This window comes from Miniopterus natalensis, chromosome 4, assembly GCF_054644295.1.
Source record: "Miniopterus natalensis isolate mMinNat1 chromosome 4, mMinNat1.hap1, whole genome shotgun sequence".
Classification (NCBI taxonomy): domain Eukaryota; kingdom Metazoa; phylum Chordata; class Mammalia; order Chiroptera; family Miniopteridae; genus Miniopterus; species Miniopterus natalensis.
In genome coordinates, this window is record NC_142084.1 from 76321526 (window position 1) to 76837322 (window position 515797).

The 515797-nt window shown below is 42.9% G+C and overlaps 4 protein-coding genes across 5 annotated transcripts; 2 read left to right on the plus strand and 2 right to left on the minus strand.

Moving 5' to 3' along the window:
• The first annotated feature begins 80215 nt into the window (after positions 1 to 80215).
• DOCK5 (dedicator of cytokinesis 5) lies at positions 80216 to 242248 on the plus strand. The gene is made up of 52 exons (XM_087816863.1): positions 80216 to 80335; positions 120290 to 120373; positions 138728 to 138768; positions 143730 to 143785; positions 145526 to 145622; positions 155786 to 155934; positions 158440 to 158575; positions 160604 to 160761; positions 161898 to 161979; positions 164058 to 164187; positions 167373 to 167445; positions 170741 to 170883; positions 173058 to 173183; positions 178414 to 178538; positions 179814 to 179912; positions 181156 to 181228; positions 183697 to 183800; positions 184717 to 184900; positions 189145 to 189242; positions 189481 to 189570; positions 190971 to 191071; positions 192747 to 192881; positions 194912 to 195023; positions 195729 to 195799; positions 196459 to 196565; positions 197213 to 197349; positions 200816 to 200911; positions 203513 to 203611; positions 206648 to 206742; positions 208418 to 208496; positions 209892 to 209992; positions 210421 to 210479; positions 210787 to 210941; positions 211739 to 211824; positions 212670 to 212829; positions 213599 to 213639; positions 214277 to 214367; positions 216692 to 216811; positions 219805 to 219894; positions 222551 to 222655; positions 226373 to 226514; positions 228547 to 228628; positions 229580 to 229664; positions 230111 to 230197; positions 232044 to 232220; positions 234360 to 234443; positions 235119 to 235256; positions 236715 to 236881; positions 238634 to 238802; positions 239436 to 239574; positions 240526 to 240629; positions 241210 to 242248. The coding sequence occupies exons 1-52, from the start codon at positions 80293 to 80295 to the stop codon at positions 241312 to 241314; spliced, it is 5610 nt and encodes a 1869-aa protein (XP_087672989.1). The 5' UTR covers positions 80216 to 80292; the 3' UTR covers positions 241315 to 242248.
• A 5630-nt stretch (positions 242249 to 247878) lies between these two features.
• Positions 247879 to 250970, minus strand: GNRH1 (gonadotropin releasing hormone 1). Its single transcript, XM_087816187.1, has 3 exons — positions 250818 to 250970; positions 249461 to 249556; positions 247879 to 247941 (listed from the first exon to the last, which is right to left on the minus strand). The coding sequence occupies exons 1-3, from the start codon at positions 250968 to 250970 to the stop codon at positions 247879 to 247881; spliced, it is 312 nt and encodes a 103-aa protein (XP_087672313.1).
• A 4501-nt stretch (positions 250971 to 255471) lies between these two features.
• Positions 255472 to 277539, minus strand: KCTD9 (potassium channel tetramerization domain containing 9). Its single transcript, XM_016214193.2, has 12 exons — positions 277453 to 277539; positions 270011 to 270132; positions 267838 to 267881; positions 267010 to 267106; positions 266349 to 266407; positions 266018 to 266146; positions 263452 to 263519; positions 263267 to 263362; positions 262403 to 262552; positions 259589 to 259694; positions 258710 to 258843; positions 255472 to 257388 (listed from the first exon to the last, which is right to left on the minus strand). The coding sequence occupies exons 1-12, from the start codon at positions 277498 to 277500 to the stop codon at positions 257272 to 257274; spliced, it is 1170 nt and encodes a 389-aa protein (XP_016069679.1). The 5' UTR covers positions 277501 to 277539; the 3' UTR covers positions 255472 to 257271.
• Positions 277540 to 278218: 679 nt separating this feature from the next.
• CDCA2 (cell division cycle associated 2) lies at positions 278219 to 322996 on the plus strand. 2 transcript variants are annotated; one of them, XM_016214187.2, is made up of 15 exons: positions 278219 to 278236; positions 279424 to 279484; positions 279580 to 279753; positions 281087 to 281241; positions 288900 to 289050; positions 290250 to 290446; positions 292610 to 292694; positions 298238 to 298446; positions 300408 to 300492; positions 300923 to 301167; positions 305647 to 305725; positions 306779 to 306867; positions 307798 to 307935; positions 318795 to 318966; positions 321447 to 322996. In XM_016214187.2, the coding sequence occupies exons 2-15, from the start codon at positions 279424 to 279426 to the stop codon at positions 322568 to 322570; spliced, it is 2964 nt and encodes a 987-aa protein (XP_016069673.2). In that variant the 5' UTR covers positions 278219 to 278236; the 3' UTR covers positions 322571 to 322996. The 2 variants fall into 2 exon arrangements, with proteins under 2 accessions (XP_016069673.2, XP_016069678.2); XM_016214192.2 differs by having other exon boundaries at positions 307801 to 307935.
• Positions 322997 to 515797: the final 192801 nt, after the last annotated feature.

The following is a 515797-nucleotide window of genomic DNA, read 5'->3' on the forward strand; positions in this document are numbered from 1 at the left end:
GAAGTGTGGGAAAACACACTAAATTTTCAATAGGAAATTAAAGTATGGGGAAAATGTCAATGTTTGGTATGATCGAAACATAAATTGCGAAGGAGGCAATAATGAGAGGGAAGAATGGAGAAATAAACAGGAATCAGAGCTGGAAGGCCCCTTATATGTCTTGCTAAGAAATTTGGATTTTATCCTGAAATAACTGAGATCGAGGGACACATTTTAAGCAGGGGAATGACATGGTCATGCTTGTATTTTTAGAAGAATGGCTCTGACACGAAGGGGAGGAATGAATGAGGGGGAGGGGGGTAAAAGTAAAGACAAGGAGAAATCATAGAGATCACTGAGGCAAGAAATGATGAGACCCTAAAGTGAAATTGGGAATATTGAGGTAGGAAAGTATTCTACATATATTAAGGAGGTAGGCTAGCCAGGCCTTTATTACTTTTTTGATGGTGTCTTAGTCTGCTGGAGCTGCCATAACAAAACACAGTAGACTGGGGGGCTTAAACAACAAATTTATTTTCTTACAGTTCTGGAGGCTGGAAATCCAAGATCGGGGCGTGAGCATGGTCAGGTTCTGGTTTGTAGTCAGCAGCCTTCTTGCTATGTCCTCACATGGACTTTCTCTCTCTTCTTTTTTTTTAAAGTGTGGCCTAATTTACTTTTTTATTTTATTTTATTTTTTTAAAATATTTTTAAAATTGATTTTAGAGAGAGAGGAAGGGAGAGGGATAGAGAGACAGAAACATCAATGAGAGAGAACCATTCATTGATTGGCTGCCTCCTGCACACCCCCTACTAGGGATTGAGCCCGAAACTGGGGCATGTGCCCTGACCGGGAATCGAACTGGTGACTTCTTTGTTCATGGGGCAATCACTGAGCAACAGTGGCTGGGCACTCTTTCTTTTCTCTGATAAGGCAAACCCTATCAGAGTAGGGCCAAACCCGTATGACTTCATTTAACCTTAGTTACTTCCTAAAAGCTCTATGTCCAAATATAGTCACATTGGGGTTTGGGGCTTGGGACTTTAAATATGAATTTGGGGGGACACAATTCAATTCCTAGAAGATGACAAGGAGTCAAGGATGGCTTCTAGTTTTCTGGCCTGGGTACCTACGTGGACAGGTGCTATTCACCGCTACAGGGAACACAAGAAGAGAAACAGTGGCTGGTTTTGATGGGAACGGCAACAAGTTCAGCCTGGAACACAATGAACGCGAACCATCTGTGGGACATCCAAGTGGAGACGTCAAAGGCAGCTGCGTGAATGCGTCTGGCTCTGAGACGGAGGTGGGCTGGAGACCCAAACCTGAGCAGTCAGGGCGAATCCATGGGAACAAAGAAGGAAACCGAGGAAAACGATCGGAAGAAACAAAGCAGTGCGAACACCAGCCCTTAGGGTTTCTAGGTGACTGACGCAGGCAAAGCACAGAAAGAAAACCAAGTGAGTGCGGTGGCTTCAAAGTCAAGTTTGGGAGATTTCAAGAAGAATTGTGCGTTCAAGAGGGCCGAATGCCCCAGAGAAGGCAAGCGAAAGACACGTCCATTAGGTTTAGAAATGACTGAGTCATTGGGGGCCTTAGCAAGTTCTGTTTCCTTTGAGTAATGGGCAGAATCTGGGTAAAGACACACTGAGAGCAGAGAAAGGGGAGTGACTGAGACATCTGTCCATGCCGGTTAACATCTGTCCAAATACCAGCCCATTTGGAAAACGGCTCTATGACCAGTGATTAGCCTGCCTTTTAGTTCTTACACTGATCCTTCATTTCTCTAACTTCCCACAAAGACCTTAGGAAAGACTTCATCAAATACTTGGCCGAGCTCCAGCTGCTCGCAACAGCTCTGCTCCAAACTGTTCCTTTTTTCCACTCTCCTCCAAAAAGAAATGTTCACCTAGCATTACGGTTTTAATTAAGCACATGGCCCCCCAGTAAGGACGGATGATTGCATAAGTAATTCCACGTGTCAGCTCACACAGGGCCCATGTCAAGACTACCAGCCTAACGTTTTAAGAACCCGCAGGACTGACCCTTTCAAAAAGCAGAACAAATTTTGTTCATCTCTAATATTCTGTACCTCCACTGATTCCAAGACTAATGAAGAACACTGGAAGTGCACATATATTCTTGCAAGATAGCAGTTTATTTGCAAGTCCTCTTAGTACTCTAAGAAATAATACTTTTTTTGGCAAAAAACAAAACAAAAAAACTTGGGACTTTAATTTAATTAGAAGCAAATTTGGTAAACATGTTGGGGTTTTTTTCCGATTCTTTTTTCTTTTTCTGCTTCAGTGTGGATAATTTCTATTTGTGACTTTACTTCAAGTTCACTGATTTGTTCTGCCATAGCATACAATATGCTCCTCAACCCATCCAACGATTTTTTTTTTTTTTAATTTCAGATTTTATATTTTTCAGTTCTACAGTGCCCATTTGGCTCTTTTCTAAAGTTTCTCTTCTGAAATGCACCTCTTTACCCATTATATGTATTCTTTCCTATAAGTTCTTTCACATATTTTTAATTGTTATTTTAACGTTTAAAGTCATTGCTAATTCTAATGACTGGATTTGCTTCTGATGACTGCTCTTGTCTTGGTGAAAGGTTACATTTTCTTTATGTGTGTCTCAAAATTTTTTTTTACTCCTGTGGTGTGTTAAAAAGAATGGACACTGTAGTATTATACTTTTCTATTATATTTTTGTTTTGTTTTCCAGGGAGTGAGAATATTTTTCTCTCTCTGCTGGTAAGGTTGGGGGAAAAGGGATGCTGATAGCTCCCATCCCTCCTAGACCAAGATTGGCCTGGAGCTGGACCATAGTTTTAACTAGATTGAGTCAGCCTCTGATCAGCCCGACCTCCAGCGCTACACCCACAGTCCAGGGGCTGATCTTTTGGGATATTATCAGTACAGTATTTGAGCTGGGAGTGGGTTGGGCTTCCATTTCAGATAGTTTGGGTTGATCTTTGGAATTCAGCTCCAACAGAGCTCCAGAATAGTGTTTGAAAAAGAAACTGGTCAAAATGGAGTTACTTGTGCTAAATCAATTCACCAAATCAAAACTTAATAACTAACCTAATTGCAGTTTCAACCTCTCCCAGGAGTGGAATTTTAAACCAATCAGTCTGGAATTTCTTGATCAGTCCTAGTGAGGCAATCTGCACGGTAAAACCCCTGCCATTCCCTACCCCCAAAAGATGATCTGGCCTAGAGGTAACTATTTTCTTTTGCTAATAACTCCCTTGCCTCAACCTTCTGCTTATAAAAAACTTGCATTTTGTACAACCTGGGATTGCCCTTCTCGTTGCAGGATGCGATGCTAAGTCATGAATCACTTAATCCAATTAGATCTTCAAATTTACTTGGCTGAATTTTGTTCTTTAACAATACAAACAAATTTCTGAAAATGCGGTCTCTCTGCTTTTCATCTTTTCACCACTGTTGCTTTTCCTGTAAAATTTAGGGTGAACATATGAGGGGGAGGAGAGGGGGATATTTATGGACCAGGTGGCTTGATTTGTTTGGTGCTCTTTCAAAGTCCAACTCATCCAAGAAGCCCTCGCTGTCACCGAGGCTTGGGTGCTTCCTTCCCATCCATGCAAAGATTCCCCATCCATGGCTGGCTCGTTCTTGCCTCCACTAAACTGGGGTGTCTACACCAAGGCTGGAAGCACCTTCAACCCCTCTCATTGAGAAAGGAGTGGATTTTCTCTGCACATTAGTTCACCGAGGTGTCCTGGCATGCATTGCCCTTCACTGGTTCCATAAAAAACTATGGTTTTTCTTTCATCTGCTTTTCTTTTTCTCTTTCTTGTACTTGTAACCGAAAAGGAATGTCATTTCTTTAATATGACATTTTCCTTAATTGGAGCTAATAGCACCATGACATGCTATGTGTCCACTCCCTTAATCAGGAAGCCCTTAGGACATCAGGTTCTGGTCAGAGTCAAACTGTCTTTACCATAAAGTCTTGGGTCTGTTGATCAAGGGAACAGAGTGTCTGTCAAACTAAAGGTAATATCTTGACCTCAGGTGTGTTTCAGGCCTAGGTCCATGAAAGCAGAACAGCCCTACCAACCACCCCCACGAAACCAGACAGAATAAGGCTGAGGCTGAGTTAGGACCTGACACAATAATTAACTGCTCCCTACACTCGCCCCAACCAATCAGCAGAGCCCACAACCCCAAATCCCTCAGTCCCCAAGACTAATGATTTTTCACCCATATAATCGATCCCCTAGAGGCCATCAAGGAGCCAGGTTTTAGAGCAGTAGCTCGCCTGTGTCTCTGGGCTTGGCACCATTTCCTTAAATAAACTTTGACTTTCTTTGCAGCGAGCTCCTGTTGACCTTTTTTCTGGGCTTCGATGCACCTCGGCAAACACACCCCTTCAGTTCAGTAACATACTTACCTTAAGAGTGGAGGTCTCTCACATCCTTCATCGGAACTGGAAGCGAACCTGCCTTTGATCTTTAATCAGATAAAATTATTTGCAAGTCATGTAAGAAACTGGAGGCACTCCACGAGTATTAGATTCAGATACAAAAAGTCTTTTTCCCTCACCCCACCAGCCATCAGTATTAATGAATCTTTTCGCGTGTTTTTTAAGATTTCTTTCATTGATTGTTCGAGAGAGGAAGGGGAATGAGAGGAAAACATCCGTGTGAGAGTGAAACATTGATCGGCTGCCTCCTGCATGCCCCCAACTGGGGATCAGACCGAAACCTGGGCATGTGGCCTGACCAGGAATTTAACCAGCAACCCTTTGGTGCACGAGACGACGCCCAGCCAAGTGAGCCACACGAGCCAGGGCTTGTGCTTTATGATCTCTAGCCTTAGGCACTGCTCGTTAGCTGACTGTCTGCATTTGGGACCTGGGTCTAGGAAGTTGGAGGCTGGTGGAGCAAGAGCTGAATGCAGCCAGCGCATCTGTGCTGCCAGGAATGCGCGGTATGGACCGGAGCAGAATGCTGTGGGTGACGCAGTCACACGGGACGGCACAGGGGGTGGGTTTAAATTAGGTGCAGAAGATGTATTACCTTAACTGGGCTTTTGAAGTGCTTTCCCAGTAACTTAGTACGGAGGGGCTGGCAAGGAACAGCACAATCAGAGTATAACTGAACACACATATTCTTAGTAATTTCCTTTGTCCGCATGGATACATTGAATAGATTATTTATATTTCACTCTATATTGTAGGTTATCTTTCTGGTCTATATACTATTAGGTTTTAAAAACTTGATATTAATTTTTTAAAAGACACTAGAACCCATTAGGCAGACAGAAATATCCTGACACCTGGTTGAAGTGAGTAGCTCTAAATAGGAATTAGTCTCAGTTGGTGCAACCCTATGATAATAGCTACAGCATATTTTTCCATTTAAGCAATTTAACCACATGCCGGGTACTGTACCGACTGTTTAGCATCTTGAGTACCCACGTGACCTCGCCAGATTGGTAAGTTTCATCGTCATTTTACATTTGAGGAAACTGGCTCAGAGAAGTTCAATAATTCATACGCTTGATAAATATTTATGGAACACTCACTATTTGCAGGTTACATTTGATGAGTAAGACAAGTTTATAATCTAATGGGATTTTTAACATGCCTTTCTTCCCCTTTTGAGTTTTGTACTCTATGAAAAATTAAACACAGCAAACAGAGAAAGATCAAAATGCCAGCAATATTATCAATTAATCCTATTGGGTTTTCTGTCACCTGGTCACTGGCCCTGCTGGACAAGTGCAGGCCTTTCTTCCTTAGGGACGTGCCTCTTACCCCAGGCACAGAGCAGTTGCAGGACCCTGTTCCTGCCAGCAAACCAGCAAGAGAGAAAAGAAGGTCACTAAGGACTAAGCCACACACACTCAATTCTTCCTTCCCTCCTCTCCAAGCTGACGAGTCACTAACTCAGAAGGGAAAGAGAGAGGAGCATGAAGATTGCTCCACAGAAGTACCTCCGGGGGAAAACAGGGAAGGATATTGCCTCCGAACATAATCTAGTGTGAAAGACAGACATGAAACAAACAAAAAATGATATGTGCGCTTAATTCTGAGTTTGATTTCCTCTGGGAAGCAGAGGAACAGGGTACTATAGGGGTGTATAATAGGAAAACTTCTCAAGACTTCCCAAGGAAGCAATGTGAAGGTACAGGAAGCACCTAGGCAAAAAGGGGGCGAGTGCTCCAGGCAGAAGGGAAATGCATGTGCTAAGGCCCTGAGGCAGGAAGCAATGTGTGGTGTTTAGCGAACCAAAAAACCAGTGAGCTAGAGGGAAGTTGTCAGAAGAGACTTGCTATGATCTGAATGTCTGTGTCCTTCCAAAATTCACATGTTCAAATCCTAACCGCCAACGGTGATGGTGCTAGTAGGTTGGGCCTTTGGGGGGTGCTTACACCATGAAGGTGGAGCTCTTATCAGTGGAATTTGTGCTTTTATAAAAAGGGCTCCATTGAGCTCCCAAGTCCCCTTCCATCATGTGGGGACACAGCAAGAAGGTGCCAGCTCCGAGGTCCTCATTCAACTATACTGACATCTTGATCCTGAACTCACAGCCTCCAGAACTGTGAGCACTAAATTTCTGTTCTTTATTAGCCACCCAGGTGTTTTGTTAGAGCAGCCCAAACAGACTAAGGTGAGGCCGCAGAGGTAGACAGAAGCCCTACTATCCTGCAGAGCTTTATGGAGTGTCAAGGATTCTGAATTTTAAATTAAGGGACATGGAAAGTCATTAAAATGTTATAAGCAGAGAATCGACATCATTAAAGTGCCCAAAATTATGCACCCTCTGCCTACGTAGTGATTATTGACTGTTACCAGATTAGAATTTTAAAAGAGCTTCAAATTTTCTTTGTAATCAGGTACTAATTCTTTCCTCTCGAACCTTCTAACTCAGGCTCTGTAAACTCACAAGTGAGCTGAGAGCTTGGAGGATAATTTAGTTTCCTGATTAAGTGCTGTCCGAAGTGGCTTCTGTGTGTTCTGGAGCTTCCACAGATTCATTTTCATTTAACAGGCTAGCCTTCAACTAGCTATTTTATTTATTCATGCCTTCCTTTTTAAACTTTAATTTAGCCAAGCATTCTGGAAGCCAGATGTGCTTGTGCTTCTCAGTCTGTGATTTAGCTGGTCTGCCTTTGCTGATAACATGCTCCGGTCCATCAACACCAGGGGAAATCTGGGTCTGAGATTCGCTGCTACTGCGTCCCTGACTTCACAGGAAAACAGTTCCTTCCAGCAAATACGCCCTCCTTTGGGAAATTGCCTTTGTGCATGTTTGATGCCTCTTTTTTTCAACATGATATAATTCTAAAATGTGGGTAGTAACTAGTATCCGAAGGATCCTTTTTAACCTGGATGAATCAATCAGTTAACCATCTAGGATTTGTGGGACATCTATTAAAAATAACACATCTGGATGCTGTGGGAAATGTAGGGGAAAAGGTATACATTGTAAGGTTTGCTTTAATCCTGCTCACATTCTAGCTGCGGGAGAAAACACACATACATAAAATGATAACTGATAACACAAGACAATAGAAGATACTTGCCAAATAAGTGACAATAACCCCAAGCGCTGGAGGAGTGCAGGGGACTGAGAAAGCCTAGAAAGGGAATCTTTGTCGGGGAAATGGGCCGAGAGGGTGGGTAGGAGTCAAGGGGCAGTGAAGGTGGCTCGCAGTCTAGGCAGAAACAAATTCTTAATCAGGGGAAACGGTGGCCTAGGAGGGCTCAGGGAAACTGAGGTTTGAGTGAGGCTGAGGTTGTCTGGAGAAGAAATAGGATTTAAATGGCAAGGGGTCTGGAGGTCAGATTATGAAGGACGCTCCCTGTCAGAACATGATTAGATTAATTCTCAAATCACGCTTTAATTGTGATGCTCTTAGAAGTGGAAGCGGCCTTAGAGATGATGTCGAATCTCACTTTTTAAAATGAGAAAATGAAAACCCAAGATGGATGTTTTACATCAGTTCTTATCGCTCCATATTTTATATTTCCATTCCTTCCAAAAAGCTTTGAGTTATTTCTAGTTTTCTAACTCATTACTTTGGGTATGGTTCAACCAAGCAGAAAAATAATTTCAGAATAAGCTCAGAACTTCATAAAATGTTGAACACGAATGTGGCAAATGCCGAAGTTATTTGGTTGGCCCGAAGTTTTTAGTATGCTTTATCAATCTTTCATCCCTAGGTAAGCTGCAAAAAAAGAGATCTTCTGTTGAAGCATACGCTGATGACTCTGACTCATGAAGGGCTGCAGGGCTAATGGGAGCCCCCAGATTTTTCCTGTGTCGGTCTAGGCAGATCCACCCCCACAGTCATTTCGTCCCTTCCCCTGGGAGCACCAGCCGTCCTACAGGGTTCTGTTTCTTTCCCGCCTACCCTTTGAAGACTTAGTCATCCATTCTTCCTAAGTGTATAACTTAATACATTTTGAAAAGTGTATCATTATTTTGATCACGATTAAGAACATGTACATCATGCTAGTAAGTTTCCTCCTGCCCCTCCCCAGGGTGGTCCCAAGGTCGTTTTGATTCTAATCACTATCAATTTATTGACTATTTTTAAATCCATATAAAGAGATTCATATATTGAAATGGAATCCGATGCCCTGGCTGGTGTGGTTAAGTGGTTAGAGCGTTGGCCTGTGCACCAGAGGGTCTCGGATTCAACTCCAGGGCAAGGGCATGTACCTCTGATGCAGGTTCGATCCCCAACCCTACTCAGGGAAGCACGAGGACTGAGTTTCATGGCTCTCAGGTGTCAGTGATGTATTTGTTTAGCCCTATAGGATGGCACCCTGACATCAATCATGACTCATAATTGGTATGGACCTAATCACATTATAGAGACCCTCACTACTTCAGCTATACTCCTGGGAATTTTCTGTTTTCAATAAGATTATAAAGGGCTTGACATCTCTCCTTTCAAGTTACAGATCCATGGAGCCATTGCTCCTGCTTGCATTAGAGAAGTTCTATCTTACACATGGGACTGTGGATTATATCCCAGTTGTCAGCACTTCCTGGAAATGGGGGACCCCAGGGCCATTATTCTACATCATTGGCTCAGATGCTATTGCTATGAAATACATTACTTATTAATATCTCCATCACTGGGTTTTAAATATTTGGAAAGCATGTAGCATACATCCAATAGAGTCTTAAAAGCATGCCTCATAGCTCATAGTCCTGGGCTGAGTGTGGGCTGAGAGGAATGTTTATTCTCACGTAGTTGGCTTCCAGAGTTCTGCTTTCTTTATGAGGTAATCTTGACATTTCTGTTTCTATTGTAAAAAAAAAAAAAAATTTACTGAAGAGAATATTGGAAGGGGGAGTGAAGAGGAGATCATAGAGGTTTTTCACAATGCAATTTTGAAGAAAAGAAAAGAGATTGAGCAGAACGCTGGGACGGTATTCCAATGGAGAATACAGACAGGTCTGACACCTGCACGAAAGGGTCTAATGTAATCAGGGAAGAACATTCTGGTATGTTTAGGTGGGTATGATGCAGCGTTCTCGTGAGTTAACAGAGCTAGCCCGGTGTATGAGGCTTTGAGAACTGCTGATTTCCTTCTCTGTGTGCAAGCATGGAGGACCTCCTCTTAGAAGCTACATGCGAGAAAGGAAGACGTTGCACGCTATTGCATCCTGAGACCAAGTTTCTTCAGATCTGGGGGTGAGAGTAGAGGTGAGGCAAGAGCTAACAATTTCCACCTCATCAGAGCAGCCTTCGACTGTGGATCATGAGATGGGCTGTTGTGGGACTGCTGTTTGGGTTCTTGCCATCTGACTGAACTTCTAGCAGAAGGTCTTGACTGCATCCCAGAAAGCATTTGCTATTTTCCGCTCTTTTCAATTCAGCTTTTCTGGGAACCTCTCTCAGTTTCTTTCCAAGTCTTATACCAACTCTTATTAGCCTGTGACCTTTCCCCCTGTTGGCTTCAACCTCCCAATGCTACCTCACCCCAAGAATCAGCTTTTTTATATAACACCCCACCTTGGATCAGCACCAATAGTAGTCGTCCACTGATGTCTGAGCTTTGGTCCAGCCCCAGAAAAAATCATTTAGAGTCATAAGAGGTCCCATTCTGGGGTGGAAGTTGAAATGGAAAGCCTAGAGACAGAGATGATGGCCGGAAAAGCCGTTGAGCATAATCAAGAGCGAGGCTGATATGTTAGGGTAAAGAAATCCTGGAAGTCTACAGTTCGCATCATTAAGCGCATGGACTTCTGATGGTCTATGTCAGAGATCAGCAAACTTTCTGTCTGCATAAAATTGTAGATATTTCAGTGTGTGGGCCATATGGTCTCTATCACAGCTATTCAGCTCTGCCAAGGTAAAATGAAAGCAGCCATGGACAACGTAAACAGATGGCTGTGGCCATGTCCCAGTAAAGCTTTTTTTATAAATACGTATCACATGCTCTGCCATTTATTAGTTATATGACCTTGACCAAGATAATCTCTCTATACCTTAATTTCCTCATCTGTAAAGAAGGATACTAATACCTACTGCTCATATTTGTTTAAGGGACTAACGTAGATATGAAACACTTTGTGCAATGCTTTGGCACACAAGCAAAGTATAAATGGTAGCTGTCACTATCATGATTATAATCATTTAACCATTCTTGTGATCACCATCAGATCCAGAAGAGGCCAGTTGTACCAATTTCTCTAATTGCTTGAGCATTTCTTTTGCCTTTTACTTCAGGTACCTTATGTCTCGTCCTTTCTGGCTAGCCCCAGTCTCTAACCAGATAATGCCTTGGTCAAAATTAGCCAGAAATGTGTTGTCCTTGGACAGTTCTAGAAAGCCTGGCTATGCCATGGGACACCACCTGGTGGCTATAAAGACATTGTTATTAGCATTGAAAATGGGTGCTTCTGCTTATCAGTGACACACTTGCTGACTTTCTACTTCCCAGGAACTGGAACCTTCAGCCTATGTTAGTTGCCCACTCTCAGAGTTGGCCTTTCACAATCCTCTGAATTCCTAGACCTATAATGCCATCTAATCTTCCCTCAGCCTTTAGACATTGGGTCCTTGCCTGGGTGTATACTTAGATTTTCTACTCCTGTAGTGTCCTAGACCAGGGCAGGCACTTACTACCAGTCTGGATCCATCAGCCGGAAGGTGGTGTCCATTCTGCTCTAAGTGAGCTCTCACACCCACCTAGTTGCAACTTTGTTCTCAACCTCACTGCTGTTCGTCCCACTTTCACCTGGGTTTTGGCCTGTTTCTCTACCTACTCTCTAATTTCTCACTTATGTTGAAGGTCTGCTACCTTGAACCCAAGGAACCTGTCTGCTGCCCTCACCAGCCACAGAAGTTTGAATTATGCGCCCCTATGCTAGTCTTGGCTGGAAGAGATCAATCTCCTGACCCCACCCAGTGGGAGGACAGATGGGGATGGGAGTAGTTATTCCAGGTTACATCCCTTTATCATCTCCTCTTCACAAGGACACAAGATGAAGTGGAGATGGCCCACCAAGCTTTCTTAGCTGGTGAAGATGCTAGAAATGGAATCCAAGCCTTTTCCTTTCATTAAAGCCATCAGTTTAAACTTATGGTTATAGAAGGGAACTGCTACAAGCATGGAGAACCTAGCTCTTCTATACCAAAGGGGTTTCCAAGTCATGGAATGTTTCTGTCCCAGAGGCATCGTTCAGGAAATTGTCCAGCTGGCATCTCTTAGATCCTCATGGAAAGTGGGGGTAGTCTTCTGTTCCAGGATCAGGCCCCCAGTTCTATATGCTTGAAAATTTGATGTTTAGCACACCAGAGGCCCTGGAACTCCAGGGTTCTGTATAATCAAAATCACAAGAAACGTGTATATAAAAACTAGATTGTTCGTGCATTCATTTGCACTAAAACATGTAATTCTTTTTTTTTTTTTAATATATCTTTATTGATTTCAGAAAGAGGAAAGGAGAGGGAGAGAGAGAGATAGAAACATCAATGATGAGGGAGTCATTGATCGAGCCCACAACCCGGGCATGTGCCCTGACCGGGAATCGAACCCCGATCGCCTGGATCCTAGGTCAACGCTCAACCGCTGAGCCACGCCTGGCTGGGCTAAAACATGTAATTCTTAAATTCCAAACAAGTGATAGGAGTATCTTTTCTCTGTTAACAAATCTGCATGATGAGCCAAAAGTATAATCAGAAGAAGGAGGGTGGTGTCAATGGGATGATTCCCAGGTAATGATGCTGAGATGGCCTGAGGGAAGGAATAGCTCCCTGTACAGACTGGATATTCTTGTTATCCTCTGGCTTCCACGGCTAGAGACCTACCACCCATGTTTGCTTCTCAGATTCAGCCTTCTTTATGCTCTCATTAATGTCACCCCAACACCCCCCCCCCCAACTTGCCTTTGACATATCCATTTAGTCAATGATTAACCATTGGTGGTGGTACTATTGTTGTTGTTAGTGTGTGTGTGTGTGTGTGTGTGTGTGTGTGCGTGCGTGTGTAACGGGGGTGGGTGCTATCATTACTGTTAATTGGATACCAGACATAGGGCCTTGGAGGTAAAGAACCGGGGTTTGGGTAAGAAAACTAACTTGGAGATAAAAGCATTTCAATTAGGACCTTCTGCAGGTAGGTATTTAATACGTTACTTTTTGATGGGATATACTGCAGATATAAATTTGAAGCACAACTTATGCACTTTGAGATCAATGGAGTAGCAATGTCAACTAAAGTCATGAGAATGGCACGAGCCAAAGGAAGAGCAACGATTCGGTCCAGGAAACCGAGGTGCCGTGAGAATAGTAGTAGGAGAATCAGAAGAGTCAAGTGTAATGAGAACCAGGGGAGAGAGTTTCACAGAGACTAGGCGGGGCTAGAGGTGTGGGAGGGATGTGGGAAAGGAGAGTGAAACAATAGTCAAACTCAGCAGAGTCCAGGATAATAGGAGCTAAGCATCGATCGTGTGATTTATAGCAGCCCTGGTGTCCTCAAAAAAGAGCTGCTTTAATAAAATAACAAAACCATTGGTAACCCAGAGGCCAAGGGCTAAAGATTAAGAGTGAGACAGGGAGGGACAGATGCTTGTCCTTTCACAGAAGCCTCGATAATCAAGTAGGGTGGGAATGGGGGTGCAGAGGCCGCCTTCCTTGGGGCCTTGTGGGGCGTGGGACACACACCCGGCTATTGCCCCGCAAGGAGACATTTCCGTCCGGGGCTGGTAGGTGTGGTAACGATCTAAGTTGGTGGGACCAAGAGTCTGAACACGCAGCATTAGCAGGAGGAAAAGTGAAGCCAATAACCCGAATGATAAACACTGAACAAGTAAAGTGCTGCTTAGCTGTTTACAAAGTAATTTAAGGACTTCGAGAAATAAGTACTGTAATTGTCTCTGTGAAACAAGTTCGATAGAACAAGCAGGCAGAACAATTAGCAGATCATAACACAAGCGCTTGTGTCTCTAGTGCAATTTGTTTTACGTGTCGCCAATTTATTGTTTTAGCTGTCGCCACTACCTTGATGAAAACACTCGGGGGCGCCCCTGAGTGGCGTGGAAGCTGACACCCGAGATCAATCCCTGCCGTTTCACTGAAATGATGAAATCAAGGTTAACACGCCGGCTTCGCTCCCGCGCCCTTGCTGATGAGTTGGCTGTGGCTGCTAAGCACGCAGGGCTCAGAAAGCTCCTGAGGATTGTCAGGGAAGCGTGTCGCCGGGTGAACAGCTTTTGACCTTGGAAGTATAGGGGGATGTGACGATTCCCATCTTCTATTTTCCTGCTGAATAATTCTCTTTCACAATAGAGGATTCGTGAAAACCCTACACTTTACAATGGGCTCTTTGTTTTTCCTGCATATTAAGTTGAGTTGAGGCAAAAACCCGGTGTTGGACACGCAAAGCGGCCCACGGTCGAGAGCAGGGGAGTGAGAGCCTGGGGGGAAAGCTGGGGGTGCACAGGGAGAACGGAGGGCAGGGCAGAGGGACCCAGGAGGGAGAGAGAGAGGGGCCAGCGGATCTACACAAAGTGCAGAATTAGAAAGGGAGCAGGACGGTGGATCTCCGCCCTCTTCCCACGCTTTTCTCCCACAAGCCTTCTTGTATTTTCCTCTTCTGCTCTCCATCTGGACTTTGCAGCCTGGGGTCCTCAAGACATGTGCCAGGCCGTCCCCCAGTGACCTGCAGAACTCCCTAAGTCTCGGATGACATCAAAGTCACAGGAGAACTGCATGAGAAAGAAATCCTCTAGCCCTGGCCGGTTGGTTGGAGCGTCCTTCTGTGCACCAAAAGGTTGTGGGTTCGATTCCTGGTCAGGGCGCATAGCTAGGTTTTTGGATTCGATCCCCAGTCGGGGTGCGTATGGGAGGCAACCGATCAATGTTTCTCTCTCTCTCCCTTCCTCTCTCTTTCAAATCTTTTTTTAAAAAATGAGAATAAAAAAAACGAGGAAAAAAAAAAGAAATCCTCCAGTCAGTGACTAAAATCTGCTTCAATATTAAATGTCTAAAACTTGTGCTTTTCACAGAAGACAGATACACCACCAATCGAACCATATGTGTGGTCCTTTAGGCTGATCTGGGCTTTTTATTCAAAACCAGCCGAGGATCATCATTTCAATTCCAGTCTTAGCCCTTGAAAATGTCTCCAAACATCCAACTAGAGGCATCGTAAAGTATTTATTTAACCTTCCAGCTAGGACTTTGCAGCAAATTGACTAGTTTTTTTCTGTACTAAAAGGTACTAAATGCTCCCACCAGTCATCAGTGGCCTTTTTAATTTAATTCAGTGTCACCAGAGCAATTCAGGCCAGGAACACAGCACTTTCCAAACCACTGCTTGCCTTGGTGTCTCCGTGTAAATTATTCATACGCTCCTGACCCGGAGCTGGCGAGGAGGGGAACAGAATGGGTCAGCAGTTTTCCCGGCGAAGCTGTGCAGAGAAGAAAAAGCACCAGTGGAGAAGCGAGAGGCAGAAAGGTCCGTATTCTTTACTGAAGTACTTCATTTGAAACCACAGATTGGCCGACCAACTTCTGGAATTTCCCTTTAGAATGGCCAGACCACAGCCCAGGAATAGGTGCCCTTCTGTTGCTGCAGGAGACAAAACAATGCCCTGAGTGGCGTCAGACCCAGGTGAGCCCTGTGCAGGCTCCTTCCCAAAAGGAGCCTCCTGCTTTTCCTGAGAAGCGTTGCCTCCTGTGCAAAATTGACTGTCTCTAGGATCCATGCACGGGGCCCAAACGAGAGTAAGAGAACAGCACAATGGGACTAAACATGCCCAGCACGTCTCAGGAAAAATGAAGGATGTGTGATGGACGCCTGGGGCCTGGTTTATTTGCATATGAGAGCCTCGTGCTGGAGCTATAATACAAAAGTTCTCGGAGCTTCTGAGCTGGATTCATTTAGGGTTCTCTTAGGGATGATCAGGGTGCCATGAGGAATATCCCCGGCTAAAGACAGAGCAAGGCAAAAGGTCTACCTTATGCTAATAGGAGTCCAGGGACACGTGTCCCTTCCAGGGAAACAAGAACGAGTGATAATGGCCTTCAGAGAGAGGCTCTTCTCATGCTCCTTAGAGCATCTTCTTCAAGGGGTCCGGTCCTTATTCCCATTAGAGGTGATTATGAACACAAAGCCGCCTCCCGGCTGGAGCAGGGGCTCTGAGGAGGAAGGCAAGAGCCTCCAGAGCAGCGGTGGGAGTGGCAAGTGAGAACACACAGTTTCGTGAGATGACATTTATTCGTGAGTTCTTTCAGTGACTCATTCAACAAACCTGCTTCACAGGCCTCCTCTCGTGTAGGAGGATGCATTCTCCCAGGAGGATGCAAAGAAGCTTAAGGAGATGTGGCCCCTGTCCTCTGTGAGCCCACAGCCCAGTGAGACAGACGCTGTAGAGTGGTTCTCAAACACTGGGAGGTGTGTGAGCCACACACACGGTGCCAGCGCAGCCACCAGGCAGACCCGCCGAGGGGCCAGGGAGGACTCCCCAGTGGGAAGGGTGCTTGAGATCATGTCATTGTAAGTTTTCTTTTGAGTTCTCAAAATTATACTTTCATTATCAAAATCTTCGGTACAGAATAGCACCATGAAAAGTTAAAAAAATCACTTGCACCTAGAGACAACACCTTATTTGGTGTAAATCCCTTTACTCCAGTATGTGCCTGCACACGTATTACTCTACATGCTGGTTTCAGTATTAAAGTCAGAGGCACCAAGTGACATGTGCTGAGCTGGGGGTGGGACACTAGAGGCAATCTGATATGTAACTGTGGATCAGTCATTTAAGCAATCTGGCCTCAATTCCCTCCTCTCTGCAATTCAAATATGTGCTCCCCGGTCCCCCTTGTCCCTGTCCACTCTCCGAGTTTTAGATCCCTATAGTCAAGTGTAGTCCATTTAAAAGTGGCATTGTCCAGGCAGGTAAAAGGGAACTTATAACTCAGTATCCGTACATGACATATTAAAATACAGGCATTATGTATATAAAGATGAAGGGGACTATGTTTTATTTAACTGTTTCTCTTAGACTTAATCCTCTGTAAATAGCAACCTGAGCAAAGTGCCATTTAGACAGAAATGAACTACTATTGTGTTCGGATGAGATAACTTCTAGGGCAGGGCTCCTCTGAATTGTGTGCTGAACAAAGTTCACTGTTCGGAGCAATCTCCCTGCTTCTGCCTGACAACCTCTGACAGCCTCCGACAACCTCCAGCCTGCTGCAGCGCTCGGCTGCATGTCATTAGATTAGGTATCAGATCTCCTGCAGGCTGGGTCCTGCACGCAGCAGTGGCCACTTTGAAATTTCAAGTTGTTAAGAGGAATTGACTTCGGCTTGAAGAAGGTGATGGATCGCTGGAGCTATTAGCTAATCGCATAAACACAGGCCGCCATCTGTGCCCAGTTTCTTGGTCTTAGCAGACAAGAAGTAGTGAAAACAAGGGTGCGCGTCCATGGACACATTTCTGTTTGCCCTTTGCTTCAAACCTTGTGGGTATGAGGATAGATAAAAGGATACAGGTTCATGGCACATGGGAGCGAGCCTAGGCCTCCATTTGGCCTTTTGCTTGGGTTCCTACCAGCTTAATCTTGATGATCAATCAACTCCTTTCTATTTTCGGTACTTAGGAAGCAGAATTGATAAAAGAGCCTTTGATGTAATAAGCCTGGGCCTACACAGCATGAAGTGAAGTTAATCTAGGTGATTTGATGAGCAGCAATGAATTGCTTAAGAAACATAGTGCACAGTCTTCCGAATTTCTTGGGAAACTGAACGTTCGGATATGGCTGCCTCTGGTTTATTCATCGCCTCCAGTGACGCTGCAGAAAAGCCCTTTACAGCGCTCACCACTAACAAATGCAGATGGTTTTCCTCTGCGCTCAGCTGCATCTGGAAATCCTTGGCAATTAATCCCGCCAAACAATGCTGTGTTTTTTTTTCCTTAGGTCTAATGGGATTTACTGTCTTTTACATACATCGTTTTTTACGGAGGATGGCCCTCTTTTAAAACAGGCAGCTGTAGGCTAATTTATTATACTGGTATTAACTTGATCATCTCACTAACAATTTTTATAAAGCTACCCAGATGCTTCTTAGAGCCTTTTGAATATGTATGAGTTGAAGATTAATTATGTTTATGTAGGCCAACTGGTCACCTCCCCACATTTTGTTAACAGCTACGTGGGCCTAACAGGAGATTGGATATTCGATTATTTCTTTGTAGAGGAGAAAGGAAAAGAGACAGAGTCTGATGGATTTGTAGGGCTCTCTATAGAAGACATACTATGGCCTGAAAGCACTTAGAGGCCATGAAGTAAGGGAACCTTCTGGAAAAACCCATCAAGTTGTTTTTTTACCCATGTAGTCCCAAACCTTTTTATTCTGAACATGGTAAATTGAAGACCCTAATGGGACGAACCACTGCCTGTCTCCCACTGGCCAGTTCAGTTTTAAACACAGGTCGCCATCTGTGCCCAGTGCCTCTGATCCAGAGATGAGTTTCTTTACTGTGGAGCTAATATTTTTCTCTTATATTTCCGGCCATCTTAAGTAAAGGTAATTAAAAATCTGAAGGGATAGGGTGCCATTCTCAGGTCATCAATATCTTCAGGCAGAATTAGACTAATGGCCTTGAACAAATCGATTAACTCCATCATTCTGAAGTACAGCATTCACCAACTTGTAGAGGTCTTCTCCTGGGAATTCAGTCTGCAGGCAGAATCAGCTGCCCTTTCCAGGTGAATCACTTGGCTTCATCAGTGGCTCTGAAGACATTCCTTGAGGAGGACATCTGGGGACATCCATGATGCCTAATGCGGTGAACTGGAACTCACAGCATCTTGCTGCTTGTAGGTAGTGCCTTGAGTGTCCACTTCTGGATGGTGGATGAAAGTTAGCAGAACACCCAACCCCATGAAAAGTGTGTTCATGATAGAATGTCCACAGGAGGCAGTGGCAGAAATTCCCAGCATTTTTCAGATAATGAGCCACTCTGCATTGCCTAGAAGCCTTGAGTATAAAGGGTTTAGGAGGACTGCCCTAGCAATATAGTCCTTTATTGGAGTAGAAAATCTTCATAAGCTAAAGAGAGGGAGCTAGGGTAGGACATGGGACAGTGGAAGAGCTAGGGGCTAGCAGCTTGGAGTCCCAGCTGACTGGGCTTTAGATCAACCAGTGAATCAAAGACTAGTAGCAGAAGCAAGGGCTAGAACCCATATTTTCTAAAACTAGGCTTTATTTATTTATTTATTTTTTTAATTTAAATTTAATTTAATTTTTTAAAATTTTATTATTGTTTAAAATATTACAGATGTCCCTTTTTCTCCCCAATTACCTGTAGGCTTTATTTTTTAGAGCAGTTGTGGGTTCATAGCAAAATCGACAAGTATAGAGGTTTCCCATATACCACCTGCCCCCACACAGGCATAGCCTCCCTCACCAGAGCTGTATATTTGTTACAAGTGATGAACCTACATAGACACGTCATTATCACCCAAAGTCCATACTTTACATTAGGGTCCGCTCTTGGTGTTGTGCATTCTATGGGTTTGGACAAATGTCTAACGACATGTACCCCATTGTAGTATCATGCAGAATATTTTCACTGCCCTAAGAATTCCCTGTGCCCTTCCTATCTGTCCTTTCCTCCCCACATCCCTCGCAACCACTGGTCTTTTTGCTGTTTCCATAATTTTGTCTTTTCCAGAATGTAATGTAGTTGGAATTATATAGTATGTAGCCTTTTTCAATTGGCTTCTTTCACTTAACAATATGCATTGTCTCCTCTATGTCTTTTCATGACTCTATGGGCCATTTCGATTTAGCACTGAAATTGTCTGTTCGCACCAGACTCCAAGTTTTGGAGATTATGAGTAAAGCTGCTGTACATTTGTGTGCAAGTTTTTGTGTGGAGATTGTTTTTCAGCTCCTTTGAGAACTCAAATTTCGTGACTCCCAGTTGAGTTCTCTGTTCATAATGACTTGGATTTCCTCTTATATCACTTCCCTATGGAAGCCCATGACTTACAATTTCACTCCCTTTGGGTCTATGACATCTTAAATTCAATAGGCCTCAAGGGTCAGAAGAGAACTTCTGGTCACCGATTCTAGATCCTTTATTTTACAGAAATGAAAACCAGACCAGAGAGATTAAAGTGTTTGCCCAGGAGACATAGCTGGAAACTGGGCCTCTGACTCCTGGGCTGATGTCATCCCCCACACAGAGCTGCCTGCACCCTCTGCAAAAGGGGTTACAGTTGTCTGTCTTAGGAGTTTTTAAATAAAGTTACCTGTGTGGGGTGCTGCAAATGTGTTCCTGTATGAAGCTAAGGGGAAGGGCCAAGTGTGGAGGATCTCACCCAACAAAGGCAATTTTTGTTACCTCTTTCTTGAATGCTATGATAGTATCTCATTTTATTCTTATGGAGGCAGATAAGACAAAGACTTCACTCTTATTTTATGAATGAAGAATCCAAGTCATAGAAAGCGACACAGCAGAACCAGGGCCAGAGTCTTCTGCCCCCTGGTGCAATGAATGGGGCAACACCTGCTCCTTCCTAAAGGGTGAAAGGAAGGAACTTCTTCCCTGAACCTGATAAGCTAAAGTGTTCTCTCTGTGCATTTGCTAGAAGGGGACCTCTTCCATGGAGGAATCACAGCTCTGCAGATCCCCTCCCTTCCCCTAGCTGCCAGCTAACTGGATAAACATGCTCTATATGTTGGTGTCCAAGTACCTAACTCATGGTACTGAAATCATTTGTTTATAGGTCTTCTCTTAATTAGACTCTAAGACCCATAAGGACAAAGCCACAAAGTAATCTATCAGTAAATATGTGCTGAATGACATATATGTAAGATCTAGAAACTAATGTTTTTGAAAAGTGCTAACTGCTAGAGAATTGGGATAAAAATGGGATTATTTTATAACTGTGTTTCTTCCAGTTATTTTGTGTGTGTGTGTGTGTGTGTGTGTGTGTGTGTGTGTGTGTGTGTGTGTGTGTGTGTCTATTGCTTGGGTCATTACAGCTGTCTCATCGAATGTCTAAGACTTCAATAAATGGTTTGGCTATATGTAGTCCTGAGGCTCTCTATCATAAAAAGCAGTTTTATAGATCATATGATGAAATGGTAGGAAGTCACTAAAAGCACCAGTAGTTTCCCTGAAGAAAAGATTTAGTGTGACTACTTAGTAAAAAATAAGATTCTTATGCTGAGTGTCTCAGTGCTGTCAGACAGAGGAAATAAAAAGCAGTGGGGACTGTGATGTTACTGAAATGCTACTCCTAGTCACCTCCGATAGCAGAACCTTAATTAGGGTGGATGGGAAGTGACTGAACCGGAGAGGGTAATAAAGAGGGAGGAGGGATAAGAGAGGAAAAAGGGAAAGGCCATTCCTTAAGTGAGTCAGCTGTTCGCCTGAACATTCTCATTGATGCTGTTGCATATTACCCTGTATCTCCAATATTTCTGATTATCAGTTCAGCTGAGTGCAATACAAATGCACTGTTATGTAGTGTGTGTGTGTGTGTGTGTGTGTTTGTAGCCCACATGAGTTCGGAGGTATCTGGAGAATCATAATAGCAAATCAACGAGCTTTGTGTATTGGAAGTTCAGTCCTCTGAAGTGACTCATTTCTTCCAGAAGAATCTTCTTTTTGTGATTGACAGGTAGTGAATTCCTGTGAGCTAATGCACACATTCCCCCATGGTCTAAGGAGATAAAGAGGTTCTCTCTGAGGGAGGACGTTAACAATGGCTCTTTCATGAGTAAATGCAGAGAGAAGACAGAAATAGGATTTGGACTTGTGAAAGGTGGTAAAGGGAGAAACAATCAACGAGCATTGAATTTGTTAGAAAACTTTCAGTCCCCCCTCTATTGTTAGCTATGTGACCTTGGGCACTAAGTGGTCTTTAATATCCATTCTAAGTACATTAGCTTAGAGCAACAATGCATTTCTTCTCATAAATTTCTATCTGAAATTCTCTAATAGGATTTTTTTCTGTTATACTCAGCGATAGCATTTGGTCCTTGATCCAACAAATATTTCCTGAACACCTGTTATATGCCAGGCCTTGTAATATCACCATATTGTAACCTCCCCAAAGGCAGGTTCATCTTCATATTTTCTGCTGTCTAATCCAGTGTCACTGAGGGCTTAGTAACAATTTGTTGGGGTGAGGTGAATGGGCTAAGCTTAGATATGCAGTGACACTTTGCTGCATTTAGACACAGCACAATTCTTAGAGACAAACAGGCCAGAGTTCAAATCCCAACTCTGTCACTTACCAGCTTGGAGACCTTGGGCAAGTTACTCGACTCCAAGGTGCCTTCGTTTTCTCCATTGCAAAGTGGGATTGATCATTCCTATCCCATAGGGAAGTTGTTAGGATTACACTGTGAGATGGTCCTCACAGTATCTAAAACAGTAGGCTCTTAGTAAATGGTGATTTTTTTTTTTTCTAAATTCATCAAGGTTTCTGGGGTCCTACCTTATAATTACAGCGTTTATCTTGCAACTTTCCTCCGAACTACTGATGCTCTGGTGCTCTGAAGGGTTAGCCCAATCCTTAGAGGCTAATTCAACGGGAAATATGCCTCAGACATTTCACTGCTAAGGTAGCATAAAACGTACCCCGGTGCGAGGGAATTGCACTAACCTGGGAGTCAGGGAACTGCATTGAATCCTAGATCTGCCACTGCTAGCAAGCTATTATTAGTAAGTTACTTAAAATTCTCTGAAACTTGGCTTTACCGTCTGTAAATACGGTAATCCACAGCATTTATTACTCACTTTTCATTCAACAAACATTGACTGAGAGTCTTTTTGAGCGGCAGGCATGGGAATGCAGACGAGACTGAGATGGTTACTGTCTCTTCGAGCCCATCGCCTAGGGACACCGTAAGGCCCAGGTCACCAGGTGTTACACGGCAAACACCTGGCGCGGCTCTGTGTCTCATACATGCCCGCTGAGCGCGACCTGCGGGACGGAGGCTCCTTCAGGCCGGCCTGCCGCCCAGGCTCGCCTGCCGCCTCAGTTCCAGGAGGTGAGCCTGCCGTGCCTCCTCCCACACTCAGAACAGGCAGAGCGGGGTAGAGACGCCCTCAGCTTTCTGTCTTCTCTAGTCAGCCTCTCGGCTTCAAGTCATGCAAGTGATCACGTAATTCACATGAGAGGGCAATCCCATGGAAACCCAGGAAACTTAGCTTAGTTTGTGGTGAGGTCGGGAACCGCAGTGAACCTGAGCTGCTGGAGAAACAGGGGCTGCAGGGCTGGGCCTTTGAATCTTGCTTCGCAGGCTGGGCCAGCGGGACTGGTACCCTTCAGGCAGAGAGGCAGGAGCACACGCCAGGGAAGGGCCTGGGTCCGAGCCACTGCAGGTGAGGTGTCTGGAGATGGCAGACACTAGAACGCTAATCTGTTTAGTGGGGCTTGGGGGGGAATGGGTACAGTGCTGGGGACGATGCTGATTTCTTAAAACACAGTCACCGTATCAGCTGATCATATTAGTTGCTATTGTGTAGGCACCCTTGGTAATTTCCAGCCTCTTTAATGAAAATCAAATCCTGATCCTTCAAGATTGCAAATGCGAAGGAACTCTATATGGAGTGCAGGTGGGGCCTAGGCCTCAGAGCCCCTATCCCGGCCACCTGAGATTTACTTGCCCGCGGGGGCTTTCTCGATAATTGCCCATCTTGGAAGATTGACGCAAACCTCGTGCGTTCCATAGAAACCTAACATACTGATGACAGATTCAATAAATATTTATCTGGTCAATCAATTAAATTTGGGAGATAGAGGATCTTTATGGGAGTCCAAAAATGTCGAGCAATTCTGGTTTTTATTGACCTTAGGGAACCCTGTAAATCAGTAGTAAATTAGTACCTCAGCTCTCAGCTCCAACTGACCGTCTTCATCACCCTCATTTGTCACAGAATCCTCTATCTCTGAGGAGACAGGACAATGCTTCAGTTGCTCTGTCAGCATCAGTCTTTCTCCTCTGAGTGCTTTGAGCCTGAAATAAGAATCGGTGGGAGCAAGTTTCAATCCAGAAGACATGGGGTTTGAAGGTTATTTATATTTCATATTATAGAAGTTAAACCCTATTAAAGGCTTGAAGTGGTAAATAAGTATTTATGTTTACACTTTTTCTGGGGGGGGGAACTAGTCAATATACAGTCATAATATTCATAAGCTTTGTATCTCATTTCCCCCCACAGCTTCTCATAACACCTAATTTTCTCCCTTGGAAATTTTTTATTAGAAGCTTTTTATTTTTTTATTTTTTAGCACAGCATACCAGTGCACTTCAGATTTCTAGAAAATGTTTAAACTCCCACTCTTATGATACTATTGTTTAAACTGTCCTTTATTTTTCTTTTACCATCCAATTCCATGGAGTTCCCCCAGTGGTGTCTCTAATTCTTTCTGAAAGGTTCACTTCCAGGTCGTCTTTTCATGGGTGCTCCAAAGCAAAAGGTCTTTTCCCATCAGCTTCCGAGCTGTTGGCATTTGAGTACCTTTTGGACCCACCCTCTTCCCTTGGTTCCACAGCGGAAACCTTTCTCTCTCTCAGCTCAACATAGACATTGAGTTCCCAATCCTTAAAATAATTATATACTTTTTTTTTTTAGTCCCTCCCTCACCTGCAACAGAATCTTCTAAGAGAAAAGTCAACTTTCGTGTAACATAGAAAACACTAGGCCAGAAATACTGGACCCAACATCCAATCCCCCGCCTGCCATTTGTAAGCTGTAAGAACCGTCACAAGTTATGTAACCTCTTTGGGGCCAGATTTTTTTCACATGTAACAGAGGGGAAAGATTCTTCCTTGCAGTTATTGAATTTAGAAAGATACCTCTGCCAAAGCACCTAAATGTGGTTCAGGGGACACAGTGGTCAGAAAGTGGACTAAGGTTGAGCGCACGCAGTCAGATTTCAGGACCCACACGTCTCATGTCAGGAAGACCCTGGGCCAACGCTGCTCCCAGCTCTGCGTGCCCCTGGCCTAGGGCAGGGAAGGAAGAGGGCTGGTCTGCACTGACTTCTTTATGAGCGCCTGGCCCCGTGCTGAAACTTCTAACCACGTTGCTTTAGTTAATTCTCACAATAATACTGCCAGAGGGGTGTCTTTACCCTCTTGGTGCATGTGAGGTAAATTAGGTGGCTCATAAACTCCCACAGGGCAGGGGTTCAGGAGGCCGGTGCGCTGCATCGACTCAGAGCTTGTCTTTACTGGAGCGCAGGGGTATGTGGGAGGCAAGACGCTAGGTTAAGAGAAGGTTGAACTCAGCTCCCTTCATCTCTCCCTTTAATAAAATCCCTCCTCTAGCCTTTCTATCGGATCACACATATTGAAGGCTCGCTGGGTGCCAGGCACCGTGCAAAGCACTTCCCTGGATCATCCCATTTGGCTCACGAAACAGTGCTATGAACATGCGCATTGTTACCCCATTTTACAGGAGAGGCAACTGAGGCACACGGGCGGTGTGCTTGCCAGTAAATGAAGGCAGAGTCACACACTCATTCCAGATCATTGCATTTCAAAACAACATCAACCTCTAGCTGGTTTTGCTCAGTGGTTAGAGCGTCAGCCTGCACACTGAAGGGTCCCTGGCCTTGATTCCCGGCTAAGGGCGTGTACCTGGGTTGCAGGTTGATCCATCCCGGGCCCCGGTGGGGACACATGCGGAAGGCAACCAATTGATGTGTCTCTCTCACATCGATCTTTCTCTCTCCCTCTCTCCCCCTTTCTCCCTCTCTCCTTTCCACTCTCTCTTAAAAAAATCAATGGAAAAAATATCCTCAGTGAGAATTAACAAACAAAAAAGCCAGGGTCTTATCAACCTCTGTGGCATTATTATACTGGGACCTGTATTAGTGTACAGGATCTACAGCCCTTTTCAAAGGTTCTCAGAGAGGTTAAAATGAGCTTGAATACTGGTGGAAATATGGGAAGCATTTCCCCCTGTAAATAAAACTGGCTCTTTATTAGCTTGTTCAGGGAAATGTAACCTAAAAACACCGTACCTTTTGGCCCTACACAGATTGTGGCCCTGGAGGCCGAGCCCCTCCTGGACCCCCACTGAAAACCTGCTCCGGGCTGATGCCAGACTCTTCCAGGCGCAGCTGGAAACGGAGCTTGGCCCGAGGAAATTAAACGCTGGGCCCTCAACAGGGCGTGTCTGCTGCAGTCTCCACTGCAGTAAGCTCTGGATGCAACAGCCCCGGACGGGCCAGTGCTGCCCCAGTGCCTAGGCTGAGCCCAGTGCCCACAGGTGACACCCCTACAGCCAGCAGCCAGCAGGGCCACCCCTGCGCCGCTTAACTCTGGTTATGCCATGAGCTCCTGGTACCTATAAATCAATCCATGGACAAACTCTGCTTTCCTTAAACAAGACTTCAGACACTAAGCAATTAATCAGAGGGCAAGTTCCAGTGAAGAACAAGGTTATGACATGGAAAGGGCCTTCTAGAGTCAGGGTCTTGTTCAAAACGTCCCAGCGATGTTGGCTGTCGTTCCTCACACAGTTGTGTGCACAGGGAGGATTTGCCTGTACCCTCTCCCCCTCCTTTATTTTTTTGACCCAGGGATATGTTTTTACTGATTCTAGAAAGAGGGTAAGGGGTGGGGGAGAGAGAGAGAGAGATCAGTTGCCTCCAGGATGTACCCCTATGGGGATCGAATCCACAGCCTTTTTGGTGCACAGGATATGCTCCAACCAACTAAGCCACATCAGCCAGGGCCCTGTACCCTCTCTTGATCAGTGTCTTCTATGTTCTTTACATACAGTTCCCCCCTTTTCAAGAGCCTGCTGTCACATAAAGATAAACAGACCACAACACCAATGACGTGCTTTCCTTCCATCTTGAAACTCCCCCCACCTCCCAGGTCTAACAAAGGTGACAAACACAGTGGAGCGATTTAAAATAGCAGGTCTCTAGGACAGCCCCATGTAAGCTGCTAAATATTACTCTACTGCATATCACACTCTAAAAGAACATCCGAAAGAGGAACCAGAGATGCCAACATGTCCCTGTTCCATTGGCTCTCACGTTAGCTCGTCAAGCACTCGTCACAGGAGAGCTGAATGTTCCTGTCGGTGCCTGGAGGCCCTAACATAGAGTTCCTCCCCACTTATTCCTTTATGACGGAGGCAAAACATGGGGCAGAAAGGGAAAAGGTGAGGCTCTCACACGCTTTTGCTTTATTGGGGCGTTTGCTTTCAGAGGATTCATTCTGCAGGTGGCTAGAGCACCCTTAGAAAAAGGGGCAGAAGATCGTGGGGCCTCGGTATGTTTGCCGGTAAGCACAGTATTTGCACAAACGTTGCCAATGCCTCCTTTTCAACTTAGATTTACTATTTGGAGGCTTCTGCCACCTTATGGTCAAATCGCACCAAGCACAAAGCCTGGGTTCGCTCTCCTTTTAAAGCCTGCCGGACTTGGCTCTTGAAGCAAAGCTGTTCAAGGGGCTGCTGTGATATTCCTCCGGCGAGCTCCCATGCCGAGGAGCTATGAGAGAATATGGTGTGTCTTGTTTGGCTTGAAGAATAAAATTTACAAAAAGAGCATGGATTGTTCGAAGATGTGTTTCCCAAGTCTTTTGAGGAAAGACTACTGGTTTCTTCAGTACTTTGTAAAAATAAAATAAAAAGGAAAGTGAAGACAGCAGGATAGTACAGTGATGTTCCTGTAGACAAGCTGCGTGGTGTAGACGGTCTCAAGTCTCAGACGTAAGGACTTGCCAGAAAATCGAGCGAAATCTTTGAAGCTGTAGGAATTTGAATTGCTCAGGGATTCACTCGAATTCCCTGTTTCCCCACCCCCTGGGTCCTCTGCGATGCAGGCCAGTCTAATCCCACTCGTAGGCTACATAACCAGAACTAGACCCCGGGCACCAAGCGCTACCAGGTTGCTTTCTGCTGTTCAGTCCTTGAGGCCCTAATCTGCATACTGTTTGAACACATTTGCAGTGCTGACTTCAAGACACCCTATTTGTGAATCAAAAGAACAAAAGTTTTTGCAGACTGCTGCGATTCTCAAACCAAGCATTCACAGCCAGAAAAGTCAAAAAGAGGATTTTTAAATCGCCAAAGAGAGTGAAGAGGAGCCCTTGGCCCCTCGCATTTGGAGCACTTATAGGGCTCTGAAGTGACAGAGTGAGGGAGGAAGCTGACCCGTGCCCCTTCCCTCTTACCCTTGGCCTTCTGTTCTCTCTTCACCTGCTCACTGTTGGCCACCGTGGCAGGAAGCAGCTGTCTAAAAATACACCCACCCTATTCCCTGAAACCAGAAATCTCAGGAGTCTTCATTCATCTCCATCATTGGCTTGTATCTGCATTTCCTCCAGGATACAAACAAAATGTACCCACCATGAGGCTAAGCAAATATATCACAGCATCTGTGATCATTACAGAAATATTTGTTTCTCACAGAGATTTTCTTCTCTTAGAATTTCTGTCCGAAAGATGAAAGCCCTGCCCTGCTAAAGCTTGTTCATGTCACCAAGCAGTGACTCTTGTGTTCTGCTGGCCGTTCCCAGGTGGGGGGTCAGGGCATTAGCTCAGATACACACATCTCCACAAAAATCCTCAGCTTCCTGAACTTGAGCTTAGGGGTGTCCTAAACATCTGTGTTAAAAGATTTTTTTTCTCTGCATCAGTTTCTGCCTCAGAAAAACAGCTGCGATTGAAAGAGAAAATTGCACCATGAGTCAGCTAAAAAGAATGTGGGGAACCCAGGGCCTCTGCAGTTCATTTGGATCCATCTAACTCACGATCCGAGAGTGACATCTAGAGTTGACAAGGTAAAGACCAGCTCTATTCCCTGGTGATGGCACCAACATGTGTTCATGCTCATAATGACTTCAGTTGTGTTGCTTTACGCGTGTACACATAAGTTACAGTCCACAACATCAGTGTACAACAAATGTCCCACTCCCCCCCGGCCAATCCCAAATAATTTGATGTGATCCACCATCCCATTAGGTTGTCAGGAAAATTCTGTGTCGGGCATCATATGGGTTCCCCTGTACAACTCTCAAACCCGTTGCTTGAGGAGGGCTCAAGAGCCTTAAACAGTACACGACATTTAGGAAAGTGCCCTCTACCTTCAGCCCAAACAGTCACCTCTGATTTGTTCATAGTCCAGGATACAGACAGACGAGGGTTTGAATCCCACCTCTGTCAGCTGGGTGTTAATCTTCCTTAATCTCAGTTTCTTTTTCTATAACATCATTGCATCTACCTCTTATGAGGACTGAATGAGGGAAGGGAAGGGGAGGGAAGGGGAGGGGAGGGGAGGGGAGGGGAGGGGAGGGGAGGGGAGGGGAGGGGAGGGGAGGGGAGGGGAGGGAAGGGAAGGGAAGGGAAGGGAAGGGAAGGGAAGGGAAGGGAAGGGAAGGGAAGGGAAGGGAAGGGAAGGGAAGGGAAGGGAAGGGAAGGGAAGGGAAGGGAAGGGAAGGGAAGGGAAGGGAAGGACGTGCCTGACACAGAGTAGGTGCTCAAGGAGTCTTTTCTTTCCACATTTCCCCTCATAAAACATCTGCCTCCTATCATACTGTGCTTATTTTTTCCTGCCTGGTTCCCAGCACTCTGCTGGGGGTACTGCCAAAGACCCTCCACTTGATCAAACTCTACAGCAGCTCCTCTGAGCCCTTTTTCCACTGGGCCCTGTCCTTGAGCATGTTCTCAAAATCCCAATTATTGCAGGAATCCTGCTGAAAGTTAGTTTGGCCGGAATCCCCCACCCTCAATATCTGGTCACCCTCACCCTCCACCATCCCCGCAGGTTCTATTACCTGACCACCCTGGCCTGCCTTCAGCAAGAATCCTATTAGCTCAGTTTAGCAAAGAATGACCCTGCCCTCTTAGTAATGTCCTACCCACTGACTGACCCCTCTCCCCAGATCCTTGTCTAGAAATTCCCACTTCACCTTGGCATAGTTGGAGTGGAGCCCAGTCTCTCTCCCCTATTGCAAAACCCCGTTGCGGTGGTCCCCGCACCTACCATGGCAGTCCTAAATAAAGGCTGCCTTCCTGTTTTAATCCCAGGATAATTTTTATTTAACAACACCCCAGAGAAAAAAGTCACAAACTCTTGAAGTACTGTAACATTTACACACAGAAAGGACAGTTATTAAAGCTCAATTTTATCTTCAAAATATCCTGGCCCACCGTGTCTGCTTCTGTGCCGTTGGAACACAGACTCGACACATCCAGGGTGAGCCTGTGAGTGATGAAGTTCGAAGGAAAATTGCCTTAAACTGCCGGATGCTTGGGGACCTGAGACGACCGGGAAGTATAAATGACTGTGGAGCAAGAATCTGTGCCTGCTCCTGCCTCCAGATGACGCAGTCAGTATAGAAGTGAGCGTTCCTCATCCAGAAAATGTGGGTCTGGCCCTGGGCAGGCATTTCAGCAAATCACCAAGGCAGCACCAGCAGGCACCAGCAGAGTATTTAGGAAGGGGGTTTATTTATCTCCATCAAAGCTGGGTGCCTGGTTTTCTTTTCCGACAGTCTGAACATGTTCTCTGACACTGCAAGTCATTTTGCAAACCCAGAAAACAGTGAACATGACCAATGAGATGTATCAAAACCGAAGCAGTGGAAGGGAGGGGGTGGAGGAAACCCCTCCCGTTTCACTTGGCAGTCTTCTCTCTCGCCTAGCTCCCCCTGACTCATTCCCCTAGAAGAAATTAAGTCTTTGACAGAGAACTACAGAAATTTTGGCCAGGGAAATTGTTAGAAATATGTCATGCATTGGACTAAAACTGGATGCCTATAGCCATGAAATCAGTACCAATTAATTATATACTGTATTATATTGTTTGCTAATTGTTACCTGAGGTCTTTTCATTAGTCTTAAAGGATTGTGTTTTCTGTATCTTATAACATCCATAATACCTACAGCAACACTAGCTGCACAATAGGTGTTTGGTACTTGTTGATTGGTGAGTCCCACTGGCGACATGATGCATGGGAAGGGGAGCCCTGGGGAGCGCCGCTGTGCGAAACAGCCCCCTGAAGGCAGCGCAGGACACCAGTTTGTGGTCTGTTTGATAGCAGGGCCTTTGCCTTGTTTTTGCCACAGCATCTAGCAAGCTGGGTATATAGTAGCTTTTCAGTAAATGTCTGGTTAGTTGAACTTAAGTCATGAGTGACATGGAGATAGGAATGACAACTCAGGTTTGTCACACCTCCTAAGTGTTCTTTAGTTCCTCTGAAAATTGGGCTGAGAAACTAAAGAATTCATCTGCTGCAAAAACAGTATGTCAAATCCACCTTGAACTCTAAAGAGACAAGCTATGAAAGAAAAATGATGTAAATGAATTCTTCCAGTAGTATTACCATGCCCAGCCAGTGTGACTCAGTCGGTTGAGCCTCTTGGTTGAGCACCTTCCCATGCACCAAACGTCGCCTATCCGATTCCCGGCCAGGTCACATTCCCTGGTTGCAGGCTAGATCCCCAATAGGGGGCGTGCAGGAGGCAGCCAATGGATGTTTCTCTCTCATCCATGTTTGCATCTCTCTCCCTCTCCCTTCCTCTCTCTCTTTAAAAAAGAAAAAAATCAATAAAAACATATTTTTTTAAAAAGTAGGCTTATCAAAGCCTCAGGAGGAAGATAAGTCTCAACTAATATGCATACTGTTTACAAGAAAAACATCCCTCCAGCTCCTTCACCAGCAAACTAGAGCTGTTCCAAGTATGCACAGCACCCAGGGTCGTCGTACTCTCTACATGTTCCTTATTGCCCCAATCCATATACTAATATGGATATAAACTCAGTTGCTATAACAAAGACTCCACAACTTAAAAAATGGCTTGAACTAGATTAAAGTTTATTTCTCTTTCATGTAAAACACCAGGAAGGTACTCCAGGGCAGATATAGTGGCTCCACAGTCACGAGAGATTTCTCCCTTCAGTTCCTCCAGAATGCAGTCAGCATTCTCACCTAGTACAAAGGAGGCTCAAAAGGCTGACTTTTTCTTCTGCTCTGGGCACAGTTAAAATTTAGGGGTTCTATTATCAGAGGGGGGAGGTGGGAATGCATACTGGGGAACAATCATTAGTTTTTGCCATATTAGGCCTATTGTTTAATAATCTAGCTTTTCTTGGGTGACATAAAAAAGTGGTTCTTAAACTTGTCTAGGAGGTAAAGTACCTGGGACTCACGGATCAAACATGAGATGCTCAATATCAGTGTATCAAAAATTGTCTTCCAAGAAACATTCGTCCCACAGGACAGATTGAAGAAAAATATGGGGATAGAGTCAGATAATTTTAGAAATGCTATAACTCCATTTTTTCCCCTGGAGCTATGTGGATATATTCTCATTTTATAGACTGAGAAAACAACTTCACTTTATTTAATCTGGCCTTCCCGAAATGTATTTGACTGAAGTCTTCTTCGTGTAAGCCAAAAATCCCACAGAATTAGTATGCTGCAAAATACACATTGGAAGACAGATTTAATTTCATCTTCTAAACTGGGAGGGACTTTACCAGCAAGAAATATGACTGTTAATTATAATGATTTTAAAAGGACAACTATAAACTCTAGTGTCCCAAAACAGAAACACTCCCTCAAAGGAAGAATGATTGTGTTTCTGAGTCTCTTGCTCTGTATTATATATACTGTGTGTGCATGTTGCGTTTTCACCCATTGTATCCCACACGGGTAGTGGGTACAAAAGGTTTTAGTAAAAGTACAAGAGAAAAACTTACAAAAACTCTACTGATTGGTTCAGTTGTTCCAGGAATTAAGACATTTCCCCACTAACGTGTGAATGAAACAGCTGAGCCCATGCCATAGAATAGTCTGTGGGAGACTAGCTTGAAAATCAACAGGCTTTTAAGACAACTTCTGTATTCAAACACATGTAACCTGTCTGGGGAGCAATGGCTAACCCACAAAATGCAGCAACTTTGAGGGGGTTTTCCCCCGATGTGCTGGTACTTCACATATGTACCTACTTGCAATTGACTCTTGCCTCTCAATAAATAGCCGCCCATTTTGCTGACTCATTCGATAGGGACAGAAATTTCAGAGGCTGACTCAAGTGACCCCCACTAAGAACTCCAAGTGTTTGTATGCTTCATTCACTGAGGCATGGTTCCCCCCACCTCTCTCTCTCTCCCCCCTTTCTCCCTCTCCTGGGAGAAATGCCCATTTCAGGGTCACTTTAATCACCCAAAATAGAGGGTGACGCCTTGGACACTCACAGAAGGCGGAGGAGTTGGGGGAGGGAGAGTCCCGGCGCCTATATTTTCATGAGACTAAACAGAGCTAGCTAGAGCGAGCCCTGTCACCCTCACCAAACCCCTTCCTAGGTACACTCCACTACCCACACACCATTACATGTCCTGATAAACTTGGGACAGGTCTTCTGCTCCACTGACCCTTTTTCCAGAGTGGGGAACAGACCCCCCAAGTGCACAGACCAAAGACAAGGGGAATCCCCAGCATAAATGGGAGGACTTCGGTAAGGTGAGTGGCTACTTGAGCAGGAATGTAGGTTTAGGCCGCCAAAACAGAGCCATCCGCTATAGCCTGTCACATCTTGTTCTTCTACTTTAGATTTTCCCAGAAGAGAGGAACTTTTTTTCCTCTCAAATTCATATTCACTGCCCAGAAGCTCTTGACCTTCCTGAAATCTTTGGTAAACAGCTATAGTCAGTGAACAGTAATGGCAGGACACAAAGAAGATGCATCCCATAATTGGATGACAAGGTCAGGAAGGGTCCTCTCACAGGAATAATTGGCATTCATACAGAGGAAAGGAATTAGCGATTTGTATAAATATTTCCAGTGTGTCAGCCTCATTAAGTGATATTTTGCAAATGTGCTGGGGAAAGGAATGTGTCTCCCACAGATCTTCAAAATACCAATGGTGCCTGCCCCGGGCCTTGCCAAGAAGGCAAAGATAAGATACATTGTGGGTGGTGCCTGGAAGAAGGCAGGAGGAGAGCTTATGGGGTGCTGGCAGTGTTCTGGTTTTTGATCTGGGTGTTAGTTATCAGATGTATCCAATTTGTGAACAACCGTTGAGTTGTACACTTAGAATGGGGGTCCTTTCCCACATCTCAAGACAAAGTTTTAGAAAGAAGAGCTAGAGAGAGACACTTTTGTAAATAAAGCAACAATTCAGTGTCTAAATATCTTGAAGCAGTCCTTCAATGATAGACGTTGCTGATCATTGATGGGGAATGTGGACATGTGTTCATTTGGTAGTAGGGAAGCTTTGGGTTCATCCAAGGCTTTGTGGGGAAAACAGACCAACAAATGAGTGATCTGGCTATGAAGCGGGCTTCGCTCAGAGAAGTAAGGATGGTTTTCTCAGGTTCCTCACACGCCAGGTACACTCCTGGCTTCTTCTGATCAGGTGCCACCCTCCCCTGCTGGCTTCAGGTCCTGACTGTTTCCCGGGCACTTTGATACCACTGCCCGAGGGCTGAGTTGTAAGGCCTTCATGATCTGGCAGCACAGATCCACAGTCCTTCACTCAAAATCCTCGGGCCAGATATGCTTCAGAGCTCAGACATTTTCAAATTTTAGAAAGGGAAGACAGGGTCCATCTCAACTTTTCTGAAACCAGGAGATGTTTCCTGCCCTATTGTTTGGGGAAGGGTTTGGACTCAGTTAGGAGGGCGTTTGAATTAAGAATTACAGCCCTTTCCTGCTCAGGAATGAAGAGTTGGGGAGAATGTGGAGCTCAATTGCTCTGTCTTCACGTGTGCAGAATTGCATTTTTGCAGGTTATTATCGGACTGGCTGGGAGGAGGCTCTGAGATGGGGAGGGTCTGTTTCCCTCTCTTTAGGCCACAGAAACAAAACGAGCCTGAAGAGGTGGGCATGGTCAAGGCCATCCCATTGGCGATCCCTGGGGCATAGTGCCTGGCCAAGGGCTAAGGACAGAGCTGGTCAGGGGAAGCCCCTGGGAGAGGCATGGCCTGAAAACTGTCAGGAATGATGTCATTTTAGATTGTTTGGGGGTTTGGGTTTGGTTTAGATTTGGTCTGTACAGCTTAGTAATTCCCTGAGCTATCTCTTCTCATTTTCGGAGGAGAACACTGAATCTGCCAAGAGAATACAGCTAGAAACCTAAGTGCTGGAGCCTGAGCCTGAGCCCGAGCCCGAGCCCGAGCCCGAGCCCGAGCCCGAGCCCGAGCCCGAGCCCGAGCCCGAGCCCGAGCCTGAGCCCGAGCCTGAGGTGAGAGAGGGTCCGATGGCTGCAGTCCAGCCCCTCCTATCTACTGACTGGAACAGGCAGCCAACAGTTTGCAGGGGATATTAAAGGGAAAGATAAATTCCTGTTAAAAAGAAAATAAAAAATCAGTGGATAATGACTTGGCACTTATAGCAACGGGGCAGCATGTAAACCAGAAGAGAAGTGAGAATCACAGAACAAGAGGTCTAACTCCTGCCTGGGAGACAGCGCAGGGAGACAGTGTGATGGCACCGGGAGGCTCCAACTGCAGGACCCCGAAGATGGGTTTCAAATCGGCCTCCACCGCCTAGCGGCTCTGGTGTGGACGAGCCCTTGAAAACTCGCTTAGCCTGTTTCCCCACCTAATAAATACACTTACCCGTTTCATGGGGCTCCTGCAAAGGCCAAGATTGCTTATGTAAGGTTTTTATGAAATACCCAGTTGAATTATTATTTTTTAATATATACCATGTATTAATATTATATACTAATATAATGCATAATATCATATTAATAAATCATCATTGCTATCATTTACACACTAATTAAGATTTATGAGAGAGCAATAGGAACGCAAGCATCCAGCCAGGCGACCCTCTGGTCATCAGGAGGAAATGAAGGCAGAGTAACAAGGGGTGGCAATAGGGGAGGCCCAGAACAGGGCTTGCTTTTTTCAGTCTTCTGTATCTACCGTGATGTATGGGCCTGGATTAAATGTTTAGGGCAAAACAGGTGAGTGCAAAGGAAAAGCTGGCAAATTCATTTCAAATTCACTCGCTGCCTCTCCTTCATCCTAAAATCATGACATTTCTCTGCAAGAATCAGATTTCACCCAGTCACAATGAGTTTGCATAGAGAGAAGAAACCAGGTGAGCTAGTCGTAGTGAATGAACTTCCAAACTGGCTTTACAGTTGAGTGACACTGCTCGGATGGGACAGACCAGGGGCCTCTGGGCAAAATCACTTCCACTGTGCACTACACAGCAGGCATTTGTCACGAGACCTCAATGCGAATGGCCCCCCAGCCCTGATGAGGCTATGTCCCTGTTAACAAGAGCACATCCCGCTGCTCTGAGAACTAGAAACAGCATATGCTTCACGACAGCATCATTTTGGGGTAAAGGAGGCACCATTCTGACTTTTGTTTGTCCTGCTCAGTCCTGGAAATCATCCCCCCAAACTCAGGCCTCCTCTGGTAAATCTTTACTCTTATGAATATTTGCTTTAAAATTTCTTTGGGTGGCAAAGAAAAGGTCACACTTTCCCTAATTTGTAGCTGTTGCTGTCTCTGTGCTTAGAAGGATGACATTTTTACATTCACTAAAGTGTCATTTAATGAGAATGGCAAGATGGGCTCCAGAAAATAAATTATTAATGAGAAATTTTTCTTCTCCAAGGAAATTAAATGAATAGCAAGTAGTCCTGTTATTAGATTTTAATGACTTTAATTTCTTAACACCAACTGGAAAGAAAATAACCAGTGTTATATTGTGTAATTTCTGCTAATAGTAATAATAAAGATTTCATCTATAATCTTATTATTCAGTGAGTACATTACTAAGCAATTTACCAGAGTGTGGGCTGAGGATCATGAAGTCCCATTTGCTGCAAATGATACAATGCGTTGCCATGGTGAAGAACTGGTCAAAACAGGATGATGTTCTGACTCATTTGATTATCTGATATAAAGGAAGTAACTTCATTTTTATAGTCCAGGAACTTTTGGGGAGGAAAAACACAAAGAATATCTGTAAACTAAAAATTCTAAAGCTCCGTTCCTCAAACTTGGCTGCAGACTGATGTCATCTGGAAAGTTTTAAAATATCCTGAAACCTGAGGCCCATCCCCAGAGATCCTGATTTAATGGGTGTGCAGTGCAGGCTGGAATTTGGGACCTTAAAGATCTCCAGGTGATTCCAATGTGCAGCCAAGTTGGAAAAACTCATTCTAGATGGTGTCACATCCTCCCATCCAAACAGTACAGTAAAAATGAAGCTTATTTATCACATATTTGTGATTCAATATATTTTTTTAAGTTTATCTTTATTGTTGAAAATATTACAGATGTCCCCTTTTTACGCCCATTGATCCCCTCCACGCCACATGCATCCCACCCCTAGGCCCTCCCCAGACCAGTGTCTTTGTCCATGGGTTATGCTTATAAACACATAAGTTCTTAGGTTAATCTCTCCCCACCCACTGCCCCCCTCCCCACCTTCCCTCTGAGATCCCTCAGTCTGTTCCATGCCTCTATGTCTCCGGATCCATTTTGTTCATCAGTTTATTTTGTTTATTATATTCCACATATAAGTGTGATCATGTGGTACTTGTCTTTCTCTGACTGGCTTATTTCACTCAGCATAATACTCTCCAGTTCCTTCCATGCTGTCCCAAAGGATAAGAGATCCTTTTTTACAGCTGCGTAGTATTCCACTGTGTAAATGTGCCACAGCTTTTTTATCTACTCATCTACTGATGGGCACTTGGGTTGTTTCCAGATATTAGCTATTGTAAACTGTGCTGCTATGAACATCGGGGTGCATAAGTTCTGTGTGATTGGTGTTTCAGGATTCTTAGGATATGTTCCTAGAAGTAGGATCATTGGGTCAAACAGCAGGTAAATTTTTAATCTTTTGAGGAACCTCCACACTGTTTTCCATAGTGGTCGCCCCAGTCTGCATCCCCACCAGCAGCGTACCAGGGTCCCCCTTTCTCCACACCCTCGCCAGCACAGGTCGTTTGTTGATTTGTTGATGGTGCCATTCTGACAGGCATGGAGTGATACCTCATTGTGGCTTTAATTTGCATCTCTCTGATGATCAGCGACGTTGAACATTTTTTCATATGTCTCTTAGCCATCTGTACGTGTTCTTTGGAGAGGTATCTATTTAGGTCCTTTGCCCATTTTTTAATTGGATTGTTTTTCTTCCTTTTGTTAAGTTGTATGAGTTCCGTATATATTTGGATATTAACCCTTTATCCGATGTGTCATTGGCAAATATGTTCTCCCATATGTTCTCTCCCTTTTCGTTTTGTTGATGGTTTCCTTTGCTGTGCAGGAGCTTTTCATTTTGATGCAGTCCCATTTGTTTATTTTCTCCTTAGTTTCTCTTGCCCTAGGAGATGTACTAGCAAACAATTCTATGAGAGATGTTTGAGATTTTGCTGTCTATGTTTTCCTCTAGGAATTTTATGGTTTCATGTCTTACATTTAAGTCTTTTATCCATTCTGAATTTACTTTTGTGTATGGTGTAAGTTGGTGATCTAGTTTCATTTTTTTGCATGTACCTGTCCAATTTTCCCAACACCATTTATTGAAGAGACTGTCTTTACTCCATTGTATGTTCTTGCCACTTTGTCAAGTATTAATTGACCATAATGGCATAGGTCAATTTCTGGGTTCTCTATTCTGTTCCATATTAATGAGGGCTTTGTTTTAGAGTAATTATATTAGTGTGTCTAAAGACAAGATAAAAATAGAGAAGTAGAATAGAAACAGAACAGTTAATAGAATACATCACTTGTTAACATTAAACTATTAACTTGTTTTATATTATATATACCTACTACTATGATATATGCATGTAATAATAGAAATATAGAAAGACATATAATTCCAGAGTTGATAAATATTTACATTCAAATAAACTTTATGAGAACTTTATGAGAATGTCTGGTACTTATGCACTTTGGAGAAAACCAATTGCCCTCAGCTACAAAATCAGGCTGTGGCCAAGGAGTACATGTGGTCTTGAGACCAGTGGAGGCAATTAATGTGTCTTTCAATCAAGTCTGAGTTATTTAGCGTCTTTGCATTTCATGGGTGCAAACTATGATATAGATGTTAGCAAATGACCCCAGAAATACAGAGATTTGGTCACAAAGAACATAAAATTTAAATCAGTTATCATCAATGAGAAAACAACACACTGGTGTCAAATTTTATACATTCATTCATAAAGCATTTTTTGAATACCTAGTACTTGCAAAGCAATGAGACTTATGAAAGTGGAGGAGTGAGAATTTGAATTGTATGTGTAAAGTTTTATGACTTAAGAAGGCTCTGAGGCAAATATGGGTAACTTATAACATTTGTTCAATATGACTGGTTAACATATATCTGCTATATTATTCTTTATACTTTTCATATACAGTTGACCCTTGAATAACACAAATTTGAACTGCGTGGGTCCACTTAAACGTGAATTGTTTTCAATATATATATACTGTCTGCCCTCTGTATCCTTGGGTTTCATATCAGCAGATTTAACCAATCACAGATCAAACATAGTATTTTTGATCTGAGGTTGGAAATCCGCAGATGAGGAGGACTGTCTGTGTGCATTGTTCTATGCTATTTTATATGAGGGACTTGACCAACCACAGATTTTGCTATCCTGGAACCAATCCCCCATGGATACCAAGTTAAGTTTTGGGAGATGTGAATTTTTGATTGTGTAGACGTCATCACCCCTACTCCACTCAGGTTCCATATTCTTATGGCCCTGCCATTTCCTCCAGCCTCTTGGTCCCTCACTGGATCCCCAGCATCCAGCTGGCATTCTGGGGAACAGAGTGGAGGATGGCACAATGGGGTTTTCCTGAGCCAGACTTTGGACTGGCACACAATGTCTGCCTGTATTCCATTGTCTAGAACCCAGTTACGTGATCAACCCTTAGTATAGACTGGAAAATGTGATCTGGCTCTTTGTCCAGGAAGAACAGGAAAAGGGATTGGTGAGTATCTGCACACAAAGGCGAGAAAACAGAAAATAACATTCCATGTAAGGAAAAGAGAACAAATACAGAAGGGTGGAACTGAGGTAGGCTGGAGGTGTTCAGCTGACATGTACAGAAAGGATATGCAAGCTGATAAAACAATGAAATACTTCTGAACTAGTTGTAGAGGGCCCCAGTCCCAGCCCCTGGTATCCACACGGCCATCCCTGCTGAAGACTGGCTACCTGGACCTCCCTGACACAGCAGTGCTCCTGCAGGACCCTCCTCCAGCACTGTGGTCCCATCTGTTTTGACTGATTGGTGCCCAGGCTTTCCTAGCTGTTACACATTTTGAGCAACATCTCTAAACATAAGATTCTGAGAGGGACTTGGAGGGGTGGGCTGGAGTCAGTTCATGGGTGTCCTCAAATATCATGTTTTCAAGTTTGGATTTTATTCATTAAGAGGGAGGAGAGTATTCACAGATTTTTTTGAGTAGCCAACTAATATGATCAGAACTCTGTTTAGAAAGATGACTCTGGCAACAGCTAATTTAGGGAGATATGAAGAGAGAGCAACGAGAGGCAGGGATTAAATGGTCTTTGTAAATGAATGACACCCCGTTATTAAAACAGCAGGGAGGCCGTGTCTAATTAGTTATTACCATTATCAAGCTTTGGGAAATAGGGCCAGCAAACTAGATCAAACCAGACCTTATTACTTTGTTCTAATTATCAATGTTTATAGCTGCAATGGCTATTGCTATGTGTGAGTGGCAAAATTATTCTGATATATGTCCGAGGGCTCTCGGGCCAGGACTTGGGGGTCGTGGTTGGGTCACCAGCTCCTATGCATTGCCTCAGTTATCTCTGGAAGGGCAAGAGCCAGCTCTGTCCTGCCTATTATTTGATGGCAGCATCTGGAATTTCCCCATCCCCATATTTTCCCTACATACCCACACCCAAAAGCTAAGCAAACGTATATATGCACACTCACACAAAGCTACTTGCTCCATTTTTTCCCAGCCTCCCTACCCCAGAGAACGGACATGTTTTTCACTCTTTCTAGCTTTCAGGCTGCTTGCCTTTGACTTAATCAAGGCCAGATCCTGCTTACTGGGCACTCCTGAGGCCATACTCCACCCCGCTCGCCCCAGACCTTCCCATCCTTCCCAGGCCCTGGAAATGAACTGTGCCTTCCACCTTCACCTGGGCTTCATCTCGAAGGTCAGCCCCTCCTGGGGCTGCGCGCTACCCGCAGGGCCCTGCTGGCATCGTGCTAGTGTCCCCCGCCTAGGTCAGCACTGACCCTTCACTCTGCGTGTCCGTGTGATCCGTGCTCCATGCTGAGGTTTGCTTCGTCTTGTGCCCTTTTCATCTGAAGCTGACAGGAACTACCTGTGGGCGAAACACCTAGGTTCTCACCAAGGACTCTGGTTGGAGAGAAAGATGCGCTGGCAGAGCCCTGGACTGACAGTATGGACTCTAGGGACCTGTCCCGGCTCTCTCCACCTCACAGTCTGAGTTCCTCTGCCTCGGTTTCCTTCTCTGTCAGTGTTTCCTCCGACTCTGGCCTGTGGGACATAGTTCTACAGGGAAATCATAGGTGACAGGGGGGTGCAAAAGTGTATGAGGAACATGGGGGTGCTTTGTAGACATATAGACTTAGGAGACAAGTTAAACAACAGTAGGCTTCTCTACTGCAGGAATTATCAGAGCCTTTAATATGAAAAGAAGCTCTGTAATAATCTGAAGAAAGATAGGATACATAACATTAATCCAAATTATTTGGCCATGAAGTACTTTTTGTCTTAGGCATTTTGACAGACCAATGTTCCAAAGAACCCAGATTTTGCCTAAATTGATCTCTGGTCCCCCTTCATCTCTTAAGAACCCCTCAGGCAACGTGACCTCTGGAAAACCTGTTGCTAGTCTTCTTCTGATTTTCTATACCATGTCATCTCTAGCACCTGTCGCTCGTCCCAGCACTCATCTTGAACTTGGGTATGAGTCATCTCTGCAGGGTGCACGGGCTGAAATATCACTGCACCTGCAGCTTGGAGCCCACCACTTCCCAGAGTCAGAGCAACACTCCATTCATCCATCTTAGACGCAGCGCTTTGCTCTCTGAGCCGTCTCCTTGTAGCCCTCCAGCTGTCACATCGCCCCCCTCCCCGCACCCCCACAAATTTCCTTGCCACCACTCTGATCTCCCTGTAGCCTCCCCATGGCCACAGAGTGACCTGATGAAATACAGTTCTTATCACAGCACTCTCCAGCTTCAATCCCTTCCACAGCTCGCTCTTATCTACAGGATGAAGGCCAGACCTGTCCTAGGACGAGACATACATTTTGGGGCCCCTCCCTCCCCCTGTACTCTCATCCTGCAGCAACACTAAACTATATCACACACACACACACACACACACACACACACACACACACACACACACACACACACTTAGGGCCGTTTCTTGCCTGCAAGGATCGCCCCTTTGCCTGGAAGGGTGCCTCTCCTTTCCTCCTGGATAAACCTTCCTTTTCATCCTTGAATTTAGCTCATGCCCTCCCTCAGGAGGCCTCCTCCATCACCCTCTTCAGCCCAGTGGGGTTCTATTACCACATTATATTGCAATTACCTGTTTGCATTTCTGTCTTCCCTCTTCCCCCCAGACTGTCTCGCCCTATGTTTGTATCCAAAGCATTAGCACTGTAGCCAGCACACAGGAAGCCCTGCTTTAAAAGCTTGTTGAACAATCTCATGAATGTTTTCACTCTGTCAGTTAATTGAAAGAATTGGTGGTTGAGAGCCTCTAACGTCTAACCGACTTCCCTGTTCCTAGGCAACCCCTGATCTCTTCAGTGCTGACTGTCTCTCCAGTCTCATCTGCTACCCCAAGCTGAGCCGCAATCATGTTGGCCTCTTGGCTGCTCCTCTAACATTTCAATCTTCCCCACCGCAGGACCTTTGCATGTACTGCTCAGACTGCTCCTGCCCCAGGTCCCTGCGGAAGTCACTGAGCAGACATTGCAGTGTTATTTGTTTATTGTCCTGTTATCTGCCTCTCACCTCCTCCATTGGAACGCAAGCTCTCGAGGGCAAACACTTGGTTTTATTAACTATTGTATCCCAGTGCCTAGAAGGGCATCCAGCACTTAACAGATGCTTGTAGAAGAAGAGGACTTCCTCTTCTATCACACAGTCTGGCCCAGGCTGCCAACTGTTCCCCCGTTACCCTGTCTCTTATTATTTTACTTAGAGGGTCCACGATTTTTAGCCAGACACCTGAATATCTGGATTAGAAACCACATACAGCTTCCATTTCAGTTGCGTGTGACCACTGGGCTAAATTCTGGCCTGTGAGGTGTAAGAGGAAGAAACGCACGTGAGGCCTAGGATGTGCGCCTCAGGGGAGCTGCCGTGGTCCCTCTTCCCTCTGTTCTCCAACCTGCTAGTGGGAACACAGACGTGACGACCAGGGCTCCGTCTCCAGTAGTGAGCACACAAGGTTCTTAGACCTATAAACATATGATGTGTGTTACCGTCGTAATATCCTTGCCTGCCCATTTAAACCGGTGGCCCATGAAAGCTGGGATGTTTATTTGATTGAGGCTCCAAGATAGTTTTAAAATCTAGGCTTTACTGCCGGCAGGGCCAGGAGGTTTCCGAAGCCTAATTCCCAGTGACTGCTAGAGACCCTGCGTTCTCAGTTGCCTTCACCCCTAATGCTCCTGACATCAAGTAGCACAGGAAAATTCTCTCTCCCTTCTTGTTCGTGAACGTGTCCTGAAGCCATAGCTGCGCTCATTTCCAGAGAATCTGTGCTTGGGTGAAATAATAGCATCATTGTCAGAGTCCAGGTAGAACTAGAAACCACATTGGGCTTTTCCAACGGAGGGGATTTAATACAGGAAATCGGTTACACAGGCGTTGGAGGGTTGAGGCATTTGTAACTGCAGGAAGCAGGTGCCACCTCCAGAGCTGAGGGAAGACGAATGACAAGGTGCGATACCAAAACTTAGCAGCTCGGAGGGTGGCTGGCTAGGCGCTGGTTAGACTGGCGGGCGCTTCGGTTTCCGAGGGGCCACGCGCAGCTGCTGCAAAGGCCTCCAAGGCTGAGCGCGATGCAGCGGGCCCCAGGAGTACTGAACGGAGCTGGGGCTGGGGCTGGCGTTGCTGCTGGGGACATGCTGATGGCAGCTGGAAGCAGGAAGGAAATCTCCCTCCTCCTGCTTCCCATCCCCGCTGGAGCCCCACGTGGTGACATGGCCTCAGGCAACAGGATGCCGGAACCTAACAGGGTCCAGGGCGTCTAGTTTGCACAGTCCCAGCCCTAACATCAGGGGGGGCACCGTGGGGTGGGCTCGGGGCCAGGAGTCCATAAGTGGACATGCAGCACAAGCGCTCCTGTCACATGAGTACCCAGTGGACTCGTCACACCCACCGATGATTGAGGCTCAACTCCAGGTGACGGATGTGAACAGTCATTGAAACTATTGGAGGGGAGACCCGCAAAGGTTGACATCCAGCACACCTTTTAATGCTCATAATGAGGCCTCCTAGCCTGTGTTTTCAGTTTAATATTATGATTTTCTTACCCTAAAGTAGAAGCTGATTTATATACAAACCTATTCTTGGACTCACTTTTCTTATGCCCTTATTAGTGATGATCACATAAAATTATTTCAGACTATAAAACTAAATAGGCAACTTTTGCAACACTGAATATATTCAGGTAAAATGTGTAATTTCAGTTACTATGTTAGACTATCAGACATAATGTGATTTCTGTTCCAACCCTTTGCTTTATAAACGTGCAATCTTGTGATTTCAAAGACCATTCTGGTGCAAAGATCGAGCATGTGAAAACCCGTAATAAATCCAGGTTGATTCTTTTAAAAGAGTTTATCACTGTGACTAAAAAATGAAAAGCAGATGGTAAATATTTGCCTGAATTGGAAAAAGAGTCTGAGTCCAAGAGCCCAAGGCCCAGTTCTTTTTGCTTTGAATCACCAAACAGTGCCTCTCAAAAGTGTTCTTATTTCAATGCCTCAATTACACAGGAAGAAAGTGACTTCAACCTTAAAAGTTTCTTTGGATTTGATGAGAAATGAAATTCCTCTGGGCCTGGATCCACCCGCCCGCTCTCTGTACTTCTAGAGCACTGTAATGGATCTACATGCATTGATTCTAGGATTTACCGTTAGTTCCTGGGCACTGAGAGGTCATGGTATAGAGGAAAGTTCATAAATTTTGCTCATCATAAAGGCTTTATATAAATCAGGGCATCTTTTTTTTTTTTTTTTTTACTAGTATCAGCAGCCATCCTGACGGGTATGCATTTTAAAAGCCTTCTTTAAAATACATACATATATATATATACACACACACACACACACACATATGTTTTTTATTGATTTTAGAGAGAGAGGAAGGGAGAGGGAGAGAAAGACACATTGATAGGCTGCCTCGTGCCCGCCCCCTACTGGGGATCCAGCCAGAAACCTGGGCATGTGCCCTGACCGGTAGTCGAGCCCGTGACCTTTCTTTCGGTGCACTGCGCAATATGCAACCAACTGAGCCACACCATAATAGCCTTCTTGCCGCTATTACTAACTCAGGGAAATGAGTATATAAAATGAAGAAAACCCTAAAATGGTCAGAGATAGCTCAGAAGGAGTGAAAATAAAATAACAAGACAAACACACGTTGTCCTTCAAAACAGTCCCTGTGGGAGAGCATGCACATACGTGAGCAATGCTGCCATTTGCAAGTGTTTGGGTGACCATTCTGAATCTTTTTTGAGCCACTTTGAGACCCTTAAAAAAAAATCATTTTTTAATCATTTTCTTCTCAATCCTTGTTTTTTTGTGACCAAAGAGCATTTACGTAGCTCAGTGTGTTACCAGGTTTGGTTCCAGTAACTTTGGGATATTCCCCATTTTTAACAGCTATCTTAGAAGACACACATTGTACAGTTGATCCTTGAACAACACGGGTTTGAACTGTGCAGGTCCACTTATACATGCTTTTTTTTTTCAGTTGGCCCTCTGTATCTCTGGTTTTCCCCTCAGCAGATTCAACCAAGTGTGGGTAGAAAATAATATTTTTGATCCGCCGTCTAGAATCCAGGATTTGAGGGCTGACAGTACGCATTGTTCTACATCATTTTATATAACAGGCTTGAGCATCTGTGGATTTGGGTATCCTTGGGGTATCCTGAAACAGAGGGATGACTGTAGTTAAGTTTTGGGGGAGTCAGAAGTTATACATGATTTTCAACTGTGTGGGAAGGTAGTGCCTGTAACCCCCAAGTTGTTCGAGGGTCAGTGGTATATCTATTGTGAATGCTTGTAAAAATGGGCTTCTTGACTAAAACAATTCCAGAACAGAAGTTCCAAGGTATTTTGCATCTTGCCTATGATCCACGTGTTAGTTCCTTGTACTCCTGCTCTGAAAACAAAGGCAATCTGAAGGTTCAGATCCTGGGATTTTGTTAAGGAACTGGTCACAGTGTTTTACAGATCACATACTTCAGCAGTGCCTTTAAAAGCGGAATAACTTCAACAGTCTTCCTTGGCATTTTGCTTTCATTACATAATTTCAATTTTCATTTAAATGAGATGTTTCTCCAGGATGAGTTTCCCGATGATAGTATGACATCCAGTTACACTCCAGAAGGTTCATAATGAAGGCTTGCAAACTTAGAAAGCCTTTTGTTATTGCTAAACAAACACTGGAAGGTAACCAGAGATGGCAGTGGAATAATCTCTCAACAAGTCAAGCAACTACCAGGAAACCAACAGGCCAACAGAGGGAAATGCTTCCTAAAAGTAAATCTTGGATGCTGATGGCATCTATTCTATCCCTTTGTATTAGTCTGCTCAGTCTGTCATGACAAAATGCCACTGGCTGCATGGCCTAAACAACAGGAATTCATTTTCTTACAGCTCTGGAGGCTGGAAGGTCCAAGATCAAGGCTCCAGCAGAGTTCGGTTTCTGGTGAGGGCTCTCTTCCTGGCCTGCAGAGGACCACGCTGGCTTCCCGTGGTCTTTCCTCTAAGTGCACGTGGAGACAGTGAGCCCGGGTATCTCTTCCTCTTCTTACGAGGGCACCAGTCCTCTCTGATTAGGGCCCCACCCCTATGACCTCATTTAACTTTTATCAACTCCTCACAGACCCTGTCTCCAAATAGGCACATTGGGGGTTGGGGCTTCAACATATGAATTTATATTTCAAACACAAGTCCATTTCGGAAAGTATTTACGAAGTTAGTATTGTGAGCTACCTGGATCCTCCAGGTCCCCTGTCAGAACTGAAGACCTAGTTTCAACCTCCCTGCCATTCCACCTCCCCCATTGCCCATGGAAACACCCTTCCTGTGACTGAGGTATCTGCCATTGTGGTTCCTGCTGGTTGGTAAGAGGCCAGCTCATGATCGGAGGCCCACATTTGGGCAATTGTTTTCCCTGGGCTCTGGCAGCTATTGCTTGGACATGGGAGTAAGCTTTAGCCAATTAAATGATTTCCCCAGAATTACGCTCTGGAGTAAGTGAGGCAAGGAATCTGGACCCCCAAGGGAGACTCCCTGGTGGTGGTGTCAGCAATGGCCTGGCTGCAGTGGTGCTTGCTGTAGGGGCCCCAGCTGGCTTCCCCAGGACATGCTCTGGGGCTCAAAACCCTGCTCTCCTTTGCTATTACATCATTTCCATTTTCTCCAGCCTCCCTGTCCTTTCTGTGCCCTCTCTAATACCCTTGTAATGAATTTCATTTCTGCTTAAACTAACCAGAGGGGAGATCTGTTTGCATCTAAGAAGACCCAACAGCACACACCTCTGGTTCTGATCACTGGAATGGAAGTGGGATTCTGTGCCAGAAGAATTATCAAACAAACAGCAAACATCAAATAAAGAAGTTGGACACAAACTTGATTGGGAACCAATTAAAATATAAATGCAAAACAATCCCCAAGCGATTTTTTCTTTTGTCCTTGAGGCTTTGTGAAGGTCAGACAGACTTTTCAACAATTTTCAACAGTCAACTTGAACAGCTCCCTGAATCCGAATCTCCTGGGCTAAGAAAGACGTATGTTTTGATTTGCTCGGCTAGTTCTTGGAGCCAGTCTCTGCCATGTCTCACAGAGGCCAAGTACCTTAAAAACAAGCACAGGTTGCTTCTAGAGTGCAAAACTCAGCCAAGTTCTGAGAAGTAATTTCTTCACAACCTGGTGTGTTCCATCAAGTAGATGCCCAGGGGTCCCCTTCATACCATGTGTGTCAGGAACAAACAGGCTTCAGTGGATGCCAGAAAACAAAGACATTTTGGGAACAATTTTAGGGGAACATTCCGAACTTTCTAGCACCACAGGGCCTAATTTGCTACTATATCAAATTTCAGCAATGCTAACTTTAGAGTTTTCCAACACCTGCTGGTACAGCCTTCCAACTTTCTCTAACTGAGTGGATAAGCAGGGAAAAGATAATGTACTGACAGCTGGGTCTTCAGGAAACAGGGAAAAAGATGTATTGTTCTCTTTCTCAGAGATGAGCCCACGAGAAACTGCATGAAATCTCTACATTTTCACACAAACTAATTAAAACCACTTGAATCTTACCTCATTAGACTGATTTCATCTGAGCTAAACATATGCAGAGACTCCTACAGTCAACACGATTAAAATAACACAGGATATGAGGCTAGTGTCATTGCCAACTTAGTAGTTGGGCCCCTCTTTAGCAAATATGAGTGTTTCCTGCCTCACTTGACCCCTGATTTAAATGAAGGGCTTATACCAAAAGGTAAATAGAAAGAATTGCATTGCAGGTAGTGAGTTGACCACAGTGGATAAACAGGTGCTGACTACTTTGATCATAAAAACAAATTATTCAGCCCAGCCAGCATGGCTCAGCAGCTGAGCATCAACCATGAACCAGGAGATCCAGGTTCGATTCCCCGTCAGGGCACATGCCTGGGTTTTGGGCTCGATGCCCCGTTGGGGGTGTGCAGGAGGCAGCCGATCAGTGACACTCTCATCATTGATGTTTCTATCTCTCTCTCCCTCTCCCTTCCTCTCTGAAATCAATTTTAAAAAACCCAGCATATTAAAATAAATACATAAATAAATAAAGTCAGCGATGTGTTCCCAAGGCCTCAGGCTTTCACCACTTCCTTTTAATCATGATTTTCCATTTCATTCATTTTGTATACTAGCAATTTAAAATCACCAAGCTCCCCCTGAGGATTTCTGAATGCTCCTGACAGTGTAGCTGGCATTTAGCCCCTGGTGCGTGGGATTGGGATTTGACCTCTGTCCCGCGCTCTGCCTCCCATGGACGCTCGGCCTTCTCCATCCCTTTTGTCCCCTTGCCTGCGAGAAGGTTTCCCGCTCGTGCTCACTGAATAACCCGACGAAAATCACCACTGTCATCTTCTCCTGGCTTTGACCTTGTTCTGTTTCCTGTCTCCAAGGATAGGCCTTTGTCACAGTAGGAAGCACAAGGGGGGATTCTGGCCAGGACAAGCCTGCGCCTCAGAATCAAGGTCACCACTCACCCACCCACCCACATGCGTGGGGTGGGGGTGGGGTGAGGTGGGGTGGGGCCCGCTGCTGGGGGGCAGCATGGCTGAGAACACGGAGAGGGGGGCTTGCATGAGACAACAGTGAGGCAGGGGGACAAGGGCAGGACTGGGTCTGTCTGGAGGAGGGACAGAGAACCGACGGCCTTTCACCCCGACTCGCTTTGCCTCACGGCTCTGGTTCCGCGGCTCCCCCCGTGTCCGAATGCCTACCAGGTCTTCACGATGTCCAGGTCCTCGTGGACATTGTGGCAGTTTCACTGCCAACTCCCCGATCCCAGCCCATTTCTCCCCTCTAATTTCTGGCATCTGGCTCTGGCACCTTGCTTCCCTCGTTGCTCAGAACATTTCTCATTCTCGAATTCTGGCCTCTGAAGCTGTCTGATGGCCCCGTCACTGCAAATGGTTCGGACACTCTTCTGAGCAGCGACCACGCAGTCCTTCGCGATAAAGCCTTCTACCGCGTCTTAGGCCCGTGGCTCTGTGAAGTCGCATTATAAGGCCCTGCAGGTAGTTAGATGCCCTTGGATGGGGCTGTGATGTATGTGATTCATGCCAAACCTCGCATCTCAGTGGATTGTGTTAAGCTAACTTCACTATATCATTTGAGGGATCTTTTCGCTGACGTGCAGTAATAGGCTCCCCAACCAATCATCTTCCTGGAGCATATCTGAATTTTCAATAACTGGGTTAAAATATTACTTTAAAATGCATGTCTCTTGAGGCTCTTTCACAATAACAGCCATAAATCTCACAAGAAGTTTGCAGGAAGAGCAAGTGGCCCCTCAGCGGCTCTGCAATACAGCCCCGGTGTTCCTGCCACGGCTCCTTATTTGCCGTGTCTGTAGGCATAGTCTTAGCTGCCCTGTGGCTAAATTTCTTCAACTGCGAGGTACTTAAAAATTCCTAAGGGCACACTTATAACCCTGTTAGAAGAGATCATTCAAAAATATTTGAAAAGCACTTTTGCAAAATGAAATGCTGAGTATTAAACTGGGAAGCATGACACCACTCAGAAGGCAAATAGACAAAGGAGCAGTAATTACATTAGGACGAGTCGTGTGCTTTCCATCCAAGATCAAGTACAGTATCTGATACGCAATGCAGCAGCCTTCCATCCTGAAGAGTCCTGGAGTTGAGCAAGGAATTAGATTCCTGGGAAATTAAAAACCATGGAATGAAAGAAGCAGCCTCTGCTCAGAACTACATAACCCATCTCCGGGGAACGTTACGTAGCAGTCGCCCTCATCGGCCCTGACTGCAGCAGGACCGTCCCCTGTGAACTTGGACGCATGAGCCTGTCTCCCTGTGTGCTAAGCTTCCTGTGTGCTGTCTCTGATGCTGCTGGACCACAGCCACGTTGGGACTGAGGAAATCGGCTTTGTGTAGTCTACTGCCTTCAGTGTGCCTGGCAGCCCACAGAACACTCCCACATCCATTCTTTCCTCTGACTCTCAGGGCAGCTCAGCAGCTAAACAGAAGAGATTGAAGTCACAGGGACTCCAAGCCGAGGCACAGGGCCCCCACTTTCCTAGCATGTCACAGAGTCAGCAATGGTGGGTCTGGGTCCCTAATTTTAAGTTCACTGCCCTTTCCCCCAGGCCTCCCTTGTTTCAAGTTAAGCATCTTCTCTCCTCCAAGGGGTCCAGAGAAGAGACTTTCCTTCCCTATTTTTCAAGAAGACATGAGCTGTTTTTCTTCTCGGCATCTCTTCCCTTTGGGGAACTACCCCTTCTCTGTTTTTGATGGTCCTGATGTCAGTGTCACTAAGAGGGGGGTCTCAGAGTCTCCACAGCTGAGCCAGAGCCTCCCAACACATGGTGTATCTTGAATCGGTGACTTGCCTGTGGAAACTGAGAGATGACAGACTTTCCACTATTCACTGGAAAGGGAGAGTCAGCTTGTTTCTGATTTTGAGATCTCCAAAAAGTCCTGGTGCTGTCCTTCTTGAGGCTAGGAATTCATATTTCGCTTAAATCACTAGACTACACCGACCTCACTGATTCACCTCCATTAATGCCATTTGTCAATTGCACTGGGGAAGGAAAATCCTTGAATTTTAAGTCCTAGAATGGCAAACAAAACAACTTTAGTTTCTGGGAAACATGTCAGAAATCATTTTTCTTGCAGGCAGGAATTGGCCTGGCATCAATAATCAAAGTTTATGTCTGTCCTATAGCATCAGCAGAAAAGTCCTCACCAATCTCTCAGGAAATGGTAACACTTTTCGGACCAGCACTTGTGGAAGTGCAAATACTCATTAAACATCTCTTCGTCTTGACTGGACAGATCTAAACAGGTTTCCAAGCCTAGACTGACCAGTACCCCACAGGATCTTAAATTACTACCTTGCCAAGCATTTTCAAAAACACATCATGTTCTCCAAATTTTATTTGGCCCAAAGGGTTGGCATACATTCAGTTTCTCTTCCATTGCTCTTGGAAATCTTCCCCCTTCCTGCCAGTGCCAGTCTTAAGCAAAAAATGAGAACCCAAGAAAATGAACATTTGTTTTCTCCAAACTCAGTCCCTCGCTAAGGCCATCACCTGTTCCTACCACCACTCCCCCATATCAGAGCTTGCTTCCAGCAGAGAAGGCAATATCATTTATTCTACAGCACATTTAAGGTTACCTATCCGGGATATTAACAGGCTCACTTTCAGCTGCCAGCTGGCAAGTAAAGAAAACATTGTGAGGGGTGGTGCTGGCCCCAAAGAAGTCATACTTCTTTATTTACAGACCAAGGCTGCTGTCACCTTCAAAACTAGCCTGAGAACACAGCATCTGAGTGAAGCCATCATGATCTCTTTACATGCAAGGATCCTTATCACTCCCCCCAAAACATAGAAAAATCCAGAAGCATGTTAGATTAGGTCTTCTCTAGGTCAACTCTTGTTTCTTTTGTGCAAAAGGACAAAGTTGTTCTCACTGTAAAAGCAGAGAGACTCAAATAACAAATAGAAAGGGAGGCAGAGATTGGGTTCTAGTCTTCGCTTCTGTCCATGTAAGCAAACCACTTATGCTGCTGAGCCCCATGCCCCTCACCCTTCAGAGGCATATCCACATGTGTTATTACCGGCCTAAAGAAGTAGGGTGGTCATCAAATGATTCCAGGAGCATTTTCCATTTTGGTTCATTACTCTAGGTTCTGATCACTGTAGGGGAAGAAAATTAATTGTCCTCTACCCTCCTAGGTTCTTGGCTGAGACACCCCTGTCATAAAAAGACAGATTAACAGGCCCTGGCCAACGTGCCAAGAGGTTGCCAGTTCTATTACCAGTTAGGGGGCATGCCCAGGTTGGGAGGCTCCATCCCCAGGAGGCAACTGATAGATGTTTCTCTCTTTCCCTCCCCTTCCTCTCTCTCTAAAATCAATTTTAAAAAGTGTTGTGTTTAAAAAAAAAAAAAAAAAAAAAAAGATTAACAGAGAAAAACAAATTTAATTACATATGGATGTATAGGAGCCCCATAAAGATATGAAACTCAAAGAAGCGACCAGAGCAGGAAGCTCTGACACAATGAATTTGTGAAGAATTGACAAGACAAAGGGGTGTGGGCTAGAGGTTGTAAAATCATGAAGAAGTAACAAGATTTGTTTATACAGCCTCCCTCAATCCTAAATTTCTTCTCTAGTGATAGGGATGCCTTTTACCCTCCTGGTACAGGGAGGATACCTTTCACTTGGGAGATTTACTTCCTGCTTTCGGGGGGGGCGGGGATCATAGTATCCTTCTTGCACTGGCTATTTCTTAAGTACAAATTTTTAATTCAAAATAATCAATATTCCAAGTGGCATATTTTGGGTGACATATTCTGAAACCCTACATCACCAATTCCAATGCATGAGGGGTTTTTCTTCACACCAAGCAATTCTCAGACACTAGCTATGTGTTCTGCAATTCAATGCAATTCTGACACTAGCTACCTGGAGATAGCATCAGATTCCATAGCTTAAGGGTTCAGACCTACAAGGCTGTCCCCCTTCCCCATTTCAGAGGCAATTGCCAGTTTAGGTTGATAACTGTGCTTCTGTCTATGGGCTATAAATTAGAGGTTCCCACAAATCCCTTTTTGAGTTCAATTAATTCACTAGAGCAGCTCACAGGACTCAGAGGAACATTTTACTCACTAGATCATGGGTTTATTATAAAAGGACATAACTCAGGAACAACCAGATGGAAGATATTCATAGGCCTAGGTATGGGGAAAGGGCTCAGAGCTTCCACACCCTGTCCCAGTGAATCACCACGTCTGCTCACCAGAGACTTCATTACCTAGGCACGATTGATTAAATCATTGGCTATTGGAGATTAAACTCAATCTCCGGACCCTCTCCCCTCCCTAGAGGTTGTAGGTTGGGGGCACTGACAATCCCAACCCTCTAATTACATGATTGGTTCTCCTGGCAACCAGTCCCGTCTAGAGTTTCTTTCCAAAAATCACCTCATAACAAAAGACACATTGATTTCTTTCTACACTTAGGAAATTATAAGAGTTTCAGGAGCTCTGTGCCAGAAACTGGAAGAAGGCCACATATATATTTCTTATTATAAATCACTATATCGCAGGGACTGAGTCATCAAAATCACCATCTTGAGAAAAAATTTTAAAAGTACAAATTTTTACTTTGGTTCTCCTGCAATGGTCTTAGAGTCCCGGAATCACCAAACTGTGTCCCCATAACTGTATACTAGACTAAAGCTCAAGCATTTTTATAGGAATGCACATATATTCAGCATGAAGTGAGGTAAAATTCACTTGTTCGATATCCAGTGAAAGTTTACCAAGTAGGCAAAGACAGCAAACTATGGCCAATAATGAGAAGGAAAATTGTAACCCAGCCTACACTTGTAGCCTAGCAGGTTGCCTAGCATAGATTAACCTTTGTTTAGAGTCTGTAACTTTGCCTCGATTATCCTATAACCCCACTTGATTGCTCTAAAATTTCTAAGATCTGTGTAATGCTATCTTATAATTTGCTGAAAGTCTCAAGGAAAGACCAAGACGTAGTCCGATTTTGCCCACCCCTGTGCCACCCCTGACCTTGATGATTGCTGGAATTGCTTTTCGGGGACACGCCCAGAATATTTTGCAGAACCAGGGGGTGAACCAGCTGACACCACCTGAGACCAGCTGGAGCAGCCTGAAGGACCCTCCTGTGACCCCCTCATAAACTTTCCTCAATGTACCCCCATTATAATACTGACGTGTCCCCCCGGGGCCGAGATTCCCAGCCTTCTGAACACGCAGCGTGTGCATCGCCGAGCCCCCTGACTGTGCCGGCTCCGAATGTCCCCACCTACGCAGGCAGTGATGAAGGCTACCTGATGTTTGCGCATCATTTCCCCTAATAAAGATGGGTAGATGCTTCGGTCAGAGACATTCTGCTCCGGGAATAATCCCCGCTGTGCCCTTGCTTGCTGGCTTGCAATGAAGTTGCTTCTCATAAAATCATCTTGGAGTTGTCTTTTGGCTGGCAACTGCTGAGCATTCAGACCCAGTTCTGTCCGGTAACAAAATAAACCAACTAAAGCCAACACAGAATTGATACAGATTTTAGAATTAGTAGACAAGGCCATGAGATTATGACTGTATTCCATATGTTCCAAGAGTTAGAGGAAAGAATGGCCATATTAAGTAGAGATGCAGAGACAGAGAAAACAATCTGAATTAAGGAAGTCAAAAACTGGTCTTTTGTAAAGATCAATAAAAGTGATAAACCTCTAACCTAGTGATTCTCATCTGGGGGTAATTCTGCCCTTCAGGGGACATTTGGTGGGTCTGGAAACATTACTGGGTGTCACAACTCGGGGTGTTGCTGGTACATGACAGATAGGGGCCAGGAATGCTGCTAAACATCCTGCAGAGAAGTCTCCCCAACAAAAAAACTATCCAGCTCAAAATGTCAAGACTGCTGAGGTCGAGGCTGATCAGAGAAAAAAAGAGAGACCACGCAAATTCCCAAGATCAGATATGAGAGAGATGACATCAGTACAGATTTTACAAATATTAAAAGTATGGTAAGCCAATGTTACAGAAACTGTATGCAAATAAGTTTGAATTTTACTTACATTAGAAGGAGATGCAATCCCGCAACACGCGGTGGCTTTTCGGTCAACAGATGGAACACACATACAGTGGTCCCATGAGGTTACAATGCAGCTGAAAAATTCTACTGCCGACTAATGTAGCCATCCCCCCTTTTTTTTCATAGCTATCTTAACATAGTAACACAAAGCACTGCACAAGTACTTACTGTTGTATCACAATTGCAGACAGTATTGCGTATAGTAACATAATGTACAGGTTTGCAGCCTAGGAGCTCTAAAGGAAGAGAATTTGTAGCCCCCAAATATGTCTCTTTGGCGTGAAGATTATTTCAGGCTGGTTAATTTTAAGAAACAGCACACATGTGAAAAGCTCTGAAAACCAAGTAGAAGTTACCTTTTGTAAGAGACATTCACATTTGTAAGGGAAACCTTCATTTGTAAGGATGTCTCCCTCACTGTACCACAAAGGGGGGGGTGACCTTATCTCTAGAGACTCTTATCAGTGCAGAAGAGTTTCAGTGACTTGAATCTGCTTAACAACCTTAACAACCCTACCCTGGTTTACTCTGCTTTTCCTGGCAACCTCCAGTAACTGACTCTCTCCATCCCAAATGTTTTCTTTTGTCTCCAGTTGAAGACAGCAGTTAAGGTGGTCGCTTCAACCATTTTGGCAAGTTACTTAGTTTCCCTGAGTTTTTCCCATGTATATAGAAAGTATACATGTTAATAAACTTTTGTTTGTTTTCCTTCTGCTAATCTGTTTTTTATCATAGGGATGTCTCAGCCAAGGCCTCAGAAGGGTAGAGGGGAAATTGATTTCCCTTCCCCACAGAGCAATAGGCCATGCCCCATACTCTGGGTGTGCACAGGCTATAGAAACCATCTAGGTTTCTAAAGGTGCACTCTGATGTTCCCATAAGGATGAGATCACCTAAGGACACATTTCTCATACTGTATTCTGGTCTTTAAGCAGCACATCACTGTATTCATTACCAAAAAAACCCTATATTTATACTATCTTTTCATTTAGATGTGTAATACCTTTGCTAGTAGTCTTTATTTCTTTGTGCATATTTGAGCTACTGTCTAGTTTCTTTTCATTTCAGCCTAAAGGGCTTTTTTATTTATTTATTTTAAGGCACATCTGCAAGTGATTAATTCTTTAGTTTTTGTTTATCTGGCATTGTCTTAAATTCTTCTTCATTTTGAAGCATAATTTTGCTGGATGTAGAATTATCAGTTGATAATCATTCTTTTACTTTCAATATGCCACCTACTCCATGGATTTTTTTTTGGCTGTTAATATTGTTGTAGTTGTTGTTGTTTTTCCAGTGTTCTCATTGCTTTTATGGAGAAGCAGACTTTCAGAGGCCGTATTTTGCCATTTCCAAATTTTTTTCCACTTGATTGTTAATCTAATTGTCAAAATTAACAATAAAATTCTTATAAGAAATTTTACTATTTGAGTAGTCAAACATTTCTTTAATAAGACGTATACGCACACACACACACACACACACCATAAAGGAAAAGTTTAACAAATTCAGCTACATGAAAATTAAATTATTCTCTTCACCAAAGACACTGAGAGTAATGTAGAAAAGCAAGTTTTTCACTAAGGGTGAAAAAAGGTATTTGCAATGCATGTAAACAGCCTCTTGTCCAGATTACATATAGAAATCTTACAAATACATAGAAAAATGCAAACAATACAATAAAAAGGGGGGCAAAAAGCTTGAACATGAATGCCATTTTAAAAAGATATTCAACTGACTGATAAACATACGAAAGACACTAGATTTAATTTGTCATCAAGGAAATGAAAATCGATACTACAATAATTTCCTCCTACACAAAGAGCAGAATATCTAAAACTAAAAGGACTGACAATGCTAATAGTTGAGGAAGATATGGAACAATTACAACTCTCACACACCGTTGATGGGAATTAAATTGATCCGCCACTTTCGGAGGGTTTTGGGCAGTACCCAGTAAATCTGAGCACATGCCCACCTCACAGCTCAGCAGTTCTCGCTTCCGAGTACATAACCGCAGAAATGGACATATGCGAACAAAAGTCATCACCTGGGAAGGGCATACACTGTACGTGAGAAAATAACCTCAGAATGACCAATACCAACATTCACTCTAGTAAAATTACTGGATTTTATAGGGGGGAGAAATCCTTTGGACATCCAAGCAAAAGACCGAGTTGCTTAAAGGGGAAAAGCTATCTGATTCTCATCAGATGTTTCAACAGTGATACTTTATGCTAGAAGATGCAGTAACATCTGAAGACATTCAAGGGGGAAAAAATGTAAAGAATGAGAAGATGTGAAGAATTTTACTTCTAGCCAAGCTAATATAAAGGACAAAAAACTCATCAATATTCAAGAACTCGGGAAATAACTGTGCTAATGAGTAGATTCTTTTTAAAAATATATATATATATCTTTATTGATTTCAGAGAGAGGAAGGAGAGGGAGAGAGAGATAGAAACATCAATGATGAGAGTTATTGATAGGCTGCTCCCCCACGCCCCCTGCTGGAGATCCAGCCCGAAACCCTCCCCCCACACTCCCACCCCCCCACCTCCCCACCCCCACCCCAGGTTCCTAGGTCAATGCTCAACTGCTGAGCCACGCCCCACCGGGCATGGGTAGATTCTTGAGGAATCTGCTAGGGAATGAATTTCCAACCATCCAATGACCTGGGAGATTTGGATGTAAAGACTATGGTTGAACGTTAAATACATAGTTACACAGGGGACTAAGACCAGATGAGGGTTATAAGGAAGTAAATACAGTAGTCATGGCTATAGGTACTACAATTATTTTTTACTTAGGAGGAAATTGGGGAGAGCAAATACACAAAAATAGTTTTAATCTCATTGGCCTTAGTCCACTGCTGCTTTATCCTGGGACTTTTACGTGCGTGATGTAGGATAAAGCAAGTAAATGCTCATGCGATAGCCTAGTTCTGCTCTTCTCTATAAGCCTTGAGAATTATTCTGTGCGGAAGAAAAGATTTAGGACAGAAGAGGCTAAATAAAAATCTTACAGTCTTGAATTTGAATCGAAAGCATTAATTTGGGCTCACGAGGTTTTTCTTAATGTATTTTTCCTAATTCTGTCTACTGACAAGGCATAGGAACAGTGACCGAGCCGGTAGCAATGAGCGCCCCAGCCCTGAGGGCGGCCTTGGGTGACAGTTACATGTGTTTGCCTTATAATAATTCTTTACTGTAAGCCTAAGTTTTATGTGGTTTCTATATCTGTGTTATATATAACATATAAAGTAAAAATTAAAAAGAAGCCAGGGTAGCGATTAATTTTAGAGAGAGGAGTTCAAAGAAGGCATGAAGGTGGCCTTGTCCTTTTTGGCCTAAGTGGTGAGTGTATGGGTGTGTGTAAAAACGTGCCAGAATAAACATCCATGACTTGTTCACTCTTCTGTTTGTATGTTTTACTTCAGTAATAAAAGTTATTTTAAAAATAAAAGGAAGAAAGCATAAGCGAGTCTTCCTTAGCCACTGCCTAATTTACCCTTCATTTATTATTTTAGGAAATGTTGCCTTTTGGTCTCATCTGTGTGGTGGGAGAAATACATAGTTTCATACTCGATTTAGAAAGAGTCCAGATGCTGTTACATTATTTAGTTGGCGCTGTGGGGAAGTGTTGCTTAACGAGAGGCCTTCAGTGCCAGAAATTTCTTTGCAATCTATCATGTTAAACAGCGATGATTTGTGTTTTAAATTTTGCCGAATGCTTTCTGTGGTACTATCTGCATTCTCATTGCAAACCATGAGAGCTATCTGCAGGGAATCTGGGCCTTTCCTGTTTCTCGTTTCCTTCATTTGGGCAGATAACATCACAGTGTATAGAGAGAGGACCCAGTTATTTCCAAATCCATAGATTTATCGGGGCTGGGAAATGTCAAATCAGCACCTGAATAAATAAAACACGAGCCCATTAGTGCAAGCTTATGTGACCTGTCAGCATCATTAGGCTTTGCTGCGCACAGAAAGCCAGCTGGTGTGAGGCCCTTAATAATGATGGCATCTCTCGAGAGAGCCTAACAAATCCAGGCTTTGCTTTTTGAATAAGCATTCTGGTGTTTATTTTCCAGGCAAGGGTCTCACTTCGTTTTCAGTTTGCTGTAATTCAAACCCTCCCCTCCTCGGAGTCTTCCCGTCCTGCTGTGAATGGGTACACCCAGCTAGGTTCCACAGTGGAACTCAATCCCTCGGACCTAACACATGTAACGACTCAGAAGTCACAGCATCTTCACCAGACCTCACATCCCTGAGGCTGGTGTTCTCAAAGGTAACCTCTGCAGGGACCCCTTAATATTTACTACCTGAGCTTGTGTTGTAAAGCTAACTGTGGACGAAAAGGGGCCACATGCTGAACCTGACTAGCTCAGGGAAGGCCTGCATGCATGGTGACCTTGCAAACTCAGACACCTAAAATAACCACAAAGGATGGTCTGAAATTAAAACCTTTTAACTAAAAAAGCAGTTTATGGTGGGTAGTCATGTCCTAGGCTGGCATCTTCCCTGACAAAGGTCAATCTTTTACCTAAACTGAGCCTGTCTATTGCCTTTTTGCAACGATAACATGTCGTTGGACCGTCAAGGTAATTTTCCTTTTTCTGGACCCCTCAAAGCACAGGCACGGCTCTGCAGAGACCACGAATCCCCTCATTTGATTGAGTTAGTTGTTGACTGTTAACTGTCCTGCACCCACCTAAGTAAAAGAAGTGTGTCTATCATTTTACTTTTTATCCAATCCCAGAGATTTCCCCGCCCTGCTTTCTCCCACCTCCCTAATCTGTCACCAGAGAATTTCTTGTAACACACTTACAACTCTTCTTTTGATTGTAATGTATAAAACAAAGTGTAAAACTGCCATTCTTCGGAGCATTAGTTCAATTCGTTGAGGTTTTGGCTTCCAGGCAATTGTAGACAGTTTGGCTCAAATAAACTCACAAAATTCTTCACAGATTTGAATGATTTCTTACGTTAACATAACGAGTTTATTCTCTCAAACAAAGCGGTCCAGGTCAGGGCACATACCCAGGCCGCACGTTCGACCCCTGGTCGGGGTGGGTGCTGGAGTCAACCGATCAATGTTTCTCTCTTACATCAATGTCTCTCTCTCCTTCTCCCTTCCTCTCTCTCTAAAATCAATAAAAACATTTAAAAGAAATAAATAAATTAAAATTAAAAAATTTAAAAACCAATGTACATACAGCAAAATAGAGGCAGACTCATAGAGAACAGGCTGACAGCTGTCAGGGGAGGGGGACAGGGTAGAGAAACTGAGCAAAAAATGAAGAAAAAAAACACACCAAAAACTCATAGACATGGACGACAATGTGGTAGTTATCAGGGGGAGGGGAGATGAGGGAAGGTTGAGGAGGGTACAGAGGGGATAAATGGTGATAGAAGGAGACTTGCCTCGGGGTGGTGAGCACACAATACAGTGTACAGATGATGTGTTGTGGAATTGTGTACCTGAAACCTGTATAATTTTGTTAACCAGCATCACCCCAATAAATTCAATAAAAAGAAAATAATAATAAAAATATAAAAATAAAATAAAATAAAAATACTTTATTGCTAAAAAATGCTAACCATCACCTGAGCCCTCATGAGTAGTAATCTCTTTGCTGCCGGAGGATCTTGCTTCCATGCTGACGGCTGCTGTCTGATCAGGGTGGGGGCTGCTGAAGGTTGGGTGGCTGTGACAATGTCTTAAAATAAGACAACATTGAAGTAGATTGTATCAATTGGCAATTTCTTTGTAGCATGTGATGCTGCTTGATAGCATGTTACCCACCATACAACTTGTTTCAGCGTTGGGGTCAGTCCTCTCAAACTCTGCCACCACTTTATCGACTAAGTGTGTGCAATGTTCTAAATCCTTTGTTGTCGTTTCAACTCTTCACAGCATTGCCACCAGGAGTGGAGTCCATCTCCAAAAACCACTTTCTTTGTTCATCTGTAAGAAGTAGCCCCTCAACTGTTTATGTTTGATCATGAGATTTCAGCAATTCAGTCACATCCTCAGGCTCCATTTCTAATTCTCATTCTCTTGCGATTTCTACCACGTCCGCAGTTACTTCCCCCACTGAAGTCTCACCCCTCTCAAAGTCATCCAGGAGGTTTGGAACCAATTTCTTTTAAACTCCTATTAATGTTGATATTTTGACCCTTTCATGAATCACAAGTGTTCTTAATGGTATCTATAATGGTGAATCCTCTCCAGAAGGTTTCAATTTACTCTGCCTAGATCCATCAGAGGAATCACTATCTATGGCAGCTATAGCCTTATGAAATGCATTTCTTAAATAATAAAACCTGAAAGTCGAAATTATTCCTTGATCCATGAGCTAAAGAATGGATATTGCACTAGCCTGCATGAAAACAATATCAATCTTGTCGTATGTCTCCATCAGAGAGCTCTTGGATGACAAGGAGCGTTGTTAGTGAGCTGTAATATTGTGAAAGGAATCTTTTTTTCTGAGCAGTAGGTCTCAACAGTGGGCTTAAAATAGTCAGTAAATCATGTTCTAACAGATGTGCTGTCATCCAGGCTTTGTTGTTTCATCTACAGTATAGGGCAAAGGCAGAGTAGATTTTGCATAATTTAAGGGCCCTAGGATTTGGGGAATGGTAAATGAGCATTGGCTTCAACTTAAGGTCACCAGCTGCATTAGCCCCTAACAAGAGAGTCAGCCTGTCCTCTGAAACTTTGAAGCCAGGCACTGACTTCTCTCTAGCTATGAGAGTCCTAGATGGCATCTTCTTCCAATTTAATGCTGTTTCATCTACACTGGAAATCTGTTGTTTAGTATAGTCACCTTCATTAATTGTCCTAGATAGATCTAGGTAACTTGCTGCAGCTTCTATATCAGCACTTGCTGCTTCACCTTGCAGTTTTATGTTGTGGAAATAGCTTATTTCCCTAAACTTCACTCTTCTGAAAGAATATATGCACAAAATTTTTCATTGCAAGGTTGTTTGTAATAGGAAAGAACTGAAATTGACTCAAATATCCATCAATAGAGTACAGTGATTAAATTACAATAATCCAATAAAATATTGTGTGGCATTTTTTACAAAAGGAAAGTTTCTGTGTACTGCTTCAGAAAAATCTCTGATATATTAAGTTCACTAGGGCTACTATACCAAAGTACCACAAGCTACGTGTCTTAAAACGATAGAAACTTATTGTCTTACAGCTTTGGAGGCTAGAAGTCCAATATCAAGGTGTTGGCAGGGCCATGCCTCCTCTAAAGCCTCAGGGAGAGGCTTGCTTCCTCCAGCTCCTGTTGGTGGTCAGCAATCCTCGGCATTCCTTGGCTTGCAGCTGTATCATTTCAAATTGTTTGTCACCACAAGGCGTTATCTCTATATGTCTCTGTCCAAATTTCCCTCTTCTTATAAGGACACCAGTCATATTGGATTAGAGTGAACTCTCATAACCTCATCTTAACTGGATTACATCTTCAAGCACCTTATTTCCAAATGAGGTCCCATTCACAGGCCCTGGGGTTTAGGGCTGGCTTCAACATATCTTTTGGGAGGACACATTTCAACCTAGAATAGTGCAGAATAGTATAGTACGCTGCCTTTTGTGTAAGAAAAAGGGGTAAAATACATTGCTAATATTTGTAGAGAAACTCTAGAATAAATCACAAGAAAACAATATACAGTTTCATTCTGATAAGTGGGACTAGGGCAGGTATAGGCACAAATAGAAGCAAGATTATATGCTTTCTCACATTGTTATTTTTTAACTAGTGCACATTTGCCTATTCAAAAAATAAAACAGTAATTCAAAAAGTCACCGTGAGGTACTGACCTAGTGTGACTTCAGGGGCGCCAACTGCCATGGCCAGGCACACACACCGGTGGCCCGGAGCCAAAGTCGTGCCAACAGCACCCTTCACAAGTCCCCAGGTTCATCGTTCTGATGGGCCCAGCAGCCTCCACACCAGTTCATCAGCAGCAAGAGTCTGAATAGGTGGCAATTCAATATCAGAAGGACATGACAACTGGAGGTATCTTTATGTGGCTTTTCACACTGCAGAGACCTCACCTATTGGTAAGGCTCAGAGGACTTGTTTGTGAGCCCACATCAGATACTCCTGGGAAACTTCTAGAGATCATTGGAAGGGACTTTGAAAGGAAAACGACTTACAACAGAGAAATGCTGTTTATTACTGTGAATGTGATCCCTGGGGTTGAGTCCTATCACTTCCCAGCTGTGTCACCTTGGGCCGGTGGCTTAACCTCTCTGTTTCTCTTTCATCAGCTATAAAACAGGGATTCCTTCATATTTCCATTTCTGTACTCCTTCTATAGGCGAGTATGCTTCCCCCACTTCACGTCAGGCTCGACGGTAGGAGCTGTCTGAGGAACTGGAGAGGAAGCGACGGGCAACATGTCTGAGCAGAACTTTGAAGAACCGTTGTACAGTGCAGCCACCGCCCTTCTGTGCTGAGACCAAAGTAGAGGCTGCTCCCTGCCCTTGAAAGCCAGACTGGGGAAGAGCTGCAGGGCCAGAGCCGCCCACACCCAACAGAAATGTGAGTCAGAAATGAACCTTTGTTACTGAAAGCAGGAAAGCGAAAATGTGGGGGCTGCTTGTTATCACAGCCCTACCTCGCCCAAGCTGATTGACGTGTAGTACTAACGCAGAGGGTCGTCGTGAAAACCAAATGAGTTCATTTGTAAGCAATTAGAAGAGTGTCTGGCACAGAGTTAGCACCACAGGCCACCTCATTTCATTGTGCTTCGCAGACACTGCGTTTTTCACAAATCGAAGGTAAGACCCTCCACCAGTAAAAGGATTACAACTCACTAAAGGCTCAGGTGATGGTTAGCATTTTTTAGCAATAAAGTATTTTTCAACTAAGATATGCACATTAATTTTTTTAGACATGCTCTTGCACACTTAATAGAATACAATATGGTGTGAACAGAACTTTTATATGTACTGGGAAACCAAAACCTATTAGAGGGTAATGGAGGGGAGCCCCCACCTGCCCTGGTCAAGGCCATTTGTTTAGAAATCAGTGTGACCACTAGTCAGCAAGATTGGTAAGAGGTCACAGGATAGTGCCTAGGAGATATGGGGCATAGCCCTACTTCAGCCAGGCAGGTAGAAGGCCTCTCTTTCTTTATCAAAGCTCTGGGTGGTCTCCTCCCAACCCCCCACCTCCAAAGCCAGGACTTCTGCTAAGCACATCACTGACTTACATGGACACTGGATACTATGACCCGATGACCCAGGAAGCACCACAACTCTTGGTCTTACTGGTGGTCATTTAAAAGAGGCACTTCTGACCCCAACCCCTCACCTCATCACAACTGTGTGTAACTCAAGTGACCTGCGACCTTCCTCCCACTGAAGCACGGGGCAGGTGCCGAGCCCAGCTGGGAGCTCTGAGGCGTGGTCTGAGCAGGGGACAGGGACCTGAAAGAGTGCATTACAGCTGCTTTTTCCAAATTTCTCTACCGAGACCCTTAACAACACTTGAGGACCTGCATCTGTTCTAGGCCTCTATGTGTTGCTGTTTCTCCTGCACCTGCTGTCTCACCCCAAAAACCACCTCTTTTCCAGCCAGTGGAATTGCCCTGTTAAGAACTGGAGTGAGTAGACTTTGCACTGCTTTGTTCATGGAAGAAACACTCATTCTTAGGAGGAAAAAAAAAAACCACCCACCCACTTGGTAAATAAATACCAGGCCAAAGCCAGTGTTTAGTCAAAGGGACATGACCAGGAAAGAAAAGCCCTTGATCTAGGGACAAGACGTTCCCCTTTACAGAAGCGTTATTGGCCCTGACTACTTTGGCTCGGTGATTAGAGCATCACCCTGGGGACTGAAGGATCCCTGGATTTGATTCCGGCCAAGGACGCGTGCTTCGGTTACAGACTTCATCCGGCGCCCCAACCCGCGTGGGGGAGGCAACCAACCCATGTGTCTCTCTTACATAGATGTTTCTCTCTCTCTCTTCCACTCTCTCTGAAAAGCAACGGAAAAAATATCCTTAGGTGAGGGTTAAATAAATAAGTAAATGCCCTTTGAGGTGAAATCATGGACATGATCATCCTGTGTCAGACGGGATTTGGTTCCATCCTGAAGGACAGAAAATCCATAGCAACAGTGGCATAAACAAGAAAGCACTGTTTCCCTTGCACATAAACCATGCCTAGGAAACGTGGCCCACGCGTCCAATTCAACGACTCTAGACATCAGAGACCCGAGATGGTCACTTGGCTTCTGCTTCAAGCTTGAAGATGACCTGCAGTGACGACGAAGTGTTCTGGAGCTCAGTAGTCCACCCGCAGCCTCCTGCCAGCCCCTCCTTCAGTTATTTTGATGGGGCCGATTGCCTGTATTAACTGTTTTTTTCCCTTTAAAAATATGTAGACTGATACGATTTTGATTGTCCAGAACTCAGCACCTAACCACAAGCATTTTCCCACTAGGTCTGAGTGGTAAGAACTCACTTTTCAGCCCGGCTGGCATGGCTCAGTGGGTGAGTGTCGACCCATGAACTAGGAGGTCACAGTTTGATTCCCGGGCAGGGCACGTGCCCAGGTTGCAGATTTGATCCCCAGTCGGGGGCGTGCAAGAGGCAGCCCATCAATTCCGTTCATCACTGATGTTTCTCTCTCTCTCTCTCTCCCTCTCCTTTCCCCTCTCTCAAATCAATAAAAACATTTTTTTATTTAAATTCACTTATGAGAACCCAGAAGATCCAATAACCTTGATCTCTTCAGAGTCAGAAAGAGAAAGGAAGCAGCTAAAAGACAAACTGAAAGGCCAACTTGCTAAAAGTGCTGTTATAATGATATTCATAAAAAGTAATGTAGTCAATGTTTATATAACTTATTTTAATTTTACAGTTACTCTCATTAAATCCTCACCAAATATTTTTGGCCTGTATTACTGTGTTTGACAAACCAAAAAGATAAACTTTAAAGAATTTAAGCGATTTACCCAAGCTTAACAACAATGGATTAAAACCAGCATCCTCAGGGGCTGGAGCCTAGAATCTGCCTCCTCCTGCCCCCAGCATCCCTCGCTTCCTGGAGTTTCACGAGGCACCTGTCTCAGTGTTGGAAATAGACCGTAAGGACCCCATAAAATCTCAGGGTGACATACGAGGGCACGGAAGATCTGAGCTGCGTGACATGGTTGGATCACTGAAGAAAAATCTAGCCTTTGGTTGCAAGTTTGCCTTTTTCTAAACCAAAGAGGTTCTGCCGAAAGCCACAGTCTTGTTTTCTAAGTGAGGTGTGCAGGCCGCTGGGCATAGAGGCCAAGAATTCTCCAGATGCTCTGCTTCCTGAGACATTTCGCCTGCGGCTGGTGCTCTTTCTGCCTCAGTTTCCATCAGCATCTCCTAGGATGCTAGGCCTGTAGTCATTATGACAGTTTTGTTTTTAAAAAACAAGCAGCGGCCCACCCAAGTCAGCACGGCATTGCTCACGACAGCTAAGAGGTGGGATCGATGGGAGAATGGATAAAAAATGTGGACCGTCCATACAACGGCATATTCTACAGCCTTAAAAAAGAAGGCAGTGCAGTCACACGCTACACCATGGATGAAACTTGAGGACATCATGCTCAGTGAAATAAGCCAGTCACAAATAAGCCATTCGCTGCGGAATTCCACTCATCTGACGTAGTCAAAATCATAAAGATAGAAGATAGAAAGGGCTGGAGGGAGGAGGAATTCGTTTCAGTGTTGCAAGTGAAAGTTCTAGAAATATTTACAGCAATGTAAATATAGTTAACACCATTGAACTGTATACTTCAAAATGATTAAGAAGGTAAATGTTATGTTGTTTTTTTAACCACAATTTTTAAAAAAGGAAAACGATTAGCAGCCCCCCCCCCCCCCCCCCCCCGAAGCGAATTCTGCAGGCGAGAGGCGGGATGCTGGCCCCGAAGTCCGTTTCCCAGCTTTGAGATGCCAATCTAGGCTGTAACTAGGTAACTAAGCCGTAGCTTTTGTGTGCACATGCTTAATCCTTTCGGAACCCACTGTTGAGGTTTCCAACTCTTTACAGCTGGATTGAATTAAGCGCTGCGGTTGCCAAATCTGCGGAGGAGAAGAGAGGAAAGGAGAGGAGCCCGAGCAGATTGCTGGTGGCTCACAGCGCACCGCGGGCGCAGGCGCCGGATGAATCTTTATCCGATTGAATCGACTGGACCCTCATCGTCTCTCGGGTTGACTCTCGATTTCACAGATGTTCTCCTAAGAACCAACCACGCTGCCCTGGAGTCCCCAGCTGCTTGACTGTCATCGGCTTCGACCCCGTGTGACGCCAGCTGCCCGCGCTGCTCCTGGGTGCGTGCTGGGCCTGGATCTCCAACCTCAGCTTCTCCAGTAACTGGCTCCTGGGTGCATGTTCCGAATGTTGCTTCTCTCCTTCGCGTGGATTTGCTCCCCTGCCCAGGTCTCCATCCACTGGCCCCCCTCCCCTACTGGAACCCATCGACTTCGATACTGTTCTATTTTCTACAATCCTTCTCTGTTTTTGTTTTCAAACCTTGGACACAAAATTCCATTACATTTAGCAACAGGCCCTGGGATTCATCAAAATACAGTGCTAGGAGTTCTTAGCATCCGCATAGGATAACCAAGAAAGGTTTGATAAGCCATCTATACAAATTAAGGACTAATAAGCCTTTCTTGTCCCCTTGACAGAAATGCATGGTTTTGGAATCCTCAGCCTAAAGGGATGCCTTTCAGGGGAAACCTGACCCATTTTCCTATTTCTAAGCCGAGGTATGCTGAAAATGTTCAAGTACAAGTCTTTACTGCCAGGCGTGCAAAATAACATAAAGGCACATAAATGCCCCAAACTCGACAAGCATTATTAAAATCAGAAAGGCCACCCAAAATAACCGTGAGACCCTCCTCTTTGCTCTAATAATTTCTCCTAACAGTAAACTGAGGCTGAAGTGTTGGAAATAGTTATTCTGAATCATCCTCCAAAAGGTAGATCCCAACAAACATAGCATAAAAATGCAGAACAGCGGCCTGAGGCTGGCTTCCGGCCTGACAGCCCATGTTCTAAGCTGCCTCTCAAGCTCTGTCCTGTTCATCTATATGATGGGGATAAAAATGCTTCCTACCTGGTAGAGTTAGGACATGTACATGAGAGGACCTACGTGAAGCTCTCGACACAGTAATTCTCAGCCCATACAGTAAGTCCTCACTTAACATTGTTGATAAGATACTGGAAACTTTGGCTTTAAGCAAATGACATGTAACAAAATCAATTTTACCAGAGGCTAAATGATATAAACAAGCGTTAAATTCCTACATTATATTTCTGGTCATCAAAATAGCACCATAGCCCTGGCCAATGTGGCTCGGTTGGTTGGAGCACCATCCTGTGCACTGGAAGGTTGAGGGTTCGATTCCCGGTCAGGGCACATACCTGGGTTGCAGGTTGGATCCCCCATCCGGGTGCATATGGGAGGCAACCACTTGATGTTTTCTCTCATATCGACGTACCCCCCTCCCTCTGTAAGAACCAATTTTAAAAAGTTAAAAAACAAAGCAAAACAAAAACCCCCAGCAAACTTCTAAATAAAGACCCAAAACACTTCTAATAGTAATCAATGTGAAATAAATGTGAGTTATACACACATACAATACAGATTAATACCAACAAGTAAGATAATGAATTTTCAACCCATTGATTCCAGTTCAGGATCAAGAGCAGCCAGAGCCTGTTTCAGCAGCAGCTGTGCGATGTGGGACCCCACCCTGGATGGGACCCCCTTCCGTCACAGGATGCATCACTCACACCCACACTCGCTCAGACTGGGGCGATTCAGGCACCCCATTTCACCTCGCAGGCACATCATTGCGGTGCGGGAGGAAACCAAGTCCTAGGAGAGAGCCCACGCAGACATGGGGAGAACCCGCACGCTGCGCACAGACTGTGGCCCCAGCCCAGAATGATTCATTTTTTCTAATTAATATTATAATGAAACAATGTTATTTGAGTACCTGCTGTAGTAAGACCTGGGTATGTGGAAATAGTGAAAGCAACATAAAACACATGCTCCTGCCATGAGAGGCCAAGTTTTAAAAGACTCAGAATAGTAGTCATTGGATAGCTGCAACTTGTATTTATAACAGCAGGTGGCACTAGTACCATATTTATCAATCTTGACCCTGAAAAATTTTTTTTTTTAAGCATTCCTTTTCAGTTTTCTTTTCCAGAAATAGCAGCATTTCCCCCTTAATCTTTTAAGGTTTTGCTATTCTTATAGTCTTACGCTATTTGCAGTAGCATAGCATGCATAGTAAATTATTTCTATTAAAAATGCAGACACAAATTGCCATGGGCTGATTTTATTAAATTTTAAAATTTACAGTCGACTCTCAAACAACACAGGCCTACTTATACAGACTTTTTTCAGTAGATACTTGTGAGTGCTTTCAATCCACAGTTGGGAGTCTGTCGATCCAGAGAATCAACTGTATACATTGTTTTATATCATTTTACAGAGAGGACTTCAGCATCGGTGGATTTTGGTATCTCCAGAGGGTCCTGGAAGGAAGCAATCCCCTGCCCACACCCAGGGACAACTAAGTTTCTGGGGAGTTATAAGTTATACACTGATTTTCAACAGCGCGGGGATTGGCACCCCTAAGCCTGCATTGTCCAAGTATTTTGAAGTTTTGCCCTCTTTCTAATGTATTATCTAAATTTGATTGTATTTTTCTACTATAAGCATTGAAACAAGAATATTTTACATCTGTGTTCTTCTTTAATCCTAAAATAGGCTCAAACCCCTTTTTCTAGGATACCATAAAATAATGCATTTATTAGAAGGAATGTTTGAAGAAAAGACTTTGAGCTCAGCAAAAGGAAAACTACCAATGGGTTGTTCCTAAATTGCTTGATGGATATGTTCATGCTTAACTTTGCAGCAATTATAATTATGTTTCCCAATTCAATTTGTGTTGCTCTCACCAGTATGTGTATTTCCCATTGCCACTGCCATTGCAACTAATGGCAGGTCATTCTCCAGCCCAGCAAGGGAAGCTACAGTGTGACCTTGTTTGGGTGCCTGGGGCTTGAACTGTAACCTGGCTCAGGGCTCCCTTGCATCCCAGGGTTTGGAGATTCTCTAAGAGTTAACCCACTTCCAAAAGGAAAGATGCTGGCTGACCCAGAGCCAGCTTCAGGCAAACACGGGCTCTGTGCGAAATGTGTAGGTGTAACCACACCCCAAAGTCTCTCTTTCAACCATGATTCTGTGATCAGCACACGAAGGGTGGTGTTGACCGCGACCCACCACAGGGGCGGGGCTGTCAGCTCACCCCGGGCTGGGAGGTGAACTCTGGGAGTCCTCGGCCTTTTAGGGGAAGCAGCAGCAGCAGCAGCCTCAGGGAGGGACTCAGAGCGACATGCACACCCACTGCAAAGGCCCATCTCACCCAGGAGAGTACAGTCCGCTACTGAGAATTAGAACGATCAGTCGATCTATTAAAACTTTTCTGTAGCCAATGAAATAGTTTTAAAGCTCAATTCTCCTCTGTATTTAAAGATAGATGGGTTTAGAGGGGAAACTGAGCTTTGCAGACACTGAAATATCATGCATTACAGTATAGCAGTGAATTCGATGACAAGGTCCTGATATATTTTTTTGGCCTATGACATCCCCTTACGTGTACATCAGAATAAGGGGAAAGACTTTTGAGTCTTAAGTATATTGATAGCGTTCTGATCGATTTGAAAATCTTCATTGTTGATCCTGTTAGCTGGATAAATCATCAGCAGATAATGACAGTTTGGTCTCCTCCCATTCACGCCCTGCATTTCCTTGCATTGGAAAAAGCAGTCTCTGAGTACTGCTCTCACTCCGGTGTCAGAGGATTTCACTTTTTATTTCCGGGGAAGGGAATTCAGGACAATTCCTGCTGAAGTGTGATGCTAACAGCTGGTTTCCAAAATATCTTCATCAAATTGAGGACATACATCCTGATCTGCTCAGTTCACTGAGAGGCGGGATCAAGAACAAATATTAATTGTGTCAAATACCTTTTGTGCATATCTCCAGAAGACCATTTAGTTTTCCTCTGAGAACTTTCAATGAAATAAATTCTCTTGATAAATTTGCTATTATTCTAAAAGCCCTTGTACTTTTAGAATAAGACTCAGTCAGTCATTCTGTATTGTTCTTGTTTACATTTTTATTTATTTATTTTTAGTTTTTCCTTTTAAATTTTTATTTATTTTTCTTTTATTATTATTATTTTTAATCACCTAAGGCTATTTTTTCCATTGCTTTTCAGAGAATAGAAGGGGGGGGAGAGAGAGAGAGAGAGAAACATCGATGTGAGAGAGACACATCGATTGGTTGCCTCCCACACGCACCCCAACTAGGGCCAAGCATCGAGCCTGCAGCCAAGGTACAAGCCCTCAGCCAGAATCGAACCTGGGACCCTTCAGTCCGCCAGCCAACGCTCTAACCGCTGACCCACACCAGTTAGGGCTAATTTTATTTATGGATTTTCAGAGAGAGAGAGGAAGAAAAAGAGAGAGATCAATTGGTTGTTCCACTTATTTATGGTTGCTTCCTGCATGTGCCCTGACCAGAGGTGGAACCCGCAACCTTGGTGTATCAGGAGGATGCTCTGACCAAATGAGCTACCCGGCTACGGCTTATTTTTAGCTTTTCAATCGCAGTTGACATACACAGTATAGACCTGGCTCCTTTATATCCTTAGATACAGGGATTCTATTCGGCTAGTCTTCAGGCAGTTCTCAGTGATAGTTGTTCTGTAATTTAGTTGCAATTAATTGTAATTTTTGTTTTGTTTAGCCACAATTGCCCTCTCCAATTTAGTTGCAATGTTTTGTTATTTTGAGAGAGAGGAAGGGAGAGGGGGAGAGTGTGAGAGTGAAGCATCTATGGGCTGCCTCCCACAAGCCCCCCAAGGGATCAATCCCTCAACCCAGGCCTGTGCCCTGACCAGGACTCGAACCAGTGACGGTTTTGGGTATGGGGTGATGCCCGACCAACCGAGCCACACCAGCCACGGCTGGTTGTCATTTTAATGTGGTTGTGAGAGCGGGTGAACATAGCTTCTCACCTCCTCAGTGATCTTGCCAGTCATCTATTCGGTATTACTCTTGAAGAAATTCAATAATATTTTATTTTGCATCTCTATTCAAAACTGTATTTCTATAAATACAAATGTGTATTCATAATTTTCTTCTGTATTTTAGTGGGGATTTCTGCCAAGGCTATGTGGTTTCAGAAAATAAACTAGAAGGCATTCCATCTTCTTCCATGGAATCGTTTATATGACAGTCAATGGATCTGTTCTGTGAATATACAGAAGTATTTGCCTTTCTATCTAGGCCTGGCATGTTTTTTGAATGTAATATTTCCACCATATTTTCCATTTCTTCTATGCTGTTTGGTCGGCACAGGTTTTCTATTTTGGCTCAGTTATCTTCATTTACATTTTCCTAGTGAATGCCGTCTTTTGTTGTGGTTTTTACAACTTATTAAGTAAGGACTGCACAGCACAGTCTTACGTAAATTTGCCTCTCTACCTCTGTGGTCCTGTATCCTTTGGCGTTCCTAACTACGCGTATTTGTATTTTTCTCTTATTCTTAAGTAGATGCCCTGCAGATGTACTCATTTTATCGGTGTGCTTTTACCCCAAATGCCTTGCAAAATATTAAGTAATATATGCTGTTCGAATCCTCCTGTTGTTCACGTTCTAGGTAAACAGGATTTTCCTGTCTACAGATAATGCTCCATTCTGATGAATTCTAACATTTGTGCCCAGACAGTGAATTACAACAACAATTTTACAAACAGAAAGACTGAAGTGAAGTGAGGCCTTTTTAGCAAATCCCAGGGTTTCAAAATCGATGCCAAGGGCCAGCGCTCACTCGGTGCTTGAAGTGTGGGCCATGCCCCAAGTTGTCCTGGGCAGACTTAATGGTCAGATGATTTTTAAATGGAGCTTTCCTTCAGAAGGAACATAAGTGAGTTTATTTCTCCTTCTAGACTTGCTGCTCTGTGGTGTGAGTTGTTTTGTGAAACAAACCCCGAGGCATAGTTTTATGGCAGGGAAGGGCTTGTTTAAATAAGAACATTATGTCACAGGAGCATGACTCAAGAAACTCACTCTGTAGGATCCCCGGGGCACTGTCCTCCGAATGTAGCTGAGCCAGGTGATTTCTACAAAGTATTTAAAGATACCTTGTTAGCTTCATGAAGTGAGTTTAGGAATACTGCCCAAATGTGACCCCAAACAATCCTGGATGAATCCATACCTTGAGACTGAAGACCATTCAAAAAGAATTACTTTAATTTTGTACCCTTGGACTAACACCTCACCATGGATCCCATGCCTCAGGCCCTGGCAACCACCATTCTCCTCTTTGTTTCTATAAGTTATAGGCATTTTTACAATTCTATGTATGAGATCACACCGTATTTGTCTCTCTCTGTCTTATTTCACTTGTAAGCGAAATAAGGCACTGCATAATGCCCTCAAGGTCCACCCATGTTGTTGCAAATGGCAGAATCTCCTTCATTTTCATGGCTGAATAACATTACATTTAGAAGTCTTCTTGTTCAATGGGCACCGAAGCAAATGTTTGTGTGCTATTGTCTTACAATGGTTTACTTAAGGTTTTTATTTATAGTTTCTATCATTCAGAATAGAGTTCAGAGGGGCTATGCCAGGATATAATTCCCCCAAACAGGCACTCACTGTTCTCAGGAGTGCCCTGTCCTCTGATTTCTAGGCAACCTTTAGGACTTGGTGTCCTCTTCCGATGACTTTTCTTTCCGGAGCTGCTCCAAAACTGCTATGTAACAGGCTTCTGGTGGGAAGGCCCCATGTCAGTGCCTCCCTTAGTATCTCACTCCTTCTCCTGGGGACCCCCAGCCTTCCCATCCACCTCAAAAGGTGGCAGTCATGGTCTAGAGTAGGGGTTGGTGAACTATGGCTCTCAAGCCAAATCCTACCCACCACCTGTTTTTGTACAGCCTGCAAGAATGGTTTTACATATTTTAATGGGTGAAAAAAAAATTTTAAATAATAATATTTCTGCCCCGCCGGGCGTGGCTCAGTGGTTGAGCAGCGTCCTAGGATCCAGGAGGTCATGGTTCGATTCCGGGTCAGGGCACATGCCTGGGTTGCGGGCTCGATCCCCAGTTGGGAGTGTGCAGGAGGCAGCCGATCAATGACTCTCTCATCATTGATGTTTCCGTCTCTCTCTCTATCCCTCCCTCCCTCTGAAATCAATACAAATATAAAATAATAATAATAATAACAACATTTCTCCTGACTGGCATGGCTCAGTGGTTGAGCGTCAACCTCTGAACCAGAAGGTCATAGTTTGATTCCCCAACAGGGTACATGACCCTGATGTGCTCAATCCCCAGTAGGGGTTGTGCAGGAGGCAGCTGTTCAATGGCTATCTCACCATTGATGTTTCTATCTCTCCCTCTCCCTTCTTCTCTCTGAAATCAATATAAATAAATAAATAAATAAATAAATATAACATTTCATGACCTATGAAAGTTACATGAGCTCTGGCCAGGTTGCTCAGATGGCTGGGCGTCGTCCTGTGCACCAAATAGTTACTGGTTCAATCCCGGGTCAGGGCACATACTTAGGTTGCAGGTTCAATCCCCGGTCAAGGCATGTACAGGAGGCAACCGATTTATGTTTCTCTCTCTCTCTCTCTCTCTCTCCCTTCCTCTCTTTCTAAAATCAATAAACATATCATCAGGTGCGGATTAAAGAAAGATAATTACATGAAAGTCAAATTTCATGTCTACAAATAAAGTTTTATTGGGACACAGCCACACTCACTTGTTTACATAGTGTCTAAGGCTGCTTTCCTGCTACAATTGCAGAGTTCAGTGGTTGTAACAGAGACCGTATGGCTGCAAAGTCTAGACCCCTTAAGTTGAAAGTCCACTCACCTCTGGTTTAGGGCATGAATCCTGAAGCCAGTCTGCCTAGGGTTTGAGTTGATTTCTGCCACCAACTAATTATGTGGGCAGTATGGTAACATGTTCTGAGCCCCAATTTCCCCATTTATACGGTGGGGATGACAGTAGTTCTATTTACCTCATTAGGTTGTATGGGGATCAAACAAGTTGATTTAGATTAGTGCCAGACTCAGGCCCAAATTACAGGCCATAAATGTCCGTTATTATTGGTACACGACAGCTGGTGGCCATGGAAAATCTGTCTGGTATCAAATTAAAGTTCTGGATCAAATGTTAGTTTCTTAACTGACCTCAAAGTAATAGGAAGAAGAGTCTGCTGAATATGACAGTCATCTAAACAATATATAATAATGTCACTGTTATGAAAGTGCTGTAGAATGAAACTTCTCTCCGTCAAATTTAGGCATTTAACTTCCTGCCTTTCTATGTAGTTCAGGAATCTCAGCAACCAGGTTGCTTTATTTTGTTTTGAAGGTTGAAGAACATTTTCTAATTTTTCATGTTCCTGTTTGGTCATTTCCCATGTAAATATATAATTTTATATGGTCTTAATCATATTATGGCATATAGGGTTTAAAAATTTTCACTATGCTTACATCATAATTTTTTCACATTGCTGCCCAGTTCTCATCATTTCTTGGTTTAAAGGTTTATGATGATAATTTTTCAACATATATAGAAAATTTTCAAAATATGTACAGTTTTTAATATATATTTTTTACTTTAAAAAATATTTTAAAAAATAGTTTATTGGGTTTTAGAAAGAGAAAGGGAAAGAGAAAGAAACATCTATGGGCTGCCTCCTGCACACCCCCTACTGGGGATTCCTCCACTGGGGATCAAGCCCTGGGCATGCGCCCCGACGGAGAGTTGAACAGGTAGACCCTTGGGCACATGGGAAAGTGTTCAACCAACTGAGCCACACCAGCCAGGGCTACAAATACAGTTTTAAAAAAATCCAGTCATTTTCAGTCCTTCTCACCTGAACATCAATCCAGTTTTCATCCAACTAATGACTTCATATCGCTCATGTTATCAGCGTCTCCCAAAGGTGGTGTTGGAGCACATTTAGGTATTTGCAGCAAAGAGCATTCTAGAAACAAAACAAAAGCTTTTTGCTGTGTTCATGGAAAGGGTGAAAGTGCTTACGAAGCACGAATCTCACGGTGTTGGGGATGAGGGTGTGAATAGCTTTAGAGCCCTGACCATCTGCTCCCCACTCATCAGAGAAACTGCACATCCCAAGCCACATGGCAGAGCCAAGGACAGACCCAAAGATGCTCACCACCCAAGTCATTTCTGGGGCAGAGAGTAGACAGTGACATGAGTTCTTGACATACATAAAACAGTGTTTCTAAGGCTGTAGAGATCTTTGTCAGTCTACAGTCTACACAAATTACAATGTGTCACTGGCTCCTGACTTACATAGAACCACCCCGTCCCAAAGCATCGCCCTTAGGAGATTGCAATAACACTTTTTGTGTGTGTGTAGTTTTAGCAACTACACTCACTCATATGTAGGATCAAAGAATGAGCCTCCTTTATCTAGGAAAAAAAATAAAGACCCTCTTTAACAGAACCCATAGCCCCTCTCAGAGAAGCCATCTAGTCACCCAGACTTGGCAAACAAAAGTCCTGGTAATCAGTGGAGGAAGTGAAGCGCTTGGCAGCTGTGCCCCCTTCCATCCATTCTCTTAGAAACCATTGTGAGGGACAGTCACAATATTCATGTCAAATGAATATCTCTCCATTTCCTTCTCCCAGGCGCCTCCAAGCAGAGCTCACAAGTGCTGGTGGATGCATAAGTGTGTTTATATCTGGGTGGGTTTTGGAGTCTGAATATCTCTGGTTGTAAATACTCTTAATGTTTCTTCTGAAAATAAATCAGAGGAAAGGATGTTTCTGGGAATCAAGCTGTTATTCCACCTACCCATCTGATTGACTCTCTAATTTTAAGCCTCATTTTAATAAAAGACTTTGAATAGCTCTGCTTTTATGAGTTTAATGGACTTTCCTATTGGGATTTAACCGTCTGATATAACAAAGTGGGTGGACTTCAGTCTTCAGAGGAAAAAGAATAAACATACTGAAAGCTGTAATTTGAATTTTCCATTTTCCTCCAGCCCTCTTAACGCAATTATTGTCAAACTTGAAATAGCCAGTGCCCAAATACAAACCTCAAGTTTTGCAAAAAAAACAACCACCCTACAATGTGAGGGTGGGGTGAATTGCTGAAATCATTTTGGTAGAAATCCAGTTCCACTGGATGAGCATTAACACTCTGATGTGTATTAAATTTAAACTGTACCAGTGGTTAAAGAACAACGGACATCCAATCTTCTTGAACACAGATGAAGGAAGTTTGTGAAGCCCCTATCCCACAATGCAAATGCTTCAGCCCGCAGAGGTATGAAGAAGTGAGTCCTGAAGAAATACCGAAGGAAAACTTCAGTACAGAACAAATTAGATATAAAGGGTGAAGACAAGGTAGATATCACAGATGACCGAGAAAATGGCAACTCTATCAGTAGCTCAAGCCCAAAATTTTAGGGTCATCTTTGACCCATCTTGTGTCTGGACCCAAGGATAAGATCCAAGGTTTGTGGGCCCAGAAATATATACAGTGAGGTTCTTTTTTTAAAAAAGCATTATTTTGGGGACAAACTTTCCAAAAACAAATGCTGAGGAAAGTACCCCGAGGGGTCCAGAAGCCTCAGTAAATTCCCCTCTGCCCACACAGCCTTCCTGTAGGTTCTACCTTCAGTGTTTGTCAAGAATCCAAACTCTTCCACCTCCCCATCTTGAACCCAACTACCTTCACTGCTTGCCTGAACTACTGAAATAGCCTTCCACTCGTCTGCTCTTCCTGCACCTTCCCTTGTGTTTTTAATCTGTTCATGCCAAAGCAGGCAAATTAGAACATGTCCTTGGTTGGCTCAAAACCCTCCAAACTTCTCCTAGTAACAGAGACAGGTCCTTACCGTGCCTTTCACAGTAGTCCTGCTTCACCTGGTCCCACCCCACCTCTGGGACCAAGTTTCCTTCCACTCTGCCACTTACTCACCTCTCACCAAGGATTTCTTTAATGTTTTTGGAACCTGCAAAACATGCCTCCAAGCCTTTGTATTTGTGTCTCCCGAGCTCAGAGTACTTTCCCTGAGATCCTCTCTTCCTTCAGGTCTGTACCCTTCTATGTCACCTTACCAGAGAGGCCTTCCTAGACCAGGCACTACAGACCCTCGGAACCCCTCTTCCATCACTTCCTCTCCTTGCTGTGGAACTTTCTCCACAGGCCTAGCCTCTGTGGGCATGCCCTAGACTGCAGCTCAATGAAGATAAGGGATTTTACTTTATTCACTGCTGTGCCCTGATCTCAAAACAACGCTTCATATTTCATAGGCACTTCATAAATATTTGTGGAAAGAAGAAATTACCTAATGTGGGGAATTAGGTTAATTGTGATAACACAGAAAGAGAAACCATTTTGGGGGAGATGGTGGGATTCCTTTTGGATGTTGTCTAAAGTGACAGATTTTTACTAATGAAATCTTTGAGAATAAAAACCTATTTGTGGATGAATAAGTGAGCCTAGGAGTTACCCACCAGGATCAGGGCTTTTTTTTTAAAATTTCAGATCTGGTTCTGCAAAATGTTACCAATGTTAAAATGCACGAACTCTTCAATCAAGTTTCACTCTATTTTACTACATGTTTATCTTCCTTCCTTTTCATGTTCCAAATCCTTCCATTAATTTTTTATTTTTTTTTTAGAAAGAGTGGAAGGAAGGAGAGACACAGAAACATGATGCGAGAGAGACGCATCCATCGGTTGCCGCCGGCACGCGCCCCCACGGGGCGGGGGTCGAACCTGCAACCAAGGCAGGTACTGTCCTTGACCGGGAATCGAACCCGCGACCTTTCAGTCCGGGATTCTAACCACTAGCCAAACCGGCCGGGGCAGATTTTCCCTCGTGTGTGCAGTAACAGCGTCTCCCCCGCCCCCATCCAATCTTCATTCCTGAGGTCTCTCCAGGAGGAAGTGCGCTTCAGGAGGGCACTTTCAGAGGTCGCCGACGGGAGCCTAGGGCCGTTCAGAAGAGCAGTCCCTTTGTCCCCAAACCGTGCAGTCGGTGCGCGAGGAGACTGGGGTGCGCCGGGCCCCCTTCTCCGCTGGGTGGTCCTTGGGCGGCTGCAAAGGGGAGGTGTTGGCGCGAACTCTTCCCTTGAGCACGAGGGCCCGAGTTTCTTCAGCTGGGGGGGGGGGGGTGGTGTCCCGATGTTTTGGGGATACAGGATTTCCAAGTTAGGGCTCTCCACATGCTCTCCCCCCACGGCTCCCCCGGGCAGCCATCCGATGCTTCTCAGGAGCCCGCGTCCCCGGCCCGGGTCCTCCGTTTCCCAGAAGACGCGCTCCGGCCCTGAGGCTGTGGGGGCGGCCGCGGGAGACCCGCTCCGCCCTGGCGTCCCGCTCCCGCTCCCGCGACGTGCGAGTTCCCGGGGTGGGCGCCGCGGTCATCTGCTCATTCATTCAACAAGTATTTATAGAGCGCCGCCGAGCGCGGGCGCTGGGGTGCGGGGCCGGGGCGAGGAGCTGCTCTCACTAACTCGCTCCGTGTCCCCCGGCCCCGCGCGCCCGGGGAGCGGACCCCGCCGCCCTCGCCCACCCGCCGCTCGGCCGCCGGGCCCCGGGGTGCCCAGCGCCCCCGGCGCAGCCCTCTCGACGGCCGCGCGGTGAACCCGCCCCGCGGACCCAGCCTCCGGGTGGAGAAGGCGGGCGGGGTGTGGGGGGAAGCAACCCCCCCCCCAGGCGAGCCAGACCCCAGCCTGCCCCGGGAAGCCGCCTAGGGAAGCGCGCCAGGCGCAGCCGGAGCCCGAGCCGGCCCCGGGCGGGCAGAGCTGGCGGGAGAGGCTGGTCCAGGCGCGGAGGCGGGCGGAGGGCGCGGCCGCGGGAGGGGCCGGGGCGGCGCCGGGAGGGGTGCGCACGGCGGCGCGGGTGTCCGGCCCAGCAGGTGACCGCGGGCCGGGCCCGAGCCGGAGCGAGTCCCGGGCGGGAGGCGCGGAGCGGGGCGGCGCGGGGCGCCGGAGTCGCCGGCGGGGCGGGCGAAGTTTGCTGGAAATGGCGGAGGAGCCCGGGGCGCGCAGGAGCGCGGCGGCGCGGCGGCTGGCGCCCGGGGAGTTGTAGCTGCGGTCGCCGCCGCCGCGGGGCGAGGTCGCCGCCATGGCCCGCTGGATCCCGACCAAGCGGCAGAAGTACGGCGTCGGTGAGTGCTCGCCGAGGGCGCGGGGGCGGCTCTGCCCCGCGCGAAGTTGCGCAGCGACTCGGGGCGCTGGGGGCGCGCGCCGGGCGGGGACCGGGTCCGGTTGCCGCTGCCCCCGCGGCGCAGCCCGACTCCCCTCCCGCGGCGGCCGTGCGGGGCGGGCGGGCAGCGGAGCCCTCCGAGCCCGCGGGAGCGGTTACTCCGGGTTTGGGGAAGCCGCGCAGCTAGAAGTGCATTTGGCATCTGGGCTCCGGGACGGGACAAGTTGCTCGCGAACCCGAAGCTTCAGCGCTTTGCACAGTGGAAACGTCAGAGGCGAGGGCGCCCCGCGGTCACCCCGAGGGCTCCCGGGGCCGGTGCTCGCCCCGCTCCTGCCCAGCGCGCCGTGCGCTTCAGGAGTTGAACCGGCCGCGTTGGGCGGTGCTGCTCGGGGTCCCAGTGCTTCTCTGAAGCTCCAAAGTGAGGAGCTGGGGATGGAAAGCCCCCTCCCCTCGCCGAGGGCCTGGGGTGCTGATTGCAGCTGTAAAGTGAGTGGGAAACTCAGGTCGTGGTGCGGACGTGGTGGGAGAGACAGGAAGCGCGCCGCAGGCTTGGGAACCGGGGTGGGGACCCCTAGGGCTCACCTCCTGACGGAGTGTAAGGAGAGGGTCTAAGACTGCCTTCTGAACCCCGAGTTCCGCCGTGCGATCGGCCGAGGACATTTTATATTTTAAATTTGGTTGATTGATTTTAGAGAGAGAGAAACATCGATTTTGTTGTTTCACTTGCTTCTGCGCTCATTGGTTGATTCTTGTATGTGCCCTGCCCTGTCTGGAGATCAGACCTGCAGCCTTGGTGTCTCCCCCCCAACGCCCTAACGAGCTGAGCCACCTGGCCGCAGCTCCGTGAACATTTTATTCAGGAAATTGTGACAGGTCCCCTGCTGGGCGCCTGGCGTTCATCGCAGCGCTGCTGGAGGGTCCGGGTGACTAGCGGAAGGGTTGCTGCTGTGTCCGTTGGGGGGGGGGGGGGGGGTTGGTCCAGGTGAAAACCATGGCCCTCGTTTTCATCAAGGATTGAGGTGGTTCAGGTCTTGTGGGAAGACTGCCATTAGCTGGGGACTTTATGGTGGCAATTAGATTTCGGAGGGATTCCCTAGTATAAACACAGAATTGAATCATCACTTCCTCCCAGGGTCATTCATTTGGCCTGTTCATAATCTAATCTTTGATTTTACTCCCTTCCCTGCCCCATTTTTCCTCACCTCACTCCTTTCTAGGGAGAGGTCCTGAACCTAGCCTGTGTTTTCTGATGGCAAAGTCACTTTCAGAGATAACTCTTAACATCTCTAGGTTCTTTTCAACTCTCTAGCCCTGAGTCAGTTAATAAAAACAAACAAAGCCTCTCATATTTGCTGTTACTCTTAGCTTGTGATCGTTTATGTATTATGCATGTGTGTGTATGTATAACTACAACTATAACTATAACTATAACAACTATAACTATATAACTATATAACTAACTCTATGTGTGTGTGTGTGTGTGTGTATATATATATATATATATATATATATATATATATTAGTCATTGTGTTCCCCTATTCCAAAACCTTTTTTATCTTTGAATTTTTTTTAGAATCCTTGCACTCTCCTTTGGCTACAACTCAGAAATGGCTAGGTGTTGTTTGTCCTGCCCCAGACCACATGGTCATGACTTGGTCATGAGGCTTCAGACAGGGACTCATAGTCAGGTGACAGTAAGTAGCCAGTAGTAATGGAAGTAAAATACTCTATAGTGGATGGGATTCGTTTAAAGCATATTGAACAGTGCCTAATTGTTACTTAGTACTTACAAAAAGGTTATCTATTCTAACTTTAACAGGATAAAAGCTGTTTCCAAAACTGCTAGGACTTTGGTGTAGTTAATGCAAACATAGCTCCACAATGTGATTTTTATTGAGATAGTCATAGGAGCAAATATGATATGTTCTCCTTCTCTCTTTATTTCCCTGTCATGGAGTCATTGTATTGATTGATTGATTTTACAAAGAGAGGAAGGGAGAGAAAGGAAGAGAGAAATACCAATTTATTGTTTGACTAGCTTATGCGCTCATTGGTTGATTCTTGTATGTGCCCTGACTGGGGATGGAACCTGCCACCTTGGTGTTTCCCGCTCTAACCAGCTGAGCTACCTGGCTCAAGAACAGTATTTGAATTGCGTTTCCAGGGCATAGGTGGTGGCAAAATTGGCCCTGGACATCATTTGGGGCACTCATTTCACTGGCCACAATAGATTCTGATTAATCTGTGTTTGACAAAAGGACCCACTGTTAGGACAGATAATCTGAGAATAAAATCTCTATTGTTTATTCCGAAAGCACTTTGTTGTTCATATCACCTCCGTGCGTAGAAGCCTTCCTTGGCCTGCAGGGTAAAGTCTAAACCGAGCCCAGCTTTCAAGGTTCAGTATATCTTCGCCAACCTTATCTCCCCCGGCTTCTCTCATTAACCCTCCCGTGCAGACACTGCCCTCCTCACTCTTGTGCAACATTCCATGGAAAGTCCCTCCTTTGTGACTTTGCTCCCGTGTGCTTGTCCCCTGTCCAGGGTGCCCTCCTACCTTCTGCATCCCACCATCCAGACTTTTCCTCAGGGCTCACACCTTCACACCTCTTCATCACAGTTCCATACCGTATTCATTACATACCCTCTTATCCTTGGGTTCAGTGAACCAGAAGGTTATGGCTTTCTGTCCCTGTCACTCACAGGGTAGACTAGGTATAGAGTGCGTTTAGTAACTGCTTGTCCTTGGTGGTGCGATGATGCCCTAAAGCACTAGCCAAGCTTCTGTGATGATTTAAAGCAGTTTTCCCCCATTAGGTTTTAGCATCTCATTTTCTCCAGTATGAATTTTATTTTGTTCTGTTGTATGGTTGACAAAGTGAGAGCCCTCTGTCTGTCTTTATTTTTGCAAGTAGACACACGAGGTATGCTGCTGAGAAACAAGGAAGCATAGAATAGACGGACTCGTTTAAGTATAATCGGAAAAATTGGCTTGTTGGTCTTTTGGGGGGGGGGGGGCTGTTGTCACTTCTGAGTGTCTGCGAAACAGATTTCATTTCCAGGTGAAGGGAACCATGTGCTGGTCATTTTGAAGCATTTGGATGACTCAGAGCTGCTCTGTGTGAGAATAGCACTTTGCTCTTGCTTTGAATTATGGGCCGTGAAGCCAGCAGTCTCTACTGCCCTGTGTCATCTTGGTGCCACTGTTGGCTGTCCCTGACATAGCCCACAGGGACTGAAATGCAACCTGTCTGGGCTTTCTTAGTTCTTAGACATGGCATTGTTGGCTCAATCTTTAGCAGTAGGTGGGACTAAATGACCTGTGTGTGCTGTTTTATCAAGTGAGAGGACCAGAGGACCTGCTCCTTTAAACGGCTGGTCCCTGCCCGGCCGGGCGTGGCTCAGCAGGTGAGCATCGACCTAGGATCCAGGCGATCAGGGTTCGATTCCTGGTCAGGGCACATGCCCCGGGTTGCGGGCTCGATCAATGACTCTCTCATCATTGATGTTTCTAGCTCTCTCTCTCCCTCTCCTTTCCTCTCTCTGAAATCAATAAAGATGTATTTAAAAAATAAATAAATAAATAAACGTCTGGTCCCTTAGTACCCAGGTGTGCAGTGCTCAGTGCTGAGAGTTTAGGAAAAGGCGCTCTTCCCCTCAGCCATGGGCAGCTCTTTTCTTCCTTCCTTTTTCTTTCTTGCTTTCTCTTGTTATTCTTTTTCTTTGTTTCATTTGTTCTGTTTGAGGATACGAGGCTATAAACACTTTCACTTAGATTTTAAGCAAAGATTAATGATACATATTCAGATTAGTCAGCTGATTATTGGCACATTTACTTTTAAGTCCGTTATTTCTCTCAAGAACAGGCCCAGATTATGTTGATGATGGATTCTTTGCAAAGTAATTCATTGTTGTTTGCTAGGATTTGTAATACGTAGTTTTATAATGTGATAAAAGGTAGCTTGGGGGAGTATTGGCTCTCACTGTGAGCTTTTCAACCCTTTAGCTGTACTAGGCCCCAGGAGTCCAAATGTATTTGACTTTGTAGATTCTCAAATGCTGGTGTAAAAACTGAAAGCAGACTCTTGGCTAATTCTCTCAAGTGTATGTGGGTTTCCTCTCATTTCCTCCCCACCAGGGGTACCACTGTTTGGTGTACTCTAGCTGGAGGGTTAGAGCTGGGAGGGGTCTCAGAAAGTAATTAGTCCAGTTCCCTTTTAAAGAGAGGAACTTGGTGCCTAAAGAGATAACTGAACACCAGGAGTCCTTACCTTTTTGGTTGCCTGAACCCTCTTGGCCATCTGGTTAAGCTGATTGACCTCTTTGTCAGAATAATACTTTTAAGGGCACAAAGTCAAATATGCAGGATTAAAAATGAATCAAGTTGTGTTGAAATACAGTTGTCAAGATATTTGCAAGTGTGATATGGATATATATGTGCTTCCCCATTAATCTATTAAATAACAAAATCTAGTGGTAGGTCTAATAACTACCATACTTTTGAATTAGTGCTGAGCATAAATGATTTTTCAAGATATCTGCAGTAACCATAATGTGATATGAAATTACCTGGGATCTACTGGTGACAGTATCGCTGGTACTGCTGGTACAGCTGTGGTTTTATTGCCTCTAGTTGTAATTGAAGTACATGCTGAGTGTCAGAAAATAGAGATGTACTTTTCAAGTCCATGAGCCTCTGAATTGGAGCACAGATTAAGAATCCTTGGCTGAAGATCACACAGCTAATTAGTTACAGAACCAGAACAACCAACAACAGTAGCACTTGTTGATCACCTGTCTACAGGAGACACTGTGCTGGATATACAGTTGTCGTGAATTGAAGAAATCTTTGCACTAGTATATTTATGTTCTGACAACATGAGGCTAAAAATGAAGGCCTAGAGAATTAATATTTATTAAGAATTTACCTAGTGACAGGCACTGTTCTGAACCCTTTATTTCATTATCTTCCAGGGACATGTGGGGGTCTCAGAGACACTTTCAGGGGTCCAGGAGATTAAAACATTTTTCACAACAATACTAAGATGTGATGGATCTGTTTTCACTCTGTTCTCTCATGTAGCCTCCCAGAGCTACATGGAGTGTGATATTGCAACAGATTAAATGCAGAAGTAGGCATGAGACTCTAACAGCCTTTGTGAAACCAGACGTTAAAGAGATTTACAAATATGCAAAACAGTGCTACACCTCTATGTGTCTTGTTTGGAAATTTTAAAAAAAAATTTTAATTACAGTTGACATAAAATATAGTGGTTAGCCATGTATATACCTTACAAAGTGATCACCCAGTAAGTCTAGGACCCATCTGACACCATACATAGTTATTGGGAAAGTAGTTTTGATATTAAAAAAATACGTATTTTTTTGCTAACATGGATTGGGTTTATTGTGGTTACTTCAACAAATAAGTACTTTAAAAATGTGTTACTTGAATTTTTAATGTGGTAAATAATCACAGATGTAACCCACATAAACAAAAGCTCTTTGGGGTTCTCAATAATTTTTAATAGCGGAAGGGAGTTCTGATACCAAAAAGTTTCAGTGTTGCTGTTTTGCACGTTATCTCATTAAATCATTGAGATAAAGCTGTAATTCTCACAGATTGTCCCATTTGCCAGATTAAAAAAAACTGAGGTTCATAGAAGATACATTTCTCACCCATGGCCGTATCCATGGCCATATAAAATCTCACTCCTAAGCCAAACTCTTCACCATATGTGTTTCCCAAACTTCAGTTGTTTATCTGTCCCCTTGCTCTCTACCTGTCCAGGTACCTTGTGTGGCAGCTTTGTGCCCACTGCCATACCCAGTTGTCTTCTGTATTATTTTCTACTTACTATTTTCTTTACGTTGTCTTCTTTTCTTTTCTCTTTTCTTTTTTTTTTTCTTCTTAAAACAGTTATTGAAAAAGAAAACCTTACATTCCTACCACAAAAGGAGGGTGAGCATCACTTGCCATAGAAAGAAGCAGCTGTAAAGATGAAGGGAGCAGGGACACACCAGCAGGATGCCGAATTCTGGCCGGGTACTCTTGCCTGTCAAGGTTTGGAGGCTTGTGTCCAGCTGAAACTTTCTCTCAGTGTACTGCAGAGTCTCCTTGTTTATGGCAGGCAGCTCATGTTCTAGAAGTCACCACAGCTCTGAATTAGTGACTTCGGAGTACCTGCTCCTGGGGAAATGCAAGGTCAGTTCCTGTGAGGCTCTGGTCACATCTTCATCAGCTGATCAGCCCATAACGTGTTTTATGTGTGTTGTGGTTAAGGTTTACAGACCTTATTTCATATGCACCGTTGGTTGGCTCACTAATGTTGGACCCATGGCCAACAGCACTGTCACTCTTGCTTGAACAGAACTTATCTAACACACGTGTGCTCTTCATAAGGCACCTCCAGCCTTTTTGTACTTAGAGCCACTAGACAGCACCTCAGCGCTCTGCTTGGGGGCCATTTAAACTGCAAAATCAACAAAAAGCACAAAAGTAACAAAAACATGTTATTAAATTGATCACAAAAAGGACCCTTGAATACAGTATGAGAATTGAAACGAGAAGAGGATAGCATCACCTGGCTCGGCCCTCCGCATGCGTCTCTAGTGACCGCAGAAGCACCAGGAGTGTCCACTGGGGGTTGCAAATAAATGTTAGCAACTGAGAGAATCCACACATACAGGATCTGTGAGGATCAACTGTAGCTGGAGAAGAAGAGAATTGAAAACAATCATTTTCTTGTATTGTTCAGGTCTCGGTTTGAATAAGCCCTCCTTAGAGAAATCCCCCCTTTTTTTAAAAAAAAAATATCTTTATTGATTTCAGAGAGAGGAAGGGAGAGGGAGAGAGAGAGAGAAACATCCATGATGAGAGAGTCGGCATTGATCGGCTGCCTCCTGCATGCCCCCAACTGGGGATCAAGCTGCAACCCGGGCATGTGCCCTGACCGGGAATCGAACCCCGATCGCCTGGATCTAGGTCGATGCTTAACCGCTGAGCCATGCCCACTGGGGCAAGAGATCCTTTCGAGAGCCCTTGGAATAGCACCACTGTCTGGGTCCTGCCTGCCCACACCTCTCCGTGTTTATCCTCTGTCTACTTCCTTCATGTGGTCTGTAATTGTCCTGTTCATTTCTTGGCTAGTGTTCACTGTCTGTCCCCCATATTAGATGTGAAGCTGTGAGGACAGGAACATCATCTTTGTCATCAGTGTGCCCCAGCCCTTGGAACTGCATCCAGCTCATGGCCAGCACTCAGTAAATAAACGAAGGCATGCCCGAGCACTGCACCTATCCCCTGCCCAAATTCTCAGTAAGAGGGAATTTTCCCCACACCCTGAAGAGCAAGCTTCTAGTGAGACACAATCAAAAGCAGTAGGGAAAAGAAACAGGTAATAGGTAAAACAGATTTAATGAATTGTTTACGCAAAGGATTGTGTGAACGTGGAGCTCCTAAATGTTGGGTTGTTACCTAGGACGGGAACAATAGGAATTGGCTTTCCCCTGCTCTGTGATCTGTGGAGGCTGCATGGAGGAAGGGGCATTGTAGGATCTGCTCAGCGGAAAGAAAAACTTGACCACAGTGGCGCGTGGGCTTTAGGAGGTCTGAGTCACTGGGTTAATGCTGTGTGGAGCGCGTGAGTTGCAGAGGAAAAAAGGTGCAGTGTCACCAAGAAGCAAGGCATTTCCATTCGTTTGCTATTCCCTGTTACCGAAAAGGAGTTGTGATGCCTTACAGTAAACACAGGGCAGTTACGGAAAAAAGGTAAAAAGATCACAAGGAATGTGGAGAAGGAACAGTAATTTGGAGGACTAGTGAGGGGCTTTGAAACAGAGGTCGTAGTTACTCACACTTTAGTTTGTCCAGATTTCCAGAAGGCTTGTGGTCAGTCTGTCATCCTGTTTGCTGAAAGTTAAATTAATTGTGGTCTGTCCTCGCCTGTGTTTTAAGAGACAAACCTGTAGGGTCTGGGAGCAAGGAATCTAGTCTCATAGCCATGAATTTTTACATAAAGCAATTTTTTTCAACTGCTAGTTTATATGCAGCAATGTTATTAAATGTAATAACATTATAATTATAACTCTGTACATGTACGGCATTTTAGTACTGTCAAAAGAATTTAAAATGGAATATTGGTCAAATTCTGTTACAACTCCTTTCAGTTCTTTGGAAGGAGTTGTAATAGAGTTGTAATAAAACTTGACCCCTAATGACTCTATCCATGACCCAGGAACTTGACAAAGGTCACATGGTTTGTCTTTAACGAAATAATTCAATGGAGGGAAATAGTTTTCTCCCTGATCAAATAGGTAAAATCACCTATGATATGCTTACTCTCTGGGACATTAAAGGATGTATGAAATCCTTTGACAGTGGTTTATAAGTAGTCTCCAGCATACCTCAGGGTTTTATTTTTAAGCTTAAAAAAGTGCTTTTGAAATCGGGCTAAGAAATGATTTGGAGGCAGAGATTTGGGCGCGTAAGGAAAAGCAGAGGACAGTCGTGTTAATTTTATTTTTCCAAGTGATGTTCAGGCCATGTCCTCTTGGAGCCTGGGCTGGAGTCAGGGCTCCCTCAAAGGGTTGTCTGAATCGCTGGCAGCCAGTTCCAGAGCAAGAGACAAAAGTGGTCTTTGTCTTTGACACAAAGCTCTGTGTCATCGCAAAGCTGCTGTTGTTCATGACTTTATATTCCTGGGCCCACCTTTCCCGTTTGTGCCATTTTCTCTTACATTTTCACATCTCGTTCAACTATGGAACTGTCGATGTCAGAGGAAGTAGTTGGACCCCTAGGATTCCCTCTCTAGAATCCTGGGCGTTTATTCTTTGTTTTTTTTTAAAACAACTCTAGGGAAGGAAATTGCAGCGGATATGAATTCTTCTTTGAAAATAGCCCTTTGCTGACTCACCCAAGGTGAGTAAGAAGGCCTCCCGCTGACTAGCTAGTTGCCCCTGTACCTGCGGCTGGATGTGGTTCTTTTTCTGTGAGCCTGGAACTATATAGGGCTCTCACTCCCCAGCCTTTCCTTCTAGAGACCACTTTAAGGGTAAGTCATAAGGCTCAGTTATGGAAACCTAGCAGCTTTGCCCTTCTGTGTACCGAATCGTGAAATAGCAACAGCTAGATTCTGTAAGCATCACCTTTTGGCTCACATCCCCACTCTATTGGGAAAATATGCCCTGGAGATAGAAGGGAACTTACCAAAATCACACAGCCAGGTAGCGGATTTGTGTTTCAACTTGCGTCCCAGCTGCTTCATTTCTCATTATAACTCGGGAGAGAGCAAGTTCCTGTATCACGTCTGCTTGAGGGTCTGCACAGTGAGCTCTTGCACACAATCCTGAGGGGACAGGGCCTGTGTCTTCCCTGAGTTTTTTCCTTATGGAGGTTTGGTTATAAATAAGATTCAGCTATTAAATCATCTTCCCTCTCTCTTTAATTGGGGCTTAATTGACATATAACATTATATTAGTTTCAGGTGTACAACATAAGGATTCTTTGTATACATAGTGAAATGATCACAACAGTAAGTCCAGTTAACATCAATAGCCACACATAGTTACAATAGTTTCCTTTCAGTGAGAACTTTAATGACATTCACTGTCTTAGCAATTTCGGATATACACTGTAGTACTGTTAACTATAGTTTGGATAAACACCCAAAAGTGGAATTGCTGGATCATATGGTAACTCAGTTTTTAATTTTTTGAGGAACCTCCATACTGTTCTGCCTAGCGGCTGCACCAATTTACATTCCCACCAATAGTGCACAGGGTTCCCTTTTCTCCACTTCCTCACCCGACTTGTTATCTCTTGCCTTTTTTATGATAGACACTCTAGTAGGTGTGATATGTCATTGTGGTTTTGTTACCGGAAAGGGGACCGGCCCAGAGCCAGGAGCGAGTCTGCCTTGGGTGGCTGTAGTGTGTGGGTTCTTGACTTCATGCAGGAAAGATTTCATAATACCAGTCCAGGTGACTTTTAGAGGACGTTTATTAAAGCTGGGGACAGTGAAACAAGGACGGGCTTAGCATAGAAGCAGCAGCAGGAGGGAGCCTAGTGGGACTGCTTTGGCTCTCTCAAAATGTTAGGGGAGAGAAATGAGCTGAGGCAGGGCTGCTGTCAGCTCCCTGCAAAGTCAGAGGAAAGGGGGCCTTGGAGACAGGTTTGGGGGGTTGGCCTGGGATGAGCTGCTGCAGCCCATTGCTCCCCTGGGGACCCTGAGAGTTTAAGAGATGCATGCCTGGGAGGGAAGAAAAGGGGGAAGGGAAAGGCACAGGAGCCCAGGAGGGAGAGTACACCCTCGCACTTTCGTTTTGAGGGGTTTTAAAGGCTGGGAGTTTAGGTGAGTCTTATGGGAGGATCTCAACAGAATATTCATCGGCTTTCCCAGGTGTGTCCTTTCAGGATCCTGGTCTCCCCTGATGGTCAGCCCAGGGCAGGGGGTCATTAGTCATTGCAGCTGGTCGTGGCCTCGCCCGCCTGGTTTTGCTGCTTTTCTGGGCCTGGAGCTGAAATACAACCGAGGCCTAGATGTTATCTCTAGGGAGGAAAGGTCAGGGGGAGTCTAAGACCAGCCACCAGCGTTATGCCGGGGGAGGAAAGGCCCCCCTAGGGGTGAGGTCTAGGGCCAGTTTTGCCCCCTGCTAGGCACCTGGGGCTTTTAACCCTGGTGACCGTCTGTATCTGGCTATTAATTGCTTGGCCAGTTTGTTCAGCTAGCCATCAGCTTCCCCATTTTACTTGCCAAGGAATTTCCCTAGCCTACTACCCTGCCTGTTTTGATTTGCATCTCCCTGATCATTAGTGATGTTGAGCGTCTTCTCCTGTACCTCTTGGCCATCTGTATGTCCTCTTTGGGAAAATGTCTTTCGATCATCCGCTCATTTTTTCATTGGGTTGTTTGTTTTTTTTTGCCATTGAATTGTGTGAGTTCTTACGTATTTTGGATATTAACCCTTGATCAGATATATAATTTCTAAATATCTTCTTTTTGGTAGGCTGCCTTTTCATTTCATCGATGGTTTCCTTTGCTGTTCATCTTCCCCTTTTTAAGAGTTCTGGAAAGGAAGTTTGTTTTGGAGGTTTGAGCCTGCAAAGTGGAAGTCACGCTGTGGATTCCACGGTGGTTACATGGTTTCAGGCCTGCTGGGGGCCCAGTGGTCGCCGGGTATTGACATGGTGTCAGCTGCAAAATTAACAAGTAGTGAGACATTCTTACGATATCACAGGCATGTTTGAGGACGAATGTCACTATGGTTCAGAGTGCTGAGGGGTGAAGGAAGGATTGTAATACTTACTGAGAAGTGAGGGAACATTGGTTTGTTTATAGACCTGTATTTTGAACAAAATGGTGATGCCATGTTCTGAAGACTTGACCTAGCAGTCTGAGGAAGGCTTCTATTCCCAAGGCAGATCCAACTTCTGCTCTCTTCTCCCTGACACAGACAGCTTAGTCCTAGGGAGGAGATGCATCTTTGTCTGCTGAGACAGCCACTGTCACTCTCGTGGGCAGACCCCTCCTGGAACAGGGACAGTGTCTCTCCACCTGGTTTCCGGATGCTCCAGCTGGGCTTTGAGCTTCTTTCTGAGCAGGAGCAGGTGTCTTTGCTCTTCTTGTGGAGCAGGAAGGCCTGCCCCTCGAATCGTGACAACGTGATTCATTTTAATTTCCATCTCACAGGGTTCTACGGCACAGTTTCCGTGAACTTGCATGGTTTTATATATTTTGTCAATCTGTGGATTCTAGAAGCATAGTTATGCATTTATTGTTTTTGAAAAGGGGATTCTAAGGCTCAGAAATGTTAGAAACTTTGGTGTAGTTGAAATTCTAGTGTGCCGTGCCTTATAAAAATACCGCGTGTACAGTTTGTTATGGTTTGAAAAATCCAATTAAAATTGGAACAACCTTTATCAAATATTGATTAAAATTTAAAATGCTCATACCTTTGACTTAGCAATTCCATTTTTATGAGTTTGTCCTACGACGTGCTAACACATTTGAGGAAGGACATATGATTATTTATTACAGCATTATTTATAGCAAAGACATGAAAATGACTTAAATGTCAATCAGTTGGAAATCGGTTTAGTAATGTATGGTACATACATACAGTGGAGTACTATACAGCCATTAAAAAGAATCAGGTTCCGGATAGACAAAGTGTCTGACAAAGACGGCACTGAAGTACAGTGGTTAAAGGATGACCTCTTCAAAAAAAATGGTGTTCGGTCAATTGGTTATCTGTTTTGAAAAATGTCGCCCAGCCACAGTGGCTCAGTTGGTTGGGTGTTGCTCATTGCACCGAAAGGTTGCAGGTTCCATTCCTGGTCAGGGCATATACCTGGATTGCAGGTTTGGCCCCAGGTCAGGGCATGTATGGAAGGCAACCGATCAGTGTTCCCCACTTCCCCTTCTCTTCTTCTCTCTAAAAATCTATAAAAACATATCCTCAGGCAAGGATTAAAAAAAATAAATTCCAAATGTATGAAAGGTAAACAGTGGAAGCTTAAAAGAAATAAAAAGGCTAAAAAAAAGAAAGCACAAGAGAATATCCCTTTGACTATGCAGTAGGCAGAGATCTCTTAAGAGGGCCAAAAAAAGCTAACTTAAAAAATATATATATACTGAGTTATATTAAAATTAAGAGTTTCTTTTCACCAAAAGACACCCTTAAGACATTAAAAAGAGTGGAACAAGACATTCTCAGTACATCATCTTGTGAATATGTAAAGAATTACTTACAAATTAATAAGAGAAAACAATAACCCAATAGAAAAATGGGCAAAATATTTGAATAAACACTTGACGAATCAGTGATACCCAAGTGTGTGATAAACATATGGAAGGGCGCTGGTCTACATCTGTCATTCAGGAGGTGCAAACACAATGCCAGACAACGCTAACCCCACCCAAAGGGCCACATTGATTAAAAAAATTAAAAAGGAAAGAAAAGAAATACCAAGTGTTGCCCTAGTGGGAGTGTAAATTATTGCAACCACTTTGGAAAACTGTTTAGCAGCCCTGCCGGGTGTGGCTCAGCGGTTGAACCTCCGCCTAGGATCCAGGCGATCGGGGTTCGATTCTCGGTCAGGGCACATGCCCGGGTTGCGGGCTCGATCAGTGACTCTCTCATCATTGATGTTTCTAGCTCTCTCTCTCCCTCTCCTTTCCTCTCTCTGAAATCAATAAAGATATATTTAAAAAAAAAACAAAAAAAAAACTGTTTAGCAGTTCCTAGTGAAGTTAGATGTACATCTACCCTGTGACCTAGCGGTTCCACTCATAGAGAAATAAAAATACGTTTCCAGGAAAAGACTTGTACAAAATGTTCACCATCCACTCTTCAGCATAGCCCCCAATTGGAAAAATGTATATGCCTGACCACAGGTGAACTGATGTGTACATTGTGGTATCCTCACACAGTGAAATGCCGCAGGGCAGTGAGAATGAATGAGTTACGTGTACACACAAAACTATGGATAACTGTCACAGACATGGCGATGTGAAAGAAGGCACACCCCAAGGAGTACATACTGTGCTATCACTCTGTGTCAGTACCAACACAGGCAAAGCTACTGCATTTGTGGAAGTGAGGAGAGTGCGTGGATGTCTGCAGGGTAAGGGGTAGGAGGTGTACTGGGGCATTTGCATTTAGATTATTTATTAGTAATGCTTGTTCTGTTTCTCGATCTGGGTAATGGTTAGGCGGGTGCATGCAGTTTATGAAAATTCGGTGAAATGCATGTGTATGGTCCATGCACTTCTCTGTGTATATTGTACTTCACGTTTTTAGAGATAAAAAGAGTGAGGCAGCTTTAAATACACTGACATGGGCTATTTCAAATATATAGTTGAGTAAAAGCACGATGCAAGAAGTGTACGCATATAGTATTCATTTCACCCATTCAACAAATGTTTGCGCAGGACCCATGCTTCAGGCACTGTTCTAGGCACGATACAAAAGTCAAAGACAAGTGTGTGTTTGTGGGTACTTGTGAATGCTAGACCATTCTGAAAGTGAGACAAAAAATTGTTTATTAATTGTTGTTTGGAAGGGAATGGGTGACTAGATTTCAGAAGCAGAGAGTTTTTGCCCTTGGACACAGACAGTAGTGGGATGATGGCTGGTGGGGGGGGCTGGGTGGAGGTAGACAAAGGAGGGAAATGGGGAACATCTGTAATAATGTCAATATAAAAATAAATTTAAAAAAATGAGTGTTTTTATTGAATATTTTTGTGCCTTTTAAAGTTTGCACTGTGAATGGATTACCAATCTAAACAAATAAATTAATTAAACCTAACCGTCCTGTTATTATTAATTACTATTATTAATGCAGTTTCAGTTTCAGACTTAAAGGCAGCAACTTGTCACCTCTGCTTTGGAGGTCCAGCAACTGAAACAGACTATTTTGGTGGTTTCACCCAAACCACACAGGGTGTGTTGGTTGCGTTTGGCAAGTAGGTCTTCTACTCTGTCACTCAAACTATGCTGACTCTTGAGTCTTCTAGCAAAAATCAAACTTCATATGTCCCTGTATTCTTGATGACCTGCAATTTCATACACTTCGCTTTCTACCCTTCAGTTAATCACTTATGACACTCTGTCTCTTTGTTTGTAATCAGAAACCAAATCCTAGCTTTTGCTTCAGTGAAGTGCAGAGTGGAATTTTCTTGTTTATACTAGTCTTACCTCTTTATGATCCTAAAGTTTAAAACTCGTAGAGTCATGTCTCATTAACTGTAATTTGTTGGTCATTTTCCTGATCTACTTGGCTGTTTTATGATGGATCCACCATTCATCTCAGGCTTTGTCTTTCCTATCTGAAGACATTAAAGTATGATGTAACTGTCCTATTTTGATAAACTAGTCAACAGTCCAATGGCATACACAACACTTGGTCTTACATTATATAAAATAAAGTATTTCAGTGATGATACAAAACATTTATATATATTTATTTCTGTAGTCCAGTGGCATCTCTGATATGATACCCATTTTAAAAAATAAGTCACCGTCTGAGTTACTGAAGAAGACTGAGACACAGGTGGTGGTTTGCCCAGTGCCACCTGGCACGCTAACTGCAGAACCATGGTTAGACTTGTAGTCCTGCAGAATGGAGTTAGAGCCCATGGCCAAGCTGTGCTTGAAATCGGATTGTCATGGTGGATGCCAAAGCCGTGTCCTACGGAGCTAAGTTTTGGAGAGCAGCTTCTTGTGAAGCCCCAAGTGTGCTAACGTTTATTACTCTTTGCCTTTCGGAAGTCACATAAGGCTCTAAGCCAAGCGAGGAGGTGGGAATAAGATGAGTCCACTTCCTGGTACTGTGGGCTGTACATGGTTATTATCTGAACTATAATAATGATTATATTTATTTATGTGAGGTGGGAGCCTGCCTGGCAGCACACGAAGCCTGGCAATCGGGCACCCTCATTTGCAGAATAGAGTTGACTCTTAAGTAGTTAATATTGGTTAGCCCTGAGCCTGTCCTCAAAGGGTCAGACTAGAGTCTAGTACATTTTCATTTTCAAAGCCTTTATGGCCAGAAGTGACCTGGACTTGCAAGAATCCCCCTGGAAGATATTTGAGCTCCTAAGAGTCTCTGGGTGATGGGACTTGTGTCATCTGTTCCTATGGTTTTTGGGGTGGCACTCACTGACTGACTCAGGATAGTCTGGGATCCTAACAGGTATAATAAATAATAAACCCACACCTAACTATTTAATTCACAGGATGTTCTGAGTCAGTGGCTCATGGGGTGGCTGTGAGGATTATGTAAGAGAAGTAATGTACAGAAAAAACATAGAGCAGAGTAGGCAGGGCTTTATAAAGAATGGTTCCTTCCCTTTGGTCTGATAGGGTGCCACAAGATAATCACCTCTGGCCTCATGAACTCAGGGACATTTGTGACTGGTAGTCCTAGGCCAGCCACTTTGGGTCCTACCACACAGAGTGTCATAGAACCTGAAAGTAGGAATCCATTGAGGACAAATAGTAGATGATCATCGTATGGGCCTGTAAGCCTTCCTTAAGGAAGACTGATGCCTACTTGAGTTAAAGAGCTGTCTGCCTACAGAATCCTCTGTAATCATTTTTTCTGAAGAAGCTTTTATGTCTGGGGAGAGGTGGGTACCCAGTTCATTTTCGGCAATGTGAGGATTGCCACTCAAGCTTGTTTCCAAATTGTTTGATAGCTTCAGGGATGTCTCCTCACAGCTCACACATTCAGAAATGGTTTGAGTCTGCGGAAGAATTCTTTTCATGTTTAAGCTCTGATCTCAGCCAAGAGCCTGGAAAATTTGAATCCCTTACGTTTCCTCTCCTGAATTAGATATGAGTCTGCTTGCTCAGTTCTGATTTTGACAACATGACTTATTTCAGAAGCAAAAGACTCACGCCATGAAACGAACCATAGTCCCATCCCTTTTCCCCTTTGATGGCATTTTGATTCTGATTTAACTCAGTGGCACGAGGACAGATTGTAGACCAGGAAATCAGAGAGCCCCTCATTTGATGCCCAAAGGACTAAATTTTTAAGGAACAGGTCAGGGTGTGTTAGGGAGTACATAGGGAATTGTGAATTTTTGCTTTCATTTGTTTACTTATTTCCCTTCTTTACTTCTGGTTTGTTTTTTTTAAGATCCCAGGGGACAAAATTCCATATTGAGGAGGTTTTAGCTCACAGCTATAAACCTCAGAGAAAGGTGGTATCACCTGGGTGGTCCTGTCTTTCTAAAACAGCTCCGATCAAGAAAGGATAGATGGAAGAAATAGACACAATATCTAAAATTAAACGTGTTCCACTGTAATATGTCTTTATTTTCTTGCATCTATCAGCAGCCTTGAGTTGACGGTTTTATACTGTTGGAAGATTACAGGGCTTGCTTTCTTGCTGAAATAGTCACCCTGCTCCCGTCTTTTGTCTGCCTTAGTTCTGAGAATAATTTTTTACTGGTTTTTAACACCCCGGATTAAGCTTCAGGAATTGCTCATTTCATAAAGGTTACTTGTTTTTAATATTCCTGGTCATTTAGGGTTTGGATGGATAGTGCATGGAATGAAACCAACAGAGAAGTATTAAAGCCAGGATTACGAAGCCAGGCTTATATTTCCATCTCTGTTACAGACACAATCAGGTGGCTGACTCTCTTTCCCTTAGTTTTTCCATCTGCAAAAGAGAGAGAACATTTTCTACTACCTGTCTTTCAGATTCTCAGGATGGGAAGGATTTTCAGTTTTTGAAAGTATTTGCAAATTAATTAAGCAGTGCCAGTAAGGCCACATTCATTGGCCAAAAAAATTTCATCATCTGAGGTGGACATGCCATTGAACTTTGTGCTTGAAGGCTTAGGAGGTTTTGTCTAGAAAAAGCTTTGGGGGCAAAGAGGCCCATTTCTTCATGGCCCTTTTCTTTGCATGCCTGTCGTAATCTTACAGCGTTCCTTCTAACTTCTTGACGACTTATTATAACTCTTCAGGCTGGTTAAGTAATTTATAACATGAAGAGCTAATTTTCCACGCTTCACACTGAACTTGTGATCTTGTTAGTCTGGTTTCCAGTTCTGAGATTTCTCCTAGTGCTCCAAGTCATCTTTCCCAAAGTATTAAAGGGAGATCGGTTTTAACAGGGGTTTGAGTGTGATTTGAAGTACGAGTCTGCTGTTGCTAGATCGAAGATTAGTCCCTCTAGTTTAATCCCTGACTCTTTCCCCTTCTCTTATAGGTGTTTGGATCTAGTGAAAGGAACACACACACACACACACACGAGATACATGCCTCTGGCAGCCTTCCAGTCTTCATTTCTGTTGTTGCTGATTTGGTGGCCAGGACTCGGATCTGTTAGGGAACTCATGAGCTAGCAGGTCTAGTGTTGTAGGTGCATGAAGGCAAGGGAGAGGTGTGTTATTGGCAGACGTTTATTGTGAAAATAAACGTTCTGTATTCATTCACCATGTGCTCACCAGGTATCTCACTGAGGAGCAGGTATATGCTCAGCGCTTGGAAGGATCCAGAGAAGGAGTGGACATAGATCCCATTCATGGGAAGTTCATGATGAGTGAAAGGACCCCAAGGTAGGAAGAAGCCACAGTCACTCGCAGAAGGCTGAGCACAAAAGGTGGTGCCGAGAAGTACACTTTGGGTTCGAGGATTGAGAGAAGCAGAGGTTGTTCTGAGGGAACTGGGGAGGCTTCAGGGGAGAAGTTGAACTTTTGTAGAGATGGGCCCTCAAGGCTGGGAAGGCTGAGGACATGGCTTGGTATCAGCATTGGCTAAAATGCAGGCATTCCTGGAAAGTGGAGGAGGAGGACCTTGTCTGTTCTGGCTGGACCACAGGCTGGGTGGAGGAGAGAAGAGGGAAGGGACATAGATAATGTCCGGTTATTGGGGAGCCTTGTTTACCTTGATTTTTTTTCTTTTTTCTTTCTTTTTAAAGAAAAGTTTATTGATTCTTAGAGAGGAAGGGAGAGGGAAAGAGAGAGAAACATCGATGTGAGAGCACAACATCGATCTGCTGCCTCCTGCACGCCCCAGGCATGTGCCCCGACTGGAATCGAACTGGCAACCTCCTGGTGCATTGGATGATCTCCAACCAACCGAGCCACACCAGCCAGGGCTTTCCTTTCTCTTCAGCCATTATTAATGCTGCCGTGATGTGCTGGCAAACTAGCTGTCCAGGAAGAACAAAAAAGCCCTTTTTTTGTAGCCTTTGCCCATGTCAGTGGTGTCAATACTTCCAACTTTGGCCAGTTTCAAACTACCTGTCGATGACCAAATGGTTCACAAAATTCCTGAAAATGGAACAGCGCTTACATGCCAGTACAAGCCTGCTCCAGGACACTGGACAGCTGGTCAGCGCCTGTGTGACAAATAGTCACGGTTGTACCTCTGGGTATAGCCTGTACAGAAGACCAAGGGAAGGCCCAGGTAGCCATGTTTGGCACCCTGTCCGGCTCCTGTGACCATCACTGATGGGTGTATGGGTGGGTCCACCACCCCAGGGAGGCCATTCCATAGTCTGGACAATGACATAAGTCTTGGCACACAAAGAATAAGTAGGGTTGATCGGGATTCCTGTTGGGAGTTTGGATGAAGGAATCCCACATATGTTTTGCCACAGAGGCAGAAGCTAAAAGGGTGCCATTTGAGAGCTGTCTCCGTGGCAGACTGGAGTCACACAGCAGCCAAAGTCATGAAGGAAACATCCACGTGGAAACGGAGGAAGCCGACGGTCAGAGAGAAGGGAGCAGAAACCCTACATCCTGTGAGGGGGCATCCAGCCCTGGAGCTGTCCTTGCTCTCAGCAGCTCCCCAATCCCCAGCTCCAGGCGTCCCTTTTCTTGAGGTGGCTTGAGTGGGCCTCTGTTCCTTTACAATGTCACAGCCCAACTGAAAAAGTGGACACGGTGCCTCAGCACCTCGCAGAGCTTTCCGAGAATGCAGCAACTTTCTCGACGGGAGGGCGGGTCCTGTGCTTCTGACTGAGGCTACACAGGCCCCTGCCCTTTATTTCCTGGCATGCCCCCCCCCCCCCACCAAGTGGCTGGTGAATGCTCTGTTTCTTTCATCAGGGCTGCTTTGGAATCCACGATGTTGAAAGAGAAGCCAGTGGGACATGTGGTGGGTGATATTTCCTTGGCACTGACCATTAGAGAGAGTCATGAGAAAATTGGAGCCATTAGCAGCGGGGACGGAAAAGGAGTTCTTTATGCGCCGAGGGCATCTGGAGAGCGAGTGCCTGTGAAGCTGGCCTGTGCTGCGCTGCCATGTGGTGCCACAGGGCACAGCTGAGCCTGTACCCCTCTTGTGGTCTCACCACGTGCAACTGGGAGGAAATTAAGTTGCCAGGAAGGGGCAAGTCGAGCCTCACTGTTTTTGCCCAGGGCTTAGTCATGCACAAATGAAGTAGGTACCCTGGGAGTCCAGGGGCCCAGGGTGGCAATGGGGCCTTGCGAGGGGACATTGGAGGCTGGGGAAGGGTAAAGAGAATGCCTGGGAATCAGCGAATGGGGTTCTGCTCAGAACTCCGTCCCTAACCAGCTATTTGGCCTCCCCTGAGTTGCTGCTTTGGAGGCCTGAGTTTTCTCATCCATAGTGAAGGATTTGGCTGACAGAGTTTTAACTTTCTGTTTGAGAAAGAAAGCTCATTTGAGACTCCAGTGAGAGCTGTGGGTTCTTGCCACAGAAGCTGTGCATATGCACGCTGGCAAGATGTCACATAGAAGTTTAAGGAGGCTTATAAATCTTCAGAGACTGATGGACCCCAGATTAAGAAGTACCCCTATAGCCCTGGCAGGTGTGGCACAGTGGTTAGAGCGTCGGCCCGCGCACTGAAGGGCCACCGGTTCCATTACCCCTCAAGGGCACGTACCCGGGTGGCAGGTTCCATCCCCAGTCCTGGTCTGGGTGCGTGTGGGTGGGGGTCAATTGATGTGTCTCTCTCACACTGATCTCTCTCTCTCTTTCTCTCTCTCTCTCTTTCTCTCTCTCTCTGTGTCTCTCCCCCTCCCGCCCTTCCTTCTACTCTCTCTTAAAAAAATAATCAATGGAAAAAATATCCTCCGGGGAGGATTAACAACAACCACCAAACGAACAGAAGAAGAACCCGTCCATTAGACGGCATCTCAGCTTTAGCTATTTTTGCGCCGTAAGATTTCATTCTTCTGAAACTCTGGACCCTGGGAGGAACCTGGCACATCAGCGAGGGCCTCCTCCCTGTCACAGTGAGAGCAAGACTCCGCTGAGACACCTCAGAGGCAGGAAGGTGCAAACAGCAGGGTGGCTTGTCTGCCTCCCACAGAGAATCCATAACCTCCTCCAGGGTGCATTCTAAGTGGAAAGAATCAGACTAAATTTAAAGCATACATAAGATAATATCTATTCATGTTACGGGCTCTGAGACTATTGATGAGAGAGTATAACATAGAGAGAGCGATGGGGTGACTGCTGTAGTTTAGTTAGGGTGGAGATCACTTCTCGGAGGTGATAACATTTGGGGAAATATCTGAATAAAAGAAGGAACGAGCCATGCCTAGGGTAAGAGCGTTCCAGGCAGAGGGCTTGGCATCCTTGAGGGGCAGTGAGTAGGGCCCGTGTGGCTGGACCTGAGTGAGGGAAGGGAGTGGAGGGGCAGTGGTAGGAGATAGGTTCAGGGGTTGGCAGAATTCTGGTGGGGGTAGTTTTCTGCACCCACATGAAAATTAATTATATATCTATCTTGACTGACATCTTGTAATAATGGTTATTCGTTAAGCCACCCCTTCATTTGGTAAATTTTGTTCGTTACCCACAGTGTGCGCAGAGGCAGTGAGCTCGTTGGGTAAGACAGTCGCCTCGGATCTGGTGTGAGTCAGTAGCATCTGGACAGCTCTCAGAAGATAAAGTTCTGACAGCGCCAACCAAGACCAGAATCTGCCTCTAGGATACGAGGCCCAGGCCACTGCCGTGTTTTGGTTCAGAAACTTCCCAGGTGGTTCTGATATGCCGTTGCTGGACCTGCCCTGGGAGCACTGTTTGAGTAAGATAGTTCATCTTCAGGGAGTGTACCAGGAACTGCCCGGATTGTTGCACATACATGGGAAAATAGGATTTCTTTCATAAGAGAACCACAAAACGTGCTAAAGAGTGTTTCAGAAGGGGAAGGGAGTACTTTCCATTGGAGAGGTCAGGGAGGCCCAAGGAGCAACTAAGCCAGTTTCTTCACTCATGAAGTGGGGATGATCTCAGAACCTACCAGAGTGTTGTAGAGGCGAAGTGAGTAAGTGCCTGAGAGATTTGTGTACAGGGCCTGGTGCCTAGTAAGTACTCAATAAATGTGACCAGTCATTTCAGCTGCGTCTTTAAGAATGGTTAGAATTTCTGAACTATAACATGCTATCTATGTAGTTTGTCATCTAAGAGGAGGTTTTTTTGTGTTTTTGTTTTTTTTTTTATAAAGCTTCCATGTGAAGACCATTTAAATTGAAATAGCTATTACACACACATGCAAAATCTGGTGGTTAGCTCGATATCTTAAACCAGGTGATCCAGATTTTCCAAATAAATCCGCCTGTAAAACTTTGTATAGGAAACATTTTGTTCCTGCCGTTCATTGGTGCTTAATCCGATACATTTGGGCCTTCTTCGTTGTACTTATTTATTGGACTAGCTTTTAAGGACCAGCTGTGGGCCAAGCACTGTGCTCCCCACAGTGGGCAGGTATACTGTGTGCCCACAGCCTGGAGCAGGAGCACAAGGAAATAAGTACACATAAAGTCAGAATCCGTCGAGTCTTCATTACCTTGGTACCACCTAGGAAGTAGACTGGATATGCATTTGCCTACAACATCTGGATCCCATTTCAGTTGGAAAGTCTGTTTTAAAAGGAAATACCCAGATGTGTCATGTGACTGTGACCAATTCATTCTAAGTAGTTCAGAGAGTGTCTGAATCATTTTGCTTTTGTTGAAGCTTGCAAGTGGGAGGGCTGAGGACCACCCCCCCTAACCCCCCCCCCCCAATCTCTGGGGTGGATTGTAGGAAAATCTAGGAGAAGGAAGGGCCTCTAAGGCCAGTGTGCTTTCCAGCAGTATCACCTAGATGGAGTGAGTCCTCTCCCTCTTCAGGCCTGCATGTAAACGCTCAGGAAACAGATTAAGGCATTATGGCTGGGCTATAATTGACCCCTGAATTTTGACTGCTAGAACTGAAAAAAAGATTAATCTGCTGTTTAGAGAATATTCCCTGGTGGTTCAAAGGATAATTGCTTGATTCCAAGAAAAAGGCTTGGTTGGCTCTTAGCATGAGTTTGTAGATTGCCCACAGTGGTTGTGGGTGGGCGAGTTTGTTTGAAAAGGCCCCCTGCCTCTCTTCTCTTGGTGGAGTAGCCGGGTGTGTGGGTTGGAATAAAAGATGGAAAGTTAAACCCTGGGCTCAGTGGGAGTCTAATCAAGAGAAAAGTTTCCTGTGGATCAGGCCCAGACCCTAGCTGGCGGGGGAGGCTTCTCTGTTTCCTGCCTGAAATGAACCGGCAATATGAAAAGGCGGGGTGCGTTACAGCAGCTCCCCTGGGGTCCCCCTCCTGTCCAGAGCCCTCCTCACCTAGAGGGGGTTGTTCGTTTCACACAGAAGTCTGAGCCACCTGAAAAACTCCGAATGTAGCCAAACAGCTGCTGATCTCCAGGATTCTCCGCCTCTGCCTGGGAAAGCTGCTTGGGGCTTTTCTTTTGTGCCTTTTCTGAAGCCTTGCAAGATGTGAGAAACTGGAGACCTGGGAGCTCTGCAGAGCTCGATTTTACCCTAGTTTGGGTTTTCCTCATGTTGGTCAGGGCTTAATTAGAACTGCCTTTCAAGTCGCCTTCCCAGAGGAATAAACTTTCATTGGAAATACCTCCCTACACCCCAAGGAAAAGTAGTAACCCCAGTGAAATGCCTGCCCACAGTCACAGTCATTCTAATCCTGCCCTCGTAAACACAGTTCTCCTTGAAAGCGACAGGCAGTGGAGCCGGGCAACGTCCCGCTTCTCTGTGGCCGTGGCAGGATGTTCAGAGAGGGTGGGAGGTTGTTGGTTTGATGAGCAAACCTACTACCAGGGTCCCTTTGCACCCCCACTGCCCCTCTGCTTTAGGGAACTAATTCCCGCCTTCGTTTAGCTTGTTCCCCTTTTGACTGTAACGTGGGCACCCTGCCTGCGCTCCCAGGGGGTTCGTTGTGCAGGTGGGCGGGCGCAGATGAGCTGGGACCCGGTGTCTGTCCCGCAGTGGGAAGTGGTCTGGGGGGTAAGTGATCCGGGTGTGAGTGGGTAGAGGGCGAACACCTCCACCAGAGGGAAGTGGCGTTTCCTCCAGCTGCAGCGTAGGTTTCATCTGACCCAGTGGTTCCAGCCTTCCGTCTCATGTGCCTCTCCTGCCGCCATATGGGTGACAGGCACCGTCAGTATCTCTGATTTTGCACGGCGATTCTCACTGCAGGAGTGTCTGAGGAAAGCCTTCACCCCGGCTCCGTCAACCCCCGGCCACTGCCTCCCGTATGCCTGGTCTCAGGGCTTTGCCGTGTGGTTCTGGGCTCCCCTATAGCTTCCTAAATGCCAGCCCCTCCCTGCTCTTCTCCTGTCAGTTCAGTGGACATTGCTTGGTGATTCTCCTTCCACAAGCTGTGCCCTGTGTCAATATGAAGGCGACAGGTGACTGGGGCCTTGGGTGGTGACATATGGGAGAGACCCTTTCCGTCACTGGCCATTGGCTGAGGTGATGACAGGGCCCAGAGGACCAGAAGAGGTGCCTTGGATCAGTGTCCCTACCCCACCTTTGCTCCTATCCTGCCCTGGCCAACTCCAAATCTCTTCTTACCAACAGGAAGCTAGTGACCAGAACGAAAGACTTCGGATCATTCAGGCTGGGCCTGTTTCTCCTGTGCATCACCAGACAAGTCTTCCGAAGGCAGGGGCATCATCTGGAAATGGGGGGGTGGGAATATGTGCAGGGCATCGAGCCGGGGAATCCTGGACTCTGCTTCCAAGCGGGAGCCGTCCTCTCCACCGCTGGGACCTGGCTCTCCAGGCCAGGGATGCCCTAACAATGGTCCAGCTGGACTCTTTGTGTCCGTTTGAAAAGCGTGGGGGAATTGGGTGACCAGTTTGATTTCAGCTTTAAAACATGGATAAGCTAGAGTGACATGGCAGTCAACGTTATTCTGTGGGAACAGAGCAGCTTTGAACAAAGCAGAGTGGCTGCGTGGGGGTGGGGTGGGCTTCCTTTCTTCCGTGGCCTGGATCCACAGACAGTCAGGAGAGAGAGGTGTATGACTTCTAGTTTTTCAGGTGCAGGAATTGCTTCTTCCATGCCCCTGTACCCCAGGGCCAGCCCATTATCAGGTACAGAGTAAGGGCTCCAAGGTGACTTTTGTGATGTATTTGAGGGAGGGACAGCGAATCTGCAGGAGGGCCAAGGTGGGGGAGAAAGGAATTACTTTTTGCAAACAGGGCTGGAGAGAATTTGCAACGTATTCAGTCTTTGGACTTTATGTTATTTCTGTTTCTGCCAACAGTGTTTCTGACTAAGACGTGTATCATTGGGACACTTTTTCTTTTTTAACCATGAAAAGACCATTTATTAAAGCAGTGTTGTGCTATTGTTAAAGAATTTACCATAAAAGAAAGTGACAGCTATTCACTTTGATATCATTTCCCCCAAATTGATTAGAGTAAACGTTTACTGGAATTTCTATATTCAGTTATCAAATAACAAATCTGTTGTTCTTAATCTTTTCAAACCCTGTGAACACTATACACACGTGATTTCACATAATAATTGGGAGGAAATTTAAGAAATATTTTGTGTCGAAACAGGTAATTGTATTGATGATCTCTGGACACCTTAATAATGGACACCTTACAAAGGAGCAATTAAAGTCAGCCGTTTTGAGTTGCCATCAGTAACTGAATTTACTACTCGTGGGACTAGTCTTGATCACTGAGATTAGCTTGTTTGAAAATTTTGAGTTTCTTTCTATGCTGGTTTTATATATAAGCATCGAATATGCTAGATGTCCAGCATAGAATATAGCTCTAGTGTCTTTTTTTTTTTTTTGCATTAAATCATTTCTGGGTTTTATTATCTTATTTTTCAATTACAGTTGACATTCAGTATTATTTTATATTAGTTTTGGGTGTACAGCACAGTGGTTAGATGTTTATATAATTCACAAAGTGATCCCCCGATAATCTCAGTACCCATCTGGACCACACTTAGTTATTACAATATTATTGACTATATTCCCTAGGCTGTATTTCAGTGCTTTAGTTCCAGTTACCTGGAACACAGAAATCAAGCTTGAGCCCTTGGATGGGATGTGTTGGTGGAGGACAGTGGCTCATGTTTGGCCATGAGAACGTGTTACTGCCCAGGCCAGGGTTTGCAAAAAGGGGGCCATGCCTGTCATTTCAGAGAGCCGTGAGATCATTCTAGATGGTGCAGCAATACATGGCACTAATTTAACACTGAATCATGTAGTGAGGGAATAATTCCTTTTCATTTCTCTCTCAACACTAGCAAGTCTCAGTGTAGTGCTAGCCGCTCCTCGCTAACATTGTCCTCTCAATCCTTAGGCCCCCGTAGCTGCCGAGACCGTCGGTACTTCTGACATTCGCAGTGCTTCTCTTTCTGCAGGATTACTTGTCTTTCTCTTTTCTTCTTTTGTCTCTTATTTCCTTCCCTTTTCTGTGCTACAGTCTTCACGTGGGAGAATTTCCCTCAGATGTTTGCAGATCCTTGACTTTATTCATACATAAGAACAAGAAACTCTGGACTTCCTCTTTTATTTTTTAAGACCTTCAAATGCCTCGAAGAGTAGAATTTGCTCCAGGTGGGTCAGATTCTACCAGAAAAGACTTTCCAAGGCCCTGTGTGGGCAGAACAAGTCTGGCTGCTGGAGCTCCTGGTTGTCAGTGGGAGAAGAGGGCTGGGGTCATTAGCACAACTTAATACGGCAGCCTCTTTGTCCCGTTTCATTCCAGCACCTTTCCCTTGCCTGGTGTCCCTGAGTTCGGTTTTTACAGAGGACAGACTTCCTGTCTCCTGCAGGAGTGGAAAAGGGATTGCTACCTGGAAGTGTGTGTGGGTGGGGGTGTCTGGTAGGCATATCGTTCACTTATCCAGCCTCCCAAATTTCCCCATCTTGAGGGCACCCTTCTGCAGTCTCTCCTTAGTCGGGGACAATGTTTCCATATCACTTTATTTTTAAAGATTATTTTTCAAAACCTCTACTCTCGTTAGGTGTTTAGCTTGCTTACTGTTTTTCCAATTACAAATCAACTTTATATTGAAATTCTTGTCTATGTCTCCCTATTTGCAAAAGGATATTTCTGATAAGTGGAATGACTGGATCAAAGAGTAAGAATATATAAAATACGTGAACCTGCCCTGGCTGGTGTGGCTCAGTTGGTTGGAGCATCTTCCTGAACACCAGAAGGTGGCTGGTTCGATTCCCAGTTTGGGCTTATGCTGGAGGCAACCAATGGATGTGTTTCTCTCACCTCTCTCTCTGTCTCTCCCCCTCCCTCCCTAAAATGAATTTTAAAAATGTGTAAAATAAAATACATGAAGCTTTTCAAAAGCTTTAGTTGTATTTTGCTAAATCTTAAATTCCATTTGCACTCCTAGTCACCATCATTATATTCATCACTATCATCACCGTCATATCTGTCACCAATCATCATCATATTCAGCACCATCACTGTCATACCCGTCACCATCACCACCACATCTGTCACCATCACCACCACATCTATCACCATCACATCATATCTATCACCATCATATCCTTCACCGTCACCACCATCCCCATCATGATCTTCAGATGAGCATTTGCAGGGACTTTAAAAAAAAATTATTGATTGATTTGAGAGAGAGAGAGAGAGGGAAAGAGAAAATTCTAGAGAAGCATCAGTTCGTTGTCCCAGACACTTATGCACTCATTGGTTGATTCTTGTATGTGCCCTGACCAGGGATGGAACCTACAGCCTTAGCACACTGAGATGATGCTCTAACCAACTGAGCTACCTGGCCAGAGCTCAGGGACTATTGTAAGCATTATACATTCTCATCTCATGTGACCCTCAGAGCCATCTTGTGCAAAGACACACGTGTTAGCCAGCTTGGCAGAGGAAAAAGTGGAAGCTTCGAGAAGATTAATAACTCATCCAGGGTTCCAAAGGGGGTAGGCGGTGGAGCTGGGATCCATATCCAGACCCTCCTGACTGCAGAGGCTCCTCTGTGCTCCTGCTTATCAGGGCTCATCCTCAGGGCATTTGGCAGTGAAGAAATGTACTCAGCCTCACATTCTCCTCCCCTCATCCTTCCAAGTGAGCAGGGAGTGCTGGCTTTTGCTAGGCGTCTTTGCTGTGCCTGGGGACACTGTCTTTTCGAGTTGGTCTCGCTTTCTATGTGCTGCTCCAGTCTGCACTGTGGCGTACAAAGAATCTCTCTAAGGCACTGGCATGGGGATAGTGCTTTTGTTTGGTTTCCAGGGTGGATGCAGACTTTTCTTTTTTATAATAATTCCAATATTATTTCAAAGGGGATCTGAGTGGCAGACCATACCCCTGAGGGCTTCTACTTTATCACTTATGAGTTGTTCCCAAACTCCATCTTTACAGTAAAGGGAAATATAATTCAACTGGTCATCTCATGTTCACTTCTGGATAGTGGATGTGATAACTCCTAGGAGACAGGTAGCCGAAGTCTCCCCTGACTCAGACAGTCCTTTATTTTCTCAAATATAAATAAAAGAATGATATGCTCTGTCTCTAGCTGTTTCACAGAAGGTCCATGAGAGCAAGTAAGAGGATCTCTGTAAATTTGTTTTTCTTTCCCCCCTCTAATCAGATAGGATGAAGCCCAGGAATCATAATTATTGCCACATTACCACACCGAGTAGAATTCATTAGAAATCAGTCCTTTCTATCTGATCTTTTTGTTCACCTTTTCCTGCCTTTCAGCAGAGGCTCCTGCTGAACCCTGGGCTGTCCTTGCTTATTCTCTTATTCTCTTAGCAAGTGCATAGCCCATCCGGCTAAAGAAGACTGGTATCGAGGTCATTAGGCATCAGTGTTTCCATTACAGTAAGCAGGCTTCTCATCTGCAGGAAGGGCGAAGGGTCTGAGGAAATTTGCTTTCCCTAATCCTGAACACGTTCACAATTTATTGTACAAACTTCCAGAAGTTTTTCAAACACATACTTAATTATTTAGTGCTTTCAAACACATACTTAATTATTTACTTAACAACAGTGGAACATAATATGCGTAGATATTACAGCATACTTCTTTTTCCCCACTTAGAAAAAATTATGGACATCTCAGTAACTCCTATTCAATGCCCATACATATATACACTTCATTCTTCATGTAGACCCTATAGTATTTCATGGTGTGGATATATTGTAATTAAAACATTTTTTCTGGTAGATATATGCATTGTTTCTGGTTCTTTCTCTTTCATGAATGTATTAGTTTGCGAGGACTACCATCCCTAATAAAGTACCAATGCCCGGGTGGCTTAAACAACAGAAATTTATTTTCCCAGTTCTAAAGTCTGGAAGCTTGAGGTCAAGGTATCAGCAGGGCTGGTTCCTTCTGAGAACTGTGAAGGAAGGACCTGTTCAAGCTTTTCTCCTTGGCTTCTGGGTGGCTGTGTTGTCCCTGTTACTATACATCATCCTCCCTCTGTGTGTGACATTGTCCAAATTTTTGTCGTCTTATAAGGATGCCAGTCATTTCAGTGGGATTCAGACCCACTCTAGTGACCTTATTTTAACTTAATTATTTTGTAAAGATCTTAAATCCAAATAGGGTTAAATTCTGAGGTTCTGGGGGTTAGGACTTGAACATAAGAATTCTAGAGGAACACAATTCACCCATTACAATGAATAGTACGACAGTGGTCATCCCTGCATATTTTTGTGCATTTAAATATACCATAAAGTAAATTCCTATAAGTGGGATTGCTATGTCAGAATTTATGTACATTTCCAAAATTTATGCATAAAAAGAGTTATCAAGCATTCTCTTTTTTTCTCTCTTTGTTTAAGATTGGTAATACTTCTTCCTTAACGATTAGATATTGTGCTTTTAATTTCAAATTCCACTTATTAATTTCTGGTACATGAGAAAGTGAATGACTTTGGCATATTGACCTTGTCTCCTACACCCTTGCTGTATAGCTGTGTGCTGTGTCACGACGTTTCGGTCAACAACAGGCCGCGTGTACAGTGGTGGTCCTATAAGGTTAAACGGAGCTGAAAAATTTCTGTCGCCTAGTGACATGGTGATTTCCCAGAATTTCTATAGCTGTCATCATATTGCAGTACAGTGCACTGCTCACATGTTTGTGGGGATGCCGTTGTACACAAACCCCCTGCACTGACAGCCATGTGAAAGAATAGCCCAGGTACAGGGTAGGCTCTGCCTTCTAGATTTGTGTAAGTGCACCCCACGATGCTCACACAACAGTGGAATCACCCAGTGACACATTTCTCAGAATGTATCCCCTGTCCTGAAGCCCTGCATAACTATAACTGCTTATTAGCTCCGGGAGCTTTAAAAAAATATTCTTTGGATTTCCTACATAGATGATCACGTCATCTGCGAGCAAAGGCAGTTTTATTTCTTCCTTTCCAATTTGTATATCGTTCATGTTCTTTTCTTGTCTCACTGCCTTAGTGAGGACTTCCAGTGTGATCTTGAAAAGGAGTGGTAACAGGAGTCATCCTGATCTTAGTGGGGAAGCTTCTAGTAGTTTCTCAGCATTAAGTATGATGTCATCTATCTGTAGGGTTTTTTGTAGATATTCTTTATCAAGTAGAGGAAGTTCCCTCCTATTCCGAGATTACGCAAGAGTTTTTATCGTGCCTGGGTATTGGGTTTTGTCACATGCTTTTCTCTGTACCTATTGATATGAGCATGTCAATGTTTTGTCGTTTTCCCCGTTTGAGATTCATTTTCCATGTCATTTGTAGGCTTTTGTTCTACAAAAGTTTTCATTTTTATCTGACCAAAGCTGTAGTCTTTTTGTTCTCTGGTTTGGTCATAAGCTAAGAAAGGCTCCCCCCCCCCCCCCCCCGCCCCAAAGTCGTAAGTATATTTTCCCCTATCATTCTTTTGGTTCTTTTATGATTTTGTGTTTTACCTTAAATCCTTTATCTAGAATTTGTTTTCATATATGGTATGAGAGCACATCAAACTTATTTTTTCTCTACCCTGTAAAGCAATTATTTTGACATTTATTGACTGCATTATTTCTACTTTATCTTATTTGGATTGCCAGTTTTATCATATATTATTTTCCTAGATTCAGTTCTATTTCTGAGTTTTTAAAATTCTGTTCAGCTGATCTGTCTATTCCAAACAATCTCCTTGGTTTCATTACTGAAAATTTAGCATAATTTTTAAATGTGTTAGAGCAAATTTCCCTTTGTTAATTCTTCGTTTTCAAAACATTCTTAATTTTTTTACATATTTATTTTTCCAGATGAACTTCATTATCATTTATGTATCAAACTATTTAAACATCTATTGGTATTTTAATTATAATCTAATTTAGCATATGTTTTATTTAGAGCATTGAAATTATTATTGAGATTTAACATTATATCTTTTCTTATAGGAACATCATGTGTTTCTATTTACTTAGATCTTTGTGTCCTCCAGTCTTTTGAACAAAAACATTTTTAACCCCAGAATTCTAAACTCAGCTGAACTTGAAGGCAACAAAGATTCACAGACATAAGAGCCAAGAAAGAGTGCCAAACATATGCTCAACTTAAACAAATTACTTTGAGATTGTCTTAGTCCCTTCAGGCTGCTATAACAAAATACCACAGAATGTGGCTTATAACCAGCAGAAGTATATTGCTCACAGTTCTGGACCCTGGATGTCTGAGATTAGGGTGCCAGCATGGTCTAGTGAGGGATCTCTTCCAGGTCTCTCAGACTTGTGGTTGTATCATTATAGGGTGGGAGAGGTTAGGGAGCTCAGTGGGGTCTCATTTATAAGAGCACTGATTCTATTGATAAGGGCTCTGCACTCGTAGCTTAATCACCTCCCAGAGGCCCTACCTACCAATACTATCACCTTCGGGGGTTAGGATTTCCACATATGAATTTGGGGTTGGGGACACAAACATTCAGACCATAGAAGAAATTTACTCAACCTATAAAGATCAGTCTAAATAATGTAAAAATGAGGAAGTAATGCTATAAAAAGATTAGTAGTAGACCAATTAGACATAAAGCTATACACAACTAATTATTTTAAATATAGCTACAAAATAGCATAGCAGTACTTTTTGGAAAAGCAGATAAATATTGTAAAAATAACCAATTAAGCCCTGACTGGTGTGGTTTAGTGGTTAGAGTGTCGACTCACTCACTGAAGAGTCTCAGGTTCGATTCCTGGTCAAGGGCACATACCTGGGTTGCAGGTTTGATCCCTGGCCCAGTTGGGGCATGTGCAAGAGGCAACTTATCGATGTGTCTCTCCCACATTGATCTTTCTCTCTCTCTTTCTCTCTCTCCTCCCTCCCTCCCTTCTACTCTTTATAAAAATCAATGGAAAAAATATCCTCGAATGAGGATTAACAAAAAAACAAAGTAAAATAACCAATTAAGTATAATCTCATGCAATGAAACTGCCAGGTTATGTGAACAAAAAATAAGTAGTGGTTTGAGGAATGGTCTGAGGATTTAAAGGTGTCCTGATTTTCTCTCACATCAGTTGGTTAATGTTTAATTAAAGGTATTGATAATTAAGATGAATGTAGGTTCAAGAGATTTCTTAAAGTAGCGAAGCAATCAGAAGTACAATGACCATTTTTGTGGTTTAAAAAATTTTTAAAAAAAATCAATGTCTAATTTATAGTAAAACTTACCCTTTTTAATGCATAGACCTGTGAATTGTGACAAACACATTCAATTGTGCAACTACCACTCACAGAATTTTTCCTGTACCCCTTTCCAGTCAGCTGCCTTTCCAGCCCCAGCGCATGGGAACCATTGGTCTGTTCCTGCTCTATAGTTTCAACTTTCCCAGAATGGTGCATAAGTAGAATCATACAGTATCTGTGTCTCCTGTTGAGTCTGGCTCCTTTCATGTAATATAACGCATTTGAGATTCATTCATGTTGTCTAAGTAGTTGTTCCTTTTAGTGCTGAGTAGAATGCTACTGTATGGATTCATTCTATTACTGCAGAAGATTCAGTTGTTTCCGATTTTTGACACATACATATAAAGCCTCTCTATAGAGAATTACTGAGGTGTAAGGGTGAGTGGCCGAGGGCTTGTCCTGGGACAGGCCCTGCTGATGGTTTTAAATTAATGGCTTTTGCAGCTCTGTTGGGGATCATTCCCTTTCTCAGTGTGTTTTGTCTCAAATTTATGTATGCACAGAAGAAAATAGTCACTGTCATTTCCAGTTGTGGTTCTAGGTTCCACAGTAATCTGTGGCCTTTAGCGTCAGACTCCCTGTGATGATTTCTCTCCGTAAGTTAGACTCAGTAACCTTGACACAGCCTTAGGTGTGACCGATTTTATCTTAGATCTGGTCATTCATTTTCAATAAGATTGTATATCAAGAAGACCCTGGTAATAATCTCTTATGTGATTGGGGAAGGTCTTCTGAGCTTGTTAGGAAGTTTGATTTTTTACATCATTGTTAAAACCCTGCTTTACTTGCCCTCTGATTTTTTTCTCCTATTTTTTCTTAACAAGAAAAAGAATGGACGCAATGAGAACTTTAGGCATGAATAGCACTAGAACATGTGACTTTAATGTCTGTGCAGATTGACGGTGCCGCAGTGAGTTCTGACTGAGGCACCGCCAGGATTCTGGGCGACAGCCTGGTACCGCGGTGGCATCACTGCGGTAATGCGCGGTTCAGGGCAGGAAGAAAGTGGTTAAAATAGTAAAATGGTCCCCTGCCCTCTTGCTGCTTCTTAGGGCAGCTCTGCACTGAGGTTTCTACCCTGGAGTGGCTTTGCTGTCCTTGAGGACACCTGCGTTGTATTGTCCAACAGCCTTTACCTTTAAAGAACTGCTGCAACTGGCCTGCCCTGTCACCTCTGCAGACCCGCCTGGGGCCCGGTTTTCATCGCCCAGTGGGGAGGGGGTGGTGTCAGTCTCCGGGGATGCTCAAGAGGGAAGTTGGACAGGACAGGAAAGGGGAAGGTGACTGCTGTTGACTCAGTGTCTACCAGGTGTTAGTCATCACCCTGGGCACTGTTTATTTTCTTCTCTTTGGCATCACAGACTGTGTGAAGAATTTACTGTTGCCCCATCTTTTAGAAGGGGAAGCCATCTGTATTTGTTCTGTAACCTTCAATTGCCATGTTTCTGCCTGTCTCCTTTAAGTATTTCCTGTAAATTTAATTCAATATTAATATAAATGACATGGCTTAATTACTTGGTACCAGTGATGAAATAAACTGTAGTTGAGTTTGTATCTGTGAAATCATCTCTCTAGTTAAAGATACTTATGGATTCCATCCACAGATAGATGTAATCCTCAAACTAGAGATTTCTAAAGCAGCAATTTTCAACCGGGGTGTCCCAAGAATTTTTAAAACCTGCATTACCTGACTATTTAGTCAGGGGCACTGACCTCTTTTAACCTTAGATGGTCAGATAAAAAAATGACAGCAGCCAACCCAGCAATAGCCATGGCGGTGTGAATGCCCTGTCTTGACCCATAAATATATAGGTCATATAAAAGAGATGCACCTTATTGTCATCACATAATGAGGTTGCCTCTGATTGGTTAAGTCTTGGTGCCAGAAATCTTTATATACAAGTATAGGCACCTGATTTTTAAAAAGTCACTTTGGCCCGGCCGGGCGTGGCTCAGCGGTTGAGCGTCGACCTAGGATTCAGGTGATCAGGGTTCGATTCCCGGTCAGGGCACATGCCCGGGTTGCGGGCTCGATCAATGACTCTCTCATCATTGATGTTTCTATCTCTCTCTCTCTCCCTCTCCTTTCCTCTCTCTGAGATCAATAAAGATATATTTAAAATAAAAAATAAAAATTAAAAAGTCACTTTGGAGCAAAAAGGATAGGTAATTATTATTATTTTTTAAAAACCAATCAAAATTACACCTTTTTTTTTGTCAGATCAGCAAAAAATACATGTTTTGGTGTGCTGCATCGTTTTAGCAATTAGTTTATGTGTGACATGAGATGAAAAAGGTTGAACATCGCTGATCTAAAGAAAGGTCAATAAAGTGGTCATTAAATTGTCTGATCTCCTAAAGGGCCTAGGTTACAAAGTTAAGAATCCTGTGTGAACTGCATTTGTGGAGCATGGTGATGAAACGTGCGAGCCCAAGGCTTTATCTGATAGCCCCTGGCCTGGAGGGTTCTGAGTAGCCACACAACTTGTTGATGGTCATCTTATCCTAAAAAGATTCTTTCGGAGCCTAATTGAAACAACCAGTATAAAGCCTTAGATTTTCACTTCTTGGGGTCAGACCTGCTGTTGAATGGGATGAAATCAGAAGAAAAAAGTCTGCTTGTCCTTCTAGGAAGACATCATTGCATGCAGTCTAGGGAGGAGATCAAAGATGAGATGTGCCCTTTTAATTTTCATAGTTCCACTCACTGAAAGGTTGGCTGATTATGAGAATAATGAAAAAGATGAAGTCGGATGATCTTTTTAATATTCTGAATAATATACAACTCAGATTGGGACCTCGTTCTGTTCACTGAATCTTTCCCTTGTAGATTCTGCCAAAAGACTAATAGAAAATGTCATATTTTAGTTATTCTTCAAGGGGTTGTAATTTGAGGATTCACGAAAGAACCTAACTTATTGGAAAGATTAAATGCCAGTAACCCACAGACTTTTCATCATCAAATCTGATCCTCATTTGGGGGCCTGTAAGTCTATTCTGTTGGATTTTGCTTGCATAATTTTAAAACCTCAAATTTCTTTTTTCCTCTCTCATAAAAGCCTGGTTTAAAAGGAAAAGCCAAGTCAAAGATTTGGTAAAATGCAAACTTTTACATTTGTAGGCATACTGTCTTGTCTTCTTGGTTCTGCCAGATTACACTTTCGGAATATAAACAGTAAGCTGCTCAGGGAAGAATTCCAGCAATGAGTCTTTCCCAACCTTGCACATAGCAGCCAGCACCGAGATAGACAGCAACTCCCCATTCTTGTTTAATTTCCTCAGACAAAACAAGAGATTGTGGCGGTGCCTGCCAGCTCAGAACGGCGTAACTTGTTGCTCTTGGTTCTTATCATTGCCTCATGAATCAGAGGATGTTGGAACTGCAGAGGCTCTTAGAGTCATCTGGGCCAGTGCCTAGTTTACAGATGGGAAACTGAGGCCCAGACTGAGGGACTCATCCAAGGTCTGGCATGTGTAAGTGGCAGAGTTGATCTTCAATTCTGTTTTGTTGAACTCTAAGGTCTCCTTTGTTTCCCCTTTCTCTGCTTCTGCAACAGCGATGCACATTCCGGGGAGAAAGCATGATCCCCGCTGAGTGCATTAGTAGATGCCTGTTCCTGAAAGAGCACCGGACTCGTGGACAGCGTGACCACCAGTCACAGATTTCTATTGTAAAGCTTGTTTTTGGAAGTTGGATGTTCATTTAATGAGAGAAACTGAAGGCAGACAACATGTTGAGTAGCAGGCTTTTTCTCTTTGTTTCCAGGCTATATTCCAGGGCATACCTTCACCATGACTGTGATGAGTGGGTCATTGCAGGACCAGTTCTGGTAGCAGCTTTGCAGCTCGTAAAGCTGGGTTACTTGGGGAAGGCGCTTACCCCTTCTGAGTCTCCATTTCCTCATTAAATAGCGTGGTATGTGGCATCCACTGTATACGGTTACTATATTATATATGGAAGGGAAATTACAAGATACAATGGAAATGAGGTGTCGTAAGGAGGGGTCTAAGGGGGGGATGGTTCTAAAGTGCATAGTTGGAAGGAATATATGGCAGCTGTAACTGACTGGAAGTCTTGTTGGTTCTGCTGCCCAAACACATGAAACGGATAGGAGCATCCTCTAACTTTTCACTGCAGTGAAAGGCATTGTTGAAGGGATGTATGCTTCCCATGGGAATCTCTCCAGAAGCTTCAGCTGGAAAGGCAGATTCTGTGTAATAAGCAAAAAATGGCAGGAGAGGAGATTTTGATTCCTTTGTTGAGAGGTGGGGAACCACAGCTCCTGCTTCTGTAGCAAGCAGAAGTGTCTTAGATTTTGGGAAGTGATGAATTACTGAATTCATTGGTGGACTTTTTAAAAGTCACCATTGTGCCTTGAGCACCTTCTCTGTGTCTCATCCAGTGCCATGAAATGTGAAAGACACAAAAGTCATGTGTAACCGGCTCCCCATCCGTGATGGGTTTCCCTTCTCATTGTTGGCGGATGATAACACATGATGATCTGTGATTAAAAACCCAAACTGTGTTGGAAGGAAAAGCCATTGTGGGACATCAGAGAAAAAAAAAAAAGATGCATGCAGGCCAATAGGGAGTCAGTAGCCATTTGTGGAACTGAATTGTCAGTGTGGACTTTGGACTGTTAGGAAGGAAAAGGTAAGCTGTTGTTTCAGGCAGGGATGAAACGTGGGCTGAGCACAGAATTTAGGAAAGAATATGAGTTGACTGGAGCAGAGGGAGGTATTTGACTGATAATGGAGGCAAAGCAAAGGTGGACAGTTCAGGCTGGGATAATTTTTGGAACATTTTCATTGTCAGGCTTGAGATGTAGGATTTAAAGAAACTTAATGGTCTGTGGTCTGTGGGATGTGTGTGTGTGTGTGTGTACAGTTCACGTGCAACAGTGCTTGGGGGGTATTTGTGCCAGGAGCTGCCAGTCTGTGTGCTGCCCTTGAGTGCTTCTGCTTGCTTTCCTGATGACTAATAACAAGGAAGAGGTAACGCCGTGGCCATTGCACAACACACCGTGACACTGCAGCCCTACTGCTTCCTGTTTCTGTCCGAGAGCAGGGTGGTGGAAGGAGCCAGTTCAGCAGGAGGCAGCGAACGGGGACTGGGGAAGTCAAGGATGTCAGAACTGTATTTTCTGTGCAAAACCAGCCATATATTCAGTGGGCAGAACATTTGAGTCAAATGAAGCAGTCAGATGAAGGAGGGGACCTTCAGTGGAACAGCAGCTGTGGCCTGGTGGCCCACGGAGAGGCCTAGGGAGGGAAACTAACTCCTACTTCTGAATTTTGGCCCGTGTCTCCTAACCTCCCTCATCAGCTCAGCCTTGTTCTGGTTCACAGTCTAGTCCAAAAGCTCAGTAGGAAATAAATTCTCACATAATTTGTCCAGGCTTCTGTGCCTAGACTGCAGGAGAACACCACTTGGGTGGTTCCCTTAGAAAAGAGAGGCCGCTTGAAGCAGATGTGCTGGAGGTGAGCTCCTCCCACGCACCCACTGATAGAGTGACTGTGACCTAAGGGAAAGCCCACGCCAAGCGGGAGATACGTGATGCATTGCGGGCTCCGCAAAGAGCAGTGAGTACCCACAGTTGGCAATGACAGGGGTAGTGGAGCGGATGCCATGTGCTACATTATTTAATAAGGAAACTGAGGCCCAGAAGGGGTAAGCACCTTGCCCCAAGTAACCTTTGTAATCACCTTCCTGGGATCTGGCAGACGGATCAGTGACTCCCTCATGTGCTCATCAGAGCTCCAAGATGGGGGATATTGTAGGTTCCTTGACTCACTGGGTAAATGGTTAGAAGTGAATCTCCAAGTTGGTTGTTATTCCCTGGAAGGATGCAGATCACTCATCAAGAGAGTGAGGACAAGACTTAATTCTACTTAAAAAAACAACAGCTTTATTGAGGTCTCATTTACATACCATAAAAGCCACCCATTTGAAGTATGCAATTCAATGAATTCTAGTAAACTTACACGGTTGAGTAACTATCACCACAATCCGTTATTAGGGGGTGATGTGCCCATCACCCCCTGAGGTCCCTTTTGAACTCAATCATCCTTCCCACCCCAGCCCCAGGCAATCAGTAACTTACTCTACTGTCTGATAGGTTTGCCTGTTCTGGACCTTGCAAATAGATGGAAGCCTAAAATGTGTTTTTTTATATGGTTTTCATTTAGAGTAACGATTTGGAAGCTCATCCATGTTGTAGCATGTGTTCCTATTTTGTTCCTTTTTATTGCTGAGCAATAGTCTATCGTATGGATATACCATATTTATTTATCCTTTCATTCATCTGGAATATCTTCGAGGGGCTGTTTTTCTGCCCACCACAGCAGCTATGAGTATTCACACAAGGTTTTTGTGTGGGCGTGTTTCCATTTCTCTTTGTGGGTAACTGGGAGTGGAATTGCTGGGCCGGGCTGTGAATTTATGTATAACTTCCTAAGATGCTGCCACACTTTTCTGAAGAGGCTGTGCCATTTTACATTTCTACCAGCAATGCATGAAGACTTCAGTTTCTTCACATTCTTGCCAGTTGTCAGTCTTTAAAAATTCTAGCCATTCTGGTGGGTGTGAAGTGGGAGCTGATTGTGGTTTTGATTTGCATTTCCCTGATGACTAATGCTGTTGAGCACTTTTTGATATGTTCATTGGTCATCATATATGATTCTTGGTCAGATGTCCATTCAGAGCGTTACCCATCTGAAAACTGGGTTGTCTTTTTCTTTCTGAGTTATGAGAGTTAGTCTGCTATTTTCACAGCCTGGCCTAGCAATTGCCAGTCCTAAGGACCTTGGTGATTGAGGTCACCTCGTTGAAGGAGTGCTGGGACAACCCAGTTCCCCAGGGTGCCTAGAACTGGGGCAAGGCAGCCATCCCCACATTGCACCCTATGTCAGTCTGTTACTGGAGGGTATATTGGACTCACAAGTAGCCCTTGGTCACCAGTCACTGTCAGGGAAGCTGGGGATGGATCACCCTATCTGTGCCCTAGACATCATAGCTCAGGGGTGTCATAGGCTGGCTGTTGTCTGATGAACAAGGGGACTGACTAGTAAAACCCCACAATATATTCTCATTGTAGCTTAGTTTTTTCCTTTCATAACTCTTATAATTTTAATTAAGTAGTTATTTCTGTAATAGTATATTCAATATCTTTCTTCTCCTAGAAGACTATAAAAATTGCCGGGACAGGGACCATGTCTGTGTGTTTTGTCTCTCTACCCCTGGTCCCCAACACAGTATGTGGTGCATAGTAGGCAACCAGCCAGTATTGGTTGGGTGGAGGAATCTCAGTAAAACACCAGTAATGGGGGTCCAGGAGGGTGTTCCCTGCTTTTCGGTGGGTACCTCACCTGAAATCATTAAGTAGAGGGTAATTTGTTGATTAAGTGGTTCACTAACCACTGAATGTGCTCCTGAGTGATTTGAGTTTTAACTGCCCCTGACGCCCTCTCCCCCTCCCTTCTCATTGCAGCGATCTATAACTACAACGCCTCTCAAGATGTGGAGCTGTCCCTGCAGATCGGAGACTCGGTTCACATCCTGGAGATGTATGAGGGTGAGTCCGGGTGGCCTCCTGCCAGACAGGGCGAAAGGCAGAAGCGGTGGAAGTTACTTATTAATGAGGCACTCAGAGCAAACATCAACATGTTTCACTTCCTGGAGGGTGCTGGTGAAAATCCAGGAAGCCCTTAGGTTATACGATTTCATACTGAGGGTGATTTCAAAACAGCCGGCTGAATACATGCGTGCCAACCCACCCCATCGCCAGAGTCAAAGTATGTGGCTGTGTGGGGATCGACTACTGGTCGCGGAAGGACCCAGTGCTTTGCTGGCTTGAGAGGGACACATGGGACACTGGGCTGGTGGGGGCTCCAAGGGGCACTACTGATTAAGTGGCTCCTTCTATTCGGCACTAAATGCTGCCAGACTGGGGTGAGAAGTGAAGGAGACTTCCTGGGGTTGCTGAGATTCTTGCAGAGAATTAGGTCAGGACTACAGCCAGTCTCGAAAGCCTTGTAGTGTATTTCCCGCAACTAGGTTGGCCTAGGGAGGTGGTTCCAGTTAATCAGTGAGGGGGCTGTAGGACAGGACTCACTCAGGACTCCCTGTTTGTCTAATAAGCACAGATCGTGTCAGCACCCACCCCACCCCCAACTTCTAGCTCCAACTCTAGTTCTCTAAATCCTAGCAGGACGCCTGCATCCACATGTCTAACCCAAACCCCCAGAGCACAATAAACGTGTATGTATCCAGGCCACTGAAGTTGAGGGTCAAAGCAGAGAACCACTTTTAGGACCCATTTATTCTCTGAAGATTGGGGCAGGAACGAGGTGGGAAACTACACAGATTTTTGTCATACGGTGAGCCTTGTTAGAGCAGGCACTCCGGATTTGCAGGGTCCGGCCCCCCATGTAAGTGCTGTGATGGCTGAGTGGCAAAGGTGCTCGTCTAGAATCCAGATGCAGCTTCCTGGGGCTTGACAACACTGCAGGATGGGGAAGAGGAGACGGGAGGCAGCCAGGAGCTAAGGAAGCAGGCTTCGGCTGTAAAAAAAAGCTGTCGTCTGCCTGATTGCACAGAAGACTCGCTGTTATTGCTGCGTCCCTTTGGTTTTCGGCAGAGGGCTGGGGTTTGGCATTGTCCTCTCTTTCACACACTTGCAAATGTTCTGCAGCTCCCAGGGGCAGGGAGAGGGGAGGGCTATGTGGACTTTCCCCACTCCACCCTCTTGTCATCCTCACGTCTCAGGTCCAGCCAAACATCAATTCCGTGCTGTCCCCAGGTCACCAAGACACTAAGGACTCCTTTGCATAGTGAAAGCACAGCCCTCTTCAGACCTTACTAGGTCACATACCTCATTGTCAGGGGCCAGATGAAACCACTCTCATTTCTGTGAACACACATTTTCCATTGTACAGGAAAAGGCACATGTTTGGTTTTTGTAACTCTTCCTGTAGGCTTGAAAAGAAGGCATATTTTAAGATCATTGGGTGCAAAGTTCTATAGATGACAAATAGATTCTGATATATTTGTCATTATTTGTTTTCAAATCTACTACATGCTGCCTTTTTTCTGTTGCTTCTGTTACTGAGAGAACTGTGTTAAATCTTCCACCACGATTGCAGTTTGTGTCAGTTTATAGTGATGGCTGTCTTTCTTTACATATTCTCAGGCCTGTTTTTAGGTGCATACAATTTTAACATTGTAACGTTAAACAATTTCAACTTTTAATTTCTGTTTGTTAAACCTTTTTTTCATTATCTTTGTCTGTAGTAATCTTTTTTTCCTTAGTGTATCTTGTCTGAAATTATAGCCAACTCATTGGCAGTCCCAGGGCTCCAGTTTGCCCTCCTGGCCCCACAAACCGTCAGAAATGCTGCTCAGTCACTCAGGAACCTTTTCTTAACTCAGCAGATGCTCCAAGATAAACGCAGCCCCAAATTCTGGCCTCATATCTCTGAGTTGGTCTTTTTAAGATCTTGACCTGGCAATTGTTCACTTTGCCATGTTAGATCTTTAGTGTGTGTGCGTGTGTGTGTGTTGTCCAGCTTTTCTATTTGTCCTGTTGAGTGTGGGAGGAGAGTAGAGAGTTGATCTGAAATAAAGCAGATGATGTCTTTTAAATGCATTTTCAAAATTCTTTTTTCATTGTTATATGACCCCAACATATTTTCTGAAAGAGCTAATGGAAGCACTTTGTCCTCATAAGATTCATATTTATGGTAATTTTAAGAGTGCATACTACTTATACTTTACAGATAGCTTCCCAATTGACTGGTGAACATTGCTTAAAGGTAGCAGTTCTAGGGACAAGCTGAGGTGGTCACTGAGCTTGTTTGACTATAAATATAAACACAGGCACAGACACACACACACGCGCATCCATTTCACATACGTTCCAAGCTTTTGTTCAGAAGCCTCGGTGTTCCTTGTGTATTGCAGCTCACACAGCAGGATGCTTGCTTGAAGCGCTGGCCCATCAATAGGCAATCATAAAAAAACTGGTGCTTTATCAATGCTGCATCTTTAATATGATGATCCAGGTTCTGTCTCCTGACAGCAGGAAACTGATTTTTCTTGTTAACTGCTGTTATAAAATATTTGGTGTGTCAGCCATAGGCCTCTATCATCTCAGAGAAGGACATCAGCGCCCATCCTGTAAAAGCGGGTGTGTGTCAAGGTGTGAATGAGCAGCTTTAGAACATGAGTTTAGTGAGTTCATTCATTGCCCAATGGCATGTCAGCTTTACAGAGATTATTATTTTGGATTAATTTAAAAAATAGTATTCATTTTATTGGATTAATTTTTTTAATAGTGCTTGCCCTACCAGATGCAGTGATAGGTTGTTATATCTGCTAAGTACTTAGGAGTTCTTGGCTGGGTTCTCAAATTCCTTTATTATTTCAGGCAGTTCAGGACTAAGTGAGGACAGGAGTGCTTTGCAAACATTAAACACGATGGAAATGCTGAGTAATAACTTGTGTTCTCTCCCTTCTCCCCCATCTCCTCTTCCCTTTAAAAAAATAAACAAAATGGAAACGCCCACAGCCTGCCAGATGGAATTTAAGGGTAGTGCTGGCACCGATTCACAGCCCTGGGTGTTTTGTGCCTTCAGCTTTCTGTCAGATCTGACTCCTGGGGCTCCCCCACACCCCCACGCCTTTGAGATATTTGCATACCAGACCTGTCTGTGTGTGTGCTATTTCCGTGTGGACGTGAGTCCACCCTTCTGGAACCCAGACATGAAAAATTCTTTTCTGCCCACAACCCACAACAGAATACCACTTAGGACTCTCCTTTTGCTCTTTCCTGCCCTGTGGTTGAGTAAATAATTATGAAAGTGATAGCTCCTTCAAGGCCAAGCCTGCTCCCCCTTCACCTGCAGGTCCTGTGCCTAGCAGAGATCCTGGCATGCAGTAGGTACTCAGCAAAAGTTATGCTAAGCAAAAAAACCCAGTCAGAGAAAGAAATATCATATGATCTCACTTGTATGAAGTGAGATCTAAGGAACAAAATAAATTGACAAACAAGATAGGACCACAGACCCATGAAACAGGCTGACAGATCTCAGAGGGAAGGTGGGAAGGAGGGTGGGAAGAGATTAACCTAAGAACTTATGAGCATATATGAATAGTCCATAGATATAGACAACAGACAGGTGAAGGCCTGGGGTGGGGTGGGAGATGGATAGAGGTGGGCCAAGGGGGAGGAAATGGGGGGGCATCTGTAATACTCTCAATAATAAAGTAAATTAAAAAAAATAAGTCTGCTGAATGAGTGAAGATAAAATCAGGGCCCAAGGCAAGCTTTTTGGAGCAAGGTAGGCTAGTGTGGAAAGCAAAGGGGGCAGAGGTCACTTCCACAAAACCCCAGATATTACAGGGCAGGCCTGCCTTTTTCTTTCTGTGAGGGAAATACAGGGCTCCAGCATTTCTCCGTTCTCTGCAAGCTGCAGAAGAATTTGGTTATTGCATGAGCTTTTTTTTTTTTTTTTTTTGTAATTGAGATGTATTTCAAATATCATACAGTTTCCCAGTTTAAAATATATAATTTAATAGGTACTTACAAAGTACACTATTCACAGATTTGGGTAACCATTATCACTATCTACTTTCAGAACATTTCCGTTACCCCCAAAAGAAACCCTGTACCCATTAGTGGTCATTACTCCTCAGCTCTAGGCAACCGCCAACCTAATTTCTATCTCCATAGAGTTGCCTGTTATAGACATTTCATGTAAATGGAGTCATATATAATATGTGGTCCCTGGTGACTGATTTCTACATAGCGTAAAATTTTGGAGGCTCATCCATGCTGTAGCCTGTGTCAGTACTTCGTATCTCTTTATTGCTGAATAATATTCATTGTATGCATGTATCATTTTGTTTATGCATTCATCAGTTGATGAACATTTGAGTGGTTTCCACTTTTTAGCTATTATGAATAATGCTGCTCTGGACACTTGTGTACACATTTTTGTGCGGGTATGCATTTTCATTTCTCTTGGGTATGTGCCTATGAGTGGAATTGCTGTGTCATATGGTAACCCTGTGTTTGATCCTTTGGGGAACTCCCAGAATGATTGTTTGAGCTTTGGCTCCAAAACGAGACCACAGCCCAAACGAGAGAGCTATCGCTCACCCCTTATCATCTGTTTCTTTCTGTGACTTTCCCCTGAACTTCATTTGTTACTAAAAATGACAGAGGGAGTAGAATTGTGACTGAGAAGCTATATACTGCTCATCTTTTATAGGCCCTGAAGAATTATTTGCCTTTAAAGACTTTTTCAGGGAACTAAAGTCACAAGGACTGAAGCAAGGATCCTTGCCTCGCTTCACCTTTGGCACTGGCCTGCCTCTAGTCATTGCCACGCCTTTGCTTCTTTAACCAGACAAGGGACTTGGCAGCGAGACAGCTGTTTTCCATCTTGTGTGTCCTTTAAAAGCATTGCCACCTGGAGAGCTCAATGTGGTCATTTATCACTCAACACTCGCTGAGCAAGCACTATGCGCTTAGGTTGTGCCCAGTGCATTTATCGAGCACAGGAGATGTTCTAGGCACTGCGGTCACTTGAGTCACAAAACAACAAGGCTCCTGCTCTAGTACAGTTTTCATTCAAGAGATAGACAAAAACAAATGAATAAAGTAAGTAAGCAAAAAAAAAAAAAAGTCAGATATTTGTAAGTGCTGTGGGGAAAAAGGTTGGTATTGCAGGGATAGATGAGGTGATGGAGAGGGAGAAGGAGATGGAAGACTTGAAGTTAGATGGCTTTGCCCCATCCAGGTTTGCTGTCCCAGGGCAAGACACTTTAACTCTCCCTGTGTCATGGCTATTTCATCTGAAATTGGGTCAGTGTTGAATTGAAAATGATTAAAGTGCTTTGAAAAGTAAGGTCCCAGCATCCCTGCTCCTGCGATGCTTTCCTCTCCTGTGATTAACCAAAGTCTAGGTGCAGTGATTTCACAGTCAGGGTCTGTTCTTCCACCAGCGGGTACTGGTTTCCTGCATTTGACCCAGAGCCATTGGTTAATTCATTTTCAGCACCATAAACCACTCACAAGTTAAGAGAGTGGCTGATGTTAACAGTGATGTCGGGGTGTAAACACAACACATTTGGCCCCTACTGGAAATAGCAAAATGAGATGTCTCAAAGGCATTCCAAGCTCTACAGAGACAGGCACAGCATAACATTTTATATGATTGCCAAGGATAGCGCAAATGATTGGGTTGGAACCACAGGAAATGGGCAAACCTGAAAGTTGAAAGAAACAAAAAGAAGCACTTGTGTGTATATTTAGGAGGTGCCCAGTATACCCAAGTTCTTCTGTATGGAGTGAGGCCAGTTTTAAAAGACACCTTAATCAAGAAATCCACCCCCCTTATAACATGCAAAGGAATAGAAATGGATTATGACTTGGGCTGTATGTGTTTTAACTCTCATCTTGATAAAGCAAGAAGTTTTGAGTGAGTGTAGAGGGCAGTCTTATGACGGATGAGTAATGTCATATCGAATTTTGGCCCCATGGCTGACAAAACTTTATGACAGAGGCATAAAAAAAAAGAGTGAATTTAAAGGTTTTTCTTCAAGCAGTGGCTTAATAAGCATCCTTCTGAGATGTGGTCATAGGAACCCTACACAGGGCCATATGATACAAAACAGAAACAAACTCCTAGACACAGAGATACGGTCCAGTCTCATCAAACCCTTTGGAGGTCCCATTCGAGAAGCCGGATTGTCACATCCTGCCATACCCTGTACAATCATTAGTCAACCCGGCAGCCTTGACATCCTTTATTGCTCTTCTTTTCTATGCATTTCCTTCTCTATTGGGTCAGCCATGCCCATTGGTCCTAGGTGAGTGAAACAAAAAAGTCAATAGGTTTTTAAAAATCAGTTCTTAACAGCATGTGTAAACTAAGGCCTTCGAAGTATTTGTCACCTTCATTGACTTTTCTTACACCACTAGTCAAGATGATTGGAAGTTGACTGTGATTCAGAATCTGGTCTCACCATTCTCTAGTAATAAAAACAGCCGCCTTTCACAAACATGAATGGCAGTGAGCCCGGCAGCTTGGTGTTTATGATGAGGGCTGCGTGCGAACATTTTGGCACTAACCTAGAAAGCAGATGAGGCCAGGTGGCATTTTGTTGAGTGTGCCGGTCACTTCCCACATCTGTTTGACCTTTAAGTACAGCTTGTCAGTGACTACTGCTGGGGACATACGTTCCTGAGATGTGCTCTTTTAAAAGCTGTATGTGGCAGTAGGAGTGTTTTCGCAAGGAAAGCTAGTTAAAAGGTAGAGTCTATGAAGAGTGTCATCTCAGATTTAATTTTATCAAGAAGAGAATGCCTCCTGTTTTTCCTTTTGGGATACATTTGAACGTGCTTCTAAAATTCCATCTTCAAATTTTATGTTACTCACCCATAGGCGGATATGGGATCTTGTAGGATAGGAATGAGAGCCCTTTCTGAGTGGTGCCTTCATTCAGTGACTTTGTCATGAGCTGCTCCTTGTACTTGGCCCCTTTGGGCAGCTGCCCAGGCACCTAAGGAGGCAAGCTCAGCCCAAAAGCAAAGGTGCACTTGAGGTGTGCTGGAGAAATGTTCTCTTGAGCTTATGGTGTCCTATAAGTTTTGGTCTCCAAGGGATCAAGGGTTTGGAAGGGAGCAAAGTGGTGGGCAGGCTCCTTCCATGCCAGGGACATCCATGCCCACTCATGACTGTGCTCACCCCGGGATGCTGGGCCATTCACATAATTTGGTGTGTAGCTTCTATCAAAAACGTCTTCAGTGTCTTCTCCCCATTGCGAAACATAGTACATCAAATCATTGCAGGGCTGGGTAAGACTCAGTTAAGAATTAATGTAAGGAGAAAGTTCTAGAGGAAAGTTCAAAATTGATTGAGGGCAGATCTGAATTAGCTACTTCTCTTGCTTATAACTAGAGAGAGAAAGCTAAATGTATGCCTGTGCTTTGCTCATAGTAATATAAGTCCCTTATGATCTTTAAAAGCATATAAAGATGCTTATACATCATAAATATTAACTGTGTTAGAGTGCCTCCATTTTATTCAGCCCATGGAGCCAAATCATTCCACGGAAAGTGTTACAGGAGCAGAAAACATGCTGCCAGGAAAGCTTAGGTGCCGCAAATGAGTCTTAGGAGCACACGAGAACTTCAGCTCTTTCCTGCCTCACCTCCACGTGTAACTCGGGCGACAGAGAGGTACGCACAGGGCAAGGGAGGAAAATTCTAGTTAACGAAGGGCTATTAGTCTAACCCTTATTTTCTGTGTACTGTCCCCAGTGTTTGTCATTCGAACAAGAACATTAAATGTGTGTGCATTTAACTTTGACAGGAGCGTAAGATTGGCAATCCAGTCCATCTTCTAAATGGCAGGAAGTTACCACTAAACCCTAACCTTGAATACTTGTTTCAGTTTTTCACCGATGCAGGTTTAAGGCTCTGAAATTGTAGTTGGAACTGAAGGAATGGGAAGGGGTGGGGGAAATTTTTTTTAAAATTAGCCTTACTTTCAGATTCACTGCTCACTGAATGTTAAATCAGGCCTCAAAATAACCTATAACCTATTTTGGTAACTTTTGAGGTCTTCTGGGGCTGCATTCTGTCTCCTCTCAGGCCCTGGGTTATTCACCACCATGTTTCTCAATTTTTCCAGCCACTGTCATATGGTTTTTCTGTCACCCAAGTTCATTCTTCTACTTTTTTGGGTTCTCTTTGCTGTCATTTTCTTGGGTCATGGAACTTACTCTGTTGGAAAATAAACGTACCTCTTATCAGGTGATCCCACTTTGGAGTGAAGCTGCCCCCGCATGCTATGCCAGCTGCTTTTGTAGCTTCAGCTTTGGTGATCACCTGCAATTCAAGAATAATTTAGCCCGGCCGGGCGTGGCTCAGCGGTTGAGCATCGACCTAGGATCTAGGAGATCCCCTGTCAGGGCACATGCCCGGGTTGTGGCTGGATCCCCAGGCGGGGGCGTGCAGGAGGCAGCCGATCAATGACTCTCTCATCATTGATGTTTCAATTCTTTCTCTCCCTCTCCCTGAAATCAATAGACATTTTAAAAAAGTAACTTAGAGAGGTTCTGCTCCTTCCAGAGGGCAGACACATTCCTTAGAAAGTAAATGAGAGAATCCAAATACAGTCTCCTGCCGTCACCAGCATAGGAACCAGGTGATGGCCCTGGAGGAGGAGCTAGTCCCCAGTTGTCATTGGGCACCCTAGTTTCCCAATTTGTCTGGTGTTTTACACTCCTGAATGTGGCAGGCACTGAGCTCAGGGCTTTTGTGTACTTGGTCTCAGCTCTTAAAATCCCAGGAGATCAGAGTTCCCGATGCTTGTTTGAAGATACGAAAATCAGGCTTTGAAACTCGAAGACGTCCACGTGGCTGTTAAATGCAGAGCTGCGATTCCCACCAGGGTCCCATGGAATCCAAGCAGACCATACTTTCCACATTGCGAGGCCTTTGAGGAAATGACACTTCTATCTGGACGTGGCATCCAGTTTTTCAAAGGGGGTGAGGCTCTGTTGCATTTTAAACAGCTGTCAGACAAGTTTAAATGCGTCTCTCTCAGGGCGAGCTCTTTCTGAAGTCACCCCCTTCACTCCCCCGCCCAGCTCTTCCACGCAAGCTGGTCGCCCTGGCCAGTTGGCTCCTCGCTGCCCCCCGCTGGGCATGCTTGGGCTCACCTCACCCCCAGGTGCCTCACCTGCCCCCCCCCCCCCACCTGCCTGTTTTCAGGAGCTGACCTTGTCCAAGCAGGTGGGCATGTCTGTTCTAGGGGAGCGTAGCAGAGTCACTCCCCGCACCCAGGGATACTGGTCCCTCCCCCAGCCCACACACTCCAGGTAAGAATTACTGAGGGAGTGGGCTATTTCCAATAGTTTGTCCAACTCCCTTAGGTTTGGCAGGAGGTCAGAGGGGACGCAATAAACAGAAGGATTCTGGTGGGGACTCTGACTTCCCCAACCTGAGCACTCTTCCTACCCTGCGTGTGTGTGGAGCGAATGTACAATTCGTGTCCCTGATTGTGGCCTCCTGCCTGTGTTGGGAAAGGTGGCTCTAGACTTGAACCCAGTGGTCTTTGGCTCTGACACTCTTGAAAGGTCCCAGGTGGTTCATATTAGTACTCTTGCTTCCCCTCTTTTGCCACCGGGACTCTTAATGCTGTCACCACTATTGGGCTCCACCTCTGCTTCTGCCACTGCTAATCTTGTCACGTCCCTGACAGCGTCTCTTCGCCCCTGGCTGTGTGGGTACCCAAGGGGGGAGCAGTGGTTCATGTTTAGAGTCCTAAAATATAGCTTCGCCCTTTTATTTTGAGGATGCATTCCATTGAGGCACTTGGAGCAAGTTTCTAAGTGACCCAGGCCAAAGGGGCCTTGGGGACAGTGCTGAGTGTCGCATTGGGGTACATTCTTCACCTCGCTTGTCCTTTTAGCTAAGGTACACAGATCTCTACACATGGTGGGCTCCTTATAGGGGCCTCCATTCCCCCTTCCCAAATGAAGGCTGCCTTGACTTCTCTCTAACCTCAGGGTCCTCAGGAGGCTTAGGTGGGTTTATGAAAAGAGCAGCCTGTACTGGAATTCCAGGGATCCTGGTAAGCGAGACGTGCAAGCTTGTGTCTCCCCACCTCTGCCTGTGTCTCTCTGTTCCACTAGCAATTCAATTACAAATTCTTCAAGGGCAGGACTTGGGGTGTATGATACTCTCAAACTCACTGAGGCCCCACAGAGCTCCTTATAAAAGTGACCTTAACTCTGTCATGCTTGGCTCATTGATTCCTCGCTCGTGGACCTGTACCCTGTTCTCGTACATCTTGCAAGTTGGTGCTGATGACAACAAACCCTACAGAAGGGTGAGGGGCAGGCTGATGACACCACGTGCTGCATTTGATCATTTCGACTTTCTAGACCTTGTGGGTAAGTTTGTGAAAGGGATCACAGAACAGGGAAACCAGAGCCAGTAGCAAGAAGGACTGATTTTTTAAAAAAAACAGATTACTTTGCTTTAAAAAAGAAAGAGCCACATGCAGAAAATATAAAGGGAATTGGCCAACAGGAGTCACGATGCTGATTAGACAAGACGGGGTTATATTTCCTTCTCACTGAGCTTGCAAGTGTCTGTGAAGTCAGAGAGGTTCCCTGGTTTTGCGGGCGGCATTTAGATGTGTCAGTGGATCTACACCTCCCTGCACCCCATCTGGACCAGCTCCCTCTGCCTGTCTGAGGAGGCCTCCGACATTGCCATCTATGGTAGGCCACCAGGAGGAACCTCAGCCTTTTAGCTATGGAGTTGGATGTTAGGAGGCAGTGAGTTGGAAAAAAAAAAGAATAGACTGTTTATGTGGAAGGAAGTTGAAGAGATGAGAGCCTTCGTTTCTCTAACAGCTGAAGAAACAGAGTCCTACCGAGCTGGTTAGCACGGAATCAGAATGGAGACCCAGGCCTTTAGGTCTCAGACAAGTCCGTTTGAGCAGTGCCTCCTCTTTTCTGGACATTTTGGCCTCATAGGTGGGGTGCTTGGACCCTGCCCAGCTGTGCCCACTGGGCCTGGGATCCCAGGGAGAGAGAAGGAGGGTTCTCTGGCATCAGGTTTCACCTTATAGGTGGAGATTTTATTGCACATTTCTTGCATCAGTGCATTCTGTCCATGGCCACTGGCTCAGGGACACCTTCTCTTTCTCACTAATACATTCATCAAAAGCTTATTGAGTGCCTGCTGTGTGCCAGGTACTGCAAAAGCACATCTTTCTCTTGTTCGTCCAAGAAGAAAGTCAAAGATAGAAACCACATCTCTTTTTCCCCCACTGACTTGGTGCGCTGGGGCCTGTGGTTTTTTATTGGTGGATTCCATGGCCACGCTTTCCTGCCCCTGAGGCAGTGCACGCATCCCAGCCACTGTCCGCTAGCGTGGTCCTGGCTGCGGCCTGGGCCAGGAAGAGAGAGAGGAGCTGGCTGCTAGGAGACCTGCATTTGCATAGCGGGCTTTGATAGTAGGTCGCTCTGATTGACTTTGGACAGCACTTTCATTTCCTTGCCTATATTTCCTCTTTTTAAAGTAAGGGTGTTGAATTTCAGTGAACAGTGAGTTTCTTTGGAGCTCAGACTTCCAATATCTATCTGCCTCTCTCAAAGACAAAACTGAGCTAAGATAACTAACCAGGAGGACTGGTTTGTCCCCCCAAAAAGGTACAAGAGAATAGAACCATCTTTGCGTATTTTACATTCTGCCTTAGAAATTCTTTTCAAGACCCAGTGAGCTGCTCAGTGCATTTGGAAAGTGAGCATCCTGAAGCCCGAGGCTCTGGAAGGCAGTGAGTGTGCCGCCCATGGGCAAGGATCCAACAGCTGAGCCCTGCCTTTGTCCTGCGTGCTGTTTCTGCTCACACTTTCCCCACAGGGACCTCAGGAATGGCTTGGAGGGTTGGAGGGACACTCACTGGGGATAGGAGAACGGGCTATGACCATGGAAACCTGACAGGTTACCTGACCCCCAGGGGATAGAACCTTTGACCTTGACCTAATTAACTGAGCTTCACCTAGCCAGCTACCAGACCAGTGACACTGAAAGGCAAAAACAACAGGATTTAGCACCTGCTCCTTCCCAGCCCCTCCCCCTCCCCCGCATCATGGGTGCCTGAAAATGGTATCTTTAATTCCTAGGAGACCAAAAAAAAATTGTGGCTGTGCAAATACTGTGAATATACGTCATGCTGCTGAGTTGTACACTTAAGAATGGTTAAAATGGTTAACTGTTATGTATTTTCACAATAAAAAACTAATTTATTGATTAGAGGGAAGAGGAAACCAATTTATCCCGGAACTGCAATACACTATAAGGAGGGATTTTACAAACCCCACTCCTTGACTTACATATCTAAGTGATGCTTTTGTGGTTCAAAAGTCTTCAGAGTCCCCTCAGTAATGGCCTGGCCAGCCTTTAGCATATTCACGATTCTCTCCTTGTATGATGCTATTTCCAAGCATTATCGTTAAAAGCCCTTTTGTATTTAATTGTTTACAGATCCGTTTTCTTTCTCTTCGAAGACAGTGTCCAGCACACTGGTGTTCAGTTAAGTGCTTTTATGTATAATGAATGAATGACCACATCAGTGATGTGAGTCCTCAGCTCCCAGGTACCTTCTCAGAGAGACGTAGTCACCCGTCCCCACATGTCCCGCTCTCCCACATTACCCTTTCATTTCTTCACAACTTTTAGCCCTGCATGAAATTGCTTTATTTGTGTCTTTGCGGATGCGCTAACATGAGTATGTGTTCTTCTCTTCCCTTTGGAGAATAAGACTCAGACAGATGAAGGCGGTGCATGTGTTGTCCCCCTGGCATCTCCTCTGTTGAATGAGCGAGTGAAACTCCACTATGAGACCGACCCTTTGGGAGTAGCAAAGCTCCCTCAGAGCCAGTTTGGGAGGGCAGAAGGGTTCGTTCAGGGCTCAGTGCGAAGGAAAAGTAATGAAGAAATGGTTCACGCGTGACTCCAACTGGTGTCAGAGGCAGTTTCAAGCTTAGTCCCTGAGCAAGCCATTATCATTTAATTCCATGCACTTCCAGGTGGTGACTTTGTAATGTTCAGCTGAGAGCATACATTTTTGTATGGTTTTTAAAAATTGCAATAAAAGTTATATACAGCGAAATATCCTCATCTTAGGTTTACAGTCCCATGAGTTTTAACAAATGAATGCACCCTGTGTAACCCATACTCCAATCAAGATAAAAGAACATTTCCCTTGCCCCAGAGAGTTCCTTGTTGTTTTCTTCCACCCAATTAGAACCCCCCCCCCCCAAACCACTGCTATTCTCATTTAGATCATCATGGATTTGTTTGCCTTGGTTCTCTGTGGCCCTACCTCTATTTCCTATCCAGTCCTTCGGACAGACGTGTTTCTCTCCTCCCACTGTGTCAGACAAATGAGATGGTGTCTCAGTTTCTTTTTTTCCTTGGACTCATGCCCCATGAATCCTCTGTCCCACTTCATTGTGGACTGGTTGCTCTCTAGGCCAGGTGTGTGGACAGCTTCTTTTCTGAGGGATTCATCGTCTGTGTGTCAGGGTCAGAAAAATAAGAACTAAAAGGTGTTTCAGCAGAGCCAGGAATAATAGGCATGTGTGTACAAACAGAATAACACTTCTACGAATTTTGACCTAAGCATATTGAAAGTCCTGAGTACACAGGGACACCTTCACTCCATTCCAGCATCACAGGGTTCATTCTGGGTTTTTCCCTTTCTGTGCTTGTCACTCCCTTCTGTTACAGTAGGGAAACTGGCCCTCAATATTCCTAATATATTTCCTTATTCAGTCCATCCCCAATTATGTAACCATTCTCGATCTTCATTACCACACCTTCTCCCATGTGGACATCCTCCACAGCTGTTCTCCCTCTGATAGCCATGTCAGACCACTGTCCCGTCCCTCCACCCCAAGTCCTGTGTGTGGAAACCCTCCTCTTCCCTTTTGGGCTCCGATGCCCCATATGGGCCCCCCGCCCCGTATGGATACATGCCCACTTGCCCTGCCTGGGCTTCAACGTACCATGCTAGCCTGGCCCCCGTGTGGCGCTCTCCCCATCGTCTATGCAGACAGCTCAGCTGCCCTGTCCCACCTAATGGCTCAGGGCTCAAGTTGCTCAGGACCAGAAGCAGAGGGGCCAAGATACATCTCTTGATTCTGTCACCCAATCCCCAACATTTTCCTTTTTTCAAGCTTCCTATACTACTCATTTACCTAACACTAAGCTCAAGATCTATATGCCCTTGAATATTTGCCTACCTTCCCCTCTTCATGGCTATTCCCAGCTAAATCAAGAGCAACTACATTTGATTCAAAATCTGTCTCACGTCTTTTTATTTCTCTTCATTTTCACTGCACCGATTAATCTCCTTATTGATGTTCCTCTTTCTGTGTCTCACTTCCCATGATTTATTCTTATAGAGCATCTGGCATGATCTTTTAAAAGTGTAAGGCATGATGTCCTTTTGAACCCTCCATAGTAGCTAAGATCTGGAAACAGCCCCAAGTGCCCATCAGTAGCTGAGTGGATAAAAAAGTGGGACATTTACACCATGGAATACTATGTGGCTGCGAAAAAGGGAGCTCTTACGCTTTGAAACAGTATGGATGGGCCTGGAGAGTATTATGCTGAGTGAAATCAGCTACTCGGGGAGAGACAATATCACATGATCTCACTTATTTGTGAAATCCAAAGAACAAAATAAACTAATGAACAAAATAGGTCCAGAGGTATGGATGCATGGAACATAACAAATCTTAGTGCAAAGGGGGTGATGTGGGGGAGGGGACAGGAAGAGATTAACCAGAGATCATATATGCATAACCCATGGACACAGCCAATAGCATCGAGAAGACCTGGGGTGGGGGTGAGGGGGCAAAAAGGGAGAAAATGGGAGGCATCTGTAATACTGTCAACAATAAAATATATACATTTTTAAAAAGCGTAAGGCATGATGTCCTTTTGAACCCTCCACTGGCTTCCCATGGTACTTAGAATAAAATCCATATCCCACCTGTATATATGGTAATCAATCCTGGCTGCATGTTAGCATCACCAGGAAAACATTTAGAAACACTAAGCCTGGGTCCCACTTAAGTCCAATTAAGTCATAATATGTGGGGATATGGCCCAGGCATCATTGTTTTTCCAAGTCCCCTGGTAAATCTGATGGGGATCAGGCTTGAGAATCATGCCTCCCTCTCACCAACTCCATACTTTGTTTTTCCCTTTCATGACTGGTTCCTTTTAGCTTCCCAGAGTTTCCTGTCCCTGACCCCCTCATCTAAACTAATGTCCTGTGTCACCATTCTCTGCCATGTTACTCTTGTTGAGCACTTCTTGGCCCTGTCGTTATCTGAGATCATCTAGTTTATGTATTCTTTTTTTAACATCAGAGTGTAATTTTCATGATAACTCTTGTTCTCCACGACACCTTGGTGCCTAAATTAGTGCTTAATAAGTATTCGTTGAATGGCTGTATACAGAGGATAGAAGAGCCAAGTGAGGGACCTGTCATGTGGGAGCTGGGAAGAGAGAGAGACATTTGGGCCGGAGGTGAAATCGAGCAGATGATGGAGTCTTGACGGATGGAGATGATCTGAGAGACCAGATAAACTAAGCAGCTTTGACAATGGAATTAGGAACTCTCTGATAGCTCAAATCAGAGGGGACAGATTTTTTTTCTGGATTGGGACAATCCCAGGAAAACAGAAATGACTTTTCTCACATGGAATCACTTTTGACTCTCACCATGGTTGCTATAAACTTCCTCTGTGAGACTGTCATTTCACCTAAATGTTGGTAAGAGTAGCCCTCTGGACTCAGCCATCCCCAAAACCATCCCCTTTATTTCAATAATGTACTAAAGGGAGGATCTGAGATTCCTACCAGTTCACATCACTCATTTTGTTATAGCTGCTTGTTGCTATACATTTGCTACCTCTTTGTATCATGATATCCATTCAGAGACCTAATCACATAACCATATTTAACTATGATCATCTCACTTTAAATATTGGGATTAATTAAAAAATTGTGTTCTTGCTTATATCACAACCCAGATTGAGGAAATGAGCAAGCAGTCTCTTGGCCAAACTTCAGTACTGCTGTGTGCACATCATTAGAAGACAGGGCTCTTTGGAAAAGACAGTAATGCTGGGGGGAGGGGGCAGCAGGAAGACTGCAGGAATAGAGGAAGACCAAATATGAGATCGGTTGACTCCATGAAAAAGCCATAGGCGTGAGTCCACAGGAGCTGAGCAGGGCTGCTGAGAACAGAACAGTGTAGGCATTGCTCGTGCACAGGATCACCACGAGTCGAAGCTGACTCCGCAGCATGTAATAACTCTTGAGCTATTACCATATCCCTTGCAGTTGTTAGCAATTGAATTTATGGAGTCTTGATAGTATATGATTAAAACTCTAGGTATGTACTATGTTCTGCTCCTGCCTGATGCCAAGCAAAATGTCCACTTTTACAAATTCAGCGTGGTAATTTTGTGTGTTTAGATAGAGGTTTTACATATACCATGATTCTAGAGGAGACTTAAGAGGCTAAAAAAGGTTTTCAAAAATGACAGGTTGAGGAAACATACTTCTGTGATGAATGGCTGTGCAAAAATACTGTTTACAGAAGTGCAGGTAAATTCCTCTCTGAGACTGAAGCAAAGTCTACACTGTAACAGCTTGGTTTTATAGGACACTGAGAGATGAAACTGGTTGGAAGAGACTCAAGTATTGTCTCTCAGCTTGCCTCCCCCCCACCCCAGGGTGAAGTTGGAGCCATTCACTCAGGCAACAGCCGTTTTCATGTGTCAGCAGGCCAAGTGTGTGCCAATGCTAAAGACATGAGACCCGGGAGAGGTATTTAGTGTGAGTTACCTCTGGAACTCGCCCACACTTTGGCATTCTAAATTGGGAGCAGTGTTTCCTGTTCCAGTATCTTTCTCTTAACCCTGGGCCTTGATGCAAACCCATAATGATTCCACAGGACAATGCCCCATTTCTCCATTTAAAACACAATAGTGAGCCTGGCTGGCATGGCTCAGTGGTTGAGCATTGACCTATGAACCAGGAGGTCACAGTTTGGGCTGCGGGCTATCGATCCCCAGTGGGGGGGCGTGCAGGAGGCAGCTGATCAATGACTCTCTCTCATCATTGATGTTTCTATCTCTCCCTCTCCCTTTCTCTCTCTGTAATCATTAAAAACATTTTTAAAAAACCCCCAAAAACAATAGTGAAATTTGTGAATACTGACAGTTTAAAATTTTCAAAAATTTATTAAATCTATGTGCAAAGAAGGTAAATTCAACTTTCCACTTGTAGCATGTCCAAAGTAGATTGTGTGTTTATTTTCTGGGTGATTTTACATAGAACAAATTACGAGAAAGATCAGTTAGCAATTGCCTACCATTTTAATTGCAGCTTGTATCTATCCTCTGTGTGTTTATGGCTGCTTTACACATATGTGCCTCTTACAGCAGGATGCCTTTTGGGTGTGGGGAATGAGGAAGATTATTACAGTGAATTACCTATAGTAGGTGCTTAGTAAATATTTAATATAAAATATGTGTTCACGGGCAGATTAAATTGTATATGCTCTCTACAAGATAGAGGGCGGGGAAACATCCATAGGTATGTGTATATTTCTTGGAATTTTGAAAAGCAAGTTAAAGCCTTTTCTTAAAGCCTCATCAAGCAAACACATACAATCTTTTTACAATGCTTATAGCATTGCCAACCATTATTTGAAATGTTATTTCATTATTTATTTCATTTGTTAGGTGCAAATATTTGTATACATAGGATTTGCTACTCCAGATTAAAGTTGTTGCAGAGTAGTGGTTCTTATGCTTGGAACTTAAAAGAGAGACAGAAGAGGGAGAGAGGGGAAAGAGAGGCAAAAGGGGAAAGAGAAATGATGTAAATTATTTTAAATATCTGTTTTAATAGTATAAGGTGACTTGTAGAATGTATATATATATATATGGGTGGAAGTCCAGATTCATTTATGAGAAAACACTTACTTAGTGACTGTAGGGCACTAATGAAAGTGTTAAGAGGTTGGGTTGCCTTTGTTTTTAATCTATCCTTTCTCCAAAGGACCAGAGATGAAGCATGATTCTAAATGAATTTTAAATCCTTCGGTTATTAAGAGAATAGAGCTCTAAAATTGATCTAGATTTTTATTGTATAATAAACCGAAATGTGCATATTCTAACATATTGCCTGCTAATTGTCTCTTGGATTACACTCTAGTATTCTAACAGAATATGAGGATGTATATTGCTAATGCCTTTATATTATACCAGATAACGTAAAAGATTGTGTGTTCTTATACCTTGACAGGCTGGTACAGAGGATATACCCTCCAAAACAAAGCTAAAAAGGTATGACTTATTCCATTTCTGAGTAAGTCTGTCTGCTAGTTTTGTGTTGTGCTATCTGATCCCCTCTCTGCGCTCTGCTATCTCTAGACTGTTTGCTTTCTCTTTGATGGCTCTTCTTTAGATGTGAAAGCAAATCCTCCGACCTCAATGCTCCTGTAAAATAATGCAAATACTATCAACCATTTTTTCCTACCAGCCAACTCAGGATAAAGGCTCAGAGGTGAATTCACAGACCAGCTGGGCCTTTGCAGGCTTCTTGCTCCCTTGTCCCTCGAGCTAAGCAGTGTGGCGATGCAGCGACATTATTATGGTTGGCTCTGTCTCTCCTGGTGGGACTCATGCTCCTTTAACCCTTAGTTGCAATGCTGAACTCCCAGAACTAAAGCGTCTCCCCATTTCTACTTGATTCTCTCCTTCATTATAAAATGCACCACCAGAGCAGTAGTTTTCAAATTGTGAACCCCATAACCCCAAATAACACATCACAAAATCAATATAGTGGGTTTCAACCACTATTTTCCAAAAAAAAAGAAACTGAAAAATAGAATAGAAAATAGAATGCCAATGATAAGTATTATTTCATGAAACTTTTGTTTCGACCCATATTTTTACATTATATATTTTAAATTGTATTTTATGTGTAGTAAGTACTGGGTTACTATAAAAATGTATCTCCTCATGGGCAAAGAGTGGGAAAGTACTGACCCTAGTGGGTTTCTTCTCCCAGTGCCAATACTACCAATACTACTAATCATCAAGCTAAAGAAATCTGCTGATTATGTTAATGTCCTCAGTGTGTTGAGGTCAGGTCAGCTCTTTTCCTGACATTGCACTCAGGACAGCTCAGCATGTCAGCATTTTCTTCCCAAAGAGCCAAGTGGATAGGGCTGCACTATTTTACAGTCAGATCACATGTGAAATCAAGAATTAGGAAAGGGGTGAGGGCAACATTTTAGAATTTATCAAGAGGTAAATAAAATTTAAAAACCCCACAAACCCATAGCTCTTATCTTGAGATTGACATAATCCTTGCCCACAACTCTCAGAAGAGCTCAGGGCCCAGGAAAACACCTTTCTTCAAGCTACAGGCCGTCAAAAACCACGACTGACCTGGCCAAGCTCTCCACCTTGTTGACTCCTCAGTCACACTCAGTATTTGCGCCTGCCTATGTACATGCACACGCTTTGTTAACTTTGACAATTTAATAATCTTACTAAAATAAAGGAGTGCTCACTTGTAATATGAATATCAACTCCCACAATTCTGCTCCTTTGACTCCTCCCCACATCCTGATGCTGAATTTTTTCTACCCACAGAGTGTTGCTTGTACCACATGCCTTCATTTCCAGCTTAATTATTTTCATGTAATGTCTAGCTGACTTGAATTTCCCCAGGCCTTGAAATAGGGACCTAAGGTGGCATGACCTAAAGCGAAGACCTTTCTTTCAGGATGCAGGTTACACAAGAGTACCTGGTGTTGACAGCCACTTCCGCTTCTTGGTTTGGGTTTAACCCTACCAGTGTTTATTTTGCTCATAATTATGGAAGTGTTAGTTATTTCAAAGCATAAGTAGAGTTAATCATTTTGAGGTTCTAAATTTATTAAAGAGCAAGAATACTTATGCCACTTTATTCCCTATCCTTTAAAAAGTTAATTTTAAAAAGTGAACTAAACAAAAAAATCTACTCTCAGATAAAATCATAGGAACTTAAAGAACAAACAAAATTCTTGATTTTTAACTGGTGACTGCGAATCATGTTGAAACTAGGTCCCAGACCTCAGCCTCCCTGTTCACAGAGTCTGTAGTGTGCAAGGATCCCATATAAGGACCCTTTAGGAGCATAGCCGACTTTGGTTTTTAAGGCATCCTCTGACTCCTTAGTAGATCAGAACACATCTAGCTGGTGCCTTTGCTCCCTGCTTTGAAAATTGGATAGACACGGTGCCACACTGGGATCTAAAGGACAAGTTCTGAATGTGGTTTTAATTTTTTTATTTTGTATTTTCTTAAAACCCTATTTACACTTTAAATCTCACCCTGTAGAATTATTTCAGTAAGAGCTTCTCTTAGTTCTTGATAATTAAACTTTATGATTAACAAAATAATAGCACAAACAGGGGCCATGCATTTACTCCATGGTTTTCTTTCTTATGGGGAGATCCAGGAAAAACAGAGGGAATTTAAAATCAGTTGTCATGAATTATGCTCAACTTCTGACACCTCTTCATTAAGACATCTATTTGAAATGCTCTCCTAACGTTTTCTTTGTTTGCCAATCTTTAGGGGAAGAGCTATTTGAGAGGCCTGTTATTTTAATGGAATTTTTTGGTGTCATTTATAAGAGAGACATAGCCATTTAGAGTGGTGATAAAATGAGCTAGTGGTTTTACAAATTGAAGAAGCCAGGAGCTTTGCAGAAACCCATATTGATCTCTGGCAGGGTTGTGGAAGTGTGGATAAGGGCAATATCTAGAAAATCTTTAGTTTATTGTTTTTACTCAAGTGAGTTGGTTACCTTGAGAAAGGAAAAACGAAATTAAGAGGTAGGCTGTAAATCAGAACTATTTCCCAGGGTTGCCCTGGCTTTCTGTGTGTCATAATGGCATAGGACAGCTTCTCCAAGCCCCTGGTTTCCCAGAGCAATTAACTTGTGCTGTCGTGGAAGGAGGATGCCTACAAGTAGCAGAGTGGTTACACAACAAAAGAAATATTCTCTTAATGTGAAAACCGTCATATCTGTTTACCCAATATAATGTGTCTGCTTAGATGTCACAAAATAAGTCCCCTTTTGTTTATATTACAAATGCTTCTACTTGGATTTCTCCCAGTTATTGAGAGGAGACCAATTATCAGATTATGAATGCATGAACATTTTAACTGGTCCTTGACTCTCTTGATTTGAAAAATCTTCTGCAAGAAGAGCCCTTGGGACTAGCAGTGTTACATCTTATTTTAGCCTCTAAACATGGCTCTTTGTGACTGCTACTTCAAGTGGTTCATCCTTACCCAGTATTTTACTTTTTTTTAATGAGTTCTGGACATGTTTTTATTGGAAAATATACATAACATAAAGTTACTATTTTGATCATTCTAAAATGCCCAGTTCAGGGTTAATAAGTACATTCACATTGTTGTAACACCGTCTCCATCGCCCGTGTCCAGAACTGTTCCATCTTCCAAAACGAAAACTCTGTACCCGTTAAACACTAACTCCCCTCTCCTCCCTCCCCTCCGCCCCTGGCAAACCCCATTCTGTTTTCTGTTTGTATGCATTTGACTTCTCTAGACATCTCATGTAGGTGGAATTGTACAGCGTCCCTTCTTCTGTGTCTGGCTTATTTTACTTAGCATCGTGTCTTCGGGTTGAGTTTTGGACACCCGAGCCTGGTTCTCCACAAAGATGGTAGTCGATACAGCATTTATGTTAGCATCTCAAAAAGAAACACCCGGAGTTCCTTAGGCCTCCTGGGGACAGATATGAAGCTTCAGAACCCTAGAAGTCAGGCCCAAAATGAATTATACACACATTGTATCCCTAAACTGATCATTTTTCCAAAATCACTCTGAATTCTGTCCCTATAATAAAAGAAGTCATGTTACCTTGTCTATGGGTGTGTCCTTGGTCTTATTAATAGCCAAGGACTGGGATAGTGATTTCGCACTTGTATACCCTGCTCCCGCCCCTTCTCAAAGCGAGTAGGGGACAACATGCATATTTCTGTGGTTCTTGTTGCCTAATGGGAAGGATTGACCTTTTGCTTTGACTCAGCAGTGACAGGATCCACCCATGTCACCACCAATGCTGGGAGCTGCTCTTTCTCAAATTTTCTTGCCGTTTCCTATTTTATTGGCATTGGGTTAAAAAAGAGAAAGAAGAATATTGTACAGATCAGTAGAGCACATGAAGCTAGACACACAACCGACCCCGGCTGATGTTCACTCGTTTTCTGTCTCTGAATGGATTGAGGATCCTGGATACCCAGGAATCTTTAGCCCAATCCTCCCAGGCAGCGGGGTGCCCCTCTCCCACCCTTGTAGTGAGCCACCCCTGACATGGAATGTCCCCAGAGCTGCACTGACTTTTATAGGCACAGGCCTCAGAACAGTTGATCCAATGGTACCTGTTAAACAGGTTCTTCTCTTACCTGCCCTGGCCCGGCTTGCAAATTACCATAAACGAAGAACCACAGTGCCGTTTCCAGATGGCAGTTCCTCTGTTTATTGATGAGCATGTCTCACAGTTAAACAACAGAAGCTTTTGGCATGGAAGAAAACTGACATCATTGGCTTACTTCCTGTTGGTTAGATCTGATCTTCATTTCTTTGGTTTCTCCTGACCAGCTTCCAGGCTTTCTTTTATGTCTTTGTGGGCTTTAGTTTTCCCCTGGGCAGTGCCTCAATGCTGATGTAGATTTGCCTCTTAAGTGTATAGAATGGAGAGCAATTTGAGACTGGGAAGTGCTAAAAATAACCAGATAACCAGCACTAATTGATTTGGGGCACATTTGGTTAAAGTGAAAGTACTGAGAGGAAATGCTTTAGAAAATCACTATGGTTTTATGGGCTACTAAGTACAAAGTCGTGCATCTCGCTAATTATGTGAAATCCTTTAAAGGGAATCATCTCATGGCAGGTGGGGTCTGGAGGGGTTTAGATCTCACTACTGAACTCCTCATCACTACTGCAGCTCCAGGCTGACCTGGGTGTGTTTGCCTGTTCATTTAGGAAGCATTTATTTCAAGCTCTCTGAACCCAAATCTTAATTTACAGCTTTTCAGTGTTTCAGCCACAATTTCATTTAGGCAGCCTCAGTGTGATTGCTATCCTGCAAGTCCAACTGCAAACTGCAGCTTCTGTCCAGGCTTCCATCTTCCCCTCCATTCACTCTTGCAGCTGTCTGGGCTTTCCTCTGGGCTGGGATTTCTATGGCCATATAACCAAAGTTCTTCTCTCTGTAGGGTATTTTCCCTGAAACGTATATCCATTTGAAAGAGGCAACTGTGGAAGACCGAGGGTAAGTGCCTCCTTTGGGGAAGACTCCTAAAAAAATGATGAAGATGTAAAATTATCACTGAGGAATACCTTACATACATTATTTCTCTCGACTCATTCACTCCACTTCTCATATGAGAGAGAAATCAACAAAAATGTTTTCCTGGCACAGTTCCTTACTCTGTCTTCTCTTTTATAATTGTTCTTCCCTGGCATCCTTCCCCAGGACAGAAAAGACAGATGATGGAAAAACAGGGGGTCCTTTACCTTCCTCTTGCACTACCTGCTCACTGATTGCATGCACACGTGTGCACACACATGAACGCCTGGCACTTTTGCTGATAAGACCTGAGACCCCCTGTTTGGGAACTCTGAGAGACAGATGAACAAGCTCTCTCCTGCACTAATCAGCTCTGAATCTTGGACAAGTCAGCTAGCCTCAGGCCACCTAGGGCTTGGAAAACAAATCTGACCCTATGAGTGTCACGAGCTTGATGAGAAATTGTGAAATAATGTGTGTGAACATCTTCTACAGTAAATTTCATTATGTTTTGGGTATTTTCTTGTTCACCTTCCCATTTGTCCTGGAAAGTACTGCCCCTATGGCAGTTAGGAGGAGTGACACTCAGCCTGAAGTAGGGGAGAGAGGCCACTTAGTCGGTGAGCCCGTGGGCAGGGGAGTTAAAAGAGGGACTAAGGAGTGCCCGGCGCCAGACTGGAGTCCCAGGGCTGATACCGAGTGGAGTGGGTCATAGACCCAAAGCTGCCAAGAACGTTTTTCAGTCATAAATTCTGCCTCCTTGTTTTAGAGACTCCTTAGAAGCAGAGTCAGACTGGATTACCTGCCCTCCTGGAGTATCTTCCTCGCAGTGGGCCACTCCCAGGCCACCTCCAGTGTCACTAGCCACAGCCACGTGGGTGGAAAGGAAGGGTGGGAGGCGTATTCCCTCTGATTGGAGTTGCCACATAAAATGCAGGGTGTCCAGTTAAATGTGTGATTTGGGTAAGAACAAGTAATTTTTTATAGCATGTCTCAGATGTTTGAATCTATCTGAAATGCAGACTTAACTGAGCATGCTGTATTTTTATTTAAGTCCAACAAACCTACTGCAAACCCCGTTCATTTGCTAGCTCTCACTCTCTCCTTCTCTCCATTTGCTAGTCATGAAAGTATCAGAGAGGATTTACCTGACTAAATGTCAGGCCTACCTTGTCATAAGTCCCTGTGAGTAAGAGGAGTTTGGTATGCATACAGGTTCTGGGCTGTAAGGCAGCAGATGAAGGGGAAACCTGGTAGCACTGCCTCGATCCCCGCCAGCAGTGCGAGGTTATAGGCCCCAGGACCCTGTGCACGCACGCTTCCCCACCCATTCTCCCTAAAGAAGCGGATGCTTGGCAGACTCAGCTAAAATATCGGATTTTGGCTTCCATCCCTGGGAATCACGGAAGCCAGCTTGGCTCAGTAATTGAGGCTCCCAGAGAGATACAAAGTGGAGAGGTTGAGGCTGGGTGATGAGTCCATCGCTTTGCAGAAAATGAGCTCATTTTGAGAACTCTGGTGTTCTCAGCGCCTTCTCTTTTCTCAGATGCTTAGATTTGATAAAGTCTCCTACACAGACCTCCCCCCAATGGGCAAGTTTTGCTCTGTTGCAAGCCCAACCAGCACATTCCCATCTTTGAGCGTTGGGGAATCTGACCTCTGTCCAGACGAGCAGTGACGATCGACTCGGAGTAATGCGGGCATCTGTCTGGTTCTCTTTAGGCAGAACGAGACCGTGATTCCCGGCGAGCTCCCGCTGGTGCAGGAGCTCACGGCCACGCTGCGAGAATGGGCTGTCATCTGGCGCAAGCTCTACGTGGTGAGTTTCCCCTGGCGCCTGGGGCCAGTGGCATCATTCCTGGGCTCTCAGCCTGTCTGTTGGGCTGCAAAGCCATCCTCTGCAGGGGGTCAGCACTTATTAGTCTGTGGGGAGTGGGTGCATCTTACCTGGACCATGCAGTGGCTGATAACCAGCAGGTTCTCATTCCCCAGGGTAGGGTCATTGGTGATATGGGCAGTGGAGGAAGTAGATATAATAATTAGTTCGGTCTTTTCTCAACTGACAGCATGCTGATTGTAAAGTAATAAAGGTAATAACAACTGTAAACACTTGCAAGTCCTGACTAAGTGCCAGAAACTATTATTAATCCTACGATACTCCTGTAAAGCAGGTGCAGTTATTACCAGTTTATCAGTGAGGAACCGAGACATCCTGTTAAACTCTGTATGTATTGAACATGGGGGCAGCTGTCTTGCAAGAGGCCAAGAATGCCCAAAGTCCATCAGCAGCAAGTTTGTACCCGTGTCCACTTTAGGAAGCTCTTTTTCATGACATCGGAATATACAGACACTGTTTTCTGAAGTTCCTTCTTTCCCAGAGACCGTGAGGATAAGCATCGCTAGGTCTTGTCTCTGGAAGCATCTCCCAGCCTTCGTGGTTGGCCAGGAATTCCTGTGAACGTGCCTCCTCTTGCCGCCTGTGTGAATGAGTTCAGTGAGGGCACAGACTCCAGTCGAAGGCCTGGGAGCCCTTCTCCTTCCTTCACGTGGCTCTGTTTATCTAGATTGTTTTTCAGTCGTGTGCCGAGTCTTCATTTTAACTCCCCAAAGCCGATCTTAATAAGTTGTTGGGAGCACATCACTCTAGACCCTAAGTATGAAAAGACAGTAATCGAAAGCACATTCTGCCATAATGCTAAGTGTTCACATAAGAGATTTCGTTCCCACCCAGGGCTGTTGTTTCCAGGATGGAGCACAGTGGTAGACATCACCAGCCCCTTTGGTGGAAAAGGGCAAGGTTTTTCTCGGCCTGCCCATCCTTCAAGGCCAAGTTTAAGCTCTTTCTTCTTCGTAATATGTCTTCTAAAGACACTGATCCATAACGTTTCCTTTGGGACCATAGGAGCACTTATAGCTGAACCCATCATCTGGTCCTTGGGGCATTACTGCCCTGTAATGCGAGTGATCTTTTGATCTCTTTATGTTTAATTGAGGAGAGAGCTAACCTGTAAGTTCTTAAATCACAAGAGAAGGGACATGCTGTTTCAAACCCTTTGGCCTATATTTCTATTGAAAGCACTCTCTGGTTCTGGTTAATTGATTGGTTAGTGGGGGGTGGAAGAAGTTTGATGGATGAGGAATGACGTGTGCATGAGTTAGCTCCTTAGCGTAGAGTTTCTGGGACTCAGTGGGTGGTGAAATGTATTAGGTAATAAGTACTGGAGAGATGTTTTTATTTTAAGGTGTAATGTAGAAGGGTGGAGAGAATGAATGAGACTGCCTTTTCCTCTTGCTAAGACACAACTCCTGTGCTGAGTTTATTGTCTCTGACCTCCACATGTCCACAGGTAATTGTACCAAGTCTACCATTGAGCAGAAATGAGAAATAAGGGATCCAGGGAGGGGAGAAGTATGATTTGGATATTTGGGCTTCCAAATCCCTTAGCAGTTAAATGGCAATGAACTCAGGTTTGGGGTTTTTAATGTGGGTGTTCCACTATTTAATAACAGAATTGGGTTCTAAGTTTAAAAAAAATCTATCCCCTCTCAGAGGGTAGCACATTTTTCATCTTAATTTTGATATCTAATAAGATAATTATATTGCTCTTTGTGAATAATTTTAAAATGTCTTATAGCTGCTGTTGGTTGACTAAAATATATTTGTTGTGGAAACCTTAATCAGTTGATAGGGCTGAGCTGTCTGCCTCTGCTTTTGATTCATGATTACCATTAAGAAATAATCCACTTCAAATGGGCTTGTTATAAATTGTGGTTTCTCTGTCTTTTCCCCGCTGTCCCTTCCTAAACCACTGATGCTTCACTTCAGACAGAATTTCTAAGCTTATTTCTCAAAAATTGTGTGTCAAAAGAGCAAACCTCATATATTATGCTTCACTGGGAAAAAAGTAAAAGAACCAAAATCCGTAGTTTTTACCACCACCAAGCCCCCGCCACGCACACTTTTTCCAGTGTTTTTGTTTTCTAGTTCTGCGTGTAAGTACCTTTAGTCTATGTGACGATAAATACAGGTTTTTGTCATCTACATCAACACTCATAGTATTTCTCTTGCGTATTTCCTGCCTACCCATTCTGTTTGGTGTCTTCAATGACCCCCGTGGTGTCTTAGAATCTCACATTTCCTAGTTTCTCTTCCAAGACCAAGTGCATGAGGAATTTGTGTTGTAGACCCAGAGTCTTACGTGAGAAGAAAATACAGTCCACTCACCAGACTCAGCCTAGCCGTGTAAACACAGGCAGTTATGCTGGACAGGAGAGGTAACTGTATGGCTATGATTTACTTTTAGCAGTTATGCTGTAATCTTGTGAAATAACCATAAATGCTTTGAAAGGGAAGGGAGTTCCTTATGCTGAAGAGGAGGGCGACTCACTCATCCAAAATAGAAAGTTCCATCCACCACTAACCAAGGAACCCCATATTCCTCTTTGTTATATTAGTATTATTTTCTCCATTGAATTATCTTTCCTGGTGGATGTTGGCCAAGCTGTAGGATACAGACACTGGACTAGGAAATTAGGAAGCTTAATTTCTGGTCCGGGCCCTGCCCTAACTGGCTTTGTGGTATTGGGCAAGCCACTCGAGGTCTTCAGGTGTCTGCTGGATTTTGCTCTTCTGTAAAAGTGATATAAAATCCGCCTTGTTTACTCCATAGAGTTTAAGGGTATGAAAAGAGGTGGTGGCTGTGAAATCGCTGTAGAGGCAGGTCAAGGACTCTGCAGATGTGAACGTGTGACCCTCGATGCTGTCTTAGCTGGAAACAGTAGCCGCTCTGGCCATCCTCCCTTGGCTCTGCGTCCCTCTGATCTGACTTGGAGACTCTGAAGCTCCCTTGTGTGCACCCCCCTTATCCAAGGCCACCTCCTCTCCATGTGTTATCTTCTTTGGTGGAGTGACCTTGAGCACTCAGTAACTAGGCTAAGTGTTCCTCACCATAGATAGTGAGCCTCCTTGGTTTAGGTTCAAGTCCAGGAGGCATGGGTCATTGCAGAGAGGAATGCAGAGTGCAGATTCACAGCGCTTTCTGAGGAGCCTGGCCTGCACTGCCCATCCTCAGTTGGATCCTGTTTACTGTGCGTGTTTTTAGTGGTTGATCAGGAAAGGAGGAAACTTGTGAATGAGGAGGTGATTGCCTGTGAAATGGCACGACTGTGGACATTGGGTCAGACAGGCGGCCAGTTCTTAATTCTGGCTCGCTCCCTTGCTTGGCATATACTTTTATATTCACTAGAAGGAATGAACCTTGGTTTCTCGCCCGGGCCCTGCCCTAACTGGCTTTGTAATCATAGCTATACAGATACCTCTCCTGTCCAGCATAACTTTTTGCAGGATCAGTTACTGCAAACAAACCAACAGCAACCGAAAGAACACAGGTTCTGAAGGCAGGGGCTTGGGTTCAGGGTCTGTCGCTGGATGAGTCTATAGCCTGAGATGAGTCCTTTGACCTTCTGAGTTAATCTCCTCACTTCAGGTGGTAGTTACATACTGTATATGTCTTGCGAATTTGCTATAAGAATTCAATAGGATGTTTGTAAAACTATTGGGATAGTGCCTGGCAACTGTCTTTAAAATGTGACAGCCCCTGGTTATCCCTGTTGCAGCTCTGCTTCACAATAGCATTGGTTAGTGATGACAAGCGTTAGGAGAACTAGGTGGCACTGTGGAATTTGGCCCCGAAGTCAGTTAAGGGTGGGCCCTCCAGCTTGCGGCTGAGGAGGTGGGCTCTCTTCCAGCCCTATAGGGACGTAACTAGTCCAGGTGGATGGTTTGAAGTAGGAGATTCATTTTTCTCTGCTGCCTCTGGGGATTTTTTAGTTTTCCCTGTCTCGGAAAGGAGATCCAGTGAGCTGAACTTGGCTGCTTTTCTTTCTAGCAGCACATCCCTTCTTCATGTGAGTTTCCCCCTCTAGAAAGGCAGACTCCTTGATTTAGACACGATTGGACTGATGCAATACCTAAGTTTACCTTTTCAGTAACAACCCAGTTATACTTTCTGAATATGCACAAACCTACATCCTACCTCATAACATCATATTTTCTCAACTAACAATCAGGTCTTGAAAACTGACAAGTTAGAGTTTACTTTGGGGGACATTGGGACAAGAATTTTTAAAAGAGGGACTCTTCTGGAAATTCCGAGATGTTTTAGATGTCATAAACATACTTTCAAACATCTCACCCTGAGATTTAGTTCAGCGCTGTTCCGGACTTGCAGTTGGAGAGATGGTTTGTTGAGTTTGGGTCAGCCAGGCCGTTTTGTCCATATAAGATTGGGAGACAGAATGTAATCCTATCTCCTTAAGGCAAAGAGATACGAGAAGAGCCTGGTGGTAGGTGGTTAATACATATTTTGAATTAAGTGAATGTAAATGCTAAAATGTCGTTCATACAAAGGACTGAGCTCCTTTGATATAAAATGTACCAGCAAAATAAAACCTTGTGCTAGTCTGTGGTTCTGTAAAAATCTGGAGCAGAACAAGTGCCCATAATTGAGATGGGGGTGGGGGGACTTGCCCAACACAATGAATCGCCCTTTCTTCTCATCAGTGTATATCCTGGCAGATTAAAGCTGCTCAGGTCTAATCTTTTTGAACTGGTAGTTATTACTGGCTGCTGGAACATAGGCTCTGAAGTGTAATTAAGCTGATCTCATGGTTTGAAACCAGCGTCTGATCGCTTGTTCCCAAGGACAGAAATTTCCCATAGCCGACCCCGTCCTGTTGTCAGGGCGTTTTATCTGCGAGTTGCAAGCCCTGGGTCGGCGTAGCCCTCAGGAGAGGCACGAGATGAGGCAGTGACTGGGACAGGGCAGGGGTGGCGCCTTGGGTGTTTTTCTAGTTGTGTTTGTCTCTGACTCTGGTGCCTGGCTTTCAGAGGTACAAAACATGTCTTTTACTGGAATCTTTTCTTTTAAAATCAAGCCTGTGCTAGTCAGGCAAAGCCTTTTGCTGACAGAGAGGAAGGCACTAGAATGGATAGCAAGAGTGTGACAGGGGCCATGTGGGTTCCCTTCTTAGAGGAAGAGTCAGTGCAGCCAAGGACACGGGAACCAGGACAGCGTCAGACCCCAGGAGCGCAGATCTCAGAAGTGACATGAGGTTAATTGCGGAGCGCTCTGTACAGGTGAGATTGGGTGCGGAGCCGGCTGAGTGTGCGAGGTCGGCGGGGAGACGGCCTGGCAGACGCAGGTCATCGGGAAGTTAAGCGGCCCGGAGGAGTGAATGAGTTTAATGTCTCAGTCTTAGACTTGAACACACTGCTCCTTGGGAACAAATGGATCTTAGTGCCTGTCCCTTTGTTTTACAGGTGGATGTATTCAGAGAGAATAATTTGCCCAAAGTCACTTAGCAAGTTAATGATAAAATTAGAGATAGAAATCAGGTCCCCATACGTTCAGTTAAGTACTTTGCTTTTTAATCCTAAAATCCACATGGAAGAGGAAAGGTTGGTGAACAGAGGAAATAGTGATTCTCTTGCAGAGGGAGTGGGGAGGAACAGAGAAGTCTTTTGACCAGGGTCTGCATTGTTTGGGAAAATGAAGAATTGAATCTAGGTTTCTGACCCCCAGTGAGGCGGTGCTGTGTCTCAGTGACCCCCGTAGAATTTCCAAAATACTCAATGGATGGCTTCCATATTCCTGCCATCATTGAAGGCAAAGCTGTTTTTTTCTGGTGAATTTATCACTACAAAGTCTTTTTTTGTACTTGAAATGTACATTTTTAATAACTCTATCTACATAAAAGTTAAAAATAAATACATTTGATATCCCTAGGCTGATACCAATTTTTATATCATTAACCACTTACACAGTATCGTCCTCTAAAGAAAGTTTGCTGTTAAATAGCCTATAAAATCATTCTAGCATTTTGAATATACCCCTTCATTTAAGAGAAGCTTCAGTTTTCCTATTTACAGCAATTTAACAAAAATAGTCAATTATCACTAATTTCTAACCATAAATGTAATGTGCATTTTCATGCTATAATCATTTAATTTTACATTAAAATAATTTTTAAAGTTTTTAAAAAATAAATAATTATGGCATTGATGCCCAATAAACTATGTACATAGCAAACAGAATTCATAGCAGCTCATAGGTATCAAGGTTTAAGAATACAATTTAATATATGATCATTAAGTAAAATTGGCAAACATCAAATTTTGCAAACTGAGATTTAGGTATATCATTGTCCTATAAAGCAATAAATCTTTTTAAAAAATTTTTATTTTATTTATTATTTTTTATTTTATTATTTTATTTTCTATTTTATTTTATTTTTTCCATCACCATTCAATTCCCTTATACCCTTTTCCACTTCCACCTCTCTCCCCCAACACAAAAATTAGGCAGACATCCAGAACTGAAATGTAAACGTAAGACCTCAGAGATCTCCAGATGGAAACGAGGGTCAAACTTGAAACAAATGCAGGAATATCTTACTGCCTAGTAGAAAAAAATATATAGAAATCTCGGTTGGGTAGAGGTACTCCTCAAATTGAAACTGGAGTGGAATTTCACACTTGAGCTGTCCAGATTTGTCTTTGAGTCCCTCCTGCGTCCCAGGATTGTGCTGACGTTCGTGGAGAGGATCAGAGAAATTAGTAAATAAGTTTCCTGCCCTCTTAAATTTTGTGAATGGCTGCCAGTGCAGAAAGAGCTGAGGCGAGAGGGGGCTAGAGATACTAGAAAAGGCACTGCGCACCGGCAGCCTGGGCTGTGTAGGATTTGGAAAAGGGCGGGAGAGGGAGGGCAGGACTGGAAAACATGTGCAGACTCTCAGGTCCTTGGCTCATGGTCTTGGGGGCAGGGCACCTGATTTTCTCCTGCCTGTCCTCCTAGGCTGCCCCAGGAGTGTCAGGGGCCAGCTGTGGCACAGGACAGCCTACGTGGAACAGTCAGAGAAGTGTGACAGAAAAATTCGTTTCCTTCAAGGAAAGGGGGAAATTGCTTGCTTCCTTTGGTGTGTTCCAGCCTGCCCGCTCCGAATTAATTTGGCAGAGTGAATCAGAGGACAAGGGCTGTCTCCGTCCTTTGCGGGGAGAACTTGGCAAACAAGGCTGCCACGGACAGGCAATAATTAAATTGCCTTGGATAATGTCTAATATAATTGAGACCAGGGCTTGTGAGCATGTGTCGCAAAGAGCTGTCTCTCCTAGAGGCTCCCCTGGGTCTTCGAGCCCTTTCTGGACCACATTATGAGACCCAATAGCTTAATTAAAATGAGAAAACATTTTTTAGAAACCTGACTAGGAATAGACAAATTGCAAAAAAGAAAAGGGAAAGAGATCCCCTTTCTGTCCAGCGGCTTTGGAAAAGCAAATTTTATGGGCTTCATTTCTCCCTCCAGCTTCTAGTTTGAAGGACAGTGAAATGGAAACCTTTTTTATAGAACTGAATGAAAAAAGCAGGGTTTTCACCTGTGCTCATTACAAATGGAACTTACAAGTCTCATTTTTATGCTTTTCAAAAGGCTACCTGATGAGAAAGAGGCAATTCGGAAAATGCCAAAAGCCTAAAATGTAGGGAGTATGAAAATTTTAAGCAGGCTTTGCTGTCTATGTCTTGCAGATCAACGGTGTTGATGGAGCATGTCACAGTCACCAAGAAACGTTCTTGTCTCTTTCCCGTGTGCTCTTGCACGACTTCGCGTGTCTTTTCAGGCCTGTCTCACACTCTGCCAATCTCACCGCTGGCTCTCGCTGGCCCCGCTTCTAGGCTGAGGCCTCTTCCCTCCTCGTTTACTCTTTGTTCAGGGGTAGCCTGAATGTTTTCAGCCCTAATTCTAGCTGCTACCTTGTGTGGCAGTCTGTCCCCCAGATTATTATGGAAAAATGTCACTGCAGAACAGAATGTGCTGTACAGCTGGCAGCAACTGCTTTGTGTGTGTGCGTTGGCATTGTTTTTATAGCAGATAATATTTCCTATAATTTTAGAAGTGTATGGTTATATAAACATAAGACTTTTCAACCAATAAATAAGAAAAAAGTGGCCTTACAGTATGCATGGGTATGTGGAATTGTACAGGTTTTTATTTAAAAAACACATTTCAAAAGTGATACACAAAACAGTTTTTCCTAACTCTTCCCCCATGTATATCCTATTGCATAGCTCTCTTTATTTATTTTCCTTTTTTTTATATGTCTTTATTGATTTCAGAGAGAGGAAGGGAGAGGGAGAGATAGAAACATCCATGATGAGAGAGCCGTTGATCGGCTGCCTGCCGCACACCCCCTACCAGGGATCAAGCCCGCAACCTGGGCATGTGCCCTGACTGGGAATCGAACTGTGACCTCCTGGATCCTAGGTTGATGCTCAACCGCTGAGCCACGCTGGCCAGGCTTATTTTCCTTCTTGCACCTTTTAAAATTACTTTATTGGGGTGACATTGGTAAATAACATTATGTAAGTTTCAGGTATACAATTCTGTAATAATCACCTGTAGATTGCATTGTGTGTTTACCACCCGAAGTCTAGTCTCCTTCTGTCGCCATATATCTAACCCCCTTTACCCTCTTTTTCCTCTCCCCACCCCCTGCTTCCCCTCTGGTAGCCACCATTCTGTTGTCTGTGTCTATGAATTTGTTCGTTTGTTGCTTTCTGTTTTATATACCACATATGAGAGAAATTATATGGTTCTTTTCCTTTTCTGACTTATTTCACTTAGCATGATGCCTCTTGCACTTTTCATAATCTGAAATTCTCTTGTGTGTGTATATGTACGTATATAAGTATTATATATACATTACATGTGTAAATATTATATATAAATATATATATTTTACTTATGTATTGCTGTCTTTTCCCCTCTAGAATAAGGCTAGAACTTCATATCCAGCACATAGTAGATGCTCTTGACTTTTAAAAAATACAGTGAATCAACCAATCATTTAGATAGAACCAAGGTCTTCTGGCTCAGACATCAAGTATTTGACTCTTAAAATGATTGAAGCACAAATAATCAGTTGGCCGTAAATTAATTTAGTTCAGTTATAGGAAGTTCTGACTGATGTCCAGGATAATGGTTTAATTTTTCTAGATCTAACAGTTTTTTCTGGATGGCCTAACAGTTTTATGAGGATTTAAAAATAACATTTTATATTTTATTTTTCGTTATTCCTTATCTCTGAAATGACAGTTCTTTCTCCATCTGTAATTCACTCCTGCAGTGCCCTTTAGAGAGCGCCTGCTCTGTGCCAGCTCCTAGGGATGCAAAAATGGACAAGCTCCCTGCCCTGTAGCCACTTACCATTCAAGTGGAGAGCAAGACAAGCCCGCCAAGGCTGGGGTTTCTGATGCTGTGACAGGACTTAACCGCAGGAGCTGGGAGAGGGACATGGACTCAGAGTTAGGGTTTAGAGCAAGAGACTTCTAAGCTAAGGTTGAAGAGGAAGACTTAGCGGTTGGTGGAGGGCGCGGTGCGGGAGTGAGCAGGGGATGCGCGTGGGAGCAAGTTCAGGGCGAGAGGAGCAAAGTGGGTCCAAGCAGAAGCATCACATTCAAGGGTCAGGGCACTCAGGACAAACGGACGCGGCTTTGCATGGGAGGAGCGTAGATTTTTGAGGTAGAGATTGGTATAAAATGCGGCTGGGAATGGGGGCAGGAGCAAAGATAGGAAGGGAATTGCGGTGTGATCTACTGTGTCTCATGGACAGTGGGAATCCCTGGAGGGTTTCAGACATAGGAGTGTCATGTTCAGAATCTCAGGGTGCATGGGTGGTTGGATCTACTTGTGAGTTAGGACCACCCGGTGATCCTACAGTTGCCTATCTGTTCCTAAAGGTGTACCAGGGGAGAGGGTGGGCGAGGCTCAGGGCAGAGCCATCCCCTCAAGCGCACGGCTTACTGCATGGCACAGCTACTTGGTTAAATGACACCTTATCAAGATTCTAGTCAAAAGGTCAAGAGACGTTTCATACCCCATTACACCTTCTTTCAGGGGGTTTCTCCTCTTCATTTGCCCCCCCAGAACAACAAGGTCACACTCTTCCGCCGGCTGCAGCAGATGACATACAGCCTGATCGAGTGGCGGTCCCAAATCCTGTCTGGAACACTCCCCAAGGACGAACTGGCAGAGCTCAAGAAGAAGGTCACAGCCAAAATCGATCACGGGAACAGGTAAACCAGGGATGACTTTTCACTGAGAACCTGGAAAAAGACGGACACGTTCATGCTAAAGACACAGCTCACCCCGAGCTTTTGACCTTGGAGCTGCCAAAGAATAATGCTTACGGCTCTCTTTTTGCCTTGGAAAACATCTAATTTTGTGGGGAAAAAAAAATTGGCAGTGCTCTCCCTGGGCCAGACCCTGTGCTGGATCTCTGATCTCAGGGAGATGAAGGAGGGGCAGGGAAGGGGGGCTCGGATCTTAGTGACTCCACTACCAGACAAACTGAATGGACTAAATCCAACATTTTTGGAGATCTGGAACTGTCTCAGTTTTTATTTTAACACTGGATTTTAAGTCAGTGTCATTCAGACTCAATCTTTCTCTCCACCTTCCCCTAACTGGAAGTGCAGTGTGTGAAAACCAGATTTGCCAGAATAATAAAGCATATTTTTAGCCTGTTGATTATGTCTCCAATAACTTCTAAAGAGTTCATTACTTCACTAATTGTTTGATTAGCTCAGGCAGATATATAGTTTCTAGAGATCACTGCCTTTTAGAAAGTGAGAAATTTAATCAATTCATCAATGTTTATGGGACCTAGGCGTTGTTTCTCCAGACCAGCTCTTTTTAAAAGACTAGGTTGGTTCTTCTTCATTTTGTTTTTGTTGATGATTGATTTGCTATTTAGTCTCATTTTCTAAATTTGTTCAACTTGTGCATATGTGTTTTTTGCCCTACTTCTTCAACCTCATGAACTCTTGGAAATGCTTCAGACACCTGTTTAAAACAGCTTATTGTCTTACTCATTTAAAGGTTGTAGACTTTGACAACTGGGTTCAGAAATTGCTAGGGTAAACATAGCATACAAGATTCAGATTCAACCATTACTTATGAAATCTCTCCTATGTACATTTCGCATATAGTCCCTGATTATAACCCTAAGAGGTAGCTGCTATTCCCATTTTATGGTTAAAGAAACAGACCAAGTGAGCGTAAGTGATTTGCTTCCAAGTTACAGAGATCATAAGTGGGAAAGCTAAAATTGAACCCACGAATTTTCGATTCCATGTCTAATGCTCCTTTCTTAGACTTAACAATGAACAGTTCCCTCCCTTGTCCCTTGCCCATTCATAGGACTATAACCACAGGGGTTTTATTACCAATCATGTAGTGCTGGAGGACTCTTAAAAATCAGCAAAGGTGGGATAAGGCAGTTCCCCCCTTGCACATTTGCTACCTCTGTAATTTGGGGCATTGGCCTGGGAGACCCTGATCTTTGGCGTAGGATGTTAACATCCCACAAACAGCAGAACATGCCTGCCTTCCCATGGCAGCCCTGGCAAGCAGCTCAAGAAATTAAGCTGCTCCATCAGTGCCTCAGCGATCCAGTTTCTGAGTAGCCACCAAGAGCCCTTGCTTATGAGTCTGGGTGGCCTGTGGGTCTGGCTGCCATGGAAAGGAACCTGCCATATTAAATCAGTTGATGGAGATGCTATAAAACACGAAGGAGGAAAATTAGGTTTCTGCTTTCTCCCCAAAGATTTGGCACATTTCACTGTTATCCCTGAGCTTTCTTGCTCTTTGGACACTCCTATTCCCAAATTGCCCATGCCTGGAATGTACATTGGGCATGCAGATAGCAGTATCCTATTTCCACCACAGCCCCCCACTTCTTGGAACTAAGTAAAATTTTTTTCTATTTCTGTGTGCACATTGGACACGAAAGCCTTGTTGGGGATTGTGCCACGCAGACCATGTAGCTCTGACTTTTCTGTGCATTACTCAGAATTACATCTTAACACAGTCAGGTGTTTTCTTGTGCCAGTTACTGCAATAAAAGATAAAATTTATTGAGTGCACACTATATGCTAGATACTGTATTTCATGCTTTACATGCATTATTTCATTAAATTCTCCCAAGAACCCTGAAGGGTGGGGAATATTTACAGGAAATCAGAGCTTTGCAAAATTAACTCAATTACCCAGAGTCACCCTGCTAGCAAGTATGAAAGCCAAGATTCAAATCCTGGTCTGATTGATGGATTAGGAGATACCAATAGCCAGCATTTACTTCATTGATCTCCTTTAAGACAGGCTTGAATTAGTACGGCCTCCCAAGCCAGTACCTTGAAGGGTAACAGGGCAAGACCCTAGTACTTGTGAAGTGATCTTTCATGATTCCTATGCCAAACAACAGAAGACTCAGGGAAAGTGGCATTGGTCAGAGGAACTTGATCAGAATCAGTGCCAATTTTGCCTTTCCTGGTGAGGTTCTGTGGACCAAATTATTTTGCATATCATTATATGAGTTTGGTTTATATTATCATAAGTTTACTGACATTATTGTGATATGGAAAGGAGACAGAACTTGAAAGGAGAAAAGCCAGTGAGCTGTTCCTGACTTGTCCAGCACCCACACTTTCACTCTGTGCACCTCTGGGCTCTCTCATGAGGGCTCTTCACTAAAGAGTCTGTTTCTGTTGAGGACCAGCTGACCTCTCCTTTCTTTCTAGAATGCTTGGGTTAGATTTGGTGGTGCGAGATGACAACGGAAACATCTTGGACCCAGATGAGACCAGCACGATCGCCCTCTTCAGGGTCCATGAAATAGCCTCAAAAAGGATTGAGGAAAGGATTCAAGAAGAAAAGGTACCCTTCCTCAGATACGCCAATTTTGGCCACTGAGGTTCCATTTTTGCTTTTGTTTTTAATGAGAGAAGGGGGGTCGTTGACCACAGAGGTAGAAATGTTTAGAAAACCATTCATGCCCTCATTTTTTTGTAATCCTCACCCGAGGATATTTTTTCCATTGCTTTTCAGAGAGAGTGGAAGGGAGAGAGAAAGACCTTGATGTGCAACAGACACACCAGTTGGTTGCCTCCCGCCACGCTCCCTGACCAGGACCAGGGATCGAGCCTGCAACTGAGGTACAAGCCCTTGGCTGGAATTGAACCCAGGACCCTTCAGTCTGCGGGCCAGTGCTCTAACTACTGAGCCAAACCAGCTAGGGCTTCATGCCCTCATATGAAAAGCAAAATGTGTCCGGCCAGCATGGCTCAGCGGTTGAGCATCGACCTAGGATCCAGGAGATCGAGGTTCGATTCCCAGTCAGGGCACATGCCGGAGTTTCGGGCTCGATCCCCAGTCGGGGGCGTGCAGGTGGCAGCCGATCAATGACTCTCATCATTGATGCTTCTCTCTCTCCCTCTCCCTTCCTGTCTCTGAAATCAATAAAAATATACTTAAAAAATAAAAATAAAATAAAAGCAAAGCGTAACAGAAAGAATGAGGTGGTTATATGTATGTTCTGGTAAGGAAAGATTGCAGATATATAAAAAAGAGCAAGATGCAGAACTGTGTATGAAATACTATTATTTGTTTATTTCAAAAAAGTGTATGCAGCCCTGGCCAGTGTGGCTCAGTTGGTTGGAGCATTGTCCTGTACGCCGAAAGGTCTCGGGTTCAATTCCCGGTTAGGTCACTTTCCCAGGTTGTGGGTTCGATCCTCTGTCGGGGCACATGCAGGAGGCAACCAATTGATGTTTCTCTCTCTCCCTCTTCCTTCTTTTCTCTCCAAAGTCAATTTGAAAAAAGAATATACATATATCTGTGCTTGTTTATGTGTGGACTAACTCTGGAATGATAGACAAGAAATTGGTAATTAATGGATGCCTCTGGGAAGGAGAGCAGGGTGGAAGGGAGCCTTTTTACCTTGTAACCTTCTGTATTTAGTACATATATTACAATTTCCAAAATAAATTAAATAATATTAGGAAATAAAGTATTTGAAAGATTTTGAAACTAGTAACTGGACATTAAATAAAAATTAGAAAGGTATAGAAAGAGAAAAAATATTCACCTAGCCCTAGCTGGTTTTGCTCAGTGGTTAGAGCATCAGCCCATAGACTGAAGGGTCCTGGGTTCAATTCTAGCCAAGGGCATGTGCCTCGGTTGCAGGCTCAATCCCGGGCCCTGGTCGGGAATGTGGCGGGAGGCAACCAATTGGTTTGTCTCTGTCACATCAGTGTTTCTCTCACTCTCTCTCCCTTCCACTCTCTCTGAAAAGTAATAGAAAAAATATCCTCACATGAGGATTGAAAAAAAAGAAATATATCCACCCGTATTATGACTGCCTAACCATATTGATATTTTGGTATATGGTCTTCCAGTCTTTCTGTTCTGTTGAGTAAAAGTTTCTGTTTTGCTTTTATTTTCTTAGTTTGTAGGTTTTATTTCTTTAGCATAGTTGTGATAATACTTAATTGTATTTCTGGATTTAATGGCTAACCATGCCTGAGGGTGAAGCCTTCCCAGTGGAATCTCTTGTTTGCAGTGAGAGTTATTTCCCCAAATAGGGTAAAGAATTGTGATTTTTTTGCTTTTGAGGTTCATCCAGAAGCGATTGTGAAAGATGAGAACTTCTTGAAGCTACTAAAATCATGAATAGTCACCTTTGGGCAGCTATTGAATTACTTGGGTTGAAGGCTCTGAACAGGACAGTCTTGATTATGTAAATAGTGATTATATTGTATTTTTGCTCATTCAGTTATTTGTCCACTTACATACAGTTTCTTCTAAGTGCTTCCTCTTGGGTATTACTTATATTTGTCCCCCATTTACCAATATTTTCCATTTGCTGAAAACAAGATGCTTCTCTCTCTTATCGTCTGTGTTCAGTCAATGCTGCAGAACGTGGACTTGCGGGGCCAGTCCATCTTCAGTGCCTTTCATACTTACGGCCTCTATGTCAACTTCAAGAACTTTGTCTGCAACATCGGTGAAGATGCAGAGTTGTTCATGGCCCTCTATGACCCAGACCAGTCCACTTTCATCAGGTAATGGAGACCAGGTCATCTGCTGACCGCCTCGCAAAAATACCCAGCCTTCACCTACCCCCTACCTGAAGTTAGGTTGGAGAGGAGAAGACAGAGAAGATGGGGAGGATTTCTAGGCAGGAGAAAATAAAATCCTTTGGGCTACTAAGCCTTTTGTCTGGCTGCTGAAACTGTGCAGTAACAGTTTGTGGACTCCCTGGGTCTTAGAAATCATGTAAAACTCAACAGAACATAGAGACAGGAACCAAGAGTTCAAAAAAAAATAGGGGAGCGGTAGTGGAGGGTGAATCTGCAGAATACAGAGGATTTTAGGGCACCGAAACTATTCTGTGTGATACTGTATGGTGGATACATGTCATGATACATTCGTCCAAACCCATAGTGTACGGCACCAAGAGTGAACCCTAATGTGAACTATGGACTTTGGGTGATAATGAGCAGCCAGTGTAGGTTCATTGACTGTAACACTGCACCACTCTGGTGGGGCATGTGGATAGTGGGGAGGCTGTGCATGTGTAAGGCGGGGCTATATGGAAAATCTCTGTACTTTCTGCTCACCTTTGCTGTGAGCCTAAAACTGCTCTAAAATGCAAAGTCTTTAAAACATTTTTAAATGACTACAGGGGATGATAATAGGCTTTGTTTAGCCCTACAGTGGCATGACTTCTGAGCAGCTAAGAGAACAGATATATTTTGGAGAAGATGGTTCAAAGTAATTAGTGACAGATTGTTTATTTCTAAAATAGAAACTTTATTTGACTGTGGTGATGTGTATTCCAGGGGATGGATTTAGAATGATTATTATAAAATTATAGTCTTGATTCAGCAAAGCTGAATTGTTTAGACAAGGAATTTGAGATGGGAGAAAGACCCCAGATGGCACCTGGCAGAATCTGCTGTTTCTGTGTCCACCTTGAGCACTGTTTGTCATGGGTGCACATGGGGTGTGCCTTGTGGAGCTGGGCTATCGCAGGTACACGTCCAAAACCAGGCGACCAGAGTGCCTGACGTGTGCTCCATTCGCTGACGAATGTGACAGCTGTTCTGGGCCTTCCTTTTACCCTTTCAGTCTATACTGTGGGCAACTCCAACCCCAGCTAACCTCTCCTTAAGAATCGTATTTTCTCCTTCACCAGTGAGAACTACCTGATTCGTTGGGGCAGTAATGGGATGCCCAAGGAAATCGAGAAGCTCAATAACCTTCAGGCAGTCTTCACTGTAAGTCCTACCTTAAGTTTAATCATTTTCTTTGTTTATGATATTAGTGGATGCACATGTTAAGTCTATGAAAAACATAAAAAATGAAACAATGAAAATACAAGTTATAAAAAAAAAGTCATCATACTCCCTCTAGCAGGAATAACTGACTCATTTATTCAGCAAATATTTGTCAAGCACCTACTAGATGCTGGGCACTGATCTGGGCACTTGAGATACATCAGAGAACACATCAGAAAAAAACACATTGGTTTGCTTCAGGTGCTTTTGTCCAAATGGGCAAGACAGTAATAGACAATAATAAAAATAAATGAATAAATTGTGTAGAATTTTAGAAATCATAAGTGCTTGAGGGGATTGGGTGTTTCTGGGCTGGGGGAGGGTTGTCATTTTAAATAAGTGGATCAGGGCAGAACTCTGTGGGATGGAACCTTTGAGCAAGAACTTGACGCTGAGGGAGTGGGCTCCGCAGACTAAAGGGGAGCAGCATTTCAGAGCCAGGTTGCAGCTCCGGCAAAGATGGGATCCAGACTTTTTTGTTTGCTTATATTTTAATGGCCTTTTCCCTCGCTGCCACCTTCTTTCAAGGTAAGAGAAGTGATGCTATAGATGCATCATGAGCAAGGACATTTATTGGGCGATAGCTTGGGGCCTGATGACTCTCTTTCACTTGGGCTAAGAAAGTTCTTGGGATTCTCTCACTTTTTTATGACATCAGTGCTTGAAATATCCTAGAGCTGCTGCCACTTGCTCTGAGAAGACTGAGAAGGCAGCTCCCATTGGGCCTAAAGGAGCTACTCCCTTCCTTTTATCCTTAAGCCAGACCCCTGTTTTATCTCCGTGCCTTCCCTTATGGCGAGGAAAGCAGCGTCTGAGGTAGAGCACCAAGTGAAGAGATAGGAAGGAGCAGTGGTCCCGATATGAGCTTGTCCATTCATTCATTCATTTCTCCTTATTGCTATTCATTTCTCCTACTAACGCCCCACCCCTAGGACAGGCGCGATTTGATGACTGTCCCTGCACTGACCATTCTAGATCTTCACCACCTGGTAACATAGACAAAAAAGCACCTAGAACTAGTTCTTCCCGAAACCTGACCCCAACCCATAGGGTATTTCCTCATTTCTGAGAAATGTGAGTTTTTCTCCTAGAATCAGAAGGCATTTATCAGTCAATGTGTACATTAAAAACAAAGTGCATTTTAAAAAGTCATTATTGAGCCCTGGCTGGTGTGGCTTAGTTGGTTTGGAGCATCACCCTGCATACACCGAAAGGCCTCAGGTTTGATTCCCGGTCAGGGCACACACCCAGGTTGTGGGTTCGATCCCTGGTCTAGATGCATATAGGAGGCAACCAATGGATGTTTCTCTCTCACATCTATGTTTCTTTCTCTCTCTCCCTCTTCCTGTCTCTCTAAAATGAATTTTAAGACTATATCCTCAAGTGAGGATTAAAAAAAAAAAGAGTACAAACAAGTATAGAACATGAGCCACAAAAAAAACAGATATTTCATCTACACATCACTTATTAATCAACATACACCCAGGAGCTCTGAATGGATGCCTCATAAAGCAGATGGATGATTACAGAAAGCAGTACATGTAAATTTGTGTTATAATCGCCTCACAGGATTACTTGGAAGATGAAATGAAACCAGCATGTGTGGATACCCAATAAATGTCAATATCACACGAGTTTTAATTTCATTTGACACTGAAATGCATCCTGTACTCAGATATATCTTGGCAATATATAAAGTAGCAATGACAAGTGTCCTGATTTTTAAATACCCTGCTTAAATGGATGAACTAGAGACTTTAGATTAAATATGATCTGATTTATAAATTTGAAGTAGGAACTGGGGAATAAATTTCTTGCCGTTTTTTAATACAGTCACTTTTCTCTGATGCCATGATAGCTCTTGGGTGCTTAGGGAGAAGAGGGGAGCCATTCTGATCTTTCAGCATCAGGAAATGTGCTCGGAATGGTGTTCTGTTGTAGAGTGAAAATAAAAAGAGGAACAAAGGTGCCAGGATGACTCAGTGTGGCGGCCTCTGACGTGCTCTCTGCTTCTCTAGGACCTCAGCAGCACCGACCTCATCCGGCCCCGCATCAGCCTTGTGTGCCAGATTGTCCGGGTGGGCCACATGGAGCTGAAGGAGGGCAAAAAGCATACCTGTGGACTCCGAAGGCCCTTTGGAGTAGCAGGTATGGAAAGACCCGGAGACAAATGTCGAGTGGTGCAACCACTGTGAAAAACAGTGTGGCAGGCCCTCAAAAAATTAAATGTAGAACTTATGAGCCAGCAATCCCACTTAGGGTTGTATACCCCAAAGAATTAAAATCAGGGTCTCAAGGAAATAATTGTACATCCCATGTTCACTGCAGCATTATTTACAAATAGCCAAAAGGTAGAAGCAACCCAGGTGCCCAGAAGTGGATGAATAGGGTAAACAAAATGTGGTATGTCCATACAATGGACTATCATTCAGCCTTAAAAGGAAGGAAGTTCTGACACCTGCTGCAACTTGGATGATCCATGAGGATATTATATTAAGTGAAATATGCCACTCACAGAAAGATAAATACTATATGATTCCACTTCAATGAAGTACATATAGAATGGTTAAATTCATAGAAACAGAAAGTGGAATGGTAGTTGCCAGGGGCTGGAGGAAGACAGGACTGGGGAGTTAGTGTTTAATGGATACAGAGTTTTAGTTTGGGAGGGTGAAAACATTGTGGAGGTGGATGGTGGTGATGGCTGCACAGCAACATGAATGTACTTATTGCCACAGAACTGCCCACTTAAATTGGCTCTGGCCAGTGTGGCTCAGTTGGTGGGAGCACCCTCCCATACACTGAAAGGTCATGGATTCAATTCCCGGTCAGGGCACATACCCAGGTTTTGGGTTTGATCCCTGGTAGGGTCCTGTGTTGGAGGCAACTGATTGATACAATAGTTATCTCTCTCCCTCTCCCTTCCCCTCTCTGTAAAATCAATAAAAAAAACACATGTCCTCAGGTAAGGATTAAAAAAATGGTTAAAATGGTAAATTTATGTTATGTATATTTTATCACAGTAAAAAAAATTAAAGAAAAATAGAGGAGATAGGAGGGAGATAGACCCAGAAACCGTGGGAGGTAGGCCGGTTGTCAGTTGTTAGTATCAGACGCAGCATTTACTGCCTGGGACAACCAGTTATCTTTTCTCGGGCTCTGTGTCTTCACCTAGACCCACCTCCTTGCTTTCCCTCCAGTGCCTAGCAGTGTCTTGCACACAGCAGGCCCTCAGCCATGCCTCCGTTTTGATTTTTGGAATTTATTCCCTGCCTGTGGCCACACATTAATTACTGATTTTAGTCAAGTAAAATTCTCCCTGGAAAGCACCTGTCTAGGAAATTTACTTTTCAGAGGCAACATTGTGTTTGTAAATGCTTTCAAGGAGGATCCTTGGCTTAAATCAAATCTTTCAACCTTCCAAGAAGCCCTTCCTTTTGTCTGTAGTTTGTTGAGGAAATATATGTTCAATCTTACATTGAAATTTTGATCACTAAGTAGTTTTGAAAGCCGTCAGTGAAATACCATAATTTTGCTCCTGAAACAAGGGCCCGGAAACTCCGTGTTATCAGGGCGGCCTCTGTATCTCCTGAGACTGTATATGGGCATCCCTTGAACAGCCCTGCCCTCCAACTGCTGCTCAAGGGCAGACAGTCTGTGACCGGAGGGCACAGCGTCACTTCCTGATAGAGAACTTAAGTGAAATCTCAGAAAAAGCAAGAGGCCTGGTCCAGGACTATTTAGCCACCTACACGACCGTCTCCCGATATAAGGAGTTACGGCATATTAGAGGTTATTGGCATTCAGAATGAGCCAAAGAAATCAGAGGGACATCAAGCTCGAACTTTCGCTTGCTTTTCTATATCAGGGTGTGTATGTGTGTGCATGTGCGTGTGTGTGTGTGTGTGTGTGTTCAGGGAATGGGGTGCGATGGGAAAGGAGAAGACTCCTTTACTCTGACCCTTGATGCTGGGCATCAGCAGAGCTTAGCAGTAACTAGATGTGGCAAAGACAAATGAACTGCCTATTGGTGTTTTTTTTGAGGGGGGGTGGGTGTCACATATAAGTTTTTTGGGTGTTTTTTTGGGTGTTTTTTGTACAAATTTCTTTGCAGACTTCCATGAAAGGCTAACAGCAAGTTGATGCCATGCCCTACTTTCTACAGCCTTCTTCCACCAACATTTTTATTTTCCAAGCCTGACACTGCGTCGTGTGGGATACTTTAAGGAGGCATTTCGTTAGTTTTTCGTATGAGAATTGTCTCGTATCTCGGTATTTCTTTTAATCTCCAAACAGGTTATCTGGGGAGTGGATTGTGGAGCTAGTGTTTATGGCCAGATTGTAATTAGTTAACCGAGGATTGCCTCTTGCCATGGACCCTGCCTAATTTCAGCAGCTGGAGAGAGGCCCATTTACTACTGCAGACAGCAGGGGATAGTTAGGTGAAATGATTTGGCCCTCTTGGTTCATACCCTGGCTTTCACGCTTAAAATTTCTGACCTAGGGCAAGTTACTTACCTTGGCTGTGCGCAGTTTCTCATCTTTTAAAGTAGAGCTAATGATATCTGTATAAATAATGTATATGCAAGAGGCTTAGAACAGTACTTTATTTATTTATTTTAAATATGTCTTTATTAGTTTCAGAAAGAGGAAGGGAGAGGGAGAGAGAGCTATAAACATCAATGATGAGTCATTGATCGGCTGCCTCCTGCACGCCCCCTAGTGGGGATCGAGCCCGCAACCCGGGCATGTGCCCTGACCAGGAATTGAACCGTGACCTCCTGGTTCATAGGTCAACACTCAACCACTAAGCCACGCTGGCCAGGCAGAACAGTACTTTATTTATTGCTCTTCTTGCCCATAAAGAAGCAGACCACTCTAGGAGCATCCAGGTGCTGTGGCTTCCCTTTATTCATGTGTAAATCAGGTGAGAAAATGTCAGATCAAAGGCACAGCTGACCCTGTTTCTCTCCCAGGCCTGTTCTGTTGTCACTTGTGCCAAAAATGTGTGTTTTCTGGGCCTTTGAATGCAGGCTCGCTCAGAAGTTATCAGGGGGTCAGATCTCTCAAGAATGTAGCAACTGGGCCCTGTGGAACTTTGAAAAGGGAGTAGCCTGCAGGGTTATCTGAGAAAATCTAAGCCCCTGCAGGAGGGAGCTCCTGTAATTGCTCTTCTACGGGGCTGCCACGCTGGGAATCCTTGTTGGCAAAGAAATCAACGTCCCTTACGTGGAATCTGCCTTCCCCCGGTGCTCTGTGTTGCCGATACTCCACAGTGGCCCACCGAGGCCTGAAGTAATTAGTTTCTTTAATTAAGTTTATCTTCTTCCTAGTGATGGATATTACCGACATCATACACGGGAAGGTGGATGATGAAGAAAAGCAGCACTTCATTCCCTGTCAGCAGTAAGTCCTGTGGCATTTACCCCGGGTGACTTGAGGCCTGGGTCAGCGCTTTGAACGGCGTGTTCGCGCAGAAGCGGGTGCGGGAAGCACTGGCTTAGTTGGAGAAGGGTTGTCAGAGAGGAGCCGGCAGAGGCTGCATTCGAAGCCCGCGATGCTGGGCTCCAGTTACAGAGCGTAAACTGAACTCCCCTGACCCTCCCGAGGTGACCAAGGAAGATGAGGGCAAATCTGTGTCCGTGCCAGGAACCAGGGAGGAGAGGCGCCCTTCTAAGTGTCAGCCGCGCCAAAGACACCTGTACTTTGTCACCTGGAACAGGTGTCACAGGAGTCAGGGCATCCAGTAGGACAGCACAGGTTTTTGCAAACGGGCACATGCGCTTGGGCCACCTGAGACCTTGCTAGAGTGCAGGTGTGGCCCAGCAGGTCTGGTGTCCATCTGACAAGCGTCCAGGCGGTGCCAATGCTGCCAGTGTGGGGACCACACCTGGAGTGGCGAGGTTCAGGAGGTGAGAGAGCGAGGGCGGACTAATCCGTTTTCCTGCAAAGGGGGGGAAGGCCAGCCTGGGAGGACGCGCAGGGATGCCCTGGGAGCTGCCCCGCAGCCGCCTCCTGCTGCGCTCAGGAGCCGGCGCCCGCGTGGGCCGCTGCGGGGCTGCTGGGAGCACATCGCAGTCCCCATATCTCTGAAGAAGTGCCTGTGTGAGTGGGGGGACTGCCCCAGCAGCCGTGCTCTGCTGGCCCCGTGCTCAGGTGGTGGTGGCCTAGTGAGGCTGGGACGCTGCTGGGACTGACTCCTAACAGGAGGTGATTGTCTAAGCTAGCTTGTAGCTGTCACAGCACATCAGTATGGCAACCTGAGAATCCTGGAAACCAGCCCAAGGATATTTGAATTAATATATATTTTATTAGTAATAAATAACATGATTATATTATTTTAAAATTGTTTGGGAATAATAATAACAAATCAGCAGAGATAAAAACAAACTATGCAAAAAAAAATGAGAAAATCAGCTAACCATTTAAGAAACATAAATTAGAACCTTGTCTCACAGCTTACACCATTGTAAACCCTGATGATGAAGCATATACATAAGCCAAAATCTTAAAATACTCAGTTTTATATAATAATGATGTTTGAGTCCAACACCAAAGATTTGACTAAAAAAGAAAATTGATACGTTTAGCCACACAAAAATTTTAAACAACTTGTACATAGAAAAAATTTTACAAAATCTTTTTAATGTGTATGAAGTATGAATATTTTTAATACATAAAGAATTAATAGAAGTTCTTAAGGACATAAGAAGGACATAGACACACAAAGAAAATGGCCTATAAGTTCACTGAGAATCAATGAAATGCAAATTATACAGTGAGGTTTAGTTTTTGGCTTGACCAAATTTTAAAAATAATAAGATATCCAGTGTTGGGTGGGTGTAAGGAAACATATATTACTTATATGAATACTGTATTCGGTTGTCTGGTATCACACCACTTCCATACTGACCCACCAGAAACGTGGTGAGGTGAAACTTATCTGTAGCTTAGTGCTCATTTGAATTATGAGATAACTTTCAAATTCATGATAGCTGCTCCCAATATAATTATCTACATATATTTAAATACATTAAATAGATATATATTACATGTAATAAATGCATGTATATTAAAATATATTACAATTTTATATTAATATATTAAATTAAATGTATTACTATAGTAAATCAAATATGTTAATGTATCTTACATAATCACTAAATATTAAAAAATAAAATATAGAATAAACATGTTTAAATAAAAAATATATTAAGAGATAATATATTACTATATTAAATATGTACAAATATATCATTATATTTATGATAAATATAACTTTCTACCCATGAATTTTTTATTGTACAAATATTAATATACATTATTATATATGTTATGTATATAATATATATAAGTACTAATAGGAGCAGCATTCATGGCTATGAAAGTTATATGAAATATGATATATATATGTGCATGTGTAAGTAAAAGGGGCAGCATTCATGGATATGAAAGTTATTCTCCATATATGATATAAATATATCTAAAATAGGTATGGCATTATGGATATGAAAGTTATCGCAGATGTATTTCTGTATATTTGCTTCACCTGTAAGGGGGTTTCTTTCTTTGGTTGTGTGTCCCCTGCTGAATTTCTGCACCAGCTCTCGTCGAGCAGCTGTAGTGAAACAGTTGCCTGAGACCGTCCCCACCGTATCATAATGCCCGCTTTGAGTGTCGGAGGTGACCAGCCCTAATTTGATTACCGCTCATTGTAGGGCCAAAAGCCACTCTAAAGCTTTCACAATGCAAATTGCAGCCTCTGGCATTTAACTCCTAAGATTTATGGCAGCTGCTTTTATAACTTACCTCAAAAGCTGCAGAGTGTATTATAAGAGAGTTTTCCTGCTAGTCCATCTAAGAGAGTGTCATTTGAAAACGTGTATCCTGCTAGTCCATCTAAGAGAGTGTCATTTGAAAACGACTCAGATGACAGCAAGTCCACTTTTGAGCAACATATTGCATGTTGCCCCCTCTTGTCAGCATACAGGTCCGAAGCCTGCGGAGAAAGCTAGCCGGCGCAGTGCGCAGGAGCACCAAACCCAGCCAAGGAGACTGGGGGCCACTGTGCAGCCCAGGCGACGGGTAGTTACTGATAGCGCGGTGCTGTCAGGCCAGTGGGGGCTGTTTGCCTCTTCGATCGCCCGGCCTGAGCCTCGGCCCGATTGAAGTGAAGCTTGTTCGCTGGTGCCTGCACTGTTGCAACCCTAACTATAGTTTGTCGTCACATGGGAATCTAAGAGCACCCCCAAAGCCTCTGCATACACACTGCTCTTGTACGTTGCGTGTTGGCACTAGATGGGGCCTTCAAGGCATGTGATCAGGTCCATCTGCTTGCAGATGACACTGAGGCCCAGGGGGAGACCGGTGGAGCTCACTGCCGAGTAGAACCAGAACTGGAGGCCAGGTCTCCTGCCCCGTCCCCGGTGCTTCTCTAATTCCATTGCAGCGGCCTCTCCACTCACGGAGAGCATCAGGCATTGCTTTTGGTTTTACTTGTTAATATTTGGCCATCAGTTTTGTTTCTTCTTGGGTGTGTTTTTTCCTTCTTTGCCCCACGTCGTTTGCAAGATGAATTTGGTATCTAAGATAGGCACCCAATGGAAAAATAAGAAAAGATAGAAAGAGTCCTCTGTTTGCTGTGTTTAGTGCTACAGCGCCGTCCTCTTGTTTACTTACCTCTCACTTCTGACTTTCCCAGAATCGCCATGGAAACCTACATCCGGCAGAGGCAGCTAATCATGTCGCCTCTGATAACATCCCATGTGATTGGGGAAAATGAGCCGCTCACTTCAGTCCTGAATAAAGTGATAGCAGCGAAGGAAGTGAACCACAAAGGGCAAGGTACACAGCTATGTACTGAGCTGGGAGGGGCCGGGGGTAGGCACGCAGAGCTGGGGCCCTGGACTCCTGCCCTTTCATTGTCTTCCTCTGCTGTAAAACAGACCCTGCTGGGGACTGCCCGCCTCAGCTTCCCGCTGAAGGCAGTTAAGACTGAAGAGCACCCAGACTGACTCACACTGACTTGGATCACAGCTGTATTTTGTAAATTCTAAGGAACAAATTTTTATCCTATGACTTTCCTCACTTTTGTCTACCCTGCAATCCTTAGCTCTAGGTAAATGCACAGAGAATTTTGAGGATAATTATGTTCCACTCTCTGAATATGTTTATCCCATTACATTGCCTAAAATTGAGAGGAAGGAGATCAAAGCAATACAAAAGAATATGTATTAATATAAAATAAAATATAAAATATCTAGCAAAATGTTTTTAGTACTTCGTATGGTATGCTATTGACATCACTTTAACCTAGAGAAATTCTGCTTATTGAAACTGCACTTTAAGTTCAAAATAATAAGGAAAAATAGTTAAAAATTTTAAATTTAAATACCAAGATGGTGATGGTTTTGGGTGGGATAATTTTGAAGATGGCGTTACTTTTTTTTTAACCACCCTATACCTGCCTTCCAAAGTGGAGGCAATCAAAAGACACATTATTTTCAGCTTATTTAGTTTCCCATGTGTTAACAGTTATCCTGAGTGGGAAAGACATGTGAGGAATCATTAAAGAATTAAAACAAATAACTAAATATATTTCTGTTGCTTTGGAATTTCTAACCTTAGGATATAATTTGTTAGAGTGGAAAACACTTATACTAAATAGATTGCTCTGTATGTATAATTTCTTTTAACAAAACTGAAAAAAAAGATAATTTCTTCTTTTGCTGCTTAACAAAACAAGCACTTTTCAAATGTTTTTATGCTCTTCACAGATATTTTTTGTGGCTGCATAATATTCCATTGCTTGGATTTCAGAAAATGAAATCCCCTAGGAAAACACTTGTGTTCTCTAATTTGTCACCATTATAAATTTAAATAACTCTATTTGACTATCTTTATACATGCAGCTTTTTCCATATTCAGGATTGCCTCCCTCAAAACTTCCCAGAAGTAGGATTTCTGGGTCGAGTGATGGCAACAACCTTAAATCTGGAAACAGAAAGCTATAGATTTCTACCAGTGGCACTAATTACCATCTTGCGTGCTTTGCAAACTGATACTTAAAAAATGTTTCCTGTTTGAAAGGTAAAAAGTACGCTTCCATATAGTTCTCTTGAATTAAAAAAACCAACAACATGCCTCTTCATGGATTATCTAGCCTTCATGTGTATGTGAGTTTTCTAAAGTTTTCCCTCTCAGTTTTTATGAGCACTTTATATAATAAAGATAATCTGTCTTATTTAGGACATATATTTTCCAATTTTTGGTTTGCCAAATAGTTATAAAATTCTTGTACTTCCTTGTGAATTGTCTATTCATGCCTTATGTATTTGTGAGGATGTTAATGTTTTTTCTCCTAATGAGTGGTATAAATTCATAATTATTTATAAGTATTTCACCACTTTATAGTATACTTTTTAAGAATATAAAAACTTTCAGTTTATACATAGATAATTCTTTTTGCTTTTGTGACTTCGTTTCTCTACTTAGAAAAATGGTTCATTCTCAGACATTTAATAACTATACATTTATTTTTTTCTCTTAATTCCCTGTCTTTTTTCAATATTAGGAATTTATCTTAATGAAAATGTGAGGTGAGATATTAGATTCTGTTCTCAGTAGCAGCGCATTTTTGAAATTGTGTTTTTTTCGTGATTTGTTGTGCCTCTTTTGCTATATGTTATAGTACTGTTATAGTATCTCACCATTTCCATTGATTCACCTAACTTTTTACCACTAGTATCATACATTACTAGGGCTTTACAGCATTTTGGTGTCTGATAGGGGCTGTCTTCATTCTCTTTCCCCCCAAAGTAAACATATGTTCACTTCTCTGTCAGATTCTCAAGAAGTCCTCATGGAGTGTCATTAAAATGCTAAGTTAACTGGGGGAGAATTTTCATCCAGCAATACTGTGTCTGTATATCATTACAACATATTTTTCTCAGTGTTGGTGTGTGTGTATTATATAGATCATGCAGGGAACTAAAAGCCTATCTTTTATTTCTTTGAAGGACTTTGGGTGTCCTTGAAGCTATTGCCGGGTGACCTCACACAAGTTCAGAAGAATTTCTCACACTTGGTGGATAGATCCACAGCAATCGCCCGAAAAATGGGCTTTCCTGAAATAATACTTCCAGGTAAACACTTTGTCTGCTTCAGTCCCCTGTTCTGCTCCCTCTAGGATTTCCTTCCATGGAGTAGGTACTCCTAACAGCACAGGTGAAACCACACGATTTAGGTACCTGCTTTCAGTGGTACCCGGACAGCGGGAGATACAAACAGGGCTTCAGGCAGCACCTCAGAGAGCTGCCCGGTTGCCAAGGCCAAGACCAGCTTCTGAGCGAACTCAGAATGTTCTGTCCGCTCTCTTCCTTTATGTTCCGCACAAGCCCGTCCGCAGTGCTTCCCGAGACTGTCGTTAGGTTGAACTAAGTGGCACAGGTTCTCTGCTCCGAGAATAATCTGCGTCATTTGCACGGGCCTCTCCCGCGGTGATGTCACCAGCATCCTGGGCTCCTGGCTGGGAAACTCCAGCGAGGTGCCCGCTCAGCGAGGTCACCCTCTGCTTCAGTTGCTTCAGCTCCAACTGTGTTGCTGGCAGTCCCCATACTTGTGGTGACAAGAACATAAACCGTCTGCAGTTTCTTTAGTTTCACCTTATTTGCCACCATGTGTTGGTGATCTGCATCAGTATTCACTGATTTAACCCATTTAATGTCCTAATCTTCATATTAGTAAAAGGCAGTCAGTCATTCCCTCAAGGAACTTTATATAATATAATAAAGTTACCATTTTATTATATTATATCAATATTGTGTATAAAGTGTATAGTTATGAATAAATAGTAAAATATGAATATATGTATTTTATAGGTAGAACATATAATTTAATAATCTTGGGCATCTTAGAAAAATTCTAGAAAACTAAGCTCTTACCTATAACATGAAAATTCAGGTTCTTTTAAAGTAACACAAGGTCTTATTTCTCCTTTGTGAGATTAATGAGCAGTCATAATTTGTTGCCACGCACACTGTCTGCGTATAGTAGATATTAAAAGAATATTTGTGGAGTGAATGAATAGAAGAGCTATAAAGTGGAAATTTCCTGTTCTTATGAAAGAGGGTAGTTTTTCATCTGGGGTCCAGAGCCATTTCAGCCTGATGCATATTCATCAGCATTCTGGCGAAAATGCTGTCTTCCTGGTTGTTTTAAAAAATAAGTATTGGGCTTGGCCGGGCTTGGCTCAGCGGTTGAGCATCGACCTAGGATCCAGGTGATTGGGTTCAATTCCCGGCCAGGGCACATGCCCGGGTTGCGGGCTCGATCCCCAGTCGGGGTCGTGCAGGAGGCAGCCGATCAATGACTCTCTCATCATTGATGTCCCCCCACCCTCTTTTCCTCTCTATGAAATCAATAAAAATATATTTTAAAAAAAAAGTATTGGGCCCTGCTGGTGTGGCTCAGCGGTTGAGCATTGACCTATGAACCAGGAGGTCATGGTTCAATTCTGCGTGCAGGAGGCAGCCGATCAGTGACTCTCTCATCATTGATGTTTCTGTCTCTCCATCTCCCTTCCTCTCTCTGAAATCAATAAAAAAATATATATATATATTTAATATATCTTTATTGATTTCAGAGAGAGGAAGGGAGAGAGAGAGATAGAAACATCAGTGATGAGAGAGTCACTGATCGGCTGCAGCCCGCACCCCAGGCATGTGCGCTGACCGGGAATCGAACCCCGATCACCTGGATCCCAGGTCGACGCTCAACCACTGAGCCACGCCTGGCCGGGCAATAAAAATATATTTTAAAAAATAAAAAGCACTGGTAAAATTCCTACAATTGAAGATAGTTTTATTGCTACAGCAATACAGAAATCTGAAAAAAATAAAGTAGAGTTGTTTATTTTTTGGACAAAGTGAATTTATCTTTGAAATCCCGCTGGAAAGATTCTTTATATCAGTAGGATTGGGTCATAGACTGCCAGACGGCAGTAGACTTTAAAAATCATCTCGGCGGATGGTTCCCAGATGCTAGTCTTTGGATCACCTGGGAAACATTAGAATACAGATTTCCAGATTTTTCCAGAAACTTTGATTCCGTTCATAAGCTCAGGGCTCCCCGGGTGATTCTGGTGATGGGCCGGGTTTGAGAAATACAGACGTAGACCTAAGTCCCTCACCTGGGAGCTTCCTCTCATCGCCGTTTAAACAGGCTCTTTGCTGTACCCCGCTTTCCCCTCCAGGTGAGGCGCTCTTCCTTTGGGCTCCATCTTCACAGCTAGATCCCTGGAAGCGATTATGCTCCCTGCCTCTGTTTTCATACCTGCCAGTCACCCTGTGGCTGTCACTAGAGTCAGGACAAAGGATATTTTTTAACATAATGATTGGTTCTGGTATTTCTGCGGCATGTGACACTTGGTCACTCCCTTCTTGAAATCCTCCCCCTGCGTGGTCGGGGACCCACCTCTTCTCCCCCCCCCCCCCCCCCGCGGCCTCTCCTAGGACTCCCCCACCTTACCGCCTCCTGCCTCACCTTTCGGTGTCAGCTTTCCGCAGTATTTGGCCCTTACTCCCTGTATTAGTTTGCTGGGGCCACCACAACAAAGGACCACGGACGGGGTGGCTTAAACGACAGAAGTTCGTTTTCTCACTGTCCTGGAGGCTGGAGTCCAAGATGAAAGTGTCAGCAGGTTTGGTTTCTTCTGAGGCCTCTCTCCGTGGCTTCTGTATGCTCCCTTCTCTCGGTGTCCTTGTATGGTCACCTTTTAGTCTTCACACCGTCTGTGTCCTGATCTCTTCTTATAAGGACGCCAGTCATATTGGATTAGGGCCCAACACGTGACCTTATTTTACCTTAATCACATTTTTAAAGGGCCTATCTCCAAACACAGTCACATTTTGAGGTACTGAGGGTAGAGGCTTCAACATAAGAATTTAGGGGGACACAATTCAGCCCATAACAGGCCCCCTTTGCTTTTCATCTGCGTTCTCTCCCTAGGTGCTCTCATCTCCTCACTGGCCTCTGTGTGTTAGTTGCCTCCAAATCCATCTCTCTCACCCCAGGACCACTCCCTTGAACTCTGTCACCATCGATCCCACTACTTCCTGCCTCAGGACGTACGGTCCCCTGACTGGATCACTCTTTCTAACTCAGAATTCCCGTTTGGAACTTGTAACCTTGCGCATCTACGCCTGGATCTTCGCTTGAGTTTTATCTAAGAGAATGGCACAGAGAAAAAGCCTGAAAGTCACCCTTGACCCCTCCCTTTCCTTTACACCTCACTCAAAATTTCTGGGTAAGACCTGCCAGTTTTACCTTTAAAAGGCCTCGTATAGCCGCAGCCTTCTCTCCGTCTCCATTGCGCCACCCGAGCTGTAGCTGCTCTCATCTCTTCCCTGCACAGCTGCCGTCTCTTCCTAACTGGCTTCCCTGTTTTGCTTGCTTGGTCTTACCTCGTTTTCTCTGCTCCACGCTGCAGCGTGAGTGAGCTTTTACGAAAACCCACCTAATTTTGTCCCACGCCTCCCATGTTGAAAATATTTTGATGACTTCTGTTCTCTACTTAGGATTCGGCACGAATTCCTAGCTTGGCCTCTAAGCTTAGGGAGACTCATCTCTTGTCTGCTCCGTAGCCTCGTCTCATGCCAGACCCCGCCCCGCACTGTGAGCACTTCCATCATTGGTTGTAGACCCCTGGGCCTTTGCACATGCTGCTGTCACTCTCTCTTGCTCTCAGCCCTCCAATAGCAGCTCAAAGGAAAGATGCCCCTGTGTTCCGGACAAGGTTGGAACTTAGGGTTATGCTTTCACAGAGCCTGGCCTATTCCCTGGTACATGATGATGCATTGCATTGTGTGATTTTCTGATAAGGCCTCTGTCCCCACGAGACTGTGAGCTGCAGGAGAGTGAGGCTGGTGCGTGTGGCTCACATCATCTCCCACACACTCAGGACAGTGCTTGGTACAGAGTAGGTGCTCAGTCGGTGTTTCAAACGAATATTATCTTATCTGATTGTATCATCGTTTATTCTACCAGCTGTTTATGGTTGGAAACTGAGGGACTTTCCCAGTTTTCACTTTCACGAACAGTATCATAATGAATAGCCTTATGGATAATCATGACCCACACTTTTACTTGGAAACAAAATTACCAGTGAAGTTGTGGTGTCAATTAAGGCTTTTGACACAAACTATAACTTCCCCATTGACAAAGAATATATCAGGATTTATGTTAAGATTTTATTTTATTTACTTTTTAAATATATCTTGATTGATTTCAGACAGAGGAAGGGAGAGGGAGAGAGAGAGATAGAAACATCAATTATGAGAGAGTCATTGATCGGCTGCAGCCCGCAACCCGGGCATGTGCCCTGACCGGGAATCGAACCCCGATCACCTGGATCCTAGGTCGACGCTCAACCGCTGAGCCACGCCCGGCTGGGCTCTGTTAAGATTTTAAACTATAATATATAAATAAGCCCCTTTCCTTCACCTTACCAGTTGTGAGCAATATCTTAACTTTTCCCCAGTCGGATAAGCGATGGAAATGATGTGTTGTAAATGTGCACCTTGATTTCCTTGTGGTGCCCTTAGGATTTTATTTCTCACCCTGGGAGGCAGTTTAATACAGTACAGATTTTGGAGTCATTTTTACAGTATCGAGTCTTTCCACTAGGAACTTGGCTTGCCTTTCATGCAGTCCAGGTTTCATTTATGTGTCTCAATAACATTTAGGTTTTTCTTCACTATGGGGTGGTGGCTACACATTTACTAATTAATTCATTTTTAAAAGTTTGTGCTGGTTAATCAAAAATATGACAAGCAGAAATTATTCTGATATTGGTAAAAACAATGAAGCTGATTTGAATAAACGTCATGTATTTCATAGACTTTTAGAAGTAGTGTCAATCTCATCAGGTTGTTTTATGGATTAAATAAATTCTTGCATATAAGACACTTTGAGAAGTGCTTAGCACATAGTAAGCACTCAATAAATAGTAGCTTTCATTATTTTCAGATGCATTAAAATACCACACTTTTGAAGGCATTATTGAAAAAAAAATGCCACTATCACCTAATAAAATACATCATGTACTTTAGTAGACAGCAATTATTAAATAGAGGAAAGACTACTATTGAAGAGTTTATTTTTTAAAAACTGCATGTCAGAGGCACTCGAGTCTGTATGGAAAGGTAGAGTGAGTCATCGGGAGAGAACTACACATGTAAAAAGTGCTGTATGAATGTTTCACTACAAAATCAGACCTGGCAACCCCTAGTTTACTTATAGTTTATCTTATTACATCCTGAAAATTAAAAGTGACTTCCCTCAGCACCATTCACAGGACGGGTTGTCATGTTACAGGAGATGTTCGAAACGATATTTATGTCACCCTGATCCACGGGGAGTTTGACAAAGGGAAAAAGAAGACACCCAAGAATGTGGAGGTGACCATGTCTGTATGTGACGACGAGGGCAACACCTTGGAGGTATGACCATGGCCCAGGAATGCCGCGGCCACCCTGCCCCTCTTCACAACACCCCGGGACTCCTGGCCTGGTGGGGATCTTGCCCCACAGGCGTGTGCATTTGGCTTTTCATAAGGAAAACATGTGAAACCTGTTAAAATTTGTAATTAGCCATGACCAGTTTTAGTAAGAAACCCATTTAGACTCTTATTTTTCTACTTCTCCTGGGCTAAGAAATGTCTCAAGCCAGTATGAGGAAGCTGCAGCTCAGAACCAGCAAGTTGTTTTCTCAGGGAAGCACAGGAGGTGCTGCGGAGCTAGGAATGGCTCCAGGTAGCCTGGCTCTCCGCCCGGGGTGCCTCCAGCTCTCCATATGGAGCAGCGCATCGTGATTCTGACCTCAGGGGGACTGACAGGCAGGTGGCTTTATCTCGGCCCACATCTGGCTCCACGTGTATGAGCCATGGTCACCTGCTTTGGAATCTAAGAATCAGCTGCTCCTCACTCAGCTCACCGCGTGCCTCCTCACGCAGTCACGGGGGAGGACGGAGGGGGGACAGCAAGGCACACGGCCTGCCACTCCCCTTGGATATTCAAGCCTTCCAAGGAAACAGTTGACTAAGTCACGTAGCACCCTGCGGTATGGGACAAGCAGAACGCTGTGCGCCATGGCGCAGGGGTGATTTGTCTGTGCTATTGATAGAGCCCCTTTGCCCATGAGTTCAGGTGTCCAAGTCGGTCATTTCACAGCTCTGCTAACCAGCTGGGACGCGTCCCCTTGAAGCCTGGTTTTACTGAACTACATGGTTCGTTCCTAGGAAAAGACACAGCCCTGAGTTTCAGTGAACAGGCTGTACCTGTGTGTCCTCCAAGCAGGGTGCACACAGGCCCTTGCACAGCGGTGGGCCTGGGCCTGGGCCTGAGCCTGAGCCTGGGCCTAGGCCTGAGCCTGAGCCTGAGCCTGATCCTGAGCCTGAGCCTGAGCCTGTGCTGGTGCCTCAGCTGCTGCTCACCCTTGCTGGGCCCTGGGGAGGGGAGAGAGAATAAAAGTGCCAGCAAAGAGGAGTGTTGGGCGGGTGCTGGGCCCCTTAGCGATGACCACACTTAGACCCTCAGGGGAAGTCATAGAAACTCATTGGTACTCTGCTCTTCATTCCCAGATGTGATCAGTGTGTGCATGCCAGTGCCAGGCGCGTGCCGGCCATGTGGGGCACATAGGGTCATGCATGGCATGCGGGGCACTCTTACTGTTCTAGATAACATTGTCCCCTCCTGATTTTTTCTCTCCATCTGCAGAAAGCCATTCATCCCGGCGCTGGCTACGAAGGCATTTCAGAGTACAAGTCGGTAGTCTATTACCAAGTCAAACAGCCCTGTTGGTATGAGACTGTCAAGGTGAGAATGAGACTCCTCTCCGACATTAAACCTCCTTTGCACGCCTGCCTTCCTTTCACCTACAAATCATCCCTACGTTATCGGGAAGTGTTCGATAGGCTGTGCTGTGCAGTAAGAAAGGAACTGGTCATTACCATCCTGTACGAGAGCATTTGTCTTTAAGAGACTCAGATTTCTTAAACCACATGCTCCTTCATGGATGTGTAGAAACATGACTAGAGAGACTGGTTGTAATGACGTAATGGCTGCCAAGGTGGTCCAGACCCCAAAGGAGATTTTCTTCTTGGCCTCTAACCTAGTTTTCTGGGCCTCTTTTCAGTGTAAATATGTATATTATGAACTCCAAAGTGCTTTTCCGAGCATCGTCTCATGCGAGCTCTCAGTAGCCCTGTGGCTAAAACATCCCCTGCTGTAGGCCCTTCTGATGAGACTCAGAGAAGGTGAGTGGCTTCCCAGGTCCCGTCGCCTCCTCGTGTCCGAGCCTAAACCGGAGCCCACTTCTGAAGGCCAGGCGCCATCAGCTCTTTCTGACTGTCCAGGGCTTCTGAGCTCTCCGTAGAAAACTCAGAAAATACACATTTACGTTACTATCTCAATTCAGAAGTAACTGTTGTCCACAGTTCCGTATACTTCAGGTGTTTTCAATTATGCTGTTTATACAAATTTATATTGTGCTTTTAAGAACTTCTTATCTCGAAGCCTTAGTTACTCAGAAGTGTGTCTTTAGATCCTGGCTTAGTATTGCATCATACAGTCATTCCAGGATTGATTGAACCGTTTGCCATAAGTTCTCTGCTCTTCTCATTGCCTCGTACACCTGTCTTTCCTGCCTCCCATCTTTAAGCAGCAGAAGTCTCCCTTGTCCCTAGTAGATACCTTTTCCTTCTATTTATAGACCGGAATCATTACCATATAAATAAACACCTTGCGGCCTGAAAGGTCCTGTATGAACCTCAGAGTGCTGGTGTTTTCTCTCTGAAGTATTTCCTGTTTCAAACTTGAGGAAATACTAGAAACTTGTAATATCTCCATTCTCAGAATCTATGATAAACAGCAAAGGTGGTCTTCTCCTGAGAGACTTTTGGCTTGAAAGTAGCTAAATCTCCTTTGAATGAAACCTTCCGCCAGATCTCCCTTTACAGGAATTAGTGCTGTGACAGGATGCTAAAAATGAGCCTCGTTCTGTAAAATGAGCTATGAATACAAAGTAACGTGTGTAAACTCCCCGTTTCTTGTGATGCAGGTGTCCATTGCTATAGAGGAGGTCACTCGCTGCCACATAAGGTTTACCTTCCGACACCGATCGTCTCAAGAGTGTAAGTGCCGGGAGGTCCGCGACATTTCCCTAAGAAGCATGCTTGCTCTTGCTTGGCAGTGCTTTCGTGGGTCTGGAGAGCAAGATACTTGCAAACGAGATACTTGGCATCTTCATTTCAGAACCCACTGGTGCTAAGGAAATGAGAAGAAAAATGCATTTTTCTGGGCTTCTAAGATCTGTGGTATTATTCTATATCTGAATTTCCCCAAAATGTGTTCCGTGAACACTAAATTTTATAAGATGCTAATAGATGCTCTACGACAAAAAAGGGTTTCACAGGGATGCTATCTATCTTAGCTCCCTTTTAAACACACTGTGTGCTGCCATATTGCTGAAAAGTCCCGCAGCAACAAAACTATTTCATAGGAAATTGTTTAATCTGTTGTCTCCCGAAATTACTATTTTTCCCATCTTAAGTCTTAGAGTACAGATAATGAAGTGGCTGCCCTAAAGTGTGAATGGAGAAGAAATTTGATTGCTTTCAGATTGATCACAAAAATTCTTGCAATTGTCTTGTTCTCATTAAGCGCTGCACAAAAATGCAATTCTTTATTTCAAACTGGAGGTGGTCGTCCCATGTACGTGGCAGACTGCAGGCCAGGCCCTGGGTACATATCAGGTCATGAGACACGACCACTGCTCTGAAGAGCCTCTGTGGTCCTGTTTGGAGGTGAGCAGGGAAGCATGTGATTAAGTTCAGAGCAGTGATACGGGCTCCAGCAGCAGACAGCTGTCAGGAAACACGGAGCTCAGCACCTCACCCCCCTGGGGATTCATGCGTAAGATTTCCTACGTCTTAGGTGAGACTTGAAGGTGGCGAGAAGTTAGCCCAACAAAGGGTGACAGTGGAGAAAACTGTTTGAGAACCGAAGCCAGCTCAGAGCTGAAGTGGGAGCAGGGGGGCAATCATAATTTCAGGTTGAGCCCACATGAAATACTTTGTCAGCCAATTCCAAGGGGTCAAATACCAGCAATTTCTTATGGCTCTATACAGTACGAAGCTAGCATTTATCGAGCCTCAGTTTGTACCTGATACTCAGTAAAGCTCTATTTACAAACCATCTGGTTTATATCCATGATAATCTGATAAAGTATATACTACTTTTATTCACATTTATATATAAAGAAATGGAGCACAGAGAGGTTAAGTACTTGGCCAAGTTCACACCGCCAAGAATCATTAGAGCCTGGGTTGGCAACCGCAGTCTGCTTCCAGGAGGGCTGGAGCCAGATCCTCAAAGAGGAAGGCTCTTTCGAGCCATGTATGGAGGAGCCTTGAAAGGGTGTTTGATGGGTGGTGGTTTGGTATATATATAGCAGCTTTATTCATAATATCCTTATATTGCACATAGCCCAGGTGGTCATCAAAAGGAGAATGGAACCCTAGCTGGTTTGGCTTTGTGGTTAGAGCCTCAGACTGTGGACTGAAGGGTCCCCTGTTCGATTTCAGCCAAGGGCGCATCCCTCGGTTGAAGGATCCCTGGCCCTGATCGGGATGCCTGTGGGAGGCAACCATTCGGTGTGTCTCTCTCACATCGATGTTTCTCTCTCTCCCCCTTCCACTGTCTCTGAAAAGCAATGGAAAAAAATACTCTCAGGTGAGGATTTAAAAAAAATAAGAAGAAGAGAGGAGTGGATAACCAGGTTGTAGCCTAATCACACAGTGCATTGCTGTAAGCAGCCTGGGGATGCAGGAGTCCCAGCAGACCTGGAGCTGTGCCTGTGGTGAGAACAGGCCGGGAGTTACCCCAGCCGTCGCATCAGGTCAGGGATGCAGTGAGCTCGGACCTACAGGCCAGGAAGGAGGTGCCCTGCTTCCCAGGGAGGCTCAGCCCTCCTCGCCAAATGCCTCAGTGCACACATACCCACATCTCCTGGCACTCGGGCTGCTGTCGCGGAGGCAAGAGTTGAGTAGAAACCTCATGAAAGAGTTTTGGAGCGGGGTCATTGACTGTTTAGGTTTGATTGTGTAGATCTCACTCCAGCTATAGTGGAGAGAAAGTGATGGGTGGGTAAGAGCTAGAGACAGAGACACTGGTGAGGAAGGTCTTGTGGAAAGAGAGGGAAGAGGTTGAGGTGGCCTGGCCTTGGGTAGGAACTGAAGGGAGGGAGAGACAAGGCACAGGCTCCAGAGGTGTTCAGTACGTGGGGATGACACAGGGCGGAGTCGGTGTCAGCACTCACATTTCTGGTTTAGATCATCGAAGGGTTGCTGGGCTCATTCATCTGTAAACCTAGGGAGAGGAACATATTGGAGGAACCAGAAGATTTCGGTTTGGGAAGTATTCCCTTTGAGGAGCCTGTGGCACACGCAGCACGCGTGACTTATCGTAACTTGCTGAACGGTGCTGGTTATGGTGCAACTGAACAGCCTGCTGCAGAGCAAAATGTGGAATCGGCCATCATAGCCATCGCTTTCTGATCAGCTTTCTGCACTGCTCAAACCCGGTTTTTCTGTCTTTTCAGCCAGAGATAAATCGGAGCGAGCGTTCGGGGTGGCCTTCGTGAAGCTGATGAACCCAGATGGCACCACCCTGCAGGATGGGAGGCATGACCTGGTGGTTTATAAGGTGGTGCTAACAGAATGAGGCTCAGAAAATTGCTGAGGAAATAGTTACTCCTGAAATCGGTCCTGAAGGTTCCTTTCAGACTTATGTGTATAAACATCAAAAATTTCTCTAGAGCTACCTGTCTCTGCCCCCTTTAAGTGTAGAACCCCAGAGGGCTACATCCCACAGGCTGTGTGGTCTCCCACCCCCTTTTCTGGAGAGTAGGTTGATTTATCAGTTTGCCTCCCTCCCCTGCACATGGCGCCTGGGGCTCCCCTCTTGCCATCTCCCCTCTGTGTCACCCTGCGTGGAGTGTAGACGGTTGCACTGTTGGGCTTGGTTAGAGTGTGGTGGGTGTGGTAGGATGTGGTTTTCATATCAGCCTGAGCCAGGTACCCCCTTCTCGGCTGTCGGGCCTCGCTTCCTTCCCTGACAGTTTTGGCCTCTAACTGCCGCAGGGCTATCCTATCTACTGAGATTTTAGAGTAGGGTGTAGATGCTGGAAGATCTCATCCATCCAACAGTATCATGGAGTTGGCAGCTTTTTTGAGGCATATATACCTGATCTGTATTTTATAAGCTACTATTAGCCCATAAGTAGTTTCGGAGGGCAGGGCAAGCTAGTTCTTCCCAGCGACCCCAGTCTACCCAATGACGTATAATCGTGACCATTTAGGGGTTCAAGAAATGAAATCCAACCTTATTGTTTAGTATTATTTCGTTATAGCAGAGACCTAGGCTGTTCTTAGTCTAGCTCACAACTTACTCCCATGTTTATTCAGTTTGGAAATTGTTTCTGGGCCCCCACTCTGGGAGGGTATCGCAGTGTATCAGCGCAGGAAGGGACCTCATTTCTTATGCTGGGAAGGTACTGTTTTCCCTGGCATGGAAGAGGCTTTGCCCATTGTTTGGCATTCCTGACATGCTGCCTTTTCAGGGAGATAACAAGAAAATGGAAGATGCTAAGTTCTACCTGACCCTGCCTGGAACCAAAGCAGAGATGGAAGAAAAAGAGCTCCAAGCATCCAAAACCCTGACCAGCTTTACTGCAACCAAGGAGAGTACGAAAGATAGTTTTCAGGTTGCCACCCTCATCTGCTCCACAAAGCTCACCCAGAACGGTAGGTGTGGGGACCACGGTGACAGCAGCGTGAGTTTTCTGCTTGGTCTTCCTGGGACCTCGGGTCAGCTTCAGGGGCTGGACCACGTGGGGCCACATCTTCTGAAGTGGGATGCTGGGCGCTTCGGCTTCTGCTCTCTGCTCTTCGCGTGAAGCTCTGGGTCTACAAGGTGTCCCCACCACCCAGCTGAAGCTCCTTCTCCGGTTTTGTTGTTCATCTTTCAAACGGGATGAAAAGCATTTGGGCATTTTTTAAATATTGTCAAACCTCTAAATGTATTTATTAACAGGGCCCACTCAGGTTTCTTTTCTGGATTTTATGACAGTATTTACTAAATGAAGTCTGAGCATATGGGAGAGTCAGGTTAGTCCTGACCTCTACTGTAGCAACCTTTAGACTTCTGTGCAAGTCTGTTGACAGTTGTTGTAAATTGGCATTTGTCATGCTACAAATTCTTTATAACTGACTTAATCATTTGCCATTTTTCAGCTTATGTACTGAAATGAACACATCCTATGGGGGGGGAAACGCTTTAAATTACGAACTCTATTCAAATTATGGCTTAAAGTGGGGTCCTATTCTGTACAAAAGAAATTAAGAATTTAATTTATGTAAAATTAGAAAGTCTTATGTTTCTTTCCTTCAAGGCTGCAAAGAACTCTGATAATGTGTCCTGTGTAATATATGTAACAAGCGATGTTGGTAGTAAGGGGGAGGACACTGGCAGAGAAGTAGAATCAGTCTCCTGCCCACACAGGTATGGCCAAGAGCGGGGAGGGTTCCCTGTTAGAGTTCCGTCTTTCCCCCAGATAGTCCTCTCTTTCCCATTTTCCCCTAAGCAGTCTTTTTTTTTTTTTCTTCTTTTTTTTTTTAATATGTCTTTATTGATTTCGGAGAGAGGAAGAGAGAGATAAAAACATCAGTGATGAGAAGGTCACTGATCTGCTGCCTCCTGCACACCCCACACTGGGGATCGAGCCCGCAACCTGGGCATGTGACCTGACCGGGAATCGAACCCTGATTTCCTGGATCATAGGTCGATGCTCAGCCGCTGAGCCACGCCCGGCCAGGCACCCAAGCAGTCTTAAATAATATCCTCCCGCAAGAAGGTTTAAGGAGGCAAGCTGATCTAAACCAGAGAGAAGCGAACTCCTTCGGCGTGGATGTAAAAGATAAAGAACCAATGTAATTTGTTCTGAGAAAGAAGAAGCTGGGGAATATTAATAAGCCATCCATCTCTGGGGGCATTTCCTGATCAAGAGGGAGTCATTCTCTTACATAGACCGTGACCAAAGGCATTTCTTCTTGCCTTAGAAGGACTATTCAGACTCAAAGGTTAAAAGCCACTGGCCCTTGTAGACTCTTTATTAATTTTTTCAAAACAAGAACAGACCAGTGTACATGGAATTATTTGTTGCTGGGCCCAGATGGAGGGTGAGGAAAGATTTGTTGTTCCAGGAAGGGAGAAGGGATTCGAGTTCCTGCAGGTGTGGGGCCTGGTGCCAGGTGGTGCACAGTCATGCAAACCCTAGCACAGGGAGACGCCAGCATTGTCATTAGTAACCTCAGCTTACTGCCCAGAAAGTTGAGTTAAAATGCTAAGATATTTTGCCTAAGATCATAAGTGGTGGTCTTGGGTCTGAAACTAGATATATAACTTCAAAGCGTATGGTTTTTGTTTCTTTTCTTTATTAAATGTTATGGTTTCTAATCCTTTCCCCAGGATATTCACTATTCTAAATTTGAGGATTGTCATTTAGAGTATCCTGAATTCTTACATACTTCCCTTGGGGATAGAAATTAGGGCAACTTTGGGTAGCATTTGATAATACCTAGTGCAGTCGAAGATGATCATTCCTGATGATCCAGAAATTCTAGTCCCGTCTTAGAGCTCAGAGAGGTTACTGCACCTAGATACCAGAAGACACATGGGAATATTCATAGCAGAACTTTTTGTGACTGCAAAAAATTAGAAGCAACCCGAATGTTTGTTGACAGAATGAATAAAAAATCATGGTACATTTATACAAGGGGATAGATATTATGCAGCAATGAAAGTTAGCTAGAGCTGTAGGCATCAACCTGTGTGGATCGCAGAAACGCAGTTAGTCCAGGGCTGTCTCCAAACACTGTGCTACCACTTTTCTGGCCCCAAGACCTGTGATTCGCCAGATGCCAACTGGATTCCTAATGTGAGCAGTGATGTGCCTTACAAACATCCTCAGGGAGCACACTTCGGGCTGATCGATGGGCTCTTTGCAAGTGCTTTAAGCTGCTGGGTGACTGGAGTGTGTAAATCTTTTTTCTCAGGCAGCAGTGAGTGGAGTGAGATATAGATGCTGTGGGACCATTGACTAGCCTGTGATAGAAGTAGAGATGCGAAGATGGAAGTTTACAGTGCTAAGCGGACAGGCCTAGCATGATGCCTGTTATTAAGTACGGGAGGGAGGGAGGGAGGGAGGGAGGGAGGAAGGAAGGAAGGAAGGAAGGAAGGAAGGAAGGAAGGAAGGAAGGAAGGAAGGAAGGAAGGAAGGAAGGAAGGAATTGAATAATTGCACTGAGCACATGACAGCTTCCTCAGGGCTACCAGTTCTCTTTTCAGCCACCCATTCATTCAGTCTTTCATCAAACATGTATTGAATACCTAGTAGTACCTAGCAGCGTGGCAGAGTATAAGAACGAAAGCAATATGATTCCTCAAGTGGCTCAAATCCACGGGAAGAGAGAAAGAGATACCAAGTGTGTCTTTATTATTTGATATTTTATGGATATGGATATGTGGGAAGGAGTGCCCACTGCAGAGAGTGATTGGGAAGTTCTTCCCAGAGGGAATGAAGTTTGAGATGGGTCTTGAAATTTAAGTAGGGGCTTACAAATACATAGTAGTTGGGTGCATTTCAGACAAAGAGAAGACTGTATGCAAAGACCTGGGGCTATTTGAGAGCATGCCATAGTGTGGGGGGTAGGGGACTGATCTGTCTGACTGCTGAGGGGTGAGAAGAGAACGGCAGGTGATGTGCTGGCAGGAGGGCCATCGGTGGGGCCTTACTGCTGTGGGTAGTATTGGGACTTCATTCTGTTGACAGTGGAGAGTCTCTAGGCACTGGGTTTTGGAGACTTCCAAGGGACTAAGCAATATGCAAGCCAGTGGAACAAACACCTGTGAGGCAGAGGGACTATTCTAATGAACAGTGTATGTTTTCAACTACATATATATATAGATATATAGATATATAGATATATAGATATATAGATATATAGATATAGATATATTTCTATAACTCCATTGATTAAAAAGTATTTGTTGCTGCTTTTACTAGATAAAGTTCTGTTAATAATAATAGTAATGTGATGTTTTAAACAAAATGGTAAAATAGTAACCGCCCAGATGCCTGCTATATTTCCATGGGACACTTAAGTGGCTCAACATTCATTAAAGCTGAAAGCGGCTTAAAGATTCAAAAGCCTACATTTTAAATGCACAGTCATCTCAAGACTTTTGTCCCGGATTCACCCCAAGGGCCATGAATCTCTTCTGCCCTCCTTTGAAATAGCAGCTCATCTGATTTGCTTGTCTGTTTCTTTGCAGAACTTGGGAATCAGTATATCAGAGTAGCAATGACATGATTTTTGGGAATCAGATGAATCTACAATTAGATTCTGTTCCTGCCACTTCCTGGCAGTTGTGTGACCTAAGGCAAGGACCTCAGTGTCACAAAGCCTCAGTTTCCTTGTCTCAAAAGCGGGGGGGGGGGGGGGGGGGGCTGGGGAATCCGCTCTGCAGTATGGATATGATGTTTAAATGAATTAATGTATGCATATAAGTTCCCTTTTCCCTTTGAATCCACCGAGACACATATAGTGAAAACAGAGAAGTTAAGCAGTACAGCAAATTAGAGGTAGGGAGGCTACTTAAAAATAAAAATAAAAAACAAAACTTTTAAGGAGGAGTGTTTAAGGTGTCAACTATGTGGCTGTGAGGTCATTATTTGCAAAAAGTGAATTCTGTGCAGGTATCATTTTATTTTCGTGAACGTTAGTGGTTAATTCTTTTTGTTTTTGAAAAATGAAAGAAGACCATAAGGTTGTTCTCTGATTTAGATGAGACGCAGTAAATTAACAGAATACCTAAGGTATTGGCCACCTTAACTAAGAGCCATTGTCTTTTCTAGAGAGTTCTATAGCTGGATCCTGCTCTTTCTAATTGGGGTCTAATGTTTATGGTTTGTGGTTGTTTCTCCTAGTCGACCTGTTAGGCCTGCTGAATTGGCGCTCGAACTTCCAGAACATTAAACACAACCTAAAGAAGTTAATGGAAGTAGATGGAGGAGAGATCGTCAAGGTATGTTTGTAGATGCACACTTAGAAATGTACCGACTGCATCATTACTTCAGCACTTTTAATTCAGCCTGTCCTTGTAAATGCAAAACTTGTTGTCTACATTGGGAAGCAAGTGCAGGAATTTTTTAAGAAAATGCTGTTTTAAAACCTATGCTATTGAAACCTAATTATCCCCGAATTTCTGCAGCATGGAGCTGAGCCGAAAGCACCAAATAACCTCTCTGTTTTCCTTCCTTCAGTTTTTGCAAGATACACTAGATGCACTTTTTAACATAATGATGGAAATGTCAGGGAATGAAACATACGACTTCCTTGTGTTTGACGCACTGGTAAGCAGTTAAACATGTTCACTAGGTGGTTATTCTCTGAACCATTAATTTTCATTATTTCACTATTATAAATGATCGTGTTGCAGAGCCTCCTTCATAAATATTTGTGTACATCTGTCTTGACTGTTTTTTGAGGCTAAATTTCTGGAAGTAAAGTCAGAAACATTTGATTTAGATTCAAAGCCTTGCTTTTCTCTATTTCCTGTTAGATGTGCTTTCCCTTTTTCAGGAGGGAAAACAGGGTTGGAGCACATTAGAAATCAGGAATCACTTTAAGTCACTTAGAAGTTATCTAGTCCTAAACCAGGAGAGACCACTCACAGAGATGCTTGTGGCTTGTAGCATACGTGTGTAAGTGTGTTCATGCAAGGCAGACTGACCTCGCAGGTCAGAGATGAGTCTTAGTCCCATGTACGTACAATACCCGGTCCTGCAGACAACCCAGTCTGTCGCACAAAGCACCTGAACACACAGTCCATTCCCGGAACTGAAATCTAGACCAGGAGAGGTGATCTGGGAAGGCCAGAGCAGCGGTGGAGTGGAAGGGGCCCTGACACATCTAAGCAAAGCATTATTCTCATCACCGGGGTTTAAGTTCAGTGCAGAATTTTTCTTGAATGTTGCAGCAAACAAGGAAGGTAAATTGCAGCTTTAGGTCATTCACCAGCTTGGAGAAACTGGTGACTTCAAGGAGTGGTCGGGGTGTGGATGATAAGGGTGTCAGATAAAGGCAGGTGGTGCCTCCAGCTGAGGTCACACCTGGTCAGGCTACCAGGGGACACTGTGGCTCTGAGCTCTGTGCCTGAGGTCTGGAGACACATTCCCCGGGACAGAGCAGAGGGCAGCGGACACACCCGAAAGTCTCAGTGCTCCTTCTTTTGTACTCTTTTATCATGAGCAGGTGCAAAGAGGTCATTTGTAGATTATGTGCCTGGTAGTGATAGGAGAGTGAAATTGGGAGGCAAATATCCGCTGAGGTTGTACTGGGGCATTCGCACCGCACTCAGGAGAAGGGAATATTTCATGAGCTGCATCCTTGGGTCAGAGCTTATTCCTCCCCCAGGAAACCCCTGTCCTATGGTCCCCTCTCCTGTCCTACTGTCTTCCCCGACTTTGTTGGCTGTGTGCTGTGCTCTTTGCGACAGTAAGCTCCCTGAGGCCAGGGGTGCTTTCATTGGTTTCCTCATAGCATCTAGCACGGTGCCTGACAGGGAATAATCTTTCTGCTCCTGTCAAATAAAAAGGAACCCCAAGACTTCACGTGGGCTTTGGAATTGTAAAGCGAGAATGCTACAAACATAGTGAAGAAAGAAAAGACAGCAACTGATGTTAGACCCAGTTTGTTGATGGAATGCCTCGGGCTGTCCAGTGCTGCTATTCATGTGTTTCTCCTTTGGCAGGTATTTATTATTTCCCTGATAGGAGACATTAAGTTCCAGCATTTCAACCCTGTCCTGGAAACCTACATTTACAAGCACTTCAGCGCCACCTTGGCATATGTGTAAGTAGGATTTGGGGGAGCTGCCTGTTGCTGGGTTATCGAATTTGCTCTCTTAGGGCTGGTTGTTGAGAAACAAGGGGGTCATAGGCTGAGTAAGTGTGGCTCCAAGGGCAGAAACTTGTCCTAAGCTTCCTGGTGGAAGGGAGGGGGCATCTAATATTCTAACCTTAGAGAATGGGTGAAGTTCAGGCTCTTCCTTCTGGGAAATGACAGAGAGATAAGGCCATATAGCTTTAAGAACCCAGAATATATAGGTGAGGAGTTGAAGCCGTTAGGAGCATGAGCCAGGACAGGTGACCACACTCAGGATCTTTGGGATTGGGTGTCAGTGAGGTTATCAGACAGTGGAATAAGCAAAACCGCGTCTGAGAGGACAGCAGGTCAGGCTGTCAGCCCCTCGCCACAGTGCTGTGTAGAATTATTACTCGTAAGATATGAGAAGACTTCCTTTCCCCTTCTTTTGCATAAGAGGGAACGGTCTCTCCCTCTTCTGGGTGCAGCCTTCTTTCTCTTTGGTATATGGGCCCTGACTCAGGAGCGATGTCCACTCTGCGCTTCACCTGGGAGCGCCTAGTCCATCGTGTCTTCTGCTCGGCCTGTCATTGCAGTTACTGGGCAGAGCAGTGCAATAAATAACAACGGGAGTGTCGTAGGGATCGGCACAGATCTTTCTGACAGTGGCTTTTGCCAGGTCATGCCAGTTGCAACCGGCTGATCTCTTGGGGTAGCTGCTCCTTAGGTCAAATCATTGTGTTCTTTTCTGAATTATACAAGTTCTTGGTTTTATTTGCATGAAAGTCCAGAAATGTAGTAAAACATAAGTGAATAAAAGAAGTGCCCTGTGGCATAGTCACCAACTAGCACAGTTGGCTGCATGCCCACTGGATGGGGGGAAGCAGGACAGACACCAGGGACGGGCTGTTTTCCACCGAGTGGCTTTACTGTCCATGTGGCAGTAGCCACAGGTGAGGAGCTCCTGTCACGGGGCCTTCAGTACATGGAGCCAAATGCAGCGTTCCGGATGAGAGGTGTCTGGATTTGGTCAGTTCTACATGTTTCCTGTGGGTTTTCTCTTAGAAAACTCAGATTCCTAGAAGGAAAGTTTAAAATATCAGTGCCCTCAAAAGTGTGAATTAGCAGAAGGTTAAGACAGTGCCTCATCAGAAGGCTCTAGAAGGAGCCATCTGCAGCCTCAGAGCAGGACTGTCTGTCAGGATTCGGACCCATGGGTGCTCTCCCCTTCCCACACTCGGGATGTTTCCGTCTGGCTCCATATTTACAGATTCCCACAGGTCTGGGCAGATCGGAGGGAATTAGACATCTTTTATGGTGACTACCTCCGATGGGCAGTCTCTCCCTCACAGGGAACATGTAAAAATGTCTATATAACATACAAGAGACTAAAATATCTCCAGGATTTGAATCTTCCAATCTTTCATTTCTCCATCCTACAAAGGGAAAGAAACCAGCAGAAGGAAAGCTCGGAATCTAGACGGCAAGTGAGGAAACTAAATTGCACAGGAGTTCAATTCCCTTTTCAGGACACGGCCTAGAAGCGAAAATGATCATTATGATTTCTAGTTCCCCGCTTTGCCAGGTTCCCTCTCTGTAGAGCACACCCCAAACCTCTGAGTACCATCTGCCCCGTTGACAGTTTTCTTTTCACCCTTTTAAGGAAACTCTCCAAGGTCCTGAACTTCTATGTGGCTAACGCGGATGACTCCAGCAAGACCGAGCTGCTGTTCGCTGCTTTGAAAGCCTTGAAGTACTTGTTCAGATTCATCATCCAGTCTAGAGTACTCTACTTGAGGTAATGGTCACTGTAAAAAAATGTTGGTGCTCTCCACTCTCTCTTCATGTAGTTTCCCTTAGTCCTCTTGCTCACGCTCAGCTCTGTGAGCTCCGGGCCCTGGAGTTGCCAGGTTTCAGAACTTCAGGGCTGAAGATAGAAGGGGACTGTGAAGCCATCAGAGAAGGTCCAGGCGGAGTCCTTTTGGATCAGCAGAACTTCTAGGGCAGCAATGACAGAAGGACCTGAGGATGCAGGTGGCTAAAGTGTACAGTTTGCTGGAAGCCTGTGTGGGGGAAGCAGCTCTAGGAAGGCAAGATTACAGTTCACACAGCCAGGGGCTTCATGGCAGTGTTGGGGGCACAAAGCTAGGACCACGCGCTGTTGTTGGTATACAGGGAGAATGGCCGCAGCTGTTTGGGGCGATGTTTGCTGAGGTGTGTGCTTCTTTGCTGACACCATGCGCAGCTGCCTGGTGAAACGAAGCCACAGCGATAGGCTACTTCCCACTTCGGATTCCTAGAATAACAGCTCCCTCAAAAAGAAAAGAAATCAAGAAAGAGGAAGTACATTTTCTGGGAATGCCCACAACCCAGTGCCATCCCTGCCCTTTAAGAATAATAGGTGGATTAACAGACTGTTAAATATATTTGTAAGACAGAAGGAAAAGGCCTGTAGATTCCAGCACATGTACTTTTAAAATTTGTGTATTTAAAACCTGTAAGCAAAGGCAAACAAGTTACCTGAAAAAGAATCTTGTAACATATATTACAGATCAAAGGTGGCTAGCTTTACTGATTAAAGGTCCTTATTAATCAAGAAGTGAATGACAAATACCTTTAAACAATAGAAAACAAAATATAATTTACAAAAGAAAATTCAAGTGGTTAATTTTTAAAAAATTTACACTCACTATCAAAATGCAATACACACACCCTATCTCACCTATATATTTGATAAAGATTAAAATAAGAGTGTAAATTCTTAAGGGCAGAAATTTGTCACTATGAATAAAAAGTTAAAAAAAAAGAAAATGTCATGTTTGTCCAGTAATAGTTATTGACACGGAAGAGCCAACTTTTCATTCGATGGACAAATCCTTCATTTTTTTAATTACGTTTTTATTGATTTGACGGAGAGAGAAACATCAATTGTCTGCCTCCTGTACGTCCCCTATTGGGGATCAAGCCCGCAGCCGGGGCATGCGCCCTGACCGGGCGTGAACCGGGGACCTCTCGGTGCATGGGACAGCATTCAGCCAACTGAGCCGCACCGGCCAGGGCTCGATGGACAAATCTTGAAGACATCGGTATTTTAATCAAACAGGCATGAATCAACAAAGACTTAGGTGTCTTGCGTCCCAGGAGAGCTCCTCTTGGAGAGCAGGTCATCACCAGCGTGGCCCGTTCAATGGACAGAGTGACACCACTGGACTTGCAGACTGGGTTGGGTTCAGAACGTGTCTGGGTTGAGGAGCTTTTCTGCCCATTGTCTGAAACTTCATCTCAGATGGTTAGGACTTGATTAGATATGAGACAAAATGATTAGAGCGATGCTGAGGAATAGAACGTGGCAAGTGTGGTGTGTCAGGGAAGCGAGCTGGGGTCGTCCCTAGCTTACTGGACATTCTGCTAATGAGCTGAGGGAGGCAGGCAGGCATGCTGAACTCACCTGCTACTTCAGACCAAGCAGCTTGTGCTGGAAATGCCCAGAGACCACTGGCACGGAGGCCTCAACAAGGCGGCCTTCAGGCAGCGTGGGGGAGTCCCTCTGACGGGCTGACCATCGTGGACCCCAGTTGGAGAGCTCCGTGGGAGGACGGTATATTCATATAAGTTATATTACCTGATGGTAATAGCAGGTAGTAGGATCTTCTCAGCCTCCTGGGCTTCTCCCTGAAACTATCTCAGAGCAGCCTGCGACTTCTCCTTGTACAGTTCGAAGCGGTGAGCAGGGGGGCTGGGCCCCCAGCATTCTGTAGGCAACAGATGTATCTGAACATCTCTTTTAAAGATGGAAAATCTGACTGCCTTTCTCTTTTTCCGATTAAGATTTTATGGCCAAAGTGAAGACGGAGATGAATTTAATGACTCCATCCGCCAGCTCTTTCTCGCTTTCAACACGCTGATGGACAGGCCCCTGGAGGAAGCTGTCAAGATCAAGGTGAGCGTGGCTCCGCGGGCACCCCTGCGCTGTCAGTGAGGATGTCCTGGGCGGCACAGAGCTAGTCCTGGTGGGAGTCAGACCATGATTCATGGAGAGCTTGTGAGGTTTAGTATGACTTACAGAAAGTACAGGGGAAAACCTTGTTTTACGTTTATTGTGCTTTTGTATCCTTGAGTGTGTGCGAAAAACAAGCTGCCCCTTTAGACATCCCTTGAGTGGCCTGTGTGGCCGCTGTGAATTCCGCCCATTGACTCTGCTGTTACAGGCCACAGGTGTATTATGCTTACTTCTCTCATTCTTTCCGGAAGCCCAAAGTCACAATTATTTTCATCATTATCATTTTTTTTTTCAATGTAAAATACGAAATCTCTAGACTCAAATTCAAACTTTATTATTTATTCTTCGCTCTTTATGGCAACGTTGTGATGGAGGGGTCAAGATTTTAACTACCCCCTTGGGTAGAAAAATGAACCCCACGTGGGCAGTGCCTGTTGGTAGTGAAGATAGAAAGCTGCTCCTCCTGACTTCTCAGGAAAAAAATTTTAGGAGATTTCGAATTACATCGGCTTTCCTCTTCGTGGCAAGAGCATCAGTGCCCTGTTACCTGTTTCAGATCCAAGCCTTTTCTTCCTGGGATCAAGCAGTAAATTCTCTATTTGTCCTGGTTGGCCACTGAGTGTGCCTTTGGTGTTTTTCTCACAGGGGGCAGCTCTGAAGTACCTTCCTAGCATAATTAACGACGTCAAACTTGTGTTTGATCCTGTCGAGCTCAGGTAAATAGCAAAACACATTTGTTTCTTGACGTTAACAGAAAAGCAGCCCCCTGCTCGGCTGGGGCCTGGGCTGCCCCACATACTGTTATTCTTCTAACGTGTTGATGTAACGTGTGATGATCCTAACACATGCTGATGTAACGTGTGATGATTGTAACACGTATTGATACAATGTATAATGAACACCGTTTTGTGCTCAGTTATGAGAGGATACAAAAGAAGACACAGAGCCTGCTTCTCAAGAGGTCTGCGCTTTGTCCAGGGAAATGGGACGCGTACACCTAAAATTACCTGTAGAAGAAAGTACATAGTGATATGCCTCCAGCCCTATACCTAAGTACCCAGGAATGCAAAGTCAGGTGGCGATTGACACTGGGGTGGAGTTAGCAGAAAGGGATTCTACAGAAGTAGAGCGTTAGGGCATTTACGGGACTGGGTGCACTTTGCAAGTTTGAGCAGAGTCAGCTCTAAGGTTGGGCCCTGTAGTGAGCAAGGAGCAGTCTCTCCTTTGCTTCCCAGAGACAGGCTCTCAGGTATCTGGGAGAGATTTCCAGGTGTAAACCTCTCCACGCCCTGATCTCAGAGCAGAGGAGAAACGTGTAATGACACCTTGAACCTGGCACAGTGGAAACACTAGCCCCCGGGGGCTTCTCTTCCAGTGTGCTCTTCTGCAAGTTCATTCAGAGCATTCCTGACAACCAGCTAGTTCGCCAGAAGCTTAACTGCATGACCAAGATAGTAGAGAGCAATCTTTTTCGGCAGTCGGGTAAGTTTCCACCCAAAACAGCTGCCTACTGAAATTCTAGTCCTGCTTCTTCAGTCAACCCTGGACCCTTTTTAAATGTCACTAATGTCCTTGCCAGTTGTTGGCTGGCACTTGCGAACCCACTGGCACCATACATAGTCATTAGAATATTATGGACTGTATTCCCTATGCTGTAGTTTATATCCCCACGACTTTTGTAACTACCCATCTGTACTTCTCAATCTCTTCCCCTTTTTCACCCAGTTCCCCAACCCCCTCCTCTCGGGCAGCCGCCAGTCGGTTCTCTTTATCTATGAATCTGTTTCTGTCAAAACAACATTTTTTAAACTATATAACTTGCTTCGTTTATTAGTTTCATATGACTTTGCTTTCAGGTATCAAGTTGGCATTTTTTAAAAACGGCTGAAGAAACTGTTGAATACTTTAAACATTTTGCTACCGTTACCTACGACAGGGATACTTTTCTTAGTTTTAAAAATCCAGTTTCAGGGCTGAAGGTCCACGCCTGTGCTTCTGGAGGGAGTCCAGCGCTGTAGGGCAGAGTCTGGGCCCGGGGCTGTGGGAACAGGCCGAGGGGGTGCAGGAAGGAGCGGCCGGCTCAGGATGTGACCCTGCAGCTGGTGAGCTGTCCTCGTTTTCTGTCTCAGAGTGCAGAGACGTGCTCCTGCCGCTGCTGACTGACCAGCTCAGCGGCCAGTTAGACGACAACTCCAGCAAGCCTGACCACGAGGCAAGCTCGCAGCTTCTGAGCAACATCCTGGACGTGCTGGACAGGAAAGATGTGGTGAGTCAGATTGTCACTGATGGAGACCGCAGCACACACTGGTCCCATTGCCTAGGGCGAGAGGAATGCCTTGGCCTTTCCAGCCCCAGGGCTCGGCTCAGGCAGTTGAGAATCTGGGTACTGGGGCAGGGAGCACCCATCGTAGAGACGAGTAGAGGGGCTTCTCCTTGCTCAGGGCTGCTCTGCAAATCGAGGTCCAGCAGAGGTCTGCTTGCTGCTGAGCCTGGCACTGCCTGTGTTTCCTGGCTTGTTCGTCTTTGAGATCCCTTTGAGTACTTTTCAGAACCAGAGCCCTGTTTGCATGTTTTCTTGCAGAAACCTTGACCTTCTTTTACCTCTGATACCTTGACAACACCATTGTCAATGTTCCTGGCTTCCTAGAAGTTCTCATTTTTACAGTCTCTCTGACATTGATCCTTTGGAGCCTAGTAGAAATTGTTTTCTTTTTTTGTTTTTTAATTTTTTTATCTGTTTTTATTGATTTCAGAGAGAAAAAGGGAGAGGGAGAGGGAGAGGGAGAGGGAGAGAGAGAGAGAAACATCAATGATGGGAGAGTCATTGATCGGCTGCCTCCTGCACGCCCCATACTGGGGATGGAGCCTGCAACCCGGGCAATGTGCCCTGACTGGGAATCGAACCCTGACCTCCTGATTCATAGGTCAGTGCTCAACCACTGAACCACACCAGCCAGGTGAAAATTTTGTTTTCTTGTCAGGCCTGGTCTCTGTGATCTAGGCACCTGTGCCCCCTGAAAACCAGGGACCGAATCAGCCTGGATTTGCCACCTCCTAGGCCTAGCACAGCCCACAGACCTAGGTGTAGCCTCCACTCAGGAGGCTGGAGAACTTTGCAGAAGGTGCTCAGTTGAGCACAAAGCATGGTCACCACCTCCTGTGGTGGGTACGTGGCACTAACAATCTTACAGAGCAGGGAAATCACTGTTGGCCTTGCCTGAGCCCATTCTCTTACCAATATCTTTAGATTCAGTTTTGCTGAAGGAGAGGAAAAACACTGACCCTTTTCCATAGGTAAATCCTTTGTTCACCTTTCACGGTCCACCCCAGTTTGGCCACAGCCCACCTCATCTCCTGCGTGTCATCACGTGGGTGTGTCTGCATTTCTGATAGTTCACACCTCAGCCACTGAGGGACAGGGGGACACACTGCTTTCTACCTGCCTGTCTCTTCTTTTCCCTGAGTCCCTGGAACCTACTATTTATTTGATAGTTATTAATTATAGGTCACCCCCCCCCCCTTTTTTTGCTTAAATTTGTTCTTAGAAACCGGATTATAAAATAGAATAAATTTTCCCCAGGAATTTTGTGGTTGGGGATTTGATTCCTAACCAAGGACTTTGCAACAAATAAATTAATGTGATCAATCATGTCAGAATGACAGTAACATTTTAAAAATGTAACTCTTACCGCTCAGTAATTAAAATACTAAAATGAACTCAGAACCCCATAAAGTTGGCAACAATGTACTAGGCACACTGGTTTAGTCAGGGCTACAGGGTTCTAAAAGCACCTATGTGTATGATCCCTCACATCAATGTTTCTCTCTCTCTCTCTAAAAGTCAGTAAGAACATATCCTCCGGTGAGGATTTAAATAAATAAGAAATGGCAAAGGACCTGAATAGACACTTCTCCAAAGGTGACATACAGATGTCCAATAGACATATGAAAAGATGCTCAGTGTCACTAATCATCAGAGAGATGCAAATTAAATCCACAGTGAGGTATCACCTCACACCTGTCAGAATGGCTACCCCAATAAATCAACAAACTACAAATGTTGGTAAGGATATTGGTAGGAATGCAGACTGGTGCAGCCACTGTGGAAAACAGTATGGTTTCCTCAAAAAATTAAAAATGGAACTGCCATTTGACCCAGTGATTCCACTTCTGGGAATGTATCCTAAGACTCTCGAAACACTAATCAGAAAGAATATATGCACCCCTGTGTTATAGCAGTGCCATTTATAATAGCTAAGATCTGGAAGTGGCCCAGTGCCCATCAGTAGGTGAGTGGATAAAAAAGCTGTGGGACATCCACACCATGGAATACTATGCAGCTGTAAAAAAGAAGGAAAACTTGGAGTGTACTATGCTAAGTGAAATAAGCCAGTCAGAGAAAGACAAGTACCATATGATTTCACTTGTCTGTGGAATCTAATGAGCATAATAAACTAACAAACAAAATAGAAACAGACTCATAGAGACAGGGAACAGACTGACAGCTCTCAGAGGGGAGGAGGTTTGGGGGGGTGGGTAAAAAGGGTGAAGGGATTAAGAAAAAACCCCTCATAAACGCAGACAAGAATATGGTGACTACCAGAGGGAAAGGGGGCTGAGGGGAGGTAGAAGAGGGAAAAGGGGAACAAGTGGTGACAGAGGAGGCTTGACTTTGGGTGGTGAACACATAATACGGTATACAGATCATGTCTCATAGAAATGTACATGTGAAACCAACTATATAATTTTATTAATCAGTGTCACCCCAGGGGGTTCAACAAAAATTTTTATAAAGTCAGTCCTCACTTAATGTCATTGATAGGTTCTGTGACTTTAAGTGAAACCACATAGAATGAGACCAGTTTTACCATGGGCTAATTGAGGTAAACAAGAGTTAAATTTCTATGACATCTCATCAATATTATAGTGAAATGACATTATTTGAGAACCTGCAGTACAGTAGACGAGGTGTCTTAATACAAATTGTTTAAGTTGGGCTGGAGGCCGGAGGTCCAAGGCCAAGGTGCCGGCTTGATCAGGTGTGTGGTGAGGGCTCTCCTCCTAGCTCCCAGGTGGCTCTGCTTGCACATGGCCTTTCCTCAGGGTGTGTGAGCAGAGCAAGAGAAAAGGCACACTCTGTTGTCTCTTATATGGACACTAATCCCATCAAGCCAGAGCCTTGCCTTCCTGACCTGAGTGCTCCCAAAGTCCCCATGTCCAGATACCATCACAGTAGGGCTTAGAGTTTGGACATAAGAATTTTGAACACATCTCCTTGACTTGAATTTCTTGGGGGTTTTTCCTCCTATACAGAAGGACTTTGCATTATTGCCTTTCGCGTCCTGTGCAGGTGCCTGATTGTCCTGGGCAGCCCGACCTGCTCAGAATCAGTACCTCGTACCTCGTGCGAGTGCATGTCCTCCCCAAACTATGCTGGGTCAGTGGCCCCCGTGAGCTCTCCGGGCACCCGAGGACCCGGCTTGTTAGGGCAGCGTCCTTCCCCGGCAGCCCAGGCTCACCTTTCAAGTGTTACAGTGATTCCTTTCAGCGGATTCCTTAGTGTCACCATTATGTATTGGCCTGGGAATCTGCGTTTTCCTTTTGGATGAGAGATTGCTTGGGAGGGAAGAGCCGGAATGAGAGTGAAAGGGCAACCTCATCTGTCCAAAGTTTCCCGCAGAAAAGTGAAGCTGAGTCCTCGGAGTGTGTCGGTTGCTGTGCTTCCCCCTCAGGGCCCCACCGCGATGCACATCCAGCTGATCATGGAGCGGCTGCTGCGAAGGATCAACCGGACGGTGATCGGGATGAACCGGCAGTCTCCCCACATCGTGAGTGTCGCTTCAGGGGACCCGCGCCACTGCTGCTGCTCAGCGTCCCCTCTGCCCTGATGGGCGGCTTTCGGGACCGGTGTCCTGAGAGCAGATTCACAGGGGCCCCTCCCACCAGGCCGCTCTGCCTGCACCCCCTGCTCCCTCCGAGTGAGTGCGTGGGGCCCAGAACTTTACAGCCCCGGGGGCGAGCCCCTTACACCGCCAGCGGATCTTAACTCTGGCCCTGGTTGTCTCTTGCGGGAAGAGGAGCCAGCAGGGCGGGGAGGTGAAGGGGAGCGTCATGCAGGATTCGTAATGTAAGGCGAGCGGATCCATACTTGAGTCCTGCTCACACTGAGGGTTGGACACAAGCCCCTTCTAGCACAGCAAAGCAGAGACCCACCGAGACACGCGGGCACCCTGGGAAGACGGTGTTTCCAGTCCGAATATTCTCTAAGTATTTGTCTAATATTCTACTCAAGGAAAATATGAGTCTTGGTGAGCAGACAATAAGAGATTTTGGTAGCTGCATTCGGCATTTCCTCTATCATCTCAAATAATTCAGTTCAAAATCTCAATTTATGCACACTTTGACTGGATAATCATAATAGTAATAGTACTTCCAGCTGTAGTGAGATAGTTGTAGGCATTAGCTGGTTATTTTTGTGTGCCAGAACTGTGTTAAGCACTTTACATTTCATTGAAAGCTTGCACCCATCCTGTTAGAAAGCTCTTTCATTAGTCTGTTTTTCAAATGAGGAAATGTGCAAAGAGTGGTTAAGAAACCTGCTGAAGTTACATACCTACCAGAATTAGGGTTGAATTATGGTTTGGACTTGGGCAGCCAGCCTGGCTGCAGAGTGTGTGCATGTTGTCAACCACGTTTGACTTTATTTCATGTTAGACCCACAAAATAAATTTCAAATAGAATGAAGGGTTTAATGTAAAAAAATTAAATCCTAAGGCAGCTAAAAGAAAAGATAAATGAATATATACCTATTTTTAAGAGAAAAGAGAGCCATGAATTTTAAAAATTAGAAGGATACAATAAAAGAAAACAATAGGTTTCACTAGGTAAAAAATTTTAACTCTAGGTGAAAAAAATGTATATAAGCAAATTAAACTTCAAGCACCAAACTGTAAAAATTATTTGTAAAATATGTCACAATAAGTGGCCGACAAACATATGGATAGAATGTGTAATTCAAAACAAGAAATGCAAATTAACTGAAAATGAGATTAAATAAAATTTCAATACCCAGAATAGGCAAAAGCCTTGAAAAACAACAGTGTTAGACACTGATGGGAATGCAAACTCTATGCTAGGTTGCAATTTATATCAAAAGCCTCGGTATAATAAATTTACATTGTGTTATAATTAGAAAAATACACTTTTTAAAATAAGGATATTAAGACAGACATTAAGAGAGAGGTGTACATAAATAGACTTTCATTGTTTTTGTGTTTAGGAAGTCATTCCCTCCATCCCAAGAACAGCTGTACATTCATCTTCTCTGTGCCAAAGTCACTTAAATTTATGTTGTTTTCATCGTGATATGAATATAGGAGGATATTTACTTCTAGATATTTGCCCTCTGGCTAGAAAACTATTATTCCAATACAGTTGGATGAGGGGAAGGCACATTGGACATGTAATTCGTGACCTCAAAAATAGAAATGATGGTAATCATCTAATTATTATTATAATATTTTAATCTTCACCTGAGGAGTGAGGATATTTTTTCCATAGAGAGTAGAAGGGAGGGGGAAGAGGGAGAGAGAGATGGATGTGCCTCCCACATGCTCCCAACCAGAGGCAGGGAGCAGACCTGCATGCCCTTGACCGGGAATTGAACCCATGACCCTCCAGTGTGCAGGCCGATTCTCTAACCACTGAGCCATGCTGGCCAGCGCTCATCTAATTATTCAATCCCTTTCTTCAAAGCAGGTCCACAGTTACACATGTAGCATACTGTATTCTTCCAAACCATATTTGTATAAACAATCTAACTATTCCAGCCACTTCTGTATGGACTTTTATCCTACACCTCTGTCTCGGCAAGAAACTTAAAAGCCCACAAGTTGTTAGTTTCACTAGTAATCTAGCCGAGATCTTGAAGTCAGCGTCCCTTGACCTACAGGACTGCACAAACCTTAGCTGCTCAGGGCATGAGGAAAGTCTGCCACCTTCCTTACCTCAAAGTCGAAAGGAGGGCGTTTCACCCAGCTGGCGTGGCTCAGTGGTTGAGCATCGGCCTATGACCCAGGAGATCACGGTTCGATTCCCGGTCAGGGCACATGCCCAGGTTGCCGGCTCGATCCCCGGTAGGGGGCGTGCAGGAGGCAGCCGATCAGTGACTCTCATCATCGATGTTCCTATCTCTCCCTTCCTTTCCCTGAAATCAATAAAAGCATTTCTTAAAAAAGTTAAAAGAAAGGAGGCCGTTTCAGGCAGAAACAGCAAAGTGTGTGCCTTTTGAACCTTTGGAATGCAACGTGTTTCTGGTGTGGTAGGTACCTGCTTGGGCGATTGGGTGGGGAAAGCCACAGTTCATGTGCCCAAGTCTTGTTCTGTCCGGTGGTCTAAGGAGCTCGGGGTCTGTGTCTTTTCTCCTGCAGGGCAGCTTTGTCGCGTGCATGATTGCCATCCTGCGGCAAATGGACGACAGCCACTATAACTACTACATCGACACTTTCAAGACCCCACAGGACATCACTGTAAGTCGCCTTCACTCAGTCCTGGTGACCCTAAGGATTCTTATATTCAGCAAAAAGAGTAACCAAAACTGAGCCTTGGGAGTGCAGGGGTCTCTCCCCTCCACCCTCATGCCACATGGCTGTCCCCAGTGATGAAGAAAAGGGAAGTGTTGGTACTCTCTCTCTGGGATAGAGTTGGAAGAAGAGTACAGTTTGTATACCAGGGGGCCTCACTCAACCCCTCAAGTTTCTTGGGTTTCGAGAGAGCCTTATTTAGAAACATTTGGGAGACTTTTTTGCTCTCAAAAGAGGATAGTGTCTGGTTCTCAGGGACGGTAGTCGCTCATGCTGTCCAGGGTTTTAGGAGGCAGAGGTGTGCACAGTCTTCTAGATGTGGAGGAGGCCATTGTTTTCAATAGTTCCTGGGAAGGGAAACAAAAAGGGGCAACACCTCCCCTTACAACCTTATCTATCTTCAGTTGAAAACATTCCGTTCCCTTGTTATAGACAAGAGAATTGTTCTCCCAGTTGCTATTCAGCGAACAAGCAAAGGTTGCCTGAGGGACTAAGCCAGGCCCCTGGCTGCTCCCCAGGATTCTGCCCTTCAGGGAGATTTTAGTGGCTGTTACATGTCCCTGATGGTATCATCTTATTTTGCTAAGCAGTGGGCTGGACATGGATCTGGATTAGCAATTCGATGGCCCATGGGACTAGCCTTTGCTCTCGATAACTTGCCATCATCCCTGCGTGTTTCAGTCTTTATGCTCTAGATTTTCTACTTCCTGCCTCTGTTATTCTGATAGTCTGTGGCCAGTGCACCCAAGAATATCCAGCTCCTTGTATGACCATCACCCTTCTCTTGGTGAAGTCCCATGATGGAAAACAAGGAATTGGAGAGACACTACTGTTTATTATTAGTAGTAGTAGGTCCAGTAATGAACTCTCCAAATGCTCTATTGGACCGTGTGGCTTAATCTGGAGGCCTACTCACGCCTCTGCCCGGGCCATGCTCTGGCAGGCAGCAGGGCACAGGAGCCCACAGCAGCAAGGAGGTGTGCCTGCAGAGAGCAGTGCACGAGAATTGGGGGGGGGGGTGGAAGCTTAGGGTAGGGCAGCAATGTCTCTCCTCCATAGGCAGAGGGCGGAGTGGGTTTAAGGACACAGGCTTCAGAACACCCAGATCTGGGTTTGAATCCTGGCTCTTCCACTTCCTTCTAGGAAATGTTGGGCAAGCTATTTAACTTCACTAAACCTCAGTTTTCTCACCTGTAGGACAGTACCTACCTTGAGGGTTGATGTGAGTATTGATTGAATCGGTGCGTAGGAAACGACTAGCTTTGTGCTTGGCATGTAGTTAATGCGTATGAAGACTAGCTATTTATAATAATAATCTTATTTCTCTAATGATGTAATATGTAATTAATATAAAAATAATTTAGTGACTTTTTTCCAAATTTTTTTCAGAAAGCAGGTAGAATAGTGGAAGTTATACTAAATTCAAACTCTTGACAATTTGGTTCTATTATGTAAGCAAAAAAAAAACAAAAAAACGGGTTTTAATTTGTATTTTCCAAAACAATGATGAACTCTTCCCCCTCTATTATTTAATTAAAAAGATTATTATCCCCAAGGAGGAACTGTAGTCATCAGTGGCAGGGCTCCATTGTACAGCTAGACCTTCTGACGTTTAGTCCATTGGCCTTGCCCTCTCTCCTGCTGCCTTCTGAATGGATCACTTGAAAGACTTTGGGAAGCAGTGGATGAAGGGAGGGGTTATCTGTGAATTGCCTGTATTGTGCCATCACTGTTTACAGTGAACTTAGATCACCAAGAGATCAATGTAGAGTTGGTGTCAGAAGTGAGTAACTGGCACCTAAATCCAATCCTTGCTTCCCAGACCATGAATTCTTGTTGAATTGAGAGAAAAGGCTAATAGAATAGTTTATAAACTGGTGGGAACACTTAAAATATGATGAAAAAATTTTGAAGGTGTGAAATATGTCTGTGATTTCAGAAGTAAGGATAGCAAAGCTTGAGTCTCCATCGAAGCAAAAGGAAGCTCCAAGGACAGCACAGATTTTAGAGCCAGAGTTACTCCCATTCATTCCTATGCTGTGTGGCATCCAAAGTGCAGGACGTTAACCAGTTTGACCAGTGTCTCGGAGGAGTCCAGTTAGAAACAGAACCCAGGCCTCCTGCCTCATGCACTGTGTTCTTTCTGCCACATGACACAATTCATAAGCTAGAACTGTGTTGGTTTGGGGCCAGAGAAATTGGACAGGGTTTCTATTTCAGGAACCTGAGTGGAAAATATCTAAATTTAACTAGCTAATAAATAAAAAAGCTTTTCAGAGTTTTTAGCTTTGATTTTTAGTTCAGTTGTTCTGAGTTCCTTTTTGTTCACAGCCCCCTTTTGAGTAAAATAGCTATTTTGCCCATAATGGACTTTCATTATCAGTTAATTGCAACTGTTAGGATCCACTGCTGTAATCTCTTTTAAAGACCAGTTAGTTCCCTTCTCCCAGGCTTCACATGGCTGCCTTCCTGGTATAGGAAGAATCCTGACTTAGCTTCTTATTAATAGCATGTTTGTTCTGTTCTAACAATAATAAAGGAGAATTGGACTCAGTTGTTTGAAGTGTCAGTTCTCCGACAATTGTTGGTGAGTTCGTTTTAAGTGCAGTAGATATATTCAGACAACACTTGTCTCTAAATGTAGGGTTCAGAACCCCAAGTTTTCCCCCAGCTCTTCTGCTTCCTAGTTTCTACAACCTTAAACAAGTTGTTTAATTTTTCACAGCCTCAGTTTTATCATCTGTAAAATGTGGACAGTCTTTCATCCTGTCTTCCTCATCAGAGTATGTGAAGTAAAAAAATCAAATCATGTGATAGCTGTAAAAATGCTTTGATATCCCCCAAAATCTTATTAAACAGCTAGGCTGCTAGCATAGGCCTAAGGACATCTTACTCTGATGTAGTTTCTTTTTGTGCACATGCCAGGGAAGGCTTCTGACATGTAACCCAGTTTTTCTCCAGTCGTTGCTTTGTTCTCTGCAGGACTTCCTCATGGAAACTTTTATCATGTTTAAGGATCTGATTGGAAAGAATGTCTATGCCAAAGACTGGATGGTCATGAACATGACCCAGAGCAGGTAGGACCGCCCATAGCAGGCCCGCAGGCATGTGACTGAATACTGCTGACCCTCAAACAACATGGGTTTGAACTGCATCGATCCATGTATACATGATTTTTTTTCCCAATAAATGCAGTAAATGTATTTTCTCTTATGATTCTTTCAGTTACATTTTCTTGCTCTAGCAAACTTTATTATAAGAATACAGTATATGATACATGTGACATACAAAATATGAGTTAATAGATTATTTGTGTTATCAGTAAGGTTTCTGGTCAACAGTAGCCTATTAGTATAATCAGCCCTCTGTATCCACAATTCCCAACTTCAGATTGAAAATACTATTTTTGATCCACAGTTAGTTGAATCTGATGATGTGAAACCCGAGGGAACAAAGGCTAACTGTAGTTAAGTTTTGGGGGAGTCAAAAGTTATGTGGATTTTTCACTGTGCAGGGGGGTCAGTGCCCCTAACCCCTGCATTTTTCAGGGATCACTGCACTTGGGCCTGGTAATTAGCTCTCTCTCTCTCTGACTTTTGTGAAGGGCTGTGAAATCTTTGCCTCAAATCCATCATCTGTAAAGCAAGGATCCGCCCACTTCCAGGAGCCTGGTTTATGTGCTCGTGTTCTTGGTTTCACCTAGGCTCCTGCAGTTGCTCTGACCCTGGCTCTTCACCCCCTTCTCTCTACTATAGTGTCCTCACTGAACTGTCAGCATCAACTCTCCAAGGCATCTGTCAGTGGCTCCATATGATCTTTGTCATGCTGATAGTCAAAGACTTGTGATCCTAGCCCACCCTGCCTTTCCAGCCTTGCCTTCCACTCTTCCCCTCTGTGTCCAACCTGCGTTCCAACCAAACTGGCCGGTTCCCGGGCCCTGAACGTGTTCTCTGCTTCCCTTCACGCTGCTTCTGCCACCTGCCACCTGCCGCGCCTTCCCCTCATCTCGGGCTGTCACCCTGCCACTTCAGGTCCTTCTCAGATGATAACTCCAAAGGAAGCCTTTCTGACCTGGATGTCTTCTCTGCCTTTGATTTCCCAGATCTCTTTACCCCCTCATTGAATTTTCCATATTTTTTCTTGGGTCATTGTTGCAAATGGCTCCCACCAAGTTGTAAATGTCATAAGACCAGGAACAGTCTCTTTCAAGGCCAAACCTAAGCCAGTGCTTTGTAGTTTCTGGCCCACAACAAATACTTGTTGAATGGAAGTGCAATGAACTAAATACATACGTTCTATTAAAAGAGCTTCAGAATGTTTAACGAGCTAACTAAAGTAAATCATTATTCTCACCATCACTGTTAACTCCACATGGTCCCGATACTTGATTAGAAAAACCCTTGCCAACTATGTACAGATTAGAGAGGAAGTTGCACAGACTTTGAAAGAAGCATCTTGCCAGGGTGCCGAGAGCCCTGGTCTGTGTCTCAGGAGACCTGGCTTGTCGCAGCCCTGCCCTCTCTGGCTAAACTGAGAAGCAGCCTTGAGTGGTGCTTGTAGTCGGTTCTAGAAACTGACCTTCAGTGCCCTCTGCACGCTGTGCTATCTCATTGGTCCCTAACGACGTTGGTTGGTCTAAAGGTTTAGTCTGTTGCCAAGTGCAGGTTTGGTTTGCTTTGGTTTTTAACATAGATGGCAAGTGTCTCAGTGAGCATGAAGCTGCCTTTTTCATCCTGTGTTTTCCTCTCCAAGGGTCTTCCTCCGCGCCATAAATCAGTTTGCTGAGGTCCTCACACGGCACTTTATGTCTCAGGCAAAGTTTGAACTGCAGGTAAGCATGCTGCCCCCCAGGAGCTCCCTGCATCGTCAGCCAAAGCAAGAGAACCAGCTCATTCTGGAAAACATCGCCTCAGATTTTATCATTTTTGAATGAAAAAAATTTTCTCTTGTTTTCTGCTTTCCTAAAGCACATCCTTATTACTCTGTCCTTCACACATAATAAAACAGGTTTTTGTTCTTTCTGTTAAACCAATACATGTAAAAAAAAAAAAAAAAAAGTAATGGTAGAAAATATAACTAAGCAAAAAGAGGAAAATGGAAAGACAGGTGGTCTTATCTTCTGCTGTTACCATAACCCGAATACAGATGCACACATGGGCTTGCAGGCAGACACACGGATACTCCTCGACCAGCAGCTGGTTTCGTTTCTAAAGAGTGGTTTGATTACACACTTGCTTGAAAGTGCAAAGTGATCATCAAACAGGCGATCGCAAGCTCCACCTTCATTCATTCATTCATGCAACAAATACTAGAATATCTGTATGTGCAGTGCCCTATTCTAGGCCCTGGTGAAGGAGACAGGGCCCTGCTCTCCTGCAGCTGATGTGCCAGCGTACGCTCTGTGGGCGATGTGCTCCGCTGTGTCGTGTCCCTTCTGTTTGTATCTGGAATGTTCAAAGTGGAGAGTCATACAAGCAGAGGAGATTATGAATAGATAGAGTCATATACACATATATGTGTGTACATATATGTGTATCTGCGTGTGTGTTTGTGTATATATATATGCTTATGTATATTTGTATATTTGTGTGTTTATATGTATGTGCCAAAATGGAATCTAGCTGTACAGTTCTTTGATAAACTCTATTAATCTACTTTACTTACTTCTGTGATCTTCTCAATGATATGAAATAATTTTCACCGTATTTTTAATGGCTGAGTACAGTCTGTTGTCTGGCTCGGCCATGATTTATTTATTTAGTCATATTCTCATGAACATTTAGAATGTTTCCATTTTTTCCTAGGTTAAATAGCACTGGGAGGGCCTTCCTTGTTTTTAGTATTTTTAAATCCCCATGATTTATTTTGCCAGGATAAAGTCCTAAAGTATTTACTAGTTCAAAAGTTTGGCAGAATTTTAGGGCTCTTGATATATATTGCCAGACTATTTACTATAAATAGGTATGCTTCTTGGCAGCAGTTTGCCTTTATCTCAGGAGTAAAGACAAATATAATAGTTTGGGTTTTTTTATAAAAAGCATAATATTAATATTGTGTTAAAACTTTCAGCACTAAATAATTGAAACCCAAGAAAGAAAAAGAAGCCTGTGGATTTTTTTCCGCATTAATCCCCAGCAAGTGACTTGCACCATATGCACTGTTTTACGATGACCCTTATTAATGTTACTTTTCATTTTTCTTCACCCACACAATTAATTTTGAACAGCTCTGGAACAATTACTTCCATTTGGCAGTAGCATTTCTCACCCACGAGTCCCTTCAGCTTGAAACCTTCTCTCAAGCCAAGCGCACCAAAATTGTAAAAAAGTAAGTGTCCTCTCAGAGTTGCTTAAGTTTAGGTAGGTGATTTTTTCTGTTTCAGAGCAAGATTTTGGGTATCACAGACATTACTGTTCACTGGCTACCATGTTGTTAGTGAGATAGTCTTATAATTATTTCATAGATCGCAGATTTCCCTAGATACAAATCTCTTTTTTCAAGGCCCCATTCACTTTCCCATCGCCCATCTCATTATTTTCGTAGAATCTGTACAAGGAGAGGCAAGTAGACCGGCTGGTAGAATGGCAGACACCCCAGAGGGGATGCTTCACCGGCTTTGTGAAGCACCAGCAAGAGGCGCTATGCCTGCAACTCGGACAGGCTGCCAGAGAGGGCCAGCTGTTCGCGGAGATGGGATTTTATTACAAATACCCATTTGCACTGCAGATCATTCTCTTGGTTTATGATCTTCCTAGATACGGGGACATGAGAAAGGAGATCGGCTTTAGGATCCGGGACATGTGGTACAACCTGGGTGAGTGTATGACCTTGGACGAGCCCACGCACAACTGTGCGATAAACATACCACGATGGACTCTTCCTATTTTAATTCCAGTAACCCTAAGATTCATTTGTCTGTGTGTCTGGACGTGAACGTTGACTTCTGGGTCTCTTGCTATGACATCCACTTGTTATCAGAATACAGTATTTAGTCCCTTGGTTTTCTGGATTGAGTTGATTTACCTACATAAACTTATTCTTTTCTTACGGGCCCTGTGGAGGAAGATTGTAACACTTCACGTCCAGTGAGGTTATTTTTTAATTTCTTACTTTCATTTCAGGTCCCCACAAAATCAAATTCATCCCGTCCATGGTGGGTCCCATTCTGGAGGTCACGCTGACCCCTGAAGTAGAGCTTCGCAAAGCCACCATCCCCATTTTCTTTGATATGATGCAGTGTGAGTTCAATTTCAGTGGAAATGGCAATTTCCATATGGTAAGAGGCGGTAGACCTGTGATCTTACTAATGAACATATAGTCAACTCTTATTTATTTTCTTTCTACATAGAGAAGCCATAGCCTACATAATACAAATCAAAGTTGGTCTAAAAATGTTCTTTTGCATTTCATTTTGGAAAGCATTTAGAAATAGAAGCAGATATTCCAACCCAGGGTGGCCTCCAAGCAATCTTTTTGTTACACGTGTTTCCTAAAGCAGCCCTCTCTCTGGATAATTAAAATATGACTTCGTGCATGTTAATCGTATTTGTTGCAATGCAGCTGAGAGAGTAAGGCAGAGACTCGAGGGAATGATGCAGAGGTCTCTCATCTAGCGACCTCGATGTGCCTGATACATATTTTCTCTCTTTTATTTTCCTTATCTATACAGTGTGGTAATATTGAAAGGGAGATGTTGCAGCTCTGCGGCTCTGCAAAATCAGAAAAAAGCAATCCCATTGCTGAGACTGAGACAAGAACCCAAAATGAAATAGAAAATTAGAATCATTAAGCTATTTTTATATGCATAGTTGTAATAGGAAAGTAATGTTTTGGGTCATTTTTCTCTGCAAATGCAAAGCACAGGATAAAGTAACATGAGACGACATTAGAAAGTTTTGGGAGGGCCCCGGTGTGCCGTTAATGGATGAGGTGACGTGTTATCTTCCTCTGTATATGCTGGAAATAATTCACAATTTAAAAAGGGGTCGGGCAAGTCTACAAAGGATGGCCGGGCATCTCTCATGTCCTCTTCTGAGGATATAACTTTCTGTGAAATTCTGCCTCTGCTTTCAGTTTGAGAATGAGTTGATCACAAAGCTGGACCAAGAGGTGGAAGGGGGCAGAGGAGACGAACAGTATAAGGTCCTTCTGGAAAAACTGTGAGTATTTCAGACACAAATCCTCAAGTTGATGACATCATTTAGAGATGGACAAAAACAGGGTTCCAGTGCAGGCCCACCGAGCAGTTGCAGAATCATTGGGGTGACCACTGCAGATGGTTCTTGGTGGGGTCAGTGGAGTACGTTCCGTCCTCTGCCGATACTTGTTTATCTGACATGAGCCCAATGTCCATGTTTCCCTGGCCAGCCTGCCCATCGAGAGCAGAGCAGGTGGAGAGAGGGAGAGATGGACAGAGCATTTTGCCCACTGTTTGAACTGATGAACACCCAAAGTGATAACACCTCTAATTATGGCTTCAAAGCAACAATGTCAAGAATAAGGGGAAGAAAAGCATTTCAAGGTCCACTTTACATTTTAAAATACACTCATTTCAGCCACATGTCTGGGTGCATTATAGATTCCTAGGTCCCTCTAGGCTGGGCATTCGTGCCAGGCCTTCCAGAATGCCCACAGGGTGCCCTGAAGTGCTAGGCTTTAGGGAGATTAACGACCTAGAAAACATGGTCTCTTTCAACTTCAGTAGAGTGATCAGAAAGCATATGCAGACCTTTTGGGCAAAGGTTTCTGTTTTGAAAACAAAAACCAACCGAAAAAATACAGTTACAAGTTCAAAGAAGGGCATTGTGGGCTGGGATTCTAGGTGATGGGGAGGACTTGAGCTAAAGCTCTAAAGGAAACGTGGAACTTGAGCAACTGTGTTAAGTGAAGGGTGCGTGTCTCCTCACCTGGCGCCACTTGCTGCTGGGGCCTCGGACGGTGCTCATAGATGGTGCTAGAATGGCAGTGTGGGACATGGGCGTTTGTGTCTGCCTCCACCCTCCAGGCTCCTGGAACATTTCCGGAAACATAAATACCTCTCCAGCTCTGGAGAAAGATTTGCACTCCTAGTCAGCAGCCTCCTAGAGAATCTTCTGGACTATAGGACGATCATCATGCATGACGAGAGCAAGGAGAACCGGATGAGCTGCACTGTTAATGTGCTGGTAGGTGCCAAGCCTCTGGGATGGCGGGAGGGCACTGCAGGCTCCCCCGCACCCGCTCGGATAGCTCCAAGGACATCTCACAGACACAAAGGGATCCTGGGGCCATCTTTATGGGGTCTCTCCTGCTGAGTCTAATGGGAACAGCCACCCAATCGTCGGACTTGCAGATACCAGCAGCCATAGACCTTGAGGATAAACTTGGAAATAGGGATGGAAAGTGTAACATGATCTCAGCTCCCTAAAGGCCATCCTCAATCTGTTTCTCTGCCTTGTTTACATGTAGTTGCTTCATTGGAATTATTGAGTACATACGAACATGTGTGAGAAACACTATACCATGAGTAGAATATTAGTGCCTCAAATCCTCATGATGCTAGAACTCTTCAGTCTTGCCTTTCCCTAGACATATGTGTCTGAGACCACAGACCTCAGAGGTTCAGGCTGCCATTCCTCTGCTCACTGTAAACCAAGACCTACCACCCTGTTTCCCTGGGAAAGCAGAGCACCAGGTGACAAGGACAAGCCAGCTGTCTGTCCCCTTAGAAGGCCCCCCTGAAATTGCTCAGAAGCATGGTCCTAAGAAATTCTTCAATTCGTCGTCTTTATAAATTGTCACATCCTTTCCTTTATGGGGATATTTGTTAAAGGGAAATAATGAACTCTTTGGAGAGGTAACAGTGTTGAAAAGCAAAAGTAGCTATTTGGCCATTTTCATGGCAAACGATTCAATAACTCTTGATTTACATGGGTATTTTGGACTTTTTTATAGAATTTTTATAAAGAAAAGAAACGAGAGGACATATACATAAGGTAAGCTGAAGGGAATGTCTGCATTTGCTATTTGTCATGGCTGTATTATTTATTTTTTCAACCAACAAATACTAAGCCTCAACCCATGCTTGCTGCTTTGAGAGACACCAAAAACTATGTGGTATTCCCCCTTCCCCCTAAAGGGTAAACTCTTTAGACAGATACACACTAAGTACAGCCCGAGGGAGTGTACAGGGAGGATAATGTTGGGATCCCTAGGAAGGGTGGGAGATGCTGGCAGGACGATCAGGAAAGTCTGCTCAAGGAGAGGCATGAAAATTCGCCTGGAACCCAGGGAGCCCTGCACGTGGAACACACTTGGACATAATCTATACTCCTTTTCTTGGGGAGAGAGTCCATAGCTCTTATTAGCTTCTCAAGGGGTCCGTGGCATAAAAATAAATAAATGAGCATCACTGCCTTCAGTGAGGAACGTGGAGTGGAGTAGATGGAGATGGAAAGGCCCACAGGCGGGAAGCTGCACCAAGAAATAGGAAGGCGGGGAGCCAGGACCCCTTTGCCCTGGAGAAGGGAGTAGGGGGAGACGAGACGGGGCAGCAGGCTGGGCTGGGCTGTGGAATGAGCTGAATGCTGGAGCAGCTCCCCAGCGGCAGAAGGCCCCCCTCATTCTTACCAGGTACTTGTACAAGCTGCGGGATCTGCACCGAGACTGTGAGAACTACACGGAGGCCGCCTACACGCTGCTCTTACACGCTGAGCTTCTGCAGGTGAGTGGGTCAGGGCTGCTCATTTCCAGAAAATGCAAAAATACTTGTAAACCTTCTAAGCAGGCGCAGCCAGTTTTCAGATCCAGGTCAGGAAAATGTCAGTTATCGTTGGATGAATGGATAAAGAAATTCCATTGACTTTAAAATCCTTAGGAAGCAGAGTACAACTTACAAGCCCCTAGTAATGGACACTAATTGAAGAAACAAATATCTGTCGATTAGTATATGTGAAAATTTGTAAAACTGCAGAGACATGAGTTGTAAGTAAATATAGCGCCACAGAAGCAGCTTCCTATTTATACTCGCTCAGTAAGTAAAATTATAGTGTGCTGTGGATATAAATACATCTGTAGGTCATGGATCTCAAATAATTATTTCTGGCTCTGACCAATCCTCCAAGTTCAGACGCAGGAATAAACTGTTCTTTCAGCCTCAGTGTCGCAGTGGCTGTTAGGCAGCACAAACTTCGCATGTCAGTAGCAGGAGATCTAATTTCCCACTGTTCCTGGATCCGTTCCTGGACCCATTTCTTCCCATTTCACTAAAGGGCACCACCATCTGCCCAGTTGCTCAGGCAAATACCTGTCATCTTTTATTCGCCCTCTCCCACATTTTGCACCAGCAAGAATTGTGCACCCTCTGTCCAAAACTTGCCCTTAAGCTCTCCACTTTTTAAAAAGTTGTGATGTAATTGACATACAACACTGTGTACATTAAGGTGCACACATGTTGACTTGATACATTTATGTATTGCAGTGAATGTGGGAGGGCAAATCTCTCATCAATATCCTGTTTTCATTTCTTTTCGATCCACTTTTAAAAAATTCTCCATTGTGGCCACCCTGGTCCGTGCTACTGTTTTCTCTCCCTTAGAGAACTACAGTAGCCTCCTGTTACATCTCCCTGTCCCCAGTCTTCCCCCAGCAATTAATTTTCTTGTCTAATTTATTTGTATTTTATACTAAAATAATACATGTACATTGTTCTAAGCTTTATAATTAAAAAACAGGAGTCCGCTGACTCCCCACTTCCCCAAGGCAGCCTTTCACAACTCATATTCAAGTTTGAGGCACTGAAAACTTAATTGTATGTGGGTTAGAGAGGAAGCCTTGTTGACAGTGAAGTGATCAGAAAGAAACTCTGGTGAACGTAACTGTATTTCTGCTGCTCAGAAAATTAAATTCTATCCTGGCATAGTAAGGTATGAGATGTGGATACAACTTTTTCCCCCAGATCGCTGCTCAATAGGGATGTGTAATATAGCCCATAGTTTCCTCATTGGTACGAGATCCCTTCTTTATCATGTATTAAATCCCAATATGGGGCGAGGAGAGTCTCTTTTTTGATTTTTTATACTTTTGCCTCTGTGCCTGTCTCTTCATGTACTAGTACCACACTCTTAATTACTAATTCTTTATACTATGTTTTATTACCTGGTAGTTAGTAAAAACTGTCTTCCTTGCTCTTCTTTTTCAGAGTTTCCCACCTATTTCTTTTTGTTTATTTTTCCATATGGACTTTGGAATCATATATTTAAAATATTAATTTAGGGAGAATTTCCATGTTTATGAAATAGCATTTTCTTACCCAAAAGTATGGTATGACTTCCCGTTTGTTCACGTCTGCTTTTATGCCCTTCACCGGTGGGTTACATTTTCTGTATAGAATCTTGCATGTTCCTTGTTATGTTGATCCCTAGATGCCTTTTCTTTTTAATTTAATATGGTAACAATACACATAACATAAAATGTACCATCTTAACCATTTTTAAGTGTACCGTTCACTGGCATTAAGTGCATTCACATTGCTGTGCCTGGATGTCTTATCATTTGGGATTTATTCTTGTTGGACTCTTCTATTATCTTCAGCATGATCATCCCTTTATGTGAAATCTACCTCTAAATTATCTCTAAATATGTCAGTTTTTTAACCCTCTGATTTACTTAGTTTTCTGTACTCGTAGTAGTTTCCCCGTTGGTGCCCTTCGCAAAAGCCTCGAATGTGAAGAATAGTCATTGTACACGGTGTAGTCTTACCTCTTCCTTCCACCTTTACACTTCCCGTCTCTTCCTTTTGGCTGACTGTGTGCTGGACACTTCAGTACGAGCTCGCCTGGCCCCTGACTCTCATAGTTTGCATGGTGCCTGGTTTGAAGCTGGCATGTATTATGCCTGCGAATGCAGGTTTTGGTTTCACAAATAATCTAAAACAATGTGAATGAGTCACAGATACATGCAATACTTCTGCAACCTTTTTAAACTAATTATCTGTTCATCTCCTTTAATTAGTGGATATGTCGCCTTAATCTCTCGTTTGCTTTCCAGTGGTCTGACAAGCCCTGTGTACCCCACCTGCTTCAGAGGGACAGTTACTATGTTTATACCCAGCAAGAGCTTAAGGAGAAGCTGTATCAGGAAATCATATCCTATTTTGACAAAGGCAAAGTGAGTGTTGGGTCGCTTGTTTTATATCAAGGGAAAGAGGAAAAGGGCAGCAAGACTGCAGTGCACGCCTGACGCTAACCAGGGGAAGGGCACAGTCCCCAGCAAGACAGCCCTCACTTCAGACACCAGCCACAAGCTCAGGAGTCTCCAGGCTGCCCCCGCTTCTGACCAATTGTAAATTTTGGGGAGAGTCCTATGATGCCTGCAGGTCTGATAATATGCTAGGACCACTAACAAAACTTGGTAAAATGCTGTACTTGCAATTACAGTTTTATCTTCAAGGACACAAATCAGGACGAGCTGAATGAAGAAATACATCGGGCAGGGTCCAGGAGGGTCCCCAGTGCAGAGCTTCTGTTTCCTCTCTTCGTGGATTCAGAGCACGTCACCCTCCAGGGGAATCACTTGAGCCGCTCTATGGAGTTTTTATTGGGGTTTTATTATGGAGACTTGATTGATTGTATCATTGACCACGTGCGTGAACTCAGTCTCCAGCTCACCCTTCTCCCTTTAGATCTGGTTAGCGTCATGGAGCTGGAGGCCTCAGCCCTCTCATCACATGGGTGGTTTTTTGGCAAGGGGCCCACCATGATTCATCTCAGTAGCATAAAGTCAGGTGTGGCTGGAGGGTCCACCAGGAGTAACAAGACACTCCTGTCACTGGGGAAATTCCAAGGGTTTAGAAGCTTCCTCCTAGGACTCAGGACAGAAACCAGACAAAATTCCTCATTATACATTAACGACTCATGACTTATTCTTTATTTTTCCCATATGTGCCTTTGAATCCTGGTATTTTTAATGGGAGAGAAAATGAATAGATAAACTAATGTAAGAAAGGCGATCAGGATCATTTATCTTGATGACACATAACCCAATGGAGAATACCATGGGCAGCCTTCACAATCGTAATTTCCCTTTTAAATATTGCTGAGGGCCAGGAACTAGGACTGTCACTTTCAGTGCCTTCTCTGGAGATTGTTGGCTAACACCTGGTGCACATCCCGTTCCCAGATCACTACCCGCTGACACCATAGGCTGTTAAGTAACGAGCAACTTAGATGCTGACACAGGGACTCGGCCGGGAAATTGTGGAGTCTTTGGCCAACTGGAGAAAGCATGTCCACCTGAAAGGCTTTTAAATTTAAAATTAAAAAAAATTTTAATGGAAAAAAAAAAATACATAGATAGGGTTGGGGGAGAAAGGAAAAAAATTCATCTGCCATCCAAACTAAATAGATCCCAGATTTGACCAGTTTCAGAGAGTTCTTATGGACTGCCATGTTTAGCCACCATTCCTTTCTTTATCAGGGGAACCTGTTGGTTAAATAAATAACTAAGCCACATAATCATCATGACAAAATAGCTGCCATCTATTTAGTGCTAGTTTCTGTTGGGTGATTTTTTCCCCTAATTTAACTCTCCCAATAACCTACACGGTAGATTTTATCTCTGTTTTACAGATGAAGAAATAAAGGCTCAGAAAGCAAGTATATTTGCTCAAACATTTTGGTCTCTGCACCCCTTTCCTATTAAAAATCACTGAGGACCCTAAAGAGCTTCTGTTTACATGGACTGTATCTATTGCCACTTATAGTCTTAGAAACTAAAACAATTTTTAAATATTTACTTATTTGTTCTTTTAACAGTGATAGTAAGCCTATTGCCAGTTAAGATAAATCATACCTATTTTTAAAAAATTACTATATGTCTCCCAAAATTAGTGATTTGAGTGGCGTTTGACATTTTTGCACATCTCTTCAACACCTGGCTTAATAGCAGACAGCAGGATTCTCATATTTGCTTCTACATTCATTCTATGGTGGCATCACATAGCCGTAACCTCTGGGAAACTCTGCCGTATACTCATGAGAGAATGAGCATTGAAAAAAGGCAAATAATATCACTATTATTAATAAGATAATTTGACCTCATGGACCCCTGAAAGGGTCTTGGGGACTCTCAGAGACCAGGGACCAAACTTTGAGAACCGCTGTGCTAGGCTGTCTTACTGTCCCTTACATAACTTGGCATTTGGTGAAAGGAGGAGAGAATTCGACCCATTGACTCTGTTGACTGGCTTCCTGTACCAGGCCCAGCCGATCTGGAATACTTCCAGAGCTTTATCAGTGACCAAGGCCCTGAAACTTCAGAGGGACATTTTGGCAAATGATGATTTTAAAATATTTCATTTTAAATGTTTTACAACTGTATGCGAACTGCACACACATTTCTTCATCAGCCAGAAACAATGGAACATGGCACCTGGTTGACAAGAATGAAGTAGGAAATTACCAGATGCTGTGTTACTAATAGTGTCCACTTGAGACACATGTTATGAAAAACCAAAATGACCAGAGGGATCAATCTGGGATGCTAATCTCGGGTACCAGATATGTACATTAGGCTGTAACTTACAAGGCCATAAATGCTCCAAAGCATTTCCTAAAACTCTCTTTGACTAAGTAGATAGTTTAGTTAGAAATAGAAAATCAATGCCCTAGAGATTGTTGGCTAACACTGGATGCAGTTTCCCAAATTCCATACAACAGAACAGTTAGCCTTTCTTCCATTGCTTCCCTCCTCCCCACAACCTAACTTAACACATACATACACAACTGGAGCCCACGCCAACTTTCCCCTCCAACAAGGCTTCACACTCTCAAAACCTAGGCTTCAGAAGTGTCCCCCCTCCCCCCAATTTCAGTGGTACTTTGCCCTTTAAGCTCAGTATTGCTCAGTTTGGGGACACATGGTGTTTGTTCTTCACAGTCTTGCAAACAGAATTACAGAAGATATCCCCTGGCAAAGCAGCCAAGATAGGGTAGCTCTATGATGCCAATAACAAGGTTTAGTTGAGCCAGGAAATGAGGCATGTCGGGAATACCTGCAGAGACTCAACCCTCCTGGCTCCTTACTCATTGCCTGTGACTTTCAAGTGACTTTTGCAGCTGGATCAATGACTACTTTGTTTCTCCACTTTTCTCCTTCTGAAGATGTGGGAGAAGGCTATCAAACTGAGCAAAGAGCTGGCTGAGACCTATGAGAGCAAAGTGTTTGACTACGAGGGCCTTGGCAACCTCCTGGTGAGTCGGGGTCACGCTATGTCAAGCGTCCACCGGGGTGCCAAAGTGAGCGTTCATGAAAATGTTTTGGAAGCTTAAGAAAGTCAGGATAAATGATGTTCTTGACATTGGAAAAGTAAACCTTGCTTGAAATAAAATGGAAGAAAGATGAGGCCCCAAAGCTGTTACCATAATTTCTCCAGATTATGCCTGATAAAGGGTGCAGGACCCCTGTCTGACGCCCTCTCTTCCACCCTGTGCCTTTTGTTTCTCTGTGGACCCTCCAGATCTCCATACCTCTTACCCTCGCAGTGACTTTGCCTTCAGTGAACACCACCCATATTTCAGATGTTTTCTGACATCTGTTCATCAAAATTACTTGCTCTGAGGCTCTCATTCTCGGGTCCCTGCCAAATGACTGAACTACTCATCTTGGAGCCTTGTTTTATTTTCTCAAGAGTGCCACTGTGTGCCCTAGCTGATTTTGCTCAGTGGTTAGAAAGTCGGCCCTCAGACTGAAGGGTCCCGGGTTCGATTCCAGCCAATGGCGCGTACCTTGGTTGCAGGCTCGATCCCTAGTCATGTGCAGGAGGCAACGAATCGATGTGGTTCTCTCACATCGCTGTTTCTCTCTCTCTCCCTTCCACTCACTCTGAAAAGCAACTGAAAAAAATATCCTCAGGCTGGGATTAAAAAAAAAAATTAAGAGTGCCATTGTGCACATTTTGGTTAAGGTGTAAAATGCTTCTGCCAGAACTTGATTCTCAAATTCTACCTCTCCCCGCCTCCCAAATGTTACTGGAGTCCTCTACTTTTACAGTTCCCTGAACTGTGTATTACACCTGGCTGTTGGCACAGGTCAGTGATTTAAAACAATGAAGCAAAACAAAAATAGTCTTCTGAATGCCCAGTGGGAGGCCAGCACAGTATAATTTGATAATTTTTGGTAGAGGAGTCACAAAAGGTCCGGTCACCCATTGTCATGCAATAATAACTTATTTGAGGAAATAGTCGTCAAGATCACTTTGAAAAGTATTTGCCGGTGTATTGTACCAGCCCCTGCCACTATGCAAAAAAATCACTCACTAATCTCATAAACTAAATTGAACTGTGTTAGTAATGAACATGTTACCCTTCCAGGAAAACGCTGTAGTAGTCCCCACTTACCTGCATTTTCACTCTCCGTGGTTTCAGTTACCCTCAATCAACTGCAGTGTGAAAATATCAAATGGAAAATTTCTGAAAAAAAAACAACTTATAAATTTTAAATTTCACACCATTCTGAGTATGGTGATGAAATCCTGCATCGTGCCGACTGTATCCCACCGGAGACGGGAATCCTCCCCTTTGCCCAGCGTATCCACGCTGTAGATGCCACCTGCCCGTGGGGTCACTTAGCAGCCACCTGGGTTATGAGATCTACTCTCAAGGTAGCACAGTGCTTGTGTTCAAATAACCCTTACTTTACTTAATAATGGCCCCCAAGTGCAAGAGCAGTGATCTGGCAATTCGGACATGCCGAAGAGAAGCCATAAAGTGCTCCCTTTAAGTGAAAAGGTGAGCAGAGACAGTATAGGGTGGTTTTAGAGAGGGAGAGAAAGACACACACACAGATCAGATTCCTGTAACTTTCATTACAGTGTATTGTTATAACTGTTCTCTCTTTTTTTTTAATTCTCACCTGAGACTATGTTTTTCATTGGTTCTAGAGAGAGTGGTAGGGCGAGAGAGAGAGAGCAAGAGACAAACATTCATCGGTTGCCTCCCTCCCGCATGTGCCCTGACCGTGGATAGAATCCAAAACCTGGGTGTGTGCCCTGATTGGGAATCAAACCCGGGACCCTTCGGTGTGCGGGACGACCCACCAACCAACTGAGCCACACCAGCCAGGGCTTAATTGTTCTATTTTGTTGTTAGTTATTGTTGTTAATTTCTTACTGTATCTAATTTACAGATTAAACTTTATCATAGGTATGTATGTGTAGGGTAAAACCTTCAGTCCTATCTGTGGTTTCCGGCGTCCACGGGGGGTCTTGGAATGTGCCACCAATGTAGTCATGGTGGGAGGGGCTTAGGGACACCCCTCAGAGCCCCTGGGTCTCCCTGCCTACTTTGCTTTCTTTAAGGCTGAGTCTCTGAGCTCTGGCTGGGAAGCCTCTCCCGATGGGAAGAATTAAAGAGAGGGGTGGTGCCAGATACTGAAAAACAGAACATTACCTTCACCTCTGGGCACTTGTAGCTGAACCAAGGGCTTTAATCGAAACCACCTGTACGAACTGGAAAGTTCTTTATCTTCTTTTCTCATATATCTCCACTTAAATGCAACCACCCTTCACTAATCTCAGGCAGTGCTTTTTAACTTGTTAGGGGTCCTGAGCCCCCTTCAGGAAACTGATGAAAGCCAAGCAGTGCCTCTGACCAGAGCAGAACGCACACGTTGGCATGTTTCTACAGAGAACTTCAGGGAATCCCAGGCCCTCCACAGCCCATTCGTGGGCCCGGGTCCAAACCTGCCTGTCCAACGAGAGGATAACTCTTTGGCCAGCAAGTTATTTTCCAAAGACCTTTCATTTCTCTGTGTTACATGGGAAACAACAAAGCAAATAGTCAGATCTTTCCCTCTCCCCCAACTGTGCCCTTGTAACCCCCCTGTGGAATGTCTTGTTTTGTTTTCTAGAAAAAAAGAGCCTCGTTTTATGAGAACATCATTAAGGCCATGAGGCCTCAGCCTGAATACTTTGCTGTTGGATACTACGGACAGGGCTTTCCTTCTTTTCTACGGGTAAGAAACCTGAGGGTGGTCTCCCAAGCCATTAAGCCATGCAGTGTGAAGGAGGGAAGGTCTTCATCTCTTTTCCAGATGGGCCTGGGGTATCAGCAGCTGGAGGCCCGCGTTCTCGCAGTGGGAGGTCGGGCAGGGAAACCGCTTCCTGAGTGGCCGGCCTCTTCACCCCACACCCCCGGCCACCTCTGGGATTCTGGCAGCTCTTTTGTAAAATGACTTTTCCCAGGTGGAATGAAAAAGGGGAAAACAGAACCATCCCCTCCACTGCTCTGCTGCTGCAGGGCAGGCCAGGGAAAAGCGTGGATTGATGTATTTGGTTGTTTATTTTATTTCCAGCCTGCGCAAGTTTGAAAGCAAATATCCCAAGGATAAGACTGCAGAAGTTTTGCGAAAATAAAAGCAATTTTGTTGTAATGGTGAGAAGGACTATGTTTTTCTCCCATCTCAACATTTTTATAACGTGATGCTTTTTACAGTCTAAAAAATAAACAAAACCCCCCTATTTTCTCCCACAAAAAAACGAAGCTTGTTTCAGGAGCACTTAGTGATGTTTAAGCATATATCATCCATCTTCCTTCCCCTAATTAAAAAAAGAAACAGAAAAATGGGAAAGTACTTTACATTCCTTATGGTGCCTGATGAGGAGGTAGTTTATTCATTCATTCAATAACTATGTACTGAGCACCTACTCTGTGCCAGGCACATACTAAGCACCAGGCACATACTAAGCACCAGTGCTGATCATAATCGATATGGTCCTAGCTCTCTTAGAATTTGACAACCTAATGGGTGAGATGTTAAGTAATCACACAAATAAATATAAAATTGAAACTGACCAAGACAGGTATTCTGTGCTGTAAGACTCGGTTAAACAGCGAGTAGTTACCCAAATGAAATAAAAACCTACATTCACATAAAAATTGTTCATAATCACCAAAGACTGGGTAGAACCCCGATGCCCCTCAGCTGGTGAGGGAGTAAGCACCCTCTGACACGGCCGCACCCTGGAACACTGCTCAGTAATAGGAAGGAATAAATTGAGGCACACCCCCGTGTGGCTGACTCTCAGGGGCATGGTGCTAAGTAGAAGTTAGACTTTAAAGTCCATGTACACTGTGATTTTATTTATATGACGTTCTGGCCAAGCGGGCACTTTCTCTAGGGATGGACAACAGATCAGTGGTTATCTGATAGCTGGGGTGGGGGGAAGGCTGGGCTACAAAGAGGCATGGGGACATTTTTGGTGGGGATAAACTGTTCTGTATGTTGATTGTGGTCATAGTTATATCTCTCAGAACTCACAGAATTTTATCCTGAAGAGGGTAGATTTTACTCTATGTCTATTATACCGGAATTGTTTCTTTTTTTAAGAGTCAGGAACAACTTCCCAGGGAATGTCAGCTTCAGCTGCACTTTGAGAGGTGAGCTGGGCATTAAGGAGGGAGAGAGGACAGGAAAGAGCGTTCTGCGCTGGGAGCAGAGGGGGCCGGGGGGGCCGGGGGAGCCGGCGGACGAGGCAGGCAGCGGGGAGAGCACGCAGGCCTGGCTCCCGGGTGCTGTCGGCGTCCTGAGAGCCGTGGGCCGCGCTGCAGGCTCGGCGTTGGCAAGGTTCCCCGGCTTTGGTATGGAGAGCGGGTGGGAGGTGCGTGGAGGTAAGCCACTGGAGACTGTTGCAGATGTCAAGGCCTAGAGAAGGTGGCTTAGGACAGAAATGGAAAGATTAGAATCATGGACGTGAAGTAAGATTTGACAATGGGCGGGATGTTTGTGAGGAAGAGAGGGGTGTCAGGAATGACTCCTAGGTTTCTGGCCTGCGCTATTGGAGGGGCAGTGGAGCCACCCGCTTAGGTGGGACCAGTCAAAGGACAGAGTCTCAGAGGAGGGAATTAATCCATCGTTGAATGACTGACTATGCAACTCGTACAGTGTGCCTTGTTATAATACAGGCATGGGGATATAACCTGAATGCCCTGTGAATCACGGGCAGGTTCCCCAAAATTAGAATGTGTACATTACATTATCTTCTCCTTGCCCCATCCCAAGCAGGTCTCCTCTTTCCTTTCTGGCGGCGGCACTTCTGCTCTTCCTGCCAGTAATCTCAGAATCCTTGTTGACTCCCATCTCAGTTGTCCTTCACCAAACACCGGGGTCAAACACCAGATCTGGTAGCTTCTCCTTCCCTACTGAGTCCTGACTCAGATTCCTACAGTTGGGTGTACACTCCACCATCAGACTCGGTTGTCTTTATTACTGCTTCCGTCTTGTTGCTTTCTCCTTCCAGAACTTCCAGCGATTTCCCTGGGATTTCTGCCTGCCGTTCACGGCCTTGCATGTTCTGGCTGGTCCAAGCTCTTCCTTCTACCTGAACTCCGTACTTCCTATCCTTGGCCTTATCCCTCTTGTCACTTAGCATTCCTGGCTGTCCTCTCCCCTTGTGTTTCCTCCCCTTACCCTGTCCGCCCACCTAGGCCCAAACAAGTCCTGTGTCTTCCTTGAAGGCCTGTCTTGCACGTTGAGCTAGTTTGTGCCGACCTTCTACTTGTCTGATTCCTTTCACAGCTATCGTCCACATCATACAATTAGTGTTTTATTGTATTCTGACCCTTTGCCCACATAGTTTTGCCTGAATGAGAGAATTTAATAATGCATGAATCAGTCACATAAATTTTTTCCAGGTTAGACAAATTCTATCATCTATTCCAAAAGTTCTGACAGTTTTTACTGCCTTCGGTGTTTGGTCTAGAAGGAGTATTGCCTTTATGTTATTTATACTATCTAGAATTATCGTATTTACTTATTTGTTGTTCATTTTCTATTTCTCTCCACTGGAAGGTAAGATTTGTGAGAGCAGGGTCACTGTTGTATCCCTGGTGTCTAGCATATTTACTTTTTGCTCAGTACATATTTGTTACATGAATGGATGAGCAATTTTAAAAAACATTTTAAAGAACAGTACATGCCCAAGTTTCAGTTTAAAATGGATCATGAGCGGGCTGCCAGTCAATACTAAATACTCATCGAAGTGAAGATCAGATAAGTAGAAGCCTTCAAAACATGGCTACACTTGAACTTGCACTGGCAGCAACCATTATGAGACAAGCCACTCCTATTCCTGCAGCCCAGAAAATTTCTTGTTTAAAAATAAAATCACAGTGATTTTTCAGGATTGGCTAGGGACTGCTGTAGCTGATTCCTGCTTGCTGGTGCTGTATCACTGTGTCGAAGGACATGCTGTCCTGATTCTGTTTGTACTTTCATGTTCCCTGTGGCTGTGCCACTCAGAGTGCTGGTCCACAGACTGTCCCTGGATCTTGATGAGATAAGGGGCTTGCTGAATATCAATTAGTGCGCATCCTTCATTGAGAATGTCTTACTATGAAAAATATCAGCTAAACTGAACAGCATTGCTGACGGTCATGGATCTACACGAGGCCACAAGCTCCTTATTATTTTATGGATCAGCGTAGACTGTACCGGCTGTGGCCACTGGGCCAACACTGTCAGAAGCACTGCCTAAGACTAACTCCCCAAATAAACCAGCAACTCTTTACAGATACGATGGTTGCTGGGAGGCACGTAGTAGGTATTCAATGAGAACTTGATGGTAGGTTGCACTTTGGCTGGGAGCACGGTGTCTTCCTCAATACCAAGATCTCCAGTTGTCCCTTCACTCTTCATATTTAATTATTCCGCTTGCTATCTCTTGATCTGTAGAACAAAATCTTCATCTACCGGGGGAAGGAGTATGAAAGGCGAGAAGACTTCAGCCTGAGGTTGCTGACCCAGTTCCCCAATGCTGAGAAGATGACCAGCACCACGCCCCCGGGAGAGGAGATCAAGGGCTCCCCAAAGCAGTGTATCCTTGCCACGGACACCTGGCCTAGAGGCTCCGTAACCTGCTACAGCCCAGCCCAGCCAGGGAAGCTAAGGGTTCAATCCTGTCTCTAAAAACAGAATGTCTTACACTCAGACCACTCATTTAACCACTCAGACTCCGTGTCCCAGTCTGTATAAATGCTTTGAGACCTTAATGTCTTCATCTTGTGGGTATATAGTAATTAAAGGAAAGAGATGACAAGCAGATCTTGAATATGAAAGGACATATTTTAGATCCATATGGGAAACTTAAAAGAGAACATAGACTTCCTGTTCTGAATTCTGGATAAAGATGTAGAGCTCTTCTTTGTAACATACCATGACTTACTGAAAAATCAGTTACACACACTATCGAGAGAAAAAAAGAACTGGCACTAAGGGCTCTGTAATAAAGTTACTTTCTCATGGGTCTTATGCCCAAATAAAGATGCTATAAGACTGAACAGTATTCTAAGAGAGGTTGGTAAGACAGAGCCAGTGTGACATCGCAGATGAGAAAATGGGCTCTGAAGGCAAACTGCCTGGGTTCAAGTCCCAGCTCTATCACTAATTATGTCACTTTGGTCAAGTTACTTAAGTTTCCCTGTGCTCAGTTTTCTCATCAATAAAGTGGGGACAAATATCATTCTTCCTCTTGGAGTTCTTATAAAGATTGAGTACATGAGTATATGTAAAATACTAGGAACAGTGCCTGATACATAATAAAAATTCAATATATAGTAGCTATTACTATAGACATAGATTGGTAAATGGCTATAGAAAAGTAGATAATAGGCCACTAGACAAACATACCTTTAGGAGAAGAGTAGTAGTGACCTGTTAACACATAGTGGATACTTGGAAAAGAAAGGTTTCCAGGATAAATCCTTGGGTTATGGGGGTTCAGAAAACAACAGAGGTGCCTTCCTGGTGTGGCAAGGAAAGAGGGCTTCAAGAATGGGATTTAGAAACAGGAGTCCTAGTGCTCTGCCTTCAGTAATGTCTGCAGAGCCATTTGGCCTTGCCCAAGTTGCTTCAATTGTCCAGGCCTTGGTTTTCTCATCTACAAAGCATGAGGGTAAATGTATTTTCCATAAATACCTAATGGCACTTCTGTGAGGATCAAAATAAAAAGGAGGTAATTTATGTGAAAATGCTTTATAAACTCTAACAGCATAAGGCATAGCCCAGTGGTTCTCTGATTTTATTATACAGAAAAATGATCATGGAGAGATTCTAATTCAGCTGTGAATTCCAATTCTGTATTTTGATTTTGAATAAGTTTCCAGGTGACTGTGGGATGGGTGGACTGCACACTTCACCTGGAGAAATACTGGTAGTTCTAGACGCAAGTGCCTCAAACTGCAGTTTAAATGCTGTAGGCAGCGAAACTGTTTATCTGCCCTGGTGAGGACAACAGAAATCATGGCCAAGGTCAGGTCATTCAGTCACAGAAGGAGGCCTTACCCCAGCCGACTTTGAAGCCCGACTTGATTTCCCAGTTGTGTGGTCTGGGTTTTCGCAGATCCCCAGATTCTTCATTGGTAAAAGGAGATTAATAACCTGGTAGTCATTGTGTTTACTGGGGATAACACTTTCAGAACACCTCATACAGTGCCCGGCCGTGGCCCTCAATAATCAAATGGTGTCCAGAGGTACAAGAACTTTCTATTGTCCGGGCTCCAAAGTCTGGCTACTTCTGAGGAATGTTGTCCAAAAGAAATGACCTAAAGCAATTTCTAATCACTTTTTAAGAATATTTCATTAATATCTATATACCTCTATTTTCCTCTGGGAAGGTTGTTTGCCAAGTATCTAACCAAAAAAATGTCCTAGCATGATGACTTAATGAGACATTTGGGTCATATGAAAGGGAGCCCCCTTTTCAGTGTCCAGGTGGTCCTGGTGTTTGGTAAAGGGAAATGGTCAGTGCAGATGCCATTTCCATCCGTAAAGCAGGAGGGACAGGCGGGCTTTCTGCCTGTGACAGCTTCGCGGCCTAGTCCCCTACCCTTCCTTAGCGAGCTCCTCAGACATGCAGTGTTTCACCGTCAAGCCAGTGATGAGCCTGCCACCCAACTATAAGGACAAACCGGTTCCAGAGCAGATCTTAAAGTAAGTGTGTCTTCTTGTTTTTTAAAACACTTGTCTTTCTCAGACCTTTTATCTAGAAGCACATCAAAACCAAAGTCTTCAGTTCATCACAGTTTGAAAGACCTTCTGCTGTCTTAGTGCACTCAGGCTGCTGTAACAGGATTCCATGGACTGGGTGGCTGAGCAACAGAAATTGATTTCTCACTGTCCTGGGAGCTGGGAAGCCCAGGATCAAGGCGCTGGCACGTTTGGTGTCTGGGGGGCCTGCTTTCTGGTTCATGGATCTCCATGCGTTCTCACAGGGAGGAAGGGCCGAGGGAGCTGTCTGGGCCTCTTTATAAAGGCACTAATCCCATTCAGGAGGGCTCCGCCCTAATACCATCACACTGGGGCTTAGGATTTCAACAGGAATTTTGGGGAATGATGAACATTTGGACCATAGTAACTGTCCATTCCATTTCCAGAATAAGACAAGACCTTGATAACTCGAAGGGATGTGAGGGTTTTGTTTTCTGAGCAGATGGAGGGAACTCAGGAACTTCACTCTCAGGTTTTGGATCCCCCATCTCTTACTCTGCTCAGAGGGCTCACTGGTCAGTAGTGGCTTACTTCCCCTTGCCCGGTGAGTTCCCCAGTGACTGAAGGTCTGATTCCTTCTGAGAAGCTAAAATGCTAGTAGGGTTGATAGAACTTTTATAAAACTATACAGATGAGATTACAAACGTGGCCATAAATACGTACCTTTTTAAATTGTGAGCTGTGAAGTAGATTCATAATAGCATTAAGGTGTACAGTAAAATCAAATTGTCCACCAACTTCAGCCTTCATTGTGGAGACTAGCGGTTTTGAGAGGTTAGTGGACAAGACTCGGTTTGTGGGAGATCATGTCATTTCCGCGTGTCTTGCTGCAGTCAGATCACGGAGTTCTTTTTCTAAGAGAGATGACAACCTTGTGGCTGTGTCTCCCCCCAGCTACTACAGAGCCAATGAAGTGCAGCAGTTCCAATATTCCCGGCCATTCCGGAAAGGAGAAAAGGACCCGGACAATGAATTTGCTGTGAGTTCCACCGTTTGGGCCTCTAGAGCAAGGTAAAATTGACATCCAGAATGGTGGCCTTGCAGCCAACCAGCTCATCCAGCAGAAATGATGGCAGCCCCAGGAGAGAGGCTTTGCGTGCTTATTACCAAGACAGCAGGCTGTCCTCTAAGTGGAAAACTCTAGGCTAGGGGGTCCAGAAACTGGGCTCTCCTCCTGAACCTGCCACCACGATGACTTTGAGCAAGTCACACCTCTGTGGACCGCAAACTTCCCATCCCGCGGGTGGGAGGGCCCAAGGAGATGACCCTTTCCGCTGTTAACATCCAGAATTCTTAGATTTTTAGAGAAAATATGGCCCATTCTCTAAGAGGCATTTGAGAATGGAATCTCATTTAACGGAATCAGGGAGTTTTGCTTTCCTAACAGCCTGGGAACTGACCCACATTTCCTCTCCTTTCCACCAGACCATGTGGATTGAAAGGACCACGTATACGACCGCATATACCTTTCCTGGGATTCTCAAGTGGTTTGAAGCCAAACAGATTACAACAGTGAGTCATTTGAAACTACAACTCAGAAAAATCTTTCTGTCTCCAAATATAATAAGGGCCTTTGTTAAGCCCCGCTCCGGTTCCCACTAGCTCGGCCAGCCTCCTCTGGCCAGCTTCGCTTTCCAGAAGAGACATAAAGGACATGCTTGTCTGGGAGAACGCCTTTGTCAAACTGATGTTACAACACCAGCCCTAAAGGTTACGCACAGTGAAGGACTCTTTTATGGCCAAAGGAGCGTCGTCCGCTCCATGATCCTGCCAGCACCCAAACACATTTTTGGAATGCCTCCTTAAGTTTCCTGTCCGTCCCCTTCTTCTCAGAACTTTTCCTCCTTTGTTCTCAGCTAATCACAGCAGCAGGCCTCCCTGACCCTCCCCTCCCCAAAGCTGCCTGTTCTTAATACTTACCAAATCTGTTTCCTTTATTTCCAGCCCCTGTACTATTATATCCTGTTTCTAGTCCCTCATTCGCCTCTAGGTTGATGGCGACTGGGGGAAAAACCTTTAATCGGCCTCCCCACCTTGGCCTCCTGAGCTCCCTTTTCCTTGGTGCCATGTGTGAATTCCACAGTGAAAACCTGATCGCATCATTTTCATAGTTAAAACCATTCTGGGGCTCCCCGGTGCCTAGAGTGTAAAGTTCATATTCCTTAGCACATTAATACATATTCTTTGCGACTCAGCTCTTCCACCGCATCTCCCATGGAATCGACTGGAACTAAACTGCTATTTCAGTTTTCCGTGAAATCGGGTCATTTGCTCTACCCAGAATGCCCTCTTGCCTCTTCTCGACCTTACTCCCTCCCACTCAGATTCAGTTTAGGTACCAGCTTCTCTGGGAAGCCGTCTCTTAAACCCCCAGGCTGGCTTACGTGCTCTTCCCCCTGTGCCCATCCCCTCCTGTGGTTATTCCTAATCAGTTTCCTACCGTGTTCATGTGTTTTGAGACCCCACTAAAACCGTGGGTTCCTCCCAGCTATGTGTTGTATCTTAATCACTTTGTAACTGTGGCACATAGCCCAGTGCGCGACATCAGTAACATGCCTTGAGCAGATCTGATCTGAAGTTGATGCGTCTCATTCCACTAGTGTAAATTCTTCTTCTTCAAGGGTGAATATGACTTTTGGACAGAGAAACTTAGATCAAGTCTGGAGTAGGGGGTAGTTACCCGTGATAGTGGGTAAAACAAGGAAGCAGACCATTTTTCTTGAAGCCTGGTTTTGAAGACATTTCCACAGAGTGGCTCTCTCTGAATCTGTGTTGCCTCTTGTTTCATTTTCATCCAAAATTCAGCCTGAATATTCTAATGCATCCCACTGTTTCTGACTTCTCTTAACCACAGAACCCACATTAAGGTGACTTATGTATAGTCTGAATGTCTGACTTCCAAAATCATTTACCTTTTCTCATGGAGGAAGCACGACCCTCTCACCCATGAACGTTTTGGGTGGTGCTTCTGTCTTGGATCAGATATCCTGTTACTCTATTGCCGCTGATCGTCTCAAAAATTGCTGAGGAAGCTTTGCCTAAGAAACAGTCATTATTACAGTTCCATTTTTTCTCAAAATTTCTGTGGATGCTTTGCCCCAAGAAATCATTACTGTAGCTCTAATTTTTAAACCATCCTTATACTTTCTAGGGAGATTTTTAAAAGCTTATTTTGCAACTTACCTACACCATTTCAAATACATATGATATCCTAAGAAACATAACCTTGACCAGCAAGTGCTCAGTCTTCTATGGGTTGGTAGGAATTTTATACCTTTTGAAGGGAATAGCTGGGCTTTTTTCAGTGTCTGCTGTGGAGCTCACAGAGCGCCCTCCCCTCCCGTGCTCTCTGTCACAGGAGGAAATCAGCCCTCTGGAGAATGCCATCGAAACCATGGAACTCACCAATGAGAAGATCAGCAACTGTGTTCAGCAGCATGCCTGGGACCGCTCCCTCTCTGTGCATCCTCTCTCCATGCTGCTCAATGGCATCGTAGACCCTGCCGTCATGGGGGGATACTCCAACTATGAAAAGGTGGGCTGGGTCCCTGGGACCCCACAGGACTTAAAGGCCTGGGTGTGTCCGTGCCTCTCTGTGACATTGTTCAGCTGGTGAATTCGTTTCTTACCACTTCTCTGAGAGATTTTTTTCACTCCCCCTTTCTTTATGAGTGGGCAAATGAAATTAAGGAAAAGCTTGTCCCCAAACTCACAGCCCCTAGAGACCCTTAGCAACCCACCCCAGGGCTAGGCTACTACCTGGAAAAGAGTCACTAAAAGGTTAATCAGACATACCGTATCTGCTGCTCTCCCACTCACCCATCCCTGAGAGGTAGGAAGCGTATAGGTGGGCCCCACAACTGAGGACGCTGTGGATGTGAAGCGATGTGGGTGGGAAAGGCAGAGCCACACTTTGTTCAGAATTAGCCTCTGGCAACCCCACCCAGATTTGGTGCTGGCCCTGGCTCTACAGTTAAATTAGTTCAGCTAAGTGTCGTATCTGCTACTCTGGGGAAACATGAAGGGAGTGCTCACCACCTGTGACTCCATCCCATAGGGTTTGGGTGTGGCACCATTTAAAATGGAGGTGATACATTCAGTAAGTAAAGTCCAGTTAAGGATACAGTTGACCCTAGAGTAGCACAGGCTTGAACTAAGCAGGTCCACTTATAAATGGATTTTTTTCATTAAGTACAGCTGGCCCTTCATATCCCTTGGCTTTTGCATCCATGGATTCAGTCAACTATGGATGGAAAGCAGTCTTTTCACGTTCCCAGCCGCAGATCAAAAATACTGTTTTCCCCCTGCAGTTGGTTGAATCTGTGGATGGGAAGGGCCCATTGTAGAGTTTAAAATGTTAGTGGATTTTCGACTGTGGGCAGCCAGAGGGGGCTCAGCGCCCCCAATGCCTATGTTGCTCAAGGGTCAACTGTAGTTAATAGAGGCAGGATTTTTAATTGGTAGGTTCATTTTTAGTGGCTAAATAATTTTGGAGTCCTCTTGAACAACAAACATTTGGCTAGCACAACCCTGTGGAGTAAGTAGCCTAGAGAATGATGGGGGAGGAAAGGAGATGGACAGGAGCGGCCAGTGGACTTTAAGTGGGCTGATTCTCACCACCAGAGATAAATTCCACTTTGCCCTTGTTATATTTCAGTAATAATTCCCGGTGTTACAGTGGAGTTAAGTACAATACTGAGATCTAAAATATACTTTTTTAAATGTGATAATTTCGGTGTATATGTTTTCCTATTAGCTATCTGATAGCAGTTTTGATGTGTTTTTCCAAGTGTTAATATTTCAGAATGTCCCTAAAAATCAGATTCATGTATGCCAATATTATATAACTTTGAAGGTTGGTCTTTGAAAGCATGCTCAGAAATGAAGGTTAAGGTACAGGGAGAAAATATATAACTCCCATTGTGAACTCTTGTTGGAAATCTTCACTGCAGAATTCTGTTTTCTTTCCTATTGAATTCTGTCTTAAAAATTATCTCCTGTGTAACATGTATATTTACAGTTTGAGTTTTATTTCCCTATTACAGGGCCTTAGCCATGGGGACCGTGAATGTTTATTGATGTTATAGGTGGTGTGGTCTTGACATATAATAAAAGCAACCTGCATTTAATATTTTCAAAACATTTTTGCATCTATGTCTCATGTTGTCCTCAAAACAGCTTTTTGGATAGGTGATTAGTAAGAACGTACAGGTATTAATCTTCCCTTAATATGGGGAAAAAATGTGATATAGCCTGTATCACATGGTAGAGCAGAAAACCTATCCGCCAACTCCCCAGCCTGTTAATTTTTTGCTCTCTTCTTTATAATATCTATGTACTTAATCTAATGAGTGACTTTTCAATATTGTCTGGGATAGCTATTTTAAGGGATGACATTCTGCTCTGCTCCTGATTTTTATTTGGGGTGTGTGTGTGGTTGTTGAGAATGTACTCTTGATAGGAACTGCATGATTCCAGAAAGACCACAAAATAGCACCTGCCTTTTTAAATTGTTCACTGTAGAGAGGGCTATGCTATTACTTCGTCGTTCCTGGTTTATCACATAGGACAGAAGACATGTTTCAGCCTCCCAGGCTTCCCTCCCCTTCCTTTAGGGCCAGATACACAGATAAGTATGTGTTCTCATTAACACTCCCATGTGCTCTGCTTTTAGGCTTTTTTTACAGAAAAGTACTTGCAGGAGCATCCAGAAGACCAGGAGAAGATTGAGCTGCTAAAGAGACTGATAGCGTTACAGGTATGCCTCGCGGGGGGCGCGGCTGGACAGCCTCCCATTGTACTCTGTGGGGGGCCGCAGAGCACAGTGAGATATTCTCTAGGGCTCAAATCTACAAACCCACTTTTAGGGTTACTTTTCCTTTTTTTAAAAAAAACAACACACCATTGGAATCACAACCTATTTGTTTGTTTGTTTGGCAAAGCAACCTAGGAATAGCATATAGCATCCATTAGACTGCACGGTGTTGAGAGGGACCTTTAAGGGATGAGACTCAGGTCCCCCAATTGGTTTCCTGGCCTGTGTCAGCTGAGAGATGTCGGCCTGTTTTCCTTCCTCCGTACTTCAATGAACAGTGGGAGGAAATGCAGCCATCTACTCCATCGAAGGCTTAAACCTATCGGTTGCTCATCCACAGAAATGGCCCTGGGCTCAGGTGGCTTTTCCTCGTCTGGCAGCCCCCGCCCCCAGCTTAGAGCTTGCCCGCATCCTTGGTGTGTGTAATTCTCTGCCTTAATCACCCAAGGCGTTCAGCTCCCAGGCGCTACACTGACAGGCAGCTTTCTCATTTGATGTGTGCTGTGTCTGCCTGTTTACCTAGCTGTCCGTCCCCACCCCCATCTGTCCCCACCCTCCAGATCGGGACTGTCCCTCTTCCTCAGCCACATCGCGTTCTTCCCGCGCCCTGTTTTGCAGATGCCTCTGCTGACGGAGGGGATCCGCATCCACGGGGAGAAACTCACGGAGCAGCTCAGGCCGCTGCACGACCGCCTGTCGTCCTGCTTCCGGGAGCTCAAGGAGAAGGTGGAGCGACTCTACGGGGTGATCACGCTGGTGCGTGTGGCCTAAGTAGCCCTTAAGCTTTTTCTAGGCTCTGTGGCCTTTTATGATATTGACCAGTTTTTCAGATGCCAGATGAGTCCAAATAGCGTAGGTAAGGCATGAAAATCGAGGGGCGGATCGGAGAAGCCGTGGTCTACTGCCCATGACCTTCAACCGTCCTTGTGCTAGCGAGGGCTTCTCCAACTTGGACGACCCTCTGGAAGGTTTGTGAAAACACACATTGCTGGGCCACATCCCCAGGGTTTCTGACTCAATAGTTCTGGGGTGGTGCCCGAGAATGTACATTTCTAACTCGCTCCCAGGTGCTACTGATGCTGCTATTCAGGGCCCACACTTTGAGAACGACTCTGTTAGAAGTTGGGGTGTTCCTAATCCCAGACACTGGTTGTCCCTCTCCTGTCTAGCCCAATTCTTACAGGTTTTTCTAATGCTTTTTATTTTGATGATAAGTTTACACTCTTCACACCTTTGAAGTGAGAAGGAATTGTGAGGGACATTTTACAACGCACGTAGCCAATTTCATAGTTTTTTTGACCGTTCTAACACATTTCTCACAGCTACAATTTTCTGTTTTTCCTTCTGAGAAGTGGGGTGGGGGGGATGCAACTTCAGCAGTTGATTGTGTGCTTGGTCCCAGCTATATTTATCTGCTCTTAACATGAGTTCACCTGCTCTATTTAACTACTTTATTCTTGAACCCCAGATTTTCAGTTTTTTCACTCTCCTCTTCCCATTCCTCCATCTCCACTACCTTTCTCTACAGAGAATCTTTTTTGATCACCTCTCTCCATCATCTAAGTGTTCAACCATGAATTCCTGAAAATTTACCTCCTACCCTACCACCAGTTATGAGTTTTCTTCTAGGAAAATTTGTCCTTTACACAAATACCTAGATGGCAGGCAGAGACTGTGACTTTCATCTCACGAGTTCGGTTTTTATTAGACCCAGGTAACATTAGTGTGTAAATTTGAAATGCTGGCGTGTTTCAGATGATCCCACTGAAGACATTTCTCATGAAAGTAGATCAGTGTTCCCTTACTTCCTGAGATTCACCAGGGTGGGTGTCAGGTCCACAGTTTCAGTCTAAATCTTTTCTATTCGGCCAATGTTCCATTTTTTAAAATGCCCGAAAGAAGCAAAGCTGAAAAAGCAGGCAGAGGATTTTGCTATTTTATTGGTGGCGAACATATGGGTTATTTCTCATGTGGCTGGCAGCAGATTATGGTGAATTTTTCTCTAGTCTTAGAAGCAAAGTAGGTTTAACCTAACTTGTATCTGTAAGAAAGAATATAAATATTTCGTTATTTAACGACTGAGGCAGCGCAGCCACCAACCAATCAGAGTGGGGTGCCAGCCAATATAAATGAGCACCTGCCAGAAACGGGGGCCCGCCCTCATTCGTGTGGACGGAATTCGGGGCCGGCTAACTGAGGGCGCGTGTTCCCCAGCCCCCCACCCTGACGGAGAGGAAGCAGAGCCGCACGGGGTCCATGGTCCTGCCCTACATCATGTCATCTACGCTGCGGAGATTGTCCGTCACGTCGGTGACGTCCTCGGTGATTTCCACCTCGTCTAACTCATCTGATAACGCTCCTTCCAGGCCAGGGTCTGACGGGTAAGGGTTTGATCTTTAATTGCCAGGAGGGGCGGGATAACGCCTTTCTAACATTTGCCTTTGGTACCAGAGTGAGACTTGGCCAAAGTAGATACATTATCCTCATGAGGGAAATTATACAAAGTTATTAGCCTTTGGGTCATTCTTATTTTCTCCTCCATGAGCAATATCATTATTTAGATAATGATAACAGTTATAAAAATGGGGGGGAATATCACCCATAATCCCATCACATCCTGTTACCCACCCAATCACATTCTGATTTATTTTTTTACAGTGATTTATAGTCATTGCTTGTTTTTTTTTTCATCATTTTAATTTTCAAAAATAATTTTTAAATTTATACCTGTTTTATAAATAGTTAATGTAATCCAAGATAAGTTCCAAAGGTACCAAAAGCTCTATCACACATGACACGACTCCCGCCAGTCGCCGACTCTCAGCTTGCCAGTACCGCTCTGCAGAGGCTGGCGATGTCGGCCTCAGGGTCTCGGCGCCCTTCCAGCAGCTCTCCAGAGGTGCGCAAGGAGTGCCTCAACAGACATTTCCCCCCACACTTTCTTATATGAATGGCAGCATAAATACTTTGTTTACCTTGCTTTTTTCTCTTACTAGGTCTTTAAAATTGTTCCATTTCAGAACACAAAGAGCCTCCTCATTTCTTTGAGCATTGCAGATACATGTCACCAGTACCTGTTGGTGGACATGTAGTTGATGTGGCAATGAAGAGCCTTAATAATTGATCCAGTAGAGTCTTGGGTGGTGGTGGTTGTTTTTTCTCTGTGACCAGTTACTGATTTGTTTGTTTGATTTGGCTTGGTTGGTTTTAAGAATAATTAGGGTCCTTTTTGGAATTTATTTATATGATTTTTATTAAATTAGTATAGATTTAAAATAAATAATAGTGAGTGGCTCCCTCTTAAATATACTAACAATTGGAATATACCAAAGAATAAAAAATTCAGACATAATATATTTTTTTAAAAAATAATAAAGGATGATTCAGAAAAGGAGAGAATAATTTGAAATAAGAAAAAGAAATTGCATTCTAGAAGCATTTCCCATTGTGGCTCCAGTGGTTCCTTAACAGACTTCTCTGGAACTTTCTCACCCTGTATCCTCACAGAAAAAAGCAAGAATATATTTTGTAGAAAGGGCACTGAGAGTATTAAAAGGCTTAAAATGACTTCAGAAGCTAAAATGACTTCAGAAGCATATCAACCAAATACACTGAGTAAATCTTGTTTGGATCCTGGTTCAAACAAACCACTTACAAAAACAGTTATGAGACAATTAGGAAATTTGAACATTGACGGGATTTTTGATGAAATTCATTATTCATTTTTTAGGAATGATGGTGGGACTGTTTTTATGTTGTGAAGATAGGTCCTTGTCTTATAGAGATAGGCACTGAAATATTTATAGATGAGATGATATGACATCTAGGAATCACTTCCAACTAATCCACTGGGGGGCAAGAATGGAACGGGGTGTATAGAAGAAACAAGGTTGGCCGTAGTGATCATTGTTGATACTGATTGATGTATATATAGAAGTTTATTATATTATCTTCCACTTTTTTATTTGTTTGAAATTTTTCAAAATAAAACGTAAAAAATTCAGATTTCAAACCTGAGAGGGAAGTCACAGGTCAAGATTAGGCTGAGGAGTCATCACCTCCGGTCTTTTTGGAGTAAATTTTGATTGTCAGGTGACCAGTGTTTTGTGATTTGTCCATGTTCTTGGCTTTAGGTCAGTCCTGGAGCCACTTCTGGAGCGCAGGGCCTCGTCAGGTGCCAGAGTAGAAGACGTGCCCCTCAAAGAGGACAGTGAGAACCGGACCAGCAAGTTCAAGAGAAAAGAACGGAGCCTGAGCAAGTCCCAGGTCATTGCAGAGAAAGCGCCAGAGCCTGACCTTACGGTAAAAAGGAAAAAAAACGCACCAGAGGTTTTCCAGTGCATTCCCGGTAGCCAGGCACATCCCCATTCACTTCAGCTCTGAGTCAGCAGAGAGAAGCCTCGCCCTGGCTCTCTCAGGACCAGCAGCTTCAGTAGCGTCAGATCCAGGCTGTGCTAAGAAAAGCACGTACGGAGAACCTGAGTCTCTAAATCTACGACGGCCCAAGATCTTGTACCCACAGTATAAACATGTGGGTTGACGCTTGGAGCTGTGGCTCCTGCTACCACGTTCATGAGTCAGTCCAAACATTGTCATGTCTCTTCTTTTACTTAAAAAAACAAAAAGTACTTTTCCTTCCTAAGCCAAATCAAGTGGGGCAAGGCCAGCTTTCTCTGAGAATGAGGGTGGCTCATTTCCAACCTAAATGACACAATCCAACTGTGGTCAAAATCAAGTCCACAGCCGGCCAGAAATACGCTATGGTTCAGGGGTTGCCTGTGTCTTTGCCAGGGTGCCCGCCGCATGGTAATGTGCTAAGCTTAAAAATGGCTCCTGGAATTATGCCCTCTAACAAGTTTCTGCTCAGCAGAAAAAGCTCAGCCATCCCCACCGTGAGAGTGTTTTCCTGTCCCCCCCGCCCCCCCCCCATACTAGAGTCCAACCAGGAAAGCACAAAGGCCGAAGAGTCTCCAGTTGTTGGACAGTCGGCTGACACCGTTTCATGGTTCTTCACCTCCTCCGTCAACACCCTTGAGCCCGCCTCCACTCACTCCTAAAGCCACCAGAACCCTAAGTAAGTTCTCCTGTATATAAATCCGTTACATTCATTTTGCTAGGAATGGAGTATGTTTATGATCTGGGCAATTTTTTACCGAAACAGCCACAAGGTATATGCATATTGTAAAGTTGGTTCAGTTCAGTGGGAGTGGGTGTAATACAGTTAAATTAGTCCTTGCCATACTACAGGGCCCTCAGGTTGCTAGGATGCACTAAATTTTTCTCTATAGGGCTCCAAAGGGTCTCACTTTCTCTTTTCTAATGATGAAAGTATAAATGAGGTAGATCCAGGCAAGGACCAGAGAGGAAGCAAGTACCTTATGAACTACTGAGTAGACAGTCCTGTGCATTATATAGGGAAGGGTCCAAAATAAGGCCAAGAAGTAGACCCAGTCTGTAAACTGCTTATGGCCCAGCTTGGGGAATTGGCAGTACACACTGCCTGGGAAGAATTACAAAGTGCCCTGGTACAAAGGAAAACGAGGGGTAAGCCATTGTGCCAAACAGGAGACAACAGTCAACCAAAAGTTAGAGGTAAGCAGGTAAGGTTTCCTGGAGGAAGTGGGTATCGCACCCTTTAAATGATAAAGACAGTTCGGTTAAACTTAGCTACTATTTATGGACCGTCTGTTATGTGACTTTTTTTAAGCGCTTGGGAAATGTTAGAGATCAGAGTAATACCCTAATTTCTAGAAAATATTTTCATCTTCAGCTTAATAGTAAAAACCCTGAACCAAAAAAAATGGAATTTTTACTTCAGTAGTTCTTGTGACACCTTCTGGTGAATGAAGGGTGCTACATCTGTCACGAGGGGTAAGAAGGCCTTCGTTCCATCCACGGACATTGTGGAGTATGACCTTAGCAATTTGATTGGCCGGTTGGCTCCGGTGTTACCATGGCCACCAGAAGTTCCAAGAGATTCTTTGATGAATCCTTTCTGCCTTCACCTCCTTTGTATCATTTCCAGGCTCCCCATCTTTGCAGACAGATGCGCTGATGACTGCTACTGTGCCACCCCCTCCACCCCCCAAAAGCAAGCCCTATGAGAGCAGCCAGAGGAACTCCACCGAGGTAGGCGAAGGATGACCGACACCGGGGCCAGAGAGTACCACTCATGGGAATGCAGCCGTGGCTTTCCCCGGCTTTTGAGTGGGCAGGTTTTCCCATAGGATCTGTCACTCTAATCAGTTCTTGGTTCATTCCTGAAGCCATCATAGATAGGGCAGCTTTCAGTGGGAAGGAACAGTGTGCAGATAGGCCTTCGCACCTGACCGAAGGTAGAGCTTTTCTCTGTACCTCACCCAGGGTGCAGGTGGGGGAAATAGGCAGAGTTCTCGCTTATATCTGAAGAGTTTACTTCTGAGAGAGTGAACGGCCTCTGACGGGCTTCCTTCATTTAACAAATATTTATTGAGCGCCTACTTTAGGTGTGCCAAGTACCCATGTGTTGGGGATGTAGCAGTGCTGGTGTATATCAGACCAACTCCAGGTGTACAAGGGAGGCTACATCAGCCTTAACTTCTCTTCCTACTTGGCAAAGGCTGTGTGGACAAACTCGGATTAGTGAGAAGCTAAAGCAGAGTTGGAAATGTGGCGAAGGCAGAATTGGGAGAAAGATAAGACTCCTTTCTCCTCTCGTTTGCTCCCTCAGATTGCTCCCCCACTGCCTGTTCGAAGAGAAGCCAAAGTCCCACCCCCACCACCGCCCAAAGCTCGGAAACCTGGCATCCTTTCTTCCGAGCCTGGGTCCCAGTGAGGATCATGTCCCCTCTGAAACTCAGAGCGCCTTGGACAGCTGGTGCCGGAGAGCTGGCCTCCAGGAGGCGGTGCTGTCGCGGTGCCAGGCCTTCGCTGACTGCCTTGCCTTTTCTGGGATGAGGCTCACCGGCTCCGAAGTGGTTCTTTCCTCCCTTCTGTTTTATCGATGCCTGAGGCCGTGTGACATCTTTAATCCACGTGGAATTCCAGAATTGGCCATGTCATGTGCATTTCTCAAGGGAGAGATCTCCCTCGCCATTATTAAATTTCAGCCTCCGGCACAGAGCCGCTGGGACCTCCGGAAGCCTGGATAAGTTCCTCCGCAGTGGTGGTGATAGAGCAACCCCAGTAACCCGCTCCTGGGGTGGGTTTCCTGCTTTGCTTCTGAAAAGCTGTGCCTGAGGCTTAGTTTTCTCACGTTGGACATATGCGATCCCTTATAACATCGGGAGAGACTGATACCAAGTACTTTGGTAGCTGAAATAATCATAACTTTCTAAGGTCTACTGTGTTGTTTTTGAGGAAAAGAACATCTTTTTAATGAAGACTGGCTGCTTTCAAGTATGAATGGCTGTCATTGAAAAACCATGGACTCCCGTGAGCCCTGCGCTCCTGTGTCCCCCCACCCGCACCCTCTTATGTAACGGGGAAGCTGTCTGTGCCGCTCCTGGGAGTCCCTCACACTCCCCGCTAACGGCCTTCACTGCACAGCAGTCGCTCCTTCCTACTGTGGACTCCTTTGAGCTTCTCTCTTTTGCACAAACAGTTTCTTGTCCTGTTACCTCTTCTGAGCTCAAATCACTGGATATAAGGGATGTAGAAGCTCGGGTTCAACAGTTTCTCTTCCAGCCCCCATTTGGATGGCTCGGCAGCCCCACCTGCAGCCTGATTTTACCCTGGAGAATACAGTGCAATACTGCCTTTTGATTATTTATCCCTCGTGGTTGTGGATTTAATTTGATTACGTGTTTATGGTACTAATGTGATTTAGGTGATCAAATATTGCCTACACACATCAACAGCCACACAGAGTTAAAGATGTTTTGAGCTAGAAGGGCCCTAAAAGCCATACAAACAACCCCCTTATTTTATAGGTAAGGAAACTGAGGTTGAACACAAATAATCCTACTACAGACGCTTACTAATAACCCAGCTTGCTAATTGAGGCCATACCCAGATAACACATATCTAGAAGACAACGCTGACAAACTCTTTAACTCGTACACTTAGTTGGATCAACAATTGAATTGGCCCAGGTATTTCTATTCTACTTCAGGGTTTGTGGCCAAGTAGACAACCTGTTGACTATGGATCCCTTCGATTAACACGTGGGGCACTCAACAGAGTCTCTTCTACACATGGCAGAGTCCCCTTTCCTTCAAGAAGTGGAAAGCAGAGGGAGAATTTCACCTCCGAGAGTTTGGGTTTGCTGGCCTGCGTCTGTGTCTGTGCGCTTGTCCGATCAGCCCTCTTTTAGGAGAGAGACAGTATTTGCAGCACACGGTCAGGGAAGTGAACCTCTGGGACATGTCCCGCATGCCTCAAGAAATGAGTCCGTGTATTTAAAAGTGGTGGGAAAGGGTTAGTCTTCACTCACCCAGGAGAACCTACAATGTGGTATCATGGAAAGAGCCTGGGTTTTGGAAGCAAACCCATTTGGTGTCAAATCATCAAACTCCCTCTAATTGTTTGAAATTTTCCAAGCTTTCATTTCCTCACCTCTCAAAAAGGGGATAATACTTGCCACACAGGTTGTTGGGAGGCTTAAGCGAGATGGAATATATGAAGTAGCAGGGACTCACCAAGTGGTCCTTTCTTTTCTCTGCTCAACCAGAGTGAAGGTCTGAGACTCCAGGAGCATTATTGATATTTTCCTTAAAAATTTTTAAAGATAATTTGGAACGTGAGTGCAGGTTAGTTCTGCACATATAGTCCCTCTCATCTTTTGGAGCCTTTTACATAATTATTTATGACTAAAGACGCAGTGTTAGTAAGAACCGAAGAGGTTTTTAAGTGGAAAGAAGTCAAGAGAATGAAGGAAGTCAAGAGAAGGACCAGAAAGGCCATGCAGGGCTCACGCAGAGCTGGAGCCACTTCTGAGAAACTGCCCCGCACACTGGCTGGAGGTGATTCGTGCGTTTCACCCACTTTTCAGGCTGCCATTAAAATAAAAAGACGTAAACTAAAGGTCACAAAAGAAAGAAATCCTCCAGCATGTTCCTTCAGAGTGGTGGAAGCGAGTCCTGCAGTCTGGTCTTCGATCGAGCCTGGGGAAACCTGGTGCCCACATGCAATATAACATTTTCCCTTATGATTCCCTTCTCACATTAATGGAAACACTGGGTCTCTCCTGCCTGAACAGAAAGGATTCCAGGTAATGTCATGAATAATAGATTACAGGGGGCACTGGAAGGTTCATCTCCTTGGGGAGCCATTGGGTAGGTAAGAGTCAGATTTGACAAAAGGTCATGAATAACGTGTGTCCTGAAGTCACAGGAAGGCTGCAAATAAATGCTTTGATTCTATAAAAAAATCTAGGAGAGATGAGAGGTAGGGATAAAAAGAGAAGGAACTGGTCTTTATGTTCCCTGAGAAGAACTTTGGAGTATTGAAAGACATTGAAATTAGCCCCAAATTGTCACACCTTTGCGAATATTGGTTTATGGGATATTTTTTTAATCTCTTCTTTCTCTGTCTTTGGTGACTTGCTTTGAGATTTTTCCCCCCCCCAAGAATTGTTTTATTCAACACGTATTAAGCTCTTATTAAATACCAGGCACTGTACTAGACCCTCGGGATATGGCAGTTCAGTGTCTTCAGGGGCAAAGATTGTGGTGTGTTTTGGGATGGGAAGTGAGTGGTAGGAAAGGAAAGTGAACCCTAATTAAGTAACGCTCCTGGGCCATGCTGGCCTCGCCCTCCACCCTCACAGTTGACTCTAGAATTGCAGTCCCTCTCACCTATCAGGGCGACCCTTCAAGACGCTTGCTGTCACACTGCAAATCCCTAAGAAAAAACAAGAGCTAAAGCAGGATTTGAGATTATCTACCTTTGTTGGCTCTTTCCAAATGCACGAGTCCTTCCACTCTAGCTACCCCCGGTTCATGGGGTCATTTCTTATTTTAAAATCGAGACATAACTTCCATTCAGTTAAGTGCACAGATCTTAGTGTACAGATGGATGATATTTAACAGCGGTGTACACCCACGTCACCACCTCTCGGATCCAGGCATAACCAGCTTCAACTTTGTCCCTTCTCTCCTCTCACTCTCTGGTGTAATGAAAAGGAAAGAAAAAGCCCACCATCAACACAGAGCAATAACATGCTTTTTGGCAAGTCAATATACAATGAATATGTAGATTTGGCAATTTCTTCATGTAAACCAAAATCAGATATATTTTTTTGCAGTTCCATGATTTTTAGAATCCTTTCAGCCCCAGCTTTCTTTTATTCTAAGTGAACAAAAAGAGTCAGAAAGAAACGAAGTTTCTGTAGGCTTTTAGGTCTGTGCACCATGACCAAGTGGGATTTTAAAATTAAGTTGGAAAAGGTAAGTTCCTCTGTGGGTGGGCTGAGAGTGGAACATCACTTTTAATCTACAAAAAGAAAAGTTTTCCTTCCGTGTTGATGATTTCAGGCTGATTCTTAATAATCCAGCAAAGCTGCCCTGTCGTCCTGCCCGGACTCCCCCATTGGTCATGTTTTGACTGGTTCATTTCAACTTTGTCAAAAGCGCTGTTGCCATGATTTTGTAAACTTCTAGGGTTTCCAACGTGGACAGTTAGGAAGCTGTGTATGGAAGGAGAAAAATTTTGTTCAGATTTGCTGTTATTTATTTTTTAAATTAAAAATGGAAATGTATTTTAAAGTTCATTGTGTGTTTATTTTTACCCATATATTAATGAACTGAAATAATTTCTAAACTCCTTTTTATCAAAGCCTCTTTTATGACACGTCACACCCAGAGTCCCTTCTGGCCTCCTTTTAGTATGAGTCCTATTAATTTAAACTTGTACTCGCGGGGGGTGTGTGTGTGTGACTGTCTTTGCCTAGAAGCAATAAAAACTGCAATTTATTTGGTTCTTTCTCTGCCCTCACCCCTCACCTCTCCATCCATCCCTTTGGCATCTGAGCTGACCAGTTCCTTTAATACAATAGGTTCTATTTCTTTATTCATTCACCACAGACAGTTAGGCAGAGGTAAATGGAAATAAAGATGTTAAAAGGAGTGTGTAATAACTTGCATGGAAAGGATGGGGACCGATTCTCAAACTAGGGTGGACAGTAGCATCACCTGGGAAGAGGTGATACACCCCAGACCAATGCAATCAGCATTTCCGAGGGTGGGGGATGGGACCCGGGCATCAGTGTTTCTTTTAAATCTCCCCATGTTATTCCAATATCTGGGCAAGGTTGAGAACCACTACCTTTGAGGAAGTAACAACTTTAGAAAATTCGTGTCAAAATTGCCCTGCCAAAACTTGTAAGTGCTGCTATCACATGCAGAAATTCTTGGCTTTTCTCTAGCATACTACAACTTATGCTAAAATGGTCTATTTTCAATACTTTCTTTTTGATACTTTCTCGTTTAAAACCATATATATTTGAGAACTCACCTAATTCTATCATGTTTTATGTTTCCCCACCTTTTATTTTGAAAGGATGCAGCATTTTATTATAAAGCTGCATTGATGAGGTAGAGAGTTCCTCAGATTCAGGAAAATGCTCAAAATTTTCATAAAGGGATCATTTTTACTCTCCTTCCCCTCAGTCACTTGGGCATTTGAGGATCAAATATCCAATATGTACATGTTGCAAACCATTGGATGCCATCCCAAGCCTCTAACATCAGCATCAGCATATGTCCCATTCAGGGAGGCCCATAGCGGGCTCCAAAGAAATGGTCCCAGAGACAGGCTTTGGTAAAGGAAACCTGAGACCCCAAACAGGATGTACAAAAAAAGTGAGTATGTTGCCTTTTTATAATATGTAAACTAATACAAAGATTGTAAATGATTTTTTGTGTGTGAAAAAAGAAGTAATTACTGAATGATTGACAGCTAGGAGCCTCTCATCCTGCCAGGTGTGTGTTGATTGATAAAATTATGCAGTTCTACCTTTTGTTCTGTAAAGTAGGTTTTAGACCACGTGACTGCCTAATTTTATTAAAGTGCGAATGAAGAGGTTCTTTGATTCAGTTTTAGAGATTCCCCAAATGGTAATATTTGGGAAATCTAGCATTGTACAGAAATAAATATTTGTACTAAAAAGGGAGGGTTTTCTCCCCCATAGAATGTTTCTGACTTCTATTCAAATTCCTTAATACAGGGCTTTCTTGCCCTTTTTAGAGGTATAGGGCCAGGGAGGGGAGGAGGAAGGTTTCACCTCTGATTAAACGGATAAAAGGTCTTTGCCATGTGACTACAGGCACAGTTTGTTGCTGTGACACCAAACTTGTTACCTGAAATTGGAGCTCTTCAAGTGGTCTCAGAGACTCCTGGAAGTTATAGGGATAAATGAGAATGTTAGTGTTACGGTGTCTGGGACCTCATGGAGAAATGGCCACCAGTAAAACGAAGTTGACACAGGAGCCTCAGTATCCTGTCTTCAGCTCCAGTTAACAAAATAACCGAGCTTCCAGGTCCAAGTCCACTGGCTGCTCATCACAGGGCAACAGAATCACTGACACGGAACCTGACACAGCTGAGTGGGCCTGTCTCAAACTGCTGGAGCCCCAGTTTCTTCATTTCAAAGGGAAGACAATAATACCGACCTTCCTTGGTCATTATGAGGCGTAAAGAAAATACGCGTGTATCTAGCACAAAATCTGACGCTCTGTAGAGAATGAATGGTGGCAATGCTATTTGACCAAGGGATACGGGAACACCTGTCTACACTCCATAGTGTTTCTCAAGAGAAGTAATGAAAAGATCAGGCAGGTGAACACTATTATTTTTAGGTCTTGGTCCCCAAACTCAGAGTATACCACTTGCTCTAGTGAACTTGGAGAGACCGCATGGGTCCAGAAGAAGCAATGGACTAGGAGCCCAGTGAGGCCTTCCCCCTAGGCCTCCCTCAGGTTCCAGTTTACTTTCAAAAGGATTAGACACAATCTGGGGAGGAAGCCTTGGCCATGGCCCCATCTAACTTCTGTAGAGTATGGTCGAAAATAAAACTACAATCCCATAGAACACTGTAGCTGAATCAACTTTTTTGGCCCAGACCAATATGTGACTAACTATTGCCCTTGTGGATACAGGGTGGTGGTGGAGGAGACCATGAGATTCCTGGCCAACAATAGTGGTGACTTTGTGTTATCTCTCCTCTCATCTGTCCCTGTAACACATTTGGAGGACTCCCCATTGTGGGCTTACAGTGTCCCTCCCCCACCAGAGGTTTGAGTTAGAGAAAGACTTAGTTAATTAACATTGATGCCACTTTATTGACACTACTTCATTATGAAATACGTGCAACTTGCTCGTAAGAATTTCTGAAATTCACACAATTTACAGATATTAAATGGGTCACAAATTTCAAAGTCAGAATGATACTTAGGTGTTGTCACTCCTTCTGGACCAGTGGATTGAAATTCTTCTGCCCAGTTTCCTCTTCAATCAGACTCTCCTGAAAAATATGTAACAGATATATATCAAGGTTGATTTTACTGGCTGAATTTTTTTTTTTTTTTTTTTTTAGTGTTTTTTGTTTTGTTTTGAAATCCTCACCCAAGGATTTTTCCCGATATTTTTTCCATTGCTTTTTAGATCGAGTGGGCTAAGAGAGAAACATCAATGTGAGCAAGACACATCAGGATCCTACAACTGAGGTGGTGCCCTTGACCGGAATCGAACCCCAGACCCTTCAATCCACGGACCAACGCTGTAACCACTGAGGCAAACCAGTTAGGGCTTTATTATGTTTTTGATACATTATTTCTAAAATATTGATAGAGAAATAAAAGACTCACTTGTTTTATGCACTAGAAAATGCTAAAGAGGGATACAGCCGTGTCTTTGAAAGTTGTTTATAATAAAATCTACATGAATCACTTAAGGACAGGGCGTGAGGAAGAGAGCAGCAGAAAGGCCGACCCGTCAGTGTGTGTCAGCCTCGCCGTTGCTTCCATTCCTTCTCTCGAATGTCATGTTCGGGAGGTTTTAGTGCTGGCTGTATTTTTATCATGCGGTGAGCAGGGTTAGAAAAAGAGAGGAAGTAAAGAGACCTGTCTGCTTTTTTCTTTTTCCTGTGGGTGTGGAAGCTCAAGTCAACGGAGAAACAAAAACTATAGCTAAATGTCACATGTGATTTGTTCAGGCGTTCCCTGCTCCTGGGCGTAATGTCGTTAACTGGCGGACCATGGTGCTCAGAGAACACCGACACGGACTTCAAGATTCAATTTCTATATTCAATTCTCTATACTTTTTTGAAAATCTAAAGCCTACATTGGGTTACTATAGTTCCATTCTCTCTTTTTTTTTTAACCCTCACCTGCGGATATCCTTATTGATGAGAGAGAGAGAGAGAGAGAGAGAGAAACATAGATGTGAGAGAGATCAATTGGTTGCCCTCTGTACGTGCCCAGACCAGGGATCGAACCCACAACCCAGGTATGTGCCCTGACCAGGAACCGAACCGGCGGCCTCCTGGCGCATGGGACAACGCTTAGCCAACTGGGACACAGCGTCGGGGCTACAGCACCATTTTGAATTTCTGCATTTCCGAGGGAAAACAATGCCAAACCCAGAACAACTGAAACATTGGTGGAGAGGTGGAGTACCTAGAGAAGATGTCTGGGGTGTGCATTTGAAGAATATATGGACACACTGAAGAACTGACATGGAGCGAGCAGTGGGAAGAAATTTGTTTTGTCATCCCAAAGGCCAAAGCCAGCCTTAGCCGATAAAGGTCACAGGGTGATTTCAGTTCATGAAAGGAAAAAAAAGGCTCCAACCATTGTGCTGCCTAACCGCTGGAAGGGGTGGCCCTGAGACAGCGAGGGCCCTGCCACGGGAGGAGGTCAGGCGCTCGGGAAGGGAGGCCTCACAGCCGCCCAAAGGTGGTTGCCCTAAGTGGACAACCTACAGGGTGGTCCCCAAGGCCTGTTCCATCTCTGGGGCCCCGGGCTCTTGTCATGGACACTCACCAGCGCTCCTTCCAGCTCCCCGAGGGCAGAACGTGGCTTGTGGAGGGTGCATTTGAAGCGCTGAGGTTCTGCTAGTTGATCCACCGCTTTGGCTCTCTGAAGACAAATAATGAGATTTTTGGAGATGGAGATAAAGAAATGAAATGGTATCTTCCCTCTCCACTAAAAACTGCAAAATCAAGGTGGATGCAGGACTGGGGAGGTTGTAGGATTGGGATGGGGACTTGAGGAACATCCATCCGCCTGTGGGTGGAGGTGATGGTGATGGCAAGGAGAGAGAATATTTTCGTTCTAGAGATGACATGGGAAGACAGTATACAAAATATACAAGAACTTATAGTTATGAACAGGGTTGGTTTTATTTTCTAGTTTTTACTAGTATGTCATAGTTAAGTGAGAGTTGCTTCGCATACAATCTGTGTAAAGGAGACCTCAAATTCTGGGGCTTCTATATTTTGTGCTAACTTATTTTTATTATTTCTCCAAAAAAAGAGATTTCTTTCCAACGATTGTACATTTTTCTAGCTAAGTTTCCCATTCTCAGGCTTATATTAAGTGTCCGAGCCCCGAATCACTCATAGCCTAGTTTGTTTCCCATTAATTAAAAACAAACAAAAAAACAATAACAAGAACTGTTTTTTATTAATCCACTGACATTTTTTGGATTAACCAGCTAACATATATGGCCTCTCTCATGTAATCCTCACACGACCCCGAAGAAGTCGCAGTTTATAGATGAGAAAAACCAGACCAACCAAGTACTCTGTTAGTGCTAGCATGAGTACTGAAATCTAATTTATATGAAATTCAATCCAGCATATTTTCCAGTATATATTTTGTCTCGTTGAGCTTGCTAACTCCTCTGCTCTAGCAGCCTCTGACTTCTATTTTTAAATACCCATATCAGTAAAAAGAAATGATAGAGCATGAGGATATGTATTTATAAGTTATAAAAATGTGCCGCTGACCTAAATCATAGGTATTTTTAAAAGATGAAATAAGAAAGAAAAAGTTCTAAGATACTCTTTCCAAATCTCAAAGAATCATCTTGCCCTAGAGACCTTGGCTCCATCGTTTCTAATTCCTTTGGCAATTCTGTGGGCCCTGGGTACCACACACTGTGCACTTATTGCTGCCTTCTCTGAAACTGTTCCTTTTCTGTGTCTTACTAGTCTCATCTGAACTGGAAGCAGGAGCGGGACTTGCCTTTGAAAGCATCTTGTCACCCCTGGGATACTAGGATGGAGTCTAGAGCAGCACTATTGGGCCACACACAGAATGTCTGTATAGTTACTGACTATATTTGGTTATTGAGCCAAATAAGCCAGGTCTCATTTTGAAGGTGAGAGAGACTTACCTCTTGGAAAGAATCAATCAAATTTTCTGCATTTCTTTTTCCCCCAGGGCGCAACCCATAGGACCAGTGCTGGCCGGAGCAGCCCACCACACACCAAGTCAACAGAATAAGTCCAGCAAGAAGTTTTGGAATTGGCTCCATTCTAAGGAACATCAATGAAACAATGAAAATAGACCCAGCCTGGGATGAGCAAAAGGTAAAGAGCTCTTTGGTGAAAAGCCTAACACTTGTGTCACTGACACTATGGAAGAAGTGGGTAGAAGCCATCTACAATTTTCACGCACAGACATGGAAACACACATACCCGCGTGCTTGTCTTGAGTTTCCTAGCCCCTGGGGACAAAATCAGTTCTTTAAACTAGTCTGTTTTTATTTTCATTATTTATTATCCAAATTCATGATTCATCTCTTATGAAGTTCACCTTTTTGTCTTAACCTTTTGCCCTGTGTATCGGTTTTCAATTGTATCATTCCTGAGGGGAAAGGGAATTGGGCCATCTGCTCTGATAAGTGGCTCCTACTAAAAATTTCTGGCTAAAAGAATGTTTTTTGACATCAAATGGCTATACTAGGTACTAATTACATTCTGCTGACTATCTGTCTCTAGTCTTCCTTGCATTGGTGCTGGCTGGACCATCTGTGAGAAAGAGGGAGGACTCACTCAGCACTTTTCAAAGCCCTGAGTTCCACACCAGATGCCTCCCTGGCCAAGGTGGTCTCAAATTATCTAATGATATATGGAGTTTTCACAGAGAGTCTTCAGATTAATTTTCAGTTGATGGGAAGAGGCTTAAAGATAAAATAAAATATTGGTCAATGAGCTGTTGCAATTCCCCAAAGGCTAGCTCTCTGTGGCCTGGGGTGATAATGACCATGAAGGTCAATGTTTCTTTAGACATTGTCACACTTGGACTTAGCCTATAACTTAGGGTGTCAAAGCCCTATAGACAGACATTAAATAGCATGCAGTCTTTAAAAAGTGCTAGAAATACAAAGCATTTTACCTGAGAGCAAAGAGCCAAAGAACGCCGAGCTTCCTTTGGAGTGTGTTGAATACTATGCCTTTCATTTTCCTAAGCTTCCTTTTTATATGAAACTTGTCCAGGATACTGAAATCTTCCCCGCTGGTAAATTGTACTGCACGTGGACTATTTTTTAAGAGTATTTTTTTAATCCTCACATAAAGCCCTCTAATGGTGTATGTAATTGGAACACCCACTGGTATATCTGTTAGATTTACTTAAATCTTGGCCATTAAAACCTCAGCTAAGCCTTTTATAGCTGAGGCCACAATTCAAAGAGATTAAAATCTAGCGAGGATGGCTTCCCTTGAAGAAACTGACAGACCTATCAAGAGTTCAAGGAAAATGGCTGTCTTGGATTAAGTGATGTCAAATGCATACATAACAACCTTCACAAAGGAGGCCATGTAATAATTATAGAAAGAAGCTGATGTGAGGATGCCTGGGAGCTGGTCTCAGCGCTTAGATTCCTCATCTGTAAAGGAACTGATTCACAAATAACAATAAGTAATTATAGGCACTACACCAAGCCCATATAAAACCTGACAGTATGAGTGTGAAAGTCCCCCAGTCTCCTACCCACCAGGCTCCCACCTTATCTTGAAAGCCTTCTATGGCATCAAAAAGGTAAGCTGAGACATTGTAGTTAGAATATACTCATCGCAGGACCATCTGGAGTAGACTTAGGTCAACAATTCGACTCATTCCAGTAGCTTATGATCCAGTTAAAATATGCAAGTCACTGTGCTAAAGGCATCGGGAGCACAAAGGTGAGAAATAATGGTTTCCTGGTATGTCAGTAAGACCAACCTCACTCATTATCAACCGCCCTGCAAAGTGGATATCATTAACCAAATTTTATAGATGTTTCAACCCAGCAGTGAGCCCTTGGATATGTTTTTTACATAGTACAGTTATTTAAATGAGAGCGAACCATTCATCTTTATGACATTTATTTGAATACATAATTGTCTTTCTCTAATTCACCACTGGGCTGTAACTCATGATAGATAGTCAAGGACCCCATCTTACTTAAACTTCTGTTAATAAGTTTGTAGCTAGCATTCAATAAGTGTATCTTTGAATAAATGAAAGTAAGGATTTTTTAACCGGATTAAGCCCAATGTTTCCTCTACTACTGCAACAAAGATGTTTAGTCTGACATAGAATTAAATTTTCATGTACAGTTGGCTGTAAGGACTGTTATATTAGATACATAGTAAAATGGTTAAAAATAACTGGATAATATTTTGTCATTATAGAGCCAGGATTGGCAGCTTCTCCTTGGGTAGGATACTAAATCAATCAGTCATTGCCCGGTGTCCTCGGGAACAATTACATTTGCAAGGATTTCAGAGTAAAGAGCGATGGTGTCCTGCCCAAATAAACCCCCTTGCTGTGCTCATCCCTCTCTCTGGAGGCTGTCACATCCTCAGGGCAAGTTAGCGAAGGGGATAAACTTTATAATTACAAATGGAAATTTTAAAAGACATGATTAAATTGTTTTAATTATTTTTTATACACTTTGAATAATTTAAGGGCCATTCTGACATGAAAGAGTGGAATCTCATCTCACTATAATAGAAGGGTAATGAGAGGCTGTTTTTCAACAGAAGTTCATTATGTTTGCACAGTGTTTGTTTAAATTGTCCAATTGATTTCCTGTTTGCTGGAAGAGATTCGCTCCTAACTGTTGCATAAGCAGATGCGGTCTTTGGTTAGGACGAATGGAATGGCAGTTCAGGCTTCTGACCCTTATTGCCAGGTTCATCCCTTACCTCCGGGTTTCTCGTTATTTCTATCAGTTGGTGTTAAAGTTCTGAATAATGCTTTGGAGTTTTTAGATGAATACAGCCACGTGCCCGTGAATTCATCCAGTCTGCTCTCTGCCCTCTAAGTCTGCATTTGTATTGTTGTAGGTCACAAATATCAAGGGCAAAGGCCCAATTTGTTTAATTTTCTACAGCATCAACTAGGGTATCAAATATGCAGTTAACAAAAGTTTGATGTTTAGGAACAAACTCTGAACCTTTCCATAGTTCTAAGGACAGAGCAGTTTACCATGAAGCTGAGTATAGTAAACTGGGTTAAAATAATTGGATTTTATAGTTACCAATTTTTTTCTAAATTGAGAGATTTCCTAAATGTTAAAGTATGGCTTTAGAGGGAAAATGGCTTCATTACCTGAATGAAAAGAAACACCTTAACATTATTAAAATGCAACAATAATGATTTAGTAATCTTGCTGAGTGACAGATGCGTGTTAGCCCTAATGCGAAATCTCAGCAGGAAGAACTCCCGACCGCCTGCTGACATGTCTAAGGTTGGGGAAGGATTTCAGAAAATTAATCCTTGAATAAGGTGCTCTGTACAGGAAATAAAGTAACTGCTCTCCTTTGCAGAGATGTACCTTTTAATTTTAAAAATAATGCTTCCTTGGAGATTTAATACCATTCTAGGGCTTTTCATATATTAAAGATGGTTTAGCTCTGGCCGGTGGCTCAGTTGGTTGGAGCGAAGTCCTGTGCACCAAAAGGTGGAGGGTTCAGTTCCTGGTCAGGGCTCATACCTAGGTTGCAGGTTCGATCCCCGGTTGGGATAAGTACAGGAGACAACTGATAGATGTTTCTCACATCCATGTTTCTCTTCCTCTCTCTCTAAAATCAGTAAGCATATCCTCGGGTGGATTAAAAAAATACATGACTTAAAGTTGACCTGAGGGTAGATATACAGTATAAACAACCAATTCATAAAATGAACTGGAGAAAGCACTGATTTATGACGGTAATATGACGGTAACCTTTGTAAGAAAAGGAATTGACATTATTTCCTAAAATTTCTTTGAAACTAGTTGAAAAAACTAGACTAGGCTATATTACAGCACAACATAAAATATTGTTCTGAACAATTACACAGCAGAGTACTAAATTTTATCAATGTATATAATCTAGCTAATTTAGGTTTAAAACATTATCTGTCCCTCCTTCCCAACAACTGTATTTTTGCCTGTGTACGGACATGTTTTATCACTAGGGCTAATGGAAGTTTTACTATTTTGAAACATTTCTCCCTCCTTAAAATTCTCTCTCTAGTTATCAGGCAAGAATGTTTGAGGTTGAGGGGGGGCAGTGTATTTAAACAACCTAATAAAGCTAACTGGTAATGTTCATGAACTAAAGAGGGACACAAATTAAATGAATTTTGGAAGGCAGTCTTTTTTTTTTGAAATTTCTTCATGTTGTGAGCATGGTGGATTTTAACGGGATCATCAAATAATACTTAAACAAATACATTTTCTTTGAAAGGGCCACTAAAGTAAATTAATGAGCTACCTGGAGGGGTAGCTCGGTTGGTTAGAGCATCGTCCCAATACCCCAAGATTGTGGGTTTGATCCTGGGTCAGGGCACATACAAGAATCAACCAATGAATGCATAAATAAGTGGAATAACCAATCAATGTTTCTCTCTCAAATCAGTTTTTAAAAATTAAATTAAAAAAATGAATCCATCATAAATGTTATGCTATATTTCTTTTTCTACCCAGATCCTCAGGGCTAGTCATCAATATATATTGAAGAAATGTAAGCAAAATAGAGAAAGTGCTACTTTTCAAAAGCAAGACAAGAAACTCCTTTCCAACATTTCACATTGTTTATTAATGCAGGATACATTAGACCCGAACTCTGCAGGTTCTAGGAATATCATGTTTCATCTTTCAGATTCTTCTGCACTCTTAGGCTATGTCTACAAGAGGTACCCTTAAGTGGATGAAGAACAGTCTATAATTATTGAAAATATAGTACAGAGTGAAATGATTTAAATATAATTTAGGCACATATTGATTATGAAAATAGATCTCTCTCAATACAATATTTTCCTTTCTTGGTAAAAATAATAAAGCAAAGAAAATAATTCATTTCTGAAGTTGCTTTCCTTTACCTGTAAAGGTCTGGTCTCCTCCCACTGTGCATATATACCCTTTACTGGGAGGAAAGCTTTGCATATGTCTATATAGAAGAATAAGCTATGTAAATATTCAAGACATGTCATCCGCCCAAAGGAGACCAAGTGGTTTCTAATGATTCACTGCCCAACCTGATGGGTCTGGAGAATTCAGAATCCATTTGGACACAGCTTATACCCTGCTCCTGGGCAGACGTAAGGACACCGCTTACTGGCAGGAAGTACAGGCCCTACCTCTGCTGCTGCAGAGAGATAATGACTCCAGAAAATCAGACTAAAACTTATTAAAACAAAACCAAACCAGAAAATAGAAGTTAAAGAACCACAGGTGCTGGGCAACTGGTATTACATTTTGGACCAGCCAAATGCTTTTATTTTTATTTACGTTTTTTGGTGGCTATAATCAATCGAATAGTCAGTTTTAAACCCCTCATTCCCCACTGTAGGGTTTCAGCTGCAGTTACACTGTGCTGCCTTCTAGAGGAGGACTTGGCCATATCCATCCATATTTTGTAGCCTGGATTGCAGTGGACTGAGACTTAGTATCGGTTTCTAAGCTGGCCCTGTTTAAACTGTTTGGCCACTGAATTAAACAGTAACACACCTTGGTTTTTTGGTTTTGAAGTATCTTCCTATGCTTGTTTGGACTGTCCAGGAGGAAACTAGTGTGGTAGTGTAAATACATACAATGGCCTGGTCTGGCGCTGAGTGGAACCTGCTGAGAATGAAATCTGGAAGAAGGCTCCTTCAAAAGTTGTTGCTCTAGGTGGATTCTTCCTCCATCTACAGAGCTCCACTGTAACTTCAGCTGACAGTGATGTCTTTCCTTCAGCTTTGTCTCCACCAGTAAGAATGGAGGATTTCTTTAACTCAGCTACTATTTTGTTCTAAAAAAATAAACATTATAAAAATGATCCTGAAAAGAGCCTTGGGGAGTCTGACCTCACCACATTCACACAGTGTGATAGGTAAAGTAGGGAGGCGTCACTAAAGCTTTTTATAAACCTGAACAACCTCTTGGCATTTTTCAAAAAGTTTTAACAATTTAAATATCCATATGCATCTAGAGACTCAATAAATACAATTGCCTATGTTGTGCTTCTCATAAATTAAAATCCTCAAATGCATTTTAAACCAAGATGATATTTCCACATCATGCCTATTTAAAAGCAAATATAATAGATACTATTCCTGGTCATAAAGCCAGGCATGCCCCCTGCTCCACTCGAAAGGCAGCAGTCTAACCTCGCTTCCCTACCTCTAGTAAATGAGTGCTTCTTGGTTAAAACCAGAATGGGGAAAAAGTCACTTTTTTCCCTATGCACCACTGAGAACAAGCATGATCCTCTAAATGTTTGTTTAAATTTCCTTACAGTGTTATTTCTTCTAGATATCGGAGTGAGTGGAGACATAAAAGTGATAAGGAAAACATTTTTCATCTTGAGCGTCTTCCTCGGGCCCTAAAAGTCTCATCTGACACTTTGTGACATATGTAGTGGTGTCAGCATTTCTTCAAATATAGCTCCCTTCACGTTGGAACCTCTCAGGTTGGCTTCTTGAAGGTCACACCCAGAAAGGTCACAGTTCTGCAAGACAAAAACAATAACCGTGTAACTAATATAGAGATTTAAGGTTTTATCTGTTCCTTCTGAAAAATGATTCCTGGCCATGTTAGGAAAATGCTGCTATATCATAAAATTCAGTTATTTCTGGAAAACATCTGTTTTAGAAGAAAGTCAGATTTTCTGCTATTTCTATTTATTCTGTCTAGTTCACGCTCTGGCTGACCGCTACAAGCACACACACACACACACACACACACATGCATGTGCACACACACACAGGTTAACAAGGAAGCATGTCCCTCCTGATCACGTATTTTACCATCAGTCATTTAAAATCCAGAATAGGCTCCAAGGTAGTAAATATTATCTAAACAATTTTACCGCAATCCAAGAACAACAACAATGAAAGGCATAAGGTGGGGGGAGAGGGGTTATTTTTAAAACTCTGAGAGAAAAAAATTTTGCTTAATAATTAAATTGTGTAACAGATTTTTCCATTCCTCAACCCCAACATTTTTATAGCAAAGAATTGCCTTTTTTACCCCCTAAATTATGTGTACAATTCAATGAGTTTTAACACATGTATACAACAAGGTAACCACCACCATCATTGCAAACTGCTTTTAATTTCTCTTGAGATTAAAGAGTAACAGATGAGACAGAGATTCTGAATAAATCCCTGGAGATGGTGGGGACAGAATGTCAGCAGCTGCCCCTCAAGAGTCAACCTGATTAGTCTTTGGAATCAGTTGGACAGAGGGAGGCTTCTGCTGTTTAACCACTGACTACATGGCATCTAAAATCAAGGAAAAAATCATCATCTTAGGTGAGAGTAACAAATAATAAAAAATTAAATAATGGTGCTTATATCTTTATTAAAATTAAATACGTTTATATCTTCAGCCTTAGGCTGGTTCTTTTGCTTGTAAGTTTAATAGGACCTGCTATTCTGCTGCTTAGAGCTATTAAGAGAACAAGGCAAAACATTTTTTAAAACATTAACAGCAAGCAAAATTTTGATGTACTGTTTTCTACAATCCAATCTATGCCAGATTTTCTTGTAGAGGGCTGTATACTGGTCAGTATACCAGCCACATGTGGGCAATATATTTAAATGAATTAAAATTTAATTTAAAATTTAAGAGAAACATCAGTGTGCGAGAGAAACGGCAATGGGTTGCCTCCTGTAAGTGCCCTGACTGGGGATAGAACCCGCAACTTGGGTATGTGTCCTGACCGGGAATTGAACCTGCAACCTTTTGGTATATGGGAGGAAACTCCAAGCAACTGAGCCACCAACCAGTGCTAACAGAAAGAAACTCTTTAAAAACTGGTGACTCACCTCTAAATCAGTTCCTGCCAGAGTTGCTCCTCTGAGGTTACAGTTCTTCAACTTCGCATTTTTTAAGGTAGCGACCCTCAGGTTAATTCCTGTCATTTGACTTCCTTCCATGTCCACGCCCTTTAGATTAGCACCTAGAGTGAACATATTTGGGCATTAGTTGAACTTGAAAATATTTATAGTCACCCACCTTCAATGAAACCACAAGATCTAAATGGAAAAGAATGATGACAGGCCTCTTTACCTTTTGAAAATGATTCTGAACTATAAATCTTAGCGTCTCGACCAACTTACATACACAGAGTCCTCTGTTAATGATGTGTTAGCTCATACTGTGAATTAAGAATGTTTTAGTCTTCGTTTTTGAGGGAGGGATTCAATTCGCTTTTAGGATAATTAGCACTTCTATAATATGCCTCCATAAGTTTATGACAAGGGAGATAAGTACTGTGTCTTCTAAATACACACATAAACAAGTGACCAGTGCATAGATACAAGAAAGCAGTAAGAAATTCATAAACAAAACATTAAACCTAAAAATGACAAAAACTACCTGGCTTTGTGTACTGAAATGCTTAATTTTGGTCAGTATAAAAATATGCTGTTCTGTTTGAAAGTTTAAGATGTTGATATTTAATTCTCCAGCTGAGGCCTCATTAAGTGTTAGAGGCTGGATCTCCCCCTGCAGTCTCAATGTTGGTTAGCATATGACTGAGACCAAGGTATGACTGACTGATCCCTGTGCAAATGCTGCAAGCATGGTGACAGAGGAAATCTACCCCCTATGGTTATGTTTTATCTGTAACAATTACTTTGCTGGGCTTTTTACTTAATGGTATGTCTTCCCCTTAGAAAAAGTAATTATAGACAGAATCTCACCTTCTAAATTGGCTTTAAGACCCGAAGGATCTTCAAAATTACACTGTTTCAGGGATGCCCCTTCTGCATTAGAACACAGCATCTTGACTCCCTGGAGATTAGCACACTGGCAAAGAAAAGAGAAAAGTCCATGTCTTAAAGTTCAGAATTTTGTTTAGAAGAGAAAAAATTGGCTCAAACAGTTGTTAACCCAAAAAGTTTTAACTTCCATAGCTGAAAGTCTTTTTATGTTATTTTTTCATTGATTTAGGGAGAGGAAGGGAGGGTAAGAGAAAGAGAAACATAGATGTGAGAGAGAAACATCGATTAGTCACCCCTGCACACACCCTGACCCGGGATCAAACCTGCTAACTCAATACAAACTAAGAACTGTGTTAAGAGATAATTCTCCTAAAAGAACAATTTTTAAAGAAACAAAAGTCACGATAACAACAGCATGCACACTTCCCATGATACTTAAGAGTTTAGATGAAGTTGGGGAGTCAGAACTGTGATATACCTATTTCTTTTTTTATAAACAGCCCTGGGAATGCCAATCAGCAGTGTAAATGTATGGATAGGAAAGCATAAACTTGTTGGGAGTATGGATTTTTCTCTTCTTTATTACAGTAGCAATCAATCAGTGATATTCTAGATGTTCAATCATGCTATTACTACCTTCATTTCAATGGTCAGAACACTAAAGTCAGCAATTAAAGGCATCCTCTAGCTACAAATAAGTAACAAGTTGTAAATCAGGTCTTTTTGTACCAAACATTGCTACACAACATTGCTAACCTTAAGCACCCAAATCACAATGTAAAATACAGAGTAAAAAGCTAGAAAATGGATGTTAGAATTTTAAATTATGTCAATTTATCTCAAAGGGGTCAGTGCCATCAGATCTGAACTTTGACAACTACTAGATAAAGGAGGAAGCTATTTATAAGGGTGACATCTTAACATTAGGCCTTCACAAAATTATCACCATCAAAGTAGATATGTTAAAGTGTTTAAAATTGGTTAAGGTACTATATAAATAATTGTAGTTGTTATAGGTAGAGCAGTGAAGAAATCTAAAACCCTAAGGGTGATCGAGTTATCTTATAGCCATACCTACCAAGAAAAATCCTAGTTTCCTAAGTGCAATTTTATTTACCCTGTAGTCAGTTTTAGTGGAAGGAAGCTAAGCTACAGATTATTTAAAACCTCAGGTAATTGACAAATGCACAAGCATTCCCATCTCTACCTGCACATTAACACAAGTGAGCACAGAGCTCCAACTGACAGACAGGACAACGAGCACCCAGAAGGACGCAAATAACTAAAAGATAACTGGATTTTTTCGTATTTAAAAATATAACAAGACGAGAAGCTGATACATGAAAATAAATGTGTCTCTGGCTCTCTATGTAATGCTCCCAGGTAAAACAGAATGTAAATATTATCAAAAGTTCCCAAGGTAACTATGTAAATATAGTTCCATGATCATCAAGGTTCCTCCCAGCTCTTATGGTTCTGTAAGTCTGAGACTGGGAATATGGAATAGATACCTAACAGCTGGATCATTATACCAGCTTCTCTTCAGCTAAAGGCAGTAATGGCAGGTGGAGCAGGTAGGAGAAACAATCTAAAGCATGCTGACAGAGCAGGTGGTGTGGACTGCTTAACAGTGATGGCAGCTGACATCACCCTGGTGGCAGCAGAGCTCGATGGTTCCTATGAAATGTTTCACCACCCATAAGGGAGAAACTGGGTGAGAAGTTTAGTAAGAGTGGTGGAACCATTAGGTGCGACTTGTGTTGTGTAGTAAAGTGCTTAGCACACATTGTATTTTGTGGACACGTCAATCCATGAGCTATTTATCAGCAGTCATCTTCAAATGCTAAGGACAATTAACAATTAGTTGTGACTTTCACAGCCTACACACTCTGGGCAGTGACTCTTCAACATAAGCCATTTTCATCATTAATAATTAAATTTACAATTTTAGAGCACATCAGTTTATTGAATATATATATATTTTTGACCTTCACATCAGTTATACCATATGGGTAGAAGTATTCGCAGATAAGAAAGTATGGATCAGTTTCATAGTTAGAAATACTGTAATTAAATAGAACTCAAAACAAATTGCACTGAATGATCCGAACTGTTTTATCTTGTTCTTGTTTTTAAAAACCAACCACGCTGCCTCTTCACATTTCACTAGTTAAGGACTAGGTCCTTCAAACCTTTCCTTTGTGCTGTTTGTCGTTTGCTTATTTTGCTACCAGTTTGATCCTTCAGCATAAAACGAAACAAGGTAAGAAAAACTCCACAAATGTATGTTGGCAGACTCTGCTACTAGATCTGAAATAAGCCTCATGGAAAAATAGGTTGAAATTAAGGATTAAAACCAAAATTATAAAATTTAATAAACATTTATTCAGTGGCTACTAAAAGCAAGTTCTACATTAGGTACTGTTAATTCAAAAGACATATATAGACATGGGCCTTGGTATTAAGGAACTTAAAGTTGTTAGAAGTTAGTAAATTTCACTGTTGGTTCTACATGTATCATCTAACCCCAAATTAACACAGGTAATTTTTCCATACATACATGTATATACATACATGCACACACACATCTACACATGACTACATGTAAATACATATACAAATATATGTAGAGAGAGCCAAAGTTATAAAACCAACCCATTTCATTTTCAGAGCCTTCAGTTTTATCAGTGTTTAAGTAAAAGCTTCAGTAAGAGACAGATGTAATTTCTGCTCCTGAGCATGCTCAACAGACTAATAATTTAATTTTCTGTTGTAACCAAAAATGATTCTTACGTCAAGCACTGATCCAGAGAGATCAGCTCGTTCAAGATTTGCACAGCAGAGATTAGCATGTGCAAGATTGCAGCGGCTTAAATTGGCCATCTTGAAGTTAATGTATCGAAGGTCCAAACGAGAAAGATCAGCACCACTAAAGTTTAAACCCTGAAATTAAAAAACACAAATTGTCATCATATTTAAACCATCTGTTGCATTAAACTTAATTACTCTAGCTAACCATCAAGTTTTTTAGAACCAACTGGTGGTTCAGTTATTTGGAGTTTATTACAAAACACAATCAAATGGAACTTGGATATATAAAATCAGTGTCCAGAATGGGTTCTGGTAAAAGAAACTGTTTACATTTAAATTAGAATGCAGTCTGGCTATTCCTCCTTTATGTGCAGAAGTTTCTAAAGAGGGACCTCTGTTAGCCTCATACCTGTTGACAAGTATTATTATTGTTAAACCTAATTATATTTAAATTATTTTATTAATTCAATAATTCAAGATAGTTTCATTTTTGAAAAGCGAATATTATGGTTTTTTAAACTTTAATGCTACAAAACATAAATGTAAAAGTATCTGCCACTGACTAGCCATATATAACTGTACAAACAATTGACATTTTATTTTAACTGCTGAAATTTCTATGCATTACTCAAAAACTTCTATGTGAGGTATAATTGGACAATAAAAAAGGCTATTCCACATCTCTTTTTTTGCTACTTTGGGATAACATCAATGCTGTGGCCCATAATTAAATTATATCTTGCATGAAAAAGAAAATGAAGCAAAAAAAAATTCTGGAAGAATGTAAAATGTCACTCACAGATGTGCTGACACAAATAACTTATGTAAAAAGTCTGTTTTAATTACCTGGCAACGCAATTCTGATTTGGTTGGAGTGGCTAGCAGAAATCGGACAAATTCCTTTCGAGAAATTGGTGAATGATCCTCTGGTGGTTGAGAATTCTTGAAAAGAGATATTAAGAAATTAGTGGAGCATTCTGGGAGACAGCTATCACAAATGAAATACTGGCTAGTATTAAAAAAAGCCTTACCTTTATTGCCACTTCTAGCTGTTCAATCAGTGAGTCAATACCGAAAAATCTGGCTTCTTCTAACACACCTATCATAATAAAAATGATTTGACTTTGATAGAAAACTTCATTTTAATATTTACACAATTCTTTATGTTAAATTCTCACAAAAGAAGTGAAATTCAACAAGTAGGTTATCAATCAATATAGAAAAAAATAACTCTTGTTTAAAACATAATAGGATATTTAAAAATATTTGTAAAACAAAGTAGTTTACATTCAGCAAAAGAAAAAAGAAAGAAAAACTATGAAAGAGAATGAAAGGCTTCCATATTTCAAAATCATTTCTAAAAATTACTTTAAAGAAGCCACAGGCAAAAAATCCTAATACCACATATTCCTCAAATAATTGATAAGTGGTTTGATTGTGAATCCAATGAAAAATAATTAGTTCACCTAATCTTAACATTTCATTGACCCTTTCCAGTGGAGCAGATCCGAATGGGTTTGTCACAAATATCTTATACTTGGTGAATTAGGAAATTATAAAAAGTAAACTTCAAAGCAAAGTCAAAAGTATAAGTCAGAAACTTTTCTTATAGGAGAATCAATTTTTAAAAAGATTTTTAAAAGATAAAAGGGGTTTGATCTATCATTTTTTTTTACTTTGGTAAAAAAAATTTGTACATTCTCTTAGTGACTTATTATATACTTTCTCACATCTGTTAATAAACATTTTCATCAGAGTTTGTGGGAATAAACTGGGATCCACTGTCCTTAAAATGAAGACTTCTGTAGGCTGAGCTTATTTTTTAAAAAAGGAGCCAGGAATTACAAAGGTAGTAAGAGGTGTAATCCCTCTCTTCAAATGGTTCTAAGCTGAGAAGGGTGACTATATGTAGATATAGAAAACCACAGCAGTTTTCTGGGAAAAGATTACAATCTTTTCTGGGAAAACCCAATTCGACCTCCAGTATTCCAATTCAAAACAAAGGCCATCTGAGGACCAGCACAGAGCTCAGGCAGCCGCTCTGGCACATTTTCTGTCCACACCAGAGCTGCTTCGTCTCTAGATTCCTCATGAAGAGCCAGCCACACTTCAATGTCTATCCCTTGGTAGACACCCAGCAAAAGAGACTCTGTGGGGACTCACTCTCAGTTTGTCAAGATTTTATGAGTAAATCAGAGCCTCCCAGGGAGTGTGGTAAGAATGTTTTTCTAATTCTAGGTTCAGAACTAACCCTTAAAAACTTCCAGAAAAACCTTAGAAAATATAAGACACCACGAGGGAAGGTCGAGGGAAAGGATATAATATTTAGTGTGTTTTCTGTTAGCACCAATAAGACCCTGATTTGATCCCAGCTCTGTCACTATGACTTTTGTCTTGGAGAAGCTACTTAATCTTTCTTAACTAAAGCTTCCACATTTGTGAAATGGGTAAAGTTGTCAGAAATATTAAAAGAGATAATGCACACTTATTATCTGGTATAATGCCTGGCACCTACCTGGCAGGCAAGTCCTCAATAAATGATTATTTATGATTAAATTATATGTTTTAAATTATTATTAAATTATAGGTTTTATAATATTGAAGACCATTCTTTTTTTCTATATCAAACTGGGTTTCAGAAAATTCATGTTAGCTTTAGGGAAATAGATAATGAAATGCTAGAAAGATCTCAAGTTAGAATAACTGAGGTGAGATTTAGCGAAGAAGATTATTAAGTCAGGGAAAGAGTGTTTTGAAGACAAATGAAAGAAGGAAAAGGAAGACATGATTCACTGGAAAAAGTGAAGATCATTAAAGGCAGGGAACAAAAGGAAATGATGAAGGTAAACAAAGAAACTACTGATGAGAGCATAAATTAAGAGCAAGAAATAGGTTCTTAAGTGGGAAGAAGATGAATAAGTCATTATAGGTTATTTTAACGCATGTAATTATTCGAGGGGCAACTTGTAGCCAACGTAAAGAGTTTGGAGGGAAATTGTACTAAATAAAAACAATGCTACATAAAATGAGTCAGGAGGGAGCTCTGTTTTCTGAAAAACTAAATTAAAAAGAGCATTGGCAGAGAAACATGAAAGAGGAGAAACAAGCACAGCTTGGTAATAGCCTACGTTGCTGAAATCAGAGACAGCAGGAAGAATATGAAATGCTATCAATGATACAAGGAGAAATTAAAACGGGAAGCTTAAAAGAGCCCATAGAACATCTAAAGCTGAGGTTTAAAATGTAATCAGGAGAGGGTGGCCGTTAGAGTGAAAAGCAGCAGAGTGGCACAGTTGCTAAAAGGGAAAGGTTTGGTAAAAAAGTGGATCACTGGTTAGTTTTATAATAATAATAATTTTTGCAGACTGGCTAAAATAAAAACATTTTACAACACGAATTGTAAGCTAGCGGCCTCTCCCACCCCCCCAGGCTGATTCTGATGGGTTTAACATGCAATGTTTTAAAAATCAGGTTTTACATAAAATTTTACATTTCCAGGTTTTCTTTAGAAAATCAAGTAACAAGTTACCAAGCAAGTGAAAACATAATAAAAATGATAAACTTACAAAACTGTGAGGAATTATATTGAGAACTCACCCAGTAAGTTAATGCCATCATTTACAATGAGCTGTCCGTGACGCAAGTAGTTCAAAATGGGTTCAAAGTACTCAGGACTTCGGTCAATTAAGAAAGCTCCTCTATGATCTTGCTTGTTTCCCCAGACACCTATTTCCATTAAAATGAAGAAAGTCCCCCATAATAAAAAACAGAGTTAGAAATTTATGGAAGAAAAATTTTGTAACATACCAGTAAGTTTTCTCTTTTGTAAAAATTGGTATCATTAAAAAGTAAAGAAGAACAAAAGCTATAAAGTCAATACAGCTCCAAATAGATCACACAAAGTGTGAAAACCATGAGTGGCACTCACCTTTGTCCTTAAACATGTGGGCCAGCATACTGTCAGGCTCTTTATTCACTAAAGTGCTCCTAAGAATTCAGGGAAAAAAATTGATTTCTCCATTTGTCTTATAAACAAACATATTTAAGTCAAGAGTATACTCGATCCCAGCTGCTCTCTCAAAAAGATGCATGCTATAACCTGGTAGGGGTGATGCTGGGAAACAAAAACGTGCAATAAGTTGCCATTTATCAAAATCCCTTCTAATCTGGCACTTCCTTTGATTTACATATTGTTTTAGTTTCCTTTATTTAAAAACTATCCATCTAGCAAGATATATCACAATATCCTTGATCTAAATATATTTTCCTATGCCTTTAATATAAGCAGTTGTAATCTTTATAAGTTTCAATATTAATTTTTACTTGCAGTGCATATGTATTATTGAATATCTAAAAAGCATGTTCTAAAACACTAAATTCACGCTTTTTCATGCTTTCCTGGAATGACCTGTGGATCATTTTCCTTCTCTTTTCTTTAAAAGAAGCTTTCTAAAATATGGTTTCTGATAAGAGTATATTTATTTAAGCAGCATTTCAGTATCTTCTAAGGAAATCAGCAAACTGAAGAAAAGAACAAATGATATACAGTGCCCCCTGACACACAGGTACAAACATGCACACGCACCTACCGTGTAGTTGTGAAGTACCGCCCTCCAACATTTAATGTAAGCCAGTCTGTGTGAGATCCTGACAACCCTTCAGGTAGCTTGGAATCTGTCTGAGGATCTAGAGAGGACATGTAGAAAATAATAAATATATTTAACTGGGGATTTGGGGAAGAAGGCAATAGCATGATTTTTAAAACTTTCTGAAATGTGCCAGAAAGAAATGCCCATAGAATAGATTAAAAAATACAACCTAATATTCCAAAACACGATAAAAGAAATGAATAATACAAGGTATAAAAGAATAACATAAACCAGAATTAAAATTCAGAAATAAGGTGAGAGAACTCAGGAGACAATTGGAAATAAAAATAAAAATTTTAGAAATGAAGATTAAACTAGAAGACACACAGGAGTAAATAAACACACAGATAATGCCTTAAGGAAAATAAAAGATGCAAAAGAGGAAAGCTTAAAAATAAAAAATAAATAAAGAAATGAAAAAGATTTAATAAAAAATTTCAAATATATTAGGTAAATGGCATGGCCAGTGTTGCTAAGTGGGTGAACATTGGCCCATGAACCTGGAGATCAGGGTTCGATTCCCGGTCAGGGTACATGATTAGTGGGGGACATGTAGGAGGCAGCAGATCAATGACTCTCTCTCATCATTGATGTTTATATCTCTCTCTTCCTCTCCCTTACTCTCTCTGAAATCAATAAAAAACATGTAAAAATAAATAAGATCTGAATATTACCACAAAATACTTTTTAATGTTAAGCCATGTACAATATGTCATTTCACCTTTTTTATTTTGGCAGACAAACTTGGCTTTTAAGGAAGTCACTTACCAATGAATGGTTCTCCTTCACACACAAATAAAACATCATCGTCCCTGGGGGATATCAAAATTTAAAAAGGCACCATCAAAATCCAGAAATCACATTAATTATCTGTTGAATATAGGAACTGTTCCTTAGAATTGTGTAGAAGACAGGTTTTGCTATCAATCTATATTGCAAAATTGACTATATAAGTTTCCAGTGCTTTCTTTGCTTAACATCCCCTCTCTCCTCCAACTTAACTGTCCTTGGATTTAAATTCAAGTATGATCAGACACATGAAAGTACTTTTGAAATGGAAAGCAAACAAATAAAACAAAACCCACTATACAGATTATTAAAATAAGATTTTTTTTCAACTGAAGAATGTACTGTTACATTCAAAGAATATGATTAAAGGCATAGCCAACTCTTTTTTTTTTTACTTTAATTCTGTAACCCTAAATAAATTACTGGGTTTTCTCCCATTTCATTAGCTGAGTTGTGCTTTGGCAATGAAAATAAATGTTCATATTGAGTTTAGGAAGACTATAATGGGAAGTAACTACAGTAAACACTCACCTACTGTGCACCCAGCACCCTCCCAAACGTAAACGACTGCACATAATTCACAGTCCTGGATTTTCAGTGATATCCTCCTCCCCTGTCCGACCCATCCCACATTCCTGGAGGTAATTATCAGGCTGTTCTGTGAAGCACCTATTATTAACAGGTATACACTGCACAGTTCAGGTGGCCTCTGACCTTTTATGTTGCAGAAGTTTTTATTTCCTGTAAAACATCACAGGGACACACTGAATTTTTCTTAGAAGCAAAGTCTGTGCTTTTTAAGAAATTTAGGTTGATGTAAATCATTCAACAGTGTGACTCATTTATGCATAAAAACTGAAAGAATCTGGAAGATATTGAAAAACTAAGAAATTCTCCTACTTTATTTGGATTTTAAATCTGTATCTTTTAAATTTATCATTTCTTCTACTTGCTCACCATGCCAGTAAACAAATTATGAAAATTTGTTTTCTTATCTTTAACAAAAATCAACTAGTAACTGTATGACCTGGATAAGTTATTTTTCTCAGATGTTTAGTTTCTTCATTTATAAAATGACGGGACTATAAGTTTTTGACTTCAAAGGCAGTATATTATATTGAAAGGTCATTATGGCCTGGACTTAAATGAAAATTAAGCCTTGTACACTATTATAATATAGAGCATCATTATTTTCACTCCATCAATTTTTTTTTTTTTAATCTTCACCGGAGGATATGCTTATTGACTTGAGACAGAGAAAAAGGCAGAAAGAGAGCGAGAGAAACATCTATGTGACAGAGAACATGGACTGGGTGCCTTCCGTATGTGCCCTGACTGGGGATTGAACTCACAACCCAGGTATGGGCCCAGGAATTGAATCTACAACCTTTTGGTGTATGGGATGACGCTCCAACCAACTGAGCCACACCGGCCAGGGCTCACTCCATCAATTGTTTAAAAAACCTCATGCTTTGCCAGTGAAATGAGATAACATGGGTAAAGCAAATACAACATAACGGGCACATTGTCGGTAATTTTTGTTCCCTTTCCATCTTTGTTAAGTCTCAAAATTCTATGATCCTATGAGGATTGGATGAGGTAAACTAGATACTTGTTTTAGAGAGATAATTCTGCCAGGGATATTTAAAAAACAAAACCAAAAAACAAACAAACCAAAAACCACTATTGTGGTGGATCACTGATGAGTTAACTCTGCTTAGCAAGTTTTCACCAAAGTAGTGAATATTTATAATTTGTAAATATTTGTAATATATATAAAACTCAAAGCATTCTTAGAAAAATCAATTGAACAATAAGCAATAGCATATAAAATTAAAGAGATCAATTAGATTTCTAACACTAAAAAATGCATGTCTTATTAGATCCATTTCTAGTACATAAAGAAATTCCTCATAGCCATATATGAATCATGCAGAAAGACTATTAATATATTGGAAGGTACTGAGGATTTTCTATCTGATCAATACATCCTAAGTTCAAATGATTTAAATTCCAAAGAGCAAATACTAGGCAATCATTTGCCAAAATCCTGAACTCTTTAACAGTGATTAAACCATTGCGTCAGGGAAATAGCATAGCACCAAGAAACTAAGAGCTCAGAGTGGAAAGCTTATAAAAAGGTGAAACTTACCTGATCAAAGCAATATCATCAATCAGTCCACCTTTCCCGTTATACACACTAGTGGCTTTTATGCCGAGTTTACTGCTGGCCACGGAAAGCAAATCAGATAAAGTGCCATATACAGCAACCACCTGTAAAACACACCAGATTAATGAGATAATGAATTTGCATAATAAATTTCATTACTCATAAATTATAAATCATCACACTATAAACAGGACTAAAAATTAGATTATCATGTAAAAGGAGATTTTGAGAGGTTCTTAAGAGTGTTCCTTTTTCTTCTATGACTCAATTATTTACTTAGTGCCTAATATTGCTGAAATCTAAAACTAGAGTATCAGAAATTGTCTCTGACTAAAAACAATCTACAATCTTAAGGTATGTTGAATAATGCTCCAGTTCTGCAGACCCCCACTTGAATTTAGATTCTGACATTTCCAGCTGCCTGTCGACTTGAGACAAATTATTTAACCTCTTTATGCTTCTGATGCTTTACCTAGAAGTGAAGAAAATTGTCGCATGCACACCAGAAGGTTGTCATGAGTGTGAAACGAGCTAAGGCATGGTAAGAGCTTAGCAAAGCGTCTGAGACTTACTCAGTCTTTATGATGTTTTTACATTATTCTTGTGTTATAGGCATGGTTTATTTTTAAAATAGGAAAGATTTACTGCTGTTTATTATAACATTTATTACATCAACTACCATATGAAAGGTAACAACTTCCCACCTCATTTAATTCTTCAATAACTACTTACTTTATAAAAGCCAGACTCTAGCCAACATTCTAAATACGGCAGCAGCTGGGTTTGATCTATCCAGCTGAACCGACCTGTCCTGCTTTCAATCAGGCAGTCTGATGCGTGTGCGAGGTATATGCCATTGCTTAGGTAGGCGGTTGAAAATCTCTACATCAAGTGAATTTCTTGCTCCAGTCTTAATTGTAACTGTGGGTTCCCAGTGGCTGAGTTGTACATTATCAGTTAGGATCTCTGAACGTTACGAATAAAAAGTAGGTAAGGAGCTGAACGTGAAGCATTTACGGCCAGTCGATTTCCCACAGGATATTGGATACATGTGCCATGTGAAATGCGACCCGGGCTGGTCCTTTGTTCACCAGTGACTGGAGTATAGTACACACTGAATTTTTGGTTACATAAATGGAGTGACCAGCAGGGTGTAGAGGGAGTTGTTTGCTAATCTAGGAGAGTGTGATCTCCCAATAGCAGAGTGCTCAGATTCCAGCTGCTTTCTCTTGTATCATAAGGATAAAAAGCCAGAGAAGTGTTGCAAGCTGAGGCGTTTTGGGGAAGGGTTGTAGGCAAGCACTATTTAAAGGGGACTAGGTGGATTATTAAAATAATGCACAACCCAAGTGTCCATAAACAGGTGAATGGGTAAAGAGCATGTGGTATATACATACCGTGGAACATCATTCAGCCATAAACAGAAATGATATTCTGGTAATACTACAACATGGGTCAATCTTGAAAACATTATGCTAAGTGAAATAAACCAGACAGTAAAAGGACAAACACTGTATGATTCCACTTATATGAGGTAATTAGAACAGGCAAATTCATAGAGACAAAGTAGAATACAGGTTACCAGGGCGGAGAGGGAAATGGAGAGTCACTGCTTAATCGGTACAGAGCTTCTGCTTGGGGTGATGAAAATAAATAGTGGACGGAAATAAATAGTGGTGAGGTTATACACATTGTGAATGTACTTAATACTGATGAATTATACACCTAAAAATGGCCAAAATGTTAGCTTTTGTATTATATTTTTCCACAATAAAAAGTAATCCAAAGCACTTGGCAGTGTCTTGCACATAGCAGACATACCATAAATATGAAAGCTTGAATGAAATGTGTCCCCCATATTTCCTATCATTTTTCACATCTGTAACTGAGCCTGGAAATCTAATCTTTACTGCAGATACATGTTCCTGGGAGAAAAGGAAGAGAAATAAAGTGCATAAGGCATGTGTGCAGGGTGTGAAGAAAGAAAACAGAAAAAATAGTAAAAAAATGCAAAGGAGCAAGAGATTGACCAAAGGAAATGCAAACCAACTTTTACAGTTTGGAAAGTGCTATGGGTGGGAGGTAAGAAAATCCTTTTAACATTAACATCCTGTCTTAGCTGGTATTATAATACTAAGAATTTTCTAGATAGGAGAAAGAGAAAGACCTATTTATCTCTGCTTCTTGTACATTTCTGCATGGCTTTATTCAGCCTGACATTATCCCCTCCTTACCCTAACATCAACTTTCTCTTCAAGCATTTCTTTTCTCTTCTTTCTCAAAAGGCCATATCACAAAATGGATGCAAATTTCATGCATCTGTATATATAAATGCACTTGCATTTAATTTAAATATTAGAACATATATGACTTATTTTTCAAAACTACAAAATTAAATTGTTTTCTATTTCTATATGATTGATTTATTTTTTCCTGTGGGTCAGTTGTCTCCTAATGAGAATAAAGGCCACCTACCTGCTCTAAAAATTTGGAAGCCACTAGCTACAAGAGGCTATTTAAATTTTAACCTATTAAAATTAATTAAAAGTTAAAAGTCAGTTGATTTGTCACACTAGCCATATTTCAGTGCTCAAAAGCCACATTAGCTAGTGGTTATTATGTTAAGCAGTGCAGATATGGAATCTTTCCACCATCACAGAGACTTCTATTGGACAGTGCTATTCCAAAGAGCAGAGTAAAATGAACAGAGAAATACCTATTTTGATTCTGTTAGGCTTGACCATGCCATAGCAGTGCACAGCACCAAAGTGGCAGAACCTGTTTGTTTTATATTGGAGGGCTGAGTAACTGCCATCTTTCCTTCCTTCCCCACTGAAGTCAAATTTAATTATAAGATAGGAAAAAACCATATACAGAGTTCTGCGATTCTCAGGGCAATCAAAGCACAATAGGAGTTTCCTTGTAGGTTGCAAAACTACTCAGGAACACATTCTAGGTATCAACTGAGTTTAACTTTTATTTCATTATCACTTAAATCAGCTCTACTATATTATCAAACACAGTTTAGCATTTGACTAAAATATTTTCTGATCTGACTTTCTGTCTGTACGTATGTACATATGTATGAATATTCATGGAACACCGTTAATTTAATAGCAAGCTATAAAGAAAATAAACAACTCAAATGTGCATTGATAGGATAATGGATAAACTGTGGCAGTATATTTATATACATTTATACAAAGAAGTGAAATGAGTAAACTATCACTACATGGGGCACTATGGATGGAATCGTAGAAACATTATATTGGCCCAGCCAGTGTGGCTCAGCGATTGAGCATTGACCCAGGACCCAGGAGATTGGGGTTCGATTCCCAGTCAGGGCACGTGCCCAGGTTTTGGGCTCGATCTCTAGCACTGGGCGTGCAGCAGGCAGCGGATCAATGACTCTCTCGTTATTGATGTTTCTCTCCCCCCCTCCCTTCCTCTCTCTGAAATCAATACAAATGTATTTTAAAAAAAAGGAAACATTGAATGAAAAAAGCAAGTCCAAAAAGACTACATGCAATGAAATACCAATTTAGAATATATGTCACAAAGATGACGAACAAAAAATATATAGTTTAGTTATATATACGTAAGTGGCAAAACTATTTAAAAAAACATGGCAAAGAGAAATATAAAATTCATGAAAATGGGAGAGGCAGCGGGGAAGGAAAGTGGATGAGCACATTAAGTTATTGGTAAAAAGCTATTTCCTGGATTGTGTGGCAGGCTTACTGAAATTTGTTACATATTGGCCTTTTCATTTTTATGCATATTAATATTCTTTATTATTATTTTACACGTATTGAATATATTTTAAAACCATTTAACTTGAAGAGCAAGCCCTCGCAAGTTTCTTATTAATGTTTAGACTTCAGTAGGCAAAGGTTCACATAGATTTTCACCTTTCTTCAACTCTAACAATGGGTTCAAATCTGGACATTTCATATCAACAACATACTTATGACCTAATAACAAAGCCAGAAGACAATTATTTCCCAGACCAAGACTGTAAACATCAGTACAGAATTAAGATCTGTTTCATATTCCACTAAGCCTGCAGCCTGGCACGGTTCCTCATACAAAGAGGGCACTCCATTAGTGTCGGCTGAATGAATGTCTCCAAAAGGCCTGTGCTCATGACTGAATATTCTGCACTTATGCTCAAGATATACAGAAGTTCTGAACTGACACCAGCTTGCTCAGAAGCCACTTGCTACATTCAGACATGTAAGTCCTCATTTCAATTTCCTTAATGCCAACTATTAGAGGGAATATTAAAAAGAGGACAGTGGGAATTCTGAGCAAATGGAGAAAGGATGAGAGGCTCAAGCATAACTGACTCTTGGAGCAATTTAAAAAAATTCAAATAATATGATTTCTAAACAACACGAGGACTCTTTATTGACTGCAGACTCTAGTCAGCCAGTAAAAGTCTAAATATCAATAAATTTAGCCAAATACAAAATTGACTTTAAATATATATATATTTTTTAAAAAGAAATAAAGAAGTTCTGAAATTGTCTGTCTTCATGTGCTGGAAAATATTTTTAAATGTCTTGCTAATTGGGATGACCTCATCCTATCATTGGATAATAATTTCAAAGAAAAATAGTATAAACTTAGAGAGCATTTATTATTAATAGCGGTTATTAAATAAGAGTTTATACAGTCTTCTTCAAAATTTGGCACTTTTTGACTTCTCAGATCCAAAGAGATCCACTATTTTGTAAAAATCTCATAGTTTATATCAGAACAAGGGGCAACTCTGCCATTTTCTCATTGCTTATTTGTGCTTGCAGGATTGGTATACTCTTCAATCTGCAGCTTCTCTAAAGAAATCTTTTAAAGCCACTTGGCATTTTGGTATGGGTTAATTTAGTTAAAAATTAATGTGAATCTTAACCTGGTCCTTGTAAGCTTCCACACATCACAACATGCTAAAGTGAACCAACCCAGTGAAGAAGTTGCCCATGTGAACACACCCCCATCTCCCAGAAGACTTGGGACTAGCTGAGACATTTGGTGGCTGAAAGCATCTGTGTCTTTTTGGAATGGGAAAAACACACACCAAGTTTTAGCATTACTTTATATTTTTAAGAAAAAATAAATCGAAGGTATAACATTTCTCCTTGAACTCCACTGGATTGTCTTGTATGTCTGTCGCATGCCATCTCATCGGGGGAAAGCAGTTTTAGAGATTACACAGCCTTCCCTTCCACATCAAAACGTCCACTAGTTACACTTGTTTATTCACTAATTACACAGGAAAGTCATGTGAGCACATGTGTCCCCTGCAGTGACTCTGTACTTTCCAACCCCAGGCTTCATGGCCCTCTCTGGCAACCACTGAAAAAGTTTTACAGGGCATTAACTTATTTGAAAAAAATACATTCTTATGAGCAGGAAACAAAAATACGAGCTAGGTAAATAAGGAGATCATGGGAGTGACACAGATATCCCAACTGGTGGATGGGAAAATCAAACTCTATTTTGTAGTAATGCTTTTTTCTCAGCATGTTCATGAACATTATGTCATTGTTATGCCATTCTGGCTAAATACAGTCAATTTATTTATATAAAAATTAAAAATGCAATCTGTTGTGTACTATTCTGCTCTTTTGTCAAATAAAGTAATTTTAATACTATTTTTTAATCAGCTGAAGTGAGAGGAGAGGAAACCTTGACAAGTTTGGCATAGAGTATGTTTTCCAGTTGAGTAGTAAAGATTATGGCATGATTTATTTTTAATATTGACTCATACTAATATTTTCCAGTTTGGGTTTCTATGATCTTTTTTAACATAAACATTTATCTTTAATTATTTGAGATGTGTTTTTCCAATCTTCTGAGATTCTCTAGCAAAATCTTTTTAAAGCAAATAAAATTTAAATCCAAAATCTAATGCAGTCAAAACTAGACAGCTTAAAATTTTTATTAAAGATAATATGGCAAGACTAACACAGCCAATCTTTGACAAGAACAAAATTCAGTGGTTTCAGAAGAAATTTACGGCATAGTTAAATATTTATGCCTGATTCTAAACATCTTGTCTTTCATGGAATAACACAGCAGATATTGGATGAAAAGGTCAGTCAGAGGTCTGCTTTTGAGAACATACAACTGTAACTTTGGATATACTAAATCTTTCTCCCAGTAACCATGTAAGTTTTAGAGTGTAGCTAGTAACAGACAAAACAGGTTGAGAAAAAGTTAATAATGGTCAGAAATAATGTAAATCTTGGGAAGCATCTTTTGAGGCAGCATTCATGAAAACTCAGAAACTTGAACTTATGCCAGTCCCCTATTATATATGGGTATTAAATCTCTAAGACCAGAACACAAAATTAGAGTCAACAAACCACACTGTGGTTCAGACTTTTAGAGAACACTTACTCAAAACTGCAGAATATGTTGGAAAATCATCTTTTATACCGTGGCACAATTACACTATTTAGAAACTGACAGTGTTTCCAAAATACGCAGCAAAGTATTCTGGCAACTAATACAGTGAGGCCAGTTTACCTTTACCTTTGATTCTAAGGCTTAGTCACTTCTAAATGTCATTTAGCCACATGAATGCCTGCCTTGAACAGTCAAATTTTCCAAAGCAGTGGAACAACTTTCACGGGTGGGGCAAGAGCTGAGAAGGAAAAAGATTCATTTTGGCTTGCTCTGGCGTTGGAAAAATATTTAGTACCACGCCCTCAACAAAGGCCTAACACAGAAAGGAGTAAGGGTCAAATCAGTCCCTTTTGGGCCTATTGTCACAGTCCCCTAAGGAACTAAAATCAGGAGAGATAAAAGAGTACAGAACTTTGGCGGGGGGTGGGACTTGGGGCACCTAAGAGAGGGAACCATCAAGAAAATGCCCCTAATTTTCGATCCTCTATTCGGCCTAGGATAGAAGACTATTTCACTTATCGGCTGATAGAGTTTACATTGTTTTCATCCGATCAACCTTGCATGCCTTAGTTGTTACCACCACTGTCTGGAGCGGACCATCAGTGGGGACGAAGGTGGGAAGACGCGCCTTCTCTAGCCAGGGGTGGTGGGCAGGGGGTCCTCCGGGAGGAGGTGGGAAGAGGAGCGTCTGTACCTAGCGCTCAGGTGACAGCGGCCCTCCCATGCCCTACGTTCTCCCCGCCCCACACCTGGACTTGGGAACGATTCAGCACCAACCGAACCTGCGCTAGTCCCCAGGACGGCTGGGGAGTCCAAGGGCAGGCTCGAGGTAGGAATCTGGAGGCCGCGGGGACCCGACCTTCACGTCCCGGGCACCCCCCCCATCCGGGTGCACGCCCACCTCCCAGCCCCGGTCCCCAAACTTCAGCCCCCTGCCCTGCGAGCCCGCTCCGCACTCCGCTGCCCTCGCCGCCCGCAGCCCGGCCCGCCTCGCCTCCTCCCGACCCCCTTACCTTTCCATTCTTGGGGCTGCCGTTAAGGAACAGGGTCACCCGCCTCATCGCGCTGCCCCCACTGGGTCCTGATCCTGAGTGAGTCGCCACCCTCCCACCTGGCTCTCCTCCCACCTTCTTCTCCCGCCCTTCCCCTCCCTCCACCCACTCGGACTCTCCTCCCTTCGCCACCTTCCTTCCCGTAGAGACACACACACGCACACTCTGGATCCCGCACCCCACGGTTGGCCGGTCCTCCTGCCCACCCCGCCCCGCGGCTCCGCAGCCAGTCTGGGGCCCTTCCCCCAACCTCCCCCAGAGTGACTCTAAGCTGGACCAATCATCCGGCAGCGCCGGTCAGCACTCCGCCAATCATCACCCTGTATTGGGTGGGCTCATACTAACTCCGCCCCGGTGATGGGAGGAAAGAGAGGCTGTTGTGTGGCAGGGAAAGGTTATCAGCCAATCAGAGCAGAACTTGGAGCCCAACCGCGGCTCTAAGCGTTATTGAGCAGGCGCAAACCCAGCACCAGGTAGATCTCATCTGCATACGGAGGTGGGGTTTGAGGGAAGCCGAGCGCTAGAAGTGACTCCGGTCGGTCAGCACCTCCGGCTCTAACCCCTCCCATCGCTCAACCCGCAGAGGAAACGGCTGCCGTCGGAGCTGGCTGATTGGGTTAGAACCAGCCCGTCTTTCTGTCTTGATTGGTCCAGTCGTTCTTTTCGAAGTTTACAGCATCCAATCGAAAGGCCGGGGGGGCGGATCGAAGAGCTAACCGAAGGATTCCTCCGCGAGACTCTCAGGGTAAGTAGTCCCCACGGACGCGGGTTAGCCGCATTCTCCTCAGCGAGTCGCCCGCAGCGAGCGGTCGCTTCTCTCCGACCTCACGAACCACTCGTGTTCCTGGGACGGCGAGGTAGAGGCCTGGGAGGTTTCGGGGTGCGCGCGGACACGTGCGGGTGGCGGCGTAGAGATTCGTAGAGCCACGTCGGTGTGCTGAGGCCGCGGGCGATTTGAATCCGGCGGCGGGCGGCGGCCGCGCGGAGCTGAAGTGGAGGCTCCGCGGGCGGCGTGTCGGGGTAGTCGGTGGCCGGGACCAGGCAGTTCCCCCGGCTCCTGGCTCTCGAGCGAACCCTTCAGGAGGAAAGAGCCGAGGTTTAGAAGGCAAGACAGCCACGACACTCGTGTGCGGCGGGGCGGAGCGTTGCGTTCAAAATAAACCGAAGCGGGAGGAGAGCCAGGCTGCGGGAGCGCGAGGTAGGGCAGGTGTCCTGGTTTGGATTTCGGGTCGATCACGGAAGTGCTGTTTCTCATAAGTGTCTTCTGCTTATCCTGCCCCACGGAGATCGTGGCTCTCCTGCGACCTGGGCTGGATCACCCGTGTGCTGTTCAAAATGCAGATTCCCGGGGCCCAGCCCCACCTCCTGAATTAGACTTCCTGGGAATCCGCAAGCTAGGCCTTTAGCAGGGTACCCAGGTGATGCAGGTGTTTGCTAAGATTGAAAAGCCATGGCTCATAGCAGCGCTTTTCCAACTTTTTCATCTAACGGCACACAAATTAATGACTAAAATTCTACAGCACACCACGAAATATATTTTTTGCTGATCTGACCAAAAAAGGTATAATTTTGATTCATTCACACCGGACGGCTATGGTTGTGTTGGCTGTTGTCATTTTTTTAAACTTGACAATCTAAGGGAAAAGAGGTCAGTGCCCCTGACTAAATTGTCAGGTACTGCATGTTTTAAAAATTCTTGGCAGCACACTGGTTGAAAATCGCTGGCTTTGTAGTATGGGGCCTGGCTTTGTTTTATCTCGAACAGCAGCGTCTTCCATTTCCCTCTAATTTGAGTTCCAAAAGTACTCTCCCTACCGATTTCCTTACCAGTGTAGATTGTGTCAGAATTCAGTCTTGAAGGAGGGTCTTCATCGAATCACATTAATCTGGAGAATGGGGTTATTTTTCTTTTTCCTTTCCTCTCTTTTTTAGATGGATACCAATTCAAAAGACCCCGAGTCCCCTGAAACCAAAGAGTCTGCTATTAATGCTGGTATGTAGTGATCTGTGGCCTCCTTGTGAAATTTAAGATTTAGGTATTTGTCTTCATAATGATGCTTAGCCTCCTCAACGTGTTGTCTGTTTCAGAAAACCCCTCTTTCACTTTGGGAAGTGAGAATCTTGTAACATCTCAGAAGCATGCAGCTGAAGTGACTCCTAATCCTTCCACACCAGAGAATTTTAAGTCACCTTTGGACTTTTCCACAGTAACTGTAGAGCAGTTGGGAATTACATCTGAAAGCTTTGTAAAGAACTCTTCAGGTAAGAGAAGTTGTTACTCTACTGCAGTGCTTTTAACGTTTAAAAATAGCTTTAATATAACTCAACTTTGTTCACCTATCCTGTGTATCTTATTACTTTACATATCTAAATTGATTGACTCTGAAAACTTGCTTGATCAGAGAAAGTTCTGTGAACATGCACAGTTCATCCAGCAGAGCGGGAGACCAGGGTCCCAGGCCACCCAGCGTGATGATGTTCCTAAGTCGGAGTTGTCCTTCATGCCCAAACTGGAAAAGAATGTGTGTGTGAATCACTTTTTGACCCAACACATGGGATACAGGAGTGTGTGTACTATAAATAGTAAGATGTTTTGTGGTCACATGGCAAAAATAAGAAATTTGAAGAGCAATTAAAAAAAATATTACATTGAAGGATTGGAGTTTGCTTCTTTCAAAACCACAAACAGAAAATTGGCTCAAACTAATCTTCAAGGAGTAGAAATGAAATTCCCCTGTGAAGTCTGACTTAGGTGAAGGAGAAATATGGGAGAGGTATTAGATTTGAGAAAAGCATTTAGAAATGGAAGGTAATGGGGGAGGTGAAAGTCAAAGGGGGAGGCCACAGATCACTACATACCAGCATTAATAGCAGACTCTTTGGTTTCAGGGGACTTGGGGTCTTTTGAATTGGTATCCATCTGAAAAAGAGAGGAAAGGAAAAAGAAATATAACCCCATTCCCCAGATTAATGTGATTCTAGTGCCCTTACCTGATGGAGGAAAGACTAAAGTGGCAGGCTGGTCCATGTTTTCTTCTCAAGAACATCACTTTTAGACCTGTAAAAATCTAGATTTATTTTGTGTGCTTAGGCATATGGCCAGAATTCAGGGTAGTGTGCCAAAAGTGGATAGGTATCTAAGAGAAACACCTTACCTTGAAGAATTGAGAATAGGAAAGTACCTGTGGCTAGGTGGAGATTTTTCCTTTCAGTCCATGGGGATTAAACTGGCAAATTCAGAAAAAAGAAGTCTTATTCCAAAGCAAGTCATCACCCCCTCTGTGTGCAGAAAATAGGAAACAAAACAGAACTATTAATTATAAATATGTTCATACGTTCATTCCACACAACTATATTTAATAAATACCTTTTGTATACCAGGTACTGTTCCAGGAACATGGAATAAATCAATGGACAAAACAAAGATTTCTATCCAACTGATCATGTATGAGCAATTTTGCCTGTAATTCTCTACTTAGATTTCTGTACCATGTGTCTATCATGACTCTCAGATTGGTACATCACAGATCTTCAGGACGTGATTACTGATGATTGCCTTGTTTTGTTCCAATTTAAAAGAGAGTTTTCATTATAGGAAAGTCATCATCCTACCTTAAAAAATCCAGACGACGCTCTACAGTTGGTGTTCGGGGCTCTCCTGAAACAAACAATCTGATTCGGTTCATTGCTCAGCAACGGAATTTAAAGAATGCAGAGAACTGTCCTTTGACACAGAATTTCCCTTTTCTGGTATGATTTTTCTTTTAAGTTCTGACATGAATTCTAGGGAGAATGTTTTGCTGATTTACAAAGCTTTTGTAAAGTGTTTCTCCCTATTTTGGATCTAGAGAGGTGGTATTTTCTCTGTCAGAGTGTGCAGTTAGTGTAAATGATGATGTTGAGCATGGATATACGGGGGGGGGGGGGGGAGCAAAGATAGGTTTATAGTTCATATGGAAAATAATACAATAATTAATAAATAATGATACAAGAACAAAACTGTTTCTTAACTGTAAATTACTTTTGCCCACCCCTGTATTAAGTTATATGATTTGAGATAGAAATGGCTTTCTATTTTATTTTGCAAATTCTTTTCTAGTTAATGTCTTTTTCTGTAGTGAAGTGAGACAGTGTTTTCCAACCCTTTTCTTTTGATAGCTTATCTCTAAGTATGTATTTTTTTGTGACTGCTATGTGTTGGCATATAGGGCAAGAGTTCCCCCAGGACAAAATGTATTTGGGATAGCCTGTGGAAGGGAACAACTTATTTGTCTGCTGATAGGGAACTTTTTAGGTATTTTTGCAGATTTTAAGTAGAATAATACAGGCCCCTGTAAGTCAAATAGTAGTACAAGTCTTGCTGTGAAAGACACAGTCCCCAGTTATCCTTCTTGAAGAACAGCTGCTTTTGACTCATGTGGTATTGGCCTTCCTATTTTAAAATGTACTTCCATTGCCATTTATTTTTCAATGTTAGACAGTGTGTATGCATGAGGCCATATAGTGCAGTGCAGTGGTTCTCAAAGGTTACCTGCAGATCCCTGGGGATCCCTGAGTTCCATTCAAGATGTCAAAACTATTTTTTCCTGTTAGCCCTAAGATGCTATTTGCCTTTTTCACTGTGTTGATGTTTATGTCTATGGTGTAAAAACAGTGCTGGGTAAAACTGATGTCACCAAGCCATCATTTTATTCATCACTGATGAGCATTCACAAGAAATGGTAATAATGCCATTTTCACTTAACATACTTGATGAAGCAATACAAATTATACATTTTATTAATTCTCAACCCTTGAATATTACGGGCAGTGAAATGGGAAGTATGCATCAAGTACTTCCAAAGTACGTACAGAAGTGTGAATGTTTTGAGAAAAACTGAGTGTGATTGTTTGAGCTGCGAGCTGAATTAACCATTTTTCACAGAACGTAATTTTTACTTAAAAGAATGACTGATAGGCATCATCAGAGCAGGAAATGTGGCTGACATTTTTTCAAAAATGAATGCCAAATAAAGGAAAAAATGAGATATTTCTTACCAATAAAAATTTTTAAGTTTTCAAGACGAAATTAGAATTTCAGAAAAAAATTCACCACCATTAGCTTGATAACTTCCCGGTAGGTATACTTTTCTGATAGATCAATGAGGATATTAATGAAGGTGATGTTTTGATATTGCATAGCAAAAGGTGTCAACATTTGGAAATCTGCATAGGTGAAGAACCCGTATTTTTTAAATGACCAGTGCATGCAAAATATACCCTCAAATTGCAAGATAGACCCATGGAAATTTTTTTAAGATTTTTTATTGATTTTCAGAAAGAGAGGAAGGAACAGGGAAGGAGGTAAGGAGGGACAGAGAGAGAGAGAGAGAGAAAGAGAAACAAACAAAACATGGACGTGAAAGTGAAACGTGGATTGGCTGCCTACTGCAAGCCCCCCACCAGGGATGGAGCCCGCAACCCAGACATCTGCCCTGGCGGGAAATCAAACCAGCAACCTCATAAAGCCCAACCAACTAAGTCACACTGGCCAGGTTGACCCAGGGATTTTAACATAAGAGAATATGAGAAGTTTATTGATAATGATTTTATATTTGACATTGCAACAAACCTTTAAGAAATCTTTGTTAAGTTTTGGGTTGCATTAAAGAAGAATATCCACAATTCTGGAAAGGCTATTAAAATACTCTTGATAGGTACAACCAACATGAACTAAGTGTTTTGGACTGCATTAAAGAAGAATATCCACAATTCTTGAAAGGCGATTAAAATACTCTTGATAGATACAACCAACATGAACTAAGTTTTTGGTGTTTTCAATCATTTTTAAGAGTGTAAAGACTTCTGAGAACTACTGTTAGAATAGATATGAATATGTGCTGTGGAGCTACAGTGTGGGGTTTGGTTCTTGGCTTTATTATTGTGACTTTTAAATTCTCTGTGTCAGTTTCCTCATGTATAAAATTATTTTCTGTTGTTACTGCTATAGTAGTAGATTTTTATGAGGATGAATAAATTAATAGGTATGAAATACTTACAACTGTGCCTGGAATATGGTGTGCTTTAGATTTACTATCGTTATTTCTGTGAGAAATGAAGATTTTGCTTTCTCACATTTCCTAACCATAGCTATCCCATTTCTTCCAATATAGTTAATTACAATTTTTTTGTTTAAATTAGGGTTTATCATGCATATTTAACCATGTAGACATTTTTTACAGGCTGCTATGTAGTATGTTATGATCATAGTCCTGTTTTGCATAATTTTTGTTTTTCCTGTAGGTTACTATTTACTTTGTTTGTTCTTTTTTTTTTTTTAAATATATCTTTGATTTCAGAGAGAGGAAGGGAGGGGGAGAGAGAGAAACATCAGTGAGGAGAGAGTCGTCATTGATTGGCTGCTTCCTGCACGCCCCCGATTGGGGATTGAGCTGGCAACCCAGGCATGTGCCCTGACTGGGAATCGAACCACGATCTCCTGGATCCTAGGTCAATGCTCAACTGCTGAGCCATGCCCAGTTGGGCTGTTTAGTCTTTTAATTTATCCCCAATTAAATCCCCGTGACTTATAACTGGAAATTTGGACCTCTTAACTCTTCTTCACTTTTTTTGCCCTTCCCACAAACCCTTCCCTTCTGGCAACCATGAGTTTGATCTCAGCTTCCATGAGTCTGTTTCTGCTTTGTTTTGTTTGTTTGTTTGCTTTTTTTTTTAAATTCCACTTATAAGTGAAATAATACGGTATTTGTTCTTCTCTTAATTCATTTAACATAATACTCTCTAGGTCCATCCGTGCTGTTCCAAATGACAAGGTTTCATTCTTTTTTATGGCTGAATAACATTCCACTGTGCGTGCGTGTGTGTGTGTGTGTAGGTTGTTCACATATTTGGCTATTGTAACTAATACTTCAATGAACATAGGGGTGTGTATATCTTTCGAATTAGTGTTTTTGTTTTCTTTGATAACCGCAAAAGTGGAATTGTGGGTTTATATGGTAGCTCTGTTTCTATTAATTTTTTGAGGAAACTCCGTAGCGTTTCCAGAGTGGCTGTGCCAACTTTCCATTTCGCCAACAGTGCAAGATGGTTTTTCCCTTCTCTCTACATCCTCATCAACACTTGTTATTTGTTGTCTTTTTAATAATAGACAGGTGTGAGGTGATATCTCATTATGGTTTTGATTTGCATTTCCCTGATGATTAGTCATGCTGAATGCCTTTTTGTGTATCTGTTTATTTTCTTTGGAAAACTATCTATTGAGATCTTCCGCCCGTTTTTTTGTTTGTTGTTTTGCAATTGAGTTGTATGAGTTTTTTATATATTTTTTATGTTAACCTCTTATCACATATAGATTTGCAAATATTTTCTCCCATTTGGTAGGTTGCCTTTTCATTTCACTGATGTGTATTTGCTTTGTGGAACCTTTTTTAGTTTGATGTAGTCCCACTTGTTTATTTTTTATGTTGTTGCCAAATCAAAACTGTCTGCCAAGACTGATGTCAAGGAGCTCACCGCCTATATTTTCTCTAGGAGTTTTATGGTTTCACATTTTACATTCAAGCCTTTAATCCATTTTGAGTTAAGTTTTGTGTATGGTGGAAGATAGTGGTCCATTTTCATTCTTTTGCATGTGGCCGTTCATTTTTCCCAGCACCTTTTATTGAAGAAACTGTCCTTTCTCCTTTGTATGTTCTTTGCTTCATTGTCATAAATTGATCATATATCCCTGGGTTTACTTCTGGGTTCTCTGTTCTTGTTTTATCGATCTTTGTGTTTGTTTTTGTGCCAGTATCATACTGTTTTAATTACTATAGCTTTGTAATATAGTTTGAAGTTAGGGAGTATGATGCCTCCAGCTTTCTTCTCTCTTAAGATTACTTTGACTATTCAGGATCTTTTGTAGTTTCATACAAATTTTATGAATGTTCTATTTCTGTAGTGAATGCAATTGGAATCTTGATGGGGATCGTATTGAATCTATAGATTGCTTTGGGTACTACGGACATTTTAGCAGTATTAATTCTCTCAATCCATGGGCACAAAATATCTTTCCACTTATTTGTGTCTTCATCAATTTCTTAAAATTTTCAGTGTGCAGGTCTTTCATGTCCTTGGTTAAATTTGTTCCTAGGTTTTTGTATGTTTTTTTTGATGCAATTGTAAATGCAATTGTTTTTTAATTTCTCTTTCAGAAAGTTTGTTGTTATATAGAAATGCAACAGATTTTTGTTTAATATGCCATTTGCAAATAGGGACAGTTTTATTTCTTCCTTTCTAATTGCTTCAGCAAATGAAGCACAGAAAGAATGACCAGTGGCACAGGAAGAAAATCAGGTTAGTGGGGCAGTCTAGAAACCAAGTGAAGAGAGTGTTTCAAAGAGGGAGTGGTCAAATACATCAAAAACTGAGGAAAGGGGAAAAAACCTGAGGAAAGGTTGGGTAAGATGCAAATTTAGATTTTATCTTTGTCTTGGACATTTGAGATGAACGATGACAAGAATATTTTCAATGGGGTGGTAAAAACAAAAGTCTAATTGGAATAGCTAGCAGTAGTGGAGAGGATAGGAGGGAAGAAGTGGAGACAGGGCAAACTATTCAAGTTTTGCTAGATGAATAGGCACAGAAAAGGGTCACCATGTAGGTCTAAGAAGAGTTAGAGATATCAAGGTTTGTTTGTGCTAACAGAAAATAATGCCAAAGGAAAGGAGCATAAGATAACTGCAGAAGAAAAACCAGATCACAACAACATACATGGTCATAATAATGTGAACATTTGAATACTGATGTAACCAATCTACTGGGAAGTTGTACAGGATCGAAGTACATATGTGTATGTATGATAATAGGTATGAGGAAAAAAGAGGGCTAGATTTGCATCATCCATAGTGGGAAGTCAATAGCTAATGCTTCAACACTGAAAGATTAAGAAGTAGCAATTAAGCAAGAAAAATATTGCTGGTTCCAGCTCTTTTTTAATTTTCCCCTCAAAAATACTTAATTGTCCCAGGGTTCTACTCTGCCCCCTTTTCTTTGGTTTCCTTATGCAGTCTAATTTATGGCTTTGAACGTCTATAGACACATGACTCTAAAATGTCCAGTGTTGACCCAGAGCTCCCTGGAGCTCCAGGCCCAGATACCCAGTTGCTGTTCAACTTCTCTACTTGGGTTTTATAAATAAGATTTCAAGCATTACATGGTCCCAACCAAATTACAGATTTCTATTCCTTATCAGATCCTCCCCTTCGCCATGTCACTATGTCTATCATTATCCAGTTACTTAGTCCCAGTTACCTGTCAGTATTCCTTGGTTCCTTTCTTCTTCATCTTACATATCCAGCCCATCATTATTATATGTCAAAAATCTATCTGCAGTTCCTCATGTCCCCACAGCTCACTTCATGCCTGCCTAGGTCACCAACTACTTTCCTAATTGCTAATTTCACTCTAACTTGTCCCTAATTCATTCACCATTTCACAGAGCAGTCAGGTCGTTCCCTCTGCTGCTTAAAATGGCTTCCTGTTATGACTTGACTGAAACCCAAACCCCTCTTGAAGCCTTTATCACATCACGCCTCTGATCGGAGCCTTGCCCACCACTAGCCTCATCTCCCTATCTCCTTTCATCTCTGAGCACCCTTGGTCTTCTTTCTGCTACATCCTATTTCAGTCTGGGCCTTTGCTTTTGTTCTACCTTGTTCTTGTAGAATGTCTCCCTCCCCCAATATCTTCCCTTAACTACCACTTTCTCATTGTTTTGGTTTCAACTCAAATATTCCTTCAGATAGAGGACTGTTCTGATTCAAGCTAGGAAGCCCTTTTAGTTACTGAATCACCATTCCTTTTTATCTTCTCAATAGCACCACTTGTACTTAAAACTAAATGTGTTTTCAGAATTTTACTCTAGAACGTAACGTCCCCCCTTCACCCTCAGCCCCTGGAACAGTTTCCGGCATGTGGAAAAGGTTGTTCACTGACATAATTTATAAGACAAAAGCATCAAAAAGGAAGTCCATTTTGAATGTTTCATTTACTTTGTAAGTTATTCTCCATCAGGAAAAAGCAGCTTTGACTGAGGGAACCTAAAATTTGTTTTAAGCAGCATTTCAAAGTGCTCCAGATTCCTAGGATACTGAACCTACCCCTACCATGCTCAAATATGAGTACCAAAAAAGCATATTTGAGGTAAATTTAGGACTGTGGGATAACCCCTTTCTCTATATCTCATATAGATTAGAGTTGACCACCAGCTTTTCATGAATGCTGTTTATGTCATAAGGGTTTATGTCATCAGTCATTGGAATATTTAAATGTTCTGTTATTATGTAACAGAGTTTGCTTTCTGAATGTATTTAACTGGGAATAGAATCAAGTGTGTGAGCAGATTTACCATCAAACATGGCTTCAAGATTTTAACTGATTCTCCTCCATACAATATCTTAAAGGGAGGTATTTTTTTACTTTAACTTTTGCCTATTGGTATAATTTTGTTAATTGCCACAAGCTCCAAAGCAGTGGAAATATGTTGTTAGTCTAAAAAAGAGGGGGGACGACGGGGTGGAGATCCTGCATAGAGAACATAACCAGTAGTTTGTTTTATGGGTAAACAGAACTCTTAAATTGTACATTACTTGCATTTATCTGGGACTTCTGTCTCTGCTTCTATCAGTTTCATTTTGTGCATCTTTGGCTGAAACCCTGTTAGAGTTTGCAGAGAATTGTGCGTAGACCGTCTAACTATTTGGCTTTGTATTTTAAGTCAGTGGCTGGCTTTCAGCTCTAAGGAGGTAGGGTCCATGAAATGAAAAAAAGTTAGCTGGGGAAGCCATAGAAAAGGGGCAATTTGAGAGTGGGTATCTGAGCTACTTGGGAAAACCTGTGTGTTGTTCTGGCCTACTAGGGAGAGGGTGTGTATGAATGAAAATGAGTAATGGGACTAGTTTGGATTGAACCTAGTGGCAAAGGCATCATGCAGATGATTTTTGATGGATGTTTTAAATAATTAGTTAGCCCTTAAATAATTGGTGATATGTTTTGTCTGGGTTCCTCTTTAAAGCATTTTCTGCCTACTCCAGACTTCTCTTACCTGATCCATAGACTCGTTAGTATCATTATTGACCAGCCCATAGCTACACATGTATACATACCACACAGCTATTCCTCTTTGTGCAGGTTTTGCTAAAAACTGGGGGAGGAGCAGAGGGAGAAACTAAGATGATGGCAGCACACTGAATATTCAGACTGAAAATGTGTGATTTAAGGGAGAAGATGCCCTGCTACACTAATTTACCACCTCTGGTCTTCCAAAAGCCTTTGTATTTAGTTTTAGATTTAATAATTTTTTGGCCTAAAATATAGAAAGTGTGTTTGATTTGATTTATAATACCCTCTATGTCTCTGTATTTTAACAGGGCAGCCCTGTACTGTACCGAAATGTCAGTTCCTTAAGAGAGCGAATTTCTGCCTTCCAGTCAGCTTTTCAATCTGTAAAGGAAAAGGAAAAAATTACTGACCGTCCTGAATTCTCAGAGGCAGAGGGAGAGTTCGAGACAACAGGCTTGAGTGAGTAGAAAAAATTCAATCAGCTTGGACTTCTGTATGTATTCAGACAAGCCTCTGAGATATAAAAAAAGATTTAGTTCCACAGTGCAAAAGCGGTCTTTCTGAGCAGAGTTGTTTTTTTAAATGGAGCCTAACATTTAAAATTTGGGACGTTTCACACAAAAACCTGAATTTCTGTTTTTTCTTGAAAAAACCTGATGTCAAGCATTTCTGAGCCTCCATTTCCACATGGTCACAGTTAAGTTTTAGGTAAAACTGTCAGAGCTGATTAGCTCATTTCATCTTGAGGATAGTCCATGTGGCAAATTTGAGTGTACAAATCTTGATTTTTAGAGGATTATTATTAAGTTTGGCAAGCATTTATATGAATACCAAACACCCATCCCCGATTTTTTTTTTCACTTTTGATTTTTCCAATCATTAAGCATTTCAAATACCAGAATTAGATGAATCAATCTCTGCCTGATCTGTAATCATCATAATCATACCTCTAGTACTCTACACCCTAAGTAAGGTTCCAGATGATTTTGTTTTGGCTTCTTGAACCATCCTTCAAGTAATTTCAACACCTCCTTGCGTGAGTGCACTCAAGACAAGTTTAATTCATCTATCTCTGTTAGTGCATGACCCACTTTCATCTACTCATTTGTATTTGTAGTTTGTAACTTATAAACTATAAATTTTTGTAATTTTTATCTGGATCTTAAGATGTTTTATTAACATGATTATTATATTTCTGCAAAGAATAAAATGTATTTTTCATAGCTAAGAACTGGGGCACATTGTGGCTGTATTTTTCATAAAATCATACACAGAGCAGAATCAATATTAGAACATAACCACATCCTTTGAAATGTTCAAAAGAATAAGTTTCAATATAAATTTAAAAATAGAATGAGATACTTTATCACCAATGCAAAAGTATTTTAGCATATCTTTCTACATTTTATAGTCTGAAAAAACTTAATTCTAAGTAAATTTGCATTATCTTTTTAGTAGTCATGTTCTCTTGCCTTTCCATTAGCATTTCTTTTTTGAATTAAAAATTGTACTAGATTTTCCTTTTCATTGCTAAAGTCTTTAGACTCGAGCATTAATTAAATTGTACTAAAATTATGGTGTATGTAATTATAAAATGATATTGTAAAATAAAATACTCATGCCTGTTGCTTTGTTTTTATTTTGTTTTGTATATATAGCCAAGAAGGAAAGCCTTGGTGAATGTCAGCAGTCTGCGTTTCCTGCACAGTTATCCAAACGTCGGAGAATATCTTCTCAGAGCAACTCTGATGAAAATATAACTAATGCAATTGACCTCCAGATGTTCAATGTTGCTGCTCCTTCCAGTACGGACAGAACATGCGCTGTTGAAACTTCTCTTGTAGATCTTTCTGAGGTAGTTCACATATTGGAAACAAGAAAATGAAGCTTTGATTTCCTGGCAAGGCAGTTTTAAGACTGTTGTGATCCTTTTTTTCAGTTAGAGTACCTGGTACTGCTTGCTATATTGTAGCTGCGTTTCAGATTATGTGCGGGTGTATATTTCGTACTTAATAATTTGTGTTGTTAGTTGGCTTATTAGTTGTTAGAGACAGGTTTTTTTAAAAGCCTTTTAAAAAAGTCTTTATAAAAAGATTAAGCAGTGTGGTCTAATGCTTGTGAGGCATTGTTGAAGATGTTGATGGTACAACAGAATCACAGTCCTGTCCTTAAGCAGCTTTTTGTCTGCCAAAGGAGGCTGGCATTTGAGTGTATTACTTACACATCAATCACTGGTACTCCTCAGGTCTGTGGGTCTTGGCACTTCTGCCTTGCTGCTTCTGTTTTTGTTTTGCAAGGAATGATTTTATTTTATTTATTTATTTTTTAATTGAATTTATTGGGGTGATATTGGTGTTGCTAGAAAGGGGACCTGGTCCTGAGCTGGTCTGCTTAGGACAGGGTAGTGTGTGGATTTTTTTTTTAATCCTCACCGAAGGATTTTTTTCCCATTGCTTTTCAGAGAGAGTGGAAGGGAGAGAGGGAAAAACGTTGATGTGAGAGAGACACATTGATTGGTTGCCTCCCACACATGCCCTGACCACGGCCAGGGATTGAGTCTGCAACTGAGGTATTGTGCCCTTGGCCAGAATCGAACTCGTAATCCTTCATTCCACAGGCCGACGCTCTAACCAGTGAGCCAGACCGGCTAGGGCAGTGTGTGGGTTCTTGACTTCATGCAGGAAAGATTTTACAATACAAGTCCAGGTGATTTTTAAAGGGTGTTTACTAAAGCTGGCAACAGAAAAACAAGGAAGAGCCTAGGACAGAAGAAGTAGCAGGAGAAGGGACTAGGTGGGGAAATGAGCCTAGGCTGAGCTGCTTTGGCTCATTAAGAAGTCAGAGAAAAGAGGACCTTGATCACAGGGTCAGGGGTTTAGCCCCGAACACTACCCATTGCTCCCTGGTTGCAAGTCTCTTGGAGACCCTTAGAGTTTAGCAGTACGTACCTGTGGGGGAAGAAGGAAGGGAGAGGGAAAGGTGTGGGGTGTGCTCCTGGGAGGGACAGCACACACTCTAAATAATTGCTATTTAGCAATTGCTCCTTTGCTCTGCTTACTTGCCTCAAAGAACTATAGGGATTTTTGTTGCTGGTAACTTAAGCCTGTTAAGATTATCAAAAAAGTAACCTGAATTGAATAATACTATCGAATGTCCTTGACCTTCACACAGATGTAAACAGGGAGCTAGTTCTCTCCTGAGTGACTTCCTGTTTCATACTGTTAGTTTTGGTTTGATACAACAGGTTCCCATTTCTTCAGTGAGAAGAGACACCTAATGCTATTAGAATTGAAACCTTTTTTCTGTCCTAGTGATTTTATTTAGACTGGTATAAATGTTTGATAGCCAATTAAAGATTCTTCAGAATCCAGTAGGTTTCATTTGTATCTCAGAATCACTTATAATCTCTACTCCCTCCACCTTATTCTAATATGAAATCATTGTCTGACAAAATGGATAATAATTGTTTCTTATCAAAACTTTGATTGATTGTACACACGCTGTGATTGAGAAATGGCTTCTACATCAATATGAGTGTGTTTTGTATCCTAACCGTTAATGCTTTTCTTATCCTAGCTGTTGATACTTTTGTTGTATCAATACAACAAAACATTAGTAATTATAAAACATTTAGTAATTATAAAACATTTTAATTAGTAATTATAAAACATTTTCTGTTGTTTGGAGAATTTCCTCTTTAATGAATATAGTTAGCATAGTTTCTAGACTTCAAACAACAAGGCAACAAAAATGTGTCCTGTAAAGTTTTCCTAGGAAACTAAATATTGTTTGGTAGGATATTTAGGATGCATTTAGAATGAATATTTTGCTTTTAGTTAGATTTTCCTATACTTTTGTGACTAAATAATGAAGGTGATAAAATCAGTAGATAAAATTGCCTATTGATTGATTTAACATTAGATTTCTAGGTACTGCTTATTCAAACATTATGAAGATAACAGTAATTCTGTATTTAATAAGATTTGGTACTTTTTCATTTTAAACTTTTTCCCCCAAGAAATTTTCTGGACCTGGTTTGACACAGTCTGAATGTTTAGTTGAAGAATCTATTCCATTTTCTGAGTGCACAGGGGCTTCAGCTGGTAAGTGCTTAATTTTTCCTTAGTATACATGCCAGTTCACCCATTGAAACATCTGATCAGTACCCATTTATAGTTGGTTTACCTACATGCTAAAACAGTGCCCTACATTTTAAGAGCTCTTAGTCTAGTAGAAATGTTTCAGAATTCTTTTTATTTGAGAGAGGACCTTGTCGTCTTTGAATTAGTGAAATATTTCTAAGCTGATAAAATGTATTATAAAGACTAGGATCTCTAAACATAGTAACAGGTATATTTTGTTAGAGAAAACACTATACGATTGTTTTGTTTTGTTTTGTTTTAAGGTTCTGGGAAAAGGGACCAGGATTCAAAATTTATTTAGCCTTTTCCAAAATCATTGTGCTTGTATTGAATGAAAGTCACTAGTAAAATATTAGGTTTACTTTCAACCTACCTGTGTCTCTCTTTAAAGTAAAACTCTTGCATTGTTGTTTGGTGTGTTTTTTTTAATCCATTTGAGATTCTCTTCCTTTTAATTGGAATATTTGGCACATTAACCTCAGGTCATTAGTGATATGACTTGATTTAAATCTACCATTTTATCATACGTTTTCTGTTCTCTTCATCTTTTTTTCCTTTGTTTCCCTCTTCATGTCTTTTTTAGGTTTATTTGAATTTTTTTTGTTTTTAAGAAATCTACTTTCTTGCTGCCTTTTAAACTATACTTTATTGCATCATTTTTTAAAACTTGACTTTAGAGATTGCAACATGCATCCTTTCACAGCCTCCTTGGAGTTAATATACGATTTAATGTAAAATGTAGAAACTTTGCAAACTGTATAGATCTATTTTTTCTCTACCCACTCATGTCTTTTATGGTCCTTTACACTATTGATATCTTCTATATTACATTTATACTCATTTTAAACCCCATAAGATATTTTTTCCTTCTAGCAATCATGTATTTGGGGGATATAGCTTTTTATAGCCATCTAGACACAATTTCTGATACTCCTCATTCCTTCCAGTATTATTTCCCTTCAACATGAAAAACTTCCTTTAGCCTTTTTTATAGCATACATCTGCTCTGACTTCTTGATTTTAATCATACAGTAGACGGATGAGACACAGAGCTGGGTTATGAGCTTGTTACCTACGTGAAATAAGATGCCTTTGTCTTCAGCATTTTGTACCAATATTTTTGCTGCACTCTCATAGGACTTTGTCTTAGGAGTGACATATTCTTTGACAGTAGTTATAGAATGTATGAAGTATGGTCATTAAAAACTATCATCATACCAGACACCTCCCTATACAGCAGGAGCCCAACATACTCCACTTTAGCAACTGACTAGGCCCTAAACAGAAATACTATATAAGATAGAGAAAGAAGTCTACCACAGATGTGGGGCCTTGATTAAAAGAGCCTACTTCTGATTTCAGTGTTTTAAACTGGTTATCTGGTGGCATCCCAGAGGTTATTATGTTTCAGACATACAGCTTTAGGAAGACTGAAAAGATCTTGTAAAGTGGGATAAAATGTGCTTTGTTCAGGGAGAGCTTGGAGAGGAGAGAGCCCACATGATATCACCATTATCTCCCTTGTCCTCTCCACTTTGCCCTTTTTACCTATTGAGCCAGAAATCCAACTCTCCTCCTCTGTTCCTCTCCTAGATATATATCTGTGCTTAATATTTTGTATGTTGATATCCTCACCAAATTTATCAAATCATGTGGGCCTTTAGCACTTCTTGTTAGTTTCCTTGCCTTTTTCCTTTTTTTTTTTTTAATTCAGTTTGTATTTATAAGATAAATCAGGTAGGTCCCCCTACTCATTTCCATCAGATAATGCCTAGATTATTTCCTGAAGTTAGAGTCATCTGGAAAAACAAGATTGTCAAGTTAAATCACAAGTCATTTTCCATAAAAAGATTTTCACCAGCAGTCTACCAGTTGGATTTGCACAAAGCACCCTGGAGTTAGAAAAGAAAAAAAAGACCCTGGCTCAGTTGGTTAGAGTGTTAGCCAAGGTGTGAGTTCGATACCCAGTCAGGACACATATAAGAAACATCCAGTGAATGCATAAGTAAGTTGTACAACAAATCAGTGCCTGGCTCTCTGTCTCTCTCTCTGTCTAAAAAAAATCAATAAGTAAAAATTTAAAAAGAGTGGGGTTTTTTGGCTCCACAGTCAACTCCTTGACCAAGAATGCCTCGATCTTTTGTGTGGATAGGTGAAGTACCCCTGTGTGCATTTTAATTTGGTAGCCTCTCAGATTATCTTCTGACCTAACTCCATTCAATCAAATGCCAGAATCCAAGTGAAAGGGAGGTTATTATAAAGAACAAGGCAAACCGAAGCTGCATCACTGCTTTGTGTAGACAAGAGGCATTTCCACATTGTGACCTTAGTGCAGCAGCAAGTTGTAACAAAGGGAAAATGAAGGGTGACAAGACAGATGCACCTTAAAATACTTTGGGGGTGAAACGATTCACTTGGTTGCAGCATTGGTCAGGTGATGTCAGCTTCTAATACACCTGAAGACGTCAGTCAGGGTCACATATGTTGGCAACATATGAGCCAGGAAGCCATGTAAAGGGTAGGAAGAACAGTGAAGTTGTGAGACTTCTCAGGATTCATCCAATTGAGCAAATTGGGAATATATGAACAAGTGTCAGTTCCAGCAGTCTAGCTATGGAGTGGAAGAGCTGGTTAGCTCATAAATTCCTGTCTGTTTGATGTTCGTAATCTATTTTTACCCTCAGACTGCTGGCTTAGGTGAGACCCGTTACAACCATGTGGTGTTTTAGCACTTTCATTTGAAGTGTTCAGAGCCAGTAATTTACTTAGTCCTAAATAATAATATCTTTTGCATGTAGAATTGTTTATTTAGAAACTAGTTTCTATTTTATTTTTTTTGCATAACATACCAGCGATGCTCACCAGTCCATGGGTGAAGCAATATTTGAAGTAATGGTCTATATGCAGTATCCACAGATAGAAGGATAGATTTTTTTTAAATGTGGCACATCAGTATCCTCCTACTGAGGCATTTCACTTCTGGATATTATCCACATAAGAAGCATCCAAACCATTCAAGTTTAGGAATCTCTTGTCAATCACATTGCTGTGTTATCTCTACAGAAGAGATGCAGTCTTTCTGCTGCAGCCTCTAGCACAGTGCCTTCATGGAGCAGTAATTCTGTAGTTACCAGTCTTCCTCATGCTTCTGTGATAGTGATGTCTTCCATTTCTTTTCTCTCTCATGACTGATTGTTCTTTTTCAGTTTATTTCCATTTTCTTTATTTCATAAAAATTGGGTTTTAGATGACCAGGTTATTATAAAAGGATGTAACTCAGGAGCAGCTAGATGGAAGAGGTGTGTACAAAGAAGGGGCTCAGAGCTTCATGCCCTCTCCAAGTGCTCCACTCTTTCTGAATGTCCACCTGTTCACCCACCCAGAAGCTGCTCCTCCCATTCTTGCTTGGTCCAGCTCCAAACAGGCCTCTGTAACAGCCTCCTCACTGCCATCCCAGGTGTCATTCTCAATACATTCCTCCTCTTGAGGCCTCACAAGCATTACAGGCAGAGCTGGTCGTGTCCTTTGAGAGGCGGTTCCTTCACTGGGCATCAGGACATCATCATCTCGTGTTTTCCCCTATTTCACGGACCATTTCTTTGTGTATTTTCCTTGTTCCTCCTCTTCCATTCTGACCTTTAAAACATTTGAATGCCCTGGGTTCAGTGCTTGGATTTTTTTTCTTTCTAAACTCACTCCCTAAGTGATTGCAGGCATTTTCACATTAAATACTGCCTATGTGCTCTTGACTTCAAATTCTAACTATCTCCCCTTGGCCTCTTCCCAGAACTCTAAACTTAAGTGCCCAGCTGCCTTTCCTGATCTCCACATGGGTGTCTAATAAACATCAGACTTAATGTACTCAAATGGGTCTTGATTATTTTTCTTCCCCCAGCCTGCTCATCTCTATTTTCTTCATCTCAGTAAATGATACTACCATTCACCCAATTGCTTGTGCCAAAAACCTTGCAGTTGTCTTGACACTTCCCTTTTTCAAGTTCAACTTCCAGCCCCACTGGCAAATGCTGTTTGGCCTTCAACATATTTCAGATGTCTAACCACTTCTCACCTCCTAACTACTGTCAGTGTGTATCTGGCTACATCTTCTCTTGCCTGGAAATCTTAAGTGATTTCCCTGTTTCTACCGTCACTCTGTCCTTTTCTTAGTCTTGTTCACTGTGGCCAGGGTGCTACTTTAAAATGCAAGCCACACTATGTCATTCCCATTTCTTAAAACCTTTCACTGGCTTCCCAGCCTACTTAGAATAGTAACTAGTGTACTTTCTGTTAGACCTCACCTGACCTAGTCCTTATAAGCTCTTCTGGTTCATTCTGTTGCAGTCACACTGGCCTTGCCCCTCCCTCTAATACGCCAGATATTCCTATCTCAAGTCTTTGCACTTGGCTTTGTGCGTGTGATGCTTCTCCCTAGATGTGTGCACGGCTTACTTGCACTTTATTTAGATGCCTGCCCAGGAAGTTTCCCTTCATACTCCAAAACAGCAACACCCTCCTCCCATCTAATTGTACCTTATCCCCATATCTCAACGTTATTTTCCTTAATGGCATGTATTACTACTTGTTATATATACTCTTCAACTTCTTACTTGGAGGTAACTATAGGTTCACATGCAGTTGTAAGAAATAATCTAAAGACGTACAGTGTACCCTAGCTCCCCTCAGCAGCTTGACCCTGATACAATTCACTGACTTTCACATTTCACCAGTTTACATGACTTCTTTGTGTGTATATTCAACTCCATGTGGACTCGTGACCACACTACAGTCAACAAAGAGAACAGTTTAACCACAGGGATCCCTCATGCTACACTTCAGAAGCACAGATACCTGCCTCCTTCCACCCCTCCATTATTGTATTTTGTCCTTTGAAGGTATGGGGGCTTTGTATGTTTGTTCATCATTGTCTCTAGAGTGCCTGTCATATAAGAAATGAATAATATGTATTTGTTAAATGTCAGTCATAAGGCAGTGCTCTCTCATGAGAAAGAATTTGTGGCAGGAGCCTTGCTTTATTTGAGGACACAGTGCGTTAGTTTCTTTAATTTTATAATCTTTCTCAGCATTCTGTCCTCTCCCCCCCACCACCTTTACATGCTGGAATGCCTCTGGCTGCAGCAGTAAGATTGTTTATTATTCATGGTTCAGCTCAGGTTAGTTTTATGGTGCAAGTAGAGGTGTCATGAGTAGAGGCATTAACAGTTAATAACTGGTTCATGGATACTTACTTAGATTTCCATGGGAGCCAAAACTCCTTATTGCCTTTACCCTCAGTAGTTAGTTGGAATTAAAAGCTGTGACCACGGCCACTTCTGTGTCTTCTTTTTCTGTTTCCAAATGAAATCTCATATTATTCCCTAAGCAGGATATACTGGGGTTGAATTTCTTCAGAGCCTGTTACTCCTTTTGAAAATTGCATATTTTTGGTGTAGAACAAACTGATGGAGATGTCTTCCACCTCTCATGTTTACATGTTTACTTTGAAGGAATCAAAGTTGCTGACCGAGTGGGGGGCAAAGGATCAGGTGATGCTGTTTCACTTGACAAATTTGCAGAAGTGAGCACAGGCACAGCTCCCGAAGTCAGGGCACTGGTCACTCCACTGTGCAAGAGGGATATTCCACCCTCTGGGACCTCTGTACTTCGTTCTGTGCTGAAGAAACCCTCTGCAAAGCTGTGTCTAGAAAGCCTGCAGGTGAGTGTAGAGCTACATTTCCTAAAGCAAATTGAATGAAAATTCATTTAGTCAGAGCAATACCTCTGAAATGTTAAATGTCATACTGGCTTAAAAGGAAATGTCTCAGCCTGGTTTTCCCCCTCCTTTTATCACTTACGGCACTGTGCAGTTAGTTTGGTTTTTTGTTCTCTTTTAAAAGAACTCAGGGTGGAATATAGCATGTAAGAATTTAATATAGGTAGACTATTTCATAAGAGTTTCAAACTATTTGGTCTTAGAGATACCTCTTTTATAAGCATGCACCTTTCTCAGCTCAGTTGGTGTGAGAAAAGGATAGGTTAAGGGAACTAGCTGGCATTTATTGAGTACTTTCTAGACTGCTTCTTGTACGTGCAGCCTAAGTCCTCTAAGAAAGGTATTAGCCCCATTTTACATAAACTTAGGCTTGAGGTTAAATGAGCCCAGACAAATCTGATGCTAGAATCCATGAGGGACTGTCAGTGCTGTGAGAGATTGAGAGGATAGGCTCTGCAGTAAAGTGCCTGGTTTCAAATCTGGACTCAGAGGTTTAAGAGCTGGGCAAAATACTTAACCTTTTTGTACCCTAGGTTGGTTTGTTTTTTAATCTGTAAAAAGGATAATATTCGTAACTACCTTACAGGGTAATCTGAGCATTAAGTGGGATAACAGTGTGAAGTTATCACCAGTGCCTGGCAAATGAGAGGTACAATTTTTTTTTCAATCTGTAGGCATTTTAACATACAAGTATGCCTACAAATCTGTTTTTAAAGCTAAAATGAACTAGATTGCCTTCTATCTACATGGCTAGATGTTCAGTTATTATTTTAAATGTTTTAATAGTTTTCCTGGTTAAGAGCTGATTTGGGTCTCTCTGCAGCACTGCTCATTCATGTCTTCTGTTTGTTTTATCTCCTCAAAGAGATTTGGTATTGTAATGATTTGTATAACTTTTGCATAGCAAACATCAAGCTGCCCAAAATTTGGAGATGTCTGCAGCTGAAGTTTTTTGCTAACTTTTATAGTTGTTTTCATTAAAAATAAGTCTAAAAGTTAACATGAACTTCGTTTTATAAGTTCACTTGATTCACAAATATTGATTTGGGCATTTTCCTGTTTAGGAAAATGAAACTGACTCAGGAGGTAGTTGGTCAAGGAGGTTTGTTCGGGGCAGGACTGTTTCTTAGAGATGGTGCTGCTCTTGGAATGGGTGTACTGGAGAGGAAGACCAGCAGTAGAGAACAAGGGCTGGCCTGGGTAGGGTGAGACTGGACAGGCAGGTGGTGACTGGGAGGCGATGCTCATTCAGCACCCAGCCCTGGCTCCTGCTCTGCTACAGTGTTTAGGCTGCTCCATCTTGTTCTTCAGAGGCCACACTGTGCTGTCCTCACCAACTCGCCTACTCTGCAGTCTTCCTTTGGGAAAGCACAGAGGGACAAATACTGTCCTCTTTCCTTATTTCTAACTCAAGAATGTACTAATGTAGACAGGAGATTTATACACTTATTGTAGATGGTGTGGTTCCTGTGTTTAAAAGACAGAATGCCCTATTACTTGCCTATTCGTTCATTTTTTGTTTTTGTGCAGTTCTTATACCTCAGGCCATTTATATAGTCTGCCTTATCTGCCACCATCTGTAGCACACTGTCAGTCTAGCCACACACAGTTTTCTTAATTTCGCTTGCCAAATCAAAAATGAGGGAATGAATTTAGCCCACATTATGGATTTATCTTCTTTGATTTTGACCTAAAATACTACTGTTTATTAAAGTTATTTCTAAGGAACCTAGTTTTTCTTTGTGGCTAATATTATGATGGTTTAGCGAGAATAATTATTGAAGTAAAGGTCATCTGCAATACTATAGTCTCTACCCTTGGCTGCAAAAAATTCAGTTGTCATTTTTAGTGATTGTGTATATGTGTTTATATATGTAAAATTCACTGATGTTCACTTTGTTTAGGAACACTGTGATAACCTCTGTGATAATGGGAGTCATCCAAGCTTAATCTCAACTCTTGCAAACTGTTGCAAAGAACAAAAAGCAGGTAAGAAATTCATGTTTATTTTGAAGACTAAGGATATCATTGTCTTGTTATAAAAAATCTAATAGAGGATATGGTATTTTCAATGACCTGCTAAAGCCTTGACGCTTCTGAAATTATATGGGAATGATGGGAGAGATGGAATCTCTTTGGAGGGTCTCAGAATTGATCTATCCATTTAATCTATCCATTTTTGCTTGATGGTGAAACTTGATATTCCAATATTGTAAACTTCTAAGATACTCATGCAAAATTTACTTTAAAATCTGTTACCGTATTTTAATTAGAAGTACTACTTTTTCATTTTGAATTTTTTCTCTACAAATTTTTATACAAATAATAACAGAATCTAATCTTGTTAAAAGATTCTAGAATATGCTTTTTAGATAAGAAATTGATCTTAATTTTTTAAATATGTTTTTATTATCTATAGAAGGTCAAGAAAATTATAAGGTACCAGCCTTTGTAAATATGAGGAAGAGGAAGAGAGTTACTTTTGGAGAGGACCTAAGCCCTGAAGTATTCGATGAATCTTTGCCAGCAAATACTCCATTGCGCAAAGGACAAACACCTGTTCGTAAAAAGGATTTAAGTACTGTCACTCCTTTGCTACTTGAGCAGTCACCAGTTCCCGAGCAGTTGCCTCAACCAAATTTTGATGACAAGGGGGAAAATCTTGTAAGTGTGAAAAATGTGGAATGGAACAAAGTTGTTTGTATTTTAATCAGACCTCACCTATTTAGCATGAGCAGTAATTATGCTTTGAAATCATGAAATAGACCAAGTGATGTGTCATGGTATAAATCAATATATTTTTTTAGGTAGGTTATCAGTTTTCTCCTATTAAAGACAATACTTTGGTGATTCATTTTACATAGCATATTTAACGGAACCAAAGTGCTATGGATCGTATGATGTTTTATGTATCACTAAGAAAAATGCTGAAAGTTAAACTATGACACCATGAACTAGAAGATGTACAGTGGCCCCCCCATCCATGGTTTCACTTACCCATGGACAACTGCAGTCTGAAAATATTAAAAGGAAAAATCCAGAAGTAATTCATAAGTTTTAAATTGCATGCCATTATGAGTACCTCATGTCATCTCATCACGTAGGCATTTTGGCATCTTACATCATCACAAGAAGAGGGAGGGTGAGTACAATAAGATATTTTGAGAGAGACTGTGTTTTATATAACTTCTATTACAGTGTATTATTTTATTATTAGTTATTATTGTTAATTTCTCACTGTGCCTAGTTTATAAATTAAACTTTAACACAGTATGTGTAGAGTTTGGTATTACCCGTGGTTGTAGGCATCCAGTGGGGGTCTTTGAACCTACCCCCCTCTGGACAAGGGGGACTACTGTAATCAGATTTCAGAGGTGTTAAAATATGAAAGAACAACAGACTAAGAATTGATATACTGTAAAGATAATGTTTTTCCCCTAAGGTGAATTTTTACAGGTAGAATTACTAAAGAAGATGAATAGGAACTTTTTGATGAATATTGCTAAATTTTCATCCAAAATGTACGTACAAATTTGGAATCCCTGTAATATAAAATGGTTTTATTTTACCATACCTTTGTAAGTCCTAAGTATTAACCATAGTTATTTAAAACAGCCTAATAGGAGAAAAAGATGACTTGAAATTTTTTAGTTTATTAGTGAGATTTGAACATTTTTCACGTTTATAGGCCGTTTGAATTTCTTCTCCTGAGAACTGCCTATTAATCTTCCTTACTTTTGTTTATTTAGTTTTTTAAATTTAAGTTCTTTAAACATTTATTTTTTATTTATTTATTTATTTATTTATTTATTTTTTTTAAAGAGGGAGGAAGAGAGAGAGAGAGACAGAGACATCAATGTGAGAGAGATACGTCAATCGGTTGCTTCCTGTTCGCTCCCGACCAGGAATCAAACCTGCATTCTAGCTCTGTGCCCTGACCAGTAATCGAACCTGCAGCCTTCTGCTGCCTGGGGCGGTGCCCCAATCAACAGAGCCACACCAGCCAGGGCTCCTTTCCTATTTTTATATTGGGACCATCATTCATTCTCTCTCTTGCTATTACACTTTGATATATTTTGCTTTCGGCTAGGATGGAGTAAGAGGGACCTAATTTTACTCCCATGAGAAACAACTAAAAAACTAGAGAAAATACACAGAACAGTGGTTCTCAGATATTTAACGTCAGGCAGCTCAGGATGGTAATTTCTGATGGGGGTAACAAATGAGGTGAGCTTATGAGAGGCCCAACTACTGCCTGGGCTGAATTTCTAGGCTGCAGCACAGGGGGGGTTACCTCCGTGGAGTCTGGCTGTCTCATGAGTTGAGAAGATGGAGTTGGGGTTTGGGAAAGCAAAAGCCAGAGTTCACAGGACAGTACCAGAGAGGAGGTAGCTGCATAGAGAGCTCTGGAGGTCTGCAAAGGGTCCCATTTGATTCCTCTGCTTAGTGCTGGTCAGCACATGCTTAGGAATAAACTGCCGGAGGCCAGGGAAGAACTGCCCAAATGGAGCAGAGGGAACAGTGCCTAGAGCTCACACACACGGGCAGGATCAGTGTTCCCGCCAACGTGGGTAGAAGTGCCTTGTCATTCAAGAGGGCATCGGCTATTCAGGAGAGTGGTGCTTATTAGTGGAGCAGTTACACTAAAAGTCTGGCAACACTTAAAAGCTAGCCGAGAAGGGATCAGACCGGCATCCAGCTACCCAACTGCATCGAAGAGCAAAGCTCAAGGAGAGCACAACAAAACTATAGCACTGAGCAACGTTAAACTCAGAGTCTGACAGTCCAGTAAAAGGCGGTAGGTGTGCAGCAAAGGATGCCCGTGTGAGATTAGTGAACCTGAAGATGTTGCAATGAAAGTTATTCTCGATGAAACAAGAAAAAAAAACGAAACAAGAAGGAGCAGACAGTCACGAGCTGGGACGTCAGCTGGCATAATATGCATGTAATTAGAGACCCCCAAAGAGGAGCAACCAGAAGGAACAGAAATAATATGTGAAAAATAACAACTGAAAAAGTTCCCAATGTGGTAAAATTATAAACGTGACATAAAGAAGAACAAATAGAAGACATTGAAACATCTAATGGCGTACTCCGAGGAGGGGAGAAAGAAAATCCTATCACCTAGAATTCTATCTACAGTGAAACTTACCTTTCATCAAAACAAAGGTGAATTAGCCCAGCCAGTGTGGCTTAGAGGTTGGAGTATTGTCCCAGCACCAAAGGGTTGTGGGTTTGATTCCCAGTCAGGGCACATACCCAGGTTGTGGATTCAAATGCCCATCAGGGCACAAGCATGAGGCAATCGATCGATGTTTCTCTCCTTCCTTCCTCTCTCTCTGTCTAGAATCAATGAAACATATCCTTGAGTGAGGATTAAAAAAAAAGCGGGTGAATTAAAGGCTTTCTCAGATGTGAAAACTGGAAGAATTTATAGCAGGTTAGCATTGCAAGAAATGTTAAAGGAAGTCACTTAGTCAAAAGGAAAATGGTTCCAGATGGAAATCTGCATTTAACAAAGGAATGAAGAGCACTGAAAATGCTAAATATGTGGGCAAGTATAGCAGACCTTTTCCTCTCCTTAATCTCTATAAAAGATAATCACTCAAAGTAAGAGTAACAACAATCTGTTGTTTGGTTTGTAACCTATGTAAATAAAATATACAATAAAAATAATATGGCATAAAGGTTGGGAGGCATTCTTAGGCTATACACAAAGTGGTATAAGTTAAAGATGCATACTATCAATCATAAACCACTTTAAAAGGACAGCACAAATGTGTGGAATGCAGCTAAAGCAATGCTTAGAGGGAAATTTTTAAAAATTAAAGCCTGTATTTCAAAATAAGAGATGTCTCAAATTGATCCCAACTTCTACTTTAAGAAATTAGAAAAAGAAAAATTAAAGCAAAGTAAGGAGAAGAAGGGAAGTGATAAAGATAAATGCAGAAATCCGTGGAACAGAAAACAAAAACAATAGAGAAAAATTATTGAAATCAAAAGATTGTGCTTAAAATAATAATGTTGGTAAGCTACTAATTAGATTATTCAGGGAAAGGGAGACGACTCAAGTTACCAGTATAAGTGTGAGAGGTGATATAATATATGCTCACATTAAAAGTATGATAAGGGATATTATGAACAACTTTATGCCAATAAATTCAACAATTTAGATAAACCATACACATTTCTTAAAAGACACTATGTCAACTAAAGAAATTTAAGTTATAATTAAACCTCGGAAAGAAAGCTGCATGTCCAGATGATTTTACTAATGAATTTACCAAACATAGAAGGAAAATATAGTACTAATCCTAAATACACTCATCCAAACAAATTAACGAAATGGAAATACTTCCCAATTCATTAGTGTCATCATTACGAGATGCCATGATCAGACAAACAGACATAAGGAAACTACAGCCCAGTATCTTCATGAACATAAGAATATATAGAAAGAAGCCGTCATGACCAAATGAGATGTAATATTTTAAAATCAATCTGTATAATTCACCATTTTAACACACTAAGACTGAAAAACCTTATGTTCATCTCAGTAAATAGAGAAAAAAATTTGACAATGTTTTCAGGATTCATTTTTGATAAGAACTCTGAGCAAACTAGTGAAAAAAGAATCTTCAACCTGACAAATTTTATCTAAAAAATCAGTTACCATCATAATGGCAATTACTTGGGAAATAAGAGATTTAACAGCATGTTGGTATTGCCATTTTACCCTGAAGTTCCCCTGAATAATGTTGTAATGGTAGGTTGTGTTTATTAATGGGTTCTTATTTACTTTTATAGGAGTTAGGACATGGGATTTTAAATAAACTAAAAAGTAACTTACTAGTGGATCATTATGGCCAGTTTCACTTACAGGGGTTTTGTTTTGTTTTTTGTTGGATTGTAGTTAGTAAACAGTTTCATTCAAGATAATTGGTAAATACAAATATTTTTATATCCAATATCTTTTGTTTTACCTTGATTACTTTCTTTTTCAACCTTTTATTGATTTCCCATCTCTATGCGTTTTACAGTTCCACCTACAAAAATACATGTTTTCTTTGGGGCGGGGCCTATTACTTACATGTCCACTGAATTTAAGGATGTCTAATTTCTATTTTTATTTTCTTTGTTTAGGAAAACATAGAACCTCTTCAGGTATCATTTGCTGTTGCAAGCCCTCTTAGTAAGTCTTCAATCTCTGAGAATCTTTCAGGTAGTAACATTTGCTTATCTTATATTCATAAATGTCATTTGTAATGTCTGTGTATATGGAACTTAATTTCCTTATTTTCTTTTTAAAATTTTATTTTTATTACAACAGTACTTACTTGGTATAAGAAAAAACAAATAGTGTAGAAAAGCTTATAAGAAGTCTCTTATTCATCCATTTCCATTTCAGTCCCACACTTCATAATCACCCTCATTTAAATTCCTTAGGTGGGAGCTCCTTTTCCCAGTTAGCACAGTTGAAATGATACGGACTGTAAGGGTCATTCCGAAATATCCATAATTGTTCATCAACATTAACATGGCATCTTGGGCACATGTACTTTCCAAGGTCTCTGGCCTATTTATGATCATGACAAGGTGACAAGGCAACAAATATCACTGCACTTCCCTGACAAACCAGAACTTGGCTGGCAAGCATGACATGGGAAAAAACACGTAGGATGGGAACCATTATTCATGCCTTTCCCTTGGTTGAAATCTTTTGATGGCTTATCATTGGCTATAGGACAAACCGAGTTCATTGGCACAGAATCCAAGACATGCAGTAGAGCTAAAATTTGAAGGATAGTTCATCACGTTCAAAAACATATGCTTTTTAACACATTATACTGCCTTTCATTTATACCATTAAAAGTAATTGAATTAAAATTTTCCTGAACTCTGTAAAATAAAATATTTTCGTGGTCAGCTTAATGCTCTTTATTGCAATTAATTTCATTTTACAAAATATAGCTTGGAATAAATGGACATGTGTGAAAATATGGATGTTTATTATAATATGATTTAGTCTGTTATCTGAGCAAGGCAACATGTTATGCAGTCTCTATGGAAAGTGTGAAGACTTCCTGAGTATTCAATAAACTTAAAGTTTTCATATTTCTGAATCTCAAAATGTATTCCTAATGGTAATTCTGTTTAGATATGATAAGATAGTGAAAGCAAAGGTGGGTATTCAAAAGAGTATCCAGTGTATCTGAAAGATGGCGGGTCTTACACCTATTAGTGACCCTCATTTTGCTGGTGTTTTGCTCTTCAGGCACGGATACGTTTAGCTCTGCAAATAACCAGGAGAAAATTTCTCCCTGTAAAGATGGTAGAAGAACACGGACCTCTAACAGAAGAAGAGTAAGTGTTAATATTTGGCACAATGTATTTGTTTTTAAATCTTGCAGTAGATTTTTTCTTTTTTCATGATTAAATGGTTATGGGTAAAGTCTTGGCTTAAACAGTGTTATTAAAAGCTAATACCTTGTCCTACCTAGCATGTCACCCAGGGTAATGATGTTTCCTGCTTTGGTTTTAATTCTGTTAGAAGAAAAATCCAATAAAGCAAGAAGCTTTCAGAGTTTGTGTTAATGTAGAAGATAATCTGTTTGAAATCTATGTGGTTTTATGAATTTTGTCGAGGTACAAAGTAGAGAAGAGTAGCATATAATTAGAGCCAGAAAATGGCATAATTATGATCTTTTTTTAAAACTATACTTTGTTTTGTGTTGTGTTTTAACACAGGGTTTCAACTATTTTCAGTATGAGCCTAATTTTAATTGGATGCATGTCTTTTACTATTTTATTAAATTAGATAAAATTGGATTTTTGTCTATAGCATCATAGTGCATAAACATATGCACTATGTTATATGTTACAGGGTTTTTAGCTGATACCGTTAAATGATAAACCCAGAATAGTCTAGTAGTGTATGATTATTTTTTCACATAGCTCAACAGCAAGCAGTTAGGTGCTGAGTTGTAGATGTTTAATAAATATTTTGGTGAATAAATAAATCAACTAATTTTTAAGGTTTTTTTTTTCTTTTCTCCTCTTATAATAATTGGACAGAGTGCATATGCTTCTGGGTCCATGTTTGATAGATCAGAAATTAATAATTACTGTTTCCCCCAGTTGAGGTTAAGTGGGAAAAACACATCTAATGGAATTTGTGATTTTAGAGGGGAAAAAAGAATAGAAGCAGCATGGGAAAGAAAACAAGTGTGAGAGAACATGCATTAAATGTAACATTGCATTGTATGGTCTTCCTACTTTAAATTTTCTTTATAGCAGTTGGCCAGTTGTGCAGAAGACAGTGTTTGCAGCTTATTTAATACAGAAACTCAGCCTTGCAAAGAAAAGAAAGTTAGGAGGAGGAAATCTCAAGAAAGCAAGCGTGCAGACAGAATACTTCCTAAAAAGAATCCGGTGAGTGTGTGTCCAAAGATATATTGCAAAGTAGAAGTGGTGCATTTCTTTTTTGTATGGTTAGGGATACATGGGAACAATTTTTGTTTTTTTTAGTTAACATTAGACCAAGAGTGTTAAAAATCATCTTATCCTAGAATAGAAAGGGCCATAAGAGATTATATACTCATTCTTAATTGCCTGAAGGCCTTTTTGCATCTTTATTGTGTTAGGTATATCCAGCACAGAAAGTCATTGGCACTTAAATGTTAAATCGATTCTTATCTCTGAATCTAATCTAACCTCACCCTGTTTGGGAAATCCTTATTTCCTAGACAGGGATGAATGCACCATCTGCTACTCGTTTGACTTTGCTTCTGCCAGTGGCTGGATCACTTCCCCATATTTAAGGAACAGTTTAGAAACTAGCTCTCAGTCAGTGTGTGAAGGCCTATCCTAGCTCAGGTGCCTTCACCATCTTTTGTGAATAACTGATCCTAGCACCTTAACCCGGTTACTGGTCCCTCTCCCTTTCACTGATCTGGACCTTCCTCTGCAATACTCCACAGCTTGTTAATACCCAAACCCCTCCCACTTTTAATAATATACATTTGTATGTCCCCCTCTCAGACCCCCAGCCTTCTCCATCAGCACTCACACTCTCTTACTCGTATTCCTCTGCTCATACTAATGATCTTCTGGTTCCTCTGTTTACTCTCAAGCTTTCAGATATCCCTTAATTTACCATGTTTCCTTATAGATCCTAAACCACATGAGCTGTTTTCAACCACTCTAGTCAGTAATCTCAGTTCTGCATCCCTTTCATCCCACTTCCACTCTGGACTAACCTAGCTACGATCCCCTCTCCCATCTAACATCGATCCTGGAGAGACTCACACAGATGCTTCTGCAAATCCAGTTCCACATACTATCTGGCCAGTTCCACATACTATCTGGCGTTTGGTCCCATTCTCCACTTCACTTTAATTATTTTTCCAAGTTATTTAGTAACTTAGTGATCAAAGTCTAGTGCATCCTTTGAGGTCTTGTTCTCACCATCTCAGCACCATTTGACATCACTGAGAACACTCTTAGAGTCTCTGTTAAAGGTTATTTTCTTCCCCCATCCTTAGATGTGTGTATTACCCAAATTCTACTTTTGCCCTTCCAAATTGTGTATTTTCTGGGTGATTTCATATGCAGCATGGTTGATGACTTCTAAATCTTTATGATCTATAAACATTATGTTCAACTACCTACTAGACATCTCTTGTTAAACCATCTTACAAACACCTAAAAAAATCAACATTTTCAAAACTACACTCTTAATTTCACCCCAACACACACCCAAAACAGTCAGTAAACTTTTTTTATGCTTCATAAAACAAAAAATGTTGTCTTTCATGGTTTAAGCAGGGCACAATCACCCCCAAGTTGGTAGAACTAGAAGAAACTGAATGTTTTCCTGGTTCAGTCCCCATTTTAGGTCATGTACTCCTTTGAAAGATCTCTTTGCTGAAAAAAATACACGTAAGTTTAAAAAAATGCATTCATCTTACTTTATTGCTTTAGAAATTGGTTTTCCTCATACTCTTTAAAAAACACTGTTCCAAAGAATGTATATCTACTTATTTAATAAAATCAATAGCCAGATAGTTCAGGAAGGGTTGAGCATTAAGTTTTGTTCCAATCCCCCCCAGGATCCCACTGCATCAAAATATTGATGTAATAGGAGGGATAGACTTAGAATAGCAATGAGAAAAGGAAGGAAATGAGGAGGGGTATTAAGCAACAGATGACAGCCTTCAATGAATTTCTGGAAGACAAAGCAGATGGGAGCATGTTGACAGATAAAAGAGGTGGAAAGATTTACAGCTCAGAATGTGCTAGGAGGGAGCTAGAGAGGCGCTGGGAGCCAGCCTGTCTTTTGGATCCCAGGAGACTGGGCCCAGTATTGGCAGGTACAATGGATGGTGAGAGAGAAGTGGTAGAGAAAAACAGATTAATTGAAGTTCTGTATGCGAAACAATTTGCACCAGTTGGCACCCCACCCCCATCTTCCACCCTGAAGCTCAGAACAGATGTTGTCATCTAGGTTAAAGCCTTCATTCTGGCATTTGGAAAATCCCACAGTCTCAACAGCCAGCTCTTGCCCTAAGTAAAAGTCTGCAATTGACATTTCTTATTCTCCCTGTCCCACACAGAGTTCCTAGTAGAATTGCCACGCAGGAAAGAGACTGAGCTGGAAAGCAGAGGAAACCTGTACCAATTTCCAAACTTTTCTTAAGTAAGACTCAGATAACTGAGTAGAACCAAGAACATGAAAGACCAGTATTAAAAAGTTGAAAGAAATGTTATTCAGAGAATGGAAGGAAATATTGTTTAAAAAGTAAATACTCTGATATACTTAAATTTAAGAAAGTATATACTCAAATTTAAGGAAGTAAAAAACTACGAAGGGGGATGCTATGAAAAAGGAACAGAAAAAGAGTATTTGCAAAAATATAAAATTTAGTGGTTCCATTAGAGAATGAAATTAAGGAAAGTCTCCCAGAGGTAGAGCAAGAGAGAGAGAGACTAGTAATGAGGTGGAAGACCAGTCTAGGAGACTACATGGGAATCTCAGGAACAAGAAAGTAGCATGGAAGAAATTGTCAAAATAAAAGAAGAGGATTTCTTAGAACTGAAGAAAGGCATTGAAAAAGGTCAGCACGTCAACAAATCGTGAAATTGAACAATAAAAATAAGGAGAAAAGTGGACTTTTCCTACCAGGAAACACTAATCAGAGTGATATCAAGTTCCACAGCACTCTGAATGCTGAAAGATAATTCAACAGGACATTTAAAGCTTTGAAAGAAACTTAATTTCAGCCCAATATTCTAACCCCAGCCAAATTTAATTAAGTGTGAAAGAAAAAATACATTTGACATTTCAAGAACTTTCAGTTTTTCTTTGGGTATTACTAGAGATGCTCCTTGAGCAAAATGAATTAAGCTTGAGAATTCAGGACCCAGTGGATCTAATAATACAGGAGAGTGATGCAAGGAAAGTCTCTGATTATAGCTATTCAGCCAGCCCAAGTAAGTGCAAGAGAAAAGGGTATTCTAGGAAGAAGGTCTCTAGGGAAAAACAAAAAGACCTGTGATTGAGAAAATGGAAGGTGTGCCATATAAGAAAAAGAAAGGTAGTTATATGTCGTTTCAAATAAAAGTTTGTATACAAAAGTTTTGTAGCAAATATGATTTCAAGACATAAGGAAGTATAGGAAAAGTATGTTTGGTAGTGCTAGAAATCACCTACAGGGGGCGACAGAGGAAAGGAATAGGATACCTGCCCTTGGCAGAGCAATGGCAAATTTTTATACAGTCTTAATAATGTAAATGCTGTTTGTTTTCCACTAAGGGCAAAGTTTTAACAGCTTGATTATGTACAAGGTGATCTAAAAGGAGCTAAGAGCAGAAGGCGAAAGTGGGTAGGAAGGAGGGCAGTGAGGATATTACCACTGACAGTATAGTGGTTGAGAGTGCAGGTTCTGGAGCCGGGTAACCTGGGTTCTGAATCCTGCCACTTCCTAGCACTGGCATGGTGGAAAGATTCTTGATTCTTCTATTGGTTTTAAAATGGAGGTGTTAACGGTACTTATTTTATAGGCTCATGGCGAATAGTAAATGAGTTAATACATGTAAAACACTTAGAACAATGCCTGGCCATAGTAAGCATTATGGCTGTTGTTACAATTATCATCTTACAAATTAGGGGTTTAAGTTCTATTTTAAAAGATGCAAAGAAATACAAATGTAAATTCAAAGGTAACCAATGAAAGAACCAAAATAACAAGGATGTGGAAGGCTTAGTTTAAGTGAAAAAGAGCCTCATCTTTCATGGCAGGGATTAGTGGAGATTTACACTGTGTTTTATGCTCAGAGTCTTCTAAGAGAATAGATCTTACTTAACAGTGGTAACTGGTCACTGTGTGAGGTGATGGATGTGTTTATTAACTTGATTATGGTAATCATGTTATAGTGTATATGTGTATTAAATCACTGTTGTATACCTTTTAAAAATGTACAACATATATATATAATTTTTGTCTATCGTACCTCAAGCTGGAAAATTTTAAAAAATAAATAAAAAGAATTTCTAACATGGAAGTAGCTTTAGAATTCATAAGATTGAATTCTTTTATAACCTAGAAATGGAGAAAGTTTCCAAAATAAGACTCAAAACCCAGAAACTGAGGTCAAAGACTGGTAAATCTCATTCCATTTGACCCAAACAACATGTAGCATGCATGGAGAAAAAACACTCTATAAGAAAATTTAAAAGACAAAGAAATGTGGAAAAAGTATATCCAATTTATATCACACACAAAGGAGTAAGATCTCTAATAATAAAAAAGCTTCTAAATTGAGTAAAAAGTGAACTAATAGAGAAAAATATCTAAGATATTTTTAAATGTTCACAAAATTGAAATGAAAATGGCCCTTAACCATGAAAAATATGTTCAGAGTTTCTCATCATAAAAACTACAGTGAGGTGCCATTTCTTAGCATTTTAGATTAGGAAAAATGCAACTGTTTGGCAGCATCTTCTGTTGGTAAGGCTAGGTGGTAAGCAGGCGCGCTCATACATTTTCTGGTAATTCAGATCTCTGTGGAGGGCAATTTGGCAATATCAAGCCAAAATAAAGATTCATTTACCTTTTGACCCAGCAGTCCCATTTCTAGGAGTTCGTCACAAAAATCCAGTAACAAAAAGGCATTTTACAAAGTTATTTATTGCAACACAATATAATGTCAACGACTGAAGACAAACCAAAATGTCTGTCTTTATAAGACTGGTGAATAAACTATGGTGTGTTCACAAAGTGAGTATTTTGTAGCTATAGAAACTAGTGAAGAAAAATTCCAAATACTGCTATGGATTGATGTCAGGAATTATTTACTGTTAAGTGAAAAAAAACTGTAAAGTGATGTGTATAGTAAGCTGCTTGTTAGGGGATGAACTATGTCCCCCCCAAGAATTCTTATGTTGAAGCCCTAAACCCCACTACCTCAGAATGTGGCTATATTTGGAAATAGGTCGTTTTTAGGAGTAATTATGTAAAAATGAGGCCCATAGTACGGCCCTTACCCAATCTGACTGGTGTCACTTTAAGAAGACATAAAAGACACCAAGGGCAGCGAACAGGTAGAAGACCCTGTGAAGGGACGGCGGGGGGCAGCCATCTGTACACTAACGAGAGGCCTCAGAGGAAACCACCTCTGCCACCACCGTGATCTTGGGCTTTCAGCTTCCAGAATTGTGAGAAAATAGTCTATGCTATTTTGTTATGGCACCGAATATGACAAACTAATATTTGAAAGCGGGGCACGTTTAATAATAATTTAAGTATGTGTATATACACAAACACATAAAGTCTTTTCATTAAGAAGGTTGGAGAGTAAGGCAAAGACCAGAACTGGTTCCCTGCAGGAGAGGTGACGTGAGGGGCAGGAAAGAGTGAGGGCTAGACTTCCTCGAATGTTTCACCTTCTCACGTTGAACCATGAATATGTTTTAATGACTACTAATCAAAATTAAATCAAATTTAGGAAAAAGACCAGTGCTTAAAATTTGAAAACAAAATGAAACAAATCATCTAACTGTATCAAGTTGGTAGCTTAATCTTATAAAGAATTTTTTTGAACTTAGAAATTTGAAAAATCCCAGTGGGATATATCCTAAGTACAAAAATAACTGCAAAGAAGGCCTAAATATGAAGCACTTATTGACAGAGGAATTAAGTCTAGAATTTAAAAAAATAAGCAGCTTTTTAACTGTCATTAGGAATCAAGACTTCACTATGAGATAAAAACAGTTCAAAACATTGCTAGACAAAATTTGAGAAATATCAGAATGAACTCATGTTTTTTCCTTTAAAATAAATTTCTCACTCTGGTGTTTTTTTGTTTTTTGTTTGTTGTTTTTTATGTATTGGGTTTGGGTGTACAGCTTAGTGGTTAGGCAATCACATACTTTCCATAGTCTTCCCCTCGATATTTCCAGCACCCCAACTGGCACCATTTTCTCACTGTTGAGGAAGTTTAGAAGTGAGCATCTCTGGTACCTAGATTGCTATGTCTAAATACCATTTTCAACTAAAAGGGATCAGAGTTCCTTAGCGAAGTGACTGCTTTCAGATTTACAACAGCACATGTAGGAAATAAACTCAGGTCTGTCCCAGTGTGCAAGCAAGGAAGCTTGAGAAACTGCTGCGCCCTGCTAGAGGACACAGAACCATCAAGGAGGGGCTGCCACTGACCAGATGTGCAGCAGTGTGACCATCAGGAATCTTAAGTGTAATAGATTGAAACACAGACATCAAATACGAAAAAATATGTTCATAATAATTAAAAATAATAACAATACTTGAAGGTCACCTTAGCTGTCTCAGACATCAACTAATTTTTTAAAAAATTAGAAGATAAAGTTTGAGCTCCATTTCAAATAAATAATTGATGAGGAATTCCCACTAATAAGTTAAAAAGACATGTTCGTGAAAGCTGTTGAATGTTAGGTGGAAGGTAACAGGAAAGCATGATGGATGGGTCAGACCGAAAACCCAAGCCCACTGGTCTCATTCGTAATGCCACAGGAGGACTAAAAGCAGGTCTGATGCAGTAAGGAAGTATACAGTCACCCGTGAAATGCTCTTTCCAAAAAAAAATTAGTTGGTCTTGTTCTATGGGATAAATGCCTCAGTTTATTCATGAAATAAATGGCAAGAGGAAAAAGTGAAGGAACCATAGCTTTGAAGAGATCTATCAACCAAGTGGAATGTGTGAAGATCTTATTGGGGTGCTGATTTGAATAATTCTAAAAAGACGGTTATGGACCAACTGGAGTACTTTGAACTCTGATGAAATATTAAGGAAAATTGCTGTCATTATGGGGTTATTGTTTTTTAAATGTTTCCTTTTGAGATAATTTTAGAAATGCATGCTGTTTTAAGAATTAGATCCCAAGAAGTATTGTACAATATCACAGTAGTACAATATCAAAATACAGTCAAGATACAGGACATTTTGTTGTGGGAAAGCTCTCTTCTTGTCCTTTTATAGCTATATTCACTTCCCATCCCTACCTCCCCCGCCCCCCAAACCCTTGGCAACCACTAATCTGTTATCCATTTATTTAATTTTGTTATTTTAAGAATATTATGTAAATGAAACCACACACTATATAACCTTTCGGGACTGGCTTTTTTCACTCAGCATAATTAGCTGAAAATTGGTCCACATTTTTGTGTGTGTCTATAGTTCTTTTTATTGCTGAGTAGTATTTGTTGTTATAAAAAAGGGTAATTTTCCAATCTATCTATAACAAGTGATTACATTGTATACTTTAAACTTGCATGGTGTTATATGTCATTTATACCTCAACAAAGCTGGAAAAAATAAAACTCCATTGTAAAAGGAAAAAAATCAATAGAATACAATGTCAGGTAATAAAATGTTTCATTTTATTGCGGGGTAGGGGGGAAGCCCTTGCTGCTTAGAGATACTACAGAATTTTCAGATACAATGGTGTAATGTCTGGGATTTTCTTTAATCGGGTGGGAGGTGTTTATAAATGAATTTTCATTTCTATACGTTAGTGATTGTTGAAGATAGTTGATGGGTACTTGGGGTTCAATATACTATTGTACTTTCTTGTGTGTTTGACATTTTCCATTATAAAAAGTTAAAAATGTAACAATATGAGCTCCTTAGTTAAGGGATGGAGCTACCTACAAAACTAAAAATGGAACTAAATAAACAGCAAGGGTCAAGAAGCATATGCTTTTCATCATAAGCGTTCCTGTACAATTTGATTTGTTGCCATGTAAATAAGTCTTAGTGGTGCCAATAAAAGATAAGCATTTACTTCGTTGCCTCACCTCCTTCACTGTCTGAGAAGAAATATCGATGAGGTGATTCTGCAGGAAATGGAATCACTTTAGGTATCACCTTTGTTTGTCCTTTGTCTGGTCCAAGTCATGAACCAACCCACCATTTCTAGATCACGTGACTTCCCTAGGATTCCAGTCACATGTGGCTTCTTTTGTGTCTATTGGCTTGAATTAAAATTTTGCCTTTGCAGATGAAACCTTGTGGATAATATAGGTGTATTTTCATGGCAGACCACAGGTGCCTTCATCTTTTCTTTTTGGGTCATGTACTTCTGTTGGCCCATGACCATGAAAAACAATGCTCATCTTTCACCATGTTTAGCAAATTTCATGAAATATAATTAATTGTACTTCTTTTTCTCTGCTTTTTTTTTTTTTTTTTTTTAATATATCTTTATTAATTTCAGAGAAAGGAAGGGAGAAGGGAGAGAGAGAGTTGAAACATCAATGCTACAAGCTTCACCATTGATCTGCTGCCTCCTGCGTGCCCCTGACTGGGGATCGAACCTGCAACCCTGGCATGTGCCCTGACCGGGTATTGAACCACAATCTCCTGCATCCTAGGTCAATGCTCAACTGCTGAACCATGCCCAGCTGGGCTGTACTTCTTTTTCTTTTACATTTATTCATTCATTTGTTCATTCATGTTTGTTGAGTAGCCACTGTGTGCCAAGCACTGTTGCAGGTGCTAGGGACATTTCATATAAACAGATTTTTAAAATCCTGCTAAAAGGGGATTTTTCCCTCCATAAAAATCAGAAACGATTCTGGAGGTTATAACATTGACCATAGCATATGAACTAGACATGTAGGGCCTATGTAATAGAACCTCACAGTAATACTAAGAGCATAATTTTTGATGTTAAAAGTATTTCCCCCATATCATTCCTCATAGTAGTAGGAAAGAATTTAAAAGAACCGGAATAGCTAACACATAGTTCTTACTATGATCAAGCCCTATTTTAACCATCTCACTTAAGTTAACTTAAGGTTATAAAGCAGTTAAGTGGCAGAGTCAGGATTTGAACAGAAGACTTCTGGCACCAGAGGCCAAATTCTTCTACTTTGCAGTTCACCTATGGAGCCCACATCCATTGACCAAGCTACCATTTCCCCAGCTGTCCCATGGAAGTGAACAGAAATTCCATGGGGAAAAAATGTTTCATAAAATAAATATGTAACCCAACATTTTCCTAATGTATATAGACATCGTTTATACTGAGGACTTCTCAGACAATTTAGTGTTAAATGTATATTGTAAATCACCAAGAGGAACATTTATCTTGTGCTGTTCTAAAATCATTTTTCTATGGAATGTTTTGTTTTACAGGATATCTGTAGATATCAAGGAACATACAGTTCTGGAACCACTTATGTACTCTTGAAAACCACTCACTGTTTCACACCATTTGTTTCTATGCTGTCCCCAAATGATCTTCCTTAAATGCACCATCAAATGTTACTCCCTGAATGACGGTGCAGTGAGCCCTCGTTGCTCTCAGGCTCATGCTCAGTGTGTACAAGAGCCCTGCTTGCTTTGTTAGCTTCATCTGCCCTCTCTGCGTGGGCCCACCCACCATACACTGCTGCTTGCAGCTCTTGGTCTGTGCTGCCTCGTGTAGAGCTCCTGCGAGTGCTCTTCTCTTTGAAAAGCCTTTCTGCACCACTCCCATAATTGGCCAAAACAATTCTCGCTTGTTTAAAACTTAACCTCAACATTACCTTGTCTGTAGAGCCTGCCTTGAACACCTCCCGTAGGCCCGGTACCCATCTTCTCGGTCTATGCAGAGTTTGTCATGATCGTACATATTATGATTGCTTGTTAGACCCCGAGCTCCTTAAAGGCCACACCCGGTGTGCTTTGTCTCATAGCTATCCAGTTATCACCTGCATGTAGTATCTCTGTGATGTTTGCATGGATTCCACTTTCTAAGAAGCATTGTTAAAAACATGTTCCTTGTGTTGACCTGAAGTCTGGTTCTCTCCAATATTATCACACTGAGTATATTTCTTTTTACTCATAATGTATTATTACAATACAGAGTTTGAGTTTCCCTCAAGTCTTCCATATGAAACTTTTTTTAACATAGAACATGAATTCTCAGTTACTGAAATGGCAGTCAGAATTAAATTTAATATTGCTTTCCAGATACTATTCAAGCAGTTTTTCATTTTTATAGAAACCCACATGTTTTTTATTAATTACTACCAACCTTTGCCTCTTCTACTTGTGCTTGTTAAAAATCCATTTTAACCCGACTGGTGTGGCTCGGTGGTTGAACATCGGCCCATGAACCACGAAATCCCTGTTGTTTCTTGGTCAGGGCACATGCCTGGGCTGCAGGCTTGATCCTAAGTAGGGGGTGTGCGGGAGGCAGCCAATCGATTCTCTCATCGATGTTTCTATCCCTCTCCTTTCCTCTCTCTGAAATCAATAAAAATTTTAAAAATCCATTTTATTTTGACCTGTTCATTTTAATGTTGATTAAATCTGTCGTTTGCATCAGCTCAGCCAGCTTCCTATTCTCTTCAAACTTTATGTCTGCACCTCGTGTTTCCCCATCCAGATCTATGGACAGAAGGATCTCCCGTGACTTCCAGTAGATAACTCCTAGATTAATCCTGAGCCATCCCGACTACGTCGTAGTTACAAATACCCCTTAAGCCTCACCAGTCTCCCTCTGTTATCTATTTTCAACTTACCCTGAGCTTATTTGGGCAAATGCTTTGTGGCAATACAGAATGTTTTGCTACCATCTTTCGATTGAGTTCTGCTTTATATTTTATTTGACTTTGAGAAAGGTAGCAAGCCCCCTACCCCTGCTCAGATTTCTGAAATTTTAAATGAGATAACTGGTCTTAAGTGTTTCTATAGAAATTAAAGGGTCAAAATTGTACATGGTGCTACATCTTTCTCAGTTACGGTGTTTTAATACATTTTTTCAGGTTTTAAAAAGTTGCCGAAAGAAGAAAGGCAGGAGGAAGAAAGGCGTTGAGAAGTCTTTGTATGGGGAGAGAGACATTGCCTCTAAGAAGCCACTTCTCAGTCCCATTCCTGAGCTGCCTGAGGTCTCTGAGGTGTCACCTTCCGTTCCGGTCGTCCGCAGGGTGTACGCAGGTATTCTGTCCCTTTTGTTTATTCTGTCTCTTCTCTTTACCCTCTTTGTTGCTATTTCTCTTTTTTTTCCCTTTTCCCCATTCATCATGTAAATTGTAAATACATAAAAAATAAGAACTTTCCCTGTTACCATGAGAATGTTAAGGAGGCAGTAGCTGGTACCTTTTAGGTCACCTAGAGCCTTTTCAGACTCTGATGGAAGCCCTGGGTCCCCCCCCTCCCACCAGAGAAACTCAGACACAAGCTATTGCATATAATTTTAGGGGAAATAGGTTTTTTTCACCCTGTTTCTTTTGCCTTTTTAAAGCATTTTGTTAAATGAATTCTGTTTGGTGGCATAGTCGTTAAAAGTGACAGGTAATGGCTCAACACTAGATACATGTAATGAATTAAGGACAACAATTAAAATAATACTTGCCCTCTGTTTCAGTAGGGTTGGCACTACTAAGCGTCTTCTAGAAGTGGCGTTTGTGAATTAAACTTGATTACCTTGAAAGCTTTGTTTAAAAAGTTGCTCGATGTCCTGGTTAGGTAAAAATTGGATTGGAGTTGCATCTGGTTTGTGATGCTGGGGTTTTAAATTGACTAAACATGCCACAGATAGTAAGAGTATGTGTCCACTCAGTGTGTTAATTTTGTATGGAATCCTTTTTAAAATAGCTGCCTTTGTCAGTCATCCAATATTTTATAGCCTGCATTCCCTTTGTAACATACTATATAGGATTTATAATAGAGTAAGGATGGATATGGTACGTGCCACTGTCAACTCTTGGCTTCTGCCTACTTCTTAATTTTGGGAAAGCACAAAAGTTGAAACAAACACAGGACCACCCCACAGTCATACACACGCTCCTCCAGCCCGCGGGCACCAGCAGGGGCGGCGCTCCCCTGCCCCAGCCTTTCATGTGGCTGTCGAGACGGGGGTGGCCTAATGCTGCCGCTGTCCATCCTTTAAGATTTATCTGTGCAGGCTGCCTTTTCAGGAACAGTCTGTTCGCATTACGCCCTTACTGCCTGGCTTACAGGGATCTGTCTGCCTCCGTTCCCTGCAAATTGTGGTCCCATTGAGACTGGAAACTAAACTCTTCATTACATGCTCAGTTCCTAATGAGTTTTTTCCAAGATGTTTAAATAACGTTAGTACGTTTTCCATCTTGCATCTTATTAGAGAATTTGTTTTTTAAAATACCTGGAGCATTTTTTATCTATAACCAGCTGTTACAGCGGTTAAAGCAGTTCCCTCCCCCTCCCTTCTTTCCTCTCCGTGCTCTGCTGTCTGTCTCTCTTCCTGCCTCTATCCCTCTCCCCTGCTTTTCTTCTTTAATATGTTAATTTCATGAACAATACATGAATGTCCATTTTTAAAGTTGTATAAAGAACCCAAGTGACATATTAGTGGGTGGCACTGAGTGGACTCTGCCTTGTGTTAGTCTCTAGCTTTACACGATATGATTTTAAGTACCCGAAACGGATATATATACCTTTCAAATTGAAACACTGCTTTTTAGGTTTTTTTGTTCAGCTTATGTTTTATATGTCTGCCAGTGATTTTGTTTAGGACATTTTTTTATACTCATTTGACTGACTAATTAAAGACTTTCTTATATGAGATAACAAGAGAGATTATATTTAATAGTGCTCAGATTTAGAACGCATAAGGCCTGAACTTATTTAGGCTGTGTTACGTAACTTGAAAACCATAATGAGGTTCTTTCACCTGTGATTTTCTTCGCCTGTGATTTTCTCCACCTGTAGTATCACACATTGTGCTGAAAACACACGACAGGCTCCGCGTGGCACGAATTTCCTGGAGGAGGAATTTTAGCAATTGAGGCAGAGGGGAGATATTTGGAATATTGAAACAAACATGGCTCTATTTAAGAGTACAGCGTAGTTTATTTTTTTATTTTTTAACCCAAGGCATAAGACCTGAGTGTCTTTAGGGAGTACCCTTTCAGCGAAGCCCTTAAGTTCCCCAGAATTCCAAGTTTTCTTTCCTCAAAGTGATCCCCAATTTCTTCTGCTAAAAGGTGGATTGTTAAAAAAATTCTTTAATCTTTACACGTAAATTACTCGGGATACATTGATAGAAGGGTTTCAGAAGCATGAAGTTGCCCATTTTCAGTAATTCATTGGTAGGGAAAGGGGAAATGTAGCTTCCTCATGCTAATTGGCCTTGTAGTGTGGGAAGTACATTAGAATAGAGGGAGCAGTTTAAGATCCAGTTCTCATTTTCCTGGCCTGAGGTTATGTACTTTATTAATTCATGCATTAACTATGTATTTTCTTAACAGGCGAGTGGGGGAAGAACTGAAAGAGAAAGGACGATGACCAATGGGGCGGGTTCAGTGTAACATTTTGTACTTTTTGGTATTTTTCAAAGCTTAAAACAGACTACAATATGGCACCTGTTTGATCTGTTGAAGTTTATGTTTATGGTTACTTTTTAATGAGATTCAAACTTATTCCCATGCCCGTAGGTGATTTCAACTCACATGGTGAGCTTGAAGAAATGAAACCTCCTGGAAGAAGGAACCCTCTCCCGCAGCACTCAGATTTGCAGATGAATCAAGAGTTTAATAAATACAGTGTGTCTGAATTCTGCAGCTCTTACATAAAAAGCTCCTTGTCGCTTATTAATGCCACTTTTGATCAAGATTCAAATATAAATACTGCAAGAATCCATGCAAGAAAAATTATTCCAAAAGCAGAAATTAAGTTGGAAGGTGACCTAGAGACTGGTACCAAGAATGAAAACAGTCGTGTTTCTTGTGCTTCTGTGACTGAAACACCCATCTTGTCAGATGGCCCACAGTCTGACTTTGTCATGCAGTCCAAAGACTTTGCTGCTGCCGGTCAAAATGTGGAAAACCCTTTTCAAAGCTTTAAAGTTTCAGGGGATACAAAGCATGAACAACAGGATGACTTAGTAGCTACTGATGGAAAACTGCAGACCAAGCCTTTCCTGTCCGGCTCAGAAAAAGAACGTGGTGATTCAGATGATGTCTTCATTGACAACAGAAGAGGGGGAAAAAGTCAAAGTGGGGATTTGCGAAGAAACTCGGCAGCAAGTAGCAGTGGCGTGAGTTGTGAAAGGAAACATAGAAGACGCTCTGTGTGTGATCCTGATGGTCACAGCTTACATTTGGAAAAAGATGGAATTCACAGACCTTCCTGCAGCATGGGCAGCTCTGTCGAAATGAGTTTGGAAACTTCTGAACTGTGTAAAGATTTATCTGACTCCATAGAGCAAACCTTTCTGAGAACAAATCGGGAAACAAAAGTCAGACGAAGCACAAGGCTACAGAAAGATCTGGAAAGTGAGGGACTTATATGGATATCACTTCCATTTTCTTCCACTTCCTGCCCTTCCCAGAGAACCAAAAGGAGAACGGTGCATACATTTGACAGCAGAGGACTTGAAAGTGTGTCTCCCAGAAAAAACACCGTGTCCTTCAGACGAAAACCTCCACTCTGCTCCACATCAGATCAGGAAAACAGTGAGGGCTTTGCAGCCAGTTCTTCCAGTTTACCTGGGAATAGGAGGAAGAGCTTTTGTACATCTGCACTTGCGAACACTGAAAATACTCCGTCAGAGTGCTAAAAAGGAAGAACCTTCCTCAGCCAGAAGGGAGAAAGCTCTCCAAAGGACGTCGGGAGCACTGGCCTTGTCGGAGAACTGCCGCAGGAACTGACATCTCCTGCAGAACATTTGGCAGAGAAGGTAACCATCCATGCTTAAAAGATTCTTTCATCCTGCTTCCTGTTATTTGGTCAACTTCAGTGTTTTAAAAGTTTCAAATAAAATCATTTGAGTAGAAATAAGTGAATTTTTTTATCATTCAAAAAGAAAACATTCTATTAAATATGTCCTCCTGCCCCCCCAACATAGTAAATGCTGTATTGGTATTTTGTAAAAAAGGATTGTTTTTAGAGCCAATAATATGTCTCTTAAGCTTTACATTAGTACATGTTTTCCACCTCATTACCTCTAGATGAGAAGAGGTGTTTTTTTTAAAAAAAAAAAACCAACAAACAAAATTGACATAATTAATGTAACTGAGAATTGGAGGTTAATACAAGGTGGGAAGCTGTTAGTGTTTTTATTTAAAAATACTGCAAAAGAATTAAAAGCTTTAACAGTTAGGACTTGGTTTCTCTTTCGGTGGAAGTTAAGCTGAAATGGCTCTCTTTATCTGTCTCATGACATTTTTAATACTTAGATTAAAATAAAATTTTAAACATCAAATTTTGGAAAAGTCTGTCAATGACCAGAATACAAGGTGGGGTAAAAGTAGGTTTACAGTTGTTAATATAGAAAATAATACAATAGTTAATAAATAATAATACAAGAATAAGCTGTTTTATGTACTCACAACTGTAAACCTACTTTTGCCCCACCCTGAATGATAAGTCTATCATCATAAAATGAAAATATAATTTATAAATAACTAATGTGATAGCATTTTGTTCAAACAGTATTCTTATGTGCTTGGTGGGGTGAGAGGTGGATGATTGGTTTTTGGTGAAAATATAGCAGTTTTGTTGACTCATTTCCCAGATTATTCAAATTAGTCATTGGTAATTTGGGATTTATTTCATGGTTCTTAAAAAAAGAAAATTTTTTTAATCCAAAAACCTCATTTAAAGCGGCCCTATGAAATGAGCTTACTAACATGAAGTGTGGTAGGTCGCTGATTTCTTTTTTAACAAGGCATTTTCCAGCCCTTCTAACTTTGTTTCACAATGTCAAGTACTGTCACTCGTTTCCGATTTTCTAGTTATCCCTCAGCCATATAGCGATAGATCCTGCGTCCTATCGCCACTTTGGTTATAGCAGTTTGAAAATCTAAATTTATATATCTGGAATTTGTGAATGTGCAGAAATCATTGTATCATTAAACAGTTGTCTTTGGAACCCTTTAACTCATTAAACTCCCCCTCTGCATGATGGCAGAAACCTGTTAACAAATAGAGTCTCTATAAATAACACAACAGGGGAGAAAGCTCCTGCTGAGCGCCCATTTCCCCTCCTCGGATAGACACTATTTGTTACCTTCTTGGCACCAATAGGTCTGGAACTCCTGCTGGTCAAGACTAATGTATTTTACATTAACACTCAAAGCGATCCCCAATTTCTTCTGCTAAAGGGTAGATTGTTTAAAAAATTCTTTTTATCTTCACACGTAAATTATTTATGGACTTTCCCCCCCTTTTACAGTTTAGCGTGTTTGGCAAATGGATACCACTGAAAACAAACCACAGAAAAAGAAAAAACTAAACTTCTTATGAAGCTTTTTGGTTTTGGTAATTTAGAAAGGCAAAAAGCCTTTCAGAAATGTAAGATGTTAGAGGGTTTTGTGTTTTGTTAAATTTTTGTATTTCTCCTTTAACACGAAGGTTAAAAAGATGATTGTTATTTTCTCCCCTTTTAATTGTATGGTGATCTATGATCTCAATTGTCTGTATTTTTAAAATTTCACGTGCTTTGTTTCATTCCTCAAGAAATGCTAATGAGAATGAGGGAAACGTTTTGGTGTGTGATTTTTTATTTTTTTTTTAACTTGGTTTTACAAATGTAAATTTGTTCTCATTCTCTGGCATCTGCGGTTAAAAATACAAAGACACTTTACCAGTGTTGGTTTCAAACTGTTTCAATGTGAATATTTTGTTGATGTTTCTAAAGAACCAACAGGCATTTTTCCTAAGAAGATCAGCTCTGAGAAATGAAAGGAACAGGCACAGTGTTATCCTTTACGTCTCATTTGCATCATAACATTTGTAAAAAGTTAATGACGTGCTTGCTTGCTTTTAATGGTTTCTTTTCACTTGTGGTTCAATCAAAAACTTGGCTCCAAAGTAGTTTTTTCTGACCTTATCTTTTTTACTGCTGTAGCGTTAGGCTGGCGGTTGGCCTCAGAACCTCTTCTCATCTTTTCCCTCTTCCGTAGATTCTTGCTCGTTCCAGAAGGTGGCAGCATGACATCTGAAGTTTCCCCGGTGCCCCTTACCCGAAGCCTGGGCGGCTCTTGCTGCTGCGGGTACCTCCCTTTAACTTTTATTTTTACTCATTTTTATTACAAAAGTTACATGCAGCTATCGAAAAAAGTAGAAAACTGTACAGAATAAAAGCTGTCTTGTGAACCCCATGCAAGCACACTACGGCCTCACCTTCCTCTCCTCTCGCCAGCTTTCTTCAATATAAACGCCGTCACCAACCCTCGCCCAGCCTCGGGACCGTCGCCTGCCTGTGTAAACGCGAATGTGGGTTTGTTGTTTTCTGATGGGATCACTGTACGTGCCATTCTGCAACTTGAATTTTTATTCAACAAGATACCATGGGTATCCTCAGTCTTAACATGGGGAGCCCTAGTGCTCTTCAGTATTTTAAACCCTTTGCGTAGAATTACATGGCTTTGATATTTATAATTTAGTCATTTCCTTCCTAATGCTTGCTACTTGTCTTGTTTTGTGATTGAAAATTATTAAAACTGGGCTTGTGTGAAAATGTAAGATAAATTCCCTGACGTTAAAATGGTTATTAAGTTCTCTTTTATAAATCACACCTGGCAAAGTCCCTTCATAAAGATTTTGGCGTCTTTGCCTTCTTTCTGTCTCTCATATTGTCCTGCCGCTTGGCTTCCATTTTCTCTCCTGCTCCCACAGGCACTTAAGTCATAGAATTAAGGGTAAGGTTTAGATTTGGCCTAACAAGAAAAAATGATTAATAATACCTGATTCATGCTTTATATTAAAAGAGCTTTTTCTTTTTTTACGTCAGGTTTCTTGAGGTATAATTAACCTACAATAAAGTTCACCCCTTTTAGTGTACAGTTTGTTGGCAAATTCATAAAGTTTTGTAACCACTACCACAGTCAAATAATAGAACATATTTATCATCCCAAAAGAAGGTTTCTCCTACCTCTTTGCAGTCAGCCCCCTCTCCCTGAACCCAGGCCCGTCAGAGCCACTCACCTGATAACTGTCCTTATAGTTTACCCTTTTCCTGAATATCATATAAATGGGATCATATAGTATAGATCCTTTTTAAACCTAGCATAATGCTTTTGAGATTCATCAACGTCACATGTCATAAGTAGTTGATTTCTGTTTATTGCTAAGTAGTATTCCTTTTTATGGATGTACCAATTTATTTATTCACCAATTGATGGATATTTGGATTGTTTCTAGAGGATTTTTTGGCTGTTACAAATAAAGCTCCTATAAACAGCCACATAAGGATATTTTTTATAGACGCGTGTTTTCATTTATCTTGGGGTAAATGCTTAGGAGTGGGATTCCTGGGATGTACTGTTGGGATATGTTTAAACTGTTTGAGAACTGCCAAGCTTTCCCAAGGGGCTGTACCATTTTGCATTATTGCCTGCAGCAAAGTTGTTCCGGCCGCCTCACGTTTTCACTAGCACCTGGCACTGTCAGTCTTTTTCATGACAGGCATTCTGGTTGGTGTGCGGAGCGGCAGCATCTCACTGCGGTGTTGATCTGTATTTCCCTAATGAGCATCTTTTCCTGTGTTTGTTTGCCATCCTTATATCCTCTTTATTTTTTATTTCATTTTAAATATGTCTTTATTGATTTCAGAGAGAGGAAGGGAAAGGGGGAGAGAGAGACAGAAACATCAATGATGAAAGAGTCACTGATCGGCTGCCTCCTGCGCGCCCCCCACCGAGGATCGAGCCCGCAACCCGGGCATGTGCCCTGACCGGGAATCGAACCGAGATCACCTGGATCCTAGGTCGACGCTCAACCGCTGAGCTGCGCCTGCCAGGCTGTATCCTGTTTACTGAAGGGTCAATTCCACTCTCTTGCTCCTGGTTTCTTTTTATTGTCTCATTATCAAGTTGAAAGAGTTCTGTGTATATTTGGATGCAAGACCTTTATATGTCTGCAAATATTTTTTCCCAGTCAGTGGCTAGTCTTTTTATTTTCATAGCAGTGTCTTTTGAAGAGCGGATATAAATTTTGATCGAATTTATCTTTTATTCTTTAATGATTCGTGCTTTTGTATCCTATCCAAGAAATCTTTGCATAACTCAGGGCACTAAGTTTTCCCTATGTTTTCTTCTAAAAGTTTTATAGTTTTAGGTGTCAGGTCTTAGATCTACGTTGAGTTAATTTTTGTATATTGTGTAAGGTGAAGGGTGTGTGGGGTTTTTTTAATGGAAATAATTGGTTGAAAAGATGATTAATTTCCTATTGAATTACAATGGCACCTTTGTTGAAATCAGCTGATCCTTTATGTGTAGGTCTATTTCTGGACTTTATGCTGTTCCATTGATCTGTGTGTCTGTAGGCCAACATCACACCATCTTGATTACTATAAGGAAGCTTTTTAAAAAAATTTACTGTGAATCTGGATCATAGTAAATGTTTAAAGTTCTTTTTGTGAGGGAAGAGGCCAGTAGAAGCAAAAGATTGACTAATTCTATCTGGAGCCTACAGTTACACTTTGATCTGCATTACCATGTAGGGGAAAAAGTCAGTAAATACTGTGCTATCAGAAATATGGTAAGGAAACCAGCTGCCTTGGGGTACCTATAATTCAGCCTAATCTTCTGGTGAACTGATTTGTTCATCATTTAAAATTGTCATCCTGAGTCACTGTGAGATTAGTCACGGAGAAAGAATTCTCTTTTTGAACACTGTTCAATATTATCAGTAAGAAAATGAAATGAGCTGAATTAAAATAAGGTTCAAAATTAAGTTTGCTAAAGAAATAAATTATCTAATAAGTCTGATTCATTTCTTCTCATAAGTTAAGGTTTTATTATAGTTTAGTTTGGTATAAAAATTGTCACATAAAAAAATATCAGAAAGTAGCCTTAGCATTTGAGAATTATTTCTTAACATGGGAAAATTCCCCTGCACCGGGTCATCCTAGGCAGACAGCTTGTGGATTTGTTCATATGTGTGCCTTCAGGAGACACAGTCTCTCTAAGGGGGCAGAATTATAATATGGGGTATGATTATAAAGGAATGCCCTGGACCTCTCAGCCTTGGAGGTGGCACCAACTTCAGGTCAGGTAAGTTTGTTTTGTATGTTTTCTGGAAGAAGTGATGAAGTGATGCTTGAACAAAGTCCACTGATAGGAGTTTTAGGAGAGTGGGGATCCAAAGGCACCTTCTATTCCAAAAATGCTTTCATGATTACTTACTGAGACTGACAATGTAAATTGGCTTCGTCTCATACACGTATCTGTTCTTAAGTATTTTTTCTTAACTTCCCATTATATTCAATCCTATTAATACATCTGGACGAAGCATGGATTTGAAACTAGAGATTGTAGATTTCTTTAAAACTGTTGGGGATTTCTTTAACCCTGTTAGGCTTAACAGGGTTAAACAAATCCCCCCTCTTGCATGCTGATGTCTTTCTGTGTTGTACTACCAGGTTTTGTGTGTCAGAAGGGTCGAATCTGGGCTTGGACTCCTAGATCACGTGAGCAGTACTGGGATGAAATTAAGTTACAGTAAAAAAAAAAAAAAAAGTGGGGGTTTTGTCTTAAAGTTATTTGAAGATTATTTCATAGCCTTGACTTGGCTCTAGAATGGACTAATTATTGATGTACTGTGGCCTGGAAATTTTATTGTGTCTAATACTGTACCGGTATGTTCATTCTTATATACCCGTTGATGCTTTTCTGCTTTTTGTGAAATCGAGATACAGACTATGAGTAACATAATAGCTTTAATGAGAAGATGAATAACTACTGCCATTCTCCTGGTACATGCTTCTGTCCCACACCTTCAACCAAGATTACACTTAGCCCAATGTGCCCTTAATTTTAAGATTTATTAGAAAGGTTTTAGAGAATTTTAGGATATTGGGAAGCAAGAATTTTCTGGAACTGCTTCTATATCACTTATATGAAAAGGGAAAGTAAATGACCAGGCACATTAAAGAAAAATACAAGTTTGCATTTTCTAAGGGGTAGGTCGGGATTTCCAAAAATTTCCAAAGACCAGTGGAGACCAGCTTTTCTTAAGCCTTCCTTCTTCTCGTTTGTCCATGGCGCACACATTGTCTAATTCAGTGGTTTAATGTACGTTCTCTATGATAAAAGTGGCCAGCTCCAGGGATGCCAACCGCAGGCATTTTGGATTTAGATGTAATGCAAGAAACTCAAATTACGTAATTTTCTGAAATTTAAGATTCCTAAAAGTGTATTTGTGTGTGAATTTTAAAGTGTGGACATGGAAAGGTAACTGTTAACATTTATTTAGTGCATCTAATGTTCTCACGGCTTTATTCACCCACTGAAAATGTGCTTTTTTTTTAAAAAAAAAAAACATGATTTGTTAGTGGCATTTCTACGTTTGCCATTAAAATCAACCTGCATGTCCAGCGTTCTGATATCCTGGGTGCTCATGGCGAACACGAAGAAAACGGCACTGTTTCCTCTGCGGAGGCCCGTCAAACAGCTGCTACGTAGCATCAGGTGCTCGCAGAAATCGATTCTTCCGGATGTATGGCCCAACCAGTGAAAAAATCTTTTTTCCCAGCGTAAAATCGGCGTCAAACTGTTTCATCTTCATAGAGAAAGTGAGCAGAAGGCCCTTGCAGCTGGAGAAAGGTTGGCTCCGACGCCGGCGCTTGGAGGTGCGCGCGTGGCTTTGCGCGTAGCCTGTGACTCGGGCGTGTCGGGGCTGCAGTGTCCCCGGCGCAGCTGTCACCGGGCGCGGCCAGCCCGTCCTTGCTTTAAGTACACGTTGGGAATGAAGATTTCAGAAGTATTCCCTCACTCGGACCTGAAAACCCTGGTGTTAGTCTTGGGTGATTTCCAGTGACCCCGCGACTCCCTCTTCCTGCCCCCTGTGTGGATTTGGAACCGGGCTGCCATTTTTGTTTTTGGAAGGGAAAGGAGACAGATATAATGAATGACTTTTATTGTGCAATATTTCAAACTCTCCTGAATGCGTTCGAACGGGATGGAAACTGTTCTGCCCTGTGTCGCAGCCAAAACAAACAACACATATTCCCTAAACCTGCATGTGTGTTTCTCTCAAACTGGCGGCAGCTAGAGCTCAGCTCTCAAGCAGGAATCTGGTTTGACAGTTTTTAGCCCTTGTTCAGCTGAATATTAGGATAGGTCATGGCCAAAGCAAATACTGTGGGGAAAATCAGTACACATATTTACAGCTTGCAGGTGGCATCTGAAAAACACACAACAGATACTTGTCTTAAGGAATTGCATTTGTGGTGCTACTTTTAAATGGACTACTTTTTATGCTGATATTTTTTAAATGAGCTCTTCAATAATAGTAACTCCAAATGTAAATAAATTCTACAGAAGTCTCAGAAGAGTGATAAATGCTTCAATTTAAGTATTTAAACATTTAGAAAGACCACTAAGAATCAGAGAATTCTAGGAATATCAGACCCTGCAAATAGGCAATAAAACCCCTTGATGGGAGCCTCCTATGGCCCCCAAAGAAACCGCTCTCCTGAGCATCCGCAACTCCAGAGTTGTTTACCGACTCCGGCTACCCCCTGAGGTTGTTAAGTATTCCCACCCTTTGGGTCCCTGGGGAGAAAGTACTCTGCACAATCAAGATAATTCATTTCGTAATGCGCCACTGTGCTTCATGACCCTGGCAAAATATGTTTTTCAAATTGGTCACAATCACAACTTGAAATTTATGGCCACCTATGACCAATAGGTGCCTTAAACAAGAAATACTGGAAACGTGTGTTTTTAAGCCCAGCAGTCAGTCTCTAAAAGCGGTAGCAAAGGGCTTAACTCACCTTTTAAATAGAAAATTCTAATTTTCCTGGATTTTGGTGTGTGACTGGAAATAAGCCCTTGGATCAGTTCGTTGGCCCTCAACTTCCCATAGAATTAAACACGCTGCATCGTGCATTTCGGTTAGAAACACTGCAGACTCACGCAAAGATTTCTACGGAGTCCAGCTGTGTTCCCATCACCTGGCCTGACCGGCATGTTCTGAGCATAAGTCATCTGAAGGAGTGGGTGCTTGGTTTGCATGCCTGACTGGTGGGAAACAGACCTCCCTGGGGGCGTGGGGGGTGAGGCCCAGGGCTCCCAGGCTGCTGGGAGCTAACTGTGAGGGTAAGTAGGATTCAAGTGGGAGGGGAGGGGAGCAGAATACAAACTTTGTAGTAAAAAGCTAGCTCTTTTCTATTTTAAGTGTTCCTTTTAGTTCCTTTTAGCCTTCACATTTAAATGGGGTTCTTTCATTGGGTAGCGTAGGAACCGTTGGACACACTGGTTTATCTAAGTTCTTTTTTTTAACCCTGTGAGGGCTGAAGGGTACCTTTTTTGCCAAAGTAAACTTACTTTTAGATTAAAAGTAATATGCCTTTTGCAGGTAACCTAGGCCCACCGACTTGATCTAGGCTTCGACTTCTGTTTTAATCTTTTGGCAACCGGCACACATGTTTCGTGCAGTAAAACATAACAGAACACCCTTCTAATGTTCTGGCCTGTGTTCTGTCTCTGGAAGGACATAGTAAGACATTCTGTTGTTCCCTTCTTATGAGAGGGACAAAGGGGAGTGGTTTCCTCTAGGGCAGCAAGCAGTGAGGAAGCCTGGGGAGAGATGGGGGGCTCCTGCTAGCCGCTGCTGTGGGTTCCCTTCTTTCAGCCGCCGCGTCTGTCCTCCAGCACCTGGGTGCTTAGGGAGACAGGCCATTCGGGCACTTGCTGGCTGTTCCCGTGGAAGCTGAGTGGGAGGAGCCCTTGAAATCAATAGCTACAGTGGGGTTTTGAAGCCCTCCAGAACCTCTCACAGATCATCAGAGCTGCATCTGTTTTCTTCAAGCAAAGGATGAGTGTTGATTTACCTTTTCTTCTCTAATATTTCTTGGGGGAGAGAGGATTGGAAGCAGGAAAGAAGCCAGAAAAATACTGTTTAAACTAGAAATCAAGACTGCATCTGCATTTAGATGCCGGCACTCTGAACAAGCACCATCGCCAACTCCGTCCCTGAAGGACGTGCCCAGTTGTCCTGCAGCTGTCCTCTAAAAGTCCGAGTGGATTTACACCCTGTGCTTCTCCACGAGAGGAAAACCTCTCTAGGCCCATCCCGAACACTTGGGAGGTGCGTGTCCTTTGACATCTCACTGCCTCCTGGCGCTCACTCTGCCATCTCCGCAAGTTAAGAGCTGTTACCACCAGGCCAAAGCTGTAACCGTATTAAGATGTTTTCCTCAACCTTGTCCCCAGAAAGATACTCGGTTTCCAGAAGACTGTTCTCCCTTGGGCATTACATCATGAATTGATTCAGTTCTTGGAGGAAGAAATTGGACAAAATATAATAGATTACCTCCTGGGGAAACATACTTAAGTTGTTAAGTATTCCCACCAGAAAACTAAGAAACTGCTTATATATTACTACTCTGTCCACATTTAACCTTTCACCTTATTGCAGCTGAGCAGGGCGCTTTTTTCTCTCAAAGTTTTTGTTGTAGTGGGGGTCAGAGAGAACATTTCTCCTTTGTTTTGTTTTTTTAAGGAGTACAAGTATTCTTTGTTTTCGCCATTACCCAGACTTCCCCGGTCTCATGAGCCAGGGTGTGCCACCAGCCTGCACCAGGTTAGGAGGCAGCAGCCACAAAAAGGTGGCCTTTCGGTGTATAGGCATTGTCTTCCCAGGGGGCGGTGAGAAGAGGGGGACAGCTGGGGTGGGGGGTGCTGCTTCCTACATTTAATTTTTCCTTAAGGATTTTTTGACCTGCAGGCATTATGGTCATTAGAAAAGAAGGCCACGGCCGTCAAGCACTTGGGAGTCTTCACCACGGTCATGAGGACAGTGTGGCCCTGCAAGCAGTATCCGAGCTGAAGGAAAAGAGCCAAGTTTCGTCTTTCCTGGGAACCCGTTGTCTGAGAAGGATGTTAATGATTGATGAAATAGCTCCCCTCCAATAAATACTGCGGTAAGAAATGTGGAAGCGATTTTCTTTTCCAAGTTCACGAGTTGGAGTAGGGAAGGGGCGGGTAGAATTGGCCATATACATCTGCTGGCTGCAGATAGTGTGAACTTGGAATGGTAAACAGAATGGAGGGGAGATCTGATGAACCAGAGGGACTGTAATAAAACAGCCGGCCTTTCATCACCAAGTGCCCAGCTGCAAGCCGGGCGGTATCCAGAGCCTAGTTAACACATTAGAGGACCATGTACTGAGTTGGCGGGACCACTGACAAGGGGATTCCTGGGCCAGTTTCCTCTTCAGAGGCAGAAACATTCTAACCACGTCCGTGAACCTCCATTATTGTCTTGTCTCATAAGTCTGCGATCAGACCCTTAGGACAGGCTCCCCAGGCACTGGGATCTGTTCCTTTATCCCAATAAAAGCCCTGCAGGGGTCCCGATCATGCCCCGCCTGGCAGCCTCAGGTTCAGCTCCCCCTCAAGCGTGCACCTGAGGAAAGGGCCGTAGCCTCGGTGGGACCGCAATTAGGTAAGATGCCAGCGTGGGGAAAGTTGGGTGAAGGGGACACGGGACCTCTCTACTATTTTTGCGACTTCCTGTGATTCCATAATTATTTCGAAATGAAATTTCAAACGGTGAAGTGCCGTCTACCTCCACACCACCCGGAGCAGGCCCTGTCTTGTCTGATCTCAGAGGCTCAGCAAGGTCAGGCCTGGTCAGGACTTGGATGGGAGACCGCCTGGGAATACCAGATACTGTAGGCGTTTGCCTCCCTCTCCTGCTGCCGCCCCAGCGAGGCTACGCACAGGAAGACACACACACACACAAGCATACACACATTAATAAAAAAAGCGAACTGCTTAGAAAACAACAGACGTCTGTTAGTTACCTCGTCTGTAAAATGAAAACACTGGTGATACCTACTTTGTGCAGCTGCAGTGGAAATCAAATGTTGCAGATGGGATGCCTCTTGCTGTCATCAGCCCAGCTTGCTTCTGCCCTTTTTTGTTACAGCAGAGGACAATCGAAGAAGAAAAGTGCTCCCACGCATTGTTTATCTACATTGTAGTCACCGTGGTAGGTGTCCTCCCGTGTGCCCTCATTTTAAGTGGTCTCATTATTACGTCCATATGAGAGAAGGAAACTGCGACTCGGAGAGGTTAATGTGCCCTGGCCTGTTTGGCTCGGTGGTTAGAACATCAGCCCACGGATTGAAGGGTCCAGGGTTCGATTCCGGCCAAGGGCAGGTACCTCGGTTGCAGGCTCGATCCCCGGCCCCGGTCACGGCACAGAGGGAGGCAACCAATCGATGTGTGTCTCTCACATCGATGTTTCTCTCTCTCCCTTGCACACTCTCTGAAAAGCAGTGGGGAAAGTGTCCTCGGGTGAAGATTAAAAAAAAAAAAGAGGTTAATGTGACATGATCACACACAGCTAGCTGGAATTAGGAGTCTGTTTTCATCGCAAGTCCATTCTCTGATGAAGATGTTGTAACTAGAGAGGCGAGGATTCGGGGGCTGCGAAAGGGGAGGAGAGTTAGGCCGGGAAGGTGAGAATTTTCTCTGCGCTGGCCTTGCTGTGGGGTCAGAAATGCCCGTGATGGAAAGCTGCCGCCCTCTACCCCATAATTTCAGACACAACAGCCCCTTTGCTCCATTTTGGGGGCACCTTCCACTCCAGTCTTCCTCTCCTGTCCTTAGCTCAGAGCCACATCCTACATGTCTTCAGAAGGAAATTGGTCCCATTGGTGCCTAAATCTCGACCCCTGCGCTCCTCACTCTTAATTTAGATCGTTCTGTATTAAATTTGGGGGCGAGCAAGGGAGTATCTGTAACCAGCAAGGTGGTTGGTTGTGTAATCCTGTGCCGAATGCACCCGTTTTTGCTAAAATTTTATACATCTTATTGAAAATTCTTCGCCTGTGGTAGCCATGGATACCACACGCACGGATATTCCCACCACCCTAAATGCATCCATCTCTGGTTTCACAGTGTGGGGTCAGGTGTGCATTTTAGCCAAGGACCAAAGAAGCTTGCCAGAGCTTTTTGCTAGAGTCTGGCGAAGAAACCGGGTTTCCACTGGGGGTCTTGCCCATCCTAAATCAGTTCCTGGGTGATTCAAGTTACTCCACCCTGCAGGACACTTCAACCCCAGGAAGAAATCTGTCTGAGCTATGGGGGGCTCCTGCCATGTCTGTCCAGAGGTCCAGGAGGAGGAATGGCACAGGTCGCGTATTGAAAGCCTGGGACAGCAAATGCCAAAAGGAATGTTTATTAAATGATAATAATTTGTGAGAGGAGCATAAATTTAGTTGCACGCTAGCATTAAGTTGAGAAGGTTATTAAAGCAAAGGGGTCCCTCCAGCTCCTTGCTCTATGTAGCTAAGACAGTGGTACCAAGAAATTTACAGGCAAGAATGGAAGTTCCCTTCTAAAGGAGTTAGCCTCCAATTTTGGGGCAGCTGACCCACTTTCTCCAACAGCCTCTGCCAAGGGCATTGGGAATCTATCTTTTAAAAAATGTATCTTATATTTCGTGTTCACTCTATTTCACCTGTAACATGTTCCCATATCGTGGGCATGGACACCATAAAATGTCAATTATGAAATTTCAGGATGTACTCTCCTGTGCTTGTAGTTTGAAAGACTTGTAATATCTAACTCTCTAAAAACAACTTTCTAACATCACAGAATAACAGATGAAAAATTCAGGGGCTATTTTCCAACCTTCTCACTTTGCAGATGAGGAAACTGACGGCCACAGAGTTGAAGTAACTTGCCCACAGTGTCTGACGACAGGCCTAGATCTGGAGCAGTTCCAGTTTTTTTTTTTTTTTCTGACCCGCATTCAGATCATGATCCAGCCAACTTTTACTGAGCACATACTATGTCCAGACATGGTGCTGGATGCTTTGAGAAATATTCCATGGAATTCTCTCAACAGCATCATCAAGCAGACATCATTCACAACATTTTGCAGATCACAGCAACTAAGGAGACTCAAGTAGTTAGTAGATTGCCCAGTTAGTAACTAAGACTCCAGGTGGTTAGTAAGTTGCCCAAAGGACCTTAGTAAGTGGTAGAACTGGGATTTGAACCCAGTCCTTAGGACTCTACATCCTGTGTTTCTTCCAAACCAACACTCTTAACAAAAATGGTATTCTTTGTTCTAGACAGATGACCACGTTCTGTTATAAAAATGAGAAATGTAAAGAAAACAAGCGACTTGACTGGGGCCCCTCAGGTCAGTGTTTGCTAATCTCCACTAAACGGTGACACGCTTCTGTGGCCTGAGCTGTAGGGGTTTTGTTTTCACAGCGCTTTCTAATTCTGATGAGCTCTCCAGAACTTTGATTCAAAATAATTGTAATCCTTTTGCACAGCTTTGCTGCTGGCTGGAAACCAATTCTTTTATCTTTGGATACCTTTAGCCAGGTTTATTTTTGCAATGAAGGTTTATTTTCCCAGGAGTGCTGGTGATAGTTAACATTTGGGGTGGTTAGGACTTGAGAAGCTGGAGGTGTCATCTATCGGCATGCCTTTGGCTCTGGTCAGAGACTCTAGGAGCAATGGAGAGCTGTTAATTTGCTCTTTCATTTCCCAGCTAACTGTAGCTGATTGACCTGGCTCAATCTGCTCCCGGCTAAACATAGAGAACAACCTTGTTCGTTGGGGTGACGTAGCCTTTAGAGATTTTTAGTACAGAGGAATTCTGGCAGGACCCTTTTGGTACCAGCATTAATTCTACTTCCAATAAAATCCTGTGTTTTAATCAACAGTCCTGACTCTTGGTTGCATTAAAAATTCAATGGGAAAAGAATCTTAATTCACAGACCATGAGCTTTAATAGGTAAAGATCTCCAAGTAGCTTGGGAACCAGCGGTTAGCCATTGTTTGGCCAAGTTGAGAAGGAGCATTGGGAATATTTGGGGTCCCTGCCTATAGAGCTTAGGAATGGGAAACGGTTCTCTCATGAGGCTGAGAACTCAGACGCTGGAGTCAGATTGACCTGGGTTCAGATCCCAGCTTCTCCACTTAGCTGTGTGACCCTGAGAATGTTAATCTCAAATTCACTGTCTAAAATAATGGCAATGTCTACCTTTCAAGTGTTTTTTTGTGAGACTTAATACATGCAAAACACCTCTTATAGACCCTGGCCCTTAGAAAATTCTCAAAAATTATGGTTAATTATAATAACAACAAACTTGAATAGAGCAAAAACCATGACTTTTTTCTGTATTTTTTTCCTTTGTTCTTTCCTGTTTTTCCCTTTCTTCCCACACCGTCCTTACCACCCACTCCTATTCTGGATGGTCTGAAGGAAGACATTAATTATTCAAGAACATCCGGTTCTTGGCATTCTATGTAGAAGAAATCAATGATTTTATAAAGGCTTAATACCAAGTCAACAATCAAACAAGAGCTTTTCCCCCTCTGAATCATTACATTCTGCTGTCTGAACATCTGGACAGAGGGGAAGGCTGCCTTCATTCAGACTTCCTCAAAACACTGCTTCTTGGTCTATGTTTATGCCTCATTTGGAACACAAGCCATCAGCGCAGGCTTCTCTTTCTGGAGCTACCACTAACTATGGGGGTGAATTCTTTTCCAACTTTGAACTTCAGTTTTTAAATGGAGCAAGTCAGGCGAGACCTGCTATAATTGATGAAAGACGGTGAAAATACCACTCAGGTTTAATGCTTCATCGTAAACTCTTAGGTCGTTTCCTGTGTATCCGTCTCATCTTGACAGGATGCTCTTCAAGCCTGGGGACAGTGTCACACTCCATAGGAAAGAGCATAAGATTTGGAAGTAGAGGCCCTGGGCCCAAGCCCCAGCTCTGTTCCCTGCCAGCCCAGGTGACCGTCGGTGAGTTGCCGTTATCCATGCCATCCTTCACTGTGCAGCACTTGGTGAACGTTTTTTAATTGTTCATTACTGTTAACTGTAGTGCTTACAGAACCTAGGACTGGGCAGGGTTAAATATGTTTTTGTTTAATGCCATCTGTTTTAAGAACAAAACTAAGACATTTGCCAATATTGATTTAAAAATCACTGAAGAAGGGTATTGTTGGCATAGAATTATAAACTGATTTCACTTCCAATGCAAAAAACCCAAAAAACTACACTTTCAAAACCAGTAAAGGCTTTGAGTCATGTTAAGTAAATAACATTGATGTTAATACTTTCTAGGTGCCTTAAGACTTAGGTGATAGGAATAAATATCAAAATTAAACCTGAAATGAAATACTAATTCTCTCTCAGCAGGATTAATCCTGTTAGGCTGTCTTTGCATAAGTACATAGTTCTTCTTAAATTTGCATAGATGAATTTTAAAAGTTATTTTTTAATTATAGAGATAATATTGTAGAAGATAGTAAAAGTATAACTGCAAAACTAGTTGTATTCGAGTTCTCCAGAGAAACAGAACTAACAAGATATTGGCTCACACAGTTAGGAATTGGCTCACACAATTCTGGAGACTGAGAAGTCCCACGATCTGTAGTTGGCAAGCTGGAGACCCCGGAGGGCTGATGGTGTAGTTCAGTCCAAGTCTGTGTCTAAAGGCTGGAGAAGACCGACGTCCCAGCTCAAAGATAGCTCTCCAGAGAGGTTCTCTCTTACCCAGCCTTAATTCCATTCAGGTCTTCAACTGATTAAACGAGGCTCACCCACATTCGAGAGAGCAATCTGCTTTACTCAGGCTACTGATTCAAATACTGGTCTCATCCAAAACACCTTCACAGAAACACCCAGAATAATTTTTGACCCAAATCTGGCCACCCTATGGTGCATCACTGTGACCCAGTCACACCGATACATGCTAATATTATAGACTATTTGGAAAATACAGGAAAGAAAAAAAACCTCTCCAAATTCTGCCACCCGAAGATAACCATTATTAGGGTTTTGACGGTTCTTTTTTTCAATATTTTTTTGACACACCACAAATCAGTTTTTAATCACCTGTTCTACTTGACTAGAGATTTCATGTTGTCTTAGGAAAGTCTCTAAAATTTCCATTATGCCTCTGATTTTGTGCTTATAAAACGATTATTATTAAAAAACCTGCCTCGAAATAGAAAAGGCACTGTTATAACCAAATAAAATGAGCACGGCCCACAACCTCATGTCTCACTCGAAGGAAAGCAAAGTGACAACTAAGTAAGGGGACAGGGTGGAGTGAGGAGAGGGACACTAGAGAATTCCATCTGCGCTCTCCAAGCTGATGCCCACTTCAGGAGCCCACCTCAGTGAAGTGACCCCAGATGTCCAGCCGATTGCTTTCCCCCCGCTTCAGCATTGAAGGTGTTAATAACCCATCTCACCTCCCTGTGCCCCAAGGCTGAGGTGTGACTAGGGAAGCCCCCAATAAATTAAGGGTGGCAGCCTCTCTGAGGAAGGATAGGTGGCTTGTTCAGCATTTTAAGCCTTTTAGCTAGTGTCCTTTATCATTGATTGATTTATTGGATATTTGTGCAGTGGGCAGGGGGATTTGAAATATAACATAAGCACTTCCTGAGATGTCAGTCCTCTAATGTTAGTGGTCTGAACAAGGCTGTAATTCATATCTGCAGGTGCTTACTCTAGTATCAAGTACTTCAATAACATCATGCCTGCGGAATCCACTGCTCCCAAGTGCCCTATTTGTATTCTGATATGCCCATGTCTTTTCCTATGTGTGTTTTCCTTTCTTAAGGAGCTCTCATTTCCTTCAATAGGATATGTTTTATTTCATCTCTTTTCCTGCATTTACTCATATTAATGTCACCGCATTCACTGGTAATAGCCGGGCCTGGAAATAGCCCGCATAACCACGTAAATACTAGCCTGAAACGCAACGCCTGGGATGCATTATCGTGAAAGAATGGACTGGAACGGATTGGAGGTAACAGCTTCTTTTGGAGTCCTACCTAAATGTTGGCCAGTGAGAGAACACTTGAGGGGACACGTCAAGAGTACACGGTGGCCTCCCCTTGGAGCTGGCTGGGTTGGGAGCCAGGCCAGGAGATTTAGGGTTGTGGATACTTCATTTCCACCTAGGAAGTTCTTGGTTGATGGATGGAAGCACAGCACAGTCAAAGCATCCCTTGGGGGTTTGCATTCCTCTGTCTTGGTGCAATAACTGAAGGTTTGCAATTGGCCAAAGCGGAAGACTTCTGAGAGTTAAGATTCCTAGGCCTGCAGGGCTCAGCTATGGTGATAAAATGCTGTCTCTGGGGCGAGGTTCGCTCGTCTTTTCTCTCTGTTTTTCTGATTCTTCACTTATGTATCTGGGAGATTGGTTTGTGCTGGCAAGAAGTCTTGTGCTTAGTAGAAGGTATCTGATCTGGCCCACAGGCAAATTTGTTTTGTTTTATCTGCTCTCCAGGCTCCAAATCTTCCATCTGTAAAATGGAGCTAGCAAGTTGCCTGCTATTGATATCACAGGAAGGTATAGAGAGAAACCATTTTTGGGGGGATGTTACAGGATATAGTATGTTTTGGGGGGTGTTACAGGATGTGGTATGATATAAGTGTGTGTGTAAAGGAACAAAGGGTTGTGTTCAAAGTTGCTTGTTTAGAATGCAACATGAGTTTTGCTCCAGAAATGATTTATCAATGTGGGGGGCAAATAATCACTGCCCTCTTCTAGGATTAATGTGCTTTTAGATATGTAGATGTTTCAATCCAAATGGTATTGGTTCACTCTTCCCTCTATCTGTGAAATTCCTACTGCATCTGCTAGCATAAATATAGGGTAAAGGGACCCTGTCTCATTGTTAGGAACAGAGACTCTGGAGGGAGGTCTTGAGGGTACCGAGAGACAGGCAGGGGCAGCCATTCCTAGGCATGGGCTGTTGGAGGTCAGCGAACATGATACTCAGTGTGTCATGTTATGTTATATATTACCTGTGATGTATGCATTTCGTATTATAGTAGATGAATGTCTGTGTGTCTTCTAAGTACAGACCTGGATCCCTGGGGTCTGCTGTGGGTGGCCAGCTTCCCTCTGGGGCTGCTGGTTTGGAAATATTCCCTTCTTGCATGAACTTCTGGGGTGTCAGTTGGGAAAAAAACAAGTCAGACTATAGTGAACTTGAGCTCTGCCAAACTACTACTGAGGCCTTGGAAATTTGGGGAACAAAATACATTTAAAAGATGGGGTCTTAAGGAACTTTAGGACAAATATTTCTTGGTTGCAGAAAGTCCAGCTCAGTGGAACCTTGGTTTTGCAAACTTAAAGAGCCTCTCTTTCTCGGAAAGGATAGATTTCAAATAAATTAGAGTCTCTAAGAAGACTAAGCTGCTCTGCAGAATAATGTAAAAGGCTGTCTTTGAAATCCACAGGTTTTCTTTTTTTGGAAATTTTTTCCCCCTCTACATGGATTTAAATAGCCCTGCTGAAAACGGTTGTTGGTTCTTGATAAAGCCATTCCTCAGCCAGATCAGGGACAAGACCTTCCAGGCACTGCTGATGGAGGGACCCTGAGGTGAGGCCACACTGGAGGCTGGAACTCCATGGGGATGTTCTAAGCTAAACAGAATGACCCCGGCAGCATGCGGATGGCGGATTACTGGGCACCAACGGATGGGAGATTTAGGGTAAGCCACCTTGAGACCAGGGGACTGAGTTTTCCCTGGGAGTGAAAATCCCTCTCGTCAATCACCCAGCAAAGAGACAGACCCAGGGGTGGGAAAGGAAGATGGATGGTGCTGGGGTGCAAAGGAGATGGGGTATTAAAGACACGAGCTTTCATGGAAAGGGGGGAATGCTAGAGGCCCCTCTAGCTCTAGTGGTGGGAGAAGACTCAGAAGGAGGTGGGACCTTGGGACAGGCTTCAGGCTGGGGCACAAAATGTGGGGTGTGGGGAAGTGTTAGGCCTACATTAGCACCTATTTTCGCTAACAGAAAGAAACCCAAAGAGGATTTCGCTTTCATGAAAAAAAAAGTGAAAAGCGAAAACAGCATTCAGCATTTGTTTTGCAGCTGCACCCTGAGTGGCGAGAGTGGCCCCACCGGCTCCTTTGCTGGGAACCACACTCCCCATCTCAGCATCGAGCCCGGTGGCTCTGAACTGTGTCTGTGAGCATCTGTGCTATCTCTCAGTTGATTCTGTGCATCCGTTAGCAAGATGTGACCTAAGAGAGCTCAAAGGGGTCCTACAGTTGGTATCAAACTGCACATAATTAGGCATTTTTATCACGGTGAATGAAATAAGGCCATTGTGCATGGGTAGGATTTTGGGTCTGGGAATGCTCCAAAGTTTTTTCATATAAATGAATGGTGGTTGCTTCTCTTTACCCCATTTTGGCTTACTAAAGGTCCCGTGGGGAGGGGTGGAACCTACAGGGGCAGGGGGGAGTCGAAAGAGAGAATTTGTCCAGGGGAGATGTTCTCTGTGGTTTGAGTTGGTCGTTGGGTATATTCTGAGATTGCTTTCAGTGTGCAAGTATTATATATCTTTTGTTAGGTTCATCCCTAAATATTTCAGATTTTTTGTTGCTATTATAAATGGTATGTTAAATTGTATTTTCTGATTGTTCCTTGCTACTCTATAAACATACAATTGGTTTTTGTATGTTAATTTTTCATCCTGAAACTTTGCCAAAATCACTTATTAGTTCTAGTGGTTTTGTATTTGTTCTAAAACCTTTCTTGCTTCGGTTCTTTTTAAGTATCTTTCATGTCTCTGTTTACCATGTTTCTACTGATGTTATCATCAGTGCAGTTTCTGGTCAGTCTCAGTTGACATTTACTTCTCATATGGACTGTATATTTCTTCTTCTTTGTGTGCCTGGAGATTTTTTGTTGGATGCCAGACATTGTGAATTTACATTATTTGATGCTGGATGTGTTTGTATTCCAACAGATAGTCTTAAGTTTTGTTCTGGGATGCAGCTGAGTTGCTTAAAAATGGTTCCATCTTGCCTTTAAGCCTTTTTTGGGTGAGGTCAGAGCATGTTTATTCTGAGATGAGCCTCCCTCCAGAAGGGAGGCGGGACTCTTTAGTGCTCTGATGCCTCACGTCTCTAAGACTTTCCCCTGCGGCTCCTGGGACAGGCACTGTTCCTGGCCCTGTGTGTGCTCTGGACAGTGCTCCCTCTAATCCTTTCGTGTGGTGCTTTTGCTGCCCCCAGGAGTAATATCCAACTGAATACTCAATGGAGACCCCTACAGAGCCCCAGAGCTCTCTCTGTGTGTGGCGCCCTCTCTCTCTCCTACCGGTACTCTGGCCTGTGAACTCAAACTGCCTGGGCTCCCCCAGACTCCCCGCTCCATTTCCCCAATTCAGGGAGACTGCAGGGCTCTGCCTCGATTTCTCCTCCCTGTGCCGCAGGCAAGAAGCTTTCTCCAAGCAATACATTTGGGCAATCGTTGCGGCTTACCTCGTTTGTTTCCCATCACTCAGGGACACTGCCCTTTTTTTTCTGACATCTTATGTCTTGAGAACCATTGCTTTCCATATATTGTCTGGTGTTTTAGGTAAATCTAGTCCCTGGTACTCTGTGTTAGCCAGAAACCAGAGTGCATGCCACTCCTTAAAATCCTCCACCTACACACCTGCTTTGACTTTTTAAAAAATGACAAAGACAGTTTTATTCTAAAGGATATAAGTCAGGACCACCCAAATGAAGACACATACGGGATGAGGGCCAGGAGGCTTCTGGACACAGTGCTCCAGTGTCCTCTCCTGGTGGACTCAGGACACATCACGTCGCCCGCCCGGCATTTGCAGTGTTCATCAGCCAGGAAGCTCCCCTGAGCTTCGGTGTCAGAATCACCTAGGCGGGACTGAGTGAATCATTGGCAGGTGACTGAACTTCATCTCCAGCCCCTCTCCTCTCTGGAGGCGAGGCTGAATCTTCTGCTGCCCAGCCTCCGTGCTGAGTCATCGCCCCTCTAAGCATAAACTCAGGGTGTTCCAAGAGGCTCATCAATAACAGAGACACTTCCTTACTCAGGATATCCGAGGATATGGAGTATCTGTCTTAAGAACCAGGGACACCATGCCCATTGACTTTCTGTTGGTGACCACTAATCATGTACTCCATTTGGCTACAGCGGAGGTGGGGGAATGTACTTTCTGGCTCAGTGGTTGCTTCCGAGCGATGACTCTGCACCAGGAGAGGGGAAGTACAGCCTGGCCAGCTGACTGTCTCTACCACGCTGCTCTTATCCCCATCTGACAGATGAGCAAACTGAGGCGCAGTAGAATGAAAGAAAGCTTCAAGCAGGGAACGTTAGCGTGGTGCCGGTGGGCATGGCAGCATTTGCACTTGCAACTCCTACAGGCCTCTGTGTCCCAAATCTTGTTTCTGCTCAGGCGATTCTGAAAGCCATACAATCAGCTGCCCTCACCAACTCTCAGGGAGGCCAGGAGGACTGAGGGCAAGGACCTTCCCTCGGCCTTCAGAGTGGGACTGCCTGTGTGGCAAAAGAAATATTTACGGCAAAACGGAGTTCAATTTCTGGGGAGCCTCGCTTTGTTTTCTTTGTTCGACTAAAACCTCATGTAAGAGAAGGGAATGTAGTGGGAGTAATTAGCCGCAGCGGGTGGTATAAATCCAAAGAGAAAAATAATTCATCAACTTTAAAGCAACTCATTTAAAACCGCGAGTGTGGTTTATTTGACCTGCATGTGGGAGCAAATATTAATGAAGAGGTAAAGGCAGCTTATGGCTTTTTCAGTTCTTTCATTTCCCACTAGATGTCTTGGATAGAAACTAATTATCAATGCTCTTGATTTAATTTGGAAAAAAATTGGATGAAGGTTTTTCTTAAGTCCCATGTCAATGTTCATAACCCAGGAGAACGGAAATTAACCCCGATCCTCCCTCAGTAACTGCTCTCGTCGGTGGGGTCCAAGTTGCTCACTTCGGAAAACAAGAAAAATTATTATGATGGTGGTGATTATTATTTTTTAAATAAAAATTTCTTGCGGGAATGCAGGAAGGCCAGAGGAAATGTTTCCAGCGCTAAAGTTGCTTTTATTAAGCCGCTAAGCAGATACCACAAAACTTCCATTAATTGAAAGCCAACTTAATTGAATTCATTTTTTCCCCTCTACATTCCATTTTCAAGAAGAGTCAAAGGCAAGAAATCAAGGTATCATCGGGAACTTATCTTAAAATCAACTTTTGGTATCACATTAAGATCCCTTTATAAGTATCTTAACCATGTATACTTTCTCTGCTTTTCCTGTAGTGTATTCTTTTTTTTTAATGTATCTTTATTGATTTCAGAGAGAGGAAGGAAGAGGCAGAGAGAGAGTTGTCATTGATCGGCTGCCTCCTGCACGCCCCCGACTGGGGGTCAAGCCCGCAACCGGGAATTGAACCATGATCTCCTGGATCCTAAGTTGATGCTCAACCGCTGAGCCACGCCTGGCCGGGCTGTAGTGTATTCTTAATTATTGATGTTCTCCAAGGTTATGTCTTCAGTTCTCGCTCTCTCTTTTTATAGTGTAAGATTGGGATTAAGAGTGTGGGTTCTGGGTTTGAATCCTGGTATTATTATTATTATAATTATTATAAATTTTGTGACATTACCCATAGAATGGGAAAAGTATTAATACCCACTCGTAAGGTTGTCTAGATGATTAGCTGAGTTAATACATGTCATGTGCTAGAGTAGTGGCTGGTGTGGGGAAAGAGCTCAGTAAATGTTCGCTTTTATCATCATCATCATCATCATCATCATCATCATCATCATTAATGATGGCCCTAGATGGCACTTTTGCTCCTCTATATCCACAGTTTCAACTTTCATTTATAAGCTAATATTGATAGCAAAGAGCAATATAAAAATGTATGTGTGTATTTATAACTATGATTCTTTGTCCCATGGTTAAAGGTTAAACTGTCTGCTGGACTTTTCTTTCCATTGACCTTCACCTTTGAGGGGTTCACCGTGTCACCTTCAGTTGGTCGGTCATATATAGATAGGGTTCTGCATCTCCTCAAGTTCCACCACCGCAGGACAGTGTAATGCTGCCCCCCAAGAGCCCACGGCATCAGTCTTGACTATTGCTGCCTTCTTGCAGCGAGGCCAGAATCCACTCGCGCAGCAGCTTAGGCCTCCTTGCCAGTGGAATCCTCCCAGGCCTGGCTGGCTCAGGGTCTCAGTGTCCCTCTCTCATCCACCAGGCGATTGCCGTGACTTACTCCTTTAGAAAGCTCACCACCAGTAAATCCATCATGCCTTCTCTCTCTCTGTTATTCTTGATGACCATCCAAGATCCTCCGACTTGCTCTCATTTTCATAGTTCTCTGCTCCCTGAGTCCGCCTGCCTTCCTACTGCTCTCCCCCCAAGCCTCCCGTGGTCCCACCTGAGCAATTCTCTGCAGCCTCAGCCTTTTCACTCAAGGTTCCCTCTACTCCCCGGCCTTCATGGAAGTTGATTCTGAATTTCTGCTTCCAGAACTGTAAGAGAACAACTTTGTGTTGTTTTAAATCATGTTTTATGGTGATTTGTTACAACAGCAGTAGGAAACTTATACAGTCTCTGACACGCTCCCGCTTTATACCTTTTGCACCGGCTGTTCCTTCCTCCTCAAATGCTGTTTTCCCCGATGCCCACCTGACTCCCTCATCGCGTTCAGATATTGCTCACACGTTCTGTTCCCAGCGAAGGCTGCCTTTACCTCTCTGCGTCACTCCGAAAGCTGCTCTCTGCCTCCCCCTGCACAGCACTCTTCTTCTCCCCTGCCCTGTTCTATTTTCTCACAGTACTTATAACTTTCTAACACACTGTATAACTTATTTACCATGTTCATTTTGCTTATTACTGATTCCACAATGGCAGGAATCTTTGTTTTGTTCATTAATGGATTTCTATTACCCAAGACAGTGCCTGGCCCAATAAACCTTCATTAAGTAAATAAATAAAATGCCCTGCCTGATCACTTCGCTGCTCACTCTCAGCCAATGATCTCACCTCCAATTTCACAGAAAAGATAAAAACCATCAGAGAGGGCACCATCCATTCTCCACCATCACACCTATTTACTGCCCCCACTCCCCGTTTCCTACCATTTACAGTAGACCAGGATCTTCTCTGCCTGTTCAGGGCCAAGCCCTCCACCAGGGCTCTGGTGGTCACTCATTCCCACCTATTCAGAAATATCGGACATAAATTACCCCCTTCCTTACATTATCATTCTTTATCTCCCTCTTTTTCTTGGCCTTCCCCCATCAGTATTTAAGCACATAAGGTCTCTCCCAATCTAAAGACAACAATATTTTCTCGAATCTTTGACTTCTCTAGACATTTCTTTATATTGCATCTTCTTCGCTGCCAAACATCTTGAGGAGTCATCATTGTTATCTCTGCCTCCATACTACCCATTCATTCCTCGGTCCCCTGCCATCTGGCTTCCACCCACGATTCCTCACTGAGTCTGCTGATGCTAAAGGGGAGGATGACGTCTGTTGCTAAATTCATGAGACGTTCTGTGGTCCTTATTAGATGAACTCTTGGCAGCATTAGGCAATGAGTGCCCCCCCACCCGAAAGCCCCTTGCTTTGCTTTTTGCGAGAACTACTTTTCAGATTCTCACTGCTTCTCTGTACTTTATCAGTTAACTCTTTTTTTTAAAAAATTCTCACCAGAGGATATGTTTTTATTGATTTTTAGAGAGAGAGGAAAGGAGAGAAACATCAGTGTGAGAGAGAGTCCAAATCCAGATTTGAAAAGATCTTTCCCCCCTAATTTTTATTATGCTACAATACACACTTAAAATTTACTACCTTAACCATTTTTCAGTGTACAGTTCAGCGGCATTAAGTGCATTCACATTGTTGGGCAACTAGCACCACCATCGATCTGCAGAACTCTTTCATCTTCTCAATCTGAAACTCTGTACCCATCAAACAATAATTCCCCACCTGTAACTAATATATATTAAATGTCATGTATAATTGGGAAAAAAAAATTCAAAATTGAAAAATAACTCCCCTTGACTCCCTGCCCCCCAGCTCCTGGCTACTACCATTCTACTTTCTTTTTAAAAATTTTTAGGTTTGAAAGGACCTCTATTGCCACCTGGTTACACCGCCCATCCACATTATTATAGGTTCCCTCTAGAGCATGCTCTGAGACTAGTCAGTTATTCAGTATTCCTCATCATGGCTTGTTTCCTCTTTTATCTATTCCAGGAAGCACCTTCCAGCATTGACATTGTAAGTTTTTAGGAAATAAGGGTGAAGCAGTAACAATGAACGTAATCATACCTTCCCTCTGCGAAGGCAGCTGCCTGAACCAGGTGAAATATGTGTGGTTTTGGACAGAGATCGCTAACGATGCAGACAGGATGCCCTTCTGGGAAGGGTGGCTCAGGGAAAACAGCAGGGAGTCACCTCGAGGTTGTATAGCCAGAGAGACGAGCCCAGGGATGGAAGGAGGCCCAGAAGTGGGATGGCCACGGGCTGACTCAAGAAGATGGATGAGCCTGGTCAGCATCTTCCTCGTTATCATTGCCTCCTTCCTCTGTTCCTCTCTCATCCTGGCATAGTGAGCAGCCAGGCAGGTTGTTGTGTGGGTTTCAGTGACTGAGTAATCAGGGCCCCCTCCACCAAGCTTGGCCGCAGTGTCCTGGAGTGGGTCCCATCTGTGAAGAGGAAGGCTTGGGAGGGAAGCTGACGTGTTGTCCAGAGTCTGATAACAGGACAGGACTGAAATCATAGTTCAAAACACCCAAGGGAGTTAGGGGAAGGGCAAGGACTGTTACAAATGATGATAAGAATTTTGGAGACCCCAGCAGATATTTACCAGCTGTATCTTCAAAGAAAGATTAATCTTGGGCTTCCCCAAATTTCCTCTGCTGCCTTGAAAACTTAAAAAGAGAGGCCGTATTATCTTCTCTGAAATATATTCTTAGAATAGTAGACAAGGAGAGTTAAGAAAAAATAGCCCAGGTTAAATCAGGCATATAGGTATAAGCCTAGGTTGTAAAGAGCCTTAAAGATTTTCTAGTTAACTACATGCTGGCTCATGCATTCCATTCCAGCTGTGACATTACAGATAACACATTGTCTCTTTTTGAGCATTCAGAAAATCCTGAGGGAACCAAGGCCAGTTCTAATTGTTAGAGATTGTTGTAAGAAACCTGATTGTTCTGTAGTTTTCACCCATTGATACTTGCTTGTGTCTAGTAGAATAACTCCAATCTTTATTTACATGCCAAATCTAAAATCTGTGGGCAACTCTTATAGTTTTTTCAGAGCTGAACATCCTGAGCTTTCAACTTTTTTGTTATTTAGTTGATGTCAAGTCTCTTAGCTCTTCTAGCCATTCTTCTCTGGGGAAGTTTCAGCCTGTTGATGTTACTCCATGTGGTCTCCAGCGTGGTCTAATCCGCACAAAGAGGAGCAATGTAATCACCTCCCTTACGATGAATTCATTTTCTCTGACAGCAGAGCTCAGGATCACATTGGCTTTGGGTTCTGAACACAAGCTGCTGCTGCCCAGTGCTTATGTTACGGGGTTTTTTAACATAACCAAGTACAATTGTCTATCATGTGTCACAGAGGCCTTCTCCCAAAGTGTTAAGGGGCAAAACAGGGTTGGCTGAGGCTTTTAGATGACATCAGAGATCAAGCAGGGCCTACTGGCCAGAACATAGTGCAACTTCACACCAGCCCAGGTGGTCACCCAGGACAGAAGCCTTCTTCGGCCCCATCACAAGGCAAATAGCAAGAACTGTTTTTGAGAGTTCCTCACCAGAAAGGGCTGTCACTGTAGGCTGAAACTTGAAACCTCTTCCTGGGGAGCAGGGCACCAAGGTAAGAGACTGAGGAGCCATCCTGAGGGTCAGTCCTAACAAGAGCCAAGGGATGAGATAATAGACGTTGTGCATGTTATACTGACCACAAAACAAAGCAGGTCAAGAGGCTGGAAGGTAGATTGTTTCCGGTGGTCAGATCATGGAAAATTGTGGAAACTGGGTTTTAATTACTCAGGCAAAGTTTTCTTGGCTTCACCCCATCTGGTCTTTCAAGGAGCTAATGGGGGTGTTCATCAGTGTGGACAAGGGCAGATCCTCACATTGAAAATTTATTAAAGTTGGCCCATTGTCTCAGACTGAAAAGACTTGGGGCCTGAAATGTGTTATTTACCCCTCCTAGTTTCCTGTCATCCACTGATTTAATAAACATACCATCACTGTCCTCATCTAAGTCATGCAAATGTTTAGCAGAGCAGGCCAAGGACAGCTCGTTCAGGCCATAGCACGATATAAAAACCTCCCTTCAGGTTGACAGCCATGTATTAATCACAGCTCTTTGAGGGAAGCTATCCAGTGCTTGCCCATCTATCTAATGGTACCAGCATTTGGCTCAAATTTCTAAATCTTGTCCATAAAGATGGTCTCTAATGAGAGACCCTGTTAAATGCCACGCTGAGGTATAATTTAGTATATGGGTTGCAATTCTCTGCTAGAATGGAGGGTAGACTGGCATGATTTATTCTTAGTGATAAGAATAAAGTCTGACTCTTGGTGATCACTGCTTCCTTTCACAGTATATCCACAAGCCCTTTCCTTTAAAACCCACTTTGATTGTGCTGGAGATAATCAGCCTATTGGTCTTTAGTTTATAGGATGTTTTTTCTGCCCTTCCTTGAAATCGGGGAAAATGTTCAGTCCTCTCCAGCCTGCTGGGTCTTCTCTCATTCTCCATAATTGTTCAGAAAGTATCTAAAGCATTTCAGCTTTCATTATTCTACAAGACCCTGCTGGTATAATTCGTGTAGACCTGGAGACTTGAACTTGCTGAGAGCAACGACATGTATCATAAACAGCTCTGACTTTTCTTTTCCAGTGTTTGCGTTATCTTTTCTGTTAGGAAGATTGATCTCCTTGAGATAAAAAAGGAGGAAAAAAATAAACTGGAGCCAAATAGTCCTGTTTCTATCTGCGATGAATTTGTATCAGCCTTTGCCCCAAGCCTGAAGACACCTTTGTTCTTCTTGCCTGTGATTTACTCTTTAAAAGCCCTTTTAAAATCATTTTATCTTTGGTACTATCAGGGCTAAAAAATCCAGAAAAGTGCTTACACAGTTTGTACTGGTATCTGACATCATGTTATTTTTACAAAATAATTGTTGAAATTTACTCCAGAGCCTTCCAACCACCATGAGTTTTAGCTCTATTTAGCTCTTGATTTTGGAGGTCCGAAAGATCCTAACCCCCGTCTGGAACAAGTACAGCTTCTCCACAACTACTGCCATCATTTGCTTAAGCTAATACAGGTGGGTCTCTGTTCTTCATAATGAACAGAGAAGCCTAGACAGACCAGTAGCAACCATCCACCCACCCAATGAAGTTTTGGAGAGTTAGGACGAGCCAGGGACATCTGAAACTGTCCAAGAGTAAGATCCTTCTCTTTCCCTTGCTTTGGCATTTTCCCTCACGATTCAGGATGTGATCACCCTTAACATCCTCACTGTCGTATACAATGCCCCGCCTTCCCTTTTACATAAGCTTCCCTAGGCTGCCTAGGATTCCTCTGTTCTTTCATATGAGCCTCTAATGTTCTATGTCTGCTCTGCCCCATGTGCTAGCCACTAGCCACACGTGACTATTTAAATTTAAATAATTAAGATAGATTAGAATTAAAAGTATAGCCCGACCAATAGGGGTCAGTGGTTGATCGTCAACTCATGAACCAAGAGGTCACCGGTTTGATTCCCCGATCAGGACACAGGCCCCGGTTGCAGCCTTGATCCCCAGTAGGGAGCATGCAGGAGGCAGCCGATCGATGATGTTTCTCTCTCATTGATGTTTCTATCTCTCTCTCCCTCTCCCTTCCTCTCTCTCTAAAAATCAATAATAAGAAACATAAAAAAATACATTTAAAATTAAAAGTATAGTTCCTCAGTCACACTGGCGACATTTCATGTGCTCAGTAGCCATGCGGCTGACGACGCAGACATAGGACATTTCCGTACTCGCACAAAGTTCTATTGGGCAGTGCTGGTCCCGCTGTTCCCTGAGCCCTTTGAAGTTCCCCTCCAGCAGGAAGGCTGGATGCAGTCAACACATACACTTAACTGCCCTTGAAGGCCACTGGAATCACGTCTCTCCTGAAGGCTGCATTACAGTGGACCCCTGCAACTGTCACTTTGAATGTAGCCCAGGTGCTTGGTTTAGGCACTTCTTGCAGAGGGAAGTGACTGCAGTGCACATCGGCTCCTTTGTTCCCCTGAGGAGCCACCGTTTACAAACCAAGGTGAGCAAATGTTTCCCAGATCCCATTGGTGGCATCGTAATTACCATGCCTAACAAAATGCTGGCACTTGCAGATGCTCGAAATGTTTGCCTGGATGAGGAAATGAATTGATAGCGGACTCTTTATTCTCAGAAATGCTCTCTTGAAAAGCAAAAGAAAATTACCATGAGGGAGGGAGGGAAGAAAATTGATTTTAAGAAAGAAAGGTCCCGCTCACCTAGGAATTTCTCTCCTTTCCATCTTTACTTCTCTGCTTCCCTTCAGACTCAGAGGTGGGCTGGCACGCAGGGTGCCAAGGAAAGAGACAGGGAGGGAAGACATGAGAAAGGAAGGGAAAGGGGCATCACTGAAGGGGCAGAGAGGCCCAGCATTTTAAACCGAGAAAGGACTGCAGACTCCATTTGGCCTAACTCCTCATGTCACCGATGAAATATGAACATTTCATTTGGCATTTAAGACAGATCTGCTGGAAAAAAAAAAATGAAGCAATTGAGGTCGAAAGACATAGGTTAAGCGACTTGTCTAGAGTTACAAAGCTAGTGAGTGTCAGAGCAGAGGCTAGAAGCCAGCCCACCTATCCAGTCATTTCCCACCGCCCGCTCTCTCCCTCCCACCCCAGGGTGGCCCAGCGAGGGGGGAGAAGAAAGGGGGTGAGGGTGAGGAAGGGGAATGGGGGGGTGAGCCCAGGGGAAGGAGAGAGTAAATTTGCATGTCAGCTGTCCCTCCCTTGTGACTTTCTTTTCTCTAAGCAGAAGAAAGGTTCACAGCCACTTCACCTACTCAGCCTGAACTTCACGGTTTCCCCATCCCAACGGAGACTTCTGGTTGGCAGGACACCTTGGCTGCACTGCCCTGGGCCACCGGGGACTACGTGACCCAGGCAAGGTACGGCTTGCTTGGCGAACTTACACGAACAGGTTGCTTTTAGCATAGTGACTGCATGTCCCTCATAAGCTTGGTCCAGATTTTGATTTCCGAAGCAGTTTGGTGCTCCTAAAATTCCACCAACACTAGAACATGAGAACACACTGAAACAGAATTTGACAAGGATTTTAAACAGAACCCTCAGATGACTTTATCACATTCCCTCCCCCGTTCATCCCAGACAAGCAAGACCTGGAGCAGGTTTTTAAAAACGTTTCCCATTCCCTTTACTTCTCAATTCTAGAAAACTCCCAGGTCAAGAACTTTGGCCTCCAAGTATGGAGTTGGAGGTCACACAGATCTGGTTTCAAACGCAGGCTGTCACACGGTTGCGTTGCCATGCCAAGGCGACTTACTCTCTCTGACACAATTTAGATAGTAATAGCAACGTATAAGGACTGTGAAGACGGCCCTTACTATTCTGTGGGACCACAGTGCCCAGGAAACACCCGCTGATGGACACAGTTTGATTACGTGTGTGGCTCAGGGCGATGAGACCTGGTGCGAATCCTGGGACCCTCGCTTTCCAGCAGTGTGACCTTGGGGCAAAGTAACTCGATTTCTTTCTATCTAAATTTTCTTATCTGGGTTCCTACTGATGTCCTCCCAGATGTGATGACAAATTGAGATAATGCATGTAGACTGCTTTCGCACAGATCCGGGCACATGATAAACATTAGCTACTGTTATTATTTCCTAATGTGGTATAATTTTGTTATGTGCACTTCACTGTCCTTGGGGACAGCAGGCAAGCTGGCTTTAAAATCCTCGCTCCAAAACATCTGCCAAGTGGCAGTATTCACACCACACTTGCGATAAATGTCCTAACTCCAACGCCGCCTCGGCTGGGCTCAGGGAGGCAGCGAGCCTCAGGTTTTATGGGTCTGACGGAGATGTTTGAAATATTGTAGGAGACTGTCAAAGAATACTTAGGCCCACTCCGCAAAAGGGCCGTTCTTAATTTTCATCTTTCCTGCAAGTCAGAAAGATATATACTCTCCAAATAATGGCAGTTTCCTCATCCTGAAGCTATGGCAGCTTGCTGATACAATAAACAGCACCCTGTCATAAGGACCGCATAAAACATGGTCTGACATTTCTTTAAAAGTAAAAAGAAACACGGCTGCAGCAGATGACCTTTCTCTCAAGGGCACAGCTGTTTTGTGTGGTTAGAGGGACCCGTGGTTTCGTACTTAGGGGCTACGATATATGACTGGCTTTTCACAAAGTGTTTCCATGAGGAATTACAGTATGTTCTAAAAGGGATCACTAATTCTGCTGCCTTCCCATCAGGCAGGAGGGCTTCCCCCACCCCTCTTGATGTTTTCCAAATGATACTGTGCCCAATACTTGCGATTAGAAATTTCTTTAGTATAGAACGTGTGAGCAGAATCAGGAATACTGAGGTATCTTCTGTTTCCTGGGGGGTTTTAATTGTGGGCCGTCTGCCGAGTTGGTGGGCCAGTGGCTTTGAGGACCTCTGCATTTATGAGGACTGGGAGTCTATGGGGGAAATGTGAAATAGTCGCTTTATTAGAGATGGATGGTGATTTTCTGTTTGTTTGTTTTCTTTAGAAATGTTGATTCCTCCTGTAAAATGTTATTTGCACAATGCATTAAAATGGTAATGAAAAGTTGAGCCTAAATTTTCTAACTGTGCCAGTGTTGTGTTGGTGAGGATGGGTGTTTTCTTTCCTTCCTGGTTTTTCAAATTTAACATGTTTGATTTACTTCATAATGAAATTGTAAAGAAGGGTTATAGCGCTATTTAACTTTTTGAGTTTCCCCTAGGCAGCAATGGTTACTGAAAACATTCCCGATGAAGCACCAGAACTCCCGCCCCTTCTCCCACCCCACCCATCTCTGTCCTCTGAATTAGAATGGTAGGTGAGTCCTTTGAGAGGGAGTTTGGCGCCCCCCCTTCCCCCCCCCCCAGCGGGATGGGGTGGCGTATATCCCAATTACTGATGGCCATTGTTCCAATATAAAAATGCACTCTCCTTGCTCATACCCCAAACCCTGCTTCTGACCCGCCAACAGCAGGGCACTGAGTGCACGTCCGGTATGGTGGGAAGTTTGTTCTTATTTATCTCTGCTCTCTCACCTTGTGCCTTGTGCGACCAAAGCTGGGCATATGCAGAATGGCTGGCTTGGTTTAGAAATACAAGCTGAGGCCCTGAAACCATTGACGTATTGGTAATTAGACCACACTGGTATTGAACCCATGACCTCAGCCTCATTAGAGCTCCATTCGGGCCAACTGGGTTGACCAGAAACAGATTCAAAGCAGTGAGTGATCGAGGTCTTGGGGGCAGGGTCAAAGGCCTATTTACACGACCCAGTATCATAAGTGGCTTCTTACTCTACCATGTTAAAGGGGCAGCGAGAGGCGAGAAGGGCCATGTGGATAGGTCACTGCTCCCTGCTTCACATATGTGGAGTGGATGGCACTGCTCTCCTCTCCAGCTCCCACCTCTCCATGCAACTCAATAAAGGGAGCGACAAGTATTTTAACAGGACTTTTTTTCTGTTTCAGTTGCTCATGGCTCATAGCGACAAAACCACTAGGATCGAGGCCCATTATTTTAGGAATGCTTTTCTTTGAAATGACACTCTTCAATTTAAAATATCCATGGCTAATTATTATTTCCACTCTTTGTTTCTCAAGGAGGTCTAAAAATATTTTGTGTAGAAAAAGGAATCTTTGCCCCAGTGGTAGAGCAGCATAGCGGAAAAGGCAAAGGCAGGCCACCAGAGTGGTGACGGACTGTGGGCTGAATCAGCGACATGGAATAGAAACAGGCTTGAAATATAACAGAATCTTTTATGTGATGACTGTGCCATTTCAAGTCAGTGGGAAGAGAATGGATTATCTAATAATGAATAGCCATTTAATCAAGGTAGAGTTCTGCTTCAGACCACACCCCAAGTAAAGGTTCAAATGTGAAAATAAAACTACAGTTCTAAATAATAAGGAAGTAATTTTTAAAAATAATCTTTGGAGACCTTTCTAAGTGTGTTTGAAAGTACAAAAACCATTAAAAATATGGAATAATATGACGCCATAAAATAAAAACTTACATATGTTAAGTACTAAATAATATTAAAGGCAAACTAGGAGATAATATTTTGGGTACCTATGGAAGAGTTAATCAGAAGATATTTATGATGCATATGGGAGATTTATTAAAAAGCATTTCTAGCCTGGACAGATGGCTCCGTTGGTTGGAGTGTTGCAGGTTCGATCCCTGGTCTGCTGTGTACAGGAGGCAACCGATGGATGTTTCTCTCTCACATCGATGTTTCTCTCTCTCCCTTCCTCTCTCTCTAAAAAAATCAATAAAAACATGTCCTCTGGTGACAGTTTTTTAAAAACAGCATTTCTAAATCAACAAGAAAAAGAAGAGCAAGTTAATAGAAAGGAGTCAAAAAGGTGAACATCACTTTACGTAAGAAGAAAATTAAATGGCCAATAAACCTATGAAAAAGATAACCTATTGGTAAATGTCAAAAATTGCACATTTTAGACAACTGAAAGTTAATTTTTCTTCCAAACAGTTAGCAAAGATAAAAGTAAACATCCCAGCAGTGCTGCAGGGAAATTAGTCCTGTTTCATACCATTTGTGACCATATAAATTGCTGTAGCTTTTCTATATGGGTATTTGACAATACAGAAGAAAAGTCTTAAATTTTTTCATGTGCTATGACCAGAAATTCTACTTGTAGGGATAAATCTGAAAGAAATAAACATGGTTATGGACAAAGATTTCACTATTAGAATGTTGATCAAAGCATATAATAACTAAAAATTGGAAACAGCTTAAGTCTTCAACAATAGGGGAGCTGCTAATTATATCACGGTGTACGATATATGATAGAATTTTATGTAACCTTAATGTGTTACAGAAAAAATTATATTTCTTTTTAAAAATTTTTTAAAATTTATTGATTTTTAGAGAGAGAAAGGAAGGGAGAAAGAGAGACATAAATGTGTTGTTCCACTTATTTATACATTCATTGGTTGCTTCTTGTATGTGCCCTGACTGGAGATCGAACCCCCAACCTTGGCATATCAGAAAAAAATTACATTTCATGACCTAGAAAAATAGTAACTATTACCTTGTTCAGAAAAATATAGCTTTAAAATTGTAATATTATAAATTATATGTTATATATGCACAGAAAAATATGGTAGAATAATATATATCACATTTATCAAAATGTTAAAATACTTTTCTCTAGGTACAGAAATTATAAATGATTCTTAAACATCTCCTCTACCAGATTTTTTTCTTTTAGAGTGAACATGTATTACTTGGAGAACAGAAGGTAAAACAGTATACTTCTTTTCAAATATCATAGCTGGCATAGTTTAATCATGGAGATTAAACGGGATAATGTATAATTAAGTCCCCAACACAGGAGTGGGAAGACAAGGGGGCCTGGTATCTAAGGTCTGAATTTGAATCTAAAAAGCTGCCACGTGGTGCAGGAACCTGCAGCGCTCTTTATTAAAGATCGACTTCCCTGGTTGGGGGATTGCCTGAATCCCAACCCACTACCGCTTTCTTTTGCTTTGCAGCTAGACTTTCTATTTAATGTCCCTATGTGTCGCCCTAAGATGGCTGTCAAGGAGCAGAGAAAAATAAATTCTAGTCTGTCATTTTAAGATGATTCCTATGGCACTGATCTTCCTCACCACACTGTGAAGAACAGTCGAGTGTGAGCCCATGGTTTAAGGCAAAATGAGGCAAGGAATCTTCCTTCTCAGTGACTGGATGCGGCAGCACTTGCTGTGTTATATATTTATGCTATACAAAACAGAAATTGTGTGCATGCAACCAAAACATCAGAGTGAAGCACAGGGCTTGTGACCTACGGATGGATTATGGAACCCAGGGACATTCTGATGGCAGGGAAGGGAGGAGTGTTTGGCGGGTGAAGTGCGTGCTCCTGCAGTGGGAGGTGCTGGACTGGTGGACAGAGTTGGGTTTGGTGTGGAGCGTGGTTCCCCACTAGCACTATGGAGTCACCTCTGGGTCCACGGGAAATACGAGAAAAGGAGCTACATATGGGAATGGAAAAGAGTACTCTGTCCAAAGCATCCCTTACAATTTGGGGTATAACACACCCCTTCTTTCAGATCACTGTGACTGATCTTTCTAGTGGGGGGGGGGTGTTTTCACAAGGTGCAATGCTAGGAGTCAGTGGTTCCTGTAGGTGGATGTCAGGAGTCAGAGGAAGATTGTCCCTTACTTCGTGGAGTGTGGTGTTGGTGCATTGCATCTGAAGGACACAACAGCAGTCCTTGTTGGTGACATTACAGGGGAAGAAGAAGAGAGGGTGGAAAAGAGAATGGAGGTGGTCTCCATACTTTAGCTTGTTTTTGTGCACGGTAGAATCCCCTCAGAGGTCCCAAGACATAGTTTTAGGGAACTTGTTGGGGAATGGATGTTCTATTATAGCAAGCAGGGTGGGAAGACTCAGTAAAACGTGGATTGCTACTATTAATGTAACTTCCCTTTAAACCCAGAGCTTAAGTACCCTGGGAAAAATGTGTGTTACAGAGACAAGCGCTGGTTTCCATGATTAATTCATCTGGCTAGAGCTTAGTTCTAATGAGACCAAGGCCAAGGCTATGGGCTCTATCCCCTGAGGAGTCATTAGAGACTGGGCTCCAACACGGAGGCGACACCCTTCACCCTTGCACATAGTGGGGATTAGGTGAGAGAGTATAAAGGCTGGCTCCACTCTTCATGCTTCCCAACACCCATCTTTCCCCTCTAACACAATGCCACTGCTCCGAGTACCCTTGCAGTTGGAATTTTGTAACATAACAATCTCATCAATGACATTGTCTCCAGAGCCACATTACACTTACCAAGCAGAGGCTGCCCGCCTTCGAGACAGCACAGGTTGCTCACTGGGCCTTTCAGTGGATACCAGTTGCTCTAACAACTGGTTTGAATGGACAAATACAGCTTGAAAGAAACCATGCCCGGGATACCCTGTTAACCTGAGAGTTTGACAAGGATCTTGCATAAAACTAACCTCTGTTCTTTCTTCACCTCCTAAGAACTAACTGGCGATCTGCAGCCGTGTACATCTGGGAGGGATCAAGTTGGGTATTTTGCCCCAGCTCCCTGGATCCTACGCCTTGAACTGTCCCATCGCTCCAGTCTGAAGCCTTTTGTTTTGTTCTCCATCCTATAGGACTTGTTTTAGTTTCCTCCAAACCCTCTCAATCTCTTGTATTTATAAGGATTGTTTGAGTCACACCAGCCTTATTTATGGACTCATACCCGAGAAGGATCCTAGATTTGCTCACAGACACTTACAAAGAACTGCAGGATCAGAGGCTTAGAAATTGGACCTGGGACACACCCTCCCAGAGCCCTGTCCCTCTTTCTCTCCCCTGTCCTTGTCTTGGCTTCATTCTGCAGCAAGGTTCTCTCCATGTGGTAGCCAGCATTCCCAAATGCATTTTCTCCTGGCTTAGCAAATAGCTGGAAAACTCTCTTCTCCAGAATCTTTGCAGGCATCCAAGAGAAGGGCTCTCGCTTGTTCATTTCTCAGACCAGACATTGTCTACTGAGGGTGAAAGTACAGCTGACCCTTGCACAGCACAGGTTTGAACTGCACGGGGCCACTTATACGCAGGTTATTTTCAATAAATGCTGTAAATGCACTTTCTCTTCCTTATGACTTTATAACAGTTTCTTTTCTGTAGCTTACTTGATTGTAAGAATACAGGCATAATACATACAACATACAAAACAGGTGTTAATCGACTCTTATGTCATTGGTAAAGCATCTGGTCAACAGTAGGCTATTAGTAGTTAAGTTTTTAGACTGCAGGGGGGGGGAGCCCCTAACCCCTACATTGTTCAAGGGCCAATTGTCGTAAGTAATCAGGTGGGTCTAGGTCACGTGTTCACTCCTGTAGCTTATGTGTCAGGGGTGGGGGAAGCAGGAAAATTGTGTAAAAGGAAAAATAGTTACTGTATTTTTCCTTTACCTTCCTGAAGACTTAACTGGTCAATCACACTGCTTAGAGCCCAATGTAAAAGTGGGATCTTCTGAAGGAGCCCAGAGTAGTGCAAATGAGAGGAGGAAAGGAGACTCTGGTAAACTTGGAATTTAGTTTTTATACTGTCCTAAGGGATATCACTCAGGACCTTCTTTAATAGGTAAGGCCACTGATGCACACATCATTGAATTGAACTGCCCAAGACAAATTGCCCAATTGGTGGGTGACTGAACAAAAACCCAAATATCCTACACCCATGTTTACCGTTTTTCCCTGCGCTGGCCCAAACTCACCTGATGTGTTATCAAACTCATTACTGACTTTATTGGTGGGAATTTCAAGCAGCGAGTGAAGGTCAGCCTTGCTGGTCTCCCAATCCCATTGCTAAGGCAATCCTCTCCTCTTGCCTTTGGTCAGTAAGCATACCTGCTTTCGTAGGTCAGTGAAATGTGTCGGGCCAGTCAGCTGTAGACCTAGGACTGAAAGGATAAATCCAGGCCTCCTTGTCTTGGTTATGTGGGTTTTCTGGGGCCTGTGTCACAGCATCTGGTCAGAGGAAAGGAAGGGAGAGATCAAAATTCAAACCCAGTGTGAGGTTGCAGTCCTACCTAAGATGTGGAAAGCCACAAGAGAATACTGCTTCTGCCCTTACAATGAGGAAAAGCTGGATGATCTGTATAAAAGCATAACTTTTTTTTTGCACACATTAGAGAGCTGAGGTCACAAGGCAACCAAACTGAATTCCCTTGTAGGAGGGGTAGTGAGTCCTTCCCAGGAGATATGGGACAAATGAATTGCTATGAGTTTTCAGAGCATGGGAAGAAGAGGTAGCAGCCATGAGCAACTAAAATTTTAGCAAATTCTTAAAGGCCAAGTGTGGGCTGATGCTACTCATCAATTATTTGATCCCTGACAATGTGTTGGGCACTGAGCAGGGGAGGGCCCTTTCCAAAGCGGTCAGCCTGATTTTGACCCTTTTATTTCTAGGGTACTAGCAGGTGGGTGTATTGGTTATTTATTGCTGTGTAACAAATTATCCATTAAATTACCCCTTTAAGCAGCTTGAAACACCAAACATTTATTATCTGACCGTTTCTTTGAGTCAGGAATCTTGGAGCAGCTTAGCTGGGGACCTCTGGCTCAGGGTCCCTCATAAGGCCACAGGGGAGGTGTGGCTGTGGTCATCTGGAGGCTAGACTGGGGAGGGATCTGCGTCCAAGTTCACGCACATGGCTGTTGGCAGGGCTCAGGCCCCCGTGGCTGCTGTCCTGAGGCCCCCATGGCTGCTTCCCTCCGAGTGAATGGGTAAGTAGGAGAGACAGGAGAGGATGCCCATGAGGAAAGCCACAGGCTTTTTGTCACCTAATCTCAGAAGCAACATCCCATCATTTTTGCTGTAATCTGATCATTTGGTTCATCTAAAACTCAAGGGAAGAGAATTACACGAGGACACGAATACCAGGAGGCAGGGATCCTTGGCAGCCATATGACTCGCTGCCCACCACACCCGGGAAGACTGGATTTGGGGACTGAAAGCTAACGACTGCATCCTCGGGGCACAGGTGGTCAGTAGGAGTATACAGTGTCCATGTGCCAAGTTTTGCAAGGACTGGAGCCCTGACAGGAAACATGGAGCCGGTGAGCATCAAGGATTTTAGACTCGGTTGGGTGAGAATGGAAGGGCACCACATCCTAAGGATAACTGAAGAACGAAAGAAACACATATGCCACACGTCTTGTAATGTAATTAAATTCTTAAAACAAGCACATGTTTTCTTTCTTAAGATCACATAGGTATCGATGTGATGGTTACAAAACTCTGTAAATATACTAAAAACCATTGAATTTTACATTTAAAATAGACACATACTATGATATGTAAATTACATTTCAATAAACTATTTAAAAAACACACAAAACCATGCAGGTAGCATGTGGTAGAGTAAGAAATATCAGACCTATTTGTTTTCGACCCTGTATTTGTCAGCTCAGGCTGCCATAATGAAATACCACACACTGGGTGGCTTAAGGAACAGACATTTATTTCCCCACGGTTCTGGAGGTTTAGAAGTCTGAGATCAAGGTGTTGGCAGATTTGGTTTCTTCTGAGGTCTCCCTCCTTGGCTTGCAAGTGGCTCCTCCCTGTGTCCTCACAGTTTCTCATCTGCGTGTACACACCCCTAGAGTCTCTCTGTGAGTCCAAATTCCCTCTCCTTTATAAGGACACCAGTCCTACTGGATTAGGACCCACCTTAATGCTTCATTTTAACTTAATCACCTCTTTAAAGAATTTATTTCCAAATATGGTTATATCCTAAGTTACTGGACATTAGGACTTCAACATATCAATTTTGGGGGGACACCATTCAGCCCGTAACAGACTCCAAAACTTATATTTTTTAATACATACTTTTTCAGACAATAGAAGTCTATAGTTGTATTTGTTAATGCAATTTGCTGATAAACATTATTCTGGCTTTATTAGTATAGTATTTGTTTTGTTTGGGTAGAACAGTATTGTGAAAATTCTAATTCATGCAGATAAGTATTTGCAAATGGCAACCGTTTTAAATGAGCTCATATTGCACTCTCTAGATGCTCTTCAAGTAAATTGATGCAAAGCCCAAAAGAGGAATAGTTGGATTCTTAAAAATAATTTAAGTTGAATTATTTCCAGTATTTAACATCTGTTAATATCATTTATCACAGAGACAAGTTAAATAAAAAGCATCCAAAATGTGTAATAAATGCTAAAATTATTTGTAATGTGATGTTCTCACGAGTCTTGCCATCTCTTCACCGGTTGCTCTACAGCGAATGAGGCGCTGGGATAGCACAGCCTCGGAGCGGACGAGCTTGCCCGGGCCTGGCTCACCCGGCACAGCCACCGCGCACTCAGAGAGCACTCGCGGACGACACTGCACGAGGGGGCATGCACAGGCCTAGGTTTTTAAAAAGTGGAGACACGCAAATTAACTAACTGGTGACCTGATGTGTTAAAATTTTATGTGTAAGACATTCAGTAGTGCATTTTACTTTAAAAAAAGAATTTTTTTTTTTTTAAATCCTCACCCTCGGATATTTTTTTTTTCCATTGCTTTTCAGAGAGTGAAAAGGGGGGAGAGGGGGGAACATTGATGTGTGAGAGACAGATGGATTGGTTGCCTCCCGCACGTGACCCGACCAGTTGGATTCAAACCCAGGACCCTTCAGTTCGCAGGCTGACACTCTAACCACTGAGTCAAACTGGCTAGGGCATGCATTTTATTTTTAAAAAAAAATAAAATAATTTTTAAAGATAATTGAGCCATACATTTGTGGGGTCTGAGTACACCCTAGGGTTCATGGGTATGCGATCTGAAACTACCTGCCATACATGCTGAGGTTCCTCATGCCTCCTGGGCCAGTGGACAACCTACCTGGGGGCCTGCCCGGTGCAGACACCGTGGACAGATGGCCACAGCTTAGAAAGACAGGACTCCGGCTCCTGGGCTCATACAGCTGTGTCAGAGCGTAAACCGGCGGATGGGAGACACACCGAGGGACAAGCCAGGCGTGTGTTTGAAACTGACATTCCAGGTCAATTTGAACAAAACACTTCATTTTGGGTTAACTAACCCATAGATTTAAAAAAGTGGCTGGTGAATCCCTATTATCTGCTCTCCAGATCAACTACAACCTTTCGAGTGCTCAGGAGGAATGAAAAGTCACGTGAAACTGCCTGTTTTTGTCTGCTGCCTCCCTCAGCCGGAGGAGCCAAGACCAAATGAGTCCATAAAAAGGGCTTGTTCACCATTTGGCTCTCAGATGAAGCGAGGCTCTCCCCCTCTCCCCGGTTCTCACGGGTTCGCCACATCCCTCTCCCTGTCTTTTAAACCAATCACAGGAACTGCAGACTTGGTTCAAGTGCCGCAAAGCCGGTGGCGGTGGTGGTGGCGGTGGCGGTGGCGGTGATGGTGGTGGTGGTGGTGGTGGTGGTTTAGTACTGAGTTTTCCAGTCACCGGGGCGAGGCCAGCCAAGATCCCTTCATCTCGAAGACAAACCAAGGCAGCTAATGGGGAGGTGGGAGGACAGGGGGAGGCAGAGGGGGCGTTCTGGAAGCTTCAGTAATTCCTTGGAGGAGAGAACATGACCTTATGCATTGAGTCGGTTCAGGGAGGAATCTGGCACCACGCAGCACTTACCCACTGGATGGCAACAGAGAGCCATCTATGCCTCTGTCCCGCCTCCTGGAACCCCTTCACCTCTGTGTTGCTGAAGTTTAAAACCCCCTCTGTTTATTGAATGGAAATATATCAAGAATTTTGCTTAAGAGATGTCTAATTCTTGGCTTTTTTCTGCGCTACCTTCCCTCCCTTTGCCCTTTATCTTCAAGTCCAACTGTACCCGCAAATGTATTTCTCAGTGTTAGAAATACAGATTTGGTTATATTCTGTCACTCACGTTTTAGCCTCGGGGGCGGGGGGGGGTGGGTACTGCCAAGCAACATTTTCCTCTTTCTTTTTATAAAAATCCTCACCCGATGATATGTTTATTGATTTTAGAAAAGAGGGAGGGAGAGAGGCTCCCACAAGCACCCCAACCCAGGACCCAACCCCTTACCTGACCAGAAATCGAACCCAGGACCTCGAACCCAGGACCTTTCCATGTATAGGACAATGCTCCAATCCACTGAGCCCCCCCGCCCAGGGCCTTCTTTCTCTTTTATGCAGGAGAATTTGTTGCTCTTTGACAAACTTCTTTTGTTGTTGGTTTGTTTCAAATTGAGAACTAAGTAGCCCACCTTGCTGTGTATGACATTCTTTGCCTCCTACCTGCAGACAGGCTCCAGGCTCAGGTCCCCTGCCTTGGGAAAGTCACTGCCTCCTGGTCTGACCGCTGAGGGGGCAACGGGAGGTTTTGTGGGAGGTGGGAGAAGAGGGAGGAAGGTCAAGTGGCTTCCTGCTCGTGGGAGAGAAAACCCTGGGTTATGTGGGGAACACCAGGGCCTGTGGGGCCTGATGCTCTCCTGGAGCTTAATTGATGGTGTTGTCCTAAAAGCAAAAACTGCTGTGGAGCTGCTGAAGCAAGATGGGGAGAGAGAGAAAACAGGCTTCTTGTAAGCATTTTGCAAGTGTGAGATGGCCAGAAATCTCTTTGTTTCTGAGTGCAGGTGCCACTGGCTTGCCTATCACTCAGGAAAGGAGAGACGGAAAAAAGAATTTAAAAAGAAAGAGGGAGAAAGAGAGAGTAGAAGAACCTGGAACGTTCTTACAATGTAGGTTCCAATGCTTTTCAGACAACCCTTGCCTGAACCCCAGAGCCTCTGCCCTGAGGTCGGCAGCTACCCTCCTGGCTCTCTGCCCAGGTTGTGTGTAGGGCACACCAATGGCCAGATGCTCACCACTGGGAAGTCAAGACGGGCAAGGGCAGGCTGAGGGCTCCCAGTGGCGATGGATGAGCCACCGAGAATCCCCAGCCCGAGGCTCAGCACAGGAGTCCAGAAAATGCCCAGAGCAGAGTCTGTTTAGCTGAGAACTGGAGCAGGATTGTGCAGGCTCCACCGGGCTCCTGCAACCACCTTGCACGAGGTGTCAGCCACTGACGGTCCCTTTAGCCTGGAGGCCCAAGGCAGGTGGCCGAAGAGCCATGCATGAAACACAGAAGTAAAAGAGAGCCCTGGCTGCTGCGGCTCAGGTCGTTGAGCTTTGTCCAGTGCACTGAAAGGTCGCCGGTTCAATTCCTGGTCAGGGCACATGCCCGGGTCGTGGGTTTGATCCCCAGTTAGTGTGCATGTGGGAGGCAGTCGACTGATGTTTCTCTCCCTTCCTCTCTCCCTAAAAATCAATAAGCACATCTTAGCCTGAATGAGGCTGTCGAAATGCCAGAGTGCGGATATTCAGGAGACTCTTCGGTGGGGAGGCCCAGATTGTTCACGACAGTGACTTCTCAGCGGACAGCTGTTGGATCAAATTGAATATAATCTTGTATTGAATCAAATAACACTACTTTGTATTTGTATAACCTTATAAACCTTATACGGGGCGGGTCAAAAGTAGGTTTGCAGTTTTAAGTACACAAAACAGAGTTTATTCTTGCATTATTATTTATTATTGTATTAATTTCCACATGAACAATTGTGGTTGGCAATGCATAAAACTATGGACTGATTCCATCTTCTAAGTTCTGGAGCAGGCCGCCTAATAGTCACAGTCCTGGCCAGTACTTACGGCTTTCCTTCTCTGACATTGTTTCATTTATCTCAGACATGGCTTTTGTGTATCTTTCAAAAAAGTAGACAGTAAACTGAAAGAGCTTCTGCTTTTTACCTGATTAGGAGAAGAGGGAGTCTTTTTTTTTAATTTTTTTTTTTTAGGTGAACACATATAAGGTATTATTATCCTGAAGGATTCTTTGAATACGTCTTGGTAATTTTCAGTGTAATGAGTTCAGGAACTCTCTGAAGCTGTGGAACTACATTGGCAGGCAGTAAAATGGTTTTAAAACTCTTCTTCAGGTTAGCCACTTTTTGGTTGCTCTCCTAATTCTAAATCACCCAGAGATCCAGCGGGACTTAGACCTGGCCCTGATGGAACCTCTAGCAGCAAGACTTCATTAGACTATCTCTCATTTAATCTTCTCTTGTAAGATATTCTTAACACCGGGTCCCTTGGCAAACGCCCTAAAGAAGTTTCATTTCAATAACATTGCTTTGTATTTATATAACCTCTATATCTAAGGAGCTTAAAAACACTTATGGCCCATGCTTCATTACTTAGTTTAACCAAAGAGAAAGTCAACCCATTTCATATGAACAAATTTAATCTCTCCCCTTGGAGATAGGTAGTAATAATAATAATAATATTTGTCTGTATCACACATTTCTGTTCCAAGAAGTTCAAAGTAATTTGAACTGAACTACCAGAGAAAATAAAAGAACAGAAAAGGCAAGGGCTTGGTCTAAGGTAGCCCAGTAAAATGAGGGCAGAGTGGAAACTGGAAACTGAATTTCCGAGTCTCCGGTCACCCTTCCATTAACACTGGTTACAAGTGTGGTGACAGCAAATTTTTTAAAAAGCTGAAGGTGACCTCCTTTTTTATACCTTGTTATAAATCTGTGCAGTTTCTTTTTTGTCTTGACTAAAAAGGAAAAGTCTCTAAATCCTGCCTCTGCTTCTGCAGGTAAGTCTGAATTCCTTATCTTTATGTCCGGTTCATTCTCCGAAGATGATGGCACAGAGAGTGCAGGGCGTGAGGTCGGTCCCAGTGAACGTCAGGATTCACTGTGGCTTTACCTCGCTGAAGGCAGCCAGGTGGTTTGTTTTTTTTAAACCAAGCAGTTAAATGAACGTTATATAATAAACCTTCTCCTTTCAATGCTTGTTATTTGTCCTTCTCAAGTCTGGAGCCCTGATTGAATCTCTGGGTGGTTCAGGCTCTGAGGGCTCTCCGTGGCTCTTCATTGTCAGACCTGCTGAGATCATCAGACATGAGAAACTTTAGATAGGACAAGGGTCTCAGGTCTGCACAGTTCTTACCAAATGTTACCTTGCTCAGTGTTAAAACCGAGCGCACAGTATTTTGCAGATTAGCCATAAACAGGATGAGCTCCGCAGGGACCCAACCCAATCAGTGTAGCCAACTGAACCCAACCTGTTATTGACCAAAACGTGCCCATAAGCAGTGGCTGAGCTCTCTTCCAGGAGGCAGAGCAGGGGTATCGATCCCATATCATGTACTTGTTGCAAGTAAATAAAACTACCTTGCAACAACCACCTCTGGTTTTTTAATAGAACACCCCAAGTGGGGAACCCCTTGAGTTCATTAACAAAATGAGACCAACTGTGTTTTGATCTCTAGGTGTACCCCCAATATTGAAGAACCTCTTTGTTCCTGACATTTACCTCCACTCTCCTTCTCCCTTCCCCTGAATCCAGTCTTCCAAAGGGTTGGCTGGGTGACTTCTCCAAGGCTTTGCCGCAGAGAAAGGGCACTAGGGTGTGAGGACTGTGTCTGTGGGTGCCATGGACACTGCAAGTTGCCACTCTGGGATTTCTGGCCTTCCTACCTCACCACTTTGATTTATTTACATATTGCAATATGGTTGCCATTGTAGCCTTAGCTAGCACCTCTATCACCTCTATTATGTTACATAATTATTTCTTTTATTTTTTTTGTGTGGCGGGAACAATTAAAATCTAATCTCTTAGCAAGTTTTAAATTTTATATAGAGAGAAGAAGTGGGAGGAGGGAGGGAGAGAGAGAAAGAAACATTGATTTTTTTTGTTCCACTTATTTATGCACTCATTGGTTGACTCTTGTATGTGCCCTGACCTAGGATTGAACCCGAAACCTTGGTGTATCTGGAAGATGCTCTAACCGACTGAGCTACCTGGACAGGGCTTGAGTAAGTTTGATGTTTATATCCATACATCCATGTTGTATTTTTTTAAACCACCCTCAGTGCCTGATCTCGTAACCTGTGCCCTGTAGAAGCGCAATTCCTGTATTTGTCATTGAAGCTGGAGGGAAAATAATATATTTTCAGTGTCCAATAAAGAACATTTCAGAGCCCCCTAAGAGAAATCTATCTTCCCGATTCCCTTCAACAACATGAGCTGGTGCCTCAAATATAGCCCAACCGGGAACTCCTCAGGGCCAGCACAGTGTCACTGGCCACTCCTGGACTCTTAGGGTGGGTTTTCCTGCCCCCAAAGAAGCCTGATTTAAGCTAAAGGGTAATAGACGCTGAGAGATCAATTGTCTGGAGACTCCAGGCTTCTTTGAGCAAGTACTCCATCGCAGAGACCTCTGGGCTGCTTGGCATAGACATGGCAACCCGAACTTGGCCCCATCTCAGAGCGCATATGGCGTTCCAGGTCGGGATCACACGCAGCAGTGTACCATACTGCACACGGGGAAAATATTTATGGGACAATAAATGTGAGCAAAGCATGTTTGTGCCCTGTGCATAATTGACAATAGAATATGCAGATGAATTGATTTCCTATTTTCCCCTTTCAGAAGCTGTGGCCAGGTGCCCCCTTAGATGTGCCTAGAAGCACATGCCAGGGCAAGGGATGAGACTGGGGATAAGGACACTGTTAGCTGGCTTAGGACTAATGCTTGTAAAAGACACGAGGACTTCCACGTGTGCTCTGGCTGAACCAGGAACACACAATTTTTTTTCCCCTCTCAAAATGGATTATGTATTTTTTATATGTAGAGTGTGGATCAGCCCCGTGAAACAGGCTTTATGTGTACACCCTCGCAAGCACGAAGAAGAAAGTTAATATGCTATGACCATTGTCTTGGCAAATATGGCCAAAATCCAGGAAAAAGTTGCCTAACTCAGATACACTCTGAGGCGCAAATCTCATTGTTCTGGGATTTTTAGACAAAGAATTCAGAAAGTACGGTTTTCAGCCACACAACTGCATTAGCGACTATGTATTATTCCAACACTGCTGCAATGTTATCAGAGTTATTGCGCCTTTATTTTTAAAGACCCATAGACGGAACAATAAAAAGTCTCAAAAAACAAATTCCAAAGGTTAGATTGTTAAAAATTCCACTTTTAGTAACCATTGTACACGTATATTAGCAGAGGGGGAAGGTTTATGGGATTAAAAAAAAAACAAAAAACACATTAGCGTGCAAGTATAGTTTGCACAATAGTCGTGTATATTTGAAAATGAAATTTAAAATGGAGGTTGCATTTCTTTTTGTGAAAGAAATCTCTTGCAGTTTTCCCTGCCCACTTGCTATTGTTATGTAGCGGGTAGATTTCTCTTCACATTCTTTTTGCGTTATTGTAACAGACAAGTCTAAGACACTGTCTAATGTTAATTCTACACACTGCTGCCAATTATAATCAGAGCTAGTCAAAATAAACAAATTAAACAAATAAACATGTCAAAACATCTCGAAGTTAGGGAAAATACGCCAAGTCTGAGCTCTCCCAGTGTTTAGGCATAAATGATGGGCTGTGGGTTGTAAAACTCTCCATAACATTTTTTCACCTTTGCTAGGGGGAAGGTGGGTCAGTTTAGAATTACAGCGCAGCTCCACTTGGAGAAAAAGGGGCCTGCGACAGAAACCAAATCAAACCCAAATGTTGCTGGCTTCACCCGGGGTAGTAACGATCTGCCGCGTGCTCCAAATGCTTCAGACAAGAAAGAGGGAGAGAAAGGAAAAGCGGCTGATGGTTTGCTGACGTGATGCCAGAACCCCTAAATCACCGCAGAGGCCGAACGCAACGCAGGTGAAAACACACCAAAGGCGGATGCACGTTTCAATAGGAAACATACCGTCACTGAGACGTTTCCCAATCAGCACATTTAAAATACTGGGCAATTAAGTTAGAAAGGTCTATTGGCCCCAAGAAGGAATATAAAACATGAATCTGCTACCCAGGTAGGATGTCTTGGCCAGGGCTTGTAATAAAGAGAGGGGGATGAGGTAGAAGTCGCACACGTGTGTGTGTGTGTGTGTGTGTGTGTGTGTGTGTGCGCGCGCGCGTGTGTAGTGCTCTGTTAACCTCTAAAAATATGGAGAGAGGCTAGGGGAGAAGGCTGTCACTCTGGCAGGTGGTTCTCGTAAAAAGGTGATCTCTTGAAGTTCAAGACGTTTCTAAATATCTGCACCCATTCCTGGGCAGCGTGCCACAAGGCAGGTGACTCGGGCAAACGTCGCAGCGATCTTCGATCAGCAGACGCTGATCGATCGCCGGCTCCGCACGAGGCGCAGGGCGGCAGGCGAGCAGGGCCCCGTTCGCGCCTTCGAGGAATTTCCCTCGGTTCTCACCGAGAAGCTGAAATGTGGGGTTTCGGAGGCAAGGAGGTGGGCTGCAAGGAAGAGCTAGGGCGACGGGGCCTGGACTTCTCCTGCCGATCAGCTTCGCCTCCCACTTGTCAGGGGAGGACCTGGGTACGGTTCTACTCCAAGGAGAGGGCTTTGGAGGAGCGACATTCGCTACCTCCACGAGACAAGGACTTGATGACTTCTGTCCGTCTCCCACGGCTTTTATTTTGAATGTGCCCTGCATTTGGAAGGCAAGGGGCCGGGGGTGTGGAAATCACTGCGCCTTTGAAATGTTGTTTTCTGAGGACAGTATATAGAATCGTGGTTATTAACAACCTCTCACAAGACAGTTATTTTTGGAGTGGCCTCTTAGGAGGCAACCTCTTGGAAGTGAACTCATTTATTTTGCGTCTCACTGTCCTGCCATTTCCTGCAGAGAGAGGGGAAAAGTGAAACCACATGTTTTGAGGAGCGAATGGAGGAAATCCCTCCGAAGACAAATGACGACTCCTCTCCCCTGGCAATTAGTCAAACCTGGGCTTCAGGCCAGCCCAGGTGTTCCCGACTGTGTATAAATTTGCCACAGAACAATGAAAATAGCAGCTGATTGTGCTGACAGATTCTTCTGGTAATTTCCTGTTGTTTGGCATCTTCAGGTTACTTTCCCACAATTATGGCTGCTGATGAAGTCCCGGGCCCTTCAAAGTCATTTTCTAACTCTCTCCTTGCCCCTTTCTGTCTTCCCACCAGTAAAGTAAGAGCCTCTCACCCCCCCCCCCCAAAAGAGACGAAACAATCAAAACCTGAAACCGAGTTTAAAACTATTTCGAGAGTTGTGGATACTTTTTCCCCCCCTCTCCCAGATGTTTGAATTTAATCCCCTTGCAAAATACATATTTTAATGAGTCTGAATTTAAAAGAGGGGGGAAAATGATTTGCACCTGCATCATATAGAGTTTCTTGGCAACCGTGAGCTAGGATTTAGGTTCCTTCTGATTCTCCGTCGTCCAAGTTGGAAGGTTTCCTCGTGTTGTCCATGAATAGCTAATGTCAAGGAGGCTGGGTCAGCGGTGCCGTTGCTGGAAGAGATTGGGCCGCGGCCGCCCCGAACAGGCTCGGTGTCATTGTGACGCCCCCCTGCCTGAACGAGTGCCTCTTCCCAACTACTGCTCCCCATTCCCACTCGCCCGTCTAAGGAAATGAAACTACTATTATGTGTGGGTGGAAGTTACACTTGCACCCAAAGCATTTGGGGGTGAAATGAAAATAAAGGGAACTGCACAATTTTCTCAAATCTCCACATTATCCAATCTGTCAGGAAACTATGCATATTTTCTTGGTTAGAGCAACTATGTAAAAGATTTTTTTATTTTTTTTTTTCCGAAGGGGCCGAGGAGCTGGAGCCATTGTTGAGAAGCTGCCAAGAAGCTGGTTTCTTTCTCTCCACTTCTCCCTTTCCTGGCCCCTCAAACCCCCAGAGGAGAGAGCGAATGGGAATGCTACGACGTGGGTTTGCAGGAGAGCTGCTGAGGATATATTAGACTAGAGCATAATGTATTGAATTTTTCTAAACAGGGCTCTGTGTGCCTTATTAATCAGGACTTCTAGTCAGGAAAATTGCAAACCAAATAAAAAAAAATTCCAGGATAATCCACCGCATTTGAGAAGAGGGTAAGTCTCAGAGCCTATCACGCCTGAAAAATGTTTCGAGATCGGCTTTGGAACAACTGTCAGTCTACTCCGCTCTGAATGTACTTTTGGTGGACAGGCTACATTTCTTTTTGCGCTAAGGTGAGAACTATGGGAAAAAACTCGTTGAATATATATGTGGTTCAAGTCCAGAAGCAACTGGAAGACATTTTCCTAGATTCCTTGTAAAAATAATAACAAAACATCCAGGTGGAGTGGGGTTGGAGGGTGTCAGAAATGACATTGGCCATGGAAAACACTGGTTATTTGTGACCTCTCGGTAACATTGCCACTGCCGTCCACGACTTTATTACCTTACGCTTGGGGGTGCTGATAAAGGGCACAAGGTATGTTTTTAGAAAAATGTCTTTAACTCATGTAATCATTCCCTTCCTCATGAAAGCTATTCATTCATTCATTTTATATTAATCTGTTTGTTAATTAGTTTACAGCTACCCTTCACGTGTTGGATATAGTTCAAACTATTTCATCCATACTGTTGGCCATAACTTAACCTCTCTCCCTTTTCGAAATCCTACGCACCGCAAAGGTCCAAGTCGAATAGTCCCTCCTTCATGCCATCATCCTTTCTTTGCATTCTGGTTCTTATTAATCTTCATTTTCTCTATCCACGGCGCGCACTCATTCATTCAAACATACTGAATGAACACTTAAATTGTGCACCGAGTCCGGGGAGGAAATACCGTGTTAAGATAATTATGGTTCCTGGCCTCACAGATCTTAAAGTAGAATAGAGGCAACAGCCAGTTAAACAACCACTTACAATAGGGGGTACGAGAGGCCGTGATGTGGAAGGGCAGGAGGCTATGGGCGCAAGGAAAGAGGCCCCAAAGGCTCCAGATGTTGAAGCTGAGACTGGAAGCATGAGCAGTTGTCAGCCGGGGGGGGGGGGGGGGGGGGGAGGCGGGGTGTATGTTCCAGGCAGAGGGAACAGCATGAGCAGCTGGGCACGCTGGGAACGGAGGGCGGGAGCCCGGGTGGCCGTCTCACCCCACAACGTTGGGGACCGGTGCAAACTTCCAGGCCCACGTGGAGAGCCAGGGAGGAAGGAGAGTGACGTTTAATGAGGCCCGAGAGGCAAACAGAGGCCCATCCTACGTGGCCTTTAAAACCATGGTGAGGAATGAACTTTATCTGGAGGTGGAGCTGTTGAAATGCTTTAAGCAGGGCGGTGGCACCACTAGCTCTCTGTTTGGAAAGACACCTCCGCCTGAGGGGCGCACAGCCGATGGGGCGCGGGGCGGGGTGAGGCAGTGAAAGTGAGGTTGTCTTAAATGGAAGTCACCCAGTTTTGTGCTCAATGATATGCTGCGTTCTCTCTTTCATTGCCCTGTGGGTATCAGCCTTCACTTTTTAGCCTGATTACGAGCATCTTGAGACAAGGAATAGTATTTTCTCTCCCTGCGCACAATGATAGTAGATGCTCAGTAAATACTAAAAAGTAGCTTGGTTTTCTTCCGCTGCTGCTTCCTTTTCAGTTTGCCATCTGACACTTTGGCAGCGCAATAGCTCTTCAGTGGGTGATAAATGGAAGAGAGCGTTTCTGGGTGAGTCTCAGGAAAGCCATGTCTGAAGCTCAACTTACCAAGACACAAGTCCACCCTGTGCCTTCCTGCTTTCTTAATTCCCAAGGGAGGAGCGTTGTGACTTTATGTGCCATGTGCAGTTCGCAACGTGAAAACTGATTTGCTAAAAGGCTGGGCAAATACCAGCTGAAAGTGGGTGGGACTCGTCCAGTCCAGCGGAAGGAGCGCTGGTGTCTGAAAGGCCACGGAGGAATAGATGGCTGGTTAACTCCCCTCTGCTTCCCTGGAAACGTGGCTCCCCTCCACCACCCACCAGGCACATTCCTCAATGTCCACCGGGGAATCTGACCCCGTTAGCACTGAGTATTTATGGCCAACATTTGCCAGTGATTATATTAACAGTCAAATGATTATAACTCTAACTGCAGTTGTGTGTGTGTGTGTGTGTGTGTGTGTGCATGCACGCGCACATCAGGGGGGAGATTGGTTAGGGAAGAGAAAGTATTCTTGAAGCAAATATATTGTCTCTTTTAAATTGTGCCCCTTACCAAATTGGAAATTTTTGTAATGTATGCATGTGTTAAAGGACGCAGAGCCAGAGAACGGAGTAACTGGAAGGGACGTTTCACAGGCAAGGACGCTGAGGCCCAGAAGGAGTGCTTGTCTTGGGCCACACAGTTAGAGGCAAAGGAGTGGGAACGCAAACCAGGTCTCTTGGTTCCCGAGTCAGTGGTCTCTCCACGGTGCCCTGGGGCTTTCCTCTAGGTGTTTATTACCTTCACACAGTGCTGGTCTGAATTGGAGCCCCGGGGTTTTTATACTTGTCCAGATGTTTCATCTTTCGCCCACTTCCTTGCCATCTCCTCGGGCACCCGAGGCCGCCGTCTCGGGAGGGCTGCAGGTCATGCTCACATTCTGTGCATTCTGCGGTCGCCCCTCCTGGAACCTCCTGGCTAGGGGCTCAGCCCCAGGAGCCCAAATCATGGTCCTGGAACATTTGTTCCCTCCACTAATCCTCAGAGCTCTTCTGACTCTTCCCCGCTCTCTGTAGCTCCTGGAGTCACCTGTATTAACCTCTGCGCTGCTCACAGGCCCTTAGCTGTGGTTCCTCATTTTCATTTACTGATTTGCCACACTCGCATTTTTTGCAATAGCCATACACAGACTATGAGCAATATTTGTCTTTAGATTGACTAATTTTTTTTAACTTAAATACATTTATTTAAAACTTTATAGCACTACCATAAATCGATAAACAATATAATTGGCCAATAATTTCCCTTTTGATTTATTTAGAATTATTAAAAGGCCAAATGAGATGAAAATTTTCCTTCCCTGTGAATCTGTGTTTTTCTTTTTTTAAAATTGTTGACACTATTACAGATGTCCCCCATTCCCCCCATCCTTTGCCCACCTTCACCCAGCCCCGCCACCCCTCACCTGGCCTTCACCACTCTGTTGTCTGTGTTCATGGGCTATGCATGTCTGTTCTTTGGCTACTCTCTTCAAGAATCTGTGTTTTTCAACCACTTGAGCACTGCCTAAAACCTTCTCACTGATAGTCCCATAACTGGGCTCACCTGACCCACAAAGTTAAGTTGGTATTTGGGGAAAATCATGAGCTCTGTGGTTATACTCAGAGGCTTAGGCCAGTTGTGTGACATGATCTACCTGTCCTGTGTCCCTGCCCTTGGGGCATGCTGGCAAACCCTACAGACCAGGTAGGCTGTATAGCTGTGATCCTGATGTAAGCTCTCAATTGTACTGATACTAAGATGATGACCTATTTAGATGCATTTGATGTGAATAAATACAAATTCACGATCAAGCATTCCTGAACAGTGTAGAGTTTATATTTATCGCAGGAGAAAGCATTCAGGGCTATAAACATTCCCCATCACAGGTCAAACTCTTTTTTTTTTTGTATAGAAAATGAGAAATAGGAATGACACAGACATTCTCTTTTCTTTTTGTACAGTATGTTTTCACTGAATGTGTTTTGCATGCAGGGCATTGAAATATAAAAGATATACAAGTTGACCCTTGAACAAAATGGGTTTGAACTTTGAGGGCCCACTTATATGTGGATTTTTTTCAATAAATATAGCAATTGTATTTTCTCTTCCTTATGATTTTCTTAATAACATTTTCTTTTCTCTAGCTTACTTTATTGTACGAATATAGTACATAATACATATAACAGACAAAATATGTGTTAATCGGTTGTTTTTGTTATCGGTTAAGGTTTCTGGTCAACTCCAGGCTATTAGCACAGTAGGCCAACTGTAAGTTAAGTTTTGGGGAGTACAAAGTTATATGTGGATATTTTATTGTGTGGGGGTTGGTGCCCCTAGCCCCCAGGTTGTTCAAGGGTCACTTCCCAGTGTCTAAATGTTCCTCTTTGGGAGGGGAGATGAGTCTGTGTGGAGAGCTTGAAGAGGGCTTGAGAAATGGTTCTGGTTTGAAATGGCAAGAGGCAAATGGCTCTGTATAGTTCCAGCAGGTTCTTTTGTATTGTGGCCGTCGTGAAGGGCGCCCCCTGGGGTTGTGCGGGCTTGGCCAGTGTGGTTGTATGCAGTGGTCCTGGACGGTGAAGTGTGCATGCTGAAGGCTTCTAGTGGCGGCCTGCGAATGCCTCTGTTTGAATTCAACTGGCTAATCATCCATTCAGCACGTTTTAATTCTGTGCTACTCTAGGAAATATGGGAGGCAGATTCGGTGGAAGATGTGCCCTTGGCCCTTGAGAAGCCTGCACTTGGGTGATGAAGGGCATGTGCTCTGGAATCAGACTGTCTGGCTTCAACTCTTATCTGTGCCACTGTGAACGGTGTGACATTGGACAAGCTTCTTAACCTTTTGGGACCTCAGCCCTTGCCCGTGAAATGAGGATAACAGTAGTGCCGATTCAGAGGACTGCTGTGAGAATTAAGACGGAGGGAAGCCTGGCAGAGTGAGTGCCTAATCAACGATAACTCTTATTATTGCTGCTAGGAAATTACAAGGTGCAAAGATTTCAAGGTGTTTGATAATCCATTCGGTAACGATGTCCTACAGATTGCAAACCCAGTGCTAAAGGAATTCAGACCAAGGAAAAGCTCGGCGAGGACTGGTGTTGTCAGGAAAAAATCGATCAGAATGTCCACGCATTCTCACCTGCCTCATTTCCCCCCCAGTCTGTGAAATTATGTCCCACTTAGGGTTTGGGGAACTACGAGCAGAATTCATCCCTGGAAGAAGGAGACGTTGGAAGAATACGAGCATCTCCATCTTGTTGAATTATTTATCGAGTCTCGCCGAGGTGCAGGCTGATTACTTCTTGCCCTGCCGTAGAAGGATTGGATTTGAGTGTGTCCCCATGCAGTCTGCTGAGCTTATTTTAATAAGAACAACTTAATATGGCAACTATGCAGCAAAGCTGTCGCGTCCCTCTAGGACATTCTGCCCTCTCACTCTGAGCTGGCACAGCTCTTCTGATTATTTCGGATGAGGAAACTAAGTTATCCTTCCTGGGAGGGCTTATGCAAATAATCTTAGGATTGACATTTAAATTCAATTGACTTTTTTTTTTTTTTTTTTTGGCATTTGTCAAGTGCCAGACCCTGTGTCCATTGGATACCTTTGTGTCCATTATTGTATGGAGTCCTCAAAATAATCTTATGAGGTAGGCATAATTATTATTATAAACCTATGTAAAAAATAGGAAAGTTGAAGAGAGGCTAAGTAACTTGCCCAAGGTCTCCAAGGGAGCAGATGTTAGGAAGCAAGATTTCCAGCTCTGTTTCCAGTCTCCATGGCCATTTCTAGCATGTTACCCTGCACGAGACTGCACTGCCTGGCAGCCATCCCCCCTCCCTCCCTCCCTTCCTTCCCTCTTTCCTTTTTCGTAATTTTATTTTTGTAGAATACTGTTTCTTAGCTGTTAGTATCAGCTACAGGGTAAAGTAACAGGGACACTGGATAAAGTTAATCAAGTTTGGTTCAGTGAAACGTGAACAATAGAAACTCTGAGGCCCTGTCCTGTGCCAGGCGTGTGGCAGCCACTCTACGCATCCCTTCCAGCCCTTATTTCACAGAGCGAGTCTCTGCGCTTGGCACCATCACCCCCACGCGGCAGGCAGGGACGCGGGTCTCCCAGAGGCCCTATGACTTGCCCTCTAGTTGTATCTCTACAGCGAGCAGAGGAATCAGAGTTTCATACAGCTCTGCCTGACTCCAACTCCTATCTTTTCTTGAACTGCATTGTTTTGTTCCTAATTAAACATCAGCTTTGGCCAGAATTTGGGGTGTAGGACCCAGGTATTTAAGAAGAGGCACAGGGATGTGTGCCCAGTGGCAAGAATGAGGATTCTTAAAGCGTTGGGGTCTGAGCAGTTCCTCCCTCAGTGGCACCAGGAGACGAGCCAGGTGACGGAGAGATCGGCCAGGACATCTCAGACCAGACGCCCAGGCTGAGTCCCGCTGCCCGGCCGCCGAGAGCCCCCGCGGTTCCCCGCCCTGCTCCCCTCCCGTCCCCCTTATGAGAATAAGTGGCTGCTCACTTTCCATCCTGAATGGCTGTGGTTCCCTGGGCTGTTAAGAAGCCAACATGTTCCAGGCTCCCACGTTAATGGCGTGGGGATTAAAACGAAACAAAGCAAGCAAGCATTTGACAGTAAGCGAGCCTATTGGAAGTGAGTCTCGGGTGCAGAAGGCAGGGTGCGTTTCTTGCTTGTTTATTGACTCTGGTATTTGGGGCAAGTCTTTAAACTCTGGTCTGCCTCTGTTGTGCTCGCTATAAAATGGGAGATAAGGGCGGCACGCGTCTCTTAACACTCGGAGGTGGTGAGAGGTTAATTACTTAATGCCTCGAGAATTCTTCAGGCTCCACGGCCAGGACCAGGAGGTGGAAAGCTTTTCTTCCCGAACTTTATTAGAGTTCTCTCCCATTCTCTGAGGCTCAGATATGAGAGGGGAGTTGGAAAAAGAGTAAAAGAAGACAGGAAAAAGGAGAGTGAGAAAGAGAAAGGACTGGGAGGTGAAGAGGGACCCGGGAAGATGCCTTCAGGAAAGTTTTGCATTCCCTTAGGTGAGGAGGAGTATCCAAAAGGAGATGCAAGGAGTCCGCTCACTCTTACTTAGTAAACTTCTACACTTGGGTTACTGCCCTTGGGTGAGAAATAGGTAAATTGTGTCAATCTCCACGGTCTGGGGTACACGGTGGATTTATTTCTGCAAATCTGTGAGTCTTCAGGTTAGACCCTGGGGCTGCCCTTGGGTGTCCCTCCCTCTCCCTTCTCTTATGCCACCTCCGGCCAGAGCTACGATACAGGGCCACACCTGAAGGGTAGAACATAGCCAGTTCCCTGGGGAAATGCTTAAGTACAACGGGGAGAGTTTGACCTTGTTCTGTGGGAGTCCCGGAGCCACGGTCCGGCGCTGCACGGCCCTCCGCATGTGTCCAGAGATTTGTATCCTGCCCGGCAACTGCAGAGCAACTGAGCCAGGAAGGAGAGCTGGACACACTAGCCTTTCCTAATCAGAGGGAGACTTTTTTACTTTTAAGTTTAACAGTTTTTCAAATGGAATCGGCACTATTTTTTATCACAGGACCGTAGGAAGTCCCTGTCGTTGCCCCTTTCCCCCCCATCATAACCTCTTTTACGTAAGGGAGCCTATTCAACCTTTGCTTTATAGTAGGATTCCAGACCACACAGCAAGGGCACTCAGGCACCTTTTCTCAGTGACAGTTTACCGAGGTGGTAAATGTCTTAGGGGTTAGGGAAGTATTGGCAAAATAATTTTATATCTCCATTATTTGTTTCATAGGAAAGCTGGAGTCTCCTGTGGCCAGATTTTTCCATATGACCAAGAGCACTTCTTTGATGGCCCTCTGTGCCTCCATGGGCGGTGTGTAGAGGGTGGAGGAGTGTGACGTGTGGGAGTGGTGGGGACGAGGGATTCTGTGGGGCTGACCCCGATAACATTTCTGGGTTCCCGTCATACAACCTGAAATATGCCTTCTTTCTGACAGCCACAGACTAAAAGGGTTTTCTCCCTGGCAGAACAGGTTCCTTAAGCTGCCATTCTTTGAAGTAACAAAAACCTTCTTAAAACTCCCTTCTGGGAGTTTGCTGCTTACAACACCCACCTCAGAAGTTCCCCCTCATCCAAAGCCTGGGGGGCCCAGCATCTGTGTGCTGAGGTTGCCAGAGAAAGGAGCTCTTGACCTCTGGCATTTGTTTTGCAACTAACGAAGAAGCAGAGGGAACTTTCTGAAATGTTTGCTTTAGGGTGCAGTGATGAAACTGCTCTTGGCTTCCCCCAGAAAATCCGTTACTTCTGACGGCGGCAAAATAGCTCCTTTTGATTATAAAGCGAAATGAAGGAAGACTTTTATAATGTCACATATAGGCAAGGTCACTTGCAGGAGGGGGCAGCTCCCCTGGCAGGCATGGCAAGCCAGTCCGGCCCTGACTCTCAGACAAACCAGACTTTCCCCACAGCCAGGCGGGTCAGCGGTGGGACAGAGGACAGCGTGGACAGTTGCGATCATATGCTGAGTGGCTTGAATGGCAATGGGCCTGACACATCTCTTTCCTACAAATGATTTCATTAGAAGAGAACATTTTATAGCACGACAGCAAATAAGCATTTCAAGGGAGACCGAAGATAAATTAAGGTCAGATTAAGTCACCGAGAATGATTAAGGAACAGAGAGAAAGGACCCACATCACACCAAGATGGTCACTACTTTATGCACTTTTGACGTCCGTTTAACACATCCTGATCCTTAGCATGGCTGCACCGAAGAGCTCTGGCCACAGATGGGAAGCAGCGTCCAGTGTGGGTGTGCATGCTGATATCTTCACACCACGGGACACACGCTTAAAGTAAGCCTGCTGCTCAGATTATGGGGGAACAACAGGAACCCCCGCTAACTCGATGGCGTGTACCCTAATTGCAGGCAATACGTGGAGAAGGAAATAAATGGCTCCTTGACTTCCAAACCCAAACTGATCCCTTGCCCTGCCAAAGGCCAGCGGCACATCCAGAATCAGAGCAGTAAAGTGCTTGGGCGTTTCTCAAGGCTGCAGCCGGGCCCGTGTCTCCCCTGCCCGGCTGCCACGGCCTGCGAAGCCTGCCGACAGGGGGTGAGCGGAGGCAGCCACGCCTCGGTGGAAATGCTGCGTAGGTTGGCATGAGCACCGAGGACGCGCGCCGAGGAAGGAAGGGTGAAATAATTAGAAACGGGGCATTGTCCCACGTGCATCCAGGGAACTGTGCTGTTTGCACCTTGGGACATAGGTTAATGCATTTTCCAACCAGCTGCACAGCGCACCCCACACCCCGGCCTTTGAAGTCCTCAGTGCTCATAGACAGTAGATCTCTGCATCTCGGGAAATACCTCGAGGTAATAGACCTCATTTAGGAACAAAATTGAGAGAACATCTAACTATCTCTGAAGTGTTGATATGGAAATCCCAGTGTAATGTTTCAGGACTTTTTATTCCTGATTCCTATTTGGAGAGACTCCAGTGACAGGCAGCAAGAGTACAGTCCTACTTTACATTCACTGGAGACATCAGGAGCCCTGAAGACAGAGTCCCTACTTGGGGACCGTGTCTTTTGGGCGGCCCACTGGATTGAGGTCAGTTGTCATGAAGGAGACCAGTGAGGCAGGGCGGGGTGGTGCTGTGGAGAGTAAAACAGTTTACTCTGCTGCATTGTATAACATGAGTTCTCCTCTCTGGGTCTCTGTGTACGCTATGTATTTGTGATTTTATGCTTATTTCTTTAATTTGGAAAAACGGCGAATGCAACTTGACATAGGAAGCCCCCAAACCTTGGGTTCTGTTTCTAGCTCTTTTTGACTTTATGGAATGAGCTTGTGCTGGATGTTGACACGTGCTGTTTGCCGGCTGCCCAGGTATGTTATGACGAAATCTAATAGGGCATCATCACAATGTCCTAAAAACGTCGAGTTGCTGCCCCTCGGGCCTCCCCTAACCGTTCTCATCTGCAGAGTGGAGCGGGTAACTCTGCACCCTGCCTTCCCTGCACAGATGTTGGGAAGCTCGGCCTCAGGAACATCTGTAAAGCAGTTTCAGATTTGGAAACAGGGGAACCATAAATGACCATAACAGCTATTTATCATGGAAGAGGAGATGACGATATATTCTGTGTTTCAAACCCCACTTCTCTCACTTACTTGAAACTAGTTCTGCCTGTGATGGAGCCATTAGTTGGGGAGGAATGGGTGTTCACCATGCAGACTAAGGGGGGAGATTACGGCCTAAAACGCTGCCATCCTGGGTGAAAAGTAACTCTGAAAGAATGTGGAAGTGTGTATCCGTGAGCGGAAAGGATCAATGTGTTTCATAAAGAAGAGAAGACTGCTGTTGAGTCTGCTGCAGGGTACCGGAGGAGCGGCAGGTGCCAGGAGCCCGAGGCCTGGTCTTGGCAGTGACTGAGGCATCCTAAGCATCTCTGCTCGGGGCCTTCACTAGGTCAGGGTGACTCAGCAGGGAAGCCTGAAGGACACAGAAAGTATGCCCTGGGTGGACATCACAGAATTCAACAAAGGCTACGTCCCAGAGGATCATGGGAAATAGCTGCGTAGACCACTGTCTAATATCTTGATTCCACGCTTTTTCTTCTGGTGTTCATTCAAGGGAAAGCAAATCTCACTTCCAAGCAAGTGAACAACACCTGGGGAGAGCCCAGGCTGAAAATAGTGAAACCATTTATTTCATGGGGTTCATGGTCTCATTTTATATAGTCCTCAAATAAACGCAAAGTAAAAATATTTATATCTAATGTACTCAACTCAGTGCCTTGTCCCACCCAAGGCACCAGGATGAAAATGGTGTCTGTGCTTAAGTAGCTTGCCATTTAGTAGGGGATTTAAGACTCTCCCATAATCTGTTAATTTCTCTAATGAAATTAATATTGTCTCCAGTCCTATCCCCGAACCCCACCAACTTGACTGGAAGTTCAGTATCATCCTCTTAAGCTTCCTGCCCACATCCCTAGAACCACCTAAAACTTCTCCCAGGAAGGAGGCCCTCTGACGCCCACTGCGCGCAGCTGAGAGTCCTGGGCCTGTCCCTTGGCTGCCACTGTCCCTGCTCCTGCCATAGCTCTTCACTGCCACATGGTGCCACTGTTGAATGCTGCCACGGGCCAGAGTGGCTTTTTTGGGAGGGTAATTTCCAGCTGATCCCACTTCTTCAGTCACGTCTGCGGCCTGTTCTCCTCACCGGGTTTCTAGGTGGCAGGCCTTAGTGCCAAGTCTGCTGGGTTATTTACACAGCCTTTCTTCCATCATCCTACAGCAGGAAAGTTCAGGAGTCAGCCCGCCGCTGAGCTGACAGACACTTCCTTTCCCAGCCCTGGGAACCCATTCCAGAGGTGGGTTGCTATGCCTTTTAACGCCAGAAACACCATGCGTTCTTAAGGGCCTCTCCCTCCACTCCTTACCTCCTTTTCGTGAACTCCTTGCCTCTAAGGTGTTCCTAGACCTCAGAACCACAAAAGGACTGCTTTCTTTCACTTAAGGGAAATGCCTTTTTTCTCAGGATGAGTCACCCTCCAAAGAATGAGCAGTTAAAGCAGTCAAAAGCAAAGCATGAGTTATATCTGCAGTAGGATGCTCTGCTACACACATAGAGAAATAATGAAAACTAGGCAGAACACCAAACTGATAGGAACGTTACAAAGAAAAGGATTAGGGAACATTGGTGTTAATCTGGAGTAATCTGGGAAGACCAGATGTGGGAGGCACCTTTGTTGCTGGCCTTTTATATGCAATAGGAGTTGGACAGGTGAATGTGGCAGGGAAGGGTTTTGCAAGCACAGTGGGGAGCATAAGCTAACAACGCACAGAGGCAGAGAAAACGTGTCACGGTGACCGGTGGCAGGGTGGTGGTGGGGGTGGGCCGCTTTGTGTGTTGCAGTGCGGGGGCCACAAATGGGAGAGGTGGGAGGCTGAGGTGTGGGGCTTGGAATGCCCTGCTGAAGAACACAAACTGCAGCCCTGTTTTCGTTTCACATTGCCGGCTCTCTTGATCAGCTCAAGTCACTTGCCAATCAAAAAATAAAGAGCCCTGGCTGGTTTGGCTCAGTGGTTAGAGCACTGGCCTGTGGACTGAAGGGCTGCGGGTTCCATACACGGTCAAGGGCACGTACCTTGGTTGCAGGTTTGATCCCCAGCTCTGGTTGGGGCTCATGTGGGAGGCAACTAATCGATGTGCGTCACATCGATGTTTCTCTCTCCCTCTGTCTCTCTCTCTGTCTCTCTCTCTCCCTTCCACTCTCTCTAAAAATCAATGGAAAAAATATCCTCGGGTGAGGATTGGAAAAAAAAAATCAGTAAAAAACTAGAACAGACAAAAACAAAAGTTGAAATTGAGTTGTCTCGATGTAGCCAGCTCCTCCTTTTTTTTTTTCTTTTTCTTTTTTTTTTATTAAAAACAACAACAAAATCCCCAAAGAATAAAGTTGAACTTGTAGACTTAGGTAAGATGAAATAGAATGTTTGGGGAATTTCAATCAGCCACTGAATTATAAGTCTCCTCTTCCCCATTTTCAAACCATTTTTGAGTTGTGTAAACAGTCAATACTTCGCTGTTATGTCCTTGAACCGAGTCCTTCAATTTTCAGAAAGAAATGTCTAGGAAAAAAATCACAAAAATTTCTTCCTCAAACCACCTTGTTGAAGTTTCTCCAGGGACCAAAGTAGATGATTTGTAAGTTCCTTTACTCTGAAAATAAAAGACATTTTTATCAAAGACAAGGTAATGGACACATGGGCACCTGCTCAGGAGGGGAAATAGTCTCAGGTACAATGCCATTCATGCTCTTCCTCGCGGTGAGAAACTGTCTCACACCCACAAGCACCCTAAGAGGAGACGGCTCCCACGCGCACAAGGAAAAGGCCCTTCGTGCATCTCTTAGGTGTTGTAAGAACCCAGACTGCACAGGGGAGGGGGCACCATCCTGTATTTTCTAGCTGTGCACACTCTCCCTTCTCAGGCCACTTCCCCGCCCGCTCTCACGCGTTCCCCCTCGCGCGCTGTGGAAGGAGGCAGGGCCGGAGCGTCCCCTGTTCTGCACCAAGGCCTGGAGTGCCAACAGGGCTGGCCTGCGTCTCTCGGCGAGGGGACGGGAGGGAAGACCTGGAGATCAGATCTCCCCAAGCTCACCTGGGCGCACTCTCCTCTCCTCCTGGCTGTCCTACGAATCTGTCGGCCTAGTGGGCCAAACAATTCCTTGAGGTTGGGGACTGCGTCTTAACCATCTCTTTCTCCGTCCACAGTGCCTTCCACATAATAGGTGTTCAATAAATGGTAATTAAATAAGTGCTCAAAATCTTGAAGTCTAAATGCTCCAAATTAGGTTTCCAAAGCTTTCTGTGCCCTCATACATTTTTATTAAAAAAAGAAAGAAAAGAAAAAGCTTTGAATCCTTAATGTGGCAATTAAGGAAGAGACTATCCATTTATTTTGTTCCCTGGGATATTCAGAAATACTGAGGGCTTCGAGGAGGCTGAGGGTTACTTGTAGGATAAACAGCAGTAATGAATAGGTCTAGAATACAATTCAGCCTCTTGTTTACATAGGTCTGTTCCTCTGGCTCCTGGGTTTTAAAGTGACCTTTCCTAGCAAGATCTGGAAATGAATAGTCTTTTCTTTTTCTCCACCAGTTCCTGTATTTCCTGAAGTCAGTTACCATGTGTCCTTTGACAAATGAGTTGCGGGAGTGTTGACCTTACCTTGGAGAACATGTTCTCCTGTATTTTTCACTCTCACCCATATGACACTTTTTCGCCTTTGCAGAGTTGGATGTAAATAAGACCCATCCCCTGAATAATTGTGAACTGGACGGTTTTTTTGCAGGACGTGTTTTTCTTTCCTTTGAGTGGTTGCGGGTAAGGGGAGAGGAGATTTGGTGAGGAAGGAGCTTGTCCCAGTGGACGAGATAAGCCATGTCTGGGAGGCAAGACACCAGCAGCCCAGGTTTGGGTCAGCAACAGCGATGGGTGTTGCAAAGCTGCCACTATTTGAGGCCCTAACTAGCATTACCCTTCTACAGCTGCCCCGGACATCCATCTACTGCTGTAGCCTTAAACCAAGCATCGGCAAGGATTCTACAATTTCCATATTTGTTTATTTTTTAAAATAGAGTTTATCATGAACATTATAGAAAATTTGGAAGGAGCAGTAAGAAGAAAACATTTGTGCCAACCTCACCACCCCAAATTACCATCTGTAAACACTCTTTGTTCTTTTTTTTCTTTTTTTCTAGGTGTAGCTATTGAAGGATTTAACACAAGGCTGTTATCATACTGTGTAAATCATTTAGTTAACTGCTGAGAGAGACCTGCAACTGGTCACAGAGCCCCATACAAAATAAAGTCCTTGCCCTCCCTGCTCTGAGAGCATAGATCTGGTTGCTCCTCTTAGAATATATTTCTAGGAAGCTAAAAGTTATGGGTATGTTTTAAAGGAGAGATCATTTTCAGCTAGGGTGCAGGAAGGAAGATATATTTTGTACCCTCCTACTCTCCACTTAGTGTATCAGTTAATTATTTGGTTTTGGGCACCCACCATACGATAGACACCTATGGGAAGCCTGGGTGCAGTTGGGAGGAGGGTTGACATGCATTAGAGGAGCCCTAGACCTGCAGAGCTGAGCTGGAGTCGATTCTTGCCCTGGTGAAAGTCAGGAGAGCAGAGGAGATGACGGGCGCAGGCAGTCCTGGCTGTCAGGGTTCGATTTGGAGATTTAAACAGTCTGATCTTGGGAACTCTTTCCCATGACGAAGCCCAGCGTCCCTCCTTCTGTTAGTTTTCGTTTGGGCAGACATGGGTCACCAAGAGAATCTGATTTCCTCAACTCCTTCATGCCACAGTCCACCAAGGACTTGGTATTCTCATTGTCCCTGTCTTTGTAGAGTTTATAGTCCGGTGGGGAAACCATTTCTGAAATAATCACAAACAAATAAAAAATATATTTCTCTAAGCTGTTATTACAGTTTAGCTGTTAGAGAGGAAAGTACAGGGTAACCTGAAAACATATAATGAGCTTTCATTTAGCCTGGGGGGTGGGGGGAGTGGGCTGGAAAGGTTACCCCAAGGAAGTTACCCCTGGGCTCTAGTCTAAGGACAAGGAGGAGCTCGTGGGTGGAGGCGGTGTGGGAAGGAGGGTGTAGAGATGTTCCTGGCAGGTTAAACAGCGGGTGTGCAGGCCAGACCACAAAGCAGTGGGTTGTCACCTCTGCTGGTCACCCAGGCACGGTTGGTTTCGTCAGTGGGCAGAAGGTAGGCCAGGGAAGTAGGATGACCAAGTCTTTGGTTTTAGCATGGACAGTCACGTGTGCCAGGCACCTCCCCTGTCCCACGTAAACTCAGGTGGTTGGTTACCTTGAAAGTACCTTCTGCCGAACCAACAAAACTCTGAGCGACAGAGCTTGTTTGGTTCAGCACTGCCCTGCTCTGTCTGCGGGCCTCTAACAGGATATAAATACTTTTGGGAAAAGGCCATGCAGTCATAACCACTCACTTTTTAGAATTAAAAAAAAAAAAAGGCTGAAAGTCTCAATTCTTTACCAGTTAGCCTCTGGCCAGAGAAGTTAACACCCAGAGGAAAAAATAAGGAACCGATGAAAACATGCTTGGCCTGAGGTTCCTTTAGGTCTGTAGTCACTGGGCCTCGACTCTTACCTGTGAAATGAGAATAACAATAAATCTTGTTTAGACAAGAAATTATGAAAGTGATGGGTCCATGATATTTTTGGTTAATGCCACATGGCAGCAAAAACCTTTGTTTCCTGTTTTCAGCTCCGGGGAAAGTCTCTCCTCAAAGGCATCTTGATATCTCCTGTGAGAAGCAAGTCAGGGGTGAAACAGTGACAGGGAGGGTCTCTTTGCATTTTTCAAGAACCTGTGGCTGAATCTCACATTAAGCTTCAAGGAGTAGAGTACAGAGGGCCTGTTTCAGTATAGGACTCCCGAAACACTGCACTCATACTATCTTTTTAGAGTTCTGCAAAAATCCAAGGAAAAATGAATGGCTGACATCTATTTAGCACTTAATTTGTGACAAATTCTATCCTACGTGCTTTCCTTGACCATGTCATTTAAGCCTCACTATTAGACAACGCGGCAGGTATGGTTACTGCTGCATTTTACGTGTGAGAAAGCTAAGGCTCACAAGCTTGAGCAGCTGGTCCAAGGTCATACGGCTATTACCTGTAGCCTTCAGGAGCTGAACCCAGTCTCAGTGCTGCTGAAGCCGCTACAGCTGGGGCGAGGGGGTCGCGCTCACTCCCATTTGACAGTGGCGGGACCCAAGGCTCACTTTATATGGGGCCTGTGGAAACCCTTGGCGTTATAGAGCGCTCAGACCTCGGGAAACTCAGGGCCCCTCATGTTAGAAGGAAACTGATTTCCCCACCAGCGTTCTGTACAGGATGACATGTGCTCTGTTTTATATAAAGCAGCCAGCTGTCTTGTGTAGGGGAAATCAATCCAAGGTTGGTTGGAAGAGGGAAGGTTCTGAAAAGAGAATGAGGGGAGAGAATAGCTCCTGCATTTGCCACCAGGATATTATAGACCCAAGAGACGGTGGGCAAAGCAAGGCCTGTGGCTCCTGCACAGCAGAGAGAACGTGCCCTGGGATGGGAGACAGTGGGCTGGAGGAAAAATACCAAGGTAAGATACATGATCAACACTTTGACTCCATATCTTGGGTTTGGTTTGGACAAACATAGCTCCCCTTCTTCCCCTTGGTTGATCAGCAGAGGAGGAAGAGACCTTGGTAGAGCTGAATTAGAAAGGAGCTTGATTCTGGAACTCTGGAGTCCACGAGCACATTGAGTGACTCTGTTCCCGAGTTTTGGCAACACTTGATTCTGCAAATCTGGTAGGTTGGTTGCAGGCAATCCCCTACCCAATGAAATCTCCCTGGCAATTCACTGAGCAGGCCCGGCTTCCCCTCACAGTAAAGCCCTCTGCCGCCCTTTCCAGCCCTGGCATTCGGTTTCCACGCCTAGACTGAGAGTCTTTAATGTTAGCCCGCCTAAATTTAATGAAGGAGGTAAACCTTGAGAAAGAGAAGATGTTTTGCGATGAATTCTCTAATATACTGGGTATAATTTGAAGGCTATGGATTATCCAGACCATTTCCAGGGAAAATTGAGAGTTGGGTGTGTAGCCATTTAGAAAGTCCCAAGGGATAAATATTTGGGTTGCTTTCTGTGGCTATCTTCTGGTTTCTGATTCCAATCAATAAAAGGTATGTGAGTGAATTAATGCCTAACCTCTGCTCAGTTTATTTGTTAGTAGACTGGATACTATAGTACTATGTTTTCAGGTGAATACAGTCCCCCTACCCCCACGGAGTTAACTTATTTGTCCAAAGAGAACTCTCAGAAGCATAATAAAAGGCTGTGCCACAGGTTTACAGACTCCAGGTCCTGAGGACTTCAGAGAGCGTTTGATGACCGCCAGGAGACGCCCACTAAAAGTTTCCCAAGTGTTCTCTAGGAAGAAATGCCTCATCATTTGGGGGGATGCCTCATTAGACCCTTTGCCCTTTGCTCCTTTCATTCGTTTTTCTTTGCTCCCTTTCTGGGAAAGAGGCTAATGAAGTTTTTCACAGTGTCGTGTACCTGCACGCTAGTGGGGAGGAAGGCGAGAGAGGCGGTGAAACTTAAGTGGAAACAAATGTGAAGGTGACCGTTTGCTGGTGCCGGGGAAAGGAATTCCAGGAGGCAGACAGGCCCGTCCAGGGACAGCGGAATCAGTTGAGAACAAGCATTAACTCTGACATTTGGATAAAGAATTGGAAGGATTCGCTTTTCTATTTTTCACCCCTCTGCCAGAGGTGTGCCCTTAAATGCCTACTGTGTGCAACGCAGTGCAGAGTTCCAGGCACTGCAGGGGACCTTGTTTCTACCCAACAGAAGCTTTAGTATAGTTCAGGGTTTTATTTTCTCTTTTTAAAACACTGTTGTGTGGTCTTGAGACAGAACAAATAGCTCTGCTAATAAATTCCTGAGACCCTTCAGCACAGAGGTGAGGGCTCCATCACTCACATGTGTCTCCAACTCTTGACCTGTGTAGCCCTTTGCCACACTGTAGCAGAGCCTCTTCATATTAATACCAATTTATCATTATTCCATTTAAATGCTCATGTGGGGTTTTTTTTTTGGTCCAAGAGAAAGAGACAGAAAACATCTGCATATCGAGTAATATTAGCTACAGTTGGTGTCTCAAGTGAGAATCCGTCTGACAGCCCCATTTATTATATCTGGGTAGGCTTTATTATGGAGACGCCCGCATTTGAACTTTCCCTCTGCAAGGTATGAAAACGTCTCTGATGTATTCGTATCTCGCCTTAAAAACAACATTTTGAAATACGGGGGGAGATTGCAACTATAGATAACATTTCAGTTATAATAAGAGAGGCCAAATGTTAGCCAGATTTAAAGCAATAACAGCAATAAAGATACTTAGAAGTGTTATTAGTTATTAAGCCATATGGTTCATGTTCCAGCGCTGTTCTTTTGTTCCCTGCCTGTGTTGTCAGCGTATGTGCGGTTGTTGTGATTTGTTGTGTCTAGTGCATCACCCGTTTCAATATATTAAGCTAATAACTCTGGTTCTTTTAAGAACAGTGACATGATCTGTTTCCCTTTGGGTAGGGCAGGCCATCGACGTTAAAACATGTCATTGTTAAACCAAATTACCACTACCAGTAACCCTCCCACCTCCCACCAAGACTCCTTTCTACCTATTTAGAAATCAACCATTTGAGACTTAGTAAGGTACACTGGGGTGGTTATGGGAAATATTCGAAGAATTGACCTATCTGTTAACTTCGTTCGTTATAAGCTAATGAGGAATTGAGTTGCTACCCATCAGAGATGCTCCTGTTGGCATATGTGTTACATGCGTGTGTCTTCAGCAGCAATGATGTTTAGTAACTATTGTTTCTACACATCTATTTCTTGGGTAAAGAAAAGGGTGAATCTGTTTTTCTCTCACTCCATTGAATCAGATGGCTTTGGGAGTGTTCTCGGTCACCCCGAATCCTGGGACATGAGCCCTCAGCTGAGTCCTGACAGCCAAGCAAGGGTCACAATAGGTATTTTCTCCTTGCTTTTCCTACTCACTAGCACTGTTTCTTAAATGGGTCCCAGCACTCAACACCAGGAACTAAAACAGGGCTCCTGTTCAGTGGACTGGTGGTCAGCATGCAATTGCTTTTGTAAATCTGTGAAAGACCAATATGTTTATTTTTTCATGTCAACGTGTCTTAACATTTCCTGTGTGAGAAAATGTTTTAAGCAAACCATTTGCATGCTATAAACTTGATGTTTAAGACACTCGAGAGCTGTAGGCCTCATATTTCTAAGTGAATTAAAATAAAAATATGTAGAGAACATTTATGAGCATTCCGATACCTACGGGCCTCTGTTAGTTGCAAACTAAGATGAGGGTTTTTTCCCTTCTCCTTTGTGGATTGCTGCCAGATTTCTCTGGGTCTTCAGTTACCTTCCTGGAGCTCCCTCTGAGTTACCCATTCTCAACCGCCAGCTCCTTTATTCTTTGGTTATGCTCTTTCTGTGTCTGGAGCACTTACTTTTCCCCAATCCACCCACTACCTTTCTTGACTCGTGTTATTTGAAGACCTTTCACGTTGTTTATTTTGATTTTTTTTTTTTCCAGTTAAAACACACCAACCCACAACACGGACACACACACAATTCAGGTTACCCCTTAATCTAGAGAGATTCAATACATGTCAAAGACAACCATAAGGCAATATGTGATCAATAATGTGGAAAGATGAAAACCACATGCTGTGGGGTATAAAGGTGGAGAGACACCTGTTTAATGAGGAAAGGCTTCTTTTAGAAAATATGATTCTTTATTCTTGCTAAAAAAAAAAAAAAAATAGCACATATTTAGAGTGATGTCAGCAAGATGGCTGAATAAGAAACATTAGGTCTTCGTTCTGCCACAGGGAGACCCACTTATCAACAGTCTACGGACCAGAATACTTTTGTGAGCACTCTAGAGACCAGTTGAGACGTTTCAACACTCAGATCAATGTAAAACCAAGACGGATTCTAATGAAAGTGGGAGGAAAGGTCTCTGTATTTTGTGCTCTCATCTGTGCCCCTCCTCCTTTCTGACCTAGTGGCTGCATCAGGCAGCCTTGCTTGGAAGCTGCAGGTAACAGGTATGGTTACCACAGCACATTAGAGCTGCAGTTCTGTAGGCAGTCACCAGGGGAGGAAGAGATTATGGACTTCTGAGAAGAAGCAGGGACAAGCTGCTTAGGGAATTTCAGAGGATTAAAAGCACATCCACATACCCAGAGATGTTACATCTTCAGAAAATTTTGAGAGATCCTAGAATCTCTAGATTGGTAAAGGTCTTCTGCATAAAGCCAGTCTAAAAAGTTTCAAAGAGGTGATTCTTCAAATGCCCAAGCCTCAATAAAAAACCCTAAGTCACACAAAGATACAAGGAAATAGAGCCAAATCAAAGAAGCAAAATAGAACTCGAGAAATGACCCTAAGGAAGCACAAATCCATAAGCTGCCTGACAAAGAATATTTATTTATTTATTTATTTATTTATTTATTTATTTATTTATTTATTTATTTATTTTTAAATACATCTTTATTGATTTCAGAGAGAGGAAAGGAGAGAGAGAGACACACACACATCAATGATGAGAGAGCCATTGATCGAGCCCACAACCCGGGCATATGCCCTGACCGGGAATCAAACCCCGATCGCCTGGATCCTAGGTCAGCGCTCAACCGCTGAGCCACACCCGGCCAGGCTAGAATTTTAAATAACTGTCATAAAGATGCTCAGTGAGCTAAATGATAACATAAATAGACAATTAAAAAGTCAGGTAAATGAGGCATGAGCAAAATGAGAATGCCAACAAAGAAAAACTATTAGAAAGAACCAAACAGATTCTGGAGCTGAAAAATATAATCACTGAACCAAAAAAATTTACTAGAGGGGTTCAACAACTGACTTAAACAGGCAGAAGAAAGAACCAGTGAACTTGAAGACAAGTAATTTGAAATCACTGAGTCAGAGTAGCAAAATGAAAAAAAAGCAAAGAAAAGTGATGATAGCCTAAGGAACTTAGAGGTTCCAACAGAATTCCAATATATGAATTATGGGAATTCCAGAAGGTGAAGTAAAAAGAGAGCTAATTTATAGAAATAATGGTCAGAACTTCCCAAGTTGGAAGGGAAAATGCACATAAAAATTCAAGAAGCTAAAGCCTCTAATCAGGATAAATCTAAAAAGCTCACATCAAGGTACATTACATATCCCTCTCATGCTGCAGTGGATCGACCCTGTCACCTCCCACATGGAGTCAGAAATACTCAAAGTTGATGGTGTGCCTGAGGGTCATTGATGTGTACTATTAACCAGAGCAAAGGGATATTAATAGTGCTGGAAACAAGGAAAGATATTCCCACACAAGTCGACAAGCCTTGAACAGCTTTTGTGTGCTCTTTATCCCTTGGTAAAAAAAAGCCTTCCAGGTGCATGACCCATTCTTATGTGGCTGAGTGAGAGTTGAATAACTGTATGAATGAGACTGCCTTTCCCAACAACATATACAGATGTAATTTATGACATTGATAACATAAAGTAGAGCAAGGAGAATAACCGAGTAAACTTTTCATATGGGATTGCAATTAAGTTGTGGTCAGTTTAAAATAGAATGTTATAACTTAAAGATGTCTTGTGTAATTGAGACGGTATCCACAAAGAAAACATCTGTAGAATGTGTACACACGCACACACAAAAGAGAAGAGAATCAAAGTATGTCACTATACACAAAAAAATCAAAACACAAAGGAAAGCAGTAAGGGGTAAAAGGAGGGACAAAAAGCTACAATACATAAGAAAATGATTAACAAAATGGAAATAGTAAGTTTTTTCATATAAATAATACTTTATTTTTTTAAATTTATCTTTATTGTTGAAAGTATTACAAATGCCCCTCTTTCCTCCCATTCACCCCCTCCCCCCTGCACCCTTCTCCCCTCTGCTCCAGGCCTTCACCACACTATTTATTGTCTGTGTCCATGGGTTATGCATATATGCATTTAAGTTCTTAGGTTAATCTCTCCCCACCCACCCCTGCCTTCCCTCTGAGATTTGTCAGTCTGTTCCATGCTTCTATGTCTCTGGATCTATTTTGTTCATCGGTTTATTTTGTTCATTAGATTCCACATATGAGTAAGATCATGTGATACTTGTCTTTCTCTGATTGACTTATTTTGCCTAGCATAACACTCTCCAGGTCCCACCATGCTGCCTCAAAGGGTAAGGGATCCTTCGTTTTTACAGCTGCATAGTATTCCATGGTGTAAATGTCCGAGAAGATGCTTGATATGATTTTAATCCACTTGAACATGTAGACCTACCATGTGTTCTGTCTTTGAGAATGTCCCAAGTGCACTTGAGGAGAATGTAGCTTTGGGGTGAAATGTTCTGTAAATGTCAATTAAATCCATCTGGTCTAGTGTGTCATTTAGAGTCACCATTTCCTTGTTGATTTTTGTCTGGAAGGTCTATACAGTAAAGTCAGTGTTAAGACCCCTACTATGACTATATTGCTGTCAGTCTCTCCTTTTAAGTACTCAGAAGTTTGTTTGTTTTTCTTTTTAGCCTGTGTGAGTCTTTTGTTCTGAGATGGGTTTCTTATAGATGGCATATATTTGGGTCATGTTTTCTTATCCATTCATCTACCTGATGTCTTTTGATTGGAGCATTTAATCCATTTATATTTAAGGTTATTATTGATAGATACTTATCTATTGCCATTTTATTTCTTTATGCCTATGTTTCTCTTTCTCTCTATTTCAACTTTTTATTACAGCAGTCCCTTTAACATTTTTGCAATGCTGGTTTGGTGGTGATAAACTCCTTTTGCCTTTTTTTGTCTGGGAAACTCTTTATTTCACGATCTATTTTGAATGATAGCCTTGCTGGATTGAGTAGCCTTGGTTTCAGATCCTTGCTTTCCATTACCTTGAATACTTCATGTCATTCCCTTTTGGCCTGTAAAGTTTCTGATGAGAAGTTAGCTGACAGCCTTATGGGAGCTCCTTCGTAGGTAACAGATTGCTTTTCTCTTGCTGCTTTTAAGATTCTCTCTTTGTCTTGAATTTTCAGCATTTTAATTATGATGTGTCTGGGTGTGGGCCTTTTTGGGCTCTTCTTGCTTGGGACTCTCTGTGCCTCCTGAACTTGTATGACTTTTTCCTTGATCAAGTTGGGGAAGTTTTCTACCATTATTTCTTCAAGCGGATTTTCTAATCCTTACTTACTTTTGACCTTCTCTGGCACTCCTATGATGCAAATATTGTTATGTTTCATGTTGTCCCACAGCTCCCTTAGACTGTCCTCCTGTTTTTTAATTGTTTTTTCATTTTGGTTCTCTGATTGAGTGATTTTTTTCTACCCTGTCTTCTGATTCACTGATCTGATCCTCAGCTTCCCCTAATCTGCTGTTAATTTCTTCCAGTGTTTTTATTATTATTATTAATTATTATTTCTACTATGTCATTCTTAATTTCCTTTATAGTTTCTATATCTTTTCTCATGCTGTTGAGCATCTTTATGATCAGTATTCTGAACTCTATATCTGATAGGTTGCTTATCTCCACTTCATTTAGCTCTTCTTCTGGAGAATTCTTTTATTCTTTCACTTGGGGCTTTTTTTTTTTTTTTTTGGTCTTCTCATTTTGACCTCCTGTTTGGACTTGTTTCTATGTATTAGGTAGATCTGCTAGGAATCCAAGTCTTTTCGATGGTCCCTGGTGCAGGCCAATGTCAGACGCTGTTTGTAACTGGCCTTGAGTGCCCTGTTTGAAGTTTTCCACACTCCACAGCTTGTAGTTCCCTCGGCTGGAGCTGGGTATGTTTGGAAAGGACCAAGATGCACACCAAGGTCTGCTTTTCCAAGCCCTGTGTCCAGAAGCAAATCAGGCAAAGATCCAAAGCACTTACAGGCTGATTGTTATTCAGTTTCTTAATGAGCCTCAGCCTGTAGAAACTCCATAAGGCAGGGTAGCTGATTGTTATTCAGTCTCTTAATGAGCTCAGGCTGTAGAAACTCCACAGGGTGGGGTGAGAGGTTTTCAATGGGTGGGGCAATTACTTCCCCTCACCCCAGGCAAAAGGTGCTTGGTTGGTAAGTGTCTGTCTGAGAAAGACGTCCTCTGCCATATGGGGGAATAGCACAGGAATCCAGATGACTGCCCTCTGAGCTCTATCCCAGAAGCCAGCATCCCTGGATTCTCCTCACACAGATCTAGTCCATTCTGCCCTTCCTCTGCCAGAGCCCAAGGTGAGTGACTGACCACAAAACTTTGTGCATTAGTCCCTTTAAGAGGATGCCTACCTTTCCAGCCGTCTCTCCCTGGCAGACAGAAACCCTGCTGCCATTTACAGCCAGATGTTATGGTGCTCTGGGCTGGGAAGCCCAGCTTGGGCTTTAGACCCCAGAGTTCTCAGTGGGAACCCCCCACAACTGAGATATCCCTCCAGAACTTCAGCTGCTGCCTGTGGGAGCCTGGCCAGTCCTCTAGCACTGCCGCACTTCCTACCAGTCTCTATGTGGTCTCTGCTTTATGTCCTTGGTTATGAGGGTGCTTTCCAGCTCGTCTTCAGTTGATATTCAGGATGGTTTTTCTGTATTTTAGTTGTAATTCCAGTTTGGTCCTGGGAGAGTGTTAGTGTAGCTTCCACTCAATCCATCACCATCTTGGAATCTCTGAACACTGTTTTTAGACATGCACAGTGTACAACTTGTGTGACCATACAGGGCAGCCCTGCCTGCAAGGGGAACCACGTGAGCAGGAATGAGCCAATTGTCTTTGCAGCAGAAGAAAGATTTGGTGGAGTGGGAAGTCCTGTGTGATAATAATCTGATTGTTTTAATGTTTGGATTATGTTGTTATATGCTGAGAATTCCTACAGTGGAAGGAGCTCCAGAACAGGAGACCTGTGATCTCTTGATTTGCGCCCCCCCTCCCCCCCCCCCCGTTAACCACATGACCCTGGGTATGTCATCCCCACTCTCTGGGCTTCAATTTACCCATCTGTGGGCTGAAAAGAATTGAGTTGGATGACTCTAACATTCTGTTTTTATGTCTTAAGAAAACCAAAAATATTTTGCCACATGACTCTCCCTGCTCCCCTTTACTGAGAGACCAGGGGGGTTAGGAAGGGCTCCTTTACCAACTCACTTATTGACAGGGATGAAAGCTCTCCGAAGCCCTGTTCTCTGATGTACATTAGAGGAGGCAGTGTAAAAATGAGGCACTTTTGCCTGGCCAGGCGTGGCTCAGCGGTTAAGCGTCGACCTAGGATCCAGGTGATCAGGGTTTGATTCCCGGTCAGGGCACATGCCCGGGTTGCGGGCTGCAGCCGATCAATGACTCTCTCATCATTGATGTTTCTATCTCTTTCTCTCCCTCTCCTTTCCTCTCTCTGAAATCAATAAAGATATATTTTTTAAAAAAAAAAAAATGAGGCACTTTAGGTATTTTTATTTTTTAAAAACTGGATGGGATAGATGTAGGCTTTTCTTCTCTGAGTAATCAGCCACTCTCCTTTCTTTCCCCTACATGGGGCAGCAGGCCTAAATACTTCACATTTCTCTTATCCAGTCATTTCCTTTAGAGCTCAGAGTTTTCTACTGACATTTCCTGGCCTGTCTTTGGAATCTGAAATGATAGGAACTCATCCATGCTTATTCTGCAGCCCCCACACCATTTGACAGCCCAAGGTAGGAGTGAAACAGTGTGTCCTTGGATGGGATTTAATCAAATGTGTAAGGAGCAAAGATACTTTTCCATCATCTCCAGGTGGAGAAACCAAGGTAAAAAACGGGAGAGGGACTTAAAGTGATGTGCACAATAAAGGCCAGGTATGCTAACAGAAAGCTTTCTGGGTCACAGCCCTCTCTGTGAACCAGGTGGCCATGGGAGAGTGGCTTTTGCAAGGAGGGAGGCTCGGGCTTTGCCAGGGCCACTGGATGGGTTTGGAAGCCAAGTTCAAGAGCAGCATTTCGCTCTCCACATGAAACTGGCATTTACCACCATTTGCCTACAACGAGGAACATTAAACAATTTTCCACATTTCCTCTAAATGAATGGGACTCTGCAGGAAAACCCTAAAGGGAAGTGTTTGAGAAATTGGTGGCAGAGGAATTTCACTAGGAGGAGAGTGAGCCAGTTCGTTGTGTTTGCTTATTAATAGGTTCTGTGTCGCCAGCTCCAGGGGGACCGGCCTGAATAGCTGGCGGGGAAAAGCATTCAAGGGGTTGGCTTGATGGAAATAGGGAATAACTGGAAGGGAAAGGAAGGGAAATAACTTCAGAAAAGATTGGAGGGCTTGTCCTCTGGAATGAAAACAGGCTGCTGCTAATTTGACTGTCTGCGTCACTGCTGTGGCTGGTTAGAGCTGAGTTGTGGAGAAAGTTGGAGCCTCACTTCTTATGCGCCTCATTTGCAATTTCTCCGCAGTGTCTATTACATCTCATTCTTGGAGATGAGGGTGCCTTTAAAATCTAGCAGATTTCAAAAAAAACAGTCTGCTGGAGCTGGCGTGTGCATAACCTGGTTGGAGGGGTTGTTGGCACTGACTGTGGGTTAATAAACATGTGAGAAGTATATGTTTGTTTTTGTGAGGTATTATCTAGATGTAATTTACTGCAATGTCATCCTCCTTCAGGAACTTTCCTTTGGTCATCTGGTCCATAAATGTTTACTGATGCTTGAGCCAGGCCCCTGTGCTGTGCTGGGGGATGAAGCCCATTGGGCTGTGTGCCCTGCTCCCGAAGAGGCTGGTGAGGAAGAGAGAAAAGAAATAGTCACAGTACAAAGTGACACAGCACGACAGGGTGCAGATTCGCACTGGGTCTTAATGAAGGGGTGTCTATTCCAGGCTGGAGAGGGCAGGAGACAGCAAAAGCTGCCTGGAGGAAGAGGCTTCTGGAGTAGAATTAAGAACCTCTTGGCAAGGTCTGAATTTTAAATACTCTGGGACCCAGTGAATTGTCTGCAAATTCTTTTGCGTGTTATGTGCACTTGGCTTTCTTCAGAGGGTATGTAGCTTTCATCACATTCTTAGAAGCTTAAGACCTTCTCTTTTTCCAGTTAAGTATTTCGATGAACATCACAGTACTTTTGAATATTATGTCCAACTAATAGATATTCTATTTCCCCATAACGATGTATGTATTTTTGTGTGTATGTGCATGTCTGTATGGGACTGTAGCAAGCACCAGTACTGTTAAACTGTTGTGCACACACATGAGTGTTTTCCTAGAGTGAAGTCTCAGAAGAGTGGCTGCTTCAACCAAGAATGGGAGCGTTTTAAACACGTTTGCTCGATATTGTCAAAATTCCCCCTTCAAATTGTACAGGTTTACACATTTATTAGCAGGGGCCGGGGGTGCCATTTTCCCAAACTCTTGCCAATGCTATCTTTATAGTGCCTTTTCATTAAGAAAAGTATTAAACATAAAATGGGACAGAAGATAGACACCTATGAATTTATTTGCCAGGTTTAATAGAAGTAACGATTTGCCCTCACGTTAAAGTGTGAGAGGTACAGCAGAAGCCAACCCCCCCATTTCTGCACCCCAGTCATCTTCTTCCCTCTCCCAGTGTGTTTTTTATTATTAAGTCTATTGGGGTAACATTGGTTAATAACATTATGCGGTTTTCGGATGCACAACATTATAATGCAATGTCTGTGTACTCTATTGCGTGCTCAGCACCTGAAACCTAGCTTCCCTTTGTTACCATATCTTAGACCCCTGTTAGCCACTTTGCCGTCCCCCCACCCTGCTTCCCCTCTGGTAACCACCATCCTATTGTGTGTATCTATGAGATATATACAATGGAATGCTACTCAGCCATAAAAAAAGATGAAGTATTGCCATTTGAGACAACATGGATGGATCTTGAGAGTGTTATGCTGAGTGAAGTAAGTCAGAGGGGAAAGGACCACGAGACAAGAAGGACATTCTCACTCATCTCCTCATACCGGTTCCCCTCCCCTCCCCCCTTCTCAACCACTATTTTCTGTCCCTAAGGATTTGTATGATTTCACTAATATGTGAAATATAAGTAACAAACAAACTAACAAAACGAAGAAAATTATCTCCTGATATTTTTTAACTGGATGTTTTTATGCTTTTACTACTCACAGATATTTCCAACACCACATGGTAATGCTCACACTTCAAAAATACATACTAGTGGTATCCTACTGAATACAGTTATTTTAATTTTCTTTTACAATTTATTTAGACCCTCCATACTTCTTCAGTTTTTCTTTACTTCTTTGCTCTCCTTTCTCACCGTCTCTTAAACTGAGCAATTTTTGTTAGTCTCCACTTTACCTCTACAGGTTTAGAAATTTATACAGATAGCTCCTCTTCTAAGGGTTACAATTAAAATGTTTTAAACAGCTTTGCTGAAATGTAACTCACTTGCTGTACAACTCACCCATTAACAATTCAGTGGTTTCTAATATATTCAGAGTGGTGCAACCAGCAGCACAACCTATGCTCACAACATTTTTATCACTCTGAAAAGAAATCCTATACTGGTAAACAGTCATACTATTCGCCATCCTCCCCTCTCCCTGTGACAACCACAAGTCTATTTTCTGTGTCTAGGATTTGCCTATTAGGTGTATGTATGCCATAGCTCCTTTCCCATCCATCCACCCACAGACACGTAGGTGGTTTCCGTCTTAGCTGTTGTGAATGATGCTGCAATAAATACAGAAGTGCAGATGCCTCTTTAACATCTTGTTTCCATTTCCTTTGGGTATCTACCGGAAGTGCAATTGTTGGATCATGTGGTAGTTCTATTTCTGTTTTTTGAGGAACCTTCATATCATTTTCCATAGTGGCTGACCCAACTCACCATCTCGCTGAGAGTGTCAAGGGCTCCCTCTTCCCCACATCCTCGCCATTCTAACCCGAGTGAGGTGATCAGGTAAGGGGTTAATACTCAAAATAGATAGAGACCCCAAACTACTCAGTAACAAAACACCGAACAATCCTATTTAAAAATGGACAAAAGAACTAAATAGACATTTTTCCAAAGAAGATTTTCAAGTGGCCAACAGGCTAGTGAAAAGATGCTCAACATCACTAATCATCAGAGAAATGCGAATCAATGCGCTATCGCTCCTTCCCTTTCATTACTTTGAAGAACCGGCCGTGCTCCTGGCTCAGGCTGACCCCTCCACTTCCACACCAGATGTCGTCTTTTCTTGCCTACTCAAAGACACCCCTCCAGCAACTCCACCCAATCTCTCCTACATATCCATTTCCATCTCTCTACTGAATTTTTCTATTTATTGTATATTTATGATTTTATTTATTCCACCTGGAAAATAATCTCTTTCTTGACTTCACTCCCCCTCCAGCTGGCACCCCATTCTCTTCTCTTCTTTCTCAGCAAAACTCCTTGAAAGACTTGTTCCTCACCTCATGGGGGTCCCAGTGGGCTCCTCGCTTGTCCCCAAACACACCAGGCCTGCCACTGCTGACTTGGAGCCCTTGCACTTGCTGTTCCTCTGCCTGACACGTTCCTCTCCAAGATACCTGTGTGGTCCACCCCCTGACATCCTTCAGGTCTGAATCACAGATTACTTTTTGGGTGCCCTCCCTAAGCTGTCTGTTTAAAATTGCAATCTTCCTAATAATTCCTACCCCCTTGTCCTGTTTTGGTTTTCTCCATAGCAATTACCACCACTGAACATATTATGGTAGCTTATATTTTTGTTCATGACCATTTTATTCCACCCCCTGCAAGAGGATTATGTATGCCCACCCTTGCCATGCTCACCTCTGGCGCAATCAGCTTCCACATGCCTTTGTCAGGTTTGGGTACGTGATTTGTCTTTTACCAGTAGAATGTGAGCAAACATGCTACATGCCACCGCTAAGCAGAAGCTTTACATACAACAGCACGACTGGCTTGGTGTTTTACGTTTTTGCCCTCTGCCACTATCAGACCTGTCCCAGATAGGGGCTCTTCATTGGCCTATGCCCTGGAAATGAAAGGGCCCATGGATTAGACCTATAGTCAGCTCAGAGCCCGGAGCAGAGCTGCAGGCAACCTGCAACCTTCCTATAACATCAGCAACGTGTAAATGTCATTATAAGCCATTGTGATTATGAGATTGTTTGCTACCCCTGCAAAAATTTAATACAGGTGCTATATAGCGTATTGAGGAAAAATAATCTCTCTTTTCCTCTTGAAAGTATATGCCATGAAAGCGAGGATTTTTGTCTGTTTCACTCACTGCTCTCTCCCCAGTACCTAAGAGTACCCGGCCCATGGCGAGCTCCATGAATACATATATGGAATGCACTAATGCGTGCTGGAAAACTCTCAGCCATTTTCCCTTTACATGTTACCTGTCCCTATTCTACTTGCTTTCCCTGGAACTCCTCTTAAACGCATGTTGGATCTTTTCATTCTATCTTTCGTATCATTTAATCACTCTTACATTTTCCATTTCTTACCTCTCCGTGCTTCATGCTGGGTGATTGCCTCAGAGTTCTCTTCCAACTCTTCAATACTCTTTTTATCTGGGATTCACCTGCTGCCTAATTTATTCTTTGAAGTTTTCATCTGATGACAGTATTTTTTTCTTTAAGTTCTATTTTATTCTTTTTTCAAATCTATCCTGTTTTCATTGTGCCCTTTTTTTCTTTTCCCCCCACATATGACTCTCATTAAGTTGTTCTTTTAAATATGTTTTTATTGATTTGAGAGAGAGGAAGAGGGAGAGACATTGATGAGAGAGAAACATCAACACCAGTTGGCTGCCTCCTATGTGGCGCCTGCTGGGAATCGAGCCCGAAACCCCGGGCATGGGCCCTGATGAGGAACCGAACCAGTGACCTCTGGGTTCATGGGTTGACACTCAACCACTGAGACACACCAGCCGGGCTCCTTTTCTTTCAATATGTTTTTTAATACCTCCTTTCATCATTTTGACAATTTAAAACATTTACTTTATCAGTCGCAAAAGCTTCTGTTCTCTGACTTTTTGGGGAATGGTAAATGTGTACCATTTCTGAGTTGTGATCTTGCTCATGAAAGATTATTTCCTCTTACAGTTTGTAATATTTTGGGGGGCTCATATCCAGGGAGCATTTTTAAAAAATTGTTATGAGATCCATGTATGCTCTTAAAAAAATCATTGGTATGGGTTATTTTTTACCAAAAAGACAGCGCTCCTTTGTACACCACACCTGCACATGGCATACACTTGGGTTTTCACTTTCTTCCAGGAGATTTGGGTTTTTGCTCCCAAACCTAAGCAAATGCTTTTCCTTCCCTTAGCTGCTGGGTGGAGTTTTTAAGTCCCTTCCTTATGGAGGAAAAGTCTGTTCAGGATCCCTGGTATGTGCAGGAATCTTCATCAGTATGGGGCACCCCATGTAGTTCTTAGAGCTATGTCCTTCTTTAAGGGCCCAACCCCAGCTCTGAAGAACCAGCTTTCAGGCTCCTGCTCTATCTTTTTTTTGTTTTCCAGAAAATATGTAGAAAGGTCTTTCTTCCTCTGAGATTTCTTAAGTATCCACCTATTTTTCCCCCATTTTTTATTCATTTTTTTTTTTACAGAAAATAATTTAGTTCATATGAAATTTCTTTTGGTATATGGTGTAAGGTAGCTCTCTAAATTCTCTCCAAAGTGGTTAACAAATTATCTAAACATACCTTATTAAATATTCTTTCTAACTCCCTCTTTACCTTCATCATAAATTCTTATGTATTAGGGATGAGTTTTAGAGCTTTCTGTTTCACTTTAATAATCTGTCACCTGCTGTGCTATTATCATATTTTTTCAAGTAGCGTATCTTTCTAATACATTTTAATATTGGGTAATTCAAGCCACTTTGTAGTCTTATTTTATTTTGTCTAGTGACAGATGCTTATTTTTTTCAATGAACTGGATAATTATTTTATTTAGTCACAAGCTATGTGTTTGAGATTTGGTGGGAATGAACTCTATTTATAAATTAATTTAAAGATAATGGCATCTTTATGATGTTGAGCCACCTCATGAAGGAACAGTTCATCTTCCCATTCAAGAATTTTTTCTCTTGTGCAATTCAATAAATATGTCAAATGTTCCTCATGTAACATTTCTTGTAGAATTTGTTATGAGTATTTTTTAAAATTTTAATTGTGTAAAATGTACATAACAAAATTTGCCATCTTAACCATTTTTAAATGTATAGTTCAGGAGTGGTAAATACATTAACATTGTCATACAACCAATCTCCAGAACTCTTTTCATCTTGCTAAGCAGAAATGCTGTACCCGTTAAACAACTCTCCCCTCCCATCAGCCTCTGGCAACCACTAGCCTACTTTCTGTCTCTACGAATTTGGCAACTCTAAGTACCTCATATAAATGAAATCATGCAGTTTTGTCTTTTTTGACTGGTTTGTTTCACTTAGCATGAAGTCTTCAAGTTTCAAGCATGTGGTAGCATATGTCATAATTTCCTTCTTTTAAAAGTCTGGATAATATTCCATTGTATGTATAGACCACATTTTGTTTATCCATCCACCCACTGATGGACACTTGGGTTCTTTCCACCCTTTGGATATTGTGAGTAATGCTGCTAGAAACATGATATACAAATATATCCTTAGACCTTGCTTTCAGTTCTTCTGGTATATACCCAGAAGTGGAATTGCTGGGTCATGTGGCAATCTTATTATTATAAATATTTTATATTGTTGTTATTAGTAAGATTTTCTTAGAATTATGTTCTGTAATCAGTTCTTGATGGCATAACGGAAAATCTATTGGATTTTGTTTATTTCTTATGTTTGTATCAGTGGTTCTCAAGCTTGGATTCACATTAGAGTCATCTGGGGAGCTTTTTAAACATACACAGAGCCAGACCTCACTCAAGAACAATTAAATCGGAATTTCTGGGGTGAGTCATTCATAGTTCTTAAAAGCTTTCCAGGTGATTCTAAAGTGAAGTAAAGGTGGAAAAACTGGTCTAAACCAACATACTGAAGTCTTATTAGATTTAATCATTGTTTAATTGAGTCACATGGATACTTTAATAGACAATCATTTCACCTGCAAAGAATGATACTTTTCTACTTTTATATTATACCTCTCATTAATGTGTTTTTTGACTTATTAAATTGACCAAAGCTTCCTCAACAATGTTAAATGCATCTTTATTTTTGTTCCTGATTTTAAAAGAATGTTTTTGCTTTAAGTATGATATAAGATGCTGTTTTCAAAGAGATATTGTTTTCTTCTTAATGAGCATTTCTTGGGTAAGATATAAAAGTAGGGAGGATATGAAGAGTTTATATCCATGGCTGTATCTTTTGAAATTTTAGTATATATTTTCCTGAAGTAAGCACAGGTGATTTTTTTAGAAAAAGAAATCAAATCATGAATGTTTTTCTCTTCATTTTACTAATAAATTTAACAAAAATGTATGATGACATCCATATATGATTATATTTATATTTATATTTATATTTATATTTATGACTTTTCCTCCCTCCCCCCTCCTCCTTTCTTCCTATCTGCACAAGTGATATTTTGGAGCCTATTGATGGATGTGCTAGTACTGAAGCCGCGGGTTAGGGCTGCTGTATAAAGGTGCTGTCTTCCTTCCCTCCACTTGGATCTAAAGAACCTCCACACCGATGGTGTGTACACAGCTGCTCTGCTCCTAGAAGTCACAGCTACTTTGTTCCTTCCTGCCTCTGCTCCTACCTACAGGACCTTATTTGCTGGCAAGTGCCCTTCTAAGATGCAATATGTTTCCACCTTCTCCATATTTCCTTTCCAGATGTTTTCTGGGAATTGCTATATCTGAATGGATGTAAAACAAATGTTGGGTGAGAATATGTGACAGAGTTGAATGGAACTCGACCAAGACTAAAAGGCAGCACCCACCAGTTCTGGGGGTCTTACAACTTCTGAATCCCTGAGTCAGGAGGCAATGATGAGGGACAGGTGACTGGTCTTCCTTCCTCTCCTTTTCCTCTCTCCTCCCTCCCTCCCTCCCTCCCTCCCTCCCTCCCTCCCTCCCTCCCTCCCTCCCTCCCTCCTTCCCTCCCTCCCATCCTCCCTTCCTTCTTTCTTTCCTTTTTTCTTTCTTTCCTCTAAATGGTCTCCTTTTTATGAGGCCAAGATGGCAAATCATGAAGCAATAATTGGGCAGATTTTATTTAACAAATCTCCATTTATCTGTAATTTTGAGGATTCCTTCCGCCTTGACATTGTTTTGTCTGGCAGATTTTCTTTGCTTCTGGTTGTGAGTTTCCACCCTCTCCCCCCTGCCCCCAGAAGAAACTGGGGGATAAAGGTCCAGATTCAAATATTACCTTGAAATGGAAGTCTAATATCATTTCACCTTTCTTGTGCATTTTAATCAGGAGAGTAATGGGCAGATTTGGATTAAAGGAGAGACAAGAGAGGAAGCATGGAGACTAGTAAGGAAGCTATGATGGCACATTAAAATATTTGAAAATATTTGAGGACACTTTAATTCAGCATAAAACAAGGTAGCCATCTGAATGTGACTGCATATAACCAACCTTGTGTAGTAAAAAGATCACTGAATTTGATATCAAGAGATCCTAGCTTTAATCTGAGTTCTAACTCATCCTAACTACCTGTGTAAACTTGAGGAACTCTCATAACTTCTTTAAGTCTCAGTTTCCTTATGTGAGAAGAGCGAAGTAAGATTCTCGGCACTGTTCCAGCATTTAAGGTTTGCTATTCCAGCTGTAAAAATGAATGCGGCAGATGCCCAGCAGTCCAAGACTGGCTAACGCTGATGGGACAGGTGATGGGCTTGGAAGAAGGTCTGGTTTGGACCCGAGGGCAATCAGCCTGGGAAGGGCTCCTGCTGGGTGCTGGGTGTATCATTTCTGGGTCACATGCTAAGGTTGACAAACTGATTTGTTTACATAAGAAGGACAAAGGGAGGGACGTATTAGAGTGGGTTTTTAAATTTTGATCTAGGGTATTGTTATTGGTATGGACGGTCTTTGCAATAATTCGTTGGAACTTTCTACATAAGGCACAGTCTTCACAATGGGGCGGTACCAGCACTTTGCACACGTTAACCCACACAATCTTCACGGCAACTCAAGTGGGTAGGTACATACGCCTCCACGTAGTACAGGCAAGCCCACGTAGTTTGTGAATGGACAGACTTCGGATTCTTTATCTGCAGGGCTCCAAAGCCTGTGGTTTTCCCATTATGCTGAGCTGTCTTAACTCCTGGGTCCCGTAGATGTGGTTGTCTTGTTGATGGGAGAACCAAGGAAATGTGATCCGTTTTGTGGGCTGGAAACTGTGAGCTCCTTAGGTCAGTGACTGTGTTTTATCAACTTCCTAAACCCAATGACTAGCACAATTACCAGACCATATAGTAGACACGCAATAAATATAGTTGAGTGGAATTGAATTACACACAATATCAAACGGGGATCTGAACATGCTCACTCTGTCTTTCTGGACGTTCTGTCTGAATTTGTCTTGGAATCTTGGCCTGAATTTCTCCCTCCAGGTGCTTGTCAGCCAAGGAAGGGCATGGACTTGAAGTATTTGCTTACAAGTTAATTTGGAGATCAGCAAGACTGAGTCTCAGCGCTGAGGGGAAGGACAGTGATGCCTTCAGGCTGGCGTTTTGAAACCAAACAATTAAGTTCATTAACAGTAATGGAACTCGGGGAAGATGAGCGGCAAGGAAAGGCACAAGTGTAAAGTGAGCAACAGCTCTCCCCTCACCCCCCTCTCTCCTCTCTCACTCTCCTCTCAAAGTGAAAGTTGCTGACCCTCTGGGCTTTGTTTACCCCTGTGATCTGTGAAACTACTGCGTTCCTGAATAATAGCAACTAATCATGGGGAAAAGACCTTTTAAAAAAAGGCCTAATTTAAAGCAGCTTGGTACAAAAAGGCAGATCTTGCATTTTGAAAATATAAATGGATCAATGCAGACTCTAAGATCTCTGAGGACCTGTACCAAATCCTATTGCGCGTGTGTGTGTATGTGTGTGTGTGTGTGTGTGTGTGTGTGTGTGTATTTCTAGTGCAGTGCAACACTTGGCACAGAACAGGTGCCCAGATTATGTTTGTTGAATCGCACTGAAGAAACAAGCCTTGAACTGCAATGTGAACCGACCCCCGTGTTGAAGCTCCCATTCTATTCACTGTTGCTGGCTTGGGTTGGCTTGGCCCGATGGAGGGTCTGGACAGAAAGTGTCCCATGTCTCTCAACCAAAATAAACCCATGGAGGGTTCACCAGCAAAACAAATACAGAGCCATGGACAGGACCAGGAGGGTGAGTGGGGGAACGGGAGGTGCAAGAGGAAGGGAAGACAGTCCCGCATGGCTCGGGCACGCTGTGCCGTGCTTCTAACAGGCGAAATAAAATTGTAGTCACCCCTTTAAAAGACTTCTGCTGCAATTTATTAATCAGGGTCTGGGGAGATCGATGACACTGAATGATTATGTAGCATTAGGCCAGCCCCCTGGTCTTTTGGCAGAGCTGTTCTCGATGGGGTACAGATGCTCACATCTGCTTTTGTTCGAGACCCAAACCCCTGCGTCCTGGTGTGAAGTTAATGAAGGCCCCTGCGCTATCCGCCACATTCCTTCAGCAAAGTAAACCATATCTGGCCAACCTGGAAATGCAATGAGTTAATTAAGGGAGAATTGTCTCTGATTTCCTTTTACATTAGCACTGCCCCCTCAACCCTTACCCACCCCCACATGGACCTGGCCCCCCTCCCCCCTGCAAGCCTAAGCAGTGAAACTGCCTCTTGCCCCATGTGCCAGAATGATTAATGGCGGGACTACAATGAGGTCAATTAGGCAGGGTCGGCTCGAAGCTGAAAGGTGGAGTGTGTTTCTTTATTGAACACTGCATTCACACTCCAAACAGTGACCCGCGCTGTGGTGATTTATTACAAGGGCAGTCCTCTGATCACTTACCTTCGGTGCTTGTGCCTCCGCTTGGAAAACCAGGCTTTCACTGTCAATTAACGCCAGACAAAAAGATCCATTCAAAATCTGAAATGCATACCTAATACGGAGTGGGGGAAGGGGCTGAGCATGGAAGGAGGTGGCTGGGACAGTGGCTCTGCCCCTTGCAGGACACCCAAGCTCTGGAGGGGCTGGGGTTGGGCCCAAAGACGGTTGGGCTTTCATATGGGGACAGAAATGCTTCGGGTTTGCAAGCAGGTTACCTTGTCTAACAACAGAATCCCAACGGGCTGGCTCCATCAGCCCACAGCACATACGCTCCCATCCAGTTCTCTAGACATCAGATAGCTGCAGGGAAAACTTAGCAGTTTCTGTGTATTTTTAAAGCAATGTTTATTTTTTGTACAGGCCTTTGAAATGGGATTCCAACGTGAGTCATTTGCATTTGGGGGACTTTCAAATAAGGACCATTAGCTTCTCCAGTAACACAATGGGTTGATATCTGTATTAAAAATGCTAGGGCAAGAAGAAAAAACTTTCCAGGGATGGTCCAGGCTTATTAGTGGACAAACTATGTTTCTTCCCGCTACTCCACTCGGCATCTTCCGAACACTCCAGCCGTGTGGACTCACCTTGAGACTGTCCCAGAACATCAAGTCAGTTGGGAAGAACTGGGTCCTCATCTGTTGGTCAGCAGCGCTGCCCAGAAGTATCTCCCCTAATATCAGCACAGATCACCCCTCGTTTACCTCAAGGTGACAAGTGTGGCACTTTCTTAAGGAGACCTCTCCTGACCACTTATTGAATTGGCAGCTCCCTTCTCCCCTTTCCTGCTGTTTTTCTCCTTAGCATTTGTCACCATTGGTCATACTCTGATTTTCACTCATGAATTTATTTCATTGACTGTGTCCATCTCAAGAATGTAGGCTCCATTAGGGCAGAGAGTTTGGGCCTTTTATGTTCACTATTGTACCCCAGTGCCAAGTATAACAGGATGAATGCAGGAAACCCCTCTTACCTCTGCACTGTTACCCCAAAGACTGTTTCATTGGTTCCCCAGACTAGTTTCATTTGTGTTTGAAAACTGTGTCTTATTCTATATTTAATTTGTGATTTTTAGACCGGTTTGTAGTTGACAGTGTTAATAATAGTGATGGTGGTGATGATGATGATAATGACAAGAGGAACAATTTCTTATATATTTGATTACAGCTCCCTGTACCTGCCAAGGCACTTTGCATGCCTGTTTCCTTCTCCAAGCCTGTTTCACTCTGTAAAATAGGGTTAATGACCCCTTTCTGGTAGCACTTTTGTGCGCATTAACTGAGATGAGGTCTGTTTTGCACCCAGCTCAGAGTAGGTGCTTAATAACACCAGCTCTTAGTACTTTGCATCTGAGCATCAGAGCAATCCTCCCCGCAGCATCCACAGAGGGGACAACCAATTTCCACATCTTGTAGGTGAAATTCCTATGGTCAGAGGTAGGAAATGACGGGCTCGAAGTCACCCCATGAATCCAAGTAAGAAGTGGGTCTAAACCATCACCTTTATGCCTTTACATCTCTAGGCCATAGAAGGAAACACTTACTCTTGGGTTTTGGTTATTTAGAAATAAAGAAGTTGCACTAAAAAATAAATTCTATTCAGTCTTGGAGAACTAAAGAGAAGCTGCTAATGGTATTGAGGAAAGAGGTATTTTAAGACTATGTAGGCCTCAAATGTTTTCCCATCTGGATAGAAGTGGTATATTCACATTTCTAACACTGTCCCCTGAGCAAAGCTATTAGCTGCTCCCATGTCACTGACCTTGACTTCATTGTTCTGTCCTGCTCTCAAAAGGCTATTAGAGTGAGAATGATGGGGACATTTTGAATTTTCTCTGATGCACAGGAAAAATTATTTGCAAACTTTAGTATACATTAACAGAAAGAAACTGGTTTCCATACACCATGTGGTGGGGGCGCTAACCCTCTTCCCCTTCCCTGGGCTTAAAAAGTCATCCTCCCCTTGAGTTTCCTCTCATAAGCTGGCTGGGGGGGGGGGGGCAGGATAGAGGTGAACAGGTTCCTCTACTAGCAATTAACAGTGGGATCTCTCCACTGACTCAGAACTAGACAACTGCTACAGTGAGGAAATAAAAAGAATTAGATCAGCCTTTCCCCAAATCTGTCCTGGTTTCTGCACCCTCGCCCCCAGGAGAAACTTAATGGCACACATGTGAGCTTGGAAAGACCACTTTGGTTGTTTCTTTCTTCCCCAATTACAGATTTGTTCCTGTGGAGTGTTCCTGGGGGTTTTATCCAAGCCCACTTTAAATGCGCGAAGCAGTGGGACTTCCCTGGGTTTCTCCCGGGAGGCCACTCTGCCAGCTTGAAAGTCTCTCATGATCAGCAGACAGGAGCTCCTTCTGCTTAGAATTAGCTTAGAAATAGGGAACATGCGTGGGGATGGCCTTCTGTATCCGGGATGTGTGCGGCACATGGGAACCCTGGCCTACAAGGCCCTGTCACCCGCAGTTGTCTCAGTGCCTCCAACTTAGCATCATGGAGCCAGCATGACACGTGGAGTGAGCGTACCTTGGCTTGAATGACAGTTCCACACTAACCACTCGTGTGCCCTTGGACACATTATGTTTTCCGTTTCCTTGTCTGTACAGCGAGATCAGTAAAACCCGTTTTGCAGGAGTGTTACAGGGAGTGAGGCGTCTTCCTCACAACATCTGGATCTTGCCGCGGGACATCAGAAAACATGTTGGAAGAGAGGCCCTTCTGACCTTTACCAAGTAGGAACCCCAGAAAGCCACCTCTGCTTTGTGAACCTCCAGATACAAGTGCCTCTGTAGCCAAGGAACAGGAGGGCCTCTGGTGAAGGAACAGGGGGCTGCGGGGTGCTGATGAGCCCAGATGTGCTGGGTTCTGGGTTCAAATGACGGCTCCTTGGCTGTGGTTCCACCTGTGCATGGACAGGAGAAGTGGTTGTGGACAAAAAATAGGGATTTATTGCCAGTTGTTGCCCTGTCAGCAGCCACTGTGGAGTGATGGGAGGTGAGCGTAAGTTGCCCAGGGATGTGAGTGCTCGGCCTGTGTTTCAGACCTTCCTTCAGAGGGCCAAGTAAGACCCAAGTCAGGGGAAAGTGAGTTTGAGTTTGTAGCTACATAAAAATTGACCAAACAATAGGGTCAAACAATGTAGTAGCAGGGGAGGACCATGCCAGGAGGGGCCCCAGGGATCCGGAGAGTGGGGAGGTAAGACTGGCCTATCCTTATGCTTGCCAGGTAGTGTACAGAGGAAATGGATTCTGCCTCCAGGAAAGGGGGACCCAGAAAGGTCTACAGCATCAAATCCCAGCAAGAAGGCTGAGAGCAGATGCAAAGGTAAGGGCCAGACAAGACAGAGAGAGCAGGGCTCTCAGGCAGAGGGTGAGGAGTTTGCTGGTGACAAGAAATGGGATTTAACAGTCCACAAGGAAGGAAGGGGCCATGAAGACCACTGGCTGGCTCACGGAGTAACAAGATTACAAGTGGATTGGACAGGGTTATTTCTCTTCTTTTGACCACTTTCCTCCCCACCTCTCTCTCCCTGTTCTCTTCTTCCATCAAAGCAGCAACTTAGGTCTAGGGACAACTTCTTTTGGCAAAATACCCTTAGAAAGCCATGTGTCAACAATGATGAGGACTAGGGCAGTTTTTCTCCATTCGTGTCCATAAAATGTTAAGTAAAAAATGTTATGCATTCAAATAATTTGGAGAAATGCCGGATTACACAAAGTTGAGCACATTTTTTTAATGGGTGAATTTTGCAGAACCTTTTAGATACAGTACTGAAGGCTATTGTATGAGCTCCCTGCAGGCAGAGCCTTGGTCATATTCTGTGGCAAAATATGTAGACTAGGTCCTGACATCAAACAGGAGACTAATAATATTTATTGAATAAATGAAAAAACTAAACAGAGCCCTGGCCAGCATGGCTCAGTTGGTTGGGAGTTGTCCCGTGCAACGAAAGGTTGCCGGTGCTGTTCCTGGTCAGGACACCTGCCCAGGTTGCAGGTTTGATCCCCAGTAAGGAGTATGCAGGAGGCAGCTGATTAATGACTCTCTCTCACATCGATGTTTCTCTCTCTCTCTCTCTCTCTCTCTTCCTTCCTCTCTCTCTCTAAAAAAAAAAACAATAATATATATATTTTTAAAGTTAAATGGAAAAAACTTATTTTCCCAAACTTATTTGATCACAAAAGCATTTTTCCAGTAAAATTTCACAGAATGAGTGTTCCATAGAACATCCTTCAGTAAACGGCCGGCCTGATGGAATGGGGAACGTGGAGCCCTTCTTTAAAGTCTGTCTCTCATCAGTCTCCAATGGAGCCTCTCATGCTCAAAGTTAGTCCAGTTCACTGTGCCAGAATATAAGGAACTTGGGGTTAAAACCCTAGCTCTTAATAACTGAATATGTCATTAGTAAATCTTGTATGTTTCTGGAGAAGAAGCTAGGGAGGGAGCCACCATGAAAGGCATCTGATTGAGGGTTTGGAGATACTGCTCCTATTGGGCAATAACTGAGGGCTTTCACTGTCTTTTACAGTGTTTCTCAGTTTATCCTGGATTTTGGTGTAAGATATTGTAAGAGACCCATATATAAATCTATCTAGAGATGACCTAACTCACAAATATATTTCTGCTGAAATCTCCTCCTAAACAGATTTTCCTGATCTTTTCTGGCAGAATAGGAATAAAGCCAAGGCAGGGACCTATTTCTGAATGTCTAGAGTGTGATGGGCACTGATGTCACCCACTGATCCTAAGGCAGAGTCTCCCTATCTGTGTTCCATAGAGACCCAGGCGACAGGATGCTCCAAAAGAAGAGAGCATGTGGCCAAATATTCATTTTCACAAATGGGACCTTTGAACCTGAAAGGATTCCCCGAACTAGGCAAAGCAGCAAGTCCTACTGTCACTGAGCACTGAGGGAAACTGAGGCTCTGAGAGGCTAAATCAGTTCCTCAAATTCACTCAGCTGGTAAAAGTTACAATGCTGGCACCCAAAGACAGATCTGCTGGCTGTGGATCAATGAACTCTCCAGGAAACTGTCCACAGCTGGGCCTTCACCCAGGTATGCACAAGGTGATAGACGTAAATGTCTATCGGTCTGTCGAAAGTCATAGAAACATGAAAACATTAATATGTGTGGTTGGAGAAGGAAAAACAGCCTATACTGATATTTAAGAGCAATCCTATTAACATTTGGAACAAATTCTCTCCTCAGTTTTATAAAATGAAATAGAATGATCACAGACAAAACGTGAACTCGTCTCACAATCAAAGTCCATGTCAGCTGAGAGGAGGAAATCCACCGCTCGTCACGGGACTGGTCGTAGATTGCTTCTTTTCTAATTTAAACCTAACTCTTAAAAGTTAAAAATGAGAAGTATGTGGAGGGACGAGAAGTGGATTAAGAGTCAAGAGACCTGCGTTTCCATCCCAGCTCTATGGCTAATTAGCTGTGTGACCTCATCAAGTGATTTAATGTCTCTGGATCTCCGGCTCCTCATTTGTAGAAAGAGAGGGTATGGCAGATAATCTCTAAGGTCCTTGTCAGTTCTAAAGGCTGCAAGTTTAATAACTAAATGAGCTCTTTAGGAGAACTCGATGGGCATCTAAAAACCTGTACTTGGATCTTTACTGTTATCACAAGCACTTACCAAGGGTCTATTTGCATATTAGGGCATACACATTAGCATATACACAGCCTTGGGAGGCTTGCTGTCACTAGGCATGCCTCGGACTCCTTCCTGGCTCCAACAGCTCCTTGCTTTTGCTAACTCCTTCCTCTCTTGGGACTGGAGTCCAGCCCAGAACCTCAGGCTTGCAGCGAGGGGGACCACAGAAACAGGACTAGTCCAGTCCTCACGGGATCCCAGTAAACTATTAGGATTTAGCAGGATTGTGCTTTACTGCCTTTGTACTCTACTGGCACAGTGCTTCCATCAGGAAAACTTTCCACACCCTCTCCCTTTCTACATCCGCGCATCCTCCAAGATCCGTTTTGAATCTCATCTCAGACTTCCAGGACCAGGAGACTAGGTGATCTCCCTCTTCTGTAATCTCCAGCCTCCGTAACTCCCACAGAGCTGATTTAACTCCTACTTCTTCAGATCTCAGCTAAAAAGTGATTTTTCCTCCAGGAAGTCCTCACTGACCACCCAGACAGATGAGATCTCTTGATATATACACATAAGGCTCCTTTTCTCTTAACCCACTTAGCAGGTTGATAATTATGTATTTATTTGAGAGAAGGCTTGATTCCCAAAACTCTCTCCCATGAGGACAGGCTCCAGTCTCTTCTGCTCACCACTAGTATATTCCCCAAGGTCCAGCTGAGTGCCACCCATATATACACTGTGACCTTGCATGCCCTCTTGAATTCTGTAAATCCTAATTATTTAAGGTCTTCTCTATTCAGCTAGTCTGTAACCTCCTTGAAAGCAAGTTACAACAACTGTCTTTCTGTTGTAACTTCTAAGTCCCCAGCACTGCTCTTCATAAATATGTATTGATTTGATGTATCAGCTTTAGGAGACATGATTTGAACATTAATCTGAATTCACATCCTATGAACTGTGAAGGGGACTTCTTGAACTCCACATGCAGTAGAGAAAGTCATCATGGAAGGTCAGAGTTGTAGATCAATGTGACAGGAGAAATAAAAAGGCAGCAAATTCACCCTGGCATAAGACTATGGGAGGTCCTTGAAACAGGACCCTTGACCGGAGGCATGTTGGAGTGAAGGGGCAGGCGGAAGAAGGTTTGGTCTTGGACAGTGAGGCTCAATTCTGCACTGATGACATTCCGTGGGGAGTCACTCAATCTCCCCAAACTTTTTAGCCCTTTTCGATTTATTTATTTAAAAATTTTTAATTTTTGTTTCATTGTTTTTAATTGTTGTAAAATAACATAATATAAAATTTACCATCTTAACCATTTTTAAGTGTACAGCTCGGAAGTGTTAAGTGCATTCACGTGGTTGTGCAACCATCACCACCACCATCCATCTCCAGATCTCTTTTCATCCTGTAAAATGGAAACTCTGTACCCATTAGACATTAACTCTCCATTCTCACAGCCCCTGGCAATCATCCTTCTGCTCTCTGTCTCTATGCATTTGACTACTCTAGATACCTCGTAGAGGTGGAATCTACAGTATTTGTCCTTTCATGTCTGGCTTATTTCACTTACCATGATGTCCTCAAGGGTCATTCATGTTGTAGCATGTATCAATGCTTCCTTCCTTTTGAAGGCTGCATAATATTCCGTTGTGTGAAGATACCACATTTTGTGTATCCATTCATCATCTGTCCATGGACACTCGGGTTGCTTCCACTTTTTGGCTACTGAGAATAATGCTGCTATGAACACAAATGCACAAATATCTCCTTGAGACTCTGTTTTCAATTATTTGGGGTATATACCCAGAACTGGAATTGTTGGACTGTATGGTAGTTCTATTTTTAATTTTTGAGGAACAGCATAATAGTTTCCACAGCGACTGCACCATTTTACATTCCCACCAACAAACAGTGCACAAGGGTTCCAATTTTCCACATCCTCACCAACACTTCATTTCCTGTTTTCAGCTTGTTTGGTTTTATTTTTTTTGACAGTAGCCATCCTAGTGGATGTGAATCCTTCTCTTGTATTGTGATGTGGTGGATGTGATAGTGCCTGGAGAACTGTGCAATAGTACACAGGTAGAGGGTGACCATTTCTGAGGAGTCACATGATATTCAGCACTTCCCAGGGTTCTGGACTCAGGCTTCCATTCCTTTTGTGGATTTTGACCAAGTAACTAAATCTCTTCTTGTCTCTTTTTTCTCTGCAAAGATGGTGGTGGAGCAGGAGCAGATGTGAATAAAAATAGCTGCCTTCTCTCCGCAGGGTTGATGAAGCATCTACTGGGATAATATATGTGAAAACACTCTAAATGAAACCATCTATTTAAATCCAGTAGGTTGTTGTTTACAGTCTTAAAATGATCTGCCCTGCTCTGCTTGCCTACCTTTAGCACATATTCCACAGGAGCTGTGGGGACAAGAAGAACCACAGAATGTGATGATTAAATTCAGAAACTCAATCTGACCTGATCTGTTTGGGTTGGCAGTCTCCCGGTGCACTTGTCTTGTTTGGGGTTGAAGAAGCTTTATAGATGGTCTGTGAGCAGGAAGTCTGCTAGAGGCTGGTGGCAGGCTATGCCTTTGGAGAGGCAAGCTTAGCTTTTTTTAAGCCTGTTGACTGATTCCTTGTCAGTTTGAGATGATTTAATGGCCTTGCACTTGAACTGCCCCCAACCAAATATCAATCTGGGACTGTGTGGGAGAGAAACAGTAAACTATATTTTGGAGGATGGAAGAGAGCAGGACAGACAAGAAGAGAAATGTCCACCAAAGGCCATGGACTCGTTCTTAAGCATCTTTATTGATGTATCTTATGGGAAGCCCTAAGCATAGCAGTTACATGCGTGGACTTTGGAATCAGGCAGATTTGAGTTCAAATCCTGGCTCTACCCAAGAGCCAGCGCAAGCTACTTTTCCTCTCTCTGCGTCAGTTTCCTTGTCTGCATGGCATTAACCTCCAATGATTATTGGAAGGCTCAAAAGAAACATATAAGTGTTCAATAAGTGTTAGGTATTATTAGTCATATTATTAGGTACACAGTATCTGCTATATGAGCCAGCTCTTAGGTGCTTGAGATTATTGACACCTTCTAATCTCAGTGTTCTCAGAAGCAGCATGGCAAAGTGGGAATACGCCATGGAAGTTGGTCAGGAACCAGGTTCTGGTGGATCTGCCACTAAACAGCTCTGTGACCTTGGGCAAAGTCACTTTCTTCTCCAGCTTTGTTTTCCTGGCCTATAAAACGAGGTTGCATGTTCTCAACCAAATATTTATGAACACCCAGTATGTTCAAGACGCTTAGATGATACAAAGAAGCGGCAGCTGCAGATGTGGGGGAGCCAATGTAGGGGAGAGGGTCTGGTAGGGAGACCTGCAGAAGTCGGGACTCCCCGTGTGTAAGACCCTCATGAAGGGCAGCATGTCGGTAAGGCAGGATGGAAGGCTGTGGGCAGCCTCTTCAGGGCGTAGGAGTAGATGCAGGGTGCAAGGTAATAGCAGTTGGAAGGTCTGTGGAACAAGCGAATACCTGAATGGTGAGTCCATGATAAAACAGATCGCTGCAAGCCAGAGCCTAGACCAAGTGGATTCTGTGGATGGTCCCAGGCTTCAGAAGGACACAAAGGTCACCTCCCCTAACTCTTTGAATCCTCCAGCGTCTGCAGCTCCAGGAAGGGATACAGAGAAGGAGAAGGCTGGGCAGCAGCTGCTCAGTGAGCCGGGACTCCCAGGACCCACGGATCCTGCGCGCCGGGGGCCAGCCGCAGCCGGCCACCATGGGAATGCACAGGCCCAGGCTGGAGGGTCACCCACGGTGCTTGCCCATTGGCCAGCTGGCGGCCCAGGTGCTGGATCCCACCCCAAGGGCGGCCCGGGCACCGCAGGCGGTTCGCGATTCTCAGGCTAATTTCCTCAGCAGAGAGCTGATAGCGATGGGGCCCAACCTCACGCTGAGAAATTCCAGCTGCTTGATTTCTGGCTGGGAATCAGCTGTTAGACAACGCTTCCCACAAACTTGTTTTCTGGATGAAATGGAGCTGGGGATGCTGGCACTGCGCCCCCCCTTTACGTCCACCGTTCTCCCTTTTATACTCCTCCAGTCCTCTCACGGGCCACCTTTTACCCTTTCTTTTCACCCCATTCCCTCCCTGCCAGATACATCCTGGTTTTTAAAGAGACATTCTCTTAGGTCGGAGCCCTGGCATGGAGACGCAGCATTTGACCTTCCCTGACTCCCATGCTGTCCGTTCTGCTGGTGCGGGGGGATGTCTCTCTCACACTCCTTCTGTCTCTTAAAAAAAAAAAAAATTACCCACCTCCCCTTTCAAATTAAGAAAGGGGGAGAGAGAGAGAGAGCTAGAGACAGAGAGCGAGAGAGAATTTGACATTATTGTATAATTTAAAATTGCACAGCCTAGAGCCCACAAAACCGAGCATGTAATTACACACTTACTAGAGGTAACAGCAGTGCTGATAATTATTCTTTACACAGGAGAGCCCCTGCTGATATCCCACAGTCAGAAAGTGGGAACTACAATATCTTTAATACCATCCTCAGAGACCCTCATAAGCAGAAGAGAAGTATGAGAGGGCTCACAGGGTCCAGAGCAATATCTTCATCGCGCCAGAATGTCAGGGGCTTTAGCACAACAGAAATCAATAGTTTCTAGTACATTTTTTGGTACAAATTTTTTTTTATGACCCAACCTGAGAAAGTACAGGGAAGGCAGAGGTACCGAACAGTATGAAACAAAACCTTCTTAATGCAAGGCCTGTCGTTTAGACATGTCATGCAACGTCAGTTTATGAGACACACGTTCTTTATCAGAACAAAAAACAACAACAAACAAACAAAAGGAAAAACAGAGCAGCTGGAGCAAGGTCCTTGACCTGGAATGCTTTCAGTTATCCGTAAAGCCTCTTCACTTAAATCATAAATGGTTTCCTCTCCCCTTGTCCCCTGATTAAGGAAAAATCTTTGCTTGGTATTGGCTATAAAGTTATGCAAGTTAAATCTCGAAAGAGAGGAGATAAACATATGGCTACTTGTTTGTAGGCACGTGACCCTTTCTTCTTTCTCCTTATGCATAGGAAATGAGTCGGTTGCATTTTAAAAATAAGGGAAGACCAAGCATTGGATGAAACACGGAGAAGATTTAAAGCAATAGAGAACTCAACACAGTGAAGCAAAAGGTTTTCAGGTGGAGAAATCGAAGTAGAAAAATAATACTGTCCTTGTTTTCAAAAGGGCATTGTTTTGATTTTAGCGTCTCTACACTAACCACAGGAGCTGTGACAGTGCTTACCTATTTCTACTCTATGACCAGAGCCAAGTTCTTAAGTGTGTAGTTTGATCTTTAAAATATATATGCATAACCCATGGGCACAGGCAATGTGGTGAAGGCCTGGGGTGGGAAGGGAGCTGGGTGGAAGAGGGCAAGTGAGGAGGGGAAGGGGGATATCTCTAATGCTGTCAACAATTTTAAAAAAGCAGTTTTCCAAAAACAACAACAAAACACGCTGCTTTGGTTGTTTGCAGGTTGTGCTGACATTGTGACCTGAAAATGTACAGGATTTCAGTCGGGTTAATAACCCATTTAATTGGGCCCCTTGTTTATTAGGAATGACGGCCAATTTTTGCTTGAGGCTTTGGGAAGGACCCTCTGCTGATTCCCTACTGTGTGCCAAGTATTGAGTTCGATGCATGTTTCTGCATTTGTGATTTAAGACTCACACTCTGTGGACCACGTAGTGTCCTCCCCTTTTAAAGGTGAAAAGAAAAAGAGAGATTCAAACTCATTGCGTGGCTAAGGGAACACAACGAATAAAGACTGAAGAGCTAGGACTCAACTAAGCCTATTGACCGTTTGGTCTGGGTGTATTATGCCATTGCAATTTATGATTCAGGTAATAATGGCCCCTGAGTTTGAAGGGGTGTCCTGCTCAGATGAGGGAGCTCCTTACAGATGCCTTTGTAAGACGCCTTTTTAGTGAGGACCTCACAACAAATAATAAAGAAACACAGTGGCCAGGGACCCTTTGTTAATTTCTCAAAGAAACAGATTCCAGGGGAGGCCAACTCCAGGCTGGCTTGCACTTGATCTCAAAGAAAGCAGCAGCTAAGTGTTGGGTAACCTGAAGAGGGGGAGCTAAAGGACAGGCAGATGTTTATTGTAGGTCAACAAAAAGACACAATGACAGGAGTACAAAGCTGAAGTCCAAGAATCTGAGGCTATGAGCTGGATTGCATCCATTGGAGTTTCAGGAGTTGGATACATAGGACCATTCCAGACATTTCTGCTGAGCAGTTGGCAAGCTAGTCAGCTGTGTTTACTGACTTTTTGGTAACATCCAAGTAAGGGTGGGGTGTGATTACAGGGCCATAAGGTCTCTGTCACTGCTAAGTCAAAGGGGCTGTGTTGGCAGACCCAGGGAAACTGGCAGACACAGGTATGCCAAGGCCTCACCAGTGACAACCACAGACCATTGACTTGCACCTCCCACAGAGACCAGTTCTGGATACGCTGAAACTTGCTGTTATGAGAAGGATGTGGGGATACGGATTAGGGCATGAACTAGAAACTCAAAGGACAGTAATTAGCAAGACCCCCATTGAGCATGTTTGTGAGGAAATGAGAACTTGTCTTTCAGTTGGTGTCTCTGCTTTCAGCCACTTCAGTGATCCCAGCTCAGTTCTGGTGAACCAAGAGCCTGGATGAAAACCTAAGGTGTGACATAGAAGCATGGAACAGATTGATGAATCTCAGAGGGAAGGCAGGGGTGGGGTGGGGTGGGGTGAGGGAGATTAACCAACCAAAGAATTTATATGCATAAATGCATAACCCATGGACACAGGGGCAATAGTGTGGGGAAGGCCTTGGGCAGGGGGTGGGTGTGGGGTAGAAGGGGACAATGGGGGGGGGAAGGGACATCTGAAATACTTTCAACAATAAAGAAAAATTAAAATTTTTTAAAAAGTAAGAAAAGAAAAGGAAACCTAAGGTGTGATCCATGTCACAGCTGTATTTTTTTTACTAGCAAAAGGGAACCTGGATACTACCAAAAAGCATCACATTTCAATCCTTTGGCAAGATGAGAGGACATGGTAGACAGCATGATGGATGAATCAGGGGCCTTGGCCAGCATCCTCTCCACGCAAATGGGTGGTGCAGGTTGCCCAGTCGGCCCTCTGTAAATTCACCTGTCTGCACCGACCCTGCACAGGGTTCTGGAGAAGGAATTCAAGAGGGTTGCCTGGTTGCTAAGGGAGGGAGCATATGTTAGGGCCTGGTACCAGCTAAAGGCCTGGCGCCCACAAGATCAGTAAAGCAGGAAGCTTGGCCTTTGCAAGCGGCACCATCTGGATGTTGCTGACCTGGAGGCCCTGGCTGTTTGGGTCTCGACTTTTCAAATGTTCTGCCCAAATAGGCAGTGGCCTTGGGAGCTGGAATGACAGGAGTTAAAGGAAGGGAGTAAGATGAGTTTCTGTGGGAGACCCGTGCCAGGAGTTTCTTTAGGTTTCTGTGGGAGACAGCTCATTGGAGACAAGGGGATCCTCAATTTTGGCTGCTGACTTATATACACAGATCCTTTCTTTTAAACCATGTTCTCGAGTATCTATCTATGAGAATTAGCAGATCAAAAGCCCAAGATTGGAGTCAGACAAAGCTGCCTTTAAGTTCCAGTTGGGTGATTTATCAGCCCTGTGATTTGGGGCAAATGATTTTCTCTGAGCCTCAGTTTCTTTACCTGTAAAATGGGAATCAAACTTTCTCCTTCAGAGTTGCCATGGGGATTAAATAAAATGTGTCATCACATCTAGCACAGTCACTTGGACATGGTAGAGACTCAGTAACGGTTAGTTCCTTTACCCCCTTTTTCCATGTCCCCTTCTCCCTCCCCAAATTCTGAAGCATCAAAGATTCAGGGGAAAGAATGGGTGAAGGTGAAATGACACACCCTGTGAAATTCTCCTTGGGGATAAGTCAACTTCAGAGCATCCTGGACAATTGCTTACCTCATGGATGGGATAATTCAATCCCACCAGAGTCCCTGTTAGCATGCCTGTTTCATTTCCAAACCTGTAGGCAAACTGAAGTCATTGTGAATGTGAGAAAGCAATGTGGGAATTTAACATGCATTCAAAGAACAAAAACTGCTAATACTTCTTTGCCACCTCCAAGATAGAGAAGGCATATGGGGAAGAGGGCAGGGAGAGGGGTCATCTTAGAATAATTCATTGTTTTTGTTGTTGGTATTGGGTGTTGGTTGCTCAAATCTTTCGAGTATCTGAGGCTGCAAGACACTCATTCCGCATAAAGTGCAGGAAATGAAGGTTATTAATAACCAGCATTACCCTAGAGTGGAGGGCCCCCTTTTCACATTCAGAGTTCAAAGAGGTAATGCTTCTTCCAGCCCCATTTCTGCCGTCTGCTTCCCCGTGGCAGTGGGCAGCTTCGAGAACATGGTGAAACACTTGACATTGCTGCGTCTCAGGTCTTTCATCCTCTGTCCACCTCCTGCCCCCACACCCCCCAAACCTCCCCTCCTTTGTGCGAATCTGTTTTCACCACAGGAGCACATGCTGCCTCTTCCAGCTACAACACTACTTGCTAATTCAACGATTCATCTTTAATGAGGCCCCCTGCCAATGTTTAAATAGCATTCGGAACAAAGAAAAGGCCGTATTTCCAAAACAGCTGCTCTACTGCATCCTCATAGCTCATCTCTTCAGAAAAACCGAGACAAATACATGGATAGAGATAAATGATGGAAACATGCATGGTTATTATAGGGAGAGATATCTATCTATATACCTATAGATGGCTGTATGTATAGATAAAATACTTGCCCCTGTGATGCCGGAAATGTTAAATGTAAGCACCCTAAAAAGTTTTGTTGGTTTCAGATAGTACTGCGCTAGGCAGTTTTGCTTATATTGATTTATTGGTTCTCGTTCAGAATTGTTTGAGAAACAAGTAATAGTGGATAAAGCATGGAATTTGGAGCTAGATAAATATAGGCCCACCTTTTGCTCTGTCACTTACTAGCTGTGTAAGTGGGTAGATCATGGAAGCTCTCTGCCCATGTATTGTTTTATTGGTAAAATGGAGATATATATCTTTTCTGGGTATATATCAAGGTGACTAGTTCAATGTTGGGCAAATAGTAGACAAGTGATAAATACTAGTGTCATTTTTTGTTGTTGTTGTTTAAATTCAGGTCCTCTAGAAGGCCTGAGTGGGCAGAGTCTGAAGGGCTCTGTCTGTGTTTCCAAAAGCTGTTTCAGTGTCTTTTTTTACCGAGTCAGTATGTCTTTCATTACCTGTCACTCGCATGTACCGTTTCGGTCCCCTATCAGAATTATTCTTTGAATAAGACATTGGAAGATGGAATGTCATCTACAAAATGGTAGAAGTTCCCATGTGCCTTTTTAAAAAAAAGAAGATAGGAAATGACTGAAGATAGAAGAAGTATAGCAAAATGAACCCAAGGAAACTAGAAGGAAAGAATAAATACATTCTAATAAGTTAATGAACTCTAAAACAGAAAGATAGTAGAATTTATTTAAAACAACCCAAGAAATGACTCTTTTAATTGGGAAAACAAGGCAAAGCTGTGTTTATTAGAAACTGTAAACAAATACGGCAAAGTTGCAGGATACAAAAATCAGAGTACAAAAATCCACCGCTTTTCTATATACTAAAAACGAAACTTCAAAAGAAGAAATGAAAAAAAAAATCCTTTTGCAATTGCAACCAAAAGAACAAAATACCTAGGAATAAACTTAACAAAGGATGTGAAGGACCTATATACTGAAAATTACAAAGCATTATTAAAAGAGATTGGAAAAGACACAATGAAATGGAAAGATGTTCCATGTTCATGGACTGGAAGAATGAACACAGTTAAAATGACCATATTACCCAAAGGAATATACAGATTTAATGCAATCTCCATCAAAATCCCAGTGCCATTTTTTAAAGAAATAGAACAAAAAAAATCATCAGATTTGTATGAAATCAAAAAAGACCCAGAATAGCCAAAGCAATCCTTAGAAAAAAAGGAAGAAGCCAGGGATATCATACTACGTGACTGCAAATTATACTACTGAGCTACGGTGAACAAAGCAGCATGGTACTGGCAGAAAAACACACACACAGACCAATGGAACAGAATTGAGAGCCCAGAGATAAAACCACATGTGTATGGGCAAATAACTTTTGACAAAGGAGCCAAAGCACACAATGGAGAAAAGAAAGCCTCTTCAATAAATGGTGCTGGGAAAACTGGAAAGCCACATGCAAAAGAATGAAACTAGATTATGCTCTGTCCACATATGCAAAAATCAACTCAAAATGTTACAAGGAACCTAAATATAAGATCTGAAATAATAAATTACATAGAAGAAATCATGCTAAACTTATGAACCTCAGTCATAGAGAGCATTTTATGAATTTGACCCCAATGGAAAGTGAAGTAAAGGAAAAAAAAAAAAAAAAAAAAAAAAAGAATGAGATGATATCAAGCTAAAAAGCTTCTACACAGCAAAAAAAATGGCCAAGAAAACAAAAAGGCAGCCAATTGAGTGGAAGATTATATTTGCAAACAACAGCTTCATCAAGGGGTTAATAGTCACAATATATAAAGAACTCATACAACTCAACACCAAACAAACAATCCAATTAAAAAATGGGCAGAGGACCTGAACAAACACTTCTCCCAAGAAAACATACAAATGGCCAGCACATACATGAAAAGATGCTCAACTTCACTAGCAATCAGGGAAATGTAAATCAAAAGTACAATGAGATGCTACCTCACGCCTGTTAGAAGGGCTGTTATCAACAAGACAGGTAACAGGTGTTGGAGAGGTTGTGGAGAAAAGGAACCCTCATTCACTGCTAGTGGGGATTTAAACTGGTACAACCACTGTGTATGGCATTTCCTCAGAAAATTAAGAATAGAGTTACCGTATGACCCAGCAATCCCTCTTCTCGGTATCTACCCCCAAAATTTGAAAAAATTTATTTGCAAAGACATGTGCACCCTATGATCACTCCATTATTTACAGTGGTCAAGACATGCAGACAACCAAAGTGTCCTGCAATAGAGGACTGGATAAAGACGATGTGGTACATATATACTACCGAATCCTACTCAGCCATAAGAAAAGATGAAATACTGCCGTTTGCGATAATATGGGTGGACCTTGAGAATATTATGCTAAGTGAAATAAGTCAGTCAGAAAAAGCTAAGAACCATATGAGTTCACTCATTTGTGGGATATAAAACCGAAGCTCAAAGACACAGACAACAGTCTGGTGGTTACCAGAGGGAGGGAGGTGGGGGCTAGTAAAGGGTAGAGGGCGCCAAATGTATGGCGACAGGTGATTTGACTTCGGGTGGTGGGCACACACACAGAAAAAGAAAAAATATTGAATTAAGGGGGGAAAAAAGAGAAATATTCAGCATTAGGCCAGAGATGGGAGATACAAACACAAATAAAGAAACTTTTTAGTTATTAGTAAAGGATGGAACAGATGTTCAGAGAGATGTGGGGGGAAACCCAAGAAGACAAGGAAAGGGAGCGGGAAGGGGGAGGAAGCGAAGCCCTGTGTCCCCCACGCTGGCTGCCGGTATGTGACAATCTTCCTTGACTCACACCTGATGCCGACTTTTCCCCTTGTGCTTTAGCTGTTTTGAAATAGATTTCTATGACTTGCAATTAAGAGAGCAGTACTAACATAATTATAAAAATCACAAGCAGCAAAGCAGTTTGTGTAGCGAGATCCTATTTTTGTTAAGTAAACTATGTGTAGCCCTAGCCGGTTTGGCTCAGTGGTTAGAGCATTGGCCCGGGGACTGAAGGGTCCCTGGTTCGATTCTGGCCAAGGGCACGTACCTCGGTTGCAAGCTCCATCCCCAGCCCGGCCAGGGTGCGTGCAGGAGGCAACCAATCGATGTGTGTCTTTCTCACATCGTTGTCTCTCTCTCTCCCACTCCCCTTCCACTCTCTCTGAAAAAGCAATGGAAAAAAAATATCCTTGAGTGAAGATTAAAAAAAAAAAAAAGTAAACTGTGTGTAAATGTCTATAAAATGGATCCTGGAAATATATACCCTAAAAATGATGACTGGGTATACTTGGGGAATGGGATTATGGGTACATTTCATTTTCTGCTTTTTTGCTTGTATAATTAATGATACCTGTGCTATCCAGAAAAGAGGGCTGTTTGGCCTTCGATAACAGATTCCTATGGTCTAGCCCAATCAGGTTAGCTAGGTATCAGCTATCTCCCTGGGAGTCCAGAGCCTGGCCCTCAAGGAACAGGGCACAAGGCAGTGATGTTTCAACAGCAGGAGGATCCCATGGCTGCAGAAAGGACCAGAGTGATGCGGATAGAGACCATGGGTGACATAAATGGGCAAGGAGGAGGAGTTAAACAGGTGAACCAGTGTCACTAAGAAATCCTGTGAGCATAAGGCCATTGTGTACGATTGCCAAAAAGTAGGGAATACCAGGACGGTGGGTAGAATCAGGAATCGCTTGGTTGCAAGGAACAGAAATTCCTTCACATTTAAAGTATAAAAGGGTTTGCCTGGCCAGGTGTGGCTCAGGGGTTGAGTGTCTACCTAGGATCCAAGTGATCAGGGTTCGATTCCCGGTCAGGGCACATGCCCAGGTTGTGGGCTCGATCAATGACTCTCTCATCATTGATGTTTCTACCTCTCTCTCTCCCCCTCTCCTTTCCTCTGTCTGAAATCAAGAAAGATATATTTTTTAAAAAAAAATTAAAGTATAAAAGGGTTTCATAAGGGGAATTAAGGACATCTTATTGACCCCTAAGTGCATAGCCACAGCCATGTCTCTCTCTCTCTCTCTCTCTCTGAGTCTATTAGCTTCTCCTCACTTCTCTCTCCTCTTCTGTCCGCAGCCCTAATGGGCCGCGAGCTTCGAAGTCTCCTCTTTGTGAAACCAGAGCCGGCCTCTGCCATTCTGAGCTTCTAAAGCACATTACATTGTGTTGCACTTTTCTGTATTTTTCATATCTCTATGAGTTCACTGACAGTAGGAATGAACTCTTTTTTCCTTTCTCTTTTGTCCATCACCAGAAAGCTGCTCCACAGATAAACATTTGTTTTGAGTCACAAATATGACAGTGTGAGTGGAGGTACCTTGTAAACTGAAGCATAATTATAAGATATTTTGCTGTGCTCATTGAAGGCAGCCTTTAATGCATTCTTACTCCAGGCCTGTTCTTAGTAGAATGTTCAGGCAGAACTAAGTGCAGCAAAACTAAAATTAATTTTACCAACTGATTTCCTGGCTCAGAAATCAGATGGACTGAGATATTTAAAAATGCCTATCACCATGCCTGGAACATATTAGCCTCTTAAGTTTTGTTAAATCCCTGAAGAGGGGTCTGTTCTCTCAAGGGGGGCCAGGGGAGCATGCACAAAAGAGGAGGGGCTCACAGTGTCTTCTTGTTGCTCCAGAGTTCATCAACGAAGAGACTCTTCCAGCAGCTCGACGTAGGTTGGACCATAGCCCGTTAAGGAGCCTTAACGCTGACATCAGGCTCCATCACATGGTTTCATCGTATTTACTTGACCTCTGTCATCCTTTCCCATGATCACATCCCTTATGTTCAGAAACTACAGCTTTAAGTATCCTGCTCTGATGCTTGACCTTCCACTTGGCAGGGCTCAGACTCTATTTTTCTACACTAACTTGCAACGTGATTGCACTTCTCCCTAGCTGCTCTTAGATGACTCTACCTTGTGATTAGAGAAGGGAAGAATTAAGTTCTAAGTAGAGGAGCTAATGCATCGAAATGCACATGGGTGGTGTGTCTATTAGAGTAGCGACATGGGGAAACGATGACAGGGCACCTGAGCATGAGGCTAGAAAGAGATGTTTAGGTTAGAATTTGAAGAAATGGAGACGTTTTGAAGGTTTTCTCAAGTGAAGAGTAGCCGGTCAAGGCCTGAGAAAAACTAGACATTGCATTAAGCAGGGGAGGAGGGAAGGATCTATGTTTAATAAATACCAGCAACTTGGCAGTCCTACCTTCTTTAAGCTCATAAACTAGTTTTCTTCCTACAGTAAGCCTGGGCAGCAGATATATCCCCAGTTTCATAGCTGAATAAAGAGAGGCCAGTCGGGTAGCTAGCTGAGGAAATAAGCCAGGCAGGAGATAATGGGGGCTTTGGACCAGGGCAGGACCAAAAAGAGTGGGGAAGAAGAGATGGTTGTGAGCGAGAGTCCAGGAATGGAGCCAATAACAGAAAGTCAGTGGGACATATAAGTGACATAGTGAGGACGGTAAGCGATGGACACAAACATCTCAGTGATAGCAGCAATGGGACAGATGTTTTATAGATACAGCCCACAGGACCTGGAGAGAACCAACAGGGTGTGAAGCAGTCAGATTGCATAGGGTGGCTCCTGTTGGCATATGTTGCAGTTGGTCAAGGAGGAACAAGACATGGAAATCTGATGACGTCAGGGGACTTTTCTCTACTAGTGAAGGCAGAAGTTAAATAAAAGTGTCACAAAGAAGGAATAGAAAAGTAGAATGGGGACCAGACATGTGTGTAGTTTTGTTCTCAGGAAGTTTGGTGGCCAACAAAAAAGATTTTTGTGGGAAATTAAGTGGGGGTGTGGGTGGGCATAAAATTGAAGAAAGGTCTTTTGAAGGATGGGAGGTTTGAGCTTGTTCAAAAGCTGCAGGAAAGGTGGGGGGGGGTAAACCTTAGGGAAAAGAGGGAAGAGAGAATGATAATACCTCTCTTTCATAGAGCAATTTACAATTTATTTAGTGCGTTGTACTGAGCATCGCATGTAGGGTAAACAGGACCAGCTTCACTATTTGTTTGACAGATGGGTAAACTGAGGCTCAGAGAGATGTTTAGCAAAGCGGAGAGAACTAAGATTGAACTCAGCACACCTGAAACCAGGTTGGTGTTCGTGTTTCTGTTTGTTTTTATTTTTTGCCTGCTATGTGAGAGGAAAGATGAATTTAAAAGTAATCTTTAAAAAGTAGCAACTTTTTGTGTGGAGAAACACATTCACTACCTAATTTAAATTAACCATCACAATAACCCTGTGAAGCTGACCAAACCAGTATTCTCATTACACTGACAAACTGAGCACCAGTGAGGGCAAGTGACTTCTGTAGGTCACATAACTAAGAAATGGCCGAGAAGTCTCAAACCCTTGTCTCTTGACTCCTAGTCCAGTGCTCTTTTTACTTTTTTATTTTAAAATTTTATTTTTCAATTACAGTTGACATTCAATATTATTTTGTATTAGTTTCAGGTGTACAGGTTAGACAATCATATGCTTTACAAAGTACTCCCCCCTGATATTGCCAGTACCCACCCGGCACCATACGCCGTGATTACAATATTATTGACTATATTTCCTCTACTGTACTTTACATTTCTGTGACTATTACGTAACTACCAATTTGTACTTCTTAATCCCTTCACCTCTTTTATCCAGTCTCCCAACTCCCCTCTTCTCTGGCAACCATCAGTCTGTTTTCTGTATCTATGAGTCCGTTTCAATCTTCTTTGTTTATTTTGATCTTTAGATTCCACATATAAGTGAAATCATATGGTATTTGTCTTTCTCTGTCTGACTTATTTCACTGAGCATAATGCCCTTTAGATTCATCCATGCTGTTGCAAATGGTAAGGTTGTTTTTTTTTAGGCTGAGTAATAAATATTCCATTGTATATACGTACCACAGCTCTTTTATCCGCTTGTCTGTTGATGGACACTTGGGCTGCTTCCACATCTTGGCTATTGTAAATAATGCGGCAATGAACCTAGAGATGCACATCCTTTCGAATTAGTGTTTTGGATTCCTTCGGATCGGTGCTGTGTTCACTGAGCCTTCTTGTTGACAATGCTGCTTCCTCCCGCACTTGTGGGTAAGGAAGCCCATGGAAGCTGTGGAAGACACCCAGTGCCTCTCCCTATATTTCTGACCCATTCTGGAACATGGGCAGATCGTACATTCCCACCCCCTTGCGTTAACCATAGCCATGACTTGTTTTGGACAATGCAATATGAGCCAGTGTGCAGTTGGCCATGCTCTCTCTTCCACAACCTCGGCCATCCTGGAAGACCGAGGGCCGTGAGATGGAAGCTGCCCAAAAGCTGAGTCCGTACCTGGAGGCTAGCTGTCTGGAGAATCACATGAACCTGGAGCTGACTTCAAGAGAGAAATAAATTTACGTGCCTTAGATGGGGTTTTGGGGATATACAGCGGCGTAATCTAGCCTATACGGTTGAGGACCAACAAAGTCTTCCCAATGGAAAAAAAAATATCTTGATGTCTCCCAGATAGCCCTATCCCAAAGAGGCAGAAGGCAAGCATTGTTTTCTCAAAATAACTAGGAAATAAACATCACTTAGTCCCACCAGTAGTTAAAATGCCATCAGGACTTTCTTTTTTAAAGGCTATACTGGATGGTGAGTTTTTATTATGAGGTTCAGTTGTAGGCTTGAGGAGAAATTGTTTTTACAGATGTTCTGGGTGTGTTATGAGGAAATGGCCTTTTACAGGGGTTCAGATTGATGGGATCTCTAGGGACCTCCTCTGGCTACATGCACAGAGGAAGTAGGGAGGGATGTGAACCGGCACAAAAAGGCACAGCGAAGTTTGAGGAAGACCATGAAAGGCAGGCAGCTGAGTCCATGAAACAGAAGAAGATTTGGAGTCATAGAGGCTTGGGCTTGAGTCCCGGCCCTGCCATTCATTAGCCAAGTTTTAATTAAACTCTGAGTCTTAGAATGATGGTCTGTAAAATGAGACTAATATACTTATCTCATAGAGTTATAAATCTAGATAGATTCAATACATCACAATTATTGTTGTTATTGTTACTCCCTTAACAGTGGGGACCCAATGGTCCAGCTCTTTTCTCCAGAAGCTTCAAGGGTTCAGGGAAAAGGGTGGCATCGGGAGAGAGGATCAGACACATCTTTTGCTCCCTTCCCACTCTTATGTCTGCCTTTGTGACAACGCTTTCAGGTGAGGAGACCCTGGGAAGAGCATTTTGGGGCTGGAGATGCCTCCCTTTTAGAGGTTGTTTTTGAGTCTTAAAAGCTAAGAAGAGCCAGAGTGAAGCTAAAGGAAAGGAGCGGATTGCTGGCTGCTCAGAGCTGGCTCTGGGACACTGTTCTAAGTGGGAGGACAGGGGCCTTTCAGGGGACTGGCCTTCGGCACTGCGCAGCCTCGCTGGCCAGGAGAGCTGACCCAGGGTAGGGTCCCGGTCAGCACTAAATAGATGTCGATGAGCTGAGCTTCCCGGCTGACATGGCTCTCGGGAAACTCAGCGAAGCGCTGGGCAGTGGCACTAGGTCCAATCTAAGAGAGGCCAAGGGAACCCCCTAACACTGATGGGCCCCACTGGAGAATTTATGTGGTGGCCCCACCTTGTATCCTGTCATGTTAAGAATTCCTCTCTCCTTGCTTGGAAAGTTATCCAGTTCTGAGAGAGGACACTGGAATCTGTCCTTTAACTCAGGTTTCCCAAACTTTACTTATTGGCATACAATTTCCTTTTTTTTTCCTTTTGGTCATATGTATGAAAAACCTCCCCTACTATTGTTTACTGAATAATTCCTTAAAATGGTCTCACATTTTATTTAAATACCTATTTTATTTTCATGCTATGCCATAATATACATGAAATCATAGTTTTTTGTAAGTTCTCTAATACGCACTGCAACAAATATGTGACTCAACATTTTGAAAGAATGTTCATCACCTACGCCCTGCTTCGCGTCACCCTGCGAACCACTGGCAGTGCATGGGGCACGCTTCGGGGTGCTCGCTTTAGAGAAGAGGTGGGCAAGGGCGTCTCCCGCAGGGGTGGGTGGAAGGGGCGCCTGCACAGAGCAGGGGTGCTCTCTGGGTGCCAGCCCCCCGGGCGGCTCCCATCTTGGTTTAGGCGCTGCCATCTGCTCTGACCGAGCAGCCTTTTGTGAAAAGCTCTGGGAGGATCAGCCTGGCTGATTGGCTGGAGCCGTGCCCAGAGTGCCCAGATGTACATGTGCCCCAAAAGAGGGGGCACAGCTGGGGCTCGCGGCCTCCCCTGGGGTTTGGTTTCCCGGCGCCGCTCGGCTCTGCGTCCCACGGCCCCGCGGTGCATCCTGCTCCACTTGGCGGCGGGCGAAGGCCCAGGGCGGCGGGCGAGCTCCCTACCGCCGGCTGCCTGCCATTTGCTGCCACTTGGGACATGCGGTTGCTTCCATGGAAACAGAACCATGGGTTGTTTTTCCAGAAAACATCTCAATCTAATTCGTGTGGAGCTGGGCTGTGTGTACGTGTGTGCGTGGTGTGGTTTAGTTACAGGAGAGAGAAGGGAGGGTCTGCACAGAGACCCCAGTTTTCCTGGACTTCCAGGGAGAGCTAGGTCAGGTGAGTGCTGGAAGGCATGGGGACGGGGTCTGATGAAGGGGCGGTGGTGCCATTGTATTCGAGTAGGGTGCTCAGAAATGTGTGAATCCTGTTGGTCCGACAGCTCTCCTCCTGGGGGGGGGGAGGTGCACAGGGGAGGCGAGTAAGGCAGTGAAGTGTTTCCGCTTAGCGGTTCCCCGCAGGCCCTGCTGTAGGACCCCAGCAATGGGGCTCACTTCTGACACAGGCTCTTTCCCCATATCAGGCAGGGCAGCGTAGCCTCAAGTTTTGTGAACTCCTCTATTTTTTTTTCAACATCCAAATATGAGCCTTGGGTCTTCTGCCATGGCACAACATGTCTACTCCCAGCAAAGGGGAGCCAGAGAGGGTAGGCTACCTCAGGGGTGTGAGCGGAGCTGGCCTACGCGGCCCTCCCGAGGGCCTAGCCAGAGAGAGAGAAAGATCGAAATTTCATGGGGAGAGAAAGTAGCTGCTCAGAGCAGAGCAGGGATTCGTAAGACTCCAGCTTAGAGGCAGGAGGTGAGAGAAGAAGAGAAAGGAGGCAAGAGCCTTGAGCCTGGGTCACCTCATGTCACTGCCGCACTGGTGTTCAAGTGCAGCATTTATGCGTCCTGCGACTTTTTGTTTCATTAGAACAATGGTCCAAGAAAATGTTCTGAAATGTAAACAGTCCAGACGAGAATTGGTTCACCTTGGAGATGGACTGTCTTGCCCCTTCCAGAGAGAAGAGAGGGGTCTTAACTAGCCACCCCTTAGGGAAGGGAGATGCAAACCTTCTACCAGAGAGAGGCTTGGCTGATGCCAGCGTCTCTTTCTTCTTTCTTCTTATGACAATGACTTTGAATTTGGCTAGTATGTAAAGGTTAGTAATGGTGCATCTGAGTCTCCGTGGGAACTAATAAAAATAAGTTCAGTTGACTATTAGGAGGTGCCGGGCACCTTCCCCGTGGCCCTCACTCTGTGTCTAGGCTAACAGGGCCAGCACACAACTGGGCTCTAAAGTGGTTAGGTAGGTGTCTCAGTCTGCAGTTCCAGGTTACCCTTTAAGAAACTGGAATCTTGTTGTTTTCTGATATATCCTCTCAGGCAAGGAAATCAGAAGAAAAAATAAACAAACAGGACTACATTAAACTGAGAAGTTTTTGCACAGCAAAAGAAATCATCAACAAAACGAAAAGACGACCCACTGATAGGGGAAAGATATTTGCCAATAATACATCTATGAGGTTAATATCCAAAATTTATAAAGAACTCATACAACTCAATATCAAAACCCCCTCAAACAATTCAATTAAAAATGGGCAAAGGACCTGAATAGATACTTCCCCAGAGAGGACTTACAGATGGTCAATAGGTATATGAAAAAAATGCTTAATGTCACATCATCAGAAAGATGCAAATTAAAACCACAGTGAGATGTCACCTCCCACCTGTCAGAAGCTATCAATAAATCAACAGACAACAAGTGTTGTGAGGATGTGGGGAACAGGGAGCCCTCACGCACCGTTGGGAATGCAGATGGTGCAACCAGCATGGAAAGCAGTATGGAGTTCCCTCGGAAACTTAAAAACAGACCTGCCTTAAGACCCAGTGATTTCATTTCTGGGAATATATCTAAAGAAACCCAAATAACTAATTTGAAAGAATACATGCACCCCTATGTTCATTGCAGCATTCTTTACAATAGCCAAGCTGTGGAAGCAACCCAAGTCCCCATCAACAGACGAGTGCATTAAAAAGCTGTGGTACATATATGCGATAGAATAGTACTCAGCCTTAAAAAAGAATGAAATCTTATCATTTGTGAAAGCAGGGATGGACTAGAGGGTATTCTGCTAAGTGAGAAAAGTCAGACAAAGAAAGACAAATACCATATGATTTCACTTATATGTGGAATCTAAAGAACAAAATAAATAAACAAAATTGAATCAGATTCATAGATACAGAGAACAGACTGATGGTTGCCAGAAAGGAGGGGAGTTAGGGAACTGGGTGAAAAAAGTGAAGGGATTAAGCACAAATTGGTAGTTACAAAACAGTCATGGGGATGTAAAGTACAGCATAGGAAATATAGTCAATAATATTGTAATAACTATGTATGGTGCCAGGTGGGTACTGAAAATGTCAAGGGGGACCACTTTGTAAAGTGTATGATTCTCTAACCACTAGGCTGTATACCTGGAACTAATACAAAATAATACTGAATGTCAATTGTAATTGAAAAAAAGAGAGACAGGGATCGGAGGCTGAGCTCTTAGCAGTGTTCCAAGCCAGTGGATGTGCCTTGGGGTGCTTGGCCCAAAGCAAGCAAGCAAATAATTATTAAATGACCAAATACATTTCCTTATGATATTCTAGAATTAGAATTCCTTTAGGAATAAAAAAAAAAAAAAAGATGTGAACAACCACTTTACAGTGCCAGCCTTTTAAATTCTAGATTATCACAATATCGTCAAAAAGATAAATCATGAATAGTCTCCATACCACTTAACAGACGCAATCTACCCTTTCTCATTTCAGTTCCTTTGTGCCAACTGCCCTCTTCACCCTTCAAACAAGGTTTTCTTTTAAGACCCTCTGTCCACACTACCTTGTGCGTCTTCCTGGCCACTGAACCCCTGACTGGCCTCTCTCTATCCATAGTCATACAGCTCTTCCTTTCTTCCCTACCCACTTGGCACTTAACAACAGCTGGATTAGATCATCTTTCCCTTTGTGAATGTTGCTTTCCTGACTAGGTTATAATTTGGGACTGTGTCTTAAAGTTCTTTACCTCTTTCTTCGTGTTTTAGGTAAGTGCTTTATATAGAGTAGGGCTCAACTCATATTTTGAAATTGAACATTTCCACCCAAGTAAAATGAGGGCAATACTGAAATCTATTTCCAAATGGTGCTATGAGGACTAGATGAGATGAAGCGTTAAAGCACCTACACACTGGCACAAAGTAGCTCCTCAATAAGTGTTATTCTTTTCCCAGCTCTTCTGGGCAAGGAGTCTAGCTTTGACTTATTAATGACTTGTGAGGAAGTCATTTGTTAACACTTGTAAGAGAAAAAAATGGTATTCCTTTCCTCACTTTAATGTGGCTTTGGGGAAACGGAAAAGACGCATGTTTTGTTTTATAACATCTATACATTGAATTTCCCATCTTCTTTTGTGGTGGACCTTTGCGTTCCTCACCCCCACCCCTCATGCTGCATGGCATGCGTTTACTTTGAAAATAAAGCACATTTCAATTTTGCTTCAAGAATTTCAGCATGTCCCCGCGCATCTCTGGCTCCTAGCCCCGCATCGCTGCTGTCGCTGTGTGGCATCAACCAGCATTCAGTCCTAACTCCATGAAGCTGCCTGTGTGTATGGCGTCTGTGCTCCCCATTGACTGCCCGCCTGGCACTCAGCCAGTCCGGTCTGACACTTGCTGCTAAGGATGGGGAGGGGACCCAGGCAGGCTTCCAGTTCTTTCATGAGCTGGGTGCTGTCTGCAGCCAGCAAACTGTGAAGCCCTGTTCTGAAGGCTTCAGAGGTCCCCAGCATGGTGGCGTGGGGCACTGAGCCACGAGAAGTGTGTAAGCAGAGAGTGCAGAGGAAAGTAAATTAGCTCCTGGCATTGAGTCCTGCTGATATAAGCTCTTGATTTTTTTCACCCCTCAAGTACCACTTAAGTCCCTCTGCTTGCTTCCCCACAGACAATGGAGCCGAATGTTCATTTGTTTGCTTGGACCGGGTTGGGCTCCCCCACCCCCTCCTCACTTCCAAAGGCTTGAAGTGCTCAGCTGTCCTCTTTCCAGAAGCCTGCCCCCCTTGGCTTTAGTGTCTTCTGTGTTTAATTGCAAATTATTGATTTGAAGGGAATTAATTTTTAGCTCTTGCCAGATTCAGTTGCTCCCGGGTTGGACTCCCCAGCAGGATACCCCAGGGATCTGAGCTGGGGGGGAGGACGGGACCATGGATCAGCAGGAGCTGCACTGGGCAGGAGGCCACACGCCTCTCCTCACAGGCTGATCCGGTGCCCTGGCTGACTTTCTCTCACTCAGCATCCTGTTTCACCAGAGAGGAAACTGAGGCCTGGGGATTGCCAAAGCTTTTATAGCCAAGAGAGTAGAGCTTTTGATTCTTAGGGGGGGCATGTCTACAACAGTCCTTGACTCATTTAATCGTCACCCAAAAACCCAAGAGGTGGGGATCTTGTTCTAATGCAGATTTGATTTAGTTAATCTGGGTGCTGCCCAAGATTTGGATTTCTAACAAGCAGTTCCCCAGAGATGCTGGCATTGCCTGTCCCAGACCACACTTTCAGAAGAGAGGATCTAAACTCCAGCACCAGGTCCTAACCTTGGCAGCCCATCAGAATGACCTGCGAGTTTCAAAAATGACTGAGGTTTGGGTCCCACCCCCAGGAATTCTGATTGACTTGTAGAGTGCCCCTGACAGTGGGAGTCTTAAAACCTTTCCAGCTGCTTCTTCTGTCCAGCACATCAGTTTTATTAAGGAATACCTCGCAGCTGAAGCCCCCTGAGCCTTCCTAAATGGTGTACAAATATGCATTTCATTTGCATAGAGGTTTCCGAAACATACACATGTGTGTGGGCAGGCATGTCACAGCATCAGAGACTTTAGAACCAAAAGAATAAGATACTAATTACAAGGATATAATAGTTTTTTTTCCTACGCACCTGCTTGTTAGCTGGCATTGTACATGATTTACTTGTTTATATGCCGCAAAAACCCTACAAGAAGGTGATGCTCTAATCCCTGGGAAAGGTCAGTGGATCCTGGTTCCGATTCTTCAGTCAGCTTTAGCACAATCCTGCCCACTCTATTCAAGAGGCATCTGAGACACAAAGGTCATCATTCCCAGGTGTCATGTGTGGCTGTCACTGTCCAGGCCTGGTGAGGAGGGGCTGGGGTCATTTTGTGAATTGCAAGAAGGGGCGGGGACAGAGGCCGAGGCTGAAACATCTGGGACCAGAGGAAACAGCTGCAGCAGCAGAGAGCTGGAGAGCAGTAAGCAAGTCACGGGCTAATTCTGATCTGATCTGTGGGTATGAATTTCACAGTCCCGAACTCAGTTGTGCAACGTAGAACCTTTTTCTCTGTGATTGAGCTGAAGTGAGCTCCTAAGCTCTGTCTTGAGTCCTTAGCAAAAACTTACCTGATTACTTTTGGATCAATGCAGTCCCTTCCAGATTTTTTCCGCAGCATCTCTGGTGTAAATACCCCACTGATCCTTCCCTCTCCTTCCCTTTCCTAAAAGTGGGTTGGGTAGTGGGTGGCCCTATTGTCTCAGCGCTGTGTGATTGTGTGCGCGCGCATGTGTTGGTCCCATGTTGTGTCAACTTCCAGGTCTCGGTGTCTCTGCATCATTCTTCTGTCATCTACAAGCCCCCTAGCCACTCCAAAGAAGATATATGCATAGGTAGCTTTTCCCATATGAGTGCTTTACATGTATGAACTTATTTAGTGCTCACGGAAAATCTAAAAGGCAGTTACTCTTATCCCTATTTTACTGAAGAGGACACTGAAGCACAGAGAGGTTAAGTAACCTGCCCAAAGTCACATGGTGGAGCCACAGTTCGGATCTTACTCATCTTACGGATCTGAAATCATGGGTGTCCAGGAGGATTAGTGCTGTGGTGAAGGGATTTGGTTAGATGATTTGATAATAATTTCCAACTCCAACTCTGTCTCCTGACACTCTGGATTAATAGCGCTGTGGGTAAATCTTCCACCATCCACGGTCTGTCGCAGACACTGTGCTTCTTGGTTTCTTGCACATGGATCTGTCCATACCCATGACATGTGCCTGGCTGCCCCTATTGCCTCTTCTCTGAGGACAGACGACCCTATTGCACTTTGCAGATCTCCAGTGCCTGATATATAGTGACTGCTCAGCAAGCTTGGAGGGATTTGAATGGTATTGAGCTGAACAGCAGACCAAAGACTCAAGTTTTCATGAGGGAAGGGAAGGGAGAGGAGGAGAAATGGAAGGGAGGCGACAGGTTACACAGAAGACAATTCCAGGATCAAGTGCAGTGTTTTTCTTCAACCTTGTGATCTGTGGTACTTTGGAAGTAGATTGCCAAAGGAGTGTACTTTAAATTTCTCTATCATAGCAATGGCTGGAGTTCCCAAATCCAAACCACCACCCAGAGCCCTGCTCTTTTCCTTTCAGTTCCCCAAAGCGAGGATAAGAGGCTCTGGGCCCAGCAAGTCCTAAGCAAAGGAAAGATTCATTTTACACAGGGTTCTCTGTCTCTGCAGTCCCTCCCCGCCACAATTAACACCTCCGGGAGGGAGTTTAAAATCAAGTCCTTCTTTTTCAATTACCACGTAGAAAACTGTGTAATAAAACACCACAACAAGCCCGTTTGCTCTTTTTGAAAGTCTAATTAATTCATGTGCAGAGGTTGCATGTTGCCTGGCACTGTGTCACTTGCTCATTTAAAAAGGTGCTAAGGCTCGGAGTCTGTGGGTTACCCCTTGAACAAATCCATTTTCACGCCCCGTGTGTGGAGGCTGACAGAAGAGCAGTAGAGGCTGAGATAGCTAAGGGACCACATGAAAATCCCATGGCCCAACAGGGATTGGTTACTCAAAGAATCAGTCACCAACCTCACCCTCTACCCTCAGAGGCAGGAGGCCTGAGTGTAGGCCTGGCTTGGCCACTGAATGGTTTTGTCCCTTTCAGCAGTCACCCCTTTCTAAAATTAATAAATAATTTACGTATAATATTTTATATATATATATTTAATCCTTACCAGAGGATATTTTTTCCATTGATTTTAGAGAGAGTGGAGGGGAGGGAGGAGGGGGAGAGAGAGAGAAGCATTGATGTGAGAGAAACCCATGGATTGGTTGCCTCCCACGTGTGCCCTGACCGGGGCTGGGATCGAGCTTGCAACTGAGGTATATGACCTTGACGGGGAATCGAACCTGAGACCCTTATGTCCATGGACCTACACTCTAACCACTGAGTGAAACCGGCCAGGGAGACATATAATATATTAGTTTCAGATGTATAGCATAATGATTCGATATTTGTATATATTGCAAAATGATCACCACAATAAGTCTAGATAACACCCATCCCCACACATAGTTACAAGTTTTTTTCTTGTGATGAGTACTTTTATTTATTTTTTTAATCTTCACCCAAGGATATTTTTTCCATTGCTTTAAGAGAGAGAGAGGAACATCAATGTGAGAGAGACATCAATTGGTTGCCTCCAGCACCAGCCCCGATCAGGGCCTGGGATCGAGACTGCAACCCACGTATGTTCCCTTGGCTGGACTCGAACGTGGGACCCTTCAGTCTGCAGGCCCACGCTCTAACCACTGAGCAAAAACGGCTAGGGTAATGATGAATACTTTTAAGATCTAGTTTCTTGGCAACTTTCAAGTCTACAATACAGTATTACTAGCCACAGTCACCATGCTTACCCTTTGGTTTCTGAGCCTCAGTTTCTGCCTCTGTAAACCTCTCTCCCTAACTCTAAGTCAGATCCATATCTGGCTATCACTTTGTTCACCAAATGTACTGGTATCTTCAGCTAATTAACCTGAAACCAGTTGGCTTCCACGCATTTCATTTCTAATGTGCCTCCTTGACAAATTTTTGGTGAAAGAATTTGTAGGGAAGACAAAGATTAAAAGAAGTCGATTGGTTCACAAAGTTGTCTCTGCCCTTCCCCCAAAGAGTTAGTGTATTGACAGAACATTAACCCACACATTAGCTATTGTACAACCCCACACAACATGACTTAGACAAGTATTAGAATCAGATTTTGAGCTATTAAATGATGATTTCTAATTCTCTCTAAATCAACTTATTCCCTCAGCCCCTCTGCTATTAAAAAGACATCACTAAGGAAAGTAGACTTCAGAAAACAGAACCAAATTCCTGGCCTTTGTCATGCAAAATAGAATTTTTCATTGTAAGAAGCATGCTTTTTGAGATAAAGTAGGGTTATTGTTTCCAAACAGGCTAAAATCTCAAAGGACTTAGCATAAAATTTATCCATAACAGCAAATTTTTAAACTCTTTGGTTTTAGAACTCCTTTATGTTCATAAAAATCATTGAGGAACCAGAAGGTTTTTTGGGGGTGGGGGTAGGTTATTATTTATTAACAATTTATTATATTACATATTTACTTTATTAAAAATTAAAACTAATAAATTTAAAATATAAAATTGCAAAAGAATACAACAAAATATACTTCCTTCTTTTGAAATATATATATATATATATATAAGCATAAGGGCAACTTTGGAATTTCAAAATAATGATTTCTTGGATAATAATAAAATTTCAGAGATTATAGAAGATATAACTGAAGGTAGTGTGCAAAAGTTCAGTAGAAGTCCTGAGAAAAAAGGAAGTTAATCTCTGAAACATACATGTCCATACCAGAAACCTATAATCTTGGAAAGTTCTGGAAAACTCAAGAATAAAAAAGTATATATATATATATATTAGCTATCAGAGCCATAACATCATATTCATGTGTTCTCTGGAAAAATTTATTGTACACATGAGAAAATGAGAGACTAAAAGGCAAACATTAGCTTTGTATTATTGTAAAAATACTTTTGATTTCATGGACCTCCTGAGAGAGTCTCAGGAACCCCCAGAGGTCCCCGGGCTGCCCTTTGAGAACTGCTGGTTTATAAATAGGGTGAACTGATATCTCATTTGCCTAGAATAGTCCCAGTTTATGCTTGTTGTCCCTGTTAATACAGTTATTACAGGCACCCCTCTTTCCTCTTACAAGTTTGAATAAAAAACGATGTAGACACTCTCAACAAGCAACAAGAGCATTTCTAGGCAGTTTTCTTCACGGATCTTAAGGAGGCTTTTCTCGAGAAGAACTGAGTCTAGACTGAATTCCTGATGTGTTTTCCAGGGAGAAAAAGCCAATGGCCTAACTCTGGGTTGAGCTCCATTAGGGTGGGAGAGAGATGATTAAAAAATGCACGTTGTTTAGTGGGTTCAGAGTTTCATTTTGGGATGACAAAATCTAGAGATGAGTGAAGATGATAGTTGCACAACAGTGCGAATGTACTTAATGCCACTGAACTATACACTTAAAAGTGATTAAGATGGGAAGTTTTATGTATAATTTACCACAATAATAAATGCACTTAAGTTTGGGGGTGTTGCTCAAGGAGACTGCCGGTCCTACAAAGAAGCCCTGAGTCCACCACAGTAAGAGAGCAAAGGACCATCCATTGCTGAGAAAGGCAGATGGACCTTAGATGGCCAGAGGACGAGCAGAGGCCTCTCAGTCTCATCAAGAGGACCTTGTCAGTGTCCACACATGGGCTATATCAGCTGAAAGTCTTGCTAGAGGTAATGACCTCAGTTGGACGCAGTAGGTCTAGAAGCTGTTCGAGAAAGATCAGGTGGGATGAAGCCATCTTCAGGGACACTACAGGACAGAGGATAGCCTGGGCCAGATGAGCCCCACTCCGAGTGCCATGCACATTCAGCCCACCTGGAGCTGGCCCTTGAGAGAAGGGGAAGAACAGACTTTTGAATTAGCTGACAACATCCTGAATTGACGAGAAAAACACTAACCGGTAGAAATACAATGCAGGGCACATGTGAAATTTTACTTTTTCTAATAGTCCCATTAAAATAAAGTAAAAGGAAACAGATAAAGTTAATTTTAATAATATATTTCATTTATCCCAACATATCTAAAATATCATTTCAACCTGCAATCCATATTAACAAAGATGAATGAGATAATTTTGCATTCTTACTTGTACTAAGTCTTAGAGAAATTCAGTGTGTAATTTGTACTTCTAGCCTACTTTAATTCAGACAGGCACATTTCAAGAGCTCATTGGCCACATGTGGCTAGTGATTGATGTATCAGACAGTGCAGGAATAGAGTGTAAGTGGGAAATAGCCAAACCAAAAAAGAAATAACTAATATGACAAGATTTACTTGGACACAATTTGGTTATAATTTTATCAGTTAAACAGAAGTGGAAGTGATATGTGCTTTTGCTAAAGGTGGAAGCATTTGGCTACAGCTCTCCCAGATTGAGTCCTGAAATGACCAAGAGAGCAGAGCCACCTGCCTTCCCACGTTGGACAGGAAACAAGAGCAAGAAATAAACTGTCTGATATTTAGGAGGTATTTGTTACTGTAGTATAACTTAGCTTATTCTGACTAATACATGTGACTACATAGCATTTTGACTAAACTTCTAACTATAAGTTTGTAGTAAAAGTACACATCTTCTATTTCTAGGGTTTCCGATTAAAGGATATAGGAAATATGCCACTTATTAATGTCCTGTGAACCCATTTACCTGGATATATTAATGAAAAATTGTATGCAAGGAGATATTACACAAACAAGTAGAATAAATGTAATTTTAAAAGTCAGCTTCAAAAAAGAATTTTATCCATCAGTCTCTCTTCAGGGATATAGGCAGGAAAACAACATTTTAACCCTGCAATAGCAATGCCAATAAATTCTTTTCACTTCAAGTCTTAATTGTGACCCATTAAAGAGAACTCCTGCCATTGGTGAATGATTTTCTCTACAGACTTTGAAACATCTTCCACTAATTTGGAAAGTGATGCCTGAAACAGAAGATATTCTAGAATCATGGACAATCTGAATGTTCTACCCGTTCGTAAATAATGGAAATAATAAAGCTCAGTCTTTGCCAGCTTCCTCAGAATTTGTACTTGTCAGCACTAGTCTTTTATGGAACATATGTAAACTCTTGTATAGTTTTAAGGTGTTTTGATATTATACATGGAACCTTAATATTGCAAGGACTTGTCACTATGAAACACAATTAGGATTTTTCATAATGAGTGCTAAAACAACACTCAACTCCTGATCCTTCCTTCCACAGAGCAGACAGCATGGATGGACCTGGAGAATATTATGCTACAAGAAATAAGACAGGCAGAAAAAAACAAATTTCACATGATCTCGATTATATGTGGAATCTAAAGAGCACAGTAAACTGATGAACAAAACAGATTCAGTGACATAGAAGCATGGGACAGGCTGATGAAAGAATTTACATGCATATATGCGTAACCCATGGACACAGACAATAGTGTGGTGAAGGCCTGGGGCAGGGGGTGGGGGCAGGGTGGAGGGGTCAATGGGGAAAAAAGGGGACATCTGTAATTCTTTCAATAATAAAGATGAATTTTTAAAAAAGAATTTTACATTATCAACCTCATTTTCTTTGCGTAAGTACACTTCTGCAAAAGTACACTTCTTCTAGGGCAGGAATTACCTTCAGCTCTCTCTTGGTTTTCAGGCAGATACTGAGACACTAGTGCCTTCTTGAAATTTTTACTTTCTCTGTACTGAGTATCATTTTCCAGCTGGTTTTGGGAGTAACTTCAATTTCTCGAGTATTTTCCAAATACTTAGTTTGTGTATAATATTGTGCTTGGTGCTGGGAAGAAGTAATGGATCTAGAGGGTTTATTCCTTAGCTTGAAGGAACCTCTAGTCTTGCTGCCAACACAGGCACACAGACAAAAAGTGGCCAAATGGCTTATAAGGTAGCAAAAGAATTAAGGGACGGAAGGGATGGTAGGGGCTGGGAGACAGGCTGGTGTAGAAAGTAGACAGTGGCTGGGAGCTGTGGGACTTGTACATTTGCATGCAGAAATACACTTCATGAAGTGCTTTCACACATTAACTTATGTAATCCTCACAACACCACCAAGAAGCTGCTATTATTATAATCCTCATTTAACATATGAGAGAACATTGATATTCCAAATGTCTTGTGGTTAACTTACAGTAAAACACCTAGGTAAAAGGCAGAAATAGTCCTCAAGTTTTACCTCCAAGCTGAGCTCTCTTTCTATTTCACCATAGTTGCTGTGTGACCTAAGACAAGTCACTAGATTTACCCGATCTTGGTAATTTAATCTATTAAATGAAGAGTTTGGCCTACATCAGCATTTTCCAATGTTGATTACCAGCAACACTTACTAGTTGTATAGGGCAGTAATCAGTGACAAATATGTTTAGGAAATGCCAATTTAAGCAAGGTTCAACAATCTTATTAATTTATTTATAACAATTTTATTGATACATGAATGTATTTTATAAATATACAAGGGTAGCAAAAGTAAATTTGTAGTTGTGAGCACACAAAACAGTTTTTTCTTATATTATTTATTAATTATTGTGTTACTCTTATTTATTATTTTATTAATTATTGCAATATTTTTATTACTACCATAAAACTACTTGTGCCTATACCATATATTTATATATTATAGTTTATGTATTTTTATTAGTATTGATTTCTTACCGATGATAATTTTATCAAGTTCTCTCAGAGAGTTTAGTTTGCTAGTGAACATTGTGCATAACAGGAAAGATGGTAACACACATGCAGGGCTTCTGACTGCTTTTCTACCTCTTATTTTTGCAGGGACACAAAGCATTTTAAAAGATTGGTATGCCCTCTCTTTAAGATTCTGCACTAAGTTATTTTAAGGTCCTCGAATGTCTTAAATTTTATGAGTTTATGTTAGTAAGTTGGATGCTAGAGGAGAAGTAATGTCAAAGGAGGCAAGTGATGGGAGAGAGCACCATAGAAGGAGGGTAGGGTGTGGCCAGGATGCGAGGCCAAAAGGAGGCATTCCAGGCAGAGAGCCAACATAACCCATGTTGAAGATAGATGTCTGTCTACAGAAGAAGGCGCTCATTGATGAGAGGGAGAGCAGGACAGTCTGGATGGTTACACTGGGAAAAGATCAGAAGAGACCTTGAATGCCAAAGATATTGGACATCATGGTTAAGTCCCCAACTTCCTTTCCCTGGTTGGATGGCAGCAAAACTTCTTGGGGACTGACCTCATCTCAAGGGGTGTGCCTTGGCATAAGGATAATTTCTACTCGTTTGCTGATGATGGGTTCAAGAATCAGTATGTCACCTAATTTAGGCTGAAGAAATTGTGGTACGTCTATTGTTATTCACAATATTTGCTGTGCCCTTCTTTGGAAGGCAAGACGTATTTGCCTTCCACTGACATCTGTCTTGATCATGAGGCTCCCTGTGGCCAATAAAAGTGAGCCCAGGTATGGTTCTGGCAACGCCCCAGATAAGGGCTGCTCCTTCAACCTGGATCCAGAACAAAGATGACAGGAGGCAGAAGTGCAGCCAACCCACATTGGACATGTACAGTGAGAAAGAAGGAAACCCGTATTGCAAGCCACAGCAGATTTAGCTTGATAATAAGATGAAAGGAAAGGTTTGATGGATGCTTTTGGAAAAGTTTTTCTTTGCTCTTAAAAAAACCCTTCTACTGGGAATTTTTGAGGGAGCATATAGCCCTGATGTCACCACTAGGCAACTAAATTATGAGAGAGACCAGGCTTGGCATAAAACCAGTACTGAAGAGATGAAAAGAAACTAGATCTTTAATATCCTGAGCCATTGGATTCTACCTCTTTAAAAAAAAATTGATTTGAGAGAGATGGGAGCATATGAGAAGCCAGAATTGTCAAAACACATGTAGCTATCATTTGTCAAGAGACAACAGATAAAGCCATACAGAGGATGAGACACAATAAGACACAGAGGGAGTAAGGACAGATCTGGGTTGGTGAATTGTTTCTGCACTACTGGCTATTAGAACTTGGGCTACTTGGTTTCCTTCCCTGTAAAGGGGAAAGATAAGGCTGGCTGCCTCCTTGCTTTGTGATGAAAATTAAATTATGTAACTCATGTGAAGTACTTTGCACTATATCTAGAACTTGATAAATACTCACAGAATGTTACCTTTATTATTTTCTTTATCATTATTGTTATGAGTATTTCTTGCTACATGACAAACTGCCTCAATGCAACCATTCATTTACTCATGAACCTGCAGTTGGGTCAGGGGTTGGTTGACTCAACCCTGTTCCATTCAATGTTAGCTGGAAGGGCTGAAATGGGGCTGGAGACCCTCCTTCTCATGGCCGGCAAGTTCCTGGTGGATTTGGATGGGTGATGAGCTGGGGGCCTCAGTTCCTCTTCAAAGGGTTGCCTCCAAGAGGCTGTTTTGTCTCCCTCACAGCATGACGGCTGAGTACTTGGAAGACAGGAGTGGAAACTGCCACATTTTTAAAGCCAAGACCCAGAAACCGGCCCAGTATTGCTTCTGTCGTATTCTGTTGGTCAAACAGTTACGAGCACACCCAGATCCAAGGGGAGAGGACATAGACTCCTCCTCTCATTCAGGAGGATTTGTGGGTGTCTTTCATCTACCACGTAATAGAATCAACAGGACAACTTAGGGAAGCCTCCTATCGGGAAGCTGAGTTGAAGATATATTCCTTTGAAAAAGTGTTTGAAGCATTAAAAAGCAAGCTTTTATGCATACATTTAAAAGGAACTCTGCTATGACACTATTCATCAAGCTCAAATTTAACCAAAAGTTTAACCAGATAACTACTATCTTTTAAGTTTAACAAAAGAACAAGAAAAATAACAACTTCGAATTATAGAACCAGAGAACGTTAGATCTGAAAGGACCTAAGAGACCCTCTAATCAGGCCTTTGTGTTTGTGTGGGGTGCAGAACACACTCCTGGGAGAAAGATCCCCAGCTGGAGCATGGGCAGAGTTTCCAGCTGGGCATTTGTGTAGACCCTGACATACTGTCCTATGCATCAGCATAACAGCCACTCCCAGGTTATCCTCTCATGCTTGTTTGGGAGTGAGGGGCACTAAGTGAGAAGTATTTCCTCAAATGAAGACATCAATTACAGTTTAACTCATCCAAACCCAGTAGCCTAAAATGTCACTCTGTTTCTGTTCTTCACCAAATACCCCTTTGTGTGAAACACAATATTTCAAAAATGGCTTGTTGGTCTAATGTAGAGCTGCACTTCTTAAGCTGGTTTGTCAAAGTCCCAGGATTTTGCAGCCAGATGATATGTAATTCTGTCCTACCGCTCAGACCTGGTTTTTGAGCCCAGTGAAAAAATGAAGTTGGATTTTTGGTAAACTGTTATCTAGAGAGCCCTGACTAGGCGGTCGGGAACAGAGGTTATGATTCAAGCCTCAGCCCCTGAGAGGCTCAGTGTGTTTGGTGCGGTTGCTTTATCTCTCTGAATCGCCATGCCCTCATCAGCAAGACAAACAATCTTCTATAAATGTGCTGTAAGGTTCTTCCCAATTCTTTGGGTCAAGGGTTGTGCGACCAAGGTTGCTGGGAGAAGGTGAGGAATCACAACTTGTCACAAGGGAAGCACATTTATTGAAACACAAGCTGCTATGGGTTCCTGAATTTCCATAAAGCTCTCTGAGGACAGTAGATGGGAAATAAGTTCCTTGATTTTAATGATGCCATGACAAAGTCAAATATAATGAAAGGTATCCATGCTTCTCCTGAGGCAGTTGAGGTCCTTTGTTTATTTTTCAAATAATGATGTGCTGCTGACTCATGTTTGCCTTGTGCCCTGCTGTGACCCCTTGATATTCAGGGCCCTAATCACGCTCCTTGTTATTATTAATAATCAGGGCCTATGAAATTATACTACACTCTGGCTTGTTATCAAGCCCTGGAAGTATGCAAATAGATTCATCAGCCAGCTCCCAGGCTTAAAACCTTGAATGGAAGTTTCAGGATGGTGGAAGTATTTGCCCTGGCGCTCACTTGTCTCCTCCAATCAAGCCTGAGGTGTGTTTTCCTCCTAACTTTTAATTGCATGACCTCTGAGAACCTAATTTCCAGAAAACCCATTTATTATTTTAATGCTCATTTGGCATTATTATTTTCCCAAAGCAATCTTTTTGTCTTTGAATCTCTTAGGAGAGTTGAGAAGCAAGCCAAGAAAAGCGTCATTTTCTCTTCCTGGCCCTCCAAGGAAGCAGAAATGAAACATTTAAAATCTTACATTCTAGCTGGAGATGGGAGGAGGGAGCAAAGAAGGAAGGGGGTGAGGGGAGAAAGATTGGAAGGCACTTGCGTTGGTCCCAGATGGAAAGCAATCCAGCAAATTGCCTTTAAACAGCAGTGTCACCGCAAATAGGGCACTCTAGCTGTTTGGTGTCACTTGAAAGCATCTTGTTGATATTTTTATAGATTTTATGATACATTCTAAAGCCTGTGTCAGGAACAGCCACTTGGAGTCCTGGCAGTAATGAACATTGGTACACTCGCAGTCTGAGTATCTTTACTTCAAAGGGAGGCGTTGATCTGATCTTTCATCTTCTCAGCTGTCGCTTACCAGCTTCCTTCAGATACTGTTTGAACTAAAAACCCCACATTTCCTGGTTTGAGTGAGCAATTCCCCTGACACTTCTAATCCCCTCACTTGGAAGCTACTAAACTGTGATTGAATGATGCCATTAACAAGAAGGCGGTAACTACATTTAAACATCCATCCTTAGACTCTACTCAAATGGTAACGGCCTTAACGTCTTCTAGAGTCTTGTGTGTTTATCAATGCAGGGGGCTTGGGGAGAGAGAAAGAAACTTTGTATGATGAATGAATGAGTGAATGAATGAATGAATGAGTGAATGAATGGTGTAAGCAGGCTATTGAGTTTTGTGGCGTTAAAAAAGGCTTCTTGCACTACTCCAAGTAGAAAGACAAGAGATGGTGAACTGGATCATCCACATAAATAACGTCTTTGTTTAACCTGATTTCTGGCTACTTTCTATTAAGGGCCATTTACTTAAGCCAGGCCATCTTGCTCATTGATCCCTGAACATTACTTTTTTTTCCCACCACTGAAAGTTGCTCCTATCATGTGGCTATTTACATATAAATTAATTCAAATTAATACAATGAAAAAGTTTGTTCCTCAGTTGCACCAGCCACATTTCAAGTACTTGATGTAGGCTAGTGGCTATGGCACTGGAGAGAACAGATAGAAAACATTTCCATCATCTCAGAGTTCTGCAGACAGAGCCGCTCCAGAGACTTATGAAGTACTTTGTTTTTCTATAATTATACTTAAACTGATTAACGATAATTAAAGTCATGACACATTCTCATCATCGACATGGCAAAATGTTTGTTTGTTCCAATTCTATAATAGATATCCATGAAACCACAACTCAAAATTAAAGTCAAGCCCCTGAAAAGAACCCACATATAAGCATGTGTGCCCCTCCACGCACCATTCTGCTGTCTCCTCCCACCTGAGATCACCATCCTTATGACTTCTGTGTTGACTCATGCCCTTGCTTTTGTTTTCATGTATTTTTTCATACACTCATAACGTGTGTGTATATGTATGTGTGTATTTATATGAGTGTGTATACAAATGAGTGTGTGTATAATTTTTGTTGGTTTTTCAACTTTATAAAATTATGTTAAATGTAATTTTGGAGGACTTAAAACTTAGCATAATATTGTTGCATGTTGCAGTATTTTGTTTTTCTGACTTGTTATATCCTAGTCATTGTGTGAATATAGCACAGTGTTTCATTTACTCTCCTGTTGACGGGTTTTGGATTACTGCAAGCTTTTGCTAGGGTGAACAGTGCTCCTATGAATATTCTTATACACATTTCCTGTTGTCAATGTGTAGAAGTTTCTCTTGGGTATATAGCAAAAAGTAAAATTATTGGTCATAAGATATATGAATGTTTGACTTCAGGAGATAATGGAAAACTGTTCTCCAAAGTGGTTTTGCCATTTTACTCCCACAAGCAATGTCAAAGAGAACCTCTGAATTCACATCCTTTACAGCATTTGAAATTGTCACTTTTAGCCAATTGAATGAGTGTAAAATGGTATCTCATCCTGGCCTTGAATTGCATTTCCTAGATTGCTAATGGTGTTGAACATATCTTCAAGTGTGTATTGGTTACATGGGCCTCCTATTGTCAAATGCCTGTTCATGCCTTATGCCCATTTTTATACTGAATCGTTTGTGCCTTTTTAATGATTTATAAGAGTTCTTTATACAGTCTTAATACAAATCCTTTGTCAGTTGTGTGAATTGTAATATCTTATCCTAGTTTTCAAGTTGTCATTTCACTCTCCTTATGACATTTTTATATAAACAGAAGTTCTTAATTTTAATGTAGTGTTTTCCTTCTTTGGTGTTTTGTCTAAAAGTATTTTTTCACACTAAGATTTAAAAGGTATTCTTCTTTATTTTTTTGCTAAGAATTTTGAAGTTTTGTTTTTGCATTTATGTTCTTGCTTTGCCTGGATTGACATCTGGCCAAGAAATAAGATAGGATTTCACTTGTACCTTTTTTCCATGTTGATAACTCTTTTTTTTCTAGCTTTATTTATGGAACAATCCTTAGTTTTCTTCACTAATCAGACATTCCACCTTTGTTCTAATCCAAAGTTCCATGTATTCTTGTGTCTATTTATGGTCTTTCTAGTCCATTCCATTAATTAATTTGCCTATCTCTGCACCAATACATACTTTTTTATTACTATTATTTCATAATAAGTTCTGATGTCTAAATAGGATATTTGCCTACTTCTTATGTAGAAGTGTCCTGGCCACCTGTGGTTGCCTCCTGCATACCCCCTACAGAGATCGAGCCCACAGCCCGGGCATGTGCCCTGACCAGGAATCAAACCACGATCTCCTGGATCCTAGGTCAATGCTCAATCGCTGAGCCATGCCAGCCAAGCCCCACATGTTAATTTTATGTACATTTCAAAGTATTGGCAGATGGTTGTTTATAGCATTCACGCTATATATGGTTATGCACTCTTTTGCAATTGATGACTATTTGTATTCTCTCTTATTCTCTTGAAAGTTTTTCTAAAGATTTGTCTAGTTTGTTTGTTTCAAAGGACCAACTTTTGGCTTTGTTGACTATTTCTGACTTTTTGTTATTGACATCTAATTTATTCTTTTCTACGCTTACTCAGTTATCACTTACTACTTCCTTTGAGTCTATTCTGTTGTTCACTTACATGATTTCTGGAGATGAATATGTAGGTCATCAATTTTGACGCTTTCCTCATTTCCAATGAAATTGGGTAAGGCTGTACAGTTCTTTTGAAGCACCACGTTCGATGAATTCCTTTTTTGTTGTGCCTAATCATATTTAACCCCTTCCATGCTCGGGTCACATTTTACTTCCTTTATGAAGCTTTATTTCCCTGCCATGCTAGTCCACAGCCATAGGTTTAGGTTTAGTTTTAAATTCTATCTTATACTTAGGTAGAAAAAACATAGGCTTCGAAGTCACATAAGCCCAGGTAAAAGCCCAGCTCTCCCATTTAATAACTGTTTCACTTTAAGCCTAACAATATATGTAATTTTTCATCTTAAAAATAGAAAAGAGAAAACTAACTCTTCAGGTTTTTGTGACATTTAAATATCAGTAAACCGATGTGAAACTATCTGATATCGGTTCTTGGCATAAAGATATTAACATTTTTCTTCTTTTCTTTCTTCCATTCTCCCTAACTCAGTCTCGCCCTTTTCTACCTTCTTTCCTCGCTACCTTCTTTCCTTCCAAGGAATAAGAGTCCTGAGTTAATTTTTCCTTTAATAGACATTGAAAATAATTTCTACATAAAAGCTGCAAAGCCTAGAGGAAGTTGACTTGGCTAGTTTTCTTTTCTCTTGGTCTTTACTTTTCTCTTGTGGATATTCTCCACTCCATTTCCTCCTTGACGGAGAAAATAAGAGTATAGTAGCAACTGAGTTCTATCTGTCCCTCCCCCTGCCTACCTCCACAGTCAGTATTATTGATTTCTTGGTTTTGACCATGAGACTTTGTCTGCGTATTAACCTGCTGAACCAACTCATCAAGTCACTGAACCTGGACTCTTGCCAGTTTAGCTTAGTTACCTAAGAAAACTTTCCTGTTGAAGGATCATAGTCACCAAGTTAGCTTTATTTTAAGCTCATAGCTGTTGGTTTCCTCTATTAGAACATCTTTTCACACTGTCTTATCTAAGTCAATGAGGACACGCTATCCTGGCCTTAATGCATTAATTCCTTAATATTCTCAGATCTCTCTCTAAGGAGCTGCCATTGATAGGGACAATCTTTACCCCCCCACGGTGGTGCAGTGATTATCTCGTGAATCCTCATGAATCACTGAGTGTCAGCAAATATGAGCTACATACTTCATAGTTCCAAACGAAGAAGTTTCCTGGATTCTCCTTGTTATTTAACCATATCCCCCTCCATGAGGTTCCAGCACCTGACCCTCACTCCTGGAATGAAAAGTATTAGCTTAGACAACTAGAATTAAATATGGATTCATTCACAGGTGGAGAGTAACCAAATTAGTAATTTAGCAAAGAACTGGCAAGATATGCCCATCAGCATCCACGGGCTCTTCCGCTTTCCTTTGTTCTACTGTGAGGAGTGTACAGCAACATGAGTTGTCAATCAAGAGTCCTTAGCACAGCATGAATTGAAACGACACATGTTCCTCTAAAGCAGGGGGTATTTATACTGTGTCAGAAATAACTCCCACAAACACTGGTGGTATTTCTTTACAGGTGAAAACACAGCTCTTGATGCAAAATTATCGACACCTAGGAATCTTCCACTTATTCCTTAAAATCTTAGCATTTTATTTCTGAAGTCTTACGATGTGCTAATAACAAATGCTGTTATTCAACAGACACATCAGCACGTGAACCTGAAATTAGACTTGGGGATCTAGCAGTTCCTAGGCAAGCCCAGGTTTGCTCCTGGAGTTCAGGGATGAGCTATTGCACTCTGCCCCTCCACATATGCTTCACTGTAAGTCAGTCACTCCCAGAGGGTGAAGGTGGGGTGGGGTTTATAAGTCTCCATATGTAATAACTACAAAAATCCAAGCACAAGCTCCTGCACAAGTAATAAGCCACACAAGTAACTTGAATAATGAATCAGAAGTGTCTCGAGTGGAGCAGGAGAGCCCGCCCCGGCTTGTTGAGCCTGAACGTGCCCACCCGCAGCCCCAGGGCCCTGAGGAAACACCGTTGCCTTTCTTTCTGCTCACCCCTTCCGAAGGGTGCCGGCTTGGGCCCTCAGCTTTCGAGGTTTGCTCTGTCATACCTAATGCCAAGAATTTACCCAAAGCATTTTTTAAATCTTTTCTTCTGAATCTTATTGCTGCTGCTGCTGCTTCCTCTTCCCGTCCTTCCTCTGCTGTCCTTCCGGCCCTCCTCCGTCTTTCTCATCAGTTGTCACTTTCTCATCTTGTCTCCCCTCTGTCACAGGTGGTTCCATTCTGAATTTCTTTCTCTTTTTCCTTTGTGACTTTCACACAAGTTAAAAAAGGAAAGAGGAAGGGAAGGGAAGGGAAGGGAAGGGAAGGGAAGGGAAGGGAAGGGAGGGGAGGGGAGGGGAGGGGAGGGGAGGGGAGGGGAGGGGAGGGGAGGGGAGGGGAGGGGAGGGGAGGGGAGGGGAGGGAGGGGAGGGGAGGGGAGGGGAAGGGAAGGGAAGGGAGGGGAGGGGAGGGGAGGGGAGGGGAGGGAGGGGAGGGGAGGGGGGGGAGGGGAAGGGAGGGGAGGGGAGGGGAGGGGAGGGGAGGGGAGGGGAGGGGGGGAGGAGGGGAGGGGAGGGGGGGAGGAGGGGAGGGGAGGGGAGGGGAGGGGAAGGGAAGGGAAGGGAAGGGGAGGGGAGGGGAGGGGAGGGGAGGGGAGGGGAGGGGAGGGGAGGGGAGGGGAGGGAAGGGGAGGGAAGGGAAGGGAAGGGAAGGGAAGGGAAGGGAAGGGAAGGGAAGGGAAGGGAAGGGAAGGGAAGGGAAGGGAAGGGAAGGGAAGGGAAGGGAAGGGAAGGGAAGGGAAGGGAAGAAGGGAAGGGAAGAAGGGAAGGGCAAGGGTAAGGGCAAGGCAAGGCAAGCTTTTCAAGACAGTGATTTCAGGTTATTCCCAGTTACAGTCTCTTCCCTGTTCCAAGACCAGAGCTCCCCACTCGCGCAGGGCCCTGGGGGGGGCAGCCGAGACAGCACGCACTCAGCATCTAGAGTGTGTTGGTTCCGAGAAGGTGGCTCCTCCTGAGTGCAGGTGCCTGGGAGCAGCCCCACAGATGGCGCAGGCCATTACTCACTACCCCGAGGCAGCGCGGCCCACCCCCATCCTTCACGGATGTGAGCAAGCACTTAGATCGCGACGGAGGCATCCTCTCTGGGCACTAATTAGCCTCTGAGTAATTTCTAATCTAACTCCAGTCTCAACCATATGTATACGCAGATGCGTGGACTATGCTTCTGTCTTCTTTCCCATCCTTCCTAGATCCTTTCACTCGCCCCCACCCCCGCGCCCGCATGCTTTCAATTCCATTCGTCAATTTCCTTCCACAAATCATCTTAACATTTAACTTGGGACTTGAAGGCTAAGAACTTTTGGGATCCTACATTTTCTCCCATACAACTGTGTGGGGTGCTGAGGAGCTGATTCCTAAAATTAGCATGTTAAACTCAGAATCCCTTTTTTCTAGAGTGATAATATACAACTCAATATACACGTTTTAGACTCAAATATACAACCAGATGTAACTCAGGCAGGGCCTGCTGACTCTGTTACAGTATCGTGATTTACATTTTATATTTTTCTTAAGTGAGGTTTTAAAACATTTTCCCAAAGTTATCTATAAAAAGACCATTTTGTTATTTTGAGTACCTTTTTAAAAATCAGTCAAAGCGCGCCCTACGTGTTCGGAGAGGCCTTTGCCCTCATTTGTTCCTACTCTTTTAATATCAGAGGCCTTCTTGGGTCATGGATTTCCTTAGATGACTGCACTTATCTTTCTATTTGACATTAGCTATGACTATGTTGTCACAACTTTCCTTTGGGAAATTATGTGTGTGTTTTCCTCTGTCCATGGCTTGACTTATTTCTCTTTCTTTTTTTTTTTTTCGTTCCATTTTCAAATACCTGGTTTCTCAAATTGCACGACACATACCACGGCCTCCATTCACTTCCAAATTGACATCAGAATTGTCAGAAGACAGTGGCATCTCCTGTGGGTTCCCCTTGCTTCCGCATCCACTACCAATTTGTCTTAATTAATTTGTCCAGCGTGGTTATTAACCATGGCAGGACCAGGCATGGCACCATGGAAAGTGAGGGCTTTGGAGACAGATAAGTCAAGGTTGACATCTTAGCTCTGTGTCTTACTAGACATGTAGCTTTGAGAAATTCCTTAGACTACGGAGGCCTCAGTTTCCTGATGTTTAAAAATCAAGAGAATACCAGCTACCTTGTAATATTATTTTGAGCATTCGAGGTCCATATGTAAATTAACCGGCACGTGATAGGTTCACTGTAATGAATGCAAGTTACTTTCATTTTGAGATAATCGAGTCTGGAATTCAGATCCCAGTTCTTCCACTTCCTAGGACTTTTTAAAAGGAAGTTTACTTAACCACTTTTTGAGCTGCAATTTCCTTATCTGTAAAATGGGGACAAAGGTCCCTGTCTTGTAAGGGTCCTCGGAGGACCATAGCATCTCACAGGGAAAAGAAAGTTGCACATTGTCTTCTACCTTCTGGACAAAGGTATACACTGTGGACATGTTTGAACTTGACCTGGTGTGTTGTTTTTTTCACAGAATAAAACTTCCAATAGGTGCTGCACGAGTTTGAAGGCCTCGCTTTAGCTCAACAGAGTGCCTGTTTGGTATGTGGGGGAAGCAGCATCCACCTTCTCTTTGTGATCAATGGAAATATGTTTTCGTAAAAGTATTTTTTTAACCCTAGAGTGCCATTTTAATAAAGAGAAAGAAATGAACCACAACTTTTTTTATCCAGTCATCTATTGATGGGCACTTGGGTTGCTTTCATATCTTGGCTATTGTAAACAATACTGCAACGAATAGTACTCAGCCATAAAAAAGAATGAAATTTTACCATTTGTGACAGCACGGATGGACCTAGCGGGGATTCTGTTCAGTGAAATAAGTCAGACAGAGAAAGACAAATGCCGTATGACTTCACTTATATGTGGAATCTAAAAAGCAAAATAAATGAACAAACAAAATTTGAACAGACTCATAGATACAGAGAACAGACTGATGGTTGCCAGAGGGGAGGGGGACTTGCGGGGCTTGGTGAAAAAAGTGAAGGGATAGAGAAGTACAAATTGGTAGGCACAAAATTGTCCCGGAATGTAAAATACAGCATAGGGAATATAGCCAATAATATTGTAATCACTGTGTACAGTGCCAGGTGGGTACTTGAAATATCAGGGGACCACTTTGTGAAGTATATTATTGTCTAACCACTATGCTGTACACCTGAAACTAATACAAAATAATATTGAATGTAAACTGTAATTGAAAAATAAAATTAAAAACAAGTAAACTATAAACCCTAAAGCAATCTCTTAAAAAAAAAAAGAAAAGAAAAAAAAAAGAAAAAAAGAAATGAGAGAGAAGAGAGAGAAGAGCCACAACTTATGGAAGGTGATATTTTCAGATAGGATGTAAAACAGAAGAGTTATAGAATATCCCATTGTAATCAGGAACATTTGTGCACTTTGATGAACTCATTTGTCACAGTCAACTGGAAGAAAAAATTCTTATCTTTATTCATTTCTTTAAGGATTTGGGAAATGCTAAATAAAAAGGAACCAATAAATTGGGGAAAATATTACTCACTCTAGAATATAAACAGAAATTCTTTGCTTCTCACTAGACTTTGGAGAAGAAATACTCTTAGAATGCAGATGGCCTCCCATTCTTTGTAATCCTAAAAAAATATATACTTCTATCTCTGATGAACTGGAGAGCGTGGTCTTTGAAATTTGACATATCCTGATTTTAATCCAAGCTCTGCCACTCACCATTGGCACTGCATTTAATTAAACCCTGCAAGCCTCAGTTTCCTTAGGTGTTTAAAAAATGAGCAGTCTAGTTCTTCCCTTATTGGTTTTTAGTAGGAACAAATAACATAGTTGATGTATGCTAAAGCAATTATCACAATGCCTTGTATAGAATAGATAATAAATGCTAGTGCCCCTTTCATTTCTTCTGTAGGTCTATCCAATAGTGTGAACTTGATAATCATAGACGATCAATACAAGTAAATAATGGGACCTGTTGGAAGAAAATATCAGCGGAATTCATCTCATTTTCACTAGTATAATTCAATTTGAAGAAACATTTGCTCTTAAAAAGAACAGAGACTGGCCGGGCGTGGCTCAGCGGTTGAGCGTCAGCCTAGGATCCGGGAGATCAAGGTTCGATTCCCGGTCAGGGCACATGCCCGGGTTGCGGGCTCGATCGCCAATGACTCTCTCATCATTGGTGTTTCTATCTCTCTCTCCCTCTCCTTTCCTCTCTCTGAAATCAATATAGATATATAAAAAAATAAATAATAAATAAATAAATAAAGGAACAGAAACGATTGAATTGTTTTGATTTTAATTTTGATGAGCACAATAAGAATCCCACCTGTGTTATGATGATTAATTTTATCATTACTGATAAAAATAAGTGCTACCATTTGTTGACTTAGTATGAACCAAGCCCATGCCCTTAAAGAAGATCAAACATGTCCTAGCTGGTTTGACTCAGTGGTTAGAGCTTTGGCCCTCAAACTGAAGGGTCTCGGATTCGATTCTGGTCAAGGGCATGGCACGTACCTCGGTTGCAGGCTCGATCCCTGGCCCCAGTCAGGATGAGTGTGGGAGGCAACCAGTTGATGTGTCTCTCTCACATCGATGTTTCTTTCTCTCTCTCTCCCATCCACTCTCTCTGAAAGGCAATGGAAAAATATCCTAAGGTGAGAATTACCAAAAAAAAAAGATCTAATACATCTTACAGGTGAGACACTAGGCTCGGAGTCCAGAGGAGAATTCCTCAAGGTTACACAGTTACTGAGTAAAAGAGCCAGGATTTCAATGTGGGTCCTCCCTTCCCATGTTTTTGTACCATATGGAGACAGAGATAGACCATAGCTGCAAACATGCACTTTATTTGGTTCACAATGTAACTGAATCCATTCTTATTTTCATATATTCTCTCCAAAAAATTAATGCTCTGAGGGCATGATAATTTCATTTTTGTCTACTTTTGGTGGCTAACTATTTTATTGAGTTTAGGTGAATGGAATGTTCTACCATTGGATATAAGATATCATCTTACTAGCAAATGAGGGCAGCCTGTGGCTGAGGTGTCATTGTAAATCAGGGAAGTAAGAAACAAATTTTTTCTCTTAGAGCTTTGACACTTTTGGGGGGGAAGTGAACTAACATTTAAAATGCAGTTACAGTGTGACAGGAACTCTAGGTAGGGGCATAAAATCCATCCTTTCGTTTAATATGCACAACAATAGGTGAGACAAACATTATTATCTCCTTCTCAGAGTTGAGAAATGGAGGCTTTGAGAGGTTAAGTAACTTACATAAAATAAGAAATATAGGTAGGTTTTGAGCCCTGGAAAATGCGCTTGTGTTGAGGAGGTCATTTCGTGGTGATGCTAGCAAATGAAGTGTTAGAATTCTTAGCCTTAATTCTTTGCTTACCTGGACAAGGGAAGCATTCATCGTTTTTCCCAGTGGTGCCTTGGCTCATCCCAGAGCCCAGCTGTCTTTCGACAAAGTACTGTACAATTTGAGAAGCATACACAACTGGAACATCTTTAGAGAACCCTAAGTCTGCAAGCTCAGAGGGGCAGGGAATGGGGAGGAGAGAAAGTTAAATAATGGAAAATAATGTGATGTTGTGGAAATTTAGATTTGGAAATGATTCTTAATCCAGTTCAGCCAGGAGAGCCTCTCTCTAGGTGTAACTGAGATGCAACCAATAATTGACATTCCCAGCTCTCTTGTCCCTATGTGATTTTATTGAACCCAGGTTTAATTGACCTAAAAAAACCCTTACTTATTTGGAGAGTTGTGTACACTGCCAGCAAAATAAATTTTCCTCAGTTCTTGCCATGTATGGGGTTTTGCTGGACGTTTACGTGGCCATTTCTGTGTAGAAAACTGTCAGGTCACCAGGCTGTAAATCCTTGAGAAACAAAGAGTCTATGAGGCTACTTTGCTAATGAAAGAAACTATAAAATGTGGTAAGAATTTCCTTTCATTGGGCTTGCTCACTCCAGAAATTGAATTGGGTTGGTCTCCATGAAGGACTCCATCACAGCCATGCTCAAGGGGACAGAGGCACAAAGGGACCAGACTTATGCAGGAGTAATTTACCTCCCTGGACGTTACATAATCCATGAGGACATACCTCAGCAGAGTGGACAGGATGCGATTGCTCAAGGAGAGATCACATTTCTTTGTAGAAACAGACTATGCACTTTGTCTCTGTGTGCCTCAGTTTCTTCTTCTACGAAATAAAAAATGCCTTCTTTTGTCGGAATGGCACAAAGACTTCTGGACCTAAGAAACTCAAGAAAATGTAGGCTACGCTTTCCCACTAATCAAGTTCTTCTCTTGTACACTTCTTATCTCAGTGGCCTGAAAAATCTTTCATGAGCTCACGTTTCTTATATGTATAATGAGAGGGTTGAGTTAGGTTGTCTCTGAAATCCTTCCCAGCTGTAATGCCAACTAACTGCACTTCCACCGACATCCTGGGAGTAAGGCAGCCTTTCATTTACAGACTATTCCAGGCCCAGAGAGCTGCTTTAGAAAGCATCCATGACACAGGAGAAGGGCCTTGAGTTAGTAGACCTGCCCTCGAGCCTCACTCCAGCCACACCCTTGCCATGGAGACTTTGGCAAGGCATTTTACATCCCTAAACCTGAATTTCTTTATCTATAAAATGAGGGCAGTAATTACCTACCACACAGAAAGGCTGATAGAATTTTATTAAACCCTATATATATGAAAGTATTTTTATAGTATAAACTCCTGTACACATGGAAATATTTTGACTATCATCTAGTACAGCTCATTCACTTGTGTTTTCCCCAATGAAGAGCTTTTAAAATCCAGTTTTAAAAAGTAAATGTAATTTTTGTCTCTATCAAAGTTACTCAAGCTCGTACTTTACATTGTCAACTACGTCTGTAGGGCTTATTAGGTGGCACAGAGTTCCACACCCCCTCTCCCTGTTATCACTGGTGTCCTGTTCCCCAGAGGTAACCACTTTCAACGCTGAATTTTGTTTTTCTTTCTGTTCTAAAGCATTTACTTCTGTGTATCTAAATAATCTGCTTATGGTGCCATTTCTTGATTTTTTTCAGTTTTAGGCCTTATATTGACCTACCAATTAACAGAAAATGAGGAATGAGCCAGTTTTTGTCCCCACCACTCTATCATCAGCAAAAACATCCACAGTGTTCATATTTCCATTCTCCCAATATAAATATATCAGAACATAACTTTGGTTAGATCTATCACCAGTGCTTAAATTAATATGAGTACATATTCTTCACAGCTGAGCCACTTAGAGTACTACAATTTCTTTCCTTCACAAGCATTTGTTTTCCTTAGATTTAATAATTGTTTTGTTTATCTGCTACGTTTTCTATGGTCTCATCACTAATTCATCCCCCAGTTCTTCCTCAAGGTGCCTCAATGGATCAAGTATTTTTACCAATTTCATCTTCTTGAAGACATCAGCGAGGGAACCTTCTGATCTTTCAAAATGGATTCGTAGGTTGCTAAGCCAAATGCCTGATGCTGTCCTGGGATTACTCTGTGCCATCATTCTGGGGATTTTTTTCTTTTCTTACCTCTCATATTGAATTCCCTGTACGGGGGCCCTATGTCTACATCTTCATCGGCTTATTCCAGCGATTTCCAACCCACTTGCTACGTACGGCACACTGGTGTGCTACAAAAATTTTTATAACATGCGATGCCTGACTATTTAGTCAGGGCCACTGATCTCTTTTCCCTTAGATTGTCAAATAAATTAATGAAGTGAAAACAGCCAACACAACAATAGCTGTCTGCTGTGAATAAACAAAAATGATAGCTATTTTTTGTGTGAGATGGGCGAAAAGCATATTTTTTGGTGTGCTGCAGAATTTTAGTAATTAGCTTATATGCCAGGAGATGAAAAAGGTTGAAAATCGCTGGCTTATTCCCTTGTTTTTAAAATGGAGCACCTTCTCCAGTAACATTCCTGCAAGTGTGTATATTTTGAGAACTTATGTGTCTGAAAACATATTTAGTCTACCCTTATACAAGCTTAATAGTTTGACCAGGTGTGGAATTCAAGATGAAAGTAAATTTTCCTTATAATTTTGATGGCATTGTTCCAGTGTTGCTGTTAAAATGTCCAAAGTTGTTCTGATCCTTTGTCTGCTCTTCATTTTTCTTTTGAGGAGCTTTTCAGATCTTCTCCTTCCCCTAGTGTTCTGAAATGTTGTGGTGATGTATCTGGGTCTATTTTCATTTACTTTGCTCATGTGGGCTTTAGGTGGTCCTTATGTTCTCCTCTAGGCTTGAGATTTAGTGAGCTTCCTCTCCTTGGTGGTTTTTAACACAGTACTTTAATGTTCTTCTTCCACAATGCTACAGACACATTTCCATAGCTTTTCTTATCAGTTTTATAGTTAGTTGTGTATATCTGTAACATACAGAATATCATGCCCCGTTATAGAAACCCAACCGACTTTTGTTGTATCAGTGAAAACAAAAAGTATTTGTTTTCTTCTGGCAGCATGGACATAGAAAAATAGTGTGTAATATGGATATAAAAATTAATAAGGGCTAGAGTTGTATTGATTTTCTGAAACTATGCCCCTACTTTAGAGATTTTACAATTTAATATAAATTTTATAATATTTTTGTAATGAATGACTTAGTTGTAGCCTGAATGAATTCTAGATTGCTATCTGCAACCACTTGTTGAAACTTGAAAGGAGAGAAATAAAAATAGTTTGCGGTTCTTGAGGTTTTTAAAGACCTTTAAACACCATTGTTGGTTATAATCAGCGTGTTTATAATCAAGGAAAAGGAAGTATTCTGGAGACGGACCCTTCTTTAACATTTGTGGGGGCTGAGACAAGAATATAATGGCAGCTCACATAGGTCTAAATATTTAAATATTTATAACTTAAGCTTTTAAAATGTTAAATAAAATATGCTCTAGCCTTATGCCTTAATAAATATGCTTTCACCAGGACATGGAAGGCCCAATAGTGCTTAAATTCTGGAGTTGTTTGGCAGCCCAGGAGGACCCAGTCTTTAGCTTGTCTCTAAATCTTCTTACCTCCCCTCAGGTATATCTGGCCTTTGAGACACTCAACTGGCACTCATGTAGACACACAGGCACTATAGCCATGTGACTGAGCTCCATTCACATGCAATGCAAACAATCGCCCTTTGGTCAAGGTTGGGAAAATGGTAAGGACATTGATGGCCCAGTCAACATTTGGGGGAACGGTCTTGAAACAGAAGCCTGTGCAAGCCCTGAAAGTGGGCTAGGGGCCATTTTGGCAACGAATTCCAGGGTCCCATGGAGAGATGTCTAGAGTGCAGGCTTAGGTTCCATGTGGGCATGCTCCCTTGGCCCCGTGGGCTCCTGCACAGGAGGAGGGCCAGAATGAGGCACTCAACATGCAGGGTCCAGGGCAGAGTCTCCTCCCAACTGGGGCTGAAGTCGGGACTCTCAGAGAGTAAGAGGAGCCTGACTGTGATCATTCGGTCTATAGGTGGTAAATCTGAGAAGGCAACACAGGTCGTTCTGGTCTACTCCTTTGACCTCTAACTACATCTGCCAACTCCTTAATCAATTCCATTAACCAAACAGGAAGGAACTGAGCAAGTTCAGGCCTTTTACTTTACATTAAAAAATAGTGATGGAACATGAGACTTCTTGATAGCTTATGCTGGTGCAGCCTAAATCATAAATCAGAATTTAAATGTCTCGTGGTTTGAGGTAAGGCCTAAGCTGACGTTATCCTCTGCTTTTATGAAGCCTCGGAGGCTCGCAAAACCAGATTTAGACTCGGTGGTTTGGATATTAAAAACTGGTTCCTTTCCCTGGGTTTTATGTTACCACTTCAAATTCCACTAGACAAGAAATAAGGGATATGGTAAGAAAGCTCACAGTCCACAGAATGCCCGCCGAAGGGCTCTGGGAAGGACCATGACAGAGAATTTGAAACTCAAAACATCTTTGCTCCTTGGGACTGACTGATGAACCTGGAAGGAGCTAAATTTTGAATTAGAAAAACTTTATGTATAACTGATGTCTTAAACAAAAGTCAGAGTTCTTCTTCTTTCCCCAACCCACCAGTGGCCTTTGTTCTGCTCCAGTTTTTATGAAGAAACTGTAATTGGATTACAAAGGAATACTACATACAACTGTATGTCAAAACTGTGATGGCTTAGATGAAATTGATCAATTCCTTAGAACCAGAATTTTCCACAAAAAAAGATGCAGGGACCGAATATTCCACTGGAAAATTCTGTTAACTTTTGAGAAAAACCCCAAGCTCTTTTCAAAAATAAAGGAGACAATAATCCTTAACTCATTTATTGAGTCCATAATTATCCTAATATCAAATTCAAACAAAACACAAGAAAATTGCAGACCAATATGCTCCATGGACACAGATGGACAAATCCTTAAAAAATGTTCACAAATCAAATCTATCAATATATAAAAATGAGAAGGCAGTATGAGACAGTGGGGATTACCTCATGCATGTTACTTGGTTCAGCTTTTGAAAACTCTGTTGATGTCCAACTTACCACATTAGCAGGATATAGGAGAAAAATTATGTAATAATCTCAATTAGTGCAAAAAAGTACTCACTCATGATACTATGTAAATTAGAGGGAAAGAAATGTCCTCAACCTGATATAAGTCATCCTTGAAATCTCTGAAAAGCCTATAGCTACCATTATACTTGATGTTGTATTGGAAGTTTTTCCCCTCATATTGGAAACAGAGCCAGGATATATGATCTCATTATTTCTATTCAATATTGTTCTGGAGGTCTTAGCCAGTGCATTAAGACATGAACTAAAAATAAACAGCATGCATATAGAAAAAATAAAACTATATTTATGTGTCTATGAAGAAAATGAATTGATTTGTGTAGAAAATGCTGAGAAAGCTACATGAAAATTAATATAATTAATAAGCGAGTTTAGCACATTGTCAGGACACAAACATGCACAAATTGTCTTTTTCATATACTAGCAATAAACAATGGAATATAAAATATTTTAAAAATTACTTCTAATAATATGGAAGACAATATAAAATACTTAGGAATCAATTTAATGAAGAGGGTGGAAGACCTTCTTACTGAAAACTAAGGAAAAAAAATTATAGAGAAAATCAGAAAGAAACCTAAATAAATGGAGAGAGATACTGCATTCATGAAGTAGAAGATTCAATTTTAAGATTTCAAGTCTTTCCAAATTTATCTATAGATTTAGCACAATTCCAATAAAGTCTTAACACTATTTATATGCAGAAGTAGATAATCTGAATCTAAAGTTTATATGGAAACATTAAGGATCTAAACAAGCCAAAACAACTTTGAAAGAGAACAAATTTGGAAAACTGATAAATTGAACTTCATTGAAATTCAAAACTGTTTGTGGTGGACTGTTTAATGGTCACAATTTCCTCTCACCCTAATACGCCCACCTCTTTTCAATGTGACTGCCATTCCTCACATTCACAGGCTTTTTCTCAGTCCCTCAAATAGAGACTGGCCTTGTGACTTGCTTGAACCAAGATGATGTTTGAAAGTTCCAGAGCCTAGGTGTGAAGTCTTGCAGCTTCTGCCTTTGCTCTCTTCAGCGCTCCATTGAGGCTGCCACGCAAGGAAGTCAGTCTATCCTACTGGAGGGGAAGAAGCCACGGGGAGAACCAAAGTTCCCCAGTCAGTAGCAATGTCAACCTCCACCTAAGACATCTGAGCCTCCCAGCCCAGTTGACCTTCCAGATGAACCAAGCCTCATCAATGATCCTAGACTAAACCAGCAGAGGAGATGCTCAGACAAACCGTGCAATTGTGAGAAATAATAAAGCATCATTGCTATAAGCCATTTTCTCTGCAATTTTTTTGGGGTGCTTTGTGACAGAGCAAAGGCTAAGTGAAAGAGAAATGGCCACCTGGAGGTGGAGGGCTATGTAACAAAAACCTAAAATGTGTGCCATTAACTTGGGGACTAGTTGCCAGATGGAGGCAAGAGGGATGTAGAAAGAAACAGATATGAAGACTAAAAGATCACAGGAAAGTGATAAGTGAAGTAAAGAAGGAAGTGTTTGGTTTTCAAGGAGCAATGAAGACGTGTGTTAGGCTCAGGATTGGAAAATAAAACTTTCTTATTTCCAGTCTTTCCCAACAAAATGTTTTAAAGTAGGATATCACCTGAGGATAAAGACCAAATTGTGGGTGTAGCTATAAGATAGTTTTGAAGACTTCAGAACAATTTAAAGCAGTGCCTAGAAGACTTTCTCATTTTGACAAAAAACATCTAAGAATCTTAAGGTCCTTGTCCCTCAGTAGCCCCACACATGGCCCAAAAGAGAGGCCTCTTTTAAAAAGAATTACAGATGTTGCTTTGGGAACATTTACTGAATCCCAAATTCATAAGACACTGTAATTTTAAAAGAGTTGTATTAGAAAAAACGCCACCAGCTTTACAGTCACATGGCTCTGCTACTTCTCTGCAGTCATCATTTTGTTCCCTGCAGAGTGGCTTCTTCGGCTCCTAGTCTATAGAAACTGTTCTCTCTCCCTCGTCTTTAGGAGCAACACACAAGCTATAGAGCACATACTTCAGACTATACAAACTCAGCAGAGTACAGGTAAAATGTGATCCCCGGGCTACACATGTCACTGTGGTGTGAAAAATAGTGAGTGTAGATCTCTGTGTAGGCAGAGAAGAGGCTGCAATATTAGTGTAAACTGTGCTCTGATCCATACTGACATAAATCGTTTTGCTGAGATAGCAACTTCATCACTATGAAACTGTTCCCACCAGCAGCAAAAACTTACGTACGTGGTCAAAGCCCAGGCCAAAGCCCAAAGCCCAGCGCCTTTGCGAAATGCTAGACTCCCGAAAAACAAATATCGGAGAGTCAGCCTGTGAACACAGGAGCTGCGACGATGCAGAGGGAGCTTTGGTCTGGCTTGTCACCCATGCGGGTCGAAGCGCCTCACCAGCGGCGGGGATTGCAGAGGAGCAGGAGGTTACCCACGCGGTTCTCTGCGCATCTGTGCGGTGCGGACAGAGCGCACGTGTCCATTGACCACCTCAGGCCAGCCTTCGAGCCTGTTGTCAGAAAGATCCAGTTCTGCCACATGAGCACTGAGGGCAGCAACTTCTTTGTCACCTCCCGCAACGGCACGCTAGGAGAGCCCTGAGGTGTCGCTGGGATGCTAACTCCCATCCCAGGACCACAGCGGCAAGGAAAGTTTCAGGACTATGTTTTTCACATAATACTTGCATAAAGCTCCTCCCACTAGGCTGACCAACTTTCCTTTTCTGATATTCCCTCAGCTGGGGAGGCTGGGGGCTGCTGTGCCTCTCCTCCCCCCTCCTGGCCACCCCAGCAGCCGCTGGGCCTCTGGCCCACTCAGGCCACCCCAGACCCATCCGCTTCCCCTTGTCCCCAACTTGGGCTGCGGGAGCCCAGCGCCCAAGAGAAACTGCTCTCTCAGTGGACCACAATCAAAGCCTCCTAAATGCGTATCAAATGGACTTGTTTTTTTCTTATACCCCTTGAACTTTCTGGAATACCTCACACTATTGCTTGCTTCCATTTTCTTGACACTTTTCTTTCCGTCTCATACCGCACAAACCTCCTTCTCCTGTTTCTTCAGTTAATTCTTCTCAGATCCCTTTATGATTCTTCTTTCTCTTGCTCACTAGAGAAAGTTAGTTCTTGCCCAGCCGGGCGTGGCTCAGCGGTTGAGCATCAACCTAGGATCCAGGAGATCGTGGTTCGATTCCCATTCAGGGCATATGCCCAGATTGTAGGCTCCTCAATCCCCAGTGGGGAGCGTGCAGGAGGCGACTGATCAATGATGACTCTCTCCTCATTGATGTTTCTACCTCTGTCTCCCTTTCCCTTCCTCCTTCTGAAATCAATAAAAATATATATATTTTTTAAAAAGAAAGAAAGCTAGTTCTTGGCCATCTCCCCTTCCTTCTCTGTATTCATCTCCAGGGTAATCTCATGTTAACCCTATGACTTAAACTATCATGTCCCCTTGGAAATGTAAACCTACATCTTCACACCATGCCCTAATTTTAGAACTCTATCCTACCATTTCAACAGATTTTAGATCAATACTCCTGTTCTTGAAACCCAGCTCACTTAAAGCAAAGTCTGAACTTTATTTACACTTGTATCCCCAGAGCCTAGCGCCATGCCAGGCATGGTGTCTAACATGTAAATGGGTGTGGAATTTGGTGATTTACTGGATGATAGGAGTGATTAGGTGGTAAGTACAAGGATGACCCCCCAATTTATTATTTGGGTAATGTGAAAGAGGAGGAGGGGAAAAAAGAGAAAGAACTGAATGCAATTTTGAGCATGTTGAGCTTGAGGTCCCAACTGTATACTGACACCCCAGTAAACTTCCTACAACACAGCTGGATCATGAAATGGCTTCCTTGTTCAAAAGCTTTCTATGGTTCCTCACTGCCAACCACATCCATATCAAACACTCTATCCTGGAATTTAAGATCCTCCACAATCTGGCCACTACTTAGTTTTCCAAAATGATCTCAAATCCTTTCCTTCTACCAAACATCTGCTTTTTATCTCCTGGGCATGCATCAGGCGTTCCACCTACAGAGCCACTCCTTCCATCTGGAATGCATGCCTTCTTCTAAATCCTATCCATGCTTTAAAACTCAACTCAAATAACATTTTATATAATTAGAATTGTTTCTCCAATTACCCCAGACAGAAAGACTTCTACCTCTGAGGACATATCAATCTTGTTGTACGTACCGATCATATAACATTCCTTCATGCTCGTGATGTAGTTATTCACATATATGTTTTATTACACCTATGAGACTTAAAGCTTTAAGAGGGTAGAGATTGTGTTTCATTTATGTTTTCAATCTTTCCAAGCACCTAGCCATGTCATGCTTAAAAAATGAAACAGCCAGTTGTTTACCAGCAGAATGAGTTTATTCTGGAATGGCAGAGAACTGCAATTTGGGACAAGCAAGCTACAGCAAAACTGTAGGCAAATCTGAAGAACAAAGGAGAGGGGTTTTCTTTTATAGAGGAAAAGAGGGAGTTGGGAGGATGGTTTTGGTTGAAAATCCACTGGAGGAGAGTGAGAGTTGGGGTTGTCCTGGTTTCTCATGTGCTGAGTTGTTGGGCAAGGAGAAAAATCTTTCTCCTGCTGGGGTAGCAAAGCAAGCTACTTACTACGTGTTGAGATCTTTTGAAAGGCTACCAGTGGTATCGTGTGAGAGCTCCCTTTTCGGGGGTTCCCACTCCATTTAAAATAAGGTTTTCTTTATTTTCACCCCACCATATAACATATAATAAATGCTTAATAAATAAAAATACGGTAAAAGGGTAGAATAGAGATGAATGAATAATTGAGGCAAGAAGGCATAAGTGGATAAAATACTTGAGAGTATCTGTTTCCCAGTTGCTTTTACATATATGCCTTTCAGTAAGTTAAGAACTATAATGAATATGCCAACACTGAAGGGAGCTTGTGTTCAAGAGAAAATAAGGGACCAAGAAATATTGAACGGCTATCAAAGTTCGGGCTAATTGATCCATGCTTGGAGTTTGTGGCTGCTGGTCCCAGGTAGAACTCCTGTGCCATTTAGAAGAAGAGACAGTAAAAATAGAAGCCAAGTAAAATGTTTATACTTCTGCAGGCTCACTATGTATAAATTATTAATGCTTCCTGATACTACATTTTTCTTGAATATATTTAAATGTGAATACATTGATAGAAGCAGAAAATACATTTATATTTCCATTGCTCCAATGTAATTTATAAAACTAACATTTATTACATATTTCTGATTAAAAAATACGTATGTGCTAATTTGTAAAGTGCAGAGAAGCACATAGGTAAAATCAAAATGACTACTAAGCTCCCTTCTGAAATATACATCCTAAAATATATTGGCATATATTCTTTTAGGGTTTTTTGTTTGTTTGTTTTTGCTAATTTTGGGACAATACCAGCTTCTAATTTGCTTTCCTTTACTTAATATGCTTAGAATATTTTCTATGTAATTCAGTATTCTTAATAGATCATAATTTTTGATGGTTAATGCATATTCCATCATATCCACATATCACATGGTCAATCTGTTATTGTTGGATATTTATCTTGTTTTGAACATTTCATAATTATACATAACTCTGTGATAAACATCCCTGTACATAAAGCTTTAGCACCTCTCTCGTGATAGTTTGATGAATTCTAGTTGTGGAATTAGTCAGTCAAAGACAGGTACCAGCTTATGGGTTCTCATACACATTGCCAGAGGGCTTTTGTTTGCTTTGTTTTAAGAAATTTACACTCTTAGGAAATCCAATATGGTGGTAAAGAAGGTAGAAGCTACACTCACTTCTTCCCAGGACCAAACTGGAATTACAACTGAATTATAGAACAATTATCCTGAAAACCAACTGAAGACTAGCTCAAGAGAAGTCTTATAACCAAGGATTTACAAAAAAGCCACACGGAGACTGGTAGGAAGGGCAGAGACGAGAAGCTGGCCCCACTCCTACAGGCAGTGGCTGAGGCTCTGGAGGGATAGCTCAGCTGCAGGGGAGAGGGTTCCCCTGAGAAAATGGGGTCTAAACCCCAAGCTGGGCTCCCCAACCCAGAGCCAGGAAGAGGTTCCCACATAACACCTGGCTGTGAAAAGCAGCAGGGTTTCTGTCTGCCAGTGAGAGACAGGAGTGTGCTAAAGTTTTTCTTGGATGTATATCTAGAAATGGAATTGTTGAATCGTGGAGTATAAGGATGTTGAATTTTACATGACAATATCAAATTGATTTTTAAAATAACCATCAATTTATACTCTCAATAATTACACATAGGGACACCATTAATATGTACTCTTCTCAAAACTCAATATAATCATTTAATTTTTTATTTTATTTTTATTTTTTGTGCAAATCAAAGCAACAAGAAATGGCATCTCATTTTGTCTGGATTTGAATTTCCTTCATTACTAGTGGAGTTGGGCATTTCTTCACTTTTATATTAGTCATATAATTCCCTTTTCTGTGGAATTTATAAAATTTCTCCCCTCACCCCAATTGCTTTGCTTGTTACTTATTGAATGGTAGAAATTTTAAAATATTTTCTTAATTAAACTATTTTGTTGGTTCTATGAATATATTCTACCAGTTTGTAGTTTGATTTTTCACTTTTTAAAGCATTATATTTGAGTAGGAGTTTTAACAATCAATGTAGTTGAATCTATCAATCTTTAAGTTGGTGCTTTTAGAATATTTTTTCAGAAATCCTACCTTCCCACAAGGTCAGAAAGACATTTACCTATACTTTCTCTAAAAGTTTTAAAGGTTCACTTTTGACATTTATATTCTTGGAATATTTTTCTTTATTTTGGGGGAACTCCAGTTTCACTGTTTTAATTTTCTTTATTTTGTTTATTATTGATGCATACTTACAATCTAGGGACTGATGTCTTTCTTCATTGCTGAAAAATTCTCAACCATTTAAAAAATATATTTCCTCTCCATCTTTGCCTTGATTTTCTTCTTACAGAACTCCTATTTAATGAAATTAGAGGATTCTCGGTATTTTATCCATCCTTCAACCCCTCTTTCTTATAATATCTCTATTTCTCTATGTGTATTATAGAGAAAACATTTTAGTACTTTCTTCCAGTTCACTAATTCTCTCTTTCATTATGTCCAGTCAAGAGATTATCCTGTTATTGGATTTATTAGGTCAACAACTATATTTTTAACTTAATAATTTTAATTTAAAAATATCCACTTGTTCTCTTTATGTTTCATAATTTTGTTCTTATTTAGATATTTTTCTTTTACATCTTTGAAAACCCTAAAATACTTATTTTGGTATCTATTTCAGATTATACTGCTATTTTATTTCTATCTGTAGTCAATTAATAATCTAATTGTTGGCTTTTTCTCCTATATTTTGTTTTCATTGGAATTTATATTTTAGGCTTATTTCAAATAAGTGAATATTTTCTCTTCTCACCCTTTTTCTTTGGATTCACTCTTCATTAGTGATGTTGAAATAACTGTCCCTAGGACCCCCCACAATTATGCCTTATATTGGCGGCCTAGGATTCCTGCTCTCCTAAATGTAAAAAATTTGCAGGCAATGAGAGTACAGCAACACCCAAAATCTAGATGGTTTACACTACCATGGAATCATCTGTAGTTCCTATGCAAGTTCATCTTTAAATACCTCCATATCCTCATGAGTGGCAGTACCCCAAATATCTTCATCTTATTTATGGTCACCAGTGCCCCACTTATGGAAGTCTGGAAAATCACAGGTGTTCCTATTCTATTACACTGAAGCATTCCCAGTTTAAGAGAGAAGATAGCTCTTTAAAACAATAAATTGACTTGGGGAAGGGAGAGAATTGAATAGGTGAAGCATGGGGGATTCTTTAGGACAATAAAATTATCCTATGCAATACCGTAATGATGACTACATGACACTTTGCATTTGTTAAAACCCATAGAACTTTATAGTACAAACAGTGAGCCTTAGTGTACACAAATTTTAAAAACTTACTTAGGAGAATGGAGGACTCCTGGATGAAATGGAGGCCATGACAAAAGAGTCTAACTGCATTATACATGTATAAAATAACCTCACTGAAGGAAGTTGATGAGGGTGGAGGGAAGGTGCTGACCTAAGTAACTTTGGAAGTTAGTGTAGACTATACAACTCAAGCCGTAAAGAACTGCACATAAGCACTGTGTTGTGCTTAGTAAGGTTATTTCCCACAGGGCTTTGGGTTAACAGTCCTGGGACCACTATTCATGTGTTCTGGAATTGAGCACTTAAGTAAATGAACAGAAAATTATGTGAACCAGGTTCCCACTGTTGAAGTGGGAGGTTACAGATAAACAAGGAAAGAGAAGAGACTAGAATGATCCATGTGGTACTGAATTAGAGTCAGAGACAAGGGTACAAACTCATGTTTAGGTTAAGATAGATACAGATGAATTCATATATAAGTGTTTTAGGCATATGTGTGTGTGTGTGTGTGTGTGTTAGCACACACACATGTATTCATCAGCAATGAGCACATTTAGCATACATATCATGGTTTCTAATACCTTCTCCAGTAAGAAGAATCAGAGCTCTCTGGGGAAATGGCTGATTCTAGGACTGAGGGAGAGAATATACCCTGGAGCCTGGACTCAAAAAATAATGAAATACACACACACACACACACACACAAACACACACAGGTGGGGATAAGTTAAAGGAAAACAACAGCTAACCTGATAGAAATCTCTTTGGCCAAAACAGGAACAATTTGAGCAAGAAAACAAATGAATATGGCATAAGATTAAAACCTAAACTATAAGACACATGAATCCACACTGATATAAATGGTTGAATAAGTTGATAAATGGGGAAGAAGAGATAATTCTTCTGTGCAAAAGATTCCCAAATAATTTACATAGAAACTTGCCCTTTGAGGAGGTGGAGCATAATCCCCATTCATTAAGCATGGGCTGCACACGGTGACTTCCTTCCAAAGAGTACAGTGCAGAAAGGGAGAAATAACTTGACAATGGATAAAGTTATTGACCATGGATAAAGTCTAACTGACAAAGACTGCTGCAGCCAGATGATCAGGGTCAACATCATTAGTGATAAGGCATGTTGTTAGTATGTAGCTTTGAGAAGATGTGAGGAGATTTCCTCCCCTAAACCCATCATACCATTCTAACCACAATTAAAACATCAGGCACACCCAAAATAATGAATGGTTTATAAAATAGCAAACAAGTATCTTCAAAGCTGTCAAGGTCATGAAGAACAAGAAATGTCTGAGAAACTGTCACAGTCCAGAGGAACCTAAGGAGACATGACAACCAAATGAAATGTGGTGTCCTGGATGGGATCTTGGGACAGAAAAGGAACATTAAGTAAAGAATTAGGAAAATCTAAATAAAATATAGAAACATAGAATACTCTAGGAATAGAAAAGGAGATAGTCTGGTGGGAGGAGGGAAAAGATTTAGTCTGATTTGAAGGGGGAGGAGAAGCCTTCTGAAAGGTGAGTAAAGTTAGTATAAGGGTTGGTTCTGAGTTGGGAGCAAAATAAAGAATGTTCTAGGCAAAGGAGTAGCATGAAGGATGATTCACAGGAAGAAATAAAGCATATTACATAGAAGAAAAGTAAACAAGTCCAAAATCTTTCATCCATCATACTACTCTGACTCCAGAACAGCTCTCGAAGAGGCTCTGATTAGTTCCACTTTCCGAGAGAGGAAATGGAGACCATCTTCCTAGTGGCACAGAGCTCACTCTGAAAATGAGAAAAACTGAGTCTGCCAGTAGTTAACCTGCAGATCGGCAGGGATTCCGGGAATGTTCAGCTACAGCACCACTAGTTCTCACTAAGTTGCTCTCACAAGAAGTATTCTCTGACTTGCCAGAAACCAGAGCCCTCTGAATCCAGAGGTCAAATTCCAACCTATGAACCCAAGAGGAATTATGTATCATGAAAATATGGCCTGGAACCAAAAAAAAAAGAAAGAAAGAAAAGAAAGCCTGTTATGAAAATGAGAATTAAAGTAGTGAAAGGAAGGGTGGGATTGGAGACAAGGTAGGGAAGTGATGGACAAGGTAAAGAATTTAGTCTCAACTTGAAAGGTGCTGTCGGGAAGAGTCAAGAGTCAGTGGAACATTGTTAATTTAAAGGGCTCTGCCCTCACTCCCACCTTCTACCCTCTTCCTCCTCTTCCATCACTACCACTTTAACAAGCTCCTAAAAACAAAAACAAACAAACAAAAAAAAACAGGAAGAACTATCCCAGCCTAGCACCCACCTGAGAAGTCTCATGGGTGCCCTCACCAGATGAGCCAGGAAACAGAGCAACATTTACTGGAGTAGGTAGGAAAAGAGCTACCTTAGGCAGAAAGCAAACTCAAGTGCTGGACTGAGCATTACAGCACTGGTAACAAAGGTGGTGATATAAAAGTCCTTAAAATGCCAACAAAATGGCCAAAAAAATTTTAGAACCTCTATAACAATGCCAAAAAACACTCAGAGGGGGCTGAATATTAGGCAAACTGGTTATAATGGATTATTAGATGCTTAGATCATTGAGCTAAAAATCCAGGGATAAGTTTACTAATGAAAAGAGATAGCAAATATTATACTGTCCAATATTATTGGCCAAAAGAATGTGGGGCTGGAAAGGGGAACAGGGAGAAGCTGGTACTCCTTGCTGGCCCTCTGTCGCAGTTCCAAGGTGCAGCCCTTATGTTAGCAACCCCTAGGTTCAGCAGTGTGGCACTTTTTGTGTGCCTTTGAGCCCTTCCAGTCGGACCGGGGACTAGGTCTGATCTGTCCTGGGCCCTGCCCACCTAGATGATGGCCTTTTCAGAGGCTGACCTGTTATTCGTGTGGTCATTTGATAGATGGCCAGAATTTTCTCCAGGGTGCATTGTGTTGTAGGGATGCAGGTCTGGGTTTGGGGCGCGCCTAGTATGTCTTGATGACCTAGCTAGGGAGACTCAGTTTTACCGCCCAGATGGAGTCAGGCATGTTGTCGTCTTTTCAAACAAGCTTGAATCAAAGGGAGGTGTGGTAGAGATTCAGAACTTTGAAGCTGGAAGCAATTGACATTTGGATCCTGGAGGAGGAAGGGGAAGTATTTGTGGTTCGGTGTTTACATTGGCTCAGATAACAGGGCTCAAACAGTTGTGCTCTTACTTTCTCAACACCGCGCCCTTCTGCATCGCACTGAGCCAGCCAAGTGGGGTCCTAGGGACATTCTTCACCGGCTGACCTTTGTCCTGGCTGTTTCTAACACAAGCACCATTAGCTGTCCTGTAGCTCGGTACATTAGATGGTGGGGAGTGGGGGTAGGGTGGGAGTTCACCAGGTCAGCCTGCTGCTATCCTCTAAGTATAACATAGCGTTGAGCATTTGCAAGAAGTTCTGTGTGAGAAGGTGGGTGACACTGCATTATTGACACAGAATGGGGCTACGAGGGGGACACATGTATGAGATATGTATGTAAAGTACTATGAATTCTTTTACCAAAAAACCACACAAGCAAATAACACTTTGGGATGGGCACTGCCGACTTCAATGTACTTACTCACCGAGGCCAGCTGTGCACTGATGTCATCTTGATCCTAACTGAATACACTTGCTGTTGGAGCTCATCTTCAGAAATGGTCTTGGGAGACTTGTCACATTCCTTTGCACACCATCAGTGGTGAGTCTTCATTCTTGGAGGATATGTTCAATTTGAGGGAAGAACCAAGAGTCACGATGACCTCAGCCTAGAATGGTACATGATTTGGCCGGGAATTATTGCTTTTGATGAAAATAATGATAAAATCCTTTTGCCCCTCTCTAGCATCATCTCTCTGACTGACATCATAGAGTCTAAGAATTTTCGTTTTGGAAGGGCTAGGGGAAATCATGTTAGGCATTCCAAAACAGCTTTGTGCTGAGTGATATTTGGACTATCTAAGCTCAGTTCTGAGTTTGGAGTATCAGTATCATATATTCTGGGACTATTAAAAAAGAATGGCATTTCACGCCAATAAAATGAGTGATACTAACATTTGTGCAATGCTTTTTAACTTTTCAGAGGACCTTTGGAACTTGTACTCGGCGGTTACCAAGATCCAAAGAGGCAATATTGGGTCGCGGTGATTTTTAATTCCTTTAGGCATAGTTCAAGAGGGGGGGGCTTAAACTAATACTTGAGATGCATTCTTGGTGCTCTGATTGGCTAAGAACTGGTAAAAAAGTCTCTTGATTTTTTTTTTTAATATACTATCATATTTTATGATAAAGTACTTAAGAACCCGGACTTGGGGGCTTAACCTGCCTGTGTTCAAACGTTGTCTCCATTGCTACTTAGCTCATTAGCCTCTTGGAACCTTAGTTTTCATATTTGTAAAATGGGAATAAAAATAGTTCCTACCTCATAGGATTTTTTGAGTATTAAATTAATTAAAACTTTCAACACATAATGAGCATTCAACAAATGTTAGTTGAAACTATTGTTAGTATTATTTTCAAAAATATATTATAAAATAAGAAAGGCAGCTATTCTAAATTTAAATTTATTTGGCATACTAACTTTAATTGTGAGATATGGAAATGCTCAAAGAATGAAGTGCAGGAGTGGGAAACTTTCTAAAACTCCCTGTACACAAGCTAGGTTATAACAATATCTGTTTTTCTTTTCAGTGATTTCAGTGAACAACATATGCTCCGTTTTAAAACACTGTAATTAAATTGGAATTTGCTAACTTTGTTTTTACCTGTTACTTTTCTCCTAGTCACAGCATTTCTGAAAAAGTGGAAGGTTTAACACGTATCAAATCAAAAGTTATCATAAAGTTAATGCAAAAGATTAACATTACAGGTACTTTCTCCTGCAGGTTCATTCAAAACTGAAGCAAATAGTTGCAAGTTCCTTTCCCAAGGAACATTGTAGAACACTTTGTAGGATTTTTGGTTATGCAGATAAGTGAAAATGTCTTCCTCAACTAACGCTGTTAATTTTCGGCTTAGGCGGCCAAATGTTTAAGTTTTTGGATATAAATGACTTCCTCCTTTCAGCCCAAGCACTACGATACTGACATTAATGCCTCGTGATCAAGGACAAGTCATTTAATTCATCTGGATAATCTTTGGCCAAGTCATTCGATTACTCTAAATTTAAATTTCCTCATCAATAAAATGGGGCTAATAAAATACTTAACATTAGACTAGGAAAGGGGACATGCGAGTGTTATGCATAAATAACTAGCAGTCATTTGCCTAGGTGTCTCCATTAGGGAGTTAACTGTTCTGAGAAATAAGAGGTGATACATTGAAAATACTTATCACCAAGCCTGGCACATTGAAGCTCTCAAAGATGAGCTACTAATATTAATATTCTTTTTATTACTGCTGTTGTGATGACAAAGACCACTAGCCTTCAAGATCTCATTCAAATGTGAGCTCACTCTCCCTCCCCAGCCCCAACAAGTGAATTACTCACTTGTCACCTGATGCTGTATTTTATTATATGTGTGGGTGACCCAAGAGCATAAAAGGATGCACATGCACGTTAAGAGGGCCCCTCCGCTGCTCCCAGTGTTAGGAGTTGTACATACTTATGAATATAACCAAGAAAGGCTGCTTGAGCTGGGAAAGAGGGTGTAGAGGGGTTGTGATGCTTGTGTGACCCTGGTTTCCAGGACATGGCAGGGAGCCACTAGAAAGAATTGGAGAGAGGGGGGAATACTGCTGGCCGAGTGCTTAAGCTAAGGGGGAGTCAGTAGTGTTTTGGGGGCAAGCAGCCTTCTCCCTGTGCACCAGGGGTAGTGAAGGCACATGCAGAGGGAATGAGGGGTGCAGCTCTCATGTTGCAAGGACCCCAAGTCCAAGGCACCAGGTGTCGGGAAAGAACAGGGGCTCTGACTGCCAATCAGACAGCCTGAGTGTTTACTCCAGGGTCCTTCAGAGCCGGGCACCCCCTCCTCTACGCCGCCTCCCTGTCTCCCCAAACACCCCAAGTAACAGCCCGAGTGCTGAAGCTCCCTGTGCATTGCTTTATCTCAGTATAACTGGTCGACTCAATTTTCCCCGACAGAAGCCATTAAATAATTTTTAAATTTTCGCCACTGCCTGTCCTCAAATATTCTGTAGTGAATGTTCATGCCCCTTCCCACTGGGAAATGGGTCCTTCAGTGGCATTTTGTCTCAATCTCACAATAATATTAAGACAATCTGGTCCCATTTAAAACTTTAGCCTCATATATGGTCCAAAGCTCTTCCTGTCCCCCAGCCAAGAGGGCTTGTGACCTGGGGACTGAGGGCGGGACTGGTGCGTCTCCTCTGACGCCAGGGCTAAGGGAGGGGGCAGGGGGAGCAGACGCTCTGAAAGAGCCTGCCCTTGGCTGTGCTGGAGACATGCCCCTTGCCTGGCTCCGCTTTCATCTTTTTCTGTCCCCTGCTATGGGCTTCTGCTAAAATTGTGGCCTTTGCCTAGACGGGCAGCAACAGTTTTTTCTGGGGATGTTCCCTCCAGCCCCCTCCATGGCTGAGGACTTAGCCGGTGGGGCACCCGTGTCAGGTGTCAGCCCTGCTGGCCTTGCGTACCCCGTCTTTCCCCAGGGCTGGGCACAATTGTCTGGCCCAATGGCCCCGCAGCTGCCCATTGCTTCTGTCTCTTTGCTAAGCGCTGAGGTCTTCACCTGGAGCCACAGAGGTTCCCCCCACCCTCCAAGGCCCTGTGAGAGTGACAGAGAGAAAGTCTGTCTCACCTTCCTCCTGGGCACGGGGCATCACATCCCTCAAGCCCTGAGGGCTCGGAGGACTGGAGGAGAGCCCCTCCTTTCAGCAGCTCAGGATGAGACGAGGCAGCGCTAAGCTTTAGGGGACCCAGATGTCACCTCTCCACGCTCAGCTCATCGGGCAGCTCCAGGGAGCAGCCCTGGCTGGGATGCAAGAGGCGGGGGTCCTGCCCTTGGAAGTGCACACGCCCCTGGCTCCTCAGGGTACTTCAGCAGTGGGAGGAAGACAAGCGCCCCTTTGTGCCCTGAAGGGGGGGGAGCTGCTCTCAAACCCCACGCCCCTCACCAGGCCGACCACCGCTCCTTCCCTCTCCCCAGCAGGAGGTGGGAGGAGGTCCTGGCGGGGGTGTTTTTGTTTTTGTTTAAGTTTATCTGGCAGCTTGTTTGGACATCTCTTGATAAGCTCCATGGGTTGGTGTCTGGTCCCAGCCATTGACATCTCCCCCTGCATCTCTTTAGGGCCTAGAAGTTCTGGTGCCTTTGATGTTTGCCTGTGGGACCTACCCCTCAGCTCCAGGATATCCCCTCTTAACAACCTGTTACTGCATCACATTGGTATTTTCTATTTAGTCATCTATCTCCTCCATCATAGGTTTCTCAAGGACATAGTTTATATCTTACTCACCATATTTCTTTGTACTTCTTAAAATTTTGGAATTGTGGTAAATGGCACGTACCATAAAGTTTACCATCTGAATAATTTTTAAGTGTACAGTTCAGTGGTATTAAGTGCATTCACACTGTGCCACCATCACCGCCATCCCTCTCCGGAATGCTTTCACCGCCTGAATCATGCAGTACCTGCCTCTTGTGATTGGTTTGCTCCATTTAGCATAATATCCTCAAGGCCGATCTACGTTGTAACATGTCAGAATTTTCTTCTTTTCAAAGGCTAGATAACATTCCACTATTTGTGTGCACCACATTTTGTTCCTCTATTGGTGGACCCTCGGATTGCTCCTACCTTTTGGCTACTGTAACCAGTGCTACTATTAACATAGGTGGACAATTATTTCTTCGAGGCCCTGCTTTCAATTCTTTAGAGATGTACCCAGAAGTGGAATTGCTGGATCACTTGGTAACTTGACGTTTAACTTTTGGAGGAATACCATAGCATTCTCCACAGCAACTGCACCATTTTACATTCCCACCAACAGTGCCCGAGAATTCCAATCTCTCCACATCCTCTCCAACACTTACTGTTTTGTTTTTTTAAATTTTATTATTGTCTAAAATATTACAGATGTCCCTTTTTCTCCCCAGTGACCCGTTCCACCCCCTCCCCAGCCCCTCTCCCCACCATTGTCCGTGTCCTTGGGCTGTGCATATAGGCACATACATTCTTTGGTTACTCTCTCCCCCTCCTCCCACCCGCCCTCCTCCACCCCTCTGACATTCGTCAGTCTCATCTGTGCTTCCATGTTTGTAGGCGCTGGCTTCTCTCTGTCCCTGTAGCCATTCCGGCGTCCTAGTTAAGGGAAGATGGGGGGAGGTGTGCTCTCTGCGGTGGCAGCAGAGACCAGAGGGAAATACGTGTATCAGTAAGTCTCTCCTCTGTTTCATTCTTCTCACTTTTATCCAACTACCCAGAGACCAGCATTCTCATCTGAGGCCTTTTCAGAAGGAGGCAAACACAGCAGATGACAGGCAGTGCTAGCTAGTAATTTTTTTTTTCTTCAAACAGGTTAACAGGTTCAAATAAAATACGCTGAAGAGGAATTACATGAAACCCAAACAGAAAATGTGCAGTGCAAGCTGATATTTTTAGAAGTTTGTGTAATGACAGGTCAGATTCCTGAGGATTAGCCAGAGTGGCAAATCTAACACCACTTATTCAGAAAGGGGGTAAGAGATACAGCAGGCAATTATAGTTGAGCAGCACTTGTGGGGAGAAATCAACTCTTCTTGAACTTACTGAGGGGGGCAGCTTGAAAAGTGTAATTTGAATATCGATAGCCAATCAGAAGGGTTTCCAAAGGAGGGGGGTGGGAAGGGAAAAGGAGAGGAAGAGGGTTGCCAAGGGTTCATTATTTTCATATTTTAAAACCCTGAATAATTTGAAAGGATGATTGCCAGAGGGGACCAGGAAAATTAGTGGCTGTTTGATTCAGGATCAATTTTCAAATCTGCTCAGTTTATAATTGTGCGACTCTTGCTGTCATCACTCATGTGATTCAGGCTCCAGATGTTCAGGGCTGAGTGTCCCCAGGGCTCGCCACCTCTCTGGTGTGCCTCCGAGCCTCTCTTTACTCCCCCACCAAACAGTTTTTCCCTGGGCTTATTTATTGATATCTGAAATTCCTGCATAGGGGCATAAAAACAAAAGAAGTGGGGGAGAAACCCTTAAAACCCAGGGCTCAGGTATAATCTGCATCACCTGTGGAGGAAGTGAATTAGTCAGACTCGCTATGGATGAAATTCATACTCGGACACGAAGGCCCATGATCCTGCTCTTTTCCAAGAACAAGGTTTTGTGAGGATGGAGTTCTGAGATTCCTGGGGATGAGGGAGATAAGGGCATGGAGGAGAGCAGGGGAACACAGAAAACAAATTTGGATAACCTGACGGTTTGGTAAGAGCTCACCCTCGTTGTCTGCATTTGGTGTTTATCATTCCTGACTTTTAGAATAATGGGGAACCTTCAGAGTTGGAAAAGATCTTTAAAGTCATCTGGTCCAATTTTACTCAAGCTGGGTTCAGCAGGCTCCTGGGACCCACAAACATGGTCTTAGTATGTAAGTTCTTTATGAGATTTTAAATTTTGTTTTCTCATTTTGATGATGGTATAAATATATTATCAGACTATTCAGGGCATCTGAATGCAGACCTGGAGCCATGTGATCCTAGAATTGTACTTATGGCTCGCTTTCTTTCTTTCTTTCTTTCTTTCTTTCTTTCTTTCTTTCTTTCTTTCTTTCTTTCTTTCTTTCTTTCTTCCTTCCTTCCTTCCTTCCTTCCTTCCTTCCTTCCTTCCTTCCTTCCTTCCTTCCTTCCTTCCTTCCTTCCTTCCTTCCTTCCTTTCTTTCTTTCTTTCTTTCTTTCTTTCTTTCTTTCTTTCTTTCTTTCTTTCTTTCTTTCTTTCTTTTCTTTTCCTTCTTTCTTTCTTGTTGTTTGGGGGGACCACCCAAGAGGAGCTTGGACTTGGACTTGTCTGGCTGAGAGTAGGTTGACAGGTCCTAATGTCACAACAGCTATAAACCAGGGTCCTCTCTGTACTCACACTAAATTCTTTACCAGTAATAAACATAAGACTTTTTTTCCCCAAAATAATTTACAACTGAAAGGCACTTTCATAGACTATGATTTTTGTTCCTAAAGTTTTTTAATAAATTAAGACTTTGATTTGACATCATGGAAATGACATCCTGTAACAGATGGCTAATGAAAAAGAACAGGATCAGGTTTAAGAGATGAATTATGCATTTCATAAAGCTAAGATGAAACACTATCGTGGCACACTGTATGAGTGAAAGTTTCAGTAATTTTAAAAAGAAAAATGATATGAGAATGTCATCACCACATAACATAGAAATACAGACATAACCAACTCCAAAAGTAACTGAGGGGGAGCCTTCAGCACTTTAATCATATTGGGAATAGCAATTTAGTTTCAGCCAAACAGCATTATTTATTATTTTAAATTAATAAGCTTTATCGCCTTTTGAGTTTTGTTTCTATTCATTTTGTGAATAAGACTTTAGAGTTATTTAATATTTATAAGAAGTTATACCTAGTTTTATATTTGTACAAAACACAATACAAATATGTTAAGTCAACACTGTAGCTCTACAAAATTTTTCCCCCATTACAAGTGGTCTGTATAGAACCTATCCTTGAGGAACACTGTTCTAGTCTCTCACTCTCATTTAAAGAAATGATCCTGGATGGGAATGTCTAGTGTTGGAATATCCATAGTCTTTCCAAAGAAAACTCGGCCATCTTGTCCACCTAAATGTAGGTTATTCTGCTTAGCGTAACCATAATTTCTCTACTCTTATATTCACTTCTTTCACCCCAGCTCCCCTCAGTGTGTCTGTGACTGCAGAACAGCTCAGAATGGTCTTATACTGCTTAACAAGATACTGAGCTGCTGTTCAGAGTCGACAGACCCAAACCACAAGTCATGCAGCGGAAGTTTGCACAGAGAAGAGAACTTTGACCTCAGCTGCACCTAGACATACCCAGAACTTGAACACCAGAAGCATTTCAGAAGCCGAGGATTTGTGGTCCAGGGAGAACTGGTGTTGGCTCCCCTTTACTATAAACGGTCAAATTCCAAGGTCCTCCAGTGAAAAGTCGCCCCGCCAGTGCTTCCACATACCTGCTCTCCTAACCCCTTAAAAACCCTTAACCTAGCCCAGCGAGCAAGAAGGATTTGAGGCACCACTTGGTCTCCCATCTTCTCAGTTGATGCCTTCTCAGTGAATAAACCTTTCCCTACTCCAAACTCTGATGTTTTGAGTTTTGGCCTTTCGAAGTATTGCACACATGAACTTGGGTTCGATAACATTCCTGCATCCACCATAGCAAACGTCTGCTCATATTTCAACACCAGCTCCTTGAAGGCTGCCTCTTCTGTGAAACTCTGATGTGTGTTTTTTTCCAACACCACCAAGCAATTCTCCAATTCTCAGTGGACACTCACTGTGCCCCACAAATTTAACTCAGTTCGGACACTATCTACCATCCGATCCCACAGTTGAGGACTCGGTTCTATAAGACTGCCCTCACTGCAGATGCCAATCGCAAGTCCAAGTTGTCGCCTGTGCTTTTGACTCATAGGCTATAAATCTGAGGTTCCCACAAGCCCCTCCTCAGATTCAATTCATTTGCTCCAGTGGCTCACAGAACTCTAGAAACCAGCATACTTACTAGATTAGTGGTTTATTACAAAGGATATTAATCAGTCGCCAGATTAGGAGGTACATAGGGTAAAGTCTAAAAGAGTCCCCAACACAGAAGTTTCTGTCCCTGTAAAGTTTGGGGTGTGCCACCCTCCTGGCAAATAAATGTCTTCTGGTTTTCCAAGCTGGAAGCTATCTGAACCTGTCCTTTTGGGGTTTTATGGAGACTTCATTACATAAGCATGATCGATTAAATCTTTGGCCATTGGTGATTGATTCGACCTCCAGCCCCTTTCCTGCCTGGAAGTCCCTGTGTGGGGCTGAAAGTTCCAACTCTTTAATTGTGGTTCCCTTGGCAACCAACCCCCATGCTCAGAGGCTTTCCAAAACTCACCTCATTAACATAAACTCGAGTGTGGTTGAAAGGGGATTCTTATGAATAGCAAGACACTCTTTTCACCTTAATGGCTCTGGAGCTATTTCAAGAACCAAGAACAAAAGACCAAATACTACAACCCAAAAGGCTCCTATTGCTCTTATCACTTAGGAAATTCTGGGTTCTGGGAGCTCTGAGCCAAAAATATGAGACAAGTTCAAATATGTATTTCATATTATTAATCACAATATCACGGAAGCTTTCCTTCTCTCCCTGGTGCCCTGGCGTGGTGGGTGGCTCTCTCTTTTGTTTCCCACAGCTTGAGTTTTCCACATCTCCTGCAGCTCTCTCCGTGGGACATTGAGCATATCTACTTAGTCCCCAAACTTCGGATTTGAGCTTCTCAAAGGTGGGGACTTAGTCTTACTCATCCTTTATTCTAGTCTGTAGCTCATTGTCAATTCTTAATAAAAGTTTATTAAGTAAGTTAGATCTCTCTATATCAAAATAATACACCCTAATAAAACCAATTATCACACCATGCTTTCTCAGACACAGCCTTTCATGCTTTTCTTGCAAGAATTTTGAGACATTTATTAAGCTGTTAGGATTACTTTTACCAAATTAGAGCATCAGAAGAATAAAACAAACAGTGGGAAAATTTGCCAGCAAGACATTATAACCCTTGGAATTTATATGCAGAAGTGAGCAGAAGGCTGTCTCTAGAATTGGCTTTTGACCTTCCCATTTACGTTTGACAAGAAAGGGTTGGGAGTTAATTCTTGTTTGAATCTGGCCTTGTGATTGGTTGCAAATGGAAAGACTTCTCCTCTCTGCAGGAAATGGTGCCATTATATTAAGAAGCTGTTTTATGGACTGGCAAATGGAAAATGTTCTTAATGAAAACACAGAATAATCAGTCTGAGTGTGGGTGAGAAAAACTGGAGGAAAAAGGAGGAAGAATCCGTATTAAGGAGAAGTGCCTCCCAGAATACTGATGAGAGGGCTTTAGAGGTTATTGCAGGAAAAAAATACTCTTCAAGTTATTATCCAAATGCTTTTCTGGGGCTTAAAAAGTGAATGTATGGAATGTGTCACAAGTGGAAGGAAGATGAAAATCAATAGAAGAGAGCTCTGGTTGCCTCTTTCTGGAGCTAGCATAGAGTTCAATATTCTGGCCTGTCACCCAGTCCAACCCCTAAATTCACTTTTATTTGTCGGATTATTTATGCAAAGCTTTGTTTAGAAAATATGGTCACCAAGTTATCAGGCGTATGTCACGGTAACCATAATGGCTCCCATTTACTAGGCCCTGCTTTGAATCCACCCTATAATACGAGGTAGGGACTAATATTTCCCCAAGTTTACACAGAAAATGGAGTCCCCAAGCAGGTAAGAAATATGACCAAGGTCACACAGCTAGTGGGGCACACGGCCTAACTCCAGGGCCCAGCTGCCTAGAATTATGCCCTCACAGTGGAGAAACATGGGCTTTGGAATCAGACCACTCTCCATGCAAATCGTGACCACTGGCCCTTGGCACAAGACAAGTTTAATGTTTATGCACCTCCATTTTACCATCTTCAAAATGGAAATAATATTTAACTTACCAGGTTTTATGTGGATTAAGTAAGCTAAGTACATAAAGTTCTTGGTAAGGTACACAAAGTAGGTAAACAATTTCCCCACACCTACGCCATCTTTGCTTTAAGAGTCTTTATAAGCCAGAAACTTAAGGTATTTGGAATAAGTTCATATCCTCAGCCCAACTCATAGTCCCAGTGGAGCTGCAGCTGGGGAGAGGATAGATGGACAGATTTGGCTGGGGGAAGGGGGCTGAGGCCGCAGGGGACCGGTAAGCAACCCCATGCTGAGGGTGAGAGTGGGCTCTCCCACCCCCTTAGTGTTCTCCCAGCCCAAATGACCCATAGGGGACCATGAGACAGACTCTAACTGGCTGGGATTTTCTTGGAAACCTTCTCATTGTCTTAGAAACTCCAGTCTTTGGGCCCAGAATCATCTCCATCAATATTTAAGCCAGAGTGAAGAACTACCATCAGGCAGCCGGCCCCAAACCACAGCCTGCACAGAATGGATTTGGATTGCACAGCCAGGCTCCTGGGATGCTTCCAGAATCTCAGGCTGGTCCCATGTGCAAAGGTCCGCCTGGTCATTTCATGAACCTTGGACTAATGAGAAACTACACTTTGCACAGCTGAATTTTTTGGAGGTCACTTATCATGTGATTGTGGTTTGTTTTTTTTAAATCACATATGCTGAGTATCTACTATTTGGAGACATATGTTAAGTGCTTGGGATTCAAATACAAAAACTACAGTCCCCATTTTCTAGGAGCTCATGGTTCAGGGAAGGCAGTGAAATAAACAAGCAATTACAACGTGGTGTGGCAAGGGATGCCACAGTGGGAGGCAAGGATGCTTTGCCGTGTCTACGGGGAGACACAGGAGAGACATGTGAACCGTGCCCTCGGGGAGGAACAGGAGGACGGAGCGCACTCCAGGCAGAGGAGCCCCTTGTGCATCGGCCTGGAGCACTCACGGTTTATTCCTGCCGGTGAGGAGAAGGGATATGAAAGTGAGATATGAGATATGCACTGGAGGAAGTGCAGCCTGCAGATGAGGAATACAGGACCACAGTTGGGATCCGTCATATAGGTTTAGATGAAACAACGGTTTTGTTCCATCTCCAAAATCCTGATGGACAAGATGCAACACCCACTGGTTGGACTCGGAGCACTTTCTGCCCGACCCCATCCTTTCAGGAGGAGGTGTCAAAGGCCTTAAATTCAGCTACAAGAGAAGGCAAGCGGGGTGGGGTGGGGTAAGCAGAGAGGCGGTCATCTACACGGGAATCACCAGCCCCTCGGGTGGAGACTGCGTAGGATGGCACCCCGAAGTGTTCCCAGAGCATGCTTCCTGCTCCTCACAGCCAGAGCGGCATCTCACTAGGAGAGGGAGACACCTCCAGGTAGCAGGAACCTCTTGGTTCTCCGTCCTGGGGTGGGGGGCAAGGACATGGACAGCAAAGAAGGCATTGGTGCAGCAGTGGGGCAGGGAGGTCGGGATATGCACTTAATCCTAGCTCTTCGCATCAGAGCCTGGGAAAGTGTCTCTGTGCTCTGCTTCCTTCATCTGCTAAATGGGCACAGCAGTAAAAATGCTGACGTGCTCTAGGAGGAGTCACGGGGAGGAGATTATAAAGCATGTTGTAAACACTGCATGGAGGTGACGGAGCAATGATGGATGGCTGTGTTCCCTGGAAGAAACAGCAGAATTATAGCCGTCCTTGGTTTTCTGGCAGACTTTTGATTTCTCCCATCAGAAAGGCCCTCCCAGAAGCTCTGAGACCCAGGGCGCCCTGCGTGCCTTTCTCGTTGCCTTCTGCAACCGTATTGCCACGGGGCAGCGGTATTGTGGAAACCGGAGGAGGGAAAGTGCCCTGAAGCCAGGGCTGGTTATGTTGTCCATGTTCTCTAAAAGTCTCTGCTAAACTGAATTTCATCAAAGCCAAGAGGGCCTGTAGCACTGGCTGTCCCCTGTCAAGTGGGCACAGCTGCTCAGAATGGCTTAGATTCCCAAAGCCACCTTGCAGCAGGTGGATACGCCCATCCATCCAATTCCACGCCTGCTGCTTTTCCCTAGGATCGTCCTTCCACCTAAAGAACGTGGAAATGATGAGCCCTGTTGGAATCCAAACTAATCCAACATTCCCCTCAGGATCCCAAATTCTTGGTCCACAGACTGATCCCTGTTGGGCTTGAGGTTTTTTCCAAGGGTCTGGTTTTGGCACCATCCCTGTTGGTTGCACTGGAATATACGAAGAAGGTAGCTACAGGTAACAGATTATTTTTAATTCTGCCTTGTTATTTGTAGCTGATTTCCCATATGTTGTTGTTGTTCAATTCCTTGCATGAATTTTCTCAAATATTTTTAACATATGTCATATCTATATGCAGATTTTAAATTATGGATGCCTTCCTCCAATCATTTCCAAGGGGGAAAAAATCCGAGCCTAATACTCTCAAGCAGGACCACAGTCTCCTGGGCATCAGATATCGTTCAGGTAGACACATCTGGTGAAATGCATCACATCAAATTAGTATCCAGGGTATTGAGACTCGGAGACTACAGGCAGACAACCCCCTTCTAATGTACTGCTTTTTAGATTGTTGGGGAAACTTGAATCCCAATTCTCTGGTGAAATGAGTGATACTAACATGCCTGTTCAAATGCTCAAAGTGAAGATCAAAGCAGCAGTGTCCAAATTGCCTTTGCAAACAAAGCAGCCCCTTGCATCCCCCTGGGGATCCTGTGCTAATTTTATCAACTCTCCCTGGCTCTTCTGCTATTAAATAGCAATAAATAAATGTTGTTGTTTTTTCTGGGTTTGCCAGTGGCTTTTTTGTCTGACAAACAAGCTCATTTCCTTTTAAGTGTGAGGTTTTAGTCCAACTAATAGAATTAATCTATTTTTAATGAAAATGCGAATGGCTTTTACTTAGAAATCTACCTACCCCTCTCCCTGTCTCTGCATCTCCCTCCCCCAGTGCCTTCTCTGAACACATACATCCAGCCATGAATATTTCAATACATCTCAGGCTTTCGGATCAATATAGGCAACTCTCAAGCCCTATTGATTTTCAGAGGTTTGACTCACAAGGGTGATAAAATATTTCTCGACTTATGAAACCTGAGTTAAAGAGGCTTTGCTATCCCTTCAACTTTGACCAAACATCTTTGTGCCCTTCTCTTCCCTCCTCCCACATTTCTTCTGCTTGTTCTCTCTCCCTCCTTCCCTTTGCATCCCCTGCTCCGCTCCCCACCCTCCACACAGCCCTGAAATGGAGATTTATGACTAAGCAATAAGTCCTGGAGAAGCAGGCACTATTTCCCCTCTGGGCCCACTTCAGGTCAGAGGGAGAAGAGGTGAGGGAGGAGTGTGGCATTGAGCACGATCCGGCCCCCATCCATCTCTCTGCAGAGACTCTGCCAGCTTTCCTGTCTCTCTGATTCATTTATCAGCACAGCCGACTCCTCCTCCTGCACACCTCTGAAGATGTAATCCCAGAAGGCGACCCTAGCAACATACGAGGAATTCCCCGCTGAGGCACAGGAGTTGAGCTGCTCCATATGGGTAGGAAATAAGCTAATTATACAGTCAGCCATGTCCAATGCCAAGATGTATGTTGTTATAAGTTTATCCAGCCCTGTTATGAGGCCGTGAGCCTGAGATTCTGGGAACATTTTATGGACTCATTGGTAGTTGATCTTCTGTGATGGACATTAGGTCAGGAGGTTGGAGACCTGGGTATGGATTTCTCTGGCTAGCCCTGGGATATTGGTGAAATCAAATCACTTCTCTTCTTGGGTCTCTTACAAATGAGGAAATAGAGATACTTATTTATTCAACAAATCTTTATTGAGTTTTCCTATGTGCCAGGGACAGGGGATAGAATGGCAAACAAGACAGATAAAGATCCTTACTCTCTCTCTCTTTTTCCCCTCAATTGTTGACAATATTACAGATGCCCCTATTTCCTCCTCTTTGCCTCTGGTCCCTGCTCTCTTGAAACTTATGGTCTAGCCAGGACTAGTCAAGGAACATATTAATGTTTTTTCCTCCTCTGGATTCCCTTACCGCAAGCCTCTACATATTGCAATGGGTGTTGTGTGTGTGTGTGTGTGTGTATATATATATATATATATATATACATACATACACACACACATATATATATATATATAATTATGTTTATAATCTGATCCCCGACTGAATTGTGTGCTACTTGTTGGTTTGGATTGTCCCTACAATGTTGGAGATGCTTGTTCATTGGATATCAGTTGAATAAATTAGTTCTTTATACTTTTCGCCCTGCCCAACAAGTAGAATTGAGGTAACAATACTGTGTTTGGAGCCTCAGGGGAAACACTTAGCAGTCATGGATCCTGCCCTGATGGTTTCATCCCAAGTCTTTAATAAGGAAAAGCATGTAAAAGGACATACAAAAAAGCAAGTTATAAAATTTCCATAATTGTAACTGCCCTTGAAATAGAAAGTTTGAGATGACCAAATGATCCCATGAACAAAAGGGACAGACAAAAATCTCTCTTTTGAAGGGCAATCATGGTTTAAGTAAAAGTATGGCAGGATAAATAGGTGAAGAGATAGCTCATTTCTTATGGCAGTGCAATATATTATTGCATAGCTTTGAGATATAATTGACATAAATGTTGTGTAAGTTTTAGGTGTACAATGTGATGACTTGATACATATATATTGTGAAATTATTACCACAATAGGTGTCTGTCAACAGATGAATGGATAAAGAAAAGATGGCAATGGAATATTATTTAGTCATAAAAAAGGAAATCCTGCCATTTGTGACACAGGCAAAACTTGAGGGCATTGTGCTAAGTGAAATTAGTCAGACAAAGAAAGACAAATACTGTATGATCCCACTTATATTAGAATATAAAAAGATAGAACTCATAGAAGCAGAGAGTAGATGGGTGATTACCAGGGGCAGAGGTGGAGAGAGGGAGGGAAGTGGGTGAAGTTGGTCTAAGGTTATAAACTTCCATTTGAACCTTTTAATGAAGTCAAGTTTGCTGTTATGTGACCCTGAGCAACATTCAATCCAACTCAGTGGCCTGTGTTGGAAAAGAGGCAGAAGTTCTTTTCAGTATTGACATTGCTTGATTCTACATGTCATTGTTTATAATTTATGTGAGCTCCGAAATGCATCCTTTCTTTTCTCTTCTACTCCTCCATCAGCCACACACTGTGCACATCTCTCTCTCCAGGAAGCCGTCTCTGGGAGCTTTCTTCACCCAAGGTCAAGTGAAGTGTTTCTCCTATGCTTACCCCTGTTGCAATGATAAGTTTTCTAAATTGTTTCCTCCACTAAACTTGGAGTTCTTCAAGGACAAAAATTATGTGTTATATTACTAATACCTTGCTAGCACATCGCTGACACAAAATAGGTACTAATGTTTACTTTGAATGAAATTCACACTGAATGAACAAACATTAATTGCAGGTCAGGAAATGTATAAGGCTGTGGGAGAGGGAGGATGCTGGTGTCATTCCTCCTTGCTATTAAACCCTCAACAAGCATGTATGTGGGAAAAGAATTAGAATCATTTACCTTCTGTTTCCATTTCACTGAAAGAAGATGATGACTTTAAAGTATCACAGAAAGATATTTGGTCTTTGTCATCAGTTTCTGTCATAGACCTTCTAAAATCCTTGGAATTTCCTAAGTGGTAGGAGACTCTTTTGTTCTAATGAAGCAACTCTTAGCAGGCCCATAGATAGCTTCAGGATGGTGACTGGTTATAGCTTCCAGATGGGGGAAGACCAAGCCTTGATTAGACACTTGAAACTTTCAGCCCACATCTAACTTCCAAGGAGGGGAGAGAGGCTGGTGACTGAGTTAATAACCAATGGCCAATGATTTCATCAAACATGGCTACATAACAAAACCTTCATAAAATCCTTCAACTATGGAGGCCAGAATGTTTCTGGGTTGGTGGAAACATTGAGGGGCTGGGAAGGTGGTTTACCTGGAGAGGACATGAAGCTCCACACACCCTGTCCACAATACCTTGCCCTATAAATGTCTTTCATTCAGCTGTTCCTGAGTTGTATTCTTCGTAATAAATTGGTAATAGTAAGTAAAGTACTTTCGTGAGTCATTCTAGCAAATTATCAAACTTGAGCAGGGATTGTGGGAACCCCAAATTTGTCTTCAAGTCAGACAAAATTGTGAATGGTCTGGACACCCCATTTGAGACTGTTGTCTGAAGTGAGGCTAGTCTTGTGGGACTGAGCCCTTAAAGCTGTGGAGTCTAGCACTAACTCTGAGTAGTTAGTGTGAGAATTGAATTATAGGATACCCAGTAAGTTTCAGAACTGGTTGGTGTCAGGAGGGGGGGAAAGCCACACATTTGGTGTCATAAGTGTGAGTAAAAACAGCTCAACCATGAGGATGACCTTTTGCTGTTTGCTTTGGAGATGAAGCCACCTCCCCTATGGGAGAAGGCCCAATCTCTCACCATGTAGACATAAGATTACAGCTGGGTGGGTATCTCCTCAGGGGTTTTGCAGGTAGCTGTGTACAGAGGAGGGGGTATGGTGAACAGTTCTTATGGGCAGGAGCTGGTTTAGGCAACAGATGGAACTCCAGAGCTTCTCATTTGCTCTGAAAGTACTGGAAGATCTCCAAGACCTTCCTGGGGAACAATCTAGTTACCCTCCACTAGAGACAGAAAAATGAACCAAATTGCAGAACACACAGCTGCTCTCCAGCTTTACAAACCAACACTTTGATGGTAGTGGAACTAGAAGTGGACATGGCAGTGGGAATGTGGAATGGTGTAGATGGCAGCAATTTTGCCTGCAGCGTTCCAGATGCTTTGCTGGTTCCTCCCACCAGTCATCTCATTTTGTACCTCTCAAGATCCTTTTATAGATCAAGTACTAAAATTCTCAGTATACAGATCAAGAAGTTAATTCTGAAATTTGAGGGAAAATTCTGATTTGTCAAATTAGAAGTCACAAAGACTGATGTTTCAAATAATGTGTGAGGCGAGGAGATATGATAAGGACATGATAAGCTGGGCACTTATGCTGCCTCAATTTTATTTTAAGTGTTTATTTGGGGGCAGTATTTTAGTATTTAAAAGATTGAAAATTTTACTTAAATATGTAATGATTAAAACACATCTCCAAAGAAAGTGTGTGCAATGGCAAGTTTCCAGAGCATGCCCCCAGCTCCCCTAGTGTTGGAGTTCTTTGACAGAAAAGTTTGAAGCACAAGGATGCATGATCCCCAAGGTCTCACAGCTTTCTGTAATGTAGCTATAGTTAAGTAAAGAGTTGTGAAGAATACCAGTTTGGGGGTGATAACCCTGGACTTTCTCTATTTCTGGGGAGGAGAGAGAGGGCAAATCTCTTTAATAATTTGCCAGCAACATTTGTTCTCCAGCTAACAGTTTCATGTTTCCCATCCAGGGACATGCCTTCCATTGCCTCCACCTACCTCCTATTACAAACAGGGCATGCTCTGGAAGTATAGTCAATCTGAAAGAAACAAAAAAAAAACCAAGTTGTTTTTTACTGTCTAAATATATCACTTGTAAACATTCAGATGCATTTTTTGCTAAATTTTGAGGGTATATGTAAGGTGGTCTGGTTTAAAATGTAGCTCATGTAAAATTTGTTGAATTTACTTTGGAGGGGCCTCAGGAGGCACCTCAAATAGAGGAACAGTGTCCTCCAGAGCATTCAAAACTGAGTTCACTTGAGATGCCCCTGTGACTTCTGATCTACACGTTATGACATCCATGGAAAAGGCAAAGAGAATTTCTAACATGAGTCCCAAGCTGAAAGTCTCAAAGGCAGATGCTCTAAATTGATTTGCTGTGGAGCTACTTCGTTCTTGGGCAGCTCTACCTTGTGAGTCTGGGGCTTTATTTGTATGACAGTTAATGAGACTCTGTGATTCTCCCAACTGATGCTGGGATGGGGGTGGGAACAGCTGGTAACATCTACAGTTCCCCAGCAGAGCAGGCTCCTTTTTCCATCTGCCTTCTTTGCATTGAGCTGTTCTCTAAAGACAAGTATTAAGAACTAAAAGTCACTCTAGACATCACCTTCCCAAAACCTCTTACTTTAAGGGTAAAGAACTAAGGCTCAGAGTTCTGAAGTGACTTGCTTAAGGTCATATAATTAGCTACTAATAAAACTAAAATAGGACAGATGTCTCCTGACTCCCAGCTGAGTGCACTATGTTGTTCCAAATATCACATCACTTTTTGTAGGCAACCGTGGTAGAATTTTTAAAAATATATTTTTTTTAATTATTATGGCCTCACCAGCATGGCTTAGTGGTTGAGCATTGATCTATGAACTGGGAGGTCAGGGTTCCATTTCCAGTCATGGCACCTGCCTGGGTTGCAGGCTCCATCCCAGTAGGGGCTGTGCAGGAGGCAGCTGATAGATGATTCTCTCTCATCATTGAGGTTTCTACCTTTCTCTCCCTCTCCATTCCTCTTTCTGAAACCAATAAAAACATATTTTAAAAAAATTATTATGGCCTATTTGGTCACTTTCCCTGAAAACAGGGAGCTCATGATTTATAATACAAACTGAAAAGTCGAAAATGATTTCTCATTGGGGCATTACTGTGAAGAAAATATTCTGCCTCCTCCTTCCTCCCCCAATGAAGGAGTGGACTCCACGCACCATTGATGGGCTCACCATGTGATGGCCAGTGAAATGTGAGCAAAAATGATGACACCACATCTGAGCAGAGGTGTGCTGTTGTGGTGTGGACTCGCTCTCCTTCCTTTACCACAAGGAGAACATGCTCCTGTTTCCCACTGCTCCTTCATCCAGGTTCCTAACATAGAAAGACAGGAGACAGCCTGAACCCAGCCTAGGGCAGTGCTGCTGACGGGCTGGCCTACAAGCCCAGAGGCCAGGGTGTAGGTTTGCTGTTGGAAACCAGGAAATTTTGGGGAGGGGAGTTGTTTACTATACAGCACATCACAGCAGAAACTAATACAGTCAAGCAGGCATTTCCTTAGATACTCATGTCCCACCCTCATTTCTCACATTGTAGCTCACAATTTCAGGTTGTCACTCCGTTTTTCAAATGAGAAAATTGCATCCCAGTTAGATTAAGTGCTTTTTATAAGGACATACTGGGAAAACAGAGCGACAGAGCCTAGGTTAAAATCCATATATCTTTCCTGACTTACAGAATTCAATTTTCTGTGGAATTTAAGCATGAGACTGTTATTATCTGCAAGGTTGGGGGAAAAAACACAAACCAAGCAAATCAAGTGATTTGGTTTTGTCTATTTACTATCTATCTATCTATCATCTGTCTATCTATCTATCTATCTATCTATCTATCTATCTATCTATCTATCATCTATCTATCATCTATCTATCTATCTATCTATCTATCTATCTATCTATCTATCATCTATCATCTATCTATCATCTATCTATCTATCTATCTATCTATCTATCTATCTATCTATCTATCTATCTATCATCTATCATCTATCATCTATATCATCTATCTATATCTAGCCATCCAACCATGTATTTGTTTAAACTTGAAAAAGATAGTCTGAAAGTTCCATTCAGTTTACTGTTATGGGGTTGACATTTCAGTGACTAAAAAAAGAAAGAAAAAATCAGCTGAGTTGATAATGTCTAGGTTGATCTGTCTGCATCTGATTATGCTTGTTTCCAGATCCAAGCAGTTGTTAATGAAACAGTTGCTGTTTTGTTGACAGAACATTAATTACTTGATCTTAGGACTCAGTAATTGCACAAGCCCCCTCTGTATACATTACTAATTACATTAGCAATTATATGGCATTTTAAAGACAAAGAAATGACTGAAGCAATTGCAGTGTCACAGGTAACCTGCTGTTAGATTTCAATCACATTCCTAATGTGTCTGTGATGTGCTGAAACAAGTTCTAGTGCATTTTGTGACACTGACTTGAAGAAATGGCCTAAGACTCCTTTCCTATGAACCCACCGCCCAGTGGTAAGCCCATTACATAGGCAGAGATAATGTGGGTAAAGTTGCTTTACCTCTCTAAGCCTCATTTCCTTCCTCTCCTAAAAAAAAAAGAGAGAGAGAGAGAGAAAGGGAGAGAAAGGTTGGATAAGAAAAATTAATTCACTGATTCCACAAATATTTATTGAGTATCACTATTTTATTTATTTAGTTAGTTGCTGACTATCACTATGTCAGGTGCTAAGTCCATGACTTTGTGAAGTTTATAATCTTGTGGAGGAGGCAGATAGTAAAGAATAAGCACTGAAATAAATCTGTAATAGTCAGGATAAAGCTTGTTAGCTGCTGTAACAAACAAACCCCCAAGTCTCAGAGAGTGAATATAATAAAATTATATTTCTCACTCACATCCTAGTCAGCTCTTTCTAAGTGGTGACTCAAGGGTCCAGCCTCTTCTGTGGTGTGGCCCCATCATTCTGAACTTCTTAGTTCTCAGCTGTGTGGGCAGAAGAGAGTTGAGGATCTTGTGGGAGATTTTATAGAACTAGGTTGGAAGGGACATACATTATTTTTCCTACATTCCACTGGCTGAAGCTGGTCACAGGGCTCCTTTCTCACTTCAAGAAAGGCTAGAAACTGTAAAGGAAAAGAAAGAAATGAGAGCTTGCCTAGTGTCTGCTGTACTACATAATTACTAATGGTGACTAGTGCTATAAAGGAAAAATATGCAGTGTGATTGAGTGCACAATGGGAATAGTCACTGATTTTCCTTCCAGCTCCTCCTGGTTCTGGTAAGAGTGCCCTTATCGCCTAAAATATAAGAGACTTACTCTCTGTTGTGTTTTGTTTTTGTGGAGCTATCATTCAAGTTTCCCTTTTGTTGGACCCCATCCCTATCAGGCCTGTGCACGTGATAGGAGCCAAGCCCATCAGATTCTCTCCCTGGAAGTTAACTTCAACCAGAGAGACACAAAGACAAGGGAAGGCAGGATCTGATTCTTTGCCCTAAAAGCGCGTAAATAGACCAATGATCAGTTCTTTTCACTCAGACCTCTGGATCCCAGGTCCCTCTCCTTCTGGAACCTGTTTTTCAGCTTTCCCTTTGAATCTCTGCATGACCTCATATTGTTCCATTAAGTTCCTCTCTTCCCAGATTAACCAGTTGGTTTCTGTGCTTGCACCAAAGTACCCTAATTGATACAGGGCATGATTTAGATTATGAGGTTTAGTGAAGGCCTCTCTGAAGAAGCAGCAATTTTGCTGATAAGTGAAGCATACGTTGGGTTAACCAGGCAAAGAGCAGGGAAATCTGTTTTTAAGATAGAGAAAACTATGTGTGCAAAGGCCCTGAGGTAGAAAAAGCTTATAGTGCTTGAGAATCATAAAGTCAGCCTGTGGAGCTGGAGATTGTGGAGTGAAAAAGAGAAAGACATAAGATAAGGCGGGAGAGGTGGGGAAGTAACAGATCCCCAAGGCCTCATAAGTGACGTTAAGGATTTCACCCTCAGCGCAGTGGGAACTCGCTGAACATTTTAAAAAGGGAAAGATATGATCCAATTTACACTAAAAAAACACCACTCAAGCTGATCTGTGGGAGATAGATAGTAAGAAGTCAGAAGCAGAAAGATTACTCCAGAGTTCCGAGGAGTAGACAGATGGGAGGGATGACCATGGTTTGTCTTGGTGACTGGCAAAGAAACTGAAGAGAGGAAGACACTTGGATATGTATTGGAATAAAACTGACACAGCTTGGTGGTAAGTTTTCTAGAAGCAGGGAAAGGAAGGTATCAGGAATGACTTCCCGTTTCTGGAAGTTATCATTACTGAGATTTAAAATACAAATTAAAGGGGAAATAGGTGAGAGGGGAAATCGAAGAATTACTTTTTGGCATTTTAAGTTTGAATTGCCTTGGAAACTTCAAGAGGTCATGTCACATGCTGGTATGTACGTCTGGTGTTCACAAGAATGGTCTTGGTTAGAAATATGAATTTCGATTGTATAGACTTAGACACAGCATGTGAAGCCATGGAGAGGAGACAAGCGATCACTAAGGTCCTCCCAGCTCTGACAACTCCTAAATCTATCAACCTGGAGAACAGACACCCAAATTGCACCATCTATCCACACACGTCACGTGTTTGGACGATGTGTCCCTCCATGCTCTGTGCTTTTAAGCATGCCAGCCCATCCTGCCCTAGTCAACTAGGACACCATTAGAGTGGCCCCCTCAATTCCCTAGACTTGGTCAAGCCTCACTCCCAAATCATTTCCTGTTGCCCTCAAATCCCTCGTCTAATTTCTGTATAAAGCAGGCCTGCTCCCGCCTCCCAAGCCTGGAGCCCATTGTGTTCCTCTTGAGCAGCCCCGCCTCTGCCCTCACAGGCTCACACAAGGTCCAGCCTGCTGGTTATTTGTGTCCCTCCCTGATCCCACCTGGCCTCTCAGACACTCCCCCTCTTCAGTTCCAATCTTTGGGAAATACCACCAGGCCCCTGTATAACTAACTTCATGGCATCCTGGCCATCGGATGGCCAGGGAATGGCTGAAGCAAAAAGAGAGCAGCAGAGGAAGGCTCCTGGGAGCCCAGACTGGTGATCTGAAACCAGAGAAGCTCCGGAGAGGGTGTGAGGGTTTCTGTGCTCCTGACCTCTCACCCCGCCACAGCCCTGGGTCATCTTCCTCACTTTACTGAGAACATGTATGTGAGAAAAGCAGGGCCTGGCTGAGCCAGCAGTCATGTGTGAGGGAATTTGAATTTTATTGGTCCTGACATTTCGGCGTTGGTATGTGTGACTGTTTTTACACATATGGATTGGATCAAATGAGATAATTTATGCGAAGGCATTTTGAAATGTTTGGAGGGCTCTCCTAAGTAGAGTCTGTTGTTATTATTACCATTACATAGTAAGGCTTTCCTCGTTAGCGTCACCCAAGTGTTTGAATGATTTTAGGTGGCATGTTGGCAAACTTATGAAGAGCTTTCTTGTGTGGTCCGTCACCTACACCTATGGTTTTCTAAGATGGCCCAGATTTCATGTAATTTTATTCTTTACAACAGAAGTGATTTGTTAAATTCTTAATTAAGTGATATTTAATTATTAAGATCTTTAAGACTTTTCTCAAAAATAAATTTATAAGTCAGAATAACAACATTTGTCAGACCATATGTTTTAATTTTTGGAAGGTGTGTATGCTATGTGATGTTGAGTAGGCTCCAACTCCTGGGGAGCCTATGACCGAATGATGTTCACAGTGTCCTGTCCTCAACAGCCCTGCTTGGCTCCTATAGACTCATGCCTATGGCTTCTGTTATGAAATCATTCCATCTCATTGGTCTTCTTTTTTTCTTGCTTCCTTCTATTTTTCCCAGCATTATTGTCTCTTTTCCAAAAAACTCTGCCTTTTCATGATGTGCCCGATGTTGGACAGCTTCAGTTTTGCCATTTTGAGCCCAGCCATGTTTCAGGCTTAATTTGCAACAAGGACCTACTTATTTGTCTTTCTGGTGATCCAGAGTATCTATTGAACTCTCCTCCAACACCATCCTTCAAATGAATCAGTTTTTTTCCTATCACCCTTCTTTGCACTCCAACTTTTCCATCCCTACATAGTAATTTGGAATATGAGGATGTGGATGATCTTAGCCTTAGTCGCTAATAATACATCTTTGCTCTTGGTGATCTTTCCTAATTCTTCCATTGCTGTCTTCTGAGTCTCAGCCCTCTCTCAATGTCTTGGCTGCAGTCTCCATTTGAATGGACTGAGTCAAGGTAAGCACAATCTTTAACAATGTCAGCATTTTCATTGTCTACATTGAAGTTGTGTATTCCTTCTGTGGTAATGATTTTTGTCTTCTTGATGTTCGGATGCAGTTCTGCTTTGGCACTATCCTCTTTTACTTTCATCAGAAGTCGTTTCAAATCATTGCTGTTTGCTGCCAGTAAGATGGTGCCATCTGCATATCTTAAATTATTAATATTTCTTCCACCAATTTTCACTCCTCCTTCCTCTGAGTCTAGCCCAGTTTTTCATATGATATGTTCCAGAAAAAGATTAAACAAGAAAATAAAATGCACCCTTTTTTTGTAAGAGTACACACCTCCGTATTTATTAGTCATCTGTGTAGAATGGGAGGTACTCTGGGAATTCAGAGCACTCGGTTTCCCTTGAGTGTCTCACCTGGCAGGAGAGGGACTGAGAGGACAATAAAGTCTCCCACTTTTAAAAATGAACAGACTCAAGTTGGAGTGGCCTGTGCAGTACTGCAGCATCATGAGGACAGCCCCTCTGGATTTAGTTAGATTTCAGTGGAAGGTGATATTCAGTGATAAATTACCCAAGAAATCCAGAAATAGCCAGGCACATCCAGTCCAAACCCAACACTGATGGTAAATGGGTTTATTCTAATAAAACAACAGGGTTCTTCTCTGTTGGGAAAAAAATAGTGGCACCAGAAAGGAGGCTGAGTACAATTTTGGGGCACAACCCTCTCAGTCCTTGTTATAATTGGTTAGCAAACAAGACATAAGACTGGAAATCTCAATAATGTAATAATATTGAATAGATATTTTTCTACCTTAAAACTTAATTTTATTTTCCAGTCTCCTAAAACTATTTTTTTAAATGATCATAGGTTAGACCACAAAGAAAATTGAAACTAACCCCAAATCAGAAATTGTATAGCCCACATTCTAAAATAATACAATAAAAATAGAAATTAATTACAAAGATATGAAGTAAAAGTCCCCATTGTTCAGAAATTAGAATTAGAAAGCACACTAAATAATACTTGGGTCAAAAATGCAAAGCCAAAATTAAAAATATTGTATCAGTTCCATGGTTAAGCAACAAAAATTAATCACATTAAACAAAATAGAATGATGTTTTGAAAGAATCCTGATGTAACACAGAATTGAAAGGTGAGATGAACAAATAAATCTCAGGAAAGCCAAAGCTGTCCCAGGATCCTCACAATGTGAGCTAATGGTGCCTCACTAAGGCTGTTGGGAAGACTGGCAGAAACAAGTTCAGTAGACAAAAGTAGTGGTTATTATGACTCCATAGATGACAAAACTACAATTTAAAACCAGTGGGTTGGAGTCAAATCTGTTTTCAGAGAGAAATTAAATAACATTAAATCATTTCACTTCTAATAAGTAAAAGAGTAAATAAATTTCACTTCATTTTAAAAAGAAAACATCATCACCACACTATCCTCCAAAAGGAAAGAAATAAGAAAAAATAATTGAAAGTAAACTTTGAAATTTTAATAGAGAATTAGTAAAAAGCCAAGAATTAGTTCTTTGGGGGGGGGGGGGGAAATCAAGTACCAAATTACAAAGTCTAACAACAACAATAATTAGACCATAGAAAAAAAGTAAGGGTTATGTGTAATTCTATGCTAATCAATTTTAAATTCTCAATGTAATGGTCATTTGCGTAAAAAAAAATTAGAGTAGAAAAATTGACACAAGATGAAATAAAAATCCTTAAGTAATTAATAATTATTGGTAAAACAAGAAAAGCCACCAGAGAATTATCTTCAACAAAAGCTCCAAGCCCAGAAGCTTTTATGAGCAGGTTCTAATTTTTTTAAGAGAAAGAATCCTCTCCTGTTATAGGAGCTAGAAAATAATGACAGTATTCCAATTTATTGTGTGATTCGACATATCCCTCAAGAACACATGCTTGGTAGTTCTGAAAATGAAAAAATATAAGCCATTCTTACTTTTGACTTGACTACAAATCAAATCCAGCAGCTCATTTAAATAAAAAACAGCAAAATCGAGAACACAAAAGTGGTTTGATCAAGTGATGTAATTCATCATTTTTATAAATCAAAGGAGAAGGAGTCACATGATTAATCTTATTAGATGCCAAAATAGCCCTGGCTGGTATGGCTCAGTTGGTTGGAGAGTCCTCCCGTGCACTGAAAGGTCGCACGTTCAATATCTGATCTGTACACTCGGCAGTTGACCTATCCATGTTTCTCTCTCACACATAGATGTTTCTCTGTCTCTCTCTTCCCCTCTCCTTTCCTCTCTCTATTAAATCAATGGGAACATGTCCTCAAGTAAGGATTTTAAAAAAATAGATGCCAAAATACATTTGATCACTTTTAATATCATTCTTGATTTTTAATAAAAATTTTAAAAATGAAATTTCTTAGCAACAAAGAATAGAAGACTTGCTTAACCAAAGAAAATTTGAGTAAAATTGGCCAATATCATATTTAATGGGCAAGTCTGGATATTAAAGTCAGACCAACTCAAGTGAACTTGCTATCATCACCATTTTTTAATATTTTTCTGGAACTCTTAGTCAAAAGCACATCAACAAAAAGAAATATGAAGTATAAATATTGGAAAGGAGAGAAATATTGTTATTTGCCTCAAAGATGACTAGAATAATATCCTTGATGGGCCTGGGCTTTTGGAAACTAAATTCTCATGTTATCCTTTTTGCTGTCTCATTTCTCCCCAGAGACCATGAGCACTCTGCCATCTATCTGCTTGAGGTAGCAGGCAAAGGAAAAGGGAGATGTAGTGGGAAGAAAGACAAACTGGAAATAGCTCAACAGTATTACTGCACACACACAAACACACATACACAGAAAACAAATTTGAAGAAAATGATAACATAGTTTATTCCTCAATGGCAAAATAACAATTGATTTTTTTCTCTATGCTTTTCAACAATTTCCAACTTTTCTACAGTGCACATTTATTACTCATGTAGTAGACAAACATTTTTTCAAAGCAAAAGGCAAATAAAGGGAAGAAAGGCTTTCAAATTGTAACAGAGATGCGACTAATGGGAAGGTAGGGAGCAGAATGGATGCACTGAAAGAACCATGGCTTTGCAACCAGAAGACCTGAATTCATCTCTGGTTGTGTTACTTACAAGCATGTTAACTCCAGGCAAATCATTTAACTAACTCTCTAAGCCCTGGCTTCTTTGGGGGAAACTCCCAGTTCTCACTCTTCGTGTTCCCCCATGGAGGGGCTTCCTTGCAGAAATAAGGCCTTGAATGAGACTGGGGAGTTTATGGCTCAAGTAACCATGCGTCACAACTTGCCCGGCACAGTTCATGCTTTTTGCCTCATAGTACTTATTCATCTCTTCCTTTTTAACCATTAAAAATGTCTTAGTTTAACAATAAATTGATGTGGTTACCCCACTTCTGGTGGCTTTGTCCGAGAGAAAATGACTATTTTAATGCAGTTTTAAATAAATGTGGATTTTAGCAAACTCTGGCTGCCAGACTTGAGCAAGCAGGCTGCTGGGGTCTTAGGGAAGCCCAGTTTCCTGCGACTGGCCAGGCACGGCATAGCAGTGCCGTGCCCCAAACATTGGTAGACAGAACTGTGCTTGCAGCTTTGACTGTGTATCTCAGCCAAGCGGGTTGGCCAGGAGTTTCAATCGTGGTCAGCACACGCTCTCCAGAGCATGATGGTATCCTGTGTCAGGCACAGGTAAAGCAGGGCCAGATCAGGTATATAGGTGCCATCATCTTTGCGCCGCTTTGGATCTCATTTGGAGCTAAGGGAGAGAACCACGAAGGAATTAACAATCTCGTTGGATTCACATGGCTTGTTCACACATTCTAGAATTCGCCCCAATTTGGCTCTGGATTTGTTAAATACTTAAGCATTGACCTAGATTTTAGATTTCAGGACCCAAATTGTGGCTTAACCCACAGGTTTTCTCCTTTCCCCAAATATTACTGGGTCTCTGGTATCACTAAATACCAGGCTTTGAAAAACTAAGTGTGCTTAGACATCTTTTCTGGTGGCTGGATATTTCTTGGAGTTCTCAATTTTCTGGAATATGAGGCTCACACGATAAAAATCTTTCATGTTCTATTAACTCTTTGAGCTCTTTAAAAAATGGGGCTCCTGAGAGGCCGTGAAGGAGCCACACCCATCCCTGTGGAATGCAGCCCAGTCTGCAGCTGCTAAGGGCCTGGACCTTCTGCTGGACACTGAGCAGGACTGGAAATTGGGAAAGGAAATTTTGGACATGAATTTCTTTGCATATCAAAGTCACAGGAAAACTAAAAGTTTGAATTCAACTTTAATGTCTTGGACTTTAGCTCCACAAGTTAAGGAAATTTAACTTTGGACTTTAATTCTTTTGGAATGAAATATCTTTGGGTGTTTCTTCCAAAAGGATTATTTAATGTTTGGACTTCAATATCTCCCTTGGAATTCCTAATGGGAGGGAGCTTATATTCAAATGTATTCTCCTCCTTGTTGCTGGCCTTCTATAATGATCTTTCTTTTGTTACTTAATCACAATGCAGAACCCCTGAAGCGTATTATATGAGAGAATGTGGCTGAACAGTTTTGGGGAGAGGAAAAGAGCATGGGGAATGAGTTTGCACTTAGTCAAATTGGTGTACTCCTTGGATCCATTCAGAGTTTTCTGGGGGCCAATTCTAAACTGCCCACCTGTGATCTCAGAAGAACAGTCTATTGGGGAGTTGGTCTCATACAGTGGGAGTAGCGCTGCTGGGAGGAAAAGTTCCCTTAGGAAAAATAGCTGCATCTGGGATGACCATAGTCTTGATGGCTGAACCCAAAGTGTTAGGAAACCAAAAAGCTGGGGTGTGTTAGGAGAAATCACTTCCCCTCCTCTCCGGATGTTTCCATAAGTAACACTGCTGGCTCTCCTGCCCCCTCGCCCACCCGTCCTCACAAAGAGGAGGAAGGTACCTGATCAAAAACAGCAGCCTTGGGGAGATGCTTCTAGTCGGGTGGAGCTCATCTATCGAAAGTCTGTAAGCATGAGAGATGCGCTCTCTCTCCTCTCGTCCTGGACTTTTGGTACATGAATCTGGGGTGAAGACCCACACTTGTCCTCAGATGGGCTGCCCCAGGGTCTGTCCGGATATCTATTGTATGTGCCTGTGGGAAGTGGGAAAGGAGTGTTAACAGGCTCATTGCATATCTCAGCTTCAATCCCCAATAACTCTCATCAGTAAATAAAACCAACATCTTCCTCTTCCCTTGCCTGGCTCCTGTAGGTTCTGCACTTGGGTAAGAGCAGAGGTATTATTTGTTTATCCTATAGAGCCCCCAAGAAACCTTATTTTTAAAGGGCAACTAATAAGCGTTCCTACCATACACAGTTGTGTGGACAGGTTACGTACATAATGGGTGTGAAAATATTTGGTAAATCGCTAATCATTACATAGCTTGACCAGTGATCACTGGTTGCTTTTATTCTTTCTAAGATAACCACCACCTATTTTGCAAATCAGCAAATTTAGAAGGGCCCTGCTGGCTTGTGTATTAGTGGCATCAATAGCCACCACTGATGGGCTACCTATCCGATGCTGGGCACTCCAGACAATTTCCCACTCTGAGCATTTCTTGCTTAATTGACATTACGAATTTCCACAGAATACTGAGGAAAATACAAAGTTCCCAGGAGAACACTGCAACGTACGCTAATGGGAGGCCCTGGGTATCATTTCTTATAAATGCAGGAAAGGGTAACATTGGTTATTGGTGCCGCCTCATGCAAGAAGCGTTGTGAGGTGGCTGCCCCGCTCCGTAATCTTCTCCAAGGTCAAAGGGGGCATAGGTTACCCACTTCCTCGCTTCTAAGTTGGTATCTTTGTGTGTCAACTTCCCATTAGCTCTTCTGTTGACATCCCGCATGGCCCCAGCTGCCCGGTGAGCCCTATCCCCCAAGCAGATATAATGAGACAGTGCTACTTAAACAACCTGGTCTGATTAGAGGCTCAGATCTTTGCACCTCAACAGCTGTGTGTTGTCACCAATGGAAATTTTTAACTCGTCTGCCAATTCCCTGATCGCCCAAGTAAGTGGCTGAAAGAGTGGCTGCTGTTTCATCACTTATTAGAACGGAATTTAGGTTCTGATGAACCCTAATGCTGAAAATTAGCTCTGAGGAAACTGCAGCTGAAGTTCTGGGTCTCTGGCTGATAGGAACAAGTAGAATTTATTCAGGTGGGTTTTTTTTTTTATCCTGTAGCCAGTTCAGCACACAAATTACTTCAGAGCTATTTTTAAAAGCGTAATAAGACCAATACTTAGGAGAGCCAGATGCAGTGTGAGAAGGATCCGAAAGCATCTATTATGGGCTCGACATTCGCTCGCCCACAAAGCCTCAAACGATATTGAAAAATCTCTTCCTGGTCTTCCCGGTGGCTGAGCCATGTCGCTGGAATCCTCTGGGTGCCTGCAAGACCTCTGCGAGCAGAGAGGTTGTTTCGACCTGCAGAACATGTAGGGATTGGCCTTTGGATGTGGGCAAAGTCTGGGGCATCACCGGCTTTTCATACTGTCAGTTACATTGAGGCATCACCCCCAAGATTACAATTTATTCTTTTAAAACTTTGGCACTTGAACATTATTTCTGAGATCTGCAAAGAAAGAGGCTGCCTTGGCCAGTGTGGTTCAGTGGTTAGAGCATTGGCCAGTGGACTGAAGGGTCCCAGGTTCGAATCCGGCCAAGGGCATGTGCCTCAGTTGCAGGCTTGATCCTGGCCCCAGTCAGGGCACGCGCAGAAGGCAAACAATTAATGTGTCTCTCTCACATCAATGTTTCCCTCTCTCTGTCTCTCTCTCCTCCCCTTCCACTCTCTCTGAAAAGCAATGGAAAAAATATCATCGAATGAGAATTAAAAAAAAAAAAAGAAAGAGGCTTTGTATCCTTGGTGGTGTGTTCAAATGCCTCACACCCATTTCAGATGGGAAAAGACCGAGAATTCTTTTCCAAAGGCATTCTAGAACTTTCCTTCTTGTTCTGACATCATGAAACATAAGCCCTCTTTTCATCGCCACTCCCCTCTGACTCTATTACGCATGATTTTGAGAGGTTGTAATGAATTCCACTCCGTTGGCCTTTTCTCTTTCAGGCTGAAATGATCGATAGATCAACCAGAATAACACTACATTCCCAGCTGGGGACCTCAGAGGGAGGGGAGGAGGCCACTGAGTGAAGTTATAAGATACAGTTCCTGGCCTCTTTGGAACTTACCATCTAGTGAACAAATTCTTTAATTTTTCCCTGTCAGGGGACATTTTCTTGTTTCCCTCCCAAGCTTTTGTTCACTTTGGCCATGGCCTTCCCAAGGCTTTCCAAGTTCTCCCAATTCCTTCTTCGTTTCCAAGGCCCAGCTTGACTCTCATACAGGAAAACAATAATCTTATTTTAAAAGATTTTTCAGTTCAAAAATATATAACATCTTGCTTATATTATTTTAAAATTCAAATGGGAAATCAGGGGAATTAGAGGCAGGGTTGAATCCTGGCTCTGCCACCGCCTGGCTGTTAGACTGCTGGCGAGGGCCCTAACTTCTCTCTGCCTCAGCTAAGGCACTTCTAACACGTGGATAGCGATAGTGACTTACAGCCTTGGTAGGGGCACTAGAGACTAGCTAGAGAAAGCACCTTGCACTGATTTCTTAAAGTATATCTGAACTCTGTTGCTTTTTATGGATTAAAATAGGCCCGTGGGTCTCAGAACCTGCGGCAGTGCTGGGAGCACCTCCTCTGTGATACCTGTCCCCAGACAGAGCTGGACCTGCTCTGCACTGCCCATGTTCACACCTCTCCCGCCGTCTTGGAGCTGTGTGTCCATAAATCTGACTCTCCCTTGGGTACGAGGCCCTCTGGGCAACGTGGAGCATATCATCACCTGTGCCTCTCAGCTAATAAAGCACCTTCTCACGTATTATCATATTATCTCAAGTAATCCTTCCAACAATCCCATAAGCTAGTTACACCAGCCCATTTTACAGATACTCAGAAAAGCCAAGTCATTTCCCCACGGTCAAAATACTCATGTAAAAAGTAACTTGAATGCAAATCCCAGTTTCTTAATGGTAAAATTTGTGTTTTACTTTTGTTTCTGTGGCTTCCCTGTCCCGGGGTTTTCTTCCTGCTTTCAGGCTGTTCCTTGCGTGTGCACGTGCGCGCACACACACACACACACACGCGCGCACACGCACGCTTGCACACACATACTCACACCTGAGCTATCACCCTCCTCTGCCTCCTGGAGGTTAGACCAACCCTAGGTAGACTGAAAACTCAACTAGTCCCCAGGTTTGTGAACTCCAGGAGTGCTACTCAAGTGGCCAGCTGTCTCAGGTAGGAGGATGCATGCATGATCACGGTTGTCCCAACGAGTGCCAGGCTGTCCCTGGGACTCCCTTGTTGACTTACTCTGGGCACCAAAATCTTGCCGGAAATAATTGTGTTGTATCTACAAAAACACCTGGACTAGTTGTAAATTCCAGACACCATGTGGACAAGAAAGGTGGAGCTGAAAATGGCTGAAGCCACATAATTGAGCACACTCATAGTCCTGAATGGCTGTAAGTATCTACAGTGGCTTTTGGTATTATCCTACTAAGTCTCACTTCCTTGTCACCAAAATGCTTAGCAAGTACAGATAGGAAGATCTCTGTGCTGATCCTGACCAGACTTCTGATGTTCCCTTTTCCCTGGACAGACCCGGTACTTTTCCTCAGCCTCTGCCCACAAACTTGCTCAGGGCACTATCTGAGCAGAAGCATGGCCCACCCCCACTTGCTGGGCAAAGGCTTGTTGCTTCCTCCGCTCGGTGCGAGGGAATCAGCTCTTTCTGTTTCTTTGACCCTGTGGTCTTACCTCCCAGCTGATTCTGGAAGCTCTGCGTTCTCCGACCAACTGTGCTTGTGCTATAGTGAGGGGATGGGCCCTCTGTATTCCACTCCTTTTGGACAAAGCGTGGGCTCCAAGATTGATTCCCTAGGGGGCAAAACAAGCCAGCAGGATACTTTATCAACATTCTTTCTGACTATAGCTGACTGAACTTTTACAGTTTTTCTGTTTTATCTCCAGTCGTGTGGGCGCACTGCGTCAGGGGCAGACTTTCGCTGGCATCTGCTCTTGAGCTAGAAGAGGAAAGGTGCTTCTGGGGCCCTGGGGAGTGGGAGGGCAGTTCCTTTCACCTCCTGCGTTCTTTGTGCAGCTTGAGGACCCCAAGGGGGGGAGCATGATGAAGGGGGAACAAAAAGGCAACATAGGCCCCAGATACTCTAAGCCTTAAACATTTTTTCCTCTTGGTTTTATCTTTCTGAGTCTCTTTTTGTCTCTCTCTTTCTGTCTCTTTTTAATTTTTAGATAAACCACTTTATGAAGGTAGAATTGACATACAATTGACATATATATACAGTATATCTATCTTGGTTCATAAAGTTATGGGGGCTGGCGAGCCTGAAATGTGAAGGGCAGGCCAGCAGGCTGGAAGCTCAGGCAGAAGTTGATGTTATAGTCTTGAAGCAGAATTTCTTTTCCTGGAAACCTCAGCTTTTGCTCTTAAGGCCTTTCAGCTGGTTTTATAAAGCCCACCCACATTCCCAAGTGCAAGCCCCTTTGCTTTGAGTCAATGATTTGTAGATGTTAACCACATGTGCAAAATACTTTCACAACAACACCTAGATTAGTTTTTGATTAAATAAATGGGAACTACGGACCAGCCAAGTTGAAATGTAAAATTGAGCATCATGGTGTAGAACTCAATAGTTTTACTCTATTTATTTACTCAAGTTCTGCCACCATCACCGCAACCTAATGTCAGAACAACTCCATCACCCCAAGGCCTTAAATACTTTCCTCCTTGGATTTAGTATTCCAAGTCTCTTTTTTGCCACCAAGGTCATCGGAGGGAAAGGGACCATGGCTATCTCTGGTCTAGTTCTTCAGATCTTCTAATGAAGTTTCACAAGGCTTTTCCATAATTCGCTACTGATGATCTATTCCTTATCAACATATTAGAATTGAAAGCAGTCACTGTCTAGCAATGGACTATCTCCTTGATACATGTTCAAGAGCACTGATTTCTACTGCTAAGGACTAGTTCTGCTCTGTGCTGGGCACATTCCCAGCAGTCATCCCACTTGGTTCTTACCGCAACCCACACACTAAGGAGGAATTGGCCCATTTTGCAGGACAGAGAATGGAGTCTCAGAGATGCCAAGAGCTGACATGATTCATCAATAGACAAACGGAGACTTGAAAAGAGTGCTTCTGATTCGAAGGCCTTGCATTGCGGCAGCTGCCCACTTTAGACCTCACCTGCTCTGTGCTCTTCCAAGATCCCAGTGCAGCACCGTTCGCACGTCCTGAACCTTGCGCGGGTGACGCAAGGCCTTGTGAGCCCTGAGCGCAGGAAGCTTGGCTGGGATGCGAGAACCAACAGGCAGCTTCACCTGGCATTTCTATGCGCTCTTGAGGAAGAACACCGCAAAAGGGCACTGGCGTATTTATGTCGTTTTCTTCGTTAAAATTGTCTAAGTTCTTGGTTTTTCGAAAAGTAAATTAGAGCATGTTGGGGAAAATGTCCTTCCGGATTTATTCCCTCTCGGCTTTCTATTGCCAACACAGGTCTCTGCTAGGCAGGAGGAGCCCGGTGCTGACATGAGGAACCTGGAGCATTTAGCCCAAGGCTCGGCGTCTCCTCTGCTCCTTTCCTCCCTCCTCCAGCTGCTGACTCTGCCACAGGCTCCTTCTCCGCCACGCTGATGACTGTCAAGGTGAGGCACCGCGCTCTGCTGTCCCTTCCCAGGAATGGATGCCATCAATCATACCTCGCGTGTTCTCACAGAGGAACGGCCCCCTCTCCACTCTCCACTCCCCACGTCAAAGCAAGTCCTGCAGGACAGGATCTCGGTGTTGCTCACTATTTATCTTGGACTTCTCCTACCTGTGCCTAAGGCCCCTGAGAATTTACTTAACTGAACTTCTCTTCAGCATGGTACTCAGTTCCTTCCATGCCAATATACAATGCCATGCTAGAAAATTCTTCTTCTGTTCTTTGTTTTAAGATCAAATGCAAAGTGTATATTGTGTATTTGAAAATTGCTAAGAGGGTTCATCTTAAAAGATCATCACACAAAAAATTTTCTAACTATGTATGGTGACGAATGTTACTAGCCTTATTGTGATGATCATTTGCACAATATATACAAATATCAAATCATGTTGCACGCCTGAAACTAATATAATTGTTAATATAAATACTACTGTCAAATATACCACAATAAAAGAAGATCAGCTATATGCCTGGTTCCCTCTTCATTTCATCTCTTCTTCCACTCTCTGACATTCTTATTTAACAAAAAAAAAATCAAAAGCAAAACAACAAAAACAGTCAAACAAATAAGAAGGAAAGAGAGTAGTAACTAGAATGGAAATTATATGCCATGCAAATTAGCATAGGCTCACAGGCTTGGGGCCTCTGGTCAGTACAACATGATTCAACATAGAAGAAAAATCTAGCCTGACGCCTGAGCATTTCCCAGGCTTCTGGGCCCACCCCTTCTCGACTCAATACGCCAACTAAAGAAGGGCCAGTTTTTAGAAGGCTTATTATACAGAAAGAGATTTCTTTGGGGTTTCCCTGCAAAGCCAGGGTAAGTGTCCCAGAAGAGCTGGTTTGATTTCTATTCCTACCTCTTGCACACTCAGAGAACCCAGGGAAGTGATAGATTTTTGGGCCTCAGCCCACACATACATAAGGACTCTGGAGAAGAGAATCAGTTGCTTATAGTTCTCCAAGATAAGAAAGTGAAGGCACCAGAGCATCATTTAGCAGGTAATTTCTGTGGCTTATGCCATAGAAATGTGTCTGTCCTGGATTTTCCAGGAAAACCCAGTTGCAGATATATTTATGCTTGCCAACTCACAGGTTCTGATTTTTGGCTTATAAAATATTATTATCTTGGTTGTAGGTGAGCCTGTACAATGTGAAGTCATTTTGGTAAATGATTTTTCTTGGATGGCGTCAAAGATGACTCTGAGTTCCGCCAAACTGTATACTAAATGAGTCCTATTATTGCGATGATACAGTGCAGTTACCAGGTGGTTCTGCTAATAATTAGAAACACATTTCTATATTTCCTAGAACCAAGGAAAGGAAAATATCACCAGGAAAATGTTACATGTGGGGACAATTATTCAATAGGTCCTTGGCTGGGATTTGTGGATATGAACATAATTCAGAGGCAAAAATGAAATTCTGGGATAATGCATGGAGATTTCTTTTATTGATGCTGAATTACAGAACGGAGGAATTAACATTCAGCCAAGTCTTCATTGTTCAAGGGATGATGACCCAGTTTGTAGATTACTAAACATTTTCCTCCCCTTTTTCATTGCCATACTCCAGGGCTTCTCAAATTTGAGCAATGTATTTGGTGGAGGGGGGGGAACCTTAAAATTTGACAGTATTTCTTAAATTATTTATACTATAACTGTATTAAAAGTTGCATAGAACTAAAATGTAAGATTAAATTCTTATGTTTTTATATATGCTTGTTTTAAATAAAAATGATTGATGAGGTGAAAACATTCAAAATCACAAAACAACAAATTGAATAGTAACATCATTTTGCTGTGATGGGTGATATAGTTTTGCTGAAACAACATGGGGCAGTGCAATCTTTTTTATTTTTTTAAGTATAATTCTATTTTTAATGCTATTAAAACAGCATGAAAGACTAATCGCAATTATTCCATTCTGTTTTTAAATTAAATCTATTGGGTCACATTGGTTGCTAATAACATAAGTTTCAGGTATTTCTTTATAATATGACATCTCTATACTCCATTGGGTGCTCACTACCTGAAGTCTAGTCTCTTTCCATGTGACCAGAACCAAATATTAGAGACCAGTGTTAGAGGTGCACAGCTCCCAACCCTTCCCCCAGGACCTCACGCTTCTCCTCCAGGGGTTCAGGAACCCCAGCTTAAAGAATACTGCTTTTATTTACATGGGATTGATTTTCTTTCCCTGTTCCTGGATTCCAAGATCTGCAAGGGCAAGGAGACAATGTGAAACCAAAATAAGTCAGATAGCTTCTTGTTGGTTCAAGTTGTCACCAAAAGGACAAATATAAAAACCTTTTACCTCCTTTCATTGGTTTCTCAGCACCTTGGCTATTAGAGGATTATCTATAGTATGGCATCTCTAGAAATGCCTGCCTGCTTCACAGAACTGGCTCTAAAGTGGCAGACACATGCCTCTTCCAGAATCACACAATGACCCTTGAATGACTGGAACACAGCTATTGAGACTCCTTTACAGTGTAAGTGGATCCACTGGAAAGAGCAGCCAGATCCTGTATTGTGATGTAAATGATGCTCTTCCACACCCAGCACTTCCACCTTCCAAGTGTTTCCCAAACACGGACTAATTAATAATCCTCCTTTCAGTACTACCAGGAAGAGTGGTAGGAAAGAGTGATGGGTGGCTTTCCACATAAACACATGTTAATTTTTCCAAGGCCAAGGAAAAAGAAACAAAAATGTAGAGAGCCCAACAGTTACTGGGTCTGCCACGTTCATGTTCATCACATTATTTAAACCTCACAACACTGGGCAGGAAAAGAATCTTGGCACAAAGGTCTTCTTATCACCAGTTTTTTTACAGAGGGGGAGGTTGCATCTCCTAAAAAGCTTTCTGGTAAATATACAGATACAGTAAAGGATGGAGGTGGATTTGAACTCAGGCCTGCTCATTTCCGGTGCCCACACTCTTTCTGCCCCTCCACTGTGCATAGAATGGAAGTTTAGCATTTTCATTGTATTAGCCATTACCATTATTGTTGTTAAGAAGAATGTGTTATTAATATTTAATGGCTATAATATTTTAAATATATGTAGTCACAATCTTTGAGTCACATAGAGTTCTATGCAACTCTTCTTGCTCAGAAATGATAAATATTTGGATTTAATATTAGAAGTCATTCTGGTTTCATTCTTGTCTTAAAAGCAATTTTTCATGAATTTAAACTCTTGGACTTGCAAAATCCCTGGAATTGAAAACAATGCTTCCTTTGTCCTCAAAATCATATTCATGACACACCAGATGTTCTGGTCTATGATAAAAAATTCTTAAGTTTTAGAGGAAGAAAACAGAGACTGGAGATTGGGATGACTCCTCTTCTCTCTTCTGTTGCTCTCTACAAAGAGCTGGGACTGTGGTTTCTCTTGGGTGGCCCACTCCCAAGTACCCAGGGTGCTAGGGAACTATTTCCTGGGCACCGGGCCTATTGTTCTACCCTCATTTTTACTGTTGGTTCAAAGGGTGTCCATGGCAGACTGATGTTCCCATTGCTGTTCACTCTTCTATCCCCCAAACAGACTGGAGTGAGCCTTGTGCTCTGACTGCTTCCCTCCTGAGTGCCTGACTGAGAAGCAGCAGGACCATGTGAGAGGAAGATGTTAACTGGCCACAAGGTAGGACCCGGGACTATAGTTCTGCTCTTTCAAAGACGGTGACCCAGAGAGTTCTGAGTCTCAGTGCTCATTTCATTCTCACCCTGGCTGGTGGGAGAGTTGGGTTGCAAACCGTAGTCTGTGGGACCCGAAGGCCCACACTGGAGCTGTTACTACTGTAGTTGAATTTCTGGAGCCTCTGTCACATGTAGGCATTTTACGTATCATTCTATTGTGATTTTTTACTGAGTGCCTGCACTGTGCCGAGCACTATTCTAGGTGCTGAGAACAGAGCAGTGAAGCAAAAAGACCAAAACCGAAAACTCAACATTCTTAAAATGTGCATGTTTTCACTTCATCATATTAACAATACGTATATGCACAAGCGTATGTGCGTGTGTATATATTACTGTGCACATCCCTAGTTATGGAATCTTAAATAAATCACTGCAAAAACTAGAACAGCCACAACAATATATATGTATATGCATGTATGTTACATGCATGTGTATATATGTATATGCATATACTTACATATATGTATAGTTATTGTTGTTTTGCATTTAAGAAGATTAAGACAATGCAGTGATATATTCAAAATTACATAACTAAAGATGACAGAATTTGAATTGAATTCAAATCTCTGAATCCTAGTGATCTTCATTTTATTGTACTGTCTTCTATGGATAAATTGTATGGAAAGTTGAGTTTAGCTCTTTGAAGTAGGATCAGCTTTAGGATTATAACCAAAAGCACTGATAGTATGACAATAAATACTGCATATTTTGAAGAGTCAGGCCACGAGTCCCTTTTTGTGACTTATTTAGTGGAACAAATTCTGGCTGGACAATCACTTTTAGTAGTAGTTTGGGGAATTGCCTGTATCTTATTACTTGTATATGTCAGGAGCCAATGAAGAAAGTGAATTGTACTGGGCCCCAAGAGCTGGTTATCAGGGATGATCTACTAGGTCAAAGGTGGAGTGGTGGTAGAATGAAGTTGGTAGCACCGTGCAGCAGTCTCTCCTTGACTTACCATGGTGCAAAGCAGAGAATATAAAGACATCAGAATAAAATGCTGCCATAAGACCTTTTCCATCAATTCCCACTCAGAATCACTCCAAAGGAAATAGGGAAATGAGAAAGAGAAGCACGAATTTCATCTTTGAGGAAACTAAGAAAATTGG

Excerpts from the sequence above, each read along its gene's own strand:
- DOCK5 (XM_087816863.1), top strand. The coding sequence starts at position 80,293 with ATGGCCCGCTGGATCCCGACCAAGCGGCAGAAGTACGGCGTCG. Across the intron at positions 173,184-178,413 it reads TCCTGAAATAATACTTCCAG|GAGATGTTCGAAACGATATT; the intron begins GTAAACACTTTG and ends GTCATGTTACAG. Across the intron at positions 239,575-240,525 it reads TAAAGCCACCAGAACCCTAA|GCTCCCCATCTTTGCAGACA; the intron begins GTAAGTTCTCCT and ends TATCATTTCCAG.
- KCTD9 (XM_016214193.2), bottom strand. The coding sequence starts at position 277,500 with ATGAGGCGGGTGACCCTGTTCCTTAACGGCAGCCCCAAGAATGGAAAG. Across the intron at positions 266,408-267,009 it reads CGGTACTTCACAACTACACG|GAGCACTTTAGTGAATAAAG; the intron begins GTAGGTGCGTGT and ends CTGAATTCTTAG. Across the intron at positions 262,553-263,266 it reads AATCAGAATTGCGTTGCCAG|GGTTTAAACTTTAGTGGTGC; the intron begins GTAATTAAAACA and ends TTTTAATTTCAG.
- GNRH1 (XM_087816187.1), bottom strand. The coding sequence starts at position 250,970 with ATGTTCCTTAGAATGGAGCCAATTCCAAAACTTCTTGCTGGACTTATT. Across the intron at positions 249,557-250,817 it reads TGATTGATTCTTTCCAAGAG|AGAGCCAAAGCGGTGGATCA; the intron begins GTAAGTCTCTCT and ends ATTTGTCTTCAG. Across the intron at positions 247,942-249,460 it reads GGGAGCTGGAAGGAGCGCTG|GAGAGTCTGATTGAAGAGGA; the intron begins GTGAGTGTCCAT and ends CATATTTTTCAG.
- CDCA2 (XM_016214187.2), top strand. The coding sequence starts at position 279,424 with ATGGATACCAATTCAAAAGACCCCGAGTCCCCTGAAACCAAAGAGTCT. Across the intron at positions 281,242-288,899 it reads CACAGAATTTCCCTTTTCTG|GGCAGCCCTGTACTGTACCG; the intron begins GTATGATTTTTC and ends GTATTTTAACAG. Across the intron at positions 290,447-292,609 it reads CTCTTGTAGATCTTTCTGAG|AAATTTTCTGGACCTGGTTT; the intron begins GTAGTTCACATA and ends TTTTCCCCCAAG.